We start from the raw sequence: 576,716 nt of genomic DNA on the forward strand, positions 1-576,716 counted from the left end.
AAATTGTTACGCCTTTGGGTATTGAACTTTCTCTGTGGCGAAGTTTGGCAGGTTGAATTCTTCAATTTAAATTACTGTCGCTAGAAGAGATGTAGAAGAACTGCTACAAAAGTTGACGTATAGAGAGTCATGCTACAACCATGCTAAATACTTCAATGACTCAATATTAATAACTTCAAATGTCAAAATAAAAACAAATAAATTAAAATAACAAATAAAATACAATATATTTATTATGATACACAAAATGTACATTTATTTAAAATATTATCTTCCAAAGTTACAAAGAACTCCAAAGATCACTTTAGTTGATTTTGTTTTACGTGCAGTTCGTAAGTATGTGCAGTGTTGCCAGATCGTAACAAAAATGTGAAGAATAAGGAAAAATAAAGAAACTAAATGAATATCGTACAATTGCATAATACCTGCTGGAAGTTAAACGGGAAATATACATTGAGAAAAAAGTTTTTGTCAAGAGTCAAGTTAGCTCTTTTTAAGTTTGAAGGAAGAAATTAGTTAACGGTAATATACAATTATTTACATGTGGGTGACTTGTGTGATTTGTTCAAATTTAGATGCAGCAAGTGTAGTTCTCAATTTATTCCAAAAGAATTTCTGTTTCTTATCATCATGCTCCCACTGCAAGTAAATCCTGGTCTTTAATAAATATTTTAACATTGGAGTCATATTGCTTTTATTAACGGATCCCAATTTGATGACAACTATCGTATCATCCACAAAATCACCATTTCCGTCTTCAAAGAATAGTCGATGATGTTCTGCGATATGACTCTCCCATCGGCACCATTGAGATTTAGCGTAATTGTCGCTAACGACTAAAACAATTTTCCTGCTATCCGAAATACACGCTAAAACACATTCTGATATGAAATGTCCAACATTAAAATCCCTTTCGTATACACAGAGTTTTAAATAAGGTGCATAGTCTTCTAGCATTGAGACCAATCGTACCACAAAATTTCTATCTTCGCTGCTATACGAAATAAACGCGTCATACTTATAGCTCTTTTTAGTTTTAATAGTTCCTTTAGTCTTTAACTTAGCATTTCTATTAAGCTGTATTCTCATTAAAAACACCCAGTACTTAATATGCCATCTATAAAAATATCCTAGTATAGCCAAAGATGCAAACAATATTAGAAGCAATACTGCTGGTATCACTACAAATAATCCGTGATCAATATTACAGCGAATATATCCTTGACGAACTCCTTCAAAATAATCCAAAATGTTATAAAATACTTGTTTGGAAGATGCTACTGGTGTGAGACACGTTATACCTGCAGGTCTCAATACTTCTTCTACGTGTTTTTCGGAGTGTCTTGTAAACAGTGCGTATTGTTGGTAGCTTATACAATCGCAACTAAAAGAATTATAAGCTACTGACAGCGTTGTTAAGTTTGAAAAATCTTCCAACATAGCTGGAGTAAAATAGGCCAGTTTATTGTGTTCCAACAAAAACACTTTAAGTTGTTTATTGTTAGTAAATATCCTCTCTTGCCACACTTTCATCAAATTAAAAGACATGTCTAAAATTTCCAAACGGTTTAAAGCAAGGAATTGATCTGGAGATATACTCACCAGTAAGTTCCTATCTAATCCTAAATGTTTTAAAGATTTTAATTTTTCAAACGGGTTTCCATATTTACTGAAGTAAGGTATACTGTGTCCTCCTAGTAGCAACACCTCCAAATTTTCCAAACCTTCCAGCATATCAACGTTAAGTCCTACTGGATAATTATTAGTGATGAAAAAGTTGTTTTCTAGATTTAAAACTTTTAAATTTTTAACATGCACAAAAGTTCTGTTTTGCATTCTATATATGGTACAGTTCTTTAAATTTAAATATCTTAATTTCACTAAACCTTTGAAAGTGTATTGGAATAAATGAGCAAGATTATTGTAGCTCAAATCGAGATACTCCAGATTCGCTAGCTTCAAAAAAGCGCCCTCTTGTATTTCAAAATATGATGCCTTTGCGCCATTTTGGGAGTTTTCTTTGATAACTAGTTTAGTAAGTTGAGGTAGTAAAATTCCTTTTGGGATGGAAACTAAATTGTTGTCGCTTAATGTGAGACTGTGTAATTTCGGCATGTTAATGAATGCATCATCGGCAATATCGTATATAAGAGCCTCTGTTAGATCGAGAGATTTTAAATTGGGCATATATGGAAAGATTCTAGAAGGAATAATTTGGAATTGGTTTTTGGCTAAATTGAGATTTGTAATGTTTGATGAAGCTATGATTTGTAGTAGTTGCTTGGGCAAATGTACCCTGAAACCAGTTGAATATAAATTAAGTAGTTTTAAAGGCAGTTTATGTTTAATAACGGTTACTAGGGAGTCACTAATGACAGATTCGTTTAAAAAGTTTTCTCCTATACGCAGCGCCTGTAAGTGTTTTAACGGTAATAAAAATTTAGGATGAACGTATTGTAGGTTGCATAATATCAAATCTAGTTCCTCTAAAGAAGAGTTTTCCATCTGCGAAAAGGTGTTTTCGAAAATAATGGTGAAAGTGTTTTCATTTAAAGATAGTTTCCTCAAGGTTGGTAATATATTTGGAGACAAATTTATTGTAATGTCATACAAATTTGTAAAACCATTTTTAATCAAAAATAGCTGTTTGAGATTTCTTAGGCCAACAAAAGTATCTGGTTGTAGTGTTTTCAAGTTTCTGTTGTAACTTATAGACAAGTTTTCCAGCCTATCGAATCTTTCTCCAAATATACCTGGGGCAATATATGTTAAGTTAAAGTTGCCTTCGAGCTTCAAATCTTTTAAAAAACTTAAATTACTGAGGTCACCAGCATGAATTTCTGATACATGTGTTCCTATAATACTAAGCACTGGAGTACTTATATTTAATTTTATAGGTAGTGTGTTGCACTTGGTGATGCCGAAACATAGGGTGAAAACGTTAGGAACTTCACGGCATATGCAACCAGATTGATCTTCTCCTATGTACTGAGGCACTGGGAGGAAAACTTCTGCGTTATACTTAGGAGGGTCATAGTAGTCATCGTCTGGGTTGAAAGTCGTCACATTTTTCACCACCAACCATAATACAATTATTATTAACAGTTTTATCGCTGATCTGAACAGCATATTATGACGTCTACATTGGAGTCCATATCCTTAAACAAAATAAAATAATTAAAATTTGTAAATAAAACAGTTAGCTATATTATGTGTATAAAGGAGTAGCCGCGAGAGCTGTAGTAGAAATAGTGTAGAAAGTGTAGTGTAGAGAGCTATCAGTGTAACGTAGGTAAACTACCAAAAAGAGAATATAGTGATTTATCAAAAATATTCCAAAGATACAACTTTCTAAGAGCACCCTATATAGTATGACCTACATAAACATTTTAGGCCCCCTCGCTCGTGTCGGGAAGAGATTTGGGTGTAGTTCTTTCCAAATTCATATACAATCTGGTTGCATTATCTTTAAAATTAAATTGAATTAGGCGTCATTCATTATTTACCATCGTAAGGAAACGAGATCAGACAAACAAATAAAATGAAAATTTTAAAACAAAGCTATTAACAAAGCTAACCCTTATTATTTTGTAACGAACAAAAAGTTATTAGAAGATGTTAGGAGAATTGCATTATCTTGGAAAAGAAATAAACATTCTCTGTTTAGATATTAAATTACAAACGAGAAGTTCTTATACAAAACTAAAATTAAAATTATATAGTAAGAAAACAAACATTTTATATCTTGATATTAAATTATGAATGAGTAATACTTATAAGAAAATAAAATCATACTTTACTCCAAATTTCGAAATTCGTTCACATAAAAAAATTATATAGAAGATATTTATATATTATATAGATATTTATGTAATTAAAAGCCGAATGACAAATTACATCACTGTTATTTAGTTCATAGATAATCTTCACTGTTTAATAAAAAAAATATAAAATTGGTACAACCTGAATTATCCAAACGCTTGTGTGGCTTGTAGAAAGGATATAATTTTTACCAACTAGGTACTCAGACCGGGATTTAAATCTATCGGCAGCAGGAACATAATATCCCCCATAAAAATCTGTATGATGGGGGTGGTCAAGCAAACGGGATATTCCAAACTGGTTTCAGAACACATACCATAAATCCATAGCTATTAAGATAATATCGAGCCAACATACATAGTTCTGGCAAGTATAAGTGCTCCCGGTAAGGGTCTAAAATAAATATTTATTTGAAATATAAAAGAAAAAGGCAATTTTTTGGTTTACTTCCTGGGGACCAATACAAAACATGCGTCCTTATTACTTTTTTGCATACGACAAAAAAAAAGGAATGAGATGACGTTCAGTGGGGGGTCATCAGCACTCGGATTTGGTGAGGCCAAAATCGGAACTAGTATGAACTGCAGTTCGATTCTTAAAAGGTAATTTAGATGATTTAGAGGCGGATAGGTGACGGAAGTAACATTAATTTAAATATTTACTAGAAATTATAATAATAAATTTTTGAAACTTTGAAAAATAATTTGAAACTTTTGAAACGGTGACATCAGTAGAAATAGTGTAGAAATGTCAAGTTTGACATTAGCATGTTTGACCATCAAGGTTTTACGTATATTAAGAAAACAGTAGTAGATTCATCTGCTTGTTCTCATTTCTGGTGTGACATAATAACATTTCGGTCTCAACCAACTAAGTATAGAACCTTTATCCCTATCTATAAAAAAAGGATCACTAACCGTATGCAGCATTACAGAATCATTGCCCTTATTCCTCATGCAAGCAAAATGTTGCTACATAATTATAATCAATGAATGGCTAAAGAACTTTATACTTCCAGAGATAGCTGAAGAACAATCCGGATTTGTACCAGGGAAAGGAGCACCTGAGCACATACTGAACACCAAACAGATAATAGAGAAAGCGAGGAAACACAATATACAAATGCTGCTATGTTTCGTAGATTCCACAAAGTCTTTCAGTAAAATGGAATCCCCTCTGGAGTATAATGGGAAATATGAGAGTGTCTAATCACCTAGTTAACCAAATAAGAAATCTGTGTGATGAAAAATCAGCCAAAGTTAAAATACACAGAATATATTCAAATGCGTTCAAAACACAAAAAAGAAACTAATCAAGGCTGCAAACCATCACCATTACTTTACAACATATGTATATTCTGATTATGTAATCTGATTATATAATGTAATAGACGAATAGGTTGGAGGAATCACTATAGGAGGTAGAAAAATCAGTAACCTACGATACACAAACACATATGAATATATACCTTATATTAGCAGCGAATGAAGTAGAAATTACTAGCATCACCGAACAGCTAAGCTGGATAAACAAATAATTCGGACTTCAGATTAACACCGGAAAAACAAATATATTGATCGTAGACAGGGCACGTAATAATTTACCGCACATATACCAAGTGGCGAATTTCGAAATAGTAGTCAGATTTTTATACTTAAGCTGTAACATTTTTTTATATAATTAAAATAATAATTATTTTTATTCCATTTACCCCCGTGATGATACGCTCATGTTCGGTGTACGGTCTTCAAAATTTTATTGAATGCCCGGAATTTCTCTGCGTCCGAAAGGTTTTTAATCCTTTCCGTGTTAATCCGGAGTATGAAAAGAACTAATGCTTTTCGGTGAAGGCGGGTCTTTTAAGATAGATTTGTAAATATTCCGAAGGCTCGTATAGTAATTTTTCTGTAAAGACCCAATCTCGGGATTTCATATTTTATCACGTACCAAATTACCTCGGACTTTCCTATAGCCGTTATAACCTTACCTTCTCAGAAATAGATACAGGCTGGTCTATCATTTTTGGGGGGAGATACCCTCATCTTTTCTTGGATAGTTTAGAAAAATTTTAGAGGAACCAAGTTACTTACCGGTGGGCATTCGTCGAGTTAAGACGCTTAACTCACATTATCGTATCTGCTACCTTACCGTCTCTGTGCATTTTCCTTATAAGTGTGTATACACTTGTTTATTAGAGTTTTTTTTATCTTACACTATATTAGTTTAAGTATAGTTGTAAAGCATCTTTAAGGGTAATTAAATTCAGTGTTTAATGCCAGTATAGTATTAACTTCAGTGACTTAAAGCAGCAGTCGTCAGGAATTACGGTAAGTTACTATAATCTAAGTATCTCCACTTATCTTGGCGAGTAACATGGTATGGCATCATATCATCTTCCATTAGTATGAGTTGAGAGTAACTACTGAATTTTGCATTAAATTTAAAGAACAGTCAGTATTTTGTTACGAACCAAATAATCGACTCAACCAAGTGCGGTTTGGATAAATTTTTATGTTTTCACTTCAGTAACTTTTTTGTATTTTTGTAAATTTAGATTTTATTAATTTTTGTTATCTTTGGTGTTTGTTATAATTTTTTATTCATTTTTTTGCTGTAATATCTCGAGATACGCCAAAACTTTATTTTTGCATCATTGTGTTATACTTATATCTTTGTAAAGGTATTTTCTAATTATATTTCTGCTTATTTTTATATGTATACCTACCACCATTTCATAGTTGTTGGTGTATTTTTATTACTTGTGTTGCATTCAGCAGCGTCATAATTTTGTTGTTGAATATATTGTTATTGTTTTATGTATGTATTTTATTTGTCGACTCCTAACAAAGTTCCCTGATATAACCATAACTCTGAATATTTGCTTTTTACCTTTAAATATAACTATACCTTTGACCAGTAGAAAGATCAGGCTGATTAAGTTTCGTAGGTAAGTAAGTGTAATACCTTATATATTTATTTTTTGTTTATGTAGAGTGTTGACCAAATTTATTTAATAACTAACTGTTGATATCTTTTCTTGGGTTTGATCTCTGAACCTAAATATCTTTCCGTATTTTTTTTCTTTTCTAAGGTTTCTTAATTTTCTCCTTAAACCCCAAAAAATTAAGTGGCGCCTTGTTCCCTATCTTATCTTATCTTTGGTAATTTTACCATCTATCTTTTTGTTTATTTCTGTATCTTTTCCAATATCTCTTATCGTATATTTACTTATTTCGTCCGGTGGACCCATTCCTGGTTCCAAAAGCTAGTTTCGAACCCACGACTCGCTCTCCACCAACCATCTGGCTGCCGTCCCTAGTGTCTCCATTGGTGACCTTTCTAGCACCATCCAAAAAAGGATTCCGAGGTTACAAAGCGATAACCAACAATGGCAATAGCTCCTGAGAAATCAAGCGTAGACTAGCAGTGGCCCGAACCGCAATTGCTAAATTAACTAAAATATGGAAATTCCGAACAATAACAAGAAATACTAAGCTCAGGTTGGTCAATTCCCTTATTTTTTCCATTGTGACATACGCAGATGAAACATAGACTTTAAAAAAATAGGTAGAAGTAAGCTCAAAGCCTTCGAAATATGGGTCTACAGGATAATTCAACGCGTATCCTGGAAAGAATAGTGCAGCAGTTCCTAAATAGTGGTCCGCGGAACCCTGGGGTTCCGTAGAAGGGGCGTCCGTCTAACAGTTAAATAAAACATTCGCAGAAAAGGCTCATAACTAAATCTAATTATGACTTTTCGCTTAAACCCCGGTATCTTCTTTAAGTGGCATCTCCGCGACGAAGATTGGCAATCATCATGCTATTCTGACCTTCTGCAACCAAACCACTCTCTCAGGTTCTTTAACCAGGAAACGCGTCTTCTTCCTACACTTCTCCTACTCTCTACTTTTCCTTGAATTTCCTTGAAACCCCGGTATGGTGCGCTGCAATGCAAACATGGAGCGCTCTTGTGTTGGGCGAGTTGCGCATCGCAACGGTACCACCAGCCCGCTCGCCAGTCGAGCGAGTCAATTATCGCGAACTAAATTTGATAATGTTATTGGTGTAATGTAAAGAAAAGAGGTTATAGTGATATTAATTTTTCTTGTCTTAATCTAGAATTTTCGATCTTTGCAGATAAGTTTTTGCTTATTCGTAAATATTTTTAAGCACACTGTTTAAGCACAAATCAAATGCAAATGATTTAATTTGATGTTCTTACTTATTTTTATAACTACCGAATGTATATATTTTGTAACTAATCAAGATTTAGAAACCGATTAAAATAACTATCGTGATATTTTATTAAATTAAGGTTTTCTTTTTCGTTTCAGTTTATAATAATGAATAATTGGCTCAAAACGGAACAAAAAGTCTTGCAAGTAGCAAAAGTCTTCAATCACATTTACCAACAGAGTCTACAGAAAATATTTCAGAAGAAGCTGTTGGTGGTTGTTCTGTAAGGAAGTTTTATTTACCTAACCTATTTAATACAGTCTTACCAACGACCACTTTTACTGTTCGTTTAATATTTTTGTTGTTTATTATTTATAAAGTTTATTTATTGTTGTTGCTGGTTATTTACCAATGTCGTTTGCTGATCATTGACAATTTATTATAGAGTACGGAAGTAAATACGGAAGACCCTGGTGCTGGACAAGACCGACAAAATACACTAACCAACACAAATGCTGAATCTAAGAAGAGAATTATTTCAAAAAAGAGAAAATATGATGAATCCTACTTGTCCTTCAGATTTATTCCAGTGGAAATTGCTATGAATACAGATGGACAATGCGTTACGTGCAGTAAAATTATGTGCAATAGCTCTCTTGTACCTGCAAAGCTTAAACGGCATCTTGAAACCAACCATCCGCAACTGAAAGATGAAAGTGTAAGCTTTTTTAAACGACAAAAAGAAGTACATAAAACAGGTACGGCTGCTTTACAGAGATATGTTAAAACAGATAATGAAAACGTAACACAAGCATCATTCCTGCTAAGTTACAGAATTGTTCGGGCTGGTAAACTACACACTATTGCAGAGAATTTAATCAAACCACGTATTGCAGATATCGTCAGTTGCGTACTAGGAAAAGATGCAGCAAAAACAGTTGCAGCAGTTCAGTGTTCCAATAACATCATATCTGATCGAATTCATAAGATTTCAGACCACAATGAAGATGAATTAATCTGTGGGTTGAAAGACAGTGAGATGTTTGCTTTACAACTTGACGAAACCGCAGATGTCGCCGGGTTATTAATACTGCTTGTTTTACTTCGAAGGGTCACTTGAAGAAGATTTGTTTCTCTGTACACCCTTGGAGACCAACACAACAGGAGAAGAAATTTTTAAAGTCATTGATAATTATATGACTAAACACCATATTGACTGGAACAAATGTATTGATTTGTGCAGCGACGGAGCTGCAGCTATAGTCCGCAAAATAAAAGGAACTGTAGCAAGAATAAAGAATATTGCACCCAATTGTAGTAGCAGTTACTGCGTTCTGAATCGCCATGCTCTAGTCACGAAAAAAAATGCCACCGGCTTTAAAGAAAATTCTCGATCAAGCCGTACACATTGTTAACTACTTTAAACCACGTCCACTCCAGTCGAGGCTTTTTAAAAAAGCGTGTGAAGAGGTAGGAAGTCAGCATCAATCACTTTTGCTATACACGAAAGTAAGATGGCTCTCAAAAGGAAAAATTTTATCAAGATTATTTGAATTGCGCAACGAGCTTACGATATTCTTTGCTGAACAACCCATTTCTGTAGGTATCTGTTAGTACGCTTGTTAAAATTTTTGTATAATGAGCAATGATTGATGATATTGGCTTACTTAGCTGATATATTCGATAAACTCAACGTATTCTGCCAGTTCCTACAAGGAAGAACAGTAACCATATTTACAGTAAAAGACAAAATATCGTCCCTTAAAAACAAAATTTGCTTCTGGATGGAATGTGTGGAACAAAAAATTTACCAATATTTTACTCTTTTGAATAACTTCCTGAAAGAGAATGAGTTAAGAGTAACCTCAGATGTGGAAAAAAAACATTTAATTAACCTCGAAAAATCCTTAAGATTATTTCCCGGAGAAATTACAGGACATCGACTGGGTTCAGAATCCATTTACAAAACATACCAAGCCATCGATGCTAACTATGCCAGAGTATGAGAATTTGATCGACATTAAGTGTTCATCCCTTCTAAAATAAAAATTCGAATCAGAAGATTCTAATCTGAATTACTTTTGGATTGCACCTAAAAATGAATAGCCCGCAATCGTTAAGAAAGCTATCAAGGTTCTATCTACTTCCTTTTGTGACGACTTAACCGATGCGAGACTGGTTTTTCAGCTTACGCTTATACCAAAAACAAGTTCAGAAATAGCCGGGATGAAGCTCCGGATCTTCATATTCAATTGTCAGACATTAAGCCTAATTTTAATACTATTATCAGAAAATGTGTGAAAAAATTTTATTCTTTACATTGAAATAGTTATAGCTACTTACTTAATTGTATTTATCTTTGTATAATAAATATTTTGTATTCCTTATAATATTATAATTTTATAATATTATAAGGAATATTATAATATTTATAATTTCTTCCTTCTTTTACAGTCTTACATGAAAAATATTTAAACTACAAGGTAATTTTTTTATTTACCAAAATAGCGTTCCGCCAAAAAAAAATATCGTCAATTAGGGTTCCGCCAAAAAAAATATCGTCAATTAGGGTTCCGAGACCAAAAAAAATTGGGAACCTCTGGAATAGAGAACCAACCTGTGAATTATCTGCAAGAGCTTAATATAAAAGACAGACTATTAAAAAAAAGTAAACTGAACATACCTAATTCAGTTCGGCCACAAAGCTAGAAGAACGGAAACCATAGAACTATTGGTAGTAGAACGAAAGGTAGAAGATCGGAAAGATAGAAGGTAAACGAAGATCAAGAAGAAGATCTCTAACACGATGGGCAGACCAAATGAACGGCCATGCCTTAGGAGGCCGCAAATCCTGTTCTATTTCGTTATGTAGGATGTGTATATTTTCTTTTCATATTTTTGCATTAAGATCTCCAATTATAATCTTAATATCGTTTCTGGGACATCTGTCATAGATGGTGTCTACTTAGTCATATAATTCTTGACATCCTCTTCTTCGTCTTCGGTTGGGACGAGCTGTAATAAACATCGCATTGTCTCCTTTGCATAATTCTTTGACCAGTACATCTTACTTTTTGCACAGCCGTAATATGTGCTTTATATCGAGTAATATGTGCTTTACATTGAGTTAGTACGTCACTTAATTTTCCAAGGTTTCCAGTGTTGAAAGTGTTCGCACATGCCTCATGTTGGGGGGCGCTCAAGTATTACGTAATGCAATTCTTGAAGATTTTTGACCGCTCCTCCCTACCATGTACCGCATCGTAACGTTTTACAAGACCCCCCTACCTAAACATTACGTAACACCCAATTGACCACTTTTCTTTAGCCGCTCATTTTTCTTGTTTTATTTCAAAAAGGTCTATTTCTCCTATCATCCATTGAATCTATTAGTTACCCTAAGTTCTTCTATTATGTTTTCTCATCATTTTCGGTTGTTATCCTTTCATTCATGTAATTGTTTATGTCATTATCTATTTTACTTTTGTTGACATTTTAAATAGTAAAATTCTTTTGCTTCTTTTTTTTCTCTATTCGTTTTAGCCTAACTCTTGCATCAGCGACTAAAGGGTTATGATTAGATTCAATATCAGCTCCAGGGTATATCGTAACTCTACTGATGGAGTTCTTAAATTTTTGTTGATAAGAATGGAAGAAAAAGGTCATCATGATCATCATCATCATCACTGGCTCGACAACCCTTTTTGGGTCTTGGCCTGTTCCAGGATTCTTCTCCATTCTGATCTGTTTCGTGCTTTTTTTCTCCAGTTTTTTATTTTTAAGGTTGTTGTATCATTTTCTATTTGTTCTAAGTATCTCAGTTTCGGTCTTCCTCTTGTTCTTTTTCCTACTGGCATCTGTTTTAATATTTTGTTTGGTATTTCGCCTTCTTCCATTCTTTCTACATGTCCTATCCAACGCAGCCGTCCTATTTTAATGAATGTTATAATATCCGGATCCTGGTATATTTTGTATAGTTCAGAGTTGTATCGTCTTCGCCATATTCCGTTTTCTTTTGTGCCCTTATATATGTGTCGCAAGATTTTTCTTTCGAAGGTGGCTAACAACGTTTCCTCTCTTTTAGTGAGTGTCCAGGTTTCTGAGCCATATGTGAGTACCGGTCTTATTAGGGTTTTATATATTTGGCATTTTGTCTTTCTTGCGACGTTATCTGATCTTAGGTGTCTAATTAAGCCATGGTAACATTTATTTGCAATAAATATTCGCCTCCTCAATTCCTCCGTAACGTTATAATCAGACGTGACTAGGGATCCCAAGTATATAAAGTTTTTTACCCCCTCTATGTTGTACTCTCCTATTGTTATATTTTTTGGCTGCCTTATTTCTGCGTTTTTACTTACCTGCATATATTTTCTTTTGGTCTGATTGATTTTAAGACCACTATTTTGTGCAGCTCGTTCTATTTGGTTGTATGCCTCTATAATTTCTCTTCTTGCTCTTGCGATTATGTCAACATCATCTGCAAATTCTAGTATTTGCACGCATTTATTAATTATTGTTCCTCGTGTATTGACTGTTGTGTCCCTCAGTATTTTCTCGAGTACGATGTTGAACAAGATGCATGATAGGGCGTCTCCCTGGCGTAGTCCTTTTTTCACATCTATTGTTTCCGTTAATTCATTTTGTATCCGGATTCTACTTTCTACTTTTAGAGATTCTTTTATCAGTTCTATTAGTTGTGTTAGTATATTAAATTCTTTCATTGCTTTTATTAAGAATTCTCGGTTTATATTGTCATATGCGCTTTCAAAGTCTATGAAGAGATGATGTGTGTCGATGTTATATTCACTTGTTTTTTCGAGGATCTGTCGCAGAACAAATATCTGGTCTATTGTTGATTTCTGTCTACAGAAGCCACTTTGGTATTTGCCAACTATTTTTTCAGCGTGTGGTCTAAGTCTTTCATAAATGACATTGGATATTATTTTGTATGCTGCATTCAGCAGCGTGATTCCACGGTAGTTTCCACATTCTAACTGATTTCCTTTTTTATGTAATGGTACAATAATACCGCTATTCCACTCTGTTGGTAGCTGTTTATTCGACCATATCTTTGTTATCAGTTCATGTATTGTTTTTTGTAATGCGTCTCCTCCTTCCTTTAGTAACTCCGATGCTATTTGATCCGATCCCGGTGCTTTATTGTTCTTTAATTTTTCTACTGCTGCTCTAATCTCGGCTATTGTTGGTGGAGTCTTTTCTCTGTTGTCTGCTTGGTCTAATGGTATGTCAGGGGTCGTCTCTCTCCGATCTCCTTCAAACTTTTCCGTAAAATGTTCTGTCCATCTACTTAGTATCTCTTGCTGTTCTGTCAATATATTACCTTCCTTATCTCTACACATCGTTGTTCTCGGTTTGAAGTCTTTTCTGCTTTTGTTTAGTCTCTGATAAAATTTTCTTGTCTCTGTTGATTTACTTAGTTCTTGTAGTTCTTGAAGTTCTTTGTTCATATATTCTCTCTTTTTTCTTCGGTGAGTTTTCTTTTCTTCTTTCCGTAGTCGTTTATATTCTTCCTCTGCTAGTCGGGTTCTGTGCCCCTGTTGCATCAGTAAATATGCTCTGTTTTTTTTGTCTGTGATGATCTGACATTCTTCGTCAAACCAGTCATTCGTTCTTGTTTTTCTTTCTCTACCTTTTATGCCTAGTACTTCTTTAGCTGCCTCTTTTATGATGTCTCTGCATTCTTCCCATAACTCTTGCATCGGCGACTAAAGGGTTATGATTAGATTCAATATCAGCTACAGGGTATATCGTAACTCTACTGATGGAGTTCTTAAATTTTTGTTGATAAGAATGGAAGAAAAAAGTAGGTATTTCAAAAACAACTCAGTTGGAGTTACTACTCCTCATAGCTTTATCAAACACTCAGATTCTTTCATTACTGTCATTCCAAAAACAGAAGAAAAGGGTTCCGGAATTGTTAGACCACTTACGTCAACTTCGTCTTCGTTGAGCCAATTGGCTTTCTCAGACGATGTTTTATTGTAGCGCACAATCCAGAGAAACTCGTTTGACTTTTGGCAGCAAGTTGCTGTGGGATGCACTATTGAAGGATGTGAAATAGATCCTACTGGTTACACATATTCTGTTCTTGAAGTTCCATTGTAGTGATGGACCAAAGACATCGTAAGGCACCTGCTTAAATGCTTTCAGTGGAAGCGACAGATCAACGGACAACCTCACAAGAAGTGGTGAAATCTTGCATGATTCTTTATTTAACTGACTAGGTACCACGAGCTTACTTGTGATTTGAAGGATTGGGCAAGCTGGCTGCAGGAAATCCGGAAAGACAGATTTCAATGCATTTATCGAGCGGCAACAGCAGCATTCGTCCGCGGATTTAATCACTTGCAAGAAATATTGCGATTTACGGATGTGAGTACGGTACCATGCCAGATTAGGTTTTGCTGGATCCTACAAGCTATCTTTAGTCTTTCTACATCGCGCCAAAGCATCGTAGTTGTCAATTTTCATGGTTTTTTTTTTTCAACTTTTGATGATATTACAGTATGAATTCAATTTGATTGATAAACACTGACTACATCAACGTGATTGTGTGTCTTACGGACAAAGAAAACAAAATAAAAAAGACGTACACTATAGTCAAAGGATTTCCCGTAAAACAAACAAAAAGAACAAACTAATATTGTATTATACAATACACTCGAGAGATTCCCCGTAAAACATAAAATAAAAGGATTGCCGACTTGAAGATTTTAATTCCATAATTTTTTTATTTCAGCAAAAAAAACAATGTTACGTAACGCGTTATTCCAAACCTCTCCTTCTCTTTAATCCCACCGTAACGTTTTACAAGGCCCCCTCATACGGACTTTTATGCCCCCTCGGTACCTTGACGTTTTTTTATGTTTCTTGGTGCGTAGATTCGAGTTTATGAGGGTGCCAAGCTAAAAACCCGTCAGATAATTTGTGAAACTATTAGAGATATTTAATTTTACCAAAATGACAATTGTTCTTTTTGAAAAAATGAACAAAATGGCGTTTGGTAAACTTTGATTCCATTGTTATCAAAAATTTCGTAAAAAATAAGCATTTGATGGAGCTTTCCAAGTATAACTCGGTTTTCCATCTCGTTTTAAAGGCAATCGTTTCAGCTTTCAAAAAAAACTGGGCAAAATTACTTTATCTTTATTAATATAAAAGTTAAAATAATTTAAGCTTAAAAATTTCACTACAGCCGGTTCACAATTTGTTGATAGCTCACTACAAGTTTAACCCTAATTAGAAAACTGAAATACAGAGAGGATAGGTAATACGATATAATAGTAAAAACAAACCTAAAACTGACGGTTTAAGACGTTTTCGACTTACCCACTTTATATCTGAAGGAATACAATGCCTTATAATCCTATTACGGGGGTATTTTGAATGTTTAGAGATGAACGACCAGTGTCGTAGAGTATATGATTGAAACATTTATTTGAACTAAATAAATATATTTTTTAAATTGTACTTATGTAAATTGTATTTTTTAATAAAACTTTTTTTATTTTATTCAAAAATAAATAGTTTCTTGCCATTTGTAAAAGATCATCATCACTGGCTCGACAACCCTTTTTGAGTCTTGGCCTGTTCTAGGATTCTTCTCCATTCCGATCTGTTTCGTGCTTTTTTTCTCCAGTTTTTTATTTTTAAGGTTGTTATATCATTTTCTATTTGTTCTAAGTATCTCAGTTTCGGTCTTCCTCTTGTTCTTTTTCCTACTGGCATCTGTTTGAATATTTTGTTTGGTATTTCGCCTTCTTCCATTCTTTCTACATGTCCTATCCAACGCAGCCGTCCTATTTTGATGAATGTTATAGTATCCGGATCCTGGTATATTTTGTATAGTTCAGAGTTGTATCGTCTTCGCCATATTCCGTTTTCTTTTGTGCCCTTATATATGTGTCGCAAGATTTTTCTTTCGAAGGTGGCTAACAATGTTTCCTCTCTTTTAGTAAGTATCCAGGTTTCTGAGCCATATGTGAGTACCGGTCTTATTAGGGTTTTATATATTTGGCATTTTGTCTTTCTTGCGACGTTATCTGATCTTAGGTGTCTAATTAAGCCATGGTAACATTTATTTGCAATAAATATTCGCCTCTTCACTTCCTCCGTAACGTTATTATCAGACGTGATTAGGGATCCCAAGTATATAAAGTTTTTGTAAAATTTGTAAAAGATACAATTATTTAATTAAGGAAAAAGACGCCAAATGTCGCCTGGCAAAATTTTCAATGTGTGTTTTAAATGTATCCATTATTTTCGAATCCGGAGAAAACTAATAAATATTTTTGAAAAATTTAAACGCAGAATGAAAGATTACATTATTACTGAGGACAGAAGGTCCCTAAAAACTTCTACAATGTTTATTTTAATATGTTATGCAACAGGGGTGAAAATAAAAGAGAAAATATAGTATAATTTTTAATTGAAAATATTGCATGCAAAAGAAACTTTTTATTTATTCTAAAAAATATTTCATTCTGCCCTTAAATTTTTCAAAAATGCTTTTTAGTTTTCTCAGGATTTGAAACAAAAATGGATACATTTAAAACACATTGAACATTTTGACAGGCGACATTTTGCGCCTTTCCCCTTTAATACCTTACGATTACAACTACTATTACTTACCTTATATAATTACGATTAGAAAACTATTCAAATTCAAAATAAATAGGATCAACTTCGGAATCCGAGTCGTCTTGAGGGTTGATAATTAGGTTAATAATCTCTACGGTCGCATCAATTATGTTATCAAGATCCCACATTTTTTGTTCTTCTTCTATTACATGTCTTACTGCATCTTTCCAGTTTTGTTTTGTAATATGTTATAAAGACTCGTATAACAATTCACGTACAGCTTGTATTTTATATGACGTATTTTTTCTAGCCACATAACTTTTCATTTGTGCCCAAATGAGTTCAATTGGATTTATTTCGCAGTGGTAGGGTGGGAAGTCTAAAGACTGTGATGTTTCGCCTTTCCGCCATTTTGTCAACTACGTATTTCTTGAACTTAGATTTGTGTTGCCGGGCAATTTTTAAAAGTTCTGCTTTTACAATTCCATCTTCGTAAGGCAGATACTTATTCTTTTAAATAATTTATGGATTCGACCGTTACTTGATGGAAATTCATTTTATGTAACAATAAAACACTGAAAACTTTGTTTTCAAAACTTCCACAAAATCTATTTTAAATTCTTATCACTACAGCTGTTTCGGCTAATTGCCTTTCTCAAGTGATCTGTTTTTGGCATGGGTTTACACTTTATAGTCTCTAATGAAATAGGTTGAGGAGGGGAGAACTGTTTGTCTCAAGCTGGTCATTCAGAATTATATCTGTGTTTTTTAATTTGTTGATTTCCATAGATTCTAACAAAGATAGCTTAAGGCCTTTATTTTGAATGTGTAGAATTTTAAATTCGTCATTAAAAGAATGAATATGATCTAGAAGGTGAAGTGCGTATGTAGAATCTGTTTTTCTATTATTGAAAGCCCTTTTAATAAACGAATAGCAGAACATAAAAGGGCTTTCAATAATAGAAAAACAGATTCTACATACGCACTTCACCTTCTAGATCATAATCATTCTTTTAATGACGAATTTAAAATTCTACACATTCAAAATAAAGGCCTTAAGCTATCTTTGTTAGAATCTATGGAAATCAACAAATTAAAAAACACAGATATAATTCTGAATGACCAGCTTGAGACAAACAGTTCTTCCCTCCTCAACCTATTTCATTAGAGACTATAAAGTGTAAACCCATGCCAAAAACAGATCACTTGAGAAAGGCAATTAGCCGAAACAGCTGTAGTGATAAGAATTTAAAATAAATTTTGTGGAAGTTTTGAAAACAAAGTTTTCAGTGTTTTATTGTTAGATACTTATTCCGCAGCCAGTCAAGAATATCCTGTTTCTTCCACGCATTCGTTAGAAGTCTTTCTACTAGTCTTGAATGATAAGGTGCATTATCTAATACTATAATTGAATTTGGTGGTATGTGTTCAATCATTCGCTCAAAATACTCTTCGAAAACATCAGCTGTCATCTCCTCGTGATAGTCTTTTGTGCTTTTGGAATGAAATTCCAACAAACCATGCTTAACAAATCCTTTTTCACTGCCAATGTGAGAAATTATTAATCTACTGCCTTTACCAGAAGGTGGGGAGATACCAGTAGAGCAACCTTCCATCAAGGCTGTGTTTGGGTTAGCTATACCGTGTTTTTTTTTTCTTTCTGATAGGAACCTATATAAAGTTGACTCTCCTACGCCAGTCATGTTGGCACAACTTTCGACTATGTTGCAAACAGTGTTTGTGGGATTCTGAGAAACCAGAGCATCGTGAACATTCAGGACAATAGTCTTCTCTCTTGGTGAATAGACAGACTTACTGACTGTACGCAACAGTACCGGTGTAAAACTTGATGATGAAGCCATCACAAACAATCCAACAAAACGAGCACGAGCGAAAGGTACGTATATGTTCGTAGGTATATGGAATAAAAAATCACTCACGCACTGCATATAATTCGCAAAAGAAATATTCGAGACGCTAATTACTATCGTAGACGCGGAAACACTGACGAGCCGTAAATTACATGCGATCAAAAACGTACTAAACAAAAAAATTGTTTTCGTTCGTAATAACTTCACCCTTTCAAGTTAAGTTTCGAATATAATTATATTATTAAAAATCTGGGGAATTCCATCTTAATTATCTTGGAACGAATAGTACCTTCGGATATGAATTCCAGGTTTTCTAGTAAAGTGATTAAACGTGAAGATTAGTATTGAAATATCCAAAGAGATAAGGTATTCTTATTTACAAAATTGTTAATGGTTAAATTCTTATTTTTATTAATATAATATAATAACCAACATTAGTCGTGAAAGTTTTAATTGTTTTTTTGCTAAATATATTAGTATTAAAATATTATCAATATTATATATAACAGTATTAAAACATTTATTATTATTTAATGAATAAACACCTTAGGAACGCCTATGATTTACGACCGTTTTATAAGTTTGGGGCATATTTCGTGCTCTCAACAATTTGTGAACGAAGAATAAAAAGTTGCAAATTCATTTGTTTATAAGGGATTTAGACAATATTAACTCATAAACTTTGAAAACTGGCTAATGGAAGTTATAGAACAACTCAAAACGAACATTATAAGCTTTGGTAAATGTTTTTATGCTATTTTTGACCAAGAAATGGAACTTATTATTAAAATAAAGTACCGCGCGCATTAAGTAAAATTATTGAATTATTCTATAACTATTACACAAACGTTTTTTAGCTCAATTTTGTTTAAAACTATTTGAACAAATTAATTTACCACTTTTAACGAAAATTTTAAGCTTTTTTGGTAAATTATGCATTGTTAATTTTTTGCCGAGATCATGAAAATTAATTTACGCTGCGAGGTAATCGTGCGCCTAAGAGCGCTTTATTAAAAGTTCCATCTTGGTCAAAAAGTAACATAGAAACATTTACCAAATGAGTTGTTCTATAACCTGTATTAGCCAAATTTTCAAGGTTTGTGGCTTAATTTTGTTTTTTTTTTTTTTTATTAATAAATATAAAGTAATTTTGCAAAGTTTTTTTTAAAGCTGAAACAATTCCCTTTAAAATGGGAGAGTTTTAAAAGTCATTCGCACGTATGAAAGTTGAGTTATACTTGGAAAAACCACATCGAATGCCTATTTTTCAATTGGTTTTCACGAAATCTGTTAACTCCGGTTCTAATAATCATATTAAAGTTTACCAAACGCCATTTTGTTCATTTTTTCAAAACGAATAATTGTCATTTCAGTAAAATTAAATATCTGTAATAGTTTAGGAGATACAATAATTTAAACAATTAAATTGTTAATAACAAATTATCTGACTGGTTTTCAGCCTGGTACTCTCGAAAAATAGAATCTACGCACCAAAAAACATAAAAAAAACGATCGTCAATGTATCGAGGGGACATAAAAGTGTATACTCAACCTTCCCCTGTGTAGATAAAATTAGTATCTACACAATGGGACAAACATGAAGAATGTCCTAAAATGAGATAGAGTAAAACATAGATTGCTGATTACAAAATATGAGAGCTGTCACCTGTAATATAAGAATGTCTTAAACACTAACGGTTCAAAAAGCTATCAAAAGGTACAAAACGGTTTATTAAAGAGAAAAGGAGAAAAAACCAACACATATGAACATAATATCTAATTATAAAATCAATATGTATACAATGTGTGATTATAATTGATTGCTGTTATACCAACAGAAGAAACTCATTCGGATGACTAAAGTCTGTATGGAGGGTGGAATATCTAAAGTACGTGTAAATAATAAACTGTCTGGCAGCTTTGAAATCAACAGTGGACTCAAACAGGGTGATGCGTTATCTCCACTACTTTTTAACCTTGTATTAGAGAAAGCCATGAGGTCGGCCGAAATAAAAACAGAATTGCTATCGGTTCAAGGTCTCAAGCTATTACTCGCATATGCAGATGACATAGATCTCGTTGGAGACTCCATCCTATCCACGAAAGACATCTTCAACAAGGTGGAAGGAGCAACAAGTGAAGTAGGGCTGAAGATTAATGAAGAGAAGACGAAATATATGTGTATAAATAGAACGACACGAAGACACAGAATAGGACAAAATGTGACGATCAAAAACTTCAATTTTGAAAGAGTACAACGTTTTAAGTATCTGGGGTCCGTAATCACAGCTGACAACGATGTTACTGAAGAAATAAAAGACAGAATCCAATCTGCAAACCGCTGTCTATTCGCACTGGATAAGCTCATAAAATCAAAAAATCTTACAAGAAGTTCAAAGATCAAAATCTATAAATCCATCGTCAGACCTGTAATAACATACGGATGCGAAACGTAGACCATGACCAAAGCAAAGGAAGAAAAGCTCAAACGCTTTGAACGAAAAATACTTAGAAAAATTTTCGGACCTTGCCATGACATCACCACAAACCAGTATAAGATCAGAACCAATATCGAATTAAAAACACTCTACAATGACGCCGATATTGTCCAAGAAATTAAATCAAAGCGACTAAGATGGGCAGGCCACGTGCACAGACTGCATAACGATAGATATGTAAAACTGGTATGGGAAGAGATTCCCACAGGCAAAAGACCATTCGGACGTCCCAGAATGCGATAGAGAGATAACATCCAAGCAGATCTCCGGAAAATGAACATTCCATTTGACCCTAGGTTGATGGAAGACCGAACAAATTGGAAAAAAGTTGTACAGTCAGCCAAGACCCACCCAGGGTTGTAGCGCTACGTGATGATGATGATGATGTTATACCAACAGCGGGACAAATCGTTGACCGATTTGGAGAGCACTGTATACCTGTTTTGAGGATTAAATCCTTGACGGATTTTTAGGGACTTCTGTCAAACAGAGATGTTGCTTCATCCACGTCTAAAGAGTTAAAGAGATTTAAAAAGCGCACAAAAAACTATAATTCTGAAAACTGTTGACAAATTGTTTTGACAATCGTTTGACATTTATGACATTTATAGAGTGGGTGCATTTGTGTCAAAAGTGGAGTTAAATACTAAATTAAAAATATTTATAAATCGTTTTACATGTTCGAATGGATTTATTCGAACACCCTGGCTACTAGACTGCATATGTATATTTTTATATGTAGATTTTTATCCTTTATTACTAAGCCAACGTTTGGGACGCCAAAACTCTTGAAGAAAGCAGGTTTTTCCTACATATGAGTGCAACGTTTTTAACGAATTTGTGTACTGATTGCTTATACATACATATAATATAAAATAAAATACAATATCGGCGAGAACCCCTTTGATGACTGTTGTTCTATATTAAGCCGAGGAATCCCGAAATTCAAGGTTATTTTCGTGGCTATATGTTGATTTGTGGTTTAATTTCACATTGTATTCATTTTCGTGAGCAAATTGTTAAAAGTGTCTTCAATGAATAATAATTATAATACAGGGTGGAAAATTTAATAGGTTTCTATAATTTCTTAGAAAGTAAGATAGAATGTAAGTTATTACAGAAATTGTATTTAGAATATACTGGTCGATGTCTTAAATACATAGACTGGGATGTAAATATCAGTTGTGATGTAAATACATATAATATAGATAAAGATACGAATAAAGTCAGCAGTTAATATGGGTACATTTGAGATGTGGGTATAATGAAAAATATTAAGCATATCTGGATAAAGAAGCAGATAAAAATGTATACTGCTAGTACACTATAAATCCCGATACACGTCATTCGCGTCATAGTAAGTGACGTCACATGACACCAACACAAAATATTTAAGTCGTAGGTCTGTTCTTTTTTAGAATCTTTTAGCCAAGTACACTGGAATTATAACCACTAGACATATTATATACGCGTAGAAATAATATTTGAAGATTTCTATTAATGTAAACTTAAAAACACACACCATAACTTGTTTCATTTAATTTGTATACGTGAATTTTAAAGCGTTTTATGAACCAGACTTGTCCAGTAACACTTATTTGACAGTTGCAGTGTTGACACTTTAGAATTGTTTCTGTTCTTTTAGAACAAAATTAGTGTGTTTTAATTCCAAAATGTCACATAAGAAGTTAAATAGTCGTTGTAAGGAGACATAAGCTTCTTTGATTTATTATTTTAAACAGGAACGTAATAATAACGGCCCCATTCTACCCTTGACTGCTGTTAGGGGAGTATGTAATTTTTTATATATTTATGTAGATACTGAAAATATACCTTCTTGTTTTAGCGTGTACCTGCAGCTTTAAATTTACATATTTCAACTGCAGTTCAAACTCAGGCCGTAAAAACTAATACACCTCTAACATCACCACTCAAAAAACGTACTAGGCCTAAGAAAGTTATCAATACTGAAATAATAAATACAAGCGAAATTCGCAATATAATTTACAGTATGTATGAACGAAGTAAGTATATTTTTCGTTAGATATCATAAAATGTAAATTAAACAGATTTGTTTAACATGAAATCAAATTCTTTTCAGAAGAACAAGTAACTTTGACCTCTTTATGTATTCGATTGGAGGAAAAAGAACTGTTTAGTGGTTGCCGTATGTCAGTATTGTACTGAAAGACATTGGTTTTAAATGGATCCAAGGCGAGTACTGATAGAACAGTCTCATATTGCTGTGAAGAGAGCCGAATTTTTAAGATAAATATACCTAAAGAACTATAGGTACCAGTTTGTTTTTATAGAGGAAACTTGGATTTTTCAGGAAGGATCTATATGTGGCTCATGGCAAGATATGATAGATAGAGAATAAAAGAAGTGTAAAATTTCTTAAAAAATGGAAAACGGTAATAGATTTGATCATACTGAAAACATAAAGGTTTTTAAATATTTTTTTTTTGTAGATACATTTGTCTTAATGCAGGTAATGAAAATGGCTTCGTTAAAGGTATAGAGGATACGTCATTTCCCTCTAAATCGGCTTTAATGGACTACCATGGGGAAATGAATTAAGCAAATTTTTTCCTGGATTGAAAATTAACTATGAAAATGTTTGTCTGAACCATCCCTAATTATAATGGATAATGCTCCATACCATAGCATGTTGTTAGAGAAAGCACCAAACATGTCTTCAACCAAGACTGAAATAAAAGATTGGTTAACTAACAATAAAATTACTTTTAATGATACAATGTTGAAAAATGAGCTTTTGCAGATTGTTGCGCAGTAAGTACGGCTAATGGGAGTTTGGTTCAGATTATCAATATTTATTTTTAGAAACAAGCCACCTCCAAAATACATTGTTGATGATTTAGCAGAACAATATGGCCATAAAGTATTACGTCTTCCATCATACCACTGTATTTTAATGCTATAGAGTTAATATGGGGAATTGTCAAAAACTATTATAACCGATATATTGGTAGAGATGGCTACAAAGAATGTACTGAAAACAAGCTCTACAAACTGTTAGACCCCAGATATGGCAAAATTCTCTTAATCATACAAAAAATTTAATGAAAAAGTGGTATGACCGAGAGCATATACTAGATAGGCAGGAAATTCTACCTATTATAACTTCACTTCACTTCATTTTTTTGGTTTGCATACAAGTTCATCCGCCAGAACCTATTATAATTAATATAAACGGTAACACTAATTCCAGTAGCAGCTCTGACATAGACAGTGATTAGTTAGTAAAGCATCTTATGGCTCTTTGAGCATCAAAATTAAGCTTCATTTTGTATAGGTTTAAACTGATGATAAAACAAAATTTTTCTAAAAAAAACATAATATGGATGAAAAAAGTATAAGAAAGGTTAAAATCTGGAAACAGAAGCATGTACTAGTGAGTGTATAACTTTTAAGCGCCACAATTTTTTACATTGTTCACAAACTATATAAAACCGTCATTATGCACAATTGTAATGTATGGATCAGAAAATTGAAACTTAAATAAAGTTGAAGAAAAAAGATTGATTAACATTTGAAAATCTAGTGGCAAGAAAACCTTTTAAAGTAAAAAAATTAATGAAAAAAGTGTTTACTATTTAAATGGGAATAAGCCACAATTAAAGGTTAAAGTACGTTTATTGACGTTTCAATTTCTACTTCGGAAATCGTTCTCAAAATACAAACATTAGTAAATTAAACAAATTTTGTTTTTTGTTACTTAGTGAAAAATTCTTCTAATTTAATTTTATCTGACTCATCTATATTGACAATTCAGACATACATTATACATTTTAAAGTAGACGACTTTAAAATGATATTGCCAATATTGTTAAGTTGCGTTCCTGGGACGACTTCGGGTAGAGAAGTTGTTTTGTTCTATTCGATCGATTGTTGAAAATTCCTTATTTATAAACGATGAAGGATGATCATTTTTTAATAAAACAGATGTTAACAAATGTTTTTCCTCCAAGAACGAATTTTCGTTAGAACAAGTAATTTTGGCTCTATCGTATAAGGATTTAATGATTCTCTTTTTAATATTAATATTGTGATTCGATTTGAAATTTAAATATCTGTTGGTGTATAGAAAATCAAAACACACCATTGGAACGAGATCCTACAGCATATACAAGGAATAATACGAGGAAAATAACAATACCATACATAAAAGGATTATCGGAAAAGCTTAAAAGGATAGGAAATAAATTCAACATTTCAACAATATTCAAAACAACAAACACGTTGAGATCTATTTTGTCCAAAACCAAACCTAACAATGAACAAGAAAGGACAAGGAATTGCGTTTATAAAATACCTTGTGAATGTGATCAGTTTTATTTAGGTGAAACATCAATGCCATTAAATGTTAGAATAAGTGAACATCAATCCTATATTAAAAATAGAGAATTTGATAGATCTCAAATATGTAAACACGCATAGGATAATGAACATAGGGTTCAATGGAATGATTCAAATATAGTCCTAAAAGAAACGGATGGTAAAAAGAGAAAAATCAAAGAAGCGGCTCTAATTATGCTAAGTGAGACCAATTGTGTCGCGAATTTCTCTGCAGAATGTAGTAGGATCTGGTTACCCATATTGAAAGAGGAAGTCATTAAAAGTAAAATACCAGTATTGGTAAGTCAGTAACATATAGAGGATACATCATTTATGTTTTTTAAATAAAAAACATATAAAATTGGAATTTGTTGTTTATTGAAGGTAAATTAAATGCACGATCAAATACTTACCATGTCGGGATAGTATTATGAGGTTTTTTTGCTGGTTTTTCCCTCATAATTTACTATGGAATCACTAACAGGAGAATTTTACTGTTATCATGGCATGTATTTGTCTTTTTAAAGACGAATTACATGTTATGATCTTTTCTGACGGATATTCACAAGTTAAAGTTGATTTGATGTAATCGAATGAACTATCTTTTAATAAAGTCGTCCCAGGAACGCAACTCAACAATATTGGCAATATGATTTTAAAGTCGTCTACTTTAAAATGTATAATGTATGTCTAAATTGTCAATATAGATGAGTCAGATAAAATTAAATTAGAAGAAAATTTTTCACTAAGTAACAAAAAACAAAATTTGTTTAATTTACTAATGTTTGTATTTTGAGAACGATTTCCGAAGTGGAAATTGAAATGTCAATAAACGTACTTTAACCTTTAATTGTGGCTTATTCCCATTTAAATAGTAATTACTTTAAAATGCCACAAGAAAATAGCTTCAGAAGAATATGAAAAAAGTGTTGTTATTTTATTCTATTTTACTTCTTTATACTACACAAGCAGCTCAAATTGTTTTTAACGTAAAATTATTACTTAACTTCTATTTTCTATTTTTAATCTTTTTATTTGTTTACATTGAATATTATTTGTTTTGTTGTACAATCCATTTCTGCAATAATTAAATAATAGATTTAATTTAAAATGGATTCATGATTTTTTTTGTAATTTGGCAACAATGTCAACAGATCTCTGACATGCATCGGGATTTATACTGCAAGCAAGCAATTTAAGTAAAGCCAGCTTGTGAGACATGTTCATCCCTAAGAATTACGTTTGGGTGTAACAATTCATTGGAGCGAGGTGTATTTACTTGAGTTGAAAACAGGAGTCAATCCACCGCGGTCCAATGCTCCAGGCCATCCCTTTCCCTCTATAGTACTCTAATGCGCGATAGGGGCACAACTATCAGCCAAATGCTTTTCGTGTGAAAGTCCTGGGTACAAGAACTTCAACACGGTATCCTAACCCGATCAATGCAGGCTAGCGTGACGTGCTCTTTTCCTGCTTTCTCTAGTGACGTATCAACGAACTAAAATTGCTTGCTCGGACCTCGAGTGTCCGCTCCGGGCTGCGCCTAGTTCGGCGACTCGGTGTCCGAGGATGTGGGCCCAGGTGTTAAGGTTTTGTTAATTTTTTTGGATGACTGTCGCCTTTTTGTTAGTATTTTTTGATTTTTTTGGTAGCTAAAGCCTTTATTTATTTACTTGTGTTATAAGGTTGTCCTGAAAATACTTTACTTTACTTAATCAGTAGAACCCATTTGTACCTTTCGATGTTGGGCCTGTCCTGAAAATAAACATCAATTAATAAAATTTCCAGTGCTGCGTGCTGGGGCTTCTTCTGTTGGTAGAGCTACGAATTATCTAGACTTTATGTGTTTGCCAGGATTTGCTGTTTTGGTTGCATCATATCTTATTATCTCTCGCAGGATCGGGCTTGGATGATTCTTTAATTCTGCAAACCTAATTCTAGCTTTTTCTGCCATTTTCTCTATCGCCCTTACTTGTTGCAGTTCTCTAAACAGAAAGCGTTCAGCGACGTATCTGGTTACATTTGCCGCATCTCTGAGGATGTTATTGTGGGCTGCTTGTATTTTCTTTTTATTTGAATTGCTTATGTGTCATCATGTGAGAGATGCATATGTGATTATTGGAAGTATGATGCTGTTTATCAGTCTCATTTTCATCTTTATGCGCAGGTTGCTTTTTCTACCTATGAGTCCTCTTATTGCTGCTCTTGCTGTTGCTGTTTTTTGGATGGTTGTGTCTATGTTGCGTGAAGGTTAAGCCTTGGTCCATAATGACTCCTAGGTATTTCGCTTCTCTTTTCCTTTCGATGGGATTATCTTGCACTAACAGCTGTTCCTATGGGGTTTCTCTTTTCTTTTTGAATGTGATTGCTTGTGCCTTTTTTGAATTGATTGCAATTTTCCATTGGATACACCATTCTTCAATGTTATCCAATGCTGTCTGTAGATTTTTGACCGCTACTTCTAAGTTTCTGTGTTTGGCTGCAATCCCTGTGTCGTCTGAATAAAGGCTCAGTAGTGTTCCTGGTATTCTTGGAACATCTGCGGTGTATATTATGTACAGTAGGGGTGACAGGACTGCTCCCTGTGGCACTCCAGCCTCCGGAGCTCCGTGTTCGGATAGTACTTATGCTGAAGCTTCCGTTGCTCAAGTATGAAGAGATCTACCAACTGTAACTATTTTGGGGAAGTTCGTGTTTGGTTCGACGATTGATAATAATTTCATTGTAGTGAAGATATTTAAAAATATTTAAAACTTTTTTTGTACAATTTTGAGGTGATTGGGTCTATTTCCTTAAAAATAACTGGCTCATTTCTACTACACTATCATGTTTTACCTCACAACGTTCAATACCTAGCAATATTCAATAAATAACAAACGGTCACATTTTCACAAAGTTTGCTTTACTCATTAATTGTGTTCCCAATGTTTATTTTAAGTGTTATGAGGAAATACCAACTAGTATTAAGTAAATATAATGAATTTGAATTATTATTGCAACTTGTATAAAAAAATATGAGTTTCTTTAATTAAACATCGAAAAGTCAAATAAAATTTTTGTTTTATAATTGTAGTTTATTTATGAATATATATATATATATATACTATTAAACCCCCCTTCGTAGGGGAGAATCTGTAGGTATACCGTAGAAAAAAATATTTCAAACAAGAAGTGTGGCCGAAATAACTTTGCAGCTTTCTTACTTCTTACTTTTTTGCGTCTTGTCGCAAATGATGTCAGTTCCTATAAAGTTGTTAAATAAATAAAAGAGATCAATAAAATTTACTACTTCCATTGACGGGTCACTATGGAATTTTCATTATTAGGGCTCAATCTTCAAAACCTACAACCAAGCGATTTCGATTTTGAGTTTAGGCAAAAAATATGAGACATTTGAATTATGCCAAAAAATCACTAAATTTAAACGTTCACATTATAAATGATCTAAAACAATTAAACGTCCCTCTTTTCGATTGCACAAGTAAGTTTTTCAAAACTACACAGCTTCAACTGAAACTCCACCAAATGCTGTCTTCGTAGAAGCATTTCCCGTGACGTAAGATTATTTGTAATGTGAAAGTTTAAATTCAGCTTTCTTTAGACATTTTTCAAATGCCTCAAAATGAAAATTTTATGTTATAAGTTTTCAAGATTAAATCAAAATGCAAAAATATTCTACGAAAGCTGCATACTTCGTCTACAACATGGTACAATGAATACACAAGGTATGATATTGCGCATGACATTTGACAGCTGGCCCAGGAGTGTGACGTAGTTAAGATCGCTTGAACCACCTCGAACCCATTATTACAGCTTAACGTACACATTAATTTTGAAATTATGGTTAAAAAGTGATCTAATTTTTTTTTAAATGTTTTGTTTTGGTTATAATTGAATAAAAAATATATATTCAGTAGCGTAAAACCTTTACTTCTCTTAGAGATTCAGGCAAAATATTTATTTTTGTTTTCATACATATACTAATAATATAAGTACTCTTTTTGTATGCAAATCCCTTGAAATTTAAAAATTTTCTGCAGAGGAAATACTGTGAATAGGTAAATAGTAGTAGATTTGCTTATTCTGATTTACTGTCACTGACTTCCAAGCAGTTTTACTGAAATAAAAACAAAATAGAGTACAATAGAGAAAAATCTGTTTTACAATTCAATATGGTATTTTAGATGAGATAATGAAATTTAGTAAAATAAAAAATATACACATTACTATAACCTACCGATTATTATATGCAAAATTTACTTATCAAACAATATAATAATATGAAAATAAGACACAAATTAGTTCAAACGCAAAACACAATAAATATCGACTTCAGACGACTTTACACCGGCAAGACAGAAAGCTTGTATAAAAACAAAAGTTCAACAATAATATCGGTTATCAATGGTGACTATTGCAAATTGCATGTTATGAGATAATAAATATATTTTAAAGTATCTTAATACTGACTGAGTCATCTATTTTATAATAGAAAAATAATTTAGATATATGCTTATATATATGTCTTTATACAAATGTTGTTTAGTTACTATTTATTTATACTGTATAGTATATAGTAGTTATTTGCCATTGTATATCTGGTTTTGTACCTTTTTCAAAGTACGCTGTGCAATTGCTTGTTGCAATAGTGACAATGAAGATAAAATCTTTAGGTTTCATACATTTCCTAAAGATAGCGTGACCAGAAAACTGTGGATTATATCTTGTTATAGATAGGATAATTTTAATTGTAATACTGCAAGAATTTGTTATACACATTTTAAAACTGAAGATTACCAAAGAAATCTACAACAGGAACTTTTAAATTACGTTTCTAAAAAGGGTCTAAAACTCAAACCTGAGGCAGTACCTAGTCTTTATTTGCCTAAATCAACATCGGCTACCCTTTTAACCAACCAAAAAAAACGCGTACAAGGAAGCGAACACAGAGAGTCCAAAAAGTATTTTTATTAATTATTAGTCATGAAACCTTAATGGTTTTTTCATATCGATTTGTTAAGTAAGAAATTAGCCTCAGCCTGCTATGCAATTTGCAATAAGAACTGTTTCGGAGGAAATCAATTTACCATCTTCCAAAATAACATATTTTTCTTTGTTAAATCATGTTATCATTATTAAAATATACAATGTTATCATTATTATAAACAATACCAAGATAATTTTATGTGTGAATATTACAAAAATGTCATTTTAAATATTGTGCAATATTGTGTGCCCTCACTACACTTATATTCGATGGCCAGCTAGCTCATTCGATATAAATAAAGTTGACTTTGTCATTATTTATTTTGATTTTGTGTTTAGTTCAGTAGGTATATATACGTACAAATTTTGTGTACCTCCGTTACCACTTTTCTGTATCTTTTTAAACATCTGAAATATCGAACTCTGGAGTATAAGTTAATTAACCTGTACCTACGTGTAATAAAAGATAATTAAAACTTGTCTTATAAAGGATATCTATGTTTTATAAAGGATAAATATTATAATAACATAATTTTATCATCTCTTTATAATTACTATAATTAAATTAGCCAAATTATATAAAAAACTTAAAATTAAAAGTCTTTCCTATACAACTACATTCAAATGTTGCGGGAATAAGCGATCTTGACTACGTCATGCGCGAAAGCGAACCGATTTTGGAACATTATGTATCATACCTTGTGTATTCATTGTACCATGGTCTACAAGATCCATTTTATTTTTTTTGATAGGTTACTCCGATTAAAATATATCGAATTTTTATCGTCTAGTTAATACAAAGTTTATTTAAAAAAATTATTTCGCGCGCGTAACTGACATTAAGCGTTTTTCTGGGAGAACGGTTCATTCTACAAAAAAAGTGCTAATTAACATTTTTGTTCAAAATTATCTCAGCTACGTTGTTTTATTTGAAACATTTTTTCTACGACGTACAGATTCTTGGTAAATCGAAGTTTTCCGTTCCCCCACCCTTCGAGATGGTGTTTTAGGGGGAAGCGCGGGGGTAGGAGTAGCAAAATTTATTGCATCTTTTTGGGGTTCCAAAATTGACAGCAATATTCAACTTCTTCGTATGATCTTTTAGAGATCGAATCGCTGACGAATGGACTACTCTCCAATAGACTTATTGCTATATTCATTTATGTCAAAATCATAGACATATAATACAAGATAGACCGACTGCTGCAATACAATCGCGTTCCCCCAGTGCGACACAGAAAACTGACGCCAAGCAGTCCATCTCTTTCTAATGGGCCGAGTTTATTGACCACGTGACCTTGTCATTGGTCATTTAGGTCACGTGGTCAATTAACTTGGCACATTAGAAAGAGATGGACGGACTGCTTTGCGTCAGTTTTTTCTATCGCATTCGGGGAACGGGCTGCTATTGCAACGTTCAATCTATCTTGTATTATATGTCTATGGTCAAAATATTACTTTCTTAGAAAGCTTATACGTCACTAAATTTGAAAAAAAATACATTTAAAGTCACTTTTTTAGGTAAATATTAAATTTAAAAACTTTTGACCTCCTGTATGTATTTCAACCACTTTAGAAGTTCATATTCTTGTACCAACGGTCATTAATTAAAGAAAGTTTCCTAAAATGCAAAGTTGTCGCTCAAATGTAGCAACACCCTGTAGAAAACAAAAGAAGGTAGAGCAGTATAATAGAGTGTTGTTCTAGATCTTTATCACTATAAAAAGATCAAAATTCTTAGACATATTAACAAAAAATATATTTAAATAGCTTACTGACTTACTTTTTATTATCCCAAAATATTCTTCACTAACACTGCACTTTATACGATATTTCACTCACATTACATTTTTTACTAATATACCTAATATATTTCAATACTAGATACTTAAACTGGTACTTGTTTTGACCACTTTACTAAAAGTAGTTCTGCAAATATTTCGCAAGTAGAACTGCTAATCAATAAACAAACACTGTAGATTTCACTTGACGCGATGAATATGTTGTACACGATTGTGGATTCAATAAACCTGCTGACTGTGGTTTGGGGCATGGTAAATGAGATTTCCTTCGTATCTCTGCAAGAACGATAAAGGTGAGCCAAGTTAATACGTGATATGCATCGGATAAAGAATTTTGTCTTGCGTGATTGTGGTATTTTTGACCAGGCGATGCAACATTCGTCATCAGATGCGTAAGGATGATACGATGGCAACGTAAATACCAGAGAAAATATATAAAGATTACGTTCTCATAGCAGAAAAATTAGTATAGCCGGTGATTCATTCTCTAGTTACGTTAATTATTGAAACACTACGTTACATATATCACACTGTATATATTTTTCACATCCCTACACACATTTTTTGTTTAGTATACTACCAAAGAGCGCATAAATTAAAATAAATAAAAATTAGTTTTTAAAAAAACTGAAAATTTGAGACCTTATAAAGATAATCACCAAAAAAAAACCAAAACATTCTAAATAACATTCTAAATTTTAAGAAAGCACCTGTACAGCCATTTGAAAATGACCTTTGTTCTCTCAAATGGAATAAACATATGTACAGTGTGTCCGTAAAGTATGGAATAAATTTGATATTTCCTAAATGAAAAGCCTTTTTAAAAAATTTAAAACACGTCGATTTTTAAATTTAATGTTCTACATTTTACAATAAAATTTCATTATACAAGGTGATAGACATTACAGTGATGACGTCATCGGCTCTTTTTTAAATGTAACACCCTGTATTGTAGGACATTTTTAGATCGATAAAATTGAGCTGATTTCAAAAAAGTATAATACTCTGGTCTAATGGATATAATTTGCGCTATATCTAACGCGCTTAGAAAATAAATTAAATAAATTATTTATCATCAATTGCAAAAAAGTAGCCTATTTCTAGTTTTTGGTAAACTGTAATTATTTTTAGTAACGTTCAATAACAATTAAGTAGTACAATAATTGTATTAATTCATGAATGTTCTGTATTATTGCTTAGAATTAATTTTAAGTAGAAATGAATTTGAGTGTAAAGCAAAGAATTGAATTACTCATGATGATTGGGTATGGAGACAAATCGCAAACTCAGATGGAAGGGTGTAATTTATTTAATGATAAATATCCAGAAATACCCATAACGTAGTCAACAGTAAGTAAGATTGTAAAGAAATTTCGAGAAACTGGTACGGTTGAAAATGCACGCGAATCAGGTCGTCCCTCTGTAAATTATATTACAACATTAGATGTTCTACTTGCTTTTGAAGAAGATGCGCACACTTCTGTTCATAAGGTTATTAGTGATCTCGATGTTTGAAAAACAACGGTACACAAAGTACGTAAAAGTAAGTAAAGTAAGTAAAATGCACAATTGTAAAAGAATACAATTTTGCGAAATAATGATAGATAACAGCCACCGAAACCCTCTCTTGGTTCAAAATATTATTTTTTCTGATGAGGCTACGTTCAAATTAAATGGCGAGGTCAACCGTCAGAATTGTAGATACTGAGCAAAAGAAAACTTCAACTCGATGCGGGAACATCATACACAATACCCACAAAAGCTAAACGTATGGGCTGGCATTGTAAGAAATAAAATCATTGGACCCTACTATTTCGAAGGTAATTTAAACGGGCTAGCATACCTTCAGTTTTTAAGTGGGCATCTCGTACCTACTTTAGTTAATTTTGTCCCCAGTACAATTAATCTTGGAGGTTTTGATAAAAGTTTATGGTTTCAACAGGATGGTGCGCTTCCGCATTATGCTTTAGATGTTCGAAGGTACCTAAACGAAATTTTTCCGATCAGGCGGATTGGAAGACGTGGACATATTGAATGGCGGCGAGGCCGCTAGACCTCAATCCTTTGGATTATTTTATGTGGGGTCATTTAAAGAATGTTGTTTATAAAACGAAACCTGCAAATATTGGAGACTTAAAAACAAGAATTCGTAAAGAAATAAACAATATTTCTCAAGAAAGCATAAACAAGGTTCTACAAGAATTTGTACAACGTTTGGGTTACTGTCAAATACAACCAGGGCTACAATTCGAACATTTAAGATTAAGTCAGGTATTAATTATTACTTGATTACTTTCAAGTTATTTGTTATAATTTATTTATAATTTTTTAATATTATAAATCAATAAAAATTAATTTTCTAAGCGCATATCTTTCAAATTATATCCGTTAGACCCCCTTATTGTACTTTTTTGGAATCAGCTCATTTTTATGGATCTAAAAATGTCCTAAAATACAGGGTGTTACATTTAAAAAAAAGAGGAGATGACGTCATCATTATAATATGTATCACCTTGTATAATGAAATTTTATTGTAAAATGTAGAACATTAAATTTAAAAATAAAAATCAGCGTGTTTTAGATTTTTTTAAAAAAGCTTTTCATTTAGGAAATATCGAATTTATTCCATACTTTACGGACACACTGTATATGTAGAATTGTTTAAAAGCTACTTAACCGATTGTGCCCATCTTTCGCAAATGTAGTAACTACATAAAAACTCACACTATGAAATGATTTTACTGACATTAAATGATTTTATTGTTTATTTTAATAATTACAAACAATTGAAAGAAATGCTTACTTTCGGGTTTAATTTGCAATAACTTTTTAAACATTTTTTAATTTAGAAAATCTCATTTTAGAGAGAAAGTTTTTTCAAGAAAGTCGTCTGTTGAACGTTTTTATCTAGAATGCGTAGTTTTTTCACAATATTGAAATGATTGAAAAAAGCCTTTTTTTTTGCTGAAATGTCATGACGCAGTAAAAATTTCGATAACCAAGAGATAATACGCCCGTTTCATCGACATCCCTAGATATTCCAGTTAAATAAAGAAATAGTAATTTTTCGATTTTTCAAGTGATTGTTCGGCTTCTTTTCATGGGATAATAAACTATAAACAACTTGTAAATTTGATGTAATTTAATTATTTATTTCTTTGAATAAAAAATCAAAAAAATAGTGTTAGTTGTTGATGTAGATACGTGACCTAGTTAATTTATACAGTTGTATAATTGTTGTATTATTGTTTAGCTATATCCCTAACTTATGCCTCGCAGTTTATTTTAGAGGTCACAAGAACAGAAAAAAAAACTAAGTTACATTTAGTGTCTTCTGTATTGAAATCATACCTATCGATTTGACACGTTTCAATAATAATATAAGTTAATACAAAATTTATAAAAATTGTTTCTATTTAATTAGTTTTTAATTTTATTTAACACAATCACCAGAGAGATTCTCTCTCCTGATGTCACCCAATATGTAGCTTCTTGGGCAAGATTTAATAAAAACTGTGCTCGATATCTGCCTTTTATTTGATTAAAAAAATAAATCTGTAAAATAAATAAATTTTAAAACTTTTTGTATTCTTCGCTTTTTAATCCTATTATAGGAAGGTAATCTTCGTAAATTTTACGAGCTTTCTTTTGATTGGCTTATCTTATTTGGCGCCACTCTCAAGGAGGGGATCAAGCATTCGTCTATTTACACGTAAACAGATGAAAATAATTGATCAGTAATTATCTGTAATAAAATCCACAAAACAAATGAAACACAAGGTTTTAAGTTACAATGTTCTTTAATTTTCTCCTATTTCTTATATCTTCTTTAAGGGTTAGGTTTAATTTTTGAGAGCCAAAGAGATTGTGTAATTATCTGTTCCACCATCTGTGCAAATTTCTTTTAAAATCTTCCGGCTTAAAATGTTTGGAACAAATCCTTGAGGTTTTAGTATTAAATTTGTCTTTACGACAGCAACACGCAATGACCCACAGTTTTTCCACTACCGGATCCTAGAGAAAACCATGAAAACTACCATATTTATAGGCATCTCTTGTCTGATTATCACTCAAACAACCAACTACTGCACAACGCATTTTATGTCTAGCTTATACATTACTCCTAGCGAAAGTCTCTAAAAAAATATAGGAGGAGCATGAGTATGGTTGAATATTCAGTCTTCTCATGGCGCCGTCTCCTTTCGAAGGTTGGTTGTAGTTTTGAAAACTGCTGCGCGAAAGATGTTTGCGGATGAGCGGTCGAACCATCTCCTCAGGTCTTTCAACCACGAGTTCTGGCGTCTTCCTACTGATCTTTTGCCCTGTACTTTTCCTTCCAGTATAACTTGAAGTAATTCGTATCTTTAGTATTGCATTTTCCTCTCTTTGATTATTCTTAGTAATTCTTTTTTTTTACACATGCGACGAAGTATCTCAACAGTAGTAACTCTTTGTACCTATGAAATTCTCAACACTCGTCTGTATGTATACATCTCAAAGGCATCTATTCTTTTTTCTATTTCAGAGTCCTTGTCCAACTTTCACAGCCATACAGTAAGACAGAAAAAAACGTAACATCTGATCATTCTGATTCTAAGCCGCAGATTAAGGTATGATCTTCTAAAAAATGTTTTCATGCTCATGAATGCTTTCCTTGCTTGTTCGATTCTTGATAGGATTTCTTTTTTTTTTGGATTACACTGACTATTGATATTTGCTCCCAAATATTCTATGGAATTTACCTGTTTTATTATTTGACCCTTGGCATACATATATGTAAGTTTATTGGTGTCTTTGAAAATACTAAAGTTTTAGTTTTGGAAATGTTTAGATGTAAACCGAACATTTTGCTGTGGAGAACTACCGCATTTATTATATTTTGTAGTTCTTATGCGTTGCTTGCTATTAAAACGGTATCATCAGCATATCAGTACTGACTCAATAATTATTAAACATACCTTATTTATAACTTCTTAAACACCAAAATATTGATAAAGTACAGATAAAGTAGGTATACCTACCTACAACGCCTCTATTACTTATAAAAACGCATAAAGAGTTCAAAATATTCCTAATAATAATTGTTTCACACTAAAATGCGTACAAATCAACTTAAATCTCACATAAAACCTACAACAAGCTTACCAAAGAAGCCAAAAGCTAAAAAATTGATAAAATTCCCGTTATACCCGTTGCAATGACGGCCACTATCATTGTGACGTCAAGAGTAGGGGATCTGCTGACAGTGCCCTGGGCAATATCATACCTGTTATTCTTTGTATCATGGATATGCGTGTATTCTACTTTGGTCCACTTGCTAATCCTACTCCTACTACAAAGAAGGGATCTCACTCATAGGGGGTGATAAAGTGCTATTTGAACGTTATGATTGAATATTTTGATGACCAGTGTTGTTTTGTAAACAGAGTGGTCTGTTTATTTTGTTGTAGTTGTGAAAAATTTGGTTTATTATAAATCTACAATCATTGTATCCGATGATGTACTTGCAGATGAATTCACAGATAAATTAAATAGGACTGTGCTGTGGATACATTGTTTATATGGAATTTTTACGGAGCGGAGAGAATATTTTGTTACTGTTAATCAGTAATGTTCGGTCTACCGATTTTTCGGTAGATCTACCGAATTTGATACCGATCTACCGAAATACTCTTTGGATCTACCGATTTGAGAAAAAATATCATAATGTACTTATATTTTACTTAAAAATAAATTCGATAACACAATCTTATCTTTTATTTGTGTTACCATCAAAAAATTTTCAGTATGTTTAATAGGTTTGTATAATTGATATTCGGAATCCCCGAAGATTCGTAATTCTGCACTTTTTAAAAATTATTAATTTTGAAAAGATAAGGAAATCCCCAAGAATTATAATTCTGTACTTTTTAAAAAATAATTTTTAAAAGTTAGGGAAAGTCCCGAACAGTCAATAAGAATGTCTTATTAACATAATAATTTTGTATTTGTTTATTAGATAAGTATTATTTGACTTATTTTTTTATGTAGGTATACTTTAATACATTTATTGTTCCAAATATTGTTGTTTCTAATTTCAAATTCAAAGGGTGTATATGATATACGTCATTGTATATGATCTACCAAAATTAAGTTTTAATGGTCTAAGACCAAAATCTACCGATTTTTGCCGAATGTATCTCCCGATTTTGGTACAGCTCCACGAAACACGGAACATCACTGTCACTGCTGTTAATCTAATCATTATTATTAAACGTGTTGAATACCCAATTTGTTATTTGTATTGTTTTTGGTATTGTGTGGGTCTGGAGTAAATTTAAAATGCCGAATTGTGCCGTATGTGCAAAAACTGTAATCAAAGTAAAAAAGGTACGAAAATAAAATACTTCAGCTTTCAGTTTTAGTTTATTTCCGCGAAATATCTGCAGGTCTCAACTCACTCCTAAATAAGTAGGTAGTTACGAAGGTATGAAAAGATTTTACGGAAAGTTTTCTATTGTAATTTTTGAAAGGATTGTTTATTGTTGTAACACGTGTTACGAAACAGAAGGAATAAGGAATTGATATTTGTCAATGTTGATTCTTTGAGAAATATAAATAACTAGCGGACCAACTCGACATCGAGTTTTGATGTAAGTTTTGCTGATATTTAAGAGGGGCGGAGTCTAACGATCCACCGTTTCCGTCGCCTGGTGTAAATGTTCCAAAAATCCTAAAAATAAACTATATCGACGCCAATTTTTTTAAATTGAAAATCGATACAGTAGTTTTTTAGGATTTTCAGGAAGATTTACATTAGGAAACGGAAACAATATGATTGTTAGACTCCGCCCCTCTTAAATAAAAAACGGAAGTAAAACCGGAAGTAACTTTTTTTTGCATATTTTAGATTGTAAAATGCCACGTTTAAGAAAAAGAAGTCGGTTTGAGAACTCTAACTAACTAACTAACTAAATTTATATTTAAATATTATTTAAATTTAAAAAATACAGAAAACAGTATGATGCTCCGCGCTAGTCTACACTACCGCCTACTGTTCCACTTTTTTGAGAATACGCCACAATTTTACTTTATAATAAGTTTATTTTTTATTTATTTATTTAAAATAAACCTAATTTAAAGTAAAATTGTGGCTTATTCCCAACAAAATTAATAATATATTTTTAACTAATAAATTAAAAACAAAGTAATGCTTACCTCATTATTTAATTCTTCAAGAATTAAACTCAAAACGTAGTCTAAATCTCTAAATATCAATCACGACACCTCACACACGCTGCACTTGTTGGAAACAGAATACTTTCTAACTAAACAAAAAAATAAAAAAATATCAACTCATCAGATAGTGTAAAACAGACCCCATAAATTAAAATCGGAGACAGGAGGATCCCAAATTTTGAGTGGCCATTATCGTTATTCCTTAAGTGGAAACACTTGTTGGTGCATTCCAGCATTCGAGAATTGACGCGTTGTTGCATTGTGTATAATATTGAATTCCTATACTTTACTATAGGAAAAATTCATTTTATGGCCGCCATTTTTAAACCGGTTCGAATGTTTTAAATTTTAAACCTTAGGGGGAATCTACTCAACAATCTGTTTAATTATTCGAAATTATTCTCCTATCTATCACCGTTTAGGAGGAGTATTGCGCACAAGAAAAGGGCTTAGCCTTTTAGTATATAAGATATCAGTAAAAATCTAAGTAGGGATAAAAGTCGGCTAATTCTTATTTTCTAAACATATAAATTAGTCAACCAGAACAATCAGTGCTCATTCCGTCAATTTTTACTGAGTGAGAATATAGTCTATCAAAAAAGTTTTCATAGTAAAATAAAGTTACTTAGAGTATCCCCTAAAATGGGACGCCCTAAAACAATTTTGAGTGATCGAGTCAAAGAATTTGCAACAGATGGCCTATATATGTGTTACACAAATACTGTGATGTGTAAGTATTGTAATACTCGTTTGGAAGGTGATAAAAAGGACAGACTGCAGAAACATGTGAAGTCGACTAACCACATTAACAAGAAAAAATCTATAACATCTACTTCAGGAACAAAGCGACAAATAAATGTCAATTGCTAGTGGCTTTGAGGGATAGAAACGAGCAACAGAAGAAAATGATACTTTTGTGGAAGATACAGTTAGTATGTGTCTGAAAGCCAACATTCCAATTCATAAATTGGATCATCCAGCTGTGCGTAAATATATTGGTAAATATGTGCCGGGGTCGGGTGCTCTTCCATGTGCGGACAATTTAGAAAGGTGCCACGTAGTGCCACATTGTTGAGAACGATAAAAGTACGCAAGACTGCATACCTTGGACACATACTGAAAAATAATAAATATAGTCTTCTGCAGGTCATCATGCAGGGTAGAGTCGATTGCAAAAAGGGAATAGGTAGAAAGAGGAAGTCATGGCTGCGAAATATTCGAGACTGGACAAACATGACTGTAGACGAATTATTCCACGTTGCAAAAGACAGAGAAGCTTTTAAAAATGTGGTCGCCAACCTCCGTTAATGGAGAGGGCATAGGAAGAAGAAGAAGTGCCATAAGTCAAATTCTTTTCAAAAATGAAATTGCCACAGTAAACAAAATTTTGAACCAAATCAATGATGACCCAGACCTAGGAAATTTCAAACGCACAAAGTTTTATAAATTATTAAAACAATTACAATTAAAAAAGGGGTTTAGTAGGTGGTACTGTAGACTAGCGCACAGTTTTATATTGTAACATTTTTTATAATTAGATTAGTAACTAATTATTATATATTACTTTAAGATTAATTTTAAAAACCTTTTGCCATTACCGCAGCTACGCCAATGACCGTATCTAAAAATCTCCCTTTTACACCTCGCCGAAACGAATGAGAGGTCCCGATATAGTCATTTATCAGAAGGTAACGGTACTTTAGATTTTGTATCTTTATATACCTAATTCTTCGATATCATTTAGCTTTTTTATTTCTTAAAAGAAGTACCGAAACATGGAGATTACTTGATGGCTGGTTTGTTAGAAATTTGAGAGCAATCGTCATTTTTTGGGAACAAAGAATATTTAGGCCCCTTTTTTATAGCGCTAGGAAGGGAGTAAATTAAACTTCTTACAAATAACTTTAATTCAAGGAGAACCTTTCCCTCAATTCTTCTTCTTCAAGTTCCGCTCCTATTGGAGATTGGAAATCATTCTGGCAATTATAATTTTGTTGATTACGCGCCTGAATAGTTCAATTGAACTACATCCAAACCATTCACGGATATTGCGTAGCCACCATATTTTACGTCTTCCTACGCTTCTTCTGCCTTTGATTTTACCCTGTATTATATTCCTTGGTAGTTCGTATTTTCCACCTCTCATGATGTGCCCCAATTTTTCCAACTGATTTTTATGGAATTTAAAACTTCGCATTGTTTTCCTAGTTGATCGTTTGTTTTGCGATCCATCCATGATATTTCGTCGGTAACACCAAATTTCGAATGCTTCTAGGTTTTTAATGTTGGATTATTTAAGTGTCCAAGCTTCAACCCCATACAAAAGGGTAGAGAAAATATAACATCGAAGCATTCTTATTCAGAGCGATATATTGATATCGCGATTACAAAATAGTTTTCTCATTCTATTAAAAGTTGACCGTGCAATTTCAATGCGGCATCTTATTTCTTATTTTTCCCTCAATATGGTACAGTTATTTGCCTTTTTGCTTCCCTTTTTTAAAAATATGGTGATGTTTATGTGTTTACGCCGAAAATGAAAATAAGTCGCTTCTTGTTAAGAAGGAATTCTTTAAGTGGGGATGATCCTGTTCTAGGGTATAGTTTGACTTGGATCTAGGGATCCCACCTTAAATTTTTACCTTTACCATGCGATCTGCGCGATGCTCCATTACGCATATTATGATTTTAAAATTTTGGCTTGTGATTTCAAGAAATAATAAATTGACAATTTATTTGAAAACTAGATTTAAGCTAGATATTTAATTAACCAATTATAATCTTTCATTTATGTAGTCTTATCGAAATTATGATTAAAATGATGACTAGCAAATCTCATAATTAATTTAAAAGAAAATTTTATCCTTCATATCATTCATAATATATTATCTTAATTTCCAAAATTCTTTCTTTCCTCTTTCAAAAAGCCTATTCTTGTTTTATTTGACAAACATTGAGTACTTCTACTGGTTTTTTGTATGTTTCTTTACATTTTATTCCCACTACTAAATAGCAAAATCTTTTACAATGAAACTTTTTTAAACTTCTTTTTTAATTTAAATATTATGTTTATATGGGATTAAGCCACAATTTATTGGTTGTAATGAAAATCACATTTTTTTACTAACCAAAGTTTGACGTTTTGAAATCGTTCTCAAAAAATTTATAGAAATTTTGAACAACCTAAGAAAACGGCCAAGGATGGACCAAGGATATTTTTATTGGTTATAATATGATGAGCATTGATCTCCTTTTTTAATCGGTAAAAGATACAGGTTAGGTTAGGAGAAACAAAAATGTCAAAGTCTTAAAATCATCTGCGTAATGGTGCATAGCGCATCTCGCATGGTAAAGGTGAAAATTTAAGGTGGGATCCCTAGATCCTTGTTATAGTTTGTCCAATTTGAGAAAAAGAGGATCACTTTTCGTTGGGAAGTGTAAGAGATTAGACTGACTTGATTGCGTCGTCTAAGAATTTGGACGTATTTCTTTCTCTGGAAATTTATCTATAAGTGTATATATACACTTCTATTGTATCTCAGATAGTTTGATCTAACACCCGAGTAGATCAAATATACATTATAAATTAACTTGTGTTTGATACTAAAGCTGTGTACAGTTTAAATTCAGTGCGATTTAAGAGGCAACATGATCTAGAGTTACTGTAAGTGGTCTTACTATTAATATTAGCTCCAATTATCTCCAAGTAGAATAATCTACGGGCTGTTTTCAACACCATTTTTCTGATCGGGGGTTAAAGCTAACTACCGATGCAATCAATTCCTCTAAGGAACAACGATTTCATCAATTGCACTTTTCAGAACTTTCATATATTTTCATTAACAAATATTAATTACAAACATTCATTATTTAAATAAAAGGTGTGCGAGTAGCTTCTTGTGAACCAAGTGAGGGTTGGTCCTTATTTTAATTTTTGGTAAAACCGATTTTTATAATCTTGTCTCTGTACTTTTGCAACTTTATTGTAAATTAATTTAGTACTATTTTGTACCTCCTATAAATTATTACTTTTAAAGCCAGTTATCTTGAGATAAGCGTAAAACATTAAGGAGAGATATTTATATGATCTCTTTTTTTATTTTTTTTTATCAAGTTCTCCTTAATGTTATATTTTATTTATATGTGCATGTGTCTATGTCTATTATAATGAAAAATTTTCCATTTTTTACATGTTACGGTAGATTTATTTGTATTTCTTGCTTCTGGAATTCACCCGTCTGGTGATACAGTTATTGAATATATTTTGTTTTGTTTACCTACTGAATTTATCTACTCCTAATAAGTTTCCTGATAATAGAGTATCTCTGAATATTTGCTAATAAAAATATTTAACTATCACGATATCTTCGGCCAGGAGAAAGATCAGGCTGTATATGTTTGTAGGTAAGTAGGTGGACGAATTCCACCGAACATATTGTTTATTATTTGTTTATGTAGTGTGTTGACCACCTTTATTTATTAATTAACTGTTAATATCTTTTCTTATATTTGGTCCCAGAACCTAATTATTTATCCTTATCTCTTTTCGTTTCTAAGGTTTCTTCTCTTATCTTTGGTAATTTGACCTATCTCTCTTGTACTCAATTTCTCTGTCTTTTCTAGTCTATCTTATCTTTATTATTTCTTCTGTTGGATTCATTCCTGGTTCCAAAAGCTAGTTTCGAACCCCCGACTCGCTCTCCACTAACCATCTAGCTGCCGTACGCAACGTCTCCATTGGTGACCTTTCTAGCACCATCCAAAAAAGGTTTCAGAGATTACAATATTAATCAACAAAATTGCTGTTTTTACTATTCTCTTTAGAATTTCATAATATTTTCATTCAAATTTCTATTCAGCAGCAGTTTTTGTTGATGTACCTTTTTACATGCTTTATCGCATTCGTTAGTAAGATCTTTTTTAAGTTTCCTGTACAGAAAATTATACATTTCAAAAATCAAAATAACAAATTATGGTCAGTTTTGACATTTTGTATAACTAACAGCCACCCCTTCGTTAAGTATACAAATGGACTCTTCCGCTGTGATTGTATAAAAAATATGAAAATGTTTTACTAATAACTCTTTTTATCGCTTTCTCTTTATCGATATTTTCATACATTAATAAATATATGAAATTATATTTATATGAAATTATGAAAATAAATAATATATGCAAATATCATTTGATAGTAAATTTAATTATTATATAAACTAAATAAGATGTTTAAAAATATCAAGTTATATTAAAAAACATACTATGTTTTCCACATTTTTAAAATTTAAATAATATACTTTTTTAAAATTAAACAAAGTAATTTTATTATTTATTTATTTTTTTATATCTTAAACAAATTCAATAAATTATTATTTTTGCTGCTCACGCCATCTGTTAACGTATTAACAAAGCATACGTTGTTTACTTATGATTATGGCAAACCTGTCAAATTCAGACCAAATATTAATAATAAATTTAATTATTATATACTAAATCTGAAGAACCGCTATTCTGACGCTCGCCTCAGCATTTTACTGTAGAGAAGAAAAAGTAATACATTACCAGTATAGCTTGGCTTCAAAAATTAAGGATTACAGGAACGACAAGGGAAAAGTATATTATTTGGATGATACTTTGATTAATGCAGGTCATACTCGATCAGTTACTTCATCTTGACAAGCTTTTTTGGACGGGAGAATAAATTAGTTTAGATTCCAGGTAAAGGTAAACATCTTGTTGTGGGTGACATTATAAATAAAAACAGGTTTGTGCCTGGAACGGTGTGGACGTTTTAATCGAAAAAACTTGGGAACTATCGAGAGGAAATGTACGGGGTCATTTGAATTTGGTTACAAAAAACTTTACCAACTTTGGAGGATAAATCGGTTATTGTTTTACATAACGCATCCCAACATTCAAGGAAAATAAATCGAGTTAACACGACAGCTTTAAAAAAGACTGAAATTATAGACTTTGATTTGAATTAAATATTCGTATTGAAGATTCGCTTTTTAAAGTGTGCAATTTTATCCATTGTCAAGGAACATAAATTTTATGATAAATATAGGCTAAAATAGTTGGCGAACTGGCTAAAAGCCAAAACAAAATTATTTGTGACTGCCTTCAATCCCATCGAACTAATATGGGCGAATGTAAAAAATTTCGTAGCAGTCAAGACTTATCAGTTTCCAGATGTAAAACATTTATTTAACGAGGCTGAGTCAAACATAACTCCGCAAAATGTATTACAGGTAGAACCAAAATGTGGGAAGTAGATAATATAATAGAGATCCAACAGGAATCTGTTATAAGAAACACCGCTGATTATAGAAGTACTGATAGTTTTTCAGAATAAAACATTTGTACGAGTAAACGTGTATCCAAATGTTTGGTGTTCTTCTTTTATAACATGTTGAATACATTTCGATCATGTAAAATCTGTTGTAGTAGTAGTGGTTTATTAACTCAAAAAACATAAATTATAAGACATATTAATATTTTAGTAACATGAATATCTATAATTGACAACATATTTAAAACAATTGTTCTTTTTTTTATCGACGCTTTTATAATTGGAAAAGACGAAATTTTTTGTTTAATTTTTAAAATTGAATATAAAAAAGTGAATGCATGAGAATTCTCTACTACATTTGACTAGCAATTGTAAATAGCAGTCGCAAAGTAGTTAACACACGTGTACGAGCAACTTCGTTCCTATTTTAAGATATGATACCAATACACAATCAAAAAATTCAGTACCAATACTTAATGTGTAATTAATAAGCTTCGGTCTTTAAACCTTAAACTATTGTGAAAACCTTGTCAGGAACTTTTGATATTGATGTCCTGTCATACTTTCGACATGTGTCCTTCACTTATAATAAAATTTCTTACAGAAGAATAAGTAATTCGAATAAGAGTAAAAAATTCGGTTTGAAATTATTTTTATAATAAAATTAAACTATTAAAAAACTGCCCCTCAAGCTTCGAGTAAGGTTCATTTTTTTTATGGAAATATACAAAATTATATTTATATTTCATAATAATTTATTTATTGTAAACTACTGTTTATTTCTTAAACACCATTTATTATAATTAACGGCAGAGAAAAATGTACTACGAAATATAAGCTTTAAATGTAATTTAGGTTTTAATTAAAATATTAACGTTTTGGCTTATTGCAACCCTGTAAACCGGATCTCCAAATCAACGTCACGTAACTGATGCGTATTTGTGTTTTCACGGAGCATACCTTGGAAACGACTTAAAAGAACTTAATCATTTAAGTTTATAAATCTAGTCTGAATAAATGCAGAGAAAAATGCAGGGGAGTACCCGTTAAAGTGATACATTACTGATACCAACGAGAAACTGATATACATTTTCTTTATGTAGATGATACTGTAATACAGCAAACGGATTCTAGAAATTAGGTTATTCTTTATTTTTGTCAATAATTAGTTTGGTTTAATCTGTACTTGAAACTTTACAATATTGACATCATTTTGTATGCAATAGGATCAAATTTTGAAAACCGTTTTTCATCAGAGCACTCTTTTGCGGCTTTAAAGCTATTTTTAATGTTCATTATCAAGTAATTTATAACCTCTAAAATTTATAACATAAAAAGATTTATTTATAAACAGAAACATTTTAATTTTATTAACTAACATTACATCAAATATTGTTTTGTCAAGAATTAGGTGGCAAATTTTTGTTGTAGTTCCTATGGTTTCCTCGAATACGTTGAAACCTCCGTGGACTTTGGAAATATGTATGAAATCCACGCTGTTGATACGGCCAGGTCGGTATCGAAGAACTGTGGTTCTGAAATCCGAATCTGAAAAAACCTTATATTTAAAAAAAATTTATTCCTAAATATATAAAAAAGACTACTTTATACACTTCAGAAATCGTTCTCACAATACAAAACATAAATACATTAAACAAATTTTCATTTTTGTTACTTGGTGAAAAATTCTTGTAATAATTTAATTGTATCTGACTCATTCATATTGAATTAAGGTGCTAAGTACAATTTAAGTGGTTGAAAAACGTTGAATAAAGGAAGGCTTGTTTCCTTATCACTATGTATTTTATTTCAGTACGACTTAGCTCCAAAATTAATTTTTTTTAAAGTTATGCAAGGAAAGTAGAAAACAATCGATGTTTTTAGTAATTTTTAAACATTTTAATTGTTTTATTAATATTCCCAACCTGTGTGAGAGGAAGGATAAGTCAATTATTATTAATGAAGCTAACACAGGACTTTTTTTTCAAAATTCCGAATGCCGCCTCTCAAATCCAAATATGGTCGTTTTTCACAAATCCGCCCTGGGTCTAATTGATAAAATCGGGTTTTGGAATGAATACAAGAATTCCAACATTAGCTAAAATAAAAACATAAAAATAAAAAACGATATTCCGAAAGGGATTCTGTTGAGGGGATTGAGTATCTTTCTATAGAATCTCGTCTGAAGGAAATAGAAAGTCCATAACCCGCCAGGAAATGATAAGAATATACCGGCTGGACCAAACAGACTTTAAGATTCTTTAGTCCAGTTCGAGAACCCAGAGAAGAAAATACATCTTTCATTTTCTATATCAATATATAGTATTGATTACGTACATGGTGGCCCCATTTTTACACGAGATAACGTTCGATGGGCTATAAGCTGCCATAAGCACGATAAATAGAGATAATAGCCCATAACTGGTAGAGCTAACTCTCACAGTTACACCCTGGGTTATCTTTTTTCAATACTGAAAGAAAGTGCATGCATTTAATGTGGAGAACGATAGAAAGCCGAGGAATCAAAACAAAAGCTACAAACCTAGCCGACTTACCATTCATACTTGAACTGATGTAGAGATAAATGAAGCATTATTTAAAGAGAGAAATTCCTCAAAGTATAGTCCCTACATATTATTCAACGAGCAACAAAACGGTAGACCATCAGAAAGCTAGACTTTTTATCTTGTCTCTAATATTTAAAAGAGTACACTATAAAATAAATTATTGTTAATTTGCTGGACTTCAGTATTGGAAGCAGGTGAAGATGTTCATTGTAAAGGCTAGCAAAAACTGGGCAACTAGGAACCGAACCAAGAGCACAGATTTAGCAGTTTCATTTTTAATCTTTAAACTGATGCAGAAAATAATGAGCCATTGCAAGGCAGGAATTTCTTAAAGTATGGCCCCGTCCTACATTTGTAATGACAACGTACCAATCATATCAGATGAACGAGAAAAAGCAATATCACAACTAAAAGATGGCAAAGCTTCTGAACCTGACAACGCATATGCTGAGCTCATAAAGCTATTTAACACCGGCGGTACTCAACGATTAACAAAAATCAAGAAAACAAAATCCGTACCCTGCAATGGTTTCCGGACCATCAGCTTTAAAGTTATTTCTAAAAATCATACATCAAAGGATATAATAGACTATGAGAAGAAAAAATTGTTTTGCGCAGCTGTACCCAGTTTGGTTTTCGGAACGCAGTGGGTACAAGAGAGGCTTTCTTTGGCATAGAAGTGCTATTTCAAGGATATAGAGATGTGAATTGTGGCATTCATGCGTGCTTCATTGATTACCACAAAGCGTTCGATACCGTAAACACGGCAAGGTGATGGAGATATTAACAAATATTGGAATAAACACCTCTGATCTAAGAATTATTAGCAATCTTTACTGGAATCTTCTCGAATCTTCTTGACTTCTTACATCAGGAAAATCTCTTTGTGATGAACTCATTCTTCGGAAAGAGACCCCAACGTAAGTGGACATGGAAGAGTCCGAATCAAAGAACAAAAAATGAGATTGATTTCATAATATCAAATCGGAAAGATATTGTTTAGGATGTAACAGTATTGAATAAATTTTCAACAGGGAGCGACCATAGACTAATTAGAGCAAAAACCACTTTTAACACTGAAGTTGAAAAAACAAAAATGATCCTCAAAAAGAAAAGTGGAAGGTGACTGTTCCCAGAAGATATAACACTTAACGAAGAAAATATTAAGACTAGTTTGGATACACACGACTTAGAGAATATCAGCATCAATGAAATGAACAATAATATTACTCAAATATTGAAAGAAGCTGAAAAAAAATACTGTCCTCGTCCTGAAAACAATAACAAAAAATTAAGCCACAACACAAAACATCTTCTAGAGGAAAGAAGAAAACTTAGGGAAAATCAGGATCATAACCAAAATGAACTAAGAATTTTGAATAAGAAAATTAAAAAGGAAGTTAGAAAAGATCTGAGACGATACAATACGATGGAAATAACTAGAGTAATAGAAGAAAACAAAAGCTTGAAAGTACTCAGACAGAGCATGTCCATTGGAAGAAAAAACGTCCACAAATTAAGAAATGAACAGGGGCAAATCATTGAGGATAGAGTTCAAATTATGAACACGATAGAGAGTTTTTATAGACAACTATACAAAGAACAGCAATGTAACCGGAGTGGATCATTACCAAAGATAATCAATCAGGGATCTGAAATTTTACCGGACGTAACACCCAATGAAGGTCAGTGAAAGAAATGAAAAACAATAAGTCCCCCGGAGGCGATGAAATAGTGGCAGATGCCTTGAAAGTGGCTGGAAAAAGATTATGGCAGCCTTGCCAAACTATTCACTAGATGTTTGCAGGAAGCAATAACACCAACCCAGTGATATAAGGAGGACGCAGAGTGGTAGAGGACGCAGAAATTATCATACTTCATAAAAAAGGGGATGCTACCGACCTCAGGAATTACAGGCCCATAAGTCTACTTTCACATATTTATAAACTATTTACAAAAATAATTACGAAACGACTAGAAAATAAATTGGAATTTTATCAGCCCATAGAACAGGCGGGTTTTAGAAAAGGCTATGGAACAAACGATCACCTACTGGTAATAAAAAATCTTATAGAAAAATGCACTGAATATAATAAACCACTATCTTTAATATTTGTCGACTATGAAAAGGCATTCGATACTGTAAATCAACAAAAAATGTTGGAAGCCTTGACAGAATGCCGAATCGACTATCGGTATATAAATATAATTAAACACATATACCAAAACGCAACAGCCAGTGTTAGAGTGGATGATCGTCAAACCCAGAAATTCCCGATACAACGTGGAGTACGCCAGGGGGACACCATATCGCCGAAACTGTTCACTACGCTTTTGGAATATATATGTAAAAGGGCAAAACTGACCGACAATGGCATAAACATAAACGGAGAAAAGCTTAGCCATCTAAGGTTTGCAGATGATATTGTACTAATAGCTGATAGGATAGATGAGGCCAAAGAACTTTTAAATCAGCTCTACCTTTCCTCGCTAGAAGGGGGATTGAAAATAAATATATCTAAAACCCAGATGATGACAAATCTTGTAGTCAGCGAAGATATATGCGTAGGAACAAGATCCATAGACCAGGTAACGGCCTATAAATACCTAGGTCATGAGATCCGCATAGGAAAAGATAACCAAACCGTTGAGCTTCTCCGTCGTATAAGACTGACTTGGGCAGCCTTCGGCAAGCTGAAGCATATTTTCAAATCGTCTGATATACCAATATGCCTTAAAAGAAAAACGTTTAATCAGTGTGTTTTGCCAGTGTTAACTTACGGTGCGGAAACGTTGACCATGACAAGGAGAACAATTCAAAAGATCCGTGTGTGTCAAAGGGCGATGGAGCGTGCTATGTTGGGCGTTTCACTACGAGACAAGATCCCAAATCGCCAGCTACGACAAAGAACAGGAGTGGCTGATGCAGTAGAGAGAGTAGCAACACTGAAATGGAACTGGGCAGGTCACGTGGCTCGAATGACAGATAATAGATGGACAAAGCGGATACTGGAATGGAGACCAAGAGATGATGCCTACCGAAGCAGAGGTCGTCCACCAACACGTTGGACTGACGATCTAAAACGTTGTCATAGGAATTGGATGCAAGAGGCACAAGATCGAAACAGATGGAAAATTATGAGGGAGATCTATGTCCAGCAGTGGATAAGCGAAGATTGAATGATGATGATTTACTGGAATCAAATATCGTCTATCCGTACAGAGGCAGGAGAATCCGATGATATCAAAATCAAACGTGGGGTCTGACAGGGATGTATATTATCACCCTTGCTGTTCAACATTTACTGTGATGAAATCTTTCAAGAAACAGTAAAGGATGTTGAAGCCGGAATTCGAATTAACGGAGAATGTATCAATAACATCAGATACGCGGATGGCATGTTGGTATTCGCTGGCAGTTATGAAGCCCTCCAGGAGTTAATGAATAGAATCACAGAAGTGAGTCAGAGATATGGACTTTTACTGAACTTAAGAAAACAAAATGTATGATGATCTCTACTGAGGTTACTACGATGTTATATCTTTTCTATACTCTTGTACGGAGTTGAGTCGTGTAGTCTCACAGACGCTACCTGCAAGAAAATTGAGGCCATCGAAATGTGGTTTTATCGTCGAATCCTGAAGATATCCTATACGGACCACGTTACTAACCAGGACGTTTTATTAATAATGCAAAAAAGGAAAAGAGTTGTTAACCACAATAAAAACAGCCAATATCGAATACCTCGGTCACATCATGACGCACAGCGAAAGGTATGGGGTGCTGCAAATAATTCTAAAAGGAAAAGTAGAAACAAATTTTCAGAGCAGGAGTTTGCAACATACAGATTGCCATGATGGTCATCAACATATGAAACGGATAGGCACTACAAGAAGAAGATGGCCCCTACACGTTATTTCACATACAGATCAAAAGGGGCTACTTCGCAAAAAGTTTACAGAATATAAACGGGTTCTACGCCGTTCGATCATTTTTATGCTGGACAGTAGTGTGACAAAAACCAGACTTTCAACTAGGCAAGTTTATATGCCAGTGGACTTCTTGCAGTTGTGTAACAAGATAAGCATGGCACAAATATAATTATACTTTCGTAGACAAAGTCTACTAATAAATGTATACCACCTCCATATAAATATTCAGTACGAGACCTGTTAAAGCTGTATAAAAACTGTAAAAAACAATTTGTTCACTAACAAAGAACAACAAAGCAGATGGATCACTACATTTTGGAAAAATCGAACTAGTCGTCACTATGTCATTAGAACAACAAAGAACTCGTAAAAATTATCGTATCACCCATTCAATCTTGATTTGGCACCACATGAGAAAATTGTATTCCTGTCCAACAAATATATGGGTTCCGCAATGGTATGGGTACCAGAGAGGCACTATTCTCCTTCAACGTGCTGACGCAGAGATGTTTGGATGTTAACCGTCCTCTTCACGTCTGTTTTATAGACTACAATAAAGCGTTTGATAAAGTAAAACATGACCGACTCATGGAAATTCTAAAAAATAAAAACCTAGATGAAAGAGATTTAAGGCTAATAAAAAAACCTTTATTACAATCAGCGCGCAATAGTACAAATTGAAAAAGAGACATCTGAAGAAATGGAAATAAAGAGAGGAGTCAGGCAAGGCTGCATACTATCACCTCTATTATTTAACACTTATTCTGAAGAGGTAATTCGAGAAACTCTGGAAGATGAAACAGTCGGCATAAGAGTAAATGGAGTCTTAGTTAACAACATCAGATATGCAGATGATACAGTAATAATAGCCGATAGTTTACAAGACCTGGAAAGACTCATAAGTAAAATAGTAATGTGTAGTAGGGAGTACGGACTCTCGCTCAATATCAAAAAGACGAAATTTATGAAAATTTGTAAAAACAACCATAATACTAACGAAATCTTGATAGTAGAGGGCAATCAGATCGAAAGAGTAAAAAAGTACACTTAGCTAGGAACACTTATAACAGAAAATAATGACTACACTGCAGAAATCAAAGTCAGAATCGAAAAAGCACGTTCTAATTGTATGAAAATGAAAAAGGTCCTATGTGGCATAGATTTAACATTAGCTCTTAAAGTACGCCTAACAAAATGTTACGTATATAGTGTACTATACTATGGAGTGGAATCATGGACGGTAAATCTAGACACAATAAGACGACTTAACGCCTTTGAAATGTGGACCTATAGAAGAATTATGAGGGTTTCCTGGGTAGATAGAGTTACGAACAATGAAGTACTGAGAAGAATAGGTAAAGAGAAGGAAGTTGAACTTACAATTAAAGAATGAAAGCTACAGTATCTCGGACATGTGATGCGAGGCAAGAAGTATGGCATCCTGCGACTCATAATGCAAGGAAAGATAGATGGCAGAAGAAGCATCGGAAGAAGACGAATTTCATGGCTTAAGAACCTGAGAGAATGGTTTGGATGCAGCTCAAAACAACTATATAGAACTACTGCCTCAAAAATTAAAATAGCTATGATGATTGTTAACCTCCGTAGCGGAGATGGCACCTGAAGAAGAAGAACAAATATATCTTGCATTTACAACGTATGGTCTACAGTTATCTCATCAGTAGAGGTCAAACAGCTTCGAAAATTCAAGCGCAATAAAAAATGCATTAAACTTTATGGAGAATATTCTGGAAAACAACAACTACATTTTCAATAACAAATATACAAACAACTTAAACTTATAAAAACTAATTACCCTGTATTCGACACAAATGGAGGTGGTATTGTTGGATCAAACCCATGGGGCAACATATGACCATTCGGAGCAGTTGGTATATTTGACCTATTTATCACATTATTTCTATTTCCCATATTTCCTCTAAAACGATTTCTATTGTTGAATGGTCTCTGATGTTGTCCTCTATTAAGTGGACGTTTGTTTGATGTTCGCATTTCATCATCTTCCTCTTCAGAAGTGTTTTCTTCATCACTGGGTTGCTCCTGATCTCCAATCCAAGAAGCGTCCGTACCTTTCATTCTAAAAATATGTTAATATAAGCTTAAATATTTCAAAAAAGTCCAATGTAGCGGTTTCACCAGGTGGCGTACGTAAATTGCACGTATCGTCATTCTTCTGATAAAATCATAGTTTTAGAATAAGCATTGAAACTGTTTGAGAAAATGTGAACAACTGTTGTGTGTTGCAAAAACTAACAGAAATAGATTATAAACCTAACAACATGCTACAGTCTGGAAAATAAGTGAAATAAGTCATAAAAATGATCAATTAGGTTTTTCGTATCGTTTAGTTATCGCCATAAATGTTACCATGAAGCTTGTCTGTGGCGGAGAAAGGGTACGTATATGTTCAGTATATATTTAGTTTTCTCAGAGTTATAAGTACATTGGGTGTAGCAGTATACAGGTGCCTTTGTCTTTAACGATATGTTGTTTTTGTTAAATATTGTTTAATTAAATCAAAATGGAAACTAGCAGGGAGAGTATAAATGAGAAAAGTTCTTGCAAACAGTTAGTACTAAGCTAAAAAAATACTGTCTAATGTGTATGAGTATTTGAGAAAAACATTGTCTCAGGAGGAGGCAATAAGTCGTTGTGAATGTATGATAGGAGTATCGTCATCTACGGTTTACAGGATTATTCATCAAAAACAACGCTCGGGTGAAGTTCAGGTCACACAGACACATCTACGAGGTGGAAAACCAACTGAATTTATTGAACATAATAATTCAGAAATAAGACGTACAGTCAAATCTTTTTATTTTAATACTCTATAGACAATACTTTCTGCAATAAAAACTAATGAAGTAATTCATCATTCAACAGGAAATCATCGTTGATAGAGAAACCTGATACATTAGATGGCGTCGCAACTATCTGCGTCAAATTTCAGAGTTCCGTGAATAAAATAGAAAAATCTATTATTTAGACTAAACCTGGTTCAATACTGGACATACTGTTAAAAATGTGTGGACTGACAATACTGTAACAAGTAGTCGGCAAGCTTTTGTTGAAGGTCTATATCAAGAATTCCGAGGTCCAATAGCTAAAGGACAGTGACCCATATTGGAAGTGACAGCGTTTTTCTAAAAGAAAGTGGTTTAGTCTTTTATAAAAAAAAAAAACGGTAATTACCATAAAGACATGAATGCAGATCGTTTCGAACAGTGATTTCAATTTGTTCTGCAACGTTTTGAAGGTAGCTGCGTCATCACAATAATGCACCATACAATAGTCACCGAAGTGAACAAATTCCCACTTCAAACAGCCGACCGAAGAGTGAAATGAAATGACAAGATTGATATACAAAAATGGCTCTGCGAATGGCGCGTACTCGTGGTGTTACTGTTTTAAGACTTACACCATGTCACTGCAAATTAAACCCGATTGAACTAATCTGAGCACAAACGAAGAGTTATGTGGCACGTCATAATGTAACTTTCAAAATTGAAGATGTGAAGCGTCTGCTAAATTGATGAGGTTACGCCATTGGCAACGCCATTGGCATGGCAGAATGCTATTTAGCATGTACGGAAGGTGGAAAAACAAACCAGGGAATTAGACGTTCATGTTGACACTATAATCAACCCGTAGTGATTACGTTAACAGGCGATAACAGCAGTGATAGTAAGACTAATGGCAATATCCAGTAAATAGACATATTAAGCTGTAAAATTATTAAATGTGTGTACTAATATAAGCAAAAAATATTATAATATATTAATACAATTCTGGTGAATCTAATTGCAAGAGAATATTCTACAATTAGCGAATAGAGTATACAATATAAATATCTATTATATTTACTGTAAGTCCGTCTGGTTGATTTTCAGGTGCCTTTGTATATATCTTTCCAAGCGAAGTTAAAATTATACAATCTATTAAAAAAAACTGCTATGGAAAAAAGAAAACATTTGTGAAATCACAACATTAAAAATATTTCAAATTCGTTATTTTTCAATCACCATTTTTTTTTTCATTTTGTTGGGCTGTTATTATTCCTGTTTCATACCATTCAAGTTAATCGTTTACTTTGTATTCCAGTTCTTCATTTGGCGGAATTTTCAGATTTTTATTGATGCTTGTAAAATGAAAGTATTTGCTTCGTTTTGAACACATCCACGGAGGAAGCCAAGCTACCTGAGGAAGGAAATGCCAAACATTTCGAAAGTTTCAAACGGCAAGAAAAAGATGGTAGAAGGTATGGGCATATATCGCAACAAAGGAAAAAAATATAACAAAATATGTCTATAAAATGGAAGGCAACCCTATATACGTATTTCTGACTATTGGTCGTCTTCAGTACCGTGCAGCCAAGTTAAAAAAGGAAATCCTTGAAACCTGGAAACCAACTAAATGCTTAAAGTTATCAACCTGCAAGTGATTTTGATTTTTATTGTTGCGATATGTACGTATGTGATTCGAAATTTTGGCTATTCCCACGCATTCGACTTAAATAGTGCCTCTGTCCCTAAGACGTGACTAGAATTTGGTGGTACGACGAAAGCATGTCTTGTCAAAATACTGCCACGAATCCAGACATTTATGACAAAAATAAAGGGTAGGTGGATATTATTCAAATAAATTCTTTGTCGCCAATACTTGTGTTGAGTTGTGCTAATTGATTGTGCTTATATTTACAACCATATACATTTTTTTACTACATTAATTAATTAACCAGCTCGTTTTATATTTCCTACATAAACACTCACTTTAATAAATCCTTTAGAAATACGTATTTGGCATATTCACTTTTCGGGGCACTATAAACCTTCATTCCTTGTTTAAGTCCAAGGTTTTCAATTTCTTTAGTGCTAGGTAATTGTACACAATATACTGGCTGTGACACGGGGCCTATAACATCAGTAATACCGCCAAATGGTTTCTTGGAATTTTCATCTTCAATAAATAGAACTGTATCCATGTCGTATGATTCTGACTTCTCTATAGCTTCGACTGTCACTAAAAACAAAAGATAATATGTGAGAATATGAAGAAATTTTTTTGAATGAGATATTTAAAATTCAAAATCACACTAAATTTTCTCTTTTTTTCACCCCTGTAACTTATTAAAATAAACATTATAGAAGTTTTCAGGGACTTTCGGCCCTCGGTAATAATGTATTCTTTCATTCTGCGTTTAAATTTTTCAAAAATATTTATTACTTTCCTCAGGATTCGAAAAAAAAGAATGCATTTAAAAAGCATTGGCCCAAAATTTTGCGCCTGCGCTCTTAACGATAAAAACGTCAACGACCCACCTCTACTCGTTACCTGTGTCCCTACTTTGATTCGGTGCTTTGACCACGCGACACGAGACGTTGCCAAATAATTTTGTATGAAGTTTTTTTATTGTGGCGTTATATGCAGTTTATTATTTTTATTGGAAATAAGGCACAACCTGACTTTAAAATAAGCTTAAAATACGAATCATTAATAAATTTTAATTGTATAAAACGATTTCCGAAGTGGAAATCAAAATGTTATATTACACTTATTGTAAAGTAAAATTGTGGCATATTCCCAATAAAAAACAGTAAGCTGCCATTTAAATCCATTTCGCCCAAATTTGTTTATCTTAGAACATTGTTCAAATGCTAAAAAGACAAAAGGTCAAATAAAACCAATAAGTTTGGCAACATTGAGCTTCCCCTTTTTTATTATATCAACTCATGCATGTTCGGCGATTTAAAGGGCGGACCTAATATACCTCTCTCTTTTTAAACAGGTGTTTCTCACTCCATCTCACGTAAGGTCTATACCGACCATAAACTTTTACCTATACTGTACGATCGTATGTACATGTTTAGAGTCTCTACTATCTTATGGATTATAAGAAGTGCCATGATCATATCATGATCTTCATGGATGATTTATGAGATAGAAAAGATTTCTGGGACACCTGCATGACCATCAACAAATGGTGGCAAGACATATTGTAAACCGATAGTTGATAACCCCACAAATGGTAACAAACAATTCATAACAGTGAAACTTCATAACATCAACAGTTCATAACTACAACTATTTGTAATGGTATAATTTGTCAAAATTAAATTATTTTGTTGACAAGGAAACCAGTTTTTATTACAGTTGCAATTGAAATTACATTTACCAATTTTAAAGCAACTCATTTCATAGTTCCTTTAGAAATATATTTTAAAAAGGATAAAATATTTTAAAAAATATATAAATATTCTTTAGTGGTCTTATTAACAAAAACAAATGCAAAAATAATGTGTGAAATATGCTTAAAAAAAAGTGGTTGTAAAAAAAGCACCATTATTTTTAGTGTAGGAAATTAAACAAAGTAATAGGGACATATAAGTATATTTTCCTGACAGCTACCTACTTGAGATTATGTTTATTCAAGAGTAAATGTGTATTGTATAAAATATTAAAGTAGTCAGACCCACAGTGATGTATGCTAGTGAACCAGTAGGAAAAAAGAAAGTAGAGATATGGGAAAGAAAGGTGCTCAAAAAACTTAGGAGGAATAAAGACAGCAGAGAATATTTGGAGAACATGAACAAATAAAGAAATAATGAGGATGTTGGAAGACCAATAATTATTGCAAAATATTATTATTAACCCTAAAGTCGGCCAAGAGACTATTTACCGACCCACGATCGGCGAGCATAGTCTTCATGCTGTCAGCAACCAAAATGGTTTACGCCTGATTGAACTCGCAGCATCATTGGAAATGGTGGTAGTAAGTACATGTTTTCCTCACAAAAATATCCACAAAGCCACATGGCAATCACCAGATGGTCAAACAAAAAACCAAATTGACCATGTACTAATTGATAATCGACATTTCTCGGACGTACTAGATGTAAGAGCATGTAGAGGTGCTAATATAGACTCCGACCACTACCTTGTAAGAACAAAACTCAGGGCTCGTATATCAAACGCTAAGGAGGGCCAGAGCACAAAATCTACTAAATATAATACTGATGTGCTAAAATCTGAAGACGCTAGGGATAACTACAGGAAAATTTTAAATGAAGAGCTGACAAGAATTGACGAAAATATAAGTATAGAAGAACACTGGACCAAATGCAAGGAAGCTATCCATACAGTGGCTAAAGGCTTTTTAAAACCTAACCAGGCTAAAATAAACGAAGATTGGTTTGACGAAGAATGTAGATCCATTAACCAACAGAAAAATGAAGCATATAAGAGACTTCAGCAGCACAGAACGAGATCAAACCTGGAAGACTATGAAAATCTTAGACGAGAAGAAAAAAGGATGTTTAGAAGGAAAAAGAAAGAGTCATACAAAAACGCTCTAAACGAGATTGTTAACCGCCTCAATAGAAAAGACTCGCGAAAATTCTACCAGAAGATAAACAGCTGCAGAAAAGAATTCAACCCCAAAATAACAGCATGTAAAGACAGAGATGGTTCCATAATTAGTGACAAAGAACAGATACTAAACAGGCGGGCAAATCATTTTGAAGAACTGCTTAGCGATAGTCGTGAAGAAGACCAAATAGAAATTACTTTGCCCGAAATGGATGAAAACGCTCAAGAGCCGCTCCCCACCGAAGAAGAAATTAGAGAAGCCATTTCAAAACTGAAAAATAACAAAGCTCCCGGTTTGGACAATCTTCCTGGCGAACTCTTTAAGAATGGTGGTGACACCCTTTTTAAACACATGCATAAACTAGTAACCAAAATCTGGCAACGGAAGGAAACGCCCGCGGACTGGAAATTAGGCGTAATGCACCCTCTTCGCAAAAAGGGAGATAGATGGTGTGTGATAATTATAGGGGCATCGCCCTACTTAACGTGGCATATAAAGTATTGTCCAACGTATTGTACAGAAGATTGATCCCCTATGCTGAACAAATAGTTGGTAACTACCAGTTCTGACCCAATAAATGAACAACGGATCAAATCTTCACAGTCAGGCAGATTCTTGAGAAAACGCTTGAATTCGGATTTGACACCCACCACATATTCGTGGATTTCAAAGCCGCATACGACTCAGTCAACAGACAAAAACTTCTACAGGCTATGGTGGAATTTCAAATGCCGCTTCACCTTGTTCAACTAATGGAACTTACACTCACAGGCGTAGAGAGTGTAGTCAAAATCCAAAACGACTTTTCCAGACTCTTCCACTGTAAAAATGGACTGAGATAGGGAGATGGACTGTCGTGTCTCTTATTTAACCTTGCACTAGAAAAAGTAATTCGAGAGTGCCATATTAATATGAATGGCACCATCTTTAATAAATCTGTACAAGTGGTCGGATATGCAGATGACATAGACATTATTGAGAGGTCCACAGAATCTCTGATCGAAGCATTTCGATCACTAAGGGCGTTTGCACTTAGAATGGGATTAAAAATAAACACACAGAAATCCAAGTATATGTATGTACTAGATCAGGCAACCAGATACCTAGACTATTAATTGATGATCTGGAACTGGAAGGTGTGGGCACCTTCGTCTACCTGGGCTCGCTGCTGACCAAAGACAACAATGTCAGTGAAGAAATTAAAAGAAGAATAGTGCTTGCCAATAAGTGCTATTATGGCTTGAGGAAACATATGGCCCCAAAACTACCCAGAAAAATTAAAGTTACCATATATAAAACACTAATAAGGCCAGTGTTAACATACGGGTCTGAAACGTGGTCACTTACACAGAACGACCAAGAATTGCTTAAACGTTTCGAGAGAAAAATTCTAAGGAAAATATATGGAGGAATCCAAGAACAGGGTTTGTGGCGTAGGCGCTACAACTTTGAGTTATATAGAAGTTTTGGGGAAAATTTTTTGGTAAAATGTATTAAATTAGCAAGCCTTCGATGGGTAGGACATGTAATTAGACGAGATGAAGATGCAATGATCAGAAAAATTTTCGACTGAAGAGGACCAGTGGGAAGACGAGCCAAAGGAAGACCAAAACTTAGGTATCAAGATAACATAGGTCATATTATATGAATGCCAGAGAACCAAAATGTTAAAACAATACTGAAGGAGGAAGAAATGGGGAAAAAGAGGAGCCAATGGCTGAAATATTTATTCATTTATTCAGATTATTCCACACAATTTTGTAGATATTACCTGTAGTGTCAATAAAATTGGCGATATTTCCTATATGTGTAAATTCTTCTTTTTCATAATCAATTTTTAGATTTGTTAGATTTATTAACAGTGATGGATCTAAAAGTTCACAATCTGGATTTGACATTACTTTTGTTTTCAGTTTGTCATTGGGGAGTACAAACCTAAAATATAAACAAATACATAAGTATTACTTATAATTAAAAAAGAAAAAAATAAATGTTATAAATAATATGACATATAAGTGATACAAACTTTCAAACATTAATGTCATACAGATTACTATAAAATGAATAAGTTATATAAAATTGCTGAAATGTCTGTGAAAATCATTCCTGTTAACGATACTTTTAGTGTAACATCAAGAATGTCACAGCAATCTTACTTCACTGCTGTTTTTACTGCATATAAATAATGTAATTTAATCTACAAGAATTTCTACAGGGATGTATTCACAGATGATTTGAAAAAATATAAAGTAATTTCATGTGTGAGTGATGCAATTGTGGTTCCAGCAACATGTTTGCATCTACTTACATTGCCAATAACATAAATTTAAGGTATATGAACACAGTTAAAGATATGATTATTTTATTTGATGGAAAGCTCACTTTTTAGAGCATATTGTTGGAGAATGTTTGTGAAGGAATACAGTGCTTGGATTTGTTAAAAGAAAATGTGTTTATTATATAAAATAATGGTTGATATCTGATTCCACTTATAGAAACTGTCCATAACTATTGGAGAAAATTAAATTAAACATCCCTATTAAGCAATTTAGACAAGATTTGAGACAAAACATTAAGGTTCAATAACATTAATTTAGGATTAACTGATATTTTTAGATGGAATATAGATTTCAAGAGGCTCCTGTACACAGGGGTCCTTTATAACTTATTTTTTGAGAAATTTAATGTCAAATATTTATGTAAGATTTAGCACAAAATATATATGCAAAAAGCAATGTAACTGATAAACTGTATATCTAATAAAGACAAAAATTACATACGTTAGTAAAATAACATAGCAGATTATATAATTATATATAAGTAATATTACTGGTAGTCTCAGTGAGTCAAATAATGAAATCCCATTTACATATAACAATCAAAAGGATGCTTCTGAAATATTTTTTAAATTTAAACATTATACAAACTCATCAAGATCTTCATCCTCTTCTCCATTGTCGACCTCCTGTGTATCTGACTCACTATCACTGGATGATGAACTGGATGCCAGAGCTGGTTTTAAAGGTGTTTGGATGTCTTCATCCTCAGAATCATCACTATTATACTGTAAAATATGCTGTAACGATGATCTCATATGTACTGTCACAACAGACTCTACTTTTTTTACTACATCTAACTGGTTTGTGGTAGAGATATCTGATGTACTCAACAATTCATCCTTGCTCTTTGATATATCCATACCTGAAGTATCAGCTGTACTATTTATTTCATTTGGATCTGGTCTGATATCTAAAGTATCAGTTGGACTATTTATTATATTTGGATCTGTTTCATCACATTTCGATGTATTAAGTTCTGATGAGAAATCTTGATTTTCAACAGCTGTTTCTAAAAAAAATAATTTTAGTAAAAGCTGAATTATAACAGACAAAAAAATCCACATTTAGTTCTACTATAATTGAACGAAAGCGAATCATACATATAATATATTTATGTATGATAAATATTATGATTATGTAAAATGATGCCATAAATTATATTTGCATTCATATTCATTTTCAGTAACTTTGAAACGTTTTAAAAACAAACAAAAAAAACTTAGAGTGCAAGTGGTTGGCTGTATACCATAGCAAAGAATACAGAGGCGTATATGCGTCTATATTCTTTGACCATAGTTTAAAAAAACTTACAATGAAGTACTTATGATGTATACTTAATGCAAAGAATAAAGAGGCTTATATTCTTTGCTTAATGGTCTATATATTTTTTTGTTTTAAAAACACTAAAATTACCTTGGGAAGGATTTTCTGCATCTTTCTCTGTAATAATAAGTGTGTCTTTCTCTGATTCAGTTTCAGTTTTATTAATTGTCTGGTTAATTTGATCCATACTTTATTACTTTTTAAGCCTGTAAAATAAACATAAAGTTTACACATAAAAAAGAGGGAAAATCTTAGGAGATACATATATGCAGAACTTACATTTACTTAAATATTAATCCTAAAAAATTGAAACATAAATATTATATCATCACATTAAAAGAATATTTATATATTTGGTGTGAGGGTGATGTGATAAAAACAATAACAAAATCTTTAACCTTAAACTAACACGTTGTTGTTTGAATCTTCTTTTTTTAGGATATTGTGGTGTGAAGCTAGCTGTTTGTAGAATTTTTTCCAAATATTTTTCCAAATTTGTAATTGGTTTATTTTGTAAAATATAATAAAGGATAGAAAATAACAAAAAAAAATGGAATTATTCGTGAAAATAGAAAAATCAGTCACCAAATATAAAAATGGCAAGGAAAGAACGAACGGATAATATTTGTTTAAATTCTAGAACCCAAAAAGTATTTGATGTGACTACTTTCACATATTCTCATGATCAAATAAATCTGTTAAGAGGATATGAAGTTGATTTTTAATCATATATCATTAATATATAACAGAAGTTGGTTGTGTCATTTACATTAAAGATAAATCTAAATATATATAAACATTTAAATATAAATTTTAGTATTTAAGATTTCCCTTTCAGGAGATACCTACTCTAACATTTTGTATATTTCCCAGTGCCCTTTAAACACGCCACACTCTTTACATGTCATGGAATATTTTTAACTCGCATGAATGATTATATCTCCGAATGTAATTTCATTGAAAAACGCGTGGGATAAAAAAGTAAATTAGTCTTATTAATGTTTACGTAGTCAGTAGGAAATATTAAGTTTGGTCTTCTGGAAACGGATATTTCAATTAGTAGTTCCTTTGTTTTAATACTTTCTTGTCTGCAAGGATTTGAACTTTTAGACGGAAGTGGATTGTTAAGTTGAAATAAAACGGAAAATGTATCTGTTGTAGTAACATTTATTCATGTAAATGAATAATTGGGAAGTACCTACTGTGCTGTGATATACAATCTCAGCTACATCATTAGTTGTAAATTAAACGATCTTTTTCATCCTTACCCTTTAAAACATCGACTTCTGGTCAGTATTGTTTTAGTCAATATTTTCCATTTCTGCTATTCATTTTCCGTCCTTTCCTACACTACCCCTGCTACTTTGTTGCACCTACTGATGTACTAAGATGCTGTTCTATTGACAACTGGTTCCTGTTTTTTCTGACGCTTTCCATACTTCTCCAGATGGGTAATTATATTGTTTACTCCAACTGCTTTATCTTATTTTATATATTTTTTAGTACTTGTTGCTATTTTGGTCATCAATGACATTATTGTTTCCGCTAGTTCTACTGGTTTCTACCCTAAAAATCTGGTTAAAAAAACAGTAAATAAGATTAAATGATTACAAGTAAGAAGCACAAACAATCTTTACAATGAAAAAGACGACGAATATCGATCGGTTTCCTAAGAAATACTTAAGCATCCATCACGATAAATAGACTAAACTGGCAGAAGCATATCTTCTTGGCAGAAGACATTTCTTATTAGTGACTTGAAATCTAAGCCAGTCCATTCTTCGATGTTTCTTAGAGACGTCAGCTGGCATCTACCAGAGCCTAGTCTGCTCTTAATCTTTCCTTCATTATCAGCTTAGCAAATTATGCTCCTCGTGCATAAGCACATATTTAAGATAAGCTGTTTTATACCTTTTAACTATTCCTAAAAGTTCTCGCTCCATGCCCATTTGCCTTAGAACTTATTCGTTTCTGACATAGTGCGTCCAATGAATCTTCAACATACTTCAAAATACTCAAATCGCATAGCTTTCCAGTCATTGAATTGTATCTACTAATTTTTAAAGTCTATGCTTCAGTCTCATATAGCAGGATGATACATTATATTTACAGTACAGTACCTATCTGAGTGTAAGTTTAAGATCATTTGAAATAAAGAATGGTCTTATTCGTAGAAAAGCGTTTCTGGCTTGTTCTATCCTGTATTTTATCTCTTGGTCTGGATCTAGTATATTATTATTTAGACGGCGAAGGTAACTGAATCTTTCCACCTGTTTAGTGAGTTGCCCATTAATCGATATATCAGGATTATTTTTAGAAATTATCATTGTTTCTGTTATTTTTATTTACTTGGATACTACATGTTTCCATCTTGTACGATTCTATCTACCAACTTTTGCAGATTCTGTTCGTTGTCGGCGATTAGTGTAGTGTTGTCGACATAACAGAAATTGTTTATGATTTTCCCATTGACTTTTATCCTTCTCATACGTCATTTACACATATTTGTAAATATTTCCTCTAAATATAGATAAAACAACAGACGGTAGAGAACGCAATCTGTTCTAACCTCTATTTGAATCTTCATGACTTTGCTACCACCAGTCTCCGTTCTAGCAAATGCATCTTTATTTCACTACAGTTCTTGTATTATTCTGATATTATTTGAATCCAAAATTTTGCCTGTCTTATATATGTTGTTGAAGATTTTAAATTATCCTCTTCAATAAGTTTTTTAATCTCTGTATAAATATTATCTAGGCCTGGATTATGGGAAGTTGTTTTCGGTAAGATATGGGCTGGTTTACTCGTATATTTTATGTTCTGTTATCTTCAAATAAATCCGGTGTGTACTGGTTCCTCCATCTATCTCCAATTATTACCTTTTTGAATATTTTGTTGACTGTACGTGTTAGTATATTGCTGGTTTTATTGTTCTTATTTCTGCAATTTCGATATTTATTTTATGTACCATTCTGTCTTTACATCGTTTTGCAAAAACTTTGGTTCTTCACGACTTGACGGATCTCTGTCATCCAGATTTCTTTTGCCTTAATTAGTTTTCAAGCGGGTCGGGCCGAATCGCATTCGCTTAACTGTAAATGATCTAGCGAACGATGCTTAAGGCCCTGGTCAGAAAACAAAAATGCTAACGTAGTAGTTTAAAATTCTAAATGAATCTGCTACTTGACATTTTAGTAGCATTAATAAGTTTCTGATTAAATATTTATTGAAATGGTCTACGCGTAATCTTATTAGTAAAAGTAAATAAGTTATAATTTGCTTTCGCCAAAATTTCTTTCTATTTGGATTGTCTATCTCTTTGCCTTTCTGTTGTTTTGTGTCTGAATTTTGTACTTTTGCATTATAGTGTCTTGTCCTATTTTAACATAACCATTAATTTTTTCTGCTTCTGCGAATCGGCAGAAGTATCGGACGACCGCGCAAAAGATGGAATGACAACCTTCCGTAGCGGTATTAATCCGCCGATGAACAAGCAGAATTGCTTATAAAGAGGAAGAAGAAGATTAATTTTCACTATTCTTATATAATAATGGTAATATACTTCGTTAAATTAAAAACAATGAGAAAACTAAAAAATACAGAGACATAAGCGTTACTAGCTCATTGGGGAGGATGTACGGTCGATTGATAAAAGAACAAATCGAAAGAAAATATGAAGAAATAGGTCAGAGTAACTTCCGTGCTGGCAGATCTTGTCTAGACAATATATTTGTACTTCAACAAATTATATAGAAAAGAGCAGCTAGAAATTGACTGACTCATTTAGTGTTAGTTGACTTAGAGAAGTCCTATGATACAGTACCCTTAAAAAGATTGTTTGAAATATTGACGAAAGCAAGTCTTAAAGTATTACCAATAATCCCTCATTATTCTTGTTACAATTATTGATAAAACACGAAAATATGTTGTATTTATTTTCGATATATTTCAGTAATTACTATTTAAATGGGAATAAGCCACAATTAAAGGTTAAAGTACGTTTATTGACGTTTCAATTTCCACTTCGGAAATCGTTCTCGATATATTTCAGGTCAAACAAAACGAGTTTTTGTCTCGTCCGTTTTCCATTGAGGCGCCTACTAAAGCAGGTGGTTTCTTTTGATATCTAAACACGCTTAGATATTATGTCACCGCCAATTCTCCCCTTCTTAATATAAAAAGTTATCATTTTAACGACCACAACTGATCATAAATGTTTTTTTCTTAGTACCAACCGCTTCGCTAATTCATAACAAGTTTTTTGTTTATCTAGAACTGGGTCAATAATGTTTATTTGTTCTCGGAACTCGTAAAAGGGCAATAATTCTTTTAGTTTTATTGTTTTATTATTATGCATAATAATAAAAGTTTCTTCGTAAATGTATAGAAAAAGTTGATTTCTACAACCCACTGTTAGGATGTTTAAAGTTCATTAAAACCATTGAAATTTGGCGGCTCTTTTTGCTATAAAATACTGGATTGAAGCGGCATTCACAGATTTCGCTCTCGGTCCCCGTGCCGGACAGTAGTTACATTCCAGACTTCTCTCTGGATCTTCACGCGGGATAGTCATACCAACTAGACTCCATTCTTGGTGCCCATACCTAATAGTAAGTACATCTCGACCTCTCAAGATTTGTGTAAAAATACACGCGCTCTACGTAAACTTTCGTTCGCACATAGCAGAAAAATAAAAAGTTTTAGTTTCAGTTAAATACGTTTGTAAATAAATATCTTTTGTAACAGTGCAACGTAAAATAAAGTGCCCTTAAATGTATCAAGCATTATTATTACCATTTCGACTTAAAAAAAAATTTCGACGAAGGATTATTTAATTAACAAAAAGAGAAATCAAACGATTTCTACCTAGCGAAATCGAATTCAACTTTTTACCACTGTGTTTCCTAAAACTTGCGAAACAAACAGCTGGATAAATTACTGGGCAAGGGAATCTAAAATTGCATTCCACATGCCGTTCATCCTGGTCAAAATTCGTAGTGAATTTAGTTTCTGGTACTCCAAACGAAGTAAGTAATAAAACATAATGACGGTATTAGATTTTTGTTATGATACAGGGCAGCGACAACCGCTTATACGTATTTCGACCTCTTTAGGTCTCGTCCGAACGGTATAGCCACTGCTCTGACCTGCTCTTTGACCAGGATGAACGGCATGTGGAATGCAATTTTAGATTCCCTTGCCGAGTAATTTATCCAGCTGTTTGTTTCGCAAGTTTTAGGAAACACAGTGGTAAAAATTTGAATTCGGTTTCGCTAGGTAGAAATCGTTTGATTTCTCTTTTTGTTTTTAGATGGCGTAGTTACGTCCGTATATAGTTATTTTGATAACTATTGTATAGGACGGGAGAGATTTTTGTTTTGGTTCAGAGCAGTGGCTATACCGTTCTGACGAGACCTAAAGAGGTCGAAATACGTACCTATAAGCGGTTGTCGCTGCCCTGTATCAAAACAAAAATCTAATACCGTCATTATGTATGATTATTTAATTATTTAATCCAAGCTTACATACTTAGCCAGTTCCAACGTCTGGCCCGCTACTTGTGTTGTAGAAAGGAGACAATTCACAACAGAAGGCCTAAGTTATATATACAACAACGATATAGCGCACATGTACATAAATACAAAAAGTGTCGTTAAAATAAAGAATATAATTTCAGACGTTTTCCTATCACAAAAGGTTTGAGGCAAGAATGTTCTTTATCTCCAACTCTATTTAAAATTTATTTTCAGGAAGCATTAAATAACTGAATGAGAAAATGAACAGGAATGGAAATAGAACTTAAGAACAAGTACATAACAAATCTTTTCGTCGCAGATAATCAAGTGATTATGGCAAATGATGAGGAAGATATGGATTATATGATTCGAAAGTTAACCGAAGAATACGAAAATTGGGGACTCACCACCAACATTAACAAAACGGAATATCTAAGAATAAAGGACGAAGAAAGAGACCCACAAATCTCGATCAGATATATAAAAGATTGCAAAGAATTCTTTGCATTCTACCTAACGACAGTGATAGCGAAGAAAGGAACATCGAAACGGGATATTCAGCAAAAAATACAATTGGGCCGAAATGTGGTACAAACACTAAACTCATTACTTTGCTCTCCTCCCGCATCTCCGATGAAAGAGAAGAAAAGCTGGAAGTGGTAGGGATATACAGACTTTATCACATCTCAAATGAAGAAAGAAGAAGAAGAACAGGAAGCATTTACAATATCGTAGATACAATAGAATCTAAACAACTTTTATGGCACGGGCATGTAATGTAATTACCAGACGAATGGAAGGCACGATGGTCAGACCAAATAAAGTGCGCTACCGGTTATACTCTCTGTCTGAGGCAGCACACCGCGCTCAGGAGAGAGAAGAATGGATAGCAACCATTCGTCAAATACCATAACGTCACCACATCCTTACGAAGGATAAAGGATATAGTAGGATGTAATGCAAATGGAAGACGAACGATGGCCAATACATACCTTAAACTATAATCCATGGAATATAAGATATATATATATATATATATATATATATATATATATATATATATATATATATATATATATACAAAACTAAAAAGGGAAATAATAAACAATTTAAAAAACATTTTTATTAATGGTTTAAAACATAGAAAAACATTAGAAAAGTGTATTTTGTCCAGATAGAATATACTTTCCTCTGGAGATCGTTTTAGTTCCCCCCGGGCGTTCGTAAAAGCAAAAATGATTATAGAAATACTGCTTTCGAAATTTACCCTTAGAATTATACTTCCATTGTAAAATATTTTCTTGTTTTAATAAAGTATTTCGTGTTAAACCCAAGTCCCTTTCTGTAAGAACACTCTTTTGATTTGTTGCTAAATTTCTTAATGAATCCAAAGCTGAACCATTCACTTTTGAAGATGGTCTCGCATTCTGATAGACAAATCCAATCTCAGCACAAGGTAAATAGAATTTGGTGTTTTGCGTTAAAAAATCATAAGGAATGTGAGCGTGGGCATCTGCCTTTTCAAAATACCTCACCAGGTTACTTCTTATCATTTCTATGTACTCTTGTCTTGATGAAACACCTGGAAAATGAAACTATATAAAGATAGGTTGATGTTGAAAATTCTTAATATCGAAAAAATTCAAGAAAGAAGATGATTCAGTAGTATCCGAATCGAATTATATATTATATAATTATTATTATATAGATGCAAAAAATCCGTAACTTGCGGTGGAAGCTATCGTGCTGAAAATTAAATAGTCGTGCGTCACGCGGCCGCTAACGATGCTCTTGGAACACTGGGTGAAATCCCATTGAATATCAGCATTGTTCCTGTAAAGGGGGCTCTACAGGAATCGACCAACGTCTCCAGCTACTCGTGGAAATAAATATGAATACTCACCAACATACAAGGCAAGCACGGTGTTTAAATGCCAAAAACCGACCACTGTAAACCAACCCTACACAAATTGCGTCGAAAGGCCTTTTCAAAGTCTATAAAGCAGGCGTGTACCTCTTGGTTAACATCTAGACATCTCTGTGTTAGGACGTTTAAGGCAAAGAGAGCTTGTCTTGTACCTAATCCTTTTCTGAATCCCATTTGTGTATCGTTAATATCGATATCTAACTTTTGATAGATTCGGTTGTGGATGACTCTAAGAAATATTTTAAGCAGATGACTCATCAAGGAGATTGTTCGATGATCCGAACATTGCATTGCCTTAGTTTTTTCGGTATGTTGACAAACGTAGACAGCAACCATTCTTGAGATATTATACCAGTACTGTATATTGTATTGAATAGATGTAATATTATGGTTACGGATTTATCATTCAAAACCTTCAACAGTTCTGTAGGAATTTCATCAGGTCCATTTGCTTTTCCATTTTTAGCGTTTCTTATTGCGTATTCTACTTCTTCTTTGAATATGTCTGGTCACTTCCATTGATTATCTGAGTTAAGTTGTTTCTATCGTCTTCAAATAATTCATTCAGGTATTCTGCCCATCTTTTTATTTTATTCTCTAGATCTACAATAAGATTTCCATCTTTGTCTTTAAGTTTACTTATTTGGCTTTTCTTTATGCTTCCTGTTATCTCTTTTACTTTTTTGTGCATATTGAACGCATTGTACTTTTTCTCATATGTTTCCATTTTTTCACACTGTTCTTTAATCCACGCCTCTTTGGCTTCTTTTATTCTCTTTTTTATGTGTTTGTTGATTTCTTTGTATTTGTCTAGGTAATTCTTCATCTTTCTTCTTTGTTCCATTGTCTAGTATATCTTGTGTCATCCACCCCTTATTCTTTGTTGTTGTTTTTGTAAGATGTTTCTTTCCTGCTGTTTGTATAGCTGTATTTATGTACTTTAATTTTTGGTTAACGTTATTTGTATCGTTAATTTGTTGCTGCACTGAACAGAGGATTTCATTTATTTCTTCTCCTGTTTTTTGTCGTATATTTTTGTTTCTAAGTTTATTTAAATCTAGTGCCTTTCTGTGTGGTATTCTAATCTTTTTTGGTCTCGCCTCTATCACAGTAACTACCGGATTATGATCTGAGCCTAAATCAGCTCGTGGGTACGACTTAGTGCATTTAACAGCATTACGATACCTCCTTGCTATCATAATGTAGTCTATATGATTTCTCACTATTTTTTCTTTGGTACGTTGTGGAGATGTCCATGTATATAACCGTCGAGGAGGTAATTTGAAAAAGGTTTTTGTTATTACGAAGTCTTCGCTTTGGCAAAATTGAATCAATCGATCTCCTCTGTCATTTCTGTTTCCTACTTGTTCTCCTACCTTACCTTGACCCACCTTGGCATTAAGATCGCCCACTACAGGTAACAACCACTGTCAAAAATTACATACTAATAGTAATCGCATACTAAGTATTGGAGCGGGGGGTTAGACAAGGAGACCCAATGTTACCTAAACTTTTTAATACTGTGCTGGAATATGCTGGAACAATTACGAATTTGGATTGGCTGACAAAGGGAATAAAAATAGATAGAGAATATCTAAACAACCTACGTTTCACCGATGATATAGTCATAATAGCTGAGGGCTTGTAGACATGTGGGCAAGAAGTAGAAGTTATAGATAAATATAAATATCTAGGACATGAAATTATGATTGACACGGATAATCAGACCCATGTACTAAAGACAAGAATCGGTCTTAAGTGGGCAGCATATGGAAAACTGGGAAAAACTTTTAAAAGTGAGATGCCCACATGCCTGAAGAAAAAAATATTTAATCAATGGGTCCAGAAACCTTTACTTTAACAAAAGCCTCGGTTACTAAACTAAGAGTCAGACAGGGAAGAATGGAGCGATCCGTGTTAGGAATAACCCTGCGGGACAAAATAAAAACCGAAGAGGTCAAGAGAAGGACCAAGGTGACTGATGTCATCAAGGATAGCCAGACTTACTAAAATGGAGATGGGCAGGACATATAGACATTGGAATGGAGACCAAGGAAAGAAAAGAGAAGCGTCGGTCGACCACCTAAACGATGGACTGACGATTAAGGAAGACAAAATAAAAACTGGATGAGAATGGCGCAAGATAGAAGGGGTTGGAAACACGAGGAAGAGGACTACGTCCAGCAGTGGACTTTTGAGGCTAAATGATGATGATGAAAGATATGAAAACATGAAGATGTGAAGATGATACGGCATGCGATCAGTAGGTATAGGTGAATTAATAGTAAAATCGAAAGAAAATATCATTCCTAGAAAGGCATCTATTTTTGGCTGAATAACTGCAGAAATTTTAAAACAACTACCTAAGATGTTTATTCAAATCGACTTATGCTGCTTTACGTTTAAATCAAGTATCTAGGCTTTGAAAATTTGCGGAAATAGCATTGATATCCAAGTATAAAGATATGAAGTGGTGGTAGATTCAGCAGAACTTCCAAAACCGCTGTAGGAGTTTTTATAGCACCCGTAATACACAGGAAAGCTATCCTTTGTGTATTACTTAGCAGCCTTATTGCTCCCACTTGTTGCGTCTTTGTCCATGTCACAGACCCATAGGTTATTATTAGTCTAATAACCCTTGTACATAACCATGGTCATTTTAGGGTTGAACCTCCAATTCCTACAGCACAGTCTTCTATATCTGCCCAAGGACATAGTAGCTTTCTGTGTGGTTTTTAGTATGTGAGTATATCATATAAGCCTATGATCAAAGTATACCCCTAGGTATTTTGTTTCTTTAGCAAATGCAATCTCTGTTCCTCCCAGCACCGGTGACTTTAGGCCTTGTAATGCTGAAGTTAACAATTTGTTTTTGTGAGCATTGGCTATCACCAGAGAGCTATATAAATAAGACTTCTAGGAATAACTTCATGTGATAAAACTAACAAATGGATTAGTCAACGGACAAAAGTCGAATACATGGTACAAAGAATATGTTGCTTAAAATGGAACTGGGCTGGACATGTGGCTAGAAATTAAGAAAGCTGGAGTGGAAATATGACTAAATGGGGACCATGGGGAGAAAGAAGAAGCGTACGAAAATCGCAACAAAGATGATACGACAACTTAAAAAGATTAGAGGGACTAAATTGGTACCGATTAGCCCAGACTAGAGAAAACTGGAGAGAGGTCTATGTCGAAAATATGGAGAATAGATGAAGTAGAATAAGATAGGTTTTTAAAATAATTACCTTTGTAACCTGAATTAACCTCAGTGATAGATCTGAGATTATTATTTTTTACTTTAATCGTTTCTGACTTATCAACATGTGTAAGTATGGATCTTGGCTTTAATATCTTTGAAGTAATAATTTCCTTTTCTAGATTACCAGTCGATTCAAGACTATTTCTGAACGTTGGATTTTGCACATCATTTTTGTAATCACTGGGTTTCTTCCCAATTTTTGAAGTAGCAGCTTGAGAATTTAAGTAACAAATCGATTTAGAAGCATTTGGACTCTTGCATAAATCTCGTTCTTTGGAATTTGCATATTTACCAAAGGATGAAAGCGATTTTTGTTTTTCTAAAGTATTTGGTATATTTTTAGGAGCAGGATCGAAGAATTCGTAAATAATTTTTTTGTTAGTAGAGTTAGTGAAAAGACAATTAAGATAACTATTTTCTTCGTAATGAAGAATCTGTTTTCTTCCTAAAGAATAATCTTCCCAACGAAGCTCTTCGAAAGATTTACTTTTGTATTCCTTCATAAAGGTTATAGAATGGATAAAAACATTACAAGTTAATTCACCATAATAATCAATACCGTTCGTTATACGAAACACAATGGGAGTGCCCATAATATCTTTTCTGTAGACTGGTCTTAAAGGAGGGAAATTCTCCAGGTAAAAATCCTCTATGACCACAAATTTTGAAGCATCATCTTCCAGAGAATCTTTTTTGGGAACTGTGATTATTATTCCAGATTTTCGTTTTTTTCTTGAAATATTTTCAACTCTTTTAATTGTTAGGGACATTGTGAATTTTAAAATCAACAAAAACTATATTTATTTATGAGCTAAAATTTTGTTTGTCAGTTTTGACAGAAATATTTTTAAAATTGTTTTGTGTCTTCTTCTAACATCTTAAGTGGTCATCTAAAATGTATCGTGTACAGCAACAAAGCTTATGTTTAAATAATCACATAAAGGAAAACTTTTGAAATAATGAGAACTAAAGTGGTGGTTGAACAATTTGTAGAACTCTAAGATTAGATCAAGTTCCATTCAGAAAAGAAGGGGCTAAGAAAGAGAAAGAGCAGAATACATCAAAAAGAAGAATCTCTCTTCAATCCTAACCTCCCAAAGGGGGTGTCGTGGTCATCGTGATGCAATGTATTGTCCGTCTCCAAAGATCTCTGTATCTGGTCGTTTCTTTTAACTCATGCATAGATCTTTTGCATATTCAGGAAGAAATTGTCAAAACCTTTTAGAAAAAAAAAACGAGCTGTGCCATGGAGACCCCCTCTACTGTAAATACTCTACTCTACTCGCTCCGTGCGTGACCATGGTAGGGGTACCTTGAAACGATGCCAGCGTGCGTAGCGGCGAAATATGACGAAATTGGACCTTTTGGATTTTTTTACGCATAAATTTTATCAAAAATGGGTGCAAATACATGTTGCGTATTTAATTGTGCTAATAATAGCAAAAATAGTGAGTGTAGTTTTTATAGTTTTCCAAAGATTGCATATAAATTACAGAAAAGAAAAAGATTGATTCGTGCTATTAATATGAAAAAGTAAATATCACATAATTTCATTTTTATGCAATTGAAATAGGAAAAATTTAAATAATTTACCTTAAATGATATTTCGTAAGGCTTCAAGCTAACTGCAGCCTGCTTGATGACTTTAGCTTTTATATCATAATTTTTACTATTATTGTTTTTAATTACATGCTCTTCCACATGCAAAAACTTGATTTGCCAGTACTAGATTTTTCCCTTTCTTTTCTGTTTGGGGTTGAAAAGATAAAGTTGATGAATTTTTAGGAATCCAGTTTTTAATACTACATTTATTTTGTACATAAACTGAAAAAATATAATTAAAAAACTAATTATTAATACTTGTCAATTTCGTATCTATTTAACATATGCTTAAGCTCAAATTAAGAGGTCCAAAACTGTCAAATTAATGCGGTAGATGTCGCGTCAGTCACGCACGGAGCGAAAAAAGTAGTACTTACTTATGTCAAAAATCACAACCACCGGTTCAATATATTGAGTCATATGACTCAAGCATATGATTTAATAAACAGGACACATTTATCTCAAATAATAAGTGAATTTAAACTACCGCTCAAACTAGTTAGGCTCATCCAAATGAAGATGGCGGACACAGTGGTAAAATTAAAATCCATAGCATATTTTGATAATAACAGATTCAGAGAAACAGAAATAAAACAGAGAATTCAATAAAATAGGGATTCTTAATTCATTCGTATGGGATAAAAATATCTCAATTGAAAATAAGAAATTAATGGGTAGAGTCATAGTGGAATCAGTTTTGAGCTATGGATCAGAACTGAGGACTCTTAACGCAGATCATAAAAGAAGGCTTTTACTGGTAGAAATGGCCTATAGAAGAAGAAGCGCATGAATATCGAGAATAGAAATGAGAAGTAATGAGAAAGTAAGAACCCAATGGAAACAGGAGAAACAGTGGTGAATTTAATCCAAAAACAGTCTATTTAGGGGTTATCCAAAACCACACATTAAAAGTGTGTTGCAAGAACTTCACAGCAACCTTTCTGAATGATATTTTGGTGTCAAAAGAACACTGGTTAGAGTTCGAGATAGATTTTACTGGATCAATTGTCCTTGAGATGTAGAAGATCGGTGTAAGAAATGCGATTTATATAACGGTAGAAAAGTAACTAGAGTAAGAAGTGGTAAAATGGTACAATAGCTTTCTGGGGAGACTTTTGAACGACTTGTAGTGGATATTCTCGGTCCACTTCCGATGACACGATGACAGAGGAAACAAGTACTTACCTAATGGCCGCAATGGATTATTTTTCAAAATGGCCTGAAATTGCACCTCTTGTTTATCAAGTAGCGAATCATTAGCAGAAGCATTTTAGTGATTTAGAGTTACATTCTGATGTAGGACGAAATTTTAAATCAGAATTGTGGCCAGAATAAATAAAAACTAGGGTAAGTATTAAAAACACTCGCACTACGGCTCTTCATCCCTAATCAGAGGGAATTGTCGAATGAGGTAAATAGAACTGTTTGTCAATAGTTCTCAATGTATAATTTCGCTGTTAATCAAAAAGATTGGGATTCTTTAATTCCCCTATCCCTGTTAGCCTATAGATGTTCCGAACATGAAGCAACCGTCGTTATTTTTCATCGATGATGATCACCGGAAGAGAAATGAAGCTTCATTAGGATCTTATTATTGGAAGATTGTCTCTCTGAGAAGAAGAACGTTCATCCCTGACGTACATCGAAAATTTGAAAAAAAATTTGAAAAAATCATCGAATTTGCTCGTAAAAATTTAAAGCTTCAAAGTGATAAAGCCAACGCAAGGCTCAACATGCATACTACTGGTACAACTTTCGCAAGAGGTGACCCAGTATGTTTATACAAACCACACATAAGAAAGAACTTTGTGTGAAACTTCAATGAAACTGGGAGGCTCGTACACCATCCTACAGAAACTAAAAGATTTAATCTATTGCATCCAGTCTTCAGCTAGAAGTAAGCCCAAAGTAATGCATATCGAGAGATTAGCTCCACATCATGCAACTGATCTACCCTGTTGACTTCAATCCGTCCCTAATAGACAAGTTATTCGAGACGAACAACTATATAGAGGACAGAGCAGTGTTACGAAAGTCCAGTAATATTTATCTCTCATAGAAAAAGTCTCTTGACGAAAAAGAAGAAGTATTAAAATTCTAGAATATTCGAGATGCCATCAAAAAATCCTGAAATGTCTAGCGAAGTCTTAAAAGTCAGAATATATATATATATATATATATATATATATATATATATATATATATATATATATATATATATATATATGTATATAGTTTATAGCTTATAGCTTAATAACAGTAGTATTTTGAAGTTTATAGTTGTCATTGTATTACGTATTTTAAAACTGTTGGTGTTAAATAAAGTTATTTTAAAGAAGTGTAACAGTACTTTACGACGATTTTAGGAATGCCAAAAAACATAAATTAGATGAAAATCAATATCCGAACACCACATAACGGTTACTGGAAAATTATAGTACTGGAATAGGAAGGTATTCTCCTTCCTTAGGTTATGGTTACAGAATGGCAAAAACAGAAATCCAAAATACTATGTTATGCAGACGACGCCGCTTTAATCGCCGAGACAGAAGACGAGCTCCAAAGATTAACACACATCTTAATTATAACAGCCAAGAAATACAATGTGATAATATAAGCAGAAAAAACCAAATGTATGACAACACCTAAATACTTACTACGATGTAAAATCGAAATTGATGGAAAAATAATAAAGCAGGAAGCAAGGTTTAGATATCTGAGAATAGATATAACTAGTTACGGAGATGTTGAAGAAGAAGTACGATAAGAAAGCTTAAAAGCAAGTAAAGCGGCGGGATCTCTTAATGACACAATCTGGAAAAACAAATATTTAAGACAAGACACAAAAACAAGAATCTATAAAGCAGCAATTAGATCTATATTAACATACACGGCGGAGACAAGACCTGACACATCTAAAACGAGACGACTACTAGAAACAACAGAGATGAAAATACTCGAACGAATATCAGAGAAAAGTCTGTTGGATAGGGAGAGAAGCGAAAACATAAGAAGAGTAAAGAGCATGCAATATAGAAGACATAAATTAATGGGTGACAAAACGAAAAAAGGAGTGGAACGAACACATTAGTACAATGGCAGAGAATAGGACAGTACGAATAGCACGAGATAAGTCAACTAATGGACGAAGAAGTATTGGCAGACCAAAAAAAGATGGTGCGAAAATTTAAACAATTTAGGAGGCTATTATTGAAGAAGAAACAGGCTTTAAAGCTTACATATACTAAGTGACATAGAAATCCGAACACCCAGTTTAAATGATTTTATTTCAATAAAATTTGGTGTAATTTATTTATCTTACTGAAAAAAACAAGTGATAAAGTTTTTAGCCTTATCAGTTGGAGATTCCGGTTTTTATACTTTTTGTTTTTAAATTCACTAACAATCTAAAAATGAATATTTCAGCCGCAGTAAAGATCCAAATTTGGCGGATTGTGGTTCTTGACATTCTTTACGATTGGTTACGATGCCTAGAGTACGGAGACCTGTACGATTTCGTCAACTTAGTGAGTTTGATAGGGGCCGTATAGTGGGACTTCGGGAAGCTGGACTTTCTTTTCGGGAAGTTGCAGTTAGAGTGCAAAGAAGTGTAGACACCGTGGTTAGGTGTTGTCAGGCATGGCTTCAAGAAGGCCGTACGCAAAGAGCAAGGGGCACTGGACGCCGCCGTAGAACAACAGACCGTGAAGATCGCCGCCTAAGATTATTGGCCTTAAGAGACCGTTTCTCCACTACCAGCTCCATTGCAAATGAATGGTTTGCAGAACACGGAAGACTTATTGGCATGCGAAGTGTTTACCGACGAATGAGAAGTTTTGGCCTGTTTTCATACCGACCACACTGGGTCCTCCCTTTAACTCCAGAACACCGCCGTAATCGCCTTCAGTGGTGCAGAGAACGGTCACTCTGGAATCAGGAATGGAACAGTATTGTCTTTAGTGACGAGTCTTGATTTTGTTTAGGCATGCACGATGGTCGAGCGAGGGTTAGAAGGCGACGTGGTGAAAGGAGGAATCCACAGTATTTTATTGAAAGACATGTTCATCACACTGTTGGAGTTATGGTTTGGGGTGCTATAGCTTATGGTTCCAGGTCACCTTTAATCTTCATTAGAGGTAACATGAACGCGCAGCGTTATATCCAAGAAGTTCTAGAACCCCACCTTTTACCCAATCTTGACACCCTGGCAAATCCAACTTTCCAACAAGATAATGCCCGACCACATGTTGCAGAGTCACAATAGACTTCTTTCAACATAATGGTGTCACATTGTTAGCATGGCCACCAAGATCTCCCGACTTATCCCCAATTGAGCACGTGTGGGATATGATGGGTAGGAGATTGCTCAATTTGCAACGTCCTCCTCAGACTCTACAAGCACTTCGAGAGAAGTTGGTGATTGCCTAGAATGAGATACCACAAGAGGACATTGACCACCTGATCAGAAGCATGCCTAGGCGCGTTGGAGAATGCGTAACACATAGGGGTGCATCCACACATTATTAAAGGTAAAAGGGCTTTAAAGCAATGCAATAATTTTGAAATTTTAATCATTTACTTATTATGCTTCATTAAGTACTTATACAAAATTTTATTAAAATAAAATCATTTAAACTGGGTGTTCGGATTTCTATGTCACTTAGTATACAAGAAGGAAGAAGAAGTCAAAATTTATCTGCATGTAATGAGGCTGCGAGGCAATAGATCGTAGGTGACAAGCCCTTTTTTGAAACAATCAAGTGACTCCTTATACATGTGGTACCCATCAGCTAGACCTATACAAATTGGTACAGTATTCTAGAATTCTAAAATGGCTATCATAAATGGAAAATGTACAATAAACCAAAATAGCAGTACAACTAGTGTATACAAGATGGCTTCCGTGAAAAAAAAACTGACCACATTGTTTTAAATACTAGACATACTTAAACATTTAAAATGAAAGATGTTTCACTATAGAGTGAATTTTCTATCTCCTACAAACATTCAATTTTATAATAAACCAATAAATTATTCAAATAAATTTTTCTCCACCACTGTCGCAATTATCCTTTAGCACGTATTCTAAATACTTCAGAAAGTATAGATTTCCACTTGCTGTAGACTTGTCTTTGTGGATATAGAATGAGACTATCGTGCAGCCAGAGATTAAGAAATACTGTATATAAACTTTTTAAAAATAATTACGGTTTTGTGTTTATCATTCGATCATGACTAAAATTATTAAATTAATTAATCTAACATATCATGATTAGCGATGATCAAGTCTTGTTTTGTTTTTGACCTCTCGAGGGTTTAGTAAAATTAGGTTTGCGTGAGAGATAAAGGCAAAAACACAATGGCTGTTTATTCCAGTTACAACAAAACGGTTCCATTAATCATTTTACAGTAATGGAAGTTTTTACGTGATACAGGCCGGAGTTGATAGTTTGAGGCAACGAAGAATTTAATTTTGTTGAAATATATTTTAAATTAGTTTTTTTTACTTAATAAAATTATTATCAATTACTATGCAATAAATCAAAACTAAAGTGGGGGTTGAAAATTGTCCTACAAAGCAAATTAACTTACTTAACAATAATACCCTAAGAGCTACAACTCTCTATCTCTCTCTCTCTCTCTCTCTCTCTCTCTCTCTCTCTCTCTCTCTCTATATATATATATATATATATATATATATATATATATATATATATATATATATATATACATATATATATATATATACAGAATGTAGCAAAAAGGTAGGTCATAAATTAAATCACGTATTCTGGGACCAAAAATAGTTCGATTGAACCTAACTTACCTTAGTATAAATGTGCACATAAAAAAGTTACAGCCCTTTGAAGTTACAAACTGAAAATCGATTGTTTCGAATATATCGAAAACTGGTAGAGATTTTATAATTAAAATGGACATGTGGCTTTTACTCCAGTCGTCAGAGACGAAAATGCCACTGAAACTCTAAAAATCATATGAACAAGTTTAATTTTGCCGAGAATATTAATTTTGCGACCCAAAAAAAGAACTAAAAAAGTTTATCACTTTTACCCCAGGGCTTCCCCCTAAAAACCCCCTCGGGTTTTTAGGGGAAAGGTAGGGGGTAAAAACGCAAAAAAAATCGATTTACCAAGAAAATGTACGCCGTAAAAAAATGTTTCAAATATATAATGCAGCTGAGGTAATTTTAAACAAAAATGTTTATTAGTACTTTTTGTGTAAAATAAACCGTTCTCTCGCAAACAAGGCTTGAAGCTACCGTCGATTTTGATAGTTACGCGCGCGAGATTAAAGTTCAATAAAATTTGTTTCAGCTCGACGGTAAAAATTCGATATCTTTTGATCCAAATGTCCTATCGACAAAAATCAAGATGCGTTTTAAAGGTAAAAAGTTCAGCTTTCGTACGCAATTTTTGTATTTTGCCGCAAATATAAATTTGTCTCATCATAACAAACTCAGATTTTATAAAGGTATTAATGAATAAACATGGCATGATTTTCCATTTTTTATGATTCTAATGAGATCCATACAATATATGCCTTTCATTGACTGGCCACTGCGAAGTTTCGATTACTAGAGCCTAACCTTCAAAACCCATAGCATGAAATTTTAGTTTTGAGTTTTGGCAACAAATGTGAGGTATTTGAAATATGCTTAAAAAACGCTGAATTTAAACTTTCATAAAACTTTTTTTTTTCGATTGCACTAGTGCGTTTTTCAAAATAACCAAACTTCTTTTATAAACTACGTTCAAAATCGTCTTCTTGGAGGCACTTCCCTTGACATGATCGTTTGTAATGTAAAACATTAAATTCTGCGTATTTTATTCATATTTCAAATGCCTCATATTTGTTGTCACAAATCAAAATCGAAATTTCATGTCATAGATTTTAAAGATTGATCTCTAAAAATGGAAATTTTACTACAACTGGTAAATGAAAGTGATCAATCCTATGGATCTCACGAGAATCGTAAAAAATGGCAAAACTCGCGCCACGTTTATTTATTTAACACCGTTTGAGGCAAAATACAAAAATTACATACGAAAGCTGCACTCTTTACCTTTAAAACGCATCTTGATTTTTGTCGATAGGATGCTTGGATCAAAAGATATCGAATTTTTACCGTCAAGCTGATAAAATTTTTATTGAACATTGATTTTGCGTCCGTAGTTGACAATAAAAATCGAAGGTCGTTTCAAGCGTTGTTTCTGAGAGAACGGTTCATTCTACACAAAAAGTGCTAATTGACTTTTTGTTTAAAATTGTCTCAGCTATATATTTTATTTGAAATATTTTTTCCTACGGCGTACAGATTCTTGACAAATCTATTTTTTTGCGTTTTTACCCCCATACGAGGGGGGTTTAAGGTTGAAGAGCAGGAGTAAAAGTGGTAAACTATTTTGCATCTTTTTTCTGGTCCTAAAATTAATATTCTCGCCAAAGTTCAGCTTGTTCCTATGATTTTTAGGGGTTAACTCTCTGTCGACTGGACTATTTTTTATGGCAAGAGTATCTTTAAAAAAAATAACAGTGAAATTTGTACACCCCATAAACCTTAAACCATTAATTAAACACAATGTTTTTAAAACTTTTATGCCTCTTAGTACTTTTTCGATAAGCCACTTTTTATCAAAATGGAGCTACTTTTTTATTATATTTTAAAAATTCTCTAGTCGGCTGTATAACACTTGTTGCTATGGTTACTATGTATTAAATAGTAGCATCAACAATACATAGTACATACATCAGTAATAAATATTCCAAATATTGTTGATTTAAGATTATTAAGAAAAACTAAATTTTCCAATACAATGGTGTACACGTTTTCAGAAATGCCAGATATGCATTTAATTCTGGGTAAGTTTGAGCAGGCTAAATTAGGGTTTAAAGATAATTATTGGTAATTAGATAATTATAGGTAAATGCCAAGGGAATAGTGCAGCAAGGCGTTATGCAGAAAAATATCGTAATCGAAATACACCAGGCAGACGATTATTTCTTTCAGATCGTCTTTTACCAGAGACAGGCACATTGCGACCGCAACTTGTTGGTAATAATGGTCGACCAAAAGTAGATACAAACGATAAAGAGATTTTGGAAGCAATTCAAGAAATCCGTGGAAGCAGTACAAGAGTAGTAGCGGCTCAATTAGATGTTTCTCACATGATGATTTGGAGAAGATTGAAGGAACAGCAGTTTCATCCTATCACTTAACATGTATTCAAGAATTACTGGATAAAGATTATCCTAAAAGAATGGGATTTTGCGTTTGGATTTTAACGGAAAATACACAAAATATCAATTTTATTAATCTGTTTTACTCTCATCACCAAAGAAATTTTAAAGTCAATGTTTGGGCTGGAATTGTGGATAATAACCTAATAGGGCCAGTATTTCTTCCAAATGGATTCCAAGTGGATGTTGAAGGATCTGAAAACAAAAAGAATATAGAAGAATTCTAAATGGGCACTTTAATGCAACAGTACTATTAATACGGTTACAAAAATATTAAATATTAAAAAGCTGACAAAATAGAACCGGAAAACTATAGAGGCATCAATCTAGCAAACCCCACGCTGAAACTAACGACAACAATTTTAACCAAATTAATTAACGAGCGAATTTCATTTGAGGAGGAACAACAGACCGGTGTTCCTTTGTTTAATTGACTTAAAAAAGCATTTGGCATAGTAAGTAAGTAAGTTCGTGTAACCTTCTGGCTAAGGTCTAGTGTTAGGGTTTTCAGTTCGCGCAAGCGCCCCTAACATGACTTAACGACTACTTTCGTAGCCGGGACCGACGGCTTTACGTGCCCTTCGAAGCACGGTGGCAGCTCAGTTAAATTAGAAATTGAAAATTTTGTCGGTGCCGGGATTCGAACCCGGGCCCTCCAGCTTGTTAAGCCAGTAACACAGCCACTGAGCTACGGCTGCCACTATGGCATAGTAAGGCTGAAGGACGTTATTCACCTTTTTTGCAATAGACAAATTCCATTAGATATTATTAAAACAATGAAAGAAATACCAATATTATTCATGTTTATTCATGTTAAAAATATAAAATCACGCCTCAAATATGTACAAAACCTCAATTAAAATTATATTATAGATATTCATGAATTGTATAAAAGGAATTTTTAATCAATATTTTTTAATTTTATTTTCAAATTCCTTTACAGGCAAGTTTCTGATATTCTCAGGCAGAACATTAAAACATTTTATTGCCCAATACCTTGGTCCATTTTGACAATTTTTCAAATGCCAATATGCTGGTATCATAGTCTGCTTTAACCTAGTATCGCAACCGTATTGATCTTCGTAACTTCTATAAAGGTTGATATTTCTGTTAATGAATCGGAGGTTTTCTAGAATGTACTGTGACGATACAGCAAGAATTCCCAGACTTTTATAGGTCTAACGGCAGGCCTCCCTAAATCCCAAACCAGGTAAGAACCCCTACTGTCTTTATCCGCAGACCAAAAACTCTGTGAGTATCAGCTGCATGGCCCCAGACAAGGATGGAGTATGAAAGATGTGAGTGGAATATAGAGTAATACCATTGATTATAAACCACCCAATTGGTGGTTTATAATCAATGGTAATACTTAGTACATATAATAGAGGATTATGAATATAAATGAGAATTTAGTTTATACTCCAAATTTTGTAGTAAATATTCCACGTGGTACGAATAAAAAACATAAGTAGATACTCGACTTGAGTAGGCACTTTTATGTACAGTTTGTTGTGAGAATGTTTTCATTTTTGATATGAATAAAAATATCTTTATGCTCTTTAGGATGAGAATCTACTCCACAAATTTGGAGTCTAATAGTTACCAGACTTCAGTTTTATCGTGGCAAAGCTATGGCTGAGTTCATATTTAATTTGCGTTCAAAAAAATATTATAAACCAAGAAGAAGTACGTGTGATTGTGACTAAAGTATTATATCGATTTAATAAAGAAAATGTTAAGTGGCTTTCAAATACCTTTTTGAGTGAAGAATCGGAAGAAACAAGAGAGAGAATGCTCCTAAAATAAAAGTGTAACATGGAGTAACCTAGACTTTAACAGAAATATATTTTTTGGTTCTAAATAACTTTGTAAAATAAATTTAATTTGGCTACCTTATTTATATCATTAATTATTTATTTTATCATGTGTTCATTAAAAAAAAATCTCTAGGTACTTTAACCGTGGCTAGTCCCAACTTGCGGGGAGAAAGGGCTTTGAATTGAGTAGGGACCCTTCAGAACTTTGCGTAAGACAGACTATGCGGAGAAGTCCTCAACCCCGATACGGCGCGTCCCAATGGCTGATAGGGAAAGTTCCTGCAGATATGCAGGACAGGTACGAATAAGGCATAGCCAAATAAGTACCCGGGGATCAACTGATGACATGGCATTAGGCAGCAGTAATGTCATTGCTGAATTAAAGCTGTAGGAAAGTAAAAAAAAATCCTGTAGGCTTAATTCTATATACTCACAGGCGCGACTCGCATTATGAGTCAAACGGCTATGACACTGCGATGTGAAAGGCAACGGGAAACCACCCCATAAATAGTCCCTAGTTCATTCATCATGGTTAATGTAAACCAATTTGGAGAAAGTACTGAACATGGACTTCGCATACCAAGATCCGGCAGGGGAAGAAGAACACTAAAATGTAAGGCTTCTGAGGTCGTCAACCCACGAAATCCTTACCAATATTTAAACACTAATAGAGAAAAAGTGTGCACGTGGAACGTTCAAAAATCTGTACGTAGAATGTTCGATGTATTTGTTCGTTTGAAGGGGGAAAGAGACACAACACCATTCAAGAAATGAAAAAACTAAATATCGACGTGATGGGAATTAGCGAGATGAGATGGCCAGGCTAGGGACAGTGGTGTATGGATGAGCATATAGTATATTATGCAGGAAACGATAAACCACATCACTCGAATGGCGTAGTGGTGATTCTGAGTAAAAAGGTCGCTGGGGCTATGATCAGCGTGCTACCTCTCTCTGATAGAGTCATTCTGATGAAGCTGAAAGCAGACCTATTAATACGAACATCATTCAAATTCACCATCAGAAAAGCCAGAAGAGGTTATCGAGGAGTTCTAGGCACTTGTACAAAAAGCACTAAAATATACCAAGAATAATGAGCTTATCATCATCATGGGTGTTGTTCTGAAGCTATTTTCTTGTGGCATTTTAAAGTAATTACTATATAAATGTGAATAAGCCACAATTAAAGGTTAAAGTACGTTTATTGACGTTTCAATTTCCACTTCGGAAATCGTTCTTAAAATACAAACATTAGTAAATTAAACAAATTTGGTTTTTTTGTTACTTAGTGAAAAATTCTTCTAATTTAATTTTATCTGACTCATTTATATTGACAATTCAGACATACATTATACATTTTAAAGTAAATGACTTTAAAATGATATTACCAATATTGTTGAGTTGCGATCCTGGAACGACTTTACTTATAAGATAGTTCATTCGATTACATGAAATCAACTTTAACTTGAGAATATCCATCAGAAAAGATCATAGCATGTAATTCGTCTTTAAAAGGACAATGATGACAGTAAAATTCTCCTGTTAGTAATTCCATAGTAAATTATGAGGGAAAAACAAAACCAGGAAAAAAACCTCATAATACTATCCCAACATGGTAAGTATTTGGTCGTACCTTCAATAAACACCAAATTCTGATTTTATATGTTTGTTATTTAAAAAACATAAATGGTGTATGCTCTATATGTTACTGACTTACTAATACTGGTATTTTCCTTTTAATATCTTCCTCTTTCAATATGGGTAACCAGATCCTACTACATTCTGCCGAGGAATTTGAAGTAAAAATGAAAATGAAGTAAAAAGAGAAAAATCAAAGAAGCGGCTCTAATTATGCTAAATGAGACCAATTGTGTCGCAAATTGGGTGGTTTATAATCAATGCTTAAGTGAAGCGATTCTGCTGACTTAAGGTTCAAGCTAGCAGAATTCGGAAAAAAACTTTTTGCTTATGGCATATTTTTTCACCCATTTTTCACTAATTTATTACCACCCTAATAATTGTTCACCACCAAACCACCCTTAATGGGAGTGATTCTGCTGGCTTAAGGTTCCATCTAGCAGAATTCAGAAAAAAAAACTATTTGCCGATGACATATTTTTTTACCCATTTTTCACTAATTTATTACCACCCTAATAATTTTTCACCACCAAACCACCCTTAAGTGGAGCGATTTTGCTGACTTACGGTTAAAACTAGTACAATTCCAAAAATAATATTTATGATATACCACAGTGCTCTGCTAGGTTTTTATGCATTTATTACCACCTTAGTAATTTTTTACCCGAACTACCCCTTATGGAAAGTAAATAATTCTGTTGGGTTAATATTTAAGGTGATAAAAAATCTATTTTTATAATTTTACTGTACTCTTCTTGTAACTGAAAGTATAAATTGCTTGCCAGGTTTTTACTGAATTTATCCACCCTCATAATTTTTGACCTTAAGCCACACTTAATGGGAAATATTCAACAAGCTACGCATTCTGACTAGCTAAATGCGAAATCTTTTTGGAAATACAAAAGTGCTCTGCTAGATTTTTACTATATTTTTACCAGCCTAGTCATTGTGTTGTAACTACCCTAATTAAAAACATTCTGAAATGTTACTCTGTGTTAACTAATATTTAATTTTTAAATGTTTAAATATTGAAAATATGAAAATACTTTATTACAAAAATTATAAATTTTACCTGTTTTAAAAAATTGACTCTGATTATAGTAGTGAGTACATGGCTAAGAGAAATCGAATCGTGAGTCCCTTTTATGAATATAAAATAACTAAAATCAAGTTGAGTTTTAGTAAATACAATGGAATTGTTATATTTCACAGAATAATTACCAGCTAAGAAATATTCAAATTGAAATAATTTTATTATGTCTATTACATTAATTACCTAATTCTAAAGGAGGGTCGGTACACCTTGCGCACCTATTGTTAAAAGATTAAAAGACTTGTATTTATTGGGTACATCCATAGACCTGAGCGAAGTGTACCTCCAATCAAGGAGTGGGGACTGCAGTCTTAATCTTATTTTATATTGATACCGCTTTCTTCACTATTATTTAACTTTGGCAATTAATTGCAAATATAGCGCCTCTGTACTGTCCTTGAGTGTGTTTTATGCTGAGTACAATAGTTTTTGAGTAATTTTTAATAGTAAACACCAGTGCACATTCATCTACGCACGATCACGTCTATAGTTGATTTTTAGCTCTTGAAATGTGAAAACGTGCATTTTTTTTATACCGGACGAAAAAGTAAGTAAGTAAAGTGCGGAATTTATGCCCAGTGCGTTAGGTCAAAAATATGAAGATAACAAAAAATAGTAAAAGGTTGATGTAAAAGTATATTACAAAAAAATTATTAAAACTATCTTTGATAATTTTGTTTTGTCAGTTCAAAATTCAACCTAGCAGAATTATTGGCTTTTTATAGAGGGTTATAAACAACTGTGAAGGTGGTAAATGAATTGGAAAAGCTTTGTAGCGTACAGTGGTATATAAAAATTACTTTTTTTTATTTTTACCTAAGCTAGCACCGTTTAGTTGAGAGGCGAAAAATTAATAAAAATCGAGCAGAATCATGTGGTATTTCAAAATTTTTATTTGAATTAGCTAGCTTAATATTGGAGCTTCCGCTTAATAGCTTAATATTGACTTCCGACAAGAAGTAGTTAAGAAGTAAAAAATTAATAGGGTGGTAATATGTTTTTAAAAACCTATCAAAACACTGTGGTACTTCAAAAATATATATTTTTTTAATTCTGCTTAATAAAATTGCTTTAGTGGTGGAAAATTATCAGGGTGCTGAAAGTGTAGCAAAAGCTTACCAGAACACATTTTTATTTCAATTACAAGTAGAATACAGTGCAATATAAAAAAAATTTTCGCCATAAATTTTAAGCAAACCGAAATATTGATTGATAGAGTACAGTAAAATTGTACAAATAGATTTTTCGTCATCTTAAATTTTAACCTAAGAATTGTTGACTTTCCAGATGTTGTAGCTGAGGGTGAAAAATTACTAACCTAGCAGAACACTGTGGTATTTCAAAAATATATTTTTTTTAAATTTCGCTGGTTCAAATATTAAGCTAGCTGGAACGTTTCCAAATAAGATTGGTTTAGGAGTGCAAGTGCAAGATTGTCAGGGTGATTAAAGTTTAGTCAACATTTAAAAAACAGTTTTTTCTTTCAGTTATAAGTAAAGGAGAGTGAATTTGAAAAAAAATAATTTTAAATTTTAATCCAACAGAATTATTGACTTTCCATTAGGGGTAGTTAACGGGTGAAAAATTACTAAGGTGGTAATAAATTCATAAAAACCTAGCGGAGCACTGTGGTACTTATATCACAAATATTTTTTTTGAATTCTACTAGTTTTAACCGTAAACCAGCAAAATCGCTCCCCTTAAGGGTGATTTGGTGGTGAAAAATTATTAGGGTGGTAATAAATTAGTGAAAAATGGGTGAAAAAATATGCCATAGGCAAAAAGTTTTTTTTCCGAATATTGCTAGCTTGAATCTTAAGCCAGCAGAATCGCTCCCCTTAAGGTTGGTTTGGTGGTGAAAAATTATTAGGGTGATAATAAATTAGTGAAAAATGGGTGAAAAAATATTACGTAGGTTAAATTGGATTCCGCTCATTTGTCCCCACTAGCTTAGGGGTCCTATAATACTACCGCTTCCCTAATTTTTTCTTATTATAGAGTTTTATATTTCCTTTTTCCATTACTAGTATTTTATTTTCGAAAACAATTTGTTTTTGTGATTATACTAAAAGCTTCTAATTGTTATTTCTCCCTGATCAATAATAATATTTCCTAAATAAAAGTCAAATATTTTTAGAATCATATTCATTTCCCCTCATTTCAGTTACGGAGAAGTTTCCATTGTTATAGATTAATTAATATGATTGCAGTCATCTCGTTCTAATTCGAAATTTGCGTTATAAAGATAATTAGGAAAGATAAGTAAACATAATAACATGACCCTTGATAAAAATTGAATTTCTTTTCAGTTCACGATAGTTCGTAAGACTGGAAGTTCGGTTTTTATTGCTATCGGTGTATATAAAGTTCTTTTTGAAATTTGTTGGATTTTTTTCGGTTAGTATACTTATTTTAATTATTCAACTCAATTATTGTCCGTCCAGATCACTGTATTTATTACCTATCCTATGTGAGTCTGTTGTCATATTGGTCAAGGTGTTTCTGTTTGCCATTGATATCACTAATCTGAAAACTTCTCAGTCATAAGATTCTTCTTCTATTAGGTTCTTATTTATCCTGTATCTTTTAGTGTAATGTACTATTTTTACTGCGAATAAGCCATAATTTTACTTTAAAATAACTTTATTTTGACGATTCGAAAGAAAAAAAGCTTTAAAAAAAGCAAGTTTTTGCACACCTTTTAGTGTATTTGGAGAATATTTTTTTCATAACCAGTTCAAAAGATTCAAGATTATTATTGGTTCCTAGGGTGTTTTAAGATTCATTTGTATATACAGTTAAGTCCATGAGTCTTGTTGAAAAAGTGGGTTGGAGAGCATCTGTATATAAACCAGAACATGTGGATCCTCCTGGATATAACGCACGGAGGTCATATTATCTCTGATGAACCCTAAATGTGACCTGTTTGCATAAGCAATAGCTATTCATACCAACAGTGTTGCACAAGTCTAGAAAATTGAGGATCTCGTCTTTCATCACGTTGCCTTCTGATCCTTGCACGGCGATCATCCATGGCCAAATAGAGTCTGGATTCGTTTCTTAAGATAATAGTATTCTGATAGAGATCCAAGTTCAGCCGTTCTCTGCATCAAGCCAGTCGATCACTTTGATGCCTGAGTGAAAAGTGAAATAGGACCAAAACTTCTGATTCGGTGATAAAACATTCTCATTGTAATAGGTCTTTCATGCATTTCATATCGCTAGTCTGCAAGTTAGCTTGTGGACGACAAGTGGTTCAGTACAGACAAAAGCCTAAGGCGGCGATCTTGATGTGTGGCCATTCTTATGACGCAGGATGTACCTCTAGCACTTTGTGTAAGGCCTTTCCTATGCCACGTCTGAGAACAAACCACCACCGTATTAGTATTTCTGTGTACCCTCGTATCTATTTCTCTCAAGGAAAAATTGGCCTTAAGCAAGCTCACTATTTGCCCGCTATAAAATCGCTAAGTTGTTGAAAATTTTCTCATTCTAGGCATAATGAATAGATTAAACCAACTCTTCACAACGTTTTGTACGATGATCAAATGCTAGTTTATCATCAATTATTCAAGGATTGATAATTTAAAGAAATTGTAAAAAAATATGAATATTATGCGTAATTATTTATTTTTTTCTTTAATATTTAATGAGTTTATGTATAAACTTTCTATTTTAGAACATGAATCGACCGAACTATGTCTAAGTCAGAATTTCTGTGGTTTCTCAACAAACTTATTCATGATGTAGAGACACTAAAACAAATGCAACCGTGTGAACACATTCAAACTTACAACCAGTTTAAACGAGGCTATACTGAAGTGACTGTCTTCAGACAAACAAAAAAGTTTGTTTGTTTTCAGGATACAAAATCTAAAAGTAAGTTTACGTATTTTGATTTATGTTTATGTCTTCTTCAAATGCGTTCTTGTTCATATCGACAACACAAAGATTTTTCACTACAGAATTGTTAAATTAAAATGTATTTTCGCAAATTCTGTCTATATCAAAATGAAGTGTCAATAATTGCATACACAAGTGGAAACAAGTGGTCTTGTTGCGGGTTTCTGAGATGATAAATATTTCTCGTTTTGTCTTCTGCAGACTACTATTTTTATAGAAACATTAGTACCAAACCAATCTGATGATCGCTTTACTACGCTATTTAATGTTGTAACATGATTGTCAAAAACCTAAGTAGTATAAATCAATCTTCCCGTTTGGTTATAATATTTTTTCTGTCATACGAAAAACTTTCATATAGTCGTCTTAGCGCATCATACACAGTGTTATTTAGTGACATAGGTGACGGACTGATTACATAGCGCACGCTATATCTAACGTCAATAAGAGATATAGAGCGTTCCAAGTTAAGAAAATAACATTGTGGAGATAGGGCCATGTATTTCTTATGGACGATAGAAGCGCAGCGATGCCACGATGAACACAAGCACGATTCAGGCTTGTATAATTTGTATTTTCGTTTTCACAGACATGAATTAAATTAATGTTTTTTAACGTAATTGGCCAAAAGTGCCCAGTCGAAACAAGAGATGAAAAGGAGAGAAAATGATTTTAATTAAATAAATAGTATTTACAAAAGATAATTTTATTTTATCTTATTTTAATTATAATAACGACAGTTTATTTGTTTTCGGTAAGAATATCATATACCATGAATCATAGAAATCAGTAGAAAATATTGCTTATTTATATCATGCATTTTGCCGGCTATTAAAGATTTAAAAGCAAATAAACGGACCGCTTGGAATGCATATATCTAATTACTAATTGCAACTTAGTACCTATGTCAGCGATTTTATGTCGTTCTCTGAGACTACATAATGATAATAAGGCTTTGTGGTTCTTCAGTTGTTATTTTGACTTTACAGTTAAATGTTAATTGAAAATGGAAATTCGAAAAATATATCGACAATCTAGTAAACCGCATGCCTGAGAGTTTTGGCAACACTGATCTCCATAAGCCTAATGTTATTTTCTTAACGTGGAACGCTGTATACCAGCTTTTCCATCAACTACTACGCTGGCCTTTTGGTTTTTCTGTCTTGGGCCAGGGCCCGTCGGCTAAAGCATTTCGACGGTAAAGTGAATTGTCTATCTGACTTAACTAAAGTTAAGTTACATTAATTTACGAAAAACATTAATATCAGTGATAGTAGACATGTCAATACTAGTTTTTTATTTAATACTGGCATAGAGTGGTCTAACTGCAACTGTCATCGCCGAGGATCTCTCCTCTACCACTCTTAAATCTCCAATCGGGTACGTGCTGAGACACCGACGCCCCTATTGGTGGTGTAAGGTCAAAAGAGGTGTGTACGGGCTCAGCTCGTTCAATCTCGCCTGGTTCTCTTGGAATGAGAGTAGAGTGGTCCCACGAGAGTCTCGTCTCGGATACTAGGAGTGTAGACCGGTGACCGTGACGTCTAAGCGCCTCAAGTGCGTTTCTACAGACCCGACACCTCAAGCGACGGCTCTCCACCTCTCGATTCCCACCCATTCGTCGCCTGCTACGACAGGCAGGGCCTTCTGACCTCGGCCGTATTCTTATCTCCGCGAGCCGAACGGAGAGCTTTCAGAACAAATAACAACTTAGCCAAATATATTAAAAACAAGATCCAAAATAAAAAGCACTTACACAGTGGTGTATACAAACTTAAATGTGGCGACTGCCCAAAAACTTACATCGGTCAAACTGGTAAAAATTTTAATAAACGAATAGCAGAACATAAAAGGGCTTTCAATAATAGAAAAACAGATTCTACATACGCACTTCACCTTCTAGATCATAATCATTCTTTTAGTGACAAATTTCATATTCTTCACATTCAAAATAAAGGTCTTACTATCCTTGTTAGAATTTATGGAAATCAACAAATTAAAAAACACAAATATAATTCTGAATGACCAACCTAAGACAAACACTTCTCCCCTCCTCAACCTATTTCATTAAAGACTATAAAGTGTAAACGCATGCCAAAAATAGATCACTTAAGAAAGGCAAACAGCCGAAACAGCTGTAGTGTTAAGATTTTATAATAAATGTTGTGGAACAAAGTTTTCAGTGTTTTATTGTTACATAAAATGAATTTCCATAAAAAATTAGAATATTTTGATTTATAATAATTGTTTAAATTGTTACAAATAGCCCCACTAGCGCCACAGTAAGGTTTGTTGATAAATTTTGTTAATATTATTTGTAATAACTGTTAATGTGAAATAATATTAAATATGCAATGTTTCTCTTTAAACCAGGAGATTAAAATTATTTCCTTTAAAAAAATTTTCACCCTTTAAAGGGATCTAAGGCATGGATATTATACATATTGCATATTGTATAATATTCTTGGAAATTATACAATATGCAATATGTAGTACTACTCTCATAAGATAATATTTTATATATTTTGTGTACCAAATACAGGTGCTTACAATCTTTTTTAATTACCTTCTATGAATCGACATACCTATCTCCCACTCCTATTCTTTAGATACAAATAGGAGGTCCTGATAAAAACGTCACCGAATCAACAGTTGACGACATCTGTGATCACCCAAACCGATTTATTCGCTAAGTATGAAACTCTTCAGGATTTGTCCTTATTTGTCATGTAAGTAAAAAATCGTAAATACAATATAAACGTAGGATATTTACTCTACTTTATGAAAATAAACAATTATAATTTAAAATATTTATTTTTAAATTTGATGTTTCGATTTCCAACTTGGATTTTGAACCAATTTTTTAAAGAACCATGTCTAAGTCGATCCTAACATTTCGCTTTACATCCACTATTTGCTACCTTTCTTATGAATAAGAATTATATTTGATGTATTCCAATGGTCTGGTATTTAAGCCAGCATATTTAAGCAGTTCCACTGTTACACCATTTATTCCAGCTGCTTTACTGCTTTTCATTTTTTTTAATTATAGGTATAAATTATTTTAATATTTTTCTAATATCACTTTTTAACTTTATTTGGATTCATTTTCATTTAGAACTAAAGCTAAATCGATGTAGCGGAAATAGACTTCCTTAAATTAAACCCTATTATTAACATCTCGTTAGCGAGATATAATGGATACATTCTGATAACTAATGCAGCTAAATTCTATTCCAGTCAGTTTTATCAAACTATTTACTTTCATCAATATGAATTATTAATATGAGTAATTCAATGTAATTATCCATATTTACATTAACAATTTGGAAGCAAAGATGATATAGTTGAATATTTGAGTATTTCACAGTTATGAAGCAGTTGCTTTATATTGCATACATAGTTTTCAAATGTCAGCATTTGAAAAGTAAATAGTTTGGAAATTAAAATTTTTGGACTTCTTAAAGTACAAATTTTATGAAATTTTAAAGGTAAGTTAGGAAATTTAAACTATTTCATTTAATTTTTACATATAGCATTATTTGTAGTTAGAAATGATGTCATACGGCCGTAATTCGTACAAGTTGGTCTAAATGTTTATGTGCTTTAATCCACGTTAAACATAATAACTTTTGTTTTCGTTTTTTTTTTCATGTGAGATTGTAAAAATGTTCGAATCAAAGTGTACCCACGGAGAAGGTAGGTAGAACCATACATATAGTACAAGATAGACTGATCGTTGCAATACCAGCTCGTTCCCCCAGTCCGACAGAGAAAACTGATGCAGAGCAATCCCTGCGTCTCTTTCTAATCTACCAGGTTTATCGACTACATGACCTTAATGACAAATGAGAAGGTCACGTAGCCGATAAACCCGGCCCATTAGACAGAGATGCCGGGACTGCTTTGCGTCAGTTTTCTGTGTCGCACTGGGGGAACGAACGCGACTGTATTGCAACACTCATTATATCTTGTATTATATGTCTATGGGAAGAACCGCCTCGTAGCCTGGGTTACGCACGTTATCTAAGACCCCAGCGTAGACAGCCGTGGCTCAGCGGCTAAGACGCTGGCATTCTAAGCCAGAGCCTAGGTGTTCGATTCTCTTCACCAACAACGGCATTTTCTTTTCTAAAAATGGTAAAGCATTTTACCGTGCTTCGGAGGGCACGTATACCCATCGATCACCCTGGGCTAGTGTGCATGAACGCACCAGTGTGGAGCCAGAATACTTGGTAAGGATATCTGGTATGAAAGTTTGTTGCCTGGTAATTTTCGCGAATTAAATTTTGACAGTTAAATCACAAGAGGTCAGTCGAGTGATTTTGTTAAAATTTCATAAGTTGCCAAATGGCAACAAACTTGAATAAAACCAGAAAAAAATGCACGCAGCGTCTGACCCAGAGTGGGCGGCTGCAAATAGCGTCTGTGTCCAGAGAATCGGCTAAAATACAAACCAGAGAGGCAACGGGAAACCACTCTGGTATATATTTCCCAAGAAAACTACAATGAAAGCACAAACAGAAATGGCCCCTAGTCCCCGGCAGATCTTAGATGATCAAGGGGTGCGAAGAATCCCCGGGAGGAATAGCCTAAATATTTTAAATATAAACTTTAAGATTGCAACATGGAACGTTAGAAGTCTGTTCGAAACAGGAAAACTAGCAAATGCATGCCACGAAATGAAACGTTTAGGGTTGCAGATATTAGGTTTGAGTGAAGTTAGATGGCCAGGTTCAGGAAAAGTTAAAACCATGAACAAAACTTTCTATTACTCGGGTAATAATGATCCGGTTCATCGTAACGGGGTTGGAGTAATTTTAGAAGACAAATATAACAATGCCGTCACAAACTTTGTGCCATTTTCGGACCGATGTCTTCTTATTCAACTATCCGGAAAGCCAGTAAATATTAACATCATTCAAACTTATGCCCCTACGGCCGATAAACCCATAGAAGAGCTAGAAGCGTGGTATGCTGACGTAGAAAAACTTATAAAGATGACCAAAAAACAAGACCTAACATTTATCTTAGGTGACTTTAATGCTAGGTTAGGTAGAGGAAAAGTTTCTGGATTGATCGGAGACTTCGGACTTGGAGCAAGGAACGACAGGGGAGAGAGAATGACCGAATTCTGCCAACAACACAACATGGTAGCGACAAATACATGGTTTAAATTACACCCTCGCAGATTGTACACTTGGACTTCACCACAACACAATGAAAACAGAGTAATCCGTAACCAAATAGATTACATATTGGTCAACAAAAGATATCACAATACAATCATCAGTGCAAAAACATATCCTGGAACTGACATCAATTCCGATCATAATCCTGTTGTTGCAAAAGTTCGCGCAAGATGGAAACTAATAAAGAAACAAAAACCTCAACACCAACTATTAGACATCCAATTATTGAAAAACGACACCATACATCAGACAGTAAATAAAGAATTAAACAAAAATTTAGGAAATATCGACCACAATAGAATTAGCGAGTACGATGACATAAACGTTCTGTAAAAAACTATTAAAGAACAAATGAACAATGTAACGGAAAAACAGGAATGGATGACAGAAGAGATTTTACAATTAATGAACAAACGAAGAGAATCTAAAGGAAAAAATGACAAGGACAGAGAATACAAAAGACTAAATATAATAATTCGAAAAAAATAACCGAAGCAAAAGAGAAATGGCTGGAAACAAAATGCGTGGAAATAGAAAAACTACAACAAAGGCACGATTTTTTTAATTTACATAAAAAGGTAAAAGAGTTTACATCGACTACCAAGAGAACGACTTTTCACACCATGCTGAACACGGATGGCAAACTGCTAGAATCAACGGAAGATAAACTGAAAGAATGGAAAAACTACATTAAAATTCTTTTTCACGACATACGAGAAGAACCAAGATTGGAAAATAACAACGAAGGGCCAACAATTCTGAAATCTGAAATCATAAATGCAATTAATCATCTTAAAACAAATAAAAGCCCAGGTCCAGACGGAATATACCCAGAAACGTTAAAATTAATCAGCGAAGAAAATATCGAAATATTTGTCCTTTTATTCAATCGCATTTATGATACAGGTAAAATACCCCAAGATTGGCTGGAGTCAATATTCATCCCACTACCAAAAAAGCCAAACCCACAACACTGCAATGAGTTCCGTCTGATAAGCCTTATGAGTCATGCAGTAAAAGTCCTACTAAAAATCGTACATAACCGTATCTATAGAAACTGCGAAACAATCATCGGAGACGATCAGTTTGGATTCAGAGCCGGCATGGTAACGAGAGAAGCCCTGTTCAGTTTACTAGTTCTCGCCCAAAAATGCTACGACCAACAGAAAGATATATTTATATGCTTTATAGACTTCGAAAAAGCATTTGATAGAGTAAGACACGACCTACTATTAGAACGTTTGCAAGAAGTCGGTTTAGATGGAAAAGACATCAAATTCTTAAAAAACTTGTACTGGAACCAAAACGCCAGAGTTAGGATCGAAGGTTCCACATCCGCAGAAATATAAATTACAAGGGGAGTTAGACAGGGATGTGTTCTGTCGCCTCTGCTGTTTAATCTTTACTCCGAGTTTCTATTTAAAGAAGCATTGGAGGATTCCAGGGATGGAGTCAATGTGAATGGCGTAAATATCAACAGTATCAGATACGGCGATGATACAGTGTTAATTGCGGTTTTCGACTTAGGTCTACAACGACTCATCGACAAGACCAACTCGACCTGTGAGCAATTTGGTATGAAAATAAACATTAAAAAAACCAAAGTGATGTCAATCCGAAAAAACCAAAACGTACCTCAACCTTGCACAATAAATGGGCACATTTTAGAACAGGTCAATAGATAGGTACCTGGGATGTTGGATCGATAGCAGCCTAAATCCTGATCTAGAAATAAGATCGAGAATAGAATAGGCCAGAAAATCCTTCGAAAAAATAAAAAAACTGCTTTGTGATTCTCGAATAAAACTCGAAATTCGACTACGTTTATCAAAATGCTACGTCTGGTCGACTCTTCTATATGCAGTTGAAACGTGGACCCTTAAAACATCAACCGTAAATAAATTGGAGGCCTTTGAAATGTGGATCTACCGGAGAATACTCAAAATTTCATGGACATCGCACACCTCAAACGAAGAAGTGCTGCATAGAATAGGCAAGGAAAGAAAACTTTTTAACACAGTGAAAGTTAGAAAAACATCATACCTAGGCCACATACTGAGAAATAATAAGTACCAATATGCCCAACTTATAGTGAAAGGAAAAATCGAGGGAAAGAGAGGCCTAGGAAGGAAAAGACTATCGTGGCTCAGAAACATCCGACAATGGACAGGGCTAAATTTTGAACAGCTAATAAGAACAGCTGAAGATAGAGAAGAGTTTAAAATTGTAGTAGCCAGCCTCCATTGAGGAGAGGGCACTTTAAGAAGAAGAAGAAAAAAATGTTGCCGGTAAATAATTTTCTCTCGAATGATATTAGACAAGACTATTTCACGAGAAAATGAATGCACAATATCAACGAAACATAATCTTTATTTATTTGTTAACGATATCAAATGTACAATTATTATAAGCTATAGTAGTTTGCCCATTCTATTCTACCAAAGCATGATTTTCTGTATTATTGACCTGTAGCATTTGGAAACTCGAAGGTCCAGTTTCATTTGTTGTGCTGAGATTTTCAATCACTGGTGGTGGTGGTCAGATATGGTTTTAGAGAGCTTGCATTTGAGTGACAAGTTAATTTAATTCACTCCTGTTCAGAAACACCTTGCTTGAACAAGGCTGATACAGCTGAAGATCGAGGAAAATGGTTTGTTATTTTATGTTTTTTTGTGTCTATTCAAATTTTTTTTAGCTGACATTTTTGTCCACTTAGATACGGTGTTGATTCCAAGTGGACAGTTTTTGAAGCAAGATCCATCCTTCCAGTTGGGGTGAACGGTAAGAGTCTGCCTGATAAAATCTTTGGTCCCATGTTTTTGATTAATTTCAAAAACAATCTAACTGGGCATACATTTTCGTTTGATGAATTTCTTGCCAAACTTTTCCAAACGCCTCGATTTGTTTTGAAAAAAAAATGCTGTTGTATTGTTGTTGTTGCTGTTGTTGTGTAAGTTCAAATGATCAAAGGTGAAAAAACTTTTTTTGTGCTACATCGGGGGTTTCCTCGTCGTAGCTTTGGATGATTTTTAATAGTTCTTCGGTGGATAATGCTTTTGAACTGAGTTTTCTTTTTTCTTGAACACTTTAAAGCTGCTTGGTATCTCTGGCCAATCTTGCATATTTGATAGCTATATCAAATGTGCATAGCGAAAGGGGCGATTTTTATGCCGTACTCCGTAAAATACTTTTCTTGCACCATTTTTGCTGTAGTATTCCACGTTAACTTTACAGACGACTCTTTATAGTCTTCGCAATCTTGATTTTTCGTCTGGATTCATTATATCTGTCCAAAATTGATTACGCCTCAAGACGTTTGTCAAACTGACAACAATAGAATTACCAGACACCTTCCTGACGAATCTGCCATAATTTTGTCGGTGAGAAATCACGGACAGGAAGGACTTTTGTCAGTAGGAAACGTGGCGTTGCTATGACGTTTTATTAGTTTAAAATAGTCTAGTGAAATAGTCATTATTATAAGACACCATCACTGCCAATATCAGAGACCATTCTACTAAAAAAAAACGGTGCTTGGCACTTGTGGAGTGCCGAAAGAAGTGTATACTTTTTATAGCGCGTTGTTAATTGTTAAGATTTTTTTTCTAATAACACTAATACATTTAAGTTATTAAGATATAGACTTTATTCATCATTTACACTTTTATTATTATCTTGTATTTATGTTTAATTACTTCATTTAGATTTTTATTATATTGGATTTTTTTTGTTGCATAGGCATTTGCCATTCAGCCAGTCACAACTTTTTAAGTTCTTCCGAAAGGAAAGAAAAGAAAATAAATATCACAATATATTTATGGAACAAACATGGTTACTCGCTTCTCGTCTAGGGACCCATCAACATATTAAATTAAAACACAAACTAGACAGGGTCACGGATAGTAGGTTTAAAACAAATGGAATAAAACAAAGGTTACTATTTTTTGACTGAACTTACAAATTGAGGTTACTTTTCGAAATAAATTCTGTTAAGTAGCTATATACATTTTTGTTATTTAATGATAAAAGGTAACAAATGTTATAGGGTGGAAGGATTTTATGTTTGATTAAATTTTTTATTAAGTCGTCAGTTTGTTGTATATATTTTGTACATTCAAAGAAAATGTGGTTTAAATCTGCTTCTTTTTGACAAACTTCGCATAAATTGGAATTTACAATTTTAAGTTTTGCCAGATGAGCCGGATAACATGCGTGTCCTGATTTCATTCTGATAATAGATGTAATGTATCTACGTGGAACAGAGTAATTTTTAAACCAAAATTCATTCGGGATTGAGGGTTGTATGAGTGCATATTGTGATTTAGAGTGTTGACTGTATTCATGATATTCTTGTTTCCACTGATTGTTTACAATATTCTTGATTGTTACAAATAAATCTGGGATGCAGAGCTTATAATATGTTTTCGCACCAGAATCAATGGCTTTCTTAGCTAATATATCTACATACTCATTATGCTCAAGCCCTATGTGAGCTTTAATCCACAAAAATCTAACTGTTCTTTGTTCCTGATGTAATTCAAAAATAATTTTTTTGATTAGAAGGATGTAAATATTTGTGCTTTTGTTAGGAAAAGATATAGTCTCAATGGCTATAAGAACCGACAAAGAATCAGATGCAATTATTGCGGAGTTGTCATTGGAATTCTTAAAATACTTTAATGTAGTTGTTACTTCAGCAGTAAAAATTGAAAAATTATGATCCAGAGTAAACATGTTTTCTATACTTTTTGAAGGAATATAAAAAGCGCATCCAGTGCCAAGAGAAGACTTTGATGCGTCTGTATAAATAACTGTTGATGCTGGCCAGTTTTCTAATAAATTCCTTAAAATATTGTAGCTGATTGCAGCTACATTGGATTTTAAAAAACAAAAAAAATTTTCTCCATGGGGAATCGAACTCCAGTCATTTGCGTAAAAAGTTAATAGTCGAAACTGCAAAGTTGATTCTGACTTCCGATATGAGTCTCATCTACTGCTTGTTCCAGTTTGTTAATGATCACGTATGCTTGAGCGTTATCTGGTTCAATATTAGATTTTGTCTGTGTACGACCATCATCTTGAATACTTTTGTGACATTAATATGTGACCTTGTCTGCTTCATTTTTAGCGACTCTATTGCAGTGGGTTATGATATTCTCCGGAGGTCCGATTTTACCCTCGGGTTTTGTCGATAAATCTGTTTTGATTTTGTGTGAATTTGCTTTGGTCCAGTCCTAGCACTCCTAGCAGCCATTTTTGCCTCGTGCTTGATCTTCCTCTGTTAAGCTCCAGATCGGCGTTTTTTGATAATGGGCTCAGAGTCTGTTTCTCTCGGAATACCTTCTGGCTCAGTATTTATGGTGGAGAAGGCATCCGCAACCAGAGACATTCTTCTGATCGTACTCGTTGTGTTTATATTTTTATTAACTTAGAGGATAAAGCTAGTGATCAGCCTAATGTGCTAGTGCGTGGAAAACGGTTCAAACCAATGGACTTAAGTAATAGATTTAGTTAGATAATAATAATATGTGCAATAATAGTTTTGTAAACTAATATTACAAAAGGTATTTTCTCATTGGAGAAAATTCCTACATGTCCTAATCAGTATTAGTCAAAAAATTTTACTTATTGTTCGTAGCTTAGAACAGATTGTAAATAAAGTTGAGGTAATAAAAAAAATTTTTGTTAAAATAGATACTCAAACTCTTGCCCCGTTTTTTGATAAGTGAGCTTTACCTAATTTAAGCAAAACTTAAACTACAAGAAAACTTCCTATTATAACCTATAACAAACCCAAGAAATATACATAAAATTTTGCGAATTTCTACTAAAAAGTGCGATATTAAAATACGGCTGACAACAAAAGAACAATAAAATAAAACTTTTGCCTACTCAGCCGTTTCTGGTGTTTTTATTTATAATCTCTTGTTCCTCTGTACACCGTTGCCGACTACTGTTTGCTTTCAGAGTTATGATGAAGATATGATATATATATTTGCATGATTGAATATTTATTGTTCTTTTTTTTTATATTATTGAAAAACAAAGCAACTAATACACAGAAATTTATAGAAGGGTAGAGGCAATCCGTTAAATACACGTTGTGTATTTTAAAGTTGTCCTAAAATCGTGTATAAAGTTGACTAACGTTAAATTGGTCATAAATATTAAAGATCCGTGCAATTAGAGTAGATGTGTTTGAGAAAAAACCGAACAATTTTTTATTTTTTTTTTATCAACTGACAAATATCACTAAAAATGGCAAAAAAATCCTTAAAATCTACTTTTAGGTAGCGTTAGATGAAACTTGTTTTAACACGGTTGTGCAACAGTGTTCTTGTGATATGTCTAGGGAAAAGTCGCCTATGATGGCATATCTAATATTAACTTAATTTTTTATGTTTATTTAAAACTTTAGAGGCATTTTTGTAGTTCCAAGTGATTTCAACTTAAGCTACATTTTAAGTTTTGTACAATATAGTACTAATTTTGAACGTTTTTGGCACGCTTTTAATTTTTTTTAATTCGCGAGTATGCCATCAGAGGTGACACACATATCTTATGATGGCAAACCATTTATTTTAAAATAAAAGAACCTAATTTTTTATGTTTTATTAAGAAAAATAACAAGAAAAATTAAAAAATAAATGACTGAATCTATATTTCTTTTGATTTAGATTGGGAGTACCTACACTTCATTAAAATACAAGCAACCGATATCAGAGTTGTCATCTTTTCGTTTTTTTCTTTCTTTAAATGCTTTTTCTTCTCCCTTCTGTCTGAGCTCAATCAGGTCTGGAGTAGAATTGAGCCTACCGGTCTTCCTACGTTTTCACTTTTTCTCATTTTCTGGTTTACGGGAGCCTACTGCAAGCGGTGGCAATTTTACAATACTGGTCCTTTTTTTTGTACAAATAAAGGTCCAGGTATATTAGCTTCTGGAATTTTAATTTTAGATTTCGAAGAGATTTCATTAGTATTTTCTAAGTGAATAATGGATGCTTCTAAGCGCTCTTCTTCTGCACTTTCCTTTACCTTCTCATCAGGTCCCTGTTGGGCCAAAATTCTCTCTGTGGTTAATGTCAGTTGAAAAGACGTAAATACCCCAGGCAAGCAGGAAATTATTTCCAGAATCTTTCGCTAAAAAATTATCAGTCTGTCCCATGGATTCTGGGGTTACGAAAAATTGACAAAGACAGGAAAAAGTTACCCGAATAAGACGACACTTTATATAGGAACATATAATGTACGTTTCGTACTATCCGATAAAAGACTTACTGAACTTGAGTGCGAACATAAGAGAAAACATAAAGTAAAATCCACAAGGAAAATAATTCCTGCAGCTGGCTGTATACCACGCAAAACATAAAGTGGGACATAGTCGGTCTCAGCGAAGTCAGAAGACGTGGCGAACACTTAATTAAACTAAAATCAGAACATAGTTTTTACCAAGTAGGTGACGACAATAATTCCTTGGGACTAACCGGCTTCATTATATACAAGCGTCTCCAAACAAGTATAGTACCACTAAAGAAATTTTCCACAAGAGTGATTTGTCTTAGTCTCAAAATGAATACAAGGTATAATATGAAAATAGTACAGGTTTATGCACAACAATAGACCATAATGAAGAAAAAGTGGATCCACTTCTATGATGATATCGAAACTGCTCTTAAAGACCATCAAGGACATTTTACTTTTATATGTGGTGATTTTAAAGCCAAAACAGGAATGAAATCCAGCCCTATACAAACACCACTGGGAAACTTTGGCTTGGATGGTAGAAATGAACGTGGCGAAATACTGTTAAGGTTCATGCTGCAACATGAACTATTCCAAAAGAACAGCTTTTTAAAAAAGAAATCACAGAGAAGATGGACATGGCAAAGTCCTAATGGAAAAACGAAATAGATTTTATTATCACGGAGAAAAAACACATTGGTAAAGACACCACGATTCTAAACAGATTTGTTACCAGTAGCGATCATAGAATGGTACGAGGTAAAATAGAAATAAGCTTAAAGAAGGAGAGGTATAAGATGATTAAAAAGAAGAATAAATCAAAACCATGGATGAAACGATCAGATGTAGATAGTTTTCAGCAATGTATTTCCGACATACTTAGTAGTTCTGAAACAGAAAATAATATAAACGACTTAATTAATAAATTAACAAATGCCTTACTGAAAAGTCAAAACAAATTCTGCCCTAGAACTCAAAAAGAAGAGAAGATTAGCCAAAATACCAAGCAACTAATGCAGAAAAGAAGAGAAATGAGAAGCGAGACGGAAACTAAAGCCGACGAATTACAAAACTACAAAAATTAAATATCCAAAGAAATATCCAAAGCTGTTAGACAAGACACTCGAAAATACAACCAAGAACAAATCGAGCATACCATTGAGAACAATAGAAGTATGAAAGTATTGAGAAAAAGACTAAGAACGGGAACAAGGCAGATAATAAAGATTAAAGATAGGAATTGTCATCTTACAACCAACAGAGAGGAAATCCTCAAAATAGTTGAAAACTTCTACAGCAGAGAAGATCAAGTACTAGAAATATTAACAAGGAAAAAGGGCATTGTCAAACATCAAACCGGAAATCATAATAGACGATATAAAACTAGCCCTAAGAAAAGCTAAGAATACCAAATCTCCAGGCGAAAATTGTATAGTTACTGATGCAATCAAAATCGGAGGTCTTGCCTACTTAAGAAAATAAAAATCTTTTTAACATGTGTAATATACAGTAATATACTCGACAAATGGCACAATGCTGAGGTAATTCTATTGTACAAAAAAGGAGATCTCCATGAATTAGAAAACTACAGACCTATGAGTTTTCTTGGTCACCTATATAAACTCCTTATAAGAATAGTAACGAATCGTCTTGAGAAAAAACCTGATTTCTACCAGCCAATAGAGCAAGCGGGATTTCGTACCGGATTTGGATCAAATGATTACCTACAGAGCATTAAAACGGTAGTATAAAATACTATCGAATACAATCGACCACTCGTACTGGCTCTTGTCGATTTCCATAAAGCCTTTGACACGGTAGAATTTGACAAAATCCTGGAAGCACTAAAAGCATGCCACATTAACTACCGATGTACAAGGTTAACTTATAATACATACAAGAACGCACGTATGTCGGTGAAACTACATAAAAACACGGATCATATCCGAATCGGTAGAGAAGTACGACAGGGTGATACTTTATCACCTAAACTAATAGTAGAAGTACTGGAATATGCTTGTAAAAAACTTAACTGGGAAGAGAAAGGTCTGAATATTGACGGTAGAAGATTAACAAATTTGAAATTCGCAGACAACATAGTTTTGTTCTCGGACAACCTCAAGGAGATATGTACAATGCTACATGAACTTCAGTTAGTGTGTGCCAGTGTGGGTCTTAAAATAAACATTTCCAAAACAAAATTCATGACAAACCTATTACCTAGCGGAAATAGCAATATTGAAGACAACGAAATAAAGCTGGTGGAAAATACATATACCTTGGACACGAAAAAAAGATCACACGAAATAACCAAACATGCGAACTACGAAGAAGAATAAACAGCATAGACAGCCTATGGAAAACTCAAAGACCTCTTGAAAAGCGATATACCAATTTCTTTAAAATGTAAAACATTTTCCCAATGTGTGTTGCCTGTGATGACCTATGGTGCCGAAACTGTTACATTGACAGCTACAACTTCTGAAACGCTGCAAATAGCTTAGAGGAAAATGTAAAGGTCAACGCTGAGTATATCGCTTCGTGACCGAATTAGAAATAAAAACAAGACCAAAAACAGGAGTTACCGATGTAATTTCCCGAATTGCCATACTGAAATGGAACTGAGCCGGACACGTCGCCCGAATCAGTAATGAAAGGTGGACGAAGAGATTGCTTGAGTGGAAGCTGAGGTTAGACAAAAGAAGTAGAGTTGGACTGACGATCTCAAGGAATTGGATGAAAAGTGATCATGATAGAGTGCAATGGACAAAAATGAGGGAGGCCTATGTCCAGCAGTGGACGCAAAGGACTGGGTGATGATGATAAAGAATTTTTAAAATCCGTGGACTGATCTTATTACCAACGAAATATCCAGGTGAATAAATATTAAACCCAAACTACTGTACTAATGGGCTAGTGCAGATTTGTCAGGAAAAAATCTAGTTTTTACAAGTATCTGCTTTATGATCTACCTCCTCGCTATCTATACACATCGAGATCGAATGCAGAAACACCAAAAAATATTATATGGAACTAAATAGATAACGTAGCTCTTAAGAAACTAAAAAATATAACAAACATTGAAAAGCTAGAAGCACGCTAGAAAGCAGAAAAGAAATTATACAAATGCTTCACGAATATTTACAAAGTAGCGATGTCAATGAAGGAGATGTTGAAATAACATAGAGTGCAATTAAGCGAGCCATAAGTGAAACCAGTGAAAGAAAAGGTCAAGGATGAATCGTAAAATAAAAAAAGTTAGATAACGCAAAATTTAGAACCTTTGGACTATATTTAACAGAAATCAATCACTAGTTTCATTAACAATAGTTTGTGTTTGACGTTTTGCTTTCTACATCGGAAATCCTTCTAAAAATAAACTGTTTGTTAAATGGAAATATAAATTTTTTCTAATATTTTAAATTTATCTGCCTCAGCTCTAATAACAATTCGGACATATATGATAAATTTTAAGGCAAAGAACTTTAAAATAGTCTTGGCAGTATTTAGAGATGCATTCCTTGGATAACTTTATTGCATGATAGTTCACTCGATTACATGAAATCAAAATTAACTTAAAATAATATAATTATATAATTATATATTTTACTAGCTAAACTGACGAACTTGAACGACCTGACGAAGCTGAATGAAAAAAACCAAAAAAAAAATACTCAAACCTATTACCCATGAATCAATTTAATGCTTTCTGATAAAAAATGATTTTATATTTTTTGTGTTGCATAAATATACATCGATGACGGCTTTCCGACGCGCGAATAATTGTCCATGCGCGACACATAGAAACTCTAAATTTATTTCTCAAACTTCTAACGGTTGGCTTTGTGATTTGTTTATTGTCATTGCAAAAGCCAAACGCACGGGAAATTGAAATTATTAAAATCAAATGGTACGTTCGTTTGTTTGTATTTTTCCTTGATGATCGTTGCCTCAATGACATTATTTATTAGCCTTTTCACAGTTGTTCCATGGCACAGCCGAGATTAATGTTACGCAGCACAATGACAACTGATCCTACTTTCAATTGTAAATTATTAGGTGGGAGTCCATTCAATTCCAGTGGATTCAAAAACTGTGTAGGATAGTTGATTACGTCATCCTGATACTATCCTGTTATATATTTGTATTCTCTCTTGACTGCCTTGAATCTCAGTGGTAATCGACGGGGAGATTCTTCACACCCCCACCCCATTTAAGGGGTGCTGCAGACTTTAGATAATTTTCTCATTTTTGTCTGCAATTTTGAGTTTTGGGAAATATTATTGGATGGTTTTCCCTTTGTAATCTGCTCCTTTTTTAAAGCGTCGGAGATTTGCCGGAGATGACTTTATTTTGATCAGAAATTCTCGTCTCCCCAAGACAATTTCATCCCAGTCATTAAAATGTTGTTTCGCTGACGACGTTGGAACTTTAAATTAATTTTTTTCAATAATTTAAAAAACGTAGTTATTTTGAAATTAGTCAAAATCGTATCTTCATCAACAATCCTCAGAACTTTATCTATTATGGGTTTTCAACTCGAAAAAATAATTCGTGGATTATTCTTCTTATAGCTTCTCTGTCAAATTCATCAAGCGAGTTAATAATATTTTTACGATGCTCACGGCTACACACGCCTACAATGTATAGAAAGTAACAATACTCATTGTACTATGTATTGTAATAAAACCAACGTCATCGAAATGAAATTGTATTCTGTATACTTCTTTAAGTCCAAAAAAGAAAATAAAACTTTTCAAAACATCAATAAATTAAAATATTGGTTTATCTTACCTTTAATCAAGGGATTACCACAAGATATTTTTACTTTTGATGAATAAATACTTTGTTTTTGGATACTAAAAGTTTAGTACAAACTATAAAACTTATAAAAAATAACTCAACAATAACGTTACAAAAACAAAAAATATATTAACTTGTAATATAACAAAATATATAAACCAAGACACTACAATTTGAATATAATCAGACTGAGGAGTTTGGACCTGTAAAATGACAATCATGCTCGCTCAAGGCGATAAATCACATTTAATAGTCTCTTGGCGAATGAGTGTCAGGGTTCGATAATTTGTTTATGTTGGAAATTTGCAATTTGAATAGGGACAAAAATACCTTCGTCGACTTCAAAGCAGCTATGACAGTGATAAAAGAACTGCACTAGCAGCGCCGTGTCAGCTTTGGACCAACCCGACAACGGCACTACCACGGAGTAAATTATACGAGCCACATTCCCGTCGGCGAGTCCGCGTTATCCCGACGGCAAGAGATGCTTGTGCGGCCAGTAGGCCGGTAGAATTAGTAGCGCACAGTTCACGCGTTGCATGTAACACGCATGAAGTTATACATACTGGTTTTCGGAGTCAGACAGCAGGCGCCGATCCTCGCTGAGTCCTAATCGTTTTATGGCATCTTCTGTAAGACTCCAGCTTTCTACTCCATAGAGGACGACACTAAAGACGTAACATATAAGAATTCTTATGCGTATATTGATACTTAAAGATAGGTTGCAGAGAATCTTCCTAAGGCAGTTAAAAGAGCTTCCGGCTTTTTCAATATGAGTTTTTATTTCGTAACTGTGATCCCAAGTATCCTTAATATTGTAGCCCAAATAGCATATGTTTTCCACTCTTTCTAACGGTGTATCGAATATCGTAACCTGGTCGTTTATGTTGGTGTTCTTACTAATGATCATTATTTTTGTCTTCTTGCAGTTAAATTTTAGGCCGTATTTGTTACATGTTTCTACAACGTTATCCATCATTCTTTGGAGCTTCTGCGTACTATCGTCTGCATATACAATATTGTTTATAAGTTGTCCATTTACAGCAATTCCATCTTCTGATTCGTCCAAGGCCTCTCTAAAGATGTTTTCAGAGTATATGTAAAATAATGCTGATGACAATATGCAACCCTGTCTAACTCCTTTTTCGACTGTGAAGATCTCGGACAGTTCGTTTTCTAATCGCACTGTTGCTTTTTATTGGAGATATAAGTTTGAGATCAGTCTTATATCCTTACCATCGAGTCCTGATGTTTTTAGGATATCGATTAGTTTTCCATGTGGGACTTTATCAAATATCTTCTCAAAATCAATGCTAAGAGAGTAATGCATGAGTCAGATGCAAAACTCTATATTTGTGAGCCTATGCCAGTTGCATAACTGTGTAATTGCAACTGGTCAATCGGTTACATTGTTTGAGTCACATGACACGTCACATGTGCACATGTCAATTACGCCATTACACGCCATTATGAAGGCGCACATGCGACTGGGTGCACTTTTTGTTGTTTGAGTACTAAAAACATCAAGTTTATTGCAAATAATTGACATTATGGATCTTCGTGTACATATTATACCTTGTAAAAGAGGAAAAGGGAGAAAATGAGTTGTACAAACAGAAAAATGGAAACGAAATCTAATGAAATTTAAGAGATAAGATGTGTTTACAAATAACTAGATAGGTTCTGGACTTATTGTCAGTATTTTAGGCATAATCCTAAGGATATACCTGGGTTATAATTTCACCATCGTGGCTGGAAATTCGCAATCCCATCTTTCTTCTGCTAATATGACGTCATATATGAGGCTGGAGTATGAACATCAAAAAAGGTTCAAATGCTGTTGCCTCTGCTGCACATGATACTCCATCCTATTTGCAGATGGATGCGGTGGACACAAAAAAAATATCAAGATGATGTCTATAGACAAAGATCATATGACCACGGTAAGGAGGGAAATATTTTATCGTTCTGACATAGGGTTCAGCAAGTCTATAATACGAAAAGGGGAAAAGATTTTTTATTGAAACCTAAGTTACAACAGATTGGATGTTCATTGAAAGGAGATACATCGCCCATAGATATTCTCCTTAGAAAACATTTTGGTGAAAATTGGAGAGACCAGCCGGATCTCACATTTTATAAAATAATAGATACTGATTTTACATATAAAAAGATACTGGCGTACAGACAAATAATAACGGGATTGCTGCAGGATCCAGAGGAACTTAGAGTTTAGGAATTAATATAAATATATACACATAATTTGTAACACCTTTTGTATTTTCGATAAAAATAAACTGTTGACTAAAAGTTTACTTCCACATGCTTTCTTCCTTATTCGTAACCCACTAGGTTTGGAAAACAGACTAATCTAAGAACCACTAATATCGTTAATTTTACACCGTTATCATGTATTTACAAATGTTAGATGCATAAATCTGTAGTTACATATTTATTTAACTTGCAAAACTCAATATTTTCAACTTTTTCTTCCTTTTCTAGCAAATACAATAACTTTCTAAGAAAAAAATCATTACATTTTACCTAATAAAGCATTTATCTATCACAAAAAGTTCCATTTATTAAATCTAAGGTTTTTATTTTGCAAAATTTAACAGTTTTTTGCAAATAACTCAGTTTGACTTATACGGTAAATACAAGTGTAGAAGGAAACTCTGAAGTTTAGATGGCTAACATAAACAGTAACAGGTGAAGAATATTGATATGATTTAAGATAAATATTGTGGACAAATTAATTGTCCACTAATTTAAGTAAATCAAAGCTGCTTAAAAATAAATTCAAAGAACATAATGATGAAGAATTAATGTTTGATTTTTCTCAGCTGTAATAACATTTGGCACGCAAAACAATTTGTTTTAAGTGTCCCCCCCATTTTGTTTATACGTTTTGAAAAGAAGAAAATTTGGACAAAAAATACATATCTACAGAAAAAGCAAGTCGACTTGGCAACTCCGCTAAGTTTCTTTCCCGTCGGTTGCTAGTCGCCATCGCATCACATCGTTTCTTGGCAAACAGTCAGTTGTTTTGTAGCGTTGGCGTAGGGCAGATAGCGGTAGAATTTCATATACCTACTTCGATTGTCGGGCCATGCTCCATAGTCAGGCCAGTTGCAGTTCGGTAGTGGAAATTTTTTCGCTGTTGACAATGTGAAATTCGTTTATTTGTGTAGTTTTGATTATTTTTTCGTCTAGTTTTGCTTTTACTTACTTTTGAACTTTTGGATTAATGGTATTTTTTTTATTAGGAATTTCTATGGTAAGCCTTTTATTTTAGTTCTATTTTTATGCAATTTGTGTGGATGCTAATTCATTATAATATGAATACAAATATATATATATATATATATATATATATATATATATATATATATATATATATATATATATCTGTGATATATGATATGATAAAAAGTTAACTTACTCATATAATCACCTTCTCTAACTTAAAATTGTAATTAACATACTTTGGAACTTTCGTAATGTCGTGCACTTTATTTTATTCAAAGAAAACTAAGTAGTACCTTCCCACGCGGAATAATACTTGCATACCCTACATCTCTCTTTGAAACTCGAAGAAATTAAATATTTAAATATTCTACCTGTATAGGGAATTGTTTTTGTGAATCCACAGTGTTTCATTATTAATTAACTGTAGATACAAAAACTAATTCGGAATTCGGTTTGATTATACAGAGATATTAATTATTGTTATAATTATAAACATTGGTTGTGGAGATTAGAATAGTTATTATATGATTTTAGTTTGGTTTGTGTCTGTATTTGGTTGAGATTTAAATGGTTGTTGTGCTGTTGATAAGTTTTTATCTGTTAGCCTGATAGTTTTTGTTACTTATCTATATAATGTGTATAAACTATTATACTGGATATCAAGGACATTGTTAAGTCATGGGAGGTAGACTAGTTAACACAGAAAAATAACTTAAGCGAATCTAACATTTCTGTAAAAAATGATATTACATAGGGAGATTTGATTGAACCCTCAATACTATCTGATGATCGATGATCTCATCCCATTCGTTATATACAATAAAAATGAAGATGACTTTCGAGAACTGCCAAACATTCAGAATTACGGGAAAGACAAACATATATTACTTAATTGATTGAAATACAATAGATAAAAACCGAAAATTATGATATGTTACATACCAATTATTTGAAATACACTTCATTCGGTACTGAGAGGGAGAGAGTTATAAACTACAATAATATATAATGTATGCAAAACGCTTTCAAAATGGTCTAATTTGCTAAGTTTCTATGTATAAACGTTTACATTGAAAGAATCAGTGTGAATGGTCAACCAATAGAAAGAGTAAAAACATACACCTACCTTGATACGAACATCAATTAAAAATTGGGACCATTCCACAGAAATAAAATCTACGATAAAGAAAGCAAGATCTGCATTGCAAAAAATGGCTAAGATATTCAAATACCACGATAATTCTTTGAAGATAGAATATTTGAAGCATAAGCAGCATAATAAAATTTGGAATATGTGTAGTTGATTTTATACAAATTATCACCATTTTTATATAAAATATTTTATATCTCTCACTTTTGCTAATTCTCAAACCCTCTCTCTCTCTCTCTCTCTCTCTCTCACTTTTGCTAATTCTCAAACCCCCTCTCTCTCTCTCTGTTTCTTTCTACCCCTCTCTTCCCCTCAAAGCAAACTACAATTTAACAAAGCAACACCTAAGTAGCAGTTAGCACCTAAGACTTTTACAGTAGCGCACCTAGAATTTGCCTCTGGGGGGAGGGGTTAACCCAACCCCCCCCTGAGTGCGCCACTGGACTTTTATATGTCTTTTATTAACTAATGAATAGAATGTCATGGTCTGAAACTGTTTAAAAGTTAAGAAATATGTCATCCATTAAGATCATGATTCATCTATAGTTCTGTACTTGATAATTCCGCAAAACATCAACTAGGAGAGTAGATCAACACTCTGTAAGTTTAGGTAATCTACTCCAAAATGGATTATTACAGTGTCTGTAGGTATTATACAAATTTTAGCCGGATATGGCATACTTGACGATATAATATATTAAAATATCAAAATTAATATAGGAAAATTATTATAGAATACAAAACAGTGCCGAGTCAAGGTTATGTTCAATCCTGTACTTTCTTTTTAATAGTAGATCATAGTAATTGATGTAATAGAGAAATAAAGAAAATAATACAAGATGAACAGAGAGGAATATTTTTATAGATCTGACTGACTATATTTTCGTGAAAAGATGGTGAGGTGATGTTCTTAGAATTCCTACACTATTCGAATGTTGTCCAACATTGTGCAATTTTTACCTTGTAGGCGCAACACAATCTATTACACAACGTCAATCTGTTAAATCATTTTGCGTGTTCCTAGCTTTAATATAAGTACCATCTACGTATCTCTGATTATTTCAGTTTGATACAAGATTCATTCGTTTTGACTTCGCTTTGATTCGCTTCTAAACAGTTAATACCTCAAAAGCTTCGAGCTTCTTGCAGACAGCATGGGTTTCTAAGATTCTTCTTCTTCTTATACAAGAGAAATGAAGGCAGAAATACACAACCTTTGTCAGGAAAGCAATATCAGCCAACATAATGCATCCAATATCTGGAATACGCTCCAAAGAAATATACAAACAACTACTAAAAATGTCCTTGGGCAACAAAAGCGAGATAAGATAAAACCACGGATGGCCGATAAGATTCTAGACTTAATGAATGAAGGTCGACTTATTAAAAATCAAGAAGATGAATATAAAACACTGACAGCACCATACTCCCCTCATAGACATTGGGACTATAATTAAATGCGTCACTATAGTTTGGATTTAGTTTTAGGTTTACTTATCTCCGGGCTACATTTAATGAGTAATGGGATTCTGATGAAGAAGTAAAAGGGTGGATAAGCCATTCCAAAACAACGTTTTTTAAAATGAAGAATCTGTTTCTTTATAGGCATTTACCATTAATTACCAGGATGTATGTTTTTAAATGTTACGTGTGGCCTATTGTGCTGTATGAAGACGAAACTTGCTCACTTAAAGTGAAGACTTTGAATAGAATCGAATCCTTTCAGGACTGTTCACCTTACAAATGATGAAGTTATGAGGAGTGTCGAAGAAAGATAATTGTTGAATACGGTAAAATGTCGTAAACTATCTAACCTGGGACATGTGTTGAGAGGACCCTGATACTCGATACCAAAACTAATATTACAAGGAAACGTTGAGGGGAAAACGAGGACCTAGTTAAAAACAACATTTCTGACTAAGAAATATAATGGACTGGTGTGGAATACCAGACGCCGCTACTATATTTAGACACGCCGAAGAGAGTCTGGTCTAGTCGTCTCATGACCATAGAAAATAATTGGCTGTTTGATGACTGACGTCCGGCTTTTCACATGGCATCCGAAGAAGAAGTATTCAACGATAGTCCGTATGTTCACTTGTCTTTGTAACTCTATCTATATTCTTTTGAAGTTCATTGGGACTGTCTGCACACATATTGCTTCTTGAATGATTTTTCTGAATATACCTTTAACGGTAGAGGTGACAGTGTTCACCTATGCCCCTCATCACCTGAGCTAAATATACAAAAATGCATAGGCTTTAGCTTCAAAAGTATGAGTCTAATATATACGTTGCTATCTAGAACGTTGAGAAAGTAAAGCCTCAAGTAACAAGTAACATACAACTGTTCGCAGACACTTTTTTTCAAATTATAACTACTCATTTGGAAAGCCACGGTCACATACATTAGCAGAAACAGATGGATAAGTAAAAAGGAATCTAATAACTAAAAAACGATGCATGAGAAGAAGGCAAATTATTTTTACATAAAAATGAAAAAGGATATTTCAGAAATTTCGGAGAACAAGGATGAGGATGAGATGGAGCTGTTAGTATTTTATTACCAACAGAATATGCTTCTTCCAATGTACCCAATGGAGATGTTTTTTTAAATAGCAACTGTGGGAATACAATTTTTGTGTCTTTGCAGCCAATTCTGGAAAATGGTACTTTTTCATGTACCATGAAACCACGGCCAAGAAAAGAGCTAATGATGTTAACTTTTTACATTATTTTCTTGAAAATTTTCAATCACCAACAGTGACTAAATTAAACTTATATCCTGATAACTGCAGCTCGCAAAATAAAAACCAAACCATGGCTTAGTATCTTTACGCCCTTGCAAATAGTAATAAATTTGCAAAAATTATACAGACGTATCCAGAACCTACCTACACCAGTTTTGCTACCTTGTGACCTCAGCTTCGGATTGATTGAAAGGGAGAAAAGCAAACGCGAGAGAGAAGCATGGGATGCGCTGGTAAAAAATACATTCCGCAAATTTATAGTGATTCCAGTTTTCCAAGAAATAATTTTGAACTTTAGTGGGAAAAAAGTGCGTGTCACACCAAAAGAAACAAAAATTTGGCATATCTACTTATCGAGTGATGGAGTACACAACGAAAGACGTAGAATGCAGTATTTCGGCCAGTTCTTTCTTAAGGACTTCAGAAAGTTTATTCTTCAGAAAGATGGCGTTATGCTGACTTTACCTCCTTCGTCATTACGCCTCTACTCTGATCCTTTACCTGTTAAGCGCACCAAATACCTCTATGTAAAGGAACTTGCAACAAAATATGTGCCTACTAATTGTATGTGGTTTTACGACCAGCTGAAGTGTCAAGGAGAAGAAAAACCAACTCAGCATGAAGAAGATAGCTTTACAGCTACTAATTTTTATTTATCTGGTACTTTTTACAACGTTTTGTTAATAAATCGCATTTAAATTTCAGTTTGATATTTTTTTGTTCTCCGGTGCAAAAAGGGGACAGCTCCAACGTTTTATTTTTAATAATACTATCCAATCAAATTTCCAAAAAAAGCGTATTTTGTTAATATATTATATATAAAATGTACTTACTAGAGTTTACCACTATAGTCGTATATCAATAAAACATTTAAATTAACAGAATTCGTGGTAAAACAGTTTTTGCTTCTGAAAACAATGATAAAATGAAGCTGCCTCCTTTTTGCACCCGTGTAATTGTCACAATCATAATCTACTTTTTGTCTATCAATCGCCCAGTTTGTGAATTAAGCAGCAAAAAGTAATATCCAAAGTTGAATGCTTTCCTAAGCCTTTGTAAATAGGTAAATACACGCTTGTTATCACTGTCTTTTAATCCATTCAGCATTTATCAAAATCCCTTTGTTTATCTAAAATACTGTTTGGTTTTAGGTTTGTATCCCTAAATACCATGCCAGAACGTTTATCAAAATCTGAAAGATCCTTCTAAAACTATTTTTTTGTTACATTTGTATATTAACAACTATATTTTGTGGGAATATACCACAATTAGAATTAAAAGTATTTTATATTTGGGGTCTAAATTACCAACTCTCAAAATTTTATTCTATTTTGACAACGATTTTCGAATTAAGTAAAAATCAAAACGTCAGACATACAGTATTTTTATAAATATAGTACTTTTAGTATATACATTATAGACAATATACAGAATGGACCAAAAGTTTGAAAACGCTCAATTATCTCTTAAATGGTTAGTCCGAATTATACAAAAACAGGGATACACCTATTTTGCAATATGAGGATTTGAAATTTGATGTTAGCAACATTGCCAGATTTACCATTTTTTTCATATCATTAGTCACTTTGGTTTTTTAAATACAACACCCTATATATTGTACCTTTATTGAAATCTCCACTTCAACGACAGTTCAAATGTATACAATTCTTTCGATTTTATGTAGTCAGGAACACAGAATACAATAGTCTAGAAATGCATCCGTCTCAATAAAGGGTTTGATTCAACTATGGACAACTACATTTGAACATAATAATTAAAAGTTAACTATATTGTGTTGAAAATGTCCTCAGTTTGTTAATTTGACAGTATTCTAAACGATGGTAGAATGCGTCTATGACATTTCTCCATGTTTCTCTAGAAATTAATATGGATTCATCGATAATTCTTTGCCTTAGCTCTGCAACGCTTGCTGGTTAAGTTGTATAAATTCTACTTTTTAGGTATCCCCAATAAAAATAATCTTTAGGATTCAAATCGGGTGAACGAGGAGGCCATTCAATACTACCTAATGTACCAATCCATCGCCCGGGAAATGTCTGATCTAAATAACGCCGAAAATTTACACCAAAATGAGCTGGAGCTCCGTTTTAAGTTTCAAACTTGTTTTTCAGGGCAGTTATAATTTCATTTTTAAGTAGCATTTCATAATTATCGCTTGTTAAATATCCTTCTATAAAAAACGTTCCAATTAACTGAGTATCCACTATACCCAACCACACATTTAATTTTTGTGGTATTTGAATATGGTTTTCACTTATCCAGTGTGGATTTACCTCACTCTAATACCTTACATGTTGGCGATTTACATTCCCACACAGTTTAAGTATTGCTTCGTCGAAAAAACATACAGTCCATCTAATTTACTTACCGTTGGACGTCATTATCATTGATAGAGATCGAAGTTGACATAGTTGCCAAAGTATAAAAAAATCCTTAATCCATTTTTCATCCGAAATTTTGCGCCTACGCTCTTAACTTGCATTTTAATGCACTTTATCATATCTAACGAAAATTATACTTACTTCGTTCATACATACTGTAAATTGAATTACGAATTTCGATTGTATTTATTAAATTAGTATTAGTTTTTACGGCCTGAGAAATAGAACTCACAGTTGAAATATGTAAATTTAAAGCTGCAGCTACACGCTAAAATAAGAATGTATATTTTAAGCATCTACAATAATATACAAAACATACATTTACATACTAACAGCAGTCAAGGGTAGAATGGGGCCGTTATTATCACGTTCCTGTTCAAAATAATTAATCAAAGAAGCTATCATCTCTTTACAAAGACTATTTAAATAATTCTTATGTGACATTTTTGAAATAAAACACACTAATTTTGTTCTAAAAAGAACAGATTTTATTAAATAGGTAAAAATATAAAACAAGAGGTGTTCACTTTAAAATTCAAAATAATAAAGTACAAAAAGTGTCAACACCGCAACTGTCAAATAAGTGTTACCAATTTATGCCAAAATATCACCTTCGTTCGATTACAGTTGCAGTGTGTTCCGAACAAATGTGTTTCATAAAAACGCTTTATAAGGCATTTATACAAATTAAATGAAACATATTGTGTATTTCTTTAAGTTAACATTAGAAATCTTTAAATATTATTTCTACGCGTATATAATAAAATATGTCTAGTGGGTGTAATGCCAGTGTACTCGGCAAAGTGATTCTAAAAAAGAACACACCTACCGCCTAAATATTTCGTGTTGGTATCATGTGACCTCACGGGCTATGACGCGGATGACGTGCAACGGTAAGTAAATTAGATGAAGTATATCTTGTTAACCATGTTCTCAACCATGTCATGCACAATTTTATTCATCATTACCTCACTAAACTGTACTCTAAGGTCATAGATCTTCATTTAATTCTTGCAACAACTGGATTTTGTAGGGTTTAATGAATTTTTTGGTCTATCTGTTCGAATACCATCTTTGACTCGTCCAGTTTCCGTTTCCAATTTTTTGTACGTTCGCCTTATGGATAAGAGAATGGTTTGGGAAAGTATTGTTGAAAACGTTAGCCTCTCAGTATTAAAACAGTAATTCAGTCTTTTTCATTAAAAACCATCTTTGAAGAGCTTTTAAAAACACCTAAAACAACTGTCACCTTTAGTTATTAATACAATTTATTTGATTTTTCACTAAACGTCAAATTACTTCGAAACTATTTGACACTGAAAAGTTTCATTTATTCAAGACCTTAGTGACTAGATAAAATACCAAGTGTTACATCTGGTTGAACTTGTATTGAAGTGAGAAGTCCAATACTTAATAATACAATATACAGAGTGTTGTATTTAAAAAACCAAAGTGACTAATGATATAAGAAAATGGTAAATCTGGCAATATTGCTAGCATCAAATTTAAAATCTCCATATTGCAGAATAGGTGTATCCCGGTTTTTGTATAATTTAGACTATCCATTTAAGAGATCATTCGGTGTTTCCAGACTTTTGGCCCATTGGTGGCTCTGGATAATATTTTTAATAGTCAAGAAAATGTATGAGTAACCTTCTAAACTTTATATCAAGTCTTCTGACCGCAACATTTTGAATTTTCAGTTATTTTCTATTTATATATCTAATGTGTTTTGTTCTAATTGAAGATCATTGTGAAGTATGTTGTGTTTGTTAAAGAATATTTGATATAGTTGATATATTATCTCTAAATTGTATTTATGTTGAATTTGCTGACACTTCCTTATACTTTTTCTTCCTTAAGAGATTAGGCTTTGCCTTTTTACTCTTCACAAGGGTATCATGACCACTCTTTTTGACCTTTTTGCTACTACAACAACGATATATGAACAAGAACATTTCCAGTCAGATGAACCTGAAATATTATTGTCAACACTAAAGAAAGTAAAAGCAGCACTATAGTCACTAAAAAACCACAAAGCCACGAGAGAAAAGGAGATAAATAGCTGATATAAAAATTATAGAGGATTTCGTTAACTAATACAACCTATAAAGGTATGTGGATTGTGTTACTGAAGAGATTTATTACATGCGCAGACGAAAGGATAGGCGGTTACCGATGTGTGGCATTTGACCTGGAAGATCAACTATAGACCAGATATTTTTCCAGTGCCAAATTTTGGAAAAAACTGGTAGGTTACAACTGCGATGTACATCAAATCTTGTAGATTTCAAAAAAGCGTACGATTCTGTAAACAGGGATGCGCTGTTAAAAGTAATGGTGGAAATGCAAGTTCCTAGGGAGATGGTAAGATTAGTACAGGTGTGTGTACATATGTGTACAGAATTCATCAGCAAGAATTAGAATTACAGCATCAAATCAGATGAAACTTCAAATAGAAACTGCTCTGAGATGTTAGATCCTCTTTCCCGGTTATTACTAAACTTCACTTTAGAATATCTAGTTAGAAAAGCACAGCTAGAATTGACAACTGGCCTGCTTCTCAGAGTTGGAAAATATTGTTGGTTTCTGTTTATGATATTGACACAATTGCGCAATGCACCAGATATACAAAGAAGTTTTTTCCTACAAAAGATAATACGATATATTATAATAGGCGCGTCTTCTACACCTGGTGCTGTTTCTCGCATTCTAATTTCCTGCGTTTTCTGTCCAAGCAATCTTCAGTTTTTAAATCTGGCGGTCACTGCATCGTCGACATCTTATTTCTATGACCATCGTGATCTACCTCGTTTTCTTTTAGTGGAGAAGTCCATTAATTTCAATATTTTTTGGCCATCTATTTTCAGGCATTATCTGCAGGTGTCCATACCAGTTTAGTCTTCTGGCTTCGATAGTATCTATTATATCTAGGTCAATTTCCATTTCTCTCCTAATGTCTACGTTCCTCATTCTATCAAGTCTAGTGTGCCGGCAACAACGTCTCCAATAGTCCATTCCATTGCCTTAATTTTTGAGTTGTTTTTTGATTGATCTTCCAAAGTTTTTCTCCATACAACCCAATACTTTCTACTATTGTTTTATAAATTCTTCTTTTATTTTCTTTTGTTATTTTATTATTTCTCAATAGTCCGTGTAGCTGTCTAGTGGCTGCTCTTGCTTGGCCAATCCTAGAATGTTAATGAATGAATGAATTTCTTCGTTACTCCCTGCTTTTGATGTTATTTGAACTCCCAAGTATTTGAAGGTTTCAGTTTATTTTATAGTTCCCATTTCAATTTGTAGGTTATCTGATTTTTCTCCTTTAACTAAATACTCGGTTTTTTGTATATTAATTGTAAGGCCCCACTTAGTGTACTCTTTCTGTTTTCTAAGCATATAGTCTATATCGCTCTCGACTTCAGCTAGAATGGCTTGGTCGTCAGCAAAGTGTATCGTGTACAATTTGCAGCATTTTCTTCTCCATACTGAGAGCGCCTCATTCAGATATATTTTGAAGAGTGTAGGTGCTATGCAGCAGCCTTGCTTTAGACCTTTACTAAGATAATACGAAAAAGATAATATCAAGTAAATAGTACAATAATTTCTAATTTAAATACAAGGAAGCAGCCATAAGAGTCGAAAACAGTTCTGAAAAAAAGAGAAGAGAATATAAAACCATAATTCGCTCAACAACAATGTATGAAAGTGAAACATAGATTCTAAACCAGTTCGAGCAAAATTATTAGTCTAATAATGGAAGATTTTACGGACTATGTATGAATCTTGTACATACGAGATAAAGAAGAGTGGAGAAGAAAACATAACCAGGAACTCATAGACACTATATGGTGACGAAAACAGTCTAGTACATCACGGTAAATCGTTTAAGATGGGCAGGACATTTTCTGCAATCGAATAATGAAAGACTCAGCAGTACAGACAGGGCACGAGAAATCTGACAGCTGGGAAGATATATGGGTTTCAAGAACATGTTACAAATTATTGCCAGTTATTTAAGCAATATAACAAAAGACCTACTTTCACTAATGTGAAATTACCGGTTCTTCCAGAGGACATTTTTAACGCAGTCTTAAATAGAACTTGGGTTAAAATTAGATTAAGTTAGATCCGATACAAACGCGTCTGCTCAAGTATTTTTTAATGCAATTCCGCCATTGTAGCAACAATCTGTTACAATCAAAACACTGTAGACTGTAGACCAATGGATCCAGGGTATTAAAAACGATTTGTAGAAATTAAATTACGATATTTTAAACGATGTCTTTATTTCGTATTATCAGTCAAGATTTTGAGGCCTCTTAAATTTTTTATCATTTTTATATTACCATACTTAATTAAAGTCTACCTTTAAACATTTCGATTTCTTAATTTCTACGAAACAGACAAAAGTAGATATGTGTATATCTCTACTACAAAAAAGTAAACATTTCATTTCTAAAAATCGGACACATCATCTAGTTCAACGAAATGTTATGTTTGATCTATATAATTCAAAGAATTATCGGAAATTTTGACGAGATAATCCTTGGGAAGTAATAAGGAAACAAACAGTTACACACAGTTTACAGCTCAAGACGAAACACCTACGGAATTGTCGAATGTCGGATGTATAGTTTTTAAGAATAGCAATTAATTTTTTATTTTTTGCTTTAGGAGAAGAATGGTACAGATGATATACGAGGGTACTTATAAATGTGTTCAAAATATAGGAAAGAAAGAAAAAATGATTCAAAAATATGTTTTCTAATGTTTTTAAATTTTTTTTGTAAGAACATATATCACTGCCAATGTGCAAAATTGTGCAATGATAATTATGTTCTTACAAAAGAATTTAAAAACACAATTTATCTTGTTAGTTAAGCACAAGGCTTAACTACTAACAAGATACCTAATCAAGTTGCTGAGTGTAATTCCCAAAATCAAAATAGCCAAATATAACAGCATATCCAATTACAGAGTCTTTCCATTTACCAACTTTCTTGTCTTAAAGTGTGATAAGCAGTATATAGGGCAAACATCACAGTGGTTAAAACAAAGAATAACGCAACACAAAAGTGATTGCAAAATAGAGAAAAATTCTTTAAAATGCACTTTAAAAAATACGGCGCGGAAGTACTATGAAATAACTTTTAAAATATTTTATGAAACAAACAGACTAAACTAACAAACAAAACATAAACTTAAAGAAAAAATAAAGAAAATTCTTAATAATCTTTTCACTCTCCTCGCCCTAGCCATGAGGAAGATTTCAATAGGATTCTCTTAAGGTCTCTTATATCCATTGTAGAAGAACTTGCGTGTTCCGATATTTCTGTGTAGAAATATGTCTCAGATTATTTGATAAAACAGGAATAGTGTCCTTTCGTGGTTGTCTAATAAGGCTCACTTGTTTGAAAACGGCATCATCAAAACTAGTTTTGTAATTTATGAGTCCTGGAAGTTCCTTTTTAAATTGCAAATGGACAACTTTTGATAAAAAACTTCACCATTGCAATTCTTTTTCCTACTGATAAATGAAGAAGTAGTAATAATAAATAATAATAATATTAAACTAAAAACTACTGAGGGTCTAAATTGAATGAGGGATGCACTAGCCACGAAGGAGGCCTATGTCCAATTCTGGATGTCCGACGACTAAGACAAAGGCAGCTTTCACTATAACAGTAATCGCTTTTTTCATCCTTACTTTTTTGCATCATTTGCTAACTCGTAATGTTTTGTTTAAAATAAATGTGTTAGATATATTATCTTAGATTTTAAAAATTTTCATCTACTCTCGTATGAGTAATTACTTTCCGTTATACAAAAGCATTAACACGTTTGGTTCACACAACTACTAATTATTAAGACATTAAAAAGACAGTTAAGAGGTCACGTTAGCTGTATATGTGTTGAACACATTAAAAATTTGAGTTTAATCTTTTTTAATCTAGTGGGTTCCTTGCTTTTCAAATTACATTACACACATACACACACACACATACATATATATATATATATATATATATATATATATATATATATATATATATATATATATATGTATATATATATATATATATATATATATATATATATATATATATATATATATATATATACGAAGTAACAAGAAGTCGAGAGGCCTCTCTTTGATAGCAAATTAGGTGAACCGCAAATTCAAAATTGAACGACGCTAAAAGTAACTTTTTACTCCAAAATGCATCTACGGTTCACCCTTGAAAACACTATCTTTTTCACTCTTTATGTAGAGAAAAGACGTTTAAATGAAAGTAAAAGTTTAGAGCATCCATAAAGCATTGTACTTGATGCGTTCACCGGTTATTCAGTAAATACCTATTTTTTACATTAAACATATTTTTGTTAAGACGATGGTTTTCATGAAAGTAGCCATTAAATTTAATTGTATGTACAATTGTGACTGAAATTCAGTTTGACATTTCTATCTAGTAAGTTAGACAGTACGTGCAAGAAAAAACAGGTTAATGTCTTCCAGAATCTGGTATAGAATATTTATATGATATTTGAAATCAGAATAATATTCAGTCACATGTAGGCCAAATTTAACTAAAATAATAAAATATCCTATGTAGTGAATTGATAAAATTCAAATGCTATTGTTAACAGTATCTTGGCGAGGTATATCGCCGGTGTTTGGTGATGTGTTCCACGACATATTATAATTGTTAAAGCTTACAAATTAGGAAGTCTTTTAATATTTCAAAAATGAAGGGATAGAAGGTATAGAAAACTCTAATATAGATTGAAAACTAAGAAAATTTTCCATACTACAGACTAAAATAAGTACATTATTACAGCTTTAATTTGCTTATAGAAAAATCTAATATTTTGAACACCCTGTAAAAAAAAACGTTATAATAAAAATCTATTTAAATATGACAAATCGTCTATTATTAAGTCTCAAGGCAAAATTTGTCTCCAATTCTTAGATTCGTAGAATTTTTTCTAAAACCTTACCATTCTTATAAAAATGTCATAAAAGTAAAAAAGTAATGGCATGTCTCGCAAAACAGAAAACCAAAAATGGTATATCGATGGAAGGCAACCGTATATACGTATTTCTGACTATTGGTCGTCTTCAGTACGGTGCAGCCAAGTTAGAAAAGGAGCATATTAACTTGGGAAAGGATCACTACAGGAGCAATGCAACCAATTTGTGGCATTAGAGTTAGAAGACCCTGATGGTTTCCAGGGCAACAACTAACACCAACCACGGAGGAAGCTACAGCTACATGGGGAAAGGAATGCCAAACGTTGAAACGTTTAAAACAAATAGAAAAGGATAATGCGAGTGAATAATAAAAGTAAAAAGTAATGGCATGTCTCGCAAAACAGAAAACCAAAAATGGTATATCGATGGAAGGCAACCGTATATACGTATTTCTGACTATTATTCGTCTTCAGTATGGTGCAGCCAAGTTATAAAAGAAGCATATTAACTTGGGAAAGGATCACTACAGGAGCAATGCAACCAATTTGTGGTATGGCAACCACGGAGGAAGCTACTAACTCTAATGCCACAAATAGAGATCTAGGCCCTAACGTCAACTGATTTATTTCGACCTGCTGTGAGTAGAATAAGATGGCTCAATGTGGGCGCCAACATCTCTAGAAGATAGGCACATTTAGAAAATAGTTTTTTTTTGCTTAAAATTTGATTAGGTATCTATCGATTTCTGAGATTATTTTGACGTTTTATAAAAGCGCATCAACACTGTATATCTTTTGTTATTAGAGATATTTTACAACTCCTGTCAAAATTTCAAGTAAATCGATGCAGTTTTAAAGAATCGTAGCGGAAATTGTTTAGTCACTGGACTATGTATATAAATGATATTAATGAAAATGAACATATGTTTTCTCTTACCACGAAAAAGTAAGAAATTAATCGAAGTGATATATTATGCTCAATAATGCTTCATGTACTGCTTAACGTCTCGGTATTTATTTTGGGTTTCGTTATCGTTTTGAATAAAAGTTTCCTGCTGTGGCTACTCTAATAGTAATAATATGCTAATGCAACGGTGTGATATTTAATCAAAATGTTGGATTCATTAACTTCAATTTAATATATAGAAGGGATTTAGTGTTTAATAACAGAAACAATAGCAATCTTGGGTATGGTTTGTAAACGAATAAATTAGTAAACAAAATTGCCACGAACAATGGTAAAGGTCACCTTCCCCAAAGCGTTGAACTGGATTTTGACTTATGGCGCCGCCTTGATAAGCAAAACCATTACTAGCTTATTATCACAGTATACATTTCTTTTAAAATGAGTCGAAGCACACGACTATGTGAGTTAATAAGCTGTTGATTAACATTTTCATGTTGGTAAGTTTATCAAAAGAAAAGAGAACTAAAAACTACTTTTCGTAGATACGGAACACATTACTATAAATATAATATTTTACTAAACTAAACTAAAGCGGTCCATGGACAGTTGATTTTATCGTTAACATATTTTTTTTTCTAAAAAAGAAAATTTTGAATAAATTCTATCAGACCCGTGCTGGAGAGTGATGTGGAATTTCTACTCAGTAAAAACACGTAAAAAACGGCGATTTTCAATACACGCACGAAATCAATTTTATATAAAAATTTTATCAACTCGACAGTAAAAAATTACTCGAATGTCCTATCATCAAAAATTAAAATGCATTTTAAAGGTGCAGAGTGCAGCTTTTGTATGCGATTTTTGTATTTTGTACGTTGCGCGAATTTTACCATTTACCATAACATTTTTCATGAGATCAATAAAATGTACGTACGTATCAATTCCATTGAACGGTCGTAGTGGAATTTTCATTTTTAGGGTCTAATATTTCGAACCTATAAGGTAAATGTACTAGTAGTTGACATTATAAGAAGAAGAAAAAACCATTATTTAGCCTCAAACCGATGTTGTTGAACTTAACTAAAAAATATATGTATATTCAGGTAATTTAATCCTTTCTGAATATTTAACAAATACATTTTTGGACAATTGTGCTTTCTAAATAATTTTTATAAAAATTACAAAAATTGTTGCAAAAGTGCCAGTTGTTGACACATCCAAGGTTTAGTAATTGACACATAAATATGTTTTGATAACTAACTTTATTAAGAATATGTAATTATAAGAGAACTTTAATGTTATGTAATTATAGTATAATACAATATTTAAATTCAGAAATTTAGCCATCTACATCCACTGAATCTGGAAACTGATACTTTATTCTTTCTCCTGAAATGAGTATCTGAGGTTGTATTACACATACAAGTCTCTCTTCTGCTCTTTTCTGTTTTTCTTCAAGAAGCTTGATCTTCTTATTTTCTTTATTTTCGTGATAAGTTTGCCATTCTTTTGACCTAGCCACAGAAGGAACTTTTTCCACTCTTATAACTCACCTATTTCATATAGTTTTTCGGCTGGCTTATTAGGTTTCTTCTCTACGTAAATGTCTTCAACATTAGTGCTGTCTTCAATATTTGGTATGTCCTCAATATAAGTGGCATCTTCAATCTTCGTGGCATCGTCTTCTTCTAAAAGACTGTATTTTATGCAAGTGTTTTTGTAAAAGTGAAAGAGAGATAAATCTTCATTGTCATTGTTCCATTCTAGGCTTGTTTTGAAAAGAGCTAGTTTTTCTTTATCAATATGTTTCTCTATAAAGTTTTTCCCTTGTTTTATTTCCTGTAATTGCTGCGTTTTCTTTGAAATTTCTATTTTCTCATTGTGAACCATAATCGCACCAAAACCCCAGGAAACTAAGCCACATTTTCAGAAACCATTTTTTAATATTGATGGTATTATACTAACCTTTCTTCTAGAACTTTTTTCAAAAGAGGACAGAAGTGAGTTTTCCTTTAAAACTGGGGAAGCCTGATTCTCAATCCGCCACTGGTGTACTGCATCTTTTCAACCCCCTTTCAAAGAACGAAATACAGCAACATCCATTGGCTGAAGTAAATATGTTGCATTTGGATGAAGGGCTACCAATATAATGTTCAGCGCAAAATCTATTAGTGTGTAATGTTAAATGGGATGAATGCCCATCACAGAATATAATTACAGGGCGAGAGATTTTGCTTAGTGTCAATCACTCACCAAAAATATTTGTAATGAACTCGTAAAAGGTAGCTCATGTCATCCATCCAGTTTCTGATCTACCAATACCCCATTCTTCAGGAACACTAAGTGCCAGTTCTTATGGAATTCGCTCATATTTAAATATGACCATTGGTGGTGCTAGTTTACCAGCAGCATTACCTGTTATAAGTACTGTTAGGCATTCTTTCTCATCGGGATTAATTTGTTGGTAAACAGTTTTGTCACCCTCTCTTGCCAATACTTTGTTTCCTTTGGGGTTAAGGAAACATGCAGTTTAATCTGCATTAAATACTAGATTTCGGTCATTAAGAACCTCCTCATAGTTGTTCTCTCTAAAATAATTATACACTTCACTGAACCATTTTTGAAAGGCTTCTTTTGTTACCGCTGACCTTGTGGATGTTAGATTTTGAGCAACTCTGTTACTTATTTGGGGATTTTTTTTAAGAACCCATTAATTCAGGTTAGTCCTGGCTTGTCATCTTTAAAGAGATTCTGTTTACTCAGTTCCTTCATAAGCACCTAAAACAAGAAGACAACTAAAAAATTTTTCTTTGAAATAATATTATAACTTTTAGTTCCTGAACACTGATCATAAGCTGCTGTTGTTGTATAGAAAAACCGGCTCTGGATACATCAATAATCCACTTCACTAAAATCTTCTCCTGATCTTCCTTTAGATAAGGTTCTGGGCCCATTTTTCATTTGTGTGGAGTTTTGCCTTTTGACTTGCATAACAAAGTCACTCTGGGGATACCATACTTCTTTGCTGTTGCTGAAACTGGCTTTCCACGTAGTACATCCTCAATAGCTTTCTCCATAGCTTCTTCTGTATATCTGAACATTTGTCCTTTTATAGGAGGCATATTTTTAACTGAAAATTAAAATTTTTGTTTTAGTAGTTGACATCCAAAGTGTTTCAATAGTTGACATAGTGTCAACTACTAGATAGAGTGAATACATTTACGTGATATTTAAAATATAAGTGTATACATTATATACAATGAAAATCACAATAAAATATTAAGTTTTTACAGTCTCAGTATAAATGGTTAGTAGTTGACACCTATGTCAACCTAGTATTTTTGTGTATTTGTGTGTTAGTAATTGACACCAAGCCTAATTTTTGTTTTGAGAATAAAACAAACTTAAAACATTAGCGAGGTGTTACATTAATATTCATATAATATAGTGATATATCTAAAACTACAGTCATTCATATTTAATCAATAAATATAATTTTTTTTTAACTTACCTTCTTAATACTTTTGTTTAGAAAACTTTTTGCCACTTGTTGCCAAGTTCACACAACACTATGACAAAATTTCGGTGGGAATTTTCTGTTTCAAGGTTAAATAATTCTACAGTTACAGAGAAGATGTATGGATAACACTAGTTAACTATGGTGGTAATAATTACATTAAAAATAATTAGAAAAGCTTATTATTTATGCTTAAAATGAAAAAAGGTCAACTACTGGTACAGTGTCAAGTACTGGTGCATTTACCTTAATACGAAATTTCGATTTTAAGTTTTGGCAACAAATATGAAGCATTTAGAAATATGCCTAAAAAACGCAGAATTCAAATTTTTACATTACATGTGTTGTCCAAGTCCCAGTTAGGGCAGTGACATTGTGTAAAGCGTGTTTAAAAAGTTTTTTAACGTCTGCAAGTTTGTAAGTGGTGTTATTTGTTGCCACGTCCCCTTTTACTTGGGCCCAAATCAACTCTATAGGATTTAATTCACAGTGAAAAGGCTTCAATCTGAGTACTGTAATGTTAAGTTTTTTGGCCATTTCGTCTACGACATGCATTCTTGATGCGTGTGAAGGTATGTGTTTTGCAAATGCCTAACGCATTTGCAAAAGCTCGAATTTCAGAAGGTCATCTCCAAAGAATGTATTTTTATTAATTACCCACTGTCTAATATTCTCTTTCTTCCACGCTGTTGTAGAAATCTGTTCGGTTTACCGTGAATGATATTTGGCATTGTCCATAACGATAATCGAACCTTCTGGTATAAATTTCAGCATTTGTTCAAAATATTCTTTAAACACATCGGCGTTCATGTCCTCGTGGTAGTCGCCCGTTTTTTTGGAATCAAATAGGAGCAACCCTTCTTTAAGAAAACCCTCAGAACTCACAATGTGGGTAATTATAAGCCTTCTCCCTTTTCTCGACGGTGCTTTAATACCTGTGGACAATCCCTCCAATACAGCTTGGCGGTTGTTTTTAACATTTTTGTCTTGCCATACCTTGGAAACCATATGGCCTTCATTTATCCATGTTTCATCTAAATAATATATTCTTCGGTTTTTTCTCTGTGCTGTTTAATTTTTCGAAGATACTGCCTTCTCCAAGAAACGATTTCCATACTGTCAATTAACATTAATTTTCTGTTAAAGGTTTCCCACGAAAAATTTAATTCGTGAAGTATCTTCCACAATCGAGTTCTACTGATGCCCTGAGTACACCATCATCTTGTAATACAGCATGAATTTTTGAAATTGGAATTTCCTGGTTAAAATAAAAATAATGATCCTTTCTTCGAATTACACTTTTAACATTTTCATTAATTTCCAGTGGTCATCTCCCTGATTTTACAACATGATTCGTGATGACCCCTTCCTTGTACTCCTTTCTTAAACTATAAATTGACGTCTTGTAACATCCACCTTGGTTTCCAAGGTATGGCAAGACAAAAATGTTTCCCCACCCCTAACCATAATGGGTTTTAGGGGGAAGCCGAGGGGTAAATACAGTAAACTTTATTGTATATTATTTGGGGTCCCAAAATTAATATTCTCGGCAAAATTCAGCTTATTCGTATGATTTTTAGAGGTTCAGTGGCATTTTTATCTCTGACGACTGGAGTAATTGCCAAGTAACAAAACAAAATAATTTGTTTAATTTGTATTTTGAGAACGATTTGCAAAGTGGAAATTTAAATCTCAAAATAAACATATTGTTAACTAGAATTGTGGTTATATCCCTTTAAAAATAGTAAATAATATTTAATTTATGATCTGTTAACCAACTTTTAATAAAAGTTTTAATAAAAGTTGGTTAATGTTGTTTATGTAATGTAATGTGAGCAAAATTTATATACTTTTATCACATCTACAAATCAGTTTTGATGAATGTACGATTGTACGGCTGTTGAGTATTCACATAGCATAGCCAACTAATTATATATTTTTTATTTGTTGGTAGGTTGATTGATAATATATTATGATTACTAGCGTTATCACAACCGATCAAGTTAAAAGATTTTGTAATGAATTAAATTTTATCCAATATTGACAAAGGTCCGGTTTAGACAGAAATTTTGTATAGCATCTATGGGAGACTGGGAAAGAGGGTTTGCTTTCTAGCAAAGCAAACTCTGCGTTGATGCAATCTGAACTTTAAGAAAATGAATACGATGCATTTGCAACATAAATATATCGCAATTCAATCAAGCATTTAGAACAGAACAATCTTTACTAGCACAAAAAGATATTCAGAGCATTCTAACAAAATATAGGATCCAATCAATACAAAGAGTGCAATCAAAAAAACATGCAAGTATTACTATACGAAGAATATTGTCATCAATGCACAGCATTGGCACTTCATTAGTCGATTTTTACTCCTCACCCATGAGTCAAAGTGAACCAGAGACGTCTCACCAGGACAGCGACATTCTTTTGTGTGCCTTTACTAATACATTAACTCATAATAAATAGTAATGTTTTATTTACGTTTATCTATGTTAGTAAATCAGTTTTTTGCAAATTCTTAATCAAATATTATTGCAACTGATTCTTTTATTATGTTTTAACTTATGCATTATTTGCTATCGAGAGGTAAAAATAAGTTCAAAACTAAATTAGTACAAAAAGTGTTACAGGCTTCTGTAGTTGCTTCCGGTGGCTAAAAAACATAACGTTATTTCCAGTTTTATCCTTGCTGGAATGACATTCCTCATAAGAGTACATGAGCGCTGTATAAGAGGCGCCACCATTTCTAATAGGTTGTTAAAATTGTTGGGGGTCATTCTTAAGCACGAACTAAATTCCTTCGTGTATTCTAATGCAAGTTCTGCGAAAAGCAAAGCTGAACCTCCGTGCAGGTCTCTTCTTTGCAGTTACTTTCTTATCTAACACCCTTTTCTCGGCGTCACCAATGTCATCATTTGTACACTATTCTGTAAAATTGTACCTCGCCTTTTTCTTTTCATTTTCCTCTCTTCTCTGAACCGTTGTTCAAGTTTATTTTAGTTTAATAGTGTTACTGCTTTACTTGTACGCCTTTCAAACTTGAATACTTGATTAAAGTTACTTGTACAAGTAACTTGAACGACTCCTCGACTCATGTAAACTAGCCTTAAAAGAAAGACTTAGTAGGTAGTTATCTAACAAGATCAATAAGACATCTTTCATGTCTTTAAAAAGACATCTTTCATTGTGTTATGTTTCATACGATATTTATTTAACTTATTTAAATATTTTACCTGAATATTTATATGTATATTTTGTGATATTTATTATTTTAATATTTTTAAATATAGTTGATATAGCGAATTTTACCTTTTTTATTTTAATATTTGCATTTTTTTTCTTTGATTTGTGTATATCCCATTTCTGTTTTTGATTTCAAACATTTAAAAACAGTTGCGCATTTTTTTTTTGAAGAGTTGTTCTATTCCTTAATTTCCTTTTTTGTTGTTTAGTACCTTTTCTTCCTTACGTTTCTCATCTTCAAGAACGATCTCGCTCATAATCTATCCGGACTGAGCAACGGTCCCTTCGAGCCTATTGTGTACCGCTGTTATAAGAGTAATTCATCACAATCTAGGTCACTAGAGGTATGGTACATATATGGACATATACTACAAGACTGACTGCTGCAATACAGTCGCGTTCTCCCAGTGCGACAGAGAAAACTGAAGCTAGAAAGAGATGCAGGGACTGCTTTGCGTCAGTTCTCTCTGTCGCACTGGGGAAATGGGCTGGTATTGCAAGGATCAGTCTATCTTGTACTATATGTCTATGTACAACTTGTAAGTATCCTTTTTCATAAGGGAGATATTGAGATATCCTGCGGGAAACCACATGAAACTCGTTTACTCTGTTCTGTCCTCCTCCTAAGTGCCTTCTTTGTTGAGGTTGGCGATCAATATGCCAAATTTCTCTCTGTTCTGGGCTTGATGAATTAATTCATTTCCTCTTGTGTGGGTCCAATCTCTGATGTTTCGTAGGCAAAATTTTTTCTTTCGTCCTATGCCCCTTTTACCTTCAATCTTGCCTTCTAATATTACCTGGAGTTGCTCAAATTCCCTATGGCGCATTATGTGTCCTAGATATGACGTCTTTCTAATTTTGATAGTATTGACCAGATGAGGGCGTGTGTTCATTGCTCTCAGTACTTCTTCATTCGTAGTTATGCTGGTCCAGCTTATTCTTAGCATTCGGCGGTACATCCACATTTCAAATGAATTTAATTTGTTGACGTCATACTGTTTTAATGTCCAGGTCTCACAGCCATATAGTAATAGAGACCACACATAACACTTTAGTGTTCTCAATCTTATTGAGACTGATAACTTGGGGTTACAGAGCATTTTGCGCATATTCATGAAACTAGATCTTGCTATTTCATTGCGTTTTCTAATTTCTTTTGAGTGGTCTAGTTGACTATTTAGTTCTCTGCCCAGGTATATGAAGCTTTGGGAACTCTGAAGGGTGATACCATTTATTTGTACGTTAGGTGTAACTTGTTCATGGAGGTTTTTGTGGAATACCAGAATTTTGGTTTTGGAAAAGTTAATGTCCGAGCCCAGCCTGTGACTTTCTTCTGATAATTATGTTCATCAATATTTTTAGTTGGTCTTCTGTTTCTGCTAATACTACGATGTCATCGACATATCTTATATTGTTAATGATGATTCCATTGGCTCTGGCACCTTCAGGACGATCTTCAAGAGAAGCTCTAATTATATGTTCGGCATATACTTTAAATAATAGGGGGAATAAAATGCACCCTTGACGCACTGCTCGTGTTATGTTGATGTACTTGGTGTTTCCGTTATCTGTTCGAACGCATCCTTTATGGTTCCAGTATGTATTACTTATGATAGCTATGTCGTGTAAGTCCATCCATACTTCTTTTAGCACCTCAATCAATTTTGCTTGTTTGATGCGGTCGAAGGGCTTTCTATAATCGACAAAGCACACATACAGCCGTTTTTGAACCTCAAGATACCTTTCTGCCATCAGTGTCAATCCCATAATTGCTTCTCTAGTGTCTGTACCCTTTCTAAAACCATATTGAGAACGACTCAGGTATTCTTCACACTTATTGTGAATTCGGTTATAAATTATTCGCATAAAAATCTTAGCGGCATGACTCATTAGGGATACAGTTCGATGGTCTTCACATTCACTTGCTTTTTGTTTGCTAGGAAGAGTTATATATGTCGATGTTAGCCACATATATAGCTCTTCCTAAAAGGAAGAAGTGTCTGTTGTGTAGAACGATTATAAACTTTTTACTCATGTATCAGTTTCAAGAAAAATCTTTAGAACTTTGCAAATATATCCATATAACGCATAAATAACAGAAACCATGCATTCATAACATAAAAACATTATTTTAAACATTTTTATAAGCAATTAATAAATAGTAACTTCCAATACATGGATAATATGGGAAAATTATTACAAACCTAGAAAATGTTTACCGCACTGACCGCAGATGATAATCAGATCTTGCCCAATACAAATCTCTTAGAATTTTTAAAATTCCTATTAAGCCAACCAAATTATAACTAACACACATACAAATTACGAGTAAGTAAAACTTTTAAAGGTAAGAAAATTGAATGAAATTCCTTCGTTGCTCTGGTTTACTGCAATATTTGGACTTTGACCCAACGATGTTGGAAGTCAGTAAATAAAACATAAGTGTAATGCGGCTATAATTTAACACCATTGTTTAAAAAAAGTAGATGTGCCCTGTTTAGTATAAGTAAGCAGTGATGAAATGTTTTCACAACAAAATTTACAAATTATTTTCACAACAAAATTCACAAATTAGACTATTGACTATTTCGTACTACAAGGTCACAAAAGAAAGAATTTACAAAAAAAATCAGGTAAACTTATTATACTACGAGTAGACACTGTATATTCTACAAAACCAAAACATTTTTTTTACAAACAATAGACACTTCAACCACGAGGGTTATTAGCGATATTAGTTATTGCATTATATTAAATTATATAAATATGTATCTTTAAGACAGCTAATTCAGTTCTTGGTATTTAAATGTTCACCTAATACTGTTTTTAAATCACTGGAAATATTGTTATTTCGTCTGTTTACTGTATATTTTTCACATTCTGTTAGATATTTAACGGTAATGTTTACTTGAAAATAGTCACACACTGGAATGTCTTCCTTAGTCATTAGATATTTGTGCGTAATATTATTATGACATAATCGAAGTCTAGAAATTTTGACTTGGTGAGCTCATTTTAGGTTTACTAGGCGCCATGGTTTCACGGTCGATTTAATTTCATTTAATTTATATTCCGATAAGTCCCACTTATTTTGCCACGCACTGATCTCTTTTTCTTTGACGAACTGTTTTGTATCACTGGAGATAATCTTTGACACTAGTATTGCATGATCGTTTTTGGTAGCTTCTTAAGTCCGCTTTGTCATTACCTTGTATTCCAATGGGAGATGGAACCCATATAAATTTGACTTTGGAACCAGATTCTTGTAAGGCTGCAAGTTCTTTCTTGACAAGTAAGACTATAGGGTTCTTAGTATATAGGCCTAACACGCTTCAGGTGGTCAGATCACCTGGTGGTAGGCGTCCTCTGCACCATAGTGCTTCTTGTCTTGTTCTCCACTCGACAATATGTTTTGTCCATTGGTTTTCTGATAATCTGGCGAAGTGTCCTGTCCAATTCCACTTTATCGATGCGATTTTTTCGATAGCGTCTGTTATTTTTGTTCTACGGCGTATTTCTTCATTTAGGATTCGGTCTCTCAGAGAAACACCCAACATCTGGCACTCCATAGCCCTCTGAGTAACGCGAATCTTATTCACTACTTTTTTTGTGAGTGTTAATTTTTCCGCTCCATAAGTGAGTACAGGTAACACACATTGGTCAAAGATTTTCCTTTTGGGGCATATGGGTAGGTCCGATTTAAATACATAGTTTAATTTACCAAACGTTGCCCAGGCTAATCCTGTGCGACGTGGGAGCTCACATGTCTGGTTATCTCTGCCCAGCCGAATTTTATGTCTTAAGTACTTATACGATGCAGTGTGTACAATATTCCTTCCATCAACAGCAATATTTCGATTTCGCAACAGATTAGTCATTATTTAGTCCGACCTCCAAGTAAGCGGGGAGATGAGAATGCTTTGGGTTTGGACCTGGTTTCCCCGGAGATAAAAGGCTGGGAAATCCAAGAGCTCGCGTGGGCAGCTGTGCTATTCCTGAAGTAGATCTATCCCTGCCGGGATCGCAGATAAGTATCTACCCGCTACCCATAACGTTCCTAAATTCGCAACGTGTTTTTCCATTTGTTTCCATATCTATAAGTTCCCTTTTTCCTGGGTACCGAAGTAATGTCGTTCTTTCTGTTGTATTGTTTGTGGGAAGTTTTCTTACTTTTCTCTGATGATTTTCCATATACGTTTTAGTACCCTTAACAACATCAAATATATTAGCAAAATACACTCGTCCTTGATATCTACGATATCAAATGATTTAGCTCTGAGGGGAAGTTTTCGCTTTTTTTACTCCGAGATATTTGTATCCTTCGGACTAAACCTTTTGTTTTAAAAATATTTCGAACACGGCATTTGTCTTGCCCGAACTGCGTACTAATGCCATACGAGAACGTTTCTACAGTTTTTAAAATCTGATCGAAGTGGTTTCGGATGGAAGTGATTAAGCTTTGCCACTACAGTAATATTTTTTATGCTAAAATCAGACTCAGTAGGGTTCAGTAGCTGGGATAGAGGATTCATCGCTAGCCGAACCACAGTGGACAGTGGATTCAATGATTTTCCTTGGAATAAGTTCCGGGTAATAGGAATATTTTCCATATGGTCTTTATCTGCTATCTGAAGATGAATTGTTGTCTTCCAATCTGTCACTTTATGTTATTCTGTTAAAAAGGTCAAAATATTATTAACTTTATATATTCTTAATATATTTATAGGCCATTCAAGGGGCATTGAATGAAAGGTTTTATTGTAGTCAATAAATTATATAATAATAATATAATTATGAGCTATTATTTGCAGCCTATATTATCTACAGCATAGTTTTAAAATATGCTGGGCTACACAGAATGTGACCAATTTTTACGAAGTTGGAAGACAACTAATTTGGCGCTACTTGGCTGGATCTTTAGTATTATTTTGGTCCTTCGGTATTAAAAACTTGTTTCCTGAGTAAGGCATGATGATATTTCTTACGAACTAAAAATATGACATAAACATAATTGTTATTGTTTTTATTGCGCGTTTAGTAAAATTCAATAGTTTAAAATCAATTCATCAAATTCATCAAAGATAATTAAGACCAGTCAAAGAGTAACTATAAGACGACTAGGGGTGTTATAAAGTTAATATTGGGTTATTCTGAACTTAGCAAATGATATAGAAGGATAATTTTTACTAAAACTAAGACTAAACGGCAGAAGAGTTGTATGCATTTTATTGTATGAATGTTTTGCAAAGGAATACTACTGATATAATCATTTGTTTTGTTAAATCAACTCTTATTGGAAAGTGTACAAAAATAGAGTTCTTACTGTTCTATCTATAAAAGTATTAAAAAAAATATCTATTTCACTGTCTATTATTATAAAAAAACTTCCACTAAATTTTTCCGACATTTTATTTCCTCAGCTGAAGTGGAAATAAACCAAACTATATTTAACAGCTGTAAAGTGTCGAATTGACCCAATTGAATATTATTCAATTATGTCAGTTAAAACGAGAACATTTAATTTGTATCTCTCGTTTCAGTAATCTTAATAGATCTGAGACCTTTTAATCCAATTATGTCCGTTAGATAAGTAATTACTGCACAAATCATATACAGTGTGATGAAAGAAAAATGTTTGTTGGTAGATATTTTACTAAACATTTGGTTTTAACTCCAAAATTGAGAAGGATAAACACAAGAAAATAAAAGAGTAACTACCTTCTTTTTTTTTCTAACCTAAGTTTTCCGCACCATATCATTCCATGCTGTTTTGTACACAGGGTTCTTTCTTTTTTTTTTCTTCCATCAACATATAACCTCTTTCCATCAGCGCAATTCAAATTCGATTCATTAATTTTGGCCATTTAACTCGCAAATTTGTTGACAGATGCACTGTCCTGACAAAAAGCCCCCCATCTTGTTATAAATAGTTGACAACATATTCAGTATTTATCTTTTTTTTTAGGTAGTTACTAGGACAATATAAATATGCACGTTTATCACGCGTGCCTTTCTTGTCGTGGAGTTTCATTCGTAAATATATCGTCGCAGGTCAAAATCATTTATTCTAATACTGGCTCCATCCGTAACAGAATTTTAATTATGGAATTTAACTCGCTAGTAAATAATAAGGTTTTAAATACACAAATTCGTCAAATCATCTGCAATTTATTGAAAGTTATGACGTTGAAAGCAGAACGTGAATATGTATTAATTATTTCCGCAAAAATACAGTAAAGGACTGCAAAATCAGTTGATACAGTTCGTTAAAATTTTAAATTAGATATACACCCTGTAAATGGCAACACTGCGCGCCGTCGACTTTCCACGAACCGCCGTTGACCCGTCTCCAATAATTTGTCATTATACCGTGGTGGTTTAAAGCAATAACAGCGTAGATTTTTAATTTATTTTTGTAAACAACATGTCTGTTTATACGCCCGCAGAAAAGGTTCAAATAATAAAATGGTTTTATGGTGGTAATCCTGAACATTGTATAGATTTATCTTCTGTGTTTTTTGAAGTCTGTGTCTGTTTTCTCTTTTGTTTTATGCAACTCCTAGTTGCATAATATTATTTATAATCACAAAATATAAAGCTCTGTATTTTGTAGTCCTGTCCACATCGGACGACTCTTTTATTCTTTTAGGTGAGTTTAAGTTAAATTCTGATACCCTTCTTTCAACCACAGAAAATAAATTATTAAAAGCCTGATCGTTACGAATGCTTGCCAAAGTTATTTCTTTTTGACACAAATTTATATCCAAACATTTGACTTGTAAAATTTTGTACAATATGTCAGTTATATTAAATATTTCGTTTTAAAGGCAAAGAAGAAAAGCAAATTCAAAATTTTTAAAATTCAAAATATTTAAAAATTTTTAAATATCCTCGAGCACCATTTATAGATTCGGCTCCCAAATTTTCGTTTTCGAAAAATCTTCGAAAAAAGTGAAATCTTTCCATTTTTAATTAACAAAGCGCAAAATTTTAGACTTTGAAGTCCATCTAGTTTCACAGTTTCTTAGGATACTTTGATTTAGAATTGAATTAAGAATAAATGTTCTTTTCGCCGAATGATTAAAAAACCAGAAATTGATGTAACCGTTGCAAAAAATATCCTACAATTTCTAATACATTTTGAGTCGTCTTTCAAAACTAATTTTGATTGCAATCTATTTAAAGAGCCGGTTATTACAATTGCACCATCGTAACATTGAGCAATCAATTTATTTTTGTAACCATATGGCTCAAGAACGTTAGTAATTAAACTAAAAGAAAAATCGTTCTGTTACCTGACCAATTTTGTTAACAAAACAGATTGTTAAAATACACTGTGATTTTTCTGTTATATCAGTAGTATCGTCCGCTAGTATAGAAAAAAATTGAGTTTCATTAATTTCTCTTGAAATTTCATTTTTATGTAATCAGCAAGACAATCTATGAAATCGTTTTGTATTGTTTTTGACAAACCCTTTTATTTTTTTAATATGATCCTGGATTTCCTGATCGGGTTTAACAGCAAAATTAAAAATTTCTTTAAAAGTACCCATATTTGAGGAATGAGTCTCTCATCTCGACCGCGAAATGCAAGTTCTTGTTTGGTTAAAATAATCGTAACATCAGGTAAATATAATAATAAAATTCAATTTTTTTTTAACTTTTTAATTGTATAACTTATTGGATACAATAATATGTAAAGTTAAAGCACTGTCCATAGTTTGCGTATTTTTTACCAATTTTAAACCTAAGCAATTGTTTAAATCTTCCAAAGAAGATTTATCTTTTTTGACACTACCCGATTATTCAAATCTGAATCTCCCAAACATTTTGCTTGAAATTTGAAAGCAGTAGTCAAGGCCAATAAAAAAGTGAATTTCTACAATAGCTACCGCGTAACCATTTATGGTTTTCACACCATATTGTTTTAAAAGGTCTCGAAAATAGTCGATTATCCTTACTGCAGATTATATCTTTTAAAACATTCATTTTATTTTAGTTACTTAAATTGACCTATTTATTCACTTCACTTTTCATAAACAAATTTAAATTGTCCTATCTATTTATTAAATAACCTCCTAGTAAACAACAAAAAAACAATTATTATAATTTCACTGACACTTGACAAAACACAGCAACACACAACCTTGTTCAGAACTTTCGAAACTTTCCTAAGTCCGAAGGCAGGCGAATGCTTCGCCTTTGAATGAAGATATTCACTGACTAGCTGTGTTGCTCCAGCGTAAGCGTAAGACAGAGAGACATATAGACATTCTATTCTATTTTATAGGAGAATTTGAAGCACCTCTTAACTATTACGAGGAACGCAAAATAATTAACTTTGGAGAGAATATAAAAAGATAGCTTTATGTTAAATAGGTATTATGTCAACATTTATAAATCACAATTTTGAAATAAGTAATTTGTATTAATAAATAACTTAATATTGTACATTTGAAGAGGTTAGGCGGCGCCTACCTTGCCTACTATGACGGGCCGCCCCTGATTGTTTTATTGTTTATATTCTACTACGAAAGCAATTATAGAAGTCTCAAAAAATGTTTTAAATCTACCTGATATTAATTTTAAGTTTTTATTTAGTGTATCTTTGTATCCATTCATCCTATGACTCTACAACCTAATTTGAGCTCTGGCATCCGTCAGCAAACCTCTCTATTCATTACGGTCTGTAGCCTTCCTCCTCCACGATTGTCTTTAAAGTATATTTCTTGATTCCTTATATCATTCTCCCATCGTTTTCTCAGTGTCCCATAGGCTCCTCCCTGCATTCTTGCATTCAACAGTTTTTTGGACACTTGTTTTCTTTCTATATATTTGCTGCGTTTCTGCTATCTCGCTCACTCATAGCACGGTCGCCGTTCTTTGCGCATCTTAGAGATAAATTGAAATTTGCCAAGTAGTACAAAATATTTCAGTCCTCAGGGGTACCAAAAAGTATCGTCCGTAACCGGAAAAACTAAATCCGCACGTAACATAACTTCCACTGGGAAAATACATCCGATCAAGCTCAAGGGAAAATTTATATTGCACTGACATGTACTAATAAGATTAAAGTACTGCTGGCGGAAAACAAGCTGGAATCCGCTCACCATCATAACAGGCTTCCTTACTGGACATGCGTCAGTTACGGGGCAACTTAACCTGTTTCATAAAGACTAAAGTTGCAGACTTAAGGGAGCATTAAATAGTTAAGTTAGTTAGTTAGTTAGTAAACGCCAAAAGTAGCATTAAATTAATAAACAGTCAACCATATTTTACATGATTACGAGGTACCAGATCTAGTCGGCAAACACCTTTTGGAGACTACCAAATGGCTTCACAAATATGATACAGATCCACTAGACCTGAGTACATAGAAGACATATAACGAACGGCTTGCAGAAAAGAAAAAAAATTGTACGTCTTCAGTGAATTTGAATAAATATTTTCTCTTCCGTATCATTTAACATACACCATGAACAAACAGTTGATAGCTTTAAAAAAATATGTATGATTTAGTTAATATACCCGTTATAAAAACTTGGTTCACAAATATGATGAATAACTGTCCTTGCATTTTGTTTACTTTGAATTGCTGGCGGATTTCCACTGAATGAACACACTTGCAATAAACTGGAGTGTTCAAACACAAACAAAAATACGTATTTTCATTCACAAAAATAAATTCCCTTTGCGTTGATAATTTTTTAGCAAATCACAGAATGATCGTCATAAAAACAGTTAGTTTTATTTCCTCCATTCTAATATTTCCACATTTGGATTATTTTGGTGTTTAGAATGATTTGTATGGTGTGGTTATTTGTATACAGACAAGTAAAGGTAAAAAGAAAACATCAGAAAATCACTGTTAGGTTTATCTTGAAAAAACCGAAAAAAATTACTTGGTATTATGGTATTAGTATTTCTTAATTCAAAACCTTTTGTTAATGATAGTGATTCTAAAAGCAGAAGTCGAATATTCTGGTATACTATCTTGTTTCAATTCCTCTTCTTTTGAAGATTAGATACCGTCAAGGATATTCGAACTTTATTTACAGTTGTTCTAAATAGTTTGTGGTGAAACTAAATCACTCTCTTAGATTTCTCATCCAGGACATTATTCTGCGGTTCGGATTCCTTCGTTCTACAGTATTTCCCTGCATTAGTATTACATGACCACACTGAGATGCGTGACATACTTTTTCCTTCCTAGTAAGTTTGTAAACTTTTTGCGGTTTTTTGAGAAACCTGTTGGTTTTAGTAAGAGAAAGTTTTAGGAAATAAGTTCTTTTTATTTATCACGTCCAGGGTTAAATTCAAATATATCATTATCTATTGGTGTCGCCGTAATGTGGGGTGACGGTTTATTAGGAGGACCTAAACTAAAACAATTTTTTGTCTACCAGGCGTGTTAATGTGTTGAATGTGACGTTATGGAAATTACCAAATTAACAAATACAGACATAATTCTGAATGACCAGCTTAGGACAAACAGTTCTCTCCTCCTCAACTTATTCAGTTAACGACTATAAAGTGTAAACGCATACCAAAAATAGATCACTTAAGAAAGGCACTCTACCCAAACAGCTGTAATGATAAAATCAGAAATCAGAAAATGTTGCACACGTTAGGCCATAAACTAATAAATAATATTAACCATAAATTTCCGATCCCTGGCTCAATTTCCTCCTTTGTCCTCCTGCTCCTTTTTCTTCATCACCCCAGAAATCAGACACTGTACTTCTCGCCATTCTTGCCATTCACAGTTAAAAATGTGGTCAGGAGCGTCCGGTACCCCACAAACAGTACAGTCTGCCGAGGCAGATTTGCCTATTCTATTTATGAAGGTGCCAAAACTACCATATCCGGTCAGAAACTGCGTCAGAAAGTAGTCTAGTTTCCTGAACTTACATTCCCACCACGGTCTCAGATCGGGAATAAGCTTCTTCGTCCACCTTGCCTTTCCACTATCATTCGCCCATTCTCTTTGTCACTTTACTATCGTTCTTTCTCTCTCATTCCCATCTATATTTACATCCATCCTCCTCGCATACATCCTCGCACGCTCTTTACACAACAAAACGATCGGTATCACCGCTCCAATGACATATAAAGCCTCATTTGAAACTGTCCTATATGCGCTAGATACCCTGAGGAGCATTCGCCTTTGTGTAGTCTCCATCAGCTTAACGTATTTCGCAATGTTTAGTGCGCTACACCACACGGGGGCAGCGTAGGTTACCACCGACTGGAAAACTTCATTTAGCACCTTTCTTTTGGTGCTATTTGGGCCTCAAATGTTTGTCATCAGCCGTATCGTTCGCCTTCTCTACTGTCTTTTGAATGTGTACTCCGAACCTTAGTCCCTCCGACAACCAGACTCCTAGATACTAGATACTAGAATTGATTTAACCGGTGCAACTTCCACACCTTCCACTATAAAGCGAAAAGAGGATTTTTCCCGGGTCCCTTTAAGAACTAACACCTCAGTTTTCTGAGGCACTAGCTGTAGATCGTTCACTCTGATCCACCTACTAAAAAGTAAGTAAATTCGTGTAACTTTCTAGCTAAGGTCTAGTGTTAGGGTTTTCATATCGCGCAAGCGCCCCTAACATGAGTTAACGACTACTTTCGTAGCCGGGACCGACGGCTTTACGTACCCTCCGATGCACGGTGGCAGCTCAGTTAGATTAGAAATTGAAAATTTTTTCGGTGCCAGGATTCGAACCCGGGCCTTCCAGCTTGCTAAGCCAATAACACAGCCACTGAGCTACGGCTGCCACTGATCTAACTACTAATGCGACGCAAGGCTGTATTAGCCGCATTAGCCATGTCCGTTTTCTGACTCGCCTTCGCAACCAGTGCGAGATCATCGGCATAAGCTACAAGAGTGCATCCCCTTGGCATCAGTAGCCTCAACACCCCGTCGTACAGGACATTCCACAGGATAGGACCTAGTACTGAACCCTGCGGAACATCCCGCGACAAACTGATGCTGGTATCTTTTTCTCTCATGGAGCTGTCAATAAATTATCTGTCAATTACGTTGACCAGGTACTCACTAACGCCCAATTTTCTCAGCCTGGACAAGATTTTTTCCCATGATGCCGTATTAAAGGCATTCTTGACGTCAATCAGGATGAAAGCCACCCATCTCTTTGTATCATGCGTAACTAAAGAGGTTACTTCTGTGACCGCATCTATGGTGGACCTTTTAGCTCTAAAATCGGCCTTTTACAAGCTGTTCATACAATTCTATCGAAGGCAAAGCTATCGAACTAAGAAGGCAAATTGGCCGAAATCGCACCTCTACCTTTTCACCTCTACCTTTCGGGATAAGGACAACCTTAGCTTCTTTCAACATTGTTGGAAACTGTTGTTATTCAAGCAGTTTGTTTACCAATCTCAGAAAAACCTGCGGGTATTTTAGTGCGGCGAGTCTTACTGTCTCCGGCATGACTCCATCTATGCCAGGTGCTTTTCAGATCTTCATCCGTCCAACAGCCTCGCTGAGTTCCAACTCAGTGAAAGGTTCCGTATCTATGAAACCAATAACCCTTTCACGCCTATCCTCCACCTAAGGAAAGAGTTCCCGTATTAAACGGAGTTTCTCCTCCTCAGACAGGGGGTAGGGTGTCTTTTTCCCCTTCAATTCGGTACAGACAATCCTGCCCCCAGATATCCATTTCGAGATCCTGAATCAGGTTACTCCACCTTTCTTTCTTAGATCTTCTTATTTCATTCCTGTATTTATTCTGCATTCTCTTTAATTCATTTATTCTCTCTTCCAAATCTCCTGCTTGTACTCTTCTTAACGTTTTACACTCCCTTCTTACTCTCATGCAGTTTGTCCTCAGATATTCAAGCTGCTCGTTCCACCAGTATGGTTGTTTTCTTTCATACCTCCCATTTGATCTTACACAAGCCAACTACTGTGCATCACTTAGACCCTCAATTAACTCACGCACATCCTCACATCCCGGACCAATCAAGTCAAAAGCATCTACAAAAACCTCCTCATTTAAACATCTTTTTAGGTTGATATCGCCTTTTTACGTTTCTGTCTTTTGCTAGTTATTTCAAAACTCACATACTTGTGTAAGCTTAGCGATTCTTCTTCCAAAGCAGTCCAGCTTAGGACTCTGTTTAGAAATGTCGTTGAAGCCAGTGTGATGTCCAGAAGGGATTCACTATTACCTCTCACGAATGTAGGTGCCTTACCGTCATTTGTCACGGTAAGCCCCACGGCGTGGATCCATTCTGATAGGTATTTCCCTCTCCCACTTTAATACTGTAATAATTACTAATTATTAATGCATGATCATGAAAATAAGATAATTGTTCTATTAAGAGTGCGGATCTATCTTGTAATAGTGCATGATCTAGCGAATTTAATTTTTTCGCCCTCTACAATAATTGTTATTTTATCACAAATTTGTTAATTACTTACTTGATGAAAATGACATGAACAATTATTTATTTTAGTTAAGTAATTATCAGCGTTTTAATTTTTGTAGAATATGGTCATTTGCTATCTATTTTAATGAATATGCGGTACTAGAATTTTTCAATAACCTTGAAAAACTTTAACAATAATTAATAAATACATTACTTATAACTGACAAACTAGTAGACCCAATTGATTTTTTTTGTCATTTTCTGACCTGTCAGATGGTAAGATCCCGGAGCATAAGATCCAAAAAAAGAACATTTTTCCATTATGAATTTTTGAAAACTTTTCCAATTTCACGTTTTGCTTATTCCTCTAAGACATTCTCTAAGAAAAAACAAGAACTGTATTTCTTGATTCAAAAATTCTTAATTCCAAGCAAAATAGACTCGATTTATCTGGACTCTTATCTTATCTGAATTCTGTTTGTTAGAATAAAAGACGTATTTAAAGCATGGCCGGAGATGATGAATACAAATGATATCATTTTCACTGGACTCATTTGATGTTTTTAAGTTGTTACGTAAAAATTTTAGTTAGTAAAAGTTAATGCAGTCAGTATAGCAATGCTTTACTTATAATATGTGACGCATTATGCATTTCTGGATACCAGTCTTGGAATAACTATTCACATTTTCTTCTGCTTTAAATTTAAAATTGACAGTGTGAAATATTTGCCTTAATACGTTTTGACATTAAAAAACGCATTGAAGATTGCCGCATCTAACAGCAATATTCCTAATTAACACAATAATTTAAATTTAATTCCATTAAATAGTAGTAACAAAAAAGTATCCGCCATCTTCTTCAATGAAGCATCATTGCTAATCCGACTCTTTTGCTTAATTAACAACTTATTACTGTCTTCTCCATCATCTCGTACTTGTGTGTCTTTTTCCATGACATCGCTTCAAACTTTCATAACTCGTTATTCCTGTTCTTGTGACTGTTTCACTGTATTACCCAGATTGAAGCCCCATCATTGAGCTATCGAACCCTTTTATTGGACCTTAACCAGAGGATTATTAACTTTCCCATCTGTCAATATATCTGTGTGGAGTTGTCTGTCTCCCATCGGACGCGTCCCCAGGTGGTGGATAGGGGAACGACCTAACCGGTCATAGGGCCGGTGGATAGCTGGGAAATAAAAATACCAACTGCAAACCAAAACAGACTAAGGTATGGCAACCCTAACAGAAGAGTCGCTGGCACACCAGGTTGGGAATTTGGCTAGATTGCCAGCAACCTCTTCATGTAACATATAACATAAAAAACGTATATTACGGAACCTCAGGTACTATTAGTTGGACGAAACTCGACTCTGCAAATGAAAAATGGAATTGAGATTAGGAATATGGAATATCCGAACCCTGTACCAATCTAGAGCACTCACATCTTTACTAGACATAGTAAACACGTACAAAGTAGATGTTTTAGCACTGCAGGAAATGCGGTGCATGTAAACTGATACTCTTGACAAGAGAACTAATTCCATATATTATAGCTGCAATGAAACCGAAGAACAAAAGGCCTTATTATTGACTTTAAAGCCTACAGTCAAGGAATGTGCTATTTGCGCTTAAAAGGGAAATTATATAATTACAGTTTGATCAATGCACATGCCCCAACTGATAACAAACCAGAGGAAATAAAATAACAGTTCTTCGAAGACCTAGAGCAGCCTACAGGAGACGTCCCAGAAATGACATTAAGATTGTATTAGGCGACATGAATGCAAGAATAGGACGGCGAGTTTTCATGCCCACGATAGGAAAGTATAGCCTACACATCATCAGTAGCGATAATGGATTACGACTGATAAACTTAGCAACAGCACTCAATATGACAGTCGCTAGCACCTATTTTGAACACAAGAACATACACAAGGTAACCTAGACCTCCCCTGGAGAAAGGCGGTGGATAGGGACGACTTGGTTTTCGTTACAATTTTCTTCCACTCATTTCGATCTGTACATAGCTCCCTCCAGTTTCTCAATTTCAGGATATTGATATCTCTCATGACATGGTCCTCCCATCTCTCTTTGGGCCTTCCACTTGGTCTTTCAGTTTCTGGCTTCTATTTGGTGACCTTAATCAGTAGGTCGTTTTGCCTTTTCTCTATGTGTCCCAGCCATCTCAATCTCTAGTCTTTAATAAATATAGCTATATCTTCTCCCTTCATTATGTCTCTTAGTTCGTGGCTCATTCTTCTTTTCATTTCTCCATTTTACATCCTTGTCGGTCCCATAATTCTTCTGAGGATTTTCCTTTCGAATATTCTTAATTTCTGTTGAACTCTTTCAAAAGTGTAGTTTTCTATCCTGAATTATATCGTCTTGTTATCTTCTCTTGTAGAACAGAATTAATATTTTGTTTTTGCTTCGTTAATTTCTAGACCTCTTTTCCCTGCTTCATTTGCCAGGATTATTACTGCTTCTTTTAATCTTTCCTTGTCACTTCCCATAAGAACTATGTCATCTCTAAATCCAACTATCTGTGTTGAGGAGTGGGCTATAGTTCCTTTAATTCCGGTGGCCTTGACTATTCCTTCTACTTCTATGTTGAATATTGGAATTGACAGCGACTCGCTTTGTCTCAGTTCTGTTTCTATTGCAATTGAGTTTGTGCTACGTTCTGTTGTTATTTTAGAGATCCATCTATAGTCATTTTTTAATCCCAATAGCTTTGCCCGTTTATCTTGCTTTTTCATTTCATTAATAATTTATTTATTTCAATACAGTCAAAAGCTTGTCCAATTTAACTTAACTTAGGTGGGATCCCGAAGTCCATCACTCCAAGTGCAATTCTTTTAAAACCTCCATAGGCTGCTTTGAAGTCGTCGAAGAGATGGTGTGTATGCATAATATATTAGTGACTTAGATTGAATATAATCGTGGTAAATAAATAATAATATTTTCGGCGACACTGGCGTGTGGTAATTTTCTTATCTCCAATTCGAGTTGAGGCTACAATGTTCAAAATTTATCTTTCGAATGGTTAATGCCAGTATCTTGCAAAATTAGGCTCGAGTTTAGTGATCGTAGTATTTACAAGCCGACCAATTTTCGTAAACGGAATATTTACATGAAAAAAAATTGTGATTAGATATAAATTTGTTTTTGTTAATGATGTATGTGCAGTGGAATTGTGTGTGTAGCTTCTTAGATGTAGGAATTGTCAGTTAGGTGAGTGGATTTGGGTTTTTTATTATCATAAACTTTAAATAAATCTATAATTTAATACCATAAAACAAAAATAAAGAAGGTAGCGTATTATAACAGAAGTGTTAAGCACAAAATTTTATAGTATATTTCAAAATTCTTGTCTTGTACACTACTTTTAACTTTTCATAAATATAAAGATTTTACATTTTTGTGCACGGACGCTATTTTGTACGAGAATTTTTTCGAAATTTTATTTCTTTATGTGCACACGTTTATACGGCTTTCAGTTTCAAAAATTATCAGTTACGAATGTAAGGGAAACATTTAGCATTGTGTAACAAATAAAAATGCTACTCAATGAAGAGTCCTCAAATGAATTACCGATCACAACACCTGTACGATCATATAAAAGTGACAAAGCGGGACTGTTGTAAAGTTCTTCATGATATACATAAGGACAAATTGGGTGTTATTTGCAACCAAATTGAATAGTGCCGATTATCCCAGGTCTATAATTATAAATACCGAAACCTTCTTGTTTCAGTTTTGTACAAAAATTTTATAACTTAACATAGTTTATATATATAACTTAACATATATATATATATATATATATATATATATATATATATATATATATATATATATATATATATATATATATATATATACTAAAGTCTAAACAGACCGTCGCGATAGGTAAAAATTTTTAAGTACCGAAACTAAAGGGAGCATTTCAATACGGAGAGTTGAAGTGCAGACCTTAGTCGATACTCAGTTCAAAAAAGAATGTGTTTGCAATAATCTTTAAGACTAATTTAAACGTATATGACATGTCGGCCATATAAGAAAGTGTTTAAAACGGAATTATTTTGAATACCTCTTCTTTTAAAGAACAAGTAATTTGGTTGCATTATTTCACAACGCAAACCGCTGTTACATTTTTTATTAGTTTAGTAATCATCGTCATCACACGGATTTTTATTTCACCCGTGTTCAAAGAACCTACATGTATATATATATATATAAAGTAGTTAGGTATTATTGACTGACACGTTATGTAAAATAAAGTTTTATTTTGAGGTTGCAGTCATTAATAGGGCAGGAAAGTAAAACTCTTTGTTCTTTAATCAAGCTTTCGCAAAATTTATTTGCTTCTTCAGGATATGCTAAAATATGATATCAGTAAATACAACGAAATTAGAACTAAATAGCATTGTATAAAACTAGTAAAAAAACTTACAACATGAGGTTAATCCATTAAATTTTCAAATTTGCAAAACATTAAAACTTAACTTATTTTAAAAATTATACAGTTATGTAAGTACAATATTCCAATTTAATTTAATTTTGTAAAAATTCATTTTGACATTGATTATGTTGATGTTTGATTTATGTCAGAAAGACACTCGTTTCTGTTTATTATATTTTTTGTTGTTGATAACTAGCTCTTGATTGTTATTATGGTTACGTACAAAGTGGTTATTATGGTTAAGTACAAACATTCTGTCTTACGAAAATTAATACTATAATTTTCCAATATTAGATTTTCTGACTATAAATATTAGAATTTCAAAAAATTTAAATATTCATATTTGGCGCCACTTTGTACGTAACCATAATAACAATCAAGAGCTAGTTATCAACAACAAAAAATATAATAAACAGAAACGAGTGTCTTTCTGACATAAATCAAACATCAACATAATCAATGTCAAAATGAATTTTTACAAAATTAAATTAAATTGGAATATTGTACTTACATAACTGTATAATTTTTAAAATAAGTTAAGTTTTAATGTTTTGCAAATTTGAAAATTTAATGGATTAACCTCATGTTGTAAGTTTTTTTACTAGTTTTATACAATGCTATTTAGTTCTAATTTCGTTGTATTTACTGATATCATATTTTAGCATATCCTGAAGAAGCAAATAAATTTTGCGAAAGCTTGATTAAAGAACAAAGAGTTTTACTTTCCTGCCCTATTAATGACTGCAACCTCTCAAAATAAAACTTTATATTATATATATATATATATATATATATATATATATATATATATATATATATATATATAAGAAAAAAGAAGTACTTGTGACTCGTTTGGAACAAATATATAACTGTTTTGGATGGGTTGGAGTCAATAAAAAGGCTATTGGTTAACTATTTTTTTAATCTCGAGCTTTCAATTATGTTTACAATTATTATCAAGAGCTAAAAAAGACAAAATATCTTACAAGGTTGAACTAAAAAGAAAAAACAATTTTTGTTAACTTACCAAATAAAAATTAGTTTAGTAAGTAAAAATTACTGCTAATACATCTTAAAAATAATTAATATAAAAATGTTTTAATCTAATAAATGTTTCTCTGAAAATTTTTATAATTTTGAAAACATTTTTTTAATACAAAAATAATTGAATTTATAAATAAGTTAAAATAGCAACCAATTACAAATAAGCCTCAATGTCATAAATGCCAACATAAAATTTTTATTTTTGACAATTATATTGCCAAAAGTAAAATTTCGTTTAAACATTCTTTTTTGTTTAGTAACAAAAAAGAAGAAGATTTATTCACCGTTGACAGATGTCTGAAAAAATGTAACAGATATATGGAGAATTAAATATGACATTTTACAAGTTTTATATATAAATCATAAAGAAAGAATATAATTATAAATTTTGCTTAGATTTTGAATTTCTGATCTTTTGTTTAAATTATTATCACTTTTGCTAATACAAACCATTTCCAAAAAAGTCCTTTTAAATTTATTACTTTCACTACATAAAATTTTAATGTTATCAAAATCCATAATATGGTCTTTATCGATTACATGCTCTGCCAAAGCACAAGATGGTTTTTTAATTCTGCAATCACTTTTGTAAGAAATAATGCGATTTGAAAGATTTCTTCCGGTCTCACCAACATATTCAGCCTCACACCGAGTACAACTAATGCTGTATACTAAATTCGTTTTTTCAAATTTGTCTATAGGATATTTAGTTTTAGAATATAAAGATGAAATAGTTTTGATGTTCTTTGTTGCTATTTATATATTGTCAATAACCTTTAGTGTTTGTATTAATTTATGTGTTAATGATGGTATAAAAGGTAGTGAATGATAATAGATGTTCTGATTGTTAGATACAATGTTTTGAGATTGAGCAAAAAATGGTGTTAAGTTATTTATATTACCAATATTAGAAAAAAGCATCCTATGTAGCATATCTGGAGGATAAGAGTTTTCAATTAGAATATTTTTTAATAATTGAAGATCTTCTTGTAGATAATCTGGATGAGAAAGTTTTAAAACACGTTCTTTTAATCCTGTTACAAGGTTCATTTTCATCTTATTTGATGATGAGAGTAATAGCTTATAAATCTATTAATACATATGGGTTTTCTGAACCATCTGGTTTTCAACATATTGTCTGTATTTCTTACAATTCTCATGTCAAGGAATGGTAGAGAATTGCTCTCTAACTTCAGCTGCTCTAAGGGTTTCGAAGAATGAGTGGCCCGCTCAATTCTGAATTTGGTCGGACATCTGGTTGGTGACCGTCTTCTCCCGGAACGTCATCTCTGCGAACCACGTGACCAAAGAACTGTAGAATTCGCTGCAGACATGTTGTTGACAGCCTTTATTTAATGTCAAGGTTGGTTGAGAATGGAAACGTTTTCCGATGAGCTATCCAAGGTATACGCAGCATCCTTCTCCCGTACCACATCTCAGGTATCAATTGGGTGGCATTCTTGCGCGCCTAGTGTCCGCTTCGTATAGTAATATTATGAATACATGTGCATTCACTAATATCATCTTGATTTTTTGAGAGATAGATCGATAAGTGATGAATTCGGTCGTTACTTGATAGAAATTCATTTTATCCTAACAATAAAACACTGAAAACTTTTGTTTTCAAAACTTCCACAAAATTTATTATAATTTATTGTCACAAGTGGGGGAGAACTGTCTGTCTTAAGTTGGTCATTCGGAATTATGCTATATTTTTTAATTTGTTCATTTCCATAGATTTTACTAAAGATAGCTTAAGGCCTTTTTTTTAATATGAAGAATTTGAAATTGGTCATAAAAAGAATTGTTTTGGTCTAGAAGGTATAGTGCGTACGTAAAATCTGTTTTTATATTATTAAAAGCCCTTTTGTGTTCTGCTATCCATTTGTTAAAAGTTCTACTAGTTTGACAGATGTAAATTTTTGGGCAGTGGCCACAATATAGATTAGATAATATAGAATTTGACATCCTAGGTGCTAACTTGAGAATTAACGTAGATAATATAATAGATGTGGCTGCTAAAAGAATTAAAAAATATTGTTTAAGTACACCGTTAAACGTAAATCTTCTATTACGTGAAGACAATCTAAAAATGTTTAAAATCATTATGATATTTCTTGTAAAAATTAAGTTAAAGGTATGAGTGTAAAATTAATCGTATGCATGAACATTTCCTTTGTACGTTTACCATATATGTTGCCCACCTACCTAACCGTGGTTTATGTCTTGTTTGTTAAAATAAAGCCGCTCTGATGAATTCCTGAGCTTGAAAAGTGTCCTCCTTGTACAATCCTGTATGAATGAATACTAATATTCATATGAAATTCTAAACAAAAAATATATATATATATAATACACTCAGGTGCAAAAAATTCGATCCATGGGTATTATTTGCTGAAAAAAGAAAACGTTTGAAGATATTAGTTTTAAATAAGGTATATATGTAAAAGTATATGTTAGATTAAAATAATTTTTACAGATTATCCAAAAAAATCATTTATTTATAGACATACGCCAAAACTCAAAAATACAAGAATATTCAAAACTTTCTGAAATTAAGAAAAACATTGATAATAAATCAATAGCTAGTGTTTCCCCCTCGGGCCCTTATAACAGCCTGTACACGTCTAGGCATTGAGGTAATTAACCTCTGGATATCAAATTGATCCAATTGGTTCCATATTTCTTGAAGAGCCGCTGTAAGTTCAGCCAAGTTGTTTGGACGGGGTACTCGTGCTCGAAGACGTCTTCCCATTATATCCCATAGATGTTCTATGGGATTGAGATCGGGATTGCAAGCTGGCCAGTTCATACCGACAATTCCCACCTCCTCTATATATTGGTTTACGATTCTAGCACGGTGAGGACGCGCGTTGTCGTCCATAAAAATAAAATTAAGTCCAATGAAAGGAGCAAAAGGTACCACATGCTGATCTAAAATACTTGTTATGTATCTTGCAGCAGTCATAGAACCTCTATCTACAATAACTAAATCAGTATGGGCTTCTGAACTGATACCAGCCCAAACCATAATGGAGCCCCCCCGATAACGTATTCTTTCCGCAATATTACATTGAAAATATCGCTCTCCGTGTCTTCTCCAAACCCTTTCTCGGACGTCTGGTGACCTTAGACAAAATCTGGACTCATCTGAGAACAATACATTGCTCCAATATGCATCACTCCGGTTTTCATGTTCTCTTGCAAAAGCAAGGCGAGCTCTGCGATGTTCTATGGATAGTATTGGAGATAGGGCTGGCCTTCTGGATAATAAATTACCTTCTACAAGTCGTCGACGAACTGTCCAACTGCTTACATCCACATTTCTCACTTCGCTCAGACGATTTGCCAGTTCAACTGAAGTTAGATGCCAATTTCTTAAACATGATGAGACCAGAAATCGATCATCTCTTACAGATGTTACCCTTCTACGTCCTGATCTTCTTGTGAAGTTACCGGTGTCGCTAAAACGCCGAACTGCTCTTTGAACCGAAGATCGATTAACACCCAACATCTCAGCTGCATAATATTGGCTACGACCATCTTGAACTAAAGTCACCGCCCTTGCAGCATCTGTCGGAGTTAGAGACATTTAGGAAGGATAATTAAATAAAAATATAATACGTTTTGAAAATAAAATCACTACAATAGTATGCTTGTTGAATTAAAAACAACATTCAATAAATATCTACTTGCTTCAGACCCTTTTTGACAAACACCTGAAATACCAATTTGTTTTAAGAAATATAAAAAGCAATATTAAAAATATTATTTTATTTCTCGTATACAAGGGTACACCTAAATTTACATACGTAATTTAATGTCTCTAAAATTATACAACTTCAAATAAATACGAAATAAGGCATGGATCGATTTTTTTGCACCTGAGTGTAGATAAAAAATTCAATACACAGTGTACACAATATACATTATACAAAAAGTTTTTTGAACCTTAATTTTTTCAATAGGTTTATAAATTTAACAGATACTAAATTCAGAAATAGCGAGGTAGATCTTTTAGAGAAAGGATTCAAAAACAACTTGCTTTAATATAATAATCAAAAAACTTTAGAGTATTTAAAATGTAGAATGTGAAGTAGCGTTAAACAAAACTGCCAACAATATCACATTGCACTGCCAACAAGTTTCATTGCAAATTCTATTATCGATGTGTGTAATGAAACTAAGAAGTCCAGTTACAAAGATAATAAAACAGCTATTTCAATTAAAAATAAACCAATAGAAAACAACATAGTGTTTACAAAATGAGGCAAAGACTACTATTGCTGTAAATAAAATAGATTATAATAACAAAATAATAGAATTTTTAGTTAATCAAAATATTAAAACAATAAACAAAGATCCGTCTTTAGCTAGAAAATTCAAAAACAATATTAAATGCAATAGAACAGAAATACCTCAATATTATGAACCTACAACCTCCTAAATTATACTTAAATATATACAAATAACAGTGCTGGATTTAGAATGGATAATCATGCTAAAAGCCCATTGTTATCCGATATTTTCATGGATCATCTGTACAGAAAGATTTTAAAACATCCCGTATTCAAACAGTTTTTATATCGGTGGAGATATGTAGACGATGTACTGGTATGTTTTACAGGAACTAACAGGCAACTTGACCAATTCTTACTGTATATTAATTCACTCCATATTTATATTGAATTTACAATAGAAACAACCGAATAAATCCATAAATTTTTTAGCTTTAAAAATTATCAGACTTAAACAAACAAGAGTTCTCCGTATTTCATAAACCTGCCCATACTGACACGACTATACCCAATTCATCACCCCATCCTACACAATATTAATTGGCAGCCTACCATAGCAGATTACATAGATTAATAGAAAATCCCATGTGTTCTGTAAGCATCTGTTTTTGATGTTATACAACAAGAGTTTCCCATTATTTGATTGAACAAAATTGATGATATACACGAATCAGAAGCCCAATTTCCCGAATTCCAAACAGCGACACAGATAGAATGGATGATATATAATCTGAGCGAAGATGCAGGTGTGTTTGTCCTTACACCTTGTCCTGATGCCTTTGTTTCGCGCACCAGTCATAGGTCGCTGGTTTTTTCCCTTGGGGAACAAGTTTTGTCCTTAGGGAAATAGGTTCACTTTACTTCTTTGAAGGACCACCCAGAAAACTGGGACAAATGAAAATTTCGAAAAGAACGTTTTAACAAGTCTATTAAAACAATTACAACAACGTATTTTGGACGCCGATAACTTGCTTACGATAGCTGATTTATGAAACTAAACTTTATGAAACTATAAAACTAGATAACTTGTCGGTGATACAATATTGCAACGAACTGAGTAACTTATTAACATCTCGACTGTGTTAAACCTTCTGAAGTGCGGCTGGCGCGAGTATGAGCCTAGAGCTCATCCAATGCTGGATTCGAACTGATGCAACCTGATTTCTAATTACTCGGCTCGTAACCGTTTCTTAACATTAAGAAATCTCCCCCTGGCCCCCTCTACGTATCTAACGGATATATCTACATTCAATACCTTCGACTTTCATTTTATTGTTAAAATTACCTGAGAAGGGTAGCCTTCGTTAATATTGGGAAATTATAAATGACTTAAACTGATAATTTGGAATTACTAATCCTTTCATTGTTATGATTCTTTGACGATTTTAGAAGCGTATGTCTAGAAAGTTATTTGAATGCAAGTTATCGACGTCGTAAAGATTATTGGATGGTACAGAGAATTTTATAAATCTTAAACTAATATACAGTGTGATATAAAATAATATGACACAAAATAAGATAAAAATATTAAATATTGTTGTTACGCCACATAATCATTTGTGGCTGTACTGCATTGGTAAAAAAGAAACTTCAGGAGAATACCATTACCCCTCGCCCATAAATAATTGCTTTTCCTATCATTATGCGTTCTACTGGCGTAATCAAGGCACAACTGGACGAGGACTTTATATAATATCATGGATCTAGTGAAAGATTTTGTAAATTTTGTTAAACATTTTTTTCTACAATCTTCGGTACATCTAATTTTTCCTCTAATCTGACTAACAAATCGCCTTTCAAACTAGATCTTTCCAACAAAGTTCATGTGATTTTCTTTACGATGTTTATACTTTAATACATTTTAATACTTATAATTTTATCATTAACCTATATATTATTTATATTTCTACTGTTTCTTTCTCTATTTTCAGTATTGTTTGATGAGTTTTCATAATATTCATAGTTTCGTATCCTATTTCATTTTCGGTTCGGTTTAATTTTCATTTACATTTGTATTTGTATTTGTATTCTTCATTTCTTTACCGTATCGCATAATACTTTTTTCTTATCCCTTCTTTTCTATTTTCTGGTTTGATTGTAAGTATGGTTCATTAACTGCATATGTATAGCTATTTTTTGATATAGTTGCGACCTTATTCATATTTGTTTTCTTTTTTTTAGGTCTAGGTTTTCTCCCAAACGTTTCTAAAAAAAACTAACATGAATTAAACGTCCCAGGGAGCGTTAACTTTGTTTTGAAACAGTTGTGTGGTCGTTATTTTAAAATCGTTGGAGCAAGTCCAAGTTTTATAAATCTGACTGTAAATTAACAAGTTGTTTGAAAAGAGTCATTGAGATTTGAGTGCTAATAGCCAATAGGATTTTCTGAAAGGAGTATAAAGTTTTTGTGTATTTTATATTATTTTGTGTATAGTAATTCGTAATCCAGACGTGGCTAAAATATTATAGTTTATTAGCAGCTTAATTATTTTATTCCTCAGTTGGTATTGTTTATTAATTTATACATAAAACTTTCATAAAACCCCAGAAGCAAAACTTTTATATGTATTTGCAAAATTGTTCATGTCACTGTTTAATGGTAAGCGATGCAACAACAGCCACGTACAGAATTTCTGAAAAAGAGGCATGCGGTTTAGGGTATCAAGTATCAAGAACTTAGCAAGCAATTTCACACTGTTATAGATAATTGATACGTTGAAATACATCACCCTGTAAAACTGAGGCGAAACCTAAATCAGCATTGTGAATTAATTAATAGATTTTGAGAATATATAAAATAGAGTTTTTATGAGAATAGTACGATCCAGTTGAGAGTATCTCTTAAAACGTGATGGGAAAGCAAAAAGTACAACTTATCGCCATTTTGAATAAATCACAGTTTTTTCGGCTTTCGTTTCGCCATAACAAATTTATTTTATTTAAGATGTAATTACTTTGTGTCTGATGGAAGCTTCTGTAGCCGTAACGGGATGTAAGAAAAATAGAGTACATTTGTCTTTTTCAGGCTTAATGGTCCTCGAGACGGTAATTTTTTACAATCTTTATAAATGGCGATCTCGTCGACCGCACCCTTATCAGAACATTAGCATGATTTAGTAGCTTAACGTAACTAATAATGAATTTTTTTATGAAAGAGTAAGAGAGACTCATTTATATTATACATAATGAATAGCTTTTAGGCATAGATAATATTTATTCATTTAATTGGCAGGAAAGCTTTATTTAGTATCCAAGTGTTAATTCAAAGGGCTATGGATGTAATTAATGATATATTTGTCTGCTTTCTAAATTACGAAATAGACTTCGACAAATAAATCATACAATCTGATCTATAATCTCAGAAAACCAATCATTAAAGATCGTAATTTGGGTATCATGGCAAATTCATATATATATATATATATATATATATATATATATATATATATATATATATATATATATATATGGTATAATTTCACTATTTGAGAGAGTGAGTCATCGTTTAAAGGCCCAGAAATGCGGAAAGCTGTTTGGAAATCCAGTGACGTACACTTACTTTTATTTTAACGTTAATTATATTTTATTTTTCAAATGTTAATGTTCGAAATAGGCCACAATATATTTATTTACAAGTTTTTACTGACGTTTCGATCTCTATATCCAAAGACCGCTTTCAAAGATATAAATGATAGTTATATTTATTTTATTTGTTTATTATTATATATTTTTATAATCTTATATTGTTTATTTTTTTTTCTATCTTTAAAAACGGAATAGAGATCGAAACGTCAATGTATTAAACATGTAAATAGATATATTGTGGCTTATGTCCAACCTTCTCCCTAAAAATACAGAATGTCACAAACAAGCAGCTATAGAAAAATAAATATATCTGTCATTTGTATGTTTGAAAACGGTCTCTTTATAGAGATCGAAACGTCCGTAAATTAAACATTTGAATAAATATATTGTGGCTTATTCCCAACATCATTTCTAAAAATACAGAACGACAAGCGAAAAGCCATAGAAAATAAATAGTACTATCATTTGTATAATTGAAAACGGTCTCTGGATATAGAGATCGAAACGTCAATAAATAAACATATGAATAAATATTTTCTGGCTCATTCCCTACATTCCCCTAAAAATACAGAATGCCACAAACAAAAAGCTATAAAAAAGAAGTAATTTTGCAGAAAGTTTACTGATACCAACCGGCTGTCGCGGAAGTTACGCTAAAACGTCTTTTGACGTGACCCGTCCTTAAAGAGTTACACAATGAATTTTTTTTTAAAACAAATTTTAAGACAGTTTCCACACCACCCCAGAGGTATGTCTTGTGGCGCGATACTTTTTTTAAATGGGTGTTCGCCAAGAGCCATATTGTCTTATTAAATAAAATGAACAAAACACTTAAACAGTATAAAACAAAACAAAATAAAATCCTATAAAACAAAATAAAATTCTAGAAAAACAAAATAAAAATAATGTTTGATGTGTTTAAACACAAACACTATACACACTTACTATGTTCTTCTCGTTTTTTTTTTGTTTTTGGTTTTTTTTATTCTGATGTTCTTATTAAACTATTAGAAAATATTATTCGCTGTCTAAACCTGAAGATGCAGTGCTGCTATCGCTGTCATTATCTTCACCACCTGGTGTAATTATAATTGGCTCTAGTAAAACTTTTATATAAGTGTCAAGTTCCCACATACGATGTTCTCCTTTAATTATGTGGCCTATACATTTAGCTCATTTCTCTGGAGTTACATGGAGGATTGCTTTAATCAAAAGTTTCTTAATTTCGTTTAATTTGAACGTTTTGTTATTGCGTGCTACTTCTCCTTTCACTTGCTGATTGGAGATGGTAATTGGTCCGTCCCCTTTCTCGACATAAGGATGATCAGGGAAACCAACAACATCAAAATAGATTGGTATCAAAAACCGACCCATTCTGGTAGATACCTTAACTACAACTCATACCATAATAATTCTACCAAAGTCAACTTAATCAAACAGATGAAAAATAGAGTAACAAAACTATCAGATCCTTCATTTCATACAAAAAACCTACAAATCCTACAGAAACTTTTTATTTCAAACGCTTATCCAACACCATTAGTTAATAAGATTTTGTTTAATACTATCCATGACGAAGATATTTCACCTTCCTTCGCGACTAACAATGCTGATCCTGATGTCTTAAGTGGGAACCCAGTCTCTGATACTCCTATAAACAAATATTTTTCATTACCATATTTCAGAGATATCACTCCGGGGTTAACAAGGATTCTGAAAAGTGTTGAAAATAGCTTTGGCAATAATAATAACAACATTAAACTTAATGTAGCTTGTAGATCAGCCCTAACAATTAATAATCTTTATTCTAAGATAAAAGATAAGACTCCCATAGATAGGCTTAGTAATATTGTCTACAACATTCCATGTCTCTCTTGCAACAATTCCTACATCGGTCAAACATCTCAATTATTGAAATCACGTATTACACTACACAAAAGTGATTCTCGACTTCACCCTGACCGTTGTGCATTAGCCAAACATGTCCATTCCACTGGTCATCTCATGGACTATACCAACACCACAATTCTCCACCGTGAGAACAATAAATCTAAAAGAGAGTTCATTGAAATGTCTTATATTTTCCTTAACGATTTCTCCATTAATGTTAAGAGTGACATCAAGAATCTAAGCGATATATACCACCTGTTACTTAAATCAGATACCAAGAACAATACTATATCACAGATTACTAACTTGACTGATATATCCATTAACAACTAACATACCTTTATAATTAATTTTCATTAACAAAAAATATATAACATTCCCTTGCTTTTCTTAGATACGTCTCAATAAGATTCAATAATACATGAACAATATAATATAATTAAATAAAGAAAATCAAAATAATATTTCCCTTTACTGGGATTTAAATTCATTCCTTTTTTACCAATGAACCTTAACGACATAAAGATTCATACCAACTAATAATGAAGTTGTCAGCGCTTGCGTTCTGGCTTAAACAGAACCTCACTTTTAACTATCTAAAAATCAAAAATTTAGTTATTGCCGACATTTCAAAGAATTACCTCCTTTTAAATGTAGTTGCATTGGGTTTTTCGATTAACCTTGGGTAAGCCTTTACGTGTCAAGTTCGAAGCTACCATACATTTCAATTCTTATAAAAAACTTTTTTTGCACATAGTAACAAAAAACACCACTATGTTACTAGCAAAGTTTTTTAATATTCTAACTCTACAATTCTAAGTTACGGTAAGATCAATAATGTTTTAATAGATAATATATGGTAGCTAATTATAATTTATTCTCTTTCAGCCCTGAAGAAGCCAAATTAATTCTCTTTGGCGAAAACGTTCGGCGAAACAATTGATACACATTAGAGTATTTCTTGCAGATTTCCCCAATATTTAAGAGTTTACTATTTAACTAATCTGCAAAGATTAAATTTCTTTTCTTTTCTATATATATATATATATATATATATATATATATATATATATATATATATATATATATATATATATGTGTGTGTATGTGTATGTAGGTATATAGATTATATAGATTAATTTGTATGATGTATTTGTTGAAGTCTATTTCGTAATAGAAATAGAAAGCAGACAAACATATCGTTAATTACCCAACTCTTAAATTTAGCGAATATACCATGGCACAATATTATACAGATATTTCGCTGGAGAATTCAGACATCCATATTTTTTTGGATATTAACTCTATTCTTGTGTGAAAAGTAAAAGTTTATTCAAAGTTTTACACTTCTTAAAAACTACACATAACGCCTATGTTTTGCTAGTATCCATTTCCGGCCATGTCAAAGACTACATTAAAACGAAATTTGGAACATTAATAGGAAACTTTATTAAATATAACGTAAATAAAATGAACTCATTTTTTTGAAGTTGATAATATGATATGATATGATATGAATTTGTATCAGCTTGACGGTAAAAATTCGATATCTTTTGATCCAAATGTCCTATCGACAAAAATCAAGAGGCGTTTTATAGGCAAAGAGTGCAGCTTTCGTATGCAGTTTTTGTATTTTGCCGAGAATAAACTCAGTTTTTATAAAGGTGTTAAATAAATTAACATATCGCGATTTTTGCCATTTTGTATGATTTTCGTGAGATCAATAAAATTGATCACTTTTATTGACCATTGTAGTAAAATTTCTATTTTTAGAGATCAATCTTTAAAGCCTATAACATGAAACTTCAATTTTGAGTCGTGGTAACAAAGATGAGGCATTTGAAATATAAATAAAAAACTCAGAATTTAATGTTTTACATTACAAACGATCACACGTCACGGTAAATGCAGTTAAGAAGACGGTTGTGGGTATAGTTTACTGCAGAAGTTTTGTTCTTTTGAAAAACGTACTAGTGTAATTGAGAAAAAGTTTTGAACGTTTTAGATCGTTTGTTATGTGAAACTTTAAATCCAGCGTTTTTTAAGCATATTTCAAATGCCTCACATTTGTTGCCAACACTCAAAACTAAAATTTCATGTTATAGGTTTTAATGGTTAGGTACTAGTAATCGAAACTTTATCGTAGCCAGTCAATGAAAGGGATATATTGTATTGATCTCGTGAGAATCATAAAAAATGGCAAAAATCGCGCCACGCTTATTTATTTATCACCTGTATAAAATCTGAGTTATTTGCTGCAAAATATATTATTATTAGGTCACGTATTGCTATGGTCACTATGGATAAATAGAATAACAGAGTGGAGCCCGATAGGAAGAAGAAAGAGAGGCAGACCCCGAAGATCTTTCAGAGATGAGGTGGATGAAGCAATGAGTAGAAGAAACCTACAGGAAGGGGACTGGCTAAACAGGAAAAATTGGAGAAAACGGTTGAGTGAAGGAATACAGTGAAAACTGTGGAAATCCTTGTATATATATTAATAGGTCAGTTGAATCAAAAGATATCGAATTTTTAAGGTCGAGCTGATACAAATTTTATTTAACATTGATTTCGGGTTCGTAACTTACATGCAATATCGACGGTCGCTTCAAACGTTGTTTCTAAGAGAACAGTTCATTCTACAAAAATTGCTTATAAACATGTTTCTTTAAAATTATCTCAGCTACAGTTTTTATTTGAAACATTTTTTTTCTACGGTGTACAGATTCTTGGTAAATCGATTTTTGTGCGTTTTTACCCCCCTGCGAGATGGTTTTATGGGGATGCCTGGGGGTAAAAGTGGTAAACATTTTTGCATCTTTTTTGTGGTCCCAAAATTAATATTCTCGGCAAAATTCGGCTTGATTGTATGATTTTTAAAGGTTCGGTGGCATTTTCGTCTCTGGCGACTGGAGTACTCGGCACGATATGGGAAACTATTACTTTAGTTTTATGAAAAAAGATGTTCTATATAAAAAGTTCTGCATGTTCTCAAACATAAAATACAATAATCAAATAAATATTAAATTTTTTCAGTCATATATGCGGTTTGTCAAAAAATATGAATTGTGGATATTGTCACCTCTTACATAAAATTCATATTTTTTGACAAATTGCGTATATGACTGAAAAAATTTAATATCTGATTATTGTATTCTGGGTTAAAGATCATTCAGAACTTTTTATAAAGAATAATTTTTATTCATAACACTAAAAATAAAAAAAGTTTCCCATATGTTGCCGACTTAATTGGACATCCTGTATCTTATTTTTCTTTTTATGTAGACATGACACTGTCTATTTTTCAATGTGCCTCCTATCCTTTTAAACTACAATATTAATAATAATAATTGAATAAGTCAGTTATGGAATGCAAACAAAGAAACAAACTCATTGTGTTGCTATTAGAATATTAGTAAAATTTTACAGATAATTTTAACCCCCTTTCAGTAAAAAACAGTTGAAATGATTAAACACTGATTGTTATCGTCGATAGATAACGTTAAGTGGGAATTATTTATCCTGTCACTCATATAAAATCAAATCGCTTTGAATCTCGAGATTTTTTCAAAGAACAATGAAAAATTTTTTAGTAATGAGGGCTTTGACAGGTAACTACTATTTTTCTGTTTATTCTTTTATCAATGACCGTTCCAAGTATTTTCGATGTTGTAAAGTTTCGATTTCCGGAATAAAAATAATTAAAATTTTGTAAAAGATTATGTATTTTCTTGTTGAAAGAAAGCTTCTATACTGGCGTTGTATTACTTTTTTCTGTATAGTAAAATACTGGGGCGAGCGTCGCGAAATAAGTGGCACAAGATGCCGTCGTCACGGGTAGCGTCATAAAATAGCAGTTCTTCACATCGATTCCCTACTCTCGATCAATTCGTTTCTAGTCATCATATACTTATTCTAAGCAGGTTTAAACACTTCTAGTTTTAAAATAATTTCATATAAATACATTTAGTATTTTTAAACATATTATTCAGTTTTTATAACACAGGGATTACACTCTTCTCGCCTAGCGGCCGATCAAGCATTTTTATAAACAGTTAAAGGTAGTCCTCGGACAGATAGGTATACATACATTAAGGAAAGACATCAGGTATCAACAAAGGTGGTTATATTTGTATATTCGTTATTCTGACGAAAGACAGTAAACAATCGTAAATTTCTTTTTTGTCTAAAGCAAGAAGATGCAGTATATTATATGGGCTTTCAATGTTTAATTTTAAAAGTTTTCTGAAAAGCTCATTAGATTGGGCTCTATATTTTAAACAATCAAAAAAGATGTGGTCCTGATGACCGATTTTATTACAGGCTTCACAAAGATCCCTCTCAAGTATTTTTATTTTAAATAAATGTGCTGGATAACACGCGTGACCAAACTTCATTCTGCTGATAGTAGTTATACTTTTTCGACTGTAATCGTACTCATTGTACCAAGGTTTTCTCCTTATAGGACTATATATAATAGGACCATTTCTTCATCATTCTGTGTTTTGCTATGATTATTTGTTCATCTGTGGTTAATTCGTAATTTATTTGTTCCCCCATTACTATGCTTTCTTTGACAATTTCATTGTTTGTTATTCCTGCGTGTGCTTTGACCCAGAAGAATTTTATATATTTATTTTGATCTTGTAAATGTTTAAGTATTGCTTGGGTGCTAAAAATAATGGCATTGGTTGTGTTTTAGTTTGATTTTAAAATTTTAAGAACGGAAAGTGAATCGGAAAAGATTATAGCATTCCGATCCTCTTCCTGATGAACATATTCTAGTGCTTTTAGAATTGCTATTGCCTCAGCTGTGAAAATAGATGTGTTTTTGTTTAACTTATATTTTATCTGTATACGTTTAGGTATTACGAAAGCGCACCCTGTACCATCGGTGTTTTTTGATCCATCAGTGTATATAGTGACGTATTTTGGATGTTCCTCTAAAATTTGATTTATGACTATATTATTTAATGATGCTAATTCCGAATAAAGGGGAATATTCACTTCACAGGAAACAAAGTGATCAAAGTAGTCGGTCCCTATCTTTGTTTGTGGCTTTAAGGTCACGTTTCTTAATCCATCACAAATAGGAGAAGAGTTTTTATGAATCCAAAAAGGCTTAGTTAGGTCGTATTCGTTTAACTTATATATTATGCTGCTAATGAATGTTGAGTTTTTCTTTAGCGACTTAATAATAATTTTTTCAGCTAAAAATGATCTTCTCAGTTCTAATGGAGGTTCGATTGCTTCAGCTCTTAACGTTTCAACTGGTGTAGATTTCATTGCTCCCGGACATATTCTGAGTGATTTGTTTTGTATAATATTCAGCTTACGTAGATTTGTTTTATTGGCTGTTCCATAAAGTGTACAACCTTAATCAATTATTGATCTTATGTAAGTTTTATAGAAGATTAGAGCTGTTTGAGGTAAAAATATTATTTGAATTTTAAAAATGTAGGAAACATTAGTACAGTAGACGCCCTCTGTAACGAGAACTGAAATGACAGACTAATTACCTCGTTATAAGCCGATCTCGTTATATCAAACAACCATAATATTGTGCATACATTGCTAAATGGCGTGCCCTCCAAGTAAAGACTTGGCCGGACCCTGAGCTTCCTGGCCTTTCGGCATACGCTCTTAGTGAAACCTCTGCCCCTACGAGTCCGACACCAAAGTGAAGGTGCCACGCGGCGCGTACCAAAAAACGTCCCGTGGATCCCCCCGTGGGGGGACCCCGTGGGGTTACCACGACACGTCTACTATACGCGACCCGTGGGGGCTCCACCTTCCCCGTAGTACCTGTGTTGTGAGTACCTTGCCTACCCGTTACTCCCACACTACGGGCGGGCAGGTTCGGCAGGCGGAGGAATTTCCACCTCACACGTAGACAGGTCGCCGCCGAGGATCTCTCCTCTACCACTCTTGGATCTCCCGGTGGGTACGTGCCGGGACACCTACACCACTCCTGACCGCCGTCAGGAGAGGTATATCCACACCCCTCCTGACCGAGGTCAGGAGAGGTATTTACGGGCCCAGCTCGTTCAACCTCACCAGGCTCTTTTGGAATGGGAGTAGAGTGGTCCCACGAGAGTCTCGTCTCGGATACTAGGAATGTAGACCGGTGACCGTGTCGCCGAAGCGACCGTGTGCGTTTCTACCAACCCGACACCTCAAACGACGGCTCTCCACCTCCCTATTCCTACCCATTAGTCGCCTCTTACGACAGGCAGGGCTTTCTGACCCTGGCCGTATTCTTATCTCCGCGAGCCGGACGGAGAAATATTGTGCATACATATGAATATGTAGTTTTCTAAAACTTTAACTTCCTATAGTGAAGCCATTCGGAGCAATATAAGATGCTAAATATTGTTTGAATGGCGTTTTTGAAAAAAAGTTGTTTACTCTTATTGTCAGTGATATACGTTAAAACAAAAAATCTGTATTCTGTAAATCTGTATAAAGCATATTTTTAAGGATAACATAAACTATTTCTTCCGCAATTGGAAGAAGTCTGTCATTTTTGACTGCTTTAAATTGTCCAGTATTCTATCTATCATATTTTCTAAAGATGTGAAACAGTTTTATGCTTCTTCATTTGCGTATTGTCTTTGGATAAAGTTTCTGACAACGTTTAAAACACATCTTGTCTATTAGGACCTTCTTATTATTAGGTGCGAATGGTCAACCCCTACAATGACACTTGTGAATCATAAATAGTAAATTTCCGAGTAAGAATCCTAAATTGTAAGAAGTTTATTGCGGGCGGCAGTTAAAAAGGGTATTTATTTATAGTCATGGCCGGGCCAAAAACGTAAAAAAATACGTTTTTCGATCTTATTTTCCCTCGTTATAACCAAATTTGCCTCGCTATAGAGGGTTATAGTTCAATAGAAATTTCACGGGACATCTAATGTATCTCGTTATAAGAGGATATATTTGAACTTCGGACCCTTTGACTTAACGCGAAACACTGACACAGAACGGAAGTAGAATAGTATAGTGGCCGCTTTACAGTTCTGCACTAATCACCGGAATGACAGACAGGCACAAAACTAAAGAATCGAATTTTTTTAAATTTTTATTTCAAATTATTTTGGTGCGAGATAAGGAAGAGGCCTATCCAAAAATCGAAAGAGAGGTCGATCTTAATGGGAGAAATTAACTTATAAATGACGTTGCCTTAGTTCTTTTAGTGATAATGACAATTTAGTAATTCTGCTATATTTTATGTTACGCCTACATTATACTTAGTATATATGTATAACTTATTAGCGTGATTACTTCGATTAAGTATACAATTTATATACAAAGTAGTGACTCGTTTTTAGATATTACGTTGCCCCAACGATTTATATGTTTATTCACAAATGATTTGGCACTTTATTAATCGCAATTAAAGTGAACACATTTTTATGATAACAAGTGCAAACGTTGGCAACGTTTCCAAAAAAAAATCATAGATGTAGCAGCCGAGACTCAATTAAAACTTAATTTGAGCAAAAGCTAAAAGTGCTTATTAAAAATAATATGATTGATGACTATTGCAGTGGCTCAAAATATAAAATACTTGAGAAGTATACAGAAATGTAATGCTGATGTATATGTTGGAAAAATCAAAGAAAAATAAAACTTCGCAGATCTGGTATATCCATCAAAAATTAAAGCTAGTTTTAGTACAAGTATTAAATATTAAACTTAGATTTAGGATTGGAATTAGAAGTTATTATAACTTTCATGCCTTCGTGGTTGTTGCAGAAGATCCAAAATGTACAATCAGTGAAAAATCAATATAAAAAAGGAAGGATCTTTTCTGCTTCATATTTCTTCATCAAAAATACAACAGACGAAGATTTGTAGTTACAGATGATGTTATTAAGTATTTTCAGATATTCGAGAAATATATCAATGAAAAATCTGATGATATTAATACGATACGATATAAGATTCAGCAATGGCCTTAGTACTTTCTGTATCGATTGTGCTCCCGTATGGATGAACAGGCCTTACACATGGTATGTCGATACGCAACTTTACAGTACTATGCGGACGATAACCGGACCGATAAGATGTACTCCATTGTAGTGGGTTCACATTTTATCATGAATAGCAATATCTGTTATCCGCAGAAAGTGCCCTAGTAATATGACATAAAAATATTAATAATAACCATTTCTTACCTATACACTCAAATAGGTCAAAATCCAAAAACCTGCCGCTGCTAACTTCTAGTTCCCTAATATCAAACACACAGTACAGAACCGTACATTTATTACGAACCGTATTACTCCATCCTAGTCATCTAGCTCCAGGATTTGATTTGACTGCTAAGTCGTGGTAGATTTTGAGTGCTTCCATAAAAAATATACCACTCAACACAATATTCCTGAATATCTTCTTCAAGCATATCCAGGACAATCGAGTGTCTTCCTTGAGTCAACACATGGGGGAAAACTGGATACGTAGTCTCAAAGTTCTACAAAATGTTGTCTAATACATAATTCACAATAATGCCTTGCATTATCTAAACTTCCTTGAAATTGAGGGGAATTGTCTTCTTTGTTTACTTTTTATGCTTTAATTGATTGGTCTTCATGTTGATCTAGATTATGAACTAGAAATATTAATGTTAAAAATAACTGTTGGACTGGCGTAACAGCTTCTCCCCTAAAAATATGTGCTGATTCATATTTTCTCTATATACATTTGAACATTAAGGTTGGTTAGCTTGACTTTTTAATGATTTTTTATCTACCAATGTTAATGTGATAATACATTTTATTATATCTGAATGGTAATATGTACCTTTTTGTTACGAAGTTTTATTAAAGATTCGATCTGTTCAAATAAAGACATAACTGTATCTTTTGTCAAAGGAAACCTTACAAAGAAATATAAATCATATTATTCCAAACAGTTTATTCTTTTCTCTAAACTTTTGAGTGGCTTACATAAATATATTCATTTTCGGAAAAATTCGAAATTCGAAAGAAATATCAGCATCATTTTAAAATTGAAAAAAATAAAATTTGAAACAAACTTAAGGCAAGACAAAGACGATTGTCACAAACTTTGAGGTTATAACGTATAGTTCCAAGTTAATTGACAGATTTCTACTATTTAAGTGCAAGTTGGGTCGTAGTATTAAGAAACTGAAATTTACACTTAAAGTGGACTTTTAATTTATTTAATGTTCACTTTAAATTGATTATGAAATCCGGCGTTATTGAACCGACGATTTTATACTGTTATTAATGGGATGACATTTGTGATGACTTTTAAATTTTGACGTATCTAGTATCTTTTATTTTTGTGTTTCTTTTACTATCTTTTATTGACAGATATACTTTTATTTAATGTCTGTATTTGGTTAGTTGTTTCATGCAGTTTTTAATTTAAACTTAGAGTAAATATATGACTAGAAACGAATTGTTTTATAGCAGTGAATCGATGTGAAGAACCACTGTTTTGTGACGCTATCCGTGACGAAGCCATCTTGTGGCGCTAGTTCCGTGACTCTCGCCTTAGCATTTTACTATAAAGAAATAAATAATACAACTCCAGTATAGAAGCTTCATTTCAAAAATAGCTTCGCATCGTGCCCTTAAACCCGTTGCAAGTTCATTAAAGGCTCACTTATATACTTTGTATTACAATATAATTAATGTATATATATAATATATCTCGTGGAATGAATGAAATATTTTGTCATAATCTAGTTGGATTAAACAGATATGCCAACAATTGTGATAATAACGAAATATTATTCTTTCGTTTTTAAAATGAACAATGTACAAGATTCGTAAGACTTAAAAAATCTAGTTGAATATTTATGTTTATGACCAGTAAAATAGTACTTGCTCATTATCGCAAAATTACTTAAATAAGTACTTTTAAAAATACTTATTATAATCAATAAACAGGTACTTATGTTCCACTGTCCTTATCTGGTACTCATATCTGTAAGACGCAATATCCAGTCAAATGTCGTATTTCATTTTGAATAAAATCATCTTGTGTATAACGTTTTTATTATTAGTATTTATGTCAAATTAATCTTTTCCATCAATCGTTGAACAACGTTTCCGATATCGGTTTTCGACAATTTTTGATAACGTGAATGGAAATATTGAGTTAGTCCATGGATATTTTCGTTCTAGACAATGAAAATTAACAGGTTCTGAAGATTCTTGTTCTGAAAGTTCTTGTGGTATTTTTATATTATTTTCTATATTTTTTTAGGAATACAAGTGTAGAGTATTCCAAAAATATATAATTAAATGGAATATAATGATAGGAAACTTTTGATTTATGTACTGTATAAAAAATATATGTCTTTATACTTGTCTTGAACTGGAGTCTTATATTGCTTCAAATTTATCTACAGCTCCTTTTTGACATTAGATTTATAAATCAAAGTCAAATTATATTAATGACCGAGCGTTGGAAAGGGTTAATCACCCCTGATAATTATATTCTCCACGATGACCATCCCAGTAAAACGTTTTATTCATACCCTTTTAGTTAATGTGTCTGCGTTTATATAGTACATATAGCGCTATTGAGTAATTTAATACTGAGAATTATGAAAGTAAATATTTGCAAATTGTTCGTAGAAATCATGCAAACAAATTCAAAACTTTTTCTAATACGTGTTAGGCAAACTCTACACTTTTAAGTGAATTGCAAGAAAAGAAGTTATCCCGAATTTTATTGCGTAATTTTTGTACATAGAAATAATTATATTATGATTATCAATTACATATTCCTACTTAAGCTTTAATTTTTTCTTCATATAAAAATATACCGAACCATCAGGATGTGTAGGTATGTGGCTTTTTTGTTGATAATTAGGTAGCCAAACAGGACTGGTAAATTTGGAAAATTTTATTGAATCCATCTGGTAATTGGGTAAATATGGCAATCATGGGCGATTTTAATAGGAGAAACAAGAAATGATAACATCCAAAATGTGGAAACTATGGGTTAGGTATTAGAAACAGCCGAGACGAACGTTTAATAGATTTTGCAACCGAAAACAGTTTGGCCATTGTAAACACAATGTTCAAACATCATGCCCGTCGTTTTTCGACGTGGACCAGCCCAAATGGAGAATACAAGAACCAAATCGACTACATATTGATTAGAAACAGATGGAAGACATAATATTTTACAAACGTAAAAACTAGACCAAGAGCTGAATGTGGATCCGATCATAAATTGTTATGGGCTTGCTTCAAGATGAAGCTAAAAAGAACAATGTAGCACCAAAATCAAAACAGGATGGAGATCTCAAATCCGAAAACATTTAGAGATGCATTAAAGGAAACTAGTATGTTGAACCCACAAGACAACCCAGAAGAAATGTGGAAAGGTTTCAGAAATGCCATAAAAACCTCTGTAGAAAGAACCAGAACCGAAAAAAAGATCATCAAGAGAAAACACTGGATGACAGACAGAACGTTGCAACTTCTCGAAGAGCGAAGGAGAATCAAATCTCTCATTTATCAACATGACAGCAACAAAAACGAATTAGCAAGGTTAAATAGAGAAATTAAAAGAGCATGTAGGGGATGATAAAAATAAACATATAAATGAAGAATGTGAAGAATTAGAGAGACATGCAAACCGGTATGAATCCCATGAGTTATATAACAAAGTCCGATATCTATCCAGGTAATTTAAACCAATCACACAAACAATAATGGATCAAAACCAACATATTATAAATGACAACAAATCACGACGAGTTCACTGTAGAGAGAGAACCAAACATTCTAAAGTCAGAGGTAGAAAAAGCAATCAAAAAGTTAAAAAATAGAAAATCTCCTGGCACAGACCAGATCACCGCAGAAGTTTTAAAAGAGACTGGAGATGTTGGAGTAAATGTTATGCATATGATCTACAAAAAGATTTGGGAAACCGGAGAGTGGCCCAACGACTGGACACCTTTGTAAAGTGCTCACTCAAGGAGTTATGGCAAGGACTGCAATTTTATGTGAAAGCAGATTTCCATTATCATTAAAATGGTATGTAATCAGTTGTTATACCATATGTTCAGCAACTGGAAAACTCAAATTCTGCCCTGGCTACCTAAATCTCCCGATCTTTCACTAATTGAACTTGTCTGGAAATTTACAGATAAAAGATTTCTGACTTGATAAACATTTTTAATCATTTGAGGTCCTATATAAATCATTTTATTTACCAAAAATGATCAAAATATTTTGATGTTTAATATAAGTTGCATTTTCAATGTTTGACAGTAAATAATGTCCAACTAAAAAACCTTTTTCGGTTAAAATTATGATAATGATGTAATGTCACCAGGAACAACTAATGACAAGCATATGGTGAAAATAAGTAATAATTGATCAAGACTACAGATCTCGGTATAAATTGATATTTATTTTTGCAAATATATTTTTCTAGCAAAACACCGCCATGCATTAATCAGTCTTTAATGAAATCGAGATTTTGTCTGTGATTTGATAAAAGCACAATCTGTTAATTTCATAGTAACCGTAGTCTCAACACTTTATTGTTGTTTATATGATTTTTATACGACCGTAATAAAAAAATAAAACAAAGAATATTCAATAACACAGTCTGCTCAAGGTTAGTTTCTAATAATTTATTAACGTTTTGTATTTACTGTCAATATTTGTCTTGCAAGATCAATGACATTCACATCTGGAAGATAAATCTCCTGTAGCAACGTTGACTACCTCTAGTAAAAGGAATGGCATTCGGTAGTAGGTGAAATTGTCAATGGAATTTACATAATGAATGGAACGGAAGTCTAAAAAATATCCTAGTTATGATCTCAGTGCATACTTTTGTTTATATATCTATTAGAATAATAAAAAATACAAAATTACGCATCATAGAGTAGACAGTTTTTAGCAACATAAACAAAATTTTGATGTAGTGGAAATTAATTACGTCACACACAAGAATAAAAACTAATATAAACTAAAACTTTACAAAACACGTCTACGCTTCTGTGAGTATGTATTACGTTTTACCCGTGGTAGAGATCTACTCTGTCTAGCAATTCCCCTTCCTTTATTCTAACTTGGAACCGGCAGTACAAACTTAAATAATACTACTATAACTATAGTCTAGACGGGATCTATTTTCGATTGGACATTTTCCATAGGAAGCTATTTTTTGGCTGGAATCCCTTCAGGATGTGCCCAATATGGATAATCACGATATGCGCAGTCGCAAACCCTGTGCTAAATTTTTTATTTAACAAAATCTGAAAACAATTGAAAATTTCTCATTTTTTTGCTCCTATTTTCGTTTATAATTCGGAAAATATTGATTCTAGAGAAAAAATTATAACAAGTTAAAAGTTTCGTTATTCAATTCTACACAATATTTCGTTAGCTAGAAATTGAAAATTTAATGTTTATTGTTGAAAAATAGCAATAATTGAAAAAAAAAACTACAAAAAAATGAAGTTAATCCTTTAAATTGTTTTCGACTTTCTAAACTTGACCTACAAGCTCCATATTCCGCCTAGAAAAACCTTTTAATATGTTTAATACGTGTGCTAAATTTTGTTAAGATCGGTCGGATAGGTTTTGCATAATAATTTTGCAACCCAGCCTACTGGAAAAAAAATCGCAAATTTTCAAATTTATAGTAGGCTTTAAATAAGGCCCTCAGATAGTTGCAACATTTTTTTACACATAAAAGAAGGCTCAAACTTTCAAACGCTTTTTGTAAAATTCAAATCGGTTTACTAGGAGAGCTTAGAAATTTTTTTAAAGTTTTAAACATTTTTTATATATTTTAGGCTTACAAACAAATTGAATAACTTTACGAGCTTTAAACATATCAATTTCAAAATTTATACACTTAAAGAACATTAAAAGACGCTTTTTTAACCTTTTCACAAAAAAAAAGATACATTCGGCTTACTGGTTGCCGAGATATTGAAGGTCAAAGTTGGCATACATTTGCCGTGTAACCATTAGTGATAGAGGGCTCGTTTTTAAACAAATACCCTCGTCTTGTCAAGTACTTTTTATATGAAAAGTTTTACGTAGTGCTTTTTATGGCAACATCAATAAAAAAGACAAATAAAAACCGTTTTCGCGTAAAATGTCGCTCGGAATGCATGAGAGGTGGTGGTGGGGGACATTCAAAATCATAGCGCGCGCTAAAAATTGCATTATCTCGGCTTCTTGTTAACCAATTTTGCTCTTTTTTTTTTTATCGATGTCTCGGACGACAAGGATTTCAAATATCATATTTTCAAATACCATTTTTAATTGCAAAATTGGGAAATTTGCAATAAACAATTGTATGTTAAACAAGTAAATGCATTTTTTCTTCATGCATTTTTTTGTGCTTGCAATTTATACATTGAAGTAAATTGTTACTTTTAGTAAACAAATATGTATTTTTAAATTGTTAATAAATAATTTAAATTGTTAAAACAAAGGCGAACGAAAAAAATTTTTTTTTTCATAAATAAACTTTATTTTGACTCAATCTTCAATAATTTTTTTTAAGTCTTTTTCTTTTTTTGGAAGGACAAGAATCTTCAGGTCTGACCTTGACCTTCAATCTCTCGGCAACCAGTAAGCCGAATGTATCGTTTTTTTTTTAAAGAAGCGTCTTTTAATGTTCTTTAAATGTATAAATTTTGAAATCGATATGTTTAAAGCTCGTAAAGTTATTCAATTTGTTTATAAGCCTAAAAAATCTTTAAAACTTTAAAAAAATTTCTAGGCTCTCCTAGTGAAACGATTTGAATTTTACAAAAAGCGTTTGAAAGTTTGAGCCTTCCTTTATATGTAAAAAAATGTGCAACTATCTGAGAGCCTTATTTAGGGCCTACTATAAATTTGAAAATTTGCGATTTTTTTCCAGCAGGCTGGATTGAAAAATTATTATGCAAAACCTATCCGACCGATCTTAACAAAATTTAGCACACGTTTTAAACAAATTAAAAAGTTTTTCTAGGCGGAATATGGAGCTTGTAAGTCAAGTTTAAAAAGTCGAAAACATTTAAAGGATTAACTTCATTTTTTTGTACTTTTTTTTCCAATTATTGCTATTTTTCAACAATAAACATTAAATTTTCAATTTCTAGCTAACGAAATATTGTGTAAAATTGAATACCGAAACTTTTAACTTCGTATAATTTTTTCTCTAGGATCAATATTTTCCGAATTATAAACGAAAATAGGAGAAAAAAAATGAGAAATTTTCAATTTTTTTCAAATGTGGTTAAATAAAAAATTTAGCACAGTGTTTCCGACTGGCGCATATCGTGATTATCGATATTGGGCACATCCTGAAGGGATTCCAGCAAAAAAATAGCTTCCTATGGAAAATGTCCATTATGGTCTGAATTTCTACAGATCCTGCCTAGTCTACTAGTTAATTCAATATTTTGGGATTTTGATTTATCTATGTCAAAAAGTAGTTTTATTGTAATCTTTGCAATGCTATAAATGGACAACTTAATGGTCGACGCTAATTCCATCTTCCAGCCAGTGTTAAAACTAGACAAAATCAAAATAATGACATTTTCTATTGCTATAAATATATATCTTCAAATATCTAGTTCTGTTGAGTTTATACTGAGCCCTTTACGGTCCAAAAAGTAAATAACTGTTGATATTCAGTTCTCGTTCTCAAACGTGTACGTTAACATGGGCGTCAGTTTCAAGGTACCTGCCCAGTTCTGCAGTCGCATTCTCAGGTTATGTTATGTTTTTGTTATAGCTCGTGGCTAATTGTATTAATCTCTTTAAAACTATTACATAAACTCATGTATAAGCCTAGAACACAGTTTCGTCTGACAGCAGATCATTCTCTACAATCTCCTATTTGTCCATTGATAAATCACAAATTAAGCTATGCAAAACCATGCTTTTAAATATTTTCGGTATAAAAAAAGCTGTAGTCTACATTGCTCTGAAGAAAAGAATCAGCTCCAACACATATCCTAGGGATAACAGAGGAAAACATGTCAAAAAGGCCCCCAAAAGTAAAAAATGGTGTTCACAAGTACATTTTCCGTGGATTCACCGCACTATTGCTCTTCGGACCAGGAAATATACTATTTACTGATGGACCTTAATACAAATATTATGTACTACAAATTATAGATACAATGCTATGAAATCTACAGAAATTTACGGATTCTGTCTGTAGAAACATTTTAAATAGCGAGTATAAACTATAAAAAACAGGATTCCACCGCCAAAAAAAAGGATCGACACCGCATCTGCTTTGGCTGTGACCAGCATACAAGAAAAAAGGATATTGGTAGTAAGAAATGCAAGGAACAAAGCAGATCAGTCGGACGGCAAAATGTGCTTTATTAACTGTGACCTTCACCTTCACAGGTACTGATGGTGCCAACTGATTTTTGTAAACGGAGATTAAAAAAGTACTTCACCGTCTACGATGTTAATCGTCGAAATTTAAAGGAATATGCTACGTGTGACCTGAAGGTAAGCGCGGTAGGGGTAGTAACAAAGGTGAATCTTGAATTTTTTTTTATTTCAAATCAGTATGAGTGAAGAAACTTGTTGTGGGGGACAGAGCTTAAATCAGTTTGTATTGGTGATTGTATTTCTATAGTGAATTTAGTTTAATTAAAATTTCTGTCATAAGGAACAAATGGAATGTGATTCTATTCATTCCGGTATTGGCACAAAATATACCATACCGGCTTAGGCATACTGGTTGAAGCCATGATGACTGGAGGATAATAGCACGAAGTGCAAGAACTCTTATAAAGTGCGAGATAGTGTGCCATTTTTGGAGGTGAAGAACTTTGTACAAAATAATAATTATACTATGAGAAAAAAGAAGTCCTCACCTCGTCCATTGACAGAAGATGTGCCTAAGGAAATTTGAAACAGGCAGTGTTGGATTTAGGGCCTGTACACATGAGGGCGTTAGACGCAGCGTTGAGCGAAGATTAGAAAAAAATGGTACCGTACACGTGACAGCGCTTAGCGCCGCGGTTTACCAGCTTAGTCGACAGCCAGTTCAGTTATGAAACAGTTATTATACTGATACATTGTAGTACTGTTAAAATAATAAATAAACTGCTTATATTTACCCAATAATTTCTCTTCTTTCTCTTCTATTTTCACTAGCAAATATGTCCACAAGCTCTTGCTAGGCAGATTTTTTTAAAACTCTGTTATTGTATTCATCATATTCCATGTCCCAAATACATATTTTCTTTTGCAATTCATCAATGAACAGTTTCATATCAAAATTTTCAACTTCTATTATAGACAGGTCACTTTTCAATACGGCTCAGCGATGTCAAAAGAGCAAAAGCGCGCACTTTGAAATATATTCTACGGGCGCCAGGTTTTGACGACGTTCGTTCTAAACGCGCTCTTGCATTTGTTCCTTGGTACTTGAAGCATTTTCCTATCTTTAAAACCAATGTCATGAATTTTTGGTTTTGATTTTTGGCAACAAATGTGAAGTATTTCAAATGCCTAAAAAACGCTCAATTTAAACTTTCACATTACAAACGATTGCACGTCACGGAACATATACCACGAAGATGGCATAGGGTGAAATTTGTAGCTGAAGTAGTGTAGTTTAGAAAAACGTACTTGTGTACGTTTCCGTTTTCAAGTTAGTGCTGTCACAATTTATGTAGACCTAGTAGTTTATGCATAATAACGTTGTAGATAAAAGCTTTCTGGGATAAACAATTTCAATTTTGCAATAACTGTTAAGTGAAACTTTTTGAAATTTTAATAACTGAATACATGTGGCATTTTCCCTTATTTTTAGAAAAGTTGTTAAAAATAAAAAAAGAGACTTTTGAAGCTATTTTTGCTATAATTAAGCCACACCTTAGTATTTAAAATTAAATAACGAGCTTACATTGTTTATATAATGTTTATGATTAAAAAAGGACGTTTAATCGTTTGCATATTTTGTTTATTACGTATTGTTATCACCAAATGTATCAAAAGCAGTTGTTAGATACCTACACATATCAACGAATATCACAAAAAAGGCATTTGCTAGTATCTCTCTGGTCTATGAGGTTAGTGAAAGACTTACTCATTGTGCTTTATTTATATCACCATTTCCTCACGAGTCACCACTGATGCTTAACAGTATGTTATGAAATTCGGCAACTATGATTTTAAACTCGTATTTTTGTGCTTGGTAATTACAAACAAACTTATTACTAATGTGTTATCTATGTTATGGCGATAAATTAGTTTTTATTTAAAAAATAAGTTGTTTACCTATATAATCTAAAATTCCTTAACGATTTGGGTTTTTTCCTACAAAATGGGTAAACCGTTAAAACTAAATACTGTAAAATGAATTACCACCATGAAATAATGGCATATCTGTTGGCTAAGTAGATTGAATAGGAAACATTCAGGTTAGCTTATGTCCAGCCATTAACAAGTAACTGTTATGGACATTATTTAAGCAACTGATCGGTCTATTGACAGGGGGTCGCGTTGGCGTGTCTCCTCTTTAATATTGCCTTGGAGAAGGCAATCAGACAATTAAATATTAGAATGAACTATTTTTAATAGATCGACGCAAATTCTCACATTTGCTTACGATATAGTTATAGTAGGCAGAAGTATGAGAGACATGGTGCAGTGTTTGACAAGGCTTGCGGACGCAGCAAGTGAATTAGGACTTGTTGTAAACGAGGAAAAAACCAAATATATGCTGGTTTCTAAAAACCCTCGATATATCCAACAGAGAATTCAAATTAACAACCATACCTTTGAGCAAGTCAAAGAATTTACATATCTTGGATCGCTAGTATAAAACATAGCGATATAATATGTTGCGTTATAAACGCAACAAACACGACAAGCGACGAAATAAAAAGATGCATAGCAATAGCAAACATAACTATTCACGGTCTACAGAAACATTTAAAAAATAAAAATATAAAACGTGCAGTAAAGCTTAATATATACAAGCCCTTAATAAGACCGGTTTTGATATATAGGGCTGAAACGTGGACCTTATCTCAAAATGATGAAAGACTTCTTCGTATTTTTGAGAAAAAAATTCTTAGAAAGATTTTTGGGGCCGTAAATGAAAATGGGCTATGGCGTCGAAGATACAACTTTGAACTATATCAGTTATACACCGATCCAGATATTGTGAAATTCGTTAAAGTGCAGAGACTTAGGGTGGCCGCACACAGAAAGAGCAAAACTGTTTTAGTCAAAAACGTTTTTGACTAAACGAGTCTGATGCTGATGTTTCCATATAAATGAAATGAGCTGACGCACACTGATTAGTCGTGTGTCTAAAGCATGTTTAGGCTCATTTAGTTTCAGTCAGTCTGTTTGATGTTGATTACCGGATCGTCGTTTTGTGTCGAAACATTTCAATGTACGCAGGCGCAACGTGTTTTTGGAATTCCCTTCTTGAAACCGCTCGAGTAGTCAACAAGAAGCACATGTGGAAACAGCGATATTTTGCTTGTTTATATTGTGTGTATTATGGAAGTGGACGCAGAAAAATTAATTGTACTGATTAAGGCCAGATTCTTTTCTCATTTATAGGATGCACCCAAAATTGTCTTTTATTTTGCGTTTTTTCGTCCTGTAGGAGGAACCACTGCCAGAAAACTAGTGCAATTTCGTCGTTATCTGTCGACATCTTTAATAAAACTGATTGCAGTATGGTTTGTGCAAACATTTTGTTTCTTTTGAAAACAAAATGTTTCTTGTGGAAACAAAAACGTTTTCGTTTCAAACAAAAACGTTTTTGACTAAAACAGTTTTGCTCTTTCTGTGTGCGGCCACCCTTAGATGGACTGGACACATTGCTAGGATGTCAGATCACGAATACACGAAGAGATTAACATTTTCAAAACCAGAGGGCACAAGAAGCAGAGGACGACCACGAATGAGATGGATTGATGATGTGGAAGAAGACCTACAGATTCTAAGGGTTAAAAGATGGACGGAAGTTGCCAGGAATCGACAGGAGTGGCGACTTCTTTGTGAGCAGGCCAAGATCCACAACGGATTGATGATCCACTTATGATGATGATGATGATCGGTCTATTAAATACCAGATTAATATAAAAATTATTACGGAATATAAAACAGGCCACTAACGGGATAGTACTTGCAATTATATAATCTTAACTTACTGAAATATAACCAGAAACATTTTTACTCAGAACTAAGAAAAATCAAGCTGAGACTGCTCAACGGAAATGTGTTTGGTCCAATTTTTGCAGTTACTGTAAAACTAATGACATACATATGTCGAAAATGACATAATCAAAACCTTTTTTACGGACTATACAGCTGCTTTGGCAGAGGGGAATAACCACGCAGAACATGTAAGAAAACTAAAATATTCAGTGACCCAGTTTGATGAGTGGGCCAATAAATGGAGTTCAAACCAAATCCATATACCAAATTGCACTAATAAGATAAAGAGCGAGGTCAGTCAATTGAACTAAACGATATCCATATTCCTGTATTATGGACAATGCAAGGTACCTGGTCATAGTCATGTTTAAAAGGAAAGCCCTCAATAATCGGATCAGTATTCTGTTTTCGCTTCTTTCCTGTAATAAGGATATGTATATATATATTCCCCCAATAATCGGATCAGTATTCTGTTTTCGCTTCTTTCCCCTAATAAGGATATGCAGAGGAAGAAAGTCCAGTTGGATATGTTCAACGCTTCGGAAACGTTAATCACCGAATATAAAGCATTGCTGAGCTGCAATCCTGGAAGGAGGACCGAAAGACCAAAGGAGATCTGGGGGGAGACGCTTAGGCAGGACAGGTAAAGGTGATTGATATTGATGTGATCCAATATAGGAACTTATGGAGAAATGTATTTAGGGAAGCCGACCCCGCATAGAGATAAAGGTAGACTAATGATGATGATGTTTAAGTAGCGCATACAGTGAGGCACGGTATTCAATGATTGACCTATTAAAGTTTTATAGGCGTGCAAAAAGTGGTGCTTTACAACCATCTGTTTAAAGGGACGCTCGTAGACCTTGTCTAACTAAGAGTGATTTCTCCCTAAGAGAGAAATCGGTTAGTACCATTCAGGATTTGTCTGGGGTTTGCCTTTGTTGTGGAGTATGATTGTGTTTGGCAAGAGTTGGAAAATAACAAAGCGTTGACAATAGCCCTGAGTAGATATAGATTGTACTCTGAATGTCTTTTTAGGCATCTATTGCGCATGCTCTTGGGACTGGGAGCTGTTTTTTGCCGAAACTGCAGTTTACTGGGAGTGTTTTCTCTCTAAGAGCCATAATCGGGTGAGAATGTATTTCTCACGACGAATGGATTGGTGAGTATACTGTGGACTTATTTTTGGTCCGATTTTTAAAGTTGATGTAGAAATTGGTATTATTTGGAGAGCGTAGAATGGCATGGAGCGCATTTTTAAATGCTTTAGTCTTTTCAGGATTTGTGAAAATGATTTGATTTACTATCTTTAACTAGGATTTATGAAACGACTTTTGCTTTGTTAGGACTTTAAATAGGTGCCAGCATTTTAAACCGTATCTGAACTGTTGACCTTTAATCGTATTCACTTCCAATTGTATTCACCCTCGCAGAAAACTAAATATTTTATTTGAAGTTGTGAAACCAGTCTATTGACTCGTGTATGAGACTGCCTATAAGGGTAATAATTATACTGGTCATAATTCAGCTCCATTAGACACGAGCCTTCAAAATTCATACAAAGATAGTGAACAAGGTATATATACTTAAAATTACATTTTAACTAAAGTGTTTTTAAAACTTATCGTTGTTATTATCATTACGTAAAAAGATAAGTATCGAGACCACGTTTTGTTTTATCAGAAGTTATTTCCTTTCTTGTTAGTATCGAGTATTTAAGTTGTAATTGTAACATACTTGTATTTTCTAGGATCTATTAGGAAATCTAATAGTACAGGGAAAGAAGCAAAAAAGATACCCTATTCGGGACCGTGACTAATCCAGATATCTGACAATTTTTTTAGTTATTATAGGCTTATATATGTTTTCCGCATAAATTTCGGCGTCTTTTTTTGATTATTATCAATTTAGTGTAAAAAATGCCATTTTTTCGATTTTTTGCTTACCATTGAAAAGCTTAATATTTAAGGTAAAATTACAAAACTTTATCTTTCAAAACATAAAAAATCTGTAAAATGCCGATTTCTAAAAGTTGTAAAATTAATTTGTTGCTTCAAAAACTGCAAAATAAGGTAAACACGATATTTGTTTATAACTATTGTAAAAAATCTACCTAGGCATTTGTTATCCTGCCCGAAGTTGGATATTGTGGTCCTTAACAAACCCTCAAAATTTTAGATCGATCCATTAGTTAGTTTAAAAGTAATTCTATTTGTTTATCCCAGAGATCTTTTTTTTACGGTTATTTTTTATTTATAAACATTTAGAATAACTTTTATACTATTGCTCGTAGATAAAATCTTTTTTCATATTCAAAAAGCTGACATTTTTACACGAATTTAAAAAAAAAGCTGTTCTACGATAATTTGGGGCAAAGTTAGTTTTTTTTTTTAATTCACAGCTAATTTGTTTATAACAATTAAGTAACGCAATTTTTGGCATTTGAAAGAAAAGGATTCGTAGTTTTTGTATAAAAAGTTGTACAAACAATAAACTATAACAGGATCCTCTGTTCGGATCTACTCAACGGATTTTAATCTTTCTTTTTTAATTTGTATGTACTCGCGTACATTACACATATGTAATTTGTTTGTAAATTAATTGACTAATAAACAGTGTAATTTGTTTAAACAATTTATGAAAAGAAAATTCCCCTAAAAATCGATATTTTTTATAATACTATCATTGTTATCTATAGGAATAGTAAAAATACACTTTCTTTCACAACACACACTCAAATTCATAAGTCCTGTATTTAAATGAATATTTTTAATGTTAAATTGTGTTACAGATAGATATTAAGAGACTACTTTATGATTTAATGGCAGTAATTTCACATTTTCTTTAAAAAATATAATGAAGGGGATAGCAAGGCCACGATTTTTACTACAAAAGTTACGTGTGACGTACTTCACTTTTATAGGAAATATTTCTCAGTTTCAGTTTTCTGAGTTAATAAATCTTTGTCATTTTATTGCAAATGGAGTTGGTTCACTTTTTTAATGAAAGTAATAACTAATTGAGATCGCATTAAGTCAAAACATATATTTCTTCCAAATATGGAATGTACGCCACTTTTATAGTGAACGAACAAATATTTACAGGCTTCAATTGAAAAAAAAGCGTTGTCAGTAGAGCAGCGTTTGTGATTAATTTAATAAATTTTATGCAGATATAAATATTTGAATAGCAAAACCTAATATTTAACCTTTATTTCTGATTATTTTGAGAGCACAGCTTTTAAAATGTTTAAGAAACAAGATGTATAGTCCTACCAGAGATCTAAGAGAGTCAATAATATTTATTATCGATAAGTGTCTACTGCAAGGCAGCGGAGGATCGCCTCTGGACAGGATCGTACTTTTATTTTCGATTTTGCATTACTAATTCGATTGTTAGGTGTGCTTAAAAGCCGGTCTTTATCATTGTCTACTAATGTTATAATAGTTGCAAAAATATTTACATACACTACATTCACATATTTACAAAACTTTCATCATTTCTAAATAGAGTACAAAACGAACAGAAGCAAAAATATTTTAGAAAATTAGGTGTGTCTAAAACCTGGTTTTATACCGTTATCAACTGAATTTAAAAATATTTTCTTAAATTACGTATACATAGAAAGTTTACCATTTATAAATACAATTCAAAAAGTACTTACATTTAAAAAAAATTATATGGACAAGTCAGTTTCACTATCACTCTCGTTATCTAGATCTATCATAATTGTTTCTTTGAGCAACCTATCTGTATTTATATAAGATCTTCCATCTTTAGAACATGGGCAACACTATCTTTCCAGCTGTCATTGGCTATTTTCTCCATTTCTAATTCAATTAGACGAACCACAAATGAATTTAGGGTGGTCGAAACATTACTTCTCCTTACCAATGCTTTTAGCTGCCATATGTGTTCAATCGGATTGAACATTCAATAGTAAGGAGTAAGTCTTAATACTGTATGACCCATTTCTTCCGCCAAAGTGTCGCAATAATATTGTTTTCGGATGGAAAATGATTTTAAAGTTTCAAGTAATTGTTTTTTAGAATAATTATCTTTATAATATATATCATTTTCCAAAATAAACAAAGAAACCAAAAAATGTATTGAGGAGAAGAAAATTCTATATATGAAAAGTATGAGCACCCAATCCCCAGAAGACACACAGAAGTACAAAGAGAAAAACAGAGAAGTAAAACGAAGAAGGGCAAAAGAAAAGAATGAAGAATGGGAAGAAACATGTGCATAAATTGAACAATACATAGGAGGAACAAGGAATTCGGAATCCTGGAAAATACTGAAATCTTTAAGGAAGAATAACAACGAAAAGGTCCAAATACAATACATATCAGAAAAAAAGTGTTCAAGATATTCCTCGAACAAATATTAAAACTATGGAAAAGGAAATGTGAAGGGATGGGAATACCAATCCGGGACAACTTCTTGTACACATTAAGCTTTGCAGATGACCAAGTGATAACGGCTCAAGATTAAGAAGATCTGTCTTTCTAAAAGGAATACACAAAAAATGGACTGGAAATAAATCTAGAAAAGACCGAATATTTTACAACAGAGCAAGAACCAGTGAGAAACTTAGAAATGGACGATAATAGGGAAATTAACGGCACTGACAAATTCAAATATTTAGGATTCATACTCTCAAAAAATGGAACCACCGAACAAGAGATAACCAGCAGATTAGCACAGACAAGAACATTTATTAAACAAATGAACGGGGTACTGCGGGATAGACAGATTACCAGAAATACAAAGAAGAGAATTTATAACACCTTGGTACGCAGTATAATGACCTATGGAGCAGAGAATTGGGTAATAAATAAACGAAAGCGCTCCAAAATCACAGCAATTAAAATGGAGTTCATGAGAAGAAGCTGCAGAGTGACAAAAATGGATCGCATCAGAAATGAGGAGATAAAACGAAGAATGGCAGTAGAACAAAACATACTCAGCTACATCGAAGAAAAACGTTTAATTTGGTATGGACATGTGGGAAGAACAGATCATACAAGGTGGATAGGAAATATTTCGGATTGGAGCCCAATAGGAAGGAGGAAAATAGGTAGACCCCGAAGATCATGGAGGGATGAAGTGGACGAGGCCATGGAAAGACGAGACCTTAGAGATGGAGAATGGCAGAACAGAAAGGACTGGAGACTTTGGCTGAAAGAAGGAAGGCGGCGACAGCTGTAAAAATCCTTGTATAGATAGATAGATCATTTTCCAGTGTATATTAGTTTATATTTTTATATATACATATTTTTATATTATTATATATACATTCTAAGTTTGGTGTCATTAGAACATGGAACTTTACTCAGCCTACGACTGTGGTACTTGGCATTGTCCATCAAAATTACACTGTTTGGTGGTATATTTGGCAATAACTTCGTTGAAAACCAGTTTTCAAATAATTCTGACGTGGTGTCATCATGATAGTCGACACGGAAGTCCTTAATGTTTTTGCATGACAAGGCTAAATCATTAAGTAGGTATAAAACCAATTTTTGTTCCTGTATGGATTATTGTACGTTTTTCTTTATTTGTTGGAGCTTTTGTTTTACAGCACCCAGAAAAATCTGCCCAACCATATTTTGGAACGTCATGGGTGTCAAACCACGTCTCATCCAGATAAACAATTTCTCTTCCACTTTCTGTGTATTTATGAATTTAAATTAAAAATTTCGTCCTTCATATTTGTAGACGAGCAAATTCCATAATCACTTGGCGTTTATCGATCGTTTTTATTTTAAAGCCGTTTTTAGAAGACATTGGTTTACTGTCTCACTGCAGCACTTGATTCCTGTGCCATCTTTCTGCAACTTTTGCATGATGGTTTTTAACGTGAGTACCATCTGTTCTTTATACATATTATAAATTTTTCTTCTAATAATCTCACTCCGGTCTAGTTTGTAAACATACCAGCGACTTTTCTTTTTCTTCTACTTACTATCGGTTGTTTTGTTGTGGACCACACTGTGTTCATTGGTGTGTGTTAAGGCTGTCGCTTCCTTCACTGCATCTAGATAACGACAGTGATAGTGAAACTGACTTGTCCATGTAATTTTTTTTAAATATAAATACTTTTTGAATTGTATTTATAAATGGTAAACTTTCTATGTATACGTAATTTATTTAAATATTTTTAAATTCAGTTGATAATTGTGTCAAACCAGCTTTTAGACACACTTCAATTTTGAAAATATTTTTGCCTCTGTTCTTTTTGTCCTCTATTTAGAAATGATAAAGTCTTGTAAATATGTGAATGTAGTGTATGTAAATATTTTTGCAACTATTATAACTTTAGTAGACAATGATAAAGACCGGCTTTTAAACATACCTAACAATCGAATAAGTAATGCAAATCGAAAATAAAAGTACGATCCTGTCCAGAGGCGATCTCCCGCTGCCTTGCAGTAGACACTTATCGATAATAAATATTAATGACTCTCTTAGATCTCTGGTAGGACTTTTATGGAACACCAAAATTTTTTAACTTTTTTAATCGTTATATCTCCGAAACGGTGACTCTTTGGAGAAAAAGAGTCAAGCCAATTTTTATAGATAATTGCGTGATCTAAAATTTGTATCTGATGTAGTTTTATGATAAAACTTACCGTTTGACTGAAAAACACAAAAACCCATATTTTTTGTAACCTTTGACCTTAAATAACCGTGGGATTGATGGGACTTTCCACATTTTATTTATAATTTTTGTAGCTTTGAATGTCTATATCTTGACCGAGCTAAAAGTACATTCCTTCTATTTTAATAACGAAATCCCGACTGAAATAGAATATTAAGACGTTATTATAACATTTTAGCTACTTGGAAAGATGTTACTGAATAAAACAGATACGATTAGGTGGGAAAATGTAATACAAAGTCTTTTAAGTTCATCGAAAATGATGAAATTGTATGTTCTATCCGAAATTATTTACGAAAAATAAAAGATTATTTACGAAAAATAAGAGGTTTTTCGAGCAGGTTAGTTAATTGTTGTGGAGAATGCTCCGTGCCATTCAAGAAGATCTGAAAAGTGCCTAGAGTGTCTTTGGAAAAAAGCGCAAATAGTTCAGTATTGATAAACATCGGTTTTTAAAATACATGGTTGACGAAAAACGGAATATTATAGTGTTTTAACTTTCTACCACTAAGTAAATATTTTGAACAGGCACTTGAAGAGATCAACGCTGAAGAGTGGTAGAAACGTCCAGACAGATATTATAAACTTTCTAGTATTATTGAGATTTTCCATTTACATAATTGTAAATGGCTATTATGTATCTAAATATAATTTATCTAAATATAAATGTCCATACAAAATATAGAAATTTTTTGTAAATATGATTGAAATAAAAATGTTGTGCCAATAACCTCCAATTATTTTTGTATACTTTGGAGAAATATCGCTAATCAACCATGTTATTCGAAGGCATTCCTGTGTCTGCCAATAGACAGGAAGATAAATAAAGAAAGCTTAGATCGAATTTGTAACTCTCTCTCTCAATACCAAATAAAGTGTAGAATATTTTTTATAGATTCTAATTATATTCATTTTATCGCGTCAATAGAATTTTTAACAAACTTATTATAAATTCGTTTGAAATGCTTTATTTGAGTTATTAATATGTCAGTGTTTTTTTCCAGCGATGACGTTAAAAGATGTTCCCGAAAATTCGTATTAGCCGTAAGTTCTAATTGATCAGTTATTTTTCATTATCATCTCTTCAGTTTCGCTCTTTTTCAATCTATCTAATGAAAGGCATATTCAGCATCATTTTTAATTGTTTAAATAAGTGTTTTTGATGTTATTTTAACTCTCCATTTGTGTACAATCTGTAATAATAATAGTTTCTTTAACTGTTTTGTGTATTATAAGGTGTTTGGGAAAGATTCCTCTTTTTTTTGGGCTTCTATCCTTAATCTCTTTTGGGGCTTTGACTTTGTTAAATGACTTAATAATGCTCATTACCATAAAGGACACTTCTGAAGACCTCGCCTCATTGGTGAGTTGGTTTTAGATAAAAAATATCTTCGTGGATTAGTTGCCAGAAGAGATAGATATTCTTAGGGGAGTAAGACAGGGGTGTCTATTGCCACCGCTGATATTTAACATAAACAGTGAGACCATATTTAAAGAGACTCTAGAAGATTGTAAAGATGGATGATTATAAAAATGGAGAAATTATTAACAACTTAGGGTATGTGGATGACAGAGTCATATTTAATTCAACTACACAGACCTTAGCAGATATACTACAACGACTGAAGTAAAACTGAATCATAATGAAACTGATAAACTTAAGGAAGACAAAATTAATGGTTTTCACAAAACATCCACGAGACAACGACAAATTACATAACAATAGTCAAATAGAAAGAGTAAACAGGTAAAAGTACTTGGGAAAATGGATGACTCATAATTCAGAGCAAATTCAAAGAGATGAAAAGACGTATTGAAATCCCAAGGTAGGTACCCGATTTTCAAATAGTATTATACAATAAAAATCTAAGATGGACCTAAGGATGAAACTACCAAAAAAATGATTTTAGGTTATAAGCCGGTCGTAACACAAGGACAACATGAAGGCCTCGTTGCTCATTATCGGCAGCGTCGGTCAGGGCTAGTTATGAATATGAAAAATAAATAGCAGTTCGACAAAAACAAAAGGAGTGACTAAAAGACTACAAAACTGCAAAGATACAAAGACGCCAATAAATCTTAATCAGAGATTTATAAAGGACTCGAATTACGTTGTAAACTATATTAAATTCTTATATAAAACAAACTATTAAAATTAACATGCTTGCCTATATAACGCAAAAAATTAGTCAACAAAATAAAATCATAAAACAATAATGAAAGAAAACAGTATTTATTAACTACTGTTAAAAATGGGATCAGACTACAACAAACTAGTATTTAGATAAATTTCTCTCACGAGATCAGATAAAAACAGGCGATATTTTAAGAAAAGTAAATTAATTATTAAAAAATTAAACAATGAGTAATGAGAGGTGCCAACCACAATTTTTCGACCGAAAAAGCTTTTTAGTTCGTAAATTAAATACGTAATATACACAGTGAATAAATGAACTTTGATTATGTATAACTTTATACTATCGCAAACTTTTCACTTCCGGGTCTTGTGCAGGGAAGCGTGCTTCAAAAAAGACGTACACAAATGGTTTTAAAGACAAGTAGAAAAGCCAATCGTATCTGTCAACTCAAAGAAACAATGAAACAGGAGAGGTAACAATAACTTGAAAATGTGGACTGAGCAGCCTTTGGATGCGCCCCTACGGTAGACCTCTAGAATTTAGAATTCTAGAATCCTTTCTACATTTTAACAATCAAACAAAGAGGGCCAAAAATAAAAAACTTACCGTTATTTTTACCACGTTTATTCGGAAACTTAAAACTGCGGCGTAAATCGACGAAGTATAAACAGTTTAGCGATGACATAGAAATATCATGATACAGTAGACTTAACATTTAAGAGCAATTAAGACTAAAATTTATGACATTACTGTACGGAACTGAGGCCAATACCAATAAAAAATTAGAAGCATTTGAACGCTGGTGCTATCGTAGAATTTTGCGTATCTCGTGGATAGACAGAGTTAATAATATTGAAGTCCTACACAAAGTTAATAAAAATGAGGAAGTCGTTCAAACTATTAAAAAGTCAAAAATTGAATATTTTTAACTGTCATAAAACGATCAAAACTGCTACAGTTGAGTATGGAAGGTTAAGTTCAAGAGAGATAGAGGAAGAAGGCGACCTCTTGGTTGCGAAATCGGAGAGATTGTTTTATCTTGATCCAACTTTTTAGAGCTGCCATAAATAAAGTTAAAATTGCCATGTCGATAGATGACGAAATTTTAAGAAGTATTAGTTGTTTTAAATTTTGTTTTTCGGAAAATATAATCACATAAATTAAATTCTATTTTATTCGATACTAAACCTAACAAATAACAAGAAAGGACAAGAATATAAACCTAGGTTATGATAGATCTCAGATATTCAAATGTGCACGGGACAATCGACATGAGTTCCATGGAAAAATTCATGGATAGATCTAAATCAACCGGACATTAAAAAGGGAAAATTAAAAAAACTGTAATCGTTTTAATTACTAAAACAAATTGGATTACCAACTCCTCAGTAGAAGGTAAGGAGATGATTTATCTACCAAAATTGAAAGAACAAGTGTCTAAAAAATATCATCTTGGAATGGTTAGTAGACAAAAAACAGTCTTATCATCGCTGTTTGTTCTATATACCTCTCCTCTATTTTCTATCCTCATATAACCAAGTTTCTCTCACTTATAGCTTTCTCAATGTTAGTTCTCCAGCTTATTTTAGGACTTCAACGTTCCCTCCTCGTGTCTAGTTTCCAATTCCACGCTGTTTTCGGAAGCCGCGACTTATTCATTTGAACTACATGTCCATACTATCTGAATTGTTGTTGTTTAACATATTTCACGATTGTCTTCAATGATTTCTTTTATTTGTTACTTTCTAACTCTAAGGGTGCGTTCATTACGGAGACCATCGCATCGTATCCTCGCCAAGATAATAGCACTGACAATGAACGCTCGCATTTAAAATAAAATGCATTTATTTTACCTAGCGATCGATACGCTGGTCGGAGCAAGGGTCTGTGGTCGGCGCCTCGTAGTGTCGATCGTAGAGTACTAGGATCGAAGGTCGAAAAAATACTAAGCTTGAATACTATGGTCCGATACCTGGCTCGAGGCTGGGCGCTGCGCTTTAACAGTGATCGCTCGCACTTTTAAAATAATGCATTTCTTTTACCTGGCGATGATAATATGATACCATCCTGTGATCCGAGCGAGGGTCGGCGCCTCGTTATGAGCGCAAACTAACGCGTCGTAGTATGTTGTATGATTCCCACGCCATACATCCATTTTCATAACTGTCAATCGGTTTTTATGCTATTCGGTCCATCTAATAATTCCATTCATCATCTAACTGTCCTTTTTGGTATTTTCATCATCATCAACCTGTATGCGTCCACTGCTGGACATAGGTCTCCCTCACCTTTTCCATCTGTCTCCGTCTTGTGCGGCTCGCATCCAGTTATTGCTAACGCGCCAGGCAGATCATTCAGATCGTCAGTCCATCTAGTTAGTGGGCGTCCTCTGCTCCGTATTGCTTCTTGCCTTGGTCTTTTAGTACTCCTTAAAGACTGGGAGATTTTTGGTATGGTATTATTTTTATCATGTTTTCTGGAAACCAGAGAACTAATTGACTGGCGCCCACGAGAAGACAAACGCAGCAGAGGACAACCACCAACACGCTGGATGGACGACATTAGATGAATATCCAAGAAATGGCAACAAGAAGCACAGAACCGTGAAGAGTGGCGAAAAATGGGAGATACCTATGTCCAGCAGTGGACAGAAGAGGTTGCATGTTGATGATTATTTTTATCATATTTTAAAGGGGATATTTAACGAAATAAAAAGGATTCTCACATGAAAAATACAGTTTTCACAATACCTACAGCTTGTATCATTTGTTAGAAGACCAAACTTACAATATATCTATTATTATATTACATTTATAGTAAAATAAAATGTAGTCGCTCCTCCAGTTCAGTGCATTTGTCAAATAAAAGCTCTAAACTGGAGGATTAATTCCGACGTATCATCCAATCTTGATACTGGGAAGTCCTTGGGAAACCATATACGTTTTCATTCATTTACTATTAAGGGAATTCTTTTATAAATAATCGTAGCTAACGTTTTTATAGCAGAAATAGGGAAAATGTTTTCATAGAATTCTTTTTCCACACCATTCAATGTGGGCGATAAGAAAAAAAGGCCAAACTGTTGTATTCGGCGACATATCGTACGCATACCAACCATCCTTTCCTGCTCTTCAAACCTGCAGGTCTGATTTGCGGTGGTTCGAGTACTACTGAATCTATAGAAGTCATAATCGGCGATCTTGTCGGTGCGTGGTTCCTTTGTGACGTCCAGAACCCTCGCTCGGTGTCCTCGGCCTTTCTGAGGAGTTCACGCTCGTTCACAATGCAGTTAATATACTGCATAAGGATTTGTTGGCCCTCGTAGAACCTTCTATCGATAATACACCGTCTTCACGAAACCCAAAAATTCGACCCCTCTTGAAGTTACTTAACTGGAACACCAGGCGAATTCTACGCAGTCTCACTCTAGGTATTTTGAGCAATAAAAAAGACTTTTCAATCAGCTACACGAAATTTAAAGTTTAACTGACACCGTAAATTCACTACAACTAAATGCTTCTTAATCACCAAACAATTGGCGCAGCTGCCACAAAAACTTAACAGATGAAACTGAATATGTTATCACTTAAATATTATGTTTTTATGGGATCAAGCCATAACTATTGATTGTGATTGTGATGATAATTACATTTTTAAATATCTGATGTTTCTATTTTCATTCCGGAAATCGTTCTCAAAAAGGATTTTGAGAAACAAATTCTGAAAAATGTGTAACCAAAGTTTTTGTTCAGTAACAAAGCTAGGAGAAAACAAATGCACTTTAACAATGTAACTCGTAGGATATCTGTGTACTAGTACGTGTGAGAGATTAAGTATAAGAGCACATGTGAAAGTAAAAGGCAGGAGGCTGCTACAGGGAAAATTAAGGAGGCTGCTACAGGGAAAATTATAATCTGGCACTTCATCGGTGCTACCCACCGCTTAAAAGGACTAAATTTAAAAAATAAGTTTTATATAAAGTTGCATAAGGTATTCTGAGGTCATTTATCAACGAAATATTCCTGTTCAGCGACCTCGAAATTCTCCGAATAATGACTGTCGACTGATTTAGAATCAAATTAATATAAAACTCCAGAAAACGACGTCCTCCTTGGCACCAGATACACTGGAGACCATCGCCGTCTTAATATTCCTGTTCAACTACATCAAAAACTCCCGAGTAATGACTTTAGACTGATTTCGAATGAAAATAACATAAAACTCTAGGATATTAGGTCCAAACTGGCACCAGATATCTCGAGGACCATCGTCGTTATCATATTCGTATTCAGCTACCTCGAAAACCCCCCACTAACAAAATTACACATTCCTGTCATTGTTTTCTTAGTTGCAAATCTTTCATTTTCTATATACTTTGGAAATGCATTTTCCTTATGCACAAAATGCAATACTTTCCCGAATCAAATGCAAAAATGTTCACAGCGATTCATCTTGCTGTGGAAAATTGGTAGGTTAGTTCTTTTTACTGCTTTATTTCCTCGCATACTTCGAATAAGTATTAATTACGTGGCAGGAGACTGCTTTGGAAATAAAGAATAAAAATTGTTTTTTCTCAAAAACAACTTGCTTTGTGTTTGTTAAGCCTTTTAACTATAAAATAATCCTCGTAAATGTTTATAGATAGCTAGTTAGATCCCATGATCGTCAAATACTCACAAAGGTTAGTTGATATTGACGAGGATATATTGAACCAAGTTAAAACATATTTCACAATAATAATATACACATTTCCAAAGCCTTCGATTCGACAAAAACATCTTAACATTGTCGTCAAAAGTATAAAAAAGGTAAAAGAGAATTCCCAGTCGGGGCAGGTATTTCTCAGTCATGATTAATGATACGAAATTAATTACTGATAGCACGACATCGACTATTGGCGCCGTTTGTAATTATTTCACGTAACATAAGCAATTGCGCTAGAGGAAATTCTATCAATTTAATTGAAGAAACCAACCTTGAATAACGAGAATGAGCGTAAACAAATACATTCAGCGCGTACGGAAGTCGTATTTACAGTAAAGTGATCAAATTATTAAAGTCACCTGGTAATAAAAGCGAAATTTTGTGTTTAAAATATTAGTTTGTTTATATTTTAGTAGGTTATCACATTATTAAATTTACAATTTATCGAAACAATTTGGGTCTTCACGTGAAAACAGTTAGAACTCGTTCACCTGGTAATATACTGAACGATTTTTACAGTTCGATTTAAAACTTTTTAAAAAGTAGGGTTTTCGCACAATCTTTTTCGTTCTGAGAAAAAAAGCAATAACCATTTTTCTACAAAGATCCTTTTGAGGCATCCACGCGTTGTACTTTTTTATTTTTTTATTGTTATCGAAGACGTCATCAACCCCACCGCAGTTATCATACAAGATTGTGGTTTCAACCAATAAAAATCGTGAAACAGAAAGCACCAAAACATTTCCTAAAAGTGAAAGAACAATAAGAAAAGATTTTTGTATATTTCCATGGTTTTCGAGCCCAAAACTTGATTTTATTCCACTAAAGAAATTAATAAATCGTTGCGTATATCTAGTTTAAGAATCGTTGGTCTTTTGTAATAACAATATTGGCACATGCACTTACTTCGAATGATGATTCAATACTAGATTATTGATTATTGTTCGGTTGCTATAAAAACGTGTGATTCCTTTATAATTTGTGAATTGGTTGTGTCAGTATTTTCATGAGATGCCTGGCAATATTTTGATATGATTTCTATGTATTTCGTGTAGGATCATAATAAATCATCATAATATGTATTCATTATATTAAATTAGCCAGTATTTACGTGACTATTTTCACATGACTGTAAAACACTTCTTTTCTTGTTATAAAGATGTAATATTTTTTATAGAACTTTCAGTAGTCATGTTGCAACGTTTTTCGGCAGTGTTCTTTATACTAATTCCTTGATAGCTGATGTTGGACCACATAATGATACTCATAATAAGGGGATGCTTTGCAGTTCTCAAAATACATGCTCTAATCTCTTTACAAATTTAACTATATGCGTAAGTATCTGGTATTATAGATTTCAATAACGCCTAACTTATTCATCATTACGGACACATTTCCTCTATTCGTATTCTAATTAGGTTACAGTAAAATTAATGTTAAAAGGTGTGAAGGATAAACCAAACTGCGATTATTCTCACTCAAATATTGCTTAGAAAAATAACCGAAAGGGCCACCTCTCAGTTTTCATGTAATTTTCTTAGGTAAATCTACGGATATTTATTCAAAATTGATTAAACATTGCAAAACCTAACCTAACTTAACCTGACTTGACCCTACGTAACCTAAAAAATATACCTTGACCTTACGTAACCTAAAAAATATTCATTAAGTATTGATCAATACTTAACTACTCTAATTTAGATTAACTTAATCTAAATAATTGAAAAACATGTGATCACAATGGGAAAATATTATTATGTACTACCCAATTTTGTTTCTGTTGTATACTCTTGCGATGTGTGAGTTGATCTGTCGCCGAGAACATTATATGTGGTGCTCGAATAGAGATTGACAATGCACTGGAGTATTGTCGGAAACGACGTCAGACCCGTCTCCTTCACAGTGCAGTGATGCAAACTTTAATTTAATTTGAAATTTGATGTCGATACATTTACAGCAATCTTATTTATTATCTTATTTGAAATTAATGCGCAAGGGGTTTTTCATTTAGATCTACTATCGCCCTATATCAACTACTTTACCGCCCCGTAAATAGAGTATGTATTATCATATATGAGAATACATTTGTTATTGTAAACAATTTTGTATTGTGTCATTATTGAAAAGTTTCGCCCCTAAAAGCCCTAAAAAATAATGTTGAAAAATGTTCTAAATTAAATTCTAATAGTCTAAGACCTAAGATACCACTGCAAGTTCACTACGTTCATAACGTATTTATATAATACATAATATATAATATAATATATAACATATAATATATAATATATAATATATAATATATAATATATAATATATAATACATAATATATAATATATAATATATAATATATAATATATAATATATAATATATAATATATAATATATAATATATAATATATAATATATAATATATAATATATAATATATAATATATAATATATAATATATAATATATAATATATAATATATAATATATAATATATAATATATAATATATAATATATAATATATAATATACAATATATAATAATATAATAGTCTCCCGTTTTATACCGCTGTCGCGGCTTTGGGAGTATAGCAGGGTAGTCTGCTATAATATATAATATATAATATATAATATATAATATATAATATAAAATATATAATATATAATTATATAATATATAATATATAATATATAATATTTATAACTTTCTACGCCGTCTTCTGATTTCCAGTCTCAATTTACCTCGGTCATTCCAAAGGTTTTCTTCAACTCCCCTCTCCCGTAAGTCTTTATCGATTCCTTCTCTCTATCTATCTAATTTATATTCATTTCATTCATCTATTCGTCGTGTATTTGATGTCTTCATAGTCTTAATTAAATATTATTAAATTAAATTTTTTATAGTATATAATGTAACACATTTGTAAATTTATATCATTTAAAAGGGTTTTTACCCCATATATTTTAGTGGCTCACAGCATGTGCACTTTGTTACACTGATGATGGAATTTGCATTCCGAAAACGTTCTGTATTTGTGTTATAGCCCGTTTGGGTGTTTTATTTATACCTTTTACTAAAAATTTTTGAAATAAATTTTTTTTACATTTTATAAACTCTCTAAACATTAACAATAAACACGAACATAGCGGGTTACTGGGAATGACAAAATGGAACTGACCAACTTGCATTTTGCCGCATTGTGACTCGTTACAAGTTTATTACTGTTTCATAAATTATTAATCGCTTATTAAATTTATCCAGCCACTCAACACTGACACTAAAATCATCTATCTTTGTGATTTTTTTATAAATTTCCACTTTTACTTTCAGAATTTAATATACAGGATTTCTTTATGAATATCAGGAAAAAAACAATTTTAATTTGAAAATAATATTAGGTTAAAACAATAACATTTCATTCACTTCCACATTCTGGACTAAAAGTCCAGCGCCACTAAATAAGCGCTCGCTGTGGACACTCTTTGGTGGTGTAACTAAATATTGCCGTGCTACAGGAAAAAGAAGACTATACCTTCCCTTGTTCCCTTTCCACCATATTGGTAATTTTCCACGAGTTTTTCCGCTGAGTAATATGACAGAGTTTTACAGATTAAAAGATGGACAGGGTTTTGAAAAATAAGAAGAAGCATGTCATCTTCTTATTTACACAAAACCTACGAAATATAATACTGATGTGCTAAAATCTGAAGACGCTAGGGATAACTACAGGAAAATTTGAAATGAAGAGCTGACAAGAATTGACGAAAATTTAAGTATAGAAGAGTACTGGACCAAATGCAAGGAAGCTATCCATACAGCGGCTAAAGGCTTTTTAAAACCTAACCAGACTAAAATAAACGAAGATTGGTTTGACGAAGAATGTAGATCCATTCAGACAAGAAGACAAAAGTACGCATTCCTACAAAATATAATGCAAGGAAAAATCCAAGGACGCAGAAATCCAGCCCGAAGAAGAATGTCCTGGATGAGAAATTTAAGAGAGTGGTTTAGCTGTACCACTAACGAATTATTCAAAACAGCAGTAAATAAAATTAGAATCGCCCTAATGATATCCAATCTCCCATAGGAGAAGCACTCAAAGAAGAAGCAGTGAATCCATTAACCAACAGAAAAATGAAGCATATAAGAGACTTCAGCAGCGCAGAACAAGATCAAACCTGGAAGACTATGAAAATCTTAGACGAGAAGAAAAAAGGACGTTTAGAAGGAAAAGGAAGAGCCATACGAAAACGGTCTAAACGAGATTGTTAACCACCACAATAGAAAAGACTCGCGAAAATTCTACCAGAAGATAAACAGCTGCAGAAAAGAAGTCAAACCCAGAATAACAGCATGTAAAGACAGAGATGGTTCCATAGTTAGTGACAAAGAACAGATACTAAACAGATGGGCGAATGAATCATTTTGAAGAACTGCTTAACGACAGTCGTGAAGAAGGCCAAATAGAAATTACTCTGCCTGAAATGGATGAAAACGCTCAAAAGCCGCCCCCACCGAAGAAGAAGTTAGAGAAGCCATTTCAAAACTGAAAAATAACAAAGCCCCCGGTTTGGACAATATTCCTCCGATCTCTTTAAAAATGGTGGTGACAACCTTTTTAAACACATGCATAAATTAGTAACCGAAATCTGGCAACGGAAGGAAACGCCTGCGGACTGGAAATTAGGAGTAATGCACACTCTTCACAAAAAGGGAGATGTGTTGGTGGGTGATAATTATAGAGGCATCACCCTACTTAACATGGCATATAAAGTATTGTCCAACGTATTGTACAGAAGATTGATCCCCTATGCTGAACAAATAGTTGGGAACTACCAGTGCTGTTTCCGACCCAATAAATCAACAACAGATCAAATCTTCACAGATCTTCACCCACCACATATTCGTGGATTTCAAAACCGCATACGACTCAGTCAACAGACAAAAACTTCTACAGGCTATGGTGGAATTTCAAATGCCCCTTCATCTTGTTCAACAACTTTGAGTTATACAGAAGTTTTGGGGAACCTGACGTTGTAAAATGTATTAAATTAGCACGCCTTTGATGGATAGGACATGTAATTAGGCGAGATGAAGACGCAACGATCAGAAAAATTTTCGACCGAAGAGGACCAGTGGGAAGACGAGCCAGAGGAAGACCAAAACTTAGGTATCAAGATAACATAGAGGATAATCTAAAATTCATCGTAGTGAAAGCATGGAGACGAGTTGCCAGAGACAGGGGCGAATGGAAGATTGTTCTGAAGAAGGCTTTGGCTCATAACGAGCTGTAATGCCACTGATGATATGATGTCATCTTCTTCACTGTCACTCGCATCTATTAGTAAATCCATCTTATCTTTTAAAGATACAATTTTGTGAGTTTAGGAATCTTCGGTTTCATTTAATTAGACACGTTTTGAAATCGGCCAAAGTGAATTGGAAGATACCTATGTCGGTTTGACTGTCTCCGAGCAAATCCAAAATTTGCTGTATGACACACTCTTTAGTTGACGTATTTTTAAAAAACTTTATATCACGGGTCATTGAAGGTCGCCGTGGCAAACAATATTTCATTCTCTAAACTCGAAAATTTACGAATGAGCTCGTCTTTCAAAGACCGTAATCGTACTACCAATGTGCTTGCTCATCGGACGATTCAAGATACTTAACAACTTTTTCTAGAGAGGCGATTAAGGGAATAATATCGACTACACTTAACTCTTTGGTTACTTCTTCAAATGGTCTTAGTAAACCGATAAGTTTTTCAACAATCATCCACTCTTCAGAAGACAGTTGGGGAATTTTATTATTTGCGATGCATAAAGACATAAGGCTCTTTGACTTCCAAAATACGCCCCAACTCCAACATATAAAAAGTGCTATTTCATCTAGTAGCACACTCTTGTGTAATCATATTTAAACTTTGAAAATTAAAGGCAGATATCGAGCACAGTTTTATTAATTAAATCTTGCCCAAGTACTTTCGCTCCCTAGAGCATATTCAGGGGCATTTCGTCAATTTTGGGCTATCCAACAATCGCAGAATGTCATAAACATAGAATTAAACATAAAGTTGAACATAACACTACACTAAACAAGGACAAACAGTTTAAAATTATTTAAAAAGTCGAAGCTACATTCTGGTCGGCAACAGGAGAGAGAATCATATTTTCCATGTTTCTTTTTATATTATAGGGATGTAATGGGGCAGGGGAGATAGGGGGGTGAGCGTGGGCGGGTGAAGCTGGATTATTGAACGTGTCGGTTTATTGAAGTGCCGCATTAGTGAGATTCTACTATACATTTTTTGAGGGGCATTTAAAAGGATTCAAATTTTTAAATTATTTTTAATAGCAAGGCTCATTTGTGTAACTGTAACTAATATATACCTCAAACTCAGTCAAACGTCAATTATTTTTATGTATATAAATAAAGCCGTGATAGATTTCTAAGATTAGTAATTTAATCATAAACGCTTTATCTTGAAAAAAATTTTATGAGGCGTTTCTAATTACTAATTTATGTGATGCAATCACAGCAAACCAAGTACAAAAATCCAGACAGTCTTAATTCAAGAGTCTGTGTTAAAACTCAGACATAACAAAACTCTACAATAAAGTAGGTCATTGCTAAATAGATATGCAAGCCTCCTGCCAGACAGTTTCATCGCTTCAACTAGCTAAATGGCTAGTATTTTCATATTAAGATTACGCCAAATTGATCCTACGTACATTAAGTAAATCTTTGCTTAATGGAATTAATGGCAAAAATGACTAAGATTTGGTATAAAATCTGACTCACGAAATTTCCACAGATAGTGAGAAAAATAGAAATGGAATTTCTATGATTAACACCACACTTAAGCTGATGATAGATCAAATGGGTAATGCTTACGAGGGAATGATAAAAAATCCGTATCTGTTTTATAATTAAGTGATAGTACTCATATTACTATACACATACTTAATCAGATGATCATTAAGCAGTTTAATTATAACTTAAATTTAATACGATTTTTTATTATCCTTTTTAAATTATTATCCTGTTGGAAATATAATATATATTATATTTGCTTACGGATTAAAATTTTATAAGCTACACTGGTGGGTATCCTTAATATTTAGTTAGATTATATAATACAATTTTTGTGTCAGTAGTCTTTTTTCGTCTTCTTTTTGTGTAGACATGACTCTTTTTTTATAATGTGCATCCAGTAAGTTGTCGTTCCATCGGTTTTCGTGGTCTTCCCACTGATCGTGTTCTTTCTTGACAGGAAACAGAATAGTCTCTTCTATATTTAATTCATACAAAAATCTTGTTCTTTACCGCTTTTGTTGGAGAACAATATCCATAAAAGAAATAAAAAATTATTAATATAATTATTATAAAATAAATTAATCCGTGTATTATTGAAAAACACAAACTGTTTTGTTAAAACAGCCATCGGCTTCAACACCAGTAACTAGTTTGTGTGTGGATCTTTCAGCAGAAAGCAGATACGTGTTTTTTACATCCTGATTTATAATATCTATCCACCAAAGCTTCGGTCTTAAATGGTTTGTATATACTACGTTGGGTACGTTGGGTTAGGTGCCACGAGGTGTGAATCATAGGAATATTTTGATTTCTGAATCAATATTATATGAAAACGATCAGTAAACTATAACGAAAACAACTAAACTAATCAAATTATCAGTTAGACATGTATATTTTTATTCATTTTAGTGTAGTCATTTAACCTAACCACTGATGTAATTATTTTGACTCACGTTTCCTTAACAGTGTATTTATTCATGATACAAATTAATATTGGTTAATAAAGACACTGATCATAAATAACATATCACGTCATATGTAAGGCAATTATGTATAGCAAACAATATGGAATGAAAATGAATCAAAACTCATATCGATTAAGCCACTATGAATTCTATTTTACCACTACCAAAAGTAAGAAAACAGCAAGTCATCATCAATCGTCTGAGAATCGGTCACATTCATACGTCAACACTTACTGAACATTGAACCAGCACCTTTCTATACAAATTGTTCAGTTCAATTCGCTTTGAACTGTCCGCAGTTTCAACAAACAATAAATCTACTACATTTAAGGTCCATATAGATGTCAAATGAAACTCCTCAATTGGGATATCAATTTTGGCGTATTCTCCAATTTTGCTAGTGGGAGGTTCTCAAAAAAAATCATTTTAAACAATTACCTACTTTTTATAATGAAATTAATGTTAAATAACAAATCATATATTAAAAGCAAGCGAATTATTTCAAATGATACTCTTCAATAATTAAAACGTATCTGAACAACACGTTTCTTGCAATTTTCCCTTAATATCAAATATCTGAACAACTTCGAAAGCGAAATTTTAACTATGTGTGTTTTAGAGAAGTTAGGTAAGGAGAGTTTCTAACACTTTGAGTGCCATATGAGAGCAACATAGTCTCACACTTTTACGGGATCGTAAGTCCGCATAAAGCCACCCCGGTCTCACCAGAACTGTAATTCATTCATTTTCAAGATATGCTGGAAGCAAATAGTTTTAGACACGTCATTGGTGGGTTTGTCGTGTCGTCGTATTGGTATTGGTTAGAAATTAAGTGATAACCAATAACAAGCTGCGAAGATACGACACACCCACCTATCAAGTGTCTGAAACTATTTACCTCGACGTTATCTTGAAATTAAACGAAGTATACTCTACAATTTTTTTCGTGGTACTTCATTGGCTTCTCACATTATACCTGTGACATCCGAAAATTCGTGGTGGTTTTTTCGATTATCTCGCACTAACCAGCTACATTGGACATGTTATGACAGCAGACACAGAAAACATGGAAAGACATTATCCAAGAAAACGTAGAATGCCGAAGATCACGAAGAAGATCGCCAACACGATCCATCGACCAAATTACATGAATATGCAAGAAACCTTGCATAAGTTAAAATAAATGACCAGAGACAGAGATTTTGGAGACGGGCAATACACGACATCACGATGACCACGACATGCTTGACATTGAGCGATAACTATCTTTATTTTACAATATGTGTAGCATAATAGAGAAATAAAAGAATACGAGAAATTATGGGTGTTAAGCACAATATAACAGGACATCAGAATAAATCAACTAAGATGGTATGGACACGTCCAAAGAATGGATGAACACAGAATACCAAAGGAAGTATTGAAATGGATACCGCATGGAAAAAGAAAGCAAGGTAGACCGAGATTAAGTTGGATAGAAGGAATCGATAAAGACTTAAGGGGGAGAAGAGTTGAAGAAAACATTTGAAGGAACAACCGAAATAAATGGAGACTGGAAATTAGAAGATGGTGTAGAACGTTATAAACTGATTGATTGATTGATGATCGCACCGTTCTTATTTATTTATATTTTATTCAGAAATGTTAAGATATTTTTCTTTCATGATTGCTGAATTCTTATAAAATTATCTCAAAGAAATATACTTTCTCCCTTCTTTTAATATGTAGATTCGTTAGGCATCTTTCTTTTTAAATCATTTTACTTCTTCTTCATGTATCATGTCGTTTTAAAATCTTGGTTACCATCATAGCTATTTGAATCTTGCCTGCTTGTGTCAATACTGTACCAATCTTGCAAGTTCTTCAACCATGAAGTCTTTCTTCATCCTGGACTGCGTTTGCCTGCTATTTTCCTTTTCATCCTTAATGTTCTGTAGCAACCGGTATTTGGGATCTCTCAGATGTCCTTAGTACTCGAGCTTTCTCTTATTGATGCTTTTTAAAATCTCGGTAGTCTTGCAAAGACGTTCTAATATTGTGGAGTTTCGAATCTCTTCCACCCAATCTACTTTTAAAATTCGTTCGAAAGCCTTAAGCTATTTTAAATCACTTTTATTTACAGTCCAAAACTGGACACCATAGAGTAAGACCGAAAACACACAGCAGCGAAGTAGGCGGATCCGCAATGACAATTTTAGGTCTCTGTTACATAATACCTTGAAGATCCTTCTGAAAACTGCTCTAGCCTGCTCAGTTCTGGATCTAATTGCACCGTGACTCTCTGCGTTTAATAACTGATGTTCATGGTAAACAATATGATCAACTTGCTCAAGTTTTTTTATTTACATGTACTGACGGTTTTAAATTTTGTTGTGTACTTCTTACGACTATTTTGGTTTTCCGTGTGTTCAGATCCAGACCTGGTTCTTTACAGCTCCCAACGACGCTGTCAATCAAGAATTGTTTGTACATCATGTTACTATAATAGTAGTTCGAAAGACAATAGATATACAAGACTTGCAAGATGAAATAGAAGATGTAGATCAAGCAAATGATGGCATAATGAAGGCTCTAAAAGAAACGAAAAGAGAGTGCTGCCCGACCGTTCTGACCCATAAAGAAAAACTAAACCAAAATACCAAAGAGCTAATAGGTAAAAGAAGACAGCTGACGAAAAAAGACGGCTCCAGCTACACAACAATGAAGAAATTAAATAAAGATATCCACCAGTAATTTTGAAAAGACGTAAGAGAAAACAATACAAGAGAAATAACTAAAATAATTCAAGAAAACAAAAGTTTAAAAGTTTTGATGCGAAATACGAACATAGGCAACAAAAATATGTACAAAATAAAAAACAAAGATGAAAACATAACTACTGAGAGAACCAAAATCCTAGAGGTTGTCGAATTCTTTTATCGCGAAATGTATGAGAGCAGCAACGAAAGGCAAGATCAGTCCCTGCCCAAAATCACAAACCAGGGATCAGCATTAATGCCAGAAATAACTCCATACGAAATCAAAACGGCACTTTTAGAAATGAAAAATAACAAATCCCCTGGCGATGACGGAGAAGTGATAGCTATCAAACTAGGTGGAAATAAAATTATCCAGGCTTTGACCAAGCTTTTCACTGAATACATCTACCAAGGAAAAACTCCTTCTCAATGGAACAATGCAGTCATTATTTTATTACACAAACAAGAAGACATAACAAATCTAAAAAACTATCTAAACATCCTATCAGTTTGCTTTCACACATATATAAACTTTTCACAAAAACTATCAAAAAAAGACTGGACGTTAAATTAGACTTCTATCAGCCTAGAGAACAAGCTGGATTTAGATCGGGATACAGCATCAACGACAACTTACTAGTGATAAAGAACCTAATAGACAAGTCTGCAGAATACAACAAACAATTGGCACTGATATTTGTCGACTACTAGAAAGCAGAAAATGTTAAAAACATTGATAGAATGCCCAATAGACCATCGCTACACTAATATAATCAAATATATCCACCAAAATGCCGCAGCTAGCGTAAGATAATGTGAACAAGAAACAAATAAATTCGGTATACAGCGAGGAGTACGGCAAGCGGACACCCTCTCCCCAAAGCTATTCACGACGCTTTTAGAACATACTTGTAAGAAGGCAAATCTGAACGAGCATGGTATCAACATAAATGGAGAGAAGCTGTCATTTGAGATTTGCAGATGATATCGTCCTTATAGCCGATCGTATGGATGATGCAATAATAATGTTTGAAAAATTATATCACGCTTCCTTGGAGATCGGACTAAAGATTAATATGAACCAGACGCAAATAATTACTAATCTGGTGCTAAATCGAAATATTGCTGTTGATGGAAGGGATATTGTGCAGACTACATCGTATAAGTACTTATGATATGAAAGAGAACCAGACATGTGAGCTCCCACGTCGCATAGGATTAGTCTGGACAGAGTTTCAATCAGAACTACCCATATGCCGCAAAAGGAAAATCTTTGACCAATGTACATGTACTCATTTATGGAGCGGAAACATTAACACTCACAAAAAAGCTAGTGCTATCCGCACTACCGCACAAGACTGAGAGAAATGGAAAGAACTGAGGGAGTCCTATGTCCAGCAGTGGATGCATACAGCTTGATGATGATGTTTTCGAAAGGTTTGTTTTCGAAGTCGAAGCGATAATAAAATAATAAATTTTACTTACAAATATTGAAATCAATATTACCAGTATTATCCCAGTTATTTAAGTTTATTATCCCGGTTTATGATCAGTATTATCCCAGTGTTCAGAACCAATTCATAATCATATTTTATGTTACAACCATACGGGAAATAAGTATGTTCTGTAAATTTTGATTGTTTACATATTGTATTGTTGTTTATAGTTTCTGGTATAATTTTAGATCTTCACTCGTATAAGTGAAACAACCATCCAAATAATTATGCAACATTCAGTTATACTACGAGCTGTGGTTAACTAGAGTAAATAGTGCGACGCATTCTTTGTTACAATCGAAACTGATTCAGTGCATAACCGGAAACTGATGCGGTCAGTTTGATGTATGTGTTTTATTGATAATTGTTTTTAAAACACCACTGTGTTTGGTATTATTTTGTAATCAAATATGTCTATTAGGAATTATTATCATAGGTATTTTTTACTACATAATAATTGTTTAAATTTGTCAATTACAATTCGATTTAGACATAGCGCAAATATACCTTTTCTGATATCAGGTAATCAGGTGATATATATAACAAATCAGATCTGGATTTAGAAGTATTCTTTTGCAATATATTGGTAACTTAAAATGTATATTGTTTTACTGTCATTCTTACGAATTCAAATAAAAATGAACTTTGCATATCTGCTTGCTAAATTGGCAGTAATTCTGTAGCAGGTTTTCTAATAGGACTTTGCCTCATCATCGTCATCATTGACAACCCTTTTTGAACCTTGGCCTGTTTCAATGTTTATTTTTAAAATTACGATATCTTGTTTCTTATATTTCAGCTTCGGTCTTTCCCTTGTGCTATATTTTACCAGCATTTGTTTGCGTATTTTGGCCAGTATTTTATCTTCTTCCATCCTTTCTACATATTTCATCTACCGTAGCCGTCCAATTTTTGATGAATCCATGAAAGTCCAATGAATTTTATGATATCTAGGTCTCGGTATGTTTTGTGTTATTCACACAATTAAATCTTCTTCGCTAGATGACATGTTCTTTTAGGGCTTCGTATATCTCTTCCGATTTTTCTTTCAAAGGTAGTTAATTGTTTTTCTTGACTTTTAGTTACTGTCCAGGTTTCAGATCCATATGTTGTTACGGATTTTAATAAGATTTTTTATATTTTGCATTTCATGTTTCTTGTGATGCTGTTGATCTCAATTGTTGTCGATTAATTAATTCACGATAGCTTTTATTGGCGATGAATATTCGTCTCCTCACTTCATCACCAAGTTTGTCGTCGAATGTAACTGGAGATCCTAAATATGTAAAGTTTTTTACACGTTCAATGTGAACTCACCTATTGTCAGGTTTTACAATTCGTTATTACATGTTGTTTGATTAGCATGCATAACTTTTTTAAGGATAGAATTATTAATCAAAATTTCAAGCGAACTTAAACATCATACAATTTTACACCAAAAAGGTACTTTTGGTAAAACTTGACACTGTACAGTTTTCGGAATATTTTGATTTGAAAATTATGAAGTAATAACCGATACTGGTATAAAGTAATAATAAAGGTTTAGATTTTCTCTAAGTTTGTCATGGGAAACGAACATTTATTGATTGTTATGACGATAAGTCAACAATAATTAGATTTTTGAAACCTTATTTGTAAAATTAGATATTGTTAATTAAATTGTTGAATATACCGACATGTTATTAACTTTAGGCGAGTGTTTAGTAAACTCTAATGCAGCTTTTATGTGTCATGCAGAAAAGTTTCCTAAATAAAAAACATTTAAAGCCGTTGAATGACGTGGTCGAAAAATTGGGAATGTGAGACCAAAAAAAATAAATTTAGAAGAATTAATAAAGAACATATTATTTTTATTTTATTTGATCAAGATCCAACATTTACCGTAAGGAATATGGCAAAACCAACAAATTCGTCTTCTTCGAGTACTTGGCGGATACTTGAAGAGCAGCAGCTACATCCTTATCATTACAGACAAGTCCAAGAGTTCTTGCCAGACGGTCTACCAGATAGAGTGGATTTTTGTGATACATTGCAAGAAAAGCAATCCAATTTTTTTAATTTTTACGCACGAGGCCACCTTTGCGTGACAATGTATGTTTAACTCCCATAATGCACATTGCAGGTGTGATGAGAATCTACGAGTCAAAAGAGTATCAAATTACCAACACTCAGTTAAACGTAATGTGTGACCAGTAACTTTAGGTAACAAATTAATAGGTCAAAAATCATATTCTACCTGGAAATTTAAATGGTGATATATTCCTTGATTTTTTAAACAGTCACTTATTCCATATATTAGAAGATTTAACGTTAAACGAGCGAAAATCTTTATTTTTTTATATACGATGGAGCTCCACCGCACTTTGATAGGTGTCCTAATTGGTTGAATAACCCATTTTCCGAATCGATGGATTGATATAGGTATAGAAGCGCCGATTCATTGGTCATGAGATTTTAATCCTTTGGATTACACAAAGTCTATGCTAGAGAGATAAATTCACGTCAAGATTTGAAAGACAGAATTCAACGTCACTTTAATGATATCATAGCTGATCTCCAACCGTTTAGAAGATGAATGGATTCTTTAGAAAAAAAGGATAGACTTGTGTATTCTTGAACACGGAGGACATTTTGAACACTTACTCTAATGATTGCATTTTATTTGATGTTCTTAGTTTTTATTTTAATTTTCTTGTGATTTTTTCTAACTACTAACTTTATCATTACTTTATAATGGGTTTCCCAATAGGGACGTCCTGTTTTTGAAATGTCATAGCGGCCATTTTGAAAATGGTAGAACTGTCACTTGTTGACGTTTGTATTAAGTATACTCTAACAAATTACCATGCCAAGATATATGCTTGAACAACGTTTGGAAATTATCCTAAAATTTTATGCTAATAATCGTTCTTTTGTGAATACCTATCGTGCATTATGTGAAAGTTATGGACCAAATCATCGTCTTGATGTGCTTGTAATTCGTCGAATCGTGGAAAAGTTTGAACGTGAATTTACTCTGCACGATACGAAACCACCAACTAGACGCCGAAATGCAAGAACTCAGGACAATATTACTGCTGTAAGAGCCAGTGTAGCGGAGCATGCAAATGTGTCCGTAAATCGACGTTCTCAAGAACTTGGACTCACCAGAATGACAACTTGGCGAATTCTGAGAGAAGATTTAGGCCTACACTCTTACAAGATTGTTCTGACTCAAGAACTGAAGCCACTTGACTATCATAAGCGTCGTTTGTTCGCTGATTGGGCACTAGACAAACTCGAAATTGATGGCGGTTTTTTAAAAAAAATAATCTTATCCGATGAAGCTCATTTTTGATTAAACGGCTTTGTGAATAAGCAAAATTGTTGTTTTTGGAGTGAAAATAATCCACATGAGATTCTTGAGAAGCCTTTGCATCCAGAAAAAGTCACTCTCTGCTGCGGTTTATGGCATGGTGGCATCATCGGACCTTATTTTTTCGAACATGGTGTAGCAGTCAACGGTGAAAGGTATCGAACGATGATAACGGATTTTTTGTGGCCTCAGTTGAATCAAATGGATTTGGATGGCGTGTTTTTCCAACAGGACGGTGCCACATGTCACACTACTGCCCCAACCATTGATTTATTGAAGAATAAGTTCCGGGAAACATTGATTTCTCTTGATGCCAGAGATCCCAGGAGAATTCAGCAACTTCGACCAGATGCTGGGCCTCCAAGAAGCTGCGATTTAACACCGTTGGATTATTTTTTATGGGGCTATGTTAAGTCATTGGTCTATGTGAACAAACCACAATCTATTGAAGACTTGAAGAGGAACATAAAGCACACCATTCGTGAGATTAATGCGGATATTTTGCATAAAGTGGCCGAAAATTAGGTTCATCGGATTCGCTCCTGCAGACGTAGTCGCGGTGGACATTTGAATGATGTGTTATTCGGAACATAATTGTTATCTATTATATTTTGCAACAAAAAAATTTTTTGATTTGGGTACAGCAATTTTTACCGTTTTCGTTTAAAAAAAAACATCAGGACATTCTTATTGGGAGACCTCTTACCAACACCGCTTATTACTTCAAAATTTTCAAATCAAAATATTTCGAAAATGGTAGACAGTACACCTTTTTGGTGTAAAATTGTATGAAAAAAGTTATGTTAAATAATACTTGGTACGAACCTTGTAACTAGCGCCCTCTATGAGTGCCAGATATAAAAAATTCATAGGATGTATCAGCTTCCAAAACATATTCGTATAAAATTGCATTAGGTACAGTGTTGCCAGTAGTTTCGCCAAAATCATGAAAAATGTGTAATTTTTTTTTTCTTCAACGCCCTTTATCTTGAAAACGGATGGTGTTACAAAATTTTTTTACTAAGCACGCCCCAATTTTTTTTTTAGTTTTTTGCTTTTCCTAGGGACGTTGTTACCTTTTTTGTAAACACCCTGTATACAATGCATAAATTGCTAATGCTAGCCAATGTTTAAGAACGTTTTAAGTATTAGGCTTTATTTTTAAAGAAAAACCATAAAGGTTTCATTTTATCTCTAAAATATTAGCATCCACACAAGCTTGAAGTGCCTGTTTTACATTACTATTAGTTAACACAAAGTTCTCTTCAATTTTAGTTGCAGTACAATAAGAAGAATATCAGATAGATATGAAACAATTTTTTATGAGTTTGAACAAAGTCCAAGAATTGCAAAGCTTCCAAATTATATTCGTGGTCCAAAAACAAACCCGTAGGAGAATCCGGTAACAACAGCAACTAAACTAAAATAAACAAAAATAGATCAAGCAACTGTAGAATAAACGTTTTATATGATAAATTTGATCAAGGTTAGGATTTGTTCAAAAGATAGAAGCAACCAGTTAAAAACGGCTTCCTTAAAGCTATCAGTAGACAAAGATAACCTCCATTTAAAATTGTTCAAAACACCCGTTAAGGATTTCAAAGTACATTGGCGGTGGTTCACCAGTGACATCATTTCTCTTTCAAGGAAGAAGAATAAAAGCATAATTGGTAAAGCATCAGGGGTGGCGGTAACATTAAAGGGGTGGTGGCGCGATGTGGGGCTCTGCCCCCGGGCGGCCCCTTCCCCTACGCTAGGCACGAATCCCACCCGGCACCGATCTATCATCAGAAGGGGGTCTCTACGATCGATGGGACAATCTTTCAGTATGTGCAAATTCAACTGCAGGCATAAGAAAGGTAAGTCTACCATGTATCTATCTTACATATTCTTTGACACCTGCATCACTTGAATTGCTACGTAGTCCGCCCCTCAACATTTTTTTAACCGTGGGCTTGATTTACGTCTACGCAAATCATGTTTCACGTTCTGGAGGAATTTCTTTAAATCGACCTCTTGTTTGCAGTTCGTTAGACATGCCTCTTATGTAAAACGGTCTTCGTGGCGTGGCATCTGTTATGATATCTGAATCATAATAATATCAAGACAGTTTCCACATGTATTCTACCGCTTGAAATACAGTCCTGCTAAATACTCGTAGCTCCACTTATTTTCCTTAACACATTTCTCTTTAGAATGCGCTGGGCTAAATTTTGTCTTTTTATCTTCTTTCTATGTTTCACTATCTTTTTTCTGCTCGGGCTATTATTTTGTTTTTTATTTATTTATTTCGATCACAGCTTTTACAGCAGCCCGTTTCAGTATCATCTACGCACTTTCCAGCTCTTCTAACGAGGTTAACAAGTTTTCAGAGAGTTATTATTATTATCCAGATTTAGCCATACAGCTCTCTCACTCCCTCTAAGGGAAAAATTTCCTAATCCCAGATACCTACGTTATCAAAAGGATTGAGATCTAGTGGGGCTCTTGTTACTAGTTTTTGCTCGCTTTTTATTCGTTGTTGTTTGTCGACGCTACTTATTATCAGAAATTAAATAGATATATATTTTCTAACTTAAAATAATAATAATAATAACAAGAAAACACTATTAAACAAAAAAATTAACAAACAACAAAAATTAATATATGCCTGAAAGAACGGTTTGTTCAGCGTACACCAAACTTTTTATCATAAATAATAATATTACTATTTTTACTAGAACTTATTGACCTCTATATGGATCGCCGATTTATTAGTGGGCAGCTTTGACCTGTAAATTAATTTCCACTTGAAATATAAAGATTAGATGGATCCTAGAGATGGATCCGAGAAAGCAATTCTCTGCTTTTCTTTATCTATCTCTAGTTTTTAAAGGTTTCTTTATTTCTACAATCGTGTATAAAAATTCTCAATATTAATCTGCCCTAGTAACCTTTTAAAAAGGATTCTCAAAAACACAAGGTTTCCGAAAAAAAATAAAAAGACATAAAAGATAGCATAAAAGGTGGCCAAGAAGAGAAGGTCGAGGAGATCCAAATATCCAAAAATTACAAATCTTTGACAAGCAAAATAATAAATAACTTTAAAATTTGATTATTCATTAAATAATTTTCTGGGTGCCTTTTGATTTTTCAAATTCTCAAAGAGATTCATATGAAACTATTCAGTTCCAACAAGTTTAAGACTTTTGGAAATTAATACCTAATTAATGTTTTCTATTTTTATGCTTCAGATACATACGTTAAGTAAAATGAATTGTAATAGTCTAGTTATCCAAACCGTTCATAGTTGTGTAGCATCGTTTCACATGTAACACTATTTCCGTGTTATCGAGCCCTATGTGACTTGGTATGCAGGACTATAATCTCGCAAAAATTTTCGTACACATCTGGACGTTGATAGTAGCACAGTTTTCTGCGTGGTCTTATAGACATGTTCATTTAGACCCGGCTACTCTATGATTTCTAGGAGATTCTTCGGAACGACTTTAGTAGTAGAGAGAATAATAGGTATTGTCTGAGTACTTTCCAGATCTCTATACTTGGCGATCTTTTCGTTATATTTAACACAAGGTTTATTGTTGTTAAGTATCGCCACATAAATTAAATTGTGAAGATGCAACATTCACATTCTCCAAATTTTCATATATTTGAATTATGTATATTAATGAATTTTAAAGGCCAATCGATAATATTTTGAATCAAAACTCACGTTTTAATGTCGAAAAAACATACTAAAAATGAAGTTCTAAGACATAAGTCACATTATCCAACAGATGAGTTGCAGCAAAATTCACATTCTCTAATTTGACCGATCAGGGTGCATAGGGCGCATCATCTGATTGTCGTCATTCCGGTGTTGTTTTGTTAACCTCATTATAATACAAGACTGATCAGTACAATACCAGCCCTTGCCCCCCAGGGCGACAGAGAAAACTGATGCAAAACAGTCCCTGCATCTCTTTCTAATTTGCCAAGTTTATCGATCACGTGACATAAATGACCAATACGTGGTCGATAACCCGGCCCATTAGACAGAGATGCAGGCACTACTGTGCGTATTTTGCGACGAAACCAGTGAAAAAAGTTCTTCTTCCTCTTTATAAGCAAGTCTGCTTGTTCATTGGCGGATTAATACCTCTATGGAAGGTTGTCACTCCATATTTTGCGCGGTCATCCGATACTTCTTTTGCCGATTGGTGACTTATCTCTTGCTATTTTGACGATACGAGTCTCCTCAATTCTGCTGTGGTTATTCCATTCTTTTTTTCTATTTTATGTCAATTTATTTATACACTGTACATTACACTTTCTTCTGTCTTCACTTCCCTTTCGATCTTTCAGCGTATTTCCTGTAATTCTTTTCAGTACTCACTTGTGGCTTTGTCGGGTCTTGTTTCTGAGACATTTCATTATTGGTCTTACACTGGCGTTATAAATTCTTGACTTCATCTTAGTGTTAATGTGTCTGTTTCGTCATATAGTGTTACTAAGGCATCCTGCTAGTCTATTTGCTTTTTGTACTTGATCTCTCACTTCTTTGTCCAGGTCTCCATAGCTGGACAGTGTAATTTTCCATTACTTGTTCAATACTGATGCCGTCAATTTCTATTTTACATCTGGTTGGTTCTTTGCTGACTACTATTGTTTTAGTTTTCTGAGATGAGATTGTCATATTAAATTCTTTTGCTCTTATGTTAAATCTGTGGACCAGTCTTTGCAGACTATCTTCATCTTGGGCTATCAATATTGCATCGTCTGCGTAACAAAGTATTTCTATTTCTTTGTTTCTCATTCTGTATCCTCTTCCTTTGTTTGTGATTAAAGTTGACGTCAACAACTTGTTAAAGACGCATTACGGGCATCAGTGGAGGAACAATGAGAAATAAAAGGAGAATTTACTCTTCTACAAAAATGTCATCGATGGGCTGATCACAATGCAGAACCCGAATCAGTTTGCAACACATCGAAGAAGTTAACATCCTTAATGTTTAAAAAAAATATCTAAAACAGTATCTAAAACAATAAAAAAAATCTGGTTTATAAAACAAATAATAATTAGATTGATATAAGGTTAAATGCTCGAATAAATGCACTTTGAAAGTGGTTGAAACCTCAAAATAATAATTAGTTTTAAAGAGTAAAACATCAAATAAATTTAATTATTTGTTAAAAATTAAATCAAAATAAAATAATTTAATTAATGTTTTCATTGCTTACCCACAAAAATCATAGCTTTATAAATCACCTTATTTTTCTTCGTTCTAGTTTTTAATTTAAAGTTAAAATATAAATAAATCAAAGTTCAAATACGTTGCTTCATAACTATCATTATCTATGAGAGTTTGGTGTAAAACTCTCATAGTCTGAATTTTAAATTAAATTTACAAAACAATCCTCGTAAAATACAACCATAAAGCATTATACCATGGCCTTCAGTATAAAGCAGTGTTTCTCATTTTTCCGAAAATTAAGAAACGTGGAGAATATGAATTTTGCATCTACACTATTGAATTAGTGTTGTTTGTCTCGTTAATTTGGAGAGGTTTAGCTGCGAACTATGTTCATTAGCCACAGATCTTATTAATGAAATATTACTGACTTAAAATTAAATGTATTGTAATCTACGTATTTTTAAATAGTATGTACTTGTGGATATCATTTGTATTTTAGTGACTACCTCAAAATTTTTTAAGCTATTCATGCTAAATATTTATTTTTGTTTTCCTGAAAAAATCAATTAAGAGACCTTACACTGATTTGTTGAATTAGGCAATTGAACATGATATCTTAACTGGACCCGCAATGTGTAGTTTGTACCATTTGGATGATCCCATGTGTTTGGTACATTCGAAAAATTGGTGATTTAAGTCTCCCACTGAAGTGTTGCTGCACTCATAAAAGGGGCTTTGAAAGACTCATATTTTAAATAGATGAGCTGGAAAGCAACCATGATGAATTTTAATGTTAGTAATAGTGGAAGCATATGATTTGGAAGGAGAAAAGATTAGGTGAGGAATGCTATTGGGCAGAGTTGGATGAATTAAATAATAGTGACTATTATGTTATGAGCATAAGTAACACTTTTATACAAAGTTTCCCATTTATTCCTGGCACCCATATTCTGGTATAATCTGGTCTATTACGTGCGACTGTTTGGTCTGTGAGCACAGTCTCAGTATAGCTTGCAGTTGTCATTCTAAAGAATAGTCTCAGGAACACATTGATTATATGGGAGATGGTTTGCTTGGAGAAGTCTGAGTTTGATAGCCTATCTCTTGATGAAGGATCTTCCGGGAAGCATTTTACCGTGAGCTGCCAGGAAATGCCTGGCAGCTGCCGGTTAGATATTAAATGGTTTCTTTGGCTTGAAATTTGGGTAAAAGTAGAATTACCGTATCTTCATTATTGTTATGTCTTATATGTTATTACAAAAAAAAATGAACTATAGAATAAACAATTTTAATAACTTTTAAGCTAATTTATGGATCCAGCTAAAATTTTGAAGGTTTGTTAAGCACTACAAGATCTTCCTTAAACAGCAATCACGAAAGTGAATGTTAATTTTTACAAAAGTTATAAGTAATTATTGGTTTTGCCTTATTTTTCTGTTTTTGGAGCAATAAAATGTAAAAAAATTTAAATAGGTATGCAATGTTAAAGGTTTTTTATTTCTTAATAAATTGTAATTTAAGTGTATTGTAATGTAAGCGAAAATTAGAAAAATCGAATTTTTTGCACTAAATTGTTGATAATTAAAAATCGACGCCGAAATATCTCAAGAAAAGTGTAGTTTTTCTTATTATAGGTATGTTTGTGTATGTGCGGGGGGTTAGTGTGGTGTGTGTGTGTGTGTGTGCGGGAAAGAGAGAGAGAGATACAGAGAGAGAATGTGGCTTGAAAGCAGGTCCGTATTTTTTTTGCATGATATATTAGTTTTTTTTTATATCTATTTGTATACATACAACCAAACTTATATGGAATCACCATGTATTTCAAACCAATATTAATTTCTTCTGAAAAAACTTGTTATTGTCGCGAAGAATAAAGGTTTTTATTAAAAATTAACACATCGATAAAACAATCAAATAACACAGCTCGGTACGTTATAGATTATTTGCTTTAGTTTTACATTAAACGAAAATAAATAAACTTACTTTTGCGTTGAAAGGAGAAAGATTTTTGGTCTTGTGGAACAAGGAATGTCTCAGAGGAATATAGCGGCAGTGGTTGGCGTAACACAGGGCGTTGTGTCAAAAACGTATGCTAGGTATCAGGAATTAGTAGCGCTTAAGAATAGACAAAGTGGCCAAAAAGTAACAATGGCTCGCCACGATCGTTTCATTGGCCAATTATCTAGAAGAGGCCCAACAATTTCTCACCCACAGCTCCAAAGGCAACTTTATAGAAGCTACAGGTGTGAGTAAACAGTTGCGGGTTCCCAAGTTATCCAGACAGCTCAATATTGATCGCTTAAATTGGTGTCTTTAACACCAAAACTGGAACATGATCGACGAATTCATGTACTTAAAGAACGAAGAAGACAAGCACAAACGGATATTACCAGATTTGTTCACAGATATAAAGGAGGAAGTATCATGTTCTGAGGAGGCATTATGATCAGTAAAAAAACTTCTTTAATTTTCATTCAACCAACTTTTACAGCTCGTAGGTATGCGGATTTAGTTCTAGAACCTGTAGTTAGGCTCTGGAGAGGTGCAATGGGAGAAAATTTAATTTTCATGCATGATAATGCGCCTCCACATATCAGCAGAGTGATTATTGACTTCCTTGAAGCAAAATATATCACTATTCTGGAGTGACCTGGTTACTCACCCGACCTTAACCCTATAGAACAATTGCGGGATATGCTTAAAAGAAGAATTAGAACTCACCGGGAAAATCAAACACTACACAGCTAGTACAAGCTGCTCTTGAAGAATGGAACAACCTGCCACAACAAAATATTGACAATTTGTTTAGGAGCGTGCCCACGCAAATTGAAACTTGCATAAGGGTTAGGGGTGGTTACACTGACTACTAAAAAACACAAATAAATAAAAACAATTTAAACATTAATCGTTTCACAGTGAAAATTTTTATGTTATAAACCTTAAAACAAGTGGTTTTAGTTTATTATTTCAAGAGAAATTCGCTTGAAATAATAAGAAATACCAGATGATTCCATATAACTTTGGTTGTGTGTATCTATGTTTCATTTAAATGGCAATATTTATTTCTTTCAAATAGTCAATCAGTAATTTAATTATTCTCGTCATGGAAATTTAGTACATACTCTATCTATACTAATTGGAAGACATACTTGTTCTTGTTGTAGACTGTCATATATTTATTAACTGAAAAACTCTTCAAATACCTGGCGATTTCAAAGTCTTGAACACGGTAAAATTTCGCTTATTTCACCGATCTCTAAGATATTCTATTATTATAAACACATCTTCTAATCTAAGAGAATAAAGTAGGAAATAAGACTTCATATCAGATAAGAAAAAATACATTTTGCAGAAATAAAACTTTAAAAGAGGAAGGTGAAACAAATCGATAAAATTAGTTTTGCCTGTTTCTTCTATCAAAGTCAGAATCAAATAATGAGTAACAGCGAACAAAAAATTGCTCATAAAAAGTCATTTGAATGTGGAAATTTTAATAGTTTTCCGATTGGAAATGTCATATTTCTTTAACTAAAACATAATTTTAAAAATATTTCTCGGTAAGCTTCATGGAACTTTTGTAAAATGATTTTGATTTCTTTTAAAATTTTCCTTAACTGAAATTATAATAACGTATTGAGATTTTTTTTCATACATAAACGGATTCGAATGTTTCTCTAGAAAAATGTATTTTATTTGCTTGGGATTTTCTAATGTAGTTTTTCCCCTTGACGTTATGCTGTGATGCCATTTAAAAATAAATTATTCAAGTACCTACTCACTTAGATTTTATCGCATTTTTCATTTTCGCTGTTTTTTCTCATAAATTTAAAACATCTACAAAGTTGGAAACACCTAAAATTGCTAATTCACTTATTACGTTTTTTATTAGCATAGGTTTTGCATATGTTTACGTGTAGATGAGTTTTTGTGTTAAGAATACAACTGTACCAAATTACGCTAGGAAAGTATGGATAATTTTTCGTTATTACTGCATAGCTCTGCCATGTCTTTAAGACTAGCCCTCCACTTGCGATTTTTAGTCGCAGCGACAAAAAATCGCTGTCGTAGAAAATCTAGAGGGTGCATCCACTGCGATTTATAAATCGCTGAATTACATCTGTTTCCCAACGGATGATATCAAAACTACTTGTGTGATCGCCCTTTTGCTTCGGCTGAGAAGTAAACGACGAAAGCATCGTTATTGGATTCATCCGCTAACAAATCAAAGATTTTTTCTTGGGCAGACAATACCGCATGTCAAAAAGTAGTTTTGATTAATCATCCACTCTGAACCAATAATACTCAAAATGCCCCCAACATTTCCAGCATATTCCTCGTTGTCTGACATTTTAAAAAAATTTAAAATTATACATTGTTGAAGATACACCAGGCTGAGCTGGCTTCAGAATCGCGACTAAACAATCGTAAGTGGATGCATATCTATGCTTGTCCATATGATTCCTTGTGGCAGGGCGACTATCACATCGCGGTAAAAATAAGACAGGTTGCATTTTCTTAATCGCTGTGATTATTTAGTCGCAAATGGATTGACTTGTATTTGAGACAATGTGTTCAATCTTTGCGACTAAACAATAGCGCGGCTAAAAATCGCAAGTGGAAGGCTAGCCTAAGTATAATAAACTAGAAAACTAAGGATTTTCTCGTGATATTAGTTGATATGGGTATCCAATAACTGATAAATTTCGGGGGGTTGGCGCGAACATTTCCGATAGTGGGATTTTGATTCGAGGATGGAGGGGGCGATATTTTCTTTATGAGAGGTCTTCATGTGGAAGGTAACCGTATGGCGTCATCTCTTTTGTTAAGGCAATTTGGTCTTTTTTCTATTTCTATGGATTCTCGGATAATTCTTGGTTTATAGAAGCGGATGGGGGCTATGGTTCTAGAGTTTTCAAAATTAATTTTGTGACCTGTCATTTGGCCCCATGGCAGGGATGCTTTGGTGTCTTTTCAAACCCATCTGAATATATATATATATATATATATATATATATATATATATATATATATATATATATATATATATAATGAACCAGAAGTATTTGCTGACAACGTAAGGAAGTAAACGATAAATATTGGGTTTGCAGCAATATATATATATATATATATATATATATATCTATATATATATATATATATATATATATATATAAATATATTATATGTATATATATATATATATTATATGTATATATATATATATATATTATATGTATATATATATATATATATATATATATATATATATATATATATATATATATATATATATATATATATATATATATATATATTAAAATCTAATGTCCGGCAGCAGGGTACTTTTCTGTATGCGTGGAGGGGTGCACTTATAAGAGTAACCTCTTTTTAAGAAATATTCTGAATGGAAGTGAACTTGCCGTCATATCTATTAAAAATAAATCCCTGGGAGCATACCTAGGGCCAAATGGAGAAATTCCTTAAGAAATTTTTTAAAGATAATCCAGATATTACAACGTACGCTTCGGTAAGAGTACAAACCTTTGAATCAAAATATGACAACTGATAATTGTTCCACTATGTAAAACAGCTGTAACTCCATATTTACTAACATAGATGTAATGAAGGCACCATCCATTACTAAAATTACCACAAAATGTAAAATATTGAAGCTAAATTTACAAATAATTCAAACTGAAGCTTATTAGCAGGTTATAACGAAGGGCTTAATTAACCCGTTTCGTATAACTTCTGCTAAAATAGAGGATTAATGCCGTTTGCCTTCATCAATGACGCCATCATAAAGCTGTAATTATTGCTGTTGCTGTTGGGGGTGTTGAACAATTCGCGCGTCACGAATCGATGAAACTTTTATTTTTAGCGGATACTGAGATCGAACTTTTCTCCCGACTTCAGTTGAAACCGTTAGTCACAAAAATCATAGACGTATCTAAAATTATTATGAATGCATCTCGTATCACTTTCTAAGAAATTTGTAGAAAGAAGAAACCATGTCAGAAGAAAAAAGTGACCTAAAAAAAAAATTAATAACTCATTTGAAACGCTGCTTTTTGTTTTTTTTTATCTAGTATTGCTCTATATCATCCATATATCATTGCGTATTTGTTAAAAGGGCATCAGTCTATCAAACCAAACTCAGGAAACGCCGAACTGATTTTTTAAATAACAATGCCAAAATTTTACCTTCTTAAATTATTTTTAGAAAAAGGTAGGATATAACTGATGATTTTCATTTTGTTTACATTATTTTGGAATGATGAATTTAGACTCTGTTTAAAAATTATTGATAACAAGGTCTGTCTGTATGACACAGCTGTTAATCCTCAACGTGATGTAATAAAACGTTGACGAAAAATTTTAAAATCATTTGGAACTCTCTTGGTATTAAATTTTGTAGTAATTTTAATAAACCAATAACGTGGCTGCCTGCATAATCTGTTCAAAATATGATTATGAAGCGTTTTTTAGAAAGGATTAAAATGTCCAATCGACAAATTTCTCATTATCAATTATGTCAGGTAAGATTTACATTTCTCTCTGTTTAGACCCCCAAAATGGTCATCTCAGATACGTTCTTTAAACTTTAAAAACGAGGAGAGAAACCAAATCGACTTTTTGTTGATTAACACTAAAAATAGAAACAGCATAAAATCGATAAAGGCATACCCCGCAGCAGATGCAGTATGAATTCAGAACACCATTATTTCTAAAATAAATATAAAATTGAAGAAAATAAAAAAGAGGCAGACCTCCGAGAAAGTAGACGTAAGGAATCCAGTTAAACCCCCCCAGGGCCCTATTCCGACACTGTTACTTACACATTTTAAGGACTCAAAATGGAGGTAACATCATAAAAAAATTTCGGTGACCAACCAAACCTTCCCCTACCCCCCCTGAGGCAAATTCTAGGTGTGCTACTGAAGGAATCTAAACAACAGTGCATTAAAAGAAGAAAATTTAGAAAAAATACAGAATCTATAAATATTATGTTATTGTGACTTTGGCATCAATTAGTAAATTATCTGATTATATCTGATTAATTTACAGATAATTAGCAAATCAAAAACAAAAAAAAATTAATGAATTTTATTATTTATATGTGATTAATTTTTATTACAGACGCCAAATTGATAATTATATATTTTCTTATCTCAGGCTTCTTATTTGAGTTCAGAAATACCTTTTCCTTTTGTAGTAACAAGAGGAATAGAAGGGAATAAATAAAGTAATTCATATTTGTGCAATACAATTAAAACATAATAATAAAATACCTTTGAAAATTTTCATACACATAAACAAATCCCTTAGAAATAAATGTTTCCCTAAATCATATAGCTTTTACACATAAAACTAACACAAAAAAATCATACAAGTTGAGTTTAATTAATTGTCTCTTCTCAAAACTTTGCCTCTGAACTTTACTAAAAGAAAAATTTTAAATAGCTTCCTAGCGACTCTTTCCTGGTTCTGCTTATAAAAACAGGACTGTCGATCACAAACGTTTCTATCTCCTTTTGGCTTCCAAACTCTCCTTATCTACGAAAACTACCGGCACTATATTTTTTCTCTCGCTTAAAGTTAAACACCAGATCCCGATCCTTTTGGTTTCCAAACATTTCCTCTAATATGTCAATTCCTTTCATATTTTTTTTAAACAATCATTCTCTCCCATTCAGAACAAAAAAACCCACGTCTCAAAAATCTACTTTCAAATTCCATAATTTTGTACAAAACATACAAGACAAAACAAACTGTCTACCTTTAATGACCTGTTTTATTGATAACAAAAATTAATCCTTGAAAAATAGTTCAACAGATTTCCCATGATGTTTATTCAATGAAACATATTCTTTTCATTGAAATTATTTAAAACTAATAAATATACTAATTTACATAATTCAGAAGGTCCCAAATCACAATAATTCTAAAAAGTCTTTAAGCGCTTCACACAAGCACATAACCTGTTTATTTTGTAATCATTCACAAGCCTTTTTCGGGTCACAAAAGCAAATTTACCTGTGTCATGTGATATGCCATTTATCATATGAAAGACACCGTGTAGTGCCCTTTTCATAGTCGCCTTGTTTGTTTTTTTCTATCTTCATATATTCGTTATATCCTTCCCTTTCATTTAACGTATCACACGCTCCAATCGGATAAATAACAAAGGAGATATGATGCAAATGCCCTTTTGTTTTCTCTATGTGAACATATTCGCTACCCGCTCTCCTTTTCAGTGATGTATTATACGTCACGATCCTGCGAAATATTTTACCCCCACAACAAAACGCTCAAAAAGTGAGCAGAATGAACCTTAGCATCTTCTATGGGATTTTACATGGGAAATGAAGCAGAAACGGTATAGCAGCCTTTTTACAGGTATATCTTTTACTTAATTTTATTTAGTTTTACTTAACCAACGACGTATACTATATTATACGTCATTGATCTTACCTTACTATTACAGTAACCTATATTTTTAGCAATTTTGCCTAAAATGCATATAGCAGGTACTTCAAAATACGAGTGCATACGGCGCATTTAAAAATCAATTCAATTTATTATGACTGATGATATTTATTAATATTGAGTTTAAATTTTGAAAAATATGTTTTTGACTATTTTTTTATTTTTGTCCAACATTGATATAATATGTTGTCAACATTTTCGACATTTGTTCAGAGAATCCATTAATGTATGGTAAGGATATATAGTGTTTGTTTGATTTAGTAACATTACTATTATTATTGCTGGGTATGGTTTTGGTTTGTATTGGATTGGTATCGGAATTACATAGATTGATTTCTGACAGTGCAACTTCGTTTTTAATGAAATGGTTGTAAAATCCTGGTGGATAAATTTTTTTTTCTAGATATCAAAAATCTTTCCAATATATAGTTAGGCGTCAGTTTGAATTCCATGTAAGACCACCAAAGATTGCAGACATAAAATATAATTGTGTGTATTATGTAATGTCAAGTACTTATTGAAAATGTCAAATAGCTGAAACGTTTAAACTATATAAGCTATAATTAAGTGTTTTATTTAAACAGACAGACAAACCCAGGAATTAAAAAGTTTCTATTTAAAAATTTACGGTCAGGAAATAACAAACAATATATATATATATATATATATATATATATATATATATATATATATATATATATATATATATATATATATATATATATATATATATATATTACACATAATAAATATGGGAATGACGACACTCCACCACTGACCTATTTTATGGAGGATATCGAGGAAGTCGGTCACTTAAGGACGATCTGAAGAGGTTTTTGTATTCTAATGTAGAAATCATGTCATATAAAATGTATTTTTAGACCACTCAAGAAAATTTAGTTCCTGTATTTGTGGCATGTTTTATGTAGGTCAGATCGAAATCTAATATCTTCGTGAAAAGTTCTTTTATGGTAGAGGAAGAACGCTTTTAGAAATATTCTGTAAATGTGAGTTATATCGATGACTATAAAAAGTTTTAAAATTTAACTTGAAACTGTTTATACTGTCCAAATAATTCTTTTTAAATGAAATAGTGTAAAAATAATTTCATAATTTTTAAATATCGGAAGATTTGAGTAATTTTAATTTATCAAAATAGTTATTTATTGTACAAGACGATAAAATTGTACTTTATCTTCGAGAGCGTTTTTTAGCGTCGAGACGTCAGTCGAGACGCTAATTATGCTCGAGAAGATAATACGATCTTATCGTCGTGTGCAATACAACATTTTTTTCTATAGCAAGACTTCAAGTTCAGGTGAAAAATAGAATTTCAAAGAAAATTGTAATTTTTAGCACACAAATCGCAATTGTGTTGATCCGTTGCTAGGGATATGAATTACTTTGTCAAAAAATGCCAAACAAATGTTACGTTTTGGTTTTTGTGGAGAATATTGTTGCGTTTTGTGTACAAAGTGAATAAATACGAAATGAACGGAAAAGAACTAATCCAGTACCTCGAATCAAGTGTTTAAGCAAACGAGTACAAGTTGTGATGCTCCAAAAATAGATATTTCTAATAATGTTAATTGTAAAATTTCAGTTGTTTTTAATCCTTAATGTGTTTGAATTTGTAAATTTTATTGAATAAAAAAAAGTTAAAACATTTTATCTACTCTTGCTTTTAAAGTGTCACTTTATCTACCCTTGCGGTTAAAGTGATACTTTATCTACTCAAAACACTTTAACATTAGCTATGGAAAAAACGATATTAACTTAGTGTTCGCGTTAATCAGATCACTGTCAGTTTCAGAACTGTCAAGTTTTATGTGTTTAAAATATTAAAATAATCTCTTCCTTTTTTTCTTTCTTCTTCATCCGTCTGACTCAATTTTTTTCATGCGTCGGTTTTTGTGTATTGTATGTTTGTACTAAAGATTCTATTGTCCGCTGTTATAGGTTTCTTAGTTTTTTTCAAAACATCACTTGTTACCGACCTAACAGATACGAGAATTTCTCTTTATCGAAAAATTCCTTTGCCCACAAGATTTGGATCCACGATCGTATAAACCAGTGGTTCCCAAAGTGGTCCATATCGACCCACAGGTGTCGATGAAAACCTGCGTCTACGTGGGCGAAAAAAAATGGGTGTCTATAAAAGGAAAATGAGGGTCAATGCAAGAAATTAAAATTATCAATCATTGCCCTACAAGCAAATGCCTTTGTGCCTTTTATGCAACGAAGATTTTAGCAATGACGCTATAAAGCCATCTAAGCTTGAAGATCATCTGAGAATATGTCACCCTGATAAAACAGATAAAGATTTGAAATATTTTCAAAAACTTAAAGAGAAACTTCAGAAGAGACCCTCGCTGGACAAAATCTTCGCTTCGATGTCACAAAGAAACGATGATGGTTTGCGATCGTCTTACAATATCTTGTTGTTTATAGCAAAATCCGGAAAACCGCATAATATCGGAGAAAAGAATTTTGATAGCCATTGAAGTGGTTTTAAAAACTGTTCTATACGAATTCTTACTATTAAGATTGACTTACATTTTCTAATTTATTTAATTAAAATTATTATTTTTTGAAGTACTAAACTTATGTTCCATAAAATGTCCATAAAATGTTTTTGGTTATTTAATCAATATAATTCTACCATTCTCGATGTAATCACGATTATATTTTTCTTCTTGTAATACCATGTTGACGCCTATGAAAGATCGAGCAGCTCCGGAAGGGTGTCGTATTTTTAGCTATGTTAAGGAAATTTCAACTCAAAGGTTTTGGAAATTTTAAATGCAAGTGACGTCAGGTTGTATAAGTCGTGACGTAACATTGTTTTTGTGTGATAAATTCTATACCACTCAAATTTTTATTTTATTTTAAAGATTAAACAAAATCACTCGTATACATAGATCTTTCTTTAAATTTGTTCTAATTGTTCTGAAGCTATTTTCTTGTGGCATGTTAAAGTAATTATTATTTAAATGGGAATAAGCCACAATTAAAGTTTAAAGTACGTTTATTGACGTTTCAATTTCCACTTCGGAAATCGTTCTCTAAAATCTAGAACGATTTCCGAAGTGGAAATTGAAACGTCAATAAACGAAGTTTAACCTTTAATTGTGGCTTATTCCCCTTTAAATAATAATTTGTTCTAATGTCCAATGGTATAAAGACTTCGGTATTTCGATGAACCCCCATCAGGTGACAGCCAAGCCATAATTTTTTTCAATAGCAAAGGGCTCATGTTACACTTCATTTCAACGAAACATTCCAAAAAATACGGGGATAGATTGATATTAACTAGCCTTTGATAAATGGCGCTACTTGATACCGAATTGGTTTCGGTGTTGACATTTGCCATTCATGACATGACGTCTGTCAAAATTTTAAGTTTTAAAAACAATTAGTTTGGTTTTTACAGCCGTCAATAGCAAGCAAATTTTGTGTTTTCGAGAAATGGAAAAAGTCGAGTATCGTTCGGTGATTAAGTTCCTCCACAAAAAGGGTAAAACGAATGTGCAAATCAAAGCCGACCTGGACGAAGTTTATGGTGAGGTTGCAGCTTCGTTAGCAACAGTAAAATTTTGGAAAGCTGAATTTGTTCGTGGTCGTACAAGTGTTTTTGATGATGAGCGTCCCGGGAGGCTAAATGAACTCGCCACGCCGGAAATGATCAACAAATTCCATGACATGATTATGGCAGATCGTCGAATTAAGCTTCGCGAGTTAATAGAGGTCCTAAACATTTCCTACGAACGCGTACACAACATCATTCACCATCATTTGGACATGAAAAAGCTCTCCGCGCGATGGGTGCCGCGTTTGCTGACAATCGATCAAATGCAAAAACGTGTGACCACTTCGGAGATGCTTTAGGCGATGATACGGCGCGATCCGAAGGATTTTTTTCGCCGATTTATCACCGTTGATGAAACCTGGGTGCATGATTACACACCGGAAACCAAAGAACAGTCGAAACAGTGGCGCAAACGCGACGAACGGCCGCCGAAGAAGGCAAAGAGTGCACATTCCGCCGGCAAAGTGATGGCGACTTTTTTCTGGGATGCGAAGGGCATCATCCACGTCGACTACTTGGAAAAAGGAAAAACAATCAATGGTGAGTGCTACGCAGCATTATTGGATCGATTCGATGCCGAATTGCGTCGAAAACGCCCCGGTTTGGAACGCAAAATAGTGCTCTTTCACGAAGACAATGCACCGGCTCACGTTGTCGTTGAAACTTCGGCCAATTTTGAAGAGCTTGAGCAAAAGTACTATTCGGATGGGATAAAAAAAATTGGAACATCGTCTTACTAAGTGTATCGAGCTAAAAGGGGACTATGTTGAGAAATAAATCGATTTAATTCCAAAAAACTTGTTTTTTCTATCAAAGGCTAGTTTTATATCAATTCACCCTCGTATATTACACTAATGATTTTTGCTTATTTATTAACTGATTAAATAGTCAACATTTTCCAAATGCTACGTTAGTAAATTTTAATAAAAACACAAAATTTTAGTTTATTAGGTGTTAAAAAGTCGGTTCTTATAACCCCGCAAGAAAAAATCTAATGGGGTAAGATGCGGTGATCACGGTGGCCATTCTATGGGTCCACGTAGTCAACGAGCCTGAAACTTCCCAAAAAGAGATTTTAGGTTCTTGGCTGGACCTCTTTCTCATTTAGTACCCAACACACATCTCGAAGTACTCTTTTCAATATTAGTATAGTATAGTTATATAGTAAATCAAAGCATTAATTAATCAAACCTAATTAATCAAAATATTTTATATTTACAATAATTTAACCAAACTTAGTACAAATTACAGTCGATTTACAGTATGTGTAGCTTTCAATTCCTTGTTTGGTGTTATCTTCAACACTTAATTATAATCCACTTAATTATAATTAAAGTCCAGGAACATAATATGTTTGCAGTATTATTTGGATTTCTTCGAATTACAATTGACATATGATCAATTGTGTAAAGTTCCGATAAACACTGAATGAATACGAAAGCAGTTACGTATGTTATAATTGTAAACAAATACTTTATGATATATATTGATTATGTCGTAAAGAAATCAAACATACGACATCAAGATAAGATAATGTCTTTGGTATTATCTTACGGAGATATGAAGATTAACTAGGTACTTATTAACTCTTAATTACTATTAAAATATATAATAATAGGAAATAAGCAAACAGCCGTGTTCAGGATATCGCAATAGCCAGGTATTTGATGAGTTTCTTCCGTTAATATAATATTATATACCTATAATCAGAAAACCAAGTTTTCTGGAGAAATTTCGGCTTTGTTGTTTATTAACAATTTACTTCGAAAAATGCGATTTTTCCATTTATGACCATTGGGAAGGTATATACAGTACGTTAAGTTTTTGATTAGATATTGCAAACGCAATTAGATATAAGCTCTAAAATCGGCAACATTGCCTCGTACGAGGTAATTGTAATTCTCCGATCCCCTCCGACACCTTAAGGTGGGTACACATTATGCTCCGAATACCGTCTCGAACCCCGTCGCGTACAGCGACGCGATCAACAGAAGTTCGCGACGTTGTTACAGGGGGCATTGAAATAAGTAACGAACCGAACACCGCTCCGTACTTTGTACCAAACATTTTAGCGTTCCAGCAGTAATTGAGTTGAATTTGCATGTGCAAGATGCAAGATTTTCTCTCCGTAATCCAGATAGAAGATTGGTCATTTTTTTTACACTCATCCACTGTAATTTGCATTTTAGAAGCAATCTCTTCTCATTCATAGTTTTTTTCATCTTATTGTAGTATCTGGGATTATTTGTATCCCATAATATCTCTTTTTCCCGATAATTTTCGATTAAGAGTAAACTATTCTCTTCCGTCCATTCCATCTTGATGCACTCAACTTTAAAAACACCTTCAACCTTCAAAATAACAGACTGACTATTTTGAATGACTGGAGATTCGATAAAAGATTCGCAAGCTAGTCCAAACATGAATTCGCGGTGTACATTGTCGCGCTCAAATTTCTTTTGATGCGAAGGCATTTTACCGACAACCGATGGATCGCTTCGATGTACGTTGTTGACGCGTCGAGGTACGGTACGCGGTTGCATGACTCCGTCCACACTTGAGAATGCGACGGGGTTCGAGACGGCATTCGGAGCATATGTGTACCCACCTTTAGACTCCTAGACAGAAAACGATAAAAGCATTTATTAACACATAACAACGCAAGGTATATGCATCTCAGTCCGTCGATTTTTGTTTTGCTTATGTATGCCCGGTTCATTTCTTATAACATAAACTCGATAAAAATACACTGATCATTATAAGGCGGTGCATTTGTGTCAGTTTTTAATAACGTGAACAATTTTTTGTGGTTGAATTAAAAATAAAAGCTCATTTCTTTAAAAAGATAAAATAAAAAATATACTCGTATGGAAAATAAAAAATAATATAATAAAAATAATTCCTAAAATAGGAAATAATTCTTTATGTTCTACAGAAATGATTCAAATTTTTGACTTTCTACGGCTGAACAGTATCCCAATATGTCATAAAAACTTCTGCGGACAGATGTAAGAGTTTCTGCTGTGCGGAATTGAAAACTTCTCTCATTCGGTTTCTTAATTCATCCAAACTTTGGGCTCTAGCCTCAGGATGATCGTAGATGATACTTTTTAAATGTCCCCAAAAAATGAAGTCCATGGGTGTAAGATCTGGAGATTACGCAGGCCACTTAATATCGCCGGTTCCACTGATAACTCGATTCGGGAAAGTATTGTTTATTTACTCCCTAATTATTCGAGTTGATGACATAAAAACAAAACAGTTAATGTGGTACGGCCTTGTACAGAGAATGCCAGATGACATGATTCCAAAACAGATTTTGACGTGGACACCACAAGGGAGAAGGAAAAGAGGAAGGCCGAGAAAAAGCTGGAGAGAGGGAATTGAAAAAGAACTAGAGGAAAGAGAAATCCCTCCAGGCCTATGGCTGAATAGAGAAGAATGGCGGTTAGGAGTCGGAAGGCGTCGGAGAACGCTGTAAACCGATAGTAGTAGTAGTATTATTCGAGTGTTGTGAACTGAACAGCCGTCTTGATGGAACCAAACATTCTCCAGGTTTACATCAGGAAGATTGAGAATAGCGGGAAGAACATGATTCTGTAACAAATCGAGGTATACTCTACTATTCAAGTTGCCCGCAATAAAAAATGAACCTATTATGTTATCTAATAAAATGGCAGTCCAGACGTTATCTTTTTGAGGACGTTGAGTTCTGTAAACAACACTTCTGTGCTGGTTTTCCCGCGCCCAATACCTCATAGTGGAAGGATTGTGTCTCCCTACTAACGACACAGAAGATTCATCGGTAAATAAAATGTTTTTAATAAAATTAAGTTCATCATTAGCCTTCATTATTAGAGTTTCACAAAACTCCATTCTTCGAAAGTAGTCGTTTGTATAAAACTGTTGCGTTTTCAATATTTAAAATTCTTGTAATCGTGCTTTTTCCATACTTTCGTTACAGTAACATTACTAACATATAACTCACAAATTTGTGTATCCCGGTATTCTCTTTCCTCAACTTTTGCTGGTGACACTTCTTGAGCGTGACAGTTTGTACAATTTTTGAGGCATTAACAACTCTTCTAACAAATTTTTCACAATATTATGAACTGACTGTACGCAAGGAATTGGTCTCAACTCAAAAAACAGAAAATAAATGAATATCTGTTGTCCAGAATTACCACCATAAAACCATTTTATTATTTGAACCTTTTCTGCGGACGTACAAACAGACATGTTGTTTACAAAAATAAATTTAAAATCTACGCTCTTATTGCTTTACACAACCACTGTATATTGACAAATTATTTGCGACGGGGCAACGGAGGTTCGTGGAAAGTCGACGGCGCGCAGTGTTGCCATTTATAGTGTGTATATCTAATTGAAAACTTAACGTACTGTATTTATATTTAAATATAAACATTTTATCTGTGAAGAGATAAAAACCTTCAAAATGGCGTATTCTAAATTTTTTTAAATTCATTTGCTGCTCCAAAAAACAGCAAAGTAAGGCACGTTCCATCGTTAATTGTTCATTTTTATTACTTTTGTAAAAATTCATTTGCACTTTTGTGATTACTCTCAGAAGGGTTACAGTGCATAACAAACCCCCAAAATTTTAGCTGGATTCATTAATTTGAATAAAAGTTATTCGAATTGTTTATTCCAGAAGTCATTTTTTTTGTAATAACATAACTTATAGAGCAATGAAGTTACGGTAATACTACACGTACCGTATGAAAGATGAAGACTTCTACTTTTAATATACACCAAAAGAAGTTAAAAACATTATTTTTATAACCAAAAATCGTTTTGAAAAGGTATATAAAAAAAATTCTAGATGGCGGCGATACTGGAAACGATGACGTCATACCAACTTGAGTTATCTTGTAAAACTTGCAGAATATAATGCCATTTCATCATTCTTTCCACTCGTCCCTATCCATCGCCTTTCTCCGACAAGCACGAATTCCCATATTTCTCATGTCTTCATCGATGTTATCAAGGAACCTTGTTATGGGTCTTCCTCTCCTTCTCTGACCAATGGGTCTATCAAGGAGCGTTTTTCTAGCTGGGTCATTTTGTTCCATTTGCAATACATGTCCTATCCACCTCAGACGTCCTATCTTGATAGGTTTTACGATATCAGATTCCAGGTATATTCTATAAAGTTCGAAGTTGTATCGTCTTCTCCACACTCCGTTTTCATTCACTGCTCCAGAGATTCACCTTACTACTTTTCTTTCGAAACATCCTAACATGTTTTCATTATTTTTTGTTAGAGTCCAGGTCTCTGAATCATATGTTAGGACTGGGCGTATTATTGTTTTGTAGAGTTTTATTTTTGTATTGTAAAACAAGAAAATTGGAATATCTCGGACATATTACATGTGGAGATAAATACTCCTTGCTCCAACTGATGTTGCAGGGAAAGATCCAAGGAAAGAGAAGCATAGGGTGGCGTAGAATGTCATGGCTGCGCAAACTGAGAGAGTGGTAGTGAGAAGCCGTCTCAAAAGTCCGAATAGCTACGATGATTGCCGACCTCCGCCACGGAGATGGCACTTGAAGAAGAAGATTTTTGTATTTCTCAATATTATTGTGGATTTAAGGAGGATATTGAGCCCAAAATAGAGTGCAACAAATTTAAGTTTGGGAATGTGACGTAGTGTTTAACGCAGGTGGGCGGACTGTTTCTACCAATGGCGGGCGGAAACAGATAGATTTAAAAGAATTTTTCACAAGTATATCCAATTAAGTTAACAATGAATTTGTTAATTACCCCGAAGAAAGGGTTTCATTCAATAATACAAAAAAAATAAGTAGTTTATTTTAACTAATTAAGTAATATATTTATTTGTCTAAACAAGAAGTTAGTTAGTTATGATTCGTTACATGATTCTAAGATCTCTATTCCTGAATTTGAATCACAATCTTCATCCTCAGAAAAGCTTTCTTCGGATAAACCCGTATTAACAACAAATTGCATAAGTGGTCCAGCGTAGTGTCTAACGAATGTTCTTTTTCGACTTAAATGTTTTTATAATTTTGCGCGTGTTTACATATATTAATCCACTCCTCTAATAACACTTCTGGAAATTTAGTTTTTGCTATATTTTCAACATCATTTATATTAAATGTTGTATTATGAGTTGTCACTCTACCTTTGATCAAAGCTCATATTTTTTCGATAGTGTTTAACTCCGGATGATAGGGAGGCAAGTGAAGACCTTGATGTCCATGATGTTCAAGCTCAAAATGTAATGCATATACAGATGACAAAAATGTCCTAAAATTATCGTAAAAATTATTTTAGAGGATTTTTAATTAAAAGAGAATTAAAATAAAAATAATCATTGTATATTTTTGTTGAACGACCTTTAACTCGTTATTAGTTTCGTAAACAGTCGTTAATAAGCTTTTTATGAAATTTTTGTCAAAAATAGAATTTGATTTATTATGAAACTTTAAAAGTAATTATTGCTTACATTACTGTCATTGTTATAACAATTGACTTTTTAATTATAAACATGCACCTGATTTAAAAATTCACACGCATATTAACGCACACAGCGTTAGGTACAAATCCAGTCTCTCCTCCAGCCTGAACAATAATCAGCTTTTTGCCCTTAGAAATCGGTTTATTTAAAGTTTTTCCACTTTGATCTGCACAGTGATATGGTGCAGTATGGCTGATGTGTACCTATATGTCTTTCATTGGTATAAATTATGGTTCTACCCTCAGATCAAACTGAATTAGCTGCTTTAAATATTGTATTCGTTTTGAACGAATATCATAACTTTTCATTGGGACACTACTATTGTCTTCGGATTTTCGCATGGTCTTTGGATTTTCGCCACCTGCAGTTTGTTCGAGATGATTTGAAGAGTATCTATTCAAAAGTATGATTGTTTTATTTGTTCCTATCTTTTTAGGAGCCATATTGTTATGTAACTATTATTAATAACTAAAATAAACACAGTATAGATTCCCTAAATGACTTAATAATACACTAATTACTACTACCAATATTCTAAGCAGTAATATAAAAAAAATTAATAAAATATCCAACACGATCAAATTAACATGTCAAACACTCTCTGCGATACGTACTTCTCAAACTACGATACTGGCAAGCAGTACACTGGTCGTTTCCATGGTTAACACTAGTAAACACGATTCACTGCGCATCGTCGAAGTATGAGGCATATTCCCAAACTTAAAGTTTGTTGCAGTATAGCTTCTGTTGGCTGTGCAAATTCTGCAGTTTATCTCTGCGGTAGTATTATTTTCAGGTATACAAATTCGTTCAGGATTTGTGGTTGCGTGCTTATTTTCATATACTTCGTTTTGTTGGTCTTTATTATTAAACCTAATTTTGTAGCTGATTCGTTTAATGCTACATACACCTCTCGTACAGCGTTTTCCGTTCTCCCAACAATATTGATATCACCAGCAAATGCCAGGATTTGCACTGATTTATTATATATTGAACCAGTGGTTGTGATTTGTGACATACGTGTTACTATTTCCAGAGCCAGATTAAACAGTATACAGGGGAGAGGGTCTCCCTGGTGCAGCCCATTATTTGTTTTAAAAGGTTCAGACAGTTACCCTGAATTCGTACTCTGCATTCAACTTTTTCAAGAGTTAGTTTTGTTAAATTTACCAACTGATTTGGTATTCCTAACTCTTTCATTGCTTTGAACATTTCTCTTCTAATGACAGAGTCGTAGGCTGCTTTATAGTCTATAAATATGTGATGAGTATCAATGCCATATTCCAGTGTTTTTTCCAAAATTTGTTTCAGGGTTGCAATCTGATTTACCACCTCTGAATCCAGCCTGGTATTTTCCTACTATCCGTTCTGCATATGGTATCATACGGTGACATAGTACTGTGGAAAATATTTTATACGCTGCATTTAGAAGCGTAATTCCTCTGTGGTTAGAGCATTCAAAGATATCTCCTTTTTTGTGTAAGGTGCAAAGTATTCCAATATTCCAATCGTTGGAGAGGAATATCTGTGTCCATATTTCTTTTATAAGCTGCTGTAATGCCATAATGGTATCATGGCCATCTTCTTTATATGGGAGATTATCTATTCCGGGTGATTTGTTTCTGGCATATAATGCAATTTAGTATCCCAAAATTTCATAATTTTAAGTATATTCCTTTCAAAGATAAAGCCTTGTTGTCAGACTTTAGTTGAATAAACAAGGCTCACGGAAAAATAGTTGTGTTTTTTTAAAAAACGAATTTATGAAAAACACATGTAATTTTTGCCTTAATGTTCTCTATATTTAATTATACTAAACTCACTTTTTTTGTTTTAGGTAAGTTCAGTTATCATCTACATTTAATCCGGTAAGTAAAAGAGATGTCAAGTAAACAGATTCGCTTTTAAAACTTTTATTACTACTATTTATAAAATAATCTAATTTATAAAAAAAGTGTATTTTATTTAGTTGTTTTCATCTGCCTTCAGCTGTGCTTAAATCTGACACAAATTATTTCAGCTTTATTTTATATTCGTTTTATCTACAATTTATAAACTTACATTGATATCCTTGTCTTTTTCAGAAATTGCCGTCTTTTGCGTGAAATTTTTGTCGATCATGTAATTATTGTGTCCTATGTCCAGCCAACATGATAATTTCACTTTTATTTCTTCTGGTCACTCAGTGATACATCATCATTATAACTGGTGCTACTATCTTCAAGCCAAATCTCGACTTTCCCAAGTCTTCTTCGCCATTCTGCCCTATCTATTGGCAGCCTTTTTTTAATTTACTGTATCACTTTTCGTAGCATCTTCATCTATCCTGTCATCTAACTGTTGGCTCACCTATGTGCTGGTGATGGTGATGTAGGGGAGGGGGTATGATGGGTTAGCTAAGGAAAACAAAAATACAGCATAATTACCATGTTTATTACTCTTATTAATTTATGGCGCGTTATGTCATTAATCTAACTGATTTGATATAATCTTTGGAAAATCAACCTATCACATTTTTTAACAATTAGCCATTACTAAGAACATTATGAATAACCATCTTGCCCCATACTATGGGATATGATGGAGTAATGGAATTGGGGCATGATGGTAATACTTATTATTCTCACAAAACAAACAAATGTGTATTTCCTCCAGATTTTCATTGTCCACACCAGCACAAGCATTGTGAGCCCAACGTCCACAGATCTGGTAGCCTACCCAGGGTTTTCGATGTAAAGAAATTGTGGTTCACATCATTACAATATAAGCAAATGGCATCTTCATCATTACTCTTTTGCGTTTTGGTTTTTTGTTTATTTTTAGCATTCCTTTTGAGATTAAGATCATTAGTATTAAATGTTTCCCGGGCTTTTTCAAATCTTATACCTCTTTTTTATAAGGACTTAAGGTAATAATGGCTGTTTTCAAAGCTAGACGTCAGATCACGGTACGCTGCACGAATAGGAGGTTTGAGTGAATAACAACATCCAGGTTCAGGTTCGAGGACGATCGAAAATATCTACCAAAACAACACAATAAATGTAAACGTAGAAGAACTAACTGATCCTATTGAAGCTGGTAATGGGATAAGACAGGGGGATTCCCTAAGTCCTATATTGTTCATCCTTATTATAGATGTATTAATAAAAAAATAAAAACTAAAAAAGGATACCAAATGGGAGAAAAACAACTTAAATAATCTGCTATGCAGACGTCGCAATACTACTCTTAAGTGAATATGATTTACAACGTATGCTGCACCAATTTAATATAATTGCCAGAAAATTTAACATGCTAATTTCCCAAAAAAAAGACAAAATGCATGGTTATCACAGCAAATCTACTAAGATGTTAATTTAGAGCTAAAAAGTCAGATAATAACAGGTGAGGGAGATTAAATATCTAGGCGTCATCATTATCTAGCTACGGAAAGCTTGAACCAAAGGTGGAAGATCAAGTGAATAGAGCAAACAGAGCCGCAGGTTGCCTGAATGAAAGAATATGCAGAAATAAAAATATCGGGAAAAAAATGAAAGGCAGAATTTACAAAACAATCATCAGACCAATAATAACATATGCGACGGAAACTCAAACTGACACAGAGATGATAAAAAGGATGTTAGAAACAGCAGAGGTGAAAACACTTAGAAACATTGGTGGTAAAACACTATGGGACGGAGCTAGAAGAACCACGTAGATGCAAGGTGTAGAACAACAAGCACTAGGTAAGAAATACAAGAGTAAAATGGAACGATCATATAAGCTGAATGACAACAAATAGAATAGTAAAGACGGCAAGAGACGGTTTCCCAATAGGAAGACGATCAGTAGGAAGACCACGAAAGTAATGGAACGACTGGAGGCAAATTGAAAAATAGACATTCATGTCTACATAAAAAGAAGAAGAAGAACTTACTGTTAAGATCCTCTCGTTAATATAGATGTAACCATTATTCAATTTTTTCCACCTTTTGTCAATCAATGTTGCTACCACTTATTTAGCTCTAGAAGATTGTGGTATTCCACTTCAAATTAGTAAATTATTATCCACTTCCTCTGAACACTTTACTGTACTATTTTTTTTTTTCGTTTTCGTAAGAGCAATTATTTTTATATTTTTTTCTATTATTATCATTTTTATGTCGTTCAACTTACGTTCATTCAACTATCTCAGATATCCATTTTCGTTTAACTTTTCCATTGCAATGTTTGTCATTCTTAGATCAGTCCTTTCCGATGCATTTGTTGAGCAAACGACTAACTATAATTTAACCACCGACTGAAGTTACCAACACCAGATCGGTTAGATTGTTTATTGACCTCTTCTGATTTGGATCCAATATTTTTGAGATACCAATGGCACCTCGAGTAAGATGTCTTTTTTCATTATTGACCATTGGTCAACCATCGGTCTTGGTCTAGCGGAAGCTCTGGTCCTATTGACTCTATGTTACGCAATACTAGACCCTGCTGGTGAAAACACGTTTCAATTTCCAATCTGGAAAGCGTTTTCAAAAACTTCCTGAAATAAAAATTGTAAATAATCGATATAGCCATATCCGAATTTTAGCACATTTGAGTCTTGATATGCCCAATGATATTCTGTTGACAGAAGCATGTATCTTTCCTTGGATTTCCACAGTCCCCTAACGCTAGGCGCACACACATCGAATTTGGACGTTCGATAAAAGTTCGATCGAACAAATTCCTTTGGTGGCGCGAAGAAACAATGTGAGCGTGCACACACATCGATCGCCAACCGGCACGGCATCGATGTCGTGTGGCGATCGATGAATGTCACTGTATGGACGGCTGCCGTGGTCGTTGCACTCGTTGCCATCGTTCCAAGTCGTATAGTACCAAATGAACGCGCGCACACACATCGATCTTTGTCGACCGACCAGAGGACCAGTTGCGTTTTTTGGACTCTCCTCAACGTACGTAGCTCTGTGTTGCTATGCAGTCCTGAGTTGTTCGTTGTGATTTTGTGTACTCCACCTAACAAACCTTTGTGGATTAACAAACGTCATTGAATAAATGTCGTGTAGTGTACGTGCAAAGCATCATCGATAAAAGTTCGATCGAACTTTTATCGACCATCCAAATTCGATGTGTGTGCGCCTAGCCTAACTTTGTAATTATTTTTAACATAATAATTAACTTTACCCTAACTAATTAACCCTAACATATTTTAAATTACGAAGTACATATGTTATAAATGCCAATTTTCTGAAAAACAATAAAAAAATGTTTAAATTATTCTTTTTTTTGTATCATGCGCCAAACGTATAAACCAGCAACCTCAGATTCACGTTCAAGGTGTTTCGATTACACGACATTGTTATTTTCGTGTAGCGAATTTTTTTGGATGTCCCCGTTCATTTCGCTAAGTTTTTTTGTAAGTAGTGTTATTGAGAAATACAAAACATATGTAAATTAGGTATAACGACAGTAAATAAACTAAATATTTATGAAACCGTACAACCTTCACGATACTCCGATAGAAATATAATTAGTGATGTTTGAACTTAGATATTCATTCAGAAATATTACGGTTTCTCCTACTTGTTTTCAACCAACATTACTATCATTTGTTTTTTATATATTTTTTTACGTGTACGTCATATTAGTTATTCCGCTGAAATTGTCATTTTATGATCCTTACCTTGTTTTCTTATTTCTTATGTACTTACCGAAAAAGTGTAGGTAAATGTTTGGTGATATTCAAATAAAAAAAAAACAAATAATACTACTTTAGTTTAAGGTTAAAAATATTTTACAAATTAAAAACAATAAATTGACAAATTCGATACTTTCATTCAATTTTTTAATATTACTACATATTGACCTTTTGAATTCAGTCATTGCCCTTCTCTTTATTCATTATGCGACCGACTTCCATAATTACTTTTGTCCGTATGTTTTTATGTTGAGCCATACTAATTAATTCCCATTATGTACATCTTCTTTATTTACTATACGCTATGTAGCGTGTATGCGTTCATGACACTTGTCAAATACAGTGATCCGTCTTTCGCTCTTCTGATTATTGTCCTAATATCAAGTATGTCACACTCTTATCTCTCTAAATTATGAATGTTGTTTACGACCAGGTCTTCTTTGACCGTGAATTGTGCCTATTAAAATTATTTTTAATAGCCTATATTTGTCACTTTAGAGAAGAGGGCTTAAGTATGACACCTTTTTTCTGTTTAACGAGACCTATAATAGTAGTCCTTTCGATATTAAGCCGGGTACAAACATATGCTCCAAATGCCGTGTCGGACCACGTCGCGTTCGCAAGTTTGGACGGTTTCATGTAACCGCGTGCCGTACTTCGATGCGTTAAAGCCACGTGCGAAGACTGCTTTTTTTGATTGAGGCTGATTTTACTGCTCTGTTGTGTCAATCAGCGCTGCTTAACAAGTTTTCGATTTATTTTATTGAAATAGAACCTACGAAATATAATAGATATATCGTATTCATACAGTGAATTTATTAACAAACATATTTTAATGACCTTTGTTTAATTTTTTGTGACGTGTAATGTAGGTTTACCAAATAATCAAAGTTATGCCTCTGCAAGAACAGATTGTTATTAGAAAAATAAAGCTCCATCCACACATATCATTAAGAAATGATTCATGTTATATAAACACTGTTATGGACAAAGAAATATGTACTGCTGCGGCGATATTTGTGAAGATCGTATTACCATTAAATTCATACTTGTCATAATATATTACATTTTTGTTGATATCTAAAAACTATATGATTTGGTATTTAATATCTTAGTGGGAATTACATTTAGGTAAATGGTCAATCGCCAAAAATGTTATGTAAAACATGCCAACAGTTTTTGTAATCGTAAGTAACTTATTGTTGTTATATGATAAACTATCTTTTTTCACTCTCTCCGGTCCTGAATCTTTCCTCCCCAGTTTGCAATTTCCATCTTTGATATATCCCCTAATAGTAGGTATTTCTATCTTATTTTTAGTTTTCCTCTTGGTCTGTTTATTACTGGTATCCAGTTTGTTATCTTTCAAATAACTGCATCTTCTTCTCTTTTTTGTATGTGGCCAAACCATCTCAGTCGTTGTGCTTAATAAAATTTACTATGTCTTCCCCTTCGGTTATATTTCTTATTTCATGGTTGATTAGTCTTCTGTATTCTTTTTGTTTTGTATTTATTGGGCCGTGTATTCTTCACATTATTTTTCTTTCACTTATTCTTAGTTTTTCTTTATTTTTCGTAAAACGCATTACATCCGCTCCGTATGCTATCACCGGGGTTCACGGGTGAACCCCGGCAAAACTGAGCTACCTTACCGGAGATTGGCTAAACAATAAATACATCCATACGGAAGTAAAGTTTAAAATATATAAAACATCATACGACCAATAGCATCAGATGGCACAGAAACGTGGACCATGACACAAAAAAACAATAAACTAAATATATTAATACTTTTGGAAGAAAGTTATTGAGAAGAATATTGGGGCTTATCTACATCATTGGTATGTGAAGAATAAGGTTCAACCACGAGTCATTAATTTTTAAAAGAATCCTCTATAACAAATTGTGTAAAAATACAAAGATTGCACTGTGCACCTTACAACACTATATAATAATAGAACACCTAGTAGAACACTTAGTGGAAATATGGTGGGACGTCAACCATGAAGAAATTCGTGTACCTCTGACAAATACATGCTGGTGGGACCCAGGCCTATCTGGTCTTTCGGCATACGACCTTTAGCTAGCCACTAACCCCTACACCTACAAGTCCGACACCATTTGAGGGTGACGCATTGCAAGGAGCATCGCGTGGCTCCACCCTCCCCGTAGTACATTTGTTGCAGTACGAACACCCGTCCGTCGAGCCAGACGTAGGGGACGTCGGCCAGTAGAAAAACCAAGGAAGCGCTGGATAGACGAACTAAGAACCGACGCTAAAGAGGTAATGAGGGCGGATAACTCGAGGAGAGTAGCCAAGGAAAAGGATGCTTGGAGGCGGATGCTGAGAGAGGACAGGGCCTGACGTGGGCTGCAGCGTCATAGGAGAGAGATTATATTATATAGAGAGTTATAGTATAAATTATAGTAAACTAAATGATAATATTAACTATATTTAAAATGTCAGTAAAATAAATTTTATTGTGTGTAATCAATTATATATAAATATTATATTCATTCATTTGCTTTTAACAGAACAAAATCAAACATTCTTAAAGAACATAAAATAAATCGAATTAAATAATTTACTTTTTAAGTGATTGGAATTGAATTTTAAATTTTAAAAATTGTTTGATGCCCACTGATCATCGCCTAATTAATAACTGGTCTTCTTATATGACTTGTACATTGAAGCGTTGCGATGGTTGTCGGTAACTGCCTTCGCAACAAAGGAAACGCGAACGTCACGTACGCCTGAACTCAAGTCTGGACTAGTTTGCGAACTTTTCGACGTTACATCCATTCTCGTCTGTTAGTTTGAATTTTTTGCCGTTGTTTACATCCAGATGGAATGGACCGAGGAGAATAGTTTAATGCTAATCGAAAATTATCGGGAAAACGAGATGTTATAGTATACGAAAAATCCCAGATATTATAGAATAAAAAAAAACGATGCAAACGATTCTTCCAGAATTATTGTACTTATAGATAGTTTCGATATTTTGAAAAAGTATTGTAAACTGGTGAAAGAATCTCCAGTCGCCAAAAAACGGATCGTGACTGCTAATTGCTCTTAACACGTTCAAGTCCGACAACGCAACTGTCGCGTTCAGTGAATATAGCCTCAGAGGCCACCAACGCGAGTCGCGCGGTCTTTGACTATATGACAATATATGAACGTTATCTCAGCGGATTTTTCACGAATTACAACAAATATCTGCTGGCCGCTTGGAAACACTGGCATATACTGGAGTTTGTGTTTGGTTTTCGAATTTTGATGTTAAACTGTATTCTGAGTATATGACAATGTATGAATGTTATCTTGGCGGATTTTTCACAAATTATAACAAATATCTTCTGTCCCATTGATAAATTGGATGATAAAATATGAAACCCTCAATTTCATTGCTTACTTTTCAAATATTCAAGCAAGACGTGCTCGAAAACGACAAAATTAGCTGTAATAAAAGGTTGTAAAGTAATAAAAGTAAAAGCATCGGTAAGCTTTGAAAGAATCACCAGATGTATTTAGATTATATTGCATTTCCAATAATTTGTTGTATTATCATAATCCAATCCCGTCGGTTTATTTTGCTATGCATTCAGTAATATTTTCTACGCCTTTGGTGTTCAGTAAAATGAGTGATGAATATTGCCAACCTTCGACTTCTAAACGAGGTAGGTGGAAAACTTCTCAGCCAATCTTAGATGATGAATTATTACACCTATTAGAAGATTCACATGACGATAGTAACGCAAGTGATGAAGATTTATATTGTGATGAAGATGATCGGACAGACGATCTAGATTTACAAGAAGAATCTGAAGATGATAATGGTGTTGATGAGTCTCAAAATATTATTCAATGGTCTTCAGAGGTTCAACATCCTACAGTGCTACCATTTACAGCAATACCAGGATTGACAATTAATGTGGGTGGCAGCAATCCTATTGATTACTTCAATTTATTGGCATGTGAATTATTCTATGATCTGATTATTCAAAATAGCAATTTATATGCCGCTGATATTCTTTCTCTAAGTATATCTGAGAAAAGTAGAATTGCAGCTTGGAAGGATATAACTGTAGAAGAATTTAAAATTTTTCTTGGTTTGTTGTTTCACATGGGAACCATAAAAATTAATCGTATGAATGATTATTGGAAGAAAAATCATTTATTTGGTATTCCAGTGTTTGGACAATACATGAGCCGAAATCGCTTTATGTTAATTTTGCGTGCCTTACATTTTAACAATAATAGTGACAATAACCAGTCCAGACTTGCCAAGATATGTCCATTCTTAGATTTTTTTAATAATAAAATGGAGAATCTTTATTATCCAGAAGGACGAATCTATGATTTTATGGAGAGGAAGACTTAGTTTTCGTCAAATTCTCAAGGGCAAACGACACAAATATGGTGTCACACTGTATACTTTGGCAGAATGTACTGGGATGATTCAACGCATATTAGTTTATAGTGGAGCTAGTGACCCCGTAGTTGGAGGACGTAATCATACGGAAAAAGTAGTGCTAAATTTGATGGATTCGAAACTAAATGTTGGTCACTCCTTATATATGGATAATTTTTATAATAGTGTTCCATTGTGTAAAAAACTACTTTCGGTTAAAACTTATCTTACATGAACATTGAGAACAGGAAGAGCGGAAAATCCACACGAAGTTTCTCGAAAATTAAAACAAAATGAACTGGTGAGTGCTTACAATAATAAAGGGATATGTGTGTGTAAATGGAAAGATCAGCGAGATATTTTAATGATCTCTTCCGAATTTGGTCATGAAATGGTTCCAACAATATCTAGGAAAGGCATTGATAAAGAAAAGCCCCGTTTAGTCGCTGAATATAACAAAATAAAGGTGGTATTGACTTAGGCGACCAGATGTTAAATTATTATAGTTGCGAACACAAAACTATGAGGTGGTACAAAAAAATAGGCATACATATTTTTCAAATTATGCTAATCAACGCATACTATTTCTATAATAATTCTAATACAAAAATGTCATTGTACGAATTTCGATTGTCGGTGATTGATAGTCTTTTGGGACCAAACCCAAAAATCCCTTAAGTCAAGAAAAATTTGACGTTTCAGCTAAATCAGCTAATGGTATTACAAAACGACGACGGTGTAAATATTGCTGGCAAATTAAAAAAGAAAGAAAGGACTCATTGTTTTATTGTGCGGAGTGCCTAAATTGTGCTTAGAAAATAGTTTTAGTTTTCATGAAGAAATTAAAAATTAGATAATTAATTTGTTTTCTTGATGTTGTTGCCATTTAATAATTAATTACTATGTTAGTTATCCAGGTTCATAATTATATCTTTTCTCAATCAGATTATTATTTTTTTAAGTTCAACCGACACATTTTCTGCCCTGTGGCCACCAACGCGACTCACGCGGTGAGTTTTTTTTTGTGACCAAATTAATTTTTTTTGTCCCCATATTTATTATAAATGGCTTTTTAAAGTGTACCTTAAAAATTAATTAGTTGACACAAATACATCTCAGTGGCCCACTGTTTTCCCTTAAAAAAAGAGACGGAGCTGAACGTGTAAACAAAGATAGCTTTTCTCCATGTTGTATCTTTTCGACCTACTTTTAGACCAACTAAAGTGATCAAAAATTCGAACTCGGTAGGCGACATCCTTGTGAAATTTTTATATAATCCACTAATCGATTAAAATTTCAAATCCAAGAGTAAGTCATTGCCACGATATATCACCCTCTTTTTATATGTTTTTGTTTGCCACCATCTCCTTTCACGAGTATTTTTCGTTTTATTAATTGAATAATGTATAAGAATATAAGCTGCTGCAGCAACGTTCATATTGCAGTTGCGGCTTTAATGCAATTGGTAATGGAACACCAAAATATAGGTAAAACGTACAAAGCGGCGATCAGTTCATGTACCAGCGTCGCGAACAGCCTATTGATTTGAGTCGGCATTCGGAGGATGTCGGTACCCAGCTTTATCTCTTCTCATTTGTAATGTAGCCCATGTTTTCAACCATGGAACTCTGAACAACCTTCTAAGACACTACATTTCAAGAGCTTTCACACGATCCTTACTTAGAGATCTTACTTTAAGTAATTAGTAAAAAAAATGTCTATTTTTTGCTTTTTTTGCAATCCTCTGATTCTCTTGCTTGTGATAATTCTCTTTGCAGTCTTAAAATTCCTGCTTCTACTTCACCGGTACTGGATCGTTGATAGCCGATATATTGTTCGCCGCATATTCTTTTATTTTGTGTCAAATTTCTTTTCCAACTTTCTGTGCTGCACCTTTTTTTTTCTTTTTTATTAATAGGAGACTTGGTCACTGCATTGTCATTTTCATTTTCTTCGAAGTCACGTTGTTCCTCAGTATCTTCTTTTTCATTTAGGTCATCTTGACAGTTTATTTTACCTTAGCATTCGTCTAGTGTCTTCTTCACGTGCCATCTCCGCGACGGAGGTTGGCAATCATCATGGCTATTCTGATCTTAGATGCTGCTGCTCTGAATAGTTCAATTGATGTGCATCCGTACCATTCCCTCAAGTTACGCAACCATGAGATTCTTCTTCTTCCTACACTTCTCTTGCCCTGGATTTTCCCTTGTATAATCAATTGAAGTAGGTTGTATCTCTCATTACGCATAACATGCCCCAGGTATTGCAGCTTTCGTGTCTTGATGGTTTCCAATACTTCCATTCTTTTGTTGATTCTTCTCATGACTTCGTTGTTTGTTACATGCTCGGTCCATGATATCTTCAGGATTCTTCTATACACCCACATTTCAAATGCTTCCAACTTTTTAGCAGTCGACGCGTTAAGTGTCCATGCTTCTATCCCATAAAGCAGAGTCGAGAAAATATAGCACCTTGCCAGCCTAACTCTCAAGTCCAATTTTAGTTCTCTTGCACAAAGTACCTTTCTCATTTTATTGAAGTTTGTACGTGCTTTCTCTATTCGAACTTTGATTTCTTTGGAGTAATCGTTTGTGTGATTAATTATTGTGCCAAGATAGTGGTAGTTTTCAACTTGTTCTAAAGCACTACCGTTAATTGTCAGGCTTTCACCATTATTTTGGGTTTTTGATATCCTCATAAATTTGGTTTTCTTGGTGTTTATTGATAATCCATATTCCTCTCCATACTCAACTATCTTGTTCATTAGCTTTTGGAGGTCTCGGAGGTTGTCTGTTATTATGATAGTATCGTCCGCATATCTAATGTTGTTAATTGGTGTTCCATTGACCTTGATTCCTGCTGTTTCTCCCTCAAGAGCTCTTTTCATAATTTCTTCAGAGTATGCATTGAATAGTAGTGGTGACAATACACACCCCTGTCGCACTCCTCTTTTAACTTCGAACTCTTCTGATGTGTGTTCATTAATGCGTACGTGTGCCTGCTGTTTATAATATAGATTTGTTATAATTCGAAGGTCATTGTGTTGTATTTGTTTTGCTTTGAGGATGTCCATTAGCTCTTTGTGGCGGACTTTGTCGAAAGCTTTGTTGTAGTCTATGAAACAGACGTACATATCTTGGTTCACATCCAAGCATCTCTGGATTAGTACGTTGAATGCAAATAGAGCTTCACGGGTACCTACGCCATTACGGAATCCAAATTGAGTTTCTTCAATATCCATATCAAGTGTTTTGTAGATGCGTTTATGAATGATCTTTAAAAACAATTTAAGTGTGTGAGACATCAGGCTTATGGTACGGTGGTCAGTGCATTCTCTAGCATTTTTCTTTTTTGGGAAACAAATGAATGTTGAGGTCAACCATTCGTTGGGTATGTCACCCGATTGATAAATTTTATTAAAAAGCTTTAAGAGGACATCAATGTACTCATTTTCTATTATTTTAAGGATATCAATAGGCAGTTGATCTGGCCCCGGGCTTTTTCCGTTTCTGGTGTTCTTTAGTGCATACATTATTTCTTCCTTTGTAATTTCTGCACTTGTTTCTCTGTCCTCGAAAGACAAGTCTTGTGGGTTTCCTCTTTCGTCGTCGAAGAGCTCTTCCATATACTCTTCCCATCGTTTTAGTTTTTCGTCAGTCGTTATCATAGTATTTCCATTTTTATCTAAAAGAGTTGTATTGTGGTTTCTTTTTTGCAGTCCTGCCATTTCTTTAACCTTTTTATGTATGTTGAATAGGTCGTATTTGTTCTGAAGATCCTCTATCTCTTTACATTTTTCCTCATAGTAAGTTTGTTTTGTCTCTCTTATCTTTTTTTTGATTTCGTTGTTAATGATTTTGTAATTGTGACTGTCTTTGTTCTTGGCTTGTCTTCGTTGTTCCATCATGCCGAGTATCTCGTCGGTCATCCAATTGTCTTTCTTTCGTGTCGGTTCTTTTAATATCTCTTTGCATGGAGCGAGGAGGCAGTTTTTTAGTGTTTCCCATTGTTCGTTTATCTCGTAAGGGTTAGTATCTAATTTATCAATGTTTTCGTATATTTTCTGTTGAAGTTTGATTTTTATATCAACTTCTTTCAGTTTTCTAACATCTAATTTTGGAGTTCTTTGTGATTTTCTTATACGTTTAAGCTTAAGCGTGACATTAGCGATTAGTGGGTTATGGTCTGATGCGACATCTGCTCCTGGATATGTTTTAACTGATTTGATGGTGTTACGATATCTCTCTTTAATCATTATATAGTCGATTTGGTTTCTTACAACTTTTTCCAGTTTATCTCCTGGTGAGCGCCATGTATATAACCGTCTCATTGGTAATTTAAAGAACGTGTTTGTGATTATTAGACTTTGTTCTTGGCAGAATTGTATTAGACGATTGCCTGTATCGTTACGTTCCCCTAGTCCTTGGTCTCCCGTTACTGTTCCAGCTCTTCCTTTGCCGACTTTTGCATTGAAATCGCCCATAACTACCGTGATTTCCCTGTTCTTTGTCATTTTCAGTGCATCTTCAATTTGTTGGTAGAATATTTCTACTTCATCTTCTGTTGCATCCGTCGTTGGCGCATATACCTGGATCAGATTTAGTTTTGTGTGTGATGTCCTTATTTGTAGTAGCATCACTCTTTCTGAGATTGGGACAAAGCCCTCTATTGACTTGTTGACCTCTGTATCGACAATAATTGCTACTCCACGTCTATGTTGGTTATCAGTGTTTCCCGAATAATATAAGGTACCGGTTTTTGTTGAAAGATATCCTGAGTTAGGCCACCATGTTTCGCTTACTCCTAATATATTTATATTCAGTCTTTCCATTTCCTGAAGGATGTTATGCATTTTACCAGGTTGATACATGCTTTTGACGTTCCACGTACCTATTTTTGTTTTTGATAATTTTAGTTTGTCTTGTTTCGAAGTTTGACAAGGGTTTCGCCGGTTAACGACCTGGGAGTTCTTGTCTGTTCCTCCCCTGCCGGATCTTGGGCTCCGATTCCCATGATCAGTTTCTTTTTTTCCTTTAGTACTCATTGCCATGATAATTGTACTAGAGATATCCAATTGGATCTTTAATGCAGTGGTTTCTCCTTGCCTTCTGCATCCTTATGCCGTTGACCAGTTACTTGATTCATTCGCCTTTGGTGCCAATTTCTTAGCACTAGGACAAAAAGAGTGCCCTTCCACTTACCAACTCATCCGCCCGAAGCCGTTGGCCAGTAAGTGTGGGATTGCTTATACCGGCAATCGCTCGGTGGAATTTTCGCCATATCTGGCTACCCTCACTTAGTTTAGCCTGCAGACCAATGCAGTTACCCGGGGTGTGGCACGTGGAGCCATAAGTGAGAGTTAGCTGTCTTATGAGGACCAGTTATCAAGAACCATCTCCCGTCTATGACGCTCGATGTGGTCGTTCCGATAAAAGGTGCTACCTCTATAACACAACTCTACACCCCGTCTAGTGTAAAGATCCATTAATTTCCAGTGAATAATTTCCTTATAAATTTTGGTCTTCTAAAACTTTTGTCTGTGGTTGGGCCTCGCTCGGAGTCTAAGGGCTAAGGGTAAAAATGGGATGCGCACCCGATGCTGGTTTGCTTGCTTGTGTTCTTGACGAGAGGTTGGTGTAGAGTCGCCGATCATACGAAACAAAATATGTATGTACGCGAATCCATTGGGGTGGTTCTTCTGTTCTTATGACCTCCGTGAATAGCAGTAAATTAAGCTTAAAGTGACATTTTAAACTTTCTACACAAAGAACGGGTACGTTTTCTTAAGAACTCTGAAGTGTTTGGGTTGATAAATATTTCCCAAAAACATGTTGTTTTTCAGACAAGTGAATTCTCAGAACTTGACAATAATTAATCAGCCAATTTGAGTGCGAGAATTTAAAAGATGAACTAAAGCCATATTATACTTAGCTAATATACTATGATTAAATAAAAGATTTAAAACTAAATAAGGTCATATTCTGAATATTAAAAATAAAATATTTAAATGAGTCTTGACACTTCTCCAAACAATACTGATAAAAAAAAACTTACAAGAAAAATAACACAGACTGGGAAACAGTTGATGAGAATATCCTAAGAGTAAATATTGAGATATATGGACATATTACCATAACAGCTGTTTATGCCCCTTCTGATGATAAAACCATCAAAGTCAAGGAAGATTTCTTTAGCAAAATCGAAGATATACTGAACAACGTAGGAAAAACAAAGAGCTGATTATGCTTGGGGCCTTTAATAGTAGAACGGGATGTTAGAAAATTGTAAAGTAGTAGGTCCTATTGGTGAAACCGCAACTAATGATAATGGCTACAAGCTTATACACTTATGTGAGAGCTATGATTTACAAATTAGCAATGGATTCTACGAACACAAGGACATACATTGTACTCCTGGATTAAATCCGCACGCAATCTTAAATCAGTAGGTGATCACATTATCAGTAAACAAAAGTCTTTATTGCACTGGAATGATGTACGAATTCTCCGAGGAATATCATGTGGATCCTATAACTACCTAGTAAGAGCTAAAATTGTGTCCTCATTTAAGACAATACACAGAGACTAAAACCTAAAAGAAAAAAGGATTTGTAAGTACTGGAAACAAAGTACAACTTCAATGTTTTAGAAAGGTACTAGCACAGTATAAAGAGGTTCAAGAGAGAACCTCTTTATACTGTGGTACTACTAGACAACCATACCAACGGTGGCTGCATGACAAACTAGAAAAAATAGAGGTTCAGAATTTTATGAAAAAAAAATATTGTACATACAGGACAGAACGTATTTTCTGTGTAGCTAAAACAGAATAACGGTTCCCTTCTCATTGCGTTTTAAGTACGGTATTGTGGCACCTAATCTTTCACGAATAATATGGAAACATATGGAATTATACAAAAGTTAGGGAATAAAAAATTTGTCAACGAATCTGTACTGATCAGATCAATTCAATGTCCAGAAACACTTAGGAAGATTACTTCAGAACTTTATATAACACAAAAGAAGATGCTAAAATGCCAGTAGGATTTGACCAATGCAAAATGTTTCAAATCTCACGATATTAAACAAGAACTAAAGAAATTAAAGAAAACAGAAAGTCCTCAGACCCAGGTAACATACATAACAAACTGTTAAAATATGGAGGACAAGAACTAACTGAACATCTCACAATACTCTTTTAACGAACTCTTTAAATTAAGGGTAGTCTAAAGGGCAAAAAAAACAAAACCGGAAAATTATAGAGGGACAATATTGCTCTCTACAACGATAAGGTTTTACGGAACAAGGAGGAAGTTTTAAGTAAGTAAGTAATTTTTTATTTGACAGCGTTTATTATGTTAAAAAGAATCTAAAAGAATGCATTATCTAGAAATAAACTGTAGACCAAGCGGTAATAATTCATAAGTAGCCATTTTAGCAGCTTTACTAATCTCTTGTGGAATCAATTCGGCGTCACTTTCACTACTGATTTCCATTTTTTGAAATAGAAAAGCGAAAACGCTTTCGAATTTTATATGACAAGCGATATCAAAATAAAAACACAGTTGATATTATTGTAAAGGCCACCTACGTAGATACTCAAAATCGTTCCAGAAGTGAAACAAATGGTCCTGAAAAGAGTTGCTTTCGGTACGATAATTGTAGAGTGGAACTTTCGATTTAATGAATCATACCGAAAGTAAATCATAGTTTTCGGGACGGCTTCAGAAAAAATAATTTAAGAGTTAAACACAAAAAATGCTGCAATTAATAAGAATAAATAACAAGATTACTAGAATATTTCTGTTTTATTCAGGTTGCGTCATTCCGATTTCGTTTAATTATGGGCAAATAATAGAAAAAGTTGCCTGTATGAACCTGGGAATCCAGCTACAGAAAAACTGGGGAAGCATGGCTTGCTATGTCCATGACTCACTAATAATCGCTGGAAGTTTATCGGTTCAGCCAGATTGCGAAACAATAGATACAGCGTGGTTATATTAATAGAACAAAAAAGAGTTGACATTTGCTAAAGATATTTTTTCGATTTACGATGTAAAATCGTAATTGATGGCAAAGTCATTGAACAAGTGTTGTAGTTCAAATATAACGAAATTGTATATTTCAGTTAGATGATTTACCGACTAATAAATCAGGGAAACATGTGGAAGTGATGACATAAAGGAAAATAACTACATCCTTTTTGGTATGACTATATAAAAATAATAGATCGAAGTATATTGGTGCGAGTAGACCACTGAGAGAACTTCCCAGATCGTAGATAAATACAGTGGGTGACCAAATTATTAGGAACAGTAAGATAATTTCTTAATTTTCTAGTTTAACTGAATTTTTTTAGCAAGTCGTTGGCTTTCAGGCTTGTATCTATTATTTCGCAAAAAAATTGTTACTTAAAATCACTAATTTCAATATTTAGTGATGCCACCCTTTGCTGCAATTACAGCTTCTACACGTCGGGGCATGCTCTGGATATAAACTTCTGCATTGTGTTTTAATTTTGGGTTATGATGCCATTCTTTTATAAGAGCTTCAATCAACTCATGCTTCGTTGTAATAACATCTTTGGCGATCTCCCGTTTGGTTAACTCCCACATACTCTCTATGGGGTTCATGTCAGGTGTGTTTCCCGTCCAGGGAGGAACTGCAATATTTTCTTTGGACAGAAATGCATTTACACTTCTAGCTTTGTGGCACGGTGCAGAACCGTGCATAAAATGTAATTTTTTTGACCAGAGAACCATTCTTTGAGTTGGGGAAGTAGCCGAGTATCAAGTATTCGCTTATACTGGTCCTGTCTCATTGTCTCTTCCACGATGTATAAGCGTCATATGCTCTTGGCCGAGATTACAGACCACACCATGACATTAACCGGATGTTTAACCCTATCCCCAATGCAATCTGGATGGAACTGCTATATTCGCTGTTCACGAACTCCATTCGTTAAAAAAGTTGTACTTACTTGACTCCAGTCTTCAACGGTCATACTTCGGTGATGCTTGGCCCATTGGAGTCTCTTTCTCTTCATGGTCTTCGTCGGACTCTTCTTCTGGAAACATTAATTCCTTCGGTATTTATCATCGTAGTCAGATGTGCCACACTCTTTTTATATGATTTTTGAGACAAATGTCCCTGATTTTACGGTCAGTACGAGAAGTAGTGATCCTTTTCCTGTCACATGACGTTAAAAAAGTTTTAAACAACTTATAAAATATTTTTAAGCCTCACTTCGATAACAGCCGATGACCAACTGAGATGCAACAGTAATAATAATTACTATTTCATATATAAGCAGTCTACCAGTGTTGCCGCTTATCAAAAATTTTAATAATCATACCAGAAGAACTGCCAAATATAATACAGATATGAACACCAATTTTTTTGGTAAAAAAAAACCATTTAAAGTAGAAAATACAAAAATATATATAATGCCCCTAATGACCCACTGTAGCTAGAAACCTACGTGGCTGAAAAATATGCTCCGAAAAATTAGCAGACCATAGATCCGAATGAAGAAGGTGTTGTTTTTTTCTTATATTAGTTACCCCTATATTTTATATTTTAATCCTTCTTTGAATAAACCAACTAGTTAATTTTGTTTGGTAGACTAGTTGGTTTTTTAACATCCATTTGATCTTTTTTTTATAGAATGCAATATTTATTGAGTAATATTGTCGTTTTTCACTACGGCAAATTCCATATATTATATATTTATCTGTACATGATTTAATGGCCCAATAATTCCTCCAACTTCAACGTACCATAAATCTCATTTATAACTCAGTTATTTCCATTGTGAAATATCACATTTTTTATTTTTATTTCTCACCATCACCAACATATTTTAAATTCGTGTAAGTATACAGTTAAAATATACAATTAATTTCTTTTTAACTTCCTGTATATCACATGTACACTTTCATCGCCTACTACACACTTCCTACGTCATTGCAGTCACGGTTAAAAATAGTCCCGACGAACGGAATCGGGAACACTGTCGAAAAATGTTTCCACGCATTCTTCGTTTTAGGTTATCCATAAACGCGTTTATGTACTTTTAATGTTCAAAAAACGTTTTTTTACGAGGATTGTTTGATAAGTATATGGCTAAACAAAGAAAACGCAAGTTGTGGTCGACAAAAACCTTTTTATTTTCCAATATAGTCTCCTGCTCTTTTAACACACACAACTATTCTTACGATATTTTAAATTAACATTGGCTTCTTTATTGATGAATCCCAGACTTAGAAATAGCTTTTTACAGAAGCAATTACCTCGAACAGAGACGAAAATCTCTTACTGCCAAGCAATTCTTTCCGATGTGGAAGCAGACATAGTAAATAGAACGAACGCGAATTGGATCTAGGAAAAAGGACAAATAAGATTCAAAACTCATGAAACTAAATGACATTTGTCCTCATTTTCTAAGTAATGTAAAAATATAATTTAATGGGAATCCTATAATACAGTTAGCATAACATCTCTTGTGAGAACAGTTTTTGCCTTCTATGTCCATAATAACGAAGAAACTTTGTTGCTTAAGATTCTATCTAACATCTAACACAATACGGTGAACTTTGTTAATTATATCTTAGACAGTAGCAGTTTTTAAACTGTCATTTCTGAGTTTATTATTTATACTCATAGGACCAGCATTTGGAATGCCAATGACGACACAATACAATCTACAAGTTCAAATCTTTTAGTTAATCTGTGAATAAATCATCGATTTCACGTAAAAATCTTATGAGGAAAGCGCCTAATTTTGGATAGCTTTTTGTTTTTGCTTACAGATTTTAAACAACTGTATATTTTGACATGTTATTACTCAAGGAGTATGGTCATAAGTGTAAATCCAAACAATTAGGAACATAAACTTCATTTATTTATATTATGAAGAAAAATTAAATCATTTATTTTCCAAACAAAAATCGCATATATATATAGTTGTTAAGACTGGCACTCTATCGACCCTTCTCCCTTGGTATCATCCGAAAGAAATTCACAACAAAACATACATTCTGCGTCATCATCACTAGCACCCATGTCAGAGTCGTCATCTAGAATCATATAATCCTCTTAAGAGACTCTCGAAGTTTCTTCTTGACTGATTTGTTATTTCTCAATGTAGCTTTGTCCTTATTTTTAGGCTGTCTTGCATTTTTTCCAATCTTTTGTTCTTTTGTAATGTCTCCTTCCTTTCCTTCTCTTTTAAGCTAATTTCGACTTCGTTCTTATATGGCGTGCTGGTGATCACATAACTTAAACCTTGTCTTCCTTTCTTATTACCCAGATCTACATTTCCTGATGTTCGACTTCCTGTTCCGCTACATGATGGAAATGAACTGATCACTTCAGATCTTACAATCTTGATAATATCTTCTCCATTTGTTGCTTTAGGCAGCCCTCTCACTTGCAAAGTTTCCAAACATGCAGTTTCTCTATTTTTTCTGGTGTTTTTTCCATGCTTTCCATAAATTTTTCTAATTCCTCGGGCTTTCTTTGGGTTGGTGGACTTCTTTCTCTTTGCCTTTCCATAATGAAATCGACATCCGAAAAACACTGTCTATTTAGAGGATAAATACCCGACTTTCGGAACCCGTTTACCGCTACCTCAGCATTTGCGCATTTTAGATACGCTCCACACTGAAGTCGACATATTTGGAAAGATGTTATATTGCGATTTGGATTATGTCTAAGCCATGGTTGTATTTCCTGAGAGTAATATGTTTTGAAAGGGGACATGAATGCTAAATACAAACGCTGCAACCTATGGCAACTATGAGAAGGAAGGCACAATCATCAAATGATTAGACCTAGCTGTTTTAATAAGTTCAAGATTTTTTACATGGCTGTAGTGTCCATCCAAAAGAAGCACTACATGATCATCTTCGGTTGGTTTCACATGCAAAATAAAATGTTTTATCCACTGTGTGAATATGTGTTGAATCCAGCGTGATGGATGACATGCTGCTATGAATCCGGGAGGAGCACCATCAACAACTCAGCTTTCATTTTTTTCTGGGGAAATACGAACAAAGGTGGGACAAATCCAACAATTGCGCTCATACAAAACACCACAGATTTTTTTTAAATAAAATGGGTTTGTAAGGTATCAAGAAAATATCAGTTTATTTTTTATTTTTGTTAAATTAATCAAGATAGCCTTAAAAAATAGAATAGAAAAGAAATTATGCTTTATTGTCACTGAAATTAGATAAATCGTCAATATTACAAAATAAAAGAATGAAAATAAAACAAAAACAATTTATTGCAAATTTTAAATAAATTGCAAATTGAACATACTACTCGTACAAATAAAATACAACCTTAGGAACAATAAAAATAAATGAAATAAAAATTACATGAAAAAAGAAATCAAAACACCAACTAACTAACTAATATTATTTACATTAAATGTTCGAATTGTAACCCACCTGCTGCAACACACATTTCGAATCGTTCCAGAAGATTTCTGGTACATGTGGCTCGAATCATTTCGGGAGTAATTTGGCGACATGCTTGTCTTATTTTTTCTTTTAGTTCCTCTAAATTTTGCGGTTTTGATTGATAAACAATATCTTTTATCGCTCCCCAAAAGAAAGAGTCAAGAGGTGACAAATCACATGAACGTGCGGCCCACATAATTTCTGGAGAGTTGTTTGCTATCCAGTGGTTATCAAAACGGTTTTGTAGGTGGTCGCTAACGATTCTCGCATTATGTGGAGGAGCTCCGTCTTGTTGCCACCACATTTCTTGACGCTCATGAAGAGGTATATCTTCTAGCAAATCGGGTAGAATGTTTTCTAAAAAGTGTAAATATCGAACAGCTGTTAAAAAAGTAAGGACCTTTAACACGGCCATTAAATAAACCGCACCACACATTTATACCCCAAATATTCTAAAATCTTGTTTCCATCATCCAATGTGGGTTCACGGGAGACCAATAATTGGAATTGTGACCATTATTGTGAAATCTAGCCTCATCATTCCACAATATTTTTGATAAAAAAAGTGGATCATCACTGATTTTTAACATCATTTTTGCAATAAACTCAGGACGTCTTTGGTCATTACCAGGCTGTAATCCTTGAACTAGGTGCACTTTAAAAGGATGGTACTTAAAATCTTCAAGAATTCTATGCACAGAACTTTTTGGAATACCACATTCACTGGCGAGGGTTCTAACTGACACCTTGGGATTAAAATTAACATACGCCAGTACATTAATAAGGTTTTGGTTACTGTGCGTTCAATCTCTTTCATTATTAGGAAAATGTCCCTGTCTAAGTGAGCGTTCCAAATTCTTAAGGGTTTTTACGCTTGGAATGTTTCGATTTGGAAACCTTTCTTGATATAATTGTCAAGAAATTAGCAGTATTAAATAACACGATCTTAGAGGCCAATTCACGGTCCGAAACGTGAAACTATGCGTTTACCAAAAGTTTTCTTTAATAAATCAATTGTGGCACGAGCTGTGTAACATGTTGCGCCGTCTTATTAAAACGATAGCTCCTGTACATCATAGTTGTTCAATTGTGAATGTATCATCGTTGATGTATAAAGTAATCATGGCTCTATAGCGGTCACCATTGACTGTAACGTTCTGACCAGCACCGTTTTTGAAGAAGTATGGTCCAAAATAAATTTGTACAATTTGGAAGCGTTGTTTAGCCGTCAAGTCTACTTAAACTGAAATATCAAACCCAATTTAGCGTAAATCACTTAACAGCTGTCAAAATGGCCGACAGTTAAAAAAGTGTTACCAACTTACATTTCTATACTCTTAAAAAAACATCCTTTATAATTGAAACAAGATAAGATGAAAAACAACATTGTACATACAAATAAAATATTATGGTTTAGATGGTTTAGAAAAGTCTACAAGGCCGTTTCAAGATAGTTGCCACTGCCGACGACTAAATGTACTTTAATTCGGAGATAAATATGGAAGCCTGCATTATTTGGCCTTAAGCTAAAATAATAGAATAATTTTGACTGCGTTATATAGATGGCACGGCAGATAGGGCATTATCCGAAATTAGGTGCCTTTCCTCTACAGGCTTTTGAAAGTTCTTAAAGGTATATGAGTGATAACTCATTCTATACTCGATTCGCTATTCCCAGTCCGAACTGTCTAGTGAATTTAGTTATTATTTTTTTTGCGAAGTTAGTTACTTTTTGACAGACTAAAAGTGGCTGGAAATTACTATACAACCAAGCACACGTACTCATAGCCAATATTAATAGTAAACAATCTAAATAGTAAATAAAATAGAACTTTGCGAATTACCGACAATCAATATTTATTTATCTGCACCATATAATAAATAGTTATGTTAAATTTAAACAACTAAAATATATTTTTTAAATATATACTACCCAAAATTTGATGGGTTTAGTATACACTTCCACTATTTAGAATAATTCTTCTTTTTTTAAAGAAAGAAGTATGCAATAGTAGTATACTTGAGCTGTTAATACTGAGAAGTAGGAATTGTTGTTTTGTAGGTTTCCGACAATGAATCTGTCAAAATATGCCCGAGCTAAGCGAATGGAGTATAATCACTAATCCTTGACTAAAAAGTGAAAAAATCATTTTTTGTCTATAAAACGTTTCTTATACGTAATAGAATAGAATACCGTAAAAGAATGCCTCTAACACAAAGTGCACATAAACTGTAGCAAACTGAACATAGACACCACTGATATCGACTAAAACATTGTCTACTATAACCAAGTAAAGAAAAACTAAAAGATTTCCGCAAGATAAGAACAAAGATAACAATGAATACAGGAAGACTAACCACGAGATCAGAAAGATGATAAAGTAGGAAAAATATTGTTAGCATTTCTGTGGTTCATCAGATATATTAGAAAATTACAGAAATAGAGACCAATAATATTAAGAAAATGAGTACATGAGTAGTGAGATTAAGGACATTGATTATATAGTCCGTTCCTTAAGACTCTTCCCTCCCCCTACAGATGTACTGAACCATAACACAAGCTAATAAAGTTTTCCACAGCTGAACCCAAACACTGGTTCATAGTTTTATGTTATTTCAGTGACGTAATCCTTAAAAATGGCAGACTGATACTATTTTGTAAGATTATTTTAAATAAGTTTAAAGTTCTTTTCAACACAATTAATAATTTCTGATTTTTGGAAAAGATCTTTTCACGAAATGAAATCGTTAGCAAACAATATATCATTAAACATGTTGATAAAACATAATCTGAAATCCAAATCGAAAAAGTCGTTAGGAAAAAATTTGTGTACTTCAGTCCCACAGCAGATAGTATTTCATAAACCCTCTATTCCAGTTATTTGAAAATTGAGCACGCTCGGTCGTAAAGATAATATAGTCTTTAATCTATTTCTATTTTATGTTCGTCCAAATTCCCTCACGTCTGTTATATTCATGGGAATGCGTGAAGTAAGCAATATTAGTATTGGGAAACTTTCTAGGAAAGTTGCTGGAATTGTTAAGCGTGCCAATGGCGTACTAAAACTTTTAACGGTTTAGGGATAAGTATTTATTTCTAGCATTTCCGACACGTGCTTTCAATGCTCAATAATGACATCGTTCGTTCCTTAGTTACGCGGGTCTTAATATTTTTTAAAATATAAATATATATATATATATATATATATATATATATATATATATATATATATATATATATATATATATATATACATTTATATATACATTTAACGAGAAGAACTGACAATAGGTGGTCTACTAGAATTAGACTGTGGTATCCAAGAGGCGTCAAGAGATCAAGAAGACGTTCAAATTTAAGATGGGACTATGACATAAGGAAACAGGCCGGTACAACATGGCACAGAAAAGCGAATTTTAGAAAATCGGGGGCAAATAAAATATGTGTATGAGATGGAAGGCAGATAAAATATGTGTATATACATATTTCTGACTATTGGTAGTCTTCAGTACGGTGCAGCCACGTTAGAAAAGGAGCATGTTAACTTAAGAAAGGATCACTACAGGAGCAATGCGACCAATTTGTGACAATATTGTTAGAAGAAAACACCTTCTACCTTTACTTTACTATTAACTCGCATTAACCTTTTTATTGTTGTTTGAAACGTTCTTAACGTTTAGCATTCCTTTTCTTAGGTAGCTTAGCTTCCTCCGTGGATGTATTAGTTGTTGCTCTGGAAACCTCAGAGTCTTCAAACAATATTAAGAGTTACAGTGTGAAAGAGCTTCCACCCCCTTTTCGTTGATTTATCGCAGCTTATTGAGTTTGACAGTCGTTGCTCCTTATGTATATATATATATATATATATATATATATATATATATATATATATATATATATACTTCTCCAAGAAATTAACGCACCACTTTGAAATATTAAAATATTTTATTAGCGTTAATAAAAATTTCCATTGTAATGTTATATTTTGCAAGCCCCTTGTACATCCTGTTCGTACACTCTATATTTATTGACTGTGTTTTATCGCTATAGTTTTTTTTGCAACATAACAAAAAGAAGCAAAAAATGTACTAATTCTATAAATATACTAATTTCCAAGTGTTCACGAATTTTATTCGGCTACTGTTTAATTGTTGATTATTGTTAATTGTGTTTATTATGGAGCGTCAATCACGTAATTTAACCCGAGATGAATGTGCCCAAGCAGTGATACTGTCGGAAGAAGGTTGGAATTACCGAAGAATTGGTCGTCGGTTTAATGTGTCACACATATTCATCTCACGTGTGTTGGAAACATTCCTCAAAACAGGGGATCATACTCACAGACCAGGGCAAGGACGAATTTGGGTGACTACCCCTATTCAAGATCGATTTTTAAGAATTTCTGCTCTTCGACAACGTTTTGTAACACATCGGAGTCTACAAATTCAGCTTCTAGACGCGCAAGCTATACAAATTAGTACTGAAACTGTTCGCCAGCGACTTAGGGAATACAACTTAACACCTAGGATTGTCGCCCGAGGTCCTCTATTAACTGCAGAACATCGAAGGGGGAGGCTACATTTTGCCAGAGAACACGTTAATTGGTTAGAGGCTGACTGGGAACGAGTGCTATTTACTGATGAATCCCGATTTTGTTTGTACAATAATGACAGACGTGTTCGTGTGTTGCGACGACCCAACGAACGATATGCTCAGTGTAACTTCTCACAAACCACATTTTTTGGTGGAGGATCCGTTATGGTGTGGGGTGGTATTTCTTTGACCGCCGGTACGGACCTAGTGGTCATACAAAAGGGAACTACAGCTGAAAGGTACATATTGGAGATCCTGAAGCAACATGTAGTACCATTCGCTCCTTATATCGGTGAAAGTTTCTTACTAATGCAAGATAATGCCAGACCTCACGCTGCACAGATCGTCAAAAATTATTTAGAAGAGGTAGAAATTAACACTATGGAATGGCCAGTACATAGTCCGGATTTAAATCCGATTGAAAATCTCTAGGATATCCTTGGTAGGCGATTAAGAGCGACACCGATCCAACCAAACAACTTACAGGAAGTGGGAGAGAGGCTGATCCAAATTTGGAGAGAACTAGACCAAAATGAAATACGGCCATTAATTTTAAGTATAGGCCAACGATGTGAGTCTGTTATATGTAGTAGAGGTGGAAACAGTGGTTACTAAGACTTTTTTCATATTTTAGTTTACTTTTCTTATCATTATTTTTTTAGAATTTTCCGTTTTATTTTTTTTTCTCCTGTACTTTAACATTTTCCGATGATTAGACAAATTGTTATAATTACTAATAAAATGTAAAATAAATCTGGTGAAGTTTTATTTTTTATTCTTTGCCTGTTTACAAATAAAATTGATTTATTGAAGTGGTGCGTTAATTTCTTGGAGAAGTGTATATATATATATACTCGTATATATAATAAGGAGTACGGCTGTTAAGTAGTTGACAAGGATGGTTAATGGTCACAAAATGGAGAAGATAACAAAAGGATATTGCTACTTCATCCTTTATTGAAGACTTTTCGTATATGAATCCATACACGTCATCACGTCGTCAGTTTATCTAAAAATAAATCAATGAGCTTACATCCATAGAGACAATTACAACAAATAACTTGCATATATTAATGCAAAAATTACAAGAATTTGCAGCTATAAAAAGATGAAAGTGAAGCATAAGTTCAACTCAGGAATCATGGAATTACACGTTCAGTTTTTTTTAAGAAGAACTAACTCAGTTTTTATAAAAGTTGCAAAGAACAGAAGTATATAAAAATTTTTGTAAAAGAACAGTAATACTTTCTAACATTGAGGACAAACAGATTCCCAAAAGACTGATAGTGTGGTTTAATTATTGTGAATAAAAGGTTTATATTTAACTTTAGGAAGCATAGTATGGCCACGTTGTTTCAAATTAAAGCAAAGAAAAAATTACCCGCTTATTCCCGAAGTTATCACTTAAATGGCTTACAAAGAAAGAGAACTCAACAGGTCATTGTTTCAAAATTTAACGATACTTTATCCCACCACCAAGCATTCAAGAAATGACATTTCATTTGACTCCAACAAATAAGGCGATAATTTCAAAATTGGTAAGTTACCAAGGGTACTACCACTAGTAATACGAGTTGACACTATTGTCATATGAAAGGTCTTAATTCGCTTCTAAATGTCTTGGATTTGTTTATAATTCTGTTTACCTGTTTACGTATGGTATGTATGTTAATCTTCTTCTGCATCAGTCTTTCCAGTGTATTTGGTAGTTATCTTCTCGCTGCTATTGCTATGTTTGCAGTTTGTTTGAGCATAGTTTGCGTTGAAGCTCTGTAGTATAGATCGTTTATAGGAGAGTGACAGTACTGCTACCTGTGGTATTCCGACCCTAGATAGGACAGAAGTTTTTATTAGCCAAGTATGAGGAAAGACGGCATGTCATGGTCTTACCTTGAATAAGCCATTCGTGCCACTTCCTAGCGACTTTATTAACATTCAACACAGTTAAAAGAAGTGTAATATAATATTGGGGAGGGAAGAGCAGAACAAAAACTAAACACATTTATGCTGAATCAGCTATTCCATAATAAATTTGTCTCTTCGTTTTGTTTAAAAATTCCCAAACGATTTGGTTTATTTTATGATTTCGTCCAGACAGGGAAGTGGGATCTAACGAACATGGAATAATTTTTCTATTGGGATAATTTCTTAAAGCAGTAAATAGTAAGCTTACATGCTCAGTAAGTAAAACAGGATAAATTTGAATATAAAGTTTGTTGCTTCGATTGCAGAAAGCAGACCATTCAATATCCGAATCTCGTTTTAAACTTTGCTTACACATATGAGTTAAATTAGGTCTATCTTTTAATTTCCGAGCCATTTAAAATCGCTTTCTTAGCAAGAAATCTGCTTTATGGTTACCAAAAATACCAAATTACCCTTTACCCAAATAAAGTATCTGAACTATTTTTCCAGCAATTTTAGTTGGTTTTCTAAGTCTTTAACGATAAGATAAGACACACTTTTGTGTAAATGATTACGCGAATTTTTTAAAGAAAATAACGCAGATTTTGAATTAAAAATAACTACAACTTGGTGCTCAAAATATCCTTTGCTGCAGCCCTTGAGCTTGATACCTTGCAAAAAGTTCTGCAGGATATATGGAGCAGTGCTGAAATATACCTATACAATACAACCGACTCCTAAACTTTACCTGACCATCTATGAAAATCCTGCATGATTTATCAAACTTAGCAATCAGTTGATGACAATTAATTGAGATATCACCATTAAAGCTGAAAAATGTGGTTTCTACTGGAATTTTTAAATAATGAGAAACGTTAGGATATGCTACCGTCAGTATTACTGTTATGTTACCATTGTCTTCCACTAAATTCGAAATTTTAAAGTGAATGAATCAATAATGTTTCCTTAAACAAAGTTGAAAGTCGTCACTGTATACAATTCAATTCCATTCCGGTCCCTACAGGACTGGACACGTTCTTGACACCACTTTAATCGCACTCCCTTATATCTTTGGATGAATCAATTAGGTACAGACCCAAAAGACCTGATCCTTCGATAAACTGATCGTAGGGAGGATTGTTGTCTATATATAGCAGCTAGTATTTCTGTCAATGCAGTCATTTTAACCTAATTCCCTCGCTTCTATTGCTTCTTGGACTTCAACATTAGAAGTCCTCTTTAGCCATCCTCGTTTCTTCCTTCCAAGGGGAATCCGCTGCCACGCGTCTTTCGGCCATCTACTCTCTTTCATTCTCTGGAGCTATCCATACCACATAAGCTTCTTGTTCCGTACGTAGATACACTGTCTATTATTGCCTTATAAATCAGACATTTAAGAGTCTCTTATAACTTTATCATTTCATAATACGGAGTTCAATTATCTTACCGCTGTATATGATTGCTCTCCTACCTTGAGCTATTTGATTATTAACGTCCACACCAGAGGTTCCTGCACGTGACACTAGATATTTAAAGTTCTCACAATTTTTCTCTCAAGCCTAAGTTCTTCTTCAGGACCACCGTACGCCCGGATTTTCCTTAGATTAATTTCCAGATCGTATTACAACAGCTATTCTTGTAATTTCCGCATCATATAGGATGCATCGTCGATCAGCTGCTATAACAACCTGCTCAACAAGAAATAGAAGAGTATACAGTGTCGTGTCTCGTATTGGTATTCCCATCCCGCTGCATTTTCTTTTAGTCTGTTAACGCTTCATTCATGTATGCATTAAACAGAGTAGGAGCAACACTCTTGTCACAGTCCTTTTAAGACTTAAAAAGTTAGTTTTGCACCCATCTTTATACTACTTGTCGTATCAAGGTACATATTTTGCATTGTTTTTGCAATGCTGTTACCAGTCACGAGAGTGGTACACTATCATATGTCTTTTCGAGGTCTACGAAAGGTAGGTGGACGGGTTTGTTCTTTTCAGATTGAACGTCCGGTTCTAAAACCACTTTATCCTTCGCTTTCTGTCATATTACCTTCTGTTCAAGTTTTAATAATTTTTCAATATAGACGTCCAATCGAGCACAAAACTCTGATACCTCGGTAAGTTCTACACTCCGACCTTTTGCTTTTTTTGTATATCGATGAAATAGATGCTTGCTTTCACTCATTTGGGACTTTTCTCCTTTTAGACGTTGCGTAAATATAGTTGCCAGTATTTAAAATACTTGTCAAGGAGCTGCCTTAATTAGCTCTATAGGAATGTTCCACGGTCCAGGCGTCTTTCCATTTTTCATTTGTTGGCCGGCCTTTTTAACTTTCGCAGGGGAAATGTCATTTTCTGTGAATTCGTCAATTTAAATTGCTTCATTGTCTGCCAGAAATGTTTCCCTGTTAGCAAACATTTGTAATATTCCTTCCATTTATCTGCGCCAATTAACGAAATACTTCCATGTTCTCTATTTTCTGTTCTAAGGTCTTTTAATAGTTCAACTCAGAGCAACATATCCCACATATAATTGTTTGCTTTATTTGTTACTTATTTTACCTCTTTCTGGTCCCAAAGGTATTCTTTTCGGTCACCGGAAGCATTTGTCGTTAACGATTTCTCATACGTACAGTTGTTTCTTTTCGTTGATAAGAATTTTAATACTATCACCCCACCACAAATTTTTTTTCTTATCATGTTGGTTTCGTTCTCCGCGTGCTTGGTTAGCTACATCTTGTATTTTCCTCCATGTCACCATGTGTAAAGTTTTTATAGAGTTCATCAAATGAAAATCTAATGGAATCATTATTCAAACTTCCCAAATTGTACGGTTTGAGATTTAGAGATATGATTTCATTTTCGTTGTTTTTTTTTAAGGCGTCACGGATTCGAGACCCCTTTTTACCCTAACATCTAATTTTGCTTTTTGTTTAGCAATAGTATAATTATTATATATATACATCCCACTACTTCTACTATTGAAATAAGTATCATTCATTCTAACATTGTAAAATATAAATATTTCTATTATGTAGGTCAACAAGGCAATAAATAAGGAATACACTTTTTTTGAGGATGATGACTGTTAAATTATATAGTTGTAAATGGAATATTAATTTTAATGCTAAATCCGAAAATAATAATCTGACACGGGCTTTTCAATATAAGCCTACGTAATACATACAACGGTTTTACATCCGTATATCAATTAACATTATTACATACCGAATCTGATTAAATAGATCAAATCTGATTATCGCCAAAATTTTAGGTTTACAATTGCGCAACACTGGCGACGACACTCGAATGCCGGTAGATGGCTCCACTACAGGGTCGGATTCAGCTAGTAGGCTTCCGAGGCACCATCACAACATTTATGGACACCCTTACGATCCGGAGTATACTCAAATGGAATCTTGGCTGGATGAGCATCCAGATTTTGTTAATGATTATTTCCTGAGGTAAGTAGGTATACAAGTGCTAACAATCTTTATACCAATATTTTTACTTTACGACTTTATAAAGGATATACCTACTGTATCGTTACTTTTTATACCTACACAAATACTGTAATCTGTAACCCGTGCGTTCTAAAGTATGAATTAAGGTGTTTCTTGAAGTTGCTGAACACGAATCTGGAATTATTTTGGATCTAAAATGGGAAAAACGATGTGAAAATGACGACAAAGTTTTTTTTAATGCTTTTTTTTATGTTAATGTGCTGCATCTTAAGCTGTTACTTATATTACTTTTTTAAATTTTTTCGGAATATTACTTCGAAAATTTCACAAAAAGGTTGTTTTTAAATGTTTGCGTCATTTTACTTGTCTCGTTTGACAATAAAACTCGTTGGACTTGATGGCACATGTAAAAAAATAGACCGAAACCAGTGCTGCTCTTTACGTTCGTAGAACAATATGTGACTCTCCGATACAATTTGTTTCGTATAATAAAATACAGCATTTCGTAAGTTATAATAATGTGAATGTTAAGTGTGTATCTAATTGTTAGTTAATTTTGTAGTATGTTCCTGACGAACTTGAAAAATAAAAGGATCAACGAAATATCGAACTCCAGAAATAAATTTAGTTTCAATTTAAGCCTCAGACTGCAGTTCCGACATTTTAACAACATTCTTTTGGACTAAAACATAAATATAAGGTATACACAAAAGATCTTTCAGGTCGCAATGTGAGACAGACGTCGGCGTCGAGATCAATGGACCCGTTGTGAAACCTGCAATCTAATATAATAAAATCGTTAAAAAATAAGTTAGAATCAATACAATATGCTCAAAAAATGTAAAATCAAATTTGACAACGGATAGGGATCTCTAGTAGATTTATGTTCTGCTAGTTAGAGATCCTCAAGAAATTGAAAAACTAATTAAAGACAAAAGAAAAGGAATTCTGACACACATTTGTTTCACTCGTTGATACCGTTCACTTACGATCTCGCTAGTGATGTTCTGAAAAAACATTATAAGCTAACCATAGTACGCCCCCGACCTTACCTGTATTATGATCTTTTCACTAAATTGAAGGAGTTTTCTAGTGGACATCGCATCGGTTTTCGAACTATAGTAGGTCACGCAGAAATAATATGGCAAAGTATACGATAGCTTTTGTCCGTGTTTAAAAAATGCATTTACCTCAGTGGCGCTTATTGGGAAATGATATTTTTACACCCTCGCGATAAATTTCATTAACATATAATATATTCAATTTTCGATTTTTAACCAATGTATTTCTACTTTCTGTATGTCCCCCGTATATTTGCAAATTGCCCCTTTACATTTGTAGTATCTATCCGATTTACATGTAGGAGCTAATTTATCTCAAAAACAAATTGCCGATAGAACCCATTATCTTAAGCCTCTTAATGGTTATGACACGCGATAGAGTGCTATCGATTTTTTTCTAGTGTTCTTTTTATTTGATGATAAATATTGAGTATTACCTGTTAGGTTGTAGTTATAGAGTATTTATATTGTGTTTCTCTGGTGTTGTGTCCTGTATAAAATATCCATTTTATAGTACCTCTTTATCCAGTTAATTTATAAATTATATAAAAAAAAATAAATATGTTCTCATCACGATGCTTGAAGTTATAGCAAACGTGGTCGTTTGCCTTAAAAAAATGAATCTACAAGTCTACATATTCCAACCCAGACACCAACTTAGTGCTTGAGTATTTTGGAACCAGTAATAATTCTATTCATTGATAATTCACTGAACTGGTAATTAACACGTATTCATATGAACACGTATTAACTAACTTATACTCAGAACTATTGTGTTTTTATATATGTAACGATAACTGTAATAAAAACAAACTAACTGCCCTGAACTCATTTGCAAATCCAAGCTTCCAAAATCTGCTAGGAAATCAATAACAAAATAACCCTCTGGTCTTGCGGAATATGCCAGGAAGAAATGAAGATATACAACTCGCGACTGTTGAAAGGGTTAAACAAACAATATGAAAGCAATGAAGCAACAGTACACCTGGAATCGACAATTTTCCATCTGAACTGTTCAAATTATTTGGTGAATACCTGCAAATGAAGGCACTTGTAACGAATATATGGAAAGAAGAGCAAATTTCTAGCGATTGGAAAGCGGGGATTATTGATTGGCAAAAAAGATGACAAGCTGAGATCTGAAAATTGACGCATCATAACCTTTTTGTCCTCAGTTTATAAAATCTATACATCCATTCTCAATAAGCGGCTTCAACGTTTGACTTTAAGTATTGTCGAGGAATATCAAACCGTCTTCCGACAAGGAAATACAATCTACTAGGTCTTTGTCGCAAAACAAATTCTTAATTGATTTCAACATCCCTTCAAAATATATCCGACTAGTAAAAACAACGACGGACTCAAGAAAAGCTATCGACGTTTAGAATGAGTTTACTTACTTTATTGAAAGCTTACAATTAGTCAAAAGGACTAAATCAAGGCGATGATCTAGCCCCGACATTCTTCAGCTTTTCTTCAGAATACGTCATATAGCCCAGTCTGGTTATGTAAAAATCATCGATTTCACAGCAAAATTTTTCGCAGATATCTAAAGCTTTTAAGACACAGGTGGGGGTTACTAGATGACGAATAGATGAAAATGTACTCTTATTTTTACCTTGCGTTTTTTTAAACAATAATTTATGGTCACAATTTGATTTTTTGCCTATAAGTTTTTTCCCTTATATTTTACATAAACAATATTTATTCATTTTTTTATATGAAGAATATCTTTATTTTCCCGTTTTTTAAATTAAAATTGATAAATAATTTACGAAGATATTTGCAAAACAGCAGTTTTTTTGCACTAATTTATACATTTTTTTAATTTTTATATTAACAATTCTATTTCTATTAACAAATTAAAAATTTTTCCGAGGTTTCCCATATTTCCCGGCCAGTGAAAACTATGTAGTTATTAATATTTCGACGAGCTACCCAGATTAACAAAAAGAGGCTTCTAGCTGTAATGGAAGCCGAGATAATGAAAATTTTTCCTACGTGTTTCAATTTGAAGTTCCGAAATTGAAAAAAAAAATTGAGGTGAAACAGTTATCTCCTCCACTTTCCCTATGTCGATTTTTCGGCAATTAAAGGTTAAAGTACGTTCATTGACGTTTCAATCAAATGAAGTAAATTCATTTACTAATTTACTAATGTTTGTATTTTGAGAACGATTTTCGAAGTGGAAATTGAAACGTCAATAAACATACTTTAACCTTTAATTGTGGCTTATTCCCATTAAATAGTAATTAGGTTAATATCGGAAGCGTCATCCTCCTCCTAACCAACAAATCAGTACAACTTGACGCCTTCATATTAACATCATGTATTGGAAATAAACACATAAAAGACAAAAACACAGGAAAGAACAAAGCCTAGATAGAATAGGATCGATCCATCCATCCAAAAGATGGATCTAGGCCTCCTTCAGCAAACTTCTCCAAAGATCTCGATCTATTGCTGTTCTTTTTCATAAACGTGTTTTAGGAGGTTTTTGGCATCCTCATTTAGTTCGTCCTCTCATGTCTTTTTTGCTCTTTCAGCAGGTCTTCTTACTTGTATACTTGCGTTTGGTAATTTTCTGGGGACTCTCTTCTCTTGCATCCGCACCACGCGATCTGCCCACCGTAATCGCTGCAGCCTAGTGTATTGTGCTATTGATGGTTTTCTATACTGTTCGTATATTTCTTTATTATGTCTTATTCGCCAGTTGTTGTTTTGACCGATTGGGCATTGAATAGGTCTAATGCATTGGCAGATTTTTGTGTTATGATCCATGTTTCACACTCTATCGGAGCTACGGATCGGGTTATTGTTTTATAGACTCATGAGTTTTGTTTTACAGTGTATATCTCGAGATTTGAATATGTGGCCCATCACGAATAAGTTTCTTATTCTATATTTGCTACCAGGTCCATTCCTAAGTACGTGAATCTCTTCACGTGCTCTATATCATCTATATAGTGTTGTTGTTGCGCTTGTCTATTTGATCTTATTTGTGCTAGTAATTTTGTCCTATTTGTATTTATTACTTATACGTACATATTCAAGAATAAGATTGAAAAGCATTGGCGTCAGTCTGTCGTTCTGTTTCATTCCCGGCGTTATCATAAACGCGTCAGTCATCTGGCCTTGAATACATAACATGTGCTTCTGTTTTTATCATTACCATTTGCGCTGGTATTATTAATTTTGCTGGTATGCCGAGCTCTTGTAATATAATATATTAGATAGTTTTGTTCTATCTATTGAATCACAGATTGATATTCCCCGATGATTTTTTCAACGAGATGTTAAAGTCTTAGTCGGACAAAGTAGAGAGATGCCTCTATAATTCTGACATAATTTATGAATAGGGCAGACTCTATATTTCTTGTAGTTGGTACTGGTATATCTGGCTTGTCAAATTTTTTCCTTCTTGTTTATATAGTTCTACCGGTATTTTATCTATTCCCAGCGCTTTATTGCTTTTTTGTATTTGGATTGAAATTCGAACCTTCTCGATCGTTAGAGGTCTAGTTAGTTCATTTTCTTCTTCATCTTCATCAGTTCTTGTTGTTGCTGTTCCTGCTGCTACCATTGTTGTTGTAGTGGTTGTACTCTTTCGTACATTATATATATATATATATATATATATATATATATATATATATATATATATATATATATATATAAATAACGAGAAAAACGGATCAGAAGAGCTCATATTTAAGAGCTCATCATTAATATAAGCTCTTCTGATCCGTTTTTCGCATGGGATCATTTCGCTCTCTCTTTGTTTTTTTCCTGTCTATCACCTTAACAGTTTGTTGTGTGATTTTGCCCGATTGGTGATTAAGCTCCTTTCCCTTCCCCTTTCTATTTGTGTGCTATAGTTAGGTATTTTCATTCTCTTGATATCTTCTCTGACCTGATCTTCCCATCTACACTTTGGTCTCCCTCTAGGTCTTGTATCTGTAGGTTGACCCTTTAATATTTTTTTATTATTGTATCTTCTCCATTTATCTGATTATTTATCTCTTTGTTAAATAATCGTCTAAACTATCCGTCTTGGATTTTTTTGACCAAGAATTCTTCTAAGAATCTTTCTTCCTATTATTCTTAGCTTCTATTCGTCTCTATTAGTCAGGCACATTGTCTCTGCTGCGTAGTTTGTGACAGGTCTAACTGCTATTTTACATATTTTAATTTTGTTGTTTTGATTTTGATGTTTTTGATGATATTTCTGTCTTTTAGTAGTTTCTGGTATTTCCAATATGCTCTATTGCCGCTTTTACTCTTTCAGCTTTCTTTGCGCTTCTGTCGTTTGAGCTGTCTATCTTTTAGCGTCTTTCGTTTAATAATTTTCTAAAATACAGCACAGGTTCTCTTAATTTCCTCCTTGTTACTAATTATTTCACCCTTCTCATTTCTGCATAGGCTAGTCTTCGGCTCGTATCCATGACTTCAATATTTCCTAAATTGGTATGCACTGCATGTTTCGTTTACCTTGAACTCTTACTTTCTCTTTTTTGGTCTGTCCCTAAGTATAGAGCTAAGATCAATTTTTTGTATAATATACGAATTTGCAACACTCTAAGTACTGTACAAGAAAGGTATGCCATGTAAATTTTTTATAAATTGATTTTAGATCTATAGCAACGTCCCTTTACGGATGAAAAAGCGACTCAAAGTGGTTCTAGGAACTAGATAAAATTACCCAAAAAAAACATTTTAATGGTAATTCTAGTGTATTTCTAGCAAAAGTTATAGGTAATCATAGTTATTTTTAAGTAAACGCCAAATTTGCAAAAAAATCTCGAACAGATTTCACCTAACGCACGTTTAGTTACGTCATAAAAATAAATATTTTTGTGCAGTTAGTCTGGACATTAATATTTTGTGTAAGTAGTTACAAATAATTGTTTTTTTTAAATACCCTTTTTTGCACATTTCTTTGTCATGAGACAAGAAAGATTATAATTTTGCAGCATGCTGATGTAGGAAATTTAACATTATTTCATCTTATTATATCAAATATTTTCCTAAAATAATAGTTATCCAGATATACTCAGTGACATTAGAAGTGTTACACCCAGAAGGAATAATTTCTGGAACGTAATTTTTTGGCAACAATGTAGATTTACATCAAGAATGAAACGATAATGTTGTCAAGAATTTTTATTAACAAGTAATCAAAAAATATTAATAGTGTGTTTGACGACCCCGCAGCTGAATACACTATTGTATACGTCTAGGCATTGACAAAATGGTATGATCGATGTCTGCTTGTGGCACCTCGTTCCAAGCAACTTGAACTTCATGTATTAACTGTGCCGGAGTCTGTGGAGGATGGTGCAAAGTGGACAGTCTCCTTCTTATCATATCCCATACATCTTCGATAGGATTTAAATCCGGATCACGGGGCGGCCACGGCAAAACATTAATGCGAGCTTCTTGGAGAAGTCTATAGTTTGACGGACAATATGGGAATGTGAGTTGTCTTGCTGAAAAAAAGCGTCTCGGCGGCCGTCGAGATAAGGAAGTAAAGTGGTTTGGTAAGATGTGATCAACACCATGCGCAGCTGTCATATTACCTAGAATAAACACAAGTGGTGATCGGCTACCATAGACAATGGCCCCCCAAATCATTACTTCAACTGTCCTGTGTACATGCCTCTCCATAGCAAACCCGATATCTCGTCGCTGTCCACGGTGGCGTCTTACCATCCTACGACCATCATGCATTTCTAAACAGAATCGTGATTCATCTCCGGATGCTACATTACGTCATTCTGCCACCCAATGCTGCTGTTCTCTGCACCAATTCAAAAAGTTGATGACAGTGGTCCGCAGTCAAATTAAGCACTAGTCGTGGGCGGAATGAAACCAGTCCAAAGGCTCGAATGCGACGGATACTACATATTAACAGGTCTACCTATTACTCCAATCCATTGGTCAGCAATTTGACGCGTAGTAGCAAAACGGTCTCGCAGAGCCAGTAATCTAAAGCGCTTATCTTGACGCTCTGTGGTACGTCTCGGTTCACAAGTTGGTCTTCTTTGTGTTCCTCTACCTTTGTTTGTCCTCACACGACAGACACGCATAACCGTCATTGCCGTACAATTAACATGACGGCCAATTTCGCGATACGACAAACCCATATCTCTATACGCAATAATTCTACCCCTGTCAAAATCGCTAGTATGGTGGTAATTTTGATGTTCTTCGAACTCGAGGAATTTTCTTACACTGAATACAATTAGACTGAGGAATAATAACTAAAAATTTCTAGACGAACCGGTTTTCACAAATCGGTTTCTTCACAAAAAAATTTAAAGATAAAACTTTATTTTTACAAAAAGTAGAAAAGATAAATCATTGGTATTGTTATCATAGCATGTTTTAAACATAGTCATTCTGTTGCCAAAAAATTAAGTTCAAGAAATTATTCCTTCTGGGTGTAACACTTCTAATGTCACTGAGTTATATAACAAACTATGTAAAAATATAGTTTCCGGTCGCTTGTTTTAAAAAGATAAAAGGTTACCCCCCCTTATTACTGTTTTATTCAAAAATGAAATTCAGCAATAAAACTGCAGATAAGTCCTCTTTTGAAACCCTCAGCGTTTAAATTAATCTAGAATAATATTTTTTTAACTAATACAATTTTTTAAAAATAACATGATACCACTAAATATTGTGATCAAAAAGTGTTAATTGGTTCTTTTCACACCAAATAATATATAGTATTCTTATGCTAACGTCTTTACAATGGAAAAATATTCAAATTAAATCAAGGACAGATATCTTACTTACAGTAAAAAGGAGGTAAACTATTAATCAAATTTTCCATTGGCTTCAATTAAATCAAAATCAATTCAAACAATCAAATTGTTTTTATTTAATGTCACGGAGGTAAGTGTAACCTGCTACTCCAAGTGTAGAAAGAGGGAGAGTTAGCACGAAATTGCTAACAACTGACCGAAATATGTATATATATAGAGGAAGCTTTGAAAAAGTAAAAATTTAAAGCTGGAAAAGAAAATAATAAAAAATAGTGAACAAAAACGGTAGAAACACAGTTCGGCAGATATTGTAAAAGAAAACTGAACGTTGTCGAATCAACCACAAAATAAAATTTGATGAAATGGATTAAACTAAAACAACTATAATTTATTCGCACAAAATATTTACAATTGTAATCACTTTAATAAACTAGTTGATGTTTCTGTCAAAATTATTCTAAACTATAGTAGAAGCCACAGTTAGAACGCAGTGCAGGTAAGATAGTCAATGTATTTCTTACAGGCGAACGGCCGACCACGTTGCCGGTTTGCCCCGAGCGGCGCATCAGATCGGATTTAAGAATCATAGCACTGGAATATACGTGCACACAACAATTTCCTACGGTTGTATAAAAGACTATCATTATTGTTTCAACTAAAGCATGATTCAATTATCGATAATTGAATACTATAGAAGAAAATTACTATAAAAAATTAAAATATATCAAAAACTCATTGTTGATGGCTTATCTATATTTATCAATTTTCAATAGCTTCCATTGTAAACACATTCTTTGTAAAATAAAGATTATTATAAAGTCATTAAAACAAGCGAATCAGTTTTAATCCCCATTGTCCACGCAAAGCAAACATGTTTCCTTGTCGATTTGGGTACTGGCCATTAGACCAAAAACTTGTCGAGAAAAACTATGAAAGCTCAGTTCTATATCATTTTCGCAAGCGGATGAAAGTACTTACATCATGGAGCCGTTGCCAGTATCTGTCGTGAATTTCAAACAGGGTATGACTTTTAGTGTGCAAGTAAAAGGTGTGGTGTTAAATGTATTGAACTATCATCTGATCTTAAAAAATGGTGACAGCTTAACTATTACTGTGGAAAACGTTTTGAAAATGTGCGTTGTGAGTGTCGCAAAATTTATCACATCCGCGAAGAGGCCCACCAAGATGAACTGAAATCGGTAGAAAAAAGGAAGAAAAACAGTTTCCAGTCCAATTCACGTGAGAATACTTATGACGAGGAAGTGAAATCTCGAATAAGGAAAATTGTCCATGATTTTTTTTTGGAAAACATACCACCAACCGTCTACAGCCTAATGAACAGAGTGAAGGATGATCAGAACCTACCAGCTTTTTTAAAAACGACATTTCGTAGACTAATAAATGACATGGGTTTTGTATATGGTAAAAGAGGTCGAGATTCGATAATGATGGAAAGAAAAGATATGTCCTGGAGACGCAAGTACCTCAGACAAATTATTGAGGAAGAAGGATAATGTAAACCTTGTTTATACCTATGAGTTTTGGACTAACGTCGGTGCTTCAGTCAAAAAGGAATGGAGGGACACAACGATCAAGAATTCACGAGATGCCTTCATAAAAGAGCTGTCTACTGGACTGAAGTTCCAACCCAAAGAGGTCCTCGGTTTGTTCTTCTTCATGCTGGAAGCGAAGCTGGAAGCAAAGCTGGTTTTGTGGTATGGGCCGAATTAACGTTCTTGGCCAAGAAGGGAACCGCTGATTACCATATAGATCCCCGTCTATATGAAGAATGGTCTGAGAAGACGTTAATTCCAAATTTGCCGAAAGACAAAGACAACGTTGTCGTTTTGGATAACGCATCATATCACTCCCACAAATTTGATTTCCCGAAAAAATTGTGGAACAAAAGGCAAATCAAGGATTGGCTAATCGAAAGAGCATTTTCTTCGAAGAAGATTACCTAAAAAGTGAATTACTGGATACTGCGGCCGTATTTAGAGACGAGTATGAAAAGTACAAAATTGAAACAAATGCGGAAAAATATGGCGTTAAGATTTTGAAACTGCCGCCTTACCATTGCGAGCTGAACCCGATTGGTGGGGAGTCAAGTGAAAAGGTATGTGGCTTCAAATAACCTCGATTTCTCAGTCTATCCCCAAACTACCACTGTGCCAACATGAGTGGCATCGCTGCGCGCCGTAAGATCAACACTACATTCTAACTGTGGCTTCTGCTATAGTTATAATCACTTGTATATTTATTTTAAAATACTACTAATTTGCTCTTTTTTAATTGAATTAAAATAGTGGTGAAATAGTATTATAAAAATGTACGCATGTACGCAAATGTTATGCATTCTAAGAAAATTAGCAAACACGGAAGCTGGGATGAACTGAATGAAGATGGACATATTGGAGCTGAGTGAGGTAAGGTGTTCTGGCTCAGGAAAACAAAAAACAACACGGAAGAATTGAACCAGGACTTCAATATGAAACAGTCATATTCGCTTCGGACAAAATAGCATATTCGGTTATAAATTTCATCCCTTTGAATGATAGGATAGCAGTATTAAAACTACGAACAAATCATAGGAACCTAAATATAATCCCGATTTATGCTCCAATAAACAAGTCAGCCTAAGAAATTGAAAATATTTATAAGCAATTATTTATATGTGGTCACATAAACATGTAAAAAGCAAAAACATGTTATTATATCATACATCAAAAATACAAATGACTACAGGTGGTTTCCCCCTGTAAGATCTATATCATTGAAATATTCAGCATAGTTATTGTCTGCTGTTGCAAGATACATAAAAAAGGTAAAAACTTACAGAGACTTGTGGGCTTGTTTATACCCACTGCAATTAAAGATGACCCATTCTGCACTAAATTAATCTGTACTTCTGATTTACCTCGTATTATTTTATTGACTGGATACTCTCACTAACACTACTGGCCAAAGATACAATTGATCTCCAAAGATAAAGATGTTGTTAAACACTCAAAAAAAAAACAATCGAAAAGCCCATAAGGACCAGTTGACGCTCCGCTGACCGGTCTCCCATAAGATCCCAAGTGGGAATGATATCATATCAAACCTTACCAGAATCGATTTTGAAAGACGTGAAATAAAATTTATATGTTTTTGAATCGTTACAATACCAATTTGACAGGTGTCTTACTTGGACTTTATCTTTTATGTAAATAGCCATGTTTTTGAGTTTCTAATTTTTGCTGTTTATGTATTATGTGTGTCAAAGGAAGAAAAATGGGCTACTTATGTATTAAGAGGTGGAAGAAAAGAGCTACTTTTACTCATAAAAGAGGGTAAAAGATGAGTAGGAAGACGCCAGAATTCATGGTTAAAGGACCTGAGGAGGTGGTCTTACCGTTCACCTGCAGAAATTACCTAACTAAACTCTGACGTCACAATGGGATTTTAAAAGTCTTTCCAAACATTTCAAATTTGTATGTATTCATCCCATAAGAAGTTGGAAATATTGGTTTTTTTAATTGTTTGAAGAATAAATAAGGACTTTTCGTTATGAACATTCATTCTGTGCGATTGGTATTATTTGTTGTTCGTGAATTTGTGAGGTAAGAATATCAAAGTATTAAGATATTTACTATGAATGTTGATATTTTAAGGTTATGTTATTGTTTGAATAAAACTTTAATCATTTTTTACTGTATTTCAAGGTATTTTGTTGTTATTTTTATCGGGATTATTTCAAAATTACCAGTTCCAGTTCTTACAAGCTTATCATGGAAGGGAAGATCGAAGGAAAACGGGGCGGAGGAAAGAAATACTCATGGCTTAAAAAGATCAGGGATTGGACAAACCTCGATGCCTATGCACTCTTTAGAGCCACACAAGGCCGAGAGGAGTATGCCAGAATTGTCGCCAACATCCACTAATTGGATAGGGCACCATAAGAAGAGATTTCAAAATTAATCAATAAATCATTGAATTTATTTACAAAAATGTTTAATTCTTTTTTAAGTGCTAGTGATTTTATCCCCTAAAAGACGAAATATATTTGTGTTCTCGTAGTTTAAATAGTTAATAGTAGTTTTGATGTCATTGATGTGATATCTTTAATACATGTTTACTAGCCATTATATGCTCAGATCTAAAAAATAAACTCAAAAACATTCAAAAATATTACAACATTCAAAAAAGCATTTTTAAACACTTATTATGGCAATTTGAAAGGAAGGTTTCCACATAATGTTATATTACCACTTAAACTATGAGAAAACGAATATCTTTAGTCTTTTACAGGATAAAATAACTGGCAACGAAAAAAGAATAAAACATTAATTTAAATATTTTTTAACTTCGTTAATAAATTCAACGATTTATTGATTTATTTTGAAAGAACCCTGATAAAAAGAACAACAAAATACTTTGAAATACAGTAAAAAAATAATTTAAGTTTGAATCAAACAATAACATAACCTTAAAATATAAACATTCATAGTAAATATCTTGCAATGAATGATCTCGGAATCCGACAAACACTAATAAAAGCAGTTAAAGCACTATACAAAGAAAACAAAGTAGCTATTAAATGTGGAAATAAAGCCTACAATCCATTTAAGACGACAAAAGGACTTCTACAAGGCTGTGCTACGTCCCCTACTCTGTTTAAAATATTCTTGGAAAAGACACTCAAACCATGGAGGAGAAAGTGCGAAGGAATGGGCATACCAGTAAGAGACGAATACCTATACACCTTAAGTTTTGCCGACGATCAAGTAGTCATCGCACAAGATGAAGAAGATCTCAGCTTTATGCTCAGAAAACTAGAAGAAGAATATAAAAACAACGGAATGGAAATAAACCTAGAGAAAACCGAATACCTAACAACAGAAAACAAGGATATGAGAAACCTAGAGATAGACGAGGGAAGACAAATAAATGGAACAGATAAATTCAAGTATTTAGGAACCATAATATCGAACCAGGGAACAACAGAAGATATAAACAACAGACTGAGACAAACAAGAAACTGTATAAGACAACTAAACTCAGTGTTGTGGGATAAGAACATTACGATAAAGACAAAAAAGAGAATATATAATACCCTGACAAGAAGTATCCTGACATATGGGTCCGAAAACTGGACAATAAACAAGAGAAATAGAGGTAGAATAAGAGCAGTAGAAATGGAGTTCCTGAGGAGAAGCTGTAGACTTACAAAAAGAGACAGAATTGAAAACGCAGAGATTAAGCGGAGAATGGGAGTGCAATCCGACATAATCGACTATATAGAGGAGAAGAGACTATCCTGGTACGGCCACGTCAGAAGAGCGGACAGAGGACGCTGGATAAACAAAATCACAGAATGGAGCCCGATTGGAAGAAGAAAGAGAGGAAGACCCCTAAGGTCATTCAGAGATGAAATCGACGAGGCTATGGAGAAAAGAACCCTGCGAGATGGAGACTGGAATGACAGGGAAAATTGGAGAAAAGGGTTGAGTGAAGGAAGGCAGTGAAAACTGTGGAAATCCTTAGTAGTAGTAAATATCTTAACTATGCTTTGATATTCTTACAAATTCAGGAACAACAAATAATATCAATCGCATAGAATGAACGTTCATAACCAAAAGTCCTTATTTATTCTTCAAACAATTAAATAGCCAATATTTCCAACTTCCAATAAATACACACAAATTAGAAATGTTTGGAAAGAAACGACTTCATAATGACATGCAGATAATAAATTCTACAATAATTTGGTGGCGACTGTACACCAGTTATTTATGGGATGAATAGGCCAGCAATCTTAAATTTTTGATACTGCAGTTGAATGGTTGATACTGCAGCGAAATTCGCACCAAACATCCCGAAAAACTCGGCTGGAATTCTGTGTATAACAATTATATAATATAATATATAATATTATAACAATATTGTATATAACCATTCTTTTTGGAAAGAAATCTAGGATAACTCTTATTGATTTGTTAAAATAACTTAATATATAAGTCACATGCGGGATTAAAATAAATTAAAATATATAATCGTTCAGGTCAAGGTTGAGACCTTTTGAGGCAATGCTCGATTTTATTATTTTGCTTAAATGTTGTATACTGTCACGGAAAACATCCAGAATATCTATAAAAATTCGATTTATTTATGACCCTGAATACATAAAGCGTAATATTATAAAGATACGCAAACAATTTGAATAAAATCGTTTCAAGTAGCTGTTTTCTTCTAAAATCTTTGATTTGATCGTAGTTTATGAAGTGGTTTGATTTTACAGACATGACTTAATCAGACTTAACATAATAGTTTGTTTATAAGTTAGAGGTGGTCGGGTCGGTAGTAACGGTATTAGAAATAACGATTACACGACGTTAGTGATGTTACTCTTTTATTTATGGTAGAGTTTGGTCCAGATCTTAATGACAAATTGACCGAATCGCCTATGTTTTTTCACAAAACAAGAAAAAGCTTTAAAAAACTGATGTCAACAGTGAGAAAGTACCAGAGAGAGTTAGAAGACAAGGATGGAGAGACAAACGTTTGAGAGCATTAAATTAGAATAATTCAAAACTGTTTCAACAAATTCAAAACAAATTTCCAAATAGAGACTCCGGTAACAGATAATCAAAATAACAGTGTAAGGAAAATACTGTCTAGGAATTATATGAGGATTATGACTGAAGGGCTGCATTCATTATACAGTCAATGAATCTGATATTCTATATCTAGAACTTTATATGCTGTGCTAATAAGCGATATGTCACTAAAGATTCGTAGTTGTTTTTGGTTTCCTCTTTTTTGTATGACGCTTCCATTCCATTCCTTAAGCATTTTCCGTTTTTCCCATATTCTCATAATAATTTCATATAATTTTTCCTGTCAGACGTTTCCTCCCTTTTTTTATCAATTTTGCATTTTACTATTATTTCCTGGTGCTTCTTGATCTTTTAGATATGTTTACTTCTTACAGTGTTGGTGTTGGTATTTCCATATCCGCATATTCTCCATTCGGTCACACTTTCAATATATACTAAATTCTGAAAGTATTCTTTCCATCATTTGACGAATTCTGTTTCCGTTCTTATTTGTTCTCCTGTTTCATTTCCCATAGCTTTTGTTTCTCCAACACTTCCACCTTAACTCACTGTCTCTACTTTCCTATAGAATTTCCTTACCTGATTAATCTTTCTACTTTTATACATTTTCCGTTGTTTTTTTGTAAAACTTATTGAGGTCGCTGGTTAAATGATTAGAAAAATAACGAAAAAAATGCAATATTTTGATTGTGAATAAATTAGCTGTTAATTTAAATAACACGAAAATACTTGGCTTAACTCATTAATGTTATCTGTACAAGGAAAAACACTTACCTTTTAAATATAGTGTATTAATTGTAGCAAGTAGAAGAGTAGCATTTGCGCGTCGGGACGCAAGGGACGCATTGGTCCTGGTTAAACTAGTAAAGAAGATATTCTTACATCGCGATGTCTCGATTCAAAGTGCCATTTTTTGATATGAGATAGGCAGAAACCCTCTGACCACCCATCTTAGGTGTCCGTAGGTTAGTGGTGCAATTGCACCCCCATAAATCAACGCTATTGTATTACGCTCTTGAAAGACCATAATTTAAATAAATGGTTCACAGAAATTTGATATTTTATAGCGTTTTCTGTGCTTGCGAGGCAGTTAACAAATAACAAAGACAAGTGAATTTCTTTGAACTTAAAAACAGATTACCATGTGTTAGCCAGTTTAACAATGCTAATTTACTGAATAGAAGGAAAGTAATATACTGTAATCTTTTAAAGTAAATAAGTAGTTAGAATATATCATTGAACAAGATCATATTATAATACAGTAAAAAAATATTAAATGTAAAATACGATAAATAAATACTAATTACTTTCCCAAACACCCGTACTTGATACTCTAGGTAGGTCTTCTTTTTAGTTCTGAGTAGTCCTGTTATCTGTGCTCTTGTTCGGTAAAAATCTACTCTGTTTTCATCTGTAATGTTTTGTAGCATTCTCAGTATTTAGTGAGTTTTTATTTCCAGCATTTCTTCGCATTCTTTGTCAAACCATTTTCGTTTTTGGGCGATTCCTCTCTTTTTCAGTAGTTTCCTCCGATGCTTGTTCTATAACTGTTACTACTTGCTTACTACTTACTACTTGCTCTACCTCTATGTTATCCGCCTCCTCTCCTAGCCATTGGAATCTGTTGCTTAGGGCTACTTGATATTCCATTTCTTAATTTTGTGTTTGGAAGGCTTCTATCACCCATCTTTCTATTTTTCTTCTTGCTCTGGATTCCGTACTGATATTCGTGTTCTCAGCGCAGTTTTAATTACAAAGTGATCACTATCGCTGTCAGCGCGTCTCATATTTCGCGAATTAATAATATCACTCGACATCTATGAGAATATGGTTTATTTAGTTACGTGTTCTTTTATCATTTAAAATCCATATTACATTGCAAATGTTCTTTCTTTCAAATTGGGTAGATTTAATAATTATTTTGTTAAATAAATATATTATATTTATGTTTATATACGCATTTATGTTTTACATACGTAAAAAATAGTACACTCTAATTACATCGTGTCATCAATCATCATCATATCAATATTCCCCACTATAATAATAACCTTTTTAATCACAGATATATTTTATATATTTAATTGATGGCCGTAGCGAAAGCACAGATTTAAATATCTGCACGCAATACCCACCTCTATTCCGAGTGTGATTTTTCGTGGTACTTACTACTGTCTATGTTTTAAAAGAGCATACACACAATATTATCCGGTTTTTAGCACCAGAAAGTATCCAATCTAAACGAAAGTTTCTGAATTTAGCATCACTCACAGCTTAAACCTCTGAAAAACCAATTATAATTACTAACGGATACTAGTAAGTCTTCGCGAATAGACAACCATTATTCAAAATATGAATTAGTAGTAGATTGGGCACTACAGACCCGATTTAATTAATGTTGTGTCAATTGCCTGTTTTTCAATTCATTGAATAACCACAATACTACTCTTATTAATTTCTAACCCCATATGTTTTGCGGATGCTAAAATCCAGTACTTTTTGCTCGATTACAGATATGGGCAAGATATCAACAAAAGTAGCCATACAAATAAAAAAGAAAAGAAGAACACCAGCTTTCAGAACAGACCAGCTTTAAGCAAATATATTAAGAACAAGAGCCAAAAGAAAAAGCACTTGAAACAGTGGTGTATACAAACTTAAATGTGGTGACTCAAAAACTTACATCGGTCAAACTGGTAGAATCTTTAAAAAACGTATAGCAGAACACAAAAGGGCTTTCAATAATATAAACACAGATTCTACGTATATACTTTACCTTCTAGTCATTATTTTAATAACCAATTTCAAATTTTCCATATTCAACATAAAGGCCATTACACTGCTCCAAGAAATTAACGCACCATCTACAAAAACAAAAAAAAAAGCCATTCATTGTGTTTTAAATTTAATTGTACTTATAATTGTATTGAATGTACCACGTACTTGGAATGTTTTTATCAGGTTACTTGTTCTGTGTTTCGTTTCAACCAGTTTCTAAGGAACACAAAACAAACAAATTTTTAAGTCGTTGTGTGAACTATTGCGGGTAGATTTTGTCTTTACAATTGTGATAGGCGTATTCGCGTGTACTGATGTCAGAACGAACGGTATGCAAGTGTAACATGCGGTTATGGTCTGGAGCGGCGTTTTTTTTAACGATCGTACAGACTTGGTGTGGCGTTAAATCACGATACCACCAACGCTCACCGATATATCGTTGATGTTCTTTAAGACCAAATTGGAATGGCCAGCGAATAGTGCCAATCTCAATCCTATAGGGAATGTTTGGGACTTGCTTGGTAGACGTCCGCGGAATATTCCTAATCCACCAAACACTCTGCAGGAACTGGAACAACGTCTTGTTCAAATTTGAATGAACTGAATGAGAATAGAAACAAAAAGAGAACTCAAACGATTTCTACCTGGCGAAACCGAATTCAAATTTTTACCACTGTGCCTTCTAAAACTTGCAAAGCAAACAGCTTGATAAATTACTCGGCTAGGGAATCTAAAAATTGCATTCCACATGCCGTTCATTATGGTCAAAATTCGTAGTGAATTCAGTTTTTGGTACTCCAAACGGAGTAAAGGTACTCATGATAACGGTATTAGATTTTTGTTTCGATACAGGGCATCGACAAGCCGCTTATACGTATTTCGACCTCTTTAGGTCTCTTCAGAGCGGTATAAGCCACTGCTCTGAATCAAAACAAAAATCTTTCCTGTCCTAGAAAATAGTTATCAAAATAACTATATACGGTCATTATGTTGAATGAGAATAATTTAAGACCGTTTATTTCGAGTATGAATCGTCAATGTCAAGCTGTCATCGTAGTAGGGGTGGAAATATGTCTTATTAAGCAAAAAAATTGAACAATTTCAATGTTTATAATTAGCGATTTTGTTGTTCATTGTTTTAAGATTGTGTTTTTTGTGAGGTTAAGTTTATGAATATTGAAGATGGTTAGCGACAACATCACGAAATCTGTTGTTTTATAAAGTAATACAAAATAAAATGCGTTTCATTTCAGTAAATTTTTTCATGTTATGGTGAGTTTTAAAGCGGTGAATCTATGGAAAATAATAAATTCAAAAATACAGATTTAATTTTGAATGACCATCTTGAGACACAGCTCTTACCTCTTCAACTTATTTAGTTAAAGACTACAGTGTAGACACATAGTAAAAATACATAATTTGAGAAAGGCACTCTGCTGAAACAGCTGTAGTTATAATAAACTATAATAAATTGTGTGGAAGTGTTGAAAACAAAAGTTTTTTAGTGTCTTATTGTTAGATTTAAATCACACTTTGATAAAACCAAAGTCGTGGCAACCAAGCAGAAGATCTCGAATTTAGATTAGTTCAAACAAATGTTGAAGAAGTAAAACACATCTTTGAGTTATTTACAAAAGCTATAAAAGAAACTGACCGACGAGATAAAGGTAAAAAGGGTTAGATTTTATAGCTTCTACTTTTATATTTTATATCATCGACGAAATATCGATGATATCGAAAAAAATAACTAAAACATCAGACCGATTGAATGGTAGATTTTAAACTTTAATAGCAAAAGATATCCCAACTTAAATAGCAAAATTTCGCTTCCCATATCTTAAAACAACATAATGACAGATGAAACAAATGTACATTTAATATTATAGTGTCATATAACAATAGTGTCAGATATCATCGCATGATAGCAAAAACGAAAAAGGAAAATTGATTGAAAACGTTCCTCTTCACAATCTTGCTTATTGAAATAAATAACGAGATCTACAATACATTAAAGTCTATCACTGGGAATAAAATATTGAAGTTGGTTATTAGAAGAACAAGAAATTTTAACATGGGTTTACTTCGCCACGCGCCTTTACAACCGCGGCAATTTAGTCTGACATTATTCTTACTAAGGATTGACACAAGACAGGGTCGAAACTATCCGATAATCACCTAATTTTCTCTTCAACTCGGCGACGGTTCTCTGTGGATCATTACGCAAGTTCTGTGTCATCTTATGCCACAATGTCTTAATAACATTAAGGTCTGAACTATCTGAAGGGCATGTTATTGTCTCCAAACCATTTTTAGTTTAAACTTTGAAAAATTACAGGCAAATATCGAGCACAATTTTAATAATCAAATCTTGCCCAAGTACTTTCGCTTTCTACAGCATCATCAGGGACATTTCGTCAAATTTGGGCTATCCAGGAAGCGCAGAATGTAATAAATATGAAACTAAACATAAATTGTACATAACACTACAGCTAAAACAAGGACAAACAGTTTAAAATTATTTAAAAATTGTTCTACGCTACATTCTTGTCGGCAACAGGAGAGAGAATCATGATTCTTTCTTGGATCATCATTTATTGGAGCATTCAACCTTATATCATTTTTTAGTTATTTTAGCCGTATGGTATGCAGCACCGTCCTGCTGTAATATAAAATTCAAATCCAGTAGAGATCGTGAGCATTTGGTACAATACTATTTTTCAAAACTCTTTATACTTCTATCTATCTATATAAGGATTTTTACAGCTGTCGCCGCCTTCCTTCTTTCAGCCAACGTCTCCAGTTCTTTCTGTTCTGCCATTCTCCATCTCTAAGGTCTCGTCTTTCCATGGCCTCGTCCACTTCATCCCTCCATGATCTTCGGAGTCTACCTCTTTTCCTCCTTCTTATTGGGCTCCAATCCGAAATCTTTGCTATCCACCTTGTATGATCTGTTCTTCTCACAGGCCCATACCAAATTAAACGTTTTTCTTCAATGTAGTTGAGTATGTCTTGTTCTACTGCCATTATTCGTTTTATCTCCTCATTTCTGATGTGATCCAATTTTGTCACTCTGCAGCTTCTTCTCATGAACTCCATTTCAGTTGCTGTGATTTCGGACCTGTTTATTTATTACCCATTTCTCTGCTCCGAAGGTCATTATACTGCGTACCAAGGTGTTATAAATTCTCTTCTTTGTATTCCTGGTAATCTGTCTATCCCACAGTACCCCGTTCATTTGTTTAATACATGTTCTTGTCTGTGCTAATCTGCTGGTTATCTCTTGCTCGGTGGTTCCATTTTTTGAGAGTATGAATCCTAAATATTTGAATTTGTCAGTGCCGTTAATTTCCCTATTATCGTCCATTTCCAAGTTTCTCACTGGTCCTTGCTCTGTTGTTAAATAGTCTTTTGTCTTGCTCTGTTGTTAAATAGACTGTCGGTCTTTTCTAGATTTATTTACAGTCCATTTTTTGTGTATTCCTTTTCTAATTTTCGGAGCATTTAGCACAGATCTTCTTCATCTTGAACCGTTACCACTTGGTCATCTGCAAAGCTTAAGCAGAAGTTGTCCCGGATTGGTATTCCCATCCCTTCACATTTCCTTTTCCATGGTTTTAATATTTGTTCGTATTTGTCTTTATACTTTTCTGCGTTAATTTTACCTTCCACCACCTAATATATTCCTAGTCCCGCTGATGACATGCACCCCTAAATCATAATTCCTTTGGGAAACTCCACTGTTCTTTAGAGACAATCTTTATGGAATGCTTCTTTTTTACTTCTGACAACCCGTCTGATAACCCGATTTCGAAAGTCCCGCGCAAACATCAAATTTCGATTCGTCACTGAATCTAACTCTGGACCAGTCACATGAAATCTAGGATCTTGTCCAAGAAGTGATGTTTTTTGGCTTCTCTGTTAGCACAGTTTTTTATTTCACCTAAAACATTAAGCGTAATAAAAAAATTACGCATTCAATAAAAAATTACGAAAAAACTAAACGGCACTCCCTTGATAATTTTTTTTCTTGTTTGTTGCATTCCATTGTGCCGTGATAGGTCGTAAAGTGTTGCGACGGCCCATTTTGCCAAATCTTTGATCCCTATCAGACACAATTCCCGGTCTATCCGAAATTTTGCCTTTAGGTGGACACTTTCACCCTCACAATAATGCTTAAGTACGTCTGCAACTATAGACTTTTTCGGTATTTTTTTACCCTGACAATATTTTTTAATTATCAACTGACGAAATTTAGTATGTGTCGCGTTTTTCCTCTGGCCATTTTTGAATAATATTTTTTTCAGAGCTTTTCGCTAGAGGTTTGTTACTACAAATAACTGTCAAGAAACTTACGACTTATGGTGAAATAATGTCAAAATTATTTATTTTATTCACGGTTACTAGATAATTCCGAAAATTTGGTGGCCCGATATTATGCAATATTTTCGTTTATTTTTCTGCGAACACTTTAATTCAAAGTTTACAGGAACGAAGCCATTTCATTATTTTATTATTAATGATAGACTTTAATGTATTGTTGATCTCTTTCTTTAATGCAATAAGCAAGGTTGTGAAAATGAACGTTCCCAATAATTTTCGTTTGTCCAAATATTTAGTTGTTAGGACTCGTAGTCTGATTTATCCAATAATCTTTTTTCTTACTAATTTTATTGCTGCTTTCGATCTTTTATATTACACCGACTTCCCTATTCGATTATACATTAATTAGCTCTTAAAACATAATTTAAATGCAGTGATAACTAGAGAGAAAAAATTACAATCGACGTTCTAAATTTGAAACACTTCTCTAATCAGATAAAGTAATAGGGACAAATAAAATTACAATCTTCGATTCACTTAGCTTATTGCCATTAGAGCTTCTTGGAGGACATTGACGAAGTGGATGTTTAATATAGAAGCTTTCAGTTAATTTGAAAATGTATTCTTAGAACGTTTCAGGTAGAAACAGGAGTATTTTATGTTTAAGAGTGTTTTGTAGAGAGTTGGAGCGTAACCGCGATGATAGTGAATAGATTAAACATTATAGGAGAGTAGAGCCAATTTAGGAAATACTGCGATACAATATTTTATCTACTTTGTTCAAAACAGCCTTTGTTAGTGTAAACATCATGAACAGAAACTCATATATGCTTAATGTAAATATTAGGTTTACATTTTCAGTATGAACATACGTGTTTTATACATCATTAAAAGAAACACCAAAAATAGTAATTCCGTAGAAAACAAGCAGTTGGACTTCGTCAGTCCTATGTTTTGACCCAACATCCGGAAATATAACTAAAGTCGATATTTGAATTCTTCGTGTAACTTCGCTTCGATTAGAGTACTTGTATTCATTGTTCACTGTAGAACTTCGCGGAGGCGGCGTTAAAATTCACGTAAAGGTACTGGAAGTGGAATTATACTAAACCAAACCACGATACACAAATACCGGTATGCTACTCAAGGAATAGAAATGTGTATTCCGACGCGCATGACGTCACCTGCGAAGCAAAAGTACAGGGTACTACGGTGTTCAAGATGTCCCAGTAGATGTATTTGTGCATCGTGCGGTAGATGAATTATTAATTAATCACCCCTGTGATAAATCTTTAAATATTTTTGTTGTATCAAAGAGTGAGACATGTAGTTCAATTATTGTCAAATTCTGTAGCATAAGCTATTATGCTATTATGCTGGAGAAAATGGACTTATGCCAAAAGATAGTTACTGGAAAGAAGCTTCTGTAATTGTTCAGCTATTTAATGATTGGTTTGATCTATTAAATTCTCGATGTAAGTTCGTTGCCAATTCTCCAACATGAAATCCATATGGTACAGATTTAGATATGCAGTCACGTCTACTGGATGAAATGTCAGAAATGGTCAATTCGATGCGGTTTGATAAACATAAAGGACTTATTCCATTTCAAAAAGGGATATTGCTTACTAATAGATCTCTGAAAGAGTTACTTTCTTACCTACAAGCAAAATACAACGTTGACTATCTTTTAACTTCGAAGTTAAATCAAAACCTGCTAGAGAACTTTTTTTCTTATATTCGAGGAATGGGTGGTGCAAATGATCATTATTCGCCAAAAGATTTTAAATATAGATTAAGGTGGTATGTTTTAGAAAAACATTCGGCGGCGATCTTTACAGAATGTCGCAATACTATTGAAACTAGTGAATCCTGCGTAAGTAACAGCTCAATAGAAAGTCCTCAATTGCCAAGCGATATTTTGCCGTCAGAAGATATTTGGCTTGACACAAAAAATTCTGTCTAATTTGATAGAAAAAACTAAAGGTTCGAAAGAATCTCAGTCTGAAGAGGACAAAATACTTTAAAATACATTTATAGAAGCTCACATAACTGACGATGACGTTTTGAAAGTCGCAGACAATTATGAGGTGAATGGAAAAATGTTTTGGGGCTCTTTGAAGTATGTTGCCGACAAATTCAAACATAAATATAGTTTAGAAAACCCTACAAAAACTTATGAGACATATATGGAACCAGATTGGCTACATATAGTCTCTAGAGGTTCTCTTTTTTACCCAAACGAAGAATTATGGAAGCTACACTAAAAATGGAATCATTGTTTTGTACAATCCATGGAAGCTCTTTAGCAAAAAACCTAAAATCTTTCAACAGCTGACACAAAAAACTTTAGCTCAGCTTGAGAATACCACGATACTATTTGAGGTACTCCTATGTCTCAGTAGGACACGCACATATATAAGATTAAGAGAAATGAACAGACAGATTAGTTTCAGTAACTATTAAACAAAACTTGACAAAAATATGTTAAAGTTTGTTAACTTTAAAAAATAATTTTTAATAATGTAGTACAAAATATTCAATAAATCTTTATTATGAATTGTTGGCTGGATTAATTACTGAAACATTCTATATTAAGCCGATGTTGAAAAAAAAGTCAAAGTTCGAAAATATTTTGTAACATTCAATTAAAACAATTTTCTCTAATTTTAAATGGTAATTAAGTGATTCACAAAGTGTTTTTAATATTTAACCATTCTACATACTTTGTTCAAAACACAAGATTTTGGAAATATTCCAGTAATGAATCCGACCATCGAAATATGTATAAAATAGAATTAATTTTTATTAATTAAAAAGACATTATTATATTCCTACATCAATATGAATATATACACTTTATGTAGTGATCGAAAAAAGTTTTTTTATTTTTCAATAATCAGAAAACCTATACCCAAGAAAAAATAAAAACATTGTAAACTACACAAAACACGTCGATTTTTAAATTTAATGTTCTACATTTTACAATAAAATTTCATTATACAAGGTGATACACATTACAGTGATGACGTCATCGGCTCTTTTTTTAAATGTAACATCCTGTATTTTAGGACATTTTTAGATCGATAAAAATGAGCTGATTCCAAAAAAGTATAATAATTGCTGTCTAACGGATATAATTTGAAAGATATGCGCTTAAAAAATTAATTTTTATTGATTTATAATACTAATAAATTATAAATAAATTATAATAAATAACTTGAAAGTAATCCAGTAATTAATACATGACTTAATCTTAAATCTCGAATTGTAGCCCTTGTTGTATTTGACAGTAACCCAAACGTTGTACAAATTCTTCTAGAACCTTGTTTATGCTTTCTTGAGAAATATTGTTTATTTCCTTACGAATTCTTGTTTTTAGGTCTCCAATATTTACAGGTTTCGTTTTATAAACAACATTCTTTATATGACCCCACATAAAATAATCCAAAGGATTGAGGTCTGGTGACCTCGCTGGCCATTCAATATGTCCACGTCTTCCAATCCACCTGTTCGGAAAATCGGTCCTGTTGAAACCATAAACTTTTATCAAAACCCCCAAGATTAATTGTACTGGGGAATAAATTAACTAAAGTAGGTACGAGATACCCACTTAAAAACTGAAGGTACTCTGGCCCGTTTAATTTACCTTCGAAATAGTAGGGTCCAATGATTTTATTTCTTACAATGCCAGCCTATACGTTTACTTTTTGCGGGTATTGTGTATGATGTTCCCGCATCCAGTTGGAGTTTTCTTTTGCCCAGTATCTACAATTCTGACGGTTGACCTCGTCATTTAATTTGAATGTAGCCTCATTAGAAAAAATAATATTTTGAACCAAGAGAGGGTTTCGGTGGCTGTTATCCATCATTATTTCGCAAAATTGTATTCTGGATCATCCTCGTTTAATTCCTGTATTTTACTTACTTTACTTACTTTTACGTACTTTGTGTACCGTTGTTTTGCAAACATCGAGATCACTACTAACCTTACGAACAGAAGTGTGCGCATCTTCTTCAAAAGCAAGTAGAACATCCAATGTTGTAACATAATTTTCAGAGGGACGACCTGATTTGCGTGCATTTTCAACCATACCAGTTTCTCAAAATTTCTTTTCAATCTTACTTACTGTTGACTGCGTGATGGGTATTTCTGGATATTTATCAATAAATAAATTACACACTTCCATCTGAGTTCGCGATTTGTCTCCATACCCAATCATCATGAGTATTTCAATTATTATATATAAAAATAACCTATAAATGCCTATAATATCCTATTTGTTACTTATATACCTAATACTAAAAAGAGTAATAGAAAAGAGTAAAACGTTGAATTTAATTATTAAACTGTTATTTAAAGAATACTATATTCGATAATAGTCATCTTACAATATGGTAGAACCATTAGATATAGCTAGTTTAACTGGCGCAAATGATGAAGAAATAGAGTTGTTAGAAATATTTATGGATATTATCTCTATAACGTAAAACAATAATTATGAAAATTTACTAATTGAGAATAATGATACTAAAAACAATATTCATTAAAAAAAACACAACAAATTTGGTCAAATATCTATATGACAAATATAAGTGAAGTTAGACATCTTTTTTCTTTCTACTGGTAATTTGACAGGTTACGTCAAAGTAAGGGATCTTTTAATAAAAGTTTTTTGGTTTGTATTTAATTTAAATACAGGCGGCGTTTATTTTATTAAAGCACAGTAATAAAGGACGCACAACTGTGCATGCGTATATGTCAAAATAAAGGTGGTTTTATTAAAGGATAACATAATATACGTCTTCAGTAACTCTCTATTTCGTTAGTCATAGCTTCTTTTGTTAGTCATAATTTGGCGCCATCTATTAGTTATATTGCAATTTAAAATTGCAAAAAAACTGTTTTTAAGGTCTTTCCGTACAATGTTTTAAAAATTATCTTTTACACAAACCTTCTCCTGTTAATAACAAACACAACAAAAATGGAATGATCTAATTTGGTGCAGTCGTTCTGAAATGATGCCCGTACAAACATATACAATTACGAATCTCTCTAGTCTGTCTACAGTCTACATGCTTATTAATTTAATATTTAAATTGCTTTATTTCAGAAAAGCCACACGACAATTAGTGGAACAATGGCAAGTGTCGCATGCCACCCCTACCTCATCCAACGTGGAGTTAGCCTCACCAACGCACAACAACCCGTCAAGAGCAAGTTCGGGTGCTACAACACCCGTGCGAAAAATATCTGCGCACGAATTCGAACGCAGCGGTCTGCTAAAGCCTATGATAAATACCATTGATGGCCAACCCACGTTTTTAACCAGCGAAAACCAAACACCAGCAGGAACAGGTAGTCCTACGCCTGGACGGCGGCAGAGGAGGTCGCGGCATGAATTAAGGCAGATGGACGAGAAAGATTTAATTTTTGAGTTGGTAAGTGTAACAAAATCAAGTTTAAATGTTTTGTTATATGCCTTGTTGAATTTTTATGTCAAATAGAAAACTGGTTTCTTTTAGTGGCCTTTACAGTTCTAAAAACTCAAATATCTTTAAGTACATCTTAAAATAAACATTAGAAAGAAAAGTCTTAAGTGACCTCAAATCTCGGCAAGTCCACAATTTTGCGGTATTTGGGCTTACAGTCCACTCAGACAGTTCACTCTGTCTACTCTATCTCCCTTATATAGTAATTTTAGTACCCTATGCGGTACTTACACTAGATAATGCTTGTTTACAAATAAAATGATGGAAACATTAGGCTATTGTTATGTTCAAAATAATAGGGCTAAAAGGAACTATAACGTTAAAGGGGTTTTATTATTTCATATAGTCAATGGACCTCCAATTATGAAAAAACCGCGGGGTGCTATGATTTAAAGGGGTGCGTTTTTGAGAAAGTGGTGAATATGTCTCTATGCACTATAAAAAAAGGGTGTATTTGCGTGAACTCTTGACAGTTTTCGTACATATACATCTACAGAAAAGGTGTTCAAAATTAAATTTCCTATCGAAATGCCACCTTTTAAAGTCAAAAATATATTTTTTTTTTGGTAAAAATATATTTACCAAAAATATATAAAATAGCCAAGCGAAAAAACAGGATCATACGCGATTTGTCTTTTTTATCCCACAACTTTTTTCCACGAGGGTATAGGTATAGACATTGACATCATTTACCTTGAAAATGGTTTATAGTAGGAGGTTCTAGAACTAATTTTAAGCAAGATACGGTTCTTTAAAGTTTTCTACTTTTAACGATTTTTTTTTAGTTTTACGGCTATTTTTTAAATTTCTCATTATAAATTTTTTCTTGTTCATTTAGGTATATGCATTACTAAATAAAAAAGAAAGCTTATTTTCTGTAATTTAAAATAGTCTATTGTAAAATACTCTAGGACTAACGGTAACCAAGATATGATTCGTCAAATTGTGATGCTTGCAACGATTTGTATATTCCTAAATGTACAAGGAAAGGCACTGGGGAGAACTGTGTGACAAGTTGGATGAGGACGTTAGTGGTTAGGGGTACAAAATGGTAATGAACCAATTCAAGCTGTACCTACCCTCTGTATGAGATGCAACTGGACAGAAAGCTTGAGGTTACCCAATAGCTGTTTCCACCCGGCCATTGGCATGGAGTGCAGTGGGTCGCCGAAGCTGAGCGAGCTGTACCTTTTACCGTAGACGAACTCAACGAAGCGTTAGTGCCTTAAAGACACCAAAAGCTCAGGGACTCGAGGGGATCCCACCAGAAGCGGTGAAACGCATTGGCAGTATGAAGTCGACGTGGGTTTTGGAACACATGAAGGCATTGCCTGAAACTAAGTGATTCCAAAGGGGAAAGATAAGATCGACCCATTTGCCTTCTGTCGTGCATAGGTAAATTATACGAGAGGCTTCTAAGGGGGCGAATAGACACAGTGATTGAAGAGTCAGGCAGTACGGTTTCAGAAAGAACAGGAACACGGTGGATGCGGTGATGGAAGCCTTCCGGTAGTTGCGCGAGATGGGGGTTAACCAGAGGTGGGCAATCCTACTGTTGTTTGATATCCCGATAGCTTTTAACACATTAAAATGGAAAGAAGTAATGAAGGCTTTACGAGAGAGAAGTTGTCCGAGGTACTTAATGAATTTTGTCTCCGACTATCTATCAGAGAGGAAAATTGTGGTAGAAAAAGGAGTGGTGGTTGACGTGACGGCTGACGTGCGTGCCGCAGGGGTCGGTCCTAGGACCCACGCTGTAGAACTTGGCATATGACGGGGGTATGAGCCAACAATATGAAGAGGGTGTTGCCCCTTTCGCATTTGCGAACGGCCTCGCTATGCTGGTAATAGCGCGGGACAGGAAGAACCTTATCTTTGGTGCACAGCGATCATGCGACCAAGTCGAGGAATGGATAAAAATGCACGAGCTAGAACTATAAGACCGAGGCTATAGTTCCCAAGGGACTAAGAAACAAGGACAGGATATCATTCGAATGTGCAGGAAAGAGAGTGGTTCCAAAGAAATGCGTGAGGTATTTAAGGGTATTTAGGACGCCGGTGGTGTCCAAACAACCCCTGCGTGCGGTCACGGATATCATTATGGCCACGCTGGAGGAATCCTGCGTAACCAAGGCTGGAAGGCCAAGGGCCGAGGTAACGGTGTGGAAACGGAAAACATCGATTTACCAAGAATCTGTACGCCGTAGAAAAAAATGTTTTAAACAAGAGCTGAGTAGTAGCTAAGCTGTAGCTGATATGTTGTTAAACAAAAATGTTTATTAGTACTTTTTCTGTAGAATGAACCGTTCTTTCAGAAACAACACTTGAAGAGACCGGCGATTTTAAATGTGTTACGCGTGCAAAAATCATTAAAAGTAGAAAATTTTGAAGAACCGTATCTTGCTTAAAATTGGTCCTAGAGCCTTCTAGAGCAAACAATTTTAAAGGTAATTATTTTTTCTTTATATTTCATTGAATATACCTAAAACTGCATAGAAAATAGTTATAGATCAATGTTTACGTAAAAATAGGGAAAATTGCCCAAAAATGGTGTGAGTGGCAAACTTTGAAAAATTGTATCACAAATGCAGTGAATCCTAAAGATTTCTACCAAATTTCATTTTGAGGGGGAAGGATAAAAGTTTTTTATGTAAAGCAATACCTGTTCCTATACCCTCGTGTAAATAAGTTATGAGGTATAAAATAAAAATTACGTGTTTCTATTTTTTTGCTTTGTTTTTAAATATTTTTGTCAAAAAAATTATTTTTAACTTTAAATAATTTAATAATAAAGCACCTTTAACGTTGTAGTTCCTTTCTAAAGTACATAATCAATAGCCTACATAGTGCTATTCTTTGATTGAGCTTTGACATCATTAGTAAACGCAGTAATGAAAATTATGTCTTCAACTGTACGGCACGCTTTATATTATATTCAAATGTCTTCTCTTGCACTTTGGTATAGCTGATACTAATTTGTTGTCTGTTTGGCGATCTAGAAGTGTTTTTTTTTCTTAAATTCATGTAAGTCGCCTTTTTTCTAGGGCCGCCAACAATTATTTTAAAATAATTTTTCTTGATGTGACACATTCATTGCAATGACGAGTTTATAGGAGAATAGAAAAATAAATTAATAGCGGAATAAAAACATCTACCAAATGTAAAATGAATAAAAAAAGCTAAAAAATATATTCATCCATGAATTAAATTGATTCGAGTTCGTTCTGTTTTCCATTTATTGTCGCGAAAATGTACTACGTCTTAAACACATGTCTGGATAGTCAGATATATTGCGTATTTGGCTTCTGTTACTACGTCAACCGAATAATTAACAATATTTGTACAAAAATATTCCTTTTTCTATCAATTATATAACTTGGGAATAAGCCACAAGTGTAGAACAAAATTCTTTATTTTTAACTTTTGGCTACTCAATCGCAAGTGGATTTCAAAATATAATTTTTAAAATTGGACAAATTAAGACCATCTTATTCAGTTTGTTTTATTTTGAAAACAACTTTTGACCTATTTCAGAGAAATATTTTAGAAGATAAATTGAGGTAACTCCTCTTTGTGAGACTGTTCATGCTTTATTTTTTTCTGTAATAACCCCTGTGATATTTACAATTTCTCGGTATCTAAAAAAACAATAGGTTTAATGATTTCACTAAAAAACTGACCTGCTGGCAAAGACCCAGTGCTCTGGCTACTGATATAAAATAAATAAATCCCTGTCAGTGATATATGACACTGAATTTTGGATGATAAAAAGAAATAGGGACAATGAATGTAGATTGTGGAAATATCAAAGATTAGATGAATGAGTGCGTTAACAAAAAGGGCCAAAATTAAGAATAAATTATTAGGGAAAGTCTAGATGTCTAGATCTAGGTATCAATGTAGTTAGAAGGATAGCTTGTTAATGGCTTCAGATGAAACGAATAATTTAGTTAGACAAATAAAAAGGGAACACTGGCAGAGCATCTCAAAACAGATGGAACACGACTTCTACGGAATATAAAAAGAAATATGGAGAATGATCAGAGGACAAAGAAAGGAGATGAATGAACTAATAAAAACGAAACACATTCAGAAGGAAATATGGGTAGACTACTTTCGATCCCTATTTGCTTAAGGTGACGATAGTGAACCACCAACACCAGAGATGACGACAAACAAAGAAATAAATATTGAGGAGGAAGAGGTAAAGGAAGCATTAAGGAAACTAAAAAATAGAAAATTACCAGGAGAGGACAGAATACCGAACCAACTCCTAAAGTACGGAGGACCAGATCTGACCAAACAACTATTAGAACGAATCCAAAAAATAATAGAACAAAACAGAATTCCTCAAGAAATGGAGATCAAGCATCCTAATATCTCTCTTCAAAAGGAAGACAAATCGGATCCAGAAAATTACAGAGGAATTAATTTATTAAACACAACACTAAAACACGACAGCATTAAAAGGGATTAGATGTGGAGTGCAATGGCAGAACTTTCAGTTCCAAAAAAAAACTTATCCAGCTTGTTAAGTTATGTGTGAATAGCTGTAGATCCAGAGTACGGATAGAAAACAAACTCTCAGAATCTTTGGAAATAAGCAATGGCCTGAAACAAGGAGATGCGCTGTCACCTCTCCTCTTTAATATCATCCTGGAGAAAGTAGTAAGGGCAGCAAACCTTAAAACAGAATTACTGACAGTAAATGGACCAAAATTACTACTAGCATACGCAGATGACATTGATGACATTGTGGGAAACACTGTCACCAATGTGAAGGAGACTTTTAATAAATTGGAGGTAGAGGCAAAGAAAACTGGTTTAAGGGTAAACGAAGAGAAAACTAAATACATGTGCATCAACAGACAAAAGGGACGAGATAGAATAGGGCAAAATGTGACAATAGACCCATATAACTTGGAAAGAGTAGAGAGTTTTAAATATCTCGGAGCAACAATCACTGCAGATAACGATATCGCGGAAGAGATTAAAGGAAGAATTCAGGCAGCAAACAGATGTATGTACAGCCTCCACAATACTATTAAATCTAAAAGCCTAACACGAATATCGAAGATTAGAATATATAAAACGGTGATTAGACCGGTGCTCATGTATGGGTGTGAGACGTGGACACTGACCAAAGAAACTGAAAGAAAACTTAGATGTTTTGAAAGGAAAATCCTCAGAAGAATCTTTGGGCCTTATCACGGCATTAATAGCAACCAATACCGAATGAGAACAAATGCTGAGGTCAAGCAGATGTAGAGCGAGCGATATAGTCCAAGAGATTAAATCCCAACGTCTTAGATGGGCTGGCCATGTCCATAGACTCCCCACAGGAAGAAGACCCTTAGAACGTCCACGAATGCGATGGAGAGACAATATATGGTCAGATCTAAGAACAATGGGGCTGCCCACTGACCCAACTATTATGGACGACCGTTCAAGATGGAAGCAGTGCAGTCAGCCAAAACCCACCCCGGGTTGTAGTGCTACGTGAAGAAGAAGAAGAACACTAAAATTAACAACTAAACTGATTGAAATTATAACACTAGCAGAAGAACAAGGTTTTGTAACATCATTTATAATGAGGCAAGTGCAAGAGAAATCATTAGAATACAACTAACCGGCACATCTATGTTTTGGAAGGCATTTGACCGGGTCAAATTAGAGGACGTTATCCACTTATTGTACGCAAGAAAGATGCCTCTAGGAATAATCAAAACTATTGAAAATATCTATCAAAACAACACAATAAAAGTAAAAGTGGAAGAAGAACTAACCGACCATATTGAAGCTGGCAATGGAATAAGACAGGCAGATTCCCCGAGTCCTCTATTATTAAACCTGATTATGGATGAAATAATAAAAACAAAGAAAGAACTAAAAAAGGATACCAAATAGGAGGAACACAACTTAAAATAATCTGCTATGCAGACGATGCAATACTACTCTCTCAAAGTGAAGACGATTTACGACTTATGCTGCACCAATTTAATAGAACTGCCAGAAAATTTAACATGTCAATTTCAACAAAAAACACAAAATGCATGGTTACAAAAGCACATTTACTAAGATGTAAATTGGACCTGGAAGGTCAGATAATATAACAAGTGATGGAGTTTAAATATCTAGACATCACATTATCTAGCTACGGAAAGCTCCAAACTGAAGTGGAAGATTAAGTGAATAAAGCAAACAGAGCCGCAGGCTGTATGAATGAAGCAATATGGAGAAATAAAAATATCGGGAAAGAAACGAAAGGCAGAATTTATAAAACAGTCATCAGACCAATAATGGCATAGAGCGGCAAAATTGATGGCAAGACACTATGGGACAGAGCTAGAAAAATATACGACGTAGATGCAAGGTGGAGAACATCAAGAACTGGGTAAGAAATAGAAGAGTAGAATGGAACGATCGTATAAGCCGAATAACAACAAATAGAGTAGTAAGGACGGCAAGAGACAGTTCCCCAATAGGAAGACGATCAGTAGGAAGACCACGAAAACGATGGAACGACAACTTACTGGAGGCACATTGAAAAACAGACTCTTGTCTACATAACAAGAAGAAGAAGAAGATGCTAGTTGGATGGATTGTAGCTGAATGAGTAAATTTCAAGTTGGTGGAGATTTCGGGGATCAAACCGGTTGTAGTTTCAAGTTTCATCCAACAAGGGGGGAAAAAATTGATATATTGTAAAATACCTGTGGCTTGGGCTTGGAGAACAGGTTATGTCAAGAAAGAAATATAATACAGATATATAAAAATTATCAAAAAGAGACTGGATATTGGTGAAATATTAAATATAAAGTAAATAACTTCATCCAATGGAGATTTAACGACGTAAATGAATTTATGGACTAAAACATGTTTTTTTATAGGTAACAGATATGCATAAACACACATTCCCTTCCATTCAAGCTATAACTGGCACGACAGAAGTCAAGTGTTGACAACTGACAAATAACGTTTGCAACGACTTGAGATCATAGACATTTTATATATGCCTAGGGCGTAGAATAGAATGTGCTATGGAATACAAGGATTATAATAGAAAGATTATACAAAAGAATATATAGTTGATAGTAGAGTTGAGCGCCAACTATTTTAGAATAAAAATAGTAAAATAAAACACAAAATTAACAATTGAATAAAATCAAAAGAAATTCGAATACAATTATTATTTGAAGAAAAATAACGAACATGTTACGTTACATAACGTTACAAAGTGAAGGTACGTTTCAGCGTTTAATGTTATTAAAATGTCATTCTGTGGGCGTGGCTTCAGTTCTAAGCAAAGATATTCATTGTCCCAGCCTACTTCAATTATAATTGTCCCGATGGAAATAATGTTTGCCAACATATTTTAACTTATATTTGCCGCATCTACTTCTTTAGATAATCACTAAATGAAAACAAATCTGATAAAAGATAAAGCAACAATCTGGTGCTCAAATTCAGGGTTCCGATAAAAGCTTAATACTATTTTATTAAAGGACATAATATCCTACTTTATCGACTACGATTACAGCAGAATATCAGATAATGGGTCAGCTTATAACCCCTCGCGACTTGGGAAAGTATTTTCCCAAGGGTCGAATAAAAGATTTCCGACTACATCGGAATTTATCTACCCTTATTTACCAGAGACAATCAAATATTAAGGCGTGGAAGATTCCAGGTTTCTGATAAATTTTCCGAATATATTATGTAAATATAATATTGAATCATTCGTGGGAGGGACATCTACAGTATGCTTTTAAATAATATACAGTTATGTTAAAAGTAATTGGGATTCGGCGGTCAAATTAAATATTTGCTAATAGACTGTTTAAAATCATCATTAATAATTACTAAAAGCATACCTATAAAACCAAACGAAAAACGTATGTGTTTAAACAAACAAGTGACAGAAAACGTCAAAATATTGTTTGTCTAAGCTAAATTATACATTTTAACTCAATTTAACAAAAGGGATTCATTGCTATCGGGTGGAAGTGTTTATCGATAAAGTCACTAAGCTTCCAAGTTTTGTGACAATTAAAGTATTTAAATTTCCCCTGATGAGGAGAATATTAATAAGACGCCAATGCGCGAAATAAATACTTCTGAAGTTATTGTTAGTGAACAAGATATGGATACAGGAATTACCACCGGTTCTCCTGTTACAAGGGAAATAAAACTTTTTAATATTAATTCTAATAATTACGACTTTGACAATTGTTGTGTTTATGTTAAAAAGACCAATGATTAGAATATAGGCCGATTGTACCCGATGGTTGTGGGAGATTATTTACATCAAAAATTAAAGATTAACAATTTTAAGGAAATTAAGAGTATAGGAAGAAACCGTGTCAATGTAATCCTCAAATCTATTTTGGATGCACATAGTATAGTCAATAATAGTCATTTAAAGGATGATCATTTAAAGGCGTACATTCCCAATCACCTCTTGGAAATCAAAGGGCTGAGGCGTGATGTGGATACCAAATATAACATTGAGTATTTGAAAAAATATATGACATCTAGTTCACAAATTATTGATATTAAAAGAATGCACAGGAAACTAGAAAAGGATGGAAACACACAATATGTTCTTCTTTTGGCATCATAACCCTGGATGGATCTTTGCCTGTCTGGCTATGTCCTTCCATTCCGATCTCTCTTGGGCCCTTCTCCTCCATTGTCTTATATTCATGGTTTTCAGGTCGTCTTCCACGTCATCCATATCTCGTCCTGGGCCTTCCTTTTTTCCGCCTTCCTACCGGCTTCCACTGTAACATCTTTGACGTTTTCGTGTCTTCTTGTCGCTGAACATGTCCCAGCCATGACAGTCTTTGACTTTTCACAAATCTTACAATGTCATACCCTTCATTCAGTTCATTAACCTGGTCGTTTCTCCTGATTCTCCATGTGCCGTCTTCCTATTGCACCGGGCCATATACTTTTCTCAGTATCTTTCTCTCGAATGTCCTTAGTTGGGCTTCCTCTTTTTTCGTTATTACCCAGGTTTCACAACCATAGGTTACTACGGGTCTAATCAAAGTTTTGTAGATAGTCATTTTGGTTCTTTTATCTAATAATTTCGATGTCATCAATCTTTTATTAGCATAGCATATACGATTTCCATTGGAAATACGTAAATTAATTTTGCTACTTACGGAATTCTTCTGATTGATTTCTGTGCCCAGATATGTGAAGGCATGCACACGTTCAATAGTATCGTTATATATTATGTGGACATAATCATGTCCATTTTTCTTTGCTGAGTTCGTCGTTGTGAGATCCGTCCGTTTGTTTCATTAGCCATTGTATTCGCAACAATTGTGTTTTACAGGGAAGGGTTGATAGCCCTTCGCTCAACCCCCTATTCATCGGAGGACCAAGGCTCCCTTCTTCGTCAGCCCTGGCCCCACCTTCCACTGGGGTTACTCAGGTTACCGGTGTGTACCAACTTGGAGGTGAAGAAAGGAATTGAGTAGGAAAGGCTGAGCGATGCTAACAGGATACGGCATCATGTATTGTGCTTCACTACCCCTTTACACACCAACACACACGATATGTACCTAAACGTAATGTTATAATTACATTTGAAGGCAATCGTTTACCAAATTATGAATGTGAATAATTATGTATATTTTCAAGTTGAAAAATTATTAGGTAAAGTTACACAATATTATAAATGCCTCAAATTTGGACAAATTTTTAGGCAATGTAAAGATACTCAGGAATACTGCATACGATGTGGAGAAATTAAAACTGGTGCCTATACGTGTGATAAAAAAAATGTATTGCATATACTGTAAAAGTGATAAAAGCTGTCCTTTTTTCGAACATCAAAAAAAATATCATGATTGAACATAAAATTTCATATTTGGAGGCCAAAAATTTGAGCGGTTCTTGTTTTTTTTTTGGTCTTAGTTGTAATAACAGATTTGAAATATTGTAAAATTCCAACTCCAACTTCTGAATATGCTACACCTTCTCACATCTCTTTCAGATTTGGACCACCTGAACCTTCACCACCCTTAAACAAGGAAAGTTTTTCTAATGTAGACAATGACAAAAATAAATTAGTAGATTCTTTAGTAATTCTTTTCTCAGATATTATTCAAAATATTAATTGTTTAAAAGAGGCAAAATCACTTGACATAAACATGTTAGCTAAAAGTATTAATAATGTTCTAGATAATATTTTTAAAACATAACTAATCTAATTACTTTAAAAGCTAAACTCAAAATAATACAATGGAATGCTCGATCAGCTGTTGCTAACAAAAAGAGCCTTCTTAACTTTTAATAACCGAAGATATTGTCGTATCTTTAATAAGTGAAACCTGGTTTAAACGGAATGTTGTATTTAGTTAAAGAGGTGAATATGCGAATAATGTGAAACGCGTAGATCGGAAGACGGCTATTCCGGAGTTGCTATTTTCATTAAAACTGGTATTCCCTTTGAAAACAAATTTTTTTAAAAATTATATCAAAGAATTGCTTGCTTGTGGTATTAAAATCAACTATAACAAAAGCTATTTAAGTTTACTCTCTGTATATAGATGTCCGACAGCTAAAACTAGCACTGAAGATTGGGATACGTTATTTTCTCAACCAAAATACCCTTGTATCAGTGGAGGAGATCTGAACGCACATAATTCTCTGTGGGGCTCATCTAAAAATGATAAAATAGGCCATCAAATTGTGGAGACAATTCAGAATCTAGACCATGCGGTCATGAACAATGGACAACCAACTTGCCAGACGAGACCAGGAAACACAGATTCCATAATTGATGTCACATTTTGTTCACCTTCTCTCTTTGATAAAACTTCGTGGTCTGTAGATCCTGATACTTTGGGATCAAATCACTTGTTATAAAGGTTGTAATCTATATCTTGGGAACTAATGATAATACCCTTTATCTCAGTAGTAAGTGGAACATTAAAAAAGCCAATTGGTAATTATACTCTCGGTTTGTTACACCTTATTAACTAAAAACCCTCACACGTCCTTAAAAACCCAAGAAAAATATAATTTCCTTATTGACTGTATTAATGAAGCTTCTAAACAATCTATTTGTCAATATAAATCATTTAAATGTAAACGAACTGTCCCTCCGTGGTGGGATTCGGAATGTGATCAATCCGTTGCGGAAAGAAAGAAAGCATTAGTAAACTACAAACAAAAATCCTGAAATTAAAGGCCAAAGAAAGTTGGGTTTAATGATGTTCAAAATTAAATAAACAAACTCCCATTTAATCTTTTTGGATTAAAAAAAAAACGACTTAATGGCAAAGTACAAGAAAGTACCTACTACTGATAAGCAAATAGTCGTCACAAGAAAGTCAGTTTCAAATATAGCAGATTTTAATATCTTTGCCTCTACAGCAGTCTATAGATCACTGCATGAAGATATAGTATCAAGGCATACGTCAATTTTTGACAGATATTCTCGAAATTGAAGATCTCTGTTGTGCCGTTCAACCCATCTCGTTTCGCACAAATAATTAAGTGGATCACTATCGACCACCATATTTTTAAGAACTGCACTGCGTTTTGACGAAGCTTTTAAAAAAGAAATTACTTCTTTCATCGTTTCAATTGCATTTCTCACAAATTGAACTTATAAATATTTACCAATTCAATACAATTGAAAGATTTAAAATATGAAAAGGAAAACACAGTTAAGATTTGATTTCACGTACAGGGCGCTTGCGCATCCGCTTATACGTATTTCGGCCCAATAGGCCTTATCAGAACGGCTTTCGCAAACGCTCTGAACGTGAAATAAATCTTTTCTGTCTTAGGAAGCAACTCTAACATGGCTTCGTATAGACGCAATGTAGCGACATCTGATAATAAAATCTTAGACTTAAACGTAGACGATTTAAAATATGATTGAAGAATGGTGAATCAACAACATTAATAGCTTCATTTTTGAAGGTAATTACTGCACCAACAATAACAGAAATCATTACAGATCAGCCATCTGTAGTCAAGCCTACGCAATACTTAACATCTTAAGTTGCTTTTTTCTAAGTTTCATATACAAATTGAGCTGGTTAATGGTTAATGTCGGTAATGGTTAATGGTTAATGTCGACTTAGTTTTATTTCTAAAAATCGTGCTATAATTTATAAGCAGTTTCTTTCCTTGTAAGCATTATCTTTATAGTAAAATTCGCAACTATAACGAATAAAAAGAAACAAATAAAACCAATAAAACGTTATAGAAACGAATACAAAATTTAAATAGTCAAACGCCGAAAGAGTATAGTGGAAAACTTAAGCTTCCCTCGTAGCTACTCCATAGAGATAGCTGAGAAATTTGTTATGCCATGAATGTCCCAACAAAACCTTCATAAAAGTCTCATAGAATTTAGATTTTGGAAGCGACAGAATAATTCAAACGTCTGAATAGAAGGTCTTTAATAAGTGATAACAATGCGGCAAAAGACAATTATTAACGTTTATTATGACGACTTATTCGAATTTTCATTTTCTGGTGTAGTTTCCTTGATGATATATCGAAAAGATTAGTTTTGATACCAAAAATTACAGACATTAAAGTTATTATTACATCAAAGACATATTTAAGATTACAAACGTTATCTTAGACAAAATGTTTAAAAATTCTGGTCGATTTTTTGTTTCGCATAATTTTTTCCGGTTTTGAAATGGGTTTCTTTTGAGATTTCTACAGGGTGTTTCACGATGAGCTTACACTATCTATATATCGGAAACTACTTAAACGATATTTATTAAAATTGGTTTTTGGTGATTACAAGTTATGATGTGTCGCTGGCCTGAACCCTCGGGAATGAGGGAAGGTGGTCCAGTCGCACTATCCATAGTTGAAATGGACCGGAGCAGGTAAGGGTCACGGTCCGGGGACATATAGGTCCTATATGAACACAAAGCTAGACAGAAATACCTTTTTAAAGAAATGCAAATAAATGTTTACTAAAACTAAGAATCTGCAAGTAAAGTGTTAATTAGTCTTAGAACTAAGAATCTGTAAGAGAAAGTTATTATACTCCATTCGCTTAGCTAGGGCATATTATGACAGATTCATTGTCGGAAACCTACAACACAACAATTCCTACTTCTCAGTATTAATAGCTCAAGTATCCTACTATTGCAGACTTCTTTCTTAAAAAAAAGACGAATTATTCTAAATAGTGGAAGTGTATACTAAACCCATCAAATTTTGGGTAGTATATATTTAAAAAATATATTTGAGTTGTTATGATTTAACATAAATATTTATTATATGGTGCAGATAAATAAATATTGATTGTCGGTAATTCGCAAAGTTCTATTTTATTTACTATTTAGTTTGTTTACTTTTAATATTGGCTATGAGTACGTGTGCTTGGTTGTATAGTAATTTCCAGCCACTTTTAGTCTGTCAAAAAGTAACTAACTTCGCAAAAAAATAATAACTAAATTCACTAGACAGTTCGGACTGGGAATAGCGAACCGAGTTTAGTTATCACACCTGACTAATTAATGCCAAAAGTAAAAATAAAAAAAAAGTGAAAATTTGTTCCAGAGTCTCAAAAGTCCCTTTTACTCTGTCGATTTCGTCCAAAATTAGATAGAAGTGTTCGTCGTGATGACTTCGGGACGAATCAACAAACACATGTAACAAAAATATCAACACAAAGCAAGTTATTGGCAATTTTCGACTATCGACTATCAAAAATTTCCTAAGTCGATGAAACCTAAAATGTAGAAAAATATTCTATATTCTAAGTTATTTTTATACCCAAAATATTTCAAAGTCAATAAGGAAAATAAAATACCAAAAATATTTCAAAGTCCCTAAAGAGAAATAAAATATCAGTAATATTTCAAAGTCCCTGAAAGAGAATAAATATTAGAGAAATATCCTGAAAGTCGCTGAAATATCGAATATCGAATAAATCAAATAAGAAACTATTCTAAGTTCGTTTAAAGACTAAAAAAAACAAGAAAAATCCTGAAAGAAATAACCGAATAATTCAAATTATCCTATCTTATTAAATCAGAGATAAATATCTTACCAAAATTTCTTCTATGTCGAAAATACGATTTAATTCGAAATAAAATATTTCACGAGAAATAGCATAAGTTGAAAAGCTGAAATAAATACAATTTAAATATAAATCAGACTAAATCTCGCTAGAGAAAAATCCTGAAATAAAAAGGATAGCGGTTAGGTGCAATAAAAAGTAGAGTTTCTAGGAACTAAATCAACCAGAAGGTCTCTAATGCCAAGAAGGCTGATTCTGCGGACCCTGTCCTGAACGAATTGTTGGCTATTGTGCGCCTATATTTATACGAAATTAATTAGGTCAACTGCTCCATGGTGCTCTGCCATTGAAGCTTGCACAACAGCCAATACTCAATTTCGGGCAATACCATTGGCTGCAATTAAGGTTGCAATTTGACCAATCGTAAAGCCGGGATTGATCTATTGGCGACAGATGAACTTAAAGAAAATTTTTGACAGACATATACCAGAAGTGAACAGCAACTTTGTTATTTTAAATAGAACATCCTGTATATTGTTGCATTTTTAGATTTTGCCTAAGATTCTAGATACAATTTTGTATAAGGTACCATAGGACAAAACTTCATATTTTTTGAGTTATTCATCTTTTTTCAAAATTTTGGCAGATAGAGCCAATCTTTACTGGTAATTTTACAAAGTGATAAACAGCCTAGTTTGAAATTAAACAACGAAATGATATATACGAATGATACGAAAATTTACTTCTAATACTTGGGGAATGTGACAATTATTACTAGAACATATGCGATATTTTCTACAAGATCCAACTCCTGAAACCGTGAAAAGATTACTTAAAAACTTAACACATTTTGGTTGTTTTTAACAAAAAGTTAACAAAGTGGAGCCTGTTGTTTGTTAATAATAATGATCATACAATTAATGTTCTTGGTTTTTCTGCTGCTTATCCCGAAACCACGTGTTGAGAGAGATTTAAGTATACCAATGTGATTTATTCAGCGGATTTTAAACATAAATAAAACATAAATTTTATCCCTATTCTTACAGCCAGTTCAAAGTTTAAAGGAAACAGACTATTATAAAATAATATATGACTTTATTATTATTATTAATGTAAATGAAAATTTATTTTATAAACTAAGGTATTATTTTTTATTATTATAAGCAGAAATTTAATATTTTATTGTTACAATATGAAGTGACCAGGTAAGAAACATATTTTCTTACGTGCCGCCAATGGTCGAATTCAAAATTTCCTATAATTTATAATGGGTACGTGATTTCGGTTACATTTCACCACTTACGGCGCGTGATCTCAGATGACTAATTTCATTTAATATTTGCCAGATAGCTCAAATAAGTATTCCCAAACGAAATTTCTGCAGCCATGACTAATGTGTTAACTAAGGTCCAAGTGTTAAAAGACCATGACGAAATCCGGGTCGATCCTAATTTATTTGTGATCTACATGATCTACTCAACAATCAAAACAACGCTTCTGTTTCATTTTTTATGCATTTTTTTATTGCAATACAATACATACTATGCCTCTTGTATCAAATTTATTTTCATAAGAATATTCACCGGATTGCAATATATTATGATACAATTCAATTTATTCTTCTTCTTCTTCAAGTGCCCTGTCCGTTGCGAATGTTGACTATCAACATGGCAATTCTGATCTTGTTTGCGGCGCTTCTGAATAGTTCGACCGATGTGAGCCCGAACCACATCGTCTTCTCCTGCCTGGCCCTCGCTTACTGTCTATTTTCCCCTGGACAATCAATTGCAGTAGACGGTACTTATCATGTCTCAATATGTGGCCCAGATATTCAAGCTTTCTTTGTTTGATTGTGCTCACTATTTCTTTCTCCTTTCTGATTCTTTGGAGTACCTCTATGTTGGTGACATGTTCGGTCCAGGATATGCGAAGAATGCGTCGGTACATCTACATTTTCAATGCTTCTAGTTTTCTCGTGAGCGTCTCTGTCAGCGTCCTGGCCTCCATACCATGTAGTAAGATCGGCAAGATATAGCATTTAACTAGACGTAGTTTTAGGGGAAGAGACAAATCCTTGCTTATGAGGAGCTTTTTCATATTGTTAAATGCTGCTCTAGCTCGTTCTATTCTCGCCTTAATTTCTGTGGCCTGTTCCCATTTTGCATTTACGTTGGTGCCAAGGTACGCTTAAGATTCTACATGGTCAATTAGTTTGTTACTTATCCGTCCTAATTCAATTTATAATTCCTCTATATTAATTATATATTAATTAGATATTAATCCAATACCTCGAATGTAAAAATTAAGCTAACCTGAAATTAATTAAATTATTTGAAATTACATTCACATTTCTGCTCAAAATAAGCTGTTCATAATCATAAACAAATTTCCTTTCGTTAATATTTAAGATGAAGTTTGGAAGCTTTTAGTTTCAGCTATATGTATCTATTTCATCTAATAACTACAAATAAACTAACATATTTACTTTTTCAGGTGAAAGATATATGCAACGAACTTGAGGTCAGGTCCTTGTGCCACAAGATCCTTCAAAACGTATGCATGCTTCTGAACGCCGACCGTGGTTCTCTCTTTCTGGTGGAAGGCGACAAGACCAGTTGTCAAGTAGACTCGGGTCACTACCGAGATCGTTGTCTAGTTTCCAAACTGTTCGATGTCTGCTCCAAAAGTACCCTTGTAGATATAGAAAAAAAGGAGGAAATTAAAATTCCCCTTGGTACGGGTATTGTAGGGTACGTGGCGCAGAGTGGAGAACCTGTAAATATTCCAGATGCCTACCAGGTAAAAACAAATTTTTATTTATTTCTAATTAAAAAAAATGTAATAACTAAACTTGAGAGAGACTATTAAGATTGAAATGTGGAGGAACTTCGCCTACTGACATTTACTGTGTGACACAAACGATCAATAAGACAATAGTTTATCCTTAAGATCTACATACTGCATATATCAATTCAAGAGGCATATAGCACCGTTGAATAGACGAAATTTCGCTAATACTTTAAGAAAACAAACATGAGCGATATCCTAAAAAAGTTAATTCAGGACGATACATACACTGAACCATTGTCGTTTTTATCGGATTGGAGATTAAGAATCTCAAACTCTTTGTTCCTTTTAACTTTTAACAATTTAACTTCACATAGTGGATGAACTGTTTAAACGGATCAACAGTAAATTTTATCTTATTTTGAGCTTGTAAAGAACCATGACAAGATATTACGTCTACACCGACAAGAACATTGGTAAGTCTGTTCAACTAGTTCATAGCGTGTCACTACTCATCTTTTCACACCTTCTATGTATCCCGGCGTGAATTATGCCAATAAGTTCCTTCTTTTTTCATGATGAAAGAAGAACGTGCTCATACCAATGTCTAAAATGTTCGCACTGTTTTTGATTTGACGTCATTGGAATTGTGATAAACGTTTAGTTCAGCTAATAGTCTAATATTTGACCAGGATCATATATTTTATCAAATAAGTATGTTATGTATTTTGCATCTATTTACCTCACTACTTCTGCGTAGATAGTATTGAATTCAGGACTCATATTGCTTCTTAAACTTGGGACTCCAAGATTCTCTGCCCTCCAGATTGACTAGGGAGAATAAAGTGCTGTTCCTTTATTATCCAAAAGATTTGTAGCATAAGTTTTCCACAAACTTTTTAATTCATCTTCATTTAAAATGATTTTTCTGGTTTGACCTTAAAGGAGAAACAAAGATAGTGTCCCATTGTTTTTTGAGTTTTTTATGTAAGTTAAAATTATCGTTCAAGCTCTTCATCACATTCTACACTTGCGAGCAAAAAACTCGATTCAAAAGTAAAATAAGTTTTGAGTACGCTGTTTTGCAAGTGTCTACCCACATATATATGTAAAATTAGAAGTAAAATATTGTGAACAGAAGTAATTTTTATTGCAATGACACCAATATTTATAAAGTTAGTAACTAAAGGACATAAAGATAACTTAATATGGTGTATGAGAAAACATGTTATGAATGAAAGTCATTATGTAATGAATATAAAAGTTAATTAACATAAAAAATCTAATTGTTACTGCGTTATATTACACTTTCCATGCGATCTCTTGAGGACCTTATTAAGTTTCTGACTGATTCCTGAGGAATCGCTTCCCACTCTTCATCTAGTTCAGTTTTTAGCTCCGCCACTGTCGCTGGTGCGCTCAATGGAGGCCAGTCCATTGTTGTAATATTGGTGTTGGCTAGGTAATCTTTCGTAATCCGTGCTGTGTGACATCGAGCGTTATCATGCATTAGCGCGAATCCGTCACCTATGTAGCCGGTATAAGGAACAACATGGTTTGGAGAATATCCGTAATGTAACGATCCGCTGCTAAACCCCCTCCGCGACCACCACCGGGCACGAATACAAGCTCTGTTTTCCTTCTAAAGATATACCACCCCAAAACATGACGAATCATCTCCATAGCTTACTATTTCGACACTGCAACACGGGGCAAATCGTTTTCTGAGACTCCGATAGACACATTCGACTCTTATCAGAGATTAAAACTCTGCTCCATTGGCCAAAGTCCCAATTGGCGTGTTCTAGGGCAAACCGAAGTCGGAATTGTTTCTGACGTGCGTTTAATTTGGGCCCTGTGTTAGCTCGTTAGAGAGTCAAAGTGGCAGCCTTAAGTCTTCTCTTCTGGCCACTGAATGACGGTGACACCTCGTATATTCCGCTAGGATTGTTGAAACCCAACTCCTGTAGCGTGCCGATTCCGCAAGCACTCCGGACAATGAATCGATCGTCCCTCTCTGTCGTTACACGTGGTCAACCCGAATCTGGTCGTCGACTGTACCTACTGGTCTCGTGATATCGACGGTAAGCCCTTGAGACTGTAGACTGCGTCATATGTACGCGACGGGCGACAGTCCTCTGACTATAGACCCCTCGGAATAATGCAAATACCTGAGCCGCTTTCACTGGTGAAGTATCCATTTGTAAAATATCCACTTACTGCACTTCGAAGTGTACACACACGTTAACGTTTGAAAAGCATTGAGACGAGCACCAGTAAATTCATAGAGGTCTACATAGCGCAGAACATGCACGTTACAACGTTTGCTGCATTCACTGTGCCATACAGAAGTAGACAAATTTAACAACACATTGCCAATTTGCATAAACCCATTATTTTTTTGGAAACTATAATAAATGATATTTTTTTCATTAGTTGTTTTAATTCAAAGTAACGCAACATTACTAAGCATAAATTACAATTCATCGAGTGAGTCGATTTTTTTGCTCGCAAGTGTAGTAAGCTTTGCAATTTTTTCTGTAATATATTTATTCGCTGTACAGATGAAGTCTTTAAGATTTAAAATTTTCGCAGTTATCTAAGGTTTGTTTATCCTTTATCTGAATCTATATTTATTTTTAGTCCTTTCCAGATTTCATGGTTGGTCTGTTAGTACTTGACGATTTTCTTGGCACCATCATGCCATTTCTCATGTCTCACTGACATTATGTTTTAACAGGTTTCTGACTGCGGGTCTTGTTTTGATGTTTGATGTATTTAACAGTCTATAGAACGGTTTATATACCACTAACAATATAAGCTATCACTTCTTCGTTAAGAAGTAATACATTTGATTTCTAAAAATGTTCCCTGACAATGTCCAAGTGTAAAGTTGAAGAAAATGTAATTTATAAAAAGTATTTTTAATAATTAGTTCTTGTTCTTTACAGAATTGAATTACGTACCATGTTCTCAAGTTTATTATGATCTGCTAACCCGAAATATTCTGGCACTTTTGGGACAGCTTCAGAACTAATTTTAACATCGAAGTCATTGATTTTCATTACTATTTCATTTGTTTTAAAGAAGTTAAGGATTTCTTAAATCTGAGCGTAGAATCATTCTGTTTCGGCATCTGATTTGTCCTCTGTTGGCTGTGAGTTTCGCCGGTAGCGCTCTCTCGCGGTTTGAAACTTGTACTTTTCTTGTAAAACCGATGTAAGTGAAATATGACAAAACGAGAAAAATAGATATTTATCTAAAAATACACAAATTATGAACTGAAATATTATTGTAAACTGATTACTGAACGAATACATAGAATGAATAGTAAAAGTAATTACGCTTTTTTATTTTATTCATTATAATTATAATATTTAAGATATAAGTTCCTGCGACTTGATGACTACTTACGCAAAAGGCCATTGAGAAAAAGATGAAGTTTATGTGAAACTATTTAAAGGTTAAAGGTTACCTTTACCTCTTGTTTTCATTTTTCATTTTCATTCTGTTATCTGTTTACTGTTTTTGCTCAGCGTTATTTTTTGTGTGCGTAGGCCTTAGTGCTCAGATATCAATTTGTTTGAATTTTATCAAAATGGATATTAAACATTACACTGAATTTAAGTCTATATCACATGATATCCCATCTCATTTGCAATTGTATTGAATAATTTATAATAATATTATAATATATTATTTTAACAGTGTCTTGAAAGTTATTTTATGATCCTGTTAATAGATATTGCTGAGGTTGTGGTTCAGAAATTATTCTGGTATTTTATCTAAAACACGAAATGTCCTCAATCGTTGCATCACTCTTTCCATATGTATCCTTACTCTAGCTGTGTCATAAGTTTTCTCAGTTTCTTCCTTAGTAAATTCTAGTCTGTCCTTCAAAAAGGTGGCATTACAAGCAAAATTTTCTTTCCACAATCATCAATTACAATTTGAAATTATGGAAAACCCTTATCTGCTAACACTTTATCACCATGTTCTAGAAGATTTATTAGTCCAGATGTAACTGTAATATGGGAATCACTTATACGACCAACATGAGCATCTGATTTGAAACAAATAAAACCACTGGGAGTTATTGCAAATAGCACTTTGAAAGTAAACCCATTATTTTATTTTGAATAACAAAAAACACGATTCTCAAGTGAGGATGGAATTTCTATTCGAAATTCTGTACAATCAATAATTGCACGAGTATCATCATATCCTGGTTTAAAACATTCTGGAATTGAAGTTCGTACTATTTCCTGGTCTGGCCAAAATACAAAATTTGATGTTCGATATGCTAATTGTTGCAGACAAGAGAAAAATATTTTTGATATAGTTATTCTATGGATTCTAATCAAAGCACCCATTGCTGCAAATGACAATCCAGTCTTCAATTTTACCAATAAGATGAAAAGCCTATTTTCTCTTGAAATCACAATTTTTTCTAAAAATTACATTTTTTGCAACAATAAATTAAAGTTGTGAAATGAAACACCAGTCAGGTCCAAGAACTCTTCATTATTTATTGATGAATGACCACTAAAACATTTATGTTTTTTTGTAAGATTATCCTCCTCAATTATAGGCTCGTTTGATCCAACAGCCACATCAGCGTATGTTTTCGGCTCAGTTCCACGCATTTTGTTCTTGAAGTTTTTATTCTTTCTTGCTGCTACTAAATCAATCTCCCCACTAATGTGTTTGTATTTCAACATCAACAGAATCTTGATATCTATAAACATACTTTATACAAACAAATGATTCTTTCCAAGGTTTTTGTGAACCATCATCATCCTCCCATAAAGACTTGACAAGACTTATCAGCACTAGAATCAACCACAGAATAATTATTGCATGGCTCAATTTCATATGCATTATCTTCTGTTTACATCGATATTTCATTAGATGAAGAATTTGCTATTTCACAATCTTCGTTTGGCTCTAATATTTCACCTGTGGAGTTTTCATGGCTTGAATCCTTCGCTTAATAAATCTGGAATGTCTGTAAGTAATAATAAAATATAATCAATTTTATGTATAAGTCAATTTTATGTACATCTCTTGCTTTCAAAGTTTTTGAACCAAACAAAGAAGGTATATAACTTGGGCTCATTTCTGCATCAGATTTTCTTCCTCCAAGGAAGTAATCACTGCAAATTAAATGATAACTTTTTAGAGTCCATAATGATCCATCCTCGCTACAAAATCAATTATTTTTTATTTTACACTATAGAAATATCATGTTGTTTGTATTATAGGTTATTTACTTACTTTTTCTTATTGATAGCAATAATCCATTTTTCTCTTTGAACTGTTTTATTCTTGGCAACAGGAAATGAATAAAATTTACAATCACTGTTATACCCAGTATTTTTACATGTATCAATACAACAGCTGCTATATCTTTTTTTTTTGAAAAATCCATATTCGCCATTATTTGAAAGTTTACAAGTTAAATGCACAAAACTGCCACTAACAGCGCTGGTGAAAACTGTCAAATCCCCTCTACTCATCGGCTCACAGCGAATTGGCGCATCAACTTGAAGCAAGTTGGTATTAATCGATTTACTCTTGATTTGAAGCAGTATGATCCCATCAGAGTAGGTCGTTATTACCTAGCTCATAAGTGAGTGTATCTGCCTTTGGTGTCGAATAATGTATTAAAAAAACGGGATGTGGCACTCTGGGAGTGACCGAGGAGGAGAAACATATCTTTCTTATCGTCTACGCACGGAGCCATGGTTTTTAAGTTAATTTATTTTCTTTTATTAAGAAACACGCATGGGACTGCGTTTACTACTCCACGTAGTGTGTGGTTTATAATCAACTTTTATATTTATTATATTTCATATTATAATCAACTTATCGCATACTAAGTGAATGAATTTTTCGTACGTCGGAAAGTTATTTTAGCTTTATTATCGAACAGGGCGAATTATATGTGTATATGTTGACGACCACATTCACCCATCTTATTCTATTCACAGCAGCTCGAATTAAATCAATTGACGTTAGACCAGTCCACTAGCCAGCCAGGATATACGCCTACGTCCAGGGTCTCTCTTACCCTCATTCTTGGCTTGTAGAATCAACTGTAGATGTCGGTATTTATTATTACGCATGATGTGGTGGAAGTAAGCCAATTTTCTGTTCTTTATGGTGTTAATAATTTCTTTGTCTTTTCTTACCCTCTGGAGAATATTTATATTACTTGTGTGGTGTATATATGAGACCCTCAACATACGTCGGTAGCACCACATTTCAAATGCCTTTAATCGTTTTATGGCATCTTCTGTAAGGCTCCGGCTTTCTACTCCATGGAGGAGCACACTAAGTATACATAATTTCTTACTTCATAATATTTTTTGAAAACAATTTCCAGATTTTAAATCGTGGAAACATCAAAAACAAATATAAAATTTAATTATCATTACAATCAGTTTGTTGTAGATTAATCCCATATGAATACATATGGGATTATATACATAACTTGAATAACGTAATCGTACAACTGAAAATATTGAAATGCTTAATCACATTACATTTTTATTAAAATAATTTAATTTTGATTAATAATTTGTTTAATAACAAATCCGTATGACTATGGTTAGGGTAAATCAATACTCAACGCTGATATAAACTTTACTTGAAAATGGTACATACATCTGTGCGTTTTACAAACATTTAGAAACAGTTTTCTGTTCAGCGTACGTCATAATTTTAACAATCTTATCGAATTATTATCGACAATAACATAAATATTAATTGCTATTTTATTGTCTTACTGTATATATTTTAATTTCCGGGCGTCATTAAATTTATTGTCTTACTGTAGATATTTTAATTTCCTGACATCATTAAATATGTTAGTGTACTGAGAAATTAACAACTTTCCGACCTTTAACAGATTAATTCGATTTTTTGCTACGCATTGTGTTGCTTATTGCAATAAGCAATTGATGCCTGACGGATGACTGTAGAACGCTTTAAGCCATTGTTATTAAATGCAACGGTAGCGAATTAATAGTTTACAAATGGGATAAAACATGGGATGATTCATACGGTTGATATTTTTTGCCTGAAGATTCTATAGTGGAATATATTAATGCGTACTGAAAATACAATATGTAATATTGTAAAACTGTCTTTTCTCTCGAATAGTCTGTCTCTGTTCACAGTACCACATGTTTCGGACTTCGTCAAATAGTGTTAGAACCGAAGAAAGACTGGTATAGTTAAAACCAGAATTCTTAGCCAATTTTACTACTTAACAGAGTAGTCACGCTACCTATACTATAACTTCAATATTAAGATTTTAAATTGAATATATAAATAAAATCACAAACGTTTTTATTTATTTATATTAATGAGTTTAATGAAAAACATACAACATGTCAACATGGCGCTTAAAATCTAACAACAACAACCACATGAACTTTAAAATTAAAACAGTCTATCCGATATATTACTTATAATACAAAAAATGTTTCTGAACCTTACAGTTTAAATATTAATAGTAAATTTACTTATTCCAACACTCTCCCGTAAACTGTAAAGTTAGAACATCAAGAAATTAAACAAAAAATTGAAATACACAGATGCATATTATATATAACAAATTGTTTAGTTTCTGATTATCTGCATGCCAATGTCAGAAATTCATTTTTCATGCTTAACTCTAGGCAAACCCTTGGTTAATACATCGGCAGCCATCTCATCAGTTGGCTTATACAATAGTTCAACTGTACCTTCAGCTACCACCTCTCTAATGAAATAGTACCGGATACCAATATGCTTGGTCCGACCATGGAATATTGGATTCTCTGCAATTTTAATTGCACTCTGATTGTCAACAAACAAACTAACATTATGTTTGTAATCTTTACAAATTTCATGTAGTAAGCGATTTAAATATACAGCTTCCTTACAAGCATCTGATGCTGCGATATACTCAGCTTCTGAAGATGAAAGAGCAACAGTTCTTTGCTTTCTACTTTCCCAAGATATTGGTCCTGAGGCTAATTTAAAAACAAAACCGGTATTAGATTTTCTATCTTCAGGATCATCACCCCAAGAAGCATCAGAGAAAACTTCAAGGATAGCGAGGTCAAGGTTTTTGCTGTCAAGTTCTTTATCGTAAAAACGTGAAGGAGAAAATCATGGGGACTGACCTACTAACATTACATGTTTAGGTCATAATTAACACGATTAGGGCACCAGTAGCTCTTATGCCAACATTTTTAAAAATAAAATCAATGGTCTTTCGATTAGTAAAATGGCATATGGGAGAAAATTGTCGCAGCACATGCGATTTTCTTTACAAATTCAATTTTTACGCAGATTTCCCTAGGAAACCACAGTTTTCACATATTTTATTCTCCTTGATTTTATCTTTCAGTACTCTCAAAGGTATAAGGTATAAAATGATGGCTCAACTTCTATTGAAGTCCGGAGGTCTATAGCATTATTTATTTCGTTTATTTCGTTTTTTTTTTTATTAAAAATCATCGTCTTGAGCACTTAAAAAAAATAAAAATTAATTTAATAAAAAAACAAAATATAACCTCCAAATCATGCTATTTTTATGAAGTGAAAACTTCATAATTTTATTATAGTAAGGTATACCGGGGTTGGTGGAAACATTACTTCAGTAGTTCCTGTTTGACGTACATTGGCCAAAAAATATGTCTCTAAATCTCACTTATTTTTGCCAAGATTACTGAAGAGACATTAAGTACACAAGCATATGGGGAAACATAAGGGAATGTCCCTTATGTTTCCTTCTCTCCCTTCAATTTTATTTTGTTACTTTTTTATTTTGGTGTCCATGCTGACGAGTGGGAAAAGTGTAACCTGAAGCACATTTTTTACTATCAGAGTGTAAGCAAATTTGCCGGAGTAAGAGTAAATAATTAACCTTGATATACAAAAAAAAATTATTTGCAATAGAAAATACATTACGTAACCCACATTATATGTTTCAAATGTAACGTTAAACACTATGTTTCCACTTTTTTCTACTGTAGGAGACAATAAGTGCATACAAATCTCATCTTCATTGATTATGCTTTTATCTTATACCATATGCGGCCAATGAAATGTGAATATCTTGCTAATTCGCCGACAAAATTTTGTCTCTAGGCATGGTTCTTTTTCTGTTAGCTGATCTACATTTATAGTTTAACCAGTTTCTGCTGATTTAATTTAACCCCAATCCAATCACCCACGTTCATTTTTGTCAAGTCTAGCTTCATTTGATTGAGAAACTTAATTTATTCCACTTCATCTATGGTAGAATTGATTGAAATGCTTTGTTTATCTTCAATACTGTCGCCATCACTACTGTTTTCTTCAAATAAGAACTTTTTTCGTCGACTTTTTCTGCTTATTTTTATTTTTGCTTTCAATATTCACTTTTTATCTTCTCTACTATTTTTTTTAGTTATTGTTTTCTAACCTTTTTTATTTTGATGGATTTTTCAAGCCGCTGGTTTTGAATGTGTTAAAGTTTAGCAACAGCGTCTTCTGAAGTGATCACTTTCGCAGCAGCGTAGATTTTCGTTCTTTCGGTGGTAGTTTTTGATGTTTGTTTTAATTGCTACAGAAGCAACTTTTTTAACTTTTCTGCCGATGGTTTAAAGATGTTGAGACTCCGCCTTCAGACATATTGACTTCGTTAGCGATTGTGGTTGTTGTGGGTACTACGGCTGGTTGTGATTAATCTGCTGTGTTATAAGTGGATTCAGTTACATCTGCCTGACGTTCTTGAACAGTGTACCAACGTTTATATGCTTGTTGTTTATAACTTTCAATGGGTATTATGTCGTCGCAAAATGGAAAAATTTCAGCGTTTTGAAATCCATGTTCAATAATATCTAGTTACTATATTTTCCCAAATTTTTGACATTATAGCAGCAAAAACGGATTTGGGAAGTGTATATTTATAATTCTTTCGTTCTCACTTAATGAGATCCTCCTGCCATTTTATTTTTAAAGGCCTGAACACACTGAGGTTCATCGGTTGAAGGATGTGGCTGGTTTGGGGGGAAGCTATGGTCATCGTAGATAACAATAACAGGTCGGTCCTGGGTTATGTTTCTTAAACAATTCTTTTTTTTTGCCAATTTTATTGTTTGTGGCACTTTCTGACTGAGATTAAATGTTCTTTTAAATCGCACGAAATAATCATCAACGGTATATCATCCTTGAATGAAGTTTCGATCTTTTTCTGGTTTACATAACGACCTATAAATCACAATACTTCACAATACGTCATAATATTCCAAATTGTACCACCATAAAACTGAATGAATTTTTTTTTAGCCAACCAAATAAAATATCTCGGCATCACCCTAGACCAAAAATTAACCTTTACAGCACACATCGAAGACATTTTATAAAAATGTAGTAAGGGATTAAACTTCTTGAAATGTATTATGAGGACATGGTGGGGGCGGAGCCCCAAACAGCCTTGACTTTTTATAAATCATATATAAGATACATTATAGATTATGGTAGCTTTCTATATGGCTGTGCAAGTAATACATTACTTTACAAAACTAAGCTTTGCGACTCTTCATTGGCGCAATGAAATCCACTCCAATTGAACCATTAAGAGTAGAAACTGTGGAATCTCCGTTAGAACTGAGAAGACAATTACTAGCAGAAAAAATGAATATCAAGTGTAAAGTCAAAAATTCACCACTTACTCACAAAATCTCCACCCTAAATATTTAAATACCTTACAGGATCATACTGGACAAACAAAAACTCAGCTCCATTATGTGAAGGATTTAGAAACACATTAGACTTCACTCCTACAACAATTAAAGTTAACATAGATGTTTTATTGTTGAATATTCGTGTGATGATACCTAGATACTCTGAATTAACATATCTTAATAAGATATGTAAGAAAACGTCCATTTTTACAGCAGAAGCTTTTGTCATTATGAAAGCTATAGATTGTATAATAGAGAATAATACTACATCCTACATAATTCTTACTGATTCGCAAAATCCAATCCTTTTAGGATAATCTTCAACCAATAACTCTTGAACCGTTGTTAAGTGATAGGGTTTAAGCAGCTGATCCTTCAAACGCCTCCAAACCCTTACGTGAGGAACATTTACTTGAGCAGCTACTACCGTTGTACTTGTTCCAGGGACTTCTTCAATTATTTCTAAAATGTCTTCATCAGTTGCATCCATTATTGGACGACCACTATTGCCAGCAACTTGCGGTTGGAATGTACCTTTTTCCCGTAAACGACGATCAATGGTCAGAAATAATCGTCTATCGGGTGTATTTCGATTGGGGTATTTTACTGCATAACGCCTTGCGGCTGCTGCACTATTTCCTTGACATTCACCTACGATATTCCCGATAGTTTATTGAAATCATAATTTAATCTGATCCAACTTACCCAAAGTTAAGTGCATATCTGCCATTTCCTGAAATGCGTAGGCCATTGTAATATCAAAATTTTTAATATTAATCTTATTCACACAATAAATGGTAGCTTCAAATCATCGAGTTAGAATCTATGGAGAAGCTATGAGCATATTAACGTATGTATTAAAAACGGCGTAGGTAGGCGTGGTTAACGGTGATACCAATATGGCGGTGAGATCATGACCGGACTCAATAATATTAAAACTACTATAAAAATATGACTAGTTATTCAGAAGATTTAATCATAATCTACAAAGTGCAATACATTTTTAATAAACTATGATTTATTTATCCCGCGGTAAACGCTAAAAACACGATATATTATACATAAAGATAAATTAGTACAGTCAAATACTATTAATTTATTCTCTGAAGTACGGACCATTACATTGTTTACATATTTGTATACTAACCTGTAGAACGTTATTCCTGAAGATTTTTTATTAACATTGCTTCTGCCACTGCAACTACGTTGAGAACAAGAAACCATTATTATGCACTATCACAATATATTATTACAGTTTCTATAAAAGTATTATAAAACTAAAAATATTCGAAAATCAACAAACGTAAACAAACATATACGATCTGTCAAAAGTGTCAAAACAATATGGCCGAAGTGAGGTCGTTTTTAGTCACGTGATGCCCTCTCCATAGATTCTAACTCGATGCTTCAAATTATTAACTATTATTGATGGAACTGTTTGTAATTATTGTATCTGTAGAAACTAGTTGTAATTTTATGGCCAACTAGGAAAAAACTAGTTTTTCGAAAAAGTGATAAGAGGCAAAAAAGTTTTAAAAATAATGTGTTAAACTAATGATGCCACAAAATTCATTCGATTTGAACGTACTCAAAAGTTTGGGGGGATTTAGGGCCGCACATCCCCCTTAAAATTTTTCTGTGCCCTTAGATTTTGTTGTTTCTTTTGTATGAAAAATGCTTTCAGAACAAGAAAGTAACGTGTCCATTTTTATAACAAAATGTCAAGTAGTTTAGGAGATAATGCAAAATAACAATTTTTATTTTGTAACTTAAAAAGAACTGTAACTTTTTTGTGTACACTTTTGTACTAAGAAAAGTTGGATTCAATCAATTTATTTTTCTCCCCGGAATGCGTGATTTAATTTATGACATACCTTTTTGAAACAACCTGTATAAATTATATAGATTAATATGTAGATATATAAATAGTCGATATTTTATATTATTTCGTACGTTATTATTATATTTATATTAATATTTATTGTGCACGTAATTTTATCACGGACCACACAAGCCATGGTAATACACGATTCGGCTATTTCAATTTACTGTAACCGGCGAATTAGGAAATCAGTAGTGACTTCACATACCAAATGCTGTTAATTATTTGTTTGCGATACCAATCACAATTTGCGCGTTAGTATATTAAATTATTTCGATTTGGACTATTAGATTCATTCAGATGATTGGATATGATTGATAATGGAATTATTCGAACATAATATATACCTAGTGCTTCAAAAAATTAATAGAATCAACAGCATAGCGCGAGAAAGTAAAAAAAGTAATAACTCGAGTGGAACTATTAATAAATATATTACTTATAGTCGATTTCGAAATGTATCATAGCACAGTTTTATGGCACAAGATTACATGTTCAAAGCAGAAAAATTATAAATATCGATACCTTCTTGTCTTTGTTCTGTACAAGATATTATAAAATTACTCCGACGACCACCTTGACAAACGTCGAATATACTAAGTACAATATAAAATGCAAAATGCAAATGAACAAGCTTTAAGTGCGATGTCACATTATGCGTTTTGGCCGGATGCGGTGGAAACGCTCCGGTTCGACGGTATTATGATACCACTACTTTATATGAGATTTGTCAGACATTATGTTTTATTACTTACTTCGTTTGGAGTACCAGAAACTGAATTCACTACGAATTTTGACCAGGGTGAACGGCATGTGGAATGCAATTTTAGATTCCCTTGCCGAGTAATTTATCCAGCTGTTTTTTTCGCATGTTTTAGAAAACACAGTGGTAAAAATTTGAATTCGGTTTCGCTAGGTAGAAATCGTTTGATTTATCTTTTTGTTTTTAGATAGCGTAGTTACGTCCGTATATAGTTATTTTGATAACTATTGTCTAGGACGGGAGAGATTTTTGTTTTGGTTCATAGCAATGGCTATACCGTTCTGAGGAGACCTAAAGAGGTCGAACTACGTATAAGCGGCTGTCGCTGCCCTGTATCAAAACAAAAATCTAATACCGTCATTATAATATATATATATATATATATATATATATATATATATATATATATATATATATATATATATATATATATATATGAACCAGAAGTATTTGCTGACAACGTAAGGAAGTACGTTAAATAGTGGTTTTGCAGCAATAAAAAATGAAACGTGTACTCTTTTAAATTTTTATTCCAAGCTTTCGGACATTGGTTATGTCTTTCATCAGGGAGAAACTTAATGAGGTTGTATCAACGAAGATGTATTATAATGTTGATAAAATTTATCATAGTCTCTCATCTTTTTCCAATATATAAAACCTATTTTTATGTTTAAAAATTTTAAAAAATTACTGTTCATCCAAAATCACTTAATTATTCTAAATAAATACATGACATTGTATGTATTTATTTTTCAATGTCATGTATTTATTTAGAATAATTAAGTGTTTTTGGATGTACAGTAATTTTTTTAAATTTTTAAACATAAAAATAGGTTTTATATATTGAAAAAAGATGAGAGGCTATGATAAATTTTATCAACATTATAATACATCTTCGTTGATACAACCTCATTAAGTTTCTCTCTGATGAAGGACATAACCAATGTCCGAAAGCTTGGAATAAAAATTTAAAAGAGTACACGTTTCATTTTTTATTGCTGTAAGCCCACTATTTAACGTTTACTTCTATATATATATATATATATATATATATATATATATATATATATATATATATATACAATCTCCCTGTTTACATGCGGTATTGTTTCTCGCTTCTCGCGACATATTCCTTCATTTGAGTGTAGATTAGTTTAATGAGGTTAGGTTCGCAATAAGGTAATAATCGCAACTACACGTTTTTTGGCTACTTCATCTCTATCATACTGATTAAATTTTGATGAATGTAGTTTATCTAACAGAAAAAGCTCTTTTTTTAATATTCCTTCTATCTTTATTTCTTTGGTTACTAATTACTAACCAATCTAAGGGCTTTCTTTTTCCAGTTACTGTTAGGTTAATGGCATTACCCACAAGTACGATATAATTAATAGGTTGGAAACATATGATATGATCAAAATATTTTTCGACAACAGTATGAGTGATAATCAAATGACGACCTTTACCAGTTACCAGTAAACAAACCTATAGTAAACGCCAGACAAGCATCTGTAATCTGTTTCCTGCCAAACTTTTCTTATAAAATGCGCTCTTTAATAATTCATGTTTGATCTAGATAAACAATATTAGGGCCTTCTCTTCTCTGAGAGTTCCTCTTAAGTATCGCCTCCTCGAATAAATTATTTCTTCTGTCTCTATAAACACAGATTTTCTATCGTGCTTCTCTCAAACAAAGTATAATTTGTGCATAATTTTCCACAATTTGTCTTTATAATATTGTTATAATATTAAGCTTTTTTAGAAACCTAGAATTCGTGCACTGAACATAAAACCTATAAAAAAATTCTGATCGCAGTGTGGAAAGACTTACAGGGCTAAACGATCCTTTCGAAACATACATTATACATTACAACAAACTTACTCTGTTACCCATCCTTGTTCTTAGCACCTTCGTATTTTCACTTATTTCAGACGTAACGTACAGTGATGAATGGACACAAAATAGAAAAAAAGAATGGAATAACCACATAAGCAGAATGGGGGAGACCCGTGTCGCCAAAATAGCAAGAGATAAGTCACCAATCGGCAAAAGAAGTATCGGACAACCGCGCAAAAGATGGAGTGACAACCTTCCATAGAGGTATTAATCCGCCAATGAACAAGCAGAATTGCTTATAAAGAGGAAGAGGAAGAAGACTTGTTTCAGACTAAATTTTGGCAAATATTATTTGCAATATGAGATTTTTCGAGAATAGTAGTGCTATTGGGAGTCACGTTTGTGTTATATCACAAATTTGGACAAGAATAAATTCTTTGGAATTGTTTCCGTGTGGTAAACGACATTGAATAGGTCAACTCAAGTTGAAACAGTTCAGTTCAGCTTCTTCTGTAAAAGCTAAATTTGTTTTGTTGCTTTTTGATGAACCTCTGATATCAGAGTGTGTTTATCTTTAATCACTATACAGTGTTTATGTGTATTTATCTCTTGCTGACTTACTTCTTTTTATAGCCTTTAAATTATTTCTACTCTGTGCTAATCTGTTTCTCTATAAAATCTTTGATTTCCCTTTTAATATTTTAATTTGGTTCTTTATATTTTACTACATGTGGTTTGCTTTATATCTCTCCTCCATTAGATTATTTCATTCTTTAAGTCTATTTTCTTTTCTATTTCACAGTCACTAGTGTGACTACTGTAATTTTATTGTAATTACAGTATTGTACTCGATTGCTACACCTGCGAGTTTCATTTCAACTATTATATGTCCCGCATACTTAATCAACAGTTACCTATATTCGACTATTTGAAACACATTTAATCACTTTTTTGGCTTCAATAAATCAAGTCATAAATAATAAAATTATTGAATTGGTAAAACGTGATAGAATTTAGAAGGATGTTTACAAAATTTTTAGTTATGTCATAGTTGTATGTAGATATAAAACTATTCTATTATGTCTTATCGCCTTCTGCTTGTGAAGTCTCATTACCATAATCGTTTGAATACAGATTTATTTGGTTTTATGGGCATTCAATCATATTATTTACCTGTCTAAAAATTTATATTCGGTATGTGATCAATAAATGTACGTTGTAGACAGTTATTTTTAGATATTACATAATATCTACATAATGTTTATATAACAAATCAAATTGACAATTGTTAAGGAAAATTGAAAAAACATGAACTAAGTATCTTCTGCTAGTTTCCAATGCAAAAAAATCGATATACCCATTAGGCGGAAAGTTAAGACAACATAAATAACAGAGAGTAACATACAAGTAGAATAATCATATATAGATTTTGCAATGTCAAGACTATACCCTATAAGTTTACAACTAGCTGCCCATCCTCATCGCAAATGCAAATCTTGAAATAGAGGTTAGGATACCAACAGAAGTCAGCAACAGATACGGACTAGCTCTTAACATAAAGAAAACCAAATTCATGACAATTAGTAAAAAACCAATACTAAACGCTCAACTTACAATCAACCAACAGAATATCGAAAGAGTCGAGCAATATACATATCTAGCCACAAATTTCAATAGCCAATGGGACCACTCAACAGAAATTAAACAGCGAATAATAAAAGCAAAAGCACCATTCGTTAGAATGAGAACCATTTTCAACAGTCGAGACATATCATTAAAAACAAAATGCAGTCTATTGAACTGCTACATATTCACAGTTCTGCTCAACGGAATAGAAGCGTGGACACTGACTGTTGCATCTATGAATCGGCTCGAAGCTTTCGAAATGTGGTGTTATAGGCGCATCTTACGTATATCCTGGGTTGACAGAGTTACTAATGTGGAGGTCCTGCGTAGAATGGTGAAAGAATGTGAAATTCTCATGACCGTCAAAACTAAAAAGTTGGAATATCTAGGACACGTAATGAGAAATCAAGACCGTTACGGCCTTCTCCAGCTGATTCTCAGAGGGGAAGGTAAATGTTAAGCGAGGACCGGGAAGAAGACGCATTTCCTGGCTTCAAAATTTACGAAAGTGGTATAACACGACTACCACTGAACTGTTCCGCGCTGCAATAAACAAAGTAAAGATAGCCGTGATGATCGCCAACATCCGGAACGGATAGGCACTTTAAGAAGAAGAAATAGAGGTTAAGGATTACCGTCAAGACTCCGGTACTTCAGATCTTTAATTTTTTTACAAAGCAACTTCTCTCTTTTAATAGTAGTGCTATTTTTGCCTAATTTATAAGACATAGTTATACTATTACATTCATAGAATACTTTGTCTTATTAGGAGATAATCCTTTATTAATGATTGACGAATTTGACAAATTCTCTTTGTGGTACCTGCCGACGTGTAAGGGAAAGTTGTGAGGAATTTGATACCGTCCGTGTTATTTTATCAGTTAGCAGTTCAGTACATGCATTAAAATGGCATCATCGTTTCAATTTGTTTGTGATAAACTTAAAAACTGCGCATATACCCTGGGAGAAAAAAACTAGTGTGTAAAATGTACATGACTCCCTTGTTCACAACAACCTTTAACAGTAGTTAATAACGTAGTGACTCCGGTATGACAGGTGTTAGTAAAATAACCATTAGATTTTTGAGTGAAAGAAAAAAGAGGAAACATTACTGAGCCAAAAAAAGACATCAAGGACAACAACAAATTGATGACTTTCATAGAAACGTCCTTCGGAGAAAAGTTCATTCGTTCTTTTCCCTATAATGGAGGTACTCTATTCAATACAAGCATATTCTTACATGGCATACAATATTAAAGGCAATGGGAGATTATAATTTTCCTCACTTTGGCCGAGATAAGTTGTGGAAACTACTTCGGTTTTTGCTATGAAAATCAAAAGAAAAAAACCTATACTAAACGATACAGAAGAAAATGCTGAGAGAAGATGCATTTTCTATTTAGATAAAACCTAGTAGTAGATAAAAATATTACAAGTTCTCAAAAATTCTACTAGTTTCAATGTTCCCGCAGGAAACTGTCGAAAATTAATAATCACACACATTGGTAGCGAATATGGTTTTGTGGAGAATGGTTTATTTGAGTTCGTTTCAAAATCCACTAAAGATTACCACGAAGAAGTGAACTTCTATGTTTTTGAGGATTAGTTTTCTCAGGTATTGAATTCTCTACCAAATTATGCTGTTGTTGTTTTCGATAACGTCAGCTATCACTCAAAATTAATGGTAAAGTTACCGACGGTCTCATGGAAAAAATTAGATATAATTGACAGGTTCCAACGCAAAACAATACCGTATGATCAGAATATGCTTAAGAAGAAATTATTACGAATTGCAAGGCAACATAAATTAAAAAATATGTTAATGACGAAATGGAAAAAACAATAGGAATAACGGTATTACGTTTGCCGCCTTTTCATTGTCAACTAAATCCAATAGAGTTAATATAGCTCCAAGTAAAAAGTTAAGTGACCAGACACAATACAACTTTCAAATTGAATTATGTCAAACAACTTTTATTAAATTCCATAAAAAACGTAACGAAAGATAACTGGACCAATGCCATAAATCACGTAAAAAAAGAGTAAGAAAAATTGTGGACTGTTATAATAACCTTGAAGATCTTTATCAATCTATAATCATTCCAATCGGACCGGGCAACGAATAACTAACACAGAGGAAGGGATGTAAATCCATAATTTATAATTAAATCTGTAAGTTTTTAATTTATGCACATTGCTTAAATGTTAGATGTCAGTACGATGTATCCGCTTTAACATTAATTTTATTTAGCCGTTGAATTTGTCCCGTTTTATTCTCCAACACTGACCCATGATTTTCATAAAGTTTGTTTAGCAGTAAATAGTTGACTTCAATTAGTATCGACTATAAACATCCTGGGTTAACCGATAATAGTATAAAAGGCCCGGTTTCAGGTAATATTTAAATATGTTTCCTGGTAAAATTTGTCAATCTTCATTTCTTAATGTTAATTTAATTGCGTACAATCCAAACTCATAGTTTCATTAATACAGATAAGGCTTATATTGACGAAACTATACTGATAAGAGGGTCTTTCGAATTCGATGGTAGTGCGCGGCGGGTTTGCTAATCACCTTTTAAAGTAGTTTTCAGGTATTTATATAATAATTCGATATCGTATAATTGTCAAAGGACAAGTAATTATGGAATCTCATAGATTACAAAAATGGTGTTATGAGTATATAACTTCGAAAAGAGAATAATTTACCTCGACGAGACATGGTTTGACACACATTCAACGCTACGTAAAGGATTTGTCGATTCCTCCGGTAAATGTAAGACAAAAGCTTCGTCAAATACAGAGAAAAGAATAACGATTTTACATGCTGGATCAAAAAATGCTTGGGTTCCAAATGCCCTGTGGCTTTCTGCAAAGAATATTACAGACTTCTGCGTCGACTACCATGAAGATACAACGGCAGAACTTTTTGAAAGTTCATATAAGAAAAACATACAGAAACACACAGAAAGTGACACATAAGAAAATGTGTCAATGATATTCTTCCAAGTAGTTGGAGAAATTCAGCCCGACACGTAATAAGTAGAGAAAATTCATATGTATATGTAGATCATAATATAATTGAACCGATCATAATTAATTTAGATGAGGATAGCGATAGCGAAACAAAACTATGTGTGGAGTGATACTGTCATCAAATCTACAAATGTTACGATTAAAAAGAAAACGGTTCTTTTCAGAACCACAAATTATTATTAATGTTTGTTTTTCTATAATCTTAGCAATTAAAATAGATTTAATTTATTTTAAAACTCATTTGAAAACATTAATTTCGGGTACCTATATAAGGCAAAGCAATATATTTTACATCCGTTTTTTTGTTTTTATCGTCGTAATTATTGTAAATTTTGTGGATCCTTTGCTTTATTATAGGAGTACCGTCTATTCAATGTTAATTGTCTCCGGAACCGTCTTAACAATGGACTCTTTAAAAAATACTATCTAGCACTTTACCTGCTGTTTGCAGATTAGTGAAAATGTGTATTTTAAATGAGCTGACAGTTGCAAACAGATAGACTTTAAGAAAAAAAAGAAAACTTTTGACCAAGAAGAAATCACCAAATTTTGAGAATCTAAAATAACATTTTTTTAGTTTCTAAGTATAGTTCTTGAGTTTAACCGTGTCACATTTTACTAGTTCGAGCTTTCGATTTCATTTACAGGGTTTCTGCCAGGACTAGTCTTATTCCAAAACCTCAGTCTATTGACTTATTAGTTTAACGCAAACTTTTAAAATTGAAATTGTGAAATTTATTAATTATAATATTATTGTTGTGTTTTAGGACAAAAGGTTTAACCAAGAAGTTGATAACCGAACGGGGTACAGAACGAAATCTTTATTATGTATGCCCATTAAGGACACCAATGGTGATGTGATAGGAGTAGCACAAGTAAGTAAATATCTAATTTTATAGTTGTATTCAATTAAACTTGCCTTTGCGTAACAGTTGCGAAATCCAAAGACGAATTACTTTAATGTGGGCAGCCGTTGGAAAACTACGAGACACACTTAGAGCCAACATATCCTCAAAAGAAAAGTATTTGACCAATGCGTATTACCGGTCATGGCTTATGCGGCGGAAAGTATGACTCTAACCAAGACTACGGCTTCGAAATTGAGAGTCGCACAGGGACGAATGAAACGGTCTATGCTGGGAGTGACGTTGCGGGATCAATTAAGAAACGAAGATCTGCGAAGAAGGACGAGTATTGCTGATGTTGTGGAACGCCCAACGGAACTAAAATGGAACTGGGCAAGGGGCAAGCCATGTAGCTAGAATGCACGATTCACGATGGACGAGCAAAATTACAAATTGGAGGCCAAGAGCAGACAAACGTAGTAGAGCAAGACCACCTACCCGTTAGGCTATGTCCAACATTGGGCGTGATAAATGAAGGCTGGATGATGATGATGAGCAACAGGTTGGGTTTTATTATTTTTGTGCTTGCATAGATTTCGAGAAATCATTTTATTCCGTTACGAAATATGAGCTGTGTAAAATGATGATGAGTTTGGAATCGCTTAGTATATTACAAAGATCTCGCAAACCGTATATGGGAACTCAAAGTGTCAAATTGAGTACCAATATCCCATTACATCAAAGACTAACAATAGGTCTTACAGTTTCCCTCCTTCTTATATATTTGTTAATATGAAATGATAACATTGAGGAACATGTCGCAAAAAATCGAGGGAAAACATTAAATTTGTCTGATATTTACATGTAAGCAGAACTTAAATTCCTCCTATAAGGGAAATTATAAGAACAAGGGGAAAAATCAATGATCCACACCGTATTTTATAATTTTTTTTTAATTAAAAAACTGTCATATTACTGATATTCTTATATTACTTATTTCAGGTTATAAATAAAGTCGGTGAACAACCCTTCACAAAAACCGACGAAGAAGTATTTTCAAAGTATCTGCAGTTTTGTGGTATTGGGCTCAGAAACGCACACCTTTATGAAAAGTCACAATTAGAGATAAAACGGAACCAAGTGCTTTTGGATTTGGCTAGAATGATATTTCAAGAGCAATCTACGTTAGAGCACGTCGTGTATAGGATTTTACTTCACGCACAAAGTCTTATTCAATGCCAGAGAGTACAGGTAAGAATAAAAACAGCTTTTTGTCCTTTAATTTTTTTAACAGTTACGTTACCAAAAACTTAGCACTAACAATGTTAGTTTTGCTTATGGTTACATAAACCACAATAACTTTCATAAGAGTATTTAAATCAAGTCGATAGAAAGAAGTCGATAAACCGGTTGGAAAATAAGTGTGAGAATCGATGTGATTTAACATTTGCCTGTAGAACCCAATATATCACGACAAATCTCACTTTTTTTCTTCATATACATATAATACTAATAGACTGAGAGCTTCCTTCAGTGTGACAGAGAAATAGACGCAAAATAGTCCCTGCATATCTTTCTAATGTTCCGGGTTTATCGACCACGTGACCTTAATGATTAATGGGAAGGTAATGTAGTCGAGAAAACCAGCGCATTAGAAAGAGAAGCAGTCAGTGCTTCGCGTCAGTTTTCTCTGTCGCACTGGGAAAACTGGTCTGTATTGCAGCGCTCATTCTAATTTTATTATATGTCTATTTCTCTTCTCTTTCGCTTTTCTCTTTCATTATATAAGTTATGTTAGGGTATTTGGAGTGTTGTTTTATTTATAGACATATAATACAAAATACACTGACAGCTGGAATACAGTGGGGTTCCCCCAGTGCGACAGAGAAAACTGACGCAAAGCAGTCCCTGTTATCTCTGTCTAGTAGGTCGGATTTATCGACCACGTGACCTTCTCATTGGTGATTTAGGCCACGTGGTCGATAAACCTGGTAAATTAGAAAGAATGCAAGGACTGCTTTGCGTCAGTTTTCTCTGTCGCACTGGGGGAACGGGCTGGTATTGCAAAGATCAGTCTATCTTTTGTTATATGTCTATGGTCTTATTATGATAAGTATCATTATGATTTAAGTAGTTTTCTTTTTGAACAGTACGAGTTATGATAAAAAACCTTTAAAAATTAAGTCAATAAAATGTGTTTTCTTCATGAAAGTTGTATAACTTGTATGACAACTTTTTAATCATTTATTTTGAAGAATTTCTTTGGATGAATGCTTCAAAATGGATTTTATGTCAGAAATATTAAGATTTTTGCTAAAATATAAAATCTGAACGTGGTTTTCTCCAAGAAGAAATTTAAACAATAAAAAGTAAAGTTCGTGTAACCTTCTGGCTAAGGTCTAGTGTTAGGGTTTTCAGGTCGCGCAAGCGCCCCTAACATGACCTAACGACTACTTTCGTAGCCGGGACCGACGGCTTTACGTGCCCTCCGAAGCACGGTGGCAGCTCAGTTAAATAGAAATTTTAAATTTTTGTCGGTGCCGGGATTCGAACCCAGGCCCTCCAGCTTGTTAAGCCAGTAACATAGCCACTGAGCTACGGCTGCCACCAATAAACAATAAACAATAATAACAAACAAGAATTATGTAAATATCAAATAGAAAAATAAACAAACTAATGCTACATATATGAGACATGATTTGAAGTACGCTAGGATGAAAAAATGGTGGCGACGCCCTGATACAGATACTGCATAATGAAGCCATGTCAGTCTGAAAATGAATGTCTGTGAATGATCTAAAGGCGTGATATGCCCGTTACGTAAAAAAAGCAACCAGGTCCACTGTGACAACTACAGAGGTATAACCCTGTTAACAACTATTTAATAGCAAAGTAAGCTCAAGAATAGATGTCACATAATCCGGCACTGCCGGATAGTATTTTGGGATTTCTATCCACTAAAAACCTTCACCTGTTGAAGGGAGCATACTTTACTATACAACTGTAGCATCATAGCGGCGCTTTTTTTCGCTCTCTCTTAAATATTTTTTATTTCATTACTGTAACAATCATACTATTCACGAAATTCCAATCTTTTTTGATACGTAGCAACAGTTCAATCAGCAACTCCACTGTGATTTACTCACCTCAGTTCCGTATTTATCCCATCCAGCACTCGCATGAAAGAGTATGCTCTATAGTTTCTTCATCTTTTCCTTTACACTAAACACTCATCAGCTTTCTCCTTAATAGTTCATTTTACGTAGAAGCCGATTCGTTTCAAGTAATCAGATGTTAGTTTACCTCGATGTGTTCATGGCCTTTTTAAGTTTCACAGATTTCGAAGCCCAACTAACAAAACTGATTGTATTTTTGTGAGGTTAGATCTAATTCTTCTTCATTTATCCACATCGCATCTGCTCAATCGTTTAATTTACCCTACATTTTAATTCTTCCGTTCTAACGACGAGCACGGCCGCTAGATCATAGTAGCCCACACACTAGACGTCCAGCAGCAACTGCAGACGCAACGCCTTGTCATAGTATATACTCCACAAGATGAATCTTAGCAAAAGCTGCTATCGCTTTTTTGATTTGATTGGCCAAATATATGGTCTGGGAGGACAAATTCGTTAAACGTTAAGTTTACTTCCCGTGCTCGAATCGGTATCAATAGAGTGTTATGACTCATTTCAGCATATATATATATATATATATATATATATATATATATATATATATATATATATATATATATATCGTTTACGTAGACCCATTTACTCGCACCACATAGTTTTTGGAAAATCCTCTCAGAGAGCTGAGCCGAAGGCGTTTTTTAAAGTGCTAGTCCAGTGTCACCAGAATACAATAGCTCCACACTATTAGCTGATACGTTGTACCTTTGCTACCCTAGCTCTTTCACTCTTACCATTACAGAACAACAGCATTAGTAACAATTACCGCAAAAATTAGTGAAATACATTCCGATATTTTCTAAAGATGAATTTGATGTTTTAAACTTGTATCGTCCTATTGTCGGAACCCTTATCTTAATTCTAATATTAATCTATGATTTCTAGATCCTTCTAACACACCAAGATTCATCAGCTAGCTTCTCGAGAGTATTTGATTTCGAAGAAAACGACATTAACATTTTCGAGGCCGGAGAGAGCAGAACAAGGTAAGTGCTCATAAAACAAAAAGCATATGAGACACCGCAACAACACATTTCAGCTATTATGAATTTCATGAACCGCAATAAATGGTAACTAACTTCCTAGTATTTAATTTTAAATGTGATGATGTTAAGTCTTTTTCTATGTACTATCCTTAAAAGTGATGTTAACGGAGTGTATGGGGTTTGAATATTGTACACATCAATGTCTACTTTCGAGGAACTTTTGAAAATTCAGGTGTAACATAAGGAATGGGTTCCTGGAGATTGTGCAATTGTGACAGATATGTATGATGAATCGTAGTTATTGTTACGAGGGCTAATTCCATATCTATTTTTCTCAGTGCTGGATCCGTAAACAGAAATTCCAAGGATATATCACTTGTTTTTTAATAAATGCTGGAAGTCAAAAGAATTAAATTTTATAACCAATATCGTTTCAAAAGTTGTTTTTATATATATTTTCCGTAGAATAAAAGATAGATATAAAACTATTTAACAAATGTCACACAATCAATAGATCACAATCTAATGTTTTTTCAGTGTAGTTTTAATTTTAGTTTCATATAGTCGGAATATTTATTTCAGTTTTTTATTCAAGTTATTTATTATCCAATACAAAATTATATAAGACTGATATTTTAAAGTATTGATCTTTTTTATTTACCTCAATGTCAAATACATTCTAGACATCTAATAAACCCTCCGGGGTCTTATTATAGCATACTGGCACATCAAGATTATAAAGTTCATGTCTACATCTATAAAATAGTGACGTAAAAAAAACTTCGATATGTTAATGACGCCATTGATGTTTTAACTGCTTTTGATACAGTTGGATACCTGATTACATCGAATATAAAGATTATTTTATATTCGATGTTTTATTTATTGAAAGTGTGATACTTCGAGTTGAAATGTTTACACACACACACACACACACACACACACATATATATATATATATATATATATATATATATATATATATATATATATATATATATATATATATATAAGAATAAGAAAAAAGAAGTACTTGTGACTCGTTTGGAACAAATATATAACTGTTTTGGATGGGTTGGAGTCAATAAAAGGGCTATTGGTTAACTATTTTTTTAATCCCGAGCTTTCAATTGTGTTTACAATTATTATCAAGAGCTAAAAAAGACAAAATATCTTACAAGGTTGAACTAAAAAGAAAAAACAATTTTTGTTAACTTACCAAATAAAAATTAGTTTAGTAAGTAAAAATTACTGCTAATACATCTTCAAAATATTTAATAAAAAAATTGTTTTAATCTAATAAATGTTTCTCCGAAAATTTTTATAATTTTGAAAACATTTTTTTTATACAAAAATAATTGAATTTATAAATAATAATAATAATAAATTTATTTATAAATTCAATTATTTTTGTATAAAAAAAATGTTTTCAAAATTATAAAAATTTTCGGAGAAACATTTATTAGATTAAAACAATTTTTTTATTAAATATTTTGAAGATGTATTAGCAGTAATTTTTACTTACTAAACTAATTTTTATTTGGTAAGTTAACAAAAATTGTTTTTTCTTTTTAGTTCAACCTTGTAAGATATTTTGTCTTTTTTAGCTCTTGATAATAATTGTAAACACAATTGAAAGCTCGAGATTAAAAATATATATATATATATATATATATATATATATATATATATATATACGCATACATATATTATAAAACTCAAGTTTTAACTTTGTTTTAGTCCACTGGAAGGCAGATTTCCGATCAATTTGGGAATAACAGGCCATGTCGCAACTACAGGGGAAGTAAGTACTATATTTTAAATATTTTTTTATTTGTTAGAATGTTTGAAAATATCTTAGATTTTTTAAAATATCTTGGTTTTGAAATAGTTTCAGGTTATTTAGTATTTTTAAGTTTGATTTAATGCAGTATGTTATTACACAATGGTAGTGGTAAAAAACATAATCAAATGATCACAGTACATAAAGAGCACGAATGATGAATCGATTGCACATGCGAGCTAGTTTCTCAAAGGATTTAAGAAAGAAAAAGGAAGGCATAAGCTTAGCATGCACTGCGTCGGGACGTCACAGTCGGACGGTACTCATGGAATTTTAAAACAAATTAGCATTGATTTCCCTTGTGATGCACATACTTGGACATCACGGTCAGGACAGGACGATGCGCACTCTCCGCCGTCCTCGAAAAGTATGAAAGAAAGATTTTCAGGACATTTTGGCATGACGTACTGATGACTCATCACCTGTTATGGCAGAGCGCACAGTAATCGGTACGGACTTTAAGCCGTTTCAGTTAAGTTATTCAAGTGTGATTGATATAATGAATGTCTATAAACTAATTATATTGCTGCAAGACTACCCTGAGCTGTACAATTTGCGGCGTCCGGAATAATTTTATCTCTCCTTGGGTCTAGTGGTTCTGTGCCATTTGTCGTTTTTCTTTGAAATTCCAAATAGCCAGGACATACGTAAAAGTTCTTCACATTTCATGTGGGTTATCCGAAAATACTGGAAGAACTTGCAATCATCTTCGATCAAGTCAGGAAATAGGGTATGAAACTCCCATAGTTCCAATCTCTTCCTATTTATTTTTTGAATCCAAAATCTGGCCTTCCTTTGACTATTTGCCTTCTCTTCTTCTTCTCTCATTAACATAAAACTCACAATAATTTGTTAATTACTGTCCGTACCGTACCGTCCCGACCCAGGGTGCGCTTAGTTTTACTTACAATCTGTTTATTCGTAACTTGGATGACCGGTTTCGAGCAATATAATTTACTGTTCATCATCAAGTCCCCGGTAAGGTAACTTAACAGCTAAAAAAATTACAGTTGTTGGTGTAAATTATACCAATATTACGTGTAATTGATTTTGATGAGTATATTGTAAATATCCTTACATAATAGTACAATATAGATGGCCAGAGGTAAGAATACTATGCACTCATCTAGGCCAAGGAAATTTCTGTTGGGGAAACCCTGGTATGCCATGTGAATATTGTGTCAGACGCATATGAATTAGATGAAAACCAATATGCAACACAATTTTATGTTTTTGAATAAGAATTTATTTAAATATATATTAAACGGATATGAACAACCTTATTTGATACTGTGCGGTGTTGCCAATTAATAAACAATACCTAATAGTTTATCTCTTTTACTTTCACAATAATTATAAAAAGAAAAAGTAATATCTGGTGCAAATTAGTTGGAGGAAAATATTTATTCGGCGTTACCACTGTGTGGAGTCACCCTTACGTTTTAAAATGGAATACTAATTTTTGGCAGTAATCTGTTTGAAAGTTATTCCAAATTTCCTAAACTTTACCGTTTAATTCAGGAATTGTGCGAACTGCTGTAGTTGCTAGTGCTTTTTTCATCTGATGCCAAAGAGTCTCCATATGGGATAGATCAGGACTGCTCGAAGGCTATTTTAACACAGGAATATTCATTTTCTATAACCATGCTCTTAAGGATTTCGCTGTATGGCAGGCTGCGCCATTTGATGACATATAAATCCCTCATCTGGCAGCTGAATTTCATTAATAGAAGGCAATAATTCTTCTTGTAAAATACTTTTGTACTTCGCAGCATTGACAGTGCCATCAATAAAACAAATATATCCCTTTCCTTGAGAGGACTACAGCTCCAGACCATCGGAGATGTCGGGTACGTAACATTTCTTGTGAGTCAATATTTGTGATGTTCTTCCCCGTTTATCGCCAAAACAGACCTCAAACTTAGGTTGACCGCTCCAAATATCTAAAAACCGGTTTCTTTTTTTTTAATCTTTGTAAGAGATGGTTTTTCCTTTGCCTAACCTAAAGTGAGATGATAAGTTTGAATATTTAGGATGAGATAAGTGTTGCTTATTAAAACTTATCTTGTAGAATTCATATTTTTTCATTCTACTCAAGCAAATGTCTTTTGAAATTGGTCTATCAACACAATGAGACCAATTCTCGAGAAGAACTCGGCGATCTTGTTTAATAAGTATCCGAATAGCACGCTCGTCTTAATCGGTAATCTTTGAAATACAACCAGTTTTAATTTTGTTTCAACATTTCTTGTTTTTTTTTTTAATTGTGGAATTAGGTTTCTCACAGTTTCTTGAGGAATCCCTTTGGTATTTTCTTAAAGGAAAGTCCTTTGTTATGCAAACAAATACAGCATTATATACCGTAACAGAAGCTCAAATCCAATGGTCTGTACCAAATTCCACAATTCCAAAATAATCCTTACAGCATTCCTTACAATACTTTACCTATAATCTGTTCTTATAAAAAAGAGCGCGATTGAATGATGTTAAAAATGTGTAAAAGAAGTAGAATTGGGAGGCTTAAGAGTATTGATTCAACTAGTTTCTTCAACTGGCGCTGTCACTAGGATAAGTTAAACGTACTATTTCCAACATTGAAGAAGTAATAAATATATCAGATCGTAAAATTTGAACATTGCCCTAAGGTATAGCACTAAATTGTTCTTAATATTTCTTTTCATATTTTTCAGACCGTAAACCTCACGAATGTCTACGACGACTCCCGCTTCGACCCAGAGGCCGACGAAGGTACAAACTTCAAGCACAAAACCGTCCTATGCATGCCGATCAAAAACTCTAAAAACAAAATCATCGGCGTTATACAGTTAATAAACAAGTTCAATGATCTCCCTTTTACACAAAATGACGAAAATTTCGTCGAAGCGTTCTCTATTTTCTGCGGAATGGGCATCCACAATACGAGGATGTACGAAGCAGCTACGACAGCCGTCGCGAAACAGAAAGTTATTTTGGATGTGCTGTCTTATCACGCCACTGCTAGTATTGAAGAGGCCCAAAGATTAAGGGTGAGCTTTTACTATTACTTTTAGATCCAGTTTTCTGAAGGTTTGTAAATTCAACACTTAACTAATTAAGCAGTGATGCTACTAAAATAACTTTATTATATTTGGTTATAAAAACTGACTAATAAAATACTTAAAATACAGAAAGAAGCATTATCTGTAAAACAAAAAGACATATTATTACGTTGGTGGAAAGGTATATAAGAAGCTGTAAAAGTGAAAATATCTAGGATTCGAGAATTTGAACTCAATATATGATTGCCAAAGATAATAACAATTTAATCAAAGATAAAAGTGTTTTATCGTGCCCCGTGAATTCAATCACATTCAAATCTGGTTCAATCATATTCAAATCTAGTTCAGTCATGTAAAAAGAAGTCATAAATATAATACATAAAAAATGTCGGTAAATGTCATAAGATTTTTTGACCAGAATCATTAATACGGATTATTACTATTTCCTCCAAAAATTTTACAATCATATTGAAAGAATCCTTAAATGTGAATATGAGATGAAAAAGGAGAGTGTCAAAGCACGTATCAAAAAAAAACAAAAAACAGCTTAGAAATACGTAGATTATGTAGCTATAGACCTGCATAATAGTCTGTTAGCTCTCATATATATACAGCCTGCTGTCCACCCCACAAACACACGATTGAACCATAAAACTTAACAAGTAAACTCTAAATAAATTTTGGGGTACTTAAACCAAGGCACCTGCCCAGTCATTAAAAATTATGGACGGGCGCCATTTTCTAAAATTATTAAAAAAAAGTAATACATTATTTTGTTGCGTCGTTTTAAATTGGCGACAGTTTGAAAAAATTAAGGACTACCTCTAATAACTTAGTGTTCAGCTTTTATAGAAGACATTCCAACATTTATTTTTCCAGTTTTTCTCATTTTGTTAGATTTCTTTGTTTTTGCTGTTGACATTAATTAAAAATATCATTGCATCTACCTTTCTTAAATAACAATACATGCCTTGTGATATAGTCGATTCACTGAGTCGGAATAATTTTGACAAAATCATTGTAGGAAGCATAATAATTCCTACCACTGACTATTAGTAGCTGAAATAAACCTACGATTGCATATATTTTATTTAAAAACGAAGAATAATCATGATAAAAAAGCTAACTATCAATCAAACCCAGACAGTCAAAATGCATTCACTTGGACTGCCGTCGTTTTGTCACTGTATAAGAGAATTGCACAAAAATCTAGTAGCATACTTAAGACAACAACTTGCAAATGGTTGGTTACATGCCGAATATTGAAGTGCTGCTATTTTACGAAGCGACAAAAATATAGGGACATACTGAGTCCTGAGTTTTTAATTTAATTTTTAAATTATGAAAACATGTATTTATTTAAGTTTTCTGGTTCATAAAATAGTTGAAGGAAGGGGTTTTAAACGCACACTGTATGCATAAATTATTTATCATACAGTCTTCTTTTGTTTACATTTTTTATCCGATATGTGTTATAGAAAAATCCACACTGAGTTTATATCATCAATATTAAAATCATTGGTCCATTAGTTAAGTGTCGAATTATCGTATCTTAGGAAACCGGGTAAAATTATAGCAAATGCAGAATCTGGTGAAGCTCTATATCGCATTTATAGATTTTAGCATATATTGTCACAGTCTATATGAATTATTTTTATTTATATTTTCAATGTTACTATTTTTTGTATATATGGAAAATGTCAAGTAATAAATGTAGTTGAACTTAAATTTGTGTTTCAGAAAAGTGAATTTTTGTACAGTATTCTTTCACGAAACGTAAAAGAATTCAGGAAAGTTCTCTTGATCATCTGATTGTTGTACCATATTCTGCATTTGATATAACTATCGTGCACCATTCGCCTGCTTTTTCTGAATTTTATGTAGTAGAAAAAAACCCTTAACATTATTTTTTATAAATGATTCATTAGATATATTATCAAACATTACACCTCATCGATATGCTACCTTACTAGCATTTCACTGTACAATAAATTACTACTAGTTTTTTAGTTTTAGCACCTTAAACAAACAAATTCAAATTTCTATTTCCCAATACGATCATATTTTTTGGTAAAACGCTTTTATATAAATAGCAATAACCCTATCGTTTTCGCTATAGTACGACAATTACAACGCTATGAAATGTTTGTTTTCTGTTTTAAGTTAGCTTGTCATCATTATCTCATAAAAATCAATTCTAAGATAGTCAAATCTCTTGCAGCATAATAAACATTACTTCGGGGATCCTGACCACTTAAGGAAACTTTCGGTCGTGTCTAAAAACGTATGTATTGTAAAAATTACTGTAAATGTTTTAAGTATAAATACAAAATATATTTTTAATGATTTGAGCGATTATTAGGGACAAACCAAAGCTTATGCTTGAGATTCATTATTATTGCAAGTTATTCATAAGTTATTTATAAAAAGAAATTAAGTTTTTTATGAAAAAATTTATATATTGTAGATACCTGAGAGGTTGGCAGGGCATGTAAAACCAAAGAAGAATGATTGTGGAATTGCAAAAGGAATGTTGAAAACAAAAATGGTTAGTTGACTACTAAAGGAAAGACCTAGACATAAAAAAACTAAAATTTAATAGCCATTAATAGCACTAAACAGAAACAAATGGGAAGGAGTGGTCCAAAAAATTAACAGAACACATTTTGGAGCTATAACTTTTTTTGAGAAAGACGCTGTACAAACAGATTTAAGTCAGATATTTTAACCAAATAAATTCATAACAATCTTGTTGCCTATTTTTCACACATCTTAAGTTACCGTTAGAAATATCTAGTGAGTTCCTAAACCAACGTGAAAAAATGTCTTAAAAATAAGCTGACAAAATCAACGTCTACGAAAATTACAACGACATCAATTCGCAAACAGTATGACTAGCTTAATCACTAGCATAATCATGAACGAATGCTGGTTCAAATTACTTACAACTAGAAAATACATCGTACAAAAAGCTAATTTGAGAAAATCGTATTACGAGAGAGTCAGAACATATTTGCGTGAACTTAATTTTGACTTTCCGAGTTTTTTCGACTCCAACCTCTTCAATGATCCACCTCCTTGGCCCATCAATATTCCATTACAGCAGAAACACTGTCGCTCATTAAAGCATATTTGTCAAATATATCTGAACCCTACCAAAACTTCTGTCATATATTTACAGACACTTGGAAGACCAATGAAGGAGTTGGTGGTATAATTGGCGAAATAAGCACTTATTTCGACTTTCCCCCCTTGCAGTATATATACAGCCGAACTATTCGCTCTCTTATTCACTTAAGTTTTCTAACGATAATAACATAACTAGAGTAGTGATTTTTTTTCTGATTCGCTTAGTTCAATAACATCGGTACAAAGGATATATCCAACTCATCCAATTCAAGTTGAAGCTTCACTTATCTCAACAAAATGATAAAATAATTAACCTTATTTGGATTCCTTTCCTCCGTGGGCATTAGCGGAAATTAAGATGCAGACTCAAGTGCGCTTAGTGCAGAGACTAGTGCGGATTCAGAAACTATATTAAAATGTGCCCCTAATGACTTAAAAGTTTTATTAAAGTTTCTTCTTCTTCGAGTGCCGTCTCCGCGGCGGAGGTCGGCAATCATCATAGCTATTCGGACTTTTGAGACAGCTGCTCTGAAAAAATCATTTGATGTACATCCGTACCACTCTCTCAGGTTGCGCAACCATGACATTCTACGCCTCCCTATGTTCTTAAAGCAATATGTGTGAAATGACTGGCTCGATGAATGGCAAAATTCAAATTAAAAACTCGGGCAAATTAAAGATACAGTAAAAAACAGTTTATAAACGTTAATATGAGCAAACAGTGCCATACCAGGCTTACTCACTCATATTAAAATGTTAAATAAACTTAAAATTAAATGACAAAAGTCAATAATTATGGATTTTCCATGGGTCAAGCCAAAGTTACCAGCCAACTTAAGTTAGAAAATTCAACCGCATTAGATGTTCGAGATGTTAATGCTCTGGAGAATACCAAAAAAAATTATGGAAGGAGGATTTGACCAACGAAAAGGTATTGAGAAGAGCAGAAACTGAGACACAATTTTGAATATCCAAATATAGAACAGTTATTATAGATACTTATTGAGAAGTTCAATATCCCATATCAAAGCTCATTTGTCAAGGTAAAGTAGAGGGTAAGATGTAACCTGGAAGAAAACAACGTGCACGGTTACACAATATCTGACACTGATGAAGAATAAAATGGCAGATCCTTTTGTTTTGTTGTCCTTCAGTTAGGGTATAGGGACCTGCACTTTTCATGGATGAGTATAGGTTTTGTTTAACCCGTTTTGATGGACATGTTCGTACGTATACAGGTCCTGATAAACGATATCTACCTCTTGTCATTAAAAAAGTCTACCGATGTAGTGGATCTGTGATAGTTTGGCCCTAGCAAGTCCAGACAATCACACAAGCTTATAGCCATCTAGGCTAACCTATGCTAAGCTTCACGCCCAAAATGATAACAAGCTGAATACGTACTGGCTCTGTATTTGTATTAATGCATAATAACGACAAGTCTTATATTACTTGGGTTATCTGTTAAGTTATACAGGAATGCCAATTTGAAGGTATGGTTTGGCCAGCGAGGCGTCCGAACATGAATCCCATTAAGCACTTGTTGGGTATAATTGATCTTATAGTGAAAATATACAGCATAAGGATATATGAAGGCTTATTAGAAGCATCTCGTGAAAATCTACTGTAATAATTAATAATATAAACCGTTAATTGATATTTCTTCTACGGTTCTAGCTATTATTTTGTGACAATCCTGTTACACAAACTCTTCTCAAATAATATTGTAATTTTATGGAACAGTGTAGAAAATGTGGAAAGATGTGAGCAGTTACATGCAGTGTATTATATGCAAAAATTAGAATGAAAATAAATTGAAGATCTGAAAGTTTCTTCGAAGGTATATTTCACCCTGGTATTAGGAACAATTTACTATATATGACATTGTTGACTTGACGTTGTTAAATCATATAAAAGTCCTTATCGTTAACAATTGCAACCTTCCAAACATCCTTCAAAAAAAAAAAATTCCCATCGTTTATAGTCCATTTTACCAGCTTTCGAGATCTTAAAGAATTTTGAAGTGAGTAAAACCGATTCGGCTTTGAACGCTAAAATTCTGGATGGATTAGTTTTATTGCTCGTCAGTATGCATTAGTAATAGGTAAATAAAACAAAAGTAGTAATTCTTATTTATTTATTTTTCCAACTAATGGCCAACCTTAAAGAATCCAACGTATGAGCATTAGTCAAGCTGGAACACTGTTTACTGTTTGTTTGTTTTTAATATGAAAACGCTGATTCTCATAAATAGTTTGAACCAAAACAACATGGTTGCAGTTGTTCAGCTCATTTTTTTAAATTTGGATATTTGTCATTGCACACCAATGGCCAGAAATCTAGATGGGAACCTGACCTCGATGTCAAAAATACATCGCACCGCATAGCAGTTATTTCATGTTCAAGAAAAAGTTGGTCCATTTGGAATATCTCTGCAAATTGTTTGGATATTTCAAAGCTGTCATGAATAGTATCATCCAATGAATAATTGATAAATTCGACCAACTTTTCAATTTTATTGAAATCTCTAAAACGGATTTCAAAGCCTGATACCACTGACTGAATTTCTGCTGTATACTTCTGTGGCTTGAAAACATAGGCAGGGTGTTTTTGCATGTGATATTTAATGTTCGTAAATCATAGAAACTTTCTCTTTACAATATCAACTATCAACAATATATATAGATACTGCTTGAAGTTTGAATAATGCAATAGAACTTATCATTTCTGATAATGTTTTGTTCTTGCCTTACAGTTCCAAATTCAATGTGCTCAGTTTACGAGTGAAATCTGCTAGAAATTTCAAATCACATTGCCAGTCTAAGTCACGTAATTGCTAATGATCATCACTCCTTCCTTCAAGAAATATAATGATGGCATTTAAGAAATTTCGAAACCTGCTTCATATGTCAACACTGGGAGGAGGCATTGATCAAATACTTTTCTCTTCAGGCATGTGAGCAGCTCACCTTGTGAATTATGAGGGAAAAGATGTATTTTTGATATGTTATTGACTTACTGATAGTGGTATTTTCTCTTTATTGGTTTGTTCTTTTAATATTGACAATCAACTCCTACTACAAACGCCAAAATAAACATATTTTCAATTGAAATTGAAATTTCCATTATTCTTCTAAATGTGCCTATCTTCTAGAGATGTTGGCGACCACATTGACCCATCTTATTCTATTCACAGCAGTTCTAAATAGATAGTTGACGTCAGACCAGTCCATTTCCTAAGGTTGGCCAACCAGGATATACGTCTACGTCCAGGGCTCTTACCCTCAATCTTGCCTTGTAGAATCAACTGTAGAACTCGGTATTACAAAAATAGTAAATAATAATAAAATGCCAGAATAAAATAGCTTCCGAACAATATTGAATATATTGAGTTATTGTTCCTGATATCTTCTTTATTCAATACCATGCCCAGATTTATCTGTTTAGCCTCCATCACAATTTCCCGATATGTTTCTTGATCTTGTGCTACAGGTATTAATTCATCGCTTGATGGGCTAGTCCATGAATGCAAATTTCGGAACCACGAGTATTTCCTCGTACCAATTATTACACTATTTCCCTTTATCCTTGTATTGAATATTAACTGCAGTATAAAGTATCTGCTATTTCACATTATATACCCAAAGTATTTAACTTTTCTCTTTTTTAATATTTCCGTCAATTCACCTTCTTGACAGGATATATTGATAATTCGACGATACGACCACATCTGAAAGGCTTCTAACTTTTTATTGCTGCACAAATGCTTCACTTGCCATTTGTATATAAGTTTTTAAAGCCGACCAAGATTTAAAATGGTTAGCTAACTAAGCTTTGTCGTTGATTTGTTTATACGGACTCTATTATTGGAGCATTTTCTAGTAACTTAGTCTATAAGGAATTGAAGATCTTTGATACTTTCAGCCATGATCGGTGTATCATTCGGATATCCAATGTTTTTGATAGTTTCTCCTCTAATTCGAACTCCACATGGTCCTTCCAAGCCTTCGTTAAATTTTATTTCTGTATATACTTTAAACAAAGTTGGTGACAACAAATAACCGTGTCTGATTCCGATCATTAGGTATTCAAACAGCCTATCGTGTTTGAGCCTATCAAACGCCATTTCAAAATCTGTATCTAATATAATATTTATAATTTTTAGCTTATTGTCTGAAATAATGTGTTTAATGCATATTTTCTGTTCCAGGATTTACGGGTACCATCGAATGTTAAGTTTAGACTTCTGGACTTCGCCTTTGATGACATTCGCATGAGTGATGATGAAACTTTGACTGTAAGTCCTAAAATATATTAGTTATAATGCTTTTTCTATTCAGTTTCATAAATGGTTTTGAACATTAATATAAAAATAAGCTCTGAAACTGTTTAAATGAATTGGAAACGTTAATAAAGTTAATAAGTCCGTACACAGACCAAAAATATATCCTTAAAAATGACCTACTTATGGAGGACGTTCAAAGGACTTCCTAATGAGAGGCTCTAATGAGTCCTAAAAAGGACGAAATACGTATAAGCGAATTGTAGAAGCACTATACGTGAAATCAAATCTTAACTATCTTTATTTACTTGTATTTAGAGTTCATGAAAGGTTCTCAGATGAAGTTTCTTACTTAGATGAATCGATATGATGTGAAATGCAATTTTAGATTCCCCATGTCGATATATTCATCGTCGGTTTGCTTTGTATATCGTAGGAGGCATAGATTTGGGTAAGAATCTGAATTTTGGTTTCGAACAAATAGTAGAAATCTTCGAATTTTTACTTTTTGCTTTATCAAAAAACAGATCTATATTTTTTAAAAATTTATTGAATGTTACCAAACACCACTCCTACATCTGCCCTCGCCTTTATCCCCTTAGATGGACCGTGGCGCTACGGTCAAAATAGACACCCCATTTTTTTATTTCAGATTCTACGTCAAAAACTGTAGTCAGTGCCATAAAAGTTAGTTTGTAGATTTTTGATAGGTACTGTTGGTATTCTAACTCTTATTTGTTTTTCTGCGATTATAGTGGCATCTATCAAGAATGAAAAAAAAATTTGATGCTATAAAAAATGGCTTTTTCTATTTAAGATTTCAAAGTTCTCACAAATTACCCACAGGAGGTGAAGTTGGAGGGTCGTGTTTGGTGTCATTAGATAGATTTTTGAAAAATATTAAAAATTAGCTTTTTGGTTTTTTATTTAGAAGTATATTTCTCGAGATATTAGACCGTTTCCAATATTTTCTCGACGTATCAGGATAAATAATTGTTTCGATTGTAACGCCATCTATCAACAATTCGAAAAAATATTTTAAATAGAAGTGAATTATTTTTTTATGAGGAAAAAAGGGGGGTTCCATTTGTTCCAAATGTTTTTCGATCCGATGTAAATTTCGCGGAATATTTGTCCCGGTTCTTTTGACACACCCGGTATATGGTGGTACCAAATACAAAACGATATGTGAAGAAGAAGAAATAGTAGAGTGGTGATGGAGTTATATAATCATGCTGGTTGGAACATATCTTCTGAAAGGACCCACATATATTTGCCAAGAAAGTATTAGTGAGGGAAGTGTAAGGGAAAGTATCAGTGTGTGAAATGATGAAAAACTCCACAAAAAGTGGTTTTTGAAGAGTGACGTCACACCGACTGTGAAATAACATATCAACAAATTTAAAACGATCGCCTTAAATAGAAGAAGATGGAAGTAAAACGAACTCTGTACCCGGTTGTAATCTTATCATAATTAGCGTTTGTTGTACCCTAAAGAAGTTGAAAAGGTTGTTGTAATTTTTTTAGAACACCTAAGTAGCCAACAAAATAAAGTGAAATTCATTTAAAAAACTGCAAGCAATAATTTAACCCAGCCTGAGAGACTTGCACATCTCTTAAGTATGACAGAGTGATACTATTCATTGGAGCGAGGAGGAGTAACTCGCATAAACAAGAATCACTCCACCTCGCTCCAATGCTCCAGACCATCCACTTGATGCACTATAGAGGCTCTCTTATCAGCAAAGTGTTTGTCATGTGGGAGTCCTGGGTAAAAGACCTCCCACATGAAATCCTACCCCGAATAATGCAGGCCAGTGTAAGGTGTTGTATTCCCCTGTTATCTCTAGTGACTTATCGTCGATCTGTATTGCTTGCTCGGCTTCCGAGTTCTAGGCTACGCCCAGTTTTCGCTGTTGATAATGAAGAGGTATATTCCTTAAAACTTCGATAATACACAACGACAACAGGAACAATAGAATTTGTGTAATTAAATTTACTTGGTAGTCGCTTTTACAATAAGTCTGTCGACACACAACAGTAATTTCTTTTATATCAGTACCATCTATGGGAAAAATCGAGAACTTTTCATTTGGCTTTCGTAACTTATTTAACTATAGTTTCGTTAAAATTCAGCACTTAACTCAACCTATATATTTTGTCTAGGCCTGTTTACGCATGTTCTTGGATCTTAGTTTGGTAGAAACGTTCCACATAGATTTTGATGTATTATGTAGATGGCTATTGTCAGTTAAGAAAAACTACCGAGATGTTACTTACCATAACTGGAGGCACGCCTTCAACGTAGGTCAGATGATGTATTCAATATTGCACGTAAGTTGATTTTGAGATTAATTAAAATTATTTTAAATAACCCTAGAAACAGTGTAAAATGTATTCTAGAGTGAACATTTTAAACTATTGTGACGATATTTTATTTTTTATTTATAAGCTTCTAACACTTATTTTAATTTATAACGTTTATTTACTTCACGCTACGAATATATTTGGTAGACTAACTATCTACCATTTAATTTCCGTTAACGTCGTTACCTGGTAATCTGGAACACCTGATTTATCGTTCGCATAGCATGATTGGACCAGTGTGGAATGATCTACACTAGACTGGTAGCTTCTTCGAACGTTTGACTGACGTCAAAATATCGCCGTTATAATTGGGATCTTTGAGAATATCCTCAGTGTAAATATTAAATAGTAAAAGACAAAGTACAGCCATACGAATATTGGGCTCTTGGATGAATGAAAATGAGACATCCTAGGAAATCAAAAGCAGAATAGAGCAAATCAGATCATTTAAGATGTAAAACATATGAACCAATAGAGCATTAAGAATTCCCTTAAGAATACGTTTATTACACTGTTATGTCGTCAGTATTCTATTGTATGAAATGCAAGCGTGGACTCTCACTCAAACAATGTTTAAAAGAATTGTGGATTTCGAGATATGGGCATAGCGCAGAATGTTAAGGATATTGTGGAAGGACAAAGTGACGAAACAAGCCGTTTTTACAATATCTAAACAAAGAAAGAAAGATTCTTCTAACGGTGCCTATCCGTTCCGGACGTTGAGGTTAACATAACTATTCTTATCTTGCTGGGAGGCATTGAGAATAGTTTGGTTCTAAATTTGTTGAACTATTTTCTCAGGTTCTGGAGCCAAGAAATTATTCTGCTCCTTGGTCCCCTTTGTCCATACACTCATGCCTGAAGAATGAGTTGTAACAAGCCTGTCTCTGCTCCCTGTTTTCCGCTTTCCCATTCTACGTATAACCTCAACATTATTCGTCCGGTACACCCATGAAATTCTTAAGATGCGCGTATAACACCACATCTTAAAGACTTCAAGCTTTTTTAAAGAAGCGTCAGAAAGCGCCCATGCCTCTATTCCAAGGTAGACAAAGTAAATATCATACGAGTGGTCCCAATGTTCTTGTAGAATAATAAATAAGAAGAAGAGAAAATCTGACTGCGGTAAAGAAAACAAAAAGTACAAAGCCACTACGAGATTTTACTTAATGTGTTAGTAAAAACAACTATTAAATTTATTGACGACATGGGAAATAGAGGTCTTTTTGAAGACCCGGATGAACGGGACTGGATCGGTTAAGAGAGCCGAGGTCTCGGATCAGTTGGACCTTAACGAATTTTAGGTTTGGGAGATTTTTGACCTCACCGTTACTGTCTATAATAGTAAGATAAAAATAGTAATAAAACTTAATAAAACAACAACAAAAAAGAGTAATAAAAATAAAATTTTTGGATATACAAATTGTTCGCACACAAAACCAGTTATTTTAAAATTATTATTCTTCTACGGAAGGAGAGGGACACGGTCCTTGGATCACATTCGATCGGGATCGTAAGAGAGCCGGGTCGCAATAATTTCGAGAACCCGATGCTGCCGGCCAGTGTGAGGATCAGGATCTTCAATCCGGATCAGTTGTGAATTATTAACTAAGTAATTATAATCAAAAGAATACTCATAATTAACGAAAAAGAATCTTTTCGTGGGGAACGGTGTCAGTTTGTAGGATAATAATTATTTGCTATTATGTTTTAGGCAACAAGGTGGTGGGAATATTTGGGATCCATTGAATGCCTTGCGTTGATGATCGCTTGTCTCTGTCATGATTTAGACCATCGGGGAACAAATAATTCCTTTCAAATGAAGTAAGTTATAATCTATTTTTAGTAGTAGTTTTTAATATCAAAATATTTTATATCAAATAGCATTATTAAAATAACGAAAAAACAGTAATTTTTTGTGTATTTTCTTTTGTTCTTTAGCGATATAAAATAATATGTTTGATCTTTTACTTGTGTATCATATATTTCGCATTTTGAGAACCATTTCCGAAGTGGAAATTGAAACGTCAATAAACGTACTTTAACCTTTATTTGTCGCTTTTAAATAGTATTGGTCCCATTTAAATAGTATTTATATATTTCGCAGTTACAATATAAATATGTAATAAGTAGTAACGTTTTAGAAAGACGTTAAAAATGTATCGGCAAAAAAATTCTTATAATTTTCACTTGTTTTATGTCTCTGTTATAATCAATATATCATTTTAGGATTCATTCGCCTATAGCCCAGCTATATTCCACCTCTACCATGGAACACCACCATTTCGACCAATGTCTAATGATTCTAAATTCTCTCCAACTTCTTTCAAATCTAACACCAGAACAGCATTCTAGAGTTATCAGGGTATTAGAAGATGCCATATTAGCTACAGATTTGGCGATCTATTTTAAGTAAGTATTTTGTTATCTTTTATTAATAACTGTTCTAAATATTCTAAATATATGGTCCGTCCTTTTAACGTTTGCTAAATTTTAGTTGTCAATTAAACACTTTATTGTGAGTTTGTTGTCTTGCATTAATTATTATATAGAGCCATCGAGAACGTCGTAATTTAAGAAGTCTCTGAAACCACTTATTTGTAGGGATCGGTAGAAGCTTAGTTACTGTCTTGAAAGATGTGACATTTATTGCTTGACATTACTAATAATGGTGTAACAACACAGAACTAGAAAAACAATCCAATATCTTTAGAGTTAAATAGACCAGCAGAACACTCTAAAAGAGATAATACATCAGCTTTTTCTCATCACCTTAAAGTTAACAATCATCATTTTAACATCCCTGACGGTGTCAAATTAATTCACAACATCCAAGATAGGAACACTTGGATACGGTTGGATTTGTATGAGTACCTTGAGATTTTCAGAGACATGAGGACTAGCCCCAATTGTGTCAACCGCCAAACTACCCTAAATCGACCTTTTAATCCCATACACCGACAACTATTCCCTTAATCCAAATCATCATTTTAATAATTGTCTTAAAATTTCCTTTCTTCTCTTTTTTGCTACTGTTTTCCCTCATTTCCAACCACCCCAGTAGCATCTAACATTTTACTACTTCCTCACTAATCACCCATTAACACATACCTCAATACCTCAATTTGTCCCCCAACCCCCCCTTTTTCTTCCCCCGTTGACTTCTTGGGGTACCTTACTTATCGTGCTGTGACTTGTTCTTCATCATCAATCTTCACCCCTCTATTCGACACAAAAATTTTATATTTATAAAAATTACATTAGTTTCTGATCATACCCAAAAATCGACTACTACCTCGTCATGTTAATGCTGTCTTCCTGAATTTTACTTCCTGTCACCTCAGCCAGTTGGTCTGTGTCGTTTTAACTGACAAGAACCACGTGTCCAAGTAGAGCAAAGAAACATGTTGCTCTTTAAGTATTAAAATTTGCAACCAACATTGTCATCGACCTAGGGTCGCATTATAATTATTTAAATATTTAAACCATATATTGATGTCTCCACTGCAATTTTAGTGATAGTTACAAGTACCAAAAGAAGGCACTGATGATGATCTGAGCTAGATCGAAAACGTTATGTATCTATAAATTTTGGACGACACTTTTAACAAGTTTTAATTAAATGTTTTTTGTACCGCTATACAAATTTTGAAGTTTTTTCCTTCCGTATAAGTTTTTTAAATAGAAGAGTAGAGTAACAGAATAATAAGCGAGAACCTTAAAATTCCAATTTCAACTTAAAATTCCAAAATTAAAACATGTAATATTTTGATTACACATTGGAGGCCAAGAGCAGACAAACGTAGTAGAGGAATACCACCTACACGTTGGGCTGACGACATCAGGCGTATCACCAAAAATTTGCAACAAAGTGCACAAAATCGCAAAGAATGGAGGAGTTTAAGGGATGTGATAAATTAAGCAGTGGACGTGATAAATCAAGGCTGGATGATGATGATGAATATTTTTGTATGTTCCTTTTATTTATGGTCATCATATTTTGGAAAAAGTCAGAAAATGTTGAAAAAGTGTTGTTTGTTTGTTCTAGAGAAGAATTAGTGTGTGTTCAGTCAGACTTAAATGAACAACATTTTTAACAATTTTTGTTGTATTGTGTAAAGCTTGAATGTAATTGTGTTATTAAAAGAATTGTTTTTTTCTTTTTTTTTTCACGTATCATTTTGTGAAATTTCTCGAAAATAGTAAATCAGAATAATTTGTATTCAAATAAAATTTTAGCCAATTTCAGTTTTATTTGAAAAAAGCCTCCATGTTTATTTGCTTCGTATGTGACGTGAAGATATACATATCAAGAACACTGAAATAAACCTTGGGATTTTTTAACGAGTTGTTCATATTTATTTATATTTTAGGAAAATAATTATATGCTTAATAAGTTTCTTCTTTCAGAAAACGTGTTGACTTTTTTAAGATAGCTAGTGATGGTCTGAACTGGAAGAGAGAGGATCATAAGGAATCCGTGAGGGGTATGTTAATGACAGTCTGTGATTTAGCGGCCATAACCAAACCGTGGGAAGTCGAAAAGAGGATAGCGGAGTTAGTGAGCGCCGAATTTTTTGAGCAAGGCGATCTCGAGAGGGAAAAGTTGAACGTTACGCCAATGGTAAGTTTTATTTATACTCCTTAAAAGCATCCTTATAATTTTTTGAAGCGCAAGCAGTCAAAAGAAAGTCATTTCATTAAAAAAAAAACGAAAATGATTGGAAAAATGCCTTTCGATGTTAATTGCTTCTTACTTTCTATTATGATAACTAAACAATTTGCGAATGCCTCGCCTGAAACATATATTCGTCCCATGTGCCTATGTGGTATATATAATTTCCTTTTAACAAGTTCTTTCAGTATTTCGTCCATTAGGTACAAGTAATGTTGGATTTTTGAGTATAATCCTTATTCCTGATCTCCTTTTTTTGTCTGAAAAATGATTGAGGTTTTTTGTCAACCTATTTTAGTATTCTTATTAGGTTATGATTATTTTTTGTGTTTATTTATAATTTCCCATAATTGTTTTCTTTTTTGTTAAACTGTTTGTTCGGGCTGTTAGGCCGTTGTTTTCTGAGATTAGTTCTCGACGTTTCGCCAACACTAGGGGTTGGAATCTTCTGGAGATGTTACTGCTTCGCTTGTAACCTGAAAATGACCATTTCCAGGTTACAAGCGTCATTACAGGGTTTTCATCTCGGCAACTCCACCTGAGTTGTCTGATGGGTGGATTAAGTAGCTCATTGGATGACACTACCGGTCCCAAGCCCGAATAAAGGAGAAGGGTCCCTAAGGTGAGGTTAGCCACCTACCTGGGGTAAAGAATCCATACTGGCTCACAGAACTGAAGATACAGCCTCGGATACCGGACGGAACTATCAGATGACGACACTTGGAAATATGCATGCCTGAAAAAAAAAATGAATCCTAAAAATATTTACTATTTTAATTTTATACTGAATTTATTATAACCTATTAAAATTGACTCATAAAAGAAAAACTTCAACTATTTTACTAATGCAAAAACTAGTTTGACTCTATCTTGCTATGAGAACGCACTGCAGACAATTAAATGTTTTCAGTAATGTCTGATTTCATCGTTTTATTCGTAGGTTGACGTCACCAAATGAGTGAGTCAGGTTCATGACATTTTGTAATACCAATAGAACATAGTTGTTTTGGCGCGAAAAGCGAAAGTTCTACTGCTACTTTGTTGGTCCCCAATGCTTTGCGGTATTTTTAGTTCTGTAATTGCCTTCTCTTTTAACTTATTCCTCTAATATTACTTTTTGCAAGCCGCGGCACAAAAAATAATACTACAATAAGCATAAAAAAGGCAGAATTTTACAGTATTTTTATTACGTAGTCTTTAATTCCATTAGTATTATATAACTATATTTTTTTTTAGGACATAATGGATAGGACAAAAGCTGAACAATTACCTATGATGCAGATCAACTTTATTGATTCAATATGTCTGCCAATATATGAGGTAAGTATTTTGATCTCCAACTCTATATTTTTTGTGTATTATTAATTATTGATATTAGTCAATCTTTACATTAAAATAATTTTAACACTTTTTTATGATAAATGTTATTTTATATAATAAAAAAACAATTTTTATTATTATTTTTTAAATTTAAGTAAGAAATCCGTTAAGGATAATAAACTCCAGTTGTGTGCGTGTGTGTGTGCTATCCTTTTCTTTTGACCGTGGACTTAATCCATTAGCCTAAACTCCAGCTGTTTTGTTGACTGATTATTACTTATCAATATCTAAAATAATCTAGTGACTAATGTTTCGGAAAAATTTAAAATGCACTTCTGCATATAGAATGACTCGAAGCTATTCGGTTCATTCACTAAACCCTTTGGCCTAACAAAAAAAAATTAAAGTTGGAGCATAGATAGGACCATACTCTTAAAATATTTTCAAATATACAGGGCCACCCATATTGACGGGGAGGAACAAACATCTTTTTTTTAATGGAACACCCTGTATATTTTTACATTTTTGGACTCTTGTCTATATTCTTGTTTTTCCAATAGATTTTTAATATAGTCTACTATTGTTTAAAATTATTAACATAGCGAAATATTTAATTTTAATATACAGGGTTGGTCGAAACTTGTGCTCAGAGTATGTATTTGCTGAGTTTTCTTAAATGGTACACCCTGTATTGTAATGAAATTTTACCTTATGATACTTTATTATTTATTAAGCATTCCCTATACCTAACTGCTCTAATTTATGAGATTCGCATTTTTTTGAAACAATCTTTAATTTCAACAAAAATTAGGTGAAATTTTAGCAGGTTGGTCGGGAAAATATTCAATAAAAAATAATATTTCGAAAAAAAATATACATAATAATCGAGAATGATCCTTAATTTATTAGTATTGGATAAAATATCCGAATACCTAAGTTTTATTGCAATCTGTCTCATTACAAACAATGAGCAATATGTATAATTTATGTACAATAACATAGTGGGAAGCCGCCCAGTGGCGAGCACCCAGGTAAGACATAATATAAATATATATGATTAATCTAAACTTCAACTTAACAAACAAAGTTTAATACAGATAAACATCACTGACACACATATGAGTATTACAAGACTAAAAAAAGACTTAGAAAAATCAAGAAAAGATTTAGAAAACACCAGAATAAAAACTTGTTATTTCACTGCACCATGACACTATGCTGTTTCTCCAGATTTACTAGAAGTCCAAAGGGTCTGGTCGTTTTAATCTTCTTACGTGTGAAATGTTGAGCAGATCCGTGGCCAGCGGATTTGGATAGCAGGATATACTGATCTTGTATGCAGAGTTTACAAGCATTCGACAAAGTTTGGCATGTAGGTCTTATCTCCAAAATTAAATCCATATTTCCTCATCCCATAAGTTAACTTTTAAGATCGTACCTGACAGATCGATTCTTTCAAGTCAAAAGAGGTGGGGAAATCACTAACATGTTTCCAATTTGTTCCGGGGTTCCACAAGGAAGCATACTAGGACCCACCCTCTACTTAATATACACATCAGATCTCCCAACGACGACCAATACAACAATCGCTACATATGCCGATGACACAGTTATCATGGCTTCAAATTCTACAGCAACTGAAGCATCCCAGGTATTACAAAATTACCTACTTAAACTAGAGAGCTGGCTTAAACTGTGGCGAGTTCAAGTTAACAGTTTAAAATTAACACAAATAACGTTTACTTTAAAAAAAGTGTCGCGCCACCAGTTTCTATAAACAACACTCCACTACCAGTTAATACCGTCGTTAAATACTTAGGAATCCATTTGGATAGCAAACTTAATTGGGGCATCCACATTCAACTTCAACTCAGCTTAATCTACAGGAAAATGAATTGGTACATGAGTCAAAAATCAAATCTTAGCCTGGAGAACAAACTTCTGATATATAAATGTATTTTAAAACCGGTATGGCAATATGCAGCACAAATCTGGGGTACATCAAGTAATACCAACATACAGAAACTTCAAAGATTCCAATCGAAAGTACTGCGCCAGATCTGTAATGCCCCTTGGTATATTACGAACCACAGATTACACCACGATTTACAGTTACCAACAGTTAGCGAAGCAATATCTGCTGTAAATTTTTAAGTAGTTAGACTTTTTGATGTGTGAAATATTAATAAAAACACAATATTCTACCTATAGTAGAAGCCACAGTTAGAATGTAGTGTTGGTCTTACGGCGAGCAGCGATGCCGCTCATGTGGGCACAGTGGTAAGTGTGTGGTAGTTTGTCGATAGACTCAAAAATCAGAACCGTACTCGCTTCGTTTCAAAAATATTAACTCATTAATTTAACTGAGTTAAATAAGAGAATAAACAAAAAAACAAATTAATTCTATAAAAAATACCTGTATACATAAAATATCTAATACCTCTTAAATATTTATATACATATATACAAAAAAATGCAAGTAGTTTACCCTAGACGACAAGATAAATATATATACATAAAATACACAAGGTCATAACTGGAATGTACTGTACGTACAATACTAAAACAACAAATGAGCATTAAATCTGAGATATTTTTCGTTAATTAATACTAATCGCAATCCATATCTAAATCCTCCTCATCCTCTGAATCATCTCCTATATTAATTATCACCGGTTCAATATCTTCCTGCAAATTGTCCACCGCAAACATTTTTTCTTCTACTTTCTTGACGTGGTTCACATAATTATGGCACTGCTCTTTAGATATGCGTTGGTAAGCTTCTTTTATCAACCGTGTTAACGTTTTTTCTTTAAAATCTACGTTGTTTGAAGCCACATACCTTTTCACTTGACTCCACACCATCTCAATCGGGTTCAGCTTGCAATGGTAAGGCGGCAGTCCCAAAATAACGCCATATTTTTTCGCAATTGTTTCAATTTTGTACTTGTACTCGTCTTTAAATGCGGCCGAAGTATCCAGTAATTCACTTTTCAGGTAATCTTCCTCGAAGAAAATATTCTTTTCGATTAGCCAATCCTTCATTTGTCTTTTGCTCCAAATGACAACGTTTTCTTTGTCTTTCGGCAAGTTTGGAATGAACGTCTTCTAAAACCATTCTTCATATAGATCCATGTCCATTTCGTCGTGGTAATCAGCGGTTCCCTTCTTGGCCAGGAAAGTTAATTCGGCCCATGCCACAAAACCAGTTTCGCTTCCAGCATGAAGAACAATCCGAGATTATTTTTGGGTTGGAGCTTTCAGTCCAGTAGAGAGCCCTTTTATGAAGGCATCTCGTGGATTCTTGATCGTTGTGTCCCTCCATTCCTTTTTGACTGAAGCACCGACGTTAGTCCAAAACTCATAGGTATAAACAAGGTTTACATTATTCTTCTTCCTCAATATTTTTATTTGTCTAAGGTATTTGTGTCTTCAGGATATTATATCTTTTCTTTCCATCATTATCGAATCTCGACCTCTTTTACCATATCCAAAACCCATTTCATTTAGTAGCCTACGCAATGTAGTTTTTGAAAAAGCTGGTAGGTCCTCATCATCCTTTAGTCTGTTCATTATGGTGTCGACGGTTGGTGGTATGTTTTCCAAAAAAAAAATCATGGACAGTTATCCTTATTCAAGATTTGACTTCCTCTTCCTTTTTTGTACCGATTTCAGTTCGCCTTGCTGGGTCTCTTCGCGGATGTCATAAATTTTGCGAACACTCACACTGCACGTTTTCGAAACTTTACACCACACGTTTTACTTGCACACTAAGAGTCTAGTCATACCCTGTTTAAAATTCACGACAGATACTGGCAACGGCTCCATGATGTAGCTACTTTCATCCGCTTGCGAAAATGAAATAGAACTGAGCTTTCATAGTTTTTGTCAACTATGTTTTTGGTCTAATGTGCAGTACCCAAATCGAAAAAGAGACACGTTTGCTTTGCGTGGACAGTGGGGATTAAAACTGACTTCTCCTAATGACTTTATAATGATCTATATTTCATGGCCAACCTAATACAATTTCGCCTAATTTTTTTTGCAATTAATGTTGGGTTCAAAAAATCACGACTAACTAATTAAAGCAGCTAGGTATAGGCAATGCTTAATAAACAATAAAGTACCATAAAATAACATTTTATTAGAATACTAAAATACAGGATGTTCCATTGAAGAAAACTCAGAAAATACCGATTCATAAATTTATGTTAATAAATTTAGACCAGTGTTTCCCAAAGTGGGGGTCGCGACCTCCTGGGGGGTCGCCATGAGATACTAGGGGGGTCGCCGAACATTTCCAAAATAAGACAAAAGCACCACTTTGTTAGATCATGTATTTTTATTTTAACAACGCCGTAAATAGAAATTAACAATTAATTATCAGACGAAATATAAAACTAAATATTAAAGTCCGTAAAAATAAAAGAGTACAACAAAGTCAAATATTATAATCTTAATGAGAGCTATGCGCCTGTTTCTGTGAAACTAATCATTCAAATCTAGGCTGTGTATTTGAGACACACACAATTATATCATTTTCAAGTACGAGACGATTTCTAACTCTTGTTTTAATGGCAGTCATAGACGAGAAACTTAACTCACACAAATATGATGTTACAAATGGAACCAAACATTTTACAGCTTCACTAGCCAACTGGGGGTATTCCTGCATCTTTTCGGTCCAAAATTGGTCCGAGTTCTGGGAAAAAAATTGGAGCTTCAACATTCCATCACTTGATATTTCAATAAATTTTTCTTTCATGTTTATTGGTATTTCAACATGCTGAAAGGAATCGGCTAAAAACGGATTTAGTATCCATCTGCAACTGTCGTAACTGTTTTGAATTTCTTCGGGGAAATAATCACAGAGCTGTTGTTTTAAATTGAGCAAAGTAACATGCATGTCAGCAAAAACTTGTTCAAAATTTGTAGCACTGTAATTGGATACATTTTCCATACTTTCCTGAAGGCACTGGAATGAATCGAGTTGTTTTTTGCCAAGTGAGGTCGACCATAAATCGATTTTTCTTAGAAACGCCTCAATTTTATCTGTGGCGGTAATTATATTAATGTCGCGACCTTATAAATTACTGTTCAAAATATTTAATTGCTCGAAAATATCAGCAAGGAAACCTAGTTTCAGAAGCCAAATAGGATCGGAAAATTGATTTTCATATGGGGACTTCTCATCTTTCAAATACATTAAAAGCTCTGCTCTTAAGTGAAATACTCTTTTTAAGACGTTGCCCCTTGAAAGCCACCTTACTTCGGTGTGATAGAGAAGATTTTCAAATAAAGCACCCATGTCTTCACAAATTTTTCTAAAAATACGGGTCTGCAAAGCTTTTTCTTTAATGGAATTTACAACTTTAATGATGGTTTTCATAACACAGTCCATTTCAGGAGGTAAAGCTTTGGACGCAAGAGCTTCTCGGTGTAAAAAACAATGTCTCCATTATGGCATTATTGGCATTATTTCTTGTAATTTGACGACAAGACCAGATTTATGTCCTATCTTATCTTTAGCGCCATCTGTGCATATAGCAATACATTTACCCCAGTCAATATCATATTTACTTGTACGTTTCACAAAAGTGTCGAGTAAACATTTTCCAGTGGTATTGGCCTCGAATGGGGAAAAAAATAAAATATCTTCTTGAATGCCATTATTTGTATCATATCTTACAAACGTAATGAATTGGGCATAGTTAGATATATCTGTGGATTCGTCCATTTGAAGAGAGAAGTACGTGCATTTATTAAGATTTTCCACAACTTGCGCTTGAATACCGTCTGCCATATCACTAATTCTTCTTTGGATAGTATTATTTGACAGAGGTATTGTATTTAATTTTTGCAGCCTCTCTTTCCCCACACATTATATGTACCATTTCAACAGCTGCTGGAAAAATCAGATTTTCAGCAATTGTGTGCGGATTACTAGTTTTGGCAACACGATAAGCAACTTTATAACTTGCTAATAATGATTTTTCATTAGTAGTGGTTGCCAAGGGAAAACTGTCTTGCTGTTTGTGAAGGACGTTCAGCTTTCTTTCAAAGAATTCTACGGGCTTGTCTTTTTTATCTGGATGTTTGCTATTTAAATGTCGAAGTAACTTTGATGGCTTCATGCTTTCTTTTGACAAGACTTGTCCACAAATAACACATTGTGGTTTATTGGAAATAACGGTAAAACCATATTTAAGATATTCATCAATGTAGAATCTGTTTTTCTTTTTATTGCTGCTACTGCCACTTTCAGACGTAGATGGTTCTGCACTTCTTTTTAAAAACATCCATAATTTATAATTTATCGTATACGTAAATACGTAAACGGGAATACGTAAGTCGTAAAATATTTACTCATTACTCAACACCGCGTTCGCCACCATAGGCTGTTTGGATTCGAACTGAGGTTTCGTTGCGCATCGCCGCTTATATAAAGCCAAAACGAGGCTACGAGAACGTTCCAGAGTGCCATCTAGTAGCGAGCGCTTTCGCGATTATCATGAAAGAGTTTTGCGATGTAGACACAAGCTAATATGTCGCGGTGTACAATGTGCAGTCGACTTCTTATTATTTATTTTTATTGTAAATGCTATTCTGGCAGAAGTACCTACTACTAATTACTAGTGAGACAGATCGCAATCATTAAAATAATTGTATTAAAATAAAATAATTGTTTTTGATTTAAACTTAAACAGTAAAGTAAAATTAAATTTGAGAAACCATCAGATAATTGTAAATTAGGCACGCTATTTCTGTCAAATAATATTGAATAAATGAGTGGGGGGAAATTGGGGGGTCGCGAACAAATTTTTTAGCAAAAAGGGGTCGCGGTTTAGATAAGTTTGGGAAACTCTGATTTAGACAATAGTAAACTATATTAAAAATCTTTTGAACAATATATAAATACATTTTTTAATGTCAAATCTCTACAATTCTACAGTGTGTTAATTTTGCCATGAAATTAATGAAAAAACGTAATTATCTTTTAAACTACCTGTTAATACGGGTTAATACCCTGTATATTTGAAAATATTTTTAAAGTACGGTCCTATCTATACTACAATTTTTACCTGAATTATTTTGACCAATGAGTAAATAGACTTCCTTGCACTAATGCCGCACGATCTTTTGTATAAATATTTTTTGTCTTTTTTTTTCAGGCCTTTGCTGATCTTTCAGATAGTCTCCATCCCTTACTCGATGGCGTTAAACAAAACAGAACGCATTGGCTCGAAGAGGCACAACGAGCTCATTTGGTTCCTGAGATAAACGAACGCCAAGAGAAAGACGACAATGACAATTTGTCAAAGTCCAGTAGCAGTTCCGATCAAAAGCAAAGTCCGCGAGAGAAGAACTTTCAAAAAATTACCAATTAGTATAAAGAGTTTAAAAGTTGTATATATTTATTGACAAAGATTATTTATTAAAATATTTTTAATGTGAAGACTTAACAGACCACGAGGTTTTATATTATGGCTAATTATATATTTATTAAATAAATAAATTAAACTGAAGTGTACAGTCTTATTATTGTTTCGTTTAAATTATTTAAGGTAATACGAAAGACAAAAGAACATAACGCAGCCAGAAGATCGAAAAACGTGAGAGATATGGTTTTTCTCACAGCCTTCTTTCAATCGAGTCATGACTTATTCTAGTGCTTTAGACATGTCGAAAATTATTATTACATATAATTCACATTTGACAGTTACCAGGATTGTATTAGCCAAATATGCATTAGTAATGAAATTAATGTGGTATGAAAACCACAATAAGTTTTTACTTGCTTTTGTATAAACTGGTTTAATTGAAAATAAACAATAGTTAAGGCAAGTCCTCACCTAGAAACATATGTTATCAACAATGATATTTAACATGTTACCGAAATTCTACTAAAAATCAACATGTTGCGTGTTATTGCAAGTTATTTGAGAAAGATGAAAGGATGTTGGCAACATGTTGGTACTGCGTCCTTACTTAATGTTTTTGACTCTATTCTTCAGTTGCATTATGGACCGGAAGCGAGTGAATACAGGACCTTTTTTTGTGATTTGTTTTGATATTTTTTGAGTTTTGAGGAAAAAATGGAGAGATCAAAAGAAGCAACTAAGCATTTAAATAATTTATTTAGATACAATAGCGTGTTGTGTCCTCCTCTATGGAGTAGAACCTTACGTATGGAGCCTTACAGAAGATGCCAAAAAAAGATTAGAGGCATTTGAAATGTGGTGCTACCGACATATGTTGAGGGTCTCATATATACACCACACAAGTAATATAACTATTCTCCAGAGGCTAAGAAAAGACAATGAAATTATTAACACCGCAAAGAACAGAAAATTGGCTTACTTCCTCCACATCATGCGATATGTGGAGAGGCGAAAATCGAAGCAGGAGAGAAGATTCCCGATGAGTGGAATTTATCATACATGTCCTCCATTTTCAAAAAAGGTGACAAAAGGTCACCAAATAACTACAGAGGGATCAGTGTAATGCCTTTAATAGCAAGAATCTTGTCATCAGTTATAAAAGAAAAACTAGAACAACACATGGACTATTATAGCGAAGAACAAGCCGGATTCCGAAAAGCCAGATCATGTTTAGATAATATATTCATTATGAGACAGGTGATTGAAAAGAACAAAGAAAAAAAACATTGAAACACATATGACCTTTATCGACTTAGAGAAAGCATACGATAGCGTGCCCAGGAAACAACTATGGGAATCAATGAGAAGAATGCGCGTTATGGGTGTGTATATAGAGAAATGGGTGAATATAACACAAAGACTGTATAAAGAAACACAAGTGCAAATAAAGTTAGGTAATGAAATAACAAAAACAATCACCGCAACAAAAGGCCTCAAACAGGGATGTGGTCTCTCACCTATACTTTTTAACATATATATAGATCAGGCATTGAAAAGATGGTATAGAAAATGCGGAACAATGGGCATACCAGTACAAGAGAATATATTACATTCACTACTTTTCGCAGATGATCAAGTCATTTTTGCACAAGACAGGGAGGATATGGAATATATGATAAGGAAATTAAAGGAAGAATATGAACTTTGGGGACTCAAGATAAATATGTGCAAGACCGAATACTTATGTATTGGACCCGAGGTTGCAGATTTGAACTTAAGTTTAGAAGAAGAGACTATTAAGAGTTGTAAGGCTTTTAAGTATTTAGGGTCAATGATTAACCGAGATGGTACTTGTATGAAAGATATAGAAATGAAAATAGCACGGGGAAAACAAGCCACAAGAGCACTTCATGGAGTGATATGGAACAACACTCTAACCAAAGAAAACAAAAAGAGGATCTTTCAAAGCATAGTGATGAATATTACCCTATATGGAGCGGAAGTATGGCCAATGACAACAACAATACGAAATAAAATAAGAACAGTTGAACTGGACTTTATGAGAAGATGTCTACAAATCACAAGAGCGGATAGAATAAGAACGGAGGAAATATGGAACAGAATGGAAGTAAAATGCTCAATTACAAAAAAGTTGGAAAACAGAGCCCTGCAGTGGTACGGGCATGTACAAAGAATGCCAGAGCATAGGTGGCCGAAAAGAATATTAAACTGGGACCCGCCGGGAAGAAGACGGAGAGGAAGACCTGCTACAAGATGGAAAACATACGTCGGAAATGCTATGATAGATAGAGACCTCAGAGAAGGTGACTGGGAGAATAGAGTGCTGTGGAGGACGAAAACGGTGAACTCATAATGGGAAAAGCCGAAGAAGAAGAAGAAGGGTCAATGTGGTCGCCAACATCTCTAGAAGATAGGCACATTTAGAAGAAGGGTGATGTGGTGTTGCCGTCACAAAGATTATAAAAATCGGCACATTAAGAGTGAAACATTTACCCAGATAGCGACATCGATGGAAATACAAAATGATGCCGCCGAAAAAAAATTAAAAGCGTTATAGGACAATTTTAGAGGGAAGTTAAGAAAAGTAAATCTCATTCATGAGACGTGAGCAAGTGGTTTGCATTTAATAGGGTAATGTTTTTAAAAGCTAAGAACAAGCCGCGTCCTACTCTTGAAGGTTCGAGTTAAGGTAAGAACTTACAAAATTTAATTGAATTATAAATATGTGGTTGTTTTATTATTTCTTTATTCAAAAACTGAAATAATTCAAAACTTTGCACGCTAGAACAACACACGCCGCAGCCGCGAGAAGTACATCATTTTAAGCTATAAAAATGTTACTTACTGCTTGAAATCCCAATGAAGACGGTTAACATTTAACACAAAAGTTATCAACATGCTAGAGTAGCGGCTTTTGGGGGTAGGCAGGATAGGCCGGGCCTACCCAATAATTTTAAGAGCTTTAAAATTGAAAAACATATATTCAAAAATTATGTTAATGCATGTAAATAACTTTTAAATGTACTAAATTACTCAATACATTAGCGTCCGTTAAAACAACTATGTTATTATATTACCACAGAAAGCATCGAATCGTATTCAGGCATTTTAAATATCATTAATAGGCCCCATCGAAACTGGCCGACCCAGCTCACATAAAATCCCCGTACAAAAAGCGTTTGAAGTTGCAGCTTGCCGGACAACGATTTATATTGTCCTGTTTAGGCACCAGACGATCGGGCCTACGTCGATCATTGTTGTCACTTGTAACGTAATTATCGAATTGTAATATAAATGTTCTTTTAAATTATGATAAAAAAATATGTAACATAATCTATAATGGTAACATATTTTTAAACAAACAACACAATTGCAAACAAGTGCACGGTGGCCCAAATAAATTGAAAAAAAATCGTAAAATTCGAAAAAAAAAAGATTCCCACTCTCACACAAAAAAAAAATGTATTACACACACTTGCGGCTACAGAATTTTTTTTGGGCAGGTCATGGATCTTGAGGGTGATTACTTTTTTCTGATGCAAGGTCACTTTTAGTCTTACCACTAATAGAATAAGTGGGTTTTCAAATATTTTTAGGGGTGGGGGTCATGATCCCGTGACCTATCCCTCTGGATCCGCCACTGATTACACATAGCTTTATGTAATTTGCTGGCTTGGTCTACCCAAAATTTTACCACACCAGCCGCCACTGACATGCTATTAGAAACATGTAGCCAACAAGTTTCGGTAACATGTTACCTTGTGAGGATGGGCCTTTATTACAAGGTTAGTTTTCAAAAGCAATATCAACAATAATGTTACAGCTTAGTAATAATGCCGACGAAGAAGCATTTGCTTTTCAAAGTGTTGATTACAATGGACACATCTATACAAAATAGTAAAAGATAAATAGAAAGATGTAACCTTCAATCAACGATACAGTAATTTGTAAACAAAAACGTTGGGAGTCTATGTATAACCTTACGTTACTCGCGCACGGTGTTTCAGACCGGCCCTGTAAATAGTTTCCAGTAACTCTGATTTTAGTGGAGATTTGGAATTGCTGCTTCGTATACCTCTTCAGTCGTGGCTCAACTGTGGGTGAAGTATATGTAGGTAGGGGAAGGGTGTACAAAATGACAGTGGGGTATAATGACAGCATAATGGCATAGTGCTTGTATATATCAAAATCGTTGTTCAGGACTCAGGAGTGCTCAAAAACGAATATCTAATTGTGGCGTGAGTACCAGCCATGCTACTGTCTGTGTCAAGTTAAGAATTCATAAAGGAGCCTTATGGGAAGCGGTGATGCCAGAACTACCGATAGACTGAGATAGGCGAGAGTAGTGGAGTTGCAGCGAAAAAGCAGGGCCGAACTGCATGTTATATTGCACATTAGACGTTTTTTCACTTAGGTAACTTTAAATTTTTTTTGTTTTTTTGAAAAATAAAAATTAAAGACATGTCTTTTTCTCACAACAGTTATTTATTAAATTTCGGCTTAGGTCATCATCAGACTCTTAAAAATATTCTTAATTGTTTAATGAACAAATTGAGTGAGTATTGTGGTAGATATTATTAGTGTCAGTAAAAAACATAAAAAAACAATAAAAACTTCTGTATATTTTAAAAAAAATACAACAGAACCATAGAAATGTAACAAATTATTTGGTTTTTTAGTTTGACATTTATATATTTACAATATTACAATTATCAAAAACTATGTACATTCTTCGTCCATATCCAAATCGGAATTGTCACTACTATCATATAAATCTATAACTATGGGAGTTACGTCTTCCATTAGACCGTCCACTTCCCAAAATTTTTTCTCCAGAGTCATTACATGTTGAATATAGTTTTTCCAGTTATCAGACGTAACATTTGAAAACGCTTTTTTTATGAGGTCCTCCATATCCTTCGCTTTGAAGGTGCTGTTATTTACGGCCACATGCCTTTTTACTTGGCTCCATACCATTTCAATTGGATTTAATTCGCAATGGTATGGAGGCAAACGAAGCACTTTGACATTATTTTGTTGTTTACAAAGTTCTTCAATTTTGTAATTATCAAAATTTTGTTTAAATTGCGCGACTACCTCCAAAAGCTCGCACTTCAGATAATTTTCTTCAAAAAATATGTCTTTTTGTCTTAACCAGTCCATAATGTTATTCTTATTCCACGATTGGTTAGGCAACAACTCGGTTTTTACACTATGATATGGAGCATTGTCCATAACAATAACCGTTTTTCGAACTAAGTTGGGCAACAGTTTGTTTTCAAACCAGTTCTCAAAACACGGACCGTCCATTTCGTCGTGATAATCAGCGCTGTTTTTTTTTGCAAGGAAAAACATTTCAGCACCGTTTACAAAACCATTTTCACTTCCGGCATGGACAAGGATGAAACGTGGTCCACGCTGAGTGGGATGCTTTAGTCCAGTACTTAGCCCTTTTATGAACGCATCTCTTGCCGAGGTGACGGTTTTGTCTTTCCATTCTCTGGAAACCGAGTGCCCCACATTGACCCATGACTCATCCAAATACACAATGTCATAGCCCTCAGCCCGATATTGTTTAATGGCCCTTAAATATCCATGCCTCCATGCAATTATATCAGGACGTTCTATTAGCACGGCACTTTTATCACGTTTTGCATAAACAAAGTTCATGTCTTTTAACAACCTGTACATTGTACTGCGGGTAAAATTTGGCAAGTTTTCGTCTTGGTTCACTTTTGGCAGAAGACGATTCAAAGTAGGAGGAATGTTTTCAAAAAAAAAACTATGCACTGTTCGACGAACGCCGATACGAACACCTTCATCGTAAGTATAGTCTCTGGAGTTGTTTCGGCAACGGGTTCTTTTTCTGTTTGTTTTTACCTCAGAAAGCTCACCTTCTTTGTCTTCCTGTACGATTTTTTGAATCGTACGAACTGACACTCCTGTCATCGCGGATACTTTGTCGAATACAATACGTTGACTTTCATCTCGAAGCAAATTAATGTGGTATCTCACTACGTTTAAGATCACTTTTTTAGCACTCAGATGTAAAATTTGACCACTTTTAAACGGCAAAACTGGATCCATTTTAACAATATAATTTTTTACACTTGAGATTTGAGTGCGCGATGGTTATGCCTTAACCCTTGTCCGGGCAGAAGAATTTAAAAACGTAATCGGGCAGTTTGGGCTTATGTATACAGACAAACATATAATCTCCACTTCACCTAATTACACTATTTTGAAAAACATACCGCTCATTTATCTATAACTCATAAATCTGTCTGCTTTCCAAATGTGCTTTCCAAATGACACTATTGTTTGGAATGACTAAGTACATAAAGAGAATTAGAAAACTATTAATAGTCAATTATAAAGTAATCAATATTGTTTACTGTTAGGGCCTGTTAGCCCGGCTTGCCCGATAATGGAAGTTTAAGCACAATATCTTAATTATTATTGCTTTCTATTTATTAACTATTGTGAAAGTAATATTTTATAAATAATTTTGAGAGTTGACACCTAAGCTGTCAGAATTACCTGTGCCATAATAATTAACCAATTGCGTAAAACCTAATATTTTAACCACTAATAAAGACATTTTTCTAATAATCTTTAAAATCACTTCCCTGAAAATGTAACCATATTTATAAGTAATTGTAGTCGTTAAGCTTATTAAATAGATACGTACCTATCTTTTTAAAATAAATTTGATTAACATTGGAAAATATAAATAAAAATTTGAATATAAATAAAGAATGGGTTATTTCGGCCGGCCCTGCATAGTCCCGTGAACTATTGGCAACATACGCCCGTAAGAAATGCACTGGCCTATCTGTTCAGTTGTGAATTCTTAACTTGAAACAGTCTGTAGTTTGCATTCAGTTCCGCTTCATCGGTCAGAATGGGAGCATCTTCGATTATTTTATTTTTGGCATCGAAAAGTTTTTGGAGCGAAATATTAAAATCTGCTGTATGTTTTTAGTGCGATTAACCGGTAAGTTTAAATATTTATGATAAATTATGAGAATTATTGTTTTATTGTTTTCTTATTTCAAATTTAGTAAATAAGTTATTGTTTTGTCAAAAATTGTATTTCTTTAAATTAAGTTCATGTGCCTTACAAATGGATAACATTTCTGTTTTTTACAGATTATGCCGCGAAATTACGCAAGAACGACCAATAGGCAATCATGGGATACAGATTCTATGGTAAAAGCAATAGAATCTGTTAATTAGAGTGAAATGGGGTGGCTCAAGGCATCAAATATTTTCAACATACCTCAAGCAACTCTAAGAAGGCATGTCTTGCAAATAAATAAAAATTTAAAAACAGGCGAAAAACGACCAGGCAGGTTTAAACCAACTTTTCTGATAGAAATAGAAAGACAGTTGGTTGAACATTTAAAAATGCTAGAGTCGAGGTTCTTTGGACTAACGAGACGGGACGTATTAGAGTTAGCTTATAATTTAGCAGTTAAAATGGGTTTGAACATCAGTTAACAACAAAAACAGTTAATGTTGGTCTACCTCAAGGTTCTCCTTAGAGTCCAGTATTATTCAACATTGTCACTAACATAATCTCATCTTGTGTGCCTGAGGATGTCCTAATGACTCAATATGCACATGATGTTGCTCTCTATTTTTCCGGCTGCAGCTGGTTGGAAGTGGTGGAAAAATTAAATGACAGTAGAGAATATATCTGGAAAACTTATGGCATGGGAATGTGTTTGTCATCTAGCAAAAGTCAAGCAATTTTTTTCATAGAAATAGAAAGAACACTAAGAATACTCAAATATTAGTAAATAACATCATTATCGATTGGAAACATGAAGTTTCCCACCTAGGAGTTATTTTGGATAGTTCCCTTTTTTGGAAAAGCCAAATTGAAAAGATGACGTTGAGGGCATCCAGTGGAGTCAATATAATTCGGTGCCTGTGTCGAACATCTTGGGGAGCACATCCTGCTACTTTAAACATTTTATATAAGGCCTATATTAGACCACACCTTGATTATGGATCGATTTTTCTTGAAGGTTGTGCCCGTTTCTTACTTACAAAATTGGATAAAGTTCAATATAGAGCTCTCAGAGTGTTCGGGGATTTATGAGGTCCTCTCCTCCAGTTCATATTATTTTGTCGGAATGTGGGGAAACACCGTTAGATCTTAGAAGGATTTGGCTAGCATTAGAGCAATTTCATATAGTATTTCTGAATTACTTTAGTTTCTGGAGAAGAGAATACTTCCCACCAATACTGGCTGTCTTCCAGAATACGCTTCATGAGGTGGCTCATAACTCCTTATTTCCATGTCACTCCCCGCTTGATTCTCAGATTTCTCCTACGGTTTATGAAACTCTCAACCTAGGGAAATAAGGTAACCAAAGCAAGTTTGTGTCATGGTACCTTGATAACTGGTCTGAATATAAACATATCTTCACAGATGGATCCAAAGATGAACAAGGTAATGTGAGCATTGGTATATACCTTAATGAAAGCACCGAATTAACAGCAAGATTACCATCTGCTAATTCAATTTGTTCAGCAGAATTATTTGCGATAAAAAAGGCATTAGATTTAATTCAACAGAATGATTTTGAAAAAAGCCTTATTTGTAGTGATTCAAAAAGTGCTCTGGAGAAAATTACAAGACCAAGTTTTAAGGCTGCAGCAGACACACAAACTCTTCAATTAAAACAAAACTTAGTCAACTCCATGAACAAAATAAAGATTTAAATTCGCATGGATTCCAAGTCACACCGAGAGAGTGGGGAATGATAGAGCTGATTATCTTGCTAAACTTGCAAGAAAGCTACCTGTTACTGAAGAACCAAAGGCTTCATGTGGCAGTTTCGGCACCTTACAGCTTGTGTTGTTGGAATGTACTAGGTATCAAAGGGAGTCCCAGTTACTTAGAAGTGAATTTCAAGGTGATCCAACATTTATCGATGTTTTGTTCAAAAACTTAAACTCAAAGACACTGCTTGCAGTGCAAAAGTTTTTAGCGTCAACAAGGTCTCAAGTGTAGTTCGTTAATGTACATTATAAGATTTAATCTGCTTGCTTGGATTGAATGTGCTTAGTGCGGTTTGGTCACCGTTTGGTGCAGTAGTATAGAATTAGAACAATAGAACTTTAGAACAGAAGTGAAAGAACTTTTGAACATTTGACTTTAATTTTTTTTGTCCTTTAACTATTGTTGCAGGTTCAGGAGCTATGAGCTTAAGCCCAGATGTACCTTAGGCACCGAACAACGTGGTGCCTTAGGTATGGCTCTTGAACATTCAGTATAAATACACAGATCCTGGCCGGATAGCCCTGGTAGCTAAGACCAAACAAATGAATGGAAGAAGAAGGAATCTGTTAACAAACAACAAAATCTGATAACCTCAAAAACTCAATTATGTTTATAAAAATAGATCATTTTGTTTATTACTGACTGAAAGTAGTAAAGTGGAAAACAGTATTTAAAACAACTGAATAAGTAAACGCTTTAATTGTAAGACACATTATAAACGAACCCTAACTTTAAAATGACTTTAGCCAGTACTCCAACAGAAGTCCCTGTAGAACTCGTACACTCAAAAAGTATCATTGTTATCCATCCAGGTTCATTCAATTTACGAATTGGCAGAGCGTCAGACCTAAATCCACTCACAACTTTACATGCTATAGCTAGAAGGAGATTACACAATGGATTCAAATACAAAGATAGTTTTTTATCAGAAAGAGCTGAAACTACCCCAGTACAAGAATTGGAGGATGCTAGGCTAGCTGTTTCTCACACTTTACAGTCTTGTCTACAATCTGATGGAAGGAGGAGGTAAAATATTAAATGTTTTATAGATCATTACACAGCCTGTAGTGTAAACTACTGACCATAGTACCTCTCAGTTTTCCTAAGTCCTCCCGCTCTTGAGCTGTGTAAGTTTAATTTGTTGTAACTCACTTTATTTTAAAAGGCTCTGAAACTGTTTTCTTGTGGCATGTCTAAGTTAACTATCATATGGGATTAAGCCACAATTGATTGCAATGAAAATACATTTTTAACTACTTTTTGATGTTGCGATTTCAAACTCTGGAAATAGTTTTCAAAAAAGGGTTCCTTTCTGAAAACGATATCTGGTGTGGAAGTCAAAACATCAAACACTACTTAGTTAAAAATATGATTTTCATTACAACCAATAATTCTGGCATACAAACATAATATTTAAATTAGACATGCCACAAGAAAGTAGTTACAACTGTAATTTTTTAGTTAAATAATAAATAAGTTATTAAATTTATTTCATCTGTTCACTATGATGTAGGTACCTATATATAGCCGAAATCTAGGATGCCACCCTATTATGCATTTAGTCCACCTAGTGTCATTCATTCTCACACCATGTCTGGTCCAATTCCACTTCAGATGTGCTATCTTTTATAATTATTAATATCACTAAGTAATTTAAAAATCGATGGAAATTTTTTTTTGTACCGATGATACCAATATCAACTGGAGCAACTCTTAAGGTCACGGCATATTATTGTGCACATATAGTTTCCGGCACGTAGCGTTTCGAGTCCAGCAATTGGACTGCGCATTCACATTTTTATACATAGAATGTTTCAGTTTGGTTCGTTGAAGATATGATCTCGCTTTTCTCAACAAAAATTATGTGCAATTGCTCTTCTACTTAACGATGAAGAATGAAAAACTGTGTTAAAAAGAAGGTTTGAAGTATGTCCAATGCTAAGAGAAAGGAAGAAGGAAGGTGAATACTGGACGTTATACAGAGAATTAATTGATGACGATGAAAAATATCATGGATATTTTAGAATGAACAGGATTCAGTTTAAATATGTTTTAAATTTAATTACACCTTCAGTTAAAAAACAAAATACTACATTTAATGAAGCCATACATATCAAACCAAAAAGTATTTTTAAAAAGAAGAGATATTACTTCCATACAAAAGTCCTAATTGTTTACCACTTCCGTGATTAATTGTCACAAAGCAATAAAAACACATGCATAAATGACAAAATAGCCTCGAAAATAATTTTTTTAAATACTCTGTATCAAAATCAAACAAATACGACAGACATCTAATTCACATTATCCTTACCAACCGGTTACGACTCGTTACGTAGCCGTCGGCATCAGTAAAATATTGTTTTCGAATATACTGAAAGGAAACGTTAAGTGTCTGAACGTGCTGGAAACGCAATGTGTATGATAATATGCCACGACCTTTAATGCGACTATAACTTCTGATTTTATAGCTACAACACAACACTGGTCCTACTCTCATATACTATCTTTTAATGTGGATAAGACAATAGAATTATCCTATAAAGGAACTCTTCAACCCTTGCGTCTTAATGACATCCAAATCATTATCATTGATTCTGTAAAGTTTCTTGGTATTTTTATAGTCAGCAACCTTAAATGGTACCTACCTGGTGATTTGTTAAATAAGAAACTAGCCTCCAGCCTGCTATGCAATAATATTTGTTTCGAAGGAAATCAATTTAGCATCTTCCAAAATAACATATTTTTCTTTGTTTGAGTCTCATCTTCAATATGATCTTCCGTTTTGTAGTTCTAGTACAGCTGCCCAATCTGATGATATTTTTAAATTACAGAGCAATACAGTATCTATTTGGCCTCAGAAGAATAAAGCATTGCAGGAGCTTCTTCAAAAATTACAGGATTTTAATGCTTCCCTCTTTATATATTTTAGAAACTGTTTGCTAAATTCATAAACACCTACATGTTCTTCCAACAAGACCTAATCATGACTATTCCACCAAAAATTCAACCTTTGATGTTGATTTACCATTCCTGTCCACTGAGTTGGTAAAGAAATCTATACATTGCCATTGACTGATCTTTCTTGCTCATTCACACTGATTTTTCCATATATAATAAGTAAACAAGGTTTACTTATTATGCCTGTATGTTTTATTCCTATATTTAGCATGTAAAATGATTTTGTAAATGGTAAACAACATATGGGTTGAAATAGTTTTTAGTTATTTATTGTTACTCATGTGAATTATTAATAATATAGGTATGCTACTCCACCACAGCAAATTGCAGCCTTCAATAGACGTTCAGAACCAGAATTACTTAATAACAGTGGAGGAGAGTGGGTGAAACCAGAGGCAGATATAGTAATAGGAAATGATATCTTGCGATTAGATCCAAAACAAGATTTTAATGTGCATTTTCCTTATAAAAGAGGAGATCTAAATATACATTCCGAACCAGGTGAGTAATAAAGAAATAAAATACAGTGTTTATTTGTGTGTATTTGTATTTTGTAAAAAAACTATCATCTTTTACAAAATATTTCTTTATGTGTGTAATGCATATGCATTTAATGCATAACTTGGTTTTATTTGGTGGAATAGAAAAGAGGGCAATAACTATGGTAGTATTTTCAAATCATAGATACTTAAATCAATATTTGTAGAAAGTATTTCTATTACAGCTGATATCTTGTTTATCTTGTAAAATACAAATTATTGTGTTTTTGTCTTCTTTTAATCTTCTTAATGTGGATTTCAGTATGGGAATAAAGTTTAAATATTTTGTATGGAAATTGTCTGAAAAAGTGGCAATTAGGAAAGGGAGGAGAAATTGATAAAATTTATTTTATTTATTTAGAGTTTGGATTTTAACAGTATGATACATACACATATAAAAGTACTAAAATAAAATGAAACTAAATATTAATATCTAATTTAACTACATAGCCATTCAATTTCTTCTGGGGAACATTACACAAAGTCCTGGAGGTTTCCATGTTAGGCACGATTTGGGCAGTCTGAAACACAGTGGTTTATGGTCTGTCTAGGTGATCCACAATTGTACTATGGACACTTCGCACTGTCCCATTTGAACAGCAGGTCAGCACATTTACCATGCCCTGTATGTATGCAATTAAGCCTTGTCTAGGTGGGCTGGACCGAAGCCAACGGCTAGGTCATCAGCAGAAGTGAATTTTCTTGATTTTGTTTCAGGTATGTCTGCCTGGTTAAAGGTTAAATAATAATGAATCTATAATCGTTTTCATCGTTCTTGGCGTGTGCGTGTAAAAACACTTGCAATAAGTTGTTTCATCTGTCTTTCCTTGTCTAAGCTCGATTCGTTTACCTCCTCCAGTGGCGGAGCAAAATATAGCATGTCAAACGAAATAATAGTTATAAAAGAAAATTATAAATTATTTTTCATTAAATTTCTAATAACGGAATATACGTATAAATTGCGAAGAAGTATTTTTCTAGCTTGCAGTACAATAGGACAGGATATAACGAAAAGTACATTTTAAAAGGATTTTGAAATATACCCAAAAAAGTGTTAATTATTTAACCCACTTTAATTAAAGAATTGATACAGATTTTTTAAGTTTTAAGCACTGTAGCGAATTCTGAACTGTTACAATGCACTGACCTTGATTAATTAGCTAATCAGTCAGCGTCTTCACTGGAACTGTCTTCATCATTGGAATCTTCCGCCAAATCGATGATAATCCTACTTTCATTTTCATCATATGTGACCATTTTTGCCCAGTCGTCCTGAATTAATTTTTCAGTATGGTTAACACAACTCGCCCACACTGCAGGTGTTGCCTCAGCTAATGCATCGCCCCAAACTTTTTTCACTGTTTCATCTCCACGTCCATGTTCTCCAATATGACGATCATAGTATTGTTTAGAAATGCCCCAGACCAACTCAATCGGATTATATTGACAGTGATATGGAGGCAATCTCAAAACCTCATGCCCATGTTCTTGGAGTAGCTCGTCTACAACGTACCTGGTATTTTGTGGTTTATTCTGGCGAGAAAGACTCAATAGCTCTGTCTTGCCCGAATCGTCGTCAAAAATTATTTTTTTCGCTTGTAACCATTCTTGTAAGTCCGATTTTTTCCAACTGGCATTCGGTAACTTTTCTATTAAAGAGCTATGGTATGAGGCATTATCCATAATAATTAGAGATGGTTCCTCCAACATTGGTATCAGCTTTTCGGAGACTCACTTTTTAAAAGACTCTTTATCCATAGAATCATGATAGTCTGCACTCTTCGATTTCGTAGAAAACAGTAATCCAGCATCTTTAACAAATCCTTGCCTACTTCCGGCATGTAAAACAACAAAGCGTTTACCTGTATTTTCGTGTCCTTTTCTGATGCTTTTCACACAGTCATCTTGCCAAGTACGTTTATATGCCCCTTTTAGGAATATCCATGTTTCATCTAAAAAAACGAACTGAAGTGGGCTTGGACTTAAAAAATTTCTCATATAATGCCTCAAAAAATACAGTCGTTTGGAGACAATACATGGTTTCTCACATAACACTCGTCTACTATTTTCTAGTTTGTATGAAAACCCACAATTTTTCATAAGACGCCACAAACTTGTATCAGAACCGCCATAGAGATACTTGTTTCTTAATAGTGTATTTAGAACTTTAATTGTAACGTGCTCTCCTTTTGCTTTCATGCCATACAGTACATTTCTAATCTCTCCTTTTATAGTATCGCTGACATCATTAGTCTTTTTTTTTTGTACATTACGTGACTCTCCTGGTGTAGTAAGAGCTGCCCCTGTCTTGTATTCACTCTTTATTCTTGTCACTGTGCGAAGACTGATTTTCAAAGCGTCCGCTACTCGTTCATGTACCGATGCTAACGAAAGCAGAGGTCCGTTGTTTTCTTTTTCTTTTTTAAAATACTCCAATAAATGAACTACACATTGTCGTATTTCTCCTGTTATTGTTTTTCCCGGCATTTTTTTATTAAATAGAACAATTAGTTATTCACAACAAAAAATAATAAGTAAAACTGTTTGGAACAAATTCCAACAATGACTGACTAAAATCGACTAAAACAACATAAAATATCAATGGTAATTGCTACAATTATAAACCTATTAGCCAGCTCATTCAAGAACAATGCCACAAGTCATTATTGCAATGGGTATCGGGAGAGAGTTAATTTATAATAAACTGGAATTTTTAAGGTGTCGAGAGTATTATTTTATGTAATGGAATTCCACACAGTAAGAGCTCAAACTATTAATTAATTAAAAACTGTTTACTTATAAAACCTATTTCATCAGCTACTTCAAACCTGCACAGATCAGGGTAACATGTTAAAAAAAAACACGTCACTGCCAGCTATCTGTATTCGTAAAGAGGCCGAACTTATCACCGACACCGTATCGGCCAAACGCATCAGTGTTATTGCTACAATACTGGGAGACGTGAGTGGTCTCTTCATTCCCTTCTCATCGCACTTTACCATGACGAACGTGACTCGCACAATTGAATTACGCATCTGTGTATCAGAGAGAGCCGAATATTAAAAATTCCGTAGTAGCTTATTTCAGGCACACGCCAAGAACGATGAAAACGAGTATAGCACTGAGCCTTGAGGTAAGCTGTTGTTAAGTTTTTTAATGTTACTCTGTGCATCAGTCATATATACCTGAAATAGTCTGATAGTAAATTGTTATTGGCTGGCACACTTTGAGGCAGGGTATGATTTTCATTAGCTTATAAATAAGGCCCTCTCTCCACACAGTGTCATAGACATTGATGAAATTACTAGAATTACTAAAATAAAGTGTGAGTTGGAACTAATTAATGAAATTAAAGTAGGGAATATAAGGTGAAGATATTGTATTGTACATTTATTTTATTTTATTATTAACAAATATATATATATATATATATATATATATATATATATATATATATATATATATTCATTTTGAAAATTTATAACAATTTGACTATTTAACTAATCATATCTCTCTTCTAGGTGGTTCTTTAACATCAGTGATGGCTGATTTAGAAACCATATGGACCTATATACTAGAAACAAACTTCCAAATCAGCCACAAAGACCTAAAATACCACAGAGCTGTATTAATCATACCCGATGTATACAACAGAACATATTTGAGAGAGTTGATGTATCTTTTAATGAGCAGGATGGGTTTTGGAAGCTGTTTTTTGGTACAAGATCATGTAGCTGCAACTTTTGGGTCTGGTTTGAGTTATGCTTGTGTGATTGATGTTGGAGATCAAAAAACTTCTGTGTCATGTGTTGAAGATGGAATCTGTCACCCAAATACAAGGTAAGGCGCTCAATATGAGGTCATTTCTTAGAGAAGTAAAAATATGTATTTATTGTTTCATCAACACCTTTTTATGTTGGTAAAAAATTAATTTAAAGTATTTTGGTAGGTATATGGTAGCAGTGTGGATGCTGAAATCATCATCTATCTTTAAAAAACAAACTAAACTTAAGGATTGTCTTAATTTCAATAGTGGTTCTTTTTATATAGGTTATTTAAACAATTAATACTCAATATACTATCATTGCATTAATTTTAACTGTATGTACAACTTCTTGTACTAAGCATACATAACTATGTATAAAAAAACAAAAGTAATAAAATTATGACTACTGCTATATCATATGGTATAGTGGAATATATATGGTATATGGAATAAAAAAATCATTAAAAGTTACACTAGCTGTCTCTCTGTTATGCCTATCTGACTATATATATATATATATATATATATATATATATATATATATATATATATATATATATATATATATATATATATATATATATATATATATATATATATATATATATATATATATTTATATAGAAATGCAATCCTCAGCGACCCAAGCCGACCGATGACCCGGAAGCAGACTCAGCATAACCGAACCAATAAATAGATGCAACATCCATTTTTCAACGTTCTTTTTAATTTGTAATTCAATTGAAACAAAAGTTTCATAATTCATAATTTGTGATTTCTCAAATAAAACCTTTTTTTAAAATACAAGTTTAAGTGCTCTCAACATTTCTGGCGCTGCGAACAGGATTCTTAGTACAGAAACCACTCGTTTCCTGGTCAACTTCAGTTGTTCGACGAGAATCCATTGAACCTGGGATCAGAAGGAAGAGCATGCAGAGAACATCATAAATGATCGTCATCCTGTAAGTCAATTTTCCTTTTTTCTTTTATGAGCATTTTAAACTATATTTCTAGAAATAATTTAGAAGTTTTATTTGAAAATCTTATCTTAGATACTACTAGTTCTAGTTCTAAATATAATATTCGTAATTCTAAAAAATATTTAAATAAATCAAAAATGCCTATGTCAAACGCTGATATTTCTAGCCTATGCGCTACTTTGCCTAAATTTTCTACTGGAGATAATCTCTCCACATTTATTAAATCTGTTGATAATTTAATTGTATTTTTGGGTACACAAGATATTACCCAGCCACAAGAATTTGTTTTAAATGCCAATATCGCTTCTCGTATCAAGGGCGAACCTAGAGATTTTTTAAATTATTCCAATAAAACTATTTGGACTGAAATTCAGCCTGCTTTACTCGCTAAGTATGGCGATAGACGTTCCGAAGAAATTTTAGTAAATCAGTTATCTACTACTGTACAAAAACATAACGAAAACTACGATCAATATCACCAAAGGGTTTCCAATAACTTAAATGATCTTCTACAGCATATCTCTCTTAATGAAAATCCTGCCACAGTTGCCTTCAAAACCTCTTATTTTAAGAATATTGCTCTTAAAACATTTTGTACCGGCATAAATGACCCCTATTGTGAATATTTGTCTCATTTTCAAATTAATTCTCTCGAAGAAGCCCTCCAAAAATGCATTTCGTATAACAATCATAGAAGTCAACAACAGTACATGAATTTCTTAAAAGGTCAACAAAACAAGCGACCTAATACATTCAGACAAAAACCAAATAATTCAAATCAAAATAATTCAGATAGGTTTAATAATAGAACCAACAATCAGCCCAATTTTCAAAATAACTTCATGTACCCCCCTCGTAATATGCAAGAGCCCACATTCAATTTTCCACGACAACCTTATTATAATTTTTCAGAAAGAAATCCTCCACAGGCTAATCAAGCCAGCCCTCCTAGAAATTATTCTCAGCCCAATAACTTTGGCAATAATCCAAATTTCAGAAAACCTCTCCCAAAAAATCTGTATAATAGACGAAATATTCCAAATCAAAATCAAAATTATACTTCTCCTATAAGTGGTGTACAAACAATCTCAAGCAATCAACCCATGACTGTTTCTACAAGAAGAACTCACAATTTTAACATAGATACTAATATTGACGAAAATCCCGAAAATTTCACACAAAACGTCGAAACAGACAGTTATGAACATTTTTAGGATTTTCAATACGGCCTTTTCAATGACGACCCACCTCTTCTATAAATTTAAATAATATTAATAACTATCCCCGATTACCATACTTTATCATGCCTAAAACTGGATTGAAAGTTTTAATCGATTCAGGAGGTTTTGATACAATTATTTCCCCTCAAGCTTTAAAATATTTTAATCCATCTCATATTTATGAAAAACCATTTATATTAACTTCAATGAATGTAAGTCGCAAATATTTTCAAAATATAAAAACTCCTTTACTCAAATGTATGAAAGTAAATTATATTATTGATGCGCGAATTGCTGAATGGAATCACGAATTTCATATTTTACTCGGAAATCGTGATTTAGAAAATTTACAAGCTGTTATAAATTATCAGACAAAAACGTTGACCCTTAAGAGTGTCGGTGTCATAATTCCATTTCAAACACTGTATAATAAAATTGCAGAAGGTGAAATACTATTCTCTGAAACCAGAATTAATCACGTAGTTATACCAGAGTCCATTCACATCGCGAAAGACAATTACATAGATAATAATATTTCTCTCTGTAATCATATTCAAATTGAACCCATCCATGTAGAAAAATTAAATAGGTAATTATGAAGTGTCAAATGGCCCAACAAACTTTGATCCTTCTGTTATTAGAACTAGTCATTTAAATTTAGAAGAAAAAGATAAAATTTTAAAATTGTGCAAAAGATACAAAGACATTTTTTATGATGATAAAAATAAGTTAACTTTTACTTCTGGCATTAAACATGAAATTAGAACGCGAGATGAAAATGCTATTTATGTAAGAGGATTTAGGCATCCAAAAAAGATGCAAGAAGAAATTACAAAACAAGTAAATAAATTATTAGATAATGATATTATTAGACCTTCCATATCGCCGTTTTCTGCTCCTGTCTGGATCGCACCGAAAAAAGCCGATGCACCCGGAGAGCAAAAATTCAGGATGGTAATTGATTATCGTAAACTGAACGAAAATACGATAGATGATAAATACCCTTTGCCCAAAATTGACGAGATATTAGACAATCTCGGTAAAGCCGCATATTTCACAGTTCTCGATCTTGCTCAAGGTTTTCACCAAATCGAGGTACATCTTAATTCCATCGAGAAAACTGCCTTCACAGTTCCTCATGGTTATTTTGAGTTTACAAGGATGCCGTTTGGTTTAAAAAATGCCCCAAGCACTTTCGAAAAATTGATGGACAATGTACTTAGACCTTTTCTTCATAAATTTTGTTTTGTATATATGGACGATGTTATTATATTTTGTTGTTATGATATTCTACTTTCTATCAATATTCGATACATTCCTAAAAAATAATTTGAAAGTACAATTGGATAAATCAGAATTCCTCACAAAAGAAGTTGCTTTTCTTGGTCACTTAGTAACCGCTGATGGTATTAAACCAAATCCTAGCAAAATAGAAGCTATCCAAAAATTTCCATTGCCAAAATCAGTCAAAGAAATCAAATCCTTCTTAGGTCTTATAGGATATTATCGTAGATTTATACCAAATTTTGCAAAAATTACATCTCCTCTTTCCAGATGTACTCGCAAAGGAGCTGTAGTCGATATTAAGAATCCTAATTATCTAGAATCATTTGAAAAATGCAAACAATTAATAACCAATGCCCCTGTACTCCAATATCCAGATTTTTCAAAACCTTTTGTTCTCACTACTGATGCTTCCAATATAGCTATTGGTTCTGTGCTTTCTCAAAACAGTCATCCAATCGCGTATTACTCTCGAACTCTAAATTCAGCTGAACAAGCTTACTCCACAATTGAAAAGGAACTCTTAGCCATCATAGATTCTTGCAAACATTTCCGCCCCTATTTATATGGCCAAAGATTCTTGGTCGAAACGGACCATAATCCCCTTGTCTGGATCTATAAAATTAAAGATCCTACGTCTAGATTAGCACGCTGGAGACTAAAACTTGATGAATATAATTTTGATGTAAAATATAAGAAAGGAAAGGAAAATCAAGTTGCTGACGCCCTTTCTAGAGTACAAATTAATGCTTTAAGTACCAGTTCAAACTGTGCCGAACCTTCAGATATTGATGAACAGTTCGACCCAGACGAATTTCTGGAACAATATGACCGACTGCAAAATTGTGACGATACGCAACACACTGCAGTTAAAAATCCCATTTCTGGAATCCAATTTTCGGAAGAACCAATTAATATGTCGACAAATCAAATTATAATTATTGATAACTCCGAAAAATTCGATTTAGTTTATCGAAAAATATTTTATAAACATAGATACAATGTAAATATCACAGAAGATTGGAAAACAGAAATACCAGAATCTTTTAAAAATATTTTAAGACCCAATCAAAAATTTGCCATAAAAGTATCTCATGAATTTAGACCTTTTGTTTGCAACTACTCTAGAGAAAATATAGACTCAAACGTTAAAACCTTTTTCTGCAATAAAATACTGCAAGACATTGAAGAAGAAGAAAGACAAATCGAATGCGTAAAGAAATACCATACCGAGAATCATAACGGTATCGTAGAAACCTACAAACATTTAAAAAATAAATGGCCTAATATTAATAAATATACTAATAAATATTACTGGCCTAATATGCAAACTACTATTTCAAACTATATTAATCAATGCGAAATTTGCCTTAAAAATAAGTACGAAAGACGTCCCTACAAACTTCCACAGTTAGGACCTTTACTTGGCCAAAAACCTTTTGATATCATACACATAGATTTATTCCATTGCAACAAAAATCTCTATTTGACAGTTATTGATTCATTCTCAAAGTATGGACAGTGTTACAAAATACCTGACAAAACTTCGTTGTCAATCCTAAGCAAACTCAGACACTACTTCTCATACCACAACTATCCCAAAAAAATAGTATGCGACAGTGGTACAGAATTTAATTCCGCCATAATTAAAGAATTCATGAATCTTCACAAAATTGAACTACATTTCACTACAGTAAATAATTCATCTTCGAACTTCCCTGTAGCACGATTTCATTCCACCCTTATCGAAAAGCTTAGAACTTTAAAAGACCAAAATCCAAACGATCCATTAGATGATATCTTCACCCACGCTGTATTAATTTATAATCAATCAATCCATAGTGCCACTAATTATTCTCCATTTTCTATTCTTTACGGACCTTATGCCGAAGAAATACACTTCGATTTTGATCTCCCGGTGTATGAAACCTATAATCAAAGACACAAAGATGAACTTCAACCTTTTATAGAACACTTATATAAAAAACAAAAACAAAAAAGACAAAACATACTTGACAAAGCTAACGAGACTGCCGAAGAGATACCCGAAATAAATCTTGCAAATCCCCTGTACGTAACTAAGAAAAAACATCAACCTATAGTAGAAACCCTCAATTCAGAAGAGTGATATTCAGAAGAGTGATATCTCATAAGAAATTACAGAATATTTAAAGTAGTATATTTATTTGTGCTTCTCTATAGAAAAACTGACCAGGAGTTGTCTTACAGTGTAGCCAATTTTTGTTCACAAGTAGTAATTATGGTCATACAAAACCTGTATTCTTCCACGCAGCGAATATTACCGTCATAAAAATACCAAAAAATATTATTTTTTCAATAGTAAAAATTAAGTACAAAATTGTAATTAAATAAATTTTATTTATATGTTTCTTTTCGTTACATATTTAAAATTATAAAATAAAAATCGATATTTTAAAACAATATTTTTCAATCGTTTGGCAACTTTGGAATTAGCGACGGAATTCCGACCCGCAGAAATCCGTAAAACTAGTTTTTGTCGAGCAAGTGCCCAGCAACCATAGTTCATTTACATAGGCATTTCTAAGGGTAGGGCATGTGTTGCATTTTGTGAATATATTTTATGCGATAAGTTTGTGTTATAGTTTGTCGTTTTATAGTAAATTTTTAGTTATATTCTGTGATTATTTGGTTTGAGTTTTATTGGAGTTGGACGAAAAACCGAGTTGTTCCAAGAGAAGACAGCAAAATTCTGATGTTGATTCCAAAAATGAAAAGCCGCAAAAGAGACGGAAAATGTTAACGTCCGAAGAGAAGGTAATGATACGAAACGTTTATGAAGGAATTGTCGGCAGAAAAATGGCATTAAACGTTAGCTAAGCGGTCGACATTTGTAGCAGTTTAACAAAAGTATCCGTTAGCTGTATTTATCGTGTACTTAAAAATACATCGGAAAATAAAAAGCAAGAAAAAGGTAAAACTAGAGGTAGGAAAAGCATTGTTTTCGATGACGAGACAAGGAATATTATACGTCGAAAAATTCATTCATTTTATTTTCGGAGTGAAATTCCAACACTGAAAAAAAATTCTCAAGAGCTCAAAAAAGATGACTCTTTACCCAAGATATCTCATAGGGTCTTAATCAGAACCATGCGCGAAATGAACTTTCGATATGTAAAACGCAACAGAAAAAGTATGCTATTAGAAAAAAATGAAATTATTCTATGGAGAAGAAAATATTTAGAAGAAATACGAAAAATTCGCAGCACTGGATGCAAAATATATTATTTGGATGAAACCTGGATTAACGAAGGTCATAAAGTTGGAAAATTTTGGCAAGATTTAAATGTCAAAAGTAAACGCGAAGCATTTATAGAAGGCTGGTCTACAGGATTAAAAGCTCCATCAGGAAAGGGACGGCGTTTAATCATCACCCATATAGGAAGTGATACAGGGTTCTTTGATGATGGTTTGCTTCAATTTGAGTCGAAAAAAACAGGTGATTATCATAAAGAAATGACTTCCGAAGTATTTGAGCGCTGGTTTAAGAGAATCTTACTAAAATTGGAATCTGGGTCTGTGGTTGTTATGGACAATGCGCCATATCATAGCCGCAGACTAGAACAATTACCGACGACGGCATGGCGGAAAAAAAAGAGAATTCAAGAATGGCTTACAGAAAAGGGGATTGCATACGAAGAATCAATGCTCAAAATTCAACTACTTGACATTGCACGGTTAAGGAAAAGTGAATATCTTAAATATGTTGTGGATGAAACTGCAAAAGATTATGGTGTCAAAGTTCTACGTCTACCACCTTATCATTGCGAACTTAATCCCGTTGAACTTATCTGGGCGCAAGTGAAAGGAAAAGTAGCACGCAATAACAAAACGCTCAAAGTTTTACTAGAGCCAAGTATAATTACACCAGGTGAAGATAATGACAGCGATAGCAGCACTGCATCTTCAGATTTAGACAGCGAATAATATTTTCTAATAGTTTAGTAGGCATCAGCATAAAAAAACCAAAAACAAAAAAAACGAGAAGAACATAGTAAGTGTGTATAGTGTTTGTGTTTAAATAGAATAGTACAATGTTTTGTTACATCCAAAATTATTTTTATTTTGTTTTTATAGAATTTTATTTTATTTGATAGGATTTTATTTTGTTTTGTTTTATACTGTTTTGTAAGTTTTTTGTTTATTTTATTTAATGGGACAATATGACTCTTGGCGAACACCCATTTAAAAAAAAGTGACGCGCCACAAGACATACCTCTCGGGTGGTGTGGAAACTGTCTTAAAATTTGTTTTAAAAAAATTTCATTGTGTACCTCTTTAAGGACGAGTCACGTCAAAAGACGTTTTAGCGTAACTTCCGCGACAGCCTGGTGGCATCAGTAAGCTTTCTGCAAAATTACTTGTTTTTTATAGCTTTTTGTTTGTGGCATTCTGTATTTTTAGGAGACTGTATGGAATAAGCCACAAAATATTTATTTATAGGTTTAATTTACTGATTTTTCGATCTCTATATAAAGACATCGTTTTCAAATATACAAGTGATAGTAATATTTATTTTTCTATGGCTTTTTGCTTGCCGTTCTGTATATTTAGAAATAATGTTGGGAATAAGTAACAATATATTTAATTGAAATGTTTAATTTACTGACGTTTCGATCTCTATATAAAGAGATCGTTTTCAAATATACAAATGATAGCAATATTTATTTTTCTGTGGATTTTTGCTTGTGGCATTCCGTATTTTTAGGGAGAATGTTGGAAATAAGCCACAATACATCTATTTACATGTTTATTTTACTGACGTTTCGATCTCTAGTACAGAGACCGTTTTTAAAGTTAAGAAAAAAAAAAGAAAATAATATAAGAATATATAAATATAAAATAATAAACAAAAAAAATAAATATAATTATAATTTATATCTTTGAAAACGGTCTTTGGATATAGAGATGGAAACTTCAGTAAAAACCTGCAGATAAATATATTGTGGCCTATTTTGAACAATAATATGTAAACAATATAATATAATTAACGTTAAAATAAAAGTGAGTGTACCCCACTGGATTTTCATACGACTTTCCCCACTTCTACGACTTCAAACGATGACTCACTCTCCCAAATAGTGAAATTAGAGTTTAAATTACAAAATCCTTATTCTACATTACGTCCCGATAAATAAATTAAGACAAAAGTAGACGGTAAAACTGACAAACAAAACGAAACAAGCACTCACTTAAAATTTGCAAAAAGACCCCGAAAACTTATAGACAAAACTTCTTTACAGGACGATCCTATCCCTGGGACATCTTCTCTTCTTCTTAACATGCCATACACCAAAGTGCATAGGCGACTATCTCATTACTAGAATTCTGTTCTTGGCGGCGTGACACAGCTCGCCTGTATTGTATATTCCTGTCCATTCTTTAATATTCCTTAACGAGGATAATTGTTTGCGGCCGGCTCCTCTCCTACCTTCGATCTTCTCAAGACATCTTCTCAAGATCCAACAAATTCCGAATAATGGTTATTTTGCTGAAGAAGTAGGAAAATCCAGAGAAACCTCACTTTTTCAGACATATCTTGCACATAAATTTACAAACATTAGAGGAGACCTTAGAAAGAGATCCTATTTACTATTTTAAAACCCCTATTAAAAATGGACCCCTGTCATTGTATTCTCAGTATAATCATTTACATGACCTAGCTAAAGACAATTTACATAAAATAACTAGAAAACAGAAAAAAGGACTTTTTAATTTTCTTGGTACGGCTATTAAATATGTAGCGGGTAATCCCGATAATTCAGATCTAGATATGTTAAGAACACACATTACAGCTATTGAACTTAAAGAAAATGAAATCATAAAAAAATTTAACAATCAAATCTCATTTGGACAGTCAATTGATACGAGATTCGAGAAACTTATAAACAAAATTAATAATAATAGTTTCGTACTTCTATCCGCAGTTAATAAATTATCTGCCGATTTTGACGGTTATGTTGCTCTACATAATGAAATAATTAACCTTCAAAATATTAATGAATTTCTCATGAAACTTATCAGAACAATCACTTTATCTCATTTAGATATTCCAAATAATATTGAATTATTTACATTAAATGAACTCGAAAGTTTAAAAGAAAATCTTCTTCAAATTTATTCAAGAAATGCTCATCGATGATAATCATCCTTATGACCTTATAGAAGCATCTAAAGCCCTTGTTTGTGTAACTTCTCAAACAATGCTCATAATAATAAAAATCCCTATCCTAGACATTAACCTATACCTCACCTATAGAATTTATCCTATCCCTAATTCAGATCATATTATGATATTGCCACCCACACATTTCTATGCTAACAATAAATGGTACGAAGACTGTAAGGGACATGCTGAGTACATAGTTTGTACGAAATTGATCAAATCGAGATGCTCCATACCCAATGTTCAAAATTGCACTAAAGTCGTTGTCACAGAAAACTTCTTTCAAGAAACCAATAAAGTAATATTATTAGGAGTAGTCAATCCAATAAAGATTGAAGAAGAAAAAGTCATAACTAATAGTATCCTAATGACGGACGAACCAATTATCATAAAAGGAACCAAATATAATAAAAAGACTACACAAGAAATCTCCATCCCAGAAGTCGTTCCCATAAAATTGATACCAGAGCATAAGATTCAAATTAAAAAACTCAAAATTCCAGAGACCCATGGCCAGCTTCAGCCAATAGAAACATTGGACCCTCTTCCACAAATTTTAACGGGACTTGGCACCACTAGTTTAATTTTAATAGTTTTCCTCTTATTATTCATTTTTATATTTCTAATAAAAAAGAAAAAAAGAATTTCCAGATTACTTTTTGGACCCAAACTACAGCCAGCCCAAATTCAAATCCTGGATCAGCTCATCGCAGAAGTTTCCCAAACTTCGAGGACGAAGTCAATTCCAGAGGAGGAAGGAGAAATGCAATCCTCAGCGACCCAAGCCGACCGATGACCCGGAAGCAGACTCAGCATAACCGAACCAATAAATAGATGCAACATCCATTTTTCAACGATCTTTTTAATTTGTAATTCAATTGTTAAACAAAAGTTCCATAATTCATAATTTGTGATTTCTCAAATAAAACCTTTTTTTAAAATACAAGTTTAAGTGCTCTCAACATTTCTATATATATACATATATATCTTGTTTATCTTGAATATCCATATACTTCTCTGTTTTACCTGTCTCTATCTGTTGGTCCTCCCTGTTTCTAGCTTTCTACTTGTCATGTCTGATTGTTTGTCTTGCCTACCAGTTTCTGTGTATGTGTATTTGTGTCCATATGTTGTAATATTTTATACATTCAAACGACCTCAGAGGCTGGATAGACTAAGCAGTAGTATTCAACCACCTCGATGACAAGCCGCTATTAAATTTTCTAACCGTACTTTTTTCCGTGGAATAAACTCGGCAATTGCTTTGGCATGAGTGCCTGGATATTTATTAAGAGAAGTATTTATGTAAATATTGAAGATTTAGAAGATTTTTTTTTTAATATATTTGGCTTTTATTAATTAAAAAGTTGCAAAAGAAAGGTTGGACTTGCAGTTAAATAACTAGACTAAAGACGAAATATGGTCAAGATAGTCATTTGAGAAGTATTATTCATACGACAACATGATAATCGTATAGAAATAATAAAACTAAATGTACGTAAACAGAAGGCAATTGAGAACAGTGAAAAATATTAGCAAACGCCTATGTTGAGCAGTATACTTAGAAGACTGATGTATGATAATAAAAATTGACATTCTTTCAGTTTTTCCTTTAAAGTTTATCTTCTGTACTTCAAAATTTACCTTTTGTCATAATCTTTAACATGTTTTAGGGTTAGATTAGATTATGGAGGCGGGGACATCACCCAAATCTTCTACTGGTTGCTCCAAAAGTGTGCGTTCCCTTACAAGGAATGTTCAGATCAGAACAAATTAGACACCATGCTGCTAAGGAAGCTGAAAGAAGATTTTTGTCACGTCAACTTGGATATTTGCGGCTCTCAGGAGAAATCGTTCGTTTTAAAACAGCCTGGAATGCCCGTTTACCAGTACACGATCCAAGTCGGGGATGAGTGTATCGTGGCACCGCTGAGTTTGTTCAGCCCCGAGTTGTTCGCCATTACTGGACCGAAATTGATTCACACGCAGAAGATATCGACTGGTGATCCAGAGGATCCTCACGATGAAATTTATCTGAGGGATATAAGGAGAAAAGGTGAATTTTTTGTGAAATTTAAAGTTACAAACAAAATCTGATATGATATATAACAAATTTTTTCTGTCAAATTTGGTAAGTGTGAATTATGCTTTATTCCCATTAAATATATGGACTATTATTAATCTAGGAAAGCCACATTAAAATAGTCTCAGAACTATATTAAAATATATTCATATTTTGATTTAATTGTGAACTGCACTGAAAGAAAATTAATACTAAATATTTACTATTTTATACCAAGGTATGAAGGAAAGTATGGACACCGCCAATGCAGATCTTTTGAGCGATAGTTTTCTGGACAGCCAACAAAACAACCCAGGCGAAGATGATATCGTTGTCGATGCTATGGATCCTGTTGTGCCAGCTTCCATAAGAGAATTCGTCACCAACCCTGGCCAGATTCTGAGTCTGGATCAAGCGGTTCTACAAAGTATCGATAGGTGTCCCAACGAGGAGATAAAGAGAAAGATGTATGGGTGTATTTTAGTTGTAGGGGGCGGAATGAAGTTTTCAGGTAAGAAAATTTATTTTGTTTTATTAGTATCTTGTTTGATAGATTCATTAGCTAGTGGAATAAAATTTGTAATTATATCTAGCGACATATAATTGTTATCTTCTTAATGTACTGTACCAGAGGTGGCCGAGCTCCTTGATAGTCCTAGTCAATTTTTAAAACTTAAAATTTTTCGCGAGCCGCAATTAAATATTTATTAAAACAAGTATGCAAAACGGTATCAAAGAATTTTTTACAGAAGTTATATTTATTAAAAACATAAATAAAAGTACAAAATATGTGAATTAAATTGTCATATTAAAAATTAAACACATTTATTTCACTTCTTTTGATAATTCTTTAAAATTTGGTGACATTTCGTGACAGCACTTCTCAGTAGTTCTTTCAAATGATAGTTAATTCTGATGATAGATTTAAAATGGAATAAAATGACTAATAAAGGGTTTTTTTTAGAGGTATAGAACTTTGAAATGGAATAAAACAATGACGATTTTTTAAATTGACATGAAATTAAATTTCTTCGAAAGATAATCTTGTGACATTAAAATTTAAATATGATTTCTGGCATATGGCTGCCACTGCTGGTTCTGACGTAGTCTAATCTGGAGGTCCAATTTTCTATCACTTTTTTCTACATTTGTGGCCGTATATCGGCAATAACGCGGCGAATTTTGTCCTCTAAGTAATCAATCGTTTCAGGCTTATCGGCGTAAACTAGCGACTTCACATATCCACACAGAAAATAGTCTAGCAGTGATAAATCGCAAGATACTGTAGGCCAATTCACTGGTCGGAAACGTGAAACTATGAGGTTACCAAACATTTTCTTCAGTAAATCAATTGTGGTACAAGCTGTGTGACATGTTGCTCCGTGTTGTTGAAACCACAGCTCCTACACATCATGGTTGTTCAATTGAGAAATAAAAAAGTCAGTAATCATTACTCTATAACGGTCACCATTGACTGTAACATTCTGGCCAGCATCGTTTTTGAAGAAATACGGCTCAATGATTCCACCAAACTATAAAGAAAACTAAACAGTCAGTTTTTCTGGATGTAATAGCTTCTCAATATACACTTAAGAATTAGCTTCACTACAAATATGGCAGTTTTGTTTGTTGACGTAGCCATCCAACTAAAAGTGAGTTTTATCGCTAAACAAAACTCGCTTATGAAAATCGGAATCAACAGCAATTTCGTTTTGGATCCATCGCTTTGGATCAATTTTGGAATCTACGCTTTGTTAGATGATGGTGTAGCTTCAATTCTGGCACATTCTGGCCAGCATCGTTTTTGAAGAAGTACGGCCCAATGATTCCACCAGACCATAAACACCTTAAACAGTCAGTTTTTCTTTTCTCATCGCTAAACAAAATTGGCTTATTAGTCCAGTCGTCAGAGAGTTGATCCTTAAAAATCATACGAACAAGCTGAATTTTTAGAGAAAATTAATTTTAGAACTCTAGAACTTTTAGAACTAATTTAATAAGAGTCTGTACACCGTAGAAAAAAATGTTTCAAATAAAAAATGTAGCTGAGATAATTTTAAACAAAAATGTTTATAAGCATTTTTTATGTAGAATGAACCGTTCTCTTAAAAACAACGCTTGAAGCGATCGTCGATTTTGCATGTCAGTTACGCGTGTGAAATCAATGTTCAATAAAATTTGTATCAGCACGACGGTAAAAATTCGATAACTTTTGATTGAAGTGTCCTATCGACAAGAATCAAGATGTATGCAGTGTTTGTATTTTGCCGCAAATAAACTCAAATTTTATACAGGTGTTAAATAAATAAACGTGACGCGATTTTTGCCATTTTTTATGATTCTCGAGAGATCAATTAAGTTGATCACTTTCATTGACCAGTTGTAGTAAAATTTACATTTTTAGAGATCAATCTTTAAAACCTATGACATGAAATTTTAATTCTGAGTTGTGGTAACAAATATGAGGCTTTTGAAATATGAATAAAAACGCAGAATTTAATTATTTACATTACAAACGATCACACGTCACGGAAAATGCATTTAAGAAGACGGTTTTGGGTGTTTGCAGAAGTTTTGTTCTTTTGACAAACGTACTAGTGTAATTGAAAACAAAAGTTTTAAATGTTTTAGATTGTTTGTTGTGTGCAAGTTTAAATCCAGCGTTTTTTAAGCATATTTCAAATGCCTCACATTTGTTGGCAAAAGTTAAAACTAAAATTTCATGCTATAGGTTTTTAAGGTTAGGCTGTAGTAACCAAAACTTTATATTGATTAGTCAATGAAAGGGATATATTGTATTGATCTCGTGAGAATCATAAAAAATGGCAAAAATCGCGCCACGTTTTTTATTTAACACCTGTCTACAATCTGAGTTTATTTGCGGCAAAATACAAAAACTGCATACGTAAGCTGAACTCTTTACCTTTAAAACACATCTTGATTTTTGTCGATAGGTCACTTGATTCAAAAGATATCGAATTTTTACCGTCGAGCTGATACAAATTTTATTGAACATTGATTTCGCGCGCGTAACTAACATGCAAAATCAACGGTCGGTTTATCTGTTGTTTCTAAGTGAATGGTTCATTCTAGAGAAAAAAGCTTATAAACATTTTTATTTAAAATTATCTCAGCTACATTTTTTATTTGAAACATTTTTTTCTAGGGTGTACAGATTCTTGGTAAATCGATTTTTTTTGCGTTTTTACCCCTCTCTGAGGGGGGTTCTAGGGGGAAGCCCGGGGTTAAAAGTGGTTAACTTTTTTGCATATTTGTTGGGGTCCCAAAATTAATACGCTCAGCAAAATTTAGCTTGTTCGTATGATTTTTAGAGGTTCAGGGACATTTTCGTCTCTGGACGTAAGTTCTTTCGACGACTGGAGTATATGAAAATCGGCATCAACGGCAATCTTGTTTTGGATCCATCCACCGAATCTACGAATCTACGCTTTGTTAGATGATGGTGTAGCTTCAATTCTGGCACTAGTTGTATTTTGTAAGCATGCGAAGCAAGATCTCTCTGCAAAATCTTCCATACAGTGGATGGATACGTATCCAACTGGTGTGCACGATGGCGGATAGACTGATTCGATTCTTCCTTTATGCTACAACAGCAACATCTTCTGTAGGCACTGTACGACATGTCTGTGGATTATCATTTAGAGTAAATGTGGTGCGAAAACGTTCCATGTTTAATCGAATTAATTACTCTGATTGACTATTATGTTGACCATAAATTGGACGTACCGCACGATATGTATTTTAAATAGAACTATAATTTTCAAAATATATTTTGCACAATTTGAAGGCGTTTTTTAGGCTTTAAGTCTATTCATCCTGAAATGCTAAACCAAACTTAACATAAATCGCTTGACAGTTGTCAAAATGTCCGATAGTTAAAAAAGTGTGGCTAACTTACATTTCTATAGCTCTAAAAAAACACCCGTTATAAGTATGTTGTTTCGAATATTGTAGCATTTCTATTTCCCCTCGTATATGTTAAATCATCGAAAAATATTCTCAATCCTTTTGCGTCGCTGGAATTGATAATATAAACATTTCTGGCCTGTATATAATAATTTTAATTACATTCTTTTGATCATTATTCCGCTTAATATTGCGCGTCAAATAAATATCCGCTTAGGTTGGTGGGAAAGTGATGCGGGGAGATTATGATGTCACTCTACAATGGACCACGATAGGAGTCAGGTCATTGTTTAGTCCGGATTTTTCTTTTTTAAATTCGTAATAGTTTTTCGTTATTCGTTTTTTGTTATCGGTAATTCAGTAATGTAAAGTGAAGTATAGTAGCAGTAAGAGTTAGAGAGAGATTTAGATTTGGAAAGAGATAGCTTTCGGCGTGTAGTCTTCAAAAGCCGTCAATTTTTTAAGTTAAGAGATACTAAGTCTTTGTTGAGTTAATTGCCGATTGGTTGTGCTGTGGCCTATGTGGGAGATTTGTAAGACCACGTTTCCAACCATTTAAGAGGTCCACATGGTTTTAAGAAGGAATCGAGTGACCGAGTTTCGAAGATTGCAGTTTGTTGTCATCCAGCATAACCCGAAGCCCGAATCAGTGTCCAACTTCCCAAGAATTGTCCATTTTGTGTTCCATGGTCACCCCAGACCAATTCCAGTTTGTGTGGGACACAGTTGTGTAATTTTTGCGGTGTTTTATTCAATTCCAATCCCAAAAACTTTCTTAAAGGAAATACATCAGCCAGTGAAAAGTACCAGGTACTTTTTATTAAAATTATTCAAAGTAAAAATAAACATTTTTCATTAATAAAAAGTATGCTTTCATGACAAACTAAAAAATTAGAAATAAATAAAATTACAAGTTTTATGGATTAGCTAATTGTCATATTAGTCTTCTTTTAAATAAAGTTAACTTTTATAATTAAAATTAATATTTCATTTCGACATATGACAGTCAGTATTATCCTTTTCTGACATTTGGTACATAATCATAATTTTGAAATTTGTTTTGTGTAAAGGTTAACCTCAATGTAAGCTCTGTTGAAAAATTTAGATAATTTTGATTTCTAATAATTATTTAAATAGTTACAACTAGTTGTAAAATTGTTACAACTGTCTCCCAACCTGTAAGGTTTGTTGATAAATTTTGTTAATATTATTTGTAATAACTGTTGATGTGAAGTAATGTAATGTAGTGTAATGTTTCTCTCTAAACCAGGAGTTGTAGAATTATTTACTTTAAAAATATTTGCACCCTTTAATATTTTTTAGGAAATAAAAGCCTTTCTTTCTATCCAGCAAAAGGATTCTTTTAAACGGCGTCCCTTTCAAATAGTTTAGGAACCTTCTTGTGTTTTTTTGCCCAGGAAATCTCTGTAAGTATTTTTTTATTTCTTTCTTTGGATTTACCACTTTTAGTCCCTACTTTATTCACTTACTTACGACCCAGCTCTCCAACCAAAACAAGAGTGGCCGTTCGCAAACGTGTCGATTTGTTTGCTTACCCTATATCCAGCGCAGTACTTGCTGTCCCCACTTTCATCCCCCTATAAGTGATACCCAATGTGGTAGGCAAATTAGATCGTTACAATATGGAATTTCTAAAATTCAGTAATCGTCGTCGACTTATAGTTTAATTGTAGAGCTTGATCTTGGAAGAGATTCCTGGAGATTGGAATTGAAAAACTCATTTGGAAACTCATTTTAATTCCAAATGGATTCTGAAAAAAATTAAGAGATATTCCTTTTAGATTTTTTATAAACTCGTTCAATTTTTCTTGTTTAATATTGGAACAATTTTGTTTATTCGAGGAAAGTGACAAAATGTTTTATTTTTAATGTCATTTTGAAAAAGTTTTAATTTAGTTAGAAAGCTAAACATACACTGTGAGAGGTCAAAAATCATGTTATCTTTTTCCTGCAATTGTAAATTCAGTGCTTGTAATTGTTCCAGTATATCAGTCAAAAGAATAGGGTATTTTCCTTGTTTTTTTAAGAAATGCAGTTATCGGATCAAACAAATCTGCAAATCGATTTAATATGTTGTAAATAAATATCCACCTAATAATGCAAAATAAATTAATGCCATTTTTAGTTGTTCGTCCTTTATCCCCAAGGAAATTTTTGAACTGTCGATCATTTTTGTAAATGTATGTAATGTAATGTGTGTAAATATTTTGTAATGAGATGTCCTCGGTCAATTATTCAATGAATCCTCTCTTAAAAGTCCAATAAGACCCGGCTTTTTACCCAGCATTGCAAGAGCTCCGTCGCCTACAATTTTATTAAGATGCATATCAAAAGTTTTCATTATGGAATCTAATGTATATTTAATATCTACAATGCGAGTTGATTCTTGAAGTGTCACTAAATGTAATAATTCTTCTTAAACAACGAAGTGAGGTGAAACAAAACGTATGCAAACTGCCAATTTCGAAAAATCTGTGATATCTGTCGATTCGTCAAGGGCTAAGCCGAATGCAGTCCAGTTCCTCAAATCATTTTTTAAATTATCTTCAAGAGATGTATTAATCACAGTTATGCGTCGTTCAGTTGTGTATCTCGATATGAGGATTTGCGAAACAACTTTGTGCAATGCTGCATTAGTTGGATCTAAAATTTTAAGTGCATTTTCCAAGTTTTTGAAATAAACATTGCATCTCCAACAGGCGTTTTGTTCGAGCAATATTCCAGGCAATAAGAAAGCTGGCTTCAGCCACATTTTTAGCTTGACTGCTAAATATCGTCAAAATTGACTGTAGTTTATTTAAATTTGATTTTAAAGAAGCAAGTTTATCTTATCTTAATTTGGAATTTGGTGGAGACTGATTAGAAAACTGGGATGATCGGTTTCATAATGTCGACGTAAATTGCTTGTTCTATAACTTTTAACGTTGTTTTTAAATTAGTCCCTCATTGTCAATAAAAGAAAATTCTCCTCCCACCCACAGAGATACTAACATTATGTTTCCACTTCTTCTTCTATTCTTCTTCTTCTTTTTATGTAGACTGACTAACTTTATGATTCTGTCTGTTTTTCATAGTGCCTCCGATAAGTTGTTCCATCGTTTTCGTGGTCTTCCTACTGATCGTCTTCCTATTAGGGAACCGTCTCTTGCCAGAGGACTCAGGGAATCTTCCTGTCTTATCCCATTGCCAACTTCAATAGGGTCAGTTAGTTCTTCTTCTACTTTTACTTTTATTGTGTTGTTTTGGTAGATATTTTCGATAGTTTTGATTATTCCCAGAGGCGTCTATCTTGCATACAATAAGTGAATAACGTCCTTTAATTTGACCCGATCAAATGCCTTCTTAAGATCCACGAAACATAGATATCCCGGTTTGTTGTATTCTATTGATTTCTCTTGCACTTGCCTCATTATAATTATAGCGTCGGTGCATGACCTTGACCTAAAACCTTGTGTTTTTCTGCTAGTGTTATAATTTCATTCCGTTTAATTGTTATCACTTTGGTTGTTAATTTTAGTGTTTAGTGTTGTGTTTAATAAATCAGTTTCTCTGTAATTTTCCGGGCCCGATTTGTCTCCCTTTTTGAAGAGAGGTATTAATGGGATGCTTGGATCTCCATTCTTCAGGAATTCTCACAGATATTTACATTTTGCGGAAATTGACACGTATACCCTGTATCGTATTTCTTTGTAAAGCGTATATTTTATTTCGCTATGATGAATATATCTATAAATAAACGCAAAATCGCCACATGTTTATTATTCTAAATATGAGAAAAAAGAAAAAACGTTCTGTGTGGATTGGTGAGTGGATTTTGAGACGTGAACAATACGATGTCGACAATCAGTTAATGTCTGAGCTCATTATTGATTATCCAGCATAGTTTTCGATTTCTTTAACAGAATAAAGCCTGCTGATTGAAATAAAACAATTATTAGTGTAAAAGAACGAGTTGCTGTAACTTCCCATATGTATCCCATAATTCATCACTCATAACTCATAAGTTTACATTTATACAAATTAATTAACTATTCCACATTTGCTTTCAATCACTTTTTTTATCACAAATCTTTTATCATGATTCAAGTGTCAAGCAAGTAGAGTTGCATCCAATTTTTTACAATAAGTGACCGAAAGTGTCAGTTTCGAACTAACAAGTGTTTACAATTATCGTTATAGATGTGTAGACACACGTAATTGATAGTTGAAATATATATAGCTGATATAAATTTTTCACTGTTTACATTAGTAAAGATTTATGCTTGACACAAATTTCATGCAATAAAGTTTCATGCATCTAAACTTACTTTTACACGTATAAGTTCTCATGAATGTATGAATATGAATACACTAAAGCAAGCCAACCAGATCTTTAAAGTTCATCTTCCATGGCGCTGAAAAATGAATGAAATGAAGTTTTCTATTATAAATGATTCAAATGCACTTAAATCTGAAGTTTTCAACTAATTTAAAAAATTACAAATATGGTTTTTTTATTATATTGTTGTTATATCGCATATACCACTGTGATAAAAATATTTTTATGTATTTTTAGGCATTGGCACATGGCTTCAAAACAGAATCTCTCTGCAGATTCCGTATCTCTATCGCGCTGAACAATTAGACATTGTCACCAATCCTCGCGACATGGATCCATCGATGATTGCCTGGAAAGGAGCCTGTATCATGTCATGTCTAGAAACAGCACACGAACTGTGGATTCAAGCCGAAGAATGGGAGAAGTTTGGAGTTAGGATTTTGAGAGAACGAGCTCCTTTTACGTGGTAGACTTGATTTGTACAAATAACGAATGACTTTATGGGTGGGTTTTGGTATATAATATAAAAAGGGAACAGAGTACAAAACATGTGTATTATATTAGTTTCAAAATTGACCGAAATGTGTTAGAATTGAATTATATGTGACAAATGTCGTATTTTGCTGTAAACTCTGATAGGTGCAGCACGTAAATCTTTCAGCTGGACATAGGTAATATACATTGAGGTCAATGTGGCAACTGTGCTCTCTCAAACCCACTGCTGTCGCCAAGGCTGCTGACGTTTTGACTTTTAGTATAAATCAAGACTCTATTGGGTATGCATCGAGGGAGTTAAGTAAATAATCTAAAGTTATTGCAATGCCGTTAAAAACCTTTGAAAATTTTATTGTGGACTATGCGGAAAAACGAAAAAGTATTATTCTACAAGTAGTTAAACACGAATAAATAATTCATTTAAAGAAATTGAAAACCTTCAATACATTCCACTGTACAAAATAACAAGTAAACTAAATAAAACGTTCAAATATACCAACTTCTTTTGCAAGATAATAACCTAGTCTCTTATAAAATCCTTGTCTTGTCCTTGTCTAAAGCTGTTGTGGCGCAATCGTAGCACTTGCATTTCCGATTTTATTTTCTAATTCAACTAGATGATGTGCCCTCTTTAGATCGTTCCCGTAGATGATGGATTTACTATGTCCCCAGAAAAAGAAATCCATAGGAGCCAAACCGGTAGATCTCACAGGCCATTAAAATTGGCTTGTTCCACTTATAATGCGATCCTGAAAAATTTTGTTTTAATAATTTTTCACGCACATTATGAATAGGACAGCCATCCTGTTGATAGCAGACATCTTCTAAACGTATATCTGGGAGATTCTGAATAGCTGGAATAATGTTATCTTGTAAAAGAGCAAGATATTTAGCTGAATTCAGAACTTCCTCAATGAAAGATGGACCAATTACATGGTCACCTAAAACCTGAAATGCCGGTCCATGCATGAAGTTTTTTGAGGGTGTTGGCTCTAATGTACAATACTTCGATGTTCATTTTACTGAGACCAATACCGCGTTCTGGAAGGATTGTCATGACCACATGCTGAAAATGACAATTTATCGGCGAAAAGGATATTTTTTATAAAATTATCATTTTCGTGAGATACAATCATTGCGGCTTCACAAAACTCCATTTTACGAACTTGGTCTCCTAATATTCGTCGCCATTCTGTTCGGTTTCTGCTTCTGATCTCTAGTATCCGGTACTATATCTAGAATATCTAAGTCGGTCTCAACTCCATCTAACCACCTAATTGTGTGTGCTCCTGTCGTTAGCTTTTTAGCAATCATGTTATCAGGCATTCGTATTATGTGTTCGGCCCATCAAGTCGCTGTGTTTTAATGAACGTTACGACATCTGGTTCATTAAAGAGCTGGTATAATTCGAAATTAAATCTTTTGCACCACTGCCCTTGATCCTTTATAGCTCCAAATATTTTGCCGAGTATCTTACGCTCGAATATTCCCAGAAGTCTTTCATCTTTCTGCGTTAGAGTCCATGTTTTCGCCCCGTATGTGAGGACCGGCCTCAGCAGCGTTTTGTACATAATAATTTTAGTTTTTCTTTGGATATTTCTTGAGCGGAATTATTTTTGGAGTCCGTGGTATGCTCTATTTGTAAGGTTTATTCGTTTTTTAATTTCTTCAATGGTTTTATTGGTAGTAGTCACTAGCGGACCAAGGTATGTGAAGCTGTCATCACGTTCAACGATATGACTTCCAAATTTTGTTTCCCGTTCCTCATTTGCTGTAGGATCCTTAGTAACCAACATGTACTTGGTTTTATCTTCGTTGATGACTAGACCGACCTGTTTCGCCGCTGTTTCCAATTCTAGGAAATATTGCTTTACATCTCACTTGCTACGCCCTACTATGCCAATGTCATCAGCATATGCTAAGATTTGTATCGATCTATTGTAAATAGTACCGCCGTCTCTAATTCGTGTGTCTCGGACTGTCTTTTCCAAGGCAATGTTAAATAATAGGCAATCCAAGGTATCCCCTTGTCTGCGTCCATCCTTAATCTCAACGGATCGAGAATTTTCTCCGTGTATCCTAACGCTGACTTTTAAGTTAGACATTGTCATTCTCGTTAATCGGATAAATTTTTCTGGTATACCAAACTCACGCTTGCTTTAATAATACCATATTTAATTATTTGAACCTTTTCTGTAAATAAACATTTTAAAACGATAGTCTTCGCTTTACGGTTTCAATTGAAAATAAATGCGTACAGCTAACAGATTTAGCCCATTCTGGTTATGCAAAAATCATCGATTTCACGGTAAATTTTTTCGCAGATATCTGAAGCTTTTAACACATAGGTGGGGGTTACTAGATGACGAATAGATGAAAAAGTACTCGTATTATTGCGTTTATTTGCGTTTTATTTAAACAATAATTTATGGTCACAATTTGATTTTTTGTCTATAAGTTTTTTCCCTTATATTTTACATAAACAATATTTATATCATTTTTTTATATCAAGACTATCTTCATTTTCCCGTTTTTTAAATTAAAATTGATAAATAATTTACGGAGATATCTGCAAAAAAGCAGTTTTTTGCACTAATTTATAAATTTTATTAATTTTTTTATTAACAAAATAAAATGTTTTGGACATCGAGCAATTACGTTCTTTTAAATTTGTGCGAAATTTCCCCCCGATAGGTCAAATAGTTTTAAAGTTATTTAATTTATTTATCCCTGGGGCTAAATATTTAAACTATTTAACTTGCTCTATTAATGATGCTAGACATATTTAGCAAATTTCATAGGATTCTTTAAGACTTAAACTATCTCAGAAGTTAAATGCATATTGCGTTTTCATCGAAATTATTTACAAAATAAACGTTTGAAAAAGGGGTATGTTTTTTACTTATAAAAAATTGTAATAACTTCTATATTTTTCAAGCTACAGACTTGTACGTACAATCATTGGGTAGCTGGTAAAAAAACTTACATTAAAAGAAAACCTTCTATGGCCAATACGAACGAAGTTAGGGCCTATTTTTTAAAAAATCATATCTCCATTGTTTATAAACATTAAGAAGTAAAATTTGCACAAAAAAACTGCTTTTTTGCAAATATCTCCGTAAACTATTTATCAATTTTAATTTAAAAAACGGGAAAATAAAGATATTCTTGTTATAAAATTATGATAAAAATATTGTTTATGTAAAATATAAGGGAAAAAACTTATAGACAAAAAATCAAATTGTGACCATAAATTATTGTTTAAAATAAACGCAAGGTAAAAATACGAGTACTTTTTCATCTATTCGTCATCTAGTAACTCCTACCTATGTCTTAAAAGCTTCCGATATCTGCGAAAAATGTTTCGACCTTTTTTTTAACCAGACAGGGCTAATTCTAAGGTGCCGATTATCGAGTTATCAATAGAATTGTACTGTATCGCTTAGTGTGGTGGGATATTGGCATAGACGCGAGAAAGCGCTGTTGCCACACTTACCTCAATGTATATTACTTATATCCAGCTGAAAGATTTACGTACTGTATATAGGACATTCGACGCTTCACTGTCGAATAGTTAAGTGGACGTCGGTTCAAGCCCTGGTTCGGTGTACAGAAAAATAAAAAAGGCTAACGCAGCAGTTTAAAATTCTAAATGAATCTGCGGCTTAGACTAGATAGGACATATATCTAAATAATTTGTAAATATAGTCTAATATAATATATATATGAAATGTCTAGATACTTATTATATATGTTACAGTTCAATTGTAAAATATGTAAAATGTATAGGTACACTATTTTTTAAAAGTATATTATGATTATTTTATAATATCTTATGAATCATCAACTTACGCACTAAAGAGCGTAAGATTCCACATCTTACGCTCCAGATACAGCTGGTTATAGCTAGTGTTTCTATATTTGTGGATGTGGATATTTTCATATTTACTTAAAATTTGGTTTTCTATCTGACACAAAGTTTTTTATGTATCAGAGCTACATGTAATCCTAACTTTGGTTCCCATTTGGCGTTCATTAATTGTGCGACTTCAGAGTATTTATGTGTACAGTACACTCATGAAGAGATTTTCATTTATCTTAATTAAAGCCAGTTCCTCCCTTCAAATTTGTAATGTAGGGCACGAAACTCTTTCTCTCTCTCTTTCTCTTTCTGTCTCACTCTTCAATGGCGCTACAGCCCAAATCGAGCCTTGGCTTACTCCAAATTATGCTTCCAACCCTGCCGGTCTCGCGCCGATCTTGTCCAGGTTCTCAACATAAGCACAAGGTAGTACACAAATTTCAAACTTTTAAGTGCGTATATTGTCTTGTTTTGTGCTTAAATTTGTTTCTGTTTTATCTCATATGTTTTATATGCATTATTATCATCTCACTTCATAATTTTCAATCTGACCAAAAAACTTCAGAGCTCGATTTTTATGATTTTATTTTGTTCTCCTGTATAATATCCACCTAGGATATATTGCACATCCAGTAAATGAATCATATCCTTTCATCCTTACATTGCATTATTACAGTGCTGTCAACTTATGATTATATACGTAATTTGTAAACTTTCTATTTTAATGATATCTAGTTCAAATTTCAAAAGAAAACAGCGAATTTTTCATAACGGTAACGAACGTGTTAACGATGTTAAATGATTAACTATCCAAAAACCTCTATTTTAAGCAAATGTTCATTATCTATACTGCCGTAATTTTTAAATTAACTGTACCTAAAGATAAAATTACAATTAAAATCTCCAAACTAGGGATTTTGTTGATATTACCGTAATAAGTTGGCATTTTTAGTGAGAAATTAGTTCGGTTATCACTTATAGTTTATTTTTATGAACGAGAGAGTAATTAGCATAATTTTAACTGGTAGCTCCGACCACTCCATGGGCGTGCTCAAGATTAATTGAAAAATTACTTTGAATAATTGTAAAAAATAAATGAATTATTTCAGTGTTATAAAGTGTTATGTGTATGTAAACAAAAGTGACCTCTTTTATCACACACTATATTAGAACTGACTGGCCTACATTAAAAAGGGTTTTAAAAAATTCACATTTTTTTAATTTTTAAAAATTACAAAAGAGAAAAAGAGTTTTTAAAACCGTCTAAGGTATGTTAAATAGATGAATAAAAATATTAATATAAAACTTACAGCTACTTGTTACAAATCCAAATCAGATTCAGAAGATGAACTTTCAGAACCAAGATTTATAATAACTGGCTCGATAATTTTATCAATAATATTGTCCAGCTTCCACATTTTTTCCTCTTCTTTAATAGTGTGATTTACTGCCTTTTCCCAGTTTTCAGGTTTTACATTATTTACGGCCTCCAAAAACAACTGTTTAACATCATGAATTTTAAAAGTGGTATTTTTTCTTGAAACTTCACTCTTTATCTGTGCCCATACCAGTTCAATCGGGTGTAATTCACAATGATATGGATCTAAGTACTGTCATTCCACGATTTTTGGCAATTTCATCAATTTCGTATTTTTTAAATTTTTCTTTATGAAGGGCACACAACGAATAAAGTTCCTTTCTTATAGATCCGGGATGGTACGTAATATTTTTTGAACTCAGCCAATTCTGCAAGTCTTTTTTTAACCACTTGGTTGTGGCCAGTCCTTCTATAAGTCTGGAGTGATAACTTGCATTATCCATTACTATTACACAGTTCTTAGGAAGAAGATCTATCATTTGTTCGAACCATTCTTGAAAGACATCAGCGTTCATGTCTTCATGGTAGTCACCGGTACGAGTTGATTCAAAAGTTAATAAACCACCTTCAACAAAACCGTCTGAACTGCCAATGTGTACTATTATCAGCCTGCGTCCCTTTCCTGATGGTGGGTTTAAACCAGTAGATAAGTTATTTACAAAAGCGTGCCTTTGACTTGTAACAGTTTCATCCTGCCAAAATTTATTTGGTGTATGACCCTCGTTGATCCATGTTTCATCAAGATAAAATATTTTTCTTTTTTGGTTTCTCATTTCCTTTATGGTTCTTAGAAAATGTCTTCTCCATATGACAATATCGCTTCTTTCTAATAAAATAGACTTTCTGGGATTCTTTTTCCAGCGGAAGCCTATTTCTTTTAAAAGTTTCCATAACGTACTTCGACTCATTTCTGGTTATCCTTATCATCTCGAACTGAGACAAGAACTTTATCCAATGTTGGAAATTCTTGTCTAAAGAAGAATTCATGCACTTTCCGTCGAAGTCCTTCTTTAAAATGATATTCTATGTATTTGAAATTTTGGTTTCCCTGGAGCATTACGTGGCATTTGAAAACTACCACATTTCTCTTCTTTAATAACTCTGTAAATCGTAGATATCCCAACACCAAGTGTACTGCTAACTAACTCAACGGTCTCATCAACACTTTCACATAAACGTTTGTCTGTAAATGATTTAAAACAATTGAATATTAATGTTTTTTCATTAACTGTTAGAGGACCAATTTTTCGGCGTTTACACGGCACTTCCAAATTTTCCATAACACTAGTATACACAATAAACTGCACCTTGCAACTGAAGTACCTACTTTTAGTGAACTGTTAAGAATTTTGAATACGCCACTTGGACCTTCCTATATAAAAAATGGAAAAACCCACTATCACATTTTCTGTGGAATAAGTTTAGAAGGTAATTATCTAGTCAATTACTGTCGTAGATTCCTGGAATTAAAGAATTAAATGTTTGATTGTTGAAACCCTTACTTCGTGGAATGCACTCATTTCAGATAAAATAAAACGTTTTATTTTATCTAAAGAATTAAACTTTATTTTGCAAATAGGCAAAGAATTAAACTTTATTTTGCAAATAGATAAAATAAAACGTTTTATTTTATCTAAAGAATTAAACTTTATTTTGCAAATAGGTAGGTACTTATTAAACTTTTATTGGTTATATATAACCAATAAAATAAACATCTTACATTTCTTGCAAATTCATTAGTACCTGTTAACCTCCATCACTCCGACACTGGCAACCTTATTTAGGGATTAGTAACCCTCACAACTATTGTATTCTATTCTGCTCCAACCTTTATACCTGGTGGTCATACTCAATTTAAAATTGTTTTCCTATATACTTCTGTAAACTTGTTGACAAATATCTGTTTTTCATTGAGTCACCCGTATCTACAGTTTAGGAATTTGCATACATAATTTATTGTTTTATTACTCTCTCATACATAAAAATACACTATAATAGATGGGAAAATAAGTTCACGTGTCATTATTCACGTTATGCCAATTATCTATGGGTTATGCAGTAACCATGGTAATACGAATAACGTCGTTTTGTTTAGCAAAGCGGCCCCTCCTAATATTTTGGCTTTGTTTGACTTTATGATTTTATAACGTCACAGTTTCTTAACAATACAAGTATGTATACCATTTTTATCCTTGGCACCGTGACGTTATATAATCGTGGTTGAAAGTAAAACTGTGGTCAGCCAAGTTTACTGGAGGATTATACTGGTTTTTACATAATACATAATTTACATAAGCTCTAGCATGTCATGTGGGGCTTATCTAAAAACAATTCCAGTTTTATTCACTTTTTGACAAATTTAATTTTTATAGACAAAACGATTCAATTTTGACGATTAATTATTTCCGTAAGTGAAAAAGATTATTGAAATGTACTTTAGTCATAATTAGAAATAAGATGAAAATCTGAAATTTTCTGAGGAAAAAACTTCCCCTGTTGACATTTGGTATGAAAAAAATTGTTATTGTATTGACGCTGTTTTTCAAAGACTAACGTATTTTAGATTTCTTATAAATACTGTTCTTATAAATAAATATTAACTCTATCTTTATTCACTTGAGAATTACCATAATCCCTTTTTTGATCATTATTTACCGGTTTTTCAAATATTCATTCCAAATTTCTTTATCAGTTTGGAATAAATATTTTTGAGCAGGTAAAGAATTCAGAATTGTCATCTGAATGTTGTCTAAATACAATAAGTAATAAAATATTTCCAAATGAATGAACGTTTTATAACTGTTAGTCAGAATTTACCCTTAGGTATATTATCAAGAAGCCTCTTTTGTTGAAGTACCATGGTCATTAAATTATTATAAAATTGTGTTTGTTATTGATTAAAGTGATTAGAAATTAATTTAAAAAAATGTGTATATTAGGATAAATATCAAGTAACTACTTAATATGTTTACTTAAAAAATTCCCTAATCACTGCATCGCACCTACTATTATATTAATAATATAATTGCGTAGATATAGTTAGTCGAATTTGTACCACCAAAACAAACTGTAAAAACCACACTTGTGTAATTTAATACAAAAGTAAGTTTTTTTTACTTGAAATTTAATTTTTTATTATTTCGAACCCGAAACCTTTGCCAGAAAGTAACACACGTAACATTTGACGATCGTGACAGGACGTATATACGGGTGTGCTTAAAAGTTAGTTGTTTTCACTACTTTTAGTGCAAACTTTTTTCCGGCGAATCTTTTTAAGCGAAAAATGGAATCCGATAGAAAACGCAGAACGGTACTTTTACGAAAGCTGCTAATGTTTTGGACAGTTTTTTACCTGAACCGGTGCACACGCGACCCTGACAGAAAATTAGCGTACAGTGGGAACTTTTACAACTAAAGTACAATGAGCTTTGTGAAGTGGAAAATGCGGTACTTAAAAGTATATTCGAAGAGGCTTTAGAAGAAGAGTTAATCAGTGAGATGGAGGCAAATGATAATACAGTGCAAGGCACTTTGAACTTAAGTACAAATATGATGGCAGCACAGGTTCAGTAAGTTCAGAATCATCAAGTGTAAAAGGTAAGCGCCAATTTAAATTACCTCCAATCGAGTTCAAGAAATTTAATGGCTTCCTTTAAAGATTGGCTTCCTTTTTGGTCACAGTTCAAAGTAGTGCATGAGAGATCTATCAATTGATTTGACTGATAAGATATCCATATTTGAAACAAGCCACTGTAGAGGTTAGTAAGGCTAGACAATTAGTGGAGAGTTTTACTGCAGTAGCCGACAATTAATCAAACAATATTCAGAGTTTGCAGTCTAGATTTGGCAGAGATGATCTCCAGATTGAAGTTTACATTAAAGAGCTCTTAAAGTTAATTTTGAGTGGAGTTTGTAGTAGTCCTTGTAATATTTCTGCTCTTTATGATATGATTGAGACTCAACTTCGTTCACTTGAGACCTTAGACAAAACTGCTGACAAGATTGCGGCGATATTGTATCCTCTTGTTAAGTTATGCTTGTCAAAAGATATGATTCGACTATGGCATAGATCTTCACAGTTTTTAAGGCCGTATGTTTCCGTGTCCATGAAAAATATCGGACTAACTACAGAAGTTACAACTTTAGAAACAAGATTGAGTGTGCTAATGAGCTTTTTACAGAGTGAAGTTCAAAATGAACAAAAAATTTATTTAACAACGGAAGGTTTTGGTTTACCAACTGAAAATAAATATAAATTCAAGAGACTTTTTGCAAAGAAAAATGTAAAATTACCTAAGCAAGCTCTTAGCGATCGCTGCTGGGTTAATAAATTATGAGGTTTACAGGTGTATATTTTTATTATAAGAAATTTTTTTGTACTTGAAATTAAATTTTGTATTAATTCGAACCCAGAATCTTTCGCTTAAAGTAACTGCGGGATATTCCACACGTAACAGTAAATACACTTTTTAGTGTTTACATCTATTTTCGATACTTAGAAATGTTAAAAAACACAAAATATCAGAAATTTAATGATTTTTATTCAGACATTTCTTGTTTTTGTCGACCATTTTCGGAAGAAAGCAGTTATAAAAAAAACTATTGAGCTTTTCTATCATTCGAGCTCAAAATTATTCATCTCGCTCAATTTTTTCAACAAACGGGGGCTCTGTATCTTTAAAATTATACTACAAAGTAGCAATATTAAAGTTGTAAATAAACAACAACACAACACGATACAAAAATTAAAAAATCATATCGAATGATCAAATCCGAAAATTAGAATTTGTGTAACTTCACTTATAGCTAATATTAACTTACATTGAAGAGGACTGCCGATTGAGAGCAAACTGTACCGATCGAATATACAGTGATGAGTGTCTTACCAAAGAAGATAGACGCTTAAGCGTCTATATTCTTTGATCTTACCACCCGGCAAAATAGCGGAAAGGATAGAAGACAGATTAAGTTGTGAGATAGTACGAGATAAAGCTAATTCTTAGACGTGGCTATTTTACTTCAGTCATAATTATACGGATGACCTCGAAAATATTTTATTTTAATAATTTTTGATGTTAGAATAAATGATTGAATAAATTAAGATATATTATAGTAAAGAACATTTATTAGTAGCGATTTTAAATTATAAATCTTTAAGTTTATTTAATAATAAAAATAACTCAACTGAAATATTTGACTAAACTAAAGGTAAGTATGTTACTCCGAAAACAATTATTGTATGTGGAATTGGTGTAATAGTCAGAGACGTGGTCTATTGACAAGAATATTGGGGTTCAATTCACACCAAGGATAAAATTTTTGTTTTACTCAATCAAAAAATAATAGAAAATATGATACATATTAGGTAACAAGTTTTCGAAAACTCATTATTTACAATTTATTCTTATTCCAATGTTATAAAATAGAAATACAAAATAATTCAAATTCAATTCCAGTTTTACAGTCTTCAGTTGTGAATGCAAAATAATCCGGTGAATCTCAGTGTTAATATCAATTCCTCTGTAAGGTAGATTTACAGTTCTCTGTCCTCTGTACAGTTTATTTTTGTAGAATTTTTACTTATTTAAACATTCTTTAAACGTTCTTTTAATTTTGAAGAATTTTTACTTTATTTTCGAAGTACAACGATACTGTTTTTTCAATAAGATATTTATGTTTACCTTTAAACACTTCTAACACTAGTAACGAGTGACATAAACGTTTAGTGATTCAAAAAAAAACGATCTCTGCATAATTTCAAATTATTAAAAAAAAAAAAAACCACAATGTGGGTTTTGAACTCTAATCGTCTGCGACGTCTGTGTCGCAGTGTCGAATTCTTACCACTAAGCCACGAAGGATTGATAATTATTCTGTGACAAGAGTGTATAAAACTCCTCAAATCATAGTAGAAATTATTCTTGGTTAATAATTTAAAACTTTAGATTAAATAATCACTATATTATTAAATTATTTTATTCACATTTTTGCTTTATTGTGGTCAATCAGTTTTTACTTTATGCCAAATTAAAAATGGAAATACCTCACACAAACGACGTTACACATAATAATTGTGACCGAGGTGATTTAGCTCGAAGCTAACGTCTAAAGATGTGAGACTATCGATATTGGTAATGTAATGTAAATTATAGGTTTCTACCGATTATTTCCCACCTCTACGAGTTTCATCTCTTTTTATTTCACAAGGTAACTGTGTTTTCTATCTCCTACGTTAAAAAGCCGGGTGGTAAGACACTCATCACTGTATATTATAAGTCTCAGTACTTGGCTTCGCTGGCAACAATGTCGCGGTTTAGAGAATTAAATTTCGGGAAAATTAAAATATTAGAATATGATGCACGTGCTGCCATCTTGTTAAACGTTAGTTTATTTGAATGTCACTCATTTTAACCTTAAATAAGTAACACATAGTTTAAAAATATGTCTCTGCAATAAATTATAAATAACTTTGAATAATACAACATACCCTAAAACTTCTTGGACAAAGATCTACATCAATAGTATACTTTTCTTTTTTCGGTTATTACTCTGTCTTTTCTTCTTAAAAAAACTCCTTATTAATATTTGTCTACATGCAGTAAAGCAGATGACTGTCAAACACCTGTCAACCATAACAGAGTTTTGAGTATGTTTACATCGAAATATAAAAACATTTCTTGTATCGGCATCATTTATGTATAGTCGGTTCGCTAAGCCCAGTCCGAACTGTCTAGTGAATTTAGTAATTATTTTTTTGCGTAAGTTAGTTACTTTTTGACAGACTAGAAGTGGCTGGAAATTACTATACAACCAAGCACAGGTGCTCATAGCGTATTTCGTCGAACTTTTTCTGCTAACTTACTATTTCTGCTAAATACTAATATTCTAATATTCCTATCAGAAACTAGTTTTGGGCGACCCGGGATTTTATCTTTTTTATCTAACGCACTTTATTATGTGGATTCTATAACAGCATGTTGAGTACGTTTTGTGATTATATATCATTTGAAATATTGCTTATTCAGGATTATTATCATCACTTTTAAACAATAATAAATTAACTGAAAAATATTAAACCCTTATTGGAAATATTCTCAAGAAATTCAAGATAAATGCTACCAAACTTTAAGTTGATTGCCTACATTTGGCGCAACTCGACGATATAAACCAAATTAGTCTAACTTTTTTATAAAATATATTTTTTTATATATAGATAACGACATTATTTTGTTGACCATAGGAATTAAGATTCATTGCAATTCCTTCTCTAGAGTATATTTATTCTAATGCTCTAAAACTAATTTTTTGGTTATTTTTTAGTGTTCAATCACAAATTAACCCCTTAATTTGTAATCTCACATTATTCTTAACTTCTTAATCTATAATAGTTTCACCGTGTATAAGTGACATTGTAAAACCATATCGTATAATATTTTAATAATTAGTTCATTTACCTACAACTAAATAAATTGCCGAATAATATATTTTCTAATTGAACTTCCTAAGTGTCGCAATTAAGGCGTAGATTAAATTGTAGGGTAAGCAAAGTTTGTTGGTATGTTATGATAGGAAGCAATAACCTCTGTGCTGAGGTATGAATTATTTGTGAGATTATAAATTGGGGATTTGAGCTCATGTGAGCGCAGTCTACAACAGTCAATCATAAGTAGTTACCTAACGAACATCATATTGTGTAATGACCAGTAGCTGTCAATAAATCAACAGTTTTACTCCACAACTTCAACTTTTATTATACCTATCATCTTCGATCGACAAGAAGCGGACAAAGGGGCATTTACAAACCGATTCGAACCTCAAATCCAAGTTCGAAACAGGAATATGCTTTAAAGTAATATGCTTTATTGTAATTGAAAGTTGTACAAATTTTATGAACAAAGCTTATAACAATAAGACAAGAAAGAAAAAAAATCAGAATAAGAATCATTTGTACTTAAAAAAAAACAATAAAATTCTTCCAAACTTAAACATAAAAAATACTACCTAATTAAGAACCTACAAACTTCGTAAAATGTACCTAACAAAAAATAAAAATTAGGATAGCAGATTAATGAATAAGGGCTCAAATATTCCACCTCCTTGTGCTAAACAGTAACCAAATCTTTCATACAGATTTATCCTCATATTTTGGAGTAGGGCTGGTGTAATGCTTGCAGAGAAATGAAGTATTTTTGCCCTTTATTTGACTAGTTTTGTGGCCCTTTCAAACTGATGCCTATAAATCTTTTCTTTGAGAAAAGACCCAAAAAAAGAAATCGTTAGGCGCTAAGTTACAGGATCTAGCGGGCCATTTAATTGTACCACGTGTACTTATCAGTCGATCAGGAAGCGTTTGATTAAGGAAGTCAATAGGACCGACAATATGGTCGCCTAACATCCCAGTCCAAACTATTAACTTTTGCGGATGCTGCGTTCACACTGCAACTCTGGGGTGCTTATTTTTCCGAGAATAATACCTTGCAACGGATGGATTGTGTTTTTTTTATGTAATGAAAATGAAGATTCGTCAGAAAATAAAATATTTTTTAAAAAGTGTACATTTTCATTCTGTTTATCTAACATAATTTCACAAAACTCCATCCGCCTAAAGTTATCTTCCAGAAACAGTTCTTGTGTTGGTTGTATCTTAAAACAGTGATACCCATTCCTTTTGAGACCTGGCTGGACAGTTCGACCATTCACGTTAACTTCCCTAGCAATTTGTACACTATTGCAGGGTTCAGTGGGTTCCACAAAAGCACAAATATCAATATCCCTGTTTTGACGCTCCTCGTCGATAGGTCTAACACGTGGTTCATTACCTTCATGACACTTTTTACAACTGTTTACACATCTCGAAGTTTGAAAATGTTTAATGGTATTTTTAACTGTTGTAAGTAACACTTGATGGGGCTCCATTTTCGAAGGCAACAATAAATAAATCAATTACTTCGCGTATCGAATGACCCTGAAAGTATCATGTTACAAGTTGCACTTGTTCTTGGACGGTATACAACGTAATAGGCATTTTATTAATTATTTGTTTATTCTTTCAGAACTTCGTTTGAAATTTTCATTGTCAATGTGACAATTACGACAATTCGTACCTACTGTGAAATGAATATAGAGGTGGAAACGTGTAACATGTCACAGCTATTGCCATTGTGTTGTATGGTCAATAAAACAATGTCGTGATCTGTATAATAGAAACTTACTTTCTTTATACATGCTATAAATTTCTAAGCGAATTTGATTTTTGACGTTATGTCAAACTTAACTGGATGTTTTTGTTATTAAGAACATTTGTAACATTTACATAATTCGATAATTATATTTTAATGATCAACTTAACTCAATAGAGTTTCATTCGGCAAATAATTTTAAAAAATGGTAGGTATTTTGAATAAACCTTTGTGCAGATTCATTACCTTGTCACAGAATAATAAACAATCAGAATGCCCACTCTGCTTGTCAAGATATAAGTACGAGCATCTCGTTCGCGCAGCCGGAATCAGCCATGTTTTAAGCGGAACCAGTGTTGTTCAGTGACATTTTATCTGGTGTGCATAGAAAAATTAACCCGGTTTAATTTATTTACGGCAACCATAGACCTATTATGCACTATTTTATTCAACTTTTAGTTGAAGAATAGATTAAATTATTTCAAATGTACTAAATTATTAATCTCTAAAAATTTAAGTTACAGTCCTTTCGTAGCTTGTCACAAACTTCTCAATCCGAGTCTATGTTTCCGTTTAAAATATGACGATCGCGTGCTGACAAACTTCAAAGGCGGCATCTGAGAGTGGGCATTCGGATTGTTATTTATTCCATGATCTTGTAATTTAACCATCGAATTTAACAGTATCATTATCCTTACTCATTTAAAAATATTAACTTTTAAAGAATATTTATCATATTATTATTTATTTAAGAAAAACTTACCAACGCCTTAGCTGATGGAACAAGTGGAAAACTTTGACTATTCATAATAATAAAATTCAAACTAATTAACTAAATAGAACTAACAAAGAATTAAACAAAAATAATAGAATAATACAAATATTTACTACGATATGTTAAATTGTAACAACTCAAATATTATATTTTAAATATACAGGGAAAATTTTATAGGTTTAGTATACACTTCCACTATTTAGAATAATTCTTCTTTTTTGAAAGGAAGAAGTCTGCAATAGTAAGTTTATTTAACCTATTAATACTGAGAGGTAGGAATTTTTGTGTTGTAGGTTTCCGACTATGAATCTGTCAAAATATGCCCGAGCTAAACGAATAGACCAGACCTTACCTTACCGGAGACCTGAAGATGCATAGCAAATTGTAGTATGCGAAACCGGTCGTCCTAGGTAGTATTAAACCGATTGTGAGTAAGTCTACTTTTATTGCTCTTACCTAATTAGTTAATCAATAATTTATGTCTAGAAACAACGCCATTTTGTTCATATATCTACTATTATAATAGTCGTCTAACTATAAGATAATGTATAATATAACAATGTGTGAAAAGGAGTAAATGCCAAAAAATATTTTTTTTTATTGCAGAAAATATATGTCTAACAGTTTCTATTATAGTATATTTGAAGAATAAGCTGGAGTAAATTCTCAGAAAAAAAAACTAAATTGTTAAGCATATTTTAGTACGTGTGATTTTCTTACAACGTCAATATTTTAGCTTATTTTACGTTGGGTTTGACTATTTAGATAGAAATTTTTTCATGTCACATGGACTATCGTAAAATTTAAATACCTGCTATTGTTAGAACTGTGTAGGCTAGGGTTTTTTCAGCTGGTCATAGACGTACTTTAAGAGTATTACATTATTTGTTTCGGTTTGTTAGATATTTAAACCATTTTCAAAGCATATTATATTTATATAAATCTGTTTATTTTAGTAACGTTATTTATGGTTATTTTTGTCGTTATGATAATGACCCATTAAATAACAAGAAATAAAGAAACTCTTAAAATACATAGGTATTTAGTTAATGGTCTTTTGATAGTTTAGATAGAAAAAGTCGATTAGCGAAAGATGGTTTCTGATAAATGTGAACGCTATCTTAAATAGTATAAATTTCGATTTTGTTTGGAAAACCAATGATTAATAAAATGGTTAATGGTCTTTAAAGAGTCATTCATTAATATCAGAAAATTTTTGTTTAGTCGATTATAAGCGAGTGAAGAGATCTGACACAGTTGTTTTTTGCAAGAGTGAATTTTATAGAATATGGAATTGAAGTTTATAGAATATGGAATTAACGTGTGATTATACACCAGTTAAAAAATTAAAGTTGAATCATTTATCACTTAACGAAAAGAGTGTTATCCTTAACGTCTACAATTATTTTAAGCAACACAATCCTTCCAATACTGTTGATAGTATAGTTGAAATTTCGTCTAAAGTAATGGGATATTCAAAATCAACTGTATATAACATTTTAAAAGAGAAAAAATCAGCTGGTATAACGCCACCCAAACCGAGACCAGGAAGACCAAAGTTGTCGAAAGTGAATGTGGATGAATTTTTCAAAAATGCAATTTATAGAATGGTCCACTCATTTTTTTTAACAAACAAATACCAACTTTAGATAAAGTTTTACAAGCCATTACCGACGATCCCGATTTACCCACAATAAGTAGAGACAAACTTTGGAAAGTTTTTCATGAGTTAAACTTAAAGTATAAAAAAGTGGGCAGACAGTCAATGCTTATCGATTCCGAAGAAATTGTGTGTTGGAGACGAGACTACTTCAAAAAAATAAAAAAAAATGAGGACAGAAAATAAGAACATTTATTATTTAGATGAAACGTGGGTTAATGAAGGGCATACTGTAGGGAGAGTTTGGAAAGACAAAACTATAAAAACATGTCGACAAGCATTTTTGGAAGAATATTCACCTGGTTTCAAGGAACCAACAGGTAAAGGTCGACGATGAATAATTGTTACCCATATAGGTAGTATGAATGGATTTCTTAAGGAGGGTTTACTTTTGTTTGAATCAAAAAAGACCTGTGATTATCACGAAGAGATGAACGGAGACGTGTTTGAAGAATATTTAGAACAGATGATTGAATTCATACCTAAAAATTCAGTTATTGTGATGGACAATGCAAGTTACCACTCTAGATTAGTTGAACGTTTACCAACTACTCAATGGAGGAAAGATGAAATTGCAATGTGGTTAACTTCTAAGAATTTAATCTTTGACAATACAATGACAAAAGCAGAATTATTAGAGCTTGCTAAAATTAATAAACAAAATTATAAAAAATATGTCATTGAGGAAATAGCCAAAAAACGAGGAATCGAAATACTTCGCCTACCATCGTATCATTGCGAGCTAAATCCGATTGAATTAGTATGGGCCGAAGTTAAAAGTAACTTTGCTCGAAATAATACAACTTTTAAATTGTCAGATGTGACTATTCTTTTTCATAAATCAATATCCGAAGTAACGACTGAACATTGGCAAAAATGTATTAATCACGTTATGGATATTGAGAAAAATATGTGGGAGCTTGATCATATAATAGATAGCAGTATGGAACCTATAATAATTCATCCTGGATCGGATAACACTTCGTCTGAAAGAGAATATGAGGAAGCTTAATTTTACATTTGAACCAATTGCCGACAACTTCATTGTTTATTTTTTATTTATTTTTTATTGCTAATATAATTTTCATTCTTATTTCTAATATTATTAGTATTAGGAATATTATTATTTATTAATAGGAATATATAAAAACTTACAGTTTTTGTGTATGTATTTTACGTTTCAGTATAATTTATTGTGTTTTATTATTTTATATTAACTGATAATAGAATTTTTATTCTTTTTATGTATATCTTTTTATTTTAAACCAGTATTGGATTGGATTAATTACTTTGTTCTAAATATCCAAATAAATTTAACGCAAACTTTTCTTTTAAGATTACGTTTTAGTTAGAAGATGTGCACGCCTATGTATTTCGAGGTGCGAAGATTAGTATTCTGAGAATTTACTCCAGCTTATTCTTCAAATATACTATAGTTCCAGATCACAAAGAAGAAATCATCATATTTCTGGGACGTGAAATATTGTGTACAACATAGATATAAACACCAGATCGAATTAAATCAATAATAAATTTATATATAAACTATGTTGAAGATGATAAAAAAATAAAAGTACAAATAATTTCTGTAATTTTTTTTACCCAATCTTATCAGTAGATAAATTATCATTGTACCAATGAACAAACAGCTTATTGCATAATCAATCGAATTGAAAAAATACCTATAAGAAAGATAATGTGGCCAAATTAAATGTGAATTAATTTGGGTACATACACCTAGCCAGCCTTTTTCCATAAAAATCCAATCATATTTTATAATTTTCATTATCATAATTATGTATGTTTCAAAAAAAAAATAGTTAGTTGTTTGTAACTAACTTCCTTCCCATACTTGTTTTAAAGCTCACTAATATCGACTGCAAACTTTTGTATCAGGATAGCAGAAATGGCAGAAGATGTTTCTACGGTTATTAGCTAAATAATTAATCAACAAATGAGTTATTTTCAAATTTCTTACTAGCGACATCTACTCAGTAAGTATCGAAGTTTTAGTGAAATACTTAGTACAGTTTTCTTGTAGCTCTGCGATATTGGCACCTCATTGATCGAATTTCGTAAAAATAATTCACCTCCGATTAACTATTTATCCGGATATTAACCGATTAACTACTTATTTATCCGGCAGATAAAAAAGTAGGATCTTTTCAGTAGTGAATAAACTTATCTGCAGTTTGTTATAAGTATTTATTATGTTGTAGGTTATCGCGAAATCAAAAATATAACTTACATATTGTTTTTTAGTGGTTATTTTGGATGAGAGACAAGGATCCGGCATTAGAAGGTTTAGAGTTCTCTCTAATCCACGTTTTTAAGAGATATTGATGGTATTGATTAATTGATTAATATGATCTTTTAAAAATGGATCATATTCTGACAATAGTTCCAGTAAACCCAAGTAGTTTCCATTCCGTTTTCGCCAATTCTTTCATGAGTACCTCTATAAAAAAATGCCAATTTGCACAAAATATGTTTAGGGGCAATGAAATCATCACCAAATCATGCAATTTTATCCCAAGCACAAGAGCCTCCTCCCATTTCTTTATCTATAGTAAACAATATTTAGCAAATAAATTTAATAAAATACTAAACATATAATGCATTTCTGTTAAACAAAATAGCAGCAATTAATCTCGTGAACCAAACAAATCCTTATTGAAAAAAAATTCTTCTCCTGCCATTTAACAAAAATTCCTTCCACTCACATTACCACATTCAGTCCAAATACAAAATCTTTTATCAGGATAACAGAAATACGGAGAGATCGGTCGATCTTAGTTTACCAGTCCGTCCCTCACGGCGGTGTTGCCAAGCTCATATTTTTTCCTATTAGTAATCAAGCATAATCTTGTAAAATTTATTAAAGCAAAATGTTGACGTGTGCACATTTATATACATGAAATATATTTTTGTGTATGTAAAATATTTAATTTACCATGTGTTGTGTATAAAGTATATCTTTTGGGGTGTTTAAAAAAGAATAATAAGGGTTTATTATTATCAGCTCAATGACAGCAGCAGTGTTGCCACTTCAATCAAACATTTCGGAAGGCAATAAATAATTCGCCTAATAAATATTTTTAAACTGTTTACAAAACGTATTTATATTTTATTTAGTCTTTCGTCTAAATTTATCCTATGGTTTGCGTGGCTATTATACAGTACTCTAAACTTGGCAACACTAAACTCTCATATGAAAGACAATGAAAAATAAATAATACGTAAAACGAATTTATTGTATATATTTTTCACATAATAATAAATATAGATTAGGGATATTTTATATTACATAAAACAGTTTTTGTCTTAAATGTTTGTTTTCAGTGATATTTTCATTGTATGTCACCACCATTTTGTTTTAAGTACAATGGGCGTGGCCAAAGAACACGGATAGACTAACGTATATTTGATGATCTTCTCACATTTCTATGTTCCTAATACAAGATTTTGCAAACAAGAGTTTGGTGGAAGAAAATGCGCGGCTGATCTAGATAAGGGCTCTTTGTTGAATCAATTATTTTGTATTTATTTATTCTTTCCTACTTACCTGTATTTTGTTTAGAATTAGAGACATGGTGTTTATAGGTACATTTTTATGTTTCTGAAAATTATGTTATTTATTGATAATTTTTTCTATTTTTCTTTTGTATTTTATTATTTATTGTTTTCTTTTTTTTTTTTCACCCTTTACCTACATTTTGATAGAAAATAAAACACTTTTATAGCAAACTATTTATTTTTTGTAAAAATAGACACATTACCTAGAGTTATATTTTGTATGTCATTAATGTCATATATTGCAAAAATAATAAATACATAAAATAACTTTTAGAGTAAATACCCCCCAAAAAAGTCCAAAATTAAAGAAAAAAATTGTTGAAACGGAAAAATGATGACATAAAACTTAAACCAGAGACAGCCAGACAAATTCAACCCAAAAACCCGCTAGTTATAAAAATTAAGGGAACTTAAATATAAGTTATGGCTATTTTATGTAGTCTTGTGTTTAGTTTGGGTTAATCTTTTTTATGTCTTTTGGTTGGTGTTTAATTGGAAGTTCGCCCCAAGGCAGAACTAAAACTTAGCAATTAATTATTCATATTGAAAAATTAACAGATTACTAATTTACCACTAAGCTATAATAAATAATAAGAGCACCAGTTCTCTAAAGCAGAGATCAGAATGTTTTATAACATAATATTCAATACGATAGGTGTATAATATACAATATTTAGCAGGAACCATCTATTTTATTTTTGCATAATGAATTTTACACTCTTTTTAAATAATATCTCTGATTTTACATCATCTGCAGTATAGGCAACCATCATTATATATGCCTGTATTAGTTATTGCATATTATTTTTGCGATTAAACATTTTATCATTGATGATGAATTAAAACTTACACCCAGCATATTAGATAGAATAATGTAGATTTTAATGAAAAGAAAAAAATGTATCCACATATTTATTTTCATTTATGTAGCGTCATTCATGAGATTACAATCAACAAGTTATCCAATACCTGCGGTTTCTCATGGGAGATTTTCTGGAGCGCAGTCGACTTTCGGTTGCATCTTCTATATAGTTATGAATCGGCAGCACCGTGTTGTTAAGGATCTTTTTATATTCAGAAGATTGAGTCCGCGAAGGTGTGGTGGTGTCTATCAGCACTGGTGGCCAATGGGTTAGTATGGATTTGATTACTCTAGCAATCATTTTCATAGTGTTCAAGGGTATCAATCTGTTGAACGTTAGCACTGTTAATCCATATTGGTGCGCAATATTCAGATACAGAATAAACAAGAGCTAAGCCGAAATCTGAGATTGTCAATTGGCATACTAAAAAACTATTAAATTCAATAAACCAATTTTGAAAATCGAGTTACTAAACTTGGCACGGTGTCATAGTAGGAGATGAATTGGCGCGATAACGAGGCGTAATTGTAGTTCGATTGCCGCATACTGACTACATCATTTGTTTTTTCCTATAAATTTATAACCTAAACATGTTTATAAATTACCTCTAGTCTACGTTGTTTGAAAGTAGTAAAAAGGGTTATAACATCATCATAAAATTTATTAGACTTTTGTAAAGATTTTAAAAGTTTTTTTTTCTATTGACATTTGAGACAAGCCTGACATTCTTTCTTGTTTCATGGTGTTTCGACAATACGTTTTGATTCTTTTGAGACAAGAGAAATCTCGTTTATTTGAGGAAGAAGTTGGTGGTAATGAGAGAATTAATGACAATAATTTATTAATTTCGGTAACAGTTTGTTGTAATGAATTGTAGTATATAAAATTATACATATCTTGTAACTTATCCCACCTTCCGAAAATATTTGGATCAGCCCACAAAACTTTTATTCATTTTCTAATTTTATTTTATTAAAGAATGATGGATAATTTTTAATTAACCTATCTAATAAATATCTTGGAAATTCTTTGGCGTAACTTTTAAATTTTGAATCGTCAAAGAGATAAAAAATTTGCAAATCTTCAAAATTCGAAAAACGAGTATCTATTTACATAATAGGATCCAAAATTTCAAAATATACTAGTTTCTCGAGATCTGTTTCTGTGCCATGCCTTTGTCTTTTTTTGGGGGGTTCAGAAATATGAAGCGAGTCCAAAACGTCACTGCGTCTGAGATTTTGCACCAGTTTTGTTATTCTATTTTTGGAATGAATAATGCCAGTTAACTGATTTTGAACAACATTGAATATCAAATCAGTTTGGGTAAACACTTTCTTAAAAATATTTAAAAGTATGTTAGAGTAATCATTTAATAAAGTTTTCAAACCGATTGCTTCACGGATCGAGATATCATCACTTTCAAAATCGTCGCATTCAATAATAAAATCAAAAAGTTCTAAAAGCTGTTCACGAAAATCTGCTACAGTGAAAACTAACCGAGATTTAAAATTCCATAGCGTCTGACAAACTGTTGGCATTTTTTTCGAAACAAACTCTTCTAAAACATTAGTCCGTTTAGGCGATCTTGAGAAAAATGAAGCAAATCCGCTTAAACTGGTAAACAAATACGACATTCTTTAATTTTTTTTACATGTATCTTGCAAAACTAAATTCATTCTATGCACATGACAGTGAGTAAATAAAGCTTGCGGTGCGATAGTTTTAACTTTCGCCTGGAGACCATTCAATTCATCAGACATCACGGCAGCGCCGTCATAAGTTTGCCCTACCAACTTATTTTTGATATCAAAAAATTTTAATCTGTCCTTTAAAACACCAAAAATATATTCTGCCTTATGGCTTTTACTCACGTCTGTAAAACCTAAAAACCTCTCATAAATATTACCACATAACGCGTATCGAACAATAATTGATAATTGTGAATGACATCATATATCTACTTCTTCTTGTTTCATCTACTTCTAGTGAAAAGCAAATGGTTTTCTGAACCTCAAATTCAATAACGTTACACAAAATGTAACTTAATTAATTCTGGATTGTTTTTAGATACACCGTTAATTGCCTTCGAATCAGAAAGTAAATTAGAAAATTCAAAATCGTATTTCTTAAACATTTTTATTAGTTCTCTATAATTACCTTGATTTAACGAATGCTCCGACTCATCGTGTCCCCTAAATGATAATTCCTGACAACTTAAAAAAATTACAATATCAATTAAATTACGTAAAACTGCCTGATTATTTTTTAGAATTTCGTTATGTTTAAAAGCATCTTCACGTTGGGCATTATCTAATGAAACATAGATATTTTGTTTTCCAAATAAATCTAATTTAATCTGGGTGTATGTATGATCCTTCGAAATATCATGTTTCTCTAAAGCCCTAAATAATTTCTTTAAATTATAGTAACCACATTCACTCCACGGATTTTGATGTTTGCTCCTATCTGTCGAAAATAAAAATGCAAGGCCAACAGAAAAGTTTGTTTTTTATTTCACTCCCGGTAAGCCATGCTTACTTGTTGTACCAATTATCTGAAAATGATCTATTACTTCCCTTACCCCCCGCACTAATATTCATAAGCCTGGACATTTTAGGCAAAGAACACCCCTTATTTTTAATAACCATTTATTCTTCGTATGGAATAGATGCATTTGCAAAATATAATTTACAATATCAGATTTATCAATACTTACAGTTTCTCCCATAGATTGCATTTTTTAGGTTAATTTACCTGACTGTTTACACTTTAATTAAAAAAAAAAAAAATTCTAATATATCAAAAAACCCTTTAACCTTTAACTATTTACGGCAGTGGTAACGTATCATAGTATTACTTTACAAAAAAAAATAAATCCCAGAAAGAAAAGCCAAGTCCGCGCACTCAATATCACTTCACTACTTAAGTTCTTACGTACTTATCCAGCCCGAAATAACATTTCATCCCGCGCTCGCATCGCAAATGAGGCATCGGCAAATTTAAATTTGCCGTACCCGGCAATTAAATGCTAAAGGAGAGAAATGTATGTTTAGTTGCTCATCAACTAATATTCCGTTGATTTTTACGTGTATATCGTCAAGCTTGGGATCGGCTTGCCGAAACCCCGAAAGGTGTCTTTTTAAGAATTCACACAGGCGGATGGATGTCTCGGATTTCGGATCATTAATTTGAAAATTGTCTTACGCACGGAGCACTTGACGCTCAGATTGGACGAATCCTTTTAAAAACCATGAATAAAATTTAGTCTGGTCGAATTCTTTTACAAACCATAAATAAAATTTACGCCCAGTTACACCAACGCGATTTAAGTGAAAATTTGATCTTAAAAAATAATTTTCACTTAAGTCCGTTAAGTTTCGTTCCACCAACTAAAAATATTTACTTAAGTACAAATATTTTTGCTTAAGCTTAAGTCACCTACTATGACGACTTAAGCAAAAATTTTAACTTGGAGCATGCATTGAAATTCATATTTCTGTCATATATTGACACATAAGTGAGGTTAAATTTCTTCTGTTGATCATCCATGTTGGTTAACTCGCATTTTTTCTGTCTAACTTGATTTTTTATTTTTATATTCTTATTTAATCTACATGTAGTATATCGTAATATGTTAGTATAGTAATCTATATTATAAAAGTAGTAAATAGTATATAATAGTTTATCGTGTATATATAGCGTACGTAGATGTTTTTGTGTTGATATGATTTTTATATTAATATTTTTTTTTGTTGTAAATTCCACCGAAGTGTGTAGTTTATCGTGTATATATATATATATATATATATATATATATATATATATATATATATATATATAGAATGTAGTGTGTACTATAGCTTAAACTATTATATTTATTTTACACCAGCTAAAAAATAAAATATCAAAATATACAAGAATACAGATTACCATTTACATTTAGAATAAATATTTAAATGACATTGAATTAAACACAGCATCAAAAATGACACAAAGGTTCTTCTTTTTTGGTTGTTTCTGCATTAATAGCGAGTCAAGAATTTAAGAATTTCTGACAACTTCGCAAAGTTGGTATTTCTGAGAATTTAAGTTTTTTCTTGGTTAAGTTAAGTAAAAACTATGGTGGGACGCAAATTATAACTAAGAATTTTTTTTGACGATGTTGGATGTTTTGCTTTAGGATGTGCTGATTAGGGAATTTTTATCCTACTATACACAAAACGTTCATTCATTTGGAAATATTTTATTACTTATTTCAGACGACAATTCTAAATTCTTTACCTGCCCCAAAATATTTATTTCAAACTGATAAATTTTGAATTGTTTGAAAAACAGGTAAATAATGATCAATAAAGATATTATGGTAATTGGACTATTTATTTATAAGAACAGTATTTCTAAGAAATCTAAAATACGTTAGCCAGTTGAAAAACAGCGTCACTACAATAACAATTATTTCATATCGAATGTCATTAAGGGAAGTTTTTTCCTCAGAAAATTTCAGATTTTCATCTTATTTCTAATTATAGCTCAAGTAAATTTCAAGAATCTTTTTCACTTACGGAAATAATGAATCAATGATTACATAATATTGTTTTGTTTATAAAAATTAAATTTGCCAAAAAGTGAATAAAACTGGAATTGTTTTTAGATAAGCCCCACCTGATATGCTAGAGCTTATGTAATTTATGTATTATGTAAAAACCAGTATAATACCCCAGTTTGACATAACCCCCATTTGACCGTCAGGGTGCCAAGGATAAAAATAGTATACTTGTATTTTAAAGACACTGTGACGTTATAAAATCATGATTGAACATTGAAAGTCAAACGAAGCCAAAATATTAACTGGGAGTTGCCGCTTTGCTAAACAAAACCACGTGATTCGTATTACCATGGTTACTGCATAACCCATAGACAATTGGCATAACCACAAAACTAGTTTTTCAGATTTTTCTTAAATTCGGCAAATGCGCATCTGTCGCCATTTAATACATCAGTGCTGCCTTCTACTAAATGGCACGTGAACTTATTTTCCCACCTATTAAGTGATAGCCGAACTAATTTCTCACTATTAAAATGCCAACTTATTACGGTAATACCAACAAAATCCCTAATTTGCAGCTTTTAATTGTAATTTTATCTTAATTTAAAAATAACGGCAGTATGGATAATGAATATTTGCTTAAAATAGAGGTTTTTGGATAGTTAACGTAGTTATTTTGTACCTAAGTTCAAAAATTATTACACAATACCAATTTTTAGGCACGTTACCACGTAAGTTATGACATGGATTCATTTAAGTACAGTTATGAAAAATTACTGCTTTCTTTGGAAATTTTAACTAGATATAATTAAAATAAAAAGTTTACAGTTCACATACATAATTATAAGTTAAAGATATTTGTTTTGAAATAGTGACGATAACTGTACCTAAAAAGTATATAAATTTTAACATTGTGACATACCACCTTAATTGGATTAAAACAATTTGCGGTTACTTTTTGACTGGCAACATGTTCTCAATTTTTTTTTATCTTAAATGTATATAACAATGTGAGTTTGATTAACTACGTTATGAACGTAGTGATCTTACAGTGGGATCTAAGACTATTAGTACAGTAGGAACGTGGAGAACACTATTTCGCATTTTTGTTAGCTAGATACAAAATTTGATAAATATGGCAACGCTTTTCATGGGCGTGGCTCAACTTATTTTTGTGAGTTATAAAGAAACATTCAAAAATAAATAGTAGTGTTTATAATAATGTACCTTTTTTGTTTCTTAGTTATGATTCTGCTAGGAATTCTCAAAGGGAGGGGACTGGTTGGGCATAATAACACACTCTTGGTACAATTATAAATACATTTCAATAGGAAAATATCTACATTTAATACAATACAGCCAGTATGTCGAGTAATCAGTTTTAAATAGGAAAACGCACATTGTGGGATACATTTATATTAATACCCTGTTTAAAACCTTCACTTTATACTTTCCAGAATGATATTCCACATCAATATAAAAATATACATACACAAAGAAACCATATCTATTTGTGCATTAGAGATGCACTATAGATATTCCTTTTTTTTTAATGACAGTGTCTATTATAATTAAAAAATTATTGTCTTAAATATACATGTAACTCAAGATCTTATATCATACATACAAACAAAGACGTTTTCCTTCTCTCTTTCGTTACTGACTAACGGCGTACAAAGATAAAACAATAAATTATTGTGGTCCCATCATCCCCATTGGCATATTGACAGCATAACCACCTTGAGCACCTTGTCCGGGCATTTGCATAGCCGGAGACTGGATCTGTTGTACTCCACCAGTGACAGGGCTTGGAACTTGAGGCTCAGAAGGAAGAGTGAGGTTAATTAAGAGCTCTCTGATAGCGGGGAATATCGAACATTCGTTGATGTTTGATTGGAATTGGGAAAAGTGCTTGAGTAACTGACTGACGGCCGTCATTGCTGGATTGGCGCCTGGTTCGCGCTTTTCTGCAAGACTTGTCACGTTGCTGCTGATATCATAGATGAGAGGAAGAACGATGGACGGAGGTTCCATACTTAGCTGGTACTGAATGCCGATTCGGGTAATTTGGAGCTAAAAAGTAATATATTTAATTATATACTAAGCCTACAAGACTTTTTAATAAAAAATTACTTAAATGAACAAAATAGTTTATACTACATCATTAATGATTTGATTGCAAGATATAGTAAAGTTATTAGTACGTAAATTGGAAGTATAATCAATTAACTATAAATGAATCATGACATAGTAAACACCACATAGTAAGATCCTATGTTTGTAAAGTTAGCATATCTATTTTATAAGGGCGAATTCATACCAACACTATAATTTATTGCTAATTTATTACGGAAAGAAAAATTTATTGATGTACCGTTTCCGAGAAACAGTGGATATGCTAAGTTTACGGTAAAGCTAGCATAGCCATAGCTATATCTCGGCAATGAAAATGGTTACAGGCCCTTCTTGGTGGCATATTCTTTGCTAATAAATTACTGTTGATTGGTACCAATCTCCAAAAGCTACCTCATCATCCCCTAGCTCAAAACACACCCCCGGAAAACCGAGATATCGGCCAAAAGGCGAACGGCAAGGAATTTTTCCGTTTCCGAGAAACAATGATTATGCCACCTTTACAGTGAAGCTAGCATAGCCATAGCTATATCTCGGCAAGAAAAAGGGGTACAGAGCCCATCTTGCCGGCATATTTTATTGCTAATTAATTGCTGTTGATTGGTATATTAACCAATCCCCAAAAACTACCCCATCATCTATGTTTTACGATATCAGGTTCCTGGTATATTCTATAAAGTTCGAAGTTGTATCGTCTTCTCCACACTCCATTGTCATTTACTGCTCCATAGATTCACCTTAGTACTTTTCTTTCGAAAGATCCTAACATGTTTTCATTATTTATTGAGTCCAGGTCTCTGAGCCGTATGTTAGAACTGGGCGTATTATTGTTTTGTAGAATTTTATTTTTATATTTCTCGATATAATTGTGGATTTAAGGAGGAGATTGAGCCCAAAATAGCATCTGTTGGCGTGCAAATTCTGCGGTTTATCTCTGCGGCAGTATTATTTTCAGTGTTAAGGAGCGCTCCCAGGTATACAAATTCGTTCACTGCTCCGATGACGTCGTTTTCTATAACAAGTGGTCGTAGGATTTGTGGTTGCGCGCTTATTTTCATATACTTCGTTTTGTTAGTGTTTATTATTAAACCCATTTTTGTAGCTGATTCTTATAATGCTACATATGCCTCTCGTACAGCGTTTTCCGTTCTCCCAACAATATTGATATCATCCGCATAGGCCAGGATTTGCACTGATTTATTATATACTGAACCAGTGGTTGTGATTTGTGACATACGTATTACTTTTTCCAGAGCCAGATTGAACAGTATACAGGGTCACCCTGGCGCAGCCAGTTATTTGTTTTAAAAGGTTCAGACAGTTCCCCCTGAATTCGTACTCTACATTCAACTTTTTCAAGAGTTAGTTTTGTTAACTTTGATAAACTTGTTAAAACTGATTTGGTATTCCCAGGTTTTTCATTGCTTTGAACATTTCTCTTCTATTCACAGAGCCGTAGGCTGCTCTGTAGTAAATATGTGATGAGTATCAATGCCATATTCCAGTGTTTTTCCAAAATTTGTTTCAGGGTTGATTCATAAATTTTTTCTTTTCGTGACATAAAATGGATATGCTAACTTTACAAATATATCCAACCTCGCGCATATGACGTGTGCCCGAAGATCTGAACAGTGGCATGATTATGCTTTTTATATAACTAATGGCACCGAACCGTTACCACTGCGCCGCTGAAGGAGTGAATAATTATGTAAACAAGGCGCTCGGGTCGAATCTGTACGAAAATAAGGATCTGCGCTGAATCGTTGTAACTGGCGCCTAAAGTATCATCCTGATAATAAACGATGGGAAAAAAGACGCATAATAAAATAAAGATAACAAAAAACAGGATGTGGCACTCCAGGAGTGACCGAGTAGGGAAACATAGCTTTCTTATCGTCTACATACGGAGCGATGGTTTTTGACTTAATTTAATTAAGTTATTTATTTTATTTAATTTCGATTCGATTCAACACGACTCGATTCCATTCGATTCGATTCAATATTCGATCCACGAGTCGATTCCATTTGATCTTCGACTCTCTTCGATCACTCGACTTGATTCCATTCGAATCTTATTCGAATGTTATTTTATTAATAAACAGGCATGGGACTGCATTTATTACTCCACACAGTGTGTGGTCGCGCGATATGTTGTTGCTGTTTTTACTGTCGGTTTTATCTTTTCACACCTCTATGCGATCCAAACTCCGTCTATAGCCCGCGATAAAAAAGCTATGTTTCCAAAAAAAGTTAACCACAATATGACCAAAACCATGTTAAACATAAAGAATGATGATAATGCTTCACTAATGTATCAAAAAGTACACATTTAGAAAACATTTAAACACTAGAGAAAATTAATAGAAGTTACGTTTTACTCTTACATTTAATATATGTATCCTACTCCAAATAGGTTATCAATAAACAATTTCTGACACGCTGACGATACTGTTCTAGTTACAAAAAGTGCAGACGACCTTTAATGACTAATTAACCGGACCAAACCGTTCAGGATTAGAATCACTCTAGAACTAGAGAAATCGCATTAGTATTGAAAAATATGTTTTATGGAATGCAAATTGTTCTTTGGAAAAATATTGTTTTTTCTTAATATAAAGGTCGTGTTCTACTCTTCTCCTTTGTAGTCCACTCTGTTGTACGAAGTGGAGGCATAGATCTAACAATGTGGCGTTATCGCAGAATGATGCGTGTCTCATGAATGCATCGATTTACTAGCACAAAAGAAGAGATCAAGACTAAACCTGGCATATTTTGGTCATCTAATGAGAAACGATAAGTCACTTACTTCACGTTATAACGTGGTAAGGCAAATTAAAAGGAGGAAGAGGACCGACCGATCTCGTGGTCGAAAAATCGAAGACCGTGAGTAGGTAAAACATCATTACAAACATTCAGAGCCGTTGCACGATCCAACATTGGCGTTCAATGTTTATTACAACAAAAAAAAGTCCAAAATTTTAGATGAAAACATAAACGTACTTAGAAAAAAATCACAACAATTCCAATAAGAAGTCTATTTTAAGTGTTTTTCTTTTAATAAACAATTGAATAGTCTTATACGTCATTGTAACTTCAAGGATGAATAAATACTTGAACGTTGACTACATAAATATACTTACAAAGAAAAGCACTTTGGACCTGAACACCAACACTCCGGTCATTCCCAGCGGAACCAAATTGGGAGCACTCGGTGGAACTCTAAGCACCCATTGAACGGCCCACTTCATCTGCTGTTGCTGCACCAATCCCGGAACTAGTTCCAGCTTCATGATCTGTATGAAATCTTTAAGTACATTGACGGGTAGATTCAGCATATTACAGAAGGTGAACATGGAAGTTGGTTTGTATGGAGGAGCAGCTGCTCGGGTGTCAAAGAATTTTTCGAGAACCTGAAAAATTTAAAAATGCGTTTCATTATGTTCTGTTATATAACTAGAGTTTATTAATATTGTGGCATAAAATCAAATTCTCCATCTCTCCATAAACATCAGTACTATTTTGCGTGCCATTTGAACCAATTTTCTAAGAAATTTTTTCACTTCGAACTTGTGAAGTTTAAAATATGCAAAGTACCATCCACTCTTCATCGCATAGAAATATTGATTCTACAAGCCAAAAGTATTACTAGGGTTCAAGGTAAACCGTTTTTAAAAAGCATACTTTTTATATAACAATAAAACATTGAAAACTTTGTTTTCAACACTCCCACAAAATTTATTATAATATTTTATCACTACATGTTACACATTAGCATGTTACATAGATTAATAGAAATTCCGATGTCAAAATACAACTTTGAGACAGAATTAAATATCATTAAGCAAATAGCAGTAAACAGTGGGTACAATGAACAAACAATTAATAAAATTTTAAATCAAAAACTACATAAGAAAGCCCTGAAATTAGTATTTCCACCACCCGAGAAAAAACCCAGTACCTTCTGCTCGATCACATATACCAAATAACAACAAAAATAGCTAAACACATAAAAAAGAAAGGAACAACATCAGCTTTTAGAACAAACAACAACTTAGGCAAATATATTAAACACAACAAGAGCCAAAATAAAAAGTACCTACGCAGTAGTGTAAACAAACTTAAATGTGGCGACTGTCCAAAAACTTACATCGGTCAAACTGGTAGAACTTTTAACAAACGTATAGCAGAACATAAAAGAGCTGTCAATAATAGGAAAACAGATTATACATGCACACTTCACCTTCTAGATCATAATCATTCTTTTAATGACGAATTTCAAGTTCTTCACATCCAAAATACAGGCCTTAAGCTATCTTTATCAGAATCTATAGAAATTAACAAATTAAAAAATACAGATATAATCCTGAATGACCAACTTGAGACAAACAGTTCTCCCCTCCTCAACCTATTCTGTTAAAGACTATAAATTGTAACACATCCAAAAATAGATCACTTGAGAAAGGCACTCTGCCGAAACAGCTGTAGTGATAAAATATTTTAATAATTTTTGTGGAAGTTTTGAAAACAAAGTTTTCAGTGTTTTATTGTTATATAAAATGAATTTCCATCAAGTAACGGTCGAATCCATCACTTAGCATACTTTTTATGTTTTTATCTTGTAAGGGTTGCGCTCTCTAATAATATCAGTCCGGATATATTTCCAGAAAGTCGTAAGACCTTGTCGTGGTAGGGCAGTTTCATGCTGGGCATGGTGAAGTAATCCTGTGAAGTGTGCACGACCAAGTGGAAGATAAGGACAGCTCAACTCCGAGAAATATGCGACACCCAGGTTTCATTAGACTTCTCTCGACAAGTGAGAATGCTGATGAAAGTCTAATGAAAGGAACAAACCAAAAAAAAAAAAACCGGGATGAAGCTCAACAAAGCAAAAAAGGCTGGATGCATTAACATTGGATGATGGATCACGCCACCTGGCTGCAAAATTTGCACTCAAAAGAAAAGACAAACTTCTCATTCCAGGTTTCGGATGGTTTTGGATTTCTGAATTAAACTGACAGATTAAAGATATCAGCTCCGGCCCAAAGAAGTACATATAACAATTTTGGGCTTTTCAGTTGGTTTTTCTGAGGGTCTGTCTAAAGTGAAGTTGCATCCAATCGATGAATATACAAATAAAACATTCGGGACCATTTAGAATTACTTTTAAATTGCACCAATACTCTGTAAAATTCTATGGGAAGTGACGAGCTCGCTTTAAAAAATATATTTGCCACCAATTCACCCCGCGCACTTCTGGATTACATAAAAAAAGGAAGCATAATGTAAAAGGCGACAATAGATAGAATTTTACCGTACAGAAAAGTTGTTCAACCAGTTGGTATGAACTTAAGAAAGACAATGTATACGCTTGTAATGGTTAATTTAATATTAAGAAAATTTAAGTATTAGAAATGCACGGTAAACTATATAGTTCCTAATTGTCTAAAACATTGTTGTACCGTTTTTAAACAAAACGAGTGGTTTTAATTTATATAAATCTATTTATTTATAAGTTTACAGCCCGATTATATCTGATCCACTGACTTAGCTAATATCAGCGCTACTTATATATACAAGTTAATATGTACTAGAATATTCTGGAATAGTCCACCTCTACTCATTTGCATTAGCGCTTCGATTCCATCCCGATCGATACAACCGGAAGGTTCTTGAACACAGATGATCGTCGTCTCGAGATGCAACCGTTATAAGGGCTACGTCGAAATAAGCAAGTTCGGTACATTATATAAAAAAATCTACTGAGGGTTAATCCCCATAGTTCACCCTTAATTTATAGTTAACAAAAAACTACATAAATATGTTGACCACCCCTGGATTAGCAATTCCCAGCTTGCATCAGTGACAATCCACCGCGCAAGTGCATCCATCGAGATGTATTTCAGTGATAAAATGGATGAGAAAGAGGAAAGATGCGTAATTAAATATTTGCTGAAAAAGCAGTTATCCCAAAAAGAAATCCTTGCCCATTACGACCCATCTTACGACGTAGCAAACAGATGGCGTCGCGAGTTTTAGTGTGGAAGGGAAACTAAAGATAAAAATGATGGAGGTTCCTAAATCACTGTCGCAACCGAAGAAAATGTCAGAAAAGTCCACCATATAATTCTAAATGATCGAAGGGTCTATTTGCATCAAATTCGGTAGGAAAAGATTGCTTAGGCTGAGCTGTAGGCTACCAGGAGGGTCATAGGTGGTGGATAGTAGATGGCCTTCAGATATGAAGGTTAGTTGCGAATATATTGAATAAGCAATCCCCGACCAAGCAGCGACTATACTGGAGGGTGTATTGGGTATGCCTTAGAAAAACATACCTAGGCAATTCGCATTTTAGTGCACTCTAACCTAACCAAATATATTTCCTCAAGGCACCGCGTCACAGTGTTGCCGTATTTATTTTAGTAAAATATGTATATGAATGTTACAAATATAAAGTTACTTTTACGAAATAATAATTTGTGTTATGAGAAGCTACAAATTTTAAATAAGTATAAAACTTGCCATATTTTTTTTGTAAAATGTATACGAAGGTTTAAAATATACGGTAATTTAAATAATACTATTAATTTTTTATATCATTGTAATCAATTTTATTGTATATGCATTTGATTATCTTTAATTTAACTAAAATCTATGAATTTTTATATAATTTCAATGCATTTCTATTATATACGGTAATTTAATTAATACTATTAATTTTTTATATCATTGTAAACAATTTTATTGTATATGCATTTGATTATCTTTAATTTAACTAAAATCTATGAATTTTTATATAATTTCAATGCATTTCTATTATATACGGTAATTTAATTAATACTATTAATTTTTTATATCATTTTAATAAATTTTATTGTATATGCATTTGATTATCTTTAATTAACTAAAATCTATTAATTTTTATATGCATTTCTATAATATTATGTGAGAGTATGAAAAAACTGGAGACTTGGTTAGGTTAGAGTGCACTAAAATGCGAATTGCCCACATACCTTATATATTACAAAAGCCCAATGAAAGTATTGTAACATGGTGAGTATTGCCGCCATGAAATAAGCATAGCCTACCTCCCCCTTAATTTACCGAATGACTGCCGGGATACGCAGTCCCTCTCTTAGTCAACAGCTTCGGATGGACGAACTGAGAAGAAAATAAGTAACCAAAGACTCAATCTGCAAATCCGATATCGGACGGTAAAATGTTATATCTACTCTATTCTTCTTTATGGTGGCGAAACTTGGACTGTTAATATTGAGTTAATGAGAAAACTGGAAGCTTTTGAGATGTGGATTTTTAGAAGAATTTTGAAAATACCATGGGTCGTTCATATTACGAAAGAAATGGTTTTGCACCGAATGGGAAGAGACAGAGAACTTTTGACCACCATTAAAAGAAGAAAGACAGCATATTTGGGGTACATACTTAGCAATAAGAAGACGGATTGTTGCAGCTGATTATGAAGGGCAAAATCAAAGGAAAAGGGGTTCTGCTAGACGACAAACATCCTTGCTGAAAAACATTCGCGACTGGACCGGTTGAATACACAGACGCTTTTAAGAAAAGCGGCAGATAGAGACGAATTTTCAATGGTTATAGCCAACCTTCATTAGTGGAGTCGATACTAGAAGAAGAAAAAAAGGATATTCCAAGAACAATCGTCATGCCAAGCTATAGCGACGAAATAGCATTTAAGGTCGCAACAGGTTTTAGTTTCCGACAAGTAGCGTTTCCAATCCAGTAATTGGACTGCGCTTTCATATTTTCATACATAGAACGTTTCAGTTTGGTGCGGTAAAGATGTGTTCTCGCTTTTCCAAATATTTTCTTTTTTATTTGCATCATAATAGCATTTATCATTGTATTTATATAAAATTTCTTTACCGCGTACGAGTTCAATTAATTTTTCGAAATCCATTTTAACTTGTACCATCAAACTGTAAATATCAAACCAAAGAGTATTTTTAAAAAAAGAAGAGGTATCACTTCCGTGCAAGTCCTAATTGTTTATCACTTCCGTGTTTAATTGTCACAAAGTAATAAAAACACATGCATAAATGACAAAATAGCCTCGAAAATAATTTTTTTAAATACTTTAAATACTATCAAAATCAAACAAATACCTAAATACAACCAGAGGAAAACGACGGACTACTAATTCACATTATCCGTACCAACAGGTTTCGACTCGTTCCGTAGCGGTCGCATCCGTAAAATATTGGTTTCGAATATACTGAATGGAAACGTAAGGTGTCTGATATGATACGTTCCTGACAGTGTGAATTGTTCATATTTTTAAAACCATTTAAATTATATTCTTCGGTAACTGGAAACGCAACGTGCAAGATAATATGCCACGACCTTTACTGATCATGGATTCGGATGATCAGATAAAAGAATTAAAATATGCACGTGGAATGTGCTTGGGCCCCATTCATCTTTCAAGCAAGTATTGCTCCGGTTATATCGAATACTTAAATCATCTTATATTAATGATCATCTGATAGTTCCGTCCGGTATCCGAGGCTGTATCTTCAGTTCTGTGGACCAGTATGGATTCTTTACCCCAGGTAGGTGGCTAACCTCACCTTAGGGACCCTTCTCCTTTATCCGGGCTTGGGACCGGCAGTGTCATCCAATGAGCTACTCAATCCACCCATCAGACAACGCAGGAATCCGCATTGTCGGGATGTCTGCGGGAGATAGTCTGGTCAAATCCGTATATGCGCACAGATAGTAAAATTAGAATCTACAAGACTTGCATACGACCGATCATGACATATGGCATAGAAGTGCGCGAAGATACCAACAAAAAGAAACAGATGCTAAGGGTTGCCGAGATGAAAACCCTAAGAACAATACTGGACAAAACAAGAAGAGACAGGGTGAGAAATACAAACGTTAGAGATCAGTGCAAAATTCAAGATATTGTAAGATGGGGAAGGCAGCGTAAAAGGATGTGGTACAGCATGTAAGACAAATGGATGAGAATAGACTCCCAAAAATTGCCCTAGAAAACAACCCGGTTCAAGACCTCCCGAAAGACCACCTAAAAGATGGAGGGATAGTTGGCAATCTACCTCCCAGGAAATTAACCAGAGGCAGTTTCAGAATTAAACAGATCGAAAGATCTCCAAGAAGTAGAAGAACATATTAATGATCAAATTGTTTTCTGTTGTATTATTTTATAACGGTTGTGGTATTATTATATTTGTTGAGGTATTATATAATAGTAAGAAAACTAAATAGGACACTTACTTGAAGTTCTTCCTGCAGCCACACCTCTTTATGATCGGGAAGAGGAGTAATTTTTAGATGTAAGCTTTGCAAATGTTGCGTGTTCAACACTATCCGGCATTGCAAAGTTTCTGCTACTTTGAAGTGAATCACTCCTGGTTCCGTATTTTGTATCGCAGTTAGCTAAAAAATATACATTATTAGTTTTAGTGGTATAATTATTAAATTAATAAATAGATACGATAAAGTATCGAAGGAATCGAAAGAATTCTTGAACATAACACCAAGTGGAACCTATGTAGCTATGAAGTTTTAAGTCTCTTAGAGAATTTTCCTTCAAGGAAAAGAAAATGCATAAGAATTTGAGAATTAAGAAAGAAGAAGACCAAAAATTGTTTTCTCCTTTTAGTTGAATTGCCCTGTATAATAATTAACTATATTTATCAAAATATAAATTGTCTTTATCCATTCGTTTTTTAAAAGTGTGTCATTTTTTGTGACTGAGAATAAAGTTTTTGTTGGTGCTTTCGATAAATCGAATTTTTACTCATAAAATAATGCTTTTTAAATTGATTATTTTTTTGGTGTGTTTTTAGCTGCTATTTTGGAAAGAAAAGTGTTTTTAATAATGAAGTATAATTTATGAGGCCAGATCAAGTAGCGCAAGCTGTTGCTCTGCATAATGATGGACGTTCCATTCGGTATATCGAAGAAATGCTTGACGTTGAGCGAAATGCAATATTCGATGTTTTACAAACATTTTGGGACACTGCACAAATGGATGAGAATTGCAAAAGATAGGGAAGCGTGGAAACAATTGGAGGAGGCCTATGTCCAACAATGGATGAATGAAGGCTGAAGAAGAAGAAGAAGAAGCACATAGGGGTATTTGAACGATTTAGGCGGCCAAAAGTCGATTTTTCAAAACAATAAGTACGTCTACGAAAATATTTGCCTGAAGTACAATAACCTTCCGCGAATAGTACCCAAGCCCTTCCGACCTCTGACCTCCACTCACATTCGTGCAGGGTCAGTCTGAATTAGATCTTGTCACCTCGTGTACGTGTATCGGTTCTCAGCGCTCCTATAAACGTTATTTACAAAGTGATATTTTACTTTATTAAGTTTGTGTAGAAAAAAATCATGGATTCTCAAACAAGAGGTTAGTAGCTTATAATATATATTAAAATCTATTTGATTTATTGGTTTAATAATTCACTTTTATCGCTCTGAAATTAAGTTGTTTTTGATCCAAATTTTCTCAAAAAAAATTATTTGTGTACTTAGTAGATATTTATTTCTATCGGAATAGATCGGGCAATTATTTTTGTTACTATGTATAATTCAATGTTATAACTATTAGAAAGTCAAAAAATTTGCCACGGATAATCCCGGATAATTAAAAATTTTGTACTTTGAAAATTATAAGATAATGAGAGAATTAAGGACTTAAATTTTCCGAAAATATTCTTTATCTGTTTTTGGCTTAAACGAAATATTTGTTAGTTTTAGGTTCAGGGGGTACATCTGGAGTGAAGATTGTAACTAGAAAATACTTGTTCGATAGCATGAGAAAAGAAAATTTACCTAATTTAGAAGAAAAACTAAATTGTTTAAAAAATCAACTTTTGTCTAATGAAGACTACACTAATGACCAAATCGGAATACTGAAAAGCAATTTTGCGCATTTCAAGTCAGAAATGAAGAAAAGATGGACGAAAGCCCATAATAGAGAAGATGTATTTCTTAAATATAACGATTCTTGGCTCGAGGGGACCTTTGCGATTCCTGTTACCGATAGTACGGCAAATCGGCCAGGACGACCTCATAAAACTTTTGGAGATCTCAGTGAAAGAAGTAAACGAAGGAGAACACAAGATATTCGCTCCAACTTCGACGAAGATACTCTAGTGCATGCTGCTCAAGTCAAGTTACAGGAAAGGGGAAAGAGAGACGCTTCCAATGTACTCAAAGGAATTATATGTTCGCCAACTCGCGCATCAAAATATAAAAAGGCATACAATCGCACAAAGTCTTTGAGAGATAAAATTAATCCTTTGAGTATCCAGGAAGCCAGCTAAATGTTCATAGACGCAGACCTAACACGAGCACAATATGATATAATAAGAAGCACGAATAAAAACTTCTTTCCGTGTTACAGTCTGCTACAAAAAGAAATGCTATCCGCCACCTGAAGCTTGCACTGTAACTAGCACTAGTGCGGAAGCTAAATTGCAGCCTTTGATCAACCTAACCGTTAGACGATTATCGGAGTACCTAGAAGAGGTTTTACTATCGTTAAAAGAGAAAGAACGCGAAACTCTAAAATTAATCTGCAAATGGGGCTGTGATGGGTCCCAGCAATCGCAGTACAAACAAAAGTTTGATAGTGATGAGAACAGTGATTCCAATATATTTCAAAGTTGCTTTGTTCCTTTGAAATTATTATGTGGAAAAAAAAATGAAAAAACTGTATGGGAAAACCCCACACCCTCTTCTCCTAGGTTTTGTCGGCCAATAAGGTTTAGGTTTGTCAAAGAGACCAGTGATACCACTAAGGAAGAAATTGATTATATCAATAATTCTATTAACTCGCTTGTTGCAACCGATTTTGACTTATGTGGCCAACAATTTAGAGTCAAATATGAATTCATAATGACAATGGTGGACGGAAAGGTCTGCAATGCTGCCACAGGAACTACATCGACAAGCCGATGTTATGTTTGCGGTGCTACTTCAAAAGATTTCAATAACTTAGACAGAGCAAATTGTGTTCATGATGGGGCAATTCAATTCGGACTCTCTGTATTACATGCCAGAATAAGAGTATTTGAAAGTATTCTGCATTTGGCGTACAAATTGCCAGTGAAAAAATATAGGGCAAGAAAAACAGAAGCTGAAAAACAATTGGAAAAAGAAAGGAAAAAAGAAATCCAGGAGAGATTCCGCAAAGAAACTGGATTGCTTGTGGACATGCCAAAGGCGAATTTTGGCAATACAAATGACGGAAATACAAGCCGAAGATTTTTCGAGAATCCCCAAGTTGCTTCAGAAATTACAGGTATTAATTTCGAATTAATATACAGATTAAAAGTGATTTTGGAGACTATTTCAAGAGGCCACAAAATTGACCATGATAAATACGATAATTACGCAAAAGAAACTGCTCGTTTATATATAGATCTCTATCCATGGCACCCCATGACGCCCACATTGCACAAAATACTCATGCATGGTGCAATAATTATAAAAAATGCATTGTTGCCAATTGGGCAGCTCTCTGAAGAAGCCGCAGAAGCGCGCAACAAGCACTTCCGGTCTTATCGCCAAGATTTCGCACGGAAATTTTCAAGAGAAAGCTACAACAGGGATATTTTCAATCGCCTACTTTTGAGTTCGGACCCTTTGATGAGTTGTAGGAGGCAAATAAAAAAAAGAAAGAAAAGTAGTTTCTTATCTGAAACATTACAAATGCTGCTACCTACTGATCCCAACCCAGCTGGATACTCTTCCGGAAACGAAGGAGAAAATGTGCCTTTAGATGATCGTGAAAGTGGTACTAGTGATTCTGAGTGATTATTCTTCTTCAGTATATTTGCATCCGCTGCTGGACAAAGGCATTCCCATAAGTGTTTAATTACTATGTTATTAACAGCAATCATAACATATACTCTACGATAGTAAGTTTTATCGGATTAGGAATATTGTTAATATTTTGATTTCAAAATAACAACAAAAGTATTAAAATAAAGTATTTTTTGTTAATAAATTTTTTTTTTTTAAAACTATCCGTTCGGCTTAGTAACATTTTTTAAAATACAATACACTATAAAAATAATTTTGGCCGCCTAAATCGTTCAAATACCCCCTATGTGCACTGGTTCTTACTTTAGAAGATCTCCTCCGGAAAGATCACGGACAACAAACGCCGTGGAGGATAGGTTTCTTAGAGTTTAAGTGCTTCGAGGGCGGGCAATTATTGCTACGGGTTTGATTAGGAAACCGGCAGATGTTCATGGTACCACAGTTTCACCATATACCGTACGCCGAAGATTAAGCGAATAACATGCATCATCTTATGTACCTGCTAGATACCCCTTATCGGGGTATCTAGCAGGTACAGGGGGGAAATCCAAGAAAGTGCTGTTAAGACACAGTAAACAGCGACGCACAAGCCCTTTTAGGGTTTCTTTAGTTCTTTCTCCGTGTATGGAGAAGATCAGCCACAGACAAGCAAGGGTGGAGGCAAAAAATAAAGGAAGCCAAGGTTCAATTTGAGCTGTAGTCCCGTAGAAGAAGAAGAAGATTAGGGCAAGGATCACACTTTTCTCTCCCAGGGGTCGTTCTGAGCATTTTTTTAACAAATACTGGGTAGGCCACGATAAGGCAGGTACAGTGTGACCCATTTAGATTGGAAACACCTCTATAAAATTTGAAGTTGTTAACCGATTTTAACCAAATTTTTTTTTAATGTCATGTAATAAAAGGTCTATTGCGGGACAAAATATGAAATATTTAGTTAAATTTTCAGGGCATTCTACGATACTTTTTCTTCGTCGAAAATGGAGAATTTGTATTAGCGATTTTTTTATTAAAAAAATTTCTACGCCACTGGATTTAGAGTGGCTTTAAATAGCTATGACAAAAATTTCAGATATATTTATAGATTATTTATATATATATATATTTATTAATTACAAACTTATGACAACTTAAAATTTTAAAACTCACTAAGAAAAAACACTCTATATTAACGTTAAAAAAAACACTCTGTATTAACAGAAACATGGAAACATAATTTTAGTTTAATCCTAGTTGCCTCTACCAATCCACCATCTAATTGGATACATTTAGATGGTGGAGCGTAGCGTTTATGAATATTTCTAATTACATTTCTTAGTTGTTGGGGAGTAATTTCTGCACATGCCTGTCGAATTCTTACACGGGTTCGTTTACGTCTCTTGCATGAGTTTGGTGAACTTTTTGTTTGATAACTCCCCAGAGAAAGAAGTCTAAAATTGTGAGATCTGGATGGCCAATCTATCAACGGACTACCCCGGCCTATCCAACGGTCCGAAAAATTTTCATTTAGCCATTGCTTCACGGTTCTGGCGTAATGAACAGAACACCCATCTAACTGGATATACAAATTTAATCGTTCATTAATTGGGAGCTCATGAATAGCATCTCACAAGTCGGTGTATAAAAATTCTAAAAAGTTCTGTGAGTTCAAGTTTTCTTCAAAAAAGAAAGGACCAATAACTCGCTCGTTCAGTATACCACACCAGACATTGATTTTTTGAGAATACTGGCTTTTAAAGTTTATTACCCAATGGGGATTATCTGCTGTCCAATAGCGACAATTCTGTGATGATACTACTCCATTTGTAGTGAAAGTGGCTTCGTCGGTAAACAACACGTTTTTAGAAAATTTATATTGTTTAAATATTCCCCTTGGGACCATAAACAATATTCTAAACGTTTTGCTTCGTCGCCTTCTTGTAACGTGTGTAAGAATTTTGGTTTGAAAGGTTTAATATTATTTACCTTAAGACATCGTCGAATACTCTCTCGAGGCACATTCAAATATAAACTGTCATTCCTTAAACTGGCATTAGGGTTATTTCTGAAATGATCTAAAATGATTTGATCATTTCCTCTTCTTCTTTGTAATGGGTTATTTTTTAAAATTAGTTTTGATACTGCACCATATTCATTAAATATTCTATTTATTTTGTTTACCGTACCGTAGCTAATATTAGGACGATCCACATGTCTGTCATTAAATATTGTACAAACTTCCCTGGCACTTCTATCGTTATCTCCCAAAAGACGTATAATTTCAATTTTTTCTCTCAAACTTAATCTTGCAGCCATGACACAAAATATTACCTATTAAAAGAATTTGAAGTAAATATTGTTGCAGATATTATGCATAAATTTATGCTAGCACTGAAATTTGTATGACACAAATAATGTCAAACAGTAATATCGTTGTCATGGCAACTGAGATTTAAGTTGTAGCATGTAAAGTTAATAATAATGTAAGTGCATTACTTGCATTAAATTTTTATGCTATTTTAAACATTTTTTTGTCTAGTACTGGTTTATTATTAAAATTATTTGAAAAATAATTAGTTTTATGGTTATCTGTTGATACAGGGTGTTCTTTTTTGACTCGTAGCTTAGTGATTTTTAAAATTTTAAGTTGTCATAACTTCGTTATTAATAAATATATTTTAATAAAATTTTTGTCATAGCTATTTGAAGCCACTCTAAATTCAGTGGCGTAGAAATTTTTTTAATAAAAAAATCGCTAATACAAATTCTCCATTTTCGACGAAGAAAAAGTATCGTAGACTGCCCTGAAAATTTAACTAAATATTTCATATTTTGTCCCGCAATAGACCTTTTATTACATGACATTAAAAAAAAATTGGTTAAAATCGGTTAACAATTTCAAATTTTATAAAGGTGTTTCCAATCTAAATGGGTCACACTGTATATATACACAAGGAAAGACATTTAAGGTTACAAGCCTAATCTACTTAATAATAACTTAATTTTAGTCTGAAATATGAAAAATAAAATAAAATCTAAAATACGTTTATTATTTAGTGCCAAAAGATTCATAACATTGGAGGTAAACGTTTAAACTTCTCATATTTTTTCTGGATGTCTGACTGATGTGTATACTTACTACAATTTAAAAATATATGATCCAAATCTGCCGTTTTTTTGAAAATATCACAAATGTTGTTGTTAATTATATTTATTTTGTATACATTGGCCGTATGATTTTGTATAAACTGTGAAATATAAATATGCATTATATATATTCAAAAGCATTTGACAGAGTAAATACGAGATTAATATGCCTAATGAAAGAAATTGGAATATACCACAAGGCCCTGACAATTATCAGAAAATTTTATTACAACTAAACGGCTAAAATCAAAATAGACGAGCAGTTAACAGAAAAAATCACGATTGAACAGGGAGTACGACAGGGACCTATTTTATCCCTCCTGCTATTTAATATTTATTCTGAATGTGTCTTTAGTGAAGCTTCTGCTTGGACATTACCTTTGGCAACTATAAATCGGCTCAATTCGAAATTTGATGTTATAGGCGTACCCTAGGTATAACTTGACTTAACCAAGTTGCCAATCCGGAAGTCCTGAGCAGAATGGGAAGAAATGTAAAATTCTGATAACGATCAAAACTCCAAGAGATTCTTGAAGGGAAGGTAAATGGCGAAAGTGGACTGGGAATATGTATGTAGCGACTAACACGACTACAACTGAGCTGTTCTTATTTTTATTTAGAATTCCAATATATTTAAAATCTGTAATATAATTAAAATAAGTAAATTGTCTGACAATCTTTAACAATATAATTTTATTAAAGGAAAAAAATGTCTTGTAGAAAATTGTCCATTGAAAATTTCCTGTGTATTCTTGGCACTAAAATAATGTTACGAATGTCTTAAGATCTTTCGTTCGAGTCTTCGTCCGATTGGATGTGCCATTTAATTTTGGGCTAGATTATTGGGGGTCTGATCATATTGTTGGCAGAGTTTGGTTACTTCTTCGTTGACAGTTGTCATTTTGAGGTCTCATGCGATCGTCTTATTTGGAACGTACAACAAAAGAGATACATGATGATCGCCATAGTATAGTTTAAAATTGTAGGCGCTAAACTAAAAGAAATGGTCAGCGTCATTCTTCGTCTTTCAGTGACATACACAAATTTATAAACCCTGGAATGTCATCAGGTTTTCAAGATCTGTTATTTTTCAGTTTTTTAATTAGGAATTCATATAATTCCTTCTAGGTAAACAGATATAGAACCCTTTTTCTTGTTGAATGATCGTTAAAAACATTATCAAGTACACATGTAGGACCTTATTAAAAGTGAAATTAAAAAAAAAAAACATTATCAATACATGAAACAGGCATTTTCTACTCTAGTTAACCAAAAAACATTGTTACTAAATTTCGGGCCAATGCTTTTTAAATGCATTCATTTTTTTCGAATCCTGAGAAAACTAACAAATATTTTTGAAAAATTTAAACGCAGAATGAAAGATTACATTATTACCGAGGGCCGAAAGTCCCTTAGAATAAACAAAAAGTTTTTTTGAATGAGATATTTGAAATTAAAAATCACACTAAATTTTCTCTTTTTTTTCACCCCTGTATTTTATTAAAATAAATATTATAGAAGTTTTCAGGGACTTTCGGCCCTCAGTAATAATGTATTCTTTCATTCAGGATTCGAAAAAAAAAGAATGCATTTAAAAGCATTTTTCCCGAAATTTCGCGCCTACGCCCTTAAAGGATAAAGTGTTTTTTACCCAGATTGCAGTATCATCCCCAATACCTAAGCGACAATAATTTGCCACTGGATAAAAATCAAGTATACGATAATGAGTGATAGAGTCTGAAGGTTTCCATATTTAAACTTCCAAATTAAAATTTCAAACGTAATTTCACATTTTAAGTGGTTTTAATAATTATAAAACAATCTAAACAAAGTAAAAGTGGGTCAAATACGTCTGCTGAAAAAATTAAAACCAGAGGAAGAAAATGCATTCAGCTTGAAGATGATATCAAATATGCTATTCGGAGAAAATTTTATGCTTTCTTTATTTTTTTTTCGGTACGTATGATATCAAGGTTATGTCACTGGAGAAACCATAGAGTGTTGTACCAATTTCCCTACTTTTATTAGCCTGGAATTCCAAAGGAACTTCTCGCTTATTTTTTTTACTGTACCCACATACGTGAGGTGGCGTTTTTGCAACTCTGTGACTAACTCTATTAAAGAAAAATAGTTGTCAGCAGTAATATTTCGGTTAGAGCCCTCTATTGGTTTGGATAGTCGAATGACACATTGAGCAGGCTTCGAAAGCTTCAGTTCTTCTTCTGAAAGTCCAACACCATCCGAATCTTTCCCTGAGTATATAGTCATTATAGAAATACGAGCTCTCAGCATCTGTCATGCACATTACTTTTATGCCATATTTCGCAGGTTTACTGGGCATGTAAATTCGAAAACCACAGTAACCTCTAAATGGAAGTAGCATCTCATCCATAGTTACACAATCTGACAAAGAGTATAGCCTCTGGCAATTAGTCACAAAATTATTAAAAATGTTTGAAATAGCCGCTGTTTTATCAGTTTTCTTCCGCTCTTCGCGATCCATGCTATTGTCAAATCTAAGACACGACAAGAGTATTTCAAATCTTTTCAAAGACATCGTCATTCTGAATATTGGCTGACCCAAAACATCTTTAGAAAACAGTTGAAGCATATCTCCATGAGAAGATTTTATAATTGAAGATAGCATAAAAAGCCCAAGCAAAGCCTTCAACTCAACTATATTTATTTTGTGCTTCTGTAGTTTGATGTATTAGTCGAATCAGATAACTTTTTTTTCATTATAATAATTTTTTGGTTTGTCCATGTTACAATTTGTTCCAACATTTCATCAGTAATCAACAACTTCCAAATATCTGATTTAGAAGGGCTATTTCCCAGAGTCCTGCTTACCGCTGTTAGGCCTCGTAATTATCTAACAATGTTATATGTTCGTGTCCTTGTATTGAATATGTTCACATCCCCTCTTGCTTGTAAAAAGTCGGTTCTGGATTGTAAATCATTCGACGGTTTATCTAATTGCAAAAGTTCGTGATCTGAATTCGATTCTTCGCTGCTAGAGGGTTCACTTTGCCGAATTACATAGTCGGGATCTTCATCCGAATCATCTATAACATCTCTCATGTCCTCGTCACTCCCTTGCTCTGATAAATATAAATCTTGATCGTCGGTAAGTAGTAATCTTTGTATATTCTTTTCAAAATCTGGGTCAGCCAGATTTACTTTTTTATTACGGCCAGTTCCGCTAGGTCCTGCTCTATCCATTATTACTACAAAATTAAAAATTTTTAGAGTAATTATGTTTATTATACAAAAATATGAAATACCTTATTGTTTATCAGTACACAATCCGTAACAAGTGGCCTCCTAGACCTATCATAAAAACACTGCAATTCGAAACACCTGGCTTACTAGACCTACACGTTTTGAAAACTGCTGTTACTACGACGTAAACACCAAAGCGATCGCTACGATACTGCAGAACTATGCTTGTTCTACACTATTAAGAAGGTATTTAAAAGGACAGTGCATGCGGCCTACACTGTTGCCGCCATTAGCAGACTATCCTTTCGCTGTGGTCCGTTAGACCAATGTTTCGGGTTAAGGGTTAAGTATGTCACTTACTTTTATATACACATGATTTAATTAAAGCAAAAATTCGATGTAAAAAATTCTCCTTTTAAACATAGAAAATTGAAAAAATTATACTTACATAGTTTTCTGTATGAATGTAACGGTGCAACTGCCTGCGCATATATACGCACCCCAAGAATCTCTCCAAAGGCGCTAATTCAGGTACAGGAAGTCCTTGTGGATGCATCGAAGGACAGCATAATATCTCTAAGGCTTCATGCGTCAACAATGTCGGTACCGCCCCAGCCCAAGACCTCTGTGGAAGTACCCTCGACAGATGACTACCAGTTTTGAGATCCGATGACTGTTGCGGACTGTGCATTAATGAGTGTCCACCAGGAGATTGGCCAGGTCTGGCCGGGGAAGGTCGTGGCATACCAGGTGAACCAGGCCAATTCGTCGAAGCTGCAGGCGACGAGAGACTTTGTGAAGGAAATGGACTACCGTCGGTGTGGCCGGTAGGCATAAAACTACTTACAGGTGAATGCCCTGGTAGATTAGTACTCTGTGGTCCAGGTGAAGAATTACTTAACAGTCCCCCAGGACTAGCCAACTGGGGATTTAAAGGAGAGTTGGCGACTAAACCTCCTGGACTAGGGTGAGGCATGGGGCTTGGATTTATATTCGGCTGTAGCGATGTGGGAGATGCTAAGTTAAATGAGGTAGCTGGGCTCGAACCAAAACTGGTGTGGGTGGTTGGTTGATTCATAGATGTGTGCGGACTAGCGGGTGTATGAGGATTAGAACCTGATGGAGGCGTCAAAGGTGGGTGAAAACGGAGACCCGGCTCTCTTTGACCGGCTGGAGACTGAGGACCTCGATGATGACCTAACATAAAAATATTTTAACATATCATTATGACTAAACAAAAAAGATACCACATATCGACTTATGTTATATATGGATTTATTCATGTAATCAGAAGAAAAAGGATACTAGATTTGTTCTCAAAAAAACTAAAGATGTGGAGTATAAGATACTATACAGTAAAAATTCTTACCTAAGAACCCACTACCTTCCACCTCCATCGGCGACGGAGGGTTGTCATCCTCGGATTGAGATCTTCTTCTAAATACAGCTGTTTCGTCGACATATTTCGATAAAAATGTTTTCAGACCCTGAGTAGGAGAGAACACATCGACAACGTTGCTTCTATCAAATCTACTGTAGGCCCCATCACGCAAGGAAACCAAACCGGATCCTCTAATTCGCAACTCCAAGCAGTACATGCCCTGATAAGCTAGACGCAGAAGAGTGCACGATTGTGCCATTATGGTGAATGTTTGTACAGGTACTTGTGGTCTTGAATTATGTATTCCCAACTGAGGAATTGTCGGCAACTTGCTTATAGACAATAAAGGCTCGTAAGTCTCGTGTAACAATTGAATAACCTGCGCCAAATTCCTATGTTCGTTTAGATGAGATTCTAGTTGTTCCTGGATCATAGAGTGAGCATTTAGAGCGCTGTTCGTGGCTCCAAACGCTAACTTAAACATTTTTTCTGAACTCATCCATGTGATGGAAACCATAGCTCCTTTGTCAGAGCCATAGCAAAGAATCAGTTTGGTGTAATTGTAGGATTTGATACAGAACATGTTGGCTAAAAAACTATACTTGTCTATCTTCAAATATTCGCTTAAATCATGTACGAGTGTATATAAATGTACTATTTGATTCCAATCATTAATAAGGGCATCTGCAGTCTTTGACGTGTTGTCTACGGTGGTCATTTCATATTGGAAATATATTGGTCGTCTTGATCCTAAAATTTTGAAAATAAAAATCATTACTCTTATACCAGATCGTACACCATGTGATTATATTAAATTGATATCTCATCTACTTACCTTGTTCTTTAGGATGCGTACTAGATAACGGAGTAGAATAAAAAACAAATTCAACCATCCAACTCTTCAGAACTCCTTTACTCAAAACTCGCATCGAAACAGAAAGCAGCCGTTTCATTAGAGCATTCCAGGCCGAAGACGTTCCAATTTCCTTAGTAGGGGCAGGTAACTGTATCAGTTTCAATACTAAACCAGTAGCATTCGATTCTACTTGTAAACCTTGATGGAAAACGTTTCTCTTGGTTAACTGTAACATGAAAAGGATAAGCTTATGAATCTAAACACTTAACAAACATACAGACATAAATAGTATTAGTTTATTTAATATAGAACATGCTGCACCCATAACAACTTCAACTCCAGGCAGCGGAAACAGATCGTAGAATGGATGAGGATGGTAAAGTCTTTAAAGAGGTCACCTTAATGGTAGAAAACCAACGTGGAGAACAGTAATAGACGGGTAAATACAGTAGTAACTGGATATTGTTCAGGCCGGCTAAGGGGATGAAGAAACAATACTGGTTCGTATTAAACCATATAAATTGCTCGCAGATCATGAACTGCTTACCCATGTGAGAGCTTGATTTGATTGGCTAACCTACCACATGGGAACCATAGGAAAAGACAGCTTCAAACCAGTAGTGAAACAGTGTGGGTTGAATGCTTGCGGGGCTAATCACTTAACCCGACAATCATAGTCTCTACCATGAGTTGCTTATTAGGCGGATTATGGATCTTCTAGCATGTTGGGTCCAGCCGGAAATAGCCATCCTCTCCTAGCTTCTCGTGGGATAAAAATGGACCAGAAACAAATAAAAAATAGTCAGGAAATTTTCTACTGGCAAAGTAAGCAAAAGTATCTGATGAAGCAAGGCCTCAACACAAAAGAAACTTAATTTGCAGGCGATGAACCTATCCTTAAGCAAAAAACGATGTAGGTATATAGGTACCTACAAGATCTTTTACCTAGCTATGTGGAAAGCTTTATGATGCCAAACTATCCATTTGAAATCTACAAATAGACAATATGAAGTCTAAAGCCCCAATAATCAATGGAACATGCAGAGGAATGATAACATAAAACGACTAAAATGTAATGAAACGACTGTAACGAAATATCGCGCGACCACACACTACATGGAGTAGTAAACACAGTCCCATGAGTGCTTCTTCATAAAATAAAATAAAACAAAATAAATTAAATTGAAATAAAATTATTTAAATAAATTAAAAACCATCGCTCCGTTCGTAAACTATAAGAAAGCTAGGCTTCCCCTCCTCGGTTACTCACCTCAGAAATACAACAATGGTACCTACTAATAACATAAAATATGTGCAAGGTATGACGTATTTAAAAACGAATACAGCAAATCATGTGCAACAATCCATTTACCATACTCGTAGATAACAAAATTTTACCTCGCTCGCCAGTGTGACAAATGGTAATCTCTCGTCGCACATTGCTATCACATGCGCTAGCTCAGCGATAAAGTAAGCAGGTTGTTTTGCCCTCCTGGATGAAGATTCTTGTTTAACTCCACATTTTCTTTTCAAGCTACCAGGTTCCGTTTGATCTGCATCCAAGGTACCTAGAGAACAAATAAAATAGTTCAACTTTGCTTTTATTTTCATAAGATAAAAAAACAAATCCTGCTGTTAAAAATTATGCAAGATTTTTCTTACCTGAGACGCTCGTAAACGGCCCGTGTGTAGAAACAAATGTATCAAATTCTATCAGTGTTTGCACTTTAAGAAAAACTTTGGGCGCTTCGGCTTCTATGGAATCATCGTCGGGACTATCATCGATACTTGAATGTTTGACGACTGCTAAATAAAATAGGAAATCCAGCTCGCAAGGATTACTTTCTATCTCTTTTAGTTCCACAATCTTAAAAATGGAAAATATATGCATTTATATACGACTAATTTCAAAGTATATATGACTTCAAAAGATAATAGGTATAATCGGTTTTGCTAACATAAATTAGCAAACATTAGATTTGAGAAATGTTTGTATTTTGAGAACGATTTCCGAAGTGGACATTGAAAGGTCAATAAATTTTCTTTAACCTTTAATTGTGACTTATTCCCATTTCAATAATAAAAACTTTAGATTGAATGCAGAGTTTCGACAAAAATCCACATACATCCTTACGCAAAACTGCACAAATACATGATGTACGTCATTCTTCAGACTTACGTGTTTTACATAATAATTAATTTAAACCCTACAAAATCCGTTTATGCAAGAATTACATGGAGTTGACTACGACTGAAGACTACATTTTAGTGGTGTAATAATAATGACGAGAACTTCGGTAAAAAAGTTTTTCCGACGAAGCAATATTTACACTCTGTGGGAATGTAAATCGGGCAAATTTAAAGTATTGAAGTGAGGTAAATCTACAGTGGATACGTGAAAACAATAATCAAAGACCACCAGAACTAAACGTATGATCGGAAATAGTAGGTAATCAGTTAATTGGGTCATTTTTTATAAAAGGAAATTTAAATAATTATGGCACCCTTGCAATACAGCGTTAATATATAAAACGGGCTGACGCCCTTGCAATACAGGGCTCATCTACTCTGCCTGTGGGACTCAAACCTGTGATTGGAGCCTTCTTTAGTACCAGTCCACTGTTTATCCACTGATGATGGACTTATTAGTCCTAAAACGTTCTGTGATGTAACCCGAAAGGGCATTTTTAGAATATGTATATATACCTTTTATGAAGGTTTTTTTAAATAAAAGTTTTGAAGTTTCAGAACTTTTGTAAATAACAAACAAATTAAAACAGCCTTGCTAGAAGGTTTTTTTTATAGCCCTTTTTCTATCCGAATTGTCGAATAAAGGTCTCTCCCATTTCTCGCCATTCATCCCTGTTGTGTTCTAAGCGTTTCTACATTGGTCCTGTGACTCTTTTGATATCGTCGCTCCAGCGCATTTGAGGTCTTCCTCTTGGTCTCTTCGCATCGTACGGTCGCCAGTTTCCGACTTCTTTGTTCCATCTACCATCTTCGAGACGTTCGTTGTGTCCAGCCCATTTCCATTTTAATTTAGCTGCTTGTTTCGCGGCGTCCTTTATTTTTGTTTTGTTCCGGATTGCTTCGTTCGTTTGCCGATCTATTAGTGAGATACCAAGCATCTGTCGTTCCATGGCTCGCTGAGTTTTTCGAATCTTGTCCATGTTCTTTTTTGTGAATGTCCAGGTTTGAGCTCCGTAAGTGAGAACGGGAAGGATACAAGAATCGAACACTTTGGTTCGAAGGTTTTGGGGTATCTTTTTGTCTTTCAGTATGTATGAGAGTTTTCCAAATGCGGCCCATCCCATTCTTACTCGTCTGCTTATTTCGGTAGTTTGGTTTTCTTTGTTTACCTTGATATTCTGACCCAGATATATGTATTCTTCTACATGTTCCACTTTTGTTCCTTGGATGGTTATCGTCGGTTGATCATCTTTACTCGACATTAGCTTAATTTTACTCAGATTCATTTTCAGTCCTTTTTTTATGGATTCCGTATGAAGCTCATCGATCAACGTCTTCAGTTCTTTCCAGCTGTCGGCTATTAGAAGGTGACGACAAGAAAATAATCTTGGACGCAATAAAACAAGATCAAGGATAATAATACCTCCAAATTCCCATATTTTACTTGTTTTCTTTAAACACATTTAATATAAGACATGTATTAAACTTTTTTTACTTACCAGGACAACATTTGGATGTCTATGCAACTGAATAAACATTTTATGTTTACCAATTTTAGTTATGGGATGATCACTATGATGTAAAAGAGGTAGTTTTTCATATGCTGTGGCAGGCAAATGTTGAAGCGTCTTTTCACAGCGTCTCTGAGTAATCCAATATCTAAAACCAACATATGACTTTGATTTAAAATATTTTATACCGTTTTAAATGTATTTAACAACAAACATAATATAAATTCTAATCTAAATATAATTTTGGACCACAGAAGGATTTTTAAAAAACTATCTATCTAAACCACACTTGCACTCTTGCTAAAACTTCTCGAACTCACAAAAAAATATAAACAGATTTCCAATTCTCAATATTTTAGGGACAAGCAAGTACTACTCCTAAGAAAAACGACATTTATCACAACCAGTAACTATTTAAGGTCCATTTATATAATATTCACACTTTGTAAAGCAAACGTTTACTCTTAAGAAGCACAATCTTTTAAATACAGCCGAATCAGATGTTCATCCACACAATGGATCACTTTGACTGTCACGTTATACATACAATGGATCACTTTCTAATCAGTCAGTCTAATAGCTGTAACTGCCACTTTTGATATAGAACACGCCTTTAACACGGCCTTGAGACACGAATCTTAGAAAAACTTAAAGCATGTAGCTGAAATATTTCGTCCAACATTTTGACCAACAGAAATTTTAGAGTCTCCGTGAATGGAAACATGTCTCGTTCACACACGGTAGAAAATGGACTACCTAAAGGATTAGTACCCCGAAAACTTTATTTTTACTTCTTCCTAATCATATATCAGTTCCTTCTTAATGATATCAATTGACCTAATAATTTATTGATAAAGAAAGGCGAATAGTCCGACAAGTATACTTCATCAAAATGTATGCATTCTTGACAAGAGACTTAAATTGAAGGGTCAAATAAAATATTCAAAACATACAATATTTAAAACGGATAAATCTTCTAAAATTGATAGGCCACCAACAATGGGGAGCCGAATGAAAGACGTACTAAGATTTTCCAGAGCCTATAGAGATCATTAGACATTATCCAAAACACGTTCTTATAAATAATATTGTTTTTGAGATGGTCTTTTTAGGAAAATTTTGAAAATAACATGGCCGATCATATTACGAACGAAATGGTGTTTTACAGAATGGAAAGAGACAGAGAACTTTTGGCCACCATCAAAAAAGAGACGGATATCATATTTGGACCACTTACTTAAAAATGATAAGTAGGTATGAGTTGTTGCAGCTGATTATGAAGAATAAAATCGAAGAAAAAAGGTGTCCTGGTAGATGACAAATATCCTGATTGAAAAACACACAGACGCTTAAAAGAAAAGCAGAAGATAGAGACGAATTTACAATGGTTATAGCCAAACTTCATTAGTGGAATCGGCACTACAAGAAGAAGAATCAAAAATTAAAACTGTCAAATTTTGTGGTGTTTTTGAACCTTGCCTCCATGGTCATGATAAAAGAAAGGATTAATTAAACCCTGGCATATTTAGAGGTCTCATACATTTTTCTGCCGAATTGGATTTAGCTCTCAAACACCATTTGCTACAAACTACAGTGTTTAAAGGGATGTCAAAAAACATTCAAAATGATTTACTCAATTGTATCCTTTCAGTGTGTCAGGCACATATCAACAAAGAAATTGCCACTTCAAAGTTTGTTTCTATTGTGTGATGAAACGAGTGACATTCCAAATATTATAGTTTATCGTTACACTTTACAAAATGAGACCTATGAAAAAAAATTTTGGACTTTTTAAAAATCAAATATGCCGTTTCATTAGCTGGCTGTACAGAAGAATCTTTAAGTTGCATGTTATCAAGTTCCGATAAGTTAATTTCTCAAAGCTATGATGAAGCGAGTGTTACGAGTGACATTCATGTTGGTGTGCAAAAACTCACTCAGGATAAATTTAGACCCCCGGCAACAAGCATAAATTTTAATGTAGGCACATTTTTGCAGATTTTAGAGACATTACTATTTTTTTTTCAAATTCACCTCAGAGAACTGCCATATTAGATGAAGTTGTGGAAAATAGGGATCCGTCAGCATCTGCTACAAGATGGAATTTTAAAATTAGAACGGTAAACATGGTGTATCGAAATATAGAAGCCCTAGTAGAGTGTATGGAAAGAATACAATCTACGTCCAGGCAATCTGATACCATAACAAAAGCAGGTGCATTTTGACGTTATTGAATGATGTTAAATTTGTATTTTTATTGAAAGTATTTTATTGTTATGCCCCATATTGACATCTTATATTCACAAATACAAAAAACTGCAACTAATTCTGTAACCGTAAAACGATACCTGACAGCATTTGAAAACAATATTAAAAAAAAATTGACACTATTCACACCATAAAAGAAACCGAGTTAGCAGACATTGACGATAGTCAATCTAGGAAGAGACGGAAGAAGGATGAAATAAATTCTTATGTCTTCACTATTATTCAAGCGCTAAGGAAGTTTGTGATACTATGCTATCTGAAATTAAAAGAAGGTTTTTGTTTATAGGATATTTGGAAGTATTAAAATTATTTTCAGTGGAAAATTTTGAAACATACAGCTCAAATTTTCCTACATTGGCATTGTAATCATCAATTGGCAATTATCTATTTTTAAACAAAAACAAATTAATGACTAAATTGGAAATTATTTATAGAAGATCCGATTTTAAAGAACTTTCGGGAGCAGTCAACTTACTTAAAACTTTTGACTGAAAATAAGTTGCAAGGTTTTTCTGAATTAATTTTAATTCTTTAAGTACTTGTGACGATTCCAATGACAACCGCATAAGCAGAACGATGTTTCTCTACATTGAAACGTATCAAAACTTCCTTAGAGGTACTATGGGCCAGTATCGACATACTGCCCCGGCAATGTCAATTGAAAAACAAAATTATTCAAGAAATTTAAAATTTTAATGAATTGCTTATTAAAGTATTTATTTTAAAAAAAGATAGGCGACTTGACCCTCAATACAAAATTTGCTTGACTAAACTATAGTTTAAGTTGATAAAATACATTATTTATTGTAATTTCTTAATAAGGTCCTTTGATTTTTACAATTTGACTACACTCAAAAAATTTTTGCCTACGGAAATAGGGCTCAAACGAAGGTCGTGTTATCTATTTTTATATCATATATATAATATGTGTGCACCCCCAGAACTTTACACTAGGCACCGCCACTTATTCTAACATATGATTCTTGATGCTTCACCTATATAAAAGTTTTCGAATTGCCAAGGTATTTTATAAATAAAATCTTTGTTGTTTCTTGTTCGCTATTAGGTTTGTGTTTTGAGAACGATTTCCGAAGTGGAAATCAAAACATCAAAATAAAAGTATTTTCATCTGAAATTGTGGTTAATTCACTAAAGATAGTAAATAATGGACAGACTCATTGTCATCAACTGTTTAAAAATAGTTACTCAACATATCCATTAGTGGATCACTTTTTTTTCTGGAAACCGTTAATTCTAAACCGGACATACAGCAGCCAAATGGCTTATTGTATATCTTCCATTAATTAGTAAACAAGTCGTATATTATACAATTTCGGTTTCAATTATTTGCATCACTTCACAAGTTGGCAGAAGGGGGAATAAAAACAGAGATCATGCAGCAAAAGAAGTGATGATCTAATCGAAAATATACAAGTGATTTTGTGCACTAAACTTCCAAACCAGGAAATAAATATTACTATATTGTATCTACCTAAATAATATAAGTTTTTTAATAAAAGTGTTACTGTAAAGATAAAGACTTGAGGAAAAAATACATTTCATCAAATAAATTATTAGAATTGTATATACACAATTTTTCTTACCTTAATTCTGATATAAGCATAGGTAATCTAGCATGGTCCCCATTTAAGGCATTATTCAGTTCTGGTATAAGTGGAGCACCATCATACTGTGGTACATGGCATTGGAGCATGCCAGTATGAGTATCAACTGTTATCAATAGTTGTTCTGCTCTCAGACAAGGTTGTAGTATAGCTACTGATAGAATTGCCGGAGATCCTTGAAGCGTACATTCCATATCTTTAAGCATTCCTTGTAATTCCAATTTGATATCTGATAATCTGCTTCTGGTTCTGCAATATATTGTATAAACTAGCAGTCTTTCCATAGATAATACCTCAGATCTGATGGCTCTATCTGCAATCTCACTCTCTTTGTTTCCTAAAGAAGGTACATGTACCACAGCCAAAGGCCGTGCTGGATCATGAACGTCAACTTGTACTGATAAACGATATCCTAGTTCAGACCGAAGATCTTTATTACTCAATTCTTTTCCTTTGCTAGTTAACTCCCTCCAGTAAGATACTGTTAGGCATTTTCCAGGGACATACTCATCAACATGTATGTGATCGTCTAACCTATCTCTCATCAACCTTAAAGTCTGTGAATATAAGACCTCCAACTGCAATGACTGGCAGAAAAAGTGAAGACAATTGTAAACTTCAGTTAGTGGCTGATGATTGTCCACAAGTCTTGTTTGGATTAACTGATGGATGTACTGGACTTGAAGTGAATGTACAAGAGCTTTTCCATCACCTGTTTCTTTATCACCTACTAAGATATCAATTTCTAAGAGCCTCCATGGTATGTTCGGACCATCACCCATCACTGTTAGGGATACCTCAAATTCATGTTGCACATGGAAAGTTACTCTTCCATTTTCAATCTAAAAAAAAAATAATACATGTTGATTCAAAATTTATTAAATACTATAGCATCAGATCGCAGAATACCAGAATTTAGAAGTTTAGTTAAACTCAAGAAAAATTAGAAGTTCCGAGAAAGACCACTAAGTAATTTGTATAAGTTTTGAAACTGATCGAAGAAAGTTCTCAAAAGAATTTCAAAAACTCCCACTCAAATGGTTAGCGCACTTCCAAATTATTAGAAGCAGTTTTCAAAATACAGTGAATATCGATATACACATACCTTTAAATTCTTCATCTGTGGTAACAGATTTCCAGTCACAAGTCTATGCTGGATGACCTGATTCAATCTCAACAGTGTATTTCTCTTTTCAGAATTTGTTATGGGATCGGGAGGGACAATCTTTTCTCTTATACAAGCAGGAAGTCTTCCATAAGTACCTGTTGTAAGTACCTCAACAGCTGCTGGGATGTGGAAATTTGGTACTCTAGCCTGTACCAATGTTTCTCTTGCCATTCTCGCTAACATGTCTGCAGTTTCCACAAAAAGGAGAGATTGCTTATCCAAAAAGTTCATGATTCTCTGAAAAACAAAAATTAATTTAGTAAAATAGAGTTAAAATCCAAAAAATATATTAATAACAGAAACTTATTCTTAAATAAAAATAGTGAACTGACATAGGATACAGAAACTGTTTATCTTACTTTGGATAATTAAGAATTAGACAATTTTTTTAGTTTATTGTTCTTCACATAATGACGGTATTAGATTTTTGTTTTGATACAGGGCAGCGACATCCGCTGATACGTATTTCGACCTCTTTAGGTCTCGTCAGAACGGTATAGCCACTGCTCTGCACAGAGCCAGCACTTTTCTTATGCAAACATGGTTTCAGTTTAATTGGCTGAAACTTTGCAGAGAGGTAGCTTATGTCATGATAATACAAAGTTCTTATTGGCATAAAACTCAGAAATAAATAGTTTCTGAATTACTGAAGTCCAAAGTGTCTGTTTTTAGTCCAATTGAATAATACATATTTGTATGATGCCCAGAAAGGATGTCTTGGGAAGGATTGTATAAAGATAAAGAAGACATTCAGGACTGTAAGATCACTTTAGAGACCATTACCCGTATGTGCCCCAATGATGAATATAAAACTCTTAATTGTATGGTAATAAACGAGCAATAACTACCTCTTAAAACCGATCAAATTTCATTTGCATATCTTAACCAGTTTCAAAGCAATAAATAAATCGTTAGTTTGTAAAAAAACTTTAACACCCTGTATCTTGTAAAACAAAGCTTTGCAGATATTCGTTTATATAGCAAACTGTCATTATTTTTTCATAGATAATCACTCCCTGAAGTTTGTTGCAACTTATTTACTAACACCCTATGTATTATACAAATAAGTATTATTCACATGGACTAAAATGACATTTTGAACCTCTATAACTCAGAAACAATTGACTTCTGAGTCTTGTGGCAATGAGAACTTTTGACCAAAGCTACCCAAGCTGCAAAGTTTCAGCCAATTTAACTCAAACCACTTTTACATAAGAAAAGTGTGAGGGTCCTTTGTGATACACAAATAAGTGAAAAAGTAAATATAAAATAGAATGTAAAAACAGTGAATTTAAAATCAATAGTGCAATATTTTTGTATTTATTTAGAACCTAAATGGTATTGTATTTTTTTATTTGTTAAAATAATTGTGTCAATTAATGGCACTGGTTTGATACCAGACTATTGTAAATATTAGTAATTCGCTACAATAATTGTACAAATGAGTATAATTATTTTAACATTATTTGTAAATTTTCCTTGATGGATTCTTGTTTCTTGTTAGTGATCATCGTGGAAATTTTGGAAGGAAATATTTCATCTTTCTGGATCTCTTTTACCAAATACTTTCCCTTCAATAGTTTTCCATGGGGTAAAAAAATATATGGCGATATTTTTTATGTCTGTAGTGAGAACATATGGATATAAGTTCATTTCTCCAGACTAAATATGTATCATTTTATGATTATGAGGGATCTCATTCCTTTTAGGGTAATGGTTGGAATATGCAAGATGTTCACCACTGCAGTTTGGGCAGTTGGGGGGTGGCTGGTGTAGGACACACACAAGATTGGCCATTTTGCAGTATTTAGGTGTGGGACCAATTTGGTCAAAGTGGTGTGGAAGTTCCATATGATAAATAAGTCCCCTGGCTTAGGGGGATATGGGGTTCCATATGATAAGGTATGAGAGGTTTCTTGTTAGGGGGAGGAGGGGTAAACCCCCTCAGATAATGAGTCTTGTCTATTACCAACATGTGCTATCAGTGAGATCTCTCTAGGCTATACCTACTTGTTTTGGCGTGGTTTACAATACTCCACAGTTAGCTCCACTTGCTATTGTCTCTGTAACTGTTTAAAAGCTAACAGTCAACCTGGAAAATAGGGTCTTGTCTTAACATCCAGAAAGTTAGCTTTCTAGTTACTATCAGGTCCTTGGGTGTTTGCATGAATCTGCCTTTTCAGTTAAAAAGCTCTCAAGAGAAAATAGGGAAAATAAACATTCAAAAGAAAAATATGGAATCTACAAATCATTTAAAGCTAGTTGATTGCTATGCTTAAAAATGGGCAAAGATATTCCAGTAAAACCTGCACCCTCATCACTGAATCATTTGGCAAGTCGGGAGAGATGTGCCACTAGACTATAAAAACCATAATTAGTGCTGTGATATTTCTGATAACCCTATTAGGTATTTTAAAAGAGAACCGCTCAAGCAGGACAGGACAACAAATGTGGCCAGATAACAGCTTAAAAAGAAGTATTGCATCTGACATTATGCTGTGATTTTCCAGAGTATGAAGCTTAAGTTGCATAACTATGCAAGGCCTATTCAATTTGTATGCTATAAACCATAGAAATTTATGCTGAACTCTTTCATTAGCATTAACATAGATTTGGTACAATGAACACCATACATTAGAGGCACATACTGTAAAGTTGAGCTAACCAATTCATTGTATATACTTTGTCAAATTAAGTAATGGATAGCCATAAACCAAGCATTTGAAGAGCTTTATTAGTAATTGGTAATTATAATGGTGATTAAAACATACATGTGGATCAAATAAAACTTTAAGTCCTTCATCATATTTACTTTCTTTAGTGATGTATTGCAAAGCTGGTAATCAAAGATTATTGGAACTCTAGATCTAGAAAATGCAATACAATAACATTTACCTATATTCAAACTAATTCCATTAGCTATTGACCAATTCTGAAAAGCTGCTATGAAATGGGATAGATAAGTGGTTCTTAACTTTAACTATCTGACTTCTGTTATTAAGGGAACTTGATCACACAAAACAAAGCTGTTCATTAATGATAATATTCTTACAATGCCAAGAAAGAAATTTTGTGAGAAGTAGTTCAAACAAGTTAGTCATCACACTTATTAAGCTATATTATGCCAGGCTTGAACCATTTTATTCATTTGTCATTCATTAATTTTGTTTTGTTGTTGCTTTGCTGTCTTTAGTTTAATGTATATTGTTTCTTATTATAAGTTTGAGCATCATGTTCTTTCATTAACGGCATCTTGGGAGTTCCAGCATACATACTTAAAGGTTTATTTCATGTATTTCCTCCAGGTGTTCGTTAATCTTCTATAGTTATTATTATCGTCTCTTGATTGTCTGTTATGCATCTAGCTTTCTTAGCTTGTAGAGACCTGCTGCAGATTTAACTTTCTTATGTAAATAAAATGACATTCATTAGTATTCATTTAGGACAGAACAGAACTGCTCATTTACCTTTCCGATCAGATTGCAGTATAAAAGGCTTCTCTTAAGGGGTATTTAATTTATAATGAAATGTATTTTGTTTTCTTCTAATCTTTTTATTTTTTCACTGTTTTCCCTAAGTCATTTTTCTTTGGCTTCTTTGATACTATTCTTTATTTGTTTGTCGAGTATGTTGTAATTTTGAATAATAGTGTTGTAATAATAATAGTGTTGTAATTTTGTCTGTCATCCATACTTTTTACGTTGTTCCTTTTGGCCACATCTATTGGACTAATAAAGTCTTGTTAACCTAATCTAGTACTTAAATTTTACTTATTTAATTTTATGTATTTTATTCTTATTGTGCCAACAAGTGGACTGTGGTCTGACTAATATCAGTTCCATGATATATGTTCACTGAGATCATAGAATTTCTGAATCTCTTGTTAATAAGGGTGAAATCTATTTGATTTCTAATAATGTGTTAGCATTATAAAATAATTATATTGTATTATTTGGGTTTGCTCACCCTGGCCTACAGTATACAGAGAATAGAGGTTGTTCAATCCAAATTTAGCTATGACTTGTGTTATTTTGAAAGATTTCACAACTTAAAAGTACTAATACTTTTCCTAGGGGGTCTGATTTATAGCTCTAGTTCTATGTATCTTCAGGATCAAAATTATTTAGGTAACTTTTAATTGCAACAGTAAATGCTGAATCTCAAAGCTTTAAGTTTGTTGTTTACTATAATATGTCATAATAATATATCTACCTACTTGAAATTTTTTAACAACATATATAATACTCACCGCTGATTTTTCAACTTTGGAAGCACTGTTGGCCCATTTAGCCAATGCTAGGAGTCTGACAAAAAGCTGCCTGGTTCTGGTTGCAAAATTGTATATTTCAATCTTCCTCTCCATGTCAGTTTTCCGAGGTAGTCTAAAAGTAAATATTCATTGATTATTACTGAATACTTAGTTACATAATATAGTTAAAATAATGTCCAATATGATACTTATTGCTCTTGAAAAAGCATATTTATGATGAATGCTGAAGTGGTTTTGTGGTACACACTGAATAAAAAAGGAGTTGATTACAATTGATTACTAGGATATTATATTCCAACTGAGTACAAGATATGAAAAACAAATGCACCACTGTTTAATATTAAGTGCAGAACATAAAGGAAAGGTAGACAGTCACAGAGTGACAGATACATTTACAAAAACAAATACCATGTGAGATATGTATCTAGATCATGATCCTAAATCAGCAATAAAAAACTAGACAACAAAAACTAATACATACAATCATAACCAAAAAAGTTTACTAAAATGGGAATAAACCACAATGAATTGTAATAAAATATACATTTTTTGTTTCGTTTAGATGTTTTGAATCAAATCTGAAAATAGTTTTCAAGAAAATTCTGAAATAACGTAAAAACTAAAGCTTCAGAATTATATTTTAAAATACTTATTAAAAATAAAAACATGGAATAAGGAAAGATCTTATCAATGAAAAATAAAACTAAGTAGTCAATCACATCAAATAACTACTTGAGCTCTATAGAGAAAGCCTCTAACAATACTACAGCTAGTAGTTACTACAGCATGCATATTGTTTAAGTATTTGTTGTGTTATTAATCAGAGGGGAACTTAAAAAACCTATGTTCTATATGCAAAAATACATTAGTAAAAAAATTATTCATGTACTTACAACTCAGCCAATACTGTGAGTTCATGGTAAGTGCGTTGTACAATAAAATCTATTAACATTGCTAAAGACATCATTCCTCCTCTATTGCCTTCCTGGGGACCAGCTACATTATTTTGGGCCACTGCATTGGAAACGGGCGTTTGGAGCCCCTCTAAGGGTACGGGGGCCATTTTACTGGAGCTATCCGTTTCTTCGGCTAAAATTTAACAATATTTCTACACCAACTATTTGCTATTTACATTTTTTTCCTAAAGTTGAATTGAAGAGTTTGTATGTGCAACAAATAACTCTCATGAAAACTGACAGTGTTGACGTTGACTGACAGCCGTGATCTGTGACTGACAGTCCGTTTAGCTGCGCAAGTGCGCAAGACTATAGAATGGAATCTTTTTGGAATATAATCATCGATTTGGAATATAATCGCTAACTCGATTATCGTAAACAAAAAATCGATTTTTAGAAAATAATGAAACACAGTTTTTTATTATACAATTTTGTTTAATATAAATTAAAAAATAGCGACTGTAATCTATTATTCTAGTGTCCATCTGCTTGAGATCACAAATATTCTTGTATTCTTCAGCAATTTTGTACTCGATATTATATTATTATATATATTATTGTATTATTTTTCAAAAAAAATATTTCAAAATAATAGTCAATTTATTTTCATTAGTTATAAAACCAATATTTTAAAGAGTATATTATTTGATTTTACTTTAAAATTAAGTTTATTTGACGTTTTGATTTCGAAGTGGAAATCGAATATATTTATTTAGGTACCTATTTATCTTCAACGGGCTATAGCCCAATAAGATTAACAATGTTTACAATAAAACAAAATAAAATATAAATATCACAAACTTAATCACGTAATTTAGTTTTAGATATCAAAATGATGACTACCTATTCCACAGCCACTCAAATAAACACATGCCTGAAACCAGAAATGAATTCGGCCTTTGGTGCAAAAAATTTAGATCTGAGTGAATATTTGCCAATCTTAGTGCTCGAGGTAAAAAACCCCAATGTAAATCCCATAATTTCTGCTCCAGAATTTGCTTCTCTTTTCTGAAAATATATAGGAATCTATTTGGTAGCATAAAATAAAGATTCCAAGAACGTGAACAGTTAGCGACATCCGATAATAGAATCCTTAAGTAGTTTACTCCGGATTTATGCAATTGATAGTTGTATTGCGTTAAGAAATCGTCAATTAATTATTTGTAATGTAATGTATCGCCTATTTAATACGAAGTGGTTTTATACCTGAATGAAAGAAAATGTTACTATAATAGGCCTATGTAGGTAAATATTTGAGCCGGTCAAAAATCCCTAGATTTTATACTAGATATAAAAAAAATCCCTTTGTCCCTTTTATACTGAAATATCACTAGATTCGGGATAAATCCCTAGACCTGGCAGCCCTGCAAGACTGTAGAATTAATTATGCTATAAAACATTTTTAATTAATCGTCGGTTATATAATAATGGGAGAATACCAAGTTAAGTTTCAATTTGATCATACTTTACTTGATTTAATTCAAAAGGTATACCCTGTTTATATGCATCGTATTTCAAGAACTTGTTTTGAACTCTTTCAATTTTTAGTATTAAATATTATAAGAAGGCAGACCATACACAAGAACAATAGGTACTCTAGATGAGATCTAACTAAAGAACAATATAGTAATTTAATAGCTTCAATATGTCTCTATTGAATCTTTTTATAAAGCCAAGCATTTGTAAAGACTTGGAAATTATTGACACGTAATGCGATTCAAATAAAAGTTAGAGTCTAAATTACGAATCACGAATTTCAGTAACCAAGTCAACAAGAATGTTCTGTATATTATAATTATATTCCATTGGGTCTCTCGATCGCCCACAAGAAACAGCATAAGACTTGGATACGTTCACGGCCATGGCATTCAACACACACCACTCATTCAACTGATCAAGATCGTGTTGAGGATAACACAATCAAGTGAAGTGATAATTCTGTGTCTGGAATAGAAGAGTTCGCCAACTTTCATCTATTACAGTGCATCACTTGCGTCTGACCAATCAAAAGGAAGAGTTTTGTGCTGTCAATCAAAGTGAACTGTTCGGATCTATTTGATAGTTGTATTTAGGATATTATTTTTATTTGCATTAAAAGATGCCGATTTTTAGGAATATTTGATTCTTATAAAATATTCACTGTATTTTATAATTTTAATGCCATTATCTGCTTTTCTTAAAAAATAATTCAAGATCATGAAGAAGAAATATAGGAACAATCTACTAAAATGGATAATTAAATGACCATTAATATGTAACAGAAGTAGAACAACTGTAAAGCAAGCAACAAATCTAAAGAAGAAATGCAAAAGAATAAAAAATATGCTTAATTAGAACAAATGTTAGCATTCAAATGATTTAAGAACCATACCTTTGATGTTCTGCTTCACCTTATAAAACATGGTAGATGTATAAAACAAATAATTTATTAATAATTAAAAAACTATATGGTACAATCGACTAGTGCGAAGTTTCATACTCTTTTCTGGATTTTTATAATTTAAATATTTTTAAAATTGAATAGAGTAATTTTATTATTTACTTATATTGTAAATAAATTATATTAAAATAATTCAATAAATTGTTATATTTGCTCCTAACGCTACCTGCTGACATATTAACAAAGCATACATTGTTTACTTCTGACAGACCTGTCAAATTCAAAGGAAATATTAATATAAATAAATATCATTTGACAGTAAATTTAATTATTATATAAACTAAATAAGATGTTTAAAAATAGTATTTGTAATTATATGAAATTATTTTAAAATGAAAAGTGTCATAAATTTTAACAATTGTTACAAACCAAATCTTTTATTGACATATATTCTTTTAATTTTTTCACTTCTCATTTAATGTCTATATTTTGTTAGGTTTTTTTTATGCAGTTTTTAATTTAAACCTGCTTAGAATCAATATGATGACTAAAAACGTGAAGATGTGCTATTTTGTGATGCTCACCTCAGCATTTTACCATAGAGAAAAAATAATACAATGCCAGTATATAAGCTTCAGTTCAAAGATATATGACTGCCTAGATTCTCATATTTAACACACACTTATTATTATTGTCTGAATAAAATAAAAACAACCCATATTAATATTTTATTCTTAACTAATGTATATTATAAAAGTAAATCTTGCAAATATTCTTCCATTTCTTCTTCTCTTGATTTTTGCTCTACAGGCTTGTGATTTTCCCAAGGAGACTCATCAGCAGCTGTAGAATCTATTATTTCTTCAATATCTGTACCTTCCGTTGGCTCCATAATTTCTGCAGCAGCACTTGAAGTACTTGCATCTTGCAATTTGTTTATTTTAGGCAAAGACTTTTTCCTATTTAACCTTTTTACTTCCTTCTTTTTGGTATGATAGTTTAATTTTTTGGAACAATCAGCACACAATCCTAAAAGGTAATGTTTTTTTATACATTATAATACACATATTTTGCAATTTATTACTTATTTTTACTAAAGCATTCTTCTTTTCCCCATGTTCCATATATCCAAAATTTACTTCCCAAGTTCTCAAATCTGCTTCCTCAATGCATTTCTTGTTTCCACATATGAACTGGCCTTTGCCTGAAATGACTTCTTTTTCTATCCTCCATCTCAAGGCAATCTTGCAAACTCTCATTAGTTAGTAAACATATATTACACTACATATTCAATATTTTACCTTATTTTCTTTGTATCTACTGAGGTCCCCAATACAGTACTCCTTAAATAGTTTGTTGTAATATCGTTTGGCAAACTGCTGTTCCCAAGTGTCTGTGGGGTCGTCTTCTTCCCATAAAAATTTGTGATTTTCAGCTATAACATGATAATCGTTTTTATCTTTTGAGCTATCCCTTTTTAAAAGTGATGTATCTCCAGGTCTCTTTAGTATGTAGTCATTTATTAGCATCTTATGGATATCATAAGGAGTCAAATATCTCATTTGGGATAAGATTTTAGCCATTTTCAGGTAAATATTCTAAAATGTATAATACCCATAAATTTAAAATGTAACTCATGCAGCTCTTACTTACCTCTCACATATCTTCCTCAATAAAATTAATTCAACTTCAATAATCTCCCGCATAAATTGCAATCCGTTGTTTTAATATTTTACAGCTTTTCAAATAATGGCTTTGCTTTCATTCTATCAAGAAAAATATTTATTTTTTTACTCACAGTCAAAGAGCAAAATTTATTCTGGTTGTCTGTCAGTAGATGTGTCAGTACGTAGTGTCAACTGTCAACTCGTCAACTGTGTCATTTAATCAGAAATATAGGCATAGGCGTCCCACGGTTCGTCTACGAACCGTGTAGGGGTCCAGTGTAAATTTCAACATCAGCGTTATATGCCTTAACGAACTAAACATCAAATGTTTTTGAAAAATAAAAATAACAGTTAAAAGAATGTTACATTCTTATTAAAATTTTTGGTTCACTTTAAAAATAATTCATATACATATACTATACATACTAATATTGTTGTATATTCTTATAAAATATTTTGTAAATAATCTATTATAGATAGATATATTATGTAAGATATATATCATGTTGACTGGACTATACAGTTACACAACAAGCATTAATAAAAGAAGACTCACGAATGTCACTCAACGCTCAACGTCAAACACCAACACAACACGAGTTCTTTTTTAGGGTTATGTCTTTTGAATTTGAAGTTAGGTTGACGTTTTCAGTATATTTTACTTGATTTTACTTTAAACTGTAATTCCAATATTAGCTTTAAAAAGTATTAAAATAATGGAGTACATTCAGGAACCACTCTCAAATGAACCATTAAAAACAACAATGTAAGTATATTTCATTAACATTAATTATGCCATTTTTATAAAATTTTATTTTCAGATTATGTTGTGAATGTGGTATAGCTATAGAACCCAACCCTGCTAATATGTGCGTAGGGTGTCTTCGATCACAAGTGGATATAACAGAGGGAATTCCTAAACAAGCGACTTTGCATTTCTGCAGAGGATGTGAAAGGTATTTTCAACCTCCTGGGGAATGGGTCAAATGTACACTAGAGTCTAGAGAACTCTTAACATTGTGTCTTAAAAAACTTAAGGGCTTAAATAGAGTTAAACTTATAGATGCTTCTTTTGTTTGGACTGAACCACACTCAAAAAGAATTAAGGTTTGTTATATACACACTTTATTGTAGAAAAAAACTTTTTAATCTCATAGTCTAGCATATTATTAAGCAAACTACACATGTTTTTTTAGATAAAGCTTACAGTTCATGGAGAAGTTGCAGGTGGTGCAATATTGCAACAAGTATTTGTAGTTGAATATACAGTGGCACATCAAATGTGTGATGAATGCCATAGATCAGAAGCTCAAGACTTTTGGAGAGCCTCAGTTCAAGTTAGACAAAAATCAGAAAACAAGAAAACTTTTTACTATCTAGAACAGCTTATATTAAAACACAAAGCCCATGAAAATACATTAGGAATTAAGCCTATTCATGGTATGTTCTGTAAATTATATTTATTTCATTTTTTTTATTTTCATTTTATTTTTATATTAAGATGAAAATGATCATGTTCTTTGCTTTTCTAGGTGGCTTGGATTTTTTCTATACAACAGAGGGCCATGCCAGAAAGATGGTTGATTTCTTGTCAGCTGTTCTCCCATGTAAATACCAACATTCAAAGAAATTAATTTCTCATGATATTCACAGCAACATTTACAATTATAAATTTACCTATTCAGTGGATATTGTTCCTGTATCAAAAGACAGTGTTATTTGTTTACCAAAAAAATTAACTCAACAACTGGGAGGAATTTCTCCAATTTGTTTGATCTACAGGGTCACAAATTCAGTTCATCTTATAGATCCTTCTACGGCTCAAAGTAAGTATGTCTTCTGTTTGAACAACACTATCAATAGTGAATATTTTGTAGACATGAGTAAATATGTTATTAATAGAGAGAGTATTATTGTATCATTCAAAACTAGTAACAACTAGGACATTCTAAAGTTAACAAAGGAGCAGGACAAGGCAGTTAGTTGATTGTATACTGATAATGGCAGGAAACAAACCAGAAAACTAAAAAAAAAACCAAAAAAGCTAATAGGGCCAGAAGTAAAAGTAAAGGAATGACTTTTAATAGGAGAGACGAAGAACCATTTCATGAGATCAGATTAAGTATCTATAATTCCATAGAAATAAATTCATGTATATGTCTTCTTCTTGTTCTTCTTTTTATGTAGACATGACTCTGTCTGTTTTTCAATGTGCCTCCAGTAAGTTGTCATTCCATCGTTTAGGTGGTCTTCCTAGTGATTGCCTTCCTATTGGGGAACTGCCTCCTGTAGTCTTTACTACTCTATTTGTTGTCATTCGGCTTATATGATCATTCCAATATACTCTTCTATTTCTTACCAAGTTCTTGATGTTCTCCACCTTGCATCTACATCATATATCTGTACTTCTAGCTCTGTCCCATAGTGTTTCCACATCCCACAATTACCCCAGGCAGTGTTGGACAGTACTCTGTGCAACACTGAAGTAATTGCAGGGTAGATTGAGTAGCTTTGTGGTTATGGCAGCTGGTACCAAGCATGGATAAAATGTGGAGGGTGATTGGCAAGGTTAGCAACCTACCAATCATCAAAACAAATACTGATCGAAGAAACAATGTACAGCTTCGGAAGAACAAAGTCGAAAGTCCAAAAAGCAAAAATTTACATTTTGTTGAAGAAATACTATGTACATCTGAGATTCACGCAGTGGAAACAAATAATTGCTTGTAAGTTTCCACAAGCCCTATTGTGAGAAGAGGAAATTTAAAACAGAATGGAGAGAATAAGTGGGTCAAGACTTTTGATTAGAACAATAAAGAAACTGAAGCAAACTATAAAAAAACAATAACTATAACTATGAAGAAACTGTAATTTTAAGCAGGTGTTGAAAAAAATATATTTTACATTTTACAACATTTTTTTTTAAACTTTCACTTAATATCTAAACTTAGTTGCAGAAATAAGTGCTACAGTATTTTACCGTTATCCATTTGGAGCCATTTGTAATCCAAAGCAGTTAGTAGAATATGTTGTAATGGATATAGAACCCATCATGGATAAAGATAGAAAGATATTCCCTGGCCAAGGAGCTATTTCCCACAGACATGTTCTGGCTGATATTTGGGTAGTTAAAGCATCTGAATTGGGTGTAAATGATAATACTATTCATACTAGAACACACTTGGGCCATGTTTTGAAACCAGGTGATTCTGTTTTAGGGTGAGTAATTTTTAAAGATTTTTATTAATTTGAATATGAACAAAGGAACATGATTCAGTAAATTTGTCCATTACTAAGTAGTATTTATTGTCAATTTATATGACTTTTAAAGGTCATAAATTGCCCTTGTTTTTAATTTTGTGATTATTTTGCTCATTTAAATATATTTAAAAAAAGTTGATTTTAGGTACAATATAGAAGACAGTAACATAAATGACACAAACTTCGACAAACTTGATAGAAGTTCAGTTCCAGATGTTATTTTAGTAAAGAAACATTATGGGGATAGGTCATTTAGAAGAAGACAGAGGATTTGGAAACTTAAAAGACTTGCTGAAGGTGATACTGCTTTTGATCCTGATGCAAAGTAAGTTAAATAGAAAAATCAGTGATATTAAAATTTTTATTTGCTTTTACTGGTGGTGGTGTAAAGTGAATATCCAATATGCTTTTCACTTTGTTGTTTCATCAGTTAGTACTCTAAGTTTCTTTGATAGTTGTTGTGCTTTAAAAGTCTATTATTAATCCACTCTTCATTTTATATCTTTGCTAAGTGTACCACTTAGCTTTTAACAAGCCTTTTGGTTCTTTCAATGACTTTTAAACTGTACTGCTTGGAAACAGTATTTAATTCATAATATTGCCTTTTATTTAGTTGTGGATATTGATTCACATTGCATACATTTGCCCTACATCAAACCCTTGAATTATAAATTTTTTAACATGTTGTGTGATGTTTAAACAAAGAAAATTGTTTAAACATCATTTTCAGTTTAGATTGATAAATTGGTTTTTATATCTTGTTTTAATTCACATACCTGAAGATCATGCCCTAATCCTATTAGTATCAAATAAGTTCCTAGGAAATTTTCAAAACCAATTCACTAAAATATCTGCAAGTGTGGCAAACAATAAAAGACACAGTAACTTTCTTGTAAGCTCTTTAGATTCTTCTTAAAATAATGTAACTATTTCTTTTGCTCACATTATTCATTCATCTATAATATTTAATAGAAACCTCCTTTTGCTTCCAAGCTATTCTAGAATATCTTATTATAGTACATTTGAAAATGATTGATAGCACAAATTTTATAGCAAAGGTCTAAATACAGGGTTGGTGGATGCAGAAAAAACGTAATAATTGATACCTTCTTATCTGAATTTTCACTCATACATAAAAACACATAAGTTAAAATTGAAATTTCAGATATTCCTTACTACTATAAAATACATTTTTTATTAAAATTTTCTTAATTTTACTTTTAAAAGGAATTGTGGAAAAATCCTTCAAGTTATTGGGCAATTTGTTATAAAATTTAATTTGCCCAATACCCTGATCCAGTTTGACACCTCTTAAGCTCCAGTAGGCTGGAACAAGATCACACCTGTGTCTAGTGTTATGATTGTGCACCTCTTCATGGGTCCCAAAGCTCCCCTTGCTCCTCTTACCAAACATAAGGTTCTTAAAGATATACAAGGAGGGCACAGTAAGAATTGCCCGAGTCTCGTAGGGCAATCTGCAATCGTCCCTAAACCCAAGGCCTGTAAGAACTCTTATAGCCTTATGTTGCAAACCAACAATGACAATATGATTATGGTGTTATATTGGGTTCTATTTCATGTGCAAAAAAATTTGTGCTATCAATAATTTTCAAATGTACTATAATTCATTCAATAATTAATTTTACATGATTTTTGCAGTGACTACCACGAGTTCTTGGATGATCTAGAAGAAGATCCCGAACTGAGACAAAACATCAACATTTTCAAAGATAAGACAAAGCTGATTCCTGTTGATACATTTGATGATAATGGTGATTCAGCACCTCATATAACTTTGGCAGAAATGTTGGATGATTTAGTCATCGATGATGTTGATATGGAAGAAGTTGAGTAATTTTATTGTTAAAATAAAAAGGGAATAAATATAATTTTTGTTAAAGTTCTGTGTTTATTTTCACCTGTGAACTCAGTTAGGCCAATGTAGTGTTTGAAATTTCATGCTTACAATCCTGGGACTTATGAAAATAACCAAGAGAGGCCAATTAGAGTTGTTATTAAGAAATTACATCACACATGGCCACCAGAGGAAATAGTAAAAATCCTACAAAAACGACAATATAAAGCCATTAAAGCTGACAAGAAATTCAAATGGAAAACTAAAAAACAACTAGATATGTTCATCCTAACATTTAGACAGGATGAAGATATAAATAGAATTTATGGCATAATAGACATACTTACTTAGTATGAGAGTTGAAATCGAGCCATTAAGGAGTTCCAGATTAGTCCCACAAGTTAAAAGATATAATGTAAAAGGCTTACAGACACACATGGAAATAATGTAAAAAGGAGCCAAGATGTGTAAAATGTATTGGTAAACACCTTACTAAAGATTGCTGAAAACCACAGGAAGATAAACCAAAATGTGTTTATTGTGGAGAAAACCATCCTGCAAACTACCGCGGATGTTATGTAGCTAAAAAATTACAAACAATGAGAAACGAGAGAACAAAGAAAGACAATGTTATAAAAGCGCCCCATAGAGTTATTGAAAGCAAAAAACTAAATACGACAGAGGTCAGTGAACATAGAAGTTACAGCGATGTACCAAAGAATACAAGGAGACATGCATCATCGCAACAAGAAAAAGAAATTGATATTACATTAAAAATGATATTGGAAAAGCTCACCAAGATTGATGACAAAATAACTCAAATCGATATCAGAGTTACCTGACTAGAGCATAGCGCTAAAGGAGCTATTCCGAAAATCAGAAATGGCTGAGGACCTCCGAATAACGGCGTGGAACGCAAATGGACTGTTACACATCAGATCGAGTTGCAAGCAGTACTAGATATTGAGAGAATTGATGTGTCTCGTTTCTGAAACACACTTCACTAAACAGTCATATGTAAAATTTAGGAGATAAAGAGTATATTCTACTGTACACCCAGATAATGCAGTTTAAGGAGGAAGCGCTATCATAATTAAAGATAACGTCTTGCATCATGAGGAATTAAAATATGCAACTGAGCACATACACGCTACAACAGTCTGTGTGAAGATGAAAACACATACCGTAAATATAAGTTCAATATATTGTCCTCCTAGACACTCCATTAAAAGAGAACAATATAAAGAGTTTATGAACACTTTAGAAAAAAGATACATCATCGGTGGCGACTTTATTGCAAAGAATACCCACTGGGGCTCTAGGCTAACTACAACTAAAGGAAAATAACTATTGTCAGCTGTTAAGGAACAAAAGGGTGAAGTAATCTCTACTGGTAGACCAACATACTGGCCTACCGATAGGAACAAAATTCCAGACCTGATAGATTTCTTTATTTACAAAAATATCTCAGCTAACTATCTGGACATCAATGACGGCTGGGACATGAACTCTGATCACTCACCGATAATTTTAACTATGAGTGATACAGTGATTAAAAAAGAGTTCAATCCAATATTGACTAATAAAAAAACTGACTGGGAGGGCTTCAAAATAAACCTTGAACACAAAATTAATCTTGCTGTGCCATTGAGAAACACGAGGCAACTTGATAACGAATTAGAAGTTTTTATAAAAAGTATCCAATAGGTAGCTTGGGAAAATAATCCCACAATAACTTCTAGAACAAAAGGGAACAACTATCAAAAAGAAATCAGAGAACTCATAGTAGAAAAAAGGAAGTTAAGAAAAAAATGGCAGCAATACAGAGCTCCACGAGACAAAACTAGTCTAAATAATGCTACACAAAAACTAAAAAGGGAGATACAAAATATAAAAAATTCAACAATTAATTCTTTTTTAAGTAATTTAACAGCTGACCAGAACACAGATTATTCGTTATGGAAGACAACAAAAAGAATGAAGAGACCAATTATTCATTCTCCTCCTATCAAGTTGGAAAACGGCAACTGGGCTAGAAGTAACGAACAGAAAGTAGAACCATTAATTTGCAGAGCATTTAGAAAGCACATTAAAACCCAACGACAATGATGGCGAAGAACTGAGATGGGAAGAACCACTCCAAACTGAAGAAAGAATAACGTTGACATCATTTAGAGAAGTATCAACAGAGATAAAAGAGAATATAAATCCTAAGGAAGCTCTAGGATAAGATCTATTAAATAGGAGAACTATTAAAAAATTTACCAAGAAAAATAGTTAAAGCTGACACACCTAATAAATGCTGCTTTTACATTGAGATATATTCCCAGACTCTAGAAAGTAGCCGAAGTCATTATGATCGCCAAACCAGGTAAATCTCCTAATGAAGTGACATCCTATAGACCAATATGACTCCTTCCGGTGATGTCAAAACTATTTGAAAAACTTCTATTAAAAAGATTAAAACTAATAGAAAGAAAAAATCTTATACCAAATCATCAATTTGGTTTCAGAAATCAACATTCCACTATAGATCAAGTTCACAGAATAACGAATATAATAGAAAAAATATTAGAAGAAAAGAAAGTCTGCTCTACAATCTTCTTGGGAGTAGCACAGGCGTTTGATAAAGTCTGGCATGAGGATTTAAAGTATAAACTAAGAACGTTCATGCCTAAACAGTACTCAGAAATCTTGAAATCATACATTGCGAATAGATATTTCAGAGTAAAACAAGAAGAAGTATACACCGACTTAAAAGGGAGATCAAAGCTGGCGTGCCACAAGGGTCCGGTCCTGTACCTATTGAATACGTGTGACATTCCAGAGCTGGAACAAAACACTATTGCCACCTTCGCGGATGATACAGCCATACTAGCGATATGAGACACTAGTGAAGAAGTTTAGTCCATAACTGGACCAGAAAGTGGCGAATAAAATTAAATGAGACTAAATCTGCACACATTAACTTTACAAATAAAAAAATAGAAAATTTCCCAGTTAGAATAAATGATATCAAAGTTCCTTATGCAACATCAGCAAAATACTACTTGTACTTGGGCATCACCCTAGACGCAAAGCTGCGCTGGACAGTCCATGTCAAAAAGACAAGAGGGGAGCTTGATATTCTTCTTCTTATGGTGCCCTATCCAATTAGTGGATGTTGGCGACAATTCTGGCATACTTCTCTCGGTCTTATGTGGCTCTAAAGAGTGCATGGGCATCGAGGTTTGTCCAATCCTTTATGTTTTAAGCCATGAGTATTTCTTTCTTCCGATGCCCCGTTTTCCTTCTATCTTCCCTTCTATAATAAGCTTTAAGAACTGGTACTTGGAATTTCGAAATATGTGACCCAGATAAGCAGTTTTTCTTCTTTTTATTATTGGCAGCAATTCTCGTTCTCTGCCCAATCGATTTAATACTTCCTCATTTGTTGTGTGACCAGCTTGATATTAGATATAAGAAATTGTATTGGTTGATTGGAAAAAATTCAACATTATCAATTCATAATATATTATCCATTCACAAGCAAGTACTGAGGCCAGTATGGGTATATAGGTGCCAACTCTGGGGCTGTACCAAAGCTAGTAAGTAATCAAAATATTACCCAGAGATTTTAAAACAAAGTAGTGAGAAACATTGTTGATGCTCCTTAGTATATACGTAACAGCAACCTCCACCAGGACCTGGGTATGGAAACTGTGATCGAAATAATCAAGAGAACAGCAACAAGTCACGAGCAGAGGCTGCATAGTCATGTGAATGTCGAGGCAATCCAGCTTCTTGACAACACTGAACTAAAGAGAAGACTCATAAGGACAAAACCATTTGAGTTAGTGTAAATGTGTAACAGTTTAGTGAAAAAGCAGAGTATAGTGCTGTGAAGTTATTGCATGTTAGTTGTAGTGCATTAGTTGATAGATAAAATAAGAGTAAGCCATCTAAGGATAAGCCCTTAGATTTAAGTATTTGCTGTTTATTAAGTTAGGTCAGAAAATAACTGATAATTGGTCATTTGTGATCAGATAGCAGCATACAAACACCGCACAGGTGTTAAAAAAAATCCTGCGAAGTGTCCTCTTATACATTTTTTTAGAGTCCTTAGGTACATTACATTACTCTACTATGCTTCTTCTCAGAGCCCTCTTAAGGGTCTTAAGCATATCACAGGTGAAAAAAGAAAGAATAAAAGAAGGGAAAGTCAAGAAAGAGATATATAGAAACAGTCTAATGTTATTGAGTAACTCTTAGTAATCAGTTATCATGAAAACTTTGAACTGAGTCCTAATCCCAGTTGTGATGATATAAAATACTGCTTAAATTTAGGATAAATTTAACCTCACTGCATGAGGAGCTGCAACAGGCCGTAACGTTTGTCCAGCTTCCTTTTCAGTCTCAAAATACTTCATCTTTTCTGTCTCCATACTCCAATATTCCAGTACTCTTAACATCAATTCTTGTTCTAGTTCAGAATATTTTGGCATACCTATTTGAATTATTTTAATTGTTTAAAACATAGTCATATAATTAAATTTTGCCAGAATATAATTACCATACTTTTAAAGCAAAATATTTTAATTGTTACAAAATGTTACAATTTTTTACAAAAAAAAAACAAAGTATACAAAATTCCTCAGATTAGAATTTCCGACCCTATCCTGAACAACTACAAGGACGACTTTACATTTTTTTGTTAGACAGCATTGAGATATTATATGCTCATGGAACGATGGTTCCTTATTCGAATATTCGCACGATTCGATTAGTTAAGGACTGGGTGTGGTTAAATGCCAATCAATAAAATATCTGCAGAAAAATATGCTTTCTGAATATATTTAGATGATGCAATATGTTGGTTTTCTATGAAAAATAATCACAGACATATTTTTTCGTCGTTGTTTAGTGCACATATTTGGATATTAAAAAAGGCAGTGAGAAAAACTATACTCAAACAAGTAAAAGAAACAAACAAGGCGGCTACCAAAAGGGTACTACATACCTAGTATCTTCATTAATATTGAACATATAGCGACATACAGATATCATAGGGTACTATGAATACAAATAGTTCAACTAAAAGACAAATCTTGATTTATTGACTTTAAGAAGGCCTCTGGCAAAATACAAAATAAACAACTGGTCGAATCCTAAAATGCGACATAGCAAATGAAAGGTAATGGTATAACGAAAATATATTCAGATAAAAAACAACAGACAAGGCGATTTTCAACAATGGACTACACAGTATATTCATTATTAATTAACGTATAGCGACATACGAGATATCATAGGGCACTATAGTTAAAAATAGATTTATTGTAAGACAAATTTTTATTTATTGACTTAAAGAAGGCCTCTGGCTGTATACAAAATAAACAACTGATCGAGTCCTAATATGCAACATATCAAATGAAAGGGGTGGATATAAGGAATATATTTAGAGAGAAAAAACAAGCATGGCAATTACTAAAAGGGCACTACACATTATCTTCATTAATAATGAACATAGCGACATACGAGATATCATAGGGCACTACGGATAAAAATAGATTTACTATAAGAAAAAAGTTTGATTTATTGACTTACAGAAGGCCTCAGACTAAGTATAAAATAAACAACTGATCGAATTGTAACATGCGACATAGCAAATAGAAGGGGAGGATATAACGAATATATTCACATAGAAAAAACAAACAAAGAGACTACCAAAAGGGCAATACACATCGTCTTCGTTATTAATGAATGTACAGCCACATACGACATATCACAAGACACTTTGGATGATAATAGACATATTTGCTTTATGTATAAAACATAAGGCAAATATAAGGTAAATTTGCTTTATTGACTTGAAAAAGGTCTCTGATTGATTATAAAATAAATACCCAGCCTAATACTACATGATGTCAGGTCAGAAGTGTACCAGATCATACTTTATATTTACTTGGATTAAAAACAAAAAGTTTATTATTTTAAAAATTTAATGACGGACTGTAGATGACAATTGATTGGATCCACTGTCGCATGTAGAAACGGTAGAAAAAATACAAGTCGGATGAATATGATAGTCTTGGCATAAATGACATCATTAGAGTAACAATTAGATAGGGAGATTCGTTTCTGGACTACCTGGGATAATTGTAGGATGGTTCGAGTAGCTCTGCGATTACCGGTCTTAAGTCCGGATAAAATGTGGAGGGTGATTGGCAAGGATATTTATATTATGGGTTTCGTTGTTATCTTTGAAGTCTGGTCTGTCTTCATTTAAAAGTCTTTCGAAGTACTCGTTCCATTTTTCAGCTGTAATTGGTGATAACTTTGAGTTTCTACGTCCTCCTAGCTAGGAATTTATCATGTTACACTTTTGTTGTCAGGCTTGATTTTTCTTACGACATATTAGTCTTCACACTTTGGGTTGTGCCTCCGTGTATATTAGTTTTTCAGCGCCATCCTTTGTATTCAAAAATGTTTGGTATTTCTTTCTTTTATTTTCTACTTCTCGTTCTATTTCTTCATCCCAAGAATACGGGATTCTCCTCTGGTTCTGAATATGGTATATGTGTATATAGTGAAGAAATTAAAGGTTTATGAAAGAAAAATCGCGAATGCCTGATTTCTCCAGCAAAATACCTGTCTAATGATGTGTCATACATGGTCTATTCCCTATTTAAAATTAAGGGTTTGTTGGACTCTTAGACAAAGAAAGAGAGAGGACAGGTAACACTTATTTAATAAATCTTGTGAAAGTGAAGCCAGTCTCGATGTGACCGCCATGTTTTGGTGCCTGTACGTTGCCCATTACAACCTATCGCAGGGTTACCAGGTCTACTGATTTTTCAGCAGATTTACTGATTTCAACTTCAATTTACTAATTACTGAAACATTATATCGATCTAAAAAACTAAAAAATATGTAATAATAAAATCATGTTCAAAAAGTGATCATTATGTCAGCGTTCAATTATAAATTTTGAAAAAAATCTGTTTATTTACTTATATGTATCCATTATTCTAAATCTACTGAAGAAATAAAATATGACCGGGCAATCTTTCTGGTGGCGGTTTGGCTTCAGTCAATTCCATACGATTATGCGTCCCCTCTCTTTCCTTGTCTAAGGTTGGACTGGAAGGAAGGAAGGGAGATGACACATGACAGATGTCTACGACCTGTTTAAACATTTTCAGAAAAACAATGAATATTTTGAGTTCTTATTCCTTTGAGTAGCCAATCCTGTACCTATATAAAGTATTAAATATAAAGTTCTTAAAATAAATGTAAAGGAAAACAGCAGGTTAATGGTGCAAATAAAACCGTCACTCATAATGTTTTTATTCATTACTCAAAATGTTCTACAGTACTTTTTTGGTTCCGTTGTAGATAATAAATACTCTAGATCTAAAATAGTCCGACTTCTGTTACAATAATATGAAAGCTAGGGAATATGTTCCTTAATTATTAAAATACATCAATTTGGAATAAAATAAATAAAATAAAATTTGGAAAATTTATCAAAATATAAAGGAAATTTTACACAAATCATCTTTTGTAATAAAGATATACAATGTTGAGCTTCCGTAGTACTTACATTTTTTCTGATTTTGGAACAAAATCAATTTATTTTATCTACTTATTAGAATGTTGTGTATCAACCAAAATTTTTTTTATTATCATTTTGGCACCATTGTCATGTCAGAGAGTTTTTCAAGTTGCAAATCCAATATGCTTGGTTTTGTCTTAAGTGTATCAAAAGAATATGAAATATCTCATTAACAAATATATTCATTTTAATTTTAAGATTTATTTCCAAGACTAATAAACCCTGCCCTTAGAGTGCTTTATTGATAGTGCTCTCTTAGGCAAAACGAAACTGAAGTACGCCCTAACAATAAGTCTTTAAAAACCATACTCTATGCAAATCCTAATTAAAAACATAAGAATTTAAATAATAATAAATAAAGAACATCGTTTTATGTAGGTATTCAGTAAGTAGTGCCAAAAGAAAGTCACTTACTAAAATACTAAAAAACAAACTATACAACATATAACAAAACTATAAAACCAAACAGTACTAAATACAGAAAAATTAAAATAATGATTGACTACAAATCAAAGGAAAAATCTCAGACTAAAAAACAACGCTATCTCCATCAATAACAACAAATTTCCTAGGTTATCACATAACAGCACACGCTTTCTTGAAAGTTGTAGCTGTTTTCATATCATTTGAAAATTATTTTTATGTGTGAATCTTGTTTCACAATTTTTGGTTTATTTTCTAATATTTTTCTCTACAGTTTCATATATCATACTTTATTTCCATATTTCTTACTTCTCTCTTTATCTATCTTCTTCCATCTATTATCTGCATAATATCTTCAGTATCTCTCTTGATTTTTTACCACATGATATTACTTTGTTACCGATTTTAAAAGCTATTCTCTTTCTTCTGTATACGCCCCTCGTGCCCATGTCCTTATATTTCTCTTTTACATAGTTTATGATATACAAATAGTCTTGTCCCGTCTTCGTTTGATATCATTGTTCCTCTTATTTTTTTTAGTACCGTGGGGATGTCGAGACCACTATCACACAGAGAGATAATTTTAAAATATTATTTAATGATACTAAATATGCCCAAGTTTGTACTTAATATAATCCTTCATAAATATATACATTAGATGATACAAGTTTCCTTTGATATGGCGTAATCAGTAGCCATAGACACCACAAGAAAGTATGAAATTACCCTTAACAATTTATTACACGCAGTAAAAGATCAGTCTCTCTTACAATGTTCATATCACCTTAGAGGTGACTATATTTTGACCCATATTAGAATGTACAATTAAAAATTATAATTATGTTTACATATTCTGTTCTAGTACGCTTCTCCAAAGGTCTCCAAAAAAATTTATGTATATTCCATCAGCCATGAAGATAATGATATAGAGAGAATAGATATTCAACAAAACAAATTTGGAGAAAATAAGAAAAATATGGATATAATGATATAGACAGAATAAACATTCGCCAAAACATTTTTCGAAATACACCAGGAAACGACGAATGTTAAGGGATGAAATTCTGGTTCATAACCGACTTCATCCGAACCAACATGCATTATACTTCAGAAATATCTACCGATTCTGAACTGCATCGTGTATACGATAGAACTGCACCCTAGGTATATTCATAGACATTAAAGGAGCGTTTGATAAAACCACGTTCCAAACCATCACCCAACAGCTCAATGCCAGGAATGTCTCCCTGGCCGTGAACGAATGGATATTTAATATGCTCTCCAATAGAGCAATAAGCATAAATGTATATTGACGTTGCGGTTAGACGCATGGTTACGAGGGGGTGTACACAGAAAGGGATGCTGTCACCATCCCTTTGAAACATAGTTCTAGATACTCTGGTTGACCAATTCAATAGCAACGGGTTATACACAATAGCCTATGCAGACGAAATTGCTGTAGAGAAGCGAGAGATTACAAGTTGCTCTCAGACTAATAGAAACATATTGCAAGAAATACTGACTATCTATAAATCCTAAGAAGACAGAGAGAAGAAAAAGAAGGATCATGGGCTTAATACCCCCAAGAATTCTAAAATGCAGTTAAAACTTTTCTGAAGAGGTGAAATACCTTGGTATTACCCTTGACAGGAAGTTAATATTGAACTCCCACTTAGATGGTAGAGCTAAAAGAGCATATTATTGCCTATGAGCAGTGTCGACGAACAGTTGGACGCACCTGAGGCCGTACGCCTAGGGTGATCACCTGGATCTACACTACTGTCATTAGGCCAATGCTAACTTACGGAGCTATTACTTGGGTATCTAAAGTGCTACAGGCAATAGCGATCAGCGGGTGCAAACCTTAATGTAGGAATGTGACAATTGAGATGTCATTTCAGGCGGAGATAGCTTGATGCGCTATCCCTAAAACAGGCAGGCTATGGCTCACTACAAACAACTATCGACAAACCCTACAAAATCGCAATAAGACAGCACATGGATGCATATTGCATATATACCGATTGCTCCAAAATGGAAAAAGGCTCAGGATGCGGGATATACTTCAGATTACTAAACATTAGAATAAAGTGGGAAGTGGGAAAAAATTTCAACATACTTCAGACAGAACTGACTGGTATCTCCAAGAGATAACCCGGAAAGGTATAGCCGGGAAAACCATAATAATCTGCACGGTCAGCAGACATGCACTACTAACCTTGAATAAACCACTTGTCACATCAGGGTTAGCAATACAGTGTAATGAATCACTAACACAAATTTCGGATGGCAATAACACTATCTTGAGGTGGGCTATAGGACACAATGGGAATAAAGGCAACCGCTTTGCTGACTAACCATCTAGGAAGGCGGCAGACCTAAGACTCTCAGGACCCAGTGATATTTTTCGTTGGTAAACTACAATAATCGCGGAAATTGCCAAACGTCGCTCCCACACGCAAGCCGTGAAAAGATGGGAAGAAGGCAATGATGTATACATTCCAGGGTTAGCTAAGGAACCTTGAAAAGTTAGCACCAAAGAAGTACTTAGGAAATACCAGAAAAAACCTAAGCTTGACAGTTTATTTTTGTAACTGGTGCTTGCCAACTAAGCAAACACTTCCACACAGTGGGGCCAGTAGACACACTTCTATGCAGGAAGTGTGCATGAGAAGACAAAATTGTCTTCCCCTTGAGAAATCCCCGGTGACTTGTTCAACTTCCTGGAAATAATAAAGACAGCTCCCTGGGAGGATGCAAAATGGGTCAATTGGAGCCTAAGTTCTGTGGGAATTGACTCGCCCTCCCTACTCTACACACAACAGACGACGAATGCTGGAGATATCATTTCGTGAACATAAAACTAATTTATCAATTCAGAACAGAACAAAATCAGCGGATGTAGAGAACTAGGATATATTCGTAATATTAAATAGCAAAAAGGGTACACTAAAATATGAAAAGTTTACATCAATTATATACAAATGCATAAAAGTTCAATATATGTCAACACTTTTCATAGAATATTCCATAAAAACGTTTTTTTAAAATCTTTTGTGTAGGAATATTAGTGAAAACCTTTATTTTAACTAGTTATGTGGTATTATTTTCCCAAAAGATTATTAATTATTAAGTGATTAAAAGCAAAAATAAAATTGTATCCAAATTATTTCTCCTCATCACACATATCAACTAAAGGAAGAAAGGGCCTATAGAGTCGTAATTAAATACCTTCACTATTCACATGCAACAGAAGATATCAAAGAAGAACTAACAAAACTGGGTCACAAGGTAAGAAACATCATTAATGCTAAACATAGGATTACAAAAGAGCCGGTAAATATATTCTTTGTTGACCTTGAACCATCAGACAATAACCAAGATATTTATAAAATTCAGAAATTACAACACTGCAATATACAAATTGAACCACCCATAAAAAACAAAAATATCATCCAATGTATGAGATGTCAATTATATGGCCATTCAAAAACATATTGCAATAGACTATATGTCTGTGTGAAATGTGGAGGGCAGCACAGTACAAACAGCCGTAAAAAGAACAAGAATACACCAGCTACATGTGCTTTATGTGGAGGAGATCACCCAGCTAACTATAAAGGATGCGAATATTATCGTAATTTAAATAAAAATAAAAATATAGCACAAACTACATATAATCATCACCAAAATATGTCGCAAGCACTTTATACCCAATACAGTAAGACCAAATGTAAGCTATGCTAATGCAGCGAGTAATAGACAACCTCCTGCTGCTCCTTCAGATAACCAAGATTCAAACACTATTCTTATGAAGTTTTTAGAAGAATTCAAAGCCATGTTTAACCAATTCTTGCAACAAAACAGCATGGTAATAAACATGCTAAGTAAACTCGTATGCAAATAAAATTCTTTCTACGAATAGCTGAATGGAACGCCAATGGCCTGCTGAATCATAAGGACGAGGTGATGATATTTCTACAACAAAATTTTATAGATATATTATTAATAAGTGAGACACATTTTACAGACAAATCGTATTTTAAAATACCTCATTATCTAACGTACCATACTAACCACCCAGACAAGACAGCCTATGGAGGTACAGCAATCTTGATCAAACAATCAATTAAACATTTCATGAAAGTTATATAACAGACTGTATCCAAGCTACAGTAATTAAAGTGTGCTCATTACCTTACGAAATAACAATAGCAGCAGTATATTGCCCTCCAAAGCACAATATTAAAAAAAACCGATTTCGGATCCTTCTTCAATACTCTAGGTCCGAAATTTATCGCAGCTGGTGACTTTAATAGTAAACACACTTACTGGGGATCAAAATTAATAACAACAAAGGGGAGAGAGCTCTATAGCTTATTGCAAGGAAATAAATACTCATATTCATCAACAGGAACACCAACGTACTGGCCAACGGACCCCAAAAAAGGCCAGACCTCTTAGATTTTTGCATCATAAAAGGAATATCTAACACCTTTATGGACATAGTTCCAAGTTATGATCTATCTTCAGATCATTCACCAATTATTGCAACAATTAGCACCTGCGTTATTAACAAACAACCTACTCCAAAACTGCATGGACCTAGAACAGATTGAAACCTTTAACGAAAAATACTGGATGACAACAATAAACTAAATGTAAGACTAAGAAGCCCTTCAGAAATAGAAGCAGCTACAAACAACCTTATGACATTATTGCAAAACGCTGCAAAAGAAGCGACACCGAACGATGCAGATAAAAATAAAATCGAGAATAGAATAAATATTCCACTAGAAATTAAAAAGCTCATTGATGAAAAAAGAAGAGCAAGAGCCAAATGGCAACAACGTCGGAACCCAGCGGATAAAACGTTTTACAATCGCTTAACCAATAAATTAAAAACTAAAAATTGCAAGAGAAGAGTCAGTCAAAAAATATGTAACACAACTTAATAGATACGACCATTCAATATGGAAACCAACCAAATCATCCTTAAAACCTCAAGCAATATCGCCACCAGTAAGAAAAACCACAGACACACAGAACCAATGGGCAAGAAGCGATAAAGAAAAATCAGAATTATTTGCTGAACATTTAGCAACAGTATTCCAACCACACAACAATGAAGAAGATCAAGAAATTATTAATTATTTAAACTCAGAACAACTCAGTAAATCCAATAAAATTAACAACACCCAAAGAACTTAAAGAAGAAATCTTAAGACTAAATATCAAAAAGTCACCAGGAATTAACCTAATAACACCAAAAATGCTAAAAGAATTACCAAAAAAGGGTAATCCTTACATAATATATATTTAACGCAATATTAAGATGTAATTATTGGCATAACAATCTAAAAATTGCAGAAATACTTTTATTCCCAAAACCAGAAAAGGATCCAAGTGAAGTCTCATCCTATCGACCTATCAGTCTATTATCAACAATCTCCAAATTACTAGAAAAACTTTTAATAAAAAGAATAGATCCAGACTTTACAGGCGCAGATTGGATACCAAATTATCAGTTTGGATTTCGACGAGAACACTCAACTATCTAGCAATGCCACCGAATAACCCATAAAATCAATTCCGCATTAGAAGAAAAGGAATATTGCCCAATGGTATCACTAGATGTACGTCAAGCTTTTGATAAGGTTTGACATAAAGGACTTCTTTATAAAATTAAACAAATATTACCACCATTCTTTCGAATACTTACATCATACTTGGAAAACCGAAAGTTTAGAACAAAAGTAAATGGAGAAATATCCAAAATGCATCCCATTAAGGCGGGAATTCCACAGGGCAGCGTCCTGGGACCTTTATTATATATATTATATACGTCTGATCTACCAACTTCACATAACGTAACAATTGGCACATTGGCAGATGACACAGTAGTACTTACAAGTCACAAACACATTAACATAGCTACACAACAACTCCAAGACTATTTGTATGAGCTTGAAAACTGGCTAAAACAATGGAAAATAAAAATAAATGAAAACAAGTCAACCCACGTAACTTTCACTTTACGACGAGAAACACCACCACCAATATATATCAACAATGAGGAAATACCCAGGACTAAAACAACCAAATACCTAAGGCTACACCTGGACCAAACCCTGTGTTGGAAAGAACTCTTTTCTTTCTTTCTCCCCTTCATCACTTGGAAAGAACTCATCACCAAAAAGAAAACAAATACAAGTAAGACAAAAAGAAATCAATTGGTTAATTGGAAAAAACTCCAAGCTGTCAATAAATAATAAAATTCTAATTTATAAAACACTTATCAAACCAATATGGACATATGGCATAGAGCTGTGGGGCTGTAGTAGTAAATCTAATATTGCTATTATGGAAAGATGCCAATCAAAAATCTTAAGAGCAATTGTTGATGCACCCTGGTACGTAACCAATCAAAGAATCTATTATGAGGATCTCAATATCTCAACAGTGAAACAAGTATACCAGCAAAAGAAATTACAATACATTCAAAAAGTGAACACACACTCCAATCCATTAATTTCCGCAATACTTCAACATCGAGTTATCAGAAGACTAAAGCGACGTTGGCCAACAGACCAGTAACATGGACCCGTGATTCTCTCACCGGAGGGGACCACATCACGCCAGAACCAAGGGACAGGACCTAAACTCATTAACTTATAGAATACATTGTTTTATTCTGATTGTTAATTTATTAGTTATAATAAAAAAAAAATTATTTCCTATCATGCTTATTTTTTAAAATATTTTTTGGAAAAATTATTATTACTGGATTTTATTGCTAGTCAATACACAATCGACTTCTTTTTTAATTGAAAATCAGTTAATGATCAATTGGTAATGGCTTCTGTTTTGGTAGTGGAACTGTTAATAATGAGCTTACTTGATTTGGGTGATTTTTCCAGAAACATGAAAAAACATTGAAATGAGTTCAATTGTTGAATTCCTATTTAAAGGTACAGTTTTTACGATATTTTATTCTGCGACTTAACTATGCAACTCTTCCTATGGAATTAAAGATGTACAAAATTATTATTTTTAAACCATTATTGACTTTTGTTTCTTAATTTCACTTTCGTATTTTGCTGGATACATTTACATTTTAATGGATACACATAAACGCAGAAAAAATGCAAATAAAACTTTGATTACTTTTGTGAACCTTTGTGGGACGTATAATAGAAAATAATAATAAACCTGAATAGAAAACGTTTACTTTTTACTTAAATTGTTCATAAAGTATAAACGTTTCCTAATATGGCACCCACGCATATTCGATAGTATATATATATATATATATATATATATATATATATATATATATATACATATATATATATATATATATATATATATATATATATATATACATGTCTATTCCAATATAAATATAAAATCTATAAGGATGTTTTTTAACTCTCTGAATGGAGTAACTATATAGTAATATACACAGTATATAGTAACCCCCCAATATCAACAGCATTTTAACTTTGCAAAAGAACTAAATAGAAAGAAGTTTCTAAGTGAGGCACTAGATAGAAGAATTTAATTTTCGACATCATTTTGGTAATTGATATACAATTGGGTTATGTTTCCACTTAAAAATTACACAATGCATTGCTTTGATATGATATATGTGTATATTTGCGTTTTTCCTTTGAGAAAATATGAATAGCTTTAGCCAAGGCTGACGAAGCAATCTCAAATAAAATAAAAAAAGAAATCACAAAAATGAATGGATGACAAAAGAAATACTTGATCTAATGGAGCAACGCAGATAGTACAAAATACATCAGACCCAAGAGTTTATTGTTCCTACAAGTTTTTGCAGTTTCTCGCCATTGTTTAAATAAATTAACAACCAAATTTAATTTCTAAGATTTCAAATGTATCGCTTTTTCATAACTTTTCAAAAAAAACAAAACTGAAAAATTCTAATTAGGAAAGAAGTATTGAAAAAATTTAAAAATAGTGATTTTCGGTGATTTTTGCTAGAAAATAAAATCAATCAATCCAATCAATAAAATGACGCCGTTATTTTCAATTCATACCTTTGACATAAATCCATATTTTCATACCAAAACTTCAATTTTTCAAGGATTCGTTCTGAAATGAATTATTTTACTATTTACATGTATTACAACTTTACTTGACTGGCCTAAATCTATCTCAACATCTAAGCATCACATTACACACATTAAGGAATCTGTAGATAAACAACGAAATCGGACCAGACACGTAATCAATTGTAACCAAAACAGAAAGAAAGAGCACTAATCCGAGATATAATCTGAAAGGATCGTACGGCGACGAAGATGATGAATTGAAAAAATGAAATAATAATTTTATTGAGGCATCTTCTCGGTAACTGTATGTTAGGAATTAGCCATAATTTAACATTTAAAAAAGTTTATATGTCAAGACAACTAAGACAACTCACCAGAGTCATAACTAGACGTTCCTCCATGATCTGCACTATGTAAATTATCGGGGTCCTCAATATCATCAGCTTCTGATTGAATTCCCATCTTTAACTTATAATTTAATAGGGAAAAACGTAATATTAACACCTACACATCTTCTAATTTCAAAATAGTATAAACAATACACTTGTACCACGTTAAAAGCGCGAACGACGATAAGTTTTGTACTGGTAATTCAAAATATGTGATAAGTTTTTGCCCTACACTTTTTCTTTTAAAATTTTAGTAGTTAAGTCAGACAAAAAGTTGTATACCTACTTCGAAATGTAATAATACGAAATAAATAGGAAAGAACATTAAAATATTTCTGAGAAGTATATTTCAATATTTACAAGGTGATTCCGTAAAGTAGTAGACTAAGAATACAAAATTAATATGAAAAAATATTGTTTTAGCATGAAAGATAGTTATGAAGAAAATATATTTTGAGAATATTAAATTGATTTAAATACTAAAATTATTATTTAACAAAATGAGCTAAATTTCTAAATAGGTAATAAGTAATCTAGTTTCCGCAAGTAATATGGTGCCATTGATATATCAAATTACATACATCATAGATTTCAAAAATAATACACTGAGCAGCAAAATTAACGCACCATCTTAAAATTTGAAAAATTTTGATGTCTTGAATTTTCTATAGGTACCTATTGTCCGATTTGCGTGATTTTGTTAATGTTATAGTCTTATTCTTTAAAAATATCGATGTAATAATATTGTTGCCAGACTGGTAAATGTCATTGTATACCGAGTGTAACAATCATACTGTCTTTTTTCTTTAAGTTCGGAACACCTGTGGAATATTCTAGAACAGGGCTTTCCAAACTTATTCGTACTGTGACGCCCTTGGGACTTCGCTATTTTTTTGCGACGCCCCTTCAACCCAACCTTCAATAATACTTACCAATTTTAGTACTAGTCTAGTAACAGGTTATAGTTATAACAAAGATACTATTTGAACATTTATATTTTTTATTAGAAATTAAGAACCAAATCAAAACATAGGCACAAAAATGAAAAGGGATGTTTATTTATGTAACTGGCTGGTTAATGTGGGTGATGTGCTTGCTTTTTTGAGCACAGCTTATGAAACCGGGGCTCAAGTTTGGAAATGGCCACTCTCATTTCTTTTTCTAAGTTTATGTTTGACCTGTACTTGTTTTTAATGACTGAAACTGCAAAAAAGCCCGTTTCGCACAAGTACGAAGTTAAAAATGGTAATAAAACTTTTAATGCAGCAGTGCTGATGGCATGATATTCATGAGAAAGTGAGCTCCAAAATTCAAAAAATTTGTCCTTGTCGTATTGAAGCTTTAGGCTGGAATCACAGGACAATTCTGTCAGTTGTTCTTCTTCCTTTGTTGAAAGTGTCGATGGCGTGGATGACAGGAAAGGGTTTCTGACCCAGTCATATTGCTCCATATCTTCAGGAAAATATTTCTCAAAGTGTTCGCTCAATGATAACATGTGTTGTAAAAACATATTGTCTAAAGAGGGATCAAGGATTTCTATCGATTTGTCTTGTAGATTACCTTGTAAAGCAGGGAAACAGTCAATTTCTTGATCTTGTAATTTTCCCTTCTATAAGAGCAACTTCTTCTGAAACCCAGTAATTTTATCTGCCAATTGCAGGATATGAGTATTGTTTCCGTGCAAAGACTTATTAATATCATTTAATTTGTTAAATATGTCACAAAGGTATGCTAATTTTATTATAAATTCTAAATTAATAAAGTTTTGCGCATCATCATGTGATTCTGTAAGTAGATACGTGTAAAATCTATGTCTTAATTCGTATACACGTGCGAGTACGTTGCCTTTGGACAGCCAACGAGAGATGCAATAATAAATTAATGAGGTGTGCTCGGCCCTCATTTCTTCACAAAGTTTAGGAAAAGTCTTGATTTCATGGGTCGTGTTTTAATGTAGTTCACCACTATAATAATACTATCCATCACAACACTTAATTCAGGTGTAACGTTCTTTGCTGCTAAGGCCTCTCTATGTATGACACAATGTGTCCATTTTACACTTAAAGCATTGGTTTTGATGAGAACTTGTAGTCCTCCATACTGTCCAGACATCGCTCGGGCACCATTCGTACACACGCCTACACAGTTATCCCAGTTAATATTATTTTCAGTCATATATGAGTTTAAAATCTCGAATAAATTAGTAACTTTACAACTTTTACATATTTTTTTGCAAAATAACAAATCCTCACATGTATTTTTTTCTTGTATGTACCGTACATAACATATCAATTGAGCATCATCATTACTATCAGTCGCCTCGTCCAGTTGAATGGCAAATAAAGCTGAAAGTTTCCCTACAATTTGCTCATTAATATCTTCTGCCATGTCGTGAATACTGCGACTAACCGTATTGTTTGAAAGAGGTACATTTTTTATTTCTTTAGCTGCCGATTCTTCAATTATCACTGTTATCATATTAACTGCTGCAGGTAAGATCAGTTCCTCAGCGATCGTATGTGGTTTTTTACATTTGGCAACACGGTAAGCTACCATGTAAGAAGCGAGCAATGCTTTGGTAGGAATTGATGCTCTTGGAACCAAAGTGGTCTGATGTTTTAGCTCTCGCAATTTTCTTACAAAAAAGTGCCTTGGCTTACCTTGTAAATGACTGCGAGTTGATTCCAAATGCTTTTTAGTTTTAGTTTTATTTTATTAGGAAGCATATTTTCAGCCGCCAACACTTTGTGATAAACAACACATTGTGGAAGTTCTACATTCACTTTAGTAACGCAGGTAAATCCAAAATCCAAATATTGGTCGTCATATTTCCTATATTTCTTCTTTTTTACTTAAATTAACATTACTACTCTCGCCTGAATATTCACTTCGTTTTCTATTCTTCTGAATGTAAGTATCCATTGTTGATAGCAATAAACTCCACGGGTGTAATAAAACAAAACAAAAGCTTGACTATGAGACATGACCTAATGACATAACACGCGCGACCGTAGGACACAATATGACATAACAATTTTTTGAATAATTTCGGATAATTCAAGGGTCTATAGACTTGATGTTATATTTTTTATTTAATTTATTTATTAATACATATATTTTATACTCATTTAAAATCAATTAAATATATTTTCTGTATTGAAAATCCGCGCTGACACCCTAGGGCGTCGCTGCGTTGTTCCAGGGGCGTCGCGACGCACAGTTTAGGAAGCTCTGTTCTAGAATTTATAAAATATTGAAATTAAAACTCAATTGTAGCCTTAGGCTTTTTTAACATTCTGTTTTTTGATTCATTTGCTTATGGTCAATAATAAAAGAGATATGTACTTTTATAATACAAAACGTTTTTATTAGCATAACGTAAAGTAACAAAAATAAATCTCCACGTCTACTTTTAATGACAGCTTCACATCGACGAGATATACTCGGAATGAGGTTTGCTATTTGATCCTGATCAATATCATTCCAAATCTCTAGAGCTACTGTTTCTACCTCTTGTAATGTTCTAGGAGGTGGCAAACGCTGTAGTGCTCTGCCAATTATGTCCCACACATGTTCGATCGGGTTAAGATCTGGACTACGCGGTGGCCAATTGAAAGTCCGAAGATTTACCTGTTGTAAATATTCGGTTACAGATCATGCAACGTGAGGTTTTGCATTATCGTGCATTAGCAAAAAAATATTACCAATATAAGGAGCGAAAGGTGCAACTTGCTCGGATAAAATATTAGTTATGTACCTTTTACTGTTTGAACTTCCACGTAAAGGAATAAGATATGTCCTAAACTAAGCAAAAAATGGGGATTTATTGATGAAAAACATGGCTAGTTGTTAAAGAACCTAACTTTTTTATTATCCAACATAAGCGAATAAATCAAAAACAAAATTTTTAAACAACCTGAGCCTACAGTTGGGTTTTAATTTATAGATGCTACAATATTCCACAGGGTGTTGCGAACTTTGAGAAAAAAAACACTGATTGGTACACCCAGTATACGATGACAATTTACCTGTATAATATGATTAAAGCGATATTGTTAAAGAGTAAGGCTATAATATACCAAAAAATCACTTAAATCGGACAAAAGGTTTAAGAAATTCGAGACCCATTTTTAAGGTAGTGCGTTCATTTTGCTACTTAGTACAGAAAATTATATGTAGTAGAATTCGAAAGACATTAAAGTTAACAAACTAAAAGAAAGAACATACGTTGTGAATAAGATAAAATTTTTAGCACATTGCTCAAATAAGAATTTTTTGAGGTCTTATGCCCCTTGCATGGTCTATCTTATTCTCTTCAGTTTATTCAAGGTCAATCGATTACATTATTCGATTTTTTAATTTCGAAATACGACCTGATACAGAGAGGACAAAAAGGATTTTAGAAACAGCAGATATGAAACACTATGGGACAGAGCTAGAAGCACCAATACACGACGTAGATGCAAGGTGGAGAACATCAAGGACTGAGTAAGAAATAGAAGAGTAGAATACTCTTCTATCTCTCGACGATCCAATGATTACCGAAGACGATCAGTGGAAAGACCACAAAAACGATGGAACGAGTGAGTGTACCGTTGTTTATACCACCTTTAGGCGGGGCTCCTCTTCAAGGTGTGGGCTTCTTTGTCAGGGAGAGAGTTGGCAGGAGCAGACGTCAGTCTGCGAAAGCAGTTTGTGTTGGTGAAGGAGAGATTGGGAAGATGAATGGTTTGCTAAGAAGCAGTAGTCAGTCAGTAGGAGTGTGGTTGTGGTGAGGAAGGTTGTTAGCCTTGCCGCACTGTGGGATACCTTCGTGTGTTACCAGCTATACATTTGGGAAAGGCTCTTCCGATTGAGAATTTTTGGCTGCAGATTGTAGGAATCTGTGATATCTTAATGGCGTCGCTTCTAGGGTGTTGATATACTCATCAGGAAGTTCCTTTCCAGCTAAATTGAGAAGTTTGGCCAGGAGAAAGGGAACTTTCTTTGAAGGGTGCCTTGTGAGTATGTGTCCTAGGCGGTAGCAAGATATTTTAAGGACCTCCTTTGCTAGATGTTGGAGCTTGTGATGGTTCAAAGGACGTAAATCTTGCCCAGAGTTCGGATTCTACTCTCTATGGTAGGTATATTTGCCAGTTGATGGATTAATGTCGACGGATAGTAAGCACGCTTCCTTATGATCTTTCTCAAGATCTTGCGTTCAGTGGCCACGATGGCGTTTATTTGGCGGTTGTTCAGTGAGTAGTAAAGAATAGCACTGTATTCAACAATCGGTATGATGTAGATTTTGTAGGTGTGCAGGAGAGTCCTACTCTGTGTACGCCAAGATTTGCCTGAAAGAGCTTCCAGGAGTCTAGTTCTTCTTCTCACTCTGTTTAGGGTAAGATTTAGTTCCGTATCCCAATTGAGGTTCCTCTGAAATTGAACTAACAAGTAGGTTACCAAACTTTGAAAGGGAAGTCTAGCTCCATAGGGCTCTATCAGGTTACCTTCGTCCTCAAACCAAGAAGTTCCCGGGTACCTGAAAAGGATGACTTGTGTCTTGCTTGGGATCAAAAGCCTTTTGGACATCTAGGAATACGCCCACGGCTATTTTGCCTTTTTCGTTGTTTAAGCGTGAAATGGAGGTTGCTGCTTCTGTCAATATATTTTGAGAAGAGTGTTCAGCTTTGAATCCGAGTTGAAATTTTGAGATGATGTGGTTTTCATCTAGGAATTCTACGAGTCCTTAACGATCCTCTCGTAGACGTTACCTAGTGTATTCAGAAGAAGAGAAATTGGTCTATATGATTCAGTGCTGGTTAGGAGTTTCCCTGGTTTAGAGATCAGAAATATACTGGCCACTTTCCAAGGGGTAGGAAAGTACCAGTATAAGGCATGCATTGATAATGTTGGTAAGCAAGGGGATTATACTCTCTGGGAGTTTTTTAAGGCATCTTCTGTGTATGCCATCAGGGCCAGGAGATGTGTTTTTACCAAAGTTACACATCTGCCTGACGGTCTTCTCCAGCACTGGAGCCATAATTGGATGTTGGATATTATGGTCTTCGAAATGCTGTGGAGGGTAGTAGATTATATCCTCCACTTTCCTTTCGGTATCGAGTTTTAACCAGTTTTTAAAGTGTGGGTTATCTGGTGTTAAGAGTTGCCTGGAGTGTGGTTTTGAAAACTTCAGCTTTATCTAAGGGATTAGATATGATAGCATTATTAATAATGAGATGAGAGTGAGGCCTTGATTTTTGTTTGGTTAGGATTTTGAATTTGTTCCATAATTTTGTCCCGTCTCTGTGATCCAGACCGGAGGTGACGTCTTCATTGATCTTGTTTAAACTTCTTAACCTCTAGCCTTATGGAAGCTAAGAGACGGTTGCATTCTGTTTTGATGTTTGAGTCAACGATGGAACGACAACTTACTGGAGGTACATTAAAAAACAGACAGTCATGTCTACATAAAAAGAAGAAGGAGAAAAAGAAGATTTTTAATTTTCATATCTGATGTGGTATATTTAGTTCTATATTTAGCATTTTAGTTTTCATAGCTCGTTGACTTTTCAATATTCTGTCAATGTTTGACTTTCAAAAGGTCTATCTACTTGAGACCCATCGTGGAATGCAAATTTAGATTCGCCATCATCGTCCATTCATCGTCTGTTTTGCTTTGACAATTGTAGAAGGCACATATTTAGGCAGTAATCTGAATTTTGGTTTCGAAAACTAAGAAATTTTCGGATTTCTACTTTTTGTTTTTATTTTATTCTCAGATAACGCCGTAGCGTCTGTATGAACTCATTTTATTATTACTTCTTTTGACGAAAAAGATTTGATTTCACGTTTAGGGCTTCTAAACGTTTACGTTTCGCTCTGAAGAGTTCTAAGAAGACGAAATACGTAAAAGCGAATAGCAGAGGCACTATACTAAAATCAAATTTTAACTGTCTTTTCTGAATAGTAATAAGTTTATATAAGGTGTAGCAGATAGAGGCAAAAGAAGACATGATGGGAGATAATTAGATGAACTGTGTCTGTGCAGAGAATTCGTTTTAAAAAAGATTTGGAGAAATGAAATAAGGAAAGCATTTGATTTGTCTAGCATAGCTCCATATTAGACAGCTGTGGTTTAATATACTATGACGACACAAACATATTTCCATGGGAGAAAGCTATTAGCCAAAGAGACACCATCTCTCCTAAACTATTTACCGCTTTATTACAGAATGTTAGGAAAAACAATAATTGGAAAAATATTGAACATAAATTGGGACCTTTAGAGCTCTTATAAACGAGTTGGCCTTACAATTAACTTTTCGAAAACAACTACATGACCAACCTAGTACTGGATAAAAACCTGTCAACTAATAGCTTCTTCTTTATGTGCCGTCTTCTACCGAAGGTTGGCGACCATCAAACGATAGGTTTCTCTGTTTTGTGCCGCATGTATTATGTTCGCAGCTTCTGGTATTTGAAACCATTCTATCAAGTTTCCCAGCCAGGATTTCTTCTTTCTGCCCAAACCTCTTCTACCTTCAATCTTGCCTTCCACGATAAGCTGTAGCAGACTGTACTTATCATTACGAAACACATGGCCCAGGTATGACGCTTTCCTCCTTTTAACAGTTGTTAACAATTCCACCTATTTACCCATTCGTCTTAATACCTCTGTGTTGGTCACTCTGTCTGTCCAAGGTATTCTCAGTATATCAACTAATAGCACCCAAATTGAATAAGGGTATACTTATATCTAGGTAACGAGATTAAATTACGAAGAGACAATCAAACAACAGAGTTAAACAGGAGAATAGGACTAACATGGGTAGCTTACGGAACACTGAGGAAAGTCTTTGAATCAGATACTCTCATGTGCTTGAAAAAGGTGTTTGACCAGCGTGTACTCCCAGTGTTAACGTATATAGCAGAAGCATCGAGTCTTACCGAAAAAGTAATCAATAAAATACAAGTAGTATAGAGAGCAATGACTAGGACAATGTTAAATATATCCCTCGGAGACAGAGTTTCAAATCAAATAGGTAAAAGACTGGTGTTATGGACGCAGTTAAAAGAATTACAAAGCTCAAATGGAAGAGTCAGAAATGGAAAATAGACCAAGAAAATTTTAAAATGGAAACTTCATGACACGTATATTAAAAATATACAGTAAAACCATGTATATTTTTACATTTTTCGACTCTTCTCGATGTTTTCATTTTTTCAATATAAGGTTTAGCAGTGTTATACAAGGTAATTTAAAAGATAATAACGCTTTTTTATTAATCTTATATCAAAATTAACATCCTGTAGAATTGTACATATTTTATATCAAAAAATATATTTATGTTAAAAAGATTTTTAATGTAATAATCCAGGACGTTCTCCAAAAGTATCGTCGGAAGACATCAAGCGCATCTAGTACGACTGGATTCAAGGTGGTCAAGATCAGATACAATCGAATTATTTACGGCAGGCCTATGTTTAGCAGGGGATTCAAACCAGATAATTATAATAAATAAGAAAACAAGTCCGTATGGAGATTGGGACAGAGAGAATGATGGGGATAAGGAAGATCGAGTAGGCATCAATAAAATGGATCAACATAAAATCTCAAACTGATAAGGAGTCCATACAGTCTAGAATCTAAGAAATAGTACACAAATCAAATTTTAATTAAAGAAGGGCAATAAGTCTGTCGGTGTTATTACCTTCTACTCCTTATTATGTATATATATATATATATATATATATATATATATATATATATATATATATATATATATATATATATATATATATAAGCGTTACAAACAAAAAAAAGTTTCACAAAAGTAACCAACTAAAAACTTGTTTCTAGTTAAAAAAATTCCTAGCTTTCAAATTGAGGATATTTCAAATATAACAAACCGACCAAAACGTCTTTGTCGCTTAAGATATAACTCGCTTGAAAAAGGTTAGGGTTTTACGTAATCCAGGAGTTATAAAACATACAGGGCGATAAAATCTTTAATTTCAACGAGTGCAATAAACGGAAGTGACTATAACAACTTTGAAATACGTATATTTGGTTTTGTTACATGTTATTTGGCTTGTACTTTTTGAAATTCAGGACACGTAAGATTTTCGCCGCCCTGTACTTATAAACTTACATGCTATTATGAAAATATTTATACTTTTATAGATTTGAAGCCGAGATCTCTTTATCAAAAAGTATCTTTTATGAAAGGCAGGGTATTTCATTCATATGAAGAAAGTTACTTTCAGAGACAGAATCTGTATCTACTTTCAATGGATAAAAAGTAAATTAATATTAGGAAACCAATTATTCCACGTTATTCCGGAATCTATCGTTTTATAAGTTCTAACCTTGGTTTCTATTTCAGTTTCATTCCATATTCACGGATTTCATTAATGATTTTATACTAGTCATCTTTTTGTTTTCATTTTCAATTCTAAAAATATTTCTTTCACGTCAAGATTCCTATATTCTTTCCCTTGACTATAACTCCTACAACTCATATAACTACTATAACTCCCATGTAACAACAAGGATATAGATATCCACGGATCATACTAACCATTTGAGAATTGCAGATGTCATAGTTTTAATAGCAGATAATATTCAAGAACTAAAACAGATAATATCCAAGAACCAAGAAATGAAGTGTTACAGTAATTAAATGAAGTTTACGGAACGGTAGCGCTGAAAATTAACTACAGCAAAACAAATATAATGAGCCAGGACCAGACAAATAACAAAACCATATCATAGAAAGTGTTATACATTTGGGCCACGTGATCAATCTGGGGGCAGGATTTGGAAAACTGAGTTGGATCTTGAAAAGCACTAAAGTAGAACAGTATTTGAAAACCAGAATTTACGATCAGTGTATCCTCCCTATACTCACGTATGGTTTACAGACGTGGTCACTCACCAAGTCCAATATGGATAAAATAGTAAAAGCACAAAGAGCGATGGAAAGATCAATGCTCGGGGTGAGACTTATAGACAAAAAAACAAACAAATGGATTAGAGGCAAAACCAAAGTAAAAGACGCAGGAGAACATGCTGCCAAATTAAAATGAAGCTTCGCAGGACACAATGCCCGACTGAAGGATAAGAGATGGAACCACGAAATACTACAGTGGAGGCCATGGTTAGGAAAGAGAAGCAGAGGAAGACCACAAATGAGATGAACTGATGACATTAAGAAGATCGGAGGACACAACTGGAAGCAAGTGGCGCAAAATAGAAGACACTGGATTGATTTGGGGGAGGCCTATGTCCAAAGTTGGATTACTTAAGGCTGAACAAGAAGAAGGAGAAGAAGAAGATCAATCTGGGAAAACCAAATGAGGATGCTAAAATTCAAAAAAGAACACAACTAGCTTTCGGTAAACTAGTATATATCTTAGAGAACACCTCCATTCCTATAAACTAAAAAAAAGGTTTATAACACATATTTATATATTATCAGTTGGTACCTACGGTTTGGAGACCATAGCCCTTACCAGGAAATCTGCTAAAAAATAGAAATAACGCCAACGCCAAAGTATTGGAACGAAACATGCTTGAAATATCACTGAGAGACAAGATTAAAACACCGAGATAAAGCGTAGAACGAATGTCAGAGATATCATGGAGGAAATACCAAAAATGAAATGGCGCTGGGCCGAATAGCGACCAAGGCTGACGTTAAGAAGCATGAAAAGACCTTAAAAGAAATAGGCAAATGATATAATAATGGTGGCAAGCAAACAGTGGATAAGATTGGCACAAGATACAGAAAGATGGAAACTTTTGGGAGAGACCTACATTAAGGAGTGCATGGAAAATGGTTGACGAAGAGTGAGTTAAATCCTATATGGACAAATAAAACTTCAAACGTAGTAGTATAACAATAAATAAATCTGCGAAATAAAATACTCATTCATTGGTGTCTACCGGAAGGCGTTAAGACACTAAAATCCGGAATATACACAGACAGAAAGTTTCTTAGAAGATCAGCACGAAAATAAAAATGAGAAAGAATTGAAGATGAAGAATTTTTAAAAGAATGGTCAGAAGATAAAGATCTTCCATACGCAAGATACGCCAAACACAGCAAATATGGTACGGACATGTCAGCAGACCTATTTACAACTTAACTGAAAAGCAACGAAGGAAAACAGAAACTAGGCAAAAAAAATAGCAAAGTTGTGAGTGAAAAAGATTTCAGGAAAGGCGAATGAATGAAAAGAAAGAAATCTATGGAAACTGGGAATCGGAGAGCAAGTACATTCGCTAGTTCTGGAAATACTGATTGTTACCACGTTAAAAAGTAAGTAGGGAGTGGTATTGTATAAAACCTCTGTGAATTTCTAATTGTTTAGATTAAGTTTTTTATTTGGTTTAGTAATCAAACATACAGTCCAGCTGCATTTTTGCGTCACAATACATATATTTAACATACAGTTGATGTCAAAATATTAAATGATACTTAAATGTCCAACAGAACTGAACCAACCAATAAGTTAGCACTTCAATGTGGCACTACAGTGATAATTTTACAATTTCAAAGAACTAAAAATCAGATAATTTATTTTTGAAAAATGATCTTAAATATTTAAAACTCATTTATAATTTCTGTCATATTTACACAACAAATAGTTTCTGTAAGTAACTTCCTCAAATGTTAAGTTTTATTTCGCATAATTTTATTTTAATATTGACTAACAACCTCTTTTTATATTCATTCTTTTATTTTTACTATACAGTTTTAACGAAATAGTTTATTATCCACAGACAACAGAAACAGAGAGAATATAGAATTTTTGATCCCGATATAATTTCAAATAACAATTTTTAACAAATCCTTTTCTGCTTTCTGTAGGTAAATGATTATGTGTTTTTGTATATCAAATGCTTTATATGTAGTATATTTTTCCACAGGTCAAATACAATAAGTAAACTTATCAACCATCGTTGTTTTCAGATCAAAGTATAGTAATAATTTATCTAAAGCAGGCTTTACCATGATCGTATGGATTGTTAAATTATTTTGTTCACATACAGTGTGATCGATTTAGATTGGAACCACCTCTATAAAATTTGAACCGATTTTAACTTTTTTTTACACTTCTACTTCAAGACATTATTTACAATGTTTATTCAAATTTCCCGATACTACGATATTTTTCCTTAGTAAAAAATGGAGAAGTTTCATTACCATTATTTTTATTAAAAAGAATCCTGGGCAACTGTATTAAAAGTGTCTTAAAGAGCTATGACAAAAAATTCATTAACATATTGTTACGAACATGCATTCGGCGTGGTCCGTGTAACGGTTGCATCTCGAAAGCGACTAGAAGTTTCCGGCGATGTCTCGAGCGCGAGAGAGATCAAACCGCCAAATAGGCGAATTAGAGGTGGGATACTCCAGAATGTTCTAGTACATAATTAATTTTATATATAAACATACCTTCTATGAGTTAAGTTGGTTGTTATGAGTTAAGATATTACCGAATTGTAACTAATGGTTCTAATTTACATAAATTAGAACCGCTTGTTTTATTTAATCTCGCTACAATATATTTATTAATAACGAAGTCATGACAAATTAAAATTTTAAAACTAACTAAGCCATGCATCACCAAAGAACACCCTGTATCAACAGATAAACCATCAAAATGATTATTTTTTAAATAATTTTAATAACACTGCATAAAAAATGTTTAAAATACCATAAAAAATTTATGAAAGTAACGCACTTCATTATTAACTTAACATGTTATAAAACCTAATATTTCAACTTAAATCTTAGTTGCGTTAAAAATGAAATCTGCAACACTATTTACTTCTAAATTTTTTAATAATATTTTGTGTGATGCCTGCAAGATTAGGTTTGAGAGAAAAAATTGAAATTATCCACCTTTTGGAAGTAAACAATCTTACAATTTTCGATTATATCTCTTGAATCTGTTTGGTAAAATTTTCCTGCGATAAATTCGAAATTGTTTTTTTAGCTCGGTTAATATTTCAGATTTATCCAAGAAAGTGTATTCACCACCGTTCCACAAAGCCAGCAGAGTTACTGCATTCATGACCAAAGAAAATATTTACGTTTTGTCCTGATCTTGTTCCTGATAATCTTATTAATATGCCCCTGCACATAACAAAATAAATACAAGACCCATAACTACGTATTTGCTAAAACAAATAAGTTGATAATTTGAAATAATTAATTTGAAAATATATAAATTTCTATTTTGTCAATAATAATTTGGTCACCCACTGTACCATTGCTACCCCTATGGTGCTTTGGCACGGTCATTTTAAATAAGGTTGGCTGTTGTTCATTGTAAATATTTATAGAGGGTTTAAATCTCTTCGGTTTTTTTTTTATTTACAAAAAACCCGCTACGACTTAATGTTATTAGCGAAACGGTAACAGTTAACTACACTTTACCTAGTAAATTAAAGTCTTTTAAAAACAAAAGTAGGTTCTCTATAGTGTTTTTTGAATTTAAAATATCTTTAAGATTGTTTGGTAAATGATATTTAATTCTGCTGTTTGCACTTTTCCACTAGGACATGTTTTACCGTGGGTGAACCACACTCATCACAAATTGGGCGTTTTTCTTTTTTAAACAAATGTTATTGAGAAAACTGCATGTCCAACTCGTAATAGGGAAATAATTATTTCCTTTTTGTCTGGATAACTCTGGTGTTGACTTTGTTATCTGACTTTTCCAATGTAACTGTAAATATCATTCCTATAAATTTTATTTCGTTTGTATAGGAAAGATTTTTGTTTTCAAGCGTTAGGTTTATGCTCGATATGTTTTTTACAAATATTATACATTTTGTTTTATTAGAAAATTTCCATACATTTTTGATTATTGCCAAAAGCTTCGTGAATAGCGTTTTCCAAATATATAGTGTAGTCGTTTGTAAATATGCCTGCTCTAAAGCTAGTTTGTTCGATAGTAACTTGATCATTATGTTCTAGGTTCCACATTAATCTTTTGTTGACCATTTTTTCCATAAGTTTACATTGGTATATCGTCTATACCTTGCGAAGTGTCTTTCATGCTATTAAGTGCTTCTTGAAACTCCTCATAACTAAGAGTTGTATTGATAGGGTTGAATTGGTCGGAAATTGTAATAGGTACTGCCTCTTTCTGTAAGTTAGGAACTCGTTACTGCTATTTTTTTCTAAATGAGAAATTTTGATCAGCTAGTTCATTTAGTATGTCCTGTGGGTCAGTTAATAACGTCCTTTCTTTTTTGGACTTACAATTTGTTAGTAAGTATGCTGTCCTGTTATTTTTTTTAACTTTTTTCCAAAACGATGATATATTTGTGCCGCTGTTAATGCTAAATTTGTATTTCTGCCAGGACCCTTGTTTGTTTTTTATGATTCTCTACAACTGCAGCTCTACATTTTTTATACTCTGTTAATAGACCAATATTTTTGTACTTTTTGTATCGGTTTCAAATTGTTTTACTTAATTGAATAGCGGCCTCACACTGTGTATTCCACCAGGGAACTGGTTTGTGTTTTTTAAAGGATGATATTTTCCTATACTATATTAGCAACATCTAGTACAAGCTGATTGAAGCTCGTGAGTGTGTCATCAATGGATTCTGAAATTTTAATGTGATTTATATTGTCTTTTACAATTTTTTTCAAATTCAATCCAATTTGAATTTTTTAGGTTCCATTTTTGAGTTGGTATTTTATTTGTATTTAAATTAACGGTATGTTTTGTTACGGTTGGTAAGTGGTCACTATTATATAAATCTTATAGTGCTGTCCAACCGAGTTGGGTGAGTAATGAGAGTTCGAATATGGAGAGATCAATGGCGGAAGATGTACCCGTAGCTATATTGAATATTGTTGAAGCCCCGTCATTGAGTAGACATAGGTATTGTTAAAAAGTTTTACAACACATTTTCCCTCGGTGTTATTTTATATGATTTTATCCTCATGTAATGTTATGCCCTTAAAATCTCTCATGATTATTTGAGGTAAGGGAATTTATTGTAGAAGATTAAGTAATTCGGGTTTAGTTAGAGTTTCTGGTACGGCGACTGCTTCGATATTGGTTATGATGTGTATATTTTGGACAGGTATATCTGACTTTATATATAGAGCTACCACTACACTGGCATAGTTCTGATTGAGTCGGTTGGTGCAAAATCCTGTGTAACCTTTCAGGTTGTGCATTAAGTAATTTTTAAAGTAAGTTTCTTGTAAAGAAATAAAATCTGGTGCATACGCTGGAGAGAAGAACCTGTAGCATGGGTAAATGGGCATAATACCCATTTAAATTCCATTGTAATACACTATTGAAAATGATTTATGATTTATTTGAAACACATGAATCACTATCGGGTGCAGATGTTTCATATTTCAATAGTTTTTATAGTCTTTTGTGTAGTCGTGTGATTCAATTTTTTAATTGTGAGTCAGTAAAATGAGCATGTGTCTACAAGCATTTTAAGAAGTGATGTTAAATCCGGTGTATAATCTTTAACAATATTATAGTCATATTTAGCTCTGTATGTCTCATTTATTAAATACCGAAATTGATCGTAGTTTAAGACATAGGATTTTGAATGTTTATTGATAAATTTTTTATCAGTTTCTTCGCTTTCTGTTGTTCGTGAAGTGGGTCTTAAGTGGATGGTATTATGTTTTTATCGAGTGCAGAATTGGTGTCGGCCCTTATTTTTTGGATGTAAAACTATTTTTATTACATCCTTTGTGAAATAGTTTGGTTGCGAGTTCTTTTGTTGGAGATAAGGTTTGTGATAGATGTCTTTTGGTTGATTCTATTGATTTTTCGGTTGTTGAAAATGTGAGATTTAATACCTCGATCAAATTTATTGGAAGAGGAGAAGTTGGTGAATTAATTTTGTAGTTGTCTGTTGTGTGAATCTGCGAAGTGATATTGTAAGGTGGATTGGTGGATAGGGAAATTTTTAAATTTAAATAACAAGTAAAATGACGACTAGAATGATTCCAAAGTGAACAAGTTAAACAGTTTAAATTAACTTACATTGAATGGATAACGATATTACTTATTGAAGTTAATTTTAAGAAAATATAAGAATTTGAACTTTTTTTTTGTTTAGACAATTCTATTTAATTATAGTTGAAGGCTAAATTTTCTGCCAATATATAGATTTATCAACATTTTTCTTTTTTTTCTTAGTAGGAAAAAATGTATCAGCATTATTCGTTTCTTTACTGTATTTTTATATAAAATTTTGTAAAAAATATAAATTTAGGGAAAAATATAATACAGCATTTGATAGCTAGCTATATTTTCGTCTGCTTTTATCATCACTGAGAGTACATAAACCGCCAAGAAGAGTCAAAAAGCTTATATTTCGGCTGAATAGATTTACAATAATGGATCTTACGTAAAATTACAGGGTGATATCAATATATAGGGATTTTGTCGAATGCGTTAACAGAAGTAAATACAAAACCAATATTTGCCTAGGGTCGTTTAAAAATTAAATTATTCACGAAATTCTACAAAACAGCTATACCTTTAAGTATTACCAATATGTTATAGACGACTGTTAAATAACACCTTTTGCGCGGAAATTGTTTTTAAACCACCCTATACATTTTAAACCACCATCTGTGATTTTTTAGTTCATTACAAAAATAAGTAATTTATAACGACACCCTGTAAACAAAATTCTCGTTACTTGATATTTCGTTGTTATTCTCGTACTTCAAAACAAATTTATGCGGTGCTTGGACATTCACTTATCTAATATGTACATGTGCGTTTGTTGACTTAAAAAGAGCGTTTGATAAAGTCGATAAAAGGTGGATTGCGTCTGATGCTTAAATGGCTCATAATTAATAGATATTATTAATATTAATATATTTAAGAGTATTTTGTGATATAACAACACAAAAAAAGAAAAGATACAAAATAAAAAAGACGAAAGAAATATCGGTAACAGAAATTCATTGCTGCTGACAAGAATAAATAATAAAGGAGAAATGGGAAAAAGGCATATAGGTATATTTTAGTTGAGAGTCCTATACGATACAGAAGGGCGTAGAGACAAACATCTCTGTTGAAACTATTAAAACACTTAGGGTTAAAATAGGAAATATCACGATACTTTTAGTGACACAGTTGCCTCAGATTGATTGTAAGGTCATATTATTGTAAAATTGACTAAAACTATGTAATATAAAAATGCAGTTAATTAAAATAAAAAAAGTAGAAAAATATTCTAAAACAATAAAATTTAGGAAGACTTTTGGGAAGCACATAAAAATTATATGCAGGGTGCGCCAAACCTTTGGATTTCTTTGATTGGGGATAAACTATAGAGTATGTAAAATATTTTTCAAACAAAAGTGATATAAGTGTATATCAAAAACTTCTACGATTTAAAATTATTTTAGATTATACAGGGTCAATCGGAACAACGGAATGAACCAAAGTTGTGTTTTTTTAAATGAAACACCCTGTATGTTAAAGCATGTTTTATATTTATTTCTTTTCTTGAGAAAAACGTAATATTTAAAGGCCTGTGGATTAGGTTTCCAAGGTAATAAAAATATAAATGATATGTCAAAAAGTGTGGTTTTATTTTTAAATAATTTAATATCTTTGAAATTGAGCCATACAATATACAGTGTGATCGCTATTTTCAAATACAAAAATTTCTCATTTTTTTTTTAAATGGAACACCCTGTATTTTGCAGAAAACATCACAATCTTTTTTTGGTATATTTTATGTGCCTAGTATGTTTCGTTTTGTAGATATTTAGAGAAAAACTATAGATTTTATGTTTTTGCAGATTTTGTGTTAATACATTTTGTGTTCCCTCTGAAATATAACAAACAAAAATTATAAAAATATAATCTAATTTTATAAACATAACCCAAAATAAATATCAATGATTAAAAAAACATATTCTAGTAAAAATTAGTGGAATTTATCACTCACACACCTCATCATGTTACAAAATATTTACATACTAATAAATGTCATCAATATCCATAAATTAATTAACTAAATGAAAAAGCAATTTTAAAATCTTCCGTAGTAATTTTGAGCAAATAAATGAATTTATGATCGCTTTGCTTTACTAAATTTATCCTAAGTTAAATTGAATTTTCGAGAAAGATCAGTTAGATATCTTTTTAATGTCAGTTCCGACATTCTGAGAACGTATAAAGTAGGCCTTGAAACACAAAACGTTAAATATATCTGTCCAAATATTTATTAAAATAAATAGTATTTACTTTTGTAATAAAAGCTGGTAATATTGTTGTAGTTACAGCATATTTGTACCAAATTTTTATATTTTAAATATGAATTTTTCAACTGACTGTTTACTAGCTTTAGAAACTAGTTACTAGTTTTAAACAGCTATAATCAGAAATATCCGCGCAGAAGACATCCTACAAAAAAGCCTTAATAAATCTTTTAAATCGCTTCGTTCCTTCGGGCAATGTGCAATATTTAAAACTATTATTACCAAAAGCGGTTTTAGGGATGAGAATGAACAGACAAGTTATGGTAATAGGGAAGCCACATCTAATAAGCTCCAACTGAGCAATAATACAGAGTTAAATGCAACAATGCAGAACAAAGTAATCATTATTATTCCGATGAAAATCTTCACATATTTCGATATACATCGCAGAACAGGTGGTCATTGTATATTTGGAGAGGCATTGTTGGATCATATATGTTACTGGAATTTATTTTTCCAAATGGTTACTGGCAATGAATATCATAATTTTTTTACAGATGAGTTGCCTGGCTTGTTAGAGGATGTTCATTTGGGAATTATACTAAACGTGTGGTTTCAACATGACGGATTATCACCGCATCGTAGAATAAATATTGGGCGTGTACTAAATAGCGAAAATTGGATCGGATAGAGTGGTACTAGTGTTGTATCAATCGCGATTGATTCGTCCGTTTTGATTCACTCACTTCAAATTATTGACCGACCGAATCCCACTAGTTCATAACAATCGAATCGTATGATGACAAAAATCTATTGATCGACCGCCGCCGGCGCCGATCGAGATTGAACCAAAACAAAATCGCACAGATAATACTTTCATTATTTTCGTTCCTCGGTCGTTCCTCACTTATGATATATAATGATATAGAATTATGATATAGATATAATATGCCATGCGGCTGAATGATTGCATTCGTTTGAGTAATTGAAAACTTAAAATACTACATATTGAATTAAGAATTACGTGCAAGGCAGCGACTTAGCTACAGACTATTGGAGTTGGAAAGTATTTTATCGGGCTCAAGCGATTGCTTTCGCTTGTATTGTTAATAGTTATTCCTCCTCCTCAGTCCTAATTCCTTTTGGGATGTGGTAACACCATCAGGCCTTTACAGTTTTTTCACGATTTCCTTCCATCCTTCCCTGTCCTTGGCTAGTTGTTCGGCTTCATGTAACCCTTGGTTAAAATCATAAAATATCGAAAAATTAAAATTTGAACAATGGCAATAAATATTTATATTTGGATGCAGCACATATTTCCATATAAATTTATAATTATTTCTGAGTTACACTAAGAACCTAAAAACAAAAACATATATAGAAGAAGAGATTCTTCTAGAATCTAAGCTAAGCAGTACTCAAACTATCATAAACGTACGAAGGACAATGAAGGTGAATACACATATATGAAATACGGTAAGCAATACTACCAGTTTTCAGTCGATTCAGCTCAATCAGTTGATTACTTGTCATTTGTTTTAAACGGCAACGAAAAGTATTGAAACGATCGAACGATTTAAATGATTCGATTGTTATCAGAGTCGGTCACTGATTGATTCGGTCCTTGTAAAATGAACGATTGATACAACATTAAGCGCTACAGACTTTTTTTGGGTACATCAAGAATATAATATGTGACGACGAGCCCATGAGACAGGACAATATGAAAATTCATAAATACAAAATGTCTTTGACAGTGTTGGACCTGTAATGCTAGAGTGTTCGGTACTACTTTATCAACCGTATACTGCCCTACTAAGAAATAACCCCCTATCTCCAAAATTTGAAAAATTGGGATATTTGCACCATATGAATAATTATGATTTATATAACATATTCACATAGAGAAAAATCCGTATTTTACATTTCTAAATATTTTATGAAAGAAAATAGTTTCCCCATAAACGCCAAAAATGACTATTATGCTTAGTATAAACCTGGCATTTAACGCTTCGTAGTAAAAACCTGGTATGCTCAGCAGATACGGGTTTTTAACGTAGGATAAAACGATATGCGAGGTTTTTTCTAAGGAATAGAGCAACACCGCTAATAGTTTCCACCACCAAGTGGAACTATCGTTAAAGAAAAAGAAGAAAGTTTATGATTATCATGATTTCGTCGAGTCCTTTAAAACGTGTAATTTTAATCGTGTGGTGGTGAAAGAAATGGGAGTTTCCAATTTTCTTATCTGGAAAGATTTATTATTATAGTCAAAATTAAAGAAAACAGAGTCACGTATTTACCTTATCACAAATTGTTAAAGTAATTGTGAAGAGGGGGAGCAAGATTTTACACGTTAAGATTGACGATAGGGAGGAGTTGATAGAGATGGACTTTTTGCAGGCCAGAGTGTTAAAATTTGGGATAAAGGACCCCACACCGGTGACGAAACCTTCTGGGATTGCTAAGAAGAGAAAAGAACAAATATTAAAAAACTTACGTCAAATTATACCGGCGAACCGCCATCAATTTTGGGAAGAATTGCCAACTTCCGATTAATAATAACTTTCATTTTGTATTTTTAAATAAACGTTTTTCGTAAATACTTATGTTTTATTCAACAAATGTTCATATAAAATATTATTAAAATATTTAAATGTTTTGCCTTTCGAGGCAGTTATATAAATTTTATAATAATTACATAGCTAAAACCAAGCTTAAGACAAATTTGGATAATACGTGGTTTTAGCTAAGTAAACTTGACATAATTCTTTGCTTTGTGAGATCGTATGTCGCATAACTAATGTCCTTATGATAATTTTGCAATTTTTTTTTTGAAAATAGTTAACTACGATGCTACACACTCTACCCTAAATGATTTTGTGTTATTATTGTTCCAAAAGCACAAGGGATTAAAAAAAAATCTTTAATCGCGTTTTTCTCAAAACTCGCTATAGTGGAGATACGGGGTTTTTTCTTAATAGGGCAGTATACGACTGTGTGTTCAACATATTGGACAACTTTTTTTAACATTTATTAACGTAGTTAACAATTCATTTATGAATGTAGCTTATTGATTAGGTAAATATTACATTGTAACATAATGAGTTATTAAATTCTAATAATTTTTAATAGCATACTTTTTTTAATTTTTGATATTTTTATTTATGTTTATAAAATTAGATTATAATTATAAAAAACATAAAATCTATGGTTCTCCTCTAAATATCTACAAAACGAAACATGCTAGGTATATAAAACCCAATACCAAAATATAATATTTTCTACAAAATACAGTACTATTATACAGGGTGTTCTATTAAAAAAAAATGAGAAAATTTTGTATTTGAAAATGGTGATCACACTGTATATTGTACATCTTGATTTCAAAGATATTAAATTTCTTAAAAATAACACAACACTAGAAATGTTTTGACATTGTATTTACATTTTATTACCCTGGAAACCCAATCCACATCTCTTTAAATATTACCGTTTTTCTCAAGAAAAGTGTAAATATTTCAAAAATTAACAACTTTAGGACTTTAACAAGAACTTTAATCAAAAATTAATAACTATAAAACCGTATATTAACTCTTCATATTTATAAAAAATACATTCAAACTGCGACTTTCTTTGGCTGTCCTCCTTGTTCCTGTTCCTCCTATTTTACCGTAACATGTCGATTTTATGACATACAAAAATTTATAGATATTGCTATTCAATTAAGTAGCTTAAAACACAAAAACAAAATTGTCTGATGATAAATGAGTCGTTCAGAAGCAGAGTGACCCAACTGATTTTTTTTTATAATTCAGATAGGTAGTACAATAGGTGGCATTTTATTACATCGTCATTTCAAAGTGGCTCAACTAACATTTCACTATATAATAAGAGATGGCGCGAGTTGTACAGTTAGGCTACGTAAACATTTAATATGATTTAGTTATGGAAATTAATAGAGAATATTTTTGTTATAGTTTGGAAATGCCGTTGTCGGATATATCCAGTACTCGTGAACCCAGCGAATTTGAAACAGATTCTGGCTCTGACTTCCATCTTCTTTCCATCAAGCAACTGATGATGAATCTTCTACAACTAGGGAAAGCTTCAAAGAAGATGAACTTGTTGAACCTGGATCAAGTAGGGGTAAAAAAGGTAAGAAAAATAAGTCTGGAAAAGATCTAAGTCTAAGTTGAAAAGAAATTCAGGAAAATCATATTTCAATTCTCGTGGTAGAATTGTATATGAGAAACAATTTTTTCATGGAGTTTGTAGCAGTCAACTAAAGTGTCATTTGTTGTTATCTCTTGAAGAAAGAAAAAATATTTTCCAAAGTTTCTACAACTTATCTGATTTTAATTTACAGACTGCTTACATTAATATAACTGGTTTCAATTTAAGCTCAATTTTTTAGTTGCCGATATCTAAAAACATCAATTTTACACTTAGACCATTGTGCTTTTGAGCAACTCAAATATAGGCCATTCAACGCGTCTGAAGGATCAAACGACTGTGATGAAATTCATAGATAACCAGCTAATTTTTCAGGATACGTTCATTAACAGTGGAAACAGGAAAGTGGTCTATAATTATTATTAGAAAATTTTATTTTTGAGTTTTTCTTATAATTTGTAAGCTATTTAATTAAAAAGAATAGCAACATCTATAAATTTTCGGTATGTCGTAAAATCGATATGTTTGAGGAAACTTCGCAGAGCAGAGAGAAAAGTCATGTCAGATTCGGCCTAATGAAGCGATACTTAAAGTTTGGAAAAGAGTATCTATCATAAACTTTTTGCCGACGGGTACTCTATGTATTATGACTTCTATTTTTAAAAAACTTTAAGGGGTATTTTTAAAATATTTAAAATAGTAAAAAAATCATATTTGATTGTTTTTTTTTAAGTAAATTAGGATTAAGAATGAAAAATATCCAACAGCAAAGTAATAAACTATAAATATTTTAAAATAATTAAGATCTTACCAAAGAAAATGTCTACAAAAAACTACAAAATTTTTACAGAAATTCTGTAGATTTATAGATAATTCTTGCATAGGTTTTAAGCTCTTTTTGAGAGAAATTAGGTATTTGTTTTGAAGTACGTAATCCTAACCATTTTAATAAATATGCAGAATTCATGTTTGTAATGTTTTGTAACCAGTTCTTTCTTAAAATATCCTTGATGTACAAAAGAGAAATAATGACATTCAAGTATGAATTATGTTTATTTTTATAAGCGGCTATTTCACCATAATGCTAAAAAAATTTCTTTTTTAGGAATTTTAGATAAATTGTTTATTAATGAAGGTTCCTTAGTGTAATAATTGGTATTTTTGTTCTTTTTCGTAAGTAAAATTATTAAATGAGTGTTATTCAGCAATTACATCCGTTTTAAATATCTGCATAAACGTTCTTTAAAAAATTAGTCATCTCATTTGATATTTTGCCATCGCATTTTATATTTTGTCAACAATTAATATGTTTTTTTTTAAGATGTTCTCTTCGTACAGTACTCTCTGCAGCTATTGCATCTTAACCCTCTATCAGGCAAGATCATAAACATGATCCAATCAAGCTAACATTTTTTATGTGAAACAGCTAATGCAACCGGTTAGATCAGCTGCTGTACATGTCATGCATGCGTTTGTAACTCTTTGATTCTTCACCGTTCTGCCTCGGTTGTCTTTCATAACACTGACTTCGTATATTTAACCTATAGCGTATGAGCTATCGTCATATATAATGTCAGTTATCATCGAATGATTATCAAAGTAGTATCGTTAGGTGCAGCATAGAATATTACTATCACCGAAGTAACTGGCGAAACACCTGATAATATTATCGCTGTCCAGAATTTAAGAACGATTACGCTTCACGCATGGACATGATTCCCCACCACCGCGACTTTATGCGCGCCAGTTACTTCTGTCTGTTGCATCAGTGTGAGCCAATTCTCTTTACTCTGTAGTCACATATCTCTGTGCTATAACATTCTGAAATGGCGACGCCCATTGAAAATCCCATCAAATGTTTATACAGATGTACGCAGTGTGATTCGGATTTGAATGCGCAAAATGTTCGCACTATCGACAAATATAGCCAAATAAAGGTTATTTGTTGTGAGAATATAAGGAAAGAATATGCAGTTAGGGAATAATGCATTATGTTCAACGAATCAAGAACTAGTATGCACAATGAAGAACGGAGTGAGCGACCATTTCTTGTGACGGACGAGTTGAAGGAAAAAGTCGATGAGGAAATTCAGAAAAACCGGAGATTCACTTTAATCGTATTGCATGACTCCTTTCCACAAAGTTCTCAATCCCTCTTACAAAAAATAGTGACTGTGTAACCTGGCCATAAAAAAAAGTACCTTAGGTGGCTACCAAAGGTTCTGACAGAAGTCAATACGAAAAAATGAATGGCAGCAGCCCCTGATTTCTTGATCCGATATAACAGTGATGGTGACAAATTTCGCGACCATATTGTAACGGGTGAGGAAACTTAATTTTCTTACAAAATTTCTAAAACAAAGCGATAATCCATGGAGTGGGCAAACTTGCCCTCAAAACTCAAAACCCAAAAAAGCAAAACCAAATCTGAACACAAGAAAACTGATGGAACTGTTTTGAGACCGTAAGGGCTTATTGCACGAAGAGTTTATGCCTAGGAGGTAAAACAATAAATTCAGAAACATATTGCAAAACACTTTAAAGACTAAAATGCGCAATATAGAATAAACGACGTGGCATGTTGTCGACAAAGTTGTGCCCGATTCACGACAATGCTCGGCCTATGCATCGACAAGAACTCAGCAACGGGACTGAAGGAATTCTTTGGCGGAAAGAAGTTTGAGGTAACTACATTAAAAAATAGCCCAAGGTACTGTGACTTTTTAAGTAAAGTTTTGTGTTCATATCTTTTGTTTTAATTTTGTATGCCAAAACGTTCTTTACTTCTGGACATTTTTTAATTAGGTATACTAATTTTTTTGTTTTTTATTGTTTATATATTGTATTATGTTTATTTTCCTTTATAAATTTTTCATATTTTCTATACAAAGTACTTTCAATGATTAACATCTGGTAGACGTCAAGCGGTGACTTTATTTCCAAGTAAATATAGATAATGTAAACTCATTTGAAAATTATATCTAGAATGAGTGCAAGGTGAGACAAAGGAAAGTCCGTCTTAGGACAAATCTCTCAGTATATCTGTTAAAAATAACTTGGCTAGATCTTTAATACTAAGTTTTATTGAGATAAAAAAGGGAAAAAAGGTTAACATAATTATTTTTATGGTGTTAGTTACAAAAATATAAATAGAGTAGCGTATTTGATTTGTCTTACAAAGCATAAGTAGTACTTTGCTTTTTTTAACCAAATTGGAACGTGGTCTTCACTACCAAACCGTACAACAACTCGATCAATAGCTATTTTCACAAAATCAGATTAATCGATGAATTGGGTTTATCTCAGATGAATCAAGTTTATCACTTCGAGTTGAACTCACTCACTATGAACTTTTATCTTCAGAGAAATTACTGGAATTGTTTGCTTTTCCGCACTAATGTCGACATCAGGTCTTCTTTGGTTTTCCTCTCATACTCCTTCCATGAACGTGAAAATACGCAATTCTTCGGATAGGGTGTTCACATAAACTTTGAAGATATTTGAATCACCTTATTCTATGCTCTATTTTTTTGGCATCAATTGGTGCCGTCCATAGATCTTCCCAAATTAATATACCCATTCTTAATTTTATTTATTATTGTCACTACATTCATATATCTAACATTTTGATTTTCGTCACGATGTTTATTTTTCTTTTAAACTACGAAATTCAGTTACGTACATTATAGCTGGTCTTATGACAGTTTTATATAATTTTCCTTTTAGTTTCAATGAAAAATCATTCCGTCACACAACACACCACTAGTCTGCTTTCATTACATTTCTCCCGCTCTAACTCCACTGTATGGGTAATTTAGTATAGGTAATTCAAACTATTACTTTTCACAATAATTTTACCATCCAATGTTATCTAATTTGTAGCAGTAACTAAATCTTTAAATGAATATTCCAAATACTTTGTTTTTGTCCTTCCTAGTTTTAAATCTTTTACTTCAAGAACTTGTCTTTATTGTTCTATTTTTAAATGTAAATATTTTTCAGTATTTCCTAATAATCCAATCCTTCATCATCGACCCTACATCATCGGCATCTATGAAGCACCAGGTAAATAGATGAGGATAAACATAGCACCAGGGATAATAGGATAGCACCAACACTAATGAGGATAAACAAGAACTAAGTACTGGGTTTTGATGCAATCCTACTTTCGTATCCGAAATTTATCGTCTCTTCCACACCTATATACACAGTCATAACACTAATTATAAAGAAGTTGTAGAACGAAGTTCCCGCTGAGTCTCTTCTAAGCTATCCACACTTTCTCAGGGATATCATCTTGTCTAACTGCTTTCTCTCTTCATTTTTTCAAGTTCTTGTTATTTTTTGTGACCTTTAGTGTTACTGTCTCCGTTAGTTTAACTAATTTTCTGTCAACATTTTCGTTTAATAAACTATCAAAGTATTTTTTCCATCGCTTTATGACATCGTTTTAGTATACTAGTATTTTCAAATCGGATACATCTAATCTAATTAAAATCTTTAGTTTTGATACGGCTACTTACGCTTCCCTTTTGCTGATCTTCTCGTTTATTTTTTCTTTGACCTGGTGGTTATCAAACGAAGTTTGACCAGGTCTTTTTCTTTTCAAACTTCTTTTCTAAGGCTTTTTTAAGTATATCAATAACCATATTTCTCCAAATTGTATTATGGATTTATTTCACGTTCCAGCTTAACTTTTCTCCTATTTTTGTATTTCGAAATAGACTCGAATATACCTCTATTTCATTTGTTAACATTCATCATTTGATTTTTGTAGTCCTCATCGATATTTTGTTTCAATGCCTGGCAAAAGCAACTTACGTTGTTGATTCAGTCTCACCAACTATGACTTTGCATTTGCAGTCCTTAGAGTCGCGAATATCTTTTTTTTTGTCATGAAACAATCTGTTTAAGAGCCATTTTGTCCACTTTTTTTATAGAAAATAACTCTCTGTTTGACAAGAATGTATTAAATATCGATATATCTAATATCGTTGTCAATTCCAACATATTATCTCCATAATTATTTCTAGTTCCAAAGCCTACTCCTCCATGTATTATCCTCCATTATATTATATCTTGGAGTGACCCACAAATTCATTAAAATCACCTCCTATTACTATTATGACTCTCGTCTCTGCTGGAAAATCTCTAAGTATGTTTCCTAATTGATTATATACATCTTTTCTTTTCAATTGTACCGTTATAAACATCTCGTTTGTTATTCTTCTTCATTTTATGCATCTATTAACTCATTCACTTAATATTCTAATTCCTTTATTCAGACCCATTATGTTCAATGCCGTAAAACATAACATTTATATGCAACACTTCAGTCAACAAAGTATATCTGTCAGTTGGCAACCCTGCTCTGTCATGTTACTTCAATTCTGAAGAAAGGGAAGTAGTTCTTTTTCTATAAAAAGGCTATCTTCGGTTGAAAATTCATTTATATTATTAATTCTGTTCTTGCTGTAAGTTATATTTAATATTTAACCAATATTCAGTCTTTTTCATATTTGACTTCTGTTTATACATACCTACATAACCTCCACCGCACATGTTTCTTTTACCGTATAATTCGTCCCATATGCAGTTAGTATCTTCAATATAATTTAATTAATGTGTTGAATAATAATTATATTCATTTCATCCTTGCCAATTTGCTATTTGCTATTTAATATTGTAATTATTTGTAACATTCATACGGCAAGGAAATATTTAAAAAAGTTATGATGGTGCTAACACAAAATTTATTATTTTAGTTTTTTTTTCGCCTAAAATAAATTTTTCCTGTTTCCTCTTGTTGAGTGGAACTTTCTAAAAACCTCATGGTACACGACACATGGAATAACAACTGCAGAAGCGTAGCAGATATGCAGAACTTAAGAGTTGCTTAGAACTACAACGAGCTCGATCCCGACATCTCCACCAACCTGAAACCTACTTATTCAGCTACAATCCATCCAGCTTATATCAGAAGCCACCAGCAAGTTATCTTGTCAACTAAATAAAGCCATAAATATCATTTTAAAATTCTTGTAAAGCTTTAAAATTAAGTAAATATTAAAAACTCAATTTTATATTTTTTTTATGTATAATAAATATGATTAGTGAATATCTTGGTTTATTTGTCCCAACCAAACTCATTTTGCAGATTTACTTTAAGATAAGACTTTCTCCCACCTGAGAGACTGACCTAGATGAGGCCTAACAATTAGCTCCTAAAGAAAGTTGAGTATTATTATCCTATATTGGATCACAACTTTCGGAGGTGGTTACATTACTTCCCATTGGCGCCCAACGTTTCTGATGGGTCGTTCGATGGTTACACAATTTTTGAAAAATTGATTGATAACACTACGAAAACTTATATTCTTTGTATTTTCATATCTAAATGTGACATAAGAGTAAACAGAATTCTTAGACATCCAAGTTTTTGAATTAAATTCAATTCAATAACTCATTTTACATTTTTGTAGATTGGAAATTTGCTCAATGTTTATCGTGATATTAGAATATATGATTGGTAAACAAGAAATTGTAATTGTTATCGTAATCAAATGGATATTTATTGTTTCTCACCTTTTAAGTCACATATTTAAAAGCGAAGAAAGTAAATAGACAGTTCATATTTCAATTTGAGTGTTAGTATTGCTGATGCTTTTCGTAATGTAAGTCGAGACGCGACCAGGGTCAATTGTACGTGCGTTGAGCGTTATAATAAATTAAAAGTATAATACGTCTTTCTTTTGGGGAAATGTCAAATGTCATAAAATCTTCGTTACATTATGCAAAAAAATCATATGAGTTCTCAATGCTAATACTAATATGCAATGTGCCTCTTAGAACGATGACTTATCTTGAGAACATCTTGTCTATAAGAGTGTTAATTTCCTGGAATTAAGGCTTAGATGTCTACTTATGGTGATTTACTTACAATATTTGATTGCAAGTATTGTCGTTTGTTGTTTTTGAATATTGTCTTTTATATCAAAAATGATGTATTTATCATTAAGAAAAAACTGGTATTGAAAAAACTTGAAAGAAAACAAAACAGCTATTCCTGTAAGTAGCCAATATTAAAATGTTAAAAAACAATCCAAAAATGTAAATATATAAAAATATGAGGTAATAACTAGCATTGAAATAATAAGGCGAGAGGCAGTTGCTATTTAAAGTCAGGCTTTGGAAGCTTTTAGGTAACACTATATCATTTCTACATGGCACATTTATCGTTACAATCTTACAATATTCTTAATTTATATATCTGTAAATAAAAACAGAAAAAGTAAATTTAAATAGATCATAAAGAATATTATTTGAAATATAAAAAAAGAATCACAAAATTTGTTTAATGAAAAAAGGCCATATAACGAAAGATGTATAAAAACAGCACTCTATTAAGTTGCAGAAAACAGTAAATGAGATTATTAGATTTCCGTTTCTCTTCGTCTTTATTTTCGTATCTTGTATTAAAAATCATAATTACTGGTGCCAAGCCCTAAAGTACAGTCTCAATCTACCCAAGTCTTTATCGTCTTCTTCTCCTTCTTTTAGTACCCTGTCCAATTATTGAAACGGAAGGGTTGTTCGGAGTCAGTTCGGTTGGACATTTCGGAGCCAGGACGTTCTTCTTCGGCCTGAGCATCTTCTTCCGGCGATCTTGCCTTATATTATGAGGTGTAGAAGGTTATACCTCTCTCGATGTCTCATTACATGGCCGAAATATTGTAACTTTCAAATTTTTTATTGTTTTTGTTATTTCTGTGCTCTTTTTCATTTGATGTAGAACTATTTTATTTGTTATTCGATCAACCCAAATCCGCAATATTCGTCGGTAAATACACATTCTCAAAGGCCTCAAGTTTTATCATTAGTGTTACTATAAGAGATTAGCTCTTCATGCCATACATCAATGTGGAGAATATACAGCCGCGTATTAATATGATTTTAAGATTTAATGTAACATCTCTATTAATAAGAATTTTCTTTAGTTTATAGAAGGCGGCTTTGGCTTTTTCAATGCATTTTCTTATATTTTTACTTATATCTTAGTTATCGTTAAAATTGGCGCCCAAATAGATGATATTGTGGATTCTTTCTAACTCTATTTCATACGCTCTGATGTTCATTGGTTGTAACTCTGTTTTAATGACAACCATAAGTTTTTTCTTAGAAGTGTTAAGCTTTAGCCCATATTCAATAAATGTTTCGGTCAACGTGTTTAAAAGTAGTTGCAACTCTTTTTGATTGGATCCAATCAGCACCGTGTCACCTGAGTTTCTGAGATTGTTGACATTAATCTTGTAGATTTTAATGACTGCATCTTCACCTTCTAATCTAAAACTTGTTAGAAAATAAAGTCGGAGTAGATATTAAGAAGTAGAGGCGATACAATACACCCCTGCCTCACTTCACGTCGTATTTTCACTACTTCCGTCGTATTTGGACCAATTCGTACGTTTGCACATTGATGCCTATACAAATTTTTGATAATCCGGAGATCTTGGTCATCAATTACCACCTGCTTTAAGACACCTTAGAAATAAAAAAAAACACATATATACTACTTGTTATATATCTCTACATCTTTGAACCTGCAAACTGAGACAGTTTGTTGTACTTCTATATTGTTGTAAATTCTCGAGTGCAGTATTCTTGAGAAAATTTTCAATACATGGCTCATTAGATTGATAGTGCGATGATCGCTACATTGTTTAGCGTTATTTTTTTTGTTATCATTACAAATGTTGACAGTAGCCAGTTTGTTGGCATATACCCTGTTTCGTATATTTTATTAAAGAGATTTAGAAGAGAATGTTTGCCTTTATCGTCGAGTAGTTTGATTATTTCGCTGGACATTCCATCTGGACCGGTTGCTTTGCTATTCTTTGATAGTTGTATAGCTCTTTCCATATCATCGAAGGTTATGTTTAGACCAGTCCATATATTTTCGATTTTTATTTCTCTTCTTTCGTCATCAAACACTTCCTCAATATATTCCCTGCACCTCTCCAGTTTGTCTTGTTCATTGACTATGATATTTCCTTGTTTATCAAGTAAATTATTTTTTTGCACTTCTATTTCAATACATTTGCTGCTGTACAATTTTTCTTTTACATCCCGGATATTCCTTTTGATTTTGTTGTATTCTTCAGTGTCTTTATTTTTCTGTTCTCCTCTGTTCTCCATTAGTCTGAATATTTTATAAGTCATCCATTATTGCTTGCGTTTATTAATAGTTTTATACTCTTTTGTTTGTTTCTTGTATGATGGTTTTGATCTGATTCCAGTGGTTTTCGATGTTATGTTTCTTCCGATTTTTCAAACTTGCTTTCCATTATCTCAAATACAGCCAGTGTTTATTCAGTTAGTCGGTTTTTGGCGTTTTACTTTTTTAAGTTTGAGTTTTATGTCACTGATAAATAAGTCATAATCTGAGGAGACATCTGCTCCAGATAGTGTTTTAGTTATCTTGATTGAATTTCGGTATCTTTCAGTAATTATTATATAATCGATCTGATCTAATCTCTTATCGTCATTCAGTACTATTCATTGGCCAACCGTTGCCAGTTTGTTTGCAATAATTTTCCTAGCGTCCTTATCCACATCATCCTTCTGTGTAATTTTTGGCTTACTTGCACATTTACTTCACCTTACTTACTAAGAATCCATCTGCGTGAGATGTTCTGATCATTTTGATCGATTATAGTTTTTCTAATCGCGCTAGATATTCTGTTAATCTCAGTCTTGATTTTTTTATAATAGATGTGTCTTTTTATATAAATTATATTTCATAGGTTTACCTTCTTCTCCAGATAGGTATCATACTTACCGATACCACCAAATATTCTTCTCAGAGTGCTTCGCTGAAAGAGAGAGAAAAGGTTTTCATCTCTTTAGAGGTGGTCTACCTTTTCGATTCGTATATTAGCATTGATCAAACAAGACTTTTGTATATTGTTGCATTTGTTATCTAGCTCAAGTTTCTACCTTTTTAGTTGTCTACTCAACTTAAAGTATCCCTTGCCTGCTAGAATTATTCTACGTTTAATTTTTTCTGTAATATAATTCTCGTTGGTCAAAAGGAGCCTCCTTCTCCTCTTGATTACTTGAGCCGTTGTCAGGGCGTGGTGACATTCGAAATATTATTGACTTTCTAGCTCCATTGGCAGCAATCCTGTACCATATGGATGGCTTCATGTAGGAATTTTCCCGCCAGATTGTTCATTTGGTCTGCCCATCGTGATGGAGATCTTCCTCTTGGTCTTCGGCCTTCTACCTTTCCTTCTACTAGCAATAGTTCCATGATCCCCGTTCTTCTAGCTATGTGGCCGAAGTAAATTAGGTATGCTTGTTTTACTTTTTTTATTAGTCTGTCTTTTATATAAAGCTCTTCCAGAAGTTGGTTCCATGTTCTGTCCAGGACATGCGTAGAATTCTTCTATAGACCTACATTTCGAAGGCTTTGATCTTATGTCTATCGATTTAAAAGAAACCTAAGATGTGAATTTGTTTACTACTTCAAAGCTTAAATTTTCGATGGTAAAATGTTGACCAATATTTTTGGTCCGGTTGTTGGATGTAGATGCTACTATTTTCCTTGTTTCCCATTTATTAGCAGGTACACATTTCTTGAGACAGTTGAAAAAGTATTATACATTTTTTTTAATAAGTGATTTATTATATTTACATAAAAACTGATCTTGTATTATACACTAGTTTTTTTAAAAAACAGCTTGCATAAACCTAATTAAAATAAAGTCAAAATGATAAAGAAGGGTTATTATTCTGTCTATTCTGGCCACTGAATTTAGTGTCGATGGTAAGACAACTAAATACTACACCTAATAGTTTAGTACTTCAGCTTTTCTTCTTTTTACGCACGATCGATCCATAATGGAATTACTGACAAGAAACATTACTGTCATGATTGGATATAATGGAATGTGTGGTACTCGTAAAAATCAATTACAACCATAAATTTATGTATCTGCGCTAAAGAGTCGAGACAATGAAATTTTTTGCTTTTTCTCACGCTTCTGGAATATTATCTTCATATATTCATATAAAAAATACGAAAAAGCATCACATACGATAGTATGCCAACAAAATTGAAAAGAATCCGATAGTAGAATAAAATACGCTGATCATTTGACACAATGCCAAAAATAATTACTACGACCTTTGCCAAACCAGAAATGATATCAAGTTGTTTTCTACTTGCTCCAAATACCTTCCATCAGATAGTCATTGTCTCTCTGAGTATAAAGGCCGTCGGTTCGGTCGAGCTTTAAAGTGAAATCGCTAGATGGGGCTTCGCCGTGGTAGAGGCTATTTCGGAGAGACGGATATCGATGGGCCTTCTGTCGTCATACAAAGTTGGTGCTTGAAGTATGATACCAGCTGTACCTACCAATACTGCTAGGGTAAAAATCCACAGAAAGAGACGGTCAAGGACCATGGCGACGTACTTCCAGTCTTCTTTGACCTATAAAAAATCAAAAATATAATATATAATTACATCATGTTAAATATTATCTAATAAATAAAACAAGCGTAAAAAAATCAGGACATATAAAACAGTGGTTACATCGCTGCTCATATATGGGTGTGAGACGTGGACGATAACAAAAGCAATTGAACGAAAACTTAGATCTTCTGAGATAAAAACCCTCAGAAGAATCTTCGGACCGAAGATACCGAATTAGAACAAATGCTGAGGCCAAACAAATATATAAGGCGTCGTCCAAGAAATTAAATCCCAACGGTCTAAGCTGGGCTGGTCGTGGCCTAATAACCGCCTTGCCAAGTTAATCTGGGAAGAATGCCCCAGATTATATATATATATATATATATATATATATATATATATATATATATATACATATATATATATATATATATATATATATATATATATATATATATATATATATGTTCCGAAAACTTAGATCTTCTGAGATAAAAACCCTCAGAAGAATCTTCGGACCGAAGATACCGAATTAGAACAAATGCTGAGGCCAAACAAATATATAAGGCGTCGTCCAAGAAATTAAATCCCAACGGTTTAAGCTGAGCTGGTCGTGGCCTAATAACCGCCTTGCCAAGTTAATCTGGGAAGAATGCCCCAGATTATATATATATATATATATATATATATATATATATATAGAAAAGAAATTTAATCTTTGCAGATTAGTTAAATAGTAAACTCTTAAATATTGGGGAAATCTGCAAGAAATACTCTAATGTGTATCAATTGTTTCGCCGAACGTTTTCGCCAAAGAGAATTAATTTGGCTTCTTCAGGGCTGAAAGAGAATAAATTATAATTAGCTACCATATATTATCTATTAAAACATTATTGATCTTACCGTAACTTAGAATTGTAGAGTTAGAATATTAAAAAACTTTGCTAGTAACATAGTGGTGTTTTTTGTTACTATGTGCAAAAAAAGTTTTTTATAAGTATTGAAATGTATGGTAGCTTCGAACTTGACACGTAAAGGCTTACCCAAGGTTAATCGAAAAACCCAATGCAACTACATTTAAAAGGAGGTAATTCTTTGAAATGTCGGCAATAACTAAATTTTTGATTTTTAGATAGTTAAAAGTCAGGTTCTGTTTAAGCCAGAACGCAAGCGCTGACAACTTCATTATGAATCTTTATGTCGTTAAGGTTCATTGGTAAAAAACGAATGAATTTAAATCCCAGTAAAGGGAAATATTATTTTGATTTTCTTTATTTAATTATATTATATTGTTCATGTATTATTAAGTCTTATTGAGACGTATCTAAGAAAAGCAAGGGAATGTTATATATTTTTTGTTAATGAAAATTAATTATAAAGGTATGTTAGTTGTTAATGGATATATCAGTCAAGTTAGTAATCTGTGATATAGTATTGTTCTTGGTATCTGATTTAAGTAGCAGGTGGTATATATCGCTTAGATTCTTGATGTCACTCTTAACATTAATGGAGAAATCGTTAAGGAAAATATAAGACATTTCAATGAACTCTCTTTTAGATTTATTGTTCTCACGGTGGAGAATTGTGGTGTTAGTATAGTCCATGAGATGACCAGTGGAATGGACATGTTTGGCTAATGCACAACGGTCAGGGTGAAGTCGAGAATCACTTGGATGGTAATTGGTCCGTCCCCTTTCTCGACATAAGGATGATCAGGGAAACCAACAACATCAAAATAGATTGGTATCAAAAACCGACCCATTCTGGTAGATACCTTAACTACAACTCATACCATAATAATTCTACCAAAGTCAACTTAATCAAACAGATGAAAAATAGAGTAACAAAACTATCAGATCCTTCATTTCATACAAAAAACCTACAAATCCTACAGAAACTTTTTATTTCAAACGCTTATCCAACACCATTAGTTAATAAGATTTTGTTTAATACTATCCATGACGAAGATATTTCACCTTCCTTCGCGACTAACAATACTGATCCTGATGTCTTAAGTGGGAACCCAGTCTCGGATACTCCTATAAACAAATATTTTTCATTACCATATTTCAGAGATATCACTCCGGGGTTAACAAGGATTCTGAAAAGTGTTGAACATAGCTTTGGCAATAATAATAACAACATTAAACTTAATGTAGCTTGTAGATCAGCCCTAACAATTAATAATCTTTATTCTAAGATAAAAGATAAGACTCCCATAGATAGGCTTAGTAATATTGTCTACAACATTCCATGTTTCTCTTGCAACAATTCCTACATCGGTCAAACATCTCAATTATTGAAATCACGTATTACACTACACAAAAGTGATTCTCGACTTCACCCTGACCGTTGTGCATTAGCCAAACATGTCCATTCCACTGGTCATCTCATGGACTATACTAACACCACAATTCTCCACCGTGAGAACAATAAATCTAAAAGAGAGTTCATTGAAATGTCTTATATTTTCCTTAACGATTTCTCCATTAATGTTAAGAGTGACATCAAGAATCTAACCGATATATACCACCTGCTACTTAAATCAGATACCAAGAACAATACTATATCACAGATTACTAACTTGACTGATATATCCATTAACAACTAACATACCTTTATAATTAATTTTCATTAACAAAAAATATATAACATTCCCTTGCTTTTCTTAGATACGTCTCAATAAGACTTAATAATACATGAACAATATAATATAATTAAATAAAGAAAATCAAAATAATATTTCCCTTTACTGGGATTTAAATTCATTCGTTTTTTACCAATGAACCTTAACGACATAAAGATTCATAATGAAGTTGTCAGCGCTTGCGTTCTGGCTTAAACAGAACCTCACTTTTAACTATCTAAAAATCAAAAATTTAGTTATTGCCGACATTTCAAAGAATAACCTCCTTTTAAATGTAGTTGCATTGGGTTTTTCGATTAACCTTGGGTAAGCCTTTACGTGTCAAATTCGAAGCTACCATACATTTCAATACTTATAAAAAACTTTTTTTGCACATAGTAACAAAAAACACCACTATGTTACTAGCAAAGTTTTTTAATATTCTAACTCTACAATTCTAAGTTACGGTAAGATCAATAATGTTTTAATAGATAATATATGGTAGCTAATTATAATTTATTCTCTTTCAGCCCTGAAGAAGCCAAATTAATTCTCTTTGGCGAAAACGTTCGGCGAAACAATTGATACACATTAGAGTATTTCTTGCAGATTTCCCCAATATTTAAGAGTTTACTATATATATATATATATATATATATATATATATATATATATATATATATATGTTCCGAAAGGTTTCCGCGGTTAAATATATACAATTAAACCTAGAGCTAAGATTAAGAGCTAAGATCTAGACTACAGATCAATTCCCAATAATCCAACAAAATATCTAGAGAAACCAATAAAAGCCATTATCAATCAACTTCTTTTTCAGTTGACATTAACAATCTCTAATTCCTCGTGAAAAGTCTTCCAGAACACCTCGAAAATATGGCCTACCCAAAATTCACAAACCCGATATTTCTCTACGTCCCATTATCAGTGCATACAACTGCCCTACACAACCATTGGCCAAGTACTTGGCAAAAACTCTACAAGCTCTCAAATGCTTTATCCTTTGTCAAAAATTCTTTTAATTTCATCAAACTTCTTAAACAATACCCTATCTCACCGTCAGACATTCTAGTAAGTTTCGATATCTTTTCACTCTTTACAAACATTCTTATAGACGAAACTTTGAACAATCTGAAAACTAAATACAGTACCCAGCAGGACCACTTATCTCTCATTAAACATTGGATGTCCAACACTTATTCCATCTTCCAAAATCAATTCTACAGACAACTAAATGGTGTCCCAATGGACTCCCCACTATCTCCAGTAATTGCCAATATCTTTATGGAAGACTTCGAGACCCGAGCACTATTCACATCAATGCTCAAACTCACATGTTGGCTACGATATGTTGACGATACATTCATCATTTGGCCCCATGGCAGGGATGCTTTGGTGTCTTTTCAAACCCATCTGATTGGTATACATCCTGGTATCCATTTCACGATGGAGGTGCATACTGATTCATCCCTACCGTTTCTCGACATTATTATAAAGAAAAACCCATCCCAAGGTTTTCATCATTCTGCTTATCGAAAACCCACCCACACCAATCATTACTTGCACGCCAACTCTTATCATCCCCCTTTAAAAATTAATTCAAACATTATTACGCTTGTCTCCAGATCAATACGCCTTTGCGATGATGCAAGTAGACCCGCTGAGCTCTCTAGTTTAAAACAAGCCCTCATCCAAAACGGTTACCGCAAAAATCACATTAATAGAAGCATCCACAGACATTAATCTCCCACTTAATCTCAACCTAAAAACTCACGCCCTCATCATACGAAAGCTTTTTTTCCTTACATCAAAGGTGTCACTGACAAAATCGACAAAATTCTTAAATCAAGAGGAATAAAGACAATATTTGCTCCTCAACAAAAACTTTCATTTCTTGTCCGATCAATCAAAGACAACATTCCAAATGAACAACACAGAGTTGATGAAACTCCTTGTGCAGACTGTCCTCGATCCTATATAGGCCAAACAAATCGTAGAATCCAAAATAGGATTTATGAACATTCCACTAGTGAACCATCTTCACAGAGGTCACAAACCAGATTTTGAAAACTCCAGAACCATAGCCCTCATCCGTTTCTATAAACCAAGAATTATCCGTGAAGCCATAGAAATTGAAAAAAGGCCAAATTGTCTCAATAAAAGAGACGGTTACCTTCGACTTGGAGACCTCTCATAAAGAAAATACCGTCATAGGGTTTTTACTTTCTGTTCTCTATGTGTCAGAGTTAAAACACACCAGTAAAAGATGTCATAAACTAAGTTTTACTATCTTTACCTAAATTTTAAAAATTTTAGAATATATTTTGTCCATTATTATATATTTTATATGTGTGTTATTAATGTTCAGTGTCAATGCTTTTATAAATAAAAAGAGGTTAATCTTTGTATAATATGGGTATATTTTATAAAAACCCTTAAAAGGGCTACATTAAAAATACGAACGTTTTCGGAACAACAGTTCCATCATCAGGTTAAAAATACAGGTTACCATGCCTGAGCCACCAAAATATTAGGGTAAAAACCCTTTAAAATATATAATGTTACCAAAGATTGTACATGGTGTTAAATTTTGTACCTTTTATAAATAATCTCAACGACTAGTAAGTTGCACTGAAGAATTATGATATTTTATAAATATTATTTTTTTATTACAGTGTCTTGAAAAAGGAATAAAACCATTTCGAAAGCTAGACAGACAAAAAGTCAAAAGAGTGTTTCATTAACATCCCGGCCAATTTTTTGATTGCAACCCTAATGAACTGTATTGTTTGTTTGCATATATATATATATATATATATATATATATATATATATATATATATATATATATATATTTCGTATCGTGGAAATACTTTTAATAAATGGATCTTTTTTAAAAACCAATAAAATAAAAAAAAGATGCGATTTTTATCAAATTTTAATTCCCACGACGATAATGTTGAAAGCAGAATAGCCACAGAAGAAAAAATTATAAAAAAAGAAGACAAATACGGCACTCACATATTAAACCTGCTAGAGACAACATTCTTAACAAATGTTAAACTATCAAAAACTTATAAAATATTAGAACAGCCCGAAAACGGATAGTTTTTCTCGAATTCTATCGAATCATTTGCTGGAAAATCAATTTATAGAGCACAAAAAATAATCTCCACTTTAAATAAAAAAATTGTGCGGACTTCGCAGTAAAGCGATTATTGAAAATTGTCACAAAACTATATTGGACCAATTTCTAATGTAAAATGATTGATTTACTCTCTTAAACTTTAAGAAAGCGGATAAATGTCTATACTCTATATACACTGCTCCACAATTGAAGTGGATATTTGTATTCTTCGTAACTTTGTCTTAAAAAATATTCCGACTTCATTGCAATAGATATGGCCCGTTGATAGCCAACGCTTTTTACATGTCCTTTTCTCTCCTTGGTTTTTAATAAATAAAATCTGTTTTAGCGGCTTTATTACTGTGGTTTCAATAAAAGTTAGTTTAGTTAAGATAACAATTAGTTTAGTAATATGCTTTAAGACGATTAGAGACTGTGCAACGCAAGTGCGTTGAAGACAGGAAGGTTTGTTTTAAATGGAAATCGCTCACATGGTATGAAGTGTATGTGCTCACAATGTTAGAATATGCGGAATATATACATGGAGGAGGACGGGAAAGAGCCACACTTATACTTAAAATCATTTCGTAGTCCTCACGGCAAGAAATAACAGTAGATACACAGCTTCAATGATTATTAAGCAAGCTACTGGAAGAGTGATTTCTAGTCAAACTATCAGAAGAAGGTTGCATGCATGTCATTAGAGAGCAATAAGACGCAAAACGATTGACGGACGAGTAACGTAAACCCAAATATCGTTGGGTAATGGAACACAGTCAATGAGGCTTGCGGGACGGGAGACATTGCCTCTTTTTTGATAAATCATAATTTCGTTTATATACATACGTCTGACGGTAGAATATTACCGTCTAACGGTATATATAATGAGCATTTAATGGGTTAACGGTATAAAGAATTTTCATTCATCCACAAAAAACAACATTGCCCACTGGTAAATAACAACGGAGAGTTAATTCATAACACCAAAGATAAAATAGAAGAATGGGAAAAATTTATACAACAGCTGTTCCGAGATGAAAGAATAGACATTACAATAAATAATGTCACTGAAAGCCCACCAATTCTAAAAGTCGAAGTGGAATATGCCATTAAACAATTAAAGACCAATAAAAGCCCTGGACCTGATGAAGTTTATCCTGAAATACTTAAATTGATCGAAAGTAATAACATTGATTTGTTAGTAATTTTGTTTAATACAATCTACGATACTGGGGAAATACCAGAGGAATGGTTAGAATCTATTTTTATTCCCATTCCAAAACAAGCTAACTCCAGGCGATGCGCAGATTTTAGGTTAATAAGTCTTATGAGCCAAATGCTTAAAATTCTATTAAAAATACTTCACAATAGGGTATACAAAAGGTGTGAAAAAGAAGTTGGATACGATCAATTTGGATTCAGAGCCGGAATGGGGACCAGAGAGGCCTTGTTTTCATTACAAGTACTGCTGCAGAAGTGTTACGACCAACAAAAGGATGTCTTTCTATGTTTTGTAGACTTTGAAAAGGCATTTGATCGCGTAAACCATAATAAAATGTTAAATTCCTTGCAGAGCATCAACTTGGATAGCAAAGATCTCCGATTAATTAAGAACTTATATTGGAGGCAGAGTGCCAAGATTAGGATCGACGATCATACATCTAGAAATATTAGTATAAATAAAGGAGTAAGGCAAGGATGCATACTATCCCCTATGCTGTTCAATCTTTACTCGGAACTACTATTCAAGCAAGCCTTGGAAAACCTTTCCACAGGAATAAAAATTAATGGAGAACCAATATCTAGCATAAGATATGCAGATGACACTGTCCTACTGGCTGATACAGACACAAACTTACAGAGGGTTATAGACCACCTTAAGGATGCTTGTCAAGAGTTTGGAATGAAGATCAACGAAAAAAAAAACAAAAGTAATGGTGATCCAAAGAAAACAGAATATCCCCTTACCTATAAAAATAAATGGGAATATTTTAGAACAGGTAAACCAATACAAATACCTTGGCTGTTGGATTAATTGCAAGCTGGACCCAGAACAAGAAATTAAAGCGAGAATTGCTCAAGCTAGGGATAGTTTCTTTAAGATGCGCGTTCTATTCTGCGATACACATATAAATATTAAATTGAGATTAAAACTTGTAAAATGTTTTATCTGGTCTGTTCTTCTCTACGGAGTCGAAACATGGACTTTAAAAATAAAGAGCCTGAATAGAATCGAGGCATTTGAAATGTGGGTGTACCGTAGAATTTTAAAAATTCCTTGGACAGCACGAAAAACAAATGAAGAAGTACTAGCGAGACTCAATTTAGAAAAAGAACTATTGAGAACAGTCAAAAGAAGAAAAACCAGTTATTTAGGGCATTTGTTGCGCAACGAGAAATACTACATCCCTCAGTTGATAATAAAAGGCAAAATAGAAGGAAAGCGAGGAATTGGAAGAAAAAAATTGTCCTGGTTACGTAATATCAGAAACTGGACAGGACTTGGATTTGAGGAACTCTTAAGAACAGCTGAAGATAGACAAACGTTTGCCACCATAACCGCTAACCTCCATTGATGGAGACGGCACTTGAAGAAGAAGAATGGGTTCCTCTCACTCTTTGGAGGCGGATCAATTTATGTCTGAAGGGCATGTATTATATTGGACGCACTAACTTATTAATGGGCAATAATTTTAAATAACGAAAGAATGACGTTGTCAGATATCGTGACCGGGTCAATAATAATGCAATTTGCTGGTGCTATATGTTATAGATATGTTTTATCGATGGTAATCTCCGGCCTAATCGCGAGAATTGTGAACAAATGGATAAATTATCATGTTCTGCAACAATTTCAGAACGGTATTCGGAAAACATCACCAACAGGCTAAGGAATAAAAATTTAAATGAAGAAGGGCAGACAGATATAGACTCCTACTAAATACAAGAATGCAACAAAAGAAAAAATTGAAGCCTACAGAAAGATGAAGATGAACTAGAACAACTGTAGAGAATTACCAGAAAAACAGAAGAAACCACCTAAATAAGGAACTTAAATAAATAGAAAACCTCAACAGAGAGAAAGAATTCAGAGTATTCTGTAAGAAAGTTAACATCAATAGAAAAGAATTCAAGGCAACCAACGGACAATGCAGAAGTCAGAATGGTGACCTATTAACAACAGGGAAAGATGTATTAAATACTTGGGTGAAATACTTTAACCGGGCACTTAATATAGAGGAAGAAGAAGAAAACCTGGAAGATGAAAGATATGAGGTAAAAGAAACAGACGAGAGGGAAGGGGAACCAAACACGGTTCTTAAAGTTAAAGATGCAGTTAAAAAACTAGCCAGAAACAAATCACCCTGAATAGATAATCTCACTATATACTAGAACTATAAAGAACTATATAAATAATGTGGCCATGATACCATAATGGCATTACAGCAGCTTATAAAATAAATATGGACACAGAAATAACTCTCCGATGATTGGAATATTGGAATACTTTGCATCATACACAAAAAAGGAGATATCTTTGAATGCTCTAACCACAGAGGAATTACGCTTCTAAATGCAGCGTATAAAATATTTTCCACAATACTATGACCCCGTATGGCACCATACTCAGAACGGATATTATTAAAATACCAGGCTAGTTTCAGAGGTGGTAAATCGACAATTCATCAGGCTGCAACCCTTAAACAAATTTTAGAAAAAACACTGGAATATGGCATTTACACTCATCACATATTTTTAAACTACAAAGCAGCCTACGACTCTGTGAATAAAACAGAAATGTTCAAAGCAGTGAAAGAGCTAGGAATACCAAATCAGTTAGTAAATTTAACAAAACTAACTCTTGAAAAAGTTGAATGTAGAGTACGAATTCAGGGGGAACTGTCTGAACTTTTTAAAACAAATAACGTGCTGCATCAGGGAGCCTTTATCTCCTGTATATTGTTCAATTTGGCTCGGGAAAAAGTAATACGTATTTCACAAATTACAAACATTGGTTAAATATATAATAAATCAGTGCAAATCCTTGCCTATGCTGATGAAACATATCAATATTGTTGGGAGAACGGAAAACGCTGTACGAGAGGCGTATGTAGCATTAAAAGAATCAGCTACAAAAATGGGTTTAATAATAAACACCAACAAAACGAAGTATATGAAAATAAGCACGCAACCACAAATCCTACGACCACTTATTATAAAAAATAACGTCATCAAAGAAGTGACCGAATTTGTATACCTCATTAACATTGAAAATAATACTACCGCAGATATAAACCGCAGAATTTGCACGGTGAAAAAATGCTATTTTGAGAACTTCTTCTCGATATTATTAGGCACTGGCAAGGCCTACAGGAATAAGGAGTTTGAGAGATGAGATGGCCCTGAACCGAAATGTTTCAACAGGAAGACACACCATTCTACGATTTCTACAAAAAACATGACGTCGGATTATTAATAAGAAACAAAATAAAAAAAATCAGTAATAAACGTGATACCATGATCCAAATGGATTTATCGCGATGCAACTGACGGGTAAACCATTTAACATCAACATAATCAAAGTATATACAACCACAGCAGACAAAAGCAGGTCGAGAGTTTGTTAATTTACGACGAACTGAAAAAGAAGTTCTTAATAAATAAAAAAATACTAAATAAAAAATTCCCTATTAAATATTTATTACTTTGTTAAATAATAATTGCTAAAACAATACAAACCTTTGTGGAGTCCTCTTCTCTCCTGGTATGATCTGCAATGAATCTAACACCATCTATGGCTTTATGGACTTCAGGGCAGTGGTGCCACGGATGGCACTCCTTCATTAGAACGTCATTGAGATGTTCTTCTATATGTTCAATACCTTTCGAATCTAAAATGTGTTCTCCTAAATGGAATCCCATACTCGGGGGTGGAGTTGTACCGTGGATGCTACAGGACCGTAAAGCTCCTGCCTCCAATTCCCTGAAGATAAAATTATAAGAATTTTAATTGTCACACACATCTTTTCACAATATAAAACTTTTATAATCTTTTACTGGGATCAAGACACCTAGTGACGTTACTATCACAGCCTTCATTTTTGTAAATGATACTTAAAACAGTTTCCTTCAATTGGCAAAGTTTGAAAAAGTTTTTTTATGAGACCTTTTGTCAACAAGTAGTTGATGTACGCTGGATCACAAGGTTTCAGGTCAGATCTTGGCAGCCAATTCGACTATACTAAATATTTCTCGCAAGCTCTGCTAACATACACAAAAATAAAGGATATCTGTATATCCACATTGCTGTCCTTTCTAGGAAGCACATAATTTTAATGTCGACACAAATAATCCACTAGTGCATGTTGAAACATATCAATAACTCTTTTTATGTTTTATATTTTTATTTTTTTATTATTTAAATTTTTCACTCAAACGAACTCAGTGGCCTATCGGGACTAAACCAAATAAATCTCCATTGTGGAGCAGAACACAATTACCTGCACTTTGAGCTATCGACAAACATTCACCAGTTAGTTAAAAACGCACTTTTGATCGAAAATAGGATACATTAGATCCATTTTCAAGCAAGTTTCTCCCACGCAGTCTTTATGCTAAGATAAAGATTTTTCGATAGCCCTAAATCTCGTATCGTTACCTAGGCTCAATAATAAATGACAACAACAACATCAGTCAAGAAATACAAGCACGGATTCTTAGCGGTAATAAGTGCTTTTGTGCATACAAAGACTTAATTGAAAAATAAGTTACTGAATCGTGAGTCTAAGCTTAGAATCTACAAAACAGTAACTAGACCAGTGGTCACATATGGATGTGAAACGTGGACCCTCTCAACAACTGACGAAAATCAACTGGGAATATTTAAGCGCAAAATACTAAGGAAGATATTTGGACCAACTCAATGCAGCGATGGTTCGTGGAGAATTAAAATAAAACACGAGCTGGATGAACTAATGCAGAGCGCAGATATTGTAAGATTTGTAAAGTCACGAAGACTAAACTGGCTTGGTCACCTAGAAAGAATGCCAGATAATCGAGCTGTGAAAGTAGTCCAGAGATGGAAGCCTCAAGAAAACAGAACAAGAGGAAGGCCCCGTAAAAGATGGATAGACGACGTAGAGAGGGATCTTAAAACCATTAACATCAGGCAGTGGCGAAGGAAACTATCCGACAGGACAGAATGGAAGAACATTGTTAAGCAGGCCAAGACTCACAAAGGCTAGTAGCGCCATTAGAAGAAGAATAAATCTCGTATTAAATCATACAACTTTTGTTAGTGCCAGCCAATAGGAAAGCAATATCGCTTCCTATGATCTATGCTAGATTCTGGGGTAGAGAATAAATTTGACGTGGTAGACCAAAACTAATCAGCATACCTCATTACATATAAAACAGCTTAAGAATCAAACTCAACAGATTTTTTTTTAAATTGTTTCTCAGTGATTAAAATACCAGTAAAAGTAAGAATTAATATTAATTCCATGAATACTAGGCATCTACAAAATCTGTAGGGTAGGGTCGCCTATATTGGACCGGCTCCTAAATTGGACCTTTGCAAATTTGAGCGAACCGACAAGCTATCCCTTAATACCAACTAGAACTACATCTCAAAAACTGTTAGAGTTTCAACACGTGTACAGCTGTAAACAATGGTTAAGAAAATATTAGTGTTTTCGTGAGTATTTTACTTCCAATACAAAGATACTACTGCTAGTTACCGTTCAAGTAAGTAATCACAACATTTATAATATTTTTATTTCTCAAGATTCAAGAGGCCATAGTTTAGGGATTATTTTTGTAACCTAACCTCCAAATTGGTAAGAGCCGTTGAGGGTGAAATTTGATATTGTTTAGCTTTAGAAGAAGAAGTTTTTCTAAATTGGACCAGCAATTGACTTGTAAATTGGACCGGTCAAATTTAGGCAACCGTATTGTAAATTAAACCAGTCCCATTTAATTCTTCATAGATGTATTTTTTATTTCAGAATGTCATCACGTAGTAAAAAATGGCAAGTGGAGCACAGAAGATTTAAGCAGTGCTATTTCCGCTTTTCATATTGGTTCTTATGGGCTTAATGAATGTGTAAGGTTGTTTAAAGTACCTAAAGCTACACTAAAAAGACATCTCGAAGAGAAAAACAAACGGGCAAATAATGCAATTTAAAAAATGGGCAGTTTTACTGTATTTAATGACGATGTAGCAGAACTGGCTAAGCATATTTTGATTTTCGAACACTGAATGTTCGGGATGGGTATACGAGACGTCCGCAAACTGGCATTTGAATTGGCAACAAGAAACAATTTGAAACATAATTTTACCGAGAGAACATAAAGAAATATCGTTACGGCAGCCGGAGAAAACATCAACGTTAAGGGCAGCAGAATTTAGCAAGACACGAGTAAATGGCACTTTCTATGAACTTTTAGAAAGAATTTGTGAAAAGGAAAAATTGATCGCCACACGCATATTCAACGTCGATGATACAGGCTGCTCAACCGGAAAACGGCAATATCAGAAAGTATTAGCCAAGAAGGGAAACATAAAATTGGGAGCATTTCTAGTGGAGAGAGGGGGGTTAATACTACTGTAGGTTGTTGTGCTAATGCAGCAGAGCAATTTGTACCACCCATGATAATTTTTAAGAGAAAACGTTTTCAAGAGGAACTTTCATTAGGTGCTCCGTCTGGCAGCATTTTCACTATTAGCGGTATTGGATATATCAGTAGCGATATTTTTGTAATATGGCTTAATCATGTCATTGAAACAGTTAAGTCAAACACTTAGGCATCTGTTTTGTTATTGTTGGATGGCCACAGCACCTACAGTAAAAACCTAAAAGCTTTACAAATTGCCAGGGATAATGGAATAAGGTTATTGCAGTAACCAAGTCACACCACACACAGACTTCAACCATTAGATGTTGAATTCTACAGAGCCTTTCAAAATGTTTATGGACAATGCATTCAAAAATAGAGGAGAGGCTTATGGTCTTGATACAACAGTAAGAAATGCACAGAACGCTTTTCGTGCTAGTTGTATTTGGCCTATAGATGAAATTTTTTTTAAATAAACTGATTTTGCGGCTTTATTGATGTTTAAAAGTGCATCAAACTCTAACCATAAATCCCAACAGGAAGCATCCTCTTCTGAAGATGATAATATTCCACTGGCAGAACGAACGAAGACAGCAGCATCAACTTCCCTAAATATTAACGTATGGTCCTAAAGTTTTGGGAAAAATTTCAAAAGCATATAACTCTGACCACAATAATCTTATATTTTTATTAAATTATTCAACAATTTAACTTAACTATCCTTATTATAAATCAAAATTCAAATGACAGACAAGGGGCCATTATTTTCGATTTGCCTAATAATTCCCCTGACACGTTGCATCATCCTTTGGACGACATCGGAGTCAATTTCTCTAATTTTTGTATATATGCGGCGTCTTAACTGTTCCTGATTTTGTGCTTCCCATCCGTTATTATAGACTTTCCGACTTAATATTTCCCAGAACTCTTCAATTGGACGAGCCTGAGGTAGGTTGGGGGGATTCTCTGCTTTCGGTACAAAGGTAAAGTAAAGTTTCGACTTGTTGACAAAATGCACTCGCCTTAACGCGCGGCAACATCTCGGAATTCTCTCTAATTGATCCTTTGTGTATTTTTGAACTTTCCTTCTTTTCCGGTAGATAATATTGTTACTCGATAGGGTCCTGTATACTGTAGTCTTTCCAACATGAAATCTTCTGGCCAGTTTTCGCTGTGAGACCCCAATTTTGTTCTTAGCTGCTTCAATCAGTCTTGCCTCTCTTATATGGTTCAAAATTTGCGGTCGGCCACTTTTACGCAAGTTAACACATGGTATCCCTTCTTCACATTCTCTGATTGTGCGATAAATTGTCGATTTGCTTATGTTTTGATCTCGATAAATATTAACAAGATCTCGTTTCGACATTCGCCCAACCATATTATAAACACCTCGACGAATATCAATTTTATAAGACATTTTGCAGAGCACAAACCAAAATATTCTGCTTTGTTTATTAAATGTCAATAACTGATGAAATTTCAATTCCATGGCCTTCTTTGTTAAATGCATTTTGCTTCTCAATCAGACCAGGTGAAATTTTTCCCAAAACTTTAGGACCACACGTTATTTCAGTTCAGAATATTTCGCGGTTACCTGTAAAGAAATGAAAATCATCAAAAGTTTACCGCACCCAGGACGCTGTTGAATTGACTAGTTCCCCGTAAAAACGAACTTAAAGCACGAGCTGAGGCATCTAAAGTAAAATCGGTTAAACCTAATTTAAAATTGCCAAAAATTGGTTGTGAAAAAAAGGTAGCAAAATTATTTGTAGCTGAATCTGACAGCTGGTATTGTGAAATATAGATATACGAAATATAGGAATGGATCCAATGTCTTAAATGTAAAATTTGGTTTCATGCAAAATGTGCCAATGTATCGGTAAAAACTAAGATATTGTATTGTTCAAATTGTAAAACTTAAGATTGAGATTCATAATATTACATGAAAATATAGATTTTTTACATTTAGGTTAAGTTTATCAGTTACAAAACGTTAAAAATTAGTTTATGTTATGTTAATATATATTTTTTAACACTTTTTTCATGTATAAATATAGGTTTTAACATCGGTCCATTTTAGGGCGCTATTGGTCCAATTAAAGATACAGGTATGGCAAATTGGACTTTTGTTTATATTTTTTTCATATGAAAAATAAAATATTATAAACTACCATGTATCTATTGTTTGTGATTTTTTGGAATATAAACAGTATTTAGTAAATGATTTTTATGATAACATTTTGAAATATTTATTATTAACATGTGTAAAACAATAGATATTTGAAAGGTGGTCCGAATTAGGAAACCTTACCCTAATTGATTCAAATTTCTACCAATAAAAACAAAGCGAGTTTTTTAACTCAATATGTTCTCAATTAAATTATTGAAACAAAAAAGTTTATTCATCGATTCAAAAAGCTAAAACGGGATTTATTTAGAAATAATTAAAATTTAAATATTTAATGGTGCTTAAAACATTCCACCTCATCCGTCACAGATTTGGCAAAAGTAGTCCCTACCCTTTTACGTTTTACCCCAATGAATCAAATAGAATATTAAATATGAATATTTAACGCTGATATTTCTACCATCAATTTCCTAAACGGATACTTCAGGGAGGAGATCGGTTTGAAAAATTGAATAAAATTTGGTCTGCGGTGTATAATTTTTCATCTTTCGGGAGAGTCTTTACCAAGAGAACATGGTCAGGAGTAAACAAGATATAATAAATTTTAAAGTTGTGGTCGATACTGATAAAAATTATTTAATGTAATGCTGTTAGAAACAGTTAATAGATGCTTCTAAATGCAAATTAACTACAATATTAGTTAAAAATACGTTCATTCTGACGTTTCGATTTCCACTTCAGAAATAGTTCTCAATTTCAAATTTAATAGTAATAACTTAATAAAAGTTTAATAAAATGGGGTTATTATTTATATTTATATTAAAATTCTGAGAGGACCTCAGTTTAATAACAATAATACTTCAAAACACAAAGAAAAAGGTCAAAGATTATAAAAGATCATCAGAAGTGATGGAAACAGAAAATGGAGCTGATCCTGTATAAGACTATTTAATCTAGTCTAAGGTCTGCTTGTCATTATGCTAAATTCAGTACTGAATTTAGCTTGTATCTAAAAATTAGAGCACGTTCTAATTTCTTGTATTAAAAATAATGAAATATTAACTAAAAGATGATAAACGTGAGGTTGTTCTCAACTGATTTCCCATTCAACATATTTAATATTCCTTTGCATAACTCCCTTTTCTAGATCTATTTTTTCTCTACATACACTTTTTTTAAGAAGTGTATGATTTTTTTTCTTACGCATCATTATTACAATTAAAGCTTCTTCTTTAGGTGTCTTCTTAGCGAAGGTTGGAGGTGACCTCTGCAAAATCTTCCCTATTTTGGTCTTTCCTTATTAAACTTTGAAAGTCTAATCCTGTCCAATCTTTGATGTTGCGCAGCCAGGTCATTTGTCGTCTACCCGGGCCGCGACTGCCTTCTATTTTCCCTTCTATAATAAGCTGAAGGAAGTTATACCTGTCGTGTCTAAATATGTGTCCAAGATAAGACGTTTTACGCTTCTTGACAATTTCTGTGATTCACGCTCTCTATTCATACGCCTTAAAACTTCTTCATTTCTAACGCGGTCGGTCCATGGAAAGCTGACTGTTAACGTCCAAGCTTCCACGCCATGTAATAGTACACTATATACATAACACTTTATCATGCGGTATCGTAGGGACAAATCAAGATTACTGGTAGTGAGTAGCTGTCGCATCTTTAAGAAGGTGTTTATTGCCTGTTCTATTCTACATTTAACCTCTTGTTCTTGGTCTAAGGTTTCATGTATCCAATAGCCTAGATACTTAAACTTTTTCACTTGTTCAACTAGATTGTTGTTGACTAGTATGTTTATAAATGGTGTGTGTTTTTTTGAAATTACCATTGTTTTGGTTTTTTTTACATTCACCTTAAGGCCGTATAGTTCTCCTTCTCGCACTACTTTGGTTAACAGAATTTGTAGTTCTTCTTCACTGCCAGCAATAAATACTGTATCATCGGCATACCTGATATTGTTCACGATTTTTCCATTGACTTTTATTCCTTCTTGTGCTTCATCTAGAGCATGTGCAAAGATGTCCTCTGAGTACAAGTTGAATAATAATGGTGATAGTATTGTCTGACTCCTCTTTGGATGTTTATGGTTTCAGTATCATCCATTTCAGTTCTGACAGAGGCGTTTTGGTTCCAGTAGAGTTAAAGCTACTGCATATAATTTTAACTTCTTTTTCATCATAATTATTTACCTGTGTGTTTTGTTTACTCTGATCAAATAAAACAAACTTCATTGTTAGGTTATCAATACAAAATTAGTAAAGCGCATGCCTACATGCTAATTAAAATTAAGATAGTTGCAAACACAACCCCACATTGTTCATACTAAATCAACTTGCGCAACTAACTAATATTTTCAGTACTAAAATTAGCATAATATCAAGCGGACCATACAATGGGTAATCACAAATAACAAAATGAACAGACCAGATATCCTAAAAACATGTCAAAATACGATATGCGCCAAAACCTACAGTACTTGTTTTCACGCAGTTCTTCTTCAATTTTGTCAAATTCTTCTGTTTTGGGTCTTTTCCAGCAAACCGGTTTAGCCCAAGCATCTCCAATCTCATATGTTGTTAATCGAGGAGCACTGTCTTCGTCCTGGACCACGTTTACCCTCAATATTGTCCTTAATTACGGCCTGTAGAAAATCGTATATGTTGTTTCTTATTACATGTTCAAATTTGCAGTTTTCCGTTTTTTTTTATTCTGTGGAGAACTTCCTAGTTGATGGTGTAAAAAGTCCAAGGTATTCGTAACATTCGTCTATAAACCTATGTTTCAAATACTTCAAGTCAGTTCTAACTGGCAACTTTTAGCATCCACTAATCAATTACATCTAACAGTGTCAAATATATACACATATATATATATATATATATATATATATATATATATATATATATATATATATAGCACTTTACAAAATTGTATCTTAATTGCAAATCCACTGACCTATCCCATAAGAGACTTTTAATAAGTTTGCCCAGGTCATTTCAATTTGCGCTCGGATTTCTAAATCAGGATTCAGATCTTCACTGATCCAGCTGCCCAGGTATTTAAACTTAGAGACTTTGGTTATTACTGTTCCGTATACATTTATGTGCACTGGTTGATTCCTATTCCGGTTTACCACTAATATAATCGTTTTTGCAGTGCTAGGGCCAATAGATCGCCTTTAACTAATATCTTGTTAAGCAGGCCCTGTAGAGCTTCAGGAGTATCTGCAATTAGAACTGTGTCATCGACCTATCTTAATTAATTTATTTATCATTCACTTTTATGCCATTCTCTGAGCCTTCAAATGTGTTTTGAAATACAATCTCAGAGTAGACAAATCGGACTCAAAACATTAGAGAGGAATTAATTTATTAATCACAACACTAAAATTACCAACCAAAACAATACCAAATAAACTGGATCAAATTAAAACACAAGCAGAAGAACAAGAAGGTTTTAGGTCGAGAATATCATGTACCGACGCTATATTCATAATGAGGCAAGTGCAAGAGAAAGTAGGTTGTCTGCATGAGACAATATAACAAAATATACATGTATGTCCAACATTTATTTCATCTTCCAAAATAAATTCTACAGACAAATAAATGATGCCCTAATGGGCTCCCAGCTATCTCCAGTAATTGCCAATATCTTTATGGAAGACTTCAAGACTCGAGGACTATCCACATCAATGATCAAACCCACATGTGGGCTATGTTATGTTGACGATACATTCGTCAGTTTCTCCATGACAGGGATGCTTTGGTGTCTGTTCAAACCCATCTGAATGGTATACATCCTAGTATCCAGTTAACGATGGAGGTGGAAACTGATTCATCCCTACCGTTTCTCGACGTTGTCATAAAGAAAAACCAATCCCAAGGTTGTCATCACTCTGTTTATCAAAAACTCACCCATACCAATCTTTACTTGCATGCCTACTCTCAGCGTCCACCTTCACAAATTAATTCAGTTATTAATACCCTTGTCTCCAGATCAATACGCCTTTGCGATGATGCAAGTAGACCCGCTGAGCTCTCTAGTTTAAAATAAGCTCTCTTCTAAAACGGTTACCGCGAAAATCACGTCAATAGGAGCATCCACAGACATCAATCGCCCACTCAATCTCAATCCAAAGACTCAAACCCTCATGACACGAAAGCCTTTCTCCTTTACATTAAAGGTGTTACTGACAAAATCGACAAAATTCTTAAATCACAGAAATAAAGACAATATTTACTCATAAACAAAAAGTTTTATCTCTAGTCCGATCAATCAAAGACAAAATTCCAAATAAACAAAACGGAGTTTATGAAATTCCTTGTGGAGACTGCCCCCAAACCTATATAGGCCAAACAAATCGTAGAATCCAAAATAGTATTAATGAACATTCCATTTCTATTCGCAAATCCGACTCAATTTCAGCTCTAGGTCAACACCATCTTCATCCAGGTCACAAAATTGATTTTAAAAACTTTGGAACCATAGCCCCAATTCGCTTCTATAAACCAAGAATTATCCGAGAAGCCACAGAAATTTAAAAAGGCCAAATTGTCTCAATAAAACAGATGATGGTTACCTTCGACTTGAAAATTTCATAAAGAAAATATCGTCCGCTCCACCCATCAATCAAAATCCTACTGTTAGAAATTTTCGCGGCAACCACCCGCCAATCCCCGCGCCAATTACCAGGTTGGCCCCCACGCCAACCTTCACCCACGTCACCATCCACAGCATAAATGAACCGTCCTCTGTTCCCAGCACCAGTAATGCGTTGGTTAGTGATCAATGTAGTAGTGTCAGGGGGCTTGGGAGACTGAGACCTCAAGAGCCCTGAAGAAGACATCGAAGAGCATGTCGAAAGCTCGAAGCCATGATAATCGACGCGGTTCAACCCAGAAGACTGTTGAGTTTAATATTATTTTCTGTAATAGTATTAATCTTAGCCCTAGGTTTAATTGTACTAACCGCGGAAATCTTTCGGAACATATAATATTTAATAATAATATATATATATATATATATATATATATATATATATATATATATATATATATGATATTGTAATTTTGAAATATGATAAAACAATAAAAAAATTAATTATGATCCAATTTCATAATTCATATGTATTGTTATCTCAGGGTTTCTATTTGAATTCAAAAAATACCTTTAACTTTAATAGTATTCAATAAAAAGAGGCATAACAGAAATAAATAAAAAAACTCAAATTTGTGCAATACAATTAAAATATAATAGTAAAACAAACCTTTTAAAACTGTTTATACAACTAATGAAATCCTTTAGAAATAATTGTTCCCCAAATCATATAGCTTTCACATATAAAATTACAATAGGAAAATTAGTCTAATCTATTGTCTCGTCTCAATAAATTTTTCTCTGCACTCTATGAAAATAATTTACTTTAATTAACTCTCTATCGAAAAACTCCTTCCCTGGTTCTGCTTAGAAAAACAGTCCTGTCGATCAAAAGAACGTCCTGACTCACGTTTCTATCTCCTTTTGGGATTGCCCCTATTTGCTTAGCTCTTCGGGAATAATAATTTGTTTGTACTTACAAATTCTGCATCCTTTTCATCCGGCAAATCAGCTTTCAAAACTTACTGACACTACTATTTTTACAGAACCTATACTTTTCTTTCAACGTAAAAAAACATACACACACTTGTCGACTTGATTTTTCCTCCCTTCTTGTCCAACAGCAGATGACCACTTTTTCTGCTTCAAAAATCATTCTCGTCTCTCAATCTCTTCCATCATTTTCTGTTGACCAATCAACATCCTCGACTCAATCCTCCAAACGCCAACACTTTCCAAATCCCATAATTGTGTACAAAAATATGAGACAAAGACTTTCTACTTTCTACTAATACCCTTAATTATTTGTTTCATGGTAACCGAAATTAATCCTTGAAAAATTGCAGGTAGATTTGATATTTCAATATAACATTTTAGTTACTTAAACTAATCTTTATCGACACATTTAACTTAATCTTAAATACCTATCCTAATTTGAAAAGTCCGAAATTTATCGTAAATCTAAAACTGAAAAAGTCTCTTTTCTTCACAAAACAATATAACTTCACAACACAATAAAATTAAACCGTATACCTAAATATGATATAACTATAACATGATTTTACAAATTTTTGTGTCTTCTTCTTTTCCTCTATTAATCTTTCTTTATATATATATATATATATATATATATATATATATATATATATTATTAAAAATTTTAATTTTTCCTGTCGCTATACAAAAATCATAATCGATATTTGCTTTAAGGAGTATAAAACTACAGAAGACTCCTACATAAAGAAATAGCGCATACTACAATTTATCAATATCGCGTTGATTCATTCTTTCCGAACAAATTCAATTCTTACTTGCCGACTTTTGAGTATGAATGTACATCCAAAAATATAAAAACGTAAATCAAATAGAAATAATGAACTGGGAATGAAAAAAATTATTGAACTTACCTTGGGGTCAGTTCATCTATGGAGCTGGCGTTCGGGAAAAATCCCGACGGATCCTCCGCTAAGTCGGAGGTATCGTGATAGAGTCCCGAATCTCTTAACTCTAAACCGTTACATGTTCTAACCATAACACGATGACTGAAACAAGAAAATTATTTATTATGAAATGTCCTGCATAATAATATGTAGTAGGAGATAGGTTATAACTGGAGAAACTAAAATGATGTCATCAATATTTAGGAACATGAAGGTTCACTTCGAAAAGATAAAAAAGGTATTCTATGTGAGTAAAAGTACAACTGTAAGAATTTTAACTATATTAATCTTAATTGACAGAACCAAAGGTTCGAGTTTTGGTTTTGCTTCCAAGAAGACAAACTATTTATTTTATCTGTAGAGGCAACGCCAGAAAAAATATTTATCTTTATATTCTTTATATTTAATGGTACTGTAGGCTCACAAAGGGAAATAAATGGATTTTATTTGTCGTTCGAGGTATGGAGAACCCTTCATTCCACTCACCCCACCTCTCTAAAATAAATTATAGGGAGCTAGTTGAAATGTAACGTTTAGACTATCTTAACACGTTCTTCTTCTTCTTCAGCCTTAAGTAATCCAACTTTGGACATAGGCCTCCCCTATGTTTTCTATTTTGCGCCACTTGCTTCCAGTTGTGACCTCCGATCTTCTTAATATCATCAGCCCATCTCATTTGTGGTCTTTCTCTATTGTTGTATTTCGTGGTTCCATCTTTTATCCTTTGGTCGGGCATTGTAACCTGCGAAGCTCCATTTTAATTTGGCAGCATGTTCTCCTGCTTTTACTTTGGTTTTGCTTCTAATCCATTTGTTTGTTTTTTTGTCTATAAGTCTCACCCCGAGCATTAATCTGTCAATCGCTCTTTGTGCTTTTACTATTTTATCCATATTAGACTTGGTGAGTGTCCACGTCTGAGAACCATACGTGACTATAGGGAGGATATACTGATCGTAAATTCTGGTGTTCAAATATTGTTCTATTTTAGTGCTTTTTAAGATACAACTCAGTTTTCCAAATCCTGTCCATGCTAACCTTATTCTTCTGGTAATTTCGGCAGTTTGATTTTCTTTGTTAACTTTTATTATCTGTCCCAGGTAGATGTATTCGCTTACTGTTTTTAAATTTATGTCGTTCAACGTCATTTCTTTAATGTTCGGGGTATTTGTCATTATTTTTGTTTTTTCCATCTTAAGACCTACTTTTTCCGAAGCTTGAAATAGTTGTGTCATCATGGTCTGTATTTCTTCGAAACTTGTAGCGAATATTACAATGTCATCAGCGTATCTCAAATGACTCAGTTTTCTTCCATTAACATTTATTCCTTTATCTACCCAGTTAATGTCTTTGAACACGTCTTCCAGTCTAAGTGTAAATAGCTTTGGAGAGATAACATCTCCCTGGCGAACTCCTCTGTTGATTGGTATAGCTTTGTTTTTCGCATCTATTTGTATTTTCATTGTAGCTTTCTTGTAAATATTATGTATGAGCATTCTGTATCGGGAGTCTATCCCGCAGTTGTTCATAGCTCTCTCTATTGCCCAAAGTTCTATAGAGTCGAATGCCTTTTCATAATTAAGGAAGTATAAGTTCAAGTGATATTCATTGGCTTTCTCCATTAGCGTTCTGACTGTAAGAAGATGATCGGCTGTACTGTAACCCTTTCGGAATCCTGCCTGCTCTACCGGTTGATAACTATCGAGTTTCGACGTTAACCTGTTAGTTATTACTCTCATATACAGTTTAGTTCTTAACACGTTAGCTGCGCATATTTTCTTCATGCCGATTTAATTTCGGATATGCAAGAGCAAAGCTGTGTTTTTACATAAATTGTACGTTGCCAGTTCAGGCGACAAGCAATTTCTCGCATACATAAAGTGTACATAAGCATGTACACTAATCATTTGGAAATCGAAAGAAGCAAATGTGTAAAACATAAATTAAAAATGTTTATTCAAGACTTGTTATACTTATAGCAGATCAACTACAAGTCCAGTTAAATAATTTGAAAAAAAAAGTTAAATCAACTGAATCTAAAATATAAAATCTTTAATAAAAAAGTATTTGGATCTTTGAAAAAAATGTGAATAAATTAAAATTTAATTATTTGCAATTTAAAACTATCATTAAAACTCTATTCATAATTTCCACAGAAAACTTTAATTGCACCTCAACGACAAATTCCGCTTTACCCGTATTCGTATCACTCAAACTCGCTTCTCGGTTTCTAATAACAATTAGAAAAAAAAGCAACTTAAGTACCTAGAAAAGCATTCTGTAGGCAATATACGTTTTTCATTGGCCTTTTATAAGGTAATAAAAGTTTAATACCGCAACAAGTAAAGAGACTTTAGACGCTATCACTTAAAAGGCCCCGCAGGTGGCTTATGGAAAATTGATGAGATGAATTTTTGATAACGTCACATTGTACTTTTCAGCTACATGTGACATATGACGGTGCCGACTTACGGAAAATTATTCATTGTGTAGGTCGCAGAATAAAGCGGCGTTTAGAAGCCAAATGTTTGCTTGAGTTTTCTGTTATTGTATTAAATTTTATGGAGAAGTTTCAATTACATTTCCTTCCTTGGAAATAAATACTCAAATCGTAATTAGATAAAACGAATGTAGCAATTTAAAATATAAAGCATAACAATTTTTATTCACTTATTATTATTACTCAGAGTACTAAGCTGCTAGCTGATATAAAAGAAGAACAAAGGAAAGGCATATTACTTTTGTATTTAACACGAGTGGATTTTCTAACTTCTTCTAACTAACTAACAAGAAGTACAATTTAGTTTATCCTATCCTGCCAATCGTTTTCTTCCAGGTCTCTTTCCCTTATTCGATTTTTTAGATTCCTTTTTTCTATATTATTTTTGCTCGTCCGCGTTTTCTTCTTTTTGCAGGATGATATTTTAACGCTCTGCTTGGCTATCAATTGTGATTCACTCTTTTCACGTGTCTATACCATATAAAGTATGGGTTATTAGTATATTGGCGATCTTTTTTGTTAATCTCATCTATTTTCTAACGACTTTATTTCTTCTATGTTTCAGCTTTGATATTCTTCCCGCTATAGGGGTATTTAAACGATTTAGGCGGTCAAAAGTCGATTTTTCAAAACAAGTACTTCTACATGAAAATAACTACATGAGGTTCATGCCACTTGCAGGAATAATACCCTTCCTCTCCCGACACCCTCCGCGCCCGTCAAATTACACTACTGTCAGTTAAAATTTGATCTTGTCACCTTTTGCACGTGTATCTATGGTCGGTTCTCTTATAAACGTTATTTACAAAGTGATATTTTATTAAGTTTGTATGTGGTAAAAAATATCATGGAAACTCAAACAAGAGGTTAGTAATTTATAAAATGTATTAAAATTTCTTTCTTCGTGAGGTAAATTTTCCGAAAATATTTTTTATTTATTTTTGGCTTTAAACGAAATGTTTAATTGTTTTAAATTCTGGGAATATATCTGGGATGAGAATTATAACTAGAAAATGGTTTATTTAAAAAGTATTACTTAAAAAATCAGATTTTGTCTAACCAAGACTACACTAATGACAAAATAGTAATATTGGAAGCAAAATTTGCGCATTTCTAGTCAGAAATAAAGAAAAGATGGACTTACGCTCATAACAAAGAAGATATGTTTCTTAAATACAATCATTCTTTGCTCGAAGGCACCTTTGCAATTCCCTTTACAGATAGTCTGACAAATCGGCCAGGCCGATCGCATAAAACTTTTGCAGATCTCAGTGAAAGAAGTAAACGAAGAAGAATTGAAGATCTTCGCTGCAACTTTGACGAAGAGATTATAGTACATGCTGCCCAAGTGGAGTTGCAAAAAACAGGAAAGAGAGATGCGTCCAATGTACTCACAGAAATCATAAGTTCGACAACTCGTGTATCAAAGTATAAAACGGCATTTAATCGCACAAAGTGTTTCAGAGATAAAATTAGCCCTTTTTCTATGAAGAAAGCAAGCCAAATGTTTATAGATGCAGACCTAACTCGCACACAGTACGATATTATATAGAAGCGTTCGAAATGTGGTGTTACAGAAGAATATTAAAAATTCAGTGGGTTCAAAGGATTACCAATGCTGAGGTACTACGATGTCTAAATAAGGAGTTAGAAATTATGAACAGCATAAAAAGAAGAAAACTAGAGTATTTGGGTCACATAACCAGAGGAGAAAAATATGAGCTGCTGAGAATTATTATGCAAGGAAGGATCCAAGGAAGAAGAAGCATAGGAAGAAGACGCATCTCCTGGCTTAAGAACCTTAGAGAATGGTTTAACTGTAGTTCACTTCAACTTTTCAGAGCAGCAGCCAACAAAGTGACCATAGCCGTTATGATATCCAACCTCCGATAGGAGATGGAACTTTAAGAAGAAGAACGATATTATAAGAAGCACGAACTAAAACTTCTTTCCCTGTTACAGTCTTTTAAAAAAAGAAAAAAAGAAATGCTATCCGCCATTGCTATACCATGCAAGGTATGAAGTTTTCATGGTAATAGCACTAGTGCGGAAGCTAAATTGCAGCCTTTGATCGACCTTACCGTTAGGCAGTTATCGGAGTACCTGGAAGAGGTATTACTAATATTGACGGATCAAGAACGCAAACTCCTAAAATTAATCTGCAAAAGGGGTAGTGATGAGTCTCAGCAATCGCAGTAAAAACAAAAGTTTGATAGTGATGCGTACAGTGATACGAACATCTTTCAAAGCTGCTTTGTTCCTTTAAAATTAGTATGTGGACAAAAACATGAAAAAACTGTATGGGAAAACCCCATGCCCTCGTCTCCTAGGTTTTGTCGGTCAATAAGGTTTAGGTTCGTTAAAGAGACCAATGATATTATGCAAGAAGAAATCGATCATGTCAATACTTCTATGAACTCTCTCGTTGCAAATGATTTTGATTTATGTGGCCAACAATTTAGAGTCAAACATAAATTGATGAGAATGGTGAACGGAAAGGTTTGCAATGCTGCCACAGGAACTACGTCGACAAGTCGATGTTACATTTGCGGTGCAACTTCAAAAGACTTCAACAATTTAGATATAGCAAAGTATGTTGATCATGTGGCAATTTAATTTAGACTCTCTGTATTGCATGCCAGAATACGACTATTTGAAAGGAGCAAGGAAAACAGAAGCTGAAACACAATTGAAAAAAAAGAAAGAAAACAAGAAAGCCAGGAAAGGTTCCGTAAAGAAAGTAAATTGCTTGTGGACATGCCAAAGGCGAATTTCGGTAACACAATTGACGGAAACACAAGTCGAAGATTTTTTGAGGATCCCAAAATTGCATCAGAAATTACGAGTATTAGTTACAAATTAATATACAGGTTAAAAGTAATTTTGGCGACTATTTCAAACGGCCCCAAAATTGATCATGAACAATACGACATTTACGCAAAAGAAACTGCTCGTTTATATATTATTATCTACCTATCGCATCCCATGATGCCTTTATTGCACAACATATTTGTGCATGGTACAATCGTCATCAAAAATGCATTATTGCCAATTGCTTCGCCACACTACCAAGCTTGGCGCTAGTCTACAGTACCGCTTACCGTACCACTTTTTTATTTTACTTTCGTCTACTGCAATTTTTGTCTACTGTTGCATTTTCTTACAAGCTTACCTTCTACTGTCCAACTGATAATGAGGTCGACGCATTACGAGAAGTCGTGGAAGAATGTGGATGAAGACTCTCCGCACCCATGGTGCCATCACGTGTGTCTGTGGTGAACGAAAATGGACGTTCAGAACTACTACTGTTACGCATATACTGCAAAAGAAAAATAAGATATATATTATTTCGCTACAAATACAAGTAGTTTCAATTTTTATTTTTATTTATTTAAAATCACTCATGGTTCTGTTTTAGCACCTCATATTTTTAGAATCATCTATTAGATTTTTTAATTTAACTACCTGAATTTTCCTCTTAATGTCTTTTATATTTACTGGTTTTATTATACTCCGTAAAACATTTTGTTTCTCGTTTCCAGAGAATATTCTTCTTACTACTGTATATATTATATACACTTGTTGGTAAGTATAAATCCCGATGCACGTCATCCGCGTCATAGTAAGTGACGTCACATGATACCAATACGTCGTAGATCTGTTTCTTCTTAGAATCTTTTAGCCAAGTATACTAGAATTACAGTATATTTAAAGAAATATAAATATATAAATATTATACCATATGTATATAAATATATATATATATATATATATATATATATATATATATATATATATATATATATATATATATATATATATATTATACCATACGACAGGTATGCGACAGATAATAAAGCGTGTCAACGTAAGTACGTGTTGTCACTTGATTTGTGTAGATCGTAATTGCTGTGTTTTTTAGCAGTAAAAAATATTTTGTAAATTATTTTTTACGAATTGTTTTAAAGTTTAGTAAAGTGCTAATAAAAAAATCGAAAACGCAATCTAGTAGGGGAAAACGCATTGCTAACCTTGCAATGACCAACGAAAATTCCAAAACGAGTATCAAGGTAGGAGGTTGGTAAACTTAGTTTCAAAATAGTTTGTATTTGTATTTATAGGTAGAAGAAACAATATTAAACAGTACACCGTCGTCTTCGAAAAATCCTGTTTTACAAAATGATGACCATGGTCGTTCCTCGTTAACGAATTGAAGAGCAGCCACAGCAATATGGAATATACCAAGTACAAGTAATTCGTCTTGTGCTTCATACAGTAGTAAACAAATAAGTATTACAGTCCAAAATAAAATAGTAATACTATCGGATATCAAAATACAGAATAGTTTTGATACGAAGATAAAAAGTGCTGATAAGGTAAAGGTAGTGTACCTGTAATCATGTTCTTTTGTGATTATTGTTCTATATTGAAGGTACCATTGAACCAACTAACAACATTTATAGAAGCTGATCAAGTAAACAATGTACAAGAGTATCAACTTGATGACAACAGTGACAAAGACAAAGATTTTAATCCACTGACTGAAGAGGAAGACGCCGATTCTACAGATGATAACGGTAGTTATATGATTCTTTATGAAATGAAAGATTCTTACCTTGATTTTTTTGTAGAAGTGCAAGAGACAGGCAGGAGAAGAAGTCGATGGAGTAAAGGAGATAAGTCTCAGTGGAAGCGTCATTTAATAAAAAAACGTAGGAACCTGGATAAATTGTATGTAACAAAAGAAAGAGAATTTCCACCAAAAACTCCGAAACGTATAAACTGTTCTCGTTGCAGATTTCACTGCACAGACAATTTTAGTGAAGAAGAAAAGGTGCAAATACTAGGAACTTGAATCGTACAGTCGAAAAAAAGATTTCATTTTACAAAATGTAAAATTACATGCACCCAGAAGACAATGGACTTGAAAAGAATGTGTGAAATCACGAACGATAAGCTAAGGGTTTTATTTTTTTTAAATACTGTCCAAATTAGTCAAAATTCATATGAATCAGGACATATATGCTTGCTTCATAGATTGTAAAAAAGCTTTTGACAGAATTCAACATGAAAAGCTTTTAAGTATTCTTAAACCAAAAACATAGATAGTAGAGATCTACAAATTATATCGAATCTGTATCAAAATCAGAAAGCAAGAATAAAAGAGTCGAAGGAGAACTGACAGAGGAAGTAAGTATACTAGGAGTTCGACAAGGGTGCATACTTTTACCACTCTTATTCAACGTCTACAGTGAAGTGATATTTCAAGAAGCTTTATTGGATATTGTGGAAGGTATTTTGGTCAACGGAAATAGCATTAATAATATTATATATGCGGACGATACGGTCATATTTGCAAGTGACATGGAAGATCTATAGTACATAATACAACATGTATACAATGCATGTGAAAGGTACGGACTGTAAATGAATCTCAAGAAAACAAAATCAATGATATTCTCAAAAAAACCACAAAATGTAGATAACCTGATTATCAATAATACAACGATCGAAAGAGTAACAACATATAAATATTTAGGAACGTGGCTAACCGAAGATGGAAATCAAACAAAAGAAATCAGATCTAGAATAGAAATGGCAAGAAACACGTTCATAAAATTGCAGAACTTACTTTGCAACCGTAACCTTAATCTAGAGATCCGCACAAAAATACTACGTTGTTACGTTTTTTCTACTTTACTATACGGCACGGAAGCGTGGACAATAAAACAGTCTGAAGTCAAACAATTAAACTCCTTTGAGATGTGGTGCTACAGGAGAATCCACATAATATTGTGGACTGAAAAAGTAACTAATATATAGGTGTTACAAACAATGAAAAAATAATGTGAAGTCATAAAAACTGTTAAAATTAGAAAGATTCAATATTTGGATCATATAATGAGGGCCGAGAAGTACGTATTACTTAAGTTAATTATGCAAGGAAAGATACAAGGGAAGAGAAAACCAGGACGACGCAAAATATCCTGGCTAAGAAATTTGAGAGAGTGGTTCGGTTGCAGCTCATTAGAATTATTCAGAAGCGCGGCCAATAAAATTAAAATAGCGATGATGATTTCCAACCTCCGATAGGAAAAGGAACCTGAAGAAGAAGAAGACCTAATTTTTTTCCAAACCTAACAAAATTGTACAAAATACTACCCATTTATAACACTAATATATTTTACAAATATTAAGAAAGTACGTGAACTATGTAAGATATAGTTTACTTATTGTTTCAAATAGTTGTTAAAATTAATGTAAATAAAAATATAATGTACAATAATCTTAATCTCGAGAAAGTTTGCTTCCTGTATCCCGACCTATAAAATCTCCGACCCACAAAGTCAGTATTCGATATAATGGTTCGTTCGTGTTCCGCATTGCTAAACAGATTTTAGCGTGATATCCACGGCATCGGTGGCGTTTAATGTGAGATTATCGCACGTACTTTTTTCCCAAGCAAATTGTTGTTAAATAACTATTTGAGGCGATCGACTGGCACATATTACAACCCATCAGCTTATCGATGTGACTAATTTCGTTGCGACTACGTTTTAGCAGCTAAAGAGGCTTTAAATAGGGTTCGTGTTAAAGCTCAATGAAAGTCGTTACTTTTTATCGAATTTGTCATTAGAAGCGCAAAGTAAAGCTAATCTCTGTTAGTGAAAAACGGACAAGGGGTGAGTGATTTTAGAGCTGAGAAGTTAAACCCTTTGCCACAGAAAAATGTTAAAATATTTCGACAACCATTAGGATTGAGCAACTGACTAGATTTATTTATCATTTCTTCACACGATACTATACCGAAAAGAATTTTAATCTAAAATATCCTCAAGGCTAGTATACAATTCTCAACGGAAACTCACTGGCACCCCAATGGGTATTTTTAATATATATTCCTCGCTTACCAAAAACTGATCAGTTGATCAAGCGTACAGCGTTAGGATACAGGGAGAAAATTCTCGATCCTTTGAGGTAAAGGATGGACTCAGACAAGGAGATGTCCTGGCTTGACTCCTATTTAACATTGCCTTGGAAAGGGCAGTCCGAAACACATGAATTAGAGACGGTGGTACATTGACATAATAGGGCGTAACAAGCGAGATGTTGACCAATATTTCCTAGAATTGGAAACGGCGTCGAAACAACTCGGTCTAGTCATCAACGAAGACAAAACCAAGTATATGTTGGTTACTGAGGATCCTATAGCAAATGCTATATGCCAGCATTTGGAAGTCATACCTTTGAACGTGTTGATAGCTTCACATACTTTGGCTCGCTAGCGACTACTACCAATAAAACAAGCGAAGAAATTAAAAGACGAATAAACCTTACAAATAGATTAAACAATTCCACCCAACAAATATCCAAAGAAAAACTAAAATTATCATATATAAAATACTGCTGAGGCCGGTCCTCACATACGGGGCGGAAACATGGACTCTAACGCATAAGGATGAAATACTTCTGGGAATATTCGAGCGTAAGATACTCCGCAAAATATTTGGAGCCATAAAAGATCAAGGGCAGTGGCGCAAAAGATTTAATTTGGAATTATAATAACTCTTTAATGAACCAGATGTCGTAAAGTTTATTAAAACACAGCGACTTAGATGAGCCGGACATATAATACGAATGCCTAACAACATGATCACTAAAAAGCTAGCTAACGATAGGAACACCTATAGGAAGAAGAAGCAGAGGCCTACCGCGAATTAGGTGGTTAGATGGAGTTGAGACCAACTTAAGGATACCAGAGATCAGAGCCAGAAACCAAACAGAATGGCGACTAACCTTAGAGCAGGTCAGGATCCACATAGGATTCTCGAGCCAAAGATGATGATGATGATGACAAACGGGATGATTTTCTACATTCATTGACTGATGATGTATATTCCTTTCTTGAACATTCTATCAATGAAACACTACCACAAACTCTAAGAAAGCTAATATTTTGTTGTGACTCGTGTATCGACCAACACAACAATTACACTGTTTTGCGTTGCCTTTTCCACTTCATCACAGAGAAAAAAGGAGACTGGATTGTGCCAAAGTTTTTTTCCTATCCACGGTCATAACTACCTGGAGTATGATAGTGAAAAGATAATTATTAATCAAAAATCATTCGTAGAAGTGCTTTAAGGATGGAAGGATGTGATTAGTTAGTGTAGATAGAAACCTTCTCCATTCACATTTCCAGTAAGACGGAATACTTCAAACTTTTGGACAAATTACTTATCACCGATATACAAACCGACAAGTCTATTTCTCACAAAGCCGATTTGAAAATCTCTGATGCACCACAGTATATCAACATTAGCTCTTCATGTTATAAGCATAACGTGAAGTGAATGCAACCAAAGAGAGGCAAAAATAAACCCCCCACTAAAACATCAGTTTCCTAATCGCTACGATGGCTTCCATCCTATTAATTTAGCCAAGTATAGTAGCCTGCAGCACCAGTACTTCTTCAGCACCTGATTAAATTCTTGCAAACTTGCAAATACAACAGAAACAAAATGCAAATAGTACAGAACCATAGAATCAGAGGGGCTCTAAATATACCTAAGTACGTTCCATGGTACGTATTTAGTGACTCAAAACAAAAGAGAATCCTGAGAACAATGGACGAAAAAGCACAGGTGATTTTCAACGATCTCAAGAACCATCAGAGTAGACTATTATGAGAGTTTACAGATTATGACGAAAATCAGAAGACAGTACATAGGCGGCCCAGACAGCAGCTAACTAGATATAGAGAAGACCCAGAAAAACAGCAGTTACACAGTAACACAAGGCCCAAAATATACCCTATCCTTCTTTTATAAATAAAAAATTAAATTTGAATGCAAAACAATTATGTTTATTACTTCACCAATGACGGTAAAAAAGCAAAATTTGAAAACTTATTACTCTTTAACGCATTTATCTGTTTTTGTCATTTATCTGTTATCATTTTGTCAATAAATATTTCCGAAATTTTATCCCAAACGGTATAACGGCAATAATTAAAATACTATAAATTTAGATATTCATAAAAATACCTCCTCAGTATATTATACCATACCAATATCAGAATATCTTTTAGACGATATTACGGGGATTAAACATTAATGTCACAAATATTTCGATACTTCAACATGGATGTTTTTTGTCATAATCATCGATGTTGCTGTAATATTGATGTGGTTTTGAGATCCCTATCCCTAAGTAAAAAGGTTATTGCGGAAACGGGGACGTATTTAAGGCCAAAGGCAAATCCTTCCGCAGAAGAGGGCATTCCATTATTAGAGAAGCATTACAATCAGTGTATCAACGTGACAGGAGACTATATTGATGACTAAGAGAATGTCTCTTTCTATTAAAAAAATAGATTTGTCGTTTTCTAATAATTAATAGTCATTACTATTTAAATGGGAACAAGTCACAATTAAATGTTTAAGAGCGTAGGCGCAAAATTTCGGTCCAATGCTTTTTAAATGCATTAATTTTTTTCGAATCTTGAGAAAACTAACAAATATTTTTGAAAAATTTAAATGCCGAATGAAAGAATACGTTATTACTGAGGGCCGAAAGTCCCTGAAAACTTCTATAATGTTTATTTTGATAAGTTACAGGGGTGAAAAAAAAAAGAGAAAATTTAGTGTGATTTTTAATTTCAAATATCTCATTCAAAAGAAACTTTTTGTTTATTCTAAGGGACTTTCGGCCCTCGGTAATAATGTAATCTTTCATTCTGCGTTTAAATTTTTCAAAAATATTTGTTAGTTTTCTCAGGATTCGAAAAAAATGAATGCATTTAAAAAGCATTGGTCCGAAATTTTGCACCTACGCTCTTAAGTACGTTTATTGACGTTTCAATTTACAGCTCGGAATCGTTCTCAAAATACAAACATTAGTAAATTAAACAAATTTTGTTTTGTATAAAAAAAAATGTTTAATTTACTAATGTTTGTATTTTGAGAACGATTTCCGAGGTGGAAATTGAAACGTCAATAAACGTACTTTAACCTTTAATTGTGGCTTATTCTTATTTAAATAGTAATTACTTAAACATGCCACAAGAAAATAGCTTTACAACAATATTAATTATTAGTGGTGGACCTTCAATTCCCACTGCGAGATTTATATTATTTGAAGGATTTGTTACTTGTTGAGACAATATAATGATTCATTATCCATGAGTGATTTTAATTTTCGAGGTCCAATAAAAAGAATATAGCTAAAAGTCTACACTATACACTTGTAAATTATAAAGAGAAAGGGAAACACATACTTAACTGAGAACTTACTGAATATTGTTTGAGGAGAATAAAGGTAAATTGCCCATATTTTTATTGATTTATATTAAGTGACAGGAAAAAAGAACACCCAGTAATACTAAATTTATCATAGGTACTTTCTGGGAACATGTTTGTTTAAGTTACGCAAAAAACGATTAGTTTACTACATAGTCTACATTTTTACATAGTTTACTACATATGATATAGAAACTATATCGGTACCCCTCTATTTATTAAATAGTTACAATAAAACCGATGATAACCCGTCACCAGTTTACCACAACAGTTTGATCTATGTTTTCTAAAACACTAAATAATAATCCTTTTATCGGCATGTAAGTAGTATTTATTGGTTATTTATTTATTTAATTTCAGTTTACTAGATTGTTTTTGTCACTTAATTTTACTTTGTTTAATCAATTTTTAAGTCATATTTAATAATCATCGACATATAATATTGGCATAATTGCTGTGTTTTCTTTACCAGACAGCACCCTAATACGGGTTTTATAATTTCAACATTTAGTTTACCAAGTACCTTAAGACCTAAAAATGCATAGTAAATTATGGTATGCGAAACTGATCGTTGGTGATAGAATAAATTTATTGTGAGTAAGTCTTATTCTTATTTCTTTTTACCTATTTACCTATTTGAAATGAACTCACACAGACAACATATTCAAGATATTCAGATACGTTCAAAACAAAAGAGAGATTAGACCGCTATCACCAACATATTTTAAATATATAATATGGAAAGTACTAGACGAATGGGATGAAGGAATAACTATAGGAGGCAGAAAAATTAGTAACCTGCGATACGCAGATGACACACTTATACTAGCAGCGAATGTGATAGAAATGATAATAATCTCCCGAACATACATAAAGTGACGAATTTCGAAGTGGTAGAGAGATTTGTATACTTGGGCTCTCTAATACAACAATGGCGATTGCTCCGCAGAAATCAAGCGTAGACTAGCAACAGCCCAAAGCAACAGCTGAATTGATTAAAATATGAAAAGACCGAACAAGGACTACTAAGCTCAAGTTGGGTAATGCCCTTTACTACATACACAACTGAAACGTGTATTCTCAAAAAAATTGATAGGAGTAAGATCAAAGCATTCTAAATGTGGGTCTATAGAAGAAATCTACGCGTGTCCTGGACAGAACATAGAACCAACTTGTCAATTCTGGACAATGCTCTTATTTTCCGATTACTACATATGCAACTGAAACATATATTCTCAAAAAAATTAACATGAGTAAGATTGAAGCATTCTAAACGTGAGTCTATAGAAGAAATCTATGCGTGTCCTGGACAGAACATAGAACCAACCTACCAACTCTGGAAGAGCTTTATTTAAAATACAGATTATTAAAAAAAGTAAACCTAGCATACCTAATTTACTTCGGCCACATAGCTAGAAGAACAGGAACCATGTAGAAGGTAGAAGGAAATGAAGAAGGCTAAAGACCAAGAGGGGGTAGACCAAATCCAGTGTCTGGTGGGAAAATATCTACATGAAACCGTTCATACGAATCGCAGCCGATGGAGACAGCAAGCTAATAATATTTAGAGTGTCACCACCCCCTGATACGGGCTCTTGAAATCATGAGGACGAGGTCAATAATTTTTAATACATTTTGTTTTATATTTCATAGCTACTTTATATACCTCCTCGTATCTTTTTTTTTGACTGTTTTGATTATATCAACTTTTCTGTAGATCTTAGAATATATTTTATGGCTGTTTTGTGTTAAATGAAAAGTGTATTATGTAGTTCTACTATTGCTACTATGTATTATATTCTAGTAGCTTTTTTTAGAAAACACCTGTAATATAAATAAAATATACCATAAATATAAGATAATTCCGTAAGGATAACGATAAAACTTGACTTACGTTAAAATATTTTCATCATAATTTTAAACACGAAATCTCATTTGAAGTATACGCCACCGTTATTACACAAATTTTCTCGTCAACATACTAGAAAATATCAATATCCGCGTCGTAAAACGTGTTAAATCTGCTATCACCGTTTTCGATCTCATATGTAATCTCCGTCGTTGAAAACGTTCATTTTGCTAGCTAATTTCTTTTAATAAAACGTCTACAGAGACCGACACGTTGGAAATATCAACGCTAATGATATTTTAATGCTTCAGTTTTTTGGTGGAGAGAAGTAGGAAAAAACGTGAAGAGAGTACTTTGATGTAGGGTAGTCGTCAGAAAAACGAAAAATAGCTAATGACAAAGTGTATTTATTCATCAAGAGAGGACAGGGTTTGATTTATATGTTTTTGGTATTGTTTTTTAATTTAGTTTAGTTAATTTAGTTTACACATCGAACACTGAAATAAAATCAATAATGTAGTAATTAGACTAATTTCAGGTGTCAATAAAAATTTTATTTTTTATTTTAGTCGTATTCTAAATATTTTTAAGTTTACTATCTATATACAAAAATTATGTTACCAATCTAATGTGCTTCTTTTTATCATTATGACATCTACACTCCTGATGGAGTAATTGTCGCCATCTTTGGGCTCATCCGATTTATTTGTCGGGTAGAATCCGTCCGTATTTACTTTTTGGTTTAAAATTGGTTATGTGACTTGGCTTTCTTCGTAATATTTCTAAATTCTTTACTCTTTTGGCATATGAATTTCTCTTCTCTAACTTCCATCTTCCTATGATCATCTATTATCTGGTTCTCCTATCTTGTTTTGGGTCTTACTAATGATCTATCTGTTACTAATCTACGGTTAGTGATTTTCTTGATAACTGCTTTTGTACCTCTCCTTTCTACATGTCCTATCCATGCTTGTGCCTTGATAAATCTGAAAAAGTCGTCTCGTTTCAAAAATTCTCTTATTTCGTGGTTCATTAATTTTCCAAATCCACCATGACATAAATTTAATGGGTCTCCTCTTCTTCGAACTAGTATTCTCTCTAGAATTTTTAATTTTTCTTCAACTTTCTGTAGCGAGAACTTACTTCCGCACCAAATGTGATTACTGGTCTAATTGTTACTCTGAAAATTTTCTGCTTAGTATTCTCAGTGAGTTTCTTATATTTTAAAACTGTTCTTCTGTGTATTTCCATTAAATTCTGTTTCCTGTCAGAATTCGTTCATTGATTACCATGCTTCTGTCATTAGTTCCATTAATTGAGACCTACTTAAAGTGTTCTACCTTTTCCAACTCATATTCTACAATTTTTATCTCTATCGTATTAACTGTATTTTTCCTGGAGCATATCTCTTGAATGCTTTCTTGCAAAACTTTGCAAAATTCTTCCCTTAATTTTTTTAGAGTTGCCTTTGTTAATCAATGCTATGCCATCAGCGTAAGCAACAAGTTGTTAGCACATCAGCAACGTCGATGTTATAATTCTACCTTTTGTTTGGGTAACTCTTATGCCCGAGTCACACTTGAGTCTTTGCAAGTAGTGTGCACGCTTCGGGTAAACTGCGTGCGCTTGGCTTGTTTGTTTCCCGTCAATACACATTGAGCATATAGTTTTCGTTGCAGCTCTTCACCTCGTTCAGTTTATCGTTTGGAATTTTGTCCGGATTGCTTCTTTTGCTTTAGGTTCCTTAGCACTACTAAAAATTCTTTGTGTGTTTCCACTTCATTTTTAACATTAAGTGTTGTTTCTTGTGTGCATTCGTTATTACTTTTTTTAGCCTTAAATAACTCCTTATAATGATTCTTCTATATTTTGGCATCAATCTTAACTGTTGGTTTTGTGATTTAATATATTTAAATTATCTTTAGTATTTATTACCAACTCTTGTATAAATTCATCGATAGATCTTTTTTTTTTATTTGTACAGCAATTTTCTAAGTCTCTCCTTCTTTTCCTATACTCTTCTTCTTCTCTATTTGTCTCCAGTCATTTCTTTTGGTCTACGTTTTTTCTCTAATTATTGTTTCGAAGTCTTTGTAGAACCAGTCTTTTTGCCTTTTGTATCTTTATATCCAATTATTTTTTTTGCTGCTATCAAAGAGTTGGCTTTTACTTATTGCCACGTTTTTTTATATTGTTAGGGTTTGAAACTTTTAAATTTGCTTTTCACTATTTAGAATACTTTTTGTGAATAATGTGTAATTCTAGTTTTCCTACATTCCAATTTCTTCTTTTAGTGTATTTCTTTTTGTCTTAAATTATTCTCATTTCTATATTTCCTATTACTAGAAAGTGGTTAAAACTGCACTCACACCTTGATACAACCTGACATCTTGGATTGTATTTCTCCACTTTTTTGAAATCAAAATATGATCTATTTAATTACGCTCCGTTGATCCTAGTATTATCTATGTTACCTTGTGCTCTTTTTATGTCTGAAGTGTATACTCATTATAAATGTTTTTGTTACTGCTGATAGGTTACATAACATTCTCCCGTAAGCATTTGTAATTATGTAGAGAGTTTTCTTGCGTTAAAATCTCCTAGTATAATTATTGTTGGTGTGTAAAGGGGGTAGTGAGGCGCAATACATGATGCCGTATCCTGTTGGCATCACTTAGCCTATCCTACTCAATTCCTATCTTCACCTCCAAGGCGGTACACGCCGGTAACCTGAGCAACCCCACTGGAGATTGGGTAACCAACCCCCAGTGGAATTCGTCCTCCGACGAATAGGGGGTTGGGCTGAAGGTTAACTACTTTCTCCTAGAAAAACTATGAGTTATGAACGTTCAAGGAAGAAAAGCCGGACTGATCAAACGACGACGACTGTGCGAGAAAAAGGAACACGATTTGAGGGTTGCGACATGGAATATTCGAACCTTATATAGATTGGGAGCTCTCCAAAATCTCCTAAGTGAACTAGACAGATACAAAATATACATAACTGCCATACAAGAAATGAGGTGGGTTGGAAACAATGTAATGAAAAAAAGAAGCCATACGATTTTCTACAGCTGCGATCCTAAAGATCACGTCTTGGGCACAGGATTCATAGTAAACAAGAGAGTAAAGCATACTATAAGAGATTTCAGAGCCATTAGTCCAAGAATGTGCATTTTAAGAGTTAAAGGTCGTTTCTTTAACTACAGTCTAATTAATGCGCATGCCCCGACAGAAGAAAAAGAAAAGGAAATTAAAGAAGAGTTTTATGATGAATTAGAGTCCGCATATCAGTTATGCCCAAAAAATGATATAAAAATAATCTATGGAGACCTAAACGCCAAAGTTGGAAAAGAACAGAAATTCCAACACACAATAGGTAGGCACAGTCCCATGAGCAATCAAATGACAATGGCAATAGGTTTTTAAACCTAGCAAAATTACTTAACATGGTGATTGCCAGCACGTACTTCGCTCGCAAAGATATACACAAAGGTACCTGGAAATCCCCGGATGGACTTACAGTAAATATGATAGATCATGTCATTGTAGACTCGAGACACCAATCGAATATAATAAACGTCCGCACCAGAAGAGGGGCAAATGCGGATTATGATCACTACCTGCTCGAAAGTAGGGTAAGGGCTAGAATTTCAAACATCAAAAAGGAAAGAGGCTCTAAACATGAACGATACAAGGTAGAAGGACTCAAAAAAACAAACAAAAATAAAGAGAAATAAAGAGTATAAAGAAAAGATAAACAGCAAAGTAGAAAACAGAATAACACATGAAAACCTAAATAAGGAGTGGGAGAAATGCAGAGGCATCATAAAAGAGGCAGCTAAAGAAGTACTAGGCATAGAAGGTAGAGAAAGAAGAACAAGAACGAATGACTGGTTTGACGAAGAATGTCAGATCATAACAGACAAAAAAAACAGAGCATGTTTACTGATGCAACAGGGGCACAGAACCCGACAAGCAGAGGAAGAATATAAACGACTACGCAAAGAAGAAAAGAAAACTCACCGAAGAAAAAAGAGAGAATATATGAACAAAGAACTTCAAGAACTACAAGAACTAAGTAAATCAACAGAGACAAGAAAATTTTATCAGAGACTAAACAAAAGCAGAAAAGACTTCAAACCGAGAACAACGATGTGTAGAGATAAGAAAGGTAATATATTGACAGAACAGCAAGAGATACTAAGTAGATGGACAGAACATTTTACGGAAAAGTTTGAAGGAGATCGGAAAGAGACGAACCTTGACATACCATTAGACCAAGCAGACAACAAAGAAAAGACTCCACCAACAATAGCCGAGATTAGAGCAGCAGTAGACAAATTAAAGAACAATAAAGCACCAGGATCGGATCAAATAGCATCGGAGTTACTGAAGGAAGGAGGAGACGCACTACAAAAAACAGTCCATGAATTGATAACAAAGATATGGTCGAATAAACAGCTACCAGCGGAGTGGAATAGCGGTATTATTGTACCATATTGTACCACACGCTGAAAAAATAGTTGGCAAATACCAAAGTGGCTTTTGTACACAGAAGTCAACAATAGACCAGATATTTGTTCTACGACAGATCCTCGAAAAAACAAGTGAATATAACATCGATACACATCATCTCTTCATAGACTTTGAAAGCGCATATGACAATATAAACCGAGAATTCTTAATAAAAGCAATGAAAGAATTTAATATACCAACACAACTAATAGAACTGATAAAAGAATCTCTAAAAGTAGAAAGTAGAATCCGGATAAAAAATGAATTAACGGAAACAATAGATGTGAAAAAGGGAATACGCCAGGGAGACGCTCTATCATGCATCTTGTTCAACATCGTACTCGAGAAAATACTGAGGGACACAACAGTCAATACACGAGGAACAATAATTAACAAAAGCGTACAAATATTAGCATTTGCAGATGATGTTGACATAATCGCAAGATCAAGAAGAGAAATGATAGAGGCATACAACCAAATAGAACGAGCTGCACAAAATAGGGGTCTTAAAATCAATCAGACCAAAACAAAATATATGCAGGTAAGTAAAAACGCAGAAATACGGCAGCCACAAAATATAACAATAGGAGAATACAACGTTAAGGGAGTAAAAAACTTTATATACTTGGAATCCCTAGTCACGTCTGATAATAACGTTGCGGAGGAAGTGAAGAGGGGAATATTTATTGCAAATAAATGTTACCATATCTTAATTAGGCAACTAAGATCAGATAACGTCGCAAGAAACACGAAATGCCAAATATATAAAACCCTAATAAGACCGGTACTCACATACGGCTCAGAAACCTGGACACTCACTAAAAGAGAGGAAACGTTGTTAGCCACCTTCGAAAGAAAAATCTTGCGACACATATATAAGGGCACAAAAGAAACTGGAATATGGCGAAAAAGATACAACTCTGAACTATACAAAATATACCAGGATCCGGATATTATAACATTCATTAAAATATTACGGCTGCGTTGGATAGGACATGTAGAAAGAATGGAAGAAGGCGAAATACCAAACAAAATATTCAAACCGATGCCAGTAGAAAAAAGAACAAGAGGAAGACCGAAGCTGAGATACTTAGAACAAATAGAAAATGATATAACAACCTTAAAAATAAAAAACTGGAGAAAAAAGCACGAAACAGATCAGAATGGAGAAGAATCCTGGAGTAGGCCAAGACCCAAAAAGGGTTGTCGAGCCAGTGATGATGATGATGATAATGATAGTTATTGTTATGTCATTTTTTGGTATATTTTCATATAGCTATTCGTAAAAATCGTTTTTGTCTCTCTTCCTGTTTCGCATTCTTAGACGGAGCATATATATTATTGAATGTTAAGTTAGATTGCTTGTTCTTTACTCTGACATAAGATAATCTTCCATATATTGCTTTAAAATATACCACCTTTTCCGCTATTGCCCCTATCGTCTTTTCCTAAAAAAGATATTCAAGACGTTGTCTGCTTATTCATATTTTTTTGCCACTTAAATTTCTTGTATTTGCAAGATACCGATATTGATATTTTTATGAGATATTGATATTGCAATATACCATAAAACAAGCCTCCCACTTTTAATGGCATTGTTTTAGACGTAGCCAAGGTTTTCTATAAAGTATTGCATGAAGATTTAGCCACCTTTGTAGATGGCACTGTTATCCTAGCGGTAGGTGATACCAGACAAGAAGCAGCAGAAAAATTACAGTTGTCAATAAATAAAATCTATAATTGGACTAAAAAATGGAGATTTAAACTAAATAAATCTAAATCAATTCACGTTAATAACCCACCAAATAACCCATAAAATCAAGTCCGCATTAGAGGAAAAGAAATATTGCCCAATGGTACCACTAAATATAAGTCAAGTTTTTGATAAGGTTTGGCATAAAGGACTTGTTTTATAAAATTAAACAAATATTACCACCATTCTTTCAAACACTTACATCATACTTGGAAAACCTACAGTTCAGAACAAAAGTAAATGGAGAACTATCCAAAATGCATCCCATTAAGGCGGGATTTTTACAATTAGAATTAATTTCATAATATATATAGTATCTACGTCTGACCTTCCAACTTCAAATAACGAAGACTAGCAGAAGACTAAAGCGACGTTGTGTAATAGACCAGTAACATGGACACGTGATTCTCTCAATAGAGGGTATCACATCACGCCAGAATCAAGGGACAGGACCTAAACTCATCACATTAACTTATAGAATACATTAGTTAATAAAAACTTTAATACTTCACTGGAAAGTCTATATTGAAAAGAAAGAGGAAGATCTAGTTATCCGTTACAAGAAAATGTATTGGATGACGGGAAAAATTCAGCATTGTCCATGCATAACAAGCAACTCTTAAACAAATATTAAGACCAGAATGCGTATGGTTGCCAACTCTGGGGCTGTGCCAATTAAAGTAATATCCAGATCATCCAGATATTTATAATAAAGTATTAAGGAACATCGTTGATGAACATCAGAAATGACTACCTCCACAAGAACCTTGAGATGGAAGATGTATATAAAGTTATCAAGAAGATGGCAGATAGTTACGAACAACGGCTACATGGTCATGTTAACATCGAGGGGATCCAGTTTCTCGATAATATTGGATTAGAAAGAAGATTCAAATAAAGAAAACCATTTGAGTAAGTGTAAAGTGTTAGCTAGTGTAAATGCAGATCATAGTGCTATATTGTAAGTTAGCTATAGTGTATAGTTATTAGATAAAATAAGAGGAAACCATAGGGTTAAGCTCTTAGAATTTAAGTATCAGTTATTAATTTAAGTCAAACAAAAATTGATAGTTGATCAACTGCATTTAACCACATTAATATCAATGAATTAAAAATCGCTAAAATTTAGTCAGAAGTCGTAGATATATTTTCTTAAAGACGATTATACTTCGTATAAATAAAATAAAATATCCTTTTTCAGGAAATGCTTGCGGCTTTCAACTCGAAACTTTCTTCGTTTAAAGGTCTTTTGTTGTCGAATATGTTAAAACTTACACAATATATTTTATAGTTACTGCGATGCACTTTATTCTCAGACTACAATCGTCTCGGGAGGCAAAAGAGTAAGATCTTTGTTATATGTAATAGTAAACATAAAAATACTGAATATGTGGCTAATTCTTTTTGTTTTTTAATACAATGAAAAATGGTAAAAGTATTCCGTAAATCAAAAATAACTTTATAAAGAATTAACAGATATAAAAAGTAGTTTTACCAACTTGATTAACGTTGAAATAACCAAGTTAATTTAAAATAAGAATATACAAAAATTATTATTACAATAAAGAAAGCAGTGGCGTAACTACAATTCAGGAGGCCGGGCGGAAGTAATCGAAGAGTAGTAGTGCTCTCCCCAGTATTACCTCCATCTAGGAACTACTTAAATACAACATGTTTGAACATGGTACAAACATTTTTTTTTCTTATTTTTATTTCTGAAAATTGTTTGATTACGTTGTCGAAGTTGATGTTGTTTGCTATTTCACGTTTAATCGAGAGCATTGTTAAATTATTTAGACGGGTCTGGCTCATCGTGGATCGTAAATAGCTTTTTATGAGTTTTAATTTAGAAAAGCTTCTTTCATCAGTAGCAATAGAGATACATACTGATCCAAACACATTTGGAACACATTTCATCAGGTCCATATCAAGAATAAACTGCGCCATCTTTAATGTAGTCCAATTTCTCTCCTCGTCATTTATTCTTGCAGCTTTTATATGTTGGCGAAATCTTTTGATTTCATTAACAATTTCTTGCTTATCAAATTCTCTGTCACAATCACTGAGTAAATACTCGACATAAACGATTATGAATTTTTCGAATACAGTCTCCATTCTTCTAGTTCTTCTCATTCTTTACAGATTCTAGTTTAAAGCTCCTGCTAGATGCTAGAATGTCTAACCATTCAAGCATACATTTTTTAGTTTCATCTTCGAGAAATAGTCTGGCATCTTTGGCTGTTTCTCCAGGTATTATCTTTTTTAAACGTCTCTTACTTTATTTTTCAAGACTTTAACACTCCGTCTGTAAATACCTCTCTGGACTGTTTATTTCTTGCAAAATATAACCCCATAAATAAAGAAATCCAAGAAATTTGAAGGCCCGTGTTATAATATTTTCCTTGGCGTCACACAATTTTTCTGTAACTTGAACTAATTCATCGAAATGTTATAGATTTAACAGCTTCTTGATTGGGACTCCACAGCTATGATGAGTTAGCAGAACCTATAAGTTCCGTTAAAATCCTCCATCTATGTGAAGAGGACGAGAAGAAATTATATACACTTTCTAAAGTTGCAAAGAACAAATTAAGAGAATGGTTTCCCCGAGGCACAAACATGATTTTGCCATTTTTTTCCTTGATCCTTGCTTGGTGAATTTCATTATCATAGCCTTGAATCCCGCACAATTGTAGATCCAATCCATCATTTACCAGTGCATTTATAATATCATTGCTTATTCAATATTTGAATAAGCTTTTTATGTGACTGCGACGTGTATTACAATGCGTATTAATATTTTATATAAAAAAATATAAAGTAATCATTAAAAGTATTTTATGTTATGCAACAGAGTGTAGTTTTACATGTTAAATTTTTTTTCGTTATTTCTTAATTTTTATTTTATAATTTTTATTCCAATTTGAAGACCCACATATCAGAGGTCCAGGGCGGACCGCCTCCCCTAGTGACGCTACTAAAAGAGAGAATATTAAAAAACCTAAGGTTTTTTATGATTTGTTTTGATTAATTATTTATTAATTTAATTAGTGCCGGGATAAGTAATCCACCATTTACTGGACAATGGCTTCGTGCGGATGACCTGGTAAGTGGAAGGGCACTCTGTTGTCCTAAGATTGAGAAATTGGTCTCGAAGGCGGAAGAACCAAAAAAGTGATCAACGGCATCAGCATGTGAAGGCAACGAGAAATCACCGCGTTAAAGGTCCCTGATGACATCTCTACTAAAGCTACTACGGCAAATACAACTAAAGTGGAAACAGTTACTAATCACGGAATACATAAGCCAAGATTAGGCAGGGGAGGTGATCCACCTCTAGATCACAGGACTTCCCAGGTCGTAATCCAGGGAAACCCCTTTGACAGAACTTTAAATTTTTTTTCTAAAAATTTCAGAGTTGAATATTAAAATATGTACCAGGAAGGTGAAGACAATGTATCAGTATTGAAAACTTCATAATACCATTCCAGAAATGACCAGACTTGAAATAGGTATAACGGGCACAAGTGAAATGAGATGGCTAAATAGTGGTGCTTGTATTGTTGACAACTATATGGTATAATACTCAGGAAATGATGACGGTCAACATATGTATGGAGTTGGAATTATCGTATCTCATGCATATCCTATCGTATAATATACCTGTTTCTGAAAGTTTAATAATAAAACTAAATTCTTCTCTGATCAAATTAAATGTTTTACAAGTGCAAAAGATTTAATATCCACCAGCGATAAACCAGAAGAAGAGGTATAGCAATTCTATGAGTTGTTGATAAATTCACTTAAACGAATTAAAACAAAAAGATATAATTTATCTATTATTATGGGTGACTTAAATGTGAAAATTGGTAAAAGAAAAAGCGGTGAATTCATTGGTGATTTTGGTCTAGGGAAGAGAAATGGAAGAAAGAAAGATTAAAACTGTTTGTAGAGTAAGAAGAATTTGCAATACTACATACGTTCTTCAAACTACTACCAACATGTTTATATACTTGGGAAACAATACGGAATAAAATGGATTACATAATGGTGAACAAGAGATTCCGCAATGGATGCCTATCAGTTAAAAGTTACTCCGGTGCTGACATATCGTCAGATCATGTTCGTGTTGCTGGTAAATTTAGATTTAGATTTAAGAAGGTTCCAAAAAAGAATAGTAACAAAAAATGTAATATGAGAAGACTAACAAATAAGGAAACAAAAAGAAAACAAGAATCCGATAATATCAAAATCAAACGTGGGGCCCGGTAGGGATGTATACTATCACTCCTGCTGTTCAACATATACGCTGAGAAAAACTTTCAAGAAATAGTAGAGTATGTTGAAGCTGGAATTTGAATAACCGAAGAATGTATCAATACCATCAGATACGCCGACGAGACAGTGGTATTCGCCGATAGTTATGAAGCCCTCTATAATAGCTCTATATAAGAAAGTAGAAGTCCTTCGGTAGAATTATAATAAACCACAAAAAAATAAAGTAAACTCTGTAAACAGATCTTTATAATTTTTCAATTACTACAGTTCATGACGTCCAATATTTGTTTCATAAAGTAGTTAATTTAAACTATAATAATTTATGGGAAGCGTTTAAAGAAGTAATCGCCAACCTTTATTAGAATACGGCACAATAAGAAGATAAAGCTTGCTATATTTTTACTTATTATATATTAATAATACATTAAATCTCCCGTAAATTATAAAACTTATTCTTATATAACAATGACAAATTTCTTAGTATTTAGGTACAATATACCATTCACAATTATGTGATAATGTGTAGGTGTCAATATTCTTTTAAACGAGATTTACAAAAACACTGCGACATTGCACAGTCATGTGTCGTACGGTTTCATCTTTCATATAAACATCGAGAGTTTTTAGTTTTGGGTGTATTTAAGTCACACCGTGCTGTAACAGATCTACCTTAAAAAGTTTCATTTTACATACAATTAGCCAACGTGCTGGCTCTGAAAATGACCTATAAATATTCATTGTTAAAAATTGTATACCTTTATCAATTTAAAACGTTCTTTGTCGTCTTCTGATTCTTCATCTCCATTCGTTCCTAATTAAGCACATGTTGTCCACAAGGTACCTCTCTCATTTTTAAATCATTAGTCTTTTTGCCTTTTGCCATGATTTTCCTCATTTTGTTTATTCATATCGTTTTCACTCATACTCATAACAAATATTGGGTAGTTTATTGTTTCATTAAACTTTCTCCTTATATGTCCGTATCATATAAGTTGTTTAGTTATTATAGCGTATATATTGCCGTATGTTAATTTCATTTTATTTAACAATAAAACACTGTTTTTAAAACTTTCACAAAATTAATTCTATCTTATTACTATAGCTGTTTCGGTAGAGTGCTCTTCTCAAGTCTCAAGTTTCTCGAATCAATCAATCATCCATTGCATTTTTTATACTTTCATTTTAATCATCTCCAATCAAAGATTTTGAATCAGCTTTGCTCCATTAGTCCATTTTTGTTGCTTTTTGTCACTGCTTCTCCTTTCTCTTTATCATCATTAGTAGCGCTACAACACTGGGTGGGTCTTCGCTAACTACAATTTTTCTCCAAGTTGATCGATTTTCCACGAATCTGAATCAAATCCACAATCCACAATCAAATGAAATGATTATTTTTTGAGATATGATTGGATGTTTTCTCTCCATTGTATACTGAGATGCCCAAGTGGTATTCTTCTGTGCTAACTTCCTTCCATACCAGTTTTACAAGTTTGACATCTTGGCGTCTATGCATGTGTCCGATATACCTTAAGCGATTTATTTTCCTAAACAATATCATTATATGAGCTTTCTTTATTCAGTATGTGTTCTTATTCTATACGGATTTGTAGCGATATTTTAATGAATAGGAGTTTATAATAACTCCTAATATTTTAGGAGTTAATGAATAGAATCACAGAAGAAAGTAAGAGATATGGACTTTCTCTAAATATTAAGAAAACAAAATGTATAATGATCTCCAAGAAGGAACAAAAATTTGGACGAATTAGTGTAAATGGTCAGAAAATAGAAAGAGTAAAAACATACACCTACCTTGGTATGAACGTCCATGAAAATTGGGACTACTTTCCGAGAAATCAAATGTACGATAAAGAAAGCAAAATATTCATTTAAAAAAACGGCTAAGCTATTCAAATATCATGATTTATCAATACCCTTAAAAACCAGGTTGCTACGATAATATATATATCTTTCTTATACTGTTGTACAGAGTGGAGTTGTGAACTCTTACAGACGCTACCTGCAAGAAAATTGAGGTTTTCGAAATTCGGCTATATCGTTGAATAGAAGATATCTTATAGCAACTACGTTACTAGTCAGGACGTTTTATTAAGAATACAAAAAAAAAGAGCGGTTAACCACAAGAAAAACAGCCAAAATCAAATAACTTGGTCACATCATGAGGAACAGCGAAATAAATGGGTTGCTGTAATTAATGTACAGAAAAAAGTAGAGGGAAAACGAGGACCAGGAAGGCGAAGGATTTCTTGGCTAAAAAATCTACGTACGTGGTTTAACATAACAACCACAAATCTTTTCAGAGCAGCAGTTTGCAAAACATAACTCCGCCGTTACCTGGTCCCAAGTCCAGGATGAGAAAGAAGGAGGGTTAAGCAAGGGACTAACTATTCCTTCTTGTAAAAAAACATAGTTATGAAAACGAAGGACATGCCTCGGATAAGGACGGATCTTTTAAAACGACAAAAGCGACGACAAAGGACAATGACTATAGGAACCTGGAACGTACTAAGCCTATATCGGCCTGGAGCCCTAACTCAGGTGGTCAAATAACTTGAATCCAGAAACATGGACATAATTGCTTTACAAGAGATTAGATGGACTGGAGAAGATACACTAAAAACTAATAAATCAGTAATATTTTTCAGCGGAAGCAAACGGGAACATCAATTCGGCACTGGTTTTATAGTAAGGAAAAGTCTTGTGGGGTCAGTCTTAACTTTCAAACCCGTTAATGAAAGACTCTGTTATATCAGACTCAAAGGACAACTACATAACTATTCCCTAGTTGCTGCCCATGCACCGACAGAGGAAAAAGAAGAGCATGTAAAAGATAACTTTTATGAGTAACTAGAGGAACTGATAAATAATCTACCCAAACAGGACATGCATATTATCTTAGAGGATTTCAATGCAAAGATTGGAAAGGAAGCAGCGTAGAAACCAACAATAGGTAACCATAGTCTTCACGATGTCAGTAACGATAATGGAACAAGGTTAATAGACTTTGCAGCGTCCCACAACCTACTAATAAAATCGACAATGTTCGAACACAAAAAAATACACAAACAAACATGGGTCTTCAACGACGGCGTCACAAGAAATCAGATCGATCATGTTCTAGTAGATGCCAGGAGGGGTAGTAACTGTCTAGACGTAAAAAGCCTAAGAGGAGCTGATGGAGACACGGATCATTTTCTGGTAAAAGCGAAGATAAGGACAAGAATAGCGTCCAAAAAAACACACAAGAATACACCAACACAATTATGGAATACCGAAGTTTTACGTAATAAGGAGACAGAACAGAAATTTCAAAAGGCTATAAAAATCACTATAACACAGACAGAAGACTATAACAACATAGATTCAGCTTGAAAAAATATCAAATTAGCTCTAACAAGCGTATCAGATGAAATACTGGGATACAAAAAGAAAACAATAAAAAAATGATTCGATGATGAATGTCTGAACTCCATAACAGCAAGAAATATGGCTAGAATGAACATGCTACAAAACCCCTCGCACAATAACAATGAAATATATAGACAAAGAAGAACAGAGACAAGAAAACTAATGAAAAGGAAGAAGAGGGAGTATCAGAAACAAATAATCAGAGATATAGAAGAAAAAAGAAAGAACAAACAAGCGAGACAGTTCTTCAAAGGAGTTTCAGATATCAAGACCAGGTACCAAGCAAGAACAGGAAACTTCCTTCAAAACGACAGCGGGCAGCTTATCACTGATGACAAGGAAATCCTAAAAACCTGGAAGGAACACTTCTGTCAACTATTGAACGACCAATCTCGAAGAAATATATCAAACATAGAGGTACATAAAGCTGAAATAGAAGACCAATACCCGACATACAAAGAAGTAATACAGGCAATTAAAAAACTTAAAAATAATAGGACACCAGGTAGCGATGGTATACCCGCAGAGTGCTTAAAACATGGAGGATAAGCGTTGTACAGTTCTATATACAAGCTAATTCAAGACATTTGGTGAGAAGAAACAATGCCAGATAAATGAAAAGAAGGAGTTATTGTACCAATACACAAAAAAGGAAACAAAAAGCAATGTAATAACTACCGGGGAATAACACTCCTAAACACCACCTACAAAATCCTTGCAAACATCCTGCTAGAAAGAACTAAAACATACACAGAAGAAATCGTTGGAGATTATCAATGCGGATTTAGACCGGGCCGCTCTACCATTGACCAGATATTCACAATAAAACAGATAATGGAAAAATGCTGGGAGTTTAATCGTGAGCTTCATCAGATGTTCATAGATTTTAAACAAGCATTTGATAGAGTATGCACGGCCAGACTGTGGACAGCGATGCAGAAACTTGGGTTTCCAAAAAAACTAGTCAGGTTGGACAACAATACTCGGAGATATTTGAAATAAACAATGGACTAAAACAGGGGGATGCACTTTCACCACAACTTTTCAACTTAGCTCTGGAACACATAATCAGAAGTGCAAGAATCGAAAAACCGAATACAGTATTTCATCGAGAAGGACCAAACTTACTACTTGCATTTGCAGACGATATCGATCTAATAGGAAACACACGATTAAGGATGAAGGAGACTTTCGTAAGGTTCGAGAAGGAAGCAGAGAAGATGGGGCTCCAAATCGACATCGACGTCCAAAACAAGACGAAATATATGTATATGAGCCGCAATAACCAAAGCAGAGACAGAATCGGTCAGAACATCACCATCGATGACTTTAACTTTGAGCGCGTTAGAGAATTCAAGTATCTTAGAACAACAATAACTGAAGAAAATAACGGATCACAAGAAATAAACAACAGGATCCAGGCCGGCAACAGATGTCTTTTTGCCCTCCAAAACCTTATAAAATCGAAACAACTAACAAGACGTACGAAGATACAGGTCTATAAAACAATCATACGACCTGTTGTGATGTATGGTAGCGAAACGTGGACGATACCAAAAGCAAACGAAGAGAGACTATGTGTTTGGGAAAGAAAAATCCTAAGGAAGATCTTTGGCCCTGCATCAGGACAATATAGGATAAGAACTAACGAAGAGCTCGAAGAACTTTACCCAGACGCCAACATCATAAAAGAAATAAAGTCCAGAAGACTCCAATGGACAGGACATCTCAGAAGACATTCTGACGAACGAACAGTAAGACTGGTGTGGGAGGGGGTCCCAACTGGAAGGACACTACGCGGACGCCCTCGTCTCCGGTGGCGAGATAATATAGCAGGAGACCTAAGCACTATGGGCATGGTGAATTGGATGGAGGTTGCTCAAGACAGAAAACAGTGGAGGCATGTTGACGAGTCGGCTAAAACCCACGAAGGGTTGTAACGCCACGGAGTAAGTAAGTAAGTAAGTGTACAAAATATATATTGCCATGATGCCTAACATCCGAAAGGGATAGGCACTCAAGAAGAATATAATTATTTAATTGACGGAAGCGTTGACGTTAATTTTGTCCAGCAGTTTCTTAGATTCTAAAACTCTATTTTTGTGTTACGTAATTTATCAAGTTCCTGAATCTGCTTTTTGTGGCATGTGTAA

General features: G+C 33.3%; 12 protein-coding genes and 1 long non-coding RNA gene across 29 annotated transcripts in view; 6 read left to right on the plus strand and 7 right to left on the minus strand.

The window, feature by feature from the left end:
- Window positions 1-215: 215 nt before the first annotated feature.
- On the minus strand, window positions 216-32,435 carry Toll-9 (toll-like receptor 9). The gene is made up of 2 exons (XM_072542009.1): window positions 32,100-32,435; window positions 216-3,158 (listed from the first exon to the last, which is right to left on the minus strand). Exon 2 carries the CDS (start codon window positions 3,127-3,129, stop codon window positions 538-540), a length of 2,592 nt encoding a protein of 863 aa, XP_072398110.1. The 5' UTR covers window positions 3,130-3,158; window positions 32,100-32,435; the 3' UTR covers window positions 216-537.
- LOC140444354 (zinc finger BED domain-containing protein 5-like) lies at window positions 7,780-9,118 on the plus strand. Its single transcript, XM_072536119.1, has 2 exons — window positions 7,780-7,887; window positions 8,444-9,118. Exons 1-2 carry the CDS (start codon window positions 7,780-7,782, stop codon window positions 9,116-9,118), a joined length of 783 nt encoding a protein of 260 aa, XP_072392220.1.
- Window positions 32,436-46,947: 14,512 nt separating the features above from the next.
- Window positions 46,948-63,593, minus strand: LOC140448889 (uncharacterized). Of its 2 annotated transcripts, none has more exons than XM_072542017.1 (7): window positions 63,454-63,593; window positions 63,265-63,380; window positions 62,440-62,854; window positions 61,284-61,447; window positions 56,916-57,165; window positions 53,942-54,223; window positions 46,948-47,173 (listed from the first exon to the last, which is right to left on the minus strand). In XM_072542017.1, exons 2-7 carry the CDS (start codon window positions 63,359-63,361, stop codon window positions 47,026-47,028), a joined length of 1,356 nt encoding a protein of 451 aa, XP_072398118.1. In that variant the 5' UTR covers window positions 63,362-63,380; window positions 63,454-63,593; the 3' UTR covers window positions 46,948-47,025. The 2 variants fall into 2 exon arrangements, with proteins under 2 accessions (XP_072398118.1, XP_072398115.1); XM_072542014.1 differs by having other exon boundaries at window positions 62,440-62,860.
- Window positions 63,594-68,963: 5,370 nt separating this feature from the next.
- On the plus strand, window positions 68,964-69,356 carry LOC140444399 (uncharacterized). The gene has a single exon (XM_072536168.1). It carries the CDS (start codon window positions 68,964-68,966, stop codon window positions 69,354-69,356), a length of 393 nt encoding a protein of 130 aa, XP_072392269.1.
- A 444-nt stretch (window positions 69,357-69,800) lies between these two features.
- On the minus strand, window positions 69,801-74,741 carry LOC140438862 (uncharacterized). The gene is made up of 2 exons (XM_072528505.1): window positions 73,872-74,741; window positions 69,801-70,275 (listed from the first exon to the last, which is right to left on the minus strand). The coding sequence occupies exons 1-2, from the start codon at window positions 74,653-74,655 to the stop codon at window positions 69,845-69,847; spliced, it is 1,215 nt and encodes a 404-aa protein (XP_072384606.1). The 5' UTR covers window positions 74,656-74,741; the 3' UTR covers window positions 69,801-69,844.
- Window positions 74,742-90,609: 15,868 nt separating this feature from the next.
- LOC140438866 (uncharacterized) lies at window positions 90,610-94,917 on the plus strand. The gene is made up of 3 exons (XR_011950583.1): window positions 90,610-90,691; window positions 91,974-92,173; window positions 94,807-94,917. It is a non-coding gene; the product is annotated as an uncharacterized lncRNA (long non-coding RNA).
- Window positions 94,918-112,462: 17,545 nt separating this feature from the next.
- On the plus strand, window positions 112,463-364,535 carry Pde11 (Phosphodiesterase 11). Of its 15 annotated transcripts, none has more exons than XM_072542051.1 (20): window positions 112,463-112,711; window positions 190,155-190,194; window positions 246,164-246,211; window positions 267,440-267,629; window positions 294,272-294,599; window positions 311,167-311,472; window positions 332,098-332,205; window positions 333,178-333,426; window positions 336,255-336,355; window positions 338,096-338,159; window positions 340,889-341,224; window positions 343,458-343,520; window positions 343,704-343,784; window positions 348,576-348,662; window positions 350,814-350,981; window positions 352,729-352,838; window positions 353,244-353,426; window positions 355,425-355,638; window positions 356,926-357,009; window positions 364,182-364,535. In XM_072542051.1, exons 2-20 carry the CDS (start codon window positions 190,170-190,172, stop codon window positions 364,395-364,397), a joined length of 2,961 nt encoding a protein of 986 aa, XP_072398152.1. In that variant the 5' UTR covers window positions 112,463-112,711; window positions 190,155-190,169; the 3' UTR covers window positions 364,398-364,535. The 15 variants fall into 15 exon arrangements, with proteins under 15 accessions (XP_072398152.1, XP_072398162.1, XP_072398169.1 ...); XM_072542025.1 differs by lacking the exon at window positions 246,164-246,211 and adding an exon at window positions 212,629-213,212 and having other exon boundaries at window positions 112,464-112,711; XM_072542071.1 differs by lacking the exon at window positions 246,164-246,211 and adding an exon at window positions 236,947-236,977 and having other exon boundaries at window positions 112,464-112,711.
- Window positions 364,536-373,774: 9,239 nt separating this feature from the next.
- Arp8 (Actin-related protein 8) lies at window positions 373,775-409,341 on the plus strand. Its single transcript, XM_072542083.1, has 6 exons — window positions 373,775-374,235; window positions 376,472-376,671; window positions 380,231-380,549; window positions 391,838-392,220; window positions 392,465-392,737; window positions 400,730-409,341. Exons 1-6 carry the CDS (start codon window positions 373,946-373,948, stop codon window positions 400,960-400,962), a joined length of 1,698 nt encoding a protein of 565 aa, XP_072398184.1. The 5' UTR covers window positions 373,775-373,945; the 3' UTR covers window positions 400,963-409,341.
- Window positions 409,342-428,132: 18,791 nt separating this feature from the next.
- Window positions 428,133-490,195, minus strand: MED14 (mediator complex subunit 14). The gene is made up of 14 exons (XM_072542102.1): window positions 490,005-490,195; window positions 464,304-464,499; window positions 463,390-463,522; window positions 459,078-459,377; window positions 457,952-458,814; window positions 454,068-454,227; window positions 452,041-452,245; window positions 451,777-451,946; window positions 450,358-450,604; window positions 449,511-450,272; window positions 448,590-449,338; window positions 438,233-438,394; window positions 432,100-432,369; window positions 428,133-428,899 (listed from the first exon to the last, which is right to left on the minus strand). The coding sequence occupies exons 1-14, from the start codon at window positions 490,090-490,092 to the stop codon at window positions 428,519-428,521; spliced, it is 4,686 nt and encodes a 1,561-aa protein (XP_072398203.1). The 5' UTR covers window positions 490,093-490,195; the 3' UTR covers window positions 428,133-428,518.
- LOC140448953 (protein FRA10AC1 homolog) lies at window positions 467,462-468,585 on the minus strand. Its single transcript, XM_072542094.1, has 4 exons — window positions 468,400-468,585; window positions 468,048-468,344; window positions 467,831-467,990; window positions 467,462-467,775 (listed from the first exon to the last, which is right to left on the minus strand). The coding sequence occupies exons 2-4, from the start codon at window positions 468,327-468,329 to the stop codon at window positions 467,495-467,497; spliced, it is 723 nt and encodes a 240-aa protein (XP_072398195.1). The 5' UTR covers window positions 468,330-468,344; window positions 468,400-468,585; the 3' UTR covers window positions 467,462-467,494.
- Nmd3 (60S ribosomal export protein NMD3) lies at window positions 468,984-473,574 on the plus strand. Its single transcript, XM_072542089.1, has 7 exons — window positions 468,984-469,179; window positions 469,235-469,520; window positions 469,610-469,853; window positions 469,946-470,239; window positions 471,365-471,632; window positions 471,820-471,999; window positions 473,334-473,574. Exons 1-7 carry the CDS (start codon window positions 469,130-469,132, stop codon window positions 473,527-473,529), a joined length of 1,518 nt encoding a protein of 505 aa, XP_072398190.1. The 5' UTR covers window positions 468,984-469,129; the 3' UTR covers window positions 473,530-473,574.
- Window positions 490,196-491,918: 1,723 nt separating the features above from the next.
- On the minus strand, window positions 491,919-492,575 carry LOC140444453 (protein FAM200A-like). The gene has a single exon (XM_072536229.1). It carries the CDS (start codon window positions 492,573-492,575, stop codon window positions 491,919-491,921), a length of 657 nt encoding a protein of 218 aa, XP_072392330.1.
- Window positions 492,576-522,277: 29,702 nt separating this feature from the next.
- The window catches only part of LOC140448963 (acetylcholine receptor subunit alpha-like), a 1,000,791-nt gene continuing 946,352 nt past the window's right edge, over window positions 522,278-576,716 (minus strand). For both annotated transcript variants that reach the window (XM_072542105.1, XM_072542107.1), the window contains exons 10-13: window positions 551,608-551,754; window positions 545,906-546,040; window positions 534,395-534,638; window positions 522,278-523,904 (exon numbers count right to left, since the gene is read on the minus strand). In XM_072542105.1, coding sequence (XP_072398206.1) covers window positions 523,707-523,904; window positions 534,395-534,638; window positions 545,906-546,040; window positions 551,608-551,754 — 724 coding nt within the window. In that variant the 3' untranslated portion in view covers window positions 522,278-523,706. The remainder of the gene's footprint in view (window positions 523,905-534,394; window positions 534,639-545,905; window positions 546,041-551,607; window positions 551,755-576,716) is intronic.

The sequence above is a fragment of the Diabrotica undecimpunctata genome, chromosome 1 (assembly GCF_040954645.1).
Source record: "Diabrotica undecimpunctata isolate CICGRU chromosome 1, icDiaUnde3, whole genome shotgun sequence".
In the NCBI taxonomy this organism is placed as follows: domain Eukaryota; kingdom Metazoa; phylum Arthropoda; class Insecta; order Coleoptera; family Chrysomelidae; genus Diabrotica; species Diabrotica undecimpunctata.

Coding starts and splice junctions, on each gene's coding strand:
- Arp8 (XM_072542083.1), top strand. CDS start 373,946: ATGACTTTAGCCAGTACTCCAACAGAAGTCCCTGTAGAACTCGTACAC. Junction 374,236..376,471: donor CAATCTGATGGAAGGAGGAG/GTAAAATATTAA, acceptor TTAATAATATAG/GTATGCTACTCCACCACAGC. Junction 392,738..400,729: donor GGGCGGAATGAAGTTTTCAG/GTAAGAAAATTT, acceptor ATGTATTTTTAG/GCATTGGCACATGGCTTCAA.
- LOC140444399 (XM_072536168.1), top strand. CDS start 68,964: ATGGAAATAGAACTTAAGAACAAGTACATAACAAATCTTTTCGTCGCA.
- LOC140444354 (XM_072536119.1), top strand. CDS start 7,780: ATGGAGCGCTCTTGTGTTGGGCGAGTTGCGCATCGCAACGGTACCACC. Junction 7,888..8,443: donor AATTTGATAATGTTATTGGT/GTAATGTAAAGA, acceptor AATTTATTATAG/AGTACGGAAGTAAATACGGA.
- Pde11 (XM_072542025.1), top strand. CDS start 212,822: ATGATAAATTTGATCAAGGTTAGGATTTGTTCAAAAGATAGAAGCAAC. Junction 341,225..343,457: donor AAGAGGCCCAAAGATTAAGG/GTGAGCTTTTAC, acceptor AATCTCTTGCAG/CATAATAAACATTACTTCGG. Junction 343,521..343,703: donor TTTCGGTCGTGTCTAAAAAC/GTATGTATTGTA, acceptor TATATATTGTAG/ATACCTGAGAGGTTGGCAGG.
- Nmd3 (XM_072542089.1), top strand. CDS start 469,130: ATGGAGTACATTCAGGAACCACTCTCAAATGAACCATTAAAAACAACA. Junction 469,854..469,945: donor AGGAATTAAGCCTATTCATG/GTATGTTCTGTA, acceptor TTGCTTTTCTAG/GTGGCTTGGATTTTTTCTAT. Junction 471,633..471,819: donor CCAGGTGATTCTGTTTTAGG/GTGAGTAATTTT, acceptor AGTTGATTTTAG/GTACAATATAGAAGACAGTA.
- LOC140448953 (XM_072542094.1), bottom strand. CDS start 468,329: ATGGCTAAAATCTTATCCCAAATGAGATATTTGACTCCTTATGATATC. Junction 467,991..468,047: donor GTAGATACAAAGAAAATAAG/GTAAAATATTGA, acceptor AGAGTTTGCAAG/ATTGCCTTGAGATGGAGGAT. Junction 467,776..467,830: donor GAATGCTTTAGTAAAAATAA/GTAATAAATTGC, acceptor ATTACCTTTTAG/GATTGTGTGCTGATTGTTCC.
- Toll-9 (XM_072542009.1), bottom strand. CDS start 3,129: ATGCTGTTCAGATCAGCGATAAAACTGTTAATAATAATTGTATTATGG.
- MED14 (XM_072542102.1), bottom strand. CDS start 490,092: ATGGGAATTCAATCAGAAGCTGATGATATTGAGGACCCCGATAATTTA. Junction 458,815..459,077: donor CACAGATGAAGAATTTAAAG/GTATGTGTATAT, acceptor TTTTTTTTTTAG/ATTGAAAATGGAAGAGTAAC. Junction 432,370..438,232: donor GGCTGCAGGAAGAACTTCAA/GTAAGTGTCCTA, acceptor TAAATTTTTCAG/GTTCTCGAAAAATTCTTTGA.
- LOC140438862 (XM_072528505.1), bottom strand. CDS start 74,655: ATGTCCCTAACAATTAAAAGAGTTGAAAATATTTCAAGAAAAAAACGA. Junction 70,276..73,871: donor GGTTAATTCAGGTTACAAAG/GTAATTATTTTA, acceptor TTCATTTTCCAG/GTGTTTCATCAAGACAAGAG.
- LOC140444453 (XM_072536229.1), bottom strand. CDS start 492,575: ATGGTAGCTTACCGTGTTGCCAAATGTAAAAAACCACATACGATCGCT.
- LOC140448889 (XM_072542014.1), bottom strand. CDS start 63,361: ATGGATCAAATTAACCAGACAATTAATAAAACTGAAACTGAATCAGAG. Junction 61,448..62,439: donor GAGGATGAAGATCTTGATGA/GTTTGTATAATG, acceptor TTTATATTTTAG/GTTTGTACTCCCCAATGACA. Junction 47,174..53,941: donor CCATTTGTGTCGAATACAGG/GTAATTAGTTTT, acceptor AGGTTTTTTCAG/ATTCGGATTTCAGAACCACA.